This window comes from Prionailurus bengalensis, chromosome B1 (assembly GCF_016509475.1).
Source record: "Prionailurus bengalensis isolate Pbe53 chromosome B1, Fcat_Pben_1.1_paternal_pri, whole genome shotgun sequence".
NCBI classification, from domain to species: Eukaryota; Metazoa; Chordata; class Mammalia; order Carnivora; family Felidae; genus Prionailurus; species Prionailurus bengalensis.
In genome coordinates, this window is record NC_057344.1 from 80967900 (window position 1) to 81480799 (window position 512900).

Genomic DNA, 512900 nt, shown 5'->3' on the forward strand with positions numbered 1-512900 from the left:
TGAAGCAGGCTCCAGGCTGTGAGCTGTCAGCACAGAGCCCGATGCGGGGCTCGAGCTCATGAACTGTGAGATCATGACCTGAGCCGAAGTTGGACACTTCACCAACTGAGCCACCCAGGTGCCCCTGTTCTTTAAGTAGCTTTAAAGAAGGTGTTAACATTTTGGTGCTTCTGTGTTTTCAGAATGAGACAAATTAAATGGATGAAGGGGAGTAGGAGATAAAGGCATCCAGTTAAGGAACGAATAAGTCATGGGAATAAAAGGCGCAGCACAAGAAATCTAATCAGTGATACTAGAATAGTGATATAATGGGACAGACCATAGCTACACTTGTGGTGAGCATAGCATAATGTATACACTTGTCAAGTCACTATGTGCACACTTGAAACTAATGTGTCAATTATATTCAAATAAAAAAAATTTTTTTTTAATTTTTTTTTCAACGTTTATTTATTTTTGGGACAGAGAGAGACAGAGCATGAACGGGGGAGGGGCAGAGAGAGAGGGAGACACAGAATCGGAAACAGGCTCCAGGCTCCGAGCCATCAGCCCAGAGCCTGACGCGGGGCTCGAACTCACGGACCGCGAGATCGTGACCTGGCTGAAGTCGGATGCTTAACCGACTGCGCCACCCAGGCGCCCCATAAAAATTTTTTTAAAGAGAGGAAAATTATATGGTATGAGCCCGGAGCAGAGATTCCAGAAAGGCATTGATGTCTTGTCATCATTTTACGTTTTTCACTAAAAGTCTGAGACTTTTCTCTTATCCTGTTCCTAAGTCTATTCCACAAATATTAATGTTTAGGAACACTAGTGACTTTTCTCCTCTTTAGAAACAGGGAGAAGGAGAGGGGTGCCTGGGTAGTTTAGCAGTTAAGAGTCTGACTTTGGCTCAGGTCATGACCTCATGGTTCATGAGTTCTAGTCCTGTGTCAGGCTTTGCAATACTGCAGAGCCTGCATGGGATTCTCCTCCTCTCTGTCCCTCCCCCATTTGCATGCTCTCTCAAAATACATAAACTTAAAAAGAAAAACTTTTAATTAAAAAAAAAAAGAACAGGAAGAAGGACAAAACGGAAAGGGAAAAGGGTTAACATTTATTGGCCATTAACTACTGCTAGGTGCTTTATCTATATTTAACACTCGTGACAACCTTATTATGTAGGGATTTAACCAGGCCATGTTTCACTGGAAAGTGGAGGGATCACTTGCCTCTTAATGAGGTAGTTTGAGATTTTCATGCAATTAGTAAAAATAAGAATGTCTTATGATTTTTGAGAACATAAGTTTGCCAGATATCAACCCTGCTCCTCAACAATTCTGCTCTTACCAGTGAAGAAACAAACCTGTAGCTGTGGTTAGGTAATTGACTCAGATGCTGGATGTGGAGTTTGAGGCCTCCAGTCTTTCACTGTCTCGCATTCTTAAGTGTTTTAAAGTAAGGCATGTCAAATGAGTTTTAGAAGTATATTCATCTGTAATCACCACTTAGCCTCCAAAATAAATCTTTAGGTAGATGGCTAAAATGATGGTGAGAAAGTGATAAAGCATGAAAATGGGATCGTTTAAAAAATGTTTATTCTTTCTTTCTTTATTGTTTTTGGACCATCTGGTTTTAGGAAATTCAACAAGTGGGAATAATGCTAGACGTGTGATAGACTCCAGCTGTTTGCAGTGTGGTACCAAGCAAGGAGGCATATGATTTCAGGGAAGAAAAGGGGAGGGGTTCAAACAGACTGTTTACAAAACCTTTTTTTTTTATTATTATTATTGCTTTTCCCTTTGTTCTAGGAAGGACTATAAAAACTGGTTTATTTTGTTTTGTGGTTATTCATTTCTTAAAGTCTCAAGGTTTACCCTTTGCTTGTTTCGATTAAGTGGTCAGCGGGTGTAGGCATGCTTCCTATAACATATACCTCAAGTGTAGAGGCCCAGGTTATGAAGAGATCCAAATATTTGTCAGATATTCTCAGTTCTTTATGAAGTTAACCCAATGAAGCCAGACACAAAAACAGTAGAAATGACAATCTTCCTCTTTGAGAAAATCCCAGTCTTCTTACAAGTCCATCGGAGCAGAGAACCAGAAATAGCTTTTTAAAAAGATATTGTTGGGGGCGCCTGGGTGGCTCAGTCGGTTGAGCGGCCGACTTCGCTCAGGTCATGATCTCGCGGTCCGTGAGTTCGAGCCCCGCGTTGGGCTCTGTGCTGACAGCTCAGAGCCTGGAGCCTCTTTCAGATTCTGTGTCTCCCTCTCTCTGACCCTCCCCCATTCATGCTCTGTCTCTCTCTGTCTCAAAAATAAACATTAAAAAAAAAAAAAGATATTGTTGTTTAAAATGCAGCAGATGACAAATCTTGTCCTAGAGCCATCTGCGGATTTGGCTACCAAATGCTGATATATCGTAGAAACATTTATTTTGTAAGTCATGTTAACGATATTCTCAGCGCTCTGTGTTTATTGTTTAACGCTGCTATCATTTGTTGATGAGTAATGGCCAATAAACAGAGCCTCCTGCCTTTACTCTGACTTGTAGTTGGAATTTATGGATTAGGCCCATTAGTCTCTTTTGAAAGCCATCGAGACAATGCAGCTGGTACCCAGCTGAGGGGAACATGCAAAAAAAAAACATCATGGGCCACTCATGCAAAGGCAAAGAAGTAAACTTGTCAGGAAGATGTGCTATTGCAACCACAAAGAAGCGCTTAAATAGAACTACTATTATGACTTAATTAATATTCCTAAATATCTAGTAGTATGGCTCACATTTTATTCTAGCTTCCGTCTCAAATAGTCTCCACGTTCTGTAAAATGAGAGTTCCGTGAGAGACTATGGGATACAGGTGAGATCACTTTAAGGAAAATAAATGCTCAGGCACTTCAGAATGCGGAAATAAAGGAATGATAATAAAATTTAACTAGTGGAAGTAAAGAGTAAAAGGAAGACAGCACACAACTCATGGGAAAATACAGCAAAAGGACACAATAACTGAAATGCTTAAACCTTTTTATTAATTCATTTACCACAAAAATAAAGAGGAAAAATATTAGAAGAGTTTTTCCCTTCTCTAGTCTTAATTTAAAGATACTGTAGATCCTCCTTACCGTGGTTTCACTCTCTGCAGTTTCAGGTACTGAGGTCAACCCCAGTCTGGAAGCAGATGATCTTCCTGATACCCTCAGAAGGTCAGTAGTAGCCTAACGCTAGATCAGAAAGTCTGTGACATTCCCCTTACTTATCTCATCGCGTAGGCATTTTATCATCTCACGTCCTCACAAGAAGAGGGGTGAGTACAGTCCAGTAAGGTGTTTTGAGAAAGAGACCACACTCACATAACTTTATTACAGTATGTTGTTATAATTCTTATATTTTATTATTAGGTATTGTTGTTAATCTCCTCCTCTGCCTAATTTATAAATTAAACTGTATCATAGGAATGTATGTGTAGGAAAAAGCAGTATGTATAGGTTGAGGTACTATACTCCTACAGTTTCACACATCCACTGGGGGTTTTAGAAAATATCCTCTGCCAATAAGGGGGGGGGTTGTATATTGTGTTATCAACGTCCTGTTACGTTACATCCATTTTGCAGCTAGCACGTGTATATTTATGAATTCACTTTACCTTTCAAGTGAACTCCTAAAGGCTTATCTTCCAATTGTTTAAGATGACTCTAAATCTCCAAAGGTTTTACATTTTCCCCAAACTGAGTTCTGTATCTAGTAATCTTTACCACCTAAACGGCCCTTCTGGGAGGTTATGTCTCAGTGTAGTGTACAGAGAAGTGCTGTGATCAGGAACTGTGACTGCCTGAATCAGTTCTGTCACTATGCAGGGTGTGATTTTTTAGGAACACAACTGGTTCTTGTTGGTATAATGGGCATATTGGACTAAAATTATTTTAAAGTTCACGTCTGGCTTTAAATTTCTAAATTTCCAAATAGACAAATTCAAATAGAATCCAACAACCGTTTTTGGTTAAGCGCTCAGGGCAGAAACATGTGAATAACTTTCACTCAGCAATGAGTGACTCAACCAGGAAAGTCAAACTGTTCGCCTTATCTGGATTACTTCTGTCTAGCTCCATATACACTCAGGCTGCTTTTCCTCTATGCTATTTTAAATGGTCTTAATTCTCTTTAACTTTACTTATTTCATTCAGCCATATATCTATCTTCTTGATCTTTTTTCTGTTTGTGCTCTTGACCTTTTGTTGGTTTTATTTCCTCTGCATTTTTCCTACATTTCAGAAAGGAACAAAAATCATGTCATGTCATAACAACTTCTGGCTACCCCAGGACATGACTTACTAGATGAAGGTACTAATTTCCAGCAACATACTTTTGGGGTGCAGGTCTTTATATTGCATTTTCAGGAAAGCGTTGCTTGTTTGGGGTTGATGCAGGCAAATTTGCCAGTGGGATTTAGTAATAAATTTCCACTCATTCCCTAGCAAAGCTTGTAAGCTGTACCCAAGAGTAGACAGATCCAGGGGAGCTATCTTAGGGTAGAAAGATTTTAAAAGTCAAAGGTGAAGCTTAAGAACCTTAACTTTCTCCTATTTGAGGTTTCATAGGTTAGGGATGGGGAGGCAAACTTCTTTTATAGAGGCAAACCTCTGTAATGGGCCAGATAATAAATATTTCTGGCTCGCTGGGAGATAAAATCACTTTGCAAGTATTCAACTCTACTATTGTAGTAAAAGAGCGATATACAATACAAAAAAATTGGGCACAGCTCTAAGTTTCAATGTAACTATTTACAAAAACAGAATTTGTTTTTATTTGCTTGCAAAAACAAGGGCTTTTGTGTATTGCCCACTGCTCGTAGAATACAAATACTAGGCATGCAATTTGGAGATGTGAACTTAAGAGCTCTGCTTTGATAAGCTGTACAGATAAGGAAAGGCCATTGGTCTGGTTATTCAACTCTTTCTTTCCAGGGAAACACAATTACAACAGCCCCTGAAATAGAAGAAGAAAACTCCACTTCCCTTGGAAAAGGGTAATGGCACTTGTTTCCTTCCTTATTGTTCAAGAGTTTCAATCCTTGTACCCAGGGCCACATAAAATTCATGAGCCAGCCTCACCACTGGTACTAAGAGATGCAATTTATTAAAAAATAATATTGGGGAGCTCAGCCCATTAAGCATCTGACTTCGGCTCAGGTCATGATCTCACAGTTTGTGAGTTCAAGCTCTGTGTCAGGCTCTGTGCTGACAGCTCAGAGCCTAGAGCCTGCTTCAGATTCTGTGTCTCCCCCCCCCCCCCCCCCGCTCTGCTCTCCTCTCCCCAGCTTTCCCTCTCTCTCTTTCTCTTTCAAAAATAAATAAACCTTAAAAAAATATGTATAGAATAGTCTGGCTGGTGTGGCTCTAAGGTGTCTTCAGATAGAGCTTCTGGCCTCCAGGCCAGACTTCTTTCTCCCAATGTGCATAAATCGAATTTACCAAGACAAGCAGGCCAATCACAACAGCAAAATCCAGTCTTTGTTTTCTGTTTACTAATAAATCACTTTTCTTCAAGGCTGTCAAGGGAGGAAAGTACATGAAGCCCTGTTAGCCAGCTGGCCAGGCAGCGGTGGGGCCTTTGAGGTAATGTAAAGCCTATGAAGGTTGAAGATGTACCAAGATCGTTGTGACACATGTTTTCCAAGAACTCGTGATAGAGGTTAGCTGAGAAAAAACCTCTAGAAAAAACCTCTTACAGCTGCATGTAATGAGCATGTAGGTAGCTATAGATGAATGTTCAGGTTTCTAGCTGTAGTGTTTAGAATGTTTTCATTGAGTCAAGAGTAGCATGCAACAATTTGGAAGGGAAAATGAAGAATTGATCAAGAAGAGAGATGAATAGAAGCAAATGATGAAGATCAATGTTTTATTTGACTTGATAATCTCACAATAAATGATATAAAAAATTAAAACAAAAAACCCCACAAAATAACCAATCTATCACCAATGATTCAGTTCCTACTATGTGTAAGTTCAAAACATTTTATGAGTGGGAAGCAACAGTTGGGCATTACTCAGCATTAGCAATTCAGTTTTTGATTACTCTTTAGATCAAGAGATCACTACTTCTAGTTTTCAAAACTGCTTATTAACACATTAATGAAGATTAGGCTTGGCTATAAATAATAGAAAACTCAAAAATAATAGTGATAAATAAGCTAGAGTTTGTCTTTCTCTTATATACATGCAATCTGGGGGTAGGCAGAGCAAGGAGGGCAGCTCCAAGATGCTCCCCCTTTGTGCTCTTCCAGTATTAGTGAAAGATGATGGGATTTAAGCCTCCATATCTGCATATATCTGCATATAGCTAGCAAGAAGAGAAATCTACAAAGAGGTGAACATCCCTTTCCTTTGACGTTCTTCCTAGAAATCTAGGAATTAGAAAGCCCTTCTAATTCCACTCCATTGCCAGAACTTGGTCACATGCCCATTTACTGGTTGTCAAGGAAACTGCAATCTTTCTTTGGCAGCATGTGCCCAGCTAAAATGAAGAGTTCTACCACAAAGAAAAAAGGAGAAAATGAACAAGGGGAGATGGGCCAGCAATCCCTACCATCCATTCTGACTACACAGCCCTTGCATCAGCCAACCCAATCCATTCTTTGAAACATGTAGCCTTTGGGAGCATCAAGAACCTAGCAGAATGTACACAGGTCTCAAAATCACAGAGACATAAGGCTTTTCAAGTTTCTTTTAAATCTGTGTTCTTATATTGGACTTACTACTCCAGTGAATGCCCAATCTTACAGGACAATCAGAGACATAGCTATATATAATTTTCTAGGAGGAGATAAAAATGCCCTCTGGAGAAGTTTAATATGTTTGGCATTTCTCTCAGGAGTAGGAAGTGGAGAGCTAGTCTAAGAATGATCTTTGACCTGTCCTAGAGGAATGCAGGTGCTATCTTTTCCCTAGAAGCCAACATTAAATAAAATACTCAGGTAATTATCATACATTATTTTTTTCTGATGATTGCAAGGTAAAATTATATATTTATTTTAAGCAACAAAACCTATATTATTCATGCTAGTTTCTACACACACATGCTTCTGCATTTTTTCTTCTTATCTCAGTCTTTCTTCATTAATGGTGCCAAGTTATGTCTTTGTTTTTAGCTTAGCTAGTTTTTCCAAGTGCTTCTGTGATATTGTTATGCACAGTGTTGGCTTTATTTCTTTGACTCTTTCTATCCTTCATCATTTATTAATGACACAGACTGTGTGATGAAGAGTTGTCAACATTATCATTTTTCTGTATTTACAGGTATAATAACTGCATTGAAGTGGATTTGTCATCTAATAGCCTTAAATGATCCCTCTCTTTCGGGCTGCATTTCCCTCCATTATTTACTGTGCTTCCCAATAGCTTATCATCCACTGCTGTCTACTCTCCTCTTTGTCCTTAATTTCCTGAGACAGATTTCCACTTAAGAGACTGAGAAACTATTAGATGGAGAGTTTCCACAAACCGCGGGAGCATAAGGTCTTCTGCAAAGAGACACATTCACACACTATGGGTTAAGGAAAGAAAGTAGCATTATATCTTCCACGCTGACAAACCCAGTTGCTATCAATGTGAAGAAGGCATAATGGCATTCGAATTGAGGGAATCTACATGCATAACTCTCATTAACACAAATACAATAGAAGCTAAGTGCCTAAATTCTTGTGCAGAGAAAGGAGAAGTGGTTATACTCCTACTCTAATGTAAAACATGACCTCCTATATTTGAGTTGGAATTTTCATAACTGTTTAATATTAGCCTGTGAGTTGTTCTTTATCAAAGAATAAAATAGTACTCTATCTCCGTAAAGCATTTTAGCAACACTCAGAGAAGCTGATTACCAGATATTTATTTTGAAAATTAGCTAGCTAGCTACAATATGTTTTCAAATTAAGCATGTATTGGTAGTATTCTGTTGTAATTGGCGAGGGCACTATATATCTTCATCTTTGCTATATTTAGAATACAGGAAAATAACTCAGCATTTCTGTTCATGGTAACATTTTGGGGCTAAAAATATTCAGTAGCATTAAAGTATTCTCCAATCAAAACAATTGCTCTTAAATATATATTGGTTTGAAGATTACATCACATGTCAAGAATTATGCCCTTATGGATCTTTTCATTTAAATCATAATTACTTCAAATAATTAAAGAAGCAAACATACAACTTATTTAACTTCTCAAAAGAAAAATATAAAATAATGTCATCATGCCATTGTAGTTTTCACAAATTATCCACTAGTGATAAATGAATTACATGCATTGACTATTGAACCAAACACTCCCATCTAAATTATGTTTCTACACATCTCCAGGGGGCTTTTTATTTAACTTGTTTGAATGGAGTTCTACATTTCCAATTTGCTTATAAGTCTATGTTAAGACTTGAGTTCTTTTTTTTTTTTTGATGTTTTATTTTTAAGTAATCTCTACACTCAACATGGGGCTTGACCTTGCAACCCTGAGATCAAGAGTTGCATGCTCCACCAACTGAGGCAGACAGGTGCCCCAACACTTGAGGAGTTCTTGGTGGAAAGTGTGAGAGCTAGTTGAATTAAAAGCATCATAAAGACATGAAAAGATTGGTAAGATTTGGGTGAAGTATGACAGTATAGATAAGCCAAGTTGAAGCATATGGAAGGAACTAGTTGTTTGATTATGAACCTAAAGAATTAATAGAAGCTAAATTTTAACCTTTTCATTTGCTTTTCATCTGTCACTCAATTCATGTTATTAGATATTCATTAGGTTCAGGGTCTCATTTGCCTGGTATACACCTTGCTACTTAGCCCATACTTATCATGGGAGACATTTATGCCATGTCTACACTGGACGCTCATGTGCGCGTAACCCAAAATATGTGGTTGGGCCGTGTCAACACAGTAAACACTCAGAATATATGCTATCTAACAAGTGAATTGACAGGGTGACATGGAACTGAAACAAAAAAATTAATCCAGGAAAATTTTAACTGTTGATCTATGGTATAATAATAACAAAAAGTGAATCCTGCTTTTTTCTCTCTACATTATACCCTCAGGTTCTACATGAACTATTCAAGTCAACAAATATATCACATATTAATACATCTCATGGTCTGATGTTAGCTGGTGTGGATGACAGTAAGATGAAAAAACTATAATCCTGATTCTTGAGAAGCTTCTAATATGGTATAGGAAAGTATATACACAAATACCTTTAATAAATAACTAATAACTGCAACAAGGGAGGGAACGCACAAGAGGGAAACATTATTTCTGGCTCAAGAGAGCAGGAAAAGCTTTCATAGAAGTTGTACAATTTGATGTGGGTCAAGATATAAAGGAGACACTACCACAATATTTTTTACATTGGTTATGTTTCTGATATGTTTACTCATGATTATAACAGCCATTAAGGTAGGTACTACAATTACCCCCATTTTTAGATGTGGAAACTGAGGCTAAGGAATGTCAAGTAACTTTCCGAGAGTCACACGGGAATAGCAGTAAGTAATAGAGTCAGAATTTTAACTTGGGCTGTTGGATGCTTGGAGATATATTCTTAATTACTAAGGTCCACTGCCTGAAGTTCTGAGGTCAAGCTTACCTAAGTTTGAAGCCTGAATCTGCCACTTATTGGTCATGGGGAAAGCATAGCTCATCTTTCTTCATTTTCACATCTGTAATATGAGGAAAATAATACTTACTATAGTCTAAATGGCAAGCTACCATTCAAGAGTTACCAGAAGAAGGCAACCTTGCTGGCCACTAAGAAGCTAGTATGATTAAGGAGCTATTTCTTAGCTTTATAGGCTCAGAAATCTGACTCTGTCAGCATCCCGGTGCTAACCACATTCAGGGGGGCTCTCATGAACACAAAATCTCTTGTGTTCCAGGTACCATGTAGGAAGATATTAAATATTATCTGAGCAGAGAAGTGGTATTATTAGAGTTATAGAGTGGAGTGATCAGTTCCATAGAGCCAATTGCAATGGTCAAGGTAAAAGGAAATGAAGAATTGAACTAGAGTTAGTCGTACAACAAATAGGAAGGGCTGGACACAAGTAAGTACAATTTTGAAGAAAAAAAAACCCAAACTAATCTTGGTGAGTGACTGATTATGGACTATGAAAGGAGGAAATCAAGGGTAACACTGTGGTTGGAGTGTGGATAACTGGAAAGCTAGCTATACTCTTAAAAGAGACAGAAGTAGCTGGTTCATGTTTTAAGACTCTGTTTTGGGTCGGTTTGTTACACAGCCATAGATAATCAGAATATGCACCTAGTCAATGCAATATCTCTTCTTTTGGATCTGTCTTTATATACTGCTTTATGTATCTCTTAAAGAAATATTAACCTATAATATGGAAACAATCTTTTTAAAGGACAAATGGTCATGTCCCAGGTTAATATGATGTGGGGATAAGGCTTTTCCTGTGTTCTAAATTCCTCTAGGACTCCACTACTTGAGGACAAAAAGATTCTATCCTCCCTCTCATCTTTATTGAAAGGGTCAATATTTACCTTCTCAAGTACTCAAGTTAGCCACTGTATGAATGAATTTGCTATTGCTGCTGTAACTAATTACCATAAATTTAATAAGTTAAAGCCACACAAATTTATTATCTTATAGTTTTAGAGGTAAGAAATCTGAAATAGGTTTTATTGGGCTAAAGCTAACCTGTTAGGAGAGCTGCTCGACTTCTGGAGGCTGGTGGGGTGTAGGGGCTATTTTCCTACCTTCTCCAGCTTCCAGAGGCTGCCTGCATTTCTTGGCTCATGCACCCCTTCTAGTCATCCCATCACTTTAAAGTCTCCTTCCATCTCACATCTCCTTCTCTGACACATGCAGCCCTCTTCTGTATTTTAAAGACACCTTGTGATTGCATTGGGCCTACCTGGATAATCCAGAATATTCTTCCTGTCTTAGGGTTCTTACCCTAATTGCATCTAGAGTCCCTTTTTGCCATGTAAGGTAACATATTCACTGGTTCCAGAGGTTAGGAAGTAGACATCTTTGGCTGAGGTCATTATTCTGCCGATCATAGCCCCTATTTCTTCTTCATTATCAAGGTCTCCCATTCTAATGGATCATTTTATCAGCAAATGGAAATGGTCCAATATCACTCATCTTCAAAAGAAGAGACTCCTCTTTGATCCACATCTCTCTACAGTTCCCAGGTAATTCCTGTGCTCGACAGCACAGCAAAACTTTTTGACTGAGTTGTGTATGCTCCCTGTAGCATACAGGGCTTTTGCCTTAGGTATTAGGTATCTATTACTGTGTAATGAGCCACCCCCAAAGTTTCCCATCTTAAAACAATATGATTTATCTCACAGTTTTTATGAGTCATAAATCTGGGCATGGCTTAGCTGGGCGCCACTGGCTGAGATCAAGGTGGAGACCTGGCTGGCAGCCATCTTGAGACTCCACTGAGGGATCCACTTCTAAGCCTTAGGCTCTAGCTGGCTATAGGAGGGAGAGATCACCTCCTTGCCACTGGGCCTCATGGCAGTTGGATTCCCTCCCCAAAGAAACAACCTGAAGAGAATATTCCAGAGAGAAGCCACAGTTCTTTTGTTCGTTTGTTTGTTTTTGAAATCTATCTTAGAAGTGCCAGGTAATCACTTCTGTCATATTCTAGAAGTCAACTATTATAGGCTGAATTATGTCCTCCCAAAATTCATATGTTGAATTCTCACCTCCAGGACCTGGGAATGTAACCTCTTTGGAGTTAAGGTCTTTCAAGAGTGATTAAGTTAAAATGAAACCATTAGGGTGGAGTTCTAATCCAACATGACTAATGTCCTTATAAGAAGAGGGAAAGACACCAGGGATATGTGGATGCCAAGAGAAAAGACTGTAAAGAGACTGTGTGAAGATAGCAGCCCTCTGCAAGCCAAGAAGAGTGAAACCAACACTGTCAGCACCTTGATCTCAAACTTCCAGACTCCAGAACTGTGAGAAAACAAACCTCCTTTGTTTAAGTCTTCCACTCTGACCTATTGGATATGTAGATTGTGTATGTTAGACTAAGGAATGTGAATTTTATTCTACAGGGTATATGAAGCCATTAAAGATCTTTGAGCAGAGCAGGGCCATATGTCTGAAAAGAAGGTGAGATCTCTGTAGGGTGGAAGTTGACTTGTCTTCTTTTATTGTGATTCTTTTCTTTTTACTTTTTTAAATTAAAATTTTTTTTTAAGTTCTTTAAATGTTTACTTATTTTTGAGGGAGAGAGAGAGAGAGAGGCAGAATCCAAAGCAGGCTCCAGGCTCTGAGCTGTCAACACAGAGCCCGATGCATGGCTTGAACCCACTAACAGTGAGATTATGACCTGAGCCAAAGTCGGAGACTTAACTGACTGAGTCACCCAGGTACCCCCACTTTTCAACAGCCTGATGAGCTAGAATTCCTATCACCATTTTATTAAACACAAAGTCCATGAGAGTGATCATAAGGTATACTCATGTTCTTGGCACATAGTAAACATTCATAAATATAAGTAAGCAAACTGTGTTCAAAGAGACTGAGTAACCAATGTAGGTAGCAAAGTTTAAAAGTAAATATTTGCTCCATTAATGCCTATGGTTTCCATAAGCTATTGTTGAAGATTCCAGGAACTATAGCAACTCTGTTTTCATGAGCTCAAACCTTCATTTTACTGTGCCCATCCCCCCTCTCAAAATAAATAAACTTTTAAAAATGGGGGGGTGCACTTGGGTAGCTCAGTATGTTAAGTGCTGGGCTCTTGATTTCAGCTCAGGTCATGATCTCACAGTTCATGAGATCGAGCCCCTCACTGGGCTCCGTGCTGACAGAGGGGAGCCTTTTAGGGATTCTCTCTTTCTGTCTCTGTCCCTCCCCTGCTCATGCACTCATGCTCCCTCTCTCTCCAAATAAATAAACTTAAAAAAAAAAAAAACAACCTTCATTTTAGTTGCCTGCCGGCATCTCTTTATATGCCTCAGTGGCCTTGCACACAAGATGTGAACTAAATTTACAATCTCCTCCCCGAATCTACTTTGTAAAGATTCCATGGCTGAGTGAATGGCACTGGTATCTATCTGACAGACATCCTGGAAGTCATTTTAGACTGCTTTGCCATTTCCCTAGAGGTGACTGATCATTTGTTCTTTATTCTTTCTATTCAAAAGTTTTTATACTAATTGCCTTTTCCAGCTCCATCCACTTAGTCACTTCTTCCTGAACCATTTGTAGAGAGCCTGCTTCTAAAGGAAACTTTCCAGCAGACTGTGCATATCATCACTAGCCAGGCTAAAATCCTACAGTGGCTCCCTATAGTATTTAATAAAATCTGAATCCTTGACTGTGACATGAGAGGTCACACACGATCTGAACCCTGGCCAGTTCTCTCTACCCTTCCCACATCATTCACCTCTCACTGACTCACCTAGCTATCCTGGTCTTTGAATTCCATGGTGTCAAGCTCTTTCTTGCTGAGCAATAGCTTTCTCCCACCTGCCGGCTCATCCTTCTGATCTCAGGAGGCCTTCCCCAATCTAGATGATTCACAACATCCTGTTCCTTCCTGTTAGCAATTTGTAATGATATATTTGTTTACATCTGTCTCCTCTATTAGATTATAAACTTCTGAGGGCAGGTGTTGTCATTTTTGCTCATAACTGAATGCACAACACTCACACATGATGACTCATAGTGGAGGCCATTAAATATTTGTTCAATAAACAAATACAATATTTATCGAACAAAGAGCATTTATCGTGTGTCTTTTAGAGAAGCTTCCTTTCACATGTACATTTTTGTTGGGATGATGTCAGGTGAAGTGGCACAGGTAATAAAGAGAAAAAACTGAAGTGAAGAGACATTGGAAAGGAAAAAATGACAGGGAAAAAATGAAGGAGAGCAAAGAGTGATGCAATTACTGAAGAAACAGTAATGGAAGACAGGGCAAGAAGGGCCTTGTAGGGGGTTGAATGGTGGGCAGACCAGATAGGACCACATCAAATCCCTGGAACCTGTGAATGATTCCATTATTAGTTTCCTAGGGTTGCCACAAGAAAGTACCACAAGAGAAATGTATTCTTCCACAGTTCAGGAGGCCAGGAGTCTGAAATCAAGGTGTGGGCAGGCTTGGTTTCTTCTGGGAGCTCTGAGAGACAATCCGTTCTACGAGTCTCTCCTAGCTTCTGGTGGTTGTTTCCAAGGCAGAATCCTTGGCACTCCTTAGCTTGTGGACACATCCCTCTGATCTCTGCTTCCATCTTCAATAAGTTTTTCTTCTTCATATCTTCTTTGTGTGTCACCACATGACCTTTTTAAAAGGACATCAGTCACTGGATTTGGGACCCATCTTAAACCAGTATGATCTCATCTTAACTAATCATATCTGTAAGACCCAACTTCAAATAGGATCACATTCGGAGGTTCCAGGTGGACATTGCGGGGGACAATATTTGACAGAGTACAGTCACCTAATTTGGGAAAAGGATATTTGAAGGTATAATTAAGTTAAGGATCTCAAAATGAGATCATTCTGGATTATTATCTGGGTGGGCCTTAAACCCAATGACAACTGCCTTTATAAGAAGCACACAGAAGAGGAAACATAAGACAGACAGAAGAGAGGAGGCAATATGAAGACAGATGCAGAGACTGGAATGATATAGCCAGTAGCCAGACACATAGAGAATATGATGTGAAGATGAGACGCAGAGGTTGGAGGGATGTGGTCATAAGGAAGGAATTTATGCCAACGATCACCAAAGCTGAAGGAGGCAAGGAAGGATTCTCTCTCCAGAGTGTCCAGAGGAAGTATGGCTTTGCCAACACCTTTGATTTTGGACTTCTGGTTTCTAAAAAATTTTTTTTTCAACGTTTTTATTTTATTTTTGGGACAGAGAGAGACAGAGCATGAACGGGGGAGGGGCAGAGAGAGAGGGAGACAGAATCGGAAACAGGCTCCAGGCCCCGAGCCATCAGCCCAGAGCCTGACGCGGGGCTCGAACTCACGGACCGCGAGATCGTGACCTGAGCTGAAGTCGGACGCTTAACCGACTGCGCCACCCAGGCGCCCCTGGACTTCTGGTTTCTAGAGTTCTGAGAGAATAGATTTGTTATTTTAAGGCAGCCAGCTTTAGGTATTTGCTACAGTTACCCTGGGAAACTAATATAGGCCTTACACTAACAGAACAGAAATCACAGCACACTGTTTTCCTTGAAGTACCATTAAAAACAAAACAAAACAAAAAACCCTTCTATGAGTTAGATTCTGCTTTAAACAGATCAAGGAATTCTTAGTAAATAAGGACTTGCAAACAGTGATAAAATTAAACTGGCCCAATTTTCTGTAAGCATAATGCTTAATGACTTTTTTTAAATACAAGATCATACCTTCAAAGACTGAAATATAGGCAGGACTCTTTAACCTAGTAAATTACTCTAAGCAAATAATTATGTTGTAAACTATCTTTCATCTCCACTTATCTGGTGACTGCCTGATAATGAGCATCAGATTTTATCACATCTCATGTGCTTTCTTTTCTGTTTTCAAGTTAAGTTGTTTAATGTCATCTGTGTCTCCCTATTAAGTTCTTTTTATCTTGAGTTTCACTTCTTGCCATTCTGCCTGATGTATAATTAGATGACACTCCACACTGTGTAACCTACAACTGGTAGCATAACTGCAAAAACTGGCTTCGTTTTTGGATAGCAAGTCATGTCATCAGATAGAGCTAAACAAGTAGATGAAATTACAATATGAGTCTCTTTCAATCTCTGAATAAATTCAGAATCAAAGTCCGGCATCACTGAACAATCCTAGAAGTCTCTTCCAAACCCGAGGTTCCGTAGTTACCCATTTAAGTAAGCATCAGACACCACACTACTTCGAAATGTTAGATAGTATTTTATTTGGCCATTTATTTAGGTGCATGTTGGGGAGCAGTAGAAGCTCCTGCTGGGTCTAGAAGGAAAAGTCCATCCATGAAACGATCAATGTCACTGGTTGCCAGAACACACCTCAAGGGAGAAACGGGGGGAAGCAGAGAATACAGCACGAGGGCCAATGGAAAAGGTCAGGAGCTCCCCTCAATTCGGCTCCTCACCATTCTTGCCTTGAGGCCTTTGATCCCCTTCCCACGCGTGTCTTGCTGTTTGGGTAGGCAAGCCCTGAGAGTCAAGCAAGCCCCTGCACTCGCGCACCCTCCAGACTCCCTTGCTCAGACCTCACTTTCCTCTTAGCTTCGCAGGAAGGGAGCTTGAGCACTCACCAGTGCCCCCCAAGGAAGATCTGGTCCCCAGCGCCCGAGAGGGGACGAACCTTGCAGACCTCCCTCTCCGCTACGGGGGTGGAGGGGGGGGGGCGGTGTGGGCCAGGGGGCTCGGGCCGAGCGTCCCACAGGCGACTGGCCTGGTGGGTCCCGCCCGCCCTCCAGGGATGTCGCGGATGCTGGAAGGCAAGGGTCCTGCAGACTTGGGCGTCGGCTCGACGCGCCCAATTTTCAACCCGTCCTCTGGGCTAAAGCTCTCCCAAAGAGGGAGCCGCGTTTCCGACCAGAGCTCGGAGCGCCTCTAACTCCCGGAGCTCCAGCCAAGAACCTGAAGACTCAGAGTGGCCTCCCCTTCCCCCGGCGCACACGTCAACGCGGCGTCGGGGAAGAGCCGTAATGCCCCGAAGAAGCGCACCCCCCAAAAACCACCCAGCACTCCGCCGCCGCAGCTGCTGAATGAGAACTCACGCTAGCCCTTCCCGTAGGCTCATGGCAAAGCAAAAGGAAGTTTCTCCGTGGATGTGTTCCAGGAGAGTAGGAATCTGTGCCTAAAGTCTCGTCGGAGCGAGACGCTCGATAAGGCTAAGTGGCTGTGAAACCTAACGTCTCTCTCTGTACCAGTCATTCCTAAGGTTCTGCAGGTCCTGGAGTTAAGCGAGTCTGTCAGCCCTACCGGGCAGCCAGCTTCCCTTATACGATCGCCTACGCTGGCCGACCCGGCCCAAGTGTTCGCTTCAGAGCATTTGCACTTGGGAGCGTCGGCCAGAGCTGCCGTGGTAATGTGCGCGTCTATTATGAGGCGCGTGGTAGTGATGGCGGCGCTCAGTGAGACTTTCCTGTCACTGGATACTACTACTCCCAGCCCTCCTCAAAGCCGCCGGAGCAACCCCCAGGTCTTTAGTTTACAAGTGGCAATTTGACTTGCTCTGCTGCATGTCTGGAGGGACCGTGGAAAGTGTGGAGACGCCTCGGGGATTAAGCGATCGTAGCTTAAAAAGAAAAAAAGCCAAACAAATAAACAAAACCCACCCACCCTAACAAACATGAGGCTGCTGGAGAGAATGAGGAAAGAATGGTTCATGATTGGAATAGTGCTGGCGATCGCCGGAGCTAAACTGGAGCCGTCCATAGGGGTGAATGGGGGTAAGTGCTGCACCTCTGAACGCTCCATCGCGATTCTCACTTCAGAACTAATTTTCGAGTCTTGGAAAGGAGGGGAAACCGTAATTGGGAAGTGTCTGCTTCTCTCAAGGGCACTGACCAGCTCAGGGTGTCCTTTGGCCCATTCTGCTGCTGTTTTAATTTGTCAGCCTTGGAGACTGTAGCTAGGAATGGGGCAAATGAATTTGAACGCAAGTTACCTTTTCCGCGAACAATCTATGAGTATCCTTAGTGTTAGGGAGTGAGGTTACCGAGAATGAAACTTAACTCCTCTTGCCTTCATAGTAGCATCCTATCCCAAGGGACGCTAGGTTGCCAGGAGTTCCTTATCTATCTTGGAGTGGCCACCATTACCTTGTCTATTTCCGGATCCCTCCTCCTTACCCGCCCCATGTTTAAAAAAAAAAAAAAGGTGGGGGGGAGGTGGGGGAAGAAAAAGGGACACCCTTTCATTCTCCGACTCAGACTTCGTGGCCCACATGTTGCAGAATGATGACTTGCTGCAATTGCCACCGCTCCAGAAACTCCCAAGCCGACTGACACGTTGCACTTTTTTCTTACAGGACACTACTTCCGTGTGCTGCCCGGACTCAGTTGCTAGTACTCTAACAGATACAGGCAGTGTTAGACTATGTGCAGTGTGTATTTTGGCAAGGAAGTGTAGGCAGGCTAAAATCATACTCAGATCTCTGAATAGTAGGAGCCATGTAATGTGGGGGTAGGCATTGGTGGAAATATCATTCGTCTTTTATTCTCCTCCCTGCGGTTTCACCCTTACACACTCATGTCTTCTTCATAAACATTAATTGAATTTCTCCAATTCATTGTCTTTTTGACCTTGTCACCTTTCACCTTTATTGACAGTTTTAATACGGTCAGTCATACAACAGGGACAAATAAGGACCGAAGTGAGCACACAATTTTTTAGGAAGTGCTCAGAAGGATATTTGAAGTTATATGTACCTTTTTGTTAAAACATGATGAAAGGGAGTGAAATATCTCTCATTAGAACAGTGGTTCATTCAAGCATCCACCCTCAATTTCTCCATTTAGAAGGAGCTTCAGGGAACATTTTAAAAGGAATTTTTTGAACAAAGACTGTGAGGATTAAAACTTTTTTGTGTATTTTTTTTTCTTTCTATATTCAACTTAGTACAAAATGTGTAGAATATGTAACTGAGAATAAAACTGATATTCATCATGGTTTCTTCTTCGGAAGATCTTTGACCTAGCTTCTCCGGGAGCTTTTGGCAAACTTGTGAATGCTGGTATTTCAAGTTCTGTCAAATGAGTACCCTCTGTCCCTGGAACTAGCTGGATAGGCAGAATTCAAGTTAGGGTGTCTTTGTGGTGATCTGGAATGCACACTTAACTAGCTTCAGTAGCACACTTTCTATTTTATGGTGTTAGATCTATTATTTGCTCATTTTTAAGGTGTAATTACAGGTGATATATTATCTTCAAGTTTTAAATCTGCAGACGCTAGGTTAGGTAAAATACGTTTTATCTTATATTCCAAGGATGCTGTGAGAAGAAGGGTTATTGAACACGGAATCATTTCCTTAGGGCTTCTTCGAAGTGGTGTGTGCAAGATGGATTCTATAATCTTGTTTGTTCCTTCTGACTCTGCTTCTTGAAGTTTTGGTGTATTATTGTATCTTAGAAATGCTTCCCATTTTTGCCGGTACTTGTGCCATTAATCCAGGATAATTCATTTCTTTAATTAATTATAAGAGTAGAATGTTAAGGGGTGCCTGGGTGGCTCAGTTGGTTGAGTGTCCCACTCTTGATTTTGGCTCAGGTCATGGTCTCACCAGTTGGTGAGCCTTGTGTGGAGCTCTGGGCTGAGAGCTGTCGGTGCAGGGCCTGCTTGGGATTCTGTCTCCCTCTCTCGCTGCCCCTTCCTTCCTTCCCCCCTCCCCCTCCCCCCTCCCCTTTCAAAATTAAAAAAATAAACAAAAAAAAGAGTAGAATGTTAAGAACTAAAAGGAACCTTTAAGTATTTTAAACTAACATGCTACTTTTACAGTTGATGAAGATACTGAGGCCTGAGGTCAGTGCTCAAGGAAGAGGCACTGGACATCAGGGCTCTCCCTTTATTTCATACTAGTTGCAAAATCCATACACATTTTCTTGGCAAAAAATAATTTAAAATGAATAACTATTGTAAAGAAGGGTTCTATGCAATAAAGATATTTTCCATGCCTTAAGTTTTAGCCTAAAAACGCAGAGCAGAATCAGCAAAAGTGAAATAACAGTGTACTCAGATGATTTGATAACTGTCCATGTATAAAAGTTACTTTTTCCAAAAAGTAAAACAAATGATTGCTTAGGATTTCTTTCTTTCTTTCTTTTTTTAAATTTTATTTTAGAGAGACAGCGTGAGCAAGGGAGAGGGGCCAAGGGAGAGAGAGAGAGAATCTTAACCAGGTTCCATGTTCAGTGGGGAGCCCGAAGTGGGGCTAGATTCCACAATCCTGGGATCATGACCTGAAGCCAAATCAAGAGTCAGACACTCAACTGACGGAGCCACCCAGGCCTCTTGGGATTTCTTATATAGGCTATCAGGCTAAGTTCTTGATAATTCTGTTGAGCTTTTAATTGACCTTCCCACCTGTGAAATCTCTTAAATAAAAATAAACCTCCAAATAGTACCAAATAACATTTTCGCTTCACAACTTAAAACAACAAAAATCTAGGAACAAGGAGAGGAATGGTTGCTGAAAATGTTTCTATTGCATCTTGCTCTTTGTAATGGTCTAAAATGCCTCTTTGTACTTGTAATTTTTAGTCAAAGGTTCCATTTATGTGCTGTGTACACTTGGGGATGTGATTTTTGTTAAAAAAAATTTTTTTTTACACTTATATATTTATTTTTAAGAGACAGAGAACAAGCAGGGGATGGGCAGAGAGAGAAGGAGACACAGAATCCGAAGTAGGCTCCAGGCTCTGAGCTGTCAGCACAGAGACTGTCGCAGGGCTCGAACTTACAAACTGCGAGATCATGACCTGAGCCAAAGTCGGAAGCTCAACTGACTGAGCCACCCAGGTGCCCCAGGGATGTGATTTTTAGTGCTTTCATACTGACTGAACAGTTTTTTTTTTGTTTAATAAAATAGTTTATTTATTTTGAGACAGAGACAGCACGAGTCAGGGAGGGGCAGCAAGAGAGAAAGAGAGAGAGAGAGAGAGAGAGAGAAAGTGAGGGAGACAGAATCCCAAGCAGGCTCCACATCTTCAGCACAGAGCCCAGTGCAGGGCTCCAACCCACGAAGCCCTGAGATCATGACCTGAGCCGACACCAAGAGTTGGATGCTTAACTGACTGAGCCACCCAGGCGCCCCTGAACAATTTTCAGTAGAACGGTTTTCTAGATATTCTTTTAAATAGGAAAAGTTTTGGTAGTCTTAAACTTAAGATGTTTGCTTCATCTTTACCTGGATCAATACTTGAACGACTGTACTCTTTATATGTAAATGCACTATTTCTACACTTAACATATCATACCTGTGTTCTGACCTCCCTTTGAAAACAATCTGTATAGCCAATAGGTGAGTTGTATATTGCAGGAAATTTATAGGTAGTGGAAACCCTAAAATTAGAGACATTGAATGACTTTCCAAATGAGAAAAAGTATAACATGTACTAGCCTCGAAAATTTAATTCTTAGTTCACTGTTCTTTTTACTCAGGTACATTTCATTTTTATTTTATTAAAAAAATTTTTTTTGTTAACATTTATTCATCTTTGAGAGACAGAGAGAGACAGAGCATGAGCAGGGACGGGGCAGAGAGAGGGAGACACAGAATCCAAGCAGGCTCCAGGCTCTGAGCTGTCAGCACAGAGCCTGATGCGGGGCTTGAACTCACCAACCCGTGAGATCGTGACCTGAGCTGAAGTTGGATGCTCAACTGACTGAGCCACCCAGGCGCCCCTTCATTTTTAAATATGTAGAAGAAAGTTGAAAATAAAGAGCCAGGGTAAATGTAAATGTGCAGATTTTGAGGTGCTGATAATCTGTTCCAGTGCAACCCAGGGAAGTGCTGAGCTATGCACACCTTTGAGTTGACCAGAGTAACACTGTGCTATTCATTCTCAGGAAGAGAAAGGTTTACTTCTTTGGAAGTACAGAGTAAGTTTCTCAGTTCTACTTGCATCTTAATTTAGATTATTGACATTAATAAGACATAAATCCTAAAAGGAAACTGCTTCGTTTTTCCATTAAAAAACATAAGCAGAAACATGTTAAAGCTTAAGTGTGTCAGCATGAATATCTTAGATTATAGGTTTATAAATGAAATGTATTTGGTGATGAGTAGATTTTATAAAATGGTAATAGTTCCTTGCATTCTTAAGCATTCCAAATCATTTTCTTTTATCTCCCCCCCCCCCTTTAAAAGCATGGATTTGAGGAGCCCCAAAATTACCTTGTTTTTCTGGGTAATTTTTCTCCTGATTTTGCTCTCCTATCCTATTTTTACTGATCAACATTTTTTTTTTTTTTTATTTAAAGGAAAAGTTAAAACTTGTATTTCTACTTTGAACTTTATAGCCACCTGAAGATCCAGGTCTTATTCAGATCTATTTTGGTGACTTGGAGGATGTAATCATTGTCTTGGAGAGGCGCCAAATCTCTTTTTTTTTCATATCTCATTTTTATATGTAGTCTCAACTCTCACCTCTGTGCAAATATTTACCAAATGTTTATTTCAGCCCTGTGTGACTTCTAGGTTTCCATTCCCAATTTGGGCAATTTGATAGTTGATCACATCTCAAAGGGGCTTTAGATATCTCCAAATCAGAATTAATTCCTTCTTCCCTTTTAAAACATACATTGTTGGGGCACCTGGGTGGTTCAGGTAATGATCTCACGGTTTGTGAGTTCAAGCCCCGCATCGGGCTCTGTGCTGACAGCTCAGAGCCTGGAACCTGCTTCTGATTCTGTGTCTCCCTCCCTCTCTGTCCCTCCCCCACTCATGCTCTGTCTCTCTCTGTCTCAGAAATAAATAAACATTAAAAAAAATTTAAAAAAAATAAATAAAATAAAACGTACATTGTAGGAAGCCATGAAATGTCCTCACCATGTTCTTCCATGGCTTAAAGTTGTTTAGATGTGCATCTAATATAAAAGACAATGTACCCCATCTCTAAGCTTTAAAACATTAAAAACCTGGAATCGTGCCAAGTAGTTCATAGTTATCATGTGTATTTATGTATGTATGCATGGAATGTGGGAAGGGTTGGCTTCTTAAAACATATAATTGTTGGCCAACTAAAGCAGATGCTGTAGCTGCCCCAAAGAAACATGCAATCTAAATAAATGCCATGCGCTTGCTGTGGAGATACATCTTTGGCCACATTCCCTGGCTCTACCTTACAACCACATTGCTAATTTTAACCCATCCTTTATAGAAATTTTGGGGTACCGCTGTGGGCAGAGGTGTACTTGATAAGAATAGGGTCTCATAAAAAGCAGGAAATTGGAGGAAAATAAAAATGAGTTCAAAGAAACAAATGAACAAACAAGGTATTTAAAATTCTTGGAAGACGTTTACTTCCAAAACAAGCTGGATTCCTTGACTTTAAAATCTGTTCCTGAATCATCTTCCTCAGTTGTAGAGGAAATATTATTTCTAAGTGTGAGCTGCAGAGACAGATTCACTCACAAGTATAAAAAATGCACCTCTTTTTAAGTTTTGGAGCACTTTTACTGCCCTGAAATGTAATGCCTTTTGCTCTTGCCTTCTTCCTTTTGCTCCCTTTTCTCAGATCTCAACAAAATAATTTGTGTAAATAGCACGTATATATAAGAATTTGTTGCCATGTTTGAGGAGATCTTTGTTTCTTTTTGTTCATTGAGATACTACAAATGCCTAAAATATAGTAGATGCTTAGTAAGCATTTGTTGACTGAATGGTGATTGTTCCCGAGCTTGGTCTTACTTATTGAGCAGTATCTGTGGGTATGGTGGAGGGCTACAGGGAATGGAAGAGCCATGAATGTGGTCCTGTTATTTTGCTTAAGGGAGTGTATTAGTTTTCTGTGCTGCCACACCAGAAACACAAACTGGGTGGTTTCCAATAACAGAAATTTATTTTCCAGAAATTATTCTAGAGGCTAGAATTCTGAAGCTAAGGGCCACGCTCCCACTGAAGATCTAGGGAAGAATCCTTCCTGGCTTCTGCCTTGGGCTGGTTGCCAATTGTCTTTGGTGTTTCTTGGCTTATGGTAATACAATTCCAGGCTTTGCCTCAGTCTACACATGGCCATCTTTCTGTGTCTTCATACTTACCTATACTTGTAAGAATACCAGTCATTGGATTAGGGTCCACCTTAATCCAGTAAGACCCCATCTTGATTTGATTGCATCTGCAAGGAACCAATTTCCAAATAAGGTCACATTCGTCAGTTCTGGGGGACATGGATTTTGGAGGACACTATTCAGCTCAGCACGAGAGGGCTGAATAGAATGTCAAATATCAGATGATCATGTTGGCATATGCCAGTGTTTCTCAACCTCAGCACTATTGACATTTTGGACATGGTAATTCTTTGGTGTTGGGAGGGCTGTCCTGTCTGTGCTTTCCGGGTTGTTTAGCAGAATTCCTGATCTCTGTCTACTAGATGCCAGTAACACCCCCCCACTTGCTGAATTATAACACCAAAAAAGAGTTTCCAAACATTGCCAAATGTCTATAGGAGGCAAAATTGCTCCTGCTGGAGAACCACTGGTATATAAGTACAAAATGGCATTTTCTCAGAACTACATCTTTTAAAAGCATGTTGTTCTTATGGTGCTGGGAGAACTGGACAGAAACATGCAGAAGATTGAAACTAGACCACTTTCTCACACCATTCACAAAAATAAACTCAAAATGGATAAAGGACCTGAATGTGAGACAGGAAACTATCAAAACCCTAGAGGAGAAAGCAGGAAAAGACCTCTCTGACCTCAGCCGTAGCAATTTCTTACTTGACACATCCCCAAAGGCAAGGGAATCAAAAGCAAAAATGAACTACTGGGACCTTACGAAGATAAAAAGCTTCTGCACAGCAAAGGAAACAACCAACAAAACTAAAAGGCAACCAACGGAATGGGAAAAGATATTTGCAAATGACATATCGGACAAAGGGCTAGTATCCAAAATCTATAAAGAGCTCACCAAACTCCACACCCGAAAAACAAATAACCCAGTGAAGAAATGGGCAGAAAACATGAATAGACACTTCTTTAAAGAAGACATCCGGATGGCCAACAGGCACATGAAAAGATGCTCAGCGTCGCTCCTCACCAGGGAAATACAAATCAAAACCACATTCAGATATCACCTTATGCCAGTCAGAGTAGCCAAAATGAATAAATCAGGAGACTATAGATGCTGGAGAGGATGTGGAGAAACGGGAACCCTCTTGCACTGTTGGTGGGAATGCAAACTGATGCAGCCACTCTGGAAAACAGTGTGCAGGTTCCTCAAAAAATTAAAAATAGACCTACCCTATGACACAGCAATAGCACTGCTAGGAATTTACCCAAGGGATACAAGAGTACTGATGCATAGGGGCACTTGTACCCCAATGTTTATAGCAGCACTCTCAACAATAGCCAAATTATGGAAAGAGCCTAAATGTCCATCAACTGATGAATGGATAAAGAAATTGTGGTTTATATACACAATGGAGTACTACGTGGCAGTGAGAAAGAATGAAATATGGCCCTTTGTAGCAACATGGATGGAACTGGAGAGTGTGATGCTAAGTGAAATAAGTCATACTGAGAAAGACAGATACCATATGGTTTCACTCTTATGTGGATCCTGAGAAACTTAACAGAAACCCATGGGGGAGGGGAAGAAAAAAAAAAAAAAGAGGTTAGAGTGGGAGAGAGCCAAAGCATAAGAGACTGTTAAAAACTGAGAACAAACTGAGGATTGATGGGGGGTGGGAGGGAGGGGAGGGTGGGTGATGGGTATTGAGGAGGGCACCTTTTGGGTTGAGCACTGGCTGTTGTATGGAAAGCAATTTGACAATAAACTTCATATATATATATATATATATATATATATATATATATATATAAAGCATGTTGTTCTTTGGCTAATATATTAGGTCTTCAAGAGAGTTGTATACAGGTGACAAAATGAAGTAAATATTAGTTAGGGTTGCTGCTGTTGTCCTCATAGTGTTAACACATTTGGGGTGATGCCAGCCTAACTCCAGAGAGGATTTTCCAGAGGGCAAAGATTAGGCCTGTTGGTTCACAGCAGTATAGCCAGGGCCTGGCACAGTGTAATAATAATTGCAAACTTAACATATTGTTACTACTGTATTACTCTGTATGTATTATTTCATTCACATAGTGAATGCTCAGTACATCTTTGTAGAATGACTACCCGTGGGCTGAACTGAATGTATGCGTGAATATAGGTTTTTATTTCTGGTATCCTAGAAGGAATAAAATAATATTTACTAAACAGAAGGGAGCTTCTTCCGTTGATTCTCTCTTTCTCTCTCTCTCTCTCTCTTTTTTTTTTTTTCCTAGTTTGGGGAATTTTGATTGTTGTATAAGCACTGATACTGTGGTAGATACAATTAGACGTCATACTGAAGGATGTTGCCTATTTGCTCTCCTGTATGAGAGCAGTTTATTTTTATTCTGCTGGTCTGAGGATACTGTGCTGAACTGGATAGCCATGGTCCTTGCCTTCTGGAAAATCTCTTTTGGAGCTAGACTGCATCACAGCAAATACTTAACTCTTCAGAACAGTAGTATAGTAAGGGTAACACTAAGATTTGAAGTACTATTTGCCCTCCCTCAATGGATTCTTCTTTCATACCAAGTTATCTACTGGAAATTCTTATCTAACAGTAACTTGTTTCTCTCTCTTTAGGACCACTGAAGCCAGAAATAACGGTCTCCTACATTGCTGTTGCAACAATATTCTTTAACAGTGGACTATCATTAAAAACAGAGGTACTGTCACCTATGGGGCATATCAAAAGCAGGGAGAAAAATTTAGTTTTTGCTTATTATTTTGAAATTTCAGAATCCTTTTGTAAAGATGTATGTAACTATGGTCCAAAAGCTTCACTACAATAGAAGATGACTTCAGCAAAGGACTTGTGTTTTGAACCTACCTATTAGAGAAATTTTGTAGTTGAACAACATGGACCCTGAGGGTGTGGTTATAATGGGTATGTTTTTAATACAGCAACTGCACTGAATGAAGCATCCACTTGAGGTCTTCCTCAGATTATGGTGGTCAATATGATGGTGACTGCTGTGGCACATTTGAGTTGATGTTTAGTTGGGTTTCCATAACTTTTGTTCTCAGGACTCATGCTGCTCAAGTGATGCCTGTTACAACTTTTAACCAATTTGTATTTAAAACAATTTTTTTGTAACATGTATTTATTATTGAGAGACAGAGAGAGACAGAGCATGAGCAGGGGAGGGGCAGAGAGAGAGAAGGAGACACAGAATCCGAAGCAGGCTCCAGGCTCTGAGCTGTCAGCACAGAGCCTGATGCATGGCTTGAACCCACCAACAGTGAGATTATGACCTGAGCCAAAGTTGGAGGCTTAACTGACGGAACCACCCAGGCGCCCCACCAATTTGTATTTTTAATGTATATTTTTTGCTGGTATATTTATTAAATATTAATAAGTATTTTAAGAAAAAATTGAGATTTTTCATACTATGTCACAATTTATCATGAAGATATATAGTTAATGTTATTTATTGATCAGTGTGTCGCTGAACATGGAATTCTCCCAGAATTAAAGAAATCAGACATTTTTAACATTCAAGAGAGGAATAAATAGAATTTATGATTCTCTTTTGGCTTATAACAAAAAAGGAGAAGAAAAATATAGGAAAAAATACCTATTTGCTCTTGAAGAAATTACTTAGGATTTTTAAAGTTGTTATTTTAAGATGCTTGTTCTTATGTAGATAGGGAAATCTTACTATACAAGGATTTTTTTTTTTTTTGGAAATAGCTTTATAAGTTAAAATTTTGTTTTAGCATCATGTTTTGCTTTACTTATTTTTTATTTTAAGTGTGATTGGAATGAGGACCAAATTTAGTTACAAGGACCATCCTAGTAGCAACATGGAAAAATACGGTTTTAGTAAATTTATGTATTCTGTAGTTATCTGGTTGGTATAAATGTTTTTATTGGAGCATTATTTTTAGATAGATGGGATCCATGTGTGGTATCTGTGAAATTATGTCTCAAAAATCCTGAATAGTCTCACTACTATTGAAAATAACTGACATAGGATGAGATTTCCTAAATATGTTAAATTCTAGTTTTTGCAAATTACATTGACATGAAAGGACTATGATCAGTGCTTACAGGGCACAGGCTTTTTCTGTCACCACCTTCATTCTACTGGTTCTCAAATGTGGGGTCTAGTGATACAGAAAAATACTTGCTACCCCTATGGTGCTGGACTATTCTTTGGAGGTCTTCCTGCTGGTCTTGGCTAATGCCCTTTGTGAGCAGCTGCCTTACCCAAGTCCTCTACTTGGGACGTTGCTCTAACTATGTCCCCTGGTGGCTGCTTAACGGCTACAGCTGTTACTTATGCCATGAGAAATCTGGCAAGAGACTTGATTCTCTCACTCCTTAGCTTCTTGCTTAATGTGATTCTGTAAAGCAGCCAACTTTGTGGGATGCAGGAGTTTAAGAAGGAAGAACGTCACAGCTATCAGCATTTCTCTAAGGACCAAATTCTTCTGTAAGCACCTAGGAAACCTTCGAGTATTCCAGCTAATTTGGATCTAATGATAAAATGCCTTGATCCTGTGCTTTATCACGGTATCTAAGTAGCCATCAAAGCCATTTCTTCCACCAATGCCCCTTTTCACAGTATTACATTAAGTCATTTTCAAGATCCATTCAGTTGAAGATGTTTTAGATTGCATCATTGTATAGTGTTAAACCGTCTAAGTCCTGCTAATTTCCTGGGCAACTGAACCAATGCTTTTAAGTTAGCAGGTAGCAATCTTGTTGTTATTTGTTTTCTAGTTAATAATCTTAAGTTTATTTCAGCTGGGACTACTATTTTTGAACCTTATTAGAATAGTGTGTTTTTGCAGGCAGGAGACAGTAAGTTATTATTGACTTGAGTTTATTTGAGAGCATTCACATTGGTCCCATTCAAGTTTGATTTATATTAAACATTTCACGTAGTATTACCCATTCATTGATGGAATGATGTATATTCTAAAATTTGTTTTGCCCATTTATTAAAATCATAAAGAACTCTGTGTTAATACTAAAAAGATTTAATGCTAAATCTTAAGTCTTATAACTGTTGATTTCTAGATTTTAAAATATCTGTTGAAATGTCTTCTGAAAATTTATTGTATTCAAGTCAAGTAAGGTCACATTTGAAATATATTTGATGTTTAGCTAATTAGGAGCTACCGTTTCAGAGGATTTGTCACTTAATAGACTTTGGCAGGATCAATCTCATATAAACAAATACCTATGAGGTGCCTGTGGCTACAAAGCACTGTGTTTGGCACTGGGATAGAACCAAAGATGGGCAAGATGCTCAGGGCCTGGAAAGGGTCCTGAGTAGGGCAGATTATACAGGTCTTTCCTTATTTTCCTAAACAGATTATTTTTTGAAGTTCTATTACCTTAAAAGTAAATATAGCAACTTCTAAACTTTACGTTCATGCTGCTTGTTTCCAGCCTAGAGCTATGAGGCTGATTTCTCAGAATGTGAATGAAATGAAGGTCAAATAAGGGTTAGAAGGGAAATTGGTGTGTAAATGAAAATATTTCTACATCTCAGAGTGCCTGATTTTAAGCAATTCTCGATACTGTCGGTGATAATTCTGGTATAATAAATATTTGGAGTATCTTTACTTAAGTTTACTTTAATGGAATTTGACCTGTATTACATGTGAATAAATAAAATGTCATGCAGAATCAACTTTTCAATTATTCATGATGGCATTTATTTGAGTACGTGGCCCTAAACTCTGTATGGGTATGTATGGAGTAATACTATTTTGGATGTTACAGTGTTTACTTGTTTTTTCTTTTCCTTGTTACCTTATTTTATCTTTATGTTTGTATGAAGAAGTTATAGAAAATATATAACCCTGGGTTTTTGTGATAGTCTTAAAATCTTAGGGATACTTCATGCCTATTATTTCCCTGTTGTTAAGAGGCCTCTCATGACCCAACATTGTTGGTCTTTGTGATTCATTTTGCTGGATTCTTTATTGTTCCATTGTCCTGAGGCAATGGCAGTTGTTTATAATTGTCATATATTAGATCAGCTAGTATTTTTAAACTAAATTTTGTTTTTTATAAGTTTTTCTGATTATAAAACTGGTATTTACCTATTGTAGAAAGATTAGAAAGAATAGAAATAACTAGCATTAACATCTCTGTGATTTTGGTCCCTTTTTTCCTAAACATGTTTTATACATAGAATATTTAAAAATGAAATACTTAAAAAAATTATATATATGTAAGTATACATATATATATATACATATACTTGCATAGTATCATGTACATGTACACATATATAATCTTTTTTTTCTTATGTGACACTGTATAGTAATTTTTTATATAATTTAATAATTTAATTTAATTTTTCTTCATATATAATAAAATTTATATTTTGCTTACTTTTATGAACATAAATCAAACGGTACAAAAGTGTACATGATGAGAAGTCTTCTTTTCTCCCCTCTATCAGATATGTGGACATAACTAATGTTAATAGTTTCTGTGTATCTTTCCACAGTTAATAGTTTCTGTGTAAAACATATGTGTATTGCACCCCTTCAAGCTGAGGTATTTTGTACTGCTTGCCACCCTGTCTTGTTTTACTCAGAAAACATATCTTGGAGACTGTTTCATATCAACACGTAGAGAAATCCTTGTTTCTTTTTGTATGCTGGAAAGCATTCCGTTGTATGAATGTGTCATGCTATATTTTACTAGTCCTCTATTTATGGACATTTAGGTTTTGCTGCAAAGGATAACCTAAAAATTGCCCATGTTCCCACATTTGGGAGAAAATATGAAGGATTACTTCCTGGAAGTGAAATTGCTAAGTCACATGATACATGCAGTGGAAGTTGTGACAGATACTCCAAGTACCTAGAACAGTGCTGGGCTCTCGGTATTTGTTGACTGAAGGAATGAGTTGCCAGATTGCTGTCCTTAGATTGTGCCAATTTATATTCCTATTGGTTAAGTCGGGAAGGACCTTGTGTTCCCACATGCTTGTCAACACAGTTTTAACATGGTTTTTAATCTTATAACAGTCTGGTTGTACCTTAATTTATTTAATTATTCATCCGTTTTTGGACTTTTAACTTGTTTCCTGATTTTACTATAATAGATGATGCTGTCGTGATCAATTCTGCATATAAATGCTTGTACCACTTATTATATCCTTAGATCAAGTACCTAGACATAACATTTTGGGGGTTCAAGAATGCGAATTGTATTATAGTCCTCGATATATATTCCCAAATTACTTTTCAGAAAAGTTATCCTGTTTCATATTCCTACCTGAAGTATATGCAAATGCTTTAGTTATTGCATTCTGGCTGATCATTTTGTTTCTATTAAAAAATTAGAATCTTATTTATTTGGCATCCATCAAATACCTCTGAGTATATCTCAGTGGCATTTGGTTTCAGAACTGCTGAGAATTCTTGGCACTGCTGGTGCTCAAGTTTTCTCTGGGGTGGAACTTTAAAAATTCTGATACTGTATTAGGATGGCTCCTTTAATCTTCGATCTGATCCATGGGCCTGGTGTGGCTTCTGGTCTGCCCGGTGTTTTCCATTTGCCAGAAATTCCTTAGATGTCATTTGGGATGTTCTGTGACTACACTGGCACTGCTGTGTGTCTTCACACGGGAAATGAGTCCTGTCCATTAAACTGATGAGCTTTGGTTAATGTGTCCGAGACCAAGGATCTCTTGAATGTCTTACTTGAACTAGGGTAGGCATTACAGTGCTATGTTTCTAACAGGGGAATCTCTGGCATCTTTGAGGTGCTTTAATGACTTCTTGCATGTTTTATAGGACTGTACTACTTTTTCCACTGCTTTTTGAGTTTGTTTTATTTCAACGGAATAACCACATAGCTCAAAGAAATTCAAATGCAAAGGCCTTTGAATTTGTACCTATTTGAACCCCAAAGTTGACCTCATTATCTGTTTTCAGCTGTGAGGCATATAACGTGCCTGGTATGTCGTGTTTAGTGTGAATTTCTTCCCTCTGGGGCAGTAGTGTGACATGATGGAAGAAGAGAGGGGTTTGCTAGCATACCAGAAATGAGTTTGATTAGGAGCCTCATTGTTCAGTAGCTCTCAGCCTCAATCTCCTCCTCAGTAAAATAGGATAATAATATCTAATGGGGGCTGTGGTGAGGATTAAATGAGATAACATACATAAAGTGACAGGCTCAGAGCATGGCACATTGCTGCTGTTCTGTAAGCATTAGCAAGGAAATCCAGAAAGTTGATTTTGGGGAAAAAGCCATTTTGAATTATAGAATATTACTGGGAAAAACATTTTTAAAAATTATGATTTGTGTGTAGATTTGGTAACATCTTGGCAAAGTGAGGCCTTGCTAGAGATTAATCATTTCATTAAAATGAGATAGGTCCTTAAGTAGTTACATGCCTATTTGTTTATAGTGTCAACAGTCCTCAGGTCTATACTACTGTACAGGTACTTAGCTCAGTTTTGGTCCAGAATTTTACAAATCTGAATCGTTGGGGTATATTATATATTCAAAGAAATTACAATGTTTCAGAAATTTTATATAAAAATACTTCTTTTTTTCCCGCAAGTCTGTCTATCATGCTTAGAGGTAAAAATTTTAGCTCTGAAATAATTCCAAATTAAAAACTCATTTATTTGATGTTATTTTAGTAGACAGCCTTTCTTGGGAAAAATAATATTCTTACCTTTGCTATTTTGTGTCTTTCATTTTTGCAGGAGCTGACCAGTGCTTTGGTGCATATAAAACTGCACCTTTTCATCCAGATCTTTACGCTTGCATTCTTCCCAGCAACAATATGGCTTTTTCTTCAGCTTTTATCAATCACACCCATCAATGAGTGGCTTTTGAAAGGGTACGTTTAAATATTTTGAAGGGCCCACTTTTAATGAGGCATCTGTAGTGACGTTATTGTTTCTGTGGCAACTATATACAAAAGGGCTTATGTGTGGTATCTTATAAGGAAAAAAGAACACTTTAAAAATTATTATCCCTGAAAATTTTTTTAAGTTATTTATTTATTTATTTTGAGAGAGACAGAGACAGCACAAATAGGGGAGGGGCAGAGAGAGAGGGAGAGAGAGAATCCCAAGCAAGCTCCATGCTGCCAGTACAGAGCTGGAGCCGGGGCTTGAACTCATGAAGCCATGCCAACTGAACCACCCAGGTGCCCCTAAAAATTATTATCCTTTAAAATGATAGTGTTCATCAAGAAGGTTCATCAAAGAATTTTATAACACAATCTTTTTTTTTTTCTTTCTGATTTCTAAGGGTTTTATTAGTAAATTGTTTTAAATTGTAATTTCACGGTGCCTGGGTGGCTCACTCTGTTGAGCGTCTGACTTTGGCTTAGGTCATGATTTCTCTGTTTGTGGGTTCGAGCCCCACCTTGGGCTCTATGCTGACAGTTCAGAGCCTGGAGCCTGCTTCAGATTCCATGTCTCCCTCTCTCTCTGCACCTCCTCTGCTCGCATTCTGTCTCTCTCTCAAAAATAAATAAACATTAAAAAAAATTGTAGTTTCAGTATATTTAACCTACAGTGTGATATTAGTTTCAGGTATACAGTATAGTGATTTGACAATTAAAGTTTATTTATTTATTTTGAGAGAGAGAGAGAGAGAGAGGCAGGGGCAGAGAGAGGGAAAGAGAGGATATCAAGCAGGCTCCACATTGTCAGCGTGGAGCCCATTGTGGGGCTCGAACTTATGAACCGCGAAATCATGATCTAAGCCAAAATTAAGAGTTGAACACTTAACGACTGAGCCACCTACGCATCCAGTGATTTGACAATTCTATATATTACCCAGTGATCATCAAAGTAAGTGTACTCTTAATTATAACACAATCTTAAAATGTTTAATCTTAAGGTTCTGGGATGGATACTGTTCTGGAAGTTTTAAAGAGCTGTGTTGGGAGAAAGATGGAAGGGACCAGAAGATGTAAGATATGGGTGCATGTGTTTAATGTAGGTCATCAGTTGGGCACTTTAACTTGTATATTCTATATCTTGCCAAATGTAGGCAGATAGTGGCTGAATATAAGTATTTTAGAAGTACAGGAAAGAAAAAAATATATAAGGAGCAAACATTTACCTTTTTACTTGTTCTGTTTATGTTTGCTATGACAATTGAATTAACAAGATTTTTATTAGACACTTTTCTTCCATAAAAATGCCATCATGTTTATTCAAAGGATTTAATGAATTTAAAAAATTATTTGAAGTGGTTTAAAACTAACTACAATTTAGTAGCATGGTATAATAGTTAAAATACTGAACTTGGAGTCTGGAGGTTGCTTTCTGACCCCGTCCCCAACTGAAGAAGTCATGTAATAGTCTTGAACCTCAATTTCCCTGCCTATAAATAGTGAGGATAGTCATACTTTTACTGTCTGCTTGATAATAATGTTGAGGATCTCAATTGAGATCACGTATTCATTTATTCAAGTCACTTGTTTAGTTCCCACTATGTACCAGGCGTTATAATAGGTGTTGGAGAAAGAATAGTGAACAAAAATGGGAAAGTGCAAGTTAGTTTTGCACATTGGGAAGACCTAGGTTGATTAACAATAAACAAGTAAGTAGATGACCAAGATAGAGATCAGTGATGGGAAGTAAAACACAGTGTGATACAGTTAAAAGTGGTTGGGTAGGTAGGCCAGTGATGAATTTAGATGGCAGAGTTCTCGGGGCAGAATATTTTAGGCAAAGGAAGTAGAATGTGCAAAGGCTGTAAGGCAGGAACAAGCCTGGTATGTTCTAGGGTCAGGAAAATGACGACGATGGCCAGATCCTGGAGATACAGAGGAAGAATAATAGTACTTGGAGTTGGTAAGGTAAGCAGGAGTCAGGTCCCACAGAGACTTATAGGTCCTTGGTGAAAGCATTGAAGTATTTTTCTGCATGCAGCAGGAAGCTCCCGGTGGGATTTAAATGAGGGTGTGTCGTGGTCTGATTTATATTTTCAAAGTAGTGCTCTGGCTGCTGCATAGAGAATAGATAGTAGAGGGGCTGAGAGAAAGGTAGGAGACCAGTTTGGAGGCTAGTCTGGTAAGGTAGCAGTGCAGTAGAGAGAAACGGACATTGGAGAGTGTATTGTAAATTAGAGCTCTCAGAACCTCTGGGTGGATAGGATGTAGAGAGAGAAGGACAGGGAGGAATCAAGGTTGACTTCTGGGTTTTGGGTGTGAGCCACTGGGTAATTGGTGGCATCATTTACTTAGCTGAGGAGAAACAGAGTAGTATAAGAAGGGGAAATCAAGACCGCTGTCTTGGCCAGATTGAGTTTGAGAGAATGAACATAAAATTTTCAGTGAAAAGCATAAAGTGCCACATAAGTATCATGACATCATTTTAGAGCAGCAAAGTATGATGCATATCTTAAAATTTTTTTTATGATGCATATTAAGAACCAATAGTTACTGAGTGTTTCCCATGAAAAGGGAATAGGAATCAAGGAATAGGAAGATATTAACTCATTTTCCTTGTATTCAGGGAATGTCCAGGGTAGTCGGGTATGTGAGAGATATAAAATAGTAATCAACCACAGTGGGGCAGCATATGATTTGTTAGATAAGTAATGTAATAGGTTAAAAGGTAAGAGGTTCAGCAAAGGTTGTGAATTCCTAAAGTAGAGAATTCAAAAATAAAACATAGTGGGAGACAAGAATAAAAAATTTCCTTACAGCCACGTTACAGAAGGTCTGAATTACTGGGCAGAGGAGTTTGGGCTGCATCTGTAGATGATGGGAAGTTCTGAAATGCACTAAACAAGAGAATAATGTACTAAAACATGGTCAGTAAGAAAGATTAATCTACTAGCATCATACTGGGTGTTATTAGAGTTGGGCTTGCAGTCTCAGGAAGCTAAGATACAATTATCACCTCATGATATTGAGCTTAAAGGAGTTTACACTTAGCCTAACTCCCTTACAGAAAGCTTTTCCTAGCTCAGTTTTTCTGCGTTCCCCACCCTAGTTTGAGAGTACACGGTATGTTGCTAACTTGAGGGAGCTGCAGACTCTTACCTCAGGGCCATGTTTCAGTCATTGCAATAAATATTTTGAGCACGTCTTCTTTACCTTGCTATGTCAAAGGGAAAGAGTGGGGGTAGAACATTCAGTAGGCATTTGCAAAAATCCAAAGTTGGGGAAAAAAACCATCTGAAGGGGGATGATGGCAATAGTCGTGGAAAAGAATGGAAAGTTGGTTGTGGTAATATATTGATTTATGAGAAGCAGGTGGAGCCACATGTAACTCCAAAGTTTCACATTGGATCATTAGGAAAAACAACAACAACAACAACAACAACAACAAACTATCCCATTGACAGAAATAAGTAAATTCAGAGATGAAATTGACGTTTTAGAAACTATTAGACATGTTCAGTTAGAGGTGGCAGTCACAGGCAGCTACAATTTGGGGAATGGTGGTTAGGGCTAGAAATGTAAAATTGTATATATTCATATAGATTCAGATTTGAAAATAAGATTGAAAAGAATGCAAGAGAGTCAGCAAAAAGTCAGAAGGGGCTGGTTTAAAAGAAAGGAGATAAATTAGAAGGATGAAGTACTATGGCAACCAAAAGAATAGAATATTTTGAAAAGCAAGAAGGGAATGAGAATGAATATGGGGAAGAGGATACTGTATTTGGTGAGTAAGAGATCACCTGTTACTTTTTAAGGTTACCACTTTTACTAGTAGAAGGGGCATAAGTCTGAATCTAGGTGAGTAAAGAGAGAATGAGTTGAGGCCCCCAGTAAGAGAATTTATGTTAAATACTTGCAAGGAATCAATGAGAAAAGTGTCTAGAGTAGTATCTACTACAAATGGTAAATGCTTGGTAAGTATCAGTGATGATAATAGTGATGGTCATAAGGAAGGCTCAGAGACTGGGAATCGATAATAGGAAAGACCACTTAAGCATCACTTGGGAAAATAGACCTTAAAAGATATGAATTGAGCTGGAAATTCTATGAAAAATGTGTGTTCTTGTGTTTTCAGTCAAAATAAATTAAAACTTTTTCTTTTTTTCTTATTTCAGAGGTAATATAAATTCATTGCATGAAGCTTAGATGATAAATTCTTACCAAAGGGAGTAGAAATATCTGTAATCTGGACTTAAAATATGTTTAAATCAGGCGTTCCGTGTCCTCTATTCCCTCCCTGTATGAACTTTCTACTTTTAGTGAGCTGCTGCTCACCATGTCTAGAATGTATATTCTATCCATCTGGGATGTATATCCATCCTTTAGATGGTAAGTAATGTTTTATATCTTTAGTATTTAGATTTACTACTCCTAGTTTTACAATGTGTTTTCTACTCTAAACTAAGAGAATAGATTTCTTGTCATGATCTGGGGAGTAGACTCATAATTTAGTAAAAACTAAATTTAGAATAGGTACTAGAATTTGCTACTGTTTGAATTCAAGAAGCACATGATCGCGAATATGTTTTTTTATGAGCTGAAAGTTTGAGCATTGCTGTTTATAATTGAAAAAAAAAACCTACTGATAATTGCATTTTCTTTGATTTTCCAGCTTGCAGACAGTAGGCTGCATGCCTCCCCCTGTGTCTTCTGCAGTGATTTTAACCAAGGCAGTTGGTGGAAATGAGGTGAGTCATAGGGCTAAATGCCGTGCTTTTGTTTTATATTTTATTTTATTTTTAAATTTTATAATGAAGAAGTCATATCACAGAGAATGCATAACTATAGCAGCTTATGAGAGAAGTGTAGGTAGATTCATAAATTAGGATGGTGCTAAAATTAATGATGATGAGTGAAAGTGAGGATTTCAAAGAGAAGAGCAAGGGAGATGAATGAAATAGAGATAGTGAGTTTTCTACCTCGGTGAGAAATTGGGAGACAAAAGAAGCAATCCAAGGAAAGGTACTTTTCATCTAAGACTAATGAGCCAACAACAGCTCTATGGCCATTCCTTAGTTCTTAAAAAGTTTGTAGCTGGGGTGCCTGGGTGGCTCAGTCGGTTACGCGTCTGACTTTGGCTCACATCATGGTCTCACAGTTTGTGAGTTCAAGCCCCACATCAGGCTCTGTGCTGATAGTTCAGAGCCTGGAGCCTGCTTTGGATTCTGTGTCTCCCTCTCTTTCTGCTCTTCCCCTGATTGTGCTCTTTCTCTCTCAAAAATAAATAAACATTTTAAAAAATTGTAGCAAAGTACATTTGTGGAAAAAGGGTCCATATACATTTTTTAAAAATTTATTTTTAATGTTTATTTATTATTGAGAGACAGAGACAGAGCATGAGTGTGGGAGGGGCAGACAGAAGGGGAGACACAGAATCCGAAGCAGGCTCCAGGCTCTGAGCTGTCAGCACAGAGCCCGACATGGGGCTCAAACTCACAAACCGTGAGATCATGACCTGAGCCCAAGTCGGATGCTTAACCGACTGAGCCACCCAGGGGCCCTGGGTTCATATACATTTAATGGCAAGTGAAGGCAATGTAAAAAGGAGAAATGAGGCAGGGTTTCTAAGGTGAGTTCAAAGAGATTATGCAAATGCTGGGGGAATGGGGCGGAGTGCTTGCGTTTTGAGACAGCAGTCATCCATTTCAGGGGCTACACAGAGGTGGCTCCTCTTGGCTGAAAGGTACCACAACTTCATACTGAAGGACTTGGTGGTAGCTTATTCCTCCTTTTCCACTTCCAATTTCTCATTTAGCAAAGAATGCTATTGAATGAGGGAGAATATAAGGGATTCCTACTTCAAAAAATAAATATATTTCTACTTCAATTCATTCTTAAGATTTCGCTTTCTTAGCATTTGTTTTTATTTTCATCTGCTTTATTTATTCTGAAAATATTTATTAAGTGTATTAAGTGCCTGCTATATTCTTTTTAAAAATAGGTTTATTGAGCTATTGTGGATATTACAATAAACTGCATACATCTAAACAACTTAATGTTTTGATGTCTGTGTACGCCTGTGATACCATGACCACAATCAAGATAATGAATGTATCCATCACCCTCAAAACTCTCCTGTGTCCCTTGGTAATCCCTCCCTCCTGCCCTTCTTAGTGCTCCTCTTCCTTAGGCAACCACTGATCCGTTTTCTGTCCCTGTAGATTAGTTTGCGTCTTCTAGACTTTTATACACTGGAGTTATACAGTGTGTACACCTTTTTCTTTTCTGGTTTCCTTTATTCAGCGTGATTATTTTGAGAGCCATCTATACTCTATGTATCAATAGTTCAGTCCTTTTATTGCTGAGTATTATTATTTTTTTATGGATATACTATAGTTTGTTTATCCATTTACCTGTGTGTGGACGTTGGGCATTTCCCACTTTGGGGCTATGAACAGTGTGTACAAAACTTTAAGTGAATGTGCACTTTCATTTCTCTTGGGAATACTTACGAATGGAATGTTGGGATCATCTGGCGGTGTATGTTTTAGCATCTTTCAACCAAGGCAAGAATTACCAACATATAGTTATAAATCATCTATAAATAGCTTCTGAGGTGGACCATTTCTGTCAACGTACAAGCACTCTTCTTGGACCGCAGGTATATGTTGAACTTTTTCAGAAATTGCCAAACTATCTTCCCAAGTGGTTTTACCATTTTACATCTCAGCCAGCGGTGTCTGAGAGTTCCAGTGCTCCACATCTCGTCAGCACTTGGCATTGTCAGTCTTTATAATTTTAGTCATTCTAATATGTATCTAGTGGTATCTCATTGTGGTTTTAATTTAATTTACATTTCCCAGCTACTAATAATGTTGAGCATTAATATTTTTCATGTGTTTACTTGCTATACATGTCTTTACATGTCTTCTTTGGTGAAGTGTAAAATCTTTTGCCTTTTTTCCTTTGTTTTAAACGGAGGTGGTTTGTTTTCTTATGAAAAGCTTGCTTTGTGAGCTTTATATATTCTGGATACAAGTCCTTCATAGATATATGCTTTGTAAATATTTTCTACCAGTCTGTAGCTTGTCTTCATTTTCTTACCAGTGTCTTTTGAAGAGCAGGATGGTAATGAAGGCAGTAAAGGTGGTTGGATTCTGGATGTATTTTGGAGGCACAGGATATGCTGATGAATTGAATGTGGGATATGAGAGAGAGAGGGGGTCATGAATGACTCTAAGACTTTTGACTGAGGAGCTGAAAGGATGGGGTTGCTGAGGGTTTTTATCATGAGTGGATGTCAGATGCTTTTTCTGCATTTCTGACAACCACCATTCTGTCCTGGAAATAAATCCCACTTGATAGTGGTATATGATTTTTTAAAATATACTGTTGGACTCAGTTTGCTAATATTTTGTTGAAGATTTTTGCATCTATATTCATGAAGGTATTGGCCTATGGTTCTTTTTTTTGGTGGTGTCTTTATCTGGTTTTGGTATCAGGGTGATACTGGCCTCAGAATGGATTTGGAAGTATTCCTTTCTCTTGTATTTTTTGAAATAGTTTGAGAAGAATAGGTATTAACTCTCTTTAAATGTTTGGTAGAATTTTCCTGTGAAGCTGTCTGGTCCTGGACTTTTGTTTTTTGAGATTTTTTTGATCACTGATTCAATTTTATTGGTAGTAATTGGTCTGTTCAACTTTTCTATTTCTTCCTCCTTTAGTTTCGGTAGGTTATATGTTTCTGTGAATTTATCCGTTTCTTCTAAGTTGTCCAGTTTGTTGGCATATAGGTTTTCATAATATTCTGTTACAATTGTTTGTATTTCTGTGGTGTTGGTTGTTATTTCTCCTCTTTCATTAGTAATTTTGCTTATTTGGGTCATCTCTCTCTCTTTTTTCAATGAGTCTTGCTAGAGATTTATCAGTTTTGTTAATCTTTTCAAAGAACTGACTCCTGGTTTCATTGATCTTTTCTATTGTTTCTTTATTAAATGATATTTAAAACAAAGATGGATGAGATTATATGCAGAGAGAGCATAGTTAGAAAAGAGATGAAGTTCAAGTACTGAGCACTGGGACCCTTCAACATTAAGTGGTTAGAATGAGGAGTTACCAGCAGAGGGAACAGAGAAAGGCAACAGATTAGACAGAAGGAAAAATAGGGAGTATCCTGGAAGCCAGGTGAAAAAAATGTTTGAAGGAGGAAGGTATGATCAGCTCTGTCAAAATCTGCTGATATAAGTTTGTGTACAATGAATTCTGAGAATTGTCCATTGAATTAAGCTACGTGGAGGTTATTCAATCAGAGTGGTTTTGTTGGAGTGTAAGGGCAAAAGCTTGTTTGGAATGGGCTCCAGAAAAAATAGGAAGAAAGAAGACAGAAGTATACACAACACTTTTGAGGTCCTTTGCTATAAAAGGGAAGAGGGAAATGAAGCTCTATTTAAAGAGGGATATGAGGTCAAGATTTTTTTAAATACAGAAGTGACAGTGTGTTTCTATCATGGTGGGGATTATATAGTTGAGAGGAAGCTGTTGATTTAAGGGAGTGCTGGAGTAATTTATTGGATCAAATGGAAGAGAATGGTATCAGGTTGCATGAGCTTCAGTGGAACTTGGATCATTTATTCATAATAAGAGTGTGTGGTTAGAGATCCATGAAGATGGGTAGAAAGGGTGCACTTGGGAGTCCTGATGACTTCTCATTCCTTAGGGCTCTTCTGATTTTCTCCGTTCTCTTCTGGTTTTCATTTGTTGTTTTTTTTTTTTTCTCAGCAGCTGAGACTGATGATGGAGTAGGTGGTATTAATGTTTGAGATAAGAGGAGAAAGTGTGCAAATGCCATCTAGGTGAAGAGAGTGAATTAACAGGAGAGTATGGTAGCATTGCTGGAAGCACTAAGGATCTGAGACCCATGGTCATGCATTTAAAATGAAGCCAGACTTCATCGTTACGTGTTTCTCTTATCTGCATTTAGTTTCTTGGTCCAGGAATGGAATTGACAGAGAGTTGGATTTAACCAGCGTTTCATTATGCTGGGAAGTTCTTTTTAGTTTCCACATCATTACTGAGCTAGAGGAGTTACAGGAGTCTTAGATTAGTGCTTGCTGTGATTCTCTTTCTATTGCTTTGAAAGAATTTGAGAGGAGGGTCTTTTCAGGACCTAGTGTTAACTGGCTCAAAGTCGTCATTTATGTCTTTCTTTCTGATGTGATTCCCTTAAGAGATTTTATTTATTTATTTTTTTAAATTTTTTTTAACGTTTATTTTTGAGACAGAGAGAGACAGAGCATGAATGGGAGAGGGTCACAGAGAGAGGGAGACACAGAATCTGAAACAGGCTCCAGGCTCTGAGCTGTCGGCACAGAGCCCGATGCGGGGCTCGAACCCACGGACCGTGAGATCATGACCTGAGCCGAAGTCGGACGCTTAACCGACCGAGCCACCCAGGCGCCCCCCTTAAGAGCTTTTAAACTAAAAAACCCTTTTGTTCTCAGATGACTGTTGGCAGAAGTTCAAAGTCCACTCATTTTGTTGACATTAACATATAGCATTAGAGATTGTATACACATGTTCATTCCCCAGTAGATATTTAAATGATTTACATTAATGTTGCATGTTAATAATGTTGAATTTATAGATATCTCCTTTGTTTTCTAATGCCATTGGTCTAGTACGTAAATGATTATATTGTACACTTTTATCATTATCAAGCATTTTTGTAGTCCTGGGAGTAAGTTACAAGTTTTCATAGGTATTGAAAATTGAGCTTGCAAAGTCCAGTTGGATCGTATCTTCTGATATGAAATGAGTGGACTTTTTCAATGTTTACATCAGATTGTGGAAGAAAGTGATCTGCGAGGAAAGGTATTAGATGATTTTAAGTTTAATGTTTTTCTAAAGTAATGTTAAAAGGTAACTGAATATAAGATTTAGCTGAAGGAAATGTACAGGAAGATTAATCTTTTGTATAATGTATTGGGAAAAATCTAATCTAAGGGTGGAAAGTGAATTTATTGGTCCATGTAAATGAAAAGGTCCAGGGGCGCCAGGGTGGCTCAGTCTGGGTAAGTGTCCGACTTCGGCTCAGGTCATGATCTCACTGTTTGAGAGTTCGAGCCCCACATCAGGCTCTATGCTGACAGCTCAGAGTCTGGAACCTGCTTCAGATTCTGTGCCTCCTTCTGTCTCTGCCCCTCCCCCTCTCACGCTGTGTCTCTCTTTCTCTCTCAAAAATAAACATTAAAAAAAATAAAAAAAAAAAAATAGAAAAAGAACAGGTCCAAAAGCAGAATCCACTATCAGGTTCCATCAGGTAAAGGTTTTGATTCTACTTCTCTATGATTCTCTGTTCTGCCTTGTACGCAGCAGCTTTATACACCCTTGTGGATTTCAATGTGGTAGGAAAATTGCTGGGCACATTTCCATGTTGCACTGTCCTTTAAAACTGACTATTCTCTACAGTGTTTATAACATATAAGAAAATCTTTTTCCTTCCAGATTTTGTGTTGTTAAACTTGTTTACATTTAGTTTATGCTCTCATATATTTATATATTCATCTTTAATATAAATATACACGTGTAGCATATGTTCTGGTGTATTAAAGGAAATGTGAGATTGTGTAGCATATTTATATTTAATGATTTTGGGGATGAATGCAGATATAGTAGTGTCATTTGGAATGATTTTATTTTTATTTTGTGAAGTTGTTATATAACTTAGGAGGAAGTTTTTTCTGTTACTTATTATACACCTTTCATTTTAAATGCTTTTTCCATAAAACTGTTGATTACCAAAAGGTTTTGTCATGAATTGAAAGTTAGCACATTCCTTAAACTCACAGCTTGCACTTTGGCAAGAAATAGTCTTGTTACTTCTTGTTAAAGTTAAAAAAAAGTATCTGTTTTTATAAGTTAGATTGTTGTTTCAGTGAGCCAACTGGAGTTTATAATAAGTTTTAGCAGCAGAAGGAAGTCAGCATATGTGCACAACAATGCTTATATGCTGAAATGCTAGCATATCCTTTAGGTATTAAAATGAGACTATTTAAGGGCATAGCTGACTCACAGTCTTATTTTGTGGCTTTTAAATTTTAAACTACTTTCATTTAAATATTAGAAACATAGCTAAATTCTTTTTTGTGATCACTCATTTATTCATTCATTATTTATTCATTCATTTTATTCATATAACAGTTTTAAATGCAACTTTTCAAAACTGCAAGATTATTAAGGTGTGCTGTTGAAATGGTCTGGTGGTTATGTGGTTTTGTGTGTGTGTGTGTGTGTGTGTGTGTGTGTGTGCATGCACATGCACTTTCATTTCCTTTTTTAAGTACTAGGAAGAGTAATAAGACCTGATGGACCCTAATTTCATTGCCAAGTGTAAGAAAGTGATAGATCAACATGTTTTCTATTTTGTTCTAACATGGGAGACGTGAGATAAACATTTATTCTTTGTTTAACACTGTATACATTTGTTTGGTTTAAATTTCTGTTCCAGGGGTGCCTGGGTGGATCCTATGTTAAGTCTCCAACTCTTGCTTTCCTTTTTTGGTTCAGGTCATGATCTCAGGGTCTGTGAGATCCAGTCCCGCCTCAGGCTCTGTGCTGATAGTGCAGAGTCTGCTTGAGATTCTCTTCTTTCTCCCTCTCTCTCTGACCCTCCCCACACTCTCTCTTTCTCAAAATAAATAAATAAACTTTAAAATAAGTAAATAAATAAATTTCTGTTCCAAATGTAAAGTTCTATGGTAAAAAATACAATTTTTTCCCCCAAAGCTTTATAAATGTTTAAAACCTTATGGGACTGGCTAAAGAAATCATTGTATTTAAATTCAAGGAGATTCTGCCTCATAGTAACTATGGAAGGGATTATGAAAGAAGTTTCTTCTTTAAGAAACTGGCACATTGGGGCGCCTGGGTGGTGCAGTCGGTTAAGTGTCCGACTTCAGCCAGGTCACGATCTCGCGGTCCGTGAGTTCGAGCCCCGCGTCGGGCTCTGGGCTGATGGCTCAGAGCCTGGAGCCTGTTTCCGATTCTGTGTCTCCCTCTCTCTCTGCCCCTCCCCCATTCATGCTCTGTCTCTCTCTGTCCCAAAAAATAAATAAACGTTGAAAAAAAATTAAAAAAAAAAAAGAAACTGGCACATTATTTTTCCAAGTTTGAAGAGATAGAGTTATGTAGTTTTCATGCTGTTGTTACAGAGGTATTTCAATTCCCTATCACTTATGCTGCTGTTTAATGAAAAAAGCTAGAAAGGTAGAATTTGGGAATAGTTACACTGTTTTCCTGAGAAAAGGAATGATTGCAAGCTGAAAAAAGGGATGATTCAGCTAATCGCCCATGCCTCAAAATGTGAAGTAAATATTAGGTCTTAATTTCTGAGTAAAGTTGCAAAGCTGTATATAACTTTGTGAAGTTTTGTGAGTTTGAACATTAAACCAAGTAGGAGAGAAATATAGTGAAGGGTTTCTGCCTTCAAATACCTGAAAGAAAAAATAAAAAGAAAGGGAGAGCATTAAGAATCATAGTAAATAAAAATCAGGGCAGGGTAGGAAGGAGTTTCCTGTCAGATCTGAGTGTATTTTATGCTAAACTCTATCTTATCTGTGTTTAAGGCTAAGCCTGGTAATTTGAATTATGAAAATAAGGAATCTTCACCACTAAAAGCAGTGTGCTGATTACATGCATGTTATTTATGTTGGTTTATTTATTTATTTATTTTGTTTCTTAAAGTGAATTCCATAGATCACCCATACCAACATTATGGGTGGATGATTAGGAGAAAAAAAATATCCTTGTCTCCACCTTAGGATCTGTTGAACTAGAATGTGTGGTAGATGGGCCTCAGGATTCTTCTTTTAAAAATTATGAATTAGGGGCGCCTGGGTGGCTCAGTCAGTTAAGTGTCTGAGTTTGGCTCAGGTCATGATCTCGCAGTTTGTGAGTTCGAGCCCCACCTCGGGCTCTGTGCTGACAGCTTGGAACCTGCATCTTGCTTCAGGTTCTGTGTCTCCCTCTCTCTCTGCCCCTGCCCTGCCTCTACTCGGTGTCTCTCAAAAATAAATAAACATTAAAAAAAAAAAAGAAATAGAGTATAGTACTCAACCAGAAGTTAAGCCCCTACTACGGAGGCCGCTTTTAGGCAAACAGGCTTAAGCAATGGAATGCACAAAGGGCCATGGTGACCACCTGGCTGAATACAGACAGGCCCATCAGGCGACCCACCCTGAAATATCCATAGGCCCTAGTTGACCAATGGGCTACCAACAACTAGGCACAGTTACCAAAAAAGTGAAAATTTCGTGTCACCATACCTCCTCACCTTCCCTCCATAAAAGCAGCCCCCTCCCACTGCCTCTTTGCAGACGGCCTCTCCTCTGCTGTCCTGCTTGCCACTCCCTTGTGGTGTAGTCAATAGCTATCTCCTTTGTCCTGCCTCAGGTGGATTCTTCCACCTCTGGTGCCACTGGCTTCTACCGGATCTCGACCCACATTACGGGGCACCCATCCAATGGATAGACATACCCTTTAGCTACCACACTCACTTTATGTAGACACTGGGAGTAAAAAGGAGAATGAGGCCTGCTTTCAAAAGCCTACATTTAGTGTGATATCACACTATTCAAAACCTCTATTTCATGTTATAAACCTCACAAAAATAGGTGAAACAGAGTAAAATGGCTTTGTATTGGCTCACTTGATCAGATTATTGTTTTCCTTTTTTAGTGTAGAAAAAGCCTAAAATGCACCCCAAGTGAACTGAGCCCCACGCACCTGTGTAGGACAGCCAGAACTTCAGTTTAGGAATCTGGACTGTGTTTGCTTCTTCTAGGCAGTAGGCTGTTCCTTGCCTAGTTTAGGGTTAAGGCGGTATGCTCCTTTTAATGTAAACATATTTAGTTGGCATTTTTATTATATTTTAATTAGTAGGTTGAGGGATTTTAGAACTCCTTGGTAGTCATGTAGCATTCCAAACACATTTTAAAGAAAAGTTTTGATTTCAGGTATAGTAGAGAGGTAATTAAGTTAAAAGGTGTGTGTGTGTGTGTGTGTGTGTGTGTGTGTGTGTGTTTAATTTCATCAATGGGGCTATTGCCCAAATCTCTTCAAAGAAAACTTAAGAATGTCTCCTGAGCAAAGAAAATTATTACGTGTGGTGAACTCTTTAAGTCATAGACGAAGGTCATGGCAGTCTGAGTGTATTTAAAAAAGGTTTTCTGTCTGCTTGGAAAGCAAATGAAGCACTCATTACTAACTTTAAAATTATAGCTATGAGAAGATTTTTGCTAGAGGTGAAAGATCAAGATCATCACAGTCCAAATGGAGACAGAAAGTTCAATTTCTGGCTTATCAGTCAGGCATGAAACATTTCAGGGTTATTTTGCATTATCAGTGGGGAGTTGATCTTGCTAATCCAATGCATGAAGATAAGATTCATTGAAACATTTATAAAGGCATTTAGAGTAGATCTGATCAGCAGAGAGCCAACTTGAAGTGAGAAGGAAATCTGACCTGTCAGTCACTGTCTCAGCTTCAGCAATCACTCAGCTTTTCTGTGCCTTGCCTTTCTCTTCTGTTAAATGGGGTCCGCTACTGCTTTTGCTTGCAGTGGAAGTTTAATGGCCTCCTGGAGAAGTGTCATATCTGAAAAAGGCTTTCCGTGTTGAGCCCTCTTGCAAGCTGGCTTATGGGCACTTATTTCCCTGCAGCCTCCTGTGCTCTCTGGGAAATGGTGACCATTCTTCCTCTCTGACAGATTAAAGAATAGGATAGCAACAGCAGCAGCAGCAGCAGCGAGAAATTGTATGTTAACTACTCTTCTTCCGTATATACCCTTTAACATTGGTCTCATCTTCTGGGTGAGGTTGGTATTCTTAGAAGCCCTGCAAAGAGTTGACTGTGTTTGTTTTAAGCTGCTATAAAACTTGTTTGAAACATGCCTAGATTTCTCCAGAATTTTGTTTGTGTGTAACTTAGAATTCTTCCCTTTAACCCCTTAATGCCTCTCAAGTTGTCTTCCATTCTCCCACTCTAAACAAAAGCGTTTCCTTAATGGTTGGCAGTGATTTGTGTTCACCATATTCAGTGGCCAATTCTCAGTTTTTGTCCCCCATGACTTAACTAGCCTTTGACACCATGGCTGCTTGCCTCTTCCTTTTGCTTCCCTGACGCTCTTCTTTCCTATTTCTCTTCCTCTGTCTCTCATCATCCCTTTTCTCCTTGTCTAGCTCCTTTTCCATCCTAATGGGAATGTCTTCCAGGGATCTGATCTTGGAACACCTTATTTAGCATTGCTGGATTCCTGTAACTGGGTGCTTCTCTCCATGGCTGAAGTCTTTTGAACCCCACCTTTCAGTCTGTCTCTGCCTCAGACATAAGGACCAGTCTTGATCTTTGGTGAGAAGTGTTTAAGCAACACCAGCTCAACATGCTGTGGCGCAACATCACTCCGTGTTGCTAAGCCATCTGACCTTTAGCAAAGGATGCACTTGCCCAGGAATCAAAGCAGTTGTTACCATTATTCACCTAGTGGCCAGGTAAGCCCGGGACCTCTCTCTGTGAGCCTTGGTTTCCTCATCTGAGGAGTATTTGCATCTTTATTTCATGGGATTGCGTACAAGGATCTTATGAAATTGTATGTAGAAGTACTCATAAATTGTTCAGGAGCATATCAAGCAAGCATCGGCATCATCATTGTAGATGATGATGATTTTGTCACTGATGGGGTCACCTAGTTATCATTGCTTTCTCAAGAATTTGATCGCCTGAGTTTACTTATTCATTCACTTCACTCATTCATTAAAAATATATATGTTGAGTGCTTGCTATAGCTTGTTATATATATAGTACCTTTATAGAATTTTCAGTTGAGTAAGTGATATAAAACATAAACAGTAAATTGCAATATAAGATGGCTAGTGTTTAAATTTATAAGATGGTGAGTGTGTAAATAAATTTAATAAACTGTATAATCCCAGTTTATTACTTTGTATTAGTTTATATTATAGGTCTTCAATATTTTTATATAAATGTTTCTTACCATAACCAGGAATATTAGTCAGATATTTAAGATTACCCCTTCTGGGAATGAAAAGGAATGGGGAAACATAGTAGTAGTAGAAAGATTGCTTTGGGAATTTATTTTTTATTTAAAAAAATTTTTTTAAGTGTATTTATTTATTTCGAGAGAGACAGAGAGAAAAAGTTGGGGAGGGGCAAAGAGAGAGTGAGACAGAGAATCCCAAGGTGGCTTCATGCTGTCAGAGTGGAGCCTGATGTGGGGCTTGAACTCACAAACCATGAGATCATGACCTGGGTCGAAACCAAGAGTCAGTTGCTTAACCGACTGAGCCATCCAGCTGCCCTGCTTTGGGAATTTAGAACAAGATAAAGGGGGTTGAACAGATTTGCAGGATATTTCTCTAAAGTCTGGAAAACCACGCTGGTTCTGTTCCAAGTCAACATACCAACCAACCACAAGAACAATCAGGTACCATGTCTCCCTTGAACAGTTCTACATAAACATTGAAAATCTGTTATCTAATTCTTTTTCAGTATCAGAATGTCTGCATATATTAGGACCAACATAAAACATTTTTCAGCAATTTGGTTTATTTGAATTAATTACATTTTAATTATCAAACTTTCTCGGGAAATACCCTGGGTTTATTAGTGATCTTGAGGAAACACTAGTTTAAACAACGCACAAGTTCTTTGTTAGCTAATCTAATTTGGTTAATATTTGTATTTGTCTTATTATAGAAAATTTGATTATTTTTACCTTTATTTCCAGATTGTGGGTGTGTACATTTTTCAGGTTCTGTGGCTTACTGTGCATTGACTACATTCCGGTTACCCATGTATTTGTATATACTTACGAAGTTGTTGCTACTGGAAATAGGATACTTGCTCCCAATAATTTGTTAAACCATGGAGTTTCAAAAATATCAATAAGTTGGATGTGAGAAGACTTAGCTTCTTCTTGTCCTTAACCAGCTCTGTGATCTTGGGTATTCTCTTTTTTAGCTTTTTAATTGATTGTGTATAAATAGGGCTGATTGGTCTATGTATTTATCTACAATAAATCTGTATCTATTTATACATATCTATCTATATCTATTTATTTTTTTCTCCAAGTTTTTATTTAAATTCCAGTTAGCACACACTGTAATATTAGTATCAGGTGACAGAGTTGTTTTAGATGAAAATACTTTGGGGAAGAAAAAGAAAAGGATGTATATATCTGACTTATTTATAAATGTTTAAATTACAATATAGTTGACACACAATGTTACATTAATTTCAGGTGTACAACATAGTGGCTGGACAAGTCTGTATGTTATGCTGTGCTCACCACCAATGTAGCTACCATCTGTCATCATACAACTTTATTATGATACCACTGTCTATATTCCCTGTGCTGTGCTTTTCAACCCTGTGACTTATTCATTCCATAGCTGGAAGCCTGTACCTCTCATTCCCCTTCACCCATTTTCCCCATCCTATCACCTTCCCTTCTGGCAGCCATCAGTTTGTTGTCTATATTTATGCTAAAAGGACCTATTTAAGTGACAGGAGGTAATCTGTTATTTTAAGTTGTTTGCTTGTTGGTGAAATATGATTAACTGTATTGCATTAATTGTAGATCTTCATGCTTTCTCAGCTTAACTTTCCTTATGAGAATATATGCTTTATGAAACAGGATGGTATTATACATGTATCTTTCATATGGGAATATTCAGCATCTATCAGACTAAAGGAACCAAGCTTAATCTTTCCTGCATTGCTACAAACTTTGAAAATTATTCTTTTAAACTTTACTTGCATTATGAAGATATCAGATTGTGTCTCCTAAGTACCTAATGAGAACATTCTGCTTAGTGCAATAAGATTTTTCAAGCAGATTATTCATGACCAAGAACACTTGGGTCCAAACTAATGGTCTGAATATATTGAATGGGACTGAGCTGCATTCTAATCAAGTGATAAGATATTGGACTTGCAGGACCCTCTAAATGAGTGATTTTCAATTTTTAAAAAAATTACAACCCACAGATAGAAACTGAGAAGTTTCTAAAGTATAGTTACTCTATGTATAATTCACTTTCTCTTCTCATTTCCCCTCTCCCCACTTCCTTCCACCTTTCTCCTTTCCTTCCCTTCCTTTTCTTTTCTCCTCTTCTATTTCGGAAAGAAAATGCCAGTCAGTATTCACTAAATTGATTTTGTGAACTACAGTTTGAAAAATACTATCCTAACCTGTAGTGGAAAGCTGCCATCCTATTTCCTCTTGAGTCAGCTCTTCTGATCCTCTGGACAGACTTATTGGCCTTTGGTTTATTCCCAGGGGGATTCCTGGCCGCCTGTTACTTGCAGAAGGGTCCTTTGGTGTTGGCCCTCAGACCGCTTGGGGACTTTGTGTTCCTGATCAATTCTTCTGCCATTTGTGGTCAGCTCATTTGAACAGTCTGCTCCTGGAGGACACACCTCTTCATCCGCCTAGCTACCAGATGAAGTCCTACTCATCAGTCAAGGCCTAAGTCAAATACCACTTCCCTTCGCCGAAGGGAAGCCTTTGCAGCCGCCCAGTCAGAATTAATCTTTCCTGCCTTCCCTGGTACTTCCTTTGTGTCTCTGTCATGACATTCACCCTTTATCAGATAGTTTTGCTTGTATTTGGCTCTCCAACCAATTTTTGAGGTTCATTTTCAGGAACTGCTTTTCTCTGATCCCTTTAATGCTGTACAAGAGTATCCATAATAACAATGGCAAAGGAGCTTTTGGGGAAGCTAGAGAATGACTCTAGTTCTATCACAGTCATACAACGGTCCCGACAAAGTTGGTCAGAGTAATGATGAACTCACTTCCATGACAGTAATTTCCATAAGTTTGTGTTCAGTCTCTCCTTCAAGGATCTTTTCATAAACTTACTGTGCCAGAATAAAGTGGGATAGACTTGGACAATATTCTGTCTAGATTAGTCATATTTTGTCATTAATGCAAATAAATTTTAAATTTTGTTGAGAGAACTTATTGTGGGAAGTTTTCAGTTGATGCCCCATAGTGTTTCTTATTTAATGATCCTTCAGACGTGGACTCTGAGACAGTGGGATTACAAAGTTCTCATCTAATTACAATTACATTAAGTTCACACTGCTTTGAAAATGGTACACTTTCTCAAATAGGCAGACTGTGATAGTTTAATTCCAAAAAACAGTCTGAGAAATTAACTGTATGAGGTAAAGCATATTTATATATTTATACATACTAATATTTTTTTAATGCATAATGAGTTAGCCTATGAAAAATGCTCTTCGATTTTATGGCTCCCATTTTCAGGGACAACAGGGACTGATATGCCTTAACTCTCACTGGAGTTTACATTGAGTCCTTATCAAAATGAGCCATCATAAATACTTATTACAGTTGTGATCTGCAGTTACTGGCATGCATTTATTGTTTTTGTTCCTCCAAAGTACGATATTTCCAGTTCCTCAGTAGTTTTAACTACCAACTGCTCTGCTCTGTGTTTGCACACTTGCCATTAAAGGTGGGGTACATATTACATTTTCACATGAAAAATGAGAGCCGGCATTAAAATAAAAAAAAATCTACCTATGCTCAAGTAGTCTATAAAAAGACATGAATTCTGTTGGTTTGATATCATCATTTTTAGTAAATAACCAAAGATAGAATTTTTGTTGGAGGAATTATGTAGTTCTATTTAAAAAGTTTTCATTTTCAAATTATGTTTGAAATGCTTTTTTAAAAATTTTGTTTATTTCAGAGAGACAGCATGAGTGAGGGGCAGAGGGAGAGAGAGAGAGAATGAATCTTAAACAGGCTCCACGCTCAGTGCAGAGCCCGACACAGGGCTTGATCTCATGACCCCTAGGCTCATGACCTGAGCCCAAATCAAGAGTTGAACACTCAACTGACTGAGCCACCCAGGCACACCTGAAATACTTCTGAGGGCTAAAAAAAGAGCCTACTTTTTTTAATTTTTATTTTTATTTATTTTTGAGAGAGTATGAGTGGAGGAGGGGCAGAGAGAGAGGGAGAGAGAGAGAGGATCTGGAGCAGGCTCTGCACTATAAGTGGAGAGCCCAATGCAGGGCTAGAACTCATGAACCGTGAGATCATGACCTGAGCCAAAGTCAGGCTTAACCCACTTGCCATCTTGCTTAAACCACTGAGCCACCCATGTGCCCCCCAAAAAAGTCTACTTTAAGAAACAGTTTGCGTATGGTTGATGAGGTTTTAGAACTTTGGGCCCAATTCATTATAAATTGATTATCAATAGAGAAAGAGGAAAGAAGTTAATTGAGTTAGAAGCTTGTTCGCTAAATAAAAGAGCCTTTTACTGGTTGGAAGGAGCCTAATCTCAGTTTTTTGTTTTGTTTTGTTTTGTTTTGTTTTGTTTTGTTTTCACTTCAAAATAATTTTTTAAAATATAATTTATTGTCAAATTGGCTTACATACAACATTCAGGGCTCATCCCAACAAACCTCAGGTTTTTTACAAAGCCTTTTAGGGATGTGAAGAAATACTAGCTTTGTTCTGCATTTTCCTTATTTCTCACCTGGGTGAATAAAAAGGGCACAGCAGGATGATGGAATGACTCAGGACTGTAACAGGGCACAGTCCAGTAAGCACTGTTAACTTTTGTGGGCAATTCCTGTGCCCTGAGTGGATTTAGCTAGCTGCTAACCCACCCAGTAAGAGACCACTGAGATCACAGTAGGCTCTTGTCATCAAAATAATAATAGCCAGTGCTTTTATAGCCCTTGGTATATGTCAGTCCTTGACCTCAGTGCTTTACATGCATTAATTCCCTTAATCCTTTTAACAGCCTTTGGAGTTAGGTACTATTATTCCTATTTTGTAGATGAGGAAACTGGCACAAAAAGAGATACAGAAACTTGCCCAGCATTGTGTAGCCCAGAAGAAGAGCTGTGATTGTAAACCAGGTGCTCTGCTTTCCGTGTCTATGTGCCCATCTATCCCTTTTCTGCCAGTCCCTCAGTTAACACTGGAGCTAGGACAGATGGCACTCAAAGGTCTCCCTCTATATGTGGCTTAGTGCCTGTGCTACCTAGGTGAGAAAAATAGAGGTTGACCTATAAGTAGACCCAAAAGCCATAGTTGCAGAAAAAATGATCCCTACAAAGTTGTGTAGGCATTGATGTTTCTACCTGACAGGAGGTCTCCCTTCAGAATGCTTTCCCATCTCTGCCAGGGCCCTGTGGTGGGTACCCCATCCAGGCATGGGCAGCACAGCAAAGGTCTGTGTATCTCACCGAGGCTTCCATCTGATGGCAAACAGTGTTTGTGAATATTTCTTATTCACAGCTGTATCCTCTGTGTCCAGTGCAGCACTCGGCATATGTTAGGGGCATAGTAAATCTATTTGAATTGATTAATATTTTTGAAGGAATGTGTTTAAATCTAGCCCTATCCAGGTCTTGATTTAAATATGTCTTATTAAAGCAGTAATTCATATCTTGTTTTACTTCATCCTATATTAAATAAATTTGTGTAAATATCATACAGTTTTATAGAAAAATCAAGATACCTAATTGGCAATGTCTTGCAATATTTTTACTTCTCCCAGTTATTCACAACTATTCTGCTTCATCTAAACATCAGCAGCCACAGCCACTTAGATGGTGGCAACCTCCAAAATGGTGGGCATGATGTTTAGAAGGACATAAAAAAGACTTCTATAAGGTTGATCTTGTATTTTCAGATCAGTTCAGAGATGAAAAGTGTACACAGACATTTGAGTAACTGAATGGGACCTTGAGTGTGTTTTTTTTCCCTTTCTTATTTTGGATGGTCTTAAACTATCTAGTCAAATAAAAATCTCATGTGGGAAAAATGATTTTGACACTAGAAGACCTTCATAGGTACTTGATAAATGTTTTTGTTTGGCACAAATGATGTGGTAAAAAATTCTTTTCCTTAAAATAAATAGTGATTTTTTTTCTCTCTGGAAGTTTCAGTGTAAACAATGAAAATATATGTAAGAATACTTCTTTAGGTCATCTTCTATTGTGATAAATACAGTTAAATTCTTTTGCATATTTTTTGAAATACCTTTACGTGTATTTTCTCTTTTGAACTTCCTAACAATTGTACGAAGTAGATAAGACTGGTAATATATTACCCTGATATTTGTAGCTGGTCAAATTAGGATTTATAGGTAAGGTGCCTTGACTAAAGTCACACAGTTGGAAAGTATGGACTCCTTCTCCAGGCCGCTTTCATCCCATCATACAATATCTCAAGCAAAAACAACAGAACTCCAGGAAGGAACACCTGGATCTTATGCTGGCTCTTCATCACAGGTGGACGGTTTGAAATTGTTCTGGGAGATCGAATGTCAATGCACTATTAACTTGAAACACATTATCGAACACTTGCAATTTACAGAGCACTGAACTAATATTTTGAGGAGCGGGGAGGTAGAGTACAAAGAGAATCCAGCGGTAGTCTGCCTTCACAGAGATTGGTAATGAAATGGGGGAAATTGGCAGGAGCATAAGCAACAAGTGAGTGTGAATGAGTAGGTGGGGTCAGTAAGCAGGGGGCTGGAGAGGTCCCTAGGGTTTGAGCCAGGCCCACAAATTCTGGTTGGAAAGGTGGTCCTTGGAAGTGATCCGCTTTCAAGTTCTCTCCCACCGGTTAGGAAATTGTTTGAAAGTGCTTCCGAGTGAGGTGAAGGTAAACTTGTTCTAAGATCCAAGCTGGAAGGGATGCTGCTCACAAATCCTGTCCCAGTGACCTGGCTGACGCAGCACAGTTTGTTACCTGCATGTGGGAGCAGGAATGCAGGCTGAGTGAGGATGCGGTCGCATCACGACTGACAATTGCACTGCAAATGTTGCTTCCTTACAGTGACCTGGTGGCAGAATTGCCACTTTGCTGTGCCCATGGATACAAAATCTGAACGGAAAAACCAGAAACCACACTGATGGTGTGGATGGGTCTGTGGCACAGGTAGGCCAAACCTATACGCATCATGGCAGCTGTAGAGTTAAAAGAAAAAATCACCACTGCCGTAGTCACAGAGAAAATCTTCAAATATATCTCAGCAGTTTCCATTCCCTACTGGATGAGAAGGTGATAGCAAACCTGAGATTTCCTTCTGTTCTTCAAACACGAGAAGGCTTTCGAAATTGTTTTGGTACCACAGATCCAACCTTTACCACCAGGAAGCCAATCCCCCCCAGGAACACAGCCACCAATATTCCCTTGTAGCTGGTATCTGAAACTGTAAGACACAGTGTAGATGTTTTTTCTTTAAATGTTATTGAAATAAAAATAACAAATTAACTTCAATGTTAAAAACCCTATTAGTACATACCTACTTTCCTCCCTAAATCCATACTATTGATTAGGTTATGTAAAATATTTCCTGGCAGTAGATACATGTTGTTTAGTGCTAACTGGGGAAATGATTAAATTAACATATGTGAACATGCTTTGCAAATTACAAACCATTACAGTTACTTTGTTATTAGGTTACTGCTATTAGATGATGCTATTAGATGACTGGCTTTTAAAAAAATTGTTGATTAGAAAGTCTATTTGATATAGTTAATTGAGTTAGGTATTGAATTGTCTTATTGTATGTTGTGTTACTACTCTGGGAGTTAGGAGTTAAATGTGATATATTCCACCTTGGTTTGGAAAACCATAGTTTTAACATGATACTTGAAAAAACATTTAGTGTTTTCTCTCTTCCTTGCCTAAATTGCTTCACTTATTTCTTTTTGCCTCAAAAGGCTGGGAAGAGAGAAGAGAGAGTACTATGATAGTCTACTTGATTTTTTTAAAGCTTCTTCACTTTTGTCTTTATATTTTTAAGATCTATGTCTTTATCTTTTGAACTTTCCCCTCTCTCGTTCCTGTCCTTTTCCTATTTATCTTTCATCATTGTCTCTCCCTCTTTTTTTTCTGGTGAATTTTAGTTCCTCCACTAAGTCTTAACCAAACTGGACCCTTTAGTAGGTTTCTGCATGATCCCCTGGCACCTTTGTTATTGTCACTGTCTTCAGTGTCGTCTCTTAATGTGGGGTTTCTTCCTTGGGGCATAACTGTATTTCAGCCTAGAGCAGGACATCTCAGGTTTCCAAATCCTTAACTTGGCCTTCTAATGACAGAGGCATGCACATCCCTGGCACTATCTCTTCTTCCAGAAGCTGTCAGGGTTCATCCATCTGCTCTGGCAATCGTAGCCTCTGAAGGTCCTCTATGACAGGCGATTGCCTTCTACCCTGGCTTTGTGTATAGCAGGTGTTCGCAGGGTCCACGGGACTCCTTCTGCCCTCAGCACCAAGATGTTAGGAAGCTTCCTGTGGGGTGTGCAACTGATGTGTGACTCTGCTTAGCTGTGACCACAAGGCCCATCCCAAAGCCTGCTGGTGTCATGTACCCTCAGGTCTTCCTTCTAGGCAGCTACCTACTCTTTAAAGTGCTGCTTCCAAAGCCTTCTCAAAATGAATCACTGCAGCTTTATTTGGAAATTGCAGAAGTCAAGGAGATGGATGGCTGCCTGAGAGGACCTTGAGCTATAACTATAACTCTCTAAAATCTCCAGTCAGAGTCAAATCATATAATCTCTTTAAACTCCATCTCGTATGATTCTGTAGAAATAATTCTCCATTTGGTCTAGGTGTGAGGGTCTTGGGGGATGTTGGTTTGGTTATCCTGATTTTCACCCTTTGGCTTCTTTTCTGACATTAACCCCCTACCCTGCCAGTCATGGCAAAGGTTGGGGGTGGGATGGCGGAAGACCATTTACCTCAATCCATACCAAAGTTGTATTCTGTTTTTGCATTGACTCAGTCTAAGTCAACACAGAATATTAGCTAATTTGGAGAATCTGCCCAATTTATTTATTTCATAAGTGCTCAATTCATACTCAAGGAAGTAAAGGAAATAAAGTATGTTGCAAGGAAATGAATTGATTTCCTGTATCTGTCTAATTGAATATTATTTTCTCAAATTGATCCAACTTTAAATTTCTTATTTTGTTGAATTTTTGGTGATTTTTTTTAACAACTCCTATTCTTTTGTATAAATTATACTAATTAGATACCAATAATAATGATTTTTTTCTCTTAAAAAAACTGTATTGATTAAGTGACTATGCTGGTTAATATATGTATCATACACCCCTGATTGCTTTCTAATATCTATACTCCCTCCTTCTTTAGAGCAGAACCTTTCAGCTGGGCACACTGCCACTCAGCTAAACACTGTATTTACTAGAATTTGTGGTGTTCCAATGGCCATGTAACTAAATTCTGGCCAGTGAAATGTAAATGGAAGTATTGCATATCACATCCAAGATGTCTCCTTAAAAGTGGGTGGTGCAGCCTTCATTTGTCCTTCCTCTCTCTGCTTACTGGAATGTTGACCTGATGGCGACAGCTTGAAGACCAGTCTTAAGATTGAGAGACAGGCTGCTAATGATAGTGGAGCATCAAGAACAGGATTCTGGGTTCTTTTGACTATGGCGTTGCCATATCCTGGATTGCCTATGTCTAGGCTTCTTTTACAAGCATACCTCTCTTGTATAAGCATTGTTATTTGGAGTAGTTTTTTGTCTGCAACTAAACTTGATCACAATTGATGTAAAATATATAATTTTCAAATAATGGGATATAATAAAGTACACTTAATACTGGAGCTACACTGAATGTATTTCAAAATAATATATTTAGAAGCCACTTGAAGAGCTAAAGTGATTCCTGGGTCCATTATAACTTAATAACGTGCAGTATTATAAAAAATAGCTCAATGATTGTCTTGAATATTTTACCTCTTTTGATTCTTTTGGGAATGCGGATTAATACTGAGAAATAGTTTTGTTATTTAGCAGCAGTATTCCTAATGCTAAGTACAAAACTCTAGACACTTAGGGGAATTTTTGGAAATATTCTGTCTTGAATCCTTTTTGCTAATGTATTCGAGACTGATTTTGTGCTTTTTTTGTTGTTTCTTGAGTGACGGTGATAAGAATACATACAGTAAAGTGTGGTTGGTAATGCTTCTCATAAACTTTATGCATCTTTTGCCAAGGACAGATATTCAAAATAAATGAGCTCAGATTTTTCATTATCTTTGAGTTTACGTATTATTTTGGGGCTAATGTAATTAAGAAAAAAACATGGTGAAATACACCTCACATAAAACATACCATTTTAACCATTTTTAAGTGTATAGCTCATTGACACTACAGTTTACATTGTTGTGTAATCATCACCACCATCCATCTCCAGAACTCTTTCTTCTTCCCAAAATAAAACTCCGTACTCATTAAATAAAAACTCCCTATTCCTCCCTCTCCCCAGCCCGTGGCAACCCCCTTTCTCATTTTCCATATCCATGAATTTGACCCCTCAAGAAAGAAACCTCATACAATTGGAATCATACAGTATTTGTCTCCTTTTGACTTGCTTATTCCACACTGATATATTGTTTTTCTTTACTTGGGGAATTATTTCAGCATAAATGAATTATTATTGCACAGGATTGTCTTTTTTACGTTCATCTTCTGAAAATTTTCATTGGTCATGGTAATTACAGTGAACGTTAACAGAGTAGTTATGATAAAATAGGGTATTTGAATCATTAGTTTATGCAATACAGTCCAAGGTAGAAGTCACTGTATAGTTTGGTATTTTTGATATTATAACGACCATTGAAACATAAAACAAGGGCTTTATGTTAACAGATATGCCATATGAGATGAATATGTTAGATATTTTAGCTAATCTGATGAGTTTCCTGTCATCCTATGTAAGAACATAAATGTCATATTGTAGTGTACCATTTGATTTCACGTGTTATCTGAATATATTAGAAATAGATAAAATGTGATTTTAGGATAAAATGTTAAAGTTCACAGATGAAGCGGTTATCCCACTTGGCTTATATTCTATGTGTATAACAAATAGTAAATTAGTTTTCTTTCTCAGAATGTACAGATTTTTAGGATTGAATAATAATCCCTAAAAAAGCAATTAAGATGTTGATGATTATTTGTTGCCTTGGGGAAAATATTGATGATCTTTGTTGTTTCAAAAATAACATTTGTCCTTGACTTAAGTGTTTTGTTTTTTGTTTGTTTGTTTTGTTTTTTAAACTTGTATCACTGCTTGCTCCCTCTTGGTTTCCTCAGAGGCACTTTATAGAGGTATGCTTCAATAAAACCTTTCTGGTAGATTGGTAGCTGGTACGATTCTTTCAAAAAATCCCAATTAAAAGAAGAAATATGATAGGGAGTTGGCCTAATGGGAGGTATGCAACTGTATTTGCAAATCTTAGACATCATCCCGCTATTTTGGTGTAACCCTTCAGCTGACAATTAAAATCTTTGTTTTATTAGTCATCACCCAACCCTAACAGATGGGTGAAGAATTAATCTGATTTGTATTTTTCCCCACAACTTTCTCCTACACATTGTAATAATCTATGATTCGCATTCAATGAGTTCTTAAAGATAGTTGATAGGCCATACAGATACAATATTTATATCCTATTAAAATTATGCCAGAGTAAAACCACAGAACAGAAGAGCTTCTAAGACCCCTGTAGAAATGTGAAGACAATTTTGATACTCTCGTCCACTTGAAAAAAAAAAAATCTGCCTAATACCATAATGTTTTTTCCCTTGCCAGGACCCTCCTTGCCTGGTGTCATTTCTTGAGCTCTCCTGGGAGGAGATTAGTCTAAAACAACAAAGTAGCCAGATGTCTGGTTCTGAGAGAGTCCCAGAGGCCAGGCTACGGTAGGCAACAGAAACCGCGTGGGGCTGAAGATCAAAGATACCTGAGAATTACTTATGGGCACATAATATGTGTCATTCCCATTATTAACAGTCTGAGAAAATTTGTTTCTCTAATTAACCCTTTTGTTGGCGTAACCTTAAATTTTAGTGAGTATATTTCTTTTTTGATATGTGTTCTTTTGTGTGGTTTTGAGAAGTATACATATCAAAAAAGAGAAATGAAAAGGAACCCATGTGCTTGATTAAAATCTCTAAGTACTGTTATTCTTATCCAAAATAGATATGCTGTCCAGTGTATCATCATTTATCATGAAATGAGTGGCATTATTGTTCTAGGTTAAAATTACAAATTAATAGTCAGGAGCTACATGTTTTAATGTGTGAAGAGCTCTTCTTAAAGCTCTAAGCCTTACTTTTAAAAGTACAATTATTTCAACTTTTAACTGCTTTAGAGTGGAGATTTTTAGATCACAGCTTCCTGGTCTTAAAATGAATTCAGGATAAATCCCAGTGGTGGGAAATCTGTACCTTATTAATAGTTGACCTCTTTCTTTTCACATTGGTATTATAATGAAATGCTAATTAAACGTTCTTGCTATCCTTTACCTGTTTGCTTTATAGATATAATTTTACATTGTTTAGACGCAGACAAATTTGGAAAATATGAATACATTTGCTCTTTTGAGTTTGTTTTAATCCTAAAGCCTCTGAAAGCTTTTAGCTGAATTTATTCCAAGGGATGGGGAAACATCTAATTATAACTTTTGATGTGTTAGCCTCTAGATGACAGTATCAAAATAGAGAACAAAAGATTCTGGTTGGCCTTGCCACTTGTTTTTGTTTCCATTCAACATCATCGTGTAACAACAAAATCGTGTAAAAGCCTTATTCCTGCTTTCCTTGAGATATAATCATAAACCATTGTTACCAAGAGCCAGCTTTAGCGCTTTTAAGTGCTACAACACATTCTTTAACATCTAGTAATATAAACTTGGCATAAAAGCTGTAAAAATGTCTTTAGACCTAATTGGAGATATGTGTTAGCAATATAGTGCAGAGATTTCATATTCTTCGTGTAGTGGTCAAGGCTTCTTTTAACCCCTTGAGGAAAATGAAGCTCCTAGGAGCAGTTTGTAAGGATTAATTGATTTATCTCTTTGCTTCTAGATTTAAGTATTGAAGCAAGAATAAAATTGGCTTCCTGCACAAAGCACTGGAGAGACAACTGTATTTTTTTTTTTAAGAGCAGAATTTGTGTTACTTTAGTGACAAAGGGTGATCTGTGCTTTCGCTCCTTACACCTGTGTTTCTGTTACTGCTTACCCCATCGTCAACAATACCATTTATTATCACTGGGGAGTCTGGTTATTTGTTTTCCTATTTTGAGTGCAAATCGAGTTCAGTTATGACAACTGTGCCATAAACATTTCTAAGCTCCAGTTACTGGCTTACTTTAAACAAGTAGTATTTGGAGTAACAAAACACTTCCCAGTATCACAATATTATTGTCAGTTCCTTGGATGGTTATATAGCAGGATTTGATTTGAAGGAATGAGAGTCATGGTTCCAGGACTAAGGTCCAATGATGGAAGGAGCATTCCATTCTGTTGTGGTTCAGGGGGCTGTTCTTGTTTCTTCCTTTCAAGGAAGTCCTCATTTCCTCCCCTTCCCACCTCACCCCCAAGACACACATGCTTGTGTATGTATACACATTTAAAATGGGGATTTGCTAAGGAGAAGACCAAAAGGAACTCTTTTAATTTTTTTTTTAAATCTTTCAGAAGTTGCCAATGTTGCTGGTCATGTTAATGTATTCATCTTGAGTCGCTTCATTGACTACTGATCCTCTTCCCCCTTCCCCCTCTTCTTCCTCCCCTCCCATTTACGTTATGGGCCATTACTGTGAGTATCATCTTTTGGGGCATCTCTCCCTCAACACTGTGTACAGAGAAATGTTGAATTATGCTTGAAAAAATAAGCATTATCAAATTTAAGGAGGTGAAGAGTGTTGGTTTTCTAGTTTCTGCTTTTTCTTCATTCACTCTACCTTCCTTACTCATAGATTTCTTTGTAGATTACCTCCACCTCTACCCTGTCATATTTTCTCTATTCTTCATCTTTTAGTTCTTAATTGTGTTTCAGCAGTCTGCCGATAGCCTTCCAGGATGGGTTCTGTTATGAAATAAGAGCAAAGTTGTAAGAACAGGCAATTAAGCTCTCTTTTTAAAATTCTTTTAATAACTTAATGTGTAATGATTTAGTACTTGAGTGGGTATTGAGGTAATAATCTATAAACTTTTTGTGATAGAATTATGTGCTAAATAAAAATGCTGGCAATATAAATCAAGTTGGCTTTGTTAGAATGTGATGACTCAATATGCATTTTAATTTCTCTTAATTTTAAAAGCTTTGAAGTTAAGCATATGGTCTTAAACATTTGTTTTTAATCTGCAATGGTTTGAAAGATCTTAAGACCTGCTTACTTACTTACCTTTTTAACTTGTTTCCTAAATTTCTTTACTTTTTTTTTTTTTTTAATTTTTTTAATGTTTATTTATTTATTTATTATTAAAAAAAAATTTTTTTTTTCAACGTTTATTTATTTTTGGGACAGAGAGAGACAGAGCATGAATGGGGGAGGGGCAGAGAGAGAGGGAGACACAGAATCGGAAACAGGCTCCAGGCTCTGAGCCATCAGCCCAGAGCCTGACGCGGGGCTCGAACTCCCGGACCGCGAGATCGTGACCTGGCTGAAGTCGGACGCTCAACCGACTGCGCCACCCAGGCGCCCCAATGTTTATTTATTTTTGAGACAGAGGGAGACAGAGCACGAGTGGGGGAGGGGCAGAGAGAGAGGGAGACACAGAATTTGAAACAGGCTGTAGGCTCTGAGCTGTCAGCACAGAGCCTGATGCGGGGCTCGAACCCACGAACCGTGAGATCGTGACCTGAGCCGAAGTTGGATGCTTAACCGACTGAGCCACCCAGGTGCCCCTAAATTTCTTTACTTTTAAAGTAACATTTATCCTCATCTGAGGTTTGTAGAAATAACCCTTGGATCATCTGTCACTGTTTCCAATGGTGGTCTTTGGCTCTAAATTGCCTGAGAGTCTGAGGCCGCAAAGTGATAGGATTAGATCCTAGCAGATGGGAGAGTCCTTTCCCCAGTGGCAAATGACTGGTAGCACACTGCTCAAGCCGGCAGTTCTGGAAACAAAGTTATGTTTTGAGTACAAAAATTGATCTTGAATCCTTGTGACTTCTAACTCTATGGTTAAAATAAAGGACAACATCTTGAAAAGAAGTAATAGAAAATTAAGCATTGTCATTGATTGTATCCAATGTGAGCAGTTGGCAGAAGTGTTTTAAGTGGAGTCCTTTTTCTTTTTCAGGTAAGATTTACATGATTAAATATAGAATGAAACGACAGCCAATAGATAATCAGATACCTCAGAATAATGTTTGGGAAGCTGGGTTTCCTGAAGATATGAGGCTTAGTTATTTTAGCCTGGGGATTTTGCCTGGGGAAAAATGTATGTGCCTCAACAGCTGAAGGGCTATTCAGGAAGAAACAAAGTAAAATGGCATCTATTTTAACGTGTAATTTTGATATTTCATACTTAATCTTATCCGTAGCAGAAATGTCAAAATACACCAGCTGCAGACCATTTCTGAAGCCATATCTACACTACCAAATTGAACTAGGTAGATAAAATCCTTAAGAATCAAGTAGTTTTCCATAGGGAGAAGAGGGTGTCCTTTCTAGGTAATTCTCTGGAGGGTAGGGAATGTGCTAGTGGAGTCAAATTGAAGATGTGCTGTATTTCAAATACAGGAACATCCAGCCTTAAACTGCTGTGGGGAGGGCAGGGGGCAGCTTTAAAAATTGATTTATCATACTTAAACATAACTATGGATTCTTTCACACCATTTTCTATCTCTATTTATTCCCACTTACATTTAAAATAACATGTTCCTTCATTTATGTTTATTTTTTTTTTGTTTTAAATATTAACCTCATCTCAAGTTGAATTGTTCATGCTAGAAATGATACTACAATTCTGTCCCTCATTTCTTTCTCCTTCATAGACTGAGTTATTCTAGCCATATGAGTTACTGTTTAAGTTAAAGTCAAGTTCTTACTAATGGAATGGCTAGATTTCTATTTTATATAAATGCTTTTCTTTTGTTCACCCTGGAAGCTTACGCCTTAAAGGAATTAAAATAGTAAAGTCTAGGCTACCATTTATCCTGTCACTACATGGCTGTTGTTTATTGTTTTTTAATCAAAAATCAAGTTTCTGTATTTAATGACTTGGAAGATGCATTACATTTTGTCAAAATGTAAGAATTTATGAAAAATAAAGAGCCTCTGGAATCCCCAAAAGATCAAGAAGGGGATGTGTATAATTTTGCTGTTTAACACTTATATAAGCATTAATATTTATTATTGAGTTTAGTATTTTGTATTTTCTCTTCCATCAACATATATTATAGTGTATTATTTAGAGAACATTAAACAGCTAAGATTGAGTCACAGTAAAAAAAAAAAATTAGGTTTTTTCTTTTTTCCTCTTTTATTTGAATTTTCCCCATGGTTGTTTGGTAAAGAGCAAACAAATTTGTTCATGATGAGGGCATTTACCTTGAGTAAAACCCTGTCTGGTATGTATGGAAGTAAACCAAAGAGCTGACAGGTTGCAGAATGGTCACCATCATCTCTTACCCTAATGCACAGACTGTTAATGCTAAGCTAACAGAGGTAACTTTGGCAGTGAAAACCAGTGCCATGTGCAGATATGGCCTTTGATACTTAAGTTTTACTTAATTATTAGAGTGAACATGAAGCACATCAGGTTGGTTGGCTTAACTAATAGTATTAGTTTCCTAACATTTAAAATTCATAGAAATGTTAGATAAATGCACTTTTGTTTGACCAGAGGATTCATTTTTTATTAAAATAGCCATTAAAAAACCAAAACACAACATTTCTAGAAACTCATTTTTTCTAAAGAAATACATGATCAGTAGAAAATGTTTCCCTAGCCAAATTGGTAGCCCTGTGCTCTTTAAAAATTTTTTTTTTAATGTTTATTTATTTTTGAGAGAGAGAGAGAGCGTGAGCGATCAGGAGCGGGGGAGCAGCAGAGAGAGAGAGAGAGACAGAAACAGAAACTGAAGTAGGCTCCAGGCTCTGAGCTGTCAGCACAGAGCCCCATGCGGGGCTTGAACCCACAAACCTTGAGATCGTGACCTGAGCTGAAGTCCAGCACTTAATTGACTGAGCCACCCAGGCACCCCAATCTTGTGCTCTTTTAGACAGCATTATTTGGAATACTTTAAAAAGTACTTTTTACCCCATAAATGTCAAATTATGCCTTTTCTTTGTAACCTTTTTAAGGGGAAGTTTTATCAAGGAATGAGACCACTGCATTTAATTCACTGAAGTAAATTATAATTTCAAACATCTCTTTATGATGTTTTAAAGATCATCTTGTGTAATGTATACGTATCTTTTTAGTGGAATATACCCCTTGGCTTTTCCGTATTTGATAGGTGTTGTAGCTTGGAAAGAAAACCACACATAGAGTAAACCACAGACTCTAGGAACTGGGCAGCATGAAAATAAAACACACTTTCATATATGCAAACAGTAAAAAGCATACAAATCGGCCAGCTCTTTTTTTGAAGTTTTCAGTGATAATTAGAGATTAAAAAATAATTTTGCCATATCTGTTGTGATTCTCTACTCTTTCAGCCAGTTGTAGCAACCCACACACTTTCCTCATGAGGGGATCAGTGCACACAAAGGCTTATGCTTTGAGGGAACCTTAGAACACGCTTGGATTCGAATATAAAAACCCCACGTTTCACAAAGACACTGGTGTAGGATCTCCCCGACCTTTGTTCCCTTGAGAAATAGTGATGACAGCCATTTAGATCTTCCCCCACACCTCTAGTCCTCTGTATCGATGGAAAAAAATGCTTTAGACAACTGATGACCAAGCAGTTAGCTTTACCAACCTGAGCTTTGGTGTTTGAAATTTGGTTTTCAGTCTCATTTCCTGCCTACTGAAGTGATATGGCTTTTAGACAACCAGACTTTCAAAAGTTAAAAGGCAATAAGTCAATCCCCCTGCAAACACAGAAACATAGATTCAAATCGTAAATAAGGAAATGCATTGGGTACATTAAACAGACATAGAAAAATGGATTTCTGTCTTTTGTAGTAAGGTAATTGGGCACCACCGCTTGGCAGGAGCTGGTGCTATTGAGCCGGCTGTAGCTGCCACAGGTTGATAGGCAGGTGATCAGGCAGCTTCCACCAGGGTCTGCACAGGAGGCCTACCTAATATGCTGTCTGCCCTAAGGGCCTATGGGAACACAGTTGGATTATTATGTTAATGCATGAGCCTGCTGCCCTCTTCCTATCCCAGCTGGGTTCCCTGTTGTTAGGAACTGCTTTGCACTGACAGTGGAGTAATATGCTTCATGATTGAAAGGGCAAAGGGGCTTGGAGGAAAAAAAAAAAAAAAGAATAGGCCTGTACAGATATGTAAATGAAGGAAGGAAATCTGTAGGAAGATTTCACTCTATACAGAGAAAGTTTATTAGAAAGTTCTTTTTTCTTGCAGCACTCTGTAAAACCACTCATTTCTTAATTAATTTCTAGGCTTGCTTTCCTTCCTAACACTGCCATATAGTACATGGCAACGTTTTCTAAAACAGGCACTTAGGCAGATTTGTTTTCAACTGAGATGCTCTAACACATCCGAACCCAGGTGGAGTGCTGACAGTGGTGCATTTTTTTTGCACATTCATTACTCTTTAATACTCGTCCTTCACTTATTCCACTCTTTTTTTACAGGAAAGTTATGTCTTAAGGTGCTGAAGGATTTATGTTATGTACTGCTATCACTTCTATTTTTCTTTATTTTTGGTGAAGCTTTGGAAAACTGCATAAACCTGTCTTTTGGGAGTGGGTAGGTGTAGAGGTGAGGAAGTGCTTGGGTGGGGTAGAAGGTATTTTCTTGGGTCTATGAGTTTAATATGAGTGATGGTTCAAATTGCAGTAGCATTTGGTTTTCAACTGAGCTTTTTAACATTGACATCATAATGTCGTGAAGAGTGTGGGCTTTCGTGTCCACGGACCTGTACAAATGCTGGCTCTACTAACTATTAGCTATCTTATTTTGGGTAAACCACTTTACCTCGTATCTACCTCAGCTATAAAATGGGTATAATATGAATTTTAAATGAGAGGATAATGAATATAAATAATTTTGTTGATGTAGAGTGGGTATTCATCAATGCTCACCATAATAATGATACGTAATTGCTATTATAGCAACTATAAATTTCAGTTATTAGACCATTATTTTAATATGTATGGTTGTATACATTCAATGGATTGAAGATTCTGTCTTTTCCTCTACATGTTTCTTTTCTTTCTTTCTTTTTTTTTTTTTTTACCAAGCCTCAGCAAATGGGAATGACTTTAGCTTCAACCAGAATTTGACACAAAAACATAATGTTAGGATATGTTTTTAAACAATTAGTTTTATAATAAGCCACATTTCAAATGCTGAAAGGAAATTGAATGGAAAAGAAAATCTATTTGGCCAGTATTCCAGACAGCCTCTGGAAATATTTTTTGTGGATGTCTAAATTTGGAAAAGTTTATAAGTATTCCTATATATGTGACCGTGTCTAACACATTTGTTTATTTAAACTAATTAGAATGGCAGTATATGGCTGGGAATTATTTTAAATATCTCTCGTGGTTTTTTTCACTTGGCACGGTACTTACTGGATGAGAAGATGTATATAAAGATGATGTTCCCAGTGCCTAGCACACTGAGGGATTGGGAAATGATGGTCATTGTGAATGTGTCCATGCTTGTTTCGTATCAACAGCCCAGCCTGCATTAAATAATGCTTTGCAGATTTGAAAGCAGGAACTTCAGAGAGATTCTTAAGGTCAGCAAATGTAAAAAGTTGGGTGTAGTATAGGATCCATAAGCTAGTAAGATGGTTATCATATAAATGATGAAAGAATTCATATGATTTAAAAATGATCCATTAATCATTTTAATACTCCATTGAAAACTTTGTTAAAGTTTGAGGTAGATACTTTGTGCTATATTAGAAAAGAGACTCCTTTCTGAAAAGTGATTATGCATTTAACTTTACATGTACAGAATATAGGGAGAAGGTACCAGTTCTGTCTAAGCAATTCTTTGTAGTTATAGAAAAATTCTTTTATACCATATCTTCATATTACCCATTTAGTTGGTTACATATATGGTGTGTTGGGGGGGTATGTAGCTATGTACATTTATATATATGCAAGAATATACATGTAAACACATGAATATATACATATGTATGTATATCTCTGGCTGTATTGATACATACATTATATAAAATCTCAGAATCTGATGTATACCTAGGAATATTTCAAGAGGAGCTCTAGTCAAGCACATTGCTTAATAATGGAATTTTAAATAATGCCTTAAGTTTGAGCAATAGTTGTTAATTGTAAAGACTTTGAAGAAAAGACATTATAGTAATCAATAATACCATGAAATAGGTAAAGAATACTCAAAGGAGTATGCCTTTTTAAAATTTCCTTCTTCTTTACCAATCAACAGTGCAGGCTGCATCACTGCCGATTGTCAGAATACAGATCTACATCTCTCCCGAATATAGCCTATTGTACATACAAAGAAGTCCGTCACAGAGTGAATTATAAACTCTGTTTTAAAGGAAGTCCACTTTGAAGAAAATCTAGGTAGTCTATTCGGCTTAAATAAACATTTGTCCAATGCCTGGTTTTCTTTAAAATAGCTTTGGATTTAACACATCCTATAGTTCCTTATAGGCTGAATGTTATTGAGAACAGAAGTCTTATCTTATTAGAAAAGGAAGAAGAAGAAGAAGAAGAAGAAGAAGAAGAAGAAGAAGAAGAAGAAAAGAAAAAGACAAAAACAACCTAGTTTCTTAAACACAGTAGGAATTCATCGAATGCTCATTGACTGAATAATTGGGTCAACATAATAATGTAGTATAATAATAGTATAATAACACTCGGATATAAGTCCATGGATCCCAATGTACCTTGTTTTTTCTTACCTTTACTTAGTACTGCTCTCAAGGAAGCATTATCCATGTTTCCCTTTGGCAGCTTTGTGAAGCTGCTGACTGAGTTACCTTTCCAACCTCTCTGACAAAGTGGTAACTTCTGCCTCTCCTGAGCCCCTTCCTACCTCCACTAACCCATCCCACTTCTTTATGCCCTCCCCACATTGTTATTCTGCCAGAGACACAAGAAAGGCCAGAGTTGGAGACATGATGATTGGGTGGACGTGTGCTTTATAGGAAAGAAGCAAATGTTTTGCCAGAGGGGTTGTTGGTTTCTGCCCTTCTAGAGGCCATTATTAGCCTGTCCAGTGACTATGTTCTCCCTCTAGTTGTGTTCCACATTCACCCTTTGCTTTTCGGGAAACTTTAGAAACACCCTAGATTATTCTTTTATTCCAAGCCCCAATCCTAACTAGAATTGTGAGGACCCGCTGCTCTGTAAAGGTTTCACCCCCCTACCCCCAGACTTCTTTCAGACTCTTCCCCCAAAGATGGTAAAACACACACACACACACACACACACACACACACACACACAACTTTTCTTGACTTTTTCCTTAGGTCTCATGAATTTCTGAATATTAACAAAGAGGTCTACATAATAGGTTATGATTCTAAAATCACAGGGAGTTATATTATAAACAATAAACACAACTTTTTAAAAAGGCTTGCCTTATATCCCCATATCCATCCTTTCTCTTCTTCCCACTTTAAAAATGCTTATTTGTCTCCATTTTTCCAAATTCACCAGAAATTTTATCTCTATTTGGGTCCCTAATTTGGCAAGTCATTGATTAATAGTTCTCACCACTTAGTAATGAGATAATATTGATGATGATACAATTAATAGTAACTAATATTTAGTACTAACTATGCTAATGCTTTATATAAATTTTCTCATTGAATTCTCACAAATGCTTACAAGCAGATAGTAATATTACACCCATTGTGAGACAAGGAAACGGAAGTTTAATATGGCTAAAGTTGTTCAGTCTCCTGTCTGTGGAGCTGGATTCAGACCAATATAAGCTAAATCTAGCGCCCTCTAGTGCCTGCAATCTTACGGCTGTTTTAAGTGGTAAATTATGTACTGAAACATAGCCTTCATTTCCCAACTGCCTCTCTCCAATATTTGGGTTGTATCCTTACCTATTCTTGTGTAGGAGGTTGTGTCTCATTAGGCATAATCATATCATATATATCTAGGAGGATGGATCATGGATAAATAAGAGAAAACCATGCTAACAAGTTTTTTAACCCTGTTTTTCAAGATTGAATGGGTAGGCAGCTTAATAACTTGGTATTATCTCATGATGACAATGTCAAAGGAAAAAGTAAGAGCCAGCGTAACTAGTCCTTCTTTTACTAGTAAAGTGTGATAACAAAAATGGTGTGAATAGTGAATAGTTAACAGAAAGCTGACAATTTAAGGGCACGAAAGGCAGAACCTAAATTTGCATTAGTTTCCTTAAAGATAAATGTAATCTTGGAACTGACAGTCTGGCAAGTGCATAAATAGACCCTGAAGCTCAGACAGTAAAGTTATTTGCAGTTATAAAATGCAATTGACCTTTATAGAATATGGGTGTTAGAAGCACTGATCCCCATGCAGTCAAAAATCTGTGTATAACTTTTGACTCCCTAAAAACTTCACTAATAGCCTACTGTTGAATGGCAGCCTTACTGAAAGCAGAGTTGATTAACACATATTTTTTATGTTCCACTATTATATACTGTCTTCTCACAATAATAACTAACTTTTTCTTATTTTTTTTTTCGTGTTTCTAGGCTATGCAGTTCAGCTGTGAGTTTTTCAAATTTTGCAAATCTCCAAAAAATTTTCCAGTATATTCACTGGGAAAAAAAATCCACATATAAGTGGGCCATGTAATTCAAACCCATGTTGTTCAAGGGTCTACTGAAAATAAGTCATGGGGCTGTAACTTACAGCATGATGACTGTAGTCAATAATACTGTATTGCCTATTTGAAAGTTTCTAGGAGAGTAGATCTTAAAAGTTCTCATCATAAGAAAAAACATTTTTGTAACTTTGTGTGATGACAGATGGTAATTAGACTTAATGTGATGATTATTTTGCGATGTATACAAATATCTAATCAATATTTTATATATCTGAAACTAATAGAATGTTATAAGTCAATTACGCTTCCATTTTTTAAAAAAGGAAAGGTACCAGAAGGAAACAGAACATGAACTAATAAACCAGACCTTTACTTCATGATAAAGCCTGCTCTGACCACCAGACACTGATTGAAAAGGCAGTGAAGTCAACCTGGATTTTAGCAAGCCCATGGATTTGCAGAAAGAGCTCTGAGAGCCCCAAGAACTTTCTGAAGCATTGTAGTCAAGCTCACACTAGAGATGAAGGTGTCTTGGGGCCACTGAAATCCCCACAACCTGTTTGAGAGGATTATAGTTAAATGGGCAATTAAAGACAGGTGCTTTGTCCTAAGCTCTACTCCTTTTTTTTTTCTTCTTCTTCTTTTCTGAGAAAGAGTGACAACAGGAGCAGGAGAGAGGCAGAGACAGAGGGAGGCAGAGAGAGAGGGAGAGAGAGAGAATCCCAAGCAGGCTCTGCACTGTCAGCGTGGAGCCTGAAGCAGAGCCCGAACCTACGAACCATGAGACCATGACCTGAACTGAAACCAGGAGTCAGCCGCTTAACTGACTGAGCCACCCAGGCGCCCCTAAGCTTTCCTCCTTTGGTCTCACACTTATGACACTGTCCTTTTATAAGAGCATGGGCTTAAGCATGGGTCCCAATTTTACCATTGATTTATTTCAACTTATTTCTCTCAACCACTTACTTTCTCTGAGGCTTATTTTTCACATCTGTACAATGGAATAATACTTACCTCATGGGGTTGTTTTAAGAATTAAGTGAAGTAACCCCTATTGTCTGGTATAGAAGATGCTTAACAAATGTCAGCTTTTTTTCCTTCTGCTTATAAAATGCTATTTTGATGGAAAAGGAACATAAAAGAAGTTAAATCATTTTATTCTAAATTCTTGGGTCAGAAAAACAGTTTTTACCTCTTGCTCCCGTAGAATTTCATGCATCATCTCTCATTTAAGACCCTGTGAGCTACTAATCTTGGGGGGGAGAAATGAAATTCAGTTTGGTTCATAACACTTCTTGGAAGGGAGTTTTTAAACTGTGATGAAGCTAGGTTAAACGGGAGCCAAGTGGGGCCATTTCCAAGGGTTTGGGAGGTGAAGCAATTTGTTTTTGTACTTGTATCACTGTTTTTACTCTTTTTAATCTCATTTCTAGTCCCTTAGGTTCCGTAATAAAGTCTTCAGTACTATACATTTTTATTAAACATCTTTTTGGACTCCAATTTGCATTTCAGATAATATAACAAAATGTATGTGTTTCAAATATTCACTGCATAATTGCGATTAGAACATGTAATCCCTCAAAAGATGTTAATTGCAATTTAAATTCACGCTGAATTTAATTAAGTGAGTTGGGGATTAGAAAGTAGATGTAAGGAGTAGTTAAGGGAATACATTTTTAAAAAGCATCCATATTTTTTTTTCTAAAAAATGTAAACCTCTTTCCACTTTATGATTAGAAAGATGAGGGAAATGTAGAAGAGGAGGAATCAAAATCTTAAGACTATGTTCACAATTTGGATCTAGAATTTAAGCTAATTGTGGTTAAAGAAGGAGGGCTGGTTTGAGTAACCTTCTCATTTATATTCTTAAAGAGTTTTCCAGTAGATGGTGGCTCACTTGGTGTCCGATAAAGACTTCAGTTGAACAGAAATCTTGAAGAACCGAGAAAATGTTAAGGTAGTTGCAACAGAGATCTTTCCAGCCAGCTGTTTTCTGTGTGTGTGTGTGCGTCTTTGTCATCATGTGCTGGCCAAGGCGGTGTTTTATGTATAATTATAGAAGAGACACTTAGTGCATAGACAGTTCATATTTAAGCAGTGCTTTTCTATGATAACTTCACTGTACTAATGGAAGTAGAGAGTAGCATTAGAAGAAAAACAAATGCCTTATTTTTTCCTAATTTCTAAAGAATACTAAAACTTGAGATTTATAGTCTTAAAAAAGTACGTAAGCAGTCCTATCTCTCAGTGATTGGGAACATAAAGCATTTAAATTATTATTATTTGATGTTGAATCTGAAAACAGTTTTTCAAAAAGGCTACTGGAATAATAACATTGTGATTCATTTTATTTTTAAGTTTTTCTGGGAACACATTTTAAATCAAGAATCCCTTTTAAGGTGATCTAAACACAGTTTTAAATGCAAGGGTATTATTTCTCTTTAAGTAATTTCTTTATTTTTACATGTGTCTAGAAGAGGAAAAATTACTTCATAAACCTGTTTTGAATGAGTCATACCATGAATGTGGTGCACAAAACAGTGTGCACACGCGTGCATGTGTGTTAATTACACATACTGACTGCCTAATATTTTATTGGATTCTATAAGCATAATTTTTTAAGAAACAAACTTCAGAGTCTTTTAAAATGTTCTCTTAGTAAGAAATGTTTGAAATTCTGATGGGAAGCTCTGTCTTTGTTTCCTAAGAAGCAAGCATCCTAAAAAAACTGAATCATGAATCTGGCTTTACATCTAGAATGAGTTCTTCAAACTTTATCTGTGCTACCGTAAGGAGTCGTTAAGGGAATACATTTTTTAAATGAGCAAATAATAAACTCGTTTTTAAAGGAAACAAAAGCTATGTTTATATTTAAGACACTGTGGCTTTAAGTATGTAAATCCTCATCCATCTTGCCTGCAACCTAAAATCATTCCACATAAATGTCTTCATTTATTTGCAATTTAATTTCCTTAAAATGACTACTTTGATAATGGCTGTCATGGGTGCTTTTTCTAATAACATAAAATTGCTGTTATTCTCAATGAAGTGACTTTTTTCTTTTGGGTTAGGTTCACACTATCACATAAACATAATTTTTGACCAATGGCTTATCAAGGAAAAGGCTTACCATTCATTCACTGTCCTAAATTCACTATGTGAGACATCTAGTAACATACAACATTACAGAATGACTAGCAAACATTATGTTCTTGTATCGTTTAAAAATTTTTTAGTATCTTAATTTTTTTTATCACAAAGGCACCATATTCCGAGTAATATAGAAAATGTAAGCAAACAAAACAAAGAAATACCGTAATCCCACCGGTCAGATAACCATATTGATATCTTTATGTGTATCTTCTAGACATTTTTGTTTGCACATATATTTAATAGAATGAGATCATATAATGCATATTGTTTTGTAATCCTATTTGCCCACTTAGCAATACATTGTGATCATGTCTCCATAGTGTCCTACAACAGTGTTTCTATAGACCATTTACTATTCTCACATGTGGACATGCAATGTTTTGTTTCAGTCCTGGCTAGTTTTGGCCATTAAAAAATAATATGATGATGAAGAGCCTTTTCACTAGATCTTTTCTTGGATCTGTATTAGTTTCTTAGATAAGTTTTTAAAACTGGAATTGCTGGGTCAAGGGGTGTGTATGGACACCTGTAAGGTTTGGCTGCTTTAGAACCCAGCGAGGTTCTAAAGGATGCAGAGGCATCTTTTCCCTGAACTCTCATCAATCATAGGAATTATTATTTTTGCAAATCTTTGCTCATTTGATAGTTTTCTCCCTACATTACTTTTGTATTCTCTTTTCAGTGCGAGTCGGTCCATGTTGTAAAGATGCAGAGTCCACATAATATTTTCTAGAAATGTGTATTTGACAAATATTTTAATTTTATCCCCCCCCCAACTGCCCAATATATGTCATATTTTAGAGTAAAATCTTGATGGCAACATTTAAAAAGTTGCTCTATTTCTTTATTTGACTTCAACCAAAAGAAATACACATTGTTGTTGCTGAATGTGTTGTTTAACTAGATCTCTAACCATGTTATAAATGGTGCCTGTGGAAGGATCTGGGGACAAGACCTTTAAACTTTTTTTTTTTTTAATCACATCTTAAGATCTTGGAGAATCTGAACTTATATAAGAATGTTTGGGCTGCTGTTATTACAGTGAAACCTTCTGAGAGTATCTTCTCAGGTAATTTTTTTAGAGAAAGTCACTTACAGATATAAAACGTTTGACCAGAAGAAAGCCTCAGGTTGTCAGAGTTACTTATACACCATTGTTCAGCTGGGCCTCTTTATTAAATCATCTCTTGGCAGTCCATTAGTTGTGGTGCTACAGCTATTGCATGGCCCACTAAGCTAATATACCTTCAATCACTAACAGAAGGATAACCTTAATAAAAATTTGAAGTCGATTTAGTGCTTCACTGCTTGCTGACTAGTGTTTTACGTTTGAGTGTGTCTATTACAATTTCCATTTCGTGTATTTTTGATATTCACACATCTCTTATCTACATAATATATTGGAATCAAATAAAGATTAATGGCCTAGAGAAGGAAGAGTGTTTGGAAGTTCTTCGAATCCTGTCTCACCACTGCCACAAACTGTGTGATCTTGAGCAAGTCACTTCCTACACTGGGCTTCAGTCCAACCCTTGTATGTAAAATTAGGGAACTGGGAAGATGTTCTCTAAAATTTCTACCTGTATTACTCTACTATTCGTAGAAAATTCAGATTACATTCTGAAGAATCTGTACCTTGAAACTTTTTTTTTAACTTCAACTATGCCTTTGTAGGAAATAAAAAAAAGAATTGCTCTTTTCTGCCCCCCATAAAATTTTGAGTAGCTAGAATAATAAAAGAGAAGATCCACATCATTCAATGGTAAATGATACAGAAGAAAATCACTTAAAGCCAATTAACTTTGAAAAAAGAATGAACATTTACTAGTACTTAAAAAATATGTTTAGCTTTTATTTTGAAAAAATGAAACTAAATTATGGAATAAACTTATTTTATGATTCGCTTAACAAAATTTGGGTTATATTGTAACTATTCACTGATTCTTGGTGTGAAGGAAGAAAGGGCCAAGTGTTTTGGAAGGTAGGGGTAACTGTAATTTTCCCAAGAAAATTGTAAAGATGACATGATGTCACATCTTTTCCTCCTGTTTATTTTGCAACACAAATTTGCGAAAAGAGTTGAGGTTTTGTAAATTTTCACAGATACTCTCATTTCAAAAATAGTCCAGGGGGGTCTGGGTGGCTCAGTTGGTTAAGCATCCGACTCTTGGTTTTGGCTCAGGTCATATTCTCATGGTTTGTGAGTTCGAGCCCCACATCGGGCTCCATGCTGACAGTGCGGAGCCTGCTTGACACTCTCTCCCTCTCTATCTCTGCCCCTCCCCTGCTCACTCTCTCTGTTTCTCTCTCAAAAATAAATACGTAAACTTAAAAAAAAAAGTCCAATTTACTCTCCTTTTAAGCACCTGTCCTGTCATTAATTTCTTTCTTGTCATTAACTTTGTGCTGATATCATTGACTTTCCCGCATCTTCTGTAGGACGCACAATTATATTTAGCAAGCGTATTTGTTTTATTTGTGCTATATGTCAGGTGTTTAAAATACTGTGCAGTGAGAGTAAACCAACCAAAGCTGAAGTAGAGAGATAGATAACTATTGTGAAGAGGTTAGGGTGTGCATGTGGGAAGGGAAAATGTCTTCTTGGGAGTCCTTTTAGAAATGGTAAGTTCGTTAGTGAACTTTTTCCTGCCATGATGTCCCTTGTTTCCATGTACAGCCTAAATTCTTCAGGGACTTGGAGAATGAAGACCTGTGTAAAGAAGGCCTGCTGGGCCTTACTTTATATGGTTGTAGGATATCCAGGGGTCTTATATCTGCCATCTCATTTAATCCTCACAAAAATTTTGTGAAGTGGTTGTTGTTATTCGCATTTTATAAAATGAAGATGTGGGGATTTTTTAAAAGAGTTTTCGTAGCTGAGTATGTGACCAGATTGTTTTGAAACCAAGTCTCCTGACTTTATTATCAATGCTTTTTCTAGTATTTCACAGGTGTCTCTGTGATGATTTAAACAATTTTTTTTTAACATTTATTTATTTTTGAGAGACAGAGACTGAGTACAAGTGGGGAAGAAGCAGAGAGAGAGAGGGAGACACAGAATCCGAAGCAGGCTCCAGGCTCTGAGCCTGATGTGGGGCTTGAACTCAGGAGCTGTGAGATCATGACCTGAGCCAAAGGTGGTTGCTTAACTGACTGAGCCACCCAGGCACCCCTCTGTGATGATTTTAAATTAAAACATTTTATTTAACATGAAATCTTTTATCATCTTTAAATAAACATAAAACAAGAGTGTCATTTTTGAATGTCAGATCAACCCACAGAGTCTTTAAGTATACGCATTATGTTATTGTTGAAAATAATGACTTAAAAGACATTTTTACAAATTACAAGCAGAGCTCTGAGGCTTCAGCTTTCATAGGTCATAGGTAGTAACAGTGTGGTTTTAATTAATTTATATTTTATTAAGTAAAGACTTACTATGTGTTTTTTGAAATTTTCTGTGTAAATCTTAAAACTGAGTAAAGATGAAAAAGTTAACCCATAATATCATATTGTTGTATTTTTCTACTATTTTTTTTTTTTACTTTTAAAATTCTTATGGATTTAAAAAGTCAGGTTTATGGATATATAATTCACAGACAGTAATATTTGCTCTTTTAAAGTATGTAGTATGATTTGTTTTAGAATATATACAAAGTCATGTAGAACATTCGTATCATGCCAAAAAATTCTTTTGTGCCTCTTTTCCCTTTTCCTACCTGCAGTTCCTGATAGCCAGTGATCTGAATTCTGTCTGTGTAGTTTTGCCTTTTCCAGAGTATGATATTAATGGAATCATACTGTATGTAGTTTTTTGTATCTGGCTGCATTTATTTAGTGTAATGCTTTTGAGATTCATCTGTGTTGTTGCCTGTATCATTAGTTCATTACATTTTATTACTGAGTAGTATTCCATCGCATGGATGTACCATGATGTGTTTATCCATTTACCATTTGGTGGACGTTTAGGTAGTTTCCAGTTTGGGGCTACTACAAATAAAGCTGCTCTGAACATTTGAGTACAAGTTGTTGTATGAACATATCAATATCTGTCTTTTGGGTAAATACCCAGTATTTGATAGGGCTGGATCATATGTAAGTGTAGGTGTAACTTTAAAAGAAACTGCTAAACTGTTTTCCCCAGTGGCTATACCATTTTCAATCCATCCAGCAATAAATGAGAGTTGCATTTGGTTCACATCCTCATTAGCACTGAGCTATCAGGTTTTAAAAAAGGTTTTAGCACTGCTAGCAGGTCTATAGTGGTATCTTATTATGATTTTAGTTTACACTTCTCTAATAACTAATGATGTTGAGCATCTTTTTGTTGATTTGCCATCCATAGCTCTTCTTTAGTGAAGTGTCTGTTCAAATCTTTTGCCCACTTTTTTATTGGATTGTCTTCTTATTTAGTTGCAAGAATTTTTTAAAAATGTCTTCTATGTACAGGTTCTTTATCAGATATATTTTTTGGAAAGATATTCTCCCAATTTATGGCTTGCTATTCATTTTCTTAACAATGTCTTTGAAGGAAAGAAGTCTTAAATTATGATGAAGCCCGATTTATCATGTAAAAATTTTAAAGTTACCATTTTTGTATCCTACCTGAGAAATACTGTCCTAAACCAAAGTTACAAAGATTTTCTCTATGTTCTTTTCTAGAAGTTTTATAGATTTAGCTTCTACATGTAGCTCTATGATCCATTCCAACTTATGTTTTATGTATGGTGTGAGGTAAGGATTAAAATTTTGTTTTGTTTTGTCTTTTGCTTAGAGATGTCACTTACCACTTACTGAAAAGATTATTCACTCCCATTAAATTACTGTGCACCCGTTTCAAAAATCCATTTGTCATATCTATATAGATCTGTTTCTGGACTTTCTATTCTGTTTCATTGATTTATATATCTGTCCTTAAGCTAGTACCACACTGTTGATTAGTGCAGCTTTATATTAAGTGTTGAAATCAAGTAATATGTTCACAATATTCTCATCCTTTAAATATCTTAAGGATCTCAGTATGTCGCTTCTTTCCTGATATTGGTCATTTCTACCTCCTTTTTTTCTCGTAGTGCAGAAAGGACAAACCATGACTTGCAGGCTGAACCATCTTGCTGCATGTTTTTGTGTAGTAAATGAATTAAGAATGGTTTGTACATTTTTTAACAGGTAGAAAAAAAATAAAATTTCATGACACATGAAAATCAAATTTTAGTATCCATAAAGTTTTATTGGGACACAACCACGCTCAGTCACTTATACATTATCTATGGCTGCTTTTGTGCTATAACAGCAGAATTAAGAATTTGTGATCATATGGGCTATAAAACCTAAAATATTTATTATGTTGCTGTGGCGTAATAACAATATGTATCTTTGTCCCAGCTTTTGGACACAGAGCTTCAAAAACCCTTGGCAATTCCTGAGTGATTGGAATGTTCTTCTCATGCTAATTATGCTAATTAAGAGACTCTAGATGGGCTCCTAGGTAACTTTAGGATGTGGGCTGGTCAAAAAGATCAAACTGGTAACTAGAGGGTTAGAAATTCCAGTCACTCCACCTCTGGGGAAGGAGAGGGAGCTGGAGATTGAATTGCCAATGATTTAATCAATTGTGCTCATATAAGGAAACACCAATTAAAAACTATGGACTCTGAAGCTCACTGATGCTTCCTGGTTGGTGAACATGTTGATGTGCCGGGAGAATGACTCACTCTGACTCCATGGGGACAGGGCACAGAAGTCCTCAGACCCCCTTCTTTGTGTATTGCTTATAATCAAAGTGTAATCTTAACTATAGCACTTTCAGTGAGTTCAGTGAGCTGTTTTATTGAATTATTGAACCAACCAGGGTCATAGGAACCCCTGAATCTATAGCCACTTGGTCTGAAGTGCTGGTGGCCTGGGACTCCTGCAGTGCACCTGCCTGCTGAAGTGAGGGCAGTCTTGTGGAGGACTGAGCTTTGAGCTTGTGGGGTCTGTGCTAACTCCAGGGAGGTAGCATCAGAACTGTACTGCAGAATATTCAGATGGTGTTAGACCAGTTGGGTTGAAATTGAACAGTGGCCCTTTACAGAAAGTTTTCCAGACCCTGTTCTAAGGCTTTATCAGTTTTATTGATCTTTTCCCCCAAAGAACCAGCTTTTGATTCCATTGAATTCTGTTGCCTTTATGGTTTTGATTTCATTCATCTGCTCATGTCTTTACTTAATTTCCTTCCTGTACTTATTTTGTGTTTAATTTGCCCATTTTTTTCTCATTTCTTATACCTTGGGGATTATGCCATCCCTTCCTATCTTGGTGTTCAGTGACATCATGTTTGTAACTTAAATTGGCCATGGTGGGAATATTTACAGCATAAAAATCAGCCAATATTGCAAACTAATGTTCCTCCCCTCATCTTGAGAGCCAGTTACTAAACATTTACCAGCATACTACTTGTAACAGAAATAACACAGCTCTTTTTTAATCTTCTCAGGAGACCTAACATAAAAAGATGATCTCAAATGAAAAGTTAATTCAGAAAAAGAGAGGACTTGATAGTGAAAAACGTAGATTAATAGTGAAAAATATAGATTGTAAATCTGGAATTTTAAAAAAGATTATGCAATCTCTGATCCTAAAGACATGAAGAATAGGATAGGGAGGTTCCTATTGTTCGTGATTTCAGTATAGTCCTTTTTGAGGACTACTTTTGAAAAATGCCTTGACTAGATGATCTGCAAAAGTCCATTTCAGTTCTGTGAATCTATGGTAAGTTATTTCCCAGAAGATGGTAGGAAAGCTGTTTTATTGCTAATGAAAAGCTGATGAGAGAGTTATTGCTGAGGGATTGATCCATTGCCCTCTTAAGAAGCTCTGTGATTCCCAGACCTAATGGATGGAAAAGAGCAGAAATAACAGAGGTAGGTAGCTAGAGTCTAAAATTTGTAAGAAACATTAGACGATTTGACGTAGCTTGTCACTTACGTTTTGTGGATGCCCTTCTAAACAAAGTGTTAAGGGAATTCTTGGCCAATTTCTCTGTTGGTGTGCTGAGAGCTTAGTTCGTGGGTTGGCATTAAATAGGGCTTCCATTAATTGATCAGAAAAGTGCTTCTTGTCCATCACTAGGAGGTATTGAAAAAGTCCACTTTAAAGGAAATTTTAGTAGTTAATTTCTGTGCTGCCATATCTGTGATCCCATTGATCTTATTGTATTATAGCCATTATGATGTCTAGCCCAATACTGTGAGCAGATACTGTGGCATTTATTTTTGAATTATTAGTGCTTAGAGTAATAAATTAATAAATTTGTGTTGAATAAATGAATAATTAAAGGAGCATTTATTTTATTCCTTTTTAGCAGGACATAGGAAACCCAAAAGATAAGAACAATTAAACTTCAGGGATATTGAGAAATTGGAATTTTAAAAAAGATATAATGTCAAGTAGTACAGAATATTTTAAGTCAGTTTTATTCAGCTTTTTCTTAGAAATTTACAGGTGCTTAATAAGCTATTATTAAATAAATAATATATATTTTCAATTTAATAGTTGGTAATCTGAATTATATACACAGTTTGCTCCTAAGCATTCTGTGTTAATATAGCAAGTAAGTCTAGGTGGTTTTTTCTTGGTATTCTCCTCAATTTCATTCAATTTTTAGTCAGACATTGAGCACCTAATATGTACATAGCATTAAGGTTTGCCTAAAGATTAAAGAGAGAACCTCGAAAATGTTTGTTGTGAGTAATATTACATTTATTGTATGCTTTTTTCTAATAAATATATAATCAGTGAAAAAATCTTGAAAATTAAGGAAAATCACAAAGCAGGAAAAAGTCCATAATCCTATTACCGCAGCATAACCACTGTTAGTGTTTGGGTATATGCCCTTTTATATTACATATTTATAAATATCTGTTAAAAAATATGTGAAATAGACAGCATTGAGTGTAATAGGGTACAGGGAATGTCTGGGGATGAGTTCTAGTCTGGCTTTGCCACTAGCCAATATGACCTTGGGAAGGATCCTTTTATTTCTCTAGAGTTCTATTTCTTCGTTTCTAAAGGGATTTTCATAGTATCTAAGGGCCCTTACCAGTTGAAAATTCTGACTTCATTGAAATTGAATACCTTCAAAGACTGAGATTTCAGGAGGATGAAATTGCAAGTGTTTGATTAAGTATATATTCATCTCAATTATGAGGCTGGTTTAAAAATCTTGAACTGGCATAAATATTTCCTACTAATATAATTAGGTGTTATTATGAAGCAGCTATACTTAAAGTAACAAATTTCTCCTGGAGCAATCATCACAGTCTGAACTGGTGAAGTTATTTGAGCTAATAAATATATTTTTAGGAAAATGTTAAAGTAATACTCATTAGCCTTTAAGTATCCTACCGAAAATAAGAAATACAGGATCACCACTATTTTAAGTATGTGGCATTTTATCAAAAAAGCATACCAAGAAGAGAATCAAAGTAGCTATGTTACTTGATTCTTTTTGCACCTCAAGAAAATTGATTTTGTCTTCCCTCCTCTATTCCATGCATATTGTGAAAATGTTAGGTTGCTATGCAAGAACTATTGCGTATTATGCACCCAAGCTTTAGAAGTGTTAAAAGGTGTCTGGTTTTTCCTAGAAGGGTCAGTTTTCATATTAAGTATTTTTTGTTGAGCAGTTAAGGTATCGTTTTACTTTTACCATTTTGTAGAAGGATTTTTTTTGTATGCATTTTAACGGTTATTTAAGAGTCCCCATGTGCTTAGAAAGGAATCTGAATATATGTGCCTTTTTTTTTTAAAGCCTCAGCACAATGTACGTTATTCCATCAATACCATCAAATGACTGGGAGCTGTAGTTGGAACAATATGTAAAAATACAGCTTGTGAAAGATTTCCTTTATTAACTGTCATCATCGGCAGAATATATGTTCAAATAAACGTTGTGTAATAACTAAATTTGAGATTAATAGGCCCCTTAAGAAACAGCGAAGTCATTCAGAATAGTCAGTGAAAAATAGGCTGTAAGACTGTAACATGCACATATTGTCCTGCTTACATGCTCTCTCTGGTGTCATTCCCATTTATCACTGTCGGCGGGCTCTGTTCTCATTAAAACACTCTTGCACAAAAGCAACTTAATTTTCTTAAGAGGAGAGGACACCTGATTCAATTTAGCACCCAGAAACAGGAACTTGAATATATTTTTTCCTTGCCTGAATTGAGATGAATAGTTACAAACAAGAATAGCCACCTCCCCATTCACCTCAAGATTAAGGATATTAAATAATTTTTTTTCCATTGGTAGCAAGAAATGAACCTGTAGAAGCAGGCAAGAAATGTAGCTTACTCTGAGAAAAGCAGCTGGATGCATTTACTAGCAACCTGCATTTATATGAACTTCTGTTCATTCCTGCAATGTTTTTGAAACAAAGAATTAAAATGGTTGTTAAGATGGTGAATTTTAATGGTACATGTTCTAAAAGTAATCTTTCTTTAAATTGGTGAATGCCTTGTAGTAGTTCTATAGTCTTCATTTAGTGCAGTAACATAAATAATGGAATAAAATGAAGATGTCCCTTTAATGTTGAGCATGGTGTATAAATTCATATTTTAATTGATGTCCCAGATATTTAGTTTTCCGTGGTATGGTTCAATAATACTTAAGTGTAATATAGAAATGTATAACTCAGTTTTACTTGTTGTAAGATATATACAGTGAAAATAGTGGTAATTAAGTAGTTAGCCCTAGCAACTAAGGTGCTTCGCAGAAAGCCAAATACAATTGGCTTTTAAAGCGAATGGGATAAACTTTTCCTAATTCTTTCTCTTTCTTTTCTTTTCTTTTCTTTTCTTTCTTTCTTTTCTTTCTTTCTTTCTTTCTTTCTTTCTTTTGTTTTTCCTTCCTTTCTTCTTCTTCTTCTTCTTCTTCTTCTTCTTCTTCTTCTTTTTAGCACTTCTATAGCACTTTGCAAAATACAAGTAAAAAGAAAATATTTTGTGTTTCTGTGTTTAATAAAAGACCAAGGATTGGAACTCAATATTTGATGTCTTTATGTTTTTTCAACTGAACCTGTGCTTGGAAAGGAAATAAATATTAAATAAAAATTTAAATTTAAGTAAAAATTAAAATATTAAAAATACTATACATTAAAAATACTATATTCTTGTGAATCAGAGCTTGGAGTGATATAAATTCACATAATTGAGGAACTTTTCCAGGGCAGGACAATACAGCTTTGATTCATCACTGGTAGTGAAATTTCTTTTCCTTTTCTTGCTTTCTTTTTCTTTTTTTCCCCCAATAATGTGCTGTGCTATATGCGATGGGAATAAGACATTATGCTAAATAAAACTGAATATGCCTACTCAAACTTATATCTTAGAGGAAGCATTTTTGATTTATCTAACCTGCCCGATTAGTCCTTTATTATTTTCTGCCTTATTTAGGAACATTATTGTATCAGTTAGACTTCACGTAATGGAAAATCAGACTACAAGTAGCTTAAACAAGCAGAGACTTATTTTCTCATATATTAAGATGCCTGGAGGTGGGGGTTGCTGGCATTTGTTCTGTGGCTCGATGACATTAGAGTGGCCGTCTCTGCACTGCTATTGGTCTTTCTCTTCTGGATGCCAGCTTTCACTGCTCTAGGCAGGAAAAAGGAAGAAGGACAGGCCAGAAACTAACCTCCCTAACCCCCACCATGAAGCATGGATGTATCAATTTATATCTCATTGTCCAGAACTTTGTTGCATGGCAACCCTAGCTTTTCCTTTCTCATGTGTACTTTTTGTGTCTTATTAAACACACACACACACACACACACACACACACACACACACACAATTGTTTCCTTTTTTGAAGGCATAAAGATAATTTCATGTTTTGCTAGATGTTTTCAAGTATTGCTTTCCAGCTCTAAGCGTTTAATTCATGTAGTATTTTCTTAGTATATTATGAAATACTGTTTCTCCTCCTTTCCTAGCTGCTTTGTAATGGTGCTGTTGTCATGTTCAGCTTTCTCACATTTGTAATTTTGTATTTTAAACTTCTGTTCAGTAGGGGTTGTTTCAAGTGGGAATCCACTGTGTTCTGGATTGTTGAAGTGACCCCAAAGAGAAGTTTTGCGTTTGCTTCTTATAAGGCCTTAGGGGTTCTACTGGTCTTTGATTGATTTTGTCTTTTGTTTTCTTTTCTTTCTTTCTTTCTTTTTTTGATAAATGTTTATGCATTTTTGAGTAAGAGAGAGAGAGATGGAGAGAATGAGTGGAGGCAGGGCAGAGAGAGAGGGGGACAGAGGATCCGAAGTAGGTTCTGTGCCGACAGCAGAGAGCCCGAAGTGGGGCTCAAACCCACGAACTATGAGATCATGACCTGAGCTGAAGTTGGACGCTCAACTGACTGAACCGCTCAAGTGCCCCCCGTCTTTTGCTTTCTTGAATTAGTCTTTAGTTTGGGATTCTTGAATCAGATGGTAGGGGCAGTGCAGTTCTGTGCACACCGTGGACACAGCAGGCCTTGTGTTATTTTCTTGATTTTGTAAGTAGAGTTGTCAAGGTGCCCTTGTGGTAGTGGGGCAGTCCTTCCAAGGTTCTGTCTGTCTGCTTGCTACAGGTGCCTCCGCTCCACTTATCACCTTCTGCAGGTAGAAGCTGTGCTACTTGTTGCTTCCAGAGCCCAGGGCCCAGGACACAGGCCTGTCGTCCGAGAGGGTGCAGCATCGCCTCGCCTGCTTTACCACTCTGCTTTTGCCCAGCTTCCATGTGTCTACTACCTGACTTTTCTTGTTTTCTTTTAGCTCAACTTTACATTGAAGATGTTGTGTTGTTATTTTAATCTCCGTATTGAGTGGTGGGAATTTAAGGATTGTGTATGCGAAATGCCATCTTACATACTCCTATTCCCCACCCCTCCTCTCTCCTTTGACAGCATCCCTGGCAGATCTCATGGTTTTCTGGTCACTTTTAGTTGCAAAAATAGTCATATGTGTAGTAATTACCATTTACATGTTAGTATTTAATTTAGGGCAGTCTAGCTTAAAACTCCATACTCCCTTCTTTCCCAATTTAGGCCTAACCTGTGTTTTAAAAACAAAAAGCATTGCACTTTTTTCCTTAATGAATGCATACATATATGGTAAAAATATAAAAATAGGAGAGGCAGGACCAGTAGAGAAGAGAGCATGGTCTGTTACCTTTTTTTTTTTTTACCTTCTCACCCTCCCTACTTCCGGCTTCTTTAGGGTCAGGGTGAATAGAACAAATGCATTACAGTGTGGGGGACAGTCTTACTTTACTGGTGCTGATGTTACCCAGCCCTTAGTGCCCTGTGTCATGGTGGATACCCACAAGCTATGTCTTTTCCTGGACAGGTTAAGGGAGGGAGTTCTTCAGAGTGTACCTCCAGCTCCTGCTTCAGAACATATCCCCTCAGCCCCTTATTGCCAGGGACTCCTCACCCTTGAAGCCTGCTGTTCTGCTTTTCTCAAAAAGAGTTAACATTTGATGGCAGTCCTCTGAGGCATGTATTTGGCCCATATGGAATTGACAGAACCTGATCCCATCACAGAGTTGAAGTACACCTTGTCCAGTTGCTTACTCTCTCTCTGTCCCACCACTGTGGTCTGTTCTAGGCAGCCTCCCCAACTTTGCTGTTTCTATTCTGGAAGCAAGTGCCTGTTTCCTGCTCATTACACAGCCTTATTCTCCTCCCCAGTTCTAGGGAATTAACCATGAGGTTCCGAGAACTCTCACACAGTGCCCTCTGCTGGTGCCTGCTTTCTCCCCTCTAAACATCCTGCGTGGGCCGCAGGTCGGCTTTCTCCTCTAAAGGAGAAGTCCAAATACCCTCTTACTCCTGGAGATTTCCTTTTTATCAATCTCTTCTAGAATTCCTAGTCTTTTTTTTTATGCAGCCTGCATGTGAAATGGTCCCTGGCCTGGTTTTCATGTCTTTTTGTGGGTACTATATGTTGATGTCTGGTATCTTTACTGTAGAAATAGTGCGGTGCTTGCCACATATTCTCTTTAGTTTGGTGCATTATTGGAAATTCTGAGACAACCATAAGTGTCCCATTTTAACATTTTGATAAACATTTCTGATTATGTTGACTGGGGAATCAGGGTATACAACAGTGGAAACCGGAAGTTTCAGAAATTAACTTGCAATAGATCATTAACACCCAATGCGAACAATGGATTTCATTTCTTTACTTAGTGGATTGATGATGGAAGGAAAAAGAGGGCTGTTGGACCAGCATTATGAAAATTTTAGATATAGCGTCATAAGAGGAGACTTGGGGAAGACTTGGGTAGGACTCAGCAGTGTTCATATATCTGAAGTGCAATCATTAAAAAAAAAAAAAAAAAAAGACTACATATTTGTGTAACTCCAGAGCATGGGACACTGTCAGGGCACAGCCATAACAGATGGTAAAGGTTTCAGGCTTACTGTAAGGTAGAACTTCATAACATTTAAAGGCATTCGGCTGTGGCAGAGTTTGCTTTTATGAGTTAGAGGACTCTTTGTCCCCATTATTTTCAGTTTTTTTTTAATTACCTTTTTATTTCAAGTAGGTTATAAGGAAGTTAATTTGTTCTTGAACTTACTCAATTTACCAAAATAATTTAATACAGACATGTTATATTGGGGCGCCTGGGTGGCTCCGTCGGTTGAGCGTCCGACTTCGGCTCAGGTCATGATCTTGCGGTCTGTGAGTTTGAGCCCCGCGTCGGGCTCTGTGCTGACAGCTCAGAGCCTGGAGCCTGCTTCCGATTCTGTGTCTCCCCCTCTCTCTGCCCCTCCCCTGCCCATGCTCTGTCAAAAATAAATAAACATTGAAAAATTTTTTTAAAAAAGACATGTTATACAACATATAAAATAACAGATCTTAGGTAAAATTGGGCAGATACTAAAAGCAATATAGTATCAAAAAATATGTGATATAAAGAAAGTCTACTCAGTATTAAAAAAACACTTATATGAACTTTTTTTCCAGCTAGTCTTGTTTTAATTATCCATCAAAGTAATTGCACCAAGGTATACACTTTACAGATAGGACTCATGAGTTAAAAATGAAAACATTACTAAAAAAAAAAAATTAAAAAAAAAAAAAAAAGAGAAAGGGGCGCCTGGGTGGCGCAGTCGGTTAAGCGTCCGACTTCAGCCAGGTCACGATCTCTCGGTCCGTGAGTTCGAGCCCCGCGTCGGGCTCTGGGCTGATGGCTCAGAGCCTGGAGCCTGTTTCCGATTCTGTGTCTCCCTCTCTTTCTGCCCCTCCCCCGTTCATGCTCTGTCTCTCTCTGTCCCCAAAATAAATAAACGTTGAAAAAAAAAATTAAAAAAAAAATGAAAACATTACTGTACAGGGCATTCAGTTCGCATATGTATTCATTCATTCATTCATTCATCATTTGATTCAGTAATATTTATTGAGGGTCTGCTATAAGCCAGGTGCTGTTCTAGGCACTGAGGACATGATCTTGTACCAGTTAGGTAAAATTCTTGTTGTAATAGAGCATTATAGACAGGAAATGGGTATTTAAGTCGTTTCTAGCAAAAACAATAATAACAAATGAAATGCTATATTTAAAAATCAGTGAATCCTTTCAGGTATGGCTTCTAGAAGGTAGGAGAGAGGAATCATAGCCTAAGAGTCTTTTGTTACGTTAATGAGGTAACTTTTGGAAAGCCCCCAGCTCACCTAAGGATCAGGCTTGTTGCCAGGGGAACCAAACAGCTGATTAAAGGATTGGAATTTTTGGTTCTGCTTCCACACCTCTAGGGAGGAGAAAGGGGCCGGAGATAGAGTTCAATCAGCAACTGCCAATGATTTAATCAATCATACGTCTTTAATGGAGCCTCCGTAAAACCCCAAAGGACTGGTTCGGAGAGCTTCCGTGTTGGTGAACATGTGGAGGTGCTGAGAGTGTGTCACACCTGGAGAGAGCTGGGAAGCCCTGTGCCCTTTCCCCATACCTTGCTCTGTGCACCTCTCTCATCTGTCTGTTCCTGTATAGCCTTTTAATAATAAAGTGGCAATGGAGTGAATAGAACCGTTTCCTGAGTTCTGCGAGCTGCTCTAGCAAATTAATCAAACTCGAGGATACGGTGTGGGAACCTCCAATTTATATATAGCCAGTGCGTCAGAAGCACAGGTGACAACCTGGCCTTTGTGATTAACATCTGAAATGGGAACGGTCTTGTGGGACTGAATCCTTAACCTGTGGGATCTGACACTAGCTTAAGGTAGAAAGTAGCAGATTTGAGTTGAATTGTAGGGCACCTAACTGGTGTCAGAGAATTGCTTGATGGTATGGGGGGAAAAAAGTTAAAAGAATTATACATAATTTTGAAGCTCGCTTTTTCACTTTAAATATCTTAGCCAGCTTTCATATTGGTATATGCAGATCATCTTTTTTTTTTTTTTTTTGAATTTAAAGAAGTTAAGATATAGTGTAATAATGGTTTCAGGAGTAGAATTTAGTGATTCATCACTTACATATAACACCCAGTGCTCATCCCAGCAAGTGCCCTCCTCAATGCCCATCACCCATGTAGCTCATCTCCCCAGCCAGCACCCCTCCAGCAACCCTCAGTTTGTTCTCTGTATTTAAAGTTCTCGTCTGGTTTTCTTCCCTCTCTGTTTTTATCTTATTTTTCCTTCCCTTCCCCTAGGTTCATCTGTTTTGTTTCTTATTCCACATATGAGTGAAATCATATGATATTTGTCTTTCTCTGACTGACTTATTTCACTTAGCATAATACACTCTAGCTCCATCCGTGTTGCAAATGGCAAGCTTTCATTCTTTTTGATTGCCGAGTAATATTCCCTTGTATATATACCACATCTTCTTTATCCATTCATCAGTCGATGGACATTTGGGCTCTTTCCATACTTTGGCTATTGTTGATAGTGCTGCTATAAACATTAGGGTGCATGTGCCCCTTTGAATCAGCATTTTTGTATCCTTTGAGTAAATACCTTGTAGTGCAATTGCTGGGTCATAGGGTAGTACTATTTTTAATTTTTTGAGGAATCTCCATAGTGTTCTCCAGAGTGGCTGCCCCACTTTGCATTCCCACCAATAGTGCAAAAGAGTTCCCCTTTCTCCGCATCTTCGCCAACATCTGTTGTTTCCTGAGTTGTTAATTTTGCCATTCTGACAGGTGTGAGGTAATATCTCATTGTGGTTTTGATTTGTATTTCCCTGGTGATGTATGATGTTGAGCATCTTTTCATGTGTCTATTAGCCATCTGGATGTCTTCTTTGGAAAAATGTCTATCCATGTCTGTTCAATTTCTTCACTGGATTATTTGGTTTTTGGGTGTTGATTTTAATATGTTCTTTACAGGTTTTCGATACTAACCCTTTATCTGATGTCATTTGCAAATATCTTCTCCCATTCCGTCTGTTGCCTTTTAGTTTTGCTGATTGTTCCCTTCACTGTGCAGAAGCTTTTTATTTTGATGAGGTCCCAGTAGTTCATTTTTGCTTTTGTCTCCCTTGCCTTTAGACATGTCTAGTAAGAAGTTTCTGCAGCTGAGGTCAACGAGGTTGTGGCCTGTTGTTTCCTCTAGGATTCTGATGGTTTCCTGTCTTACATTTAGGTCTTTCATCCATTTTGACTTTATTTTTTGCATATGGTGTAAGAACGTGCATGTCAATATCCAGTTTCCCAACACCATTTGCTGAAGAGACTGTCTTTTTCCCATTGGATATTCTTTCCTGCTTTGTTGAAGTGTGATGGCTGCAGAGTATTCCTTGGTAATTCTAGATTTTATTTCACTAACTCTATTGTTACATAGCAGTAGTAAATTTTAAAACATTGTTTATTTAAGCATATTTATGTAACTGTATATAACTGGATCTTAATAGGGAGGCTAAAGGAAATAAAACAAGATATTTTGAAAGAGATGCTTGTATTGGGTTGAGACTGAAGTCTTGATCTGTCACTGCTTTTGCTTGGCTTGGAGCCAGGTGTCAGATCCAGTCTTCTGCCAATCCTTGTATTCTGCCAAACATATAGAAAAACTTAGCAGAAGAGGTAGACTTTAGACATTTCTGGAAATCTTACTTATTTCAGCAATCCAGCAGATAAACATGTAGGTGCTTAAGATGAGCTTCATCAGATTCCTTCCTCAGAAGACTCTCGTTTCTAGGAAGGCCAGGAGGCATGTAAATAGATAGGTTATTTCAATAGTGTAACAATTGCCATGGCAGAGGCATGCTCAGGATGTTGTGGCAGCAGGTGTGGAGACACTCAGTCCACTTAGAAGTGAGGATATTTGTGTGTTGGAAGAGGTGATTGAAAGCTGCTTGGAAGGAGTTGCTAATATAAGTGGGAGTTACCTAGGTGGAGGAAGAGGGAAGGGCATTCTAGGCCAGGGAGCAAGGTGGTAAGAAACAGCACAATGAGTTTGAGGAATCACAAGTGGTTTAGTATTGTCGGGATATAAAATTGGAGGCAAGAAATAAGATGGACAGAGACCTATTCATGGAAGGCCTTGTACATCGTGCTGAAGAGCTGGAAATTCCTCCTTAAGTCTAAAGACATACATGCCTTTTATGTGTGAGTGAAACACTCTCTAAATATTTATCACTCTTTGGGACTCTGGAAAACATAATTCCTTTATATGCTGCAAGAGTAGAATTAAGTCAACTATTAGGTTGATTATTTGTCACTATTGAGCTCAAGATCCTTGGTTCAGTGTCCAATTTCACATGGTTCTTGAAATACCCAGCACCTTAATGAGCTGTTTCACAAATGAATGCCAGAGCTCATTGCATGGGAGCACCAAGTGATAGGATAGGTGGGTTCAAATGCATCAGCACCAGCACCAGCAGAAGAACAACTAAGAAGTTGGCTTGCAGCATCTTCGGGTACCTAAGACAGCATGTCACTGTCATCGCCATTATTTTATAAAATGCCAATCCACATACAATATATTGCTTGTGTTTAGGTTAAAAAAAGAGAATTGGAAGGAGTGGGAAAATGGTAATTTGATCTGATGACTAGTAGTTGACTTATTTTACTTTGACTTCTGAGTCTTTTTTACTTCTAACAATCCATGCGTTTTTGTTTGTTTGTTTTTGATTTTTTTGTTTGCTTGTTTTTAAATACTAGCCAAAACCATTAGTTACCTTGAATAAGGTTGGTGAACACTGGAAAGAAACACATTTGGAAGAGAGAAGCTCAAAGCAGAATACCTCATTCCTTTACTAAAGAGATCAATCCATTTTAAGCACAAAATAGGGTCTAGAAATAAACAGTGGTTGTGGGGAAGGTGCATTTCTTTTGTAGGAAGGAAGGCAGTGTTTCCAGTTGATCTCACTACGACTCATTTATTTATATAGTTTTACTTATTTTTCTCCACACATACAAGTTTCTCCTGAATCATCCATAATGGAATTCCAGGAAGATGGGTTAAATATGTTGCCATAGTTTACAATTGTCATCTGTAATGTTTTATTTAGCCAAATTTTTTTTTTTTTCCACTACTCCCTGTACAACACGGAACACCATATGCCATTGTCCCTGTCAGGAAGCAAAGGTTTCCTTGGTCTGTGCCTGTGCCTATGTTTATGCCACAGAGGAGCTCTGGTCCAGTGCCATCTTTTATTGATAGGGCCAGCAAAGAAGAAATCTAATGAAATTATCAAAGCTTTGAATTAATTATGAACTTGAATAGGAGAGCTAAGCTCTCTGGAGCCAGGGATCTCATTACCCATGCACTCTCATTGCATCCTCTTCTGGAGCAGAAGGCATTTTCAGCTACAGCTCTTAGCCTGGCTTTGGACTTTATTCAAACTTGCTAAACTGACATCCTTTTCTTACTACGACGTGGCTGCTAATGTCCATGATGATTAATTTAATTCTGCTCTTGATCTACAGGAGATGTCAATAGGTTTTCTCTACCTTTCCTTTTGCCTTTTATTATTTTTTCTTTCTCTCTCCTTTTTTCCCCATCAGATTGGATGTTATACAAGTTTTTATCCTTTTTGGGTAATGTGAGAAGCTTTCAGGATTCAGGTGTAGCTTCATGGAATATAGTGATTGATTTAAAGTTAAGAACTGTATCACATCTACTATGTAATCCCTGGATGTTTAGGTAAGCGCAAAGTCAAATGTTTCTTCTTTGAATTTTGAACACCAAGTGGAAGTTTTTCTTGCTTGTTTCTCCTTTAGCATTAATGGTACATCGTCTTAGCAGCATTGTTCACATTCTAATGTGTGTTGTATGGGAACAACAGATCTCACTTGGTGGGTGTAGCTCATAAGACATATGCTCCCTGATGCAGAGTAGTTAATGTTTCTTTACAATTCTGGTTTTTCTTTGCCCGGTAACATGAAAAAGAATTTTTTTAACAAATATATCAACCTCTGTTTTAGGTCAACTAACGAAACCAATAACAAGATTTCAGTTTACTATTGGTGATGATTCTTTGGTAGTGTCATATAGCTTCAAAACATCTCCTGGCAAGTCTTTTCTGCTTGCTTTTGAGACCCATTATTTATGAATTCCTAAGCTGCAGCTCATCTATCTTAGTAAAGTACAGGCCACTGGCAATTTTTGTAAGCAGTGACTAACTTTGCTTTGTAGAGTCAATGTTTTAGGGTTTTGAATAGTGGGGGATGGGAGAATGATAATCTTTGCTTTTCTTTTTCCTATTTACTTTCAGTGAGTTTTTCCCCCTATTTATTTTCTTTATAGGCAGCTGCAATATTTAATTCAGCCTTTGGAAGTTTTTTGGTAAGTAAATATGGTTTAACTTGTCTATAATAACTTTTGTTGTGATGTTGTTTATATGAAAGATTTCGTGAAAATTGGGACTTTTTTTACTGTTGGATTAAATATAAAAGTTTTTGAATCTTTTTATGTGCCGTTAACCATACCCTGAAGAAATTAGTTAATAAGTGAAGGAAATGTTCTCTTACATTATAATTTGGAGGCTTGGGTTTAATATTCCATTTAATGGATTCAAGAATCAATTAAAACACTGTGTATCTCCTTATAGAAGTTATGTCAATATATTGATCATCTAATGAGGTCTTTTAGATTATTATTATTTTGTATCATGGGACTAAGGATTTTGAAAAGGAAACATGACCCAGCTGGTCAGAAAGGGAATGCTAATTTACTTGTTGACATGTCATTTATTTTGTTCATTTCACTGTCAAAGAAGCTACTGTCATGGATACTTCTGAGAAATCTGTGTGAAAAAAATTTGAAATGAGGAAATAATTAATGAGTAATTTGGAGGAAAATGCAATATTTTTTTGACATGTGAACTATAAATGGTATAAAGGTTAGAAAATAGTTCAGTGTTCATAAGTGGAGCTAATAGAATTCTAAGGACGATTCTGTTTTAGCGTTTTCAATCGTTTTTTAAATAATGATATAACAAAGACTTGGTTTGTTTTATGAAAGAATGAGAAAGAAACTGAGTTTTCTGTTAATTATTTTTATTTATACCCTCCCTAAAACTTTGCCAAATTCATGAAAATAAATTAGAATATTGTGTTTTTAGGTCCATAGTTCATGAACAGATATGAAGTACAGTGATTTGCAAATAATTGAGAATAAAATCAGCAGGGTATAAAATAGTTCACGAGTCTAGGCAAAATATCAGTTACTTCTGTTTAAAATGCTCTTTATGTCACTACTGTATGCATCTGAATGTAGCTGGAGCTTTTAAACGTGTTGTTACATGATGTTAATTCTATGTAGTGCTACACAGCTTTGAAGGTCCCGATGTTCTAGAGCTTTAAATGATGTAGCTTCTGCAAAATTTATGCTTAGAGTAGACCTTATTTTTAAAGAAGTAGTAGTGTTATTTCTGATGTCGTATTATTGGGTTTTAGAAGAGAGTTAATAGTGTCTATTTAATGGAAATGAGCTCTTGAGCTACTTGTTCCAGACTCAGTAGTATTTTGTTAAATCGTTTTTTCATCTAAGTATTATTTTTCATTATTTGTCACAATTGACAAAATAATATCTGTAAAATATGATCTTGCTGGAAGCCAGATTTTTTTTTTTTCCAACATTTATTTATTTTTGGGACAGAGAGATACAGAGCATGAACGGGGGAGGAGCAGAGAGGGAGGGAGACACAGAATGGGAAACAGGCTCCAGGCTCGGAGCCATCAGCCCAGAGCCCGATGCGGGGCTCGAACTCACGGACCGCGAGATCGTGACCTGGCTGAAGTCGGACGCTTAACCGACTGCGCCACCCAGGCGCCCCTAAGCCAGATTTTTTATATAGTTTGGAATCATATACATCCACTACCAAAGCATGACTTCTAAGATGAATCTCTTACTCTTTAAACGTCTACAGTAATTGAGAAAATAAATTTGAGGCAATTGTCTAAGTAACTAAAATACTTAAATACACCATCCCTTAGTTGGAGGACAAGCTCACTAAGTATAGTTTGAGTTTTGCACTGATTGTATGAACAGTGAACATGTCAGAATATGTGTTCTCCCAGGCCTGATTATTTGATAAGGTCCAGGAAAGTAATACCTGTTCTAGGGACTCTTTAGGATCTTTATTCTAGTCTTGCACTTCTAAGAAGTTGTGCATTCTCACTCATTAGTCTTCTGCTCTTTTTCCTCTTTTTTCATTTTAATTCAACTAATCAAAAGTACTTAGTGATCTCCTACTACACAGAGATGGTTTTCTAACAGCTGTGGAGGGTGCAAGATACATGATGTGGGTCCCACTGTGTTGTGGATATGACTCACGGAAAAAGAAATACAATGTAAAAGTTAACAGGTCAAACTAAAGATGTTACTAGATGATGTAGGACTGTGAAATGGCACAGGCCATAGGCACTCTGAATTTGAAAGTCAGACAGAAGCCATTTTGCTGAGTTGGTCCTTGAAGTATGGTAGGATTTAGCTAGTAGAGAAGAAAGGAGGAGAACGGAGAACTGGCATGAGTGATGGCAGAGAGGCAGAAGTGCCTTTTTCCATGTTTCCTTCCCCCTCTGTTACCCGCTTTAAAAAAAATGTTTATTTTTTATTTTTGAGAGACAGAGATAGAGAGCTAGCAGGGGAGGGGCAGAGAGAAAGGGAGACACAATCCCAAGCAGGCTCCGCGCTGTCAGTGCAGAGCCTGATGCAGGGCTCCAGCTCACGAATCATGAGATCATGACCTGAGCCAAAACCAAGAGTCATTTGCTTAACCGACTGAGCCACCCAGGAGCCCCTGTTACCCCCTTTCTTTCTCAAAGTTAAAAGTTACCAGAAAGGGTTTGAGAATGCAAATTATGACTGGAGATATTTTGTTCCAGTGTTACAAGAAATAATAATTCTATTTCTCCCCCCCCCCCCGTAGTTGCAATTATGGATTATGAACTATGGATTATGAACAAATTGGATTATGAACTATGTATGAGTCTGGACTAAATCCATTAGAATTAGTTTCAGATTATTTAACAGAAAAAATAATAATTGTGGCATACAGGATAGAGGTTTATATTTCTACTATGTAAAATCTGGAAGGAGGTTGTCCAAGTGTTGTATGGTGGCTTCGTGGTCTCATTGTGGATGGATATACCTATCTTTCTCCTCCATCCTCCACAGCCTGCACTTTCCTTCCTCAAGCTTACCTCATGGTCCAAGACAGCTGCTGGAGCTCCAGCCAAAAGATACCTGGTTAGTAAAGTCTTTATCCTGGGAAAGCACAGAGCTCTCCTAAAATCTAAGTTTGCTTTGTTTAATTTGCATTCCTAGAATTCCAGCATCATACTTGCAGTCATATCTTATTGAAGAACTTATTCAAGCAATCCTACTTAGCCACTGGAGAGGTTGGGACATGTGGCAGGTTGCTAAGAGCTAAAAATTGGATTTCTGTTACTAAGAAAGAAGAGAATAAATATCAAAAGGGAGCTAGCACTTTCTTCATGTGAGCAGTGTACAGCAATTGCCAAGAGGTCAGAAAAGATTAATCTCAGTTGAATGATATGAGAAGGCTTCAGGGAGAAGTTGGTGTTTGAGTTGGGCTTGGGAAAAGGACTTATTTTAGAGGAAGGAAATTCTGAATTGTAACCTTCATGTTTTAGTTTGTTATTCTTTTTTTTTTCATTTTTCACTTAATTTACTTAAAAATTTTATTGAGTTTTTTTTTTTTAATTCTTGTATAGTTAACATACTTATATATTATTTTCGGGCCTACACTATGGTGTTGTATTATTTTCAGGCTTACGATAAAGTGATTCAACAATTCTGTACATCACCCGGTGCTCATTACAAGTACTCTCCTTAATCCCCATCACCTATTTAACCTATCTCCCCACCCACCACACCTTTGGTAACCATCAGTTTGTTCTTTATAATTAAGAATCTGTTTCTTGGTTTGTCTCTCTTTTTTTTTTTCCCTTTGCTCGTTTGTTTTGTTTCTTCAATTCCAAATATGAATGAAATAATATGGTATTTGTCTTTCTGTGACCGACTTATTTCGCTTAGCATAATAATCTCTAGCTCCATCCATGTTGTTGCAGATGGTGGGATTTCATGCTTTTTAATGGCTGAATAATATTCCGTTGTAGATCGATCGATTGATCTATCACCTCTTCTTTATCCATTCATCTGTCAATGGATACTTGGGCTGCTTCCATAATTTGGCTATTATAAATGATGCTGCTATAAACATGGGGGTGTGTGTATCTCTTTGAATTAATGTTTTTTTATTCTTTGGGTAAATACCCAGTAGTGTGATTACTGGATTGTACAGTAGTTCTATTTTTAACCTTGTGAGGAAAGTCCATACTGTTATTTACAGTGGCTGCACTAGGTTGCATTCCCACCAACAGTTTACAAACCTTCCTGTTTCTCCACATCCTCACCAACACTTGTTTCTTATTTTGTAATTCATAAAGGATAGTACTTGTTACAGTGTTTTTGGAATTCTCTTTATAAATGAAAAATATTCACTTACTCTTAAAATTTAGGATGAGGGGTAGTACTATGGTTTCTGGAATCAGAATGGCTTAAATCTTCATTTGACTGAATTACTAGCCTAATCACATAACCTTCCTTATATATAAAATGGAGTAGATAGTACCTAAACTATACAGTTGTGGTGAGCATTAAATGGGATGATCTATATAAAATATTTGTATGATCTAAGTTTTTTCCAAGCTCGTCCATGAATTTTTTTTTTTGGCATGGCCATCCATGGACATCCATAAAATGAAGAATTGGTTATCTCTGACTAATGATTGTTCTCTGATTATTCTCTAGTTATAAGTGACCATTTCTTTTGTAGTTACGTAAATAGAATCTAAAAAGGGCATTTACTTCAGATTCCATTAAAACTTTGAATGAAAGCCTTTTTTAGCTGAATTTTTGAAGAAAGAACTCTGAGGGCATTTTTGTTGATTTTTAGACATCTGGGTATACCACATAAAATACTGTACATATTTATAGCTAGTTTAATAATGTCCCAGGTCTAATTAAAACACAGTGTTTTTAAGAACTAATTGTTACAGAAAACTGTGTTTTGTTTTTTTTCTAATGTAGCTAGGCTGGTAATAACCAATGATAGATGAATTCAATTTACATAAATTTCAGACTAAGAGCATATTTTAAAATCATGCCACAGAGGATTGCTTTAAGTTAAGAAGTTAATGTCATTATCTCCTCCTCTCATTTAAATTGTTCTGTTTACAATAATTGTGGGGTATAATAACTGTTTTAAGGTTTCTCAGTTGATGAGATTTTAATAAAATTTGACAGCCACCTCTCTGAATAACTAAATTGTTGTAAAAAGAATATATATATATATATACATATATATATTTTTTTTTTCTGTATAACATCAGGCATTTCAAGTTCAACCCTCTCATGTGCTGCTTCCTCATCAAAAGAAAGATTAAAAAATAGATATTGGCAACTTTTAAAACAATTGCAATTGAAAAATCCTCTCTTTAGTTTAAAAAGATTTCACTGTGTTGAAAAAAAATCTGATCACATGATTTGTTAGAGCTTTGGCATTTTTGGTTTGGGGGCTAAATTGAATGGTTCCATGTCTTCAAGAATTATAGGTTAAAGTTTGACAGGAAAAGGTAGAGCTTTTGCCTCTCAGACTCCTCAGCCTATTTTATTATTTTTGGTAACTCTTGAGGGAGTTTGGTAATTCCTGAGGAAACCTTGGTGAGTGACAAAGCTGATCATGCCAAATTGAGTTTCTAATAACTGTGTTATATGACATCATAGCAATTCATAAATGTAAGGATTCTGAAACATTAGCAAAGAGTTATAAGCAAAATTAAATCATCTTTGTGAATGTATAACACCAAGTCTAAAAAATATCTGTAAGAGTTATTATTTACTTTCTAAATCTCTTCATTTAAAGTATAAAGAAATGGGTTGATTTTATGTAATTCTTTTAAAATAATTCTTTTAAAGTAATTCTGCTCGTTACGGGAATGAGCAGAAGCTATTCTAAAACAAATAGGGGTTAAAAGGAACTCCTTGCCTTAAGCTGAATAAACTAGCCAGAATATATTTTCCTTCCCTTACTCTATTGTTGTTCTGCCTTCCCTCTCAGCTTTGGCTGGTCTGCTATTACTACCCAGGTTTGTAGTAAGATTTGAATAGTTAAATGATACTCTTAAAGTTGCTTAAAGAAAGGAAATTCCAAACACAAATGACATGTTTTAACAACTCAGGATATGTGTTTACCACCTGTTTTATTCTTCCTTTCTTACACAAAAATGTAGTAAGCCACACTTAGCATGGTCAGAGAGGAAGCACATTTACTTTGTTATTCATTGATTACTTTTTAAAAATCAGAGCAAGAATCTCAAATATTAATGAAGAGGGTTAAGGGTTGTAACCAGAGAAGACTCAATTGTTACATTAGTTTTCCTTTCGCCTAAATCTAGAATGTCAATTTTCAGTTTTGTTTAGTTTTGTTTATGTTTGTGGAATACTCATTTTGTGTAACACTGGAAACTATGCTGATTTTTTTTCTTTGTTTGCTTAAAATCCTGACCAACCCAAATTACTCAGTTGTGATTTTGGTTTTCCCCCAAAAGTTCATGACTTTTTTATAAAACAGGTTTTTATTTTCATTGAGCTTACATTCCAGAGCAGACAATTAAACACTTTTCAGTACCACCTTATAGAATGTTATTTCAAGTTCGTTCCTTACTGCTAAGGACTTGATAAAACTAGAATTTAAAATAACCTATTTTGGGTTTTAAAATACCTTATGAACTCTGTTCAGACAATGGGAAGCTGGTTTCTCCCTTGATAAAATGGAGCCCATCGTTATGCTATATATTTCATTGAATCACCTTTTTGGGCAAATGAATGTTATAAAAGCTGAATTGCTGAGAACAGACTACTTATTCTTTAAAAAGATGCAGTCGGGTTATTTATTAGTATGGGACAAAATAGGAAGGATAGGATATAAAATTAATTAACACACATATACTCAGAGTCCATTATTCAAGGCACTCTCCTAGACACCAAAGCAAATACGTGAAGAAAATAACAATAAAAGATTTTAAAAAGAGGGAAGACAAGAACTGCCTTCAAAGCAATGTCTTCCAAATTACAGGCACTTTTTATGACCTTTGCCGTGTCAACGTGTTATTTGTATTAAGTTAAAACCCACTTAAAAAATTTTTTTTGAGTTCTTTCTACATCTAAAGTGGGGCTCGAACCCACAACTCCAAGATTGAGAGTTGCACACCCCACTGACAGAGCCAGACTGGGGCGTCTAAAACTCACTTTTAAAATTTAACTTTTTTAAAAAGTAAAACTTGGGGCACCTGGATGGCTCAGTTGGTTAAGAGTTCCACTTTGGCTTGGATCATGATCTTAAGGGTTTGTGGTTCGAGGGCTCGGGCTTTGGCTGATGGCTCAGAGCCTGGAGCCTGCTTTGGATTCTGTGTCTCCCTCTCTCTCTGTCCCTCCCCCGCTCACGCTCTGTTTCTATCTCTCAAAAATAAATATTGTAAAAAAAGTGAAACTTGACATCAACACATAAAACAATTTTGTCATGAATAGGTTACTGAAATTAAATCAAATGGAAAAAAAAACTATTGTTAATTGGTAGCTAAACTGCTGCCTTTATAAGTCTCTGAGCTCATAGCCTGTCCTCTTTTTGATAAAAAAGTAAAATTAGTACTGGTCCCAAACCCAAAACAGCCTCTTCCTGCAATCTAAAAGATTGAAAAGAGTTTTTGAAAAGAGAGAAGGTCTCGTCACTACTTCTTTGCTCATGTGTCCTTTATGTCATCTTGCTTTGACTTCCACTTTGCTCAGCACTGTTCTCTCTAAAGTCATCTCTTAGTCATTTCATCAGAGGTGAATTAGAACCATCTGGGGAGGTCAAAAGAAGAAAGGTCCTAACCAGGGAGTCTAGCAACCTGAACATGTTATTGTTTCTTTGTCAGAGTTCTTTCCCATGTAACATTTGTCCAGAAGAGTGGTATGCATGTGAGCCAAACATGTTTGCAGGGGTAAATAAGTTATGATGCTGGAGCAAGGAGAACCCTGCTGTAGCTACATTTGGGTTTGTTTCTAAAGCAGACTAGTGTTTGAAGTGCTGTGATTAAAAATGGTCTTTGTTACTTAAAAAAAATGTATAGAAACCTTACTCTGTTTAAGCTATGTCTGTGTCATCTGACAGGACTTGTGTGGCAAGTAAATGCATTAGTCACAGTGACCATTTTTCTTGCAAATTTGTGACATAGATTTAATTATAGGAATGACCAGCAACTTACAAATCTAATTTTGGCGGAGGCTGAGGCAACTTTTTTTTTTTTATTTTAATAATGATGGATTTTTTTTTTAAAGCAATGATTTCATTACTATTTAAAGAAATCTACTGGTGTAGAACCAGCCAATTGACTGAAGTTATTTTATTACCCTTTAACAAATGCCATGTAGTTTCATTTCTATTTTTATTAATTTTTAAAATACCATTCTGGAAAATACTTGCTGTTATACCCAGTTAGATAAAAATAAATAAATGTAAATGGGGGGAGGGCAGGATATGGTCTCCTAAGAAACATGATCCTAGTGGTTAGGTTGGTTAAAATGACTACATTTCCTTAATGTGAATCCAGCCAACTACAGAACTGCTGAGTTTATGACCATTAGTAGGAGATACCCATAATTAGTAATGATAATGTGGTAGATAGTTCTCATTCCTCCACACCGGAAGCTTACTTGATTACTCTATTTATTAAGCTAATATTTGGGGGATCTGGGGATAATAATGTGGTGAGCCAAATGAGGTTTCTTCTATCTTTGTCTGTATTATAGATTCTCAAGGTGAGAATGTCAAATCCCATGGCAGGCAGGGGAGAGGGAAAATTAATAATTTTCCATTATTAATATACCTCATTGATTCAAGACCCCACTGCCATTCCAAAATAAATTGGGACATATGGAAAGAAGCAGGAGGGCATCTGAGGTTGCATGTACTATATCAACTTTTGGATTCTACCAACCAAAAAGAATGTTTCGTTTGATTACTGATCTTTATGATGAAAGCAATGCTAGACACCTAAATTCCATTGAGGATTCAGGTTTTTGAGTAAACATTTAGTACTTCTCAAAAATAATCGTCTGTGTTATTGGAAATGGCAGATTGTAGTTTGAAATAAAAAAAAAAAAGAGACATCAGCTTTTTTAGCTCTAATTCACTTCATGTCACTGTTTGACCTTATATCAGTTTTATTTAATGAAACATTTGTGGACTTCCTACTGTGTGCTAGGCTCTGGGTGAGGTTCTAGAACTCCAAAAGGAGAGTAAAACTTGCTGGATTTAAATGGCATTTCTCACAGTGTAGTTCCCCAAACCGATTCTTAGTTGCCAACTGATGATTTGGACCCACAAAGTTTGGTGACCACTTCTCATAACTACAGAACGTCAGGTAAGGTAGTAGACGATCATCTCCAGTTATCACAAAACAAACAAACAAAACCATTCCATTTTGATTACAGCTGTAAGGAAAACTGGATTTTAAGTTTGTGTGTCTGCCAGCTTGGTTGTTTTTAAAAGCAGTTTTGTCAGAGACCAGATTCAATTTGTAACTACATCAAAAACTGACTTACAAAAGTATCTTACTATATGTATAACTTATTCTGTTACATATAACATCGTATTACATCGTGTTAAGAATTAACTTCATAAAAGCTACTACAGTGGTTATTATATGTTTATTATAGAACTTTTGAAAAATAGAGATAGAATCACCTAGATATAACTACTCTGAGCATTTTGGTGTATGTCCTATGTATTTTGTACATATAGTTAATAAAATTGGAGTTGCATTATATAGATGATTTTATTTTCTACCTTTCCTCTTTAACAACATCTATACACATTTCTTCATATTCTTATTTCTACCTTGTTTACTTGATTTTGCTTTATATAATGAATAATAATAACATTTTTTTGGACAGGGTATGATATTTATTTAGTTGTTTCTCCATTGACAGTCATATGGGTTGTCTATATTCTTCTACTATTATTTAAAAAAAAAAGCTTCCACAATATTTTTGTGCATAAATATTTGTGATTCTCCCTTTTAATTATCCATCTTAGGAGGAGTCCCTAAGAGAACAAAAACTGAGTAAAATGCTACAAACTTTTAAAGGATTCTTGATGTTGCTAAGTTGCCATCCAGAATATTAAAAAAAATTATCATCCGAATATGTAGATGTTCAGAAATACCCATTTTTCTTTATCATCACCAGCTCTAATTATTACTTTTTAAAAGTTTTAGCAAACCCTTATTTTACTTTAAGTATAACTTTTTGAGAAGTTGATGTTTTATTATCTGTTGATTGGCCATTTGAGATCCTTCTGTTGTCAATTATTCATATACTTTACTTATGTTTCTTTTGGGATGCCTCTTTTGGTTTCAAAACAGTCTTTTTATATTGAGGATATGAATACTCTATTTCACATATTGCAAATATTTTTGCTTGTTTGTCTTGAACCTTTTTTTAAAAAAATATTTATTTTGAGAGAGAGAGAGAGAGAGAGAGAGAGAGAGAGAGCGCACAAGCGGGGGAGGGGCAGAGAGAGAGAGAGAAATCCAAGCAGGCTCTGTGCTGTCAGGGCAGAGCCCGACACAGGGCTTGAGCTCACAAACTGAGATCATGACCTGAGCCAAAATCGAATTGGATGCTTAACCGACTGAGCCACTCAGGAGCCACTGTGTTGAACCTTTTAATTTATTTGTGTGGAGGGGTGAGAGGAGATGATTTTTAATTGACAGAAGTTTAAAATTTAAGTCAGATTTATTAAGATGTAATTTTTATACAGAAAAATCGACCCATTTTAGATGTACAGTTATGAGTTTTGACAAAATGTAACAGTCATGTAACTACCGCCTCACTCAAGATCAAGAATATTGCCATCCCTCCCAAAAGTTCTTCTTGCCTCTTTGTAGTCAGTCGTCCCCTTCCCCATCTTCAGCCTTTGGCAATCACTGGATTTCTTTCTTGGCCCTATCCTTTGCCTTTTCCAGAAGGCCCTATGAATGGAATCACACCACGTGTAGGCTTTTGATTCTGGCTTCTTTCACTTCGTATTTGTTTTTGTGATTCACCTTTGCTGTTGTATGTATCTATCGGTAGCTCACTCCTTTTTATTGCTGAATAGTATTGCACTATCAGTTTAGCAGTTGATGAACTTCATATAGTTTCCTGTGTTTGGCAATTATGAATAAAGCTGCTATAAGTATTTGTGTATAGGTTTTTGTGTAGATGTATATTTTCATTTCTTCTGGGGGAATACCTAGGTGTAGGATTGCTGAGTTACATGGTAAGTGTATGTTGAACATGCAGAGAACCACCACACCATCATCCAGAGTGGTTGTACCATTCCTACCAGGAATGTCTGAGGAATTTAGCGCTGCACATCCTAGCAGCCCAGGGTATTAGCAGTATTTTTATTTTAGCCATTCTAACAGGTGTATGGTAATTTGTTATCATAGCTGTCATTTGTATTTTCTTGATAGCTAATGATGTTGGACATCTTTTTATGTACTTATTTGCCATCTGTATATCTGTTCAAATCTCTCGCCCATTTTTTATGGAGTTGTTTTCTTATAATTAGATTGTGAATTTGTAAATATATTCTGGACAGCAGTCATTTAGGGATATGTATTTGCAAGTGTTTTCTCCCAGTCTGTGGCTTGTCTTTCACTTTCTTAATAGTATCTTTCAAAAAGCAGGAGTTTTAAATTTTGATAAAACTCAGTTTATCTATTTTTTTTCTTTTATGGTTCATGGTTTCTGTGTCCTTTCTAAGAAACCCTTATTCAAACCAAAGTCACGAAGATTTTTCCCCGATGTTTTCTTCTAGATGTTTTAGAGGTTTTGTTTTTGCATTGAGGTCTTTGCTCCAGTTTGAGTTAATGTGTGTATATGGTCCCACGTATAAATTGGGATTCATTACTTTACATATGTTTGTAGAAGTTTAAAGTTTTCATGTCTGTCAAATGTATTCACCTTTCCCTTAATGGGTTTTTTTTCATAGCCTTTATACTTATTAAGCCCTTTTCTAATCACAATGTCAGGTAAAATTTCACATGTATTTTCTTCCAGTTTTATAGACACAGTGTATATCTGATATATGTTAAAAAGCAAAGCCTGTTGTATGAGAGTTCAGTAAATATGAGTAAGTTTGAAAGCATTTCACCTGATTATGGTGTCATTAGCTAAAGAAGTCAATTTGTGTTGTTACTGTCCTTACTGGTTTTCTTTTTTTTCCTTGTAAGCCCAGCTTTGTAGTGTTACTTTCATATCTACATAGTGACATGTATGCTTGTCCCTGAAAATAATTAGATCAGTATTCATGACTGTTAAAAGTTATTTCTCCATCTTAGGATATTACACATGACATTAATACAGTTACTTAAGATTATTTGTTTGAAGTGTAAATGGGTATGTACATAGAAGAGTGAAAATTATAGAAACCTCTTATTGCGAGAGAGCCAAAGTATAAGAGACCCTTAAAAACTGAGAACAAACTGAGGGTTGATGGGGGGTGGGAGGGAGGGGAGGGTGGGTGATGGGTATTGAGGAGGGCACCTTTTGGGATGAGCACTGGGTGTTGTATGGAAACCAATTTGACAATAAATTTCATATATTGAAAAAAAAAAGAAACCTCTTATCGCTCTTTATAAATTAATCTGCAGATAGTCACACAAATTGACAGTAAAATGTTTCTATTTGGAAGATTGCAGGTGAAATAGAGTTTTGAATAATAGGGGACTTTCCAAAAATAAGTTTGTAATTTAAAAAACCTGATCCATTTGACTTTAACTTTTATCATCGAACGGGCTCTACCGATCAGGGGAGGACAATCTCAGGATGTGAACACAGTGTCTTGGAAATTAAAGTCAAAGCCTCACAGATCTCCATGAGATGAGCATTGATTCGGATTTTACACGTCCACTGACCGTTATACTATGAGTCTACAGTTAATACGTTTTCTTTCTCTTTTGACAGAACTACACTTAATTTACTTCTTCTGGGTAGCTTTTTCTGTGATGTTTCTAATAAGTAATGTAATTAAGTTAAAAATTTCCACCATGTCTATAGTGCTGTTTGGTGTAGTGGCCAATATTTGTGGTTTAGTTTTCTTATCTTTCAGGCAATTGTCTTTTAAGTAGTTATTTTCTAAAATGTTCCTATTTTCATTTGAAAGCCTATGTTGTTATTCTTTTTATCCATTCATTTGGGAGAGATGATGTTTATTAACATTATTGTGCTTCTGGTAATTTCCAAAAGCCAAGATGATACATTCTACCTTTTTTCTCACCACCACCTATACATTGTTGTGAGGTTAGCTGTCCTCACCTAACTACTTTCATATGTCAGCCCCATGCTCCAGTGCCTTCAGTGGCTCTTACTTGCTCACCGCCTTACTGGCCCTTCGGTGCTGATTCCTCCTGGTGCAGCCCATCCCCTCTCTCTCTGGCACCTTTCTTTCCTTCCCCTGTTCGCTATTGATTCACTCTTCTCCTCCCTCTCCTCTTGCCTCTTTGCTTACACTATTTCATCCTTTCTATATCATATCCATCTCTTCTTGAAAGACCATCTGCCCCTTGAAGACTGCCTCCAGCATTTTTTTTTTTTTAATGGTTGTTTAGCTCTTAGGAAGGCTTTCCATCAAGATTATAATTGGTTAGCATAATTACTTTAAAATTCTATTCTCTCCCACCTCTGGCAGTTCTTATCCTGTTCTTTTAATTTTTTCCCTAAAATATGTATCTTGTAATATATTACATATTTACTTATGTTTACTGTCTGTCTCCCTTTTTGGAAATGAAAGCAGGAAATGAAAGCACATGGTAAGCACTCAAAAATTATTTGTTACACGCATAAATAGAAATCATTCAATGAATGTTATTTTAACCTCTCTTCTTCTATCTTAGATTGTAAAATGTCTTGTATATGATACACAGTTAAATGTATGTTAGTGGTTACAATTAAATGTTGAATTCGTTTGACAGAAATCCTGGTATCATTTTCATTATCTAACAAATTTTGCTTACTTATGTTAAAATGATTTTAAATTGGAAGCTTTTAGTTTCAATAAAACATATGATACAGCCAAAATTTATATTGCTTTCTATTCACTGTGTTGATTTAGAATGGGAGTGAAAACTCATTATTACATCTAAATTTGATATTGGGTAATTTGTAAGACTCTCTTCTTATGATAACTCTCTGTGAATAGATAATGGCAGATTATCCCTATATAATTTGTTACCAATCCATATCTTGTTATCACTGAAATAATTGATTTTAAATGTCAGAAAGTTTTCCATGAAAGATTGCTACAAGTGTGATTACTACATATATAAAGAGCTGCAGATTTATAAATAAGAGGATGTAATAAGTGATTGCCATTATATGGCATTGTAGAGAATTGTTGCGCTCTTGGTATTAAGGAAAAGTATTTTATCATTACAGTTTATATTTTAACAACTTGTAAAATATATAATTAAATTGACAAGTGAGAGCTGAATTACTAGACAATACTGAAAAATTGTACAGTATCCTAGAGGAGAGGTAAAAATTTAAGTCTGAAAAACAGGAAAACCAATCAATGGTGTATAAAAAAAATGAATAAAATCCATATCTGAGAGTCATTAAAAGTACTTAGAAAATAGAAACTACCAAAAGAGAAAAAGAAAGAAAATAAGAAAGCCAAGGTGATAATGAGGAAGCAAATAACTTGAACTTGCAACACGATATGATAGCATATGAAAGCTAATGCAGTTCTTTCTTTAGAAGCATCGTGTTACAGCCCTCTGCATTTGAGTTTGGTAGGTTCAGAATTCAGAATATTGCTTTGACTTTGGTCTTATCTTGTCAGGGGTTAAAATTTGTTAAATGAGATATAGAAAATAGAGATGTGACTTGGGTTGGAGGAGGTTTGGAGAGTGATGTACCTCTATATAATGGAGAAAGAAGAGACAGAATTTTAAGATACTCCAGGAAGGGATGTATAGTTAATCAGACTCGATTTTTTACTGGGAAAGTTGGTCCCATTTTCTTATGATAACCTAAAAAGTACATTCATACCATCTGTATTTGTTATAGCAGCCTCATAAGTCATTTGGAGTTCCTGATAGATAACTGCTGAGATATACAGATTTGGAGAAGAACAGCTTTTGGTCTTTTCAGTAATTAAAATCAGGAAGAAGAAAGGTTGTTTCTTGTTTACAAAAAAAAAAAAAAAAAAGTAGATTGGCGTGTTACCTCTTTTCTTCGTTTACTTCTACTTCTTTAAACTGAAGAAGAAAAAATGAGTACAGATCATAAAAAACATTAGAGAAATATAAAGCCTTCCTGTCTTTTGCCCTTTAGTTGACAGGCATTTTCTCTCAAAATGGTTGAATCCTGATTCTGTATCATTAAATAAATGTCTGTATAGAATTTTGGATTCATATCTCATGTAGTTTCAAGCCAAACAGTTGTTGAAGTCAGAAGGTTAAATTTCCAGCTCTAAAAAAAAATGAGTAAAAACTCTCACAAGTGGTTTTAAAAAAAGGTTTAAGTGTGTAACAGTAGAAAATCTCTACATTAGGAAGAATACTTCCTCTTGTAACAGAATGCTATTGTTCTTTTTCATGTGAATTTTCAAGATACATTTGAAAAGTAACATTGAGGTATCCCCAGGGAGCAATCTCAACAAACAACCCTTAATCTTGAAGCAAATCTTCCATCATGTCTGGCTTTTTTTTTTTTTTTTCAAATTCTACCAACCTGGTGCCATAATCATCACTGCAGATTTTCGCATGGCAAAATTATCATAAACTAATGAAACTCTCCAATAGCCTTGTGCATCTCTGTTAGTTTTTCTAGACATTGTTGACCTTCATTCTTTTTTTTTTTAATTTTTTTTTTTTAACGTTTATTTATGAGACAGAGAGAGACAGAGCATGAACGGGGGAGGGTCAGAGAGAGGGAGACACAGAATCTGAAACAGGCTCCAGACTCTGAGCTGTCAGCACAGAGCCCGACGCGGGGCTCGAACTCACGGACCGCGAGATCATGACCTGAGCCGAGGTCGGCCGCTTAACCGACTGAGCCACCCAGGCGCCCCGACCTTCATTCATTTCTATATGGGAACTGTAAGTAGTGAATCATCTAAAATATATATTTTGGCACATGTTTTTAAGAATACAAACAAATTAGAAGGGGAAGTTTTTCTCCTTAAAGAAGGAGAAGTTGGGTGCTACCCAATTCTTAAGGAAGTTTTCCATTCTCTGCTGGAAATTCCAAGATCTGAGATTTTTTTTTCTTGGCTTAAATCTTTTCTTGGCATGATGTCTCTCCTAAGCAAAATCGTATCCAGTAATATTACCGGTATTTTTTCCCCCCTTTGTCTTTTTGAATCATCCATTGTTTAAGATACTGGGCTTCTGATTACCAGGAAGGCATATACTTTGTAAATTTTCTATGGTCCTGTTTCAGAAACTGATTCTGTGTCTCCATCTCACAGGGATGGATTCAACGTTGATCATATTCACAGATAATGATATATAAAGCAATCAAGAGTGGAAAAAATAATTATGAGAAACTTTTAGACAGCTGAGTTGATGCCTTCTGTCCTCATGATTAAATCCACACGAAAAGATATTTTGATAAGAATTTTATTTTGTAAGAATGCAATTAGAGGAAAGAGAGGTAGAGACGTAGTTCCCAAGTTTGATTCTGTCAGGCGGTTGTAAGTTAATGTGTCTGGCTCCACAACAAGGGTATGGTGCCCTTGGAAGCAGACAGATTTACCATTTGGACCAGAGATCTTTCGTAGATGGTGTTTAGATATGTGTTCTTAATGGTTTCTTTTAGGTATTTTCTCACTGGTTCCATTGCTGACTGGTTTGCCCTTTTATTGATCCGCCATACCTTAGAGTGAAGTCTTGCTGATGTTGAAAACCATTCTAATGTTTTAAAGTGATCTTACATGTCTTTGTTTTAAAGGCATTTCCTTTATTGCCAAGTTCAGAGTTAAGGGAGATACATTAATATTTCCATTTTGTATTGTCTATATAGCTGAACTGACTGACATGGTAGCCACAAGCCACATGTGGCTATTTAAATTTTAACTTAATTTAAAAAAATAAAATAAAATAAAATTTAATAATTAAAATTAAATAACCATTCAGTTCTTCAGCCACACTACTCACATTTCACATATTCAGTAACCACATGTGACTGCTAATTGCTGTATTAGTGCAGAATTTGAACATTTTTTATCATTGGAGGATGTTCTGTTAAACAGCACTGGAGAGATGTTTAATTGGCAAGTATTTTGAAATTATCTATTTCAATATAATTCAGTGCCTAATATTTTTGTATGTGTTCATTGTTTTATATTTATTTCAAGTAATAGCCCAACTTACTATTCTAGTCGTCATCAGTGAGTTTGAAGTAGATCATATACATATATTCAGCTGGACAGGGATTTTATTGTTAAAGATGCTAGTTATTTAAGTATCTAGCACTTATGCGTTTTACAAACTTTAGGACAAAGTTCTCATGAATTTCATTTGCAGTTCCTGTCTAGTTACTAAGAGGACTATTTACTTTGGTGTATTATAAAAACTCTGGCGCACAGTGGAAACACTTTTTAATGGTTATATTATAATTTTCATAATTTTGACTCCTCATCATAGTAGATTTCTTGCTTTTTCCAACACCACGTTGTTTTAATAAATTAACATCACTCCTTCAGAAGTACTGACAGTGCCAGGAAAGCAAATGCAGCCTTATGTGTCTAAGAGCTGTCCTTCAGAAAATAGTATACTGTTATACTAGAAGTGCCCGGAAGTCTGTTTGTTTTCAGAGTCTGAATATGATTTTATGATTAACTTGTGTGCCTTCCTCTGCATTTAACAACTGTTCTCATGGGGCAGTTACAATTTTTTAATCTGCTTTAACCCCTTTCACATTTGAAAGATTATTTTCAATAAGACAGGTCTTTCTTATATGGTAGTTTAACTAGGTCGGTGATTTTCTAACATTTGAATTTCACTCATCAGTAAATTTCAAAAGAAATTTTGGGGAGCGCCTAATGTCTTTAGTTTCTTATTTTGCCAAATAAGAACTACCATTTATTCTCATCATCATTTTATGAAAGAATAGATGTTCAAATATGAAACCCAGAAGGGTGGATTTTATCGTATTCATTTATCATTGAATAAATTTAACCTGATGATAGTTATACTACATTCTTCTTATTTTGCCTCATTTATTTCTTTGGAGTTTTGACTAGTCCCAAGCCCAAACAGTTCATTGTGGAAATTATCAATCTTTGTTGATTTTCTTCTTCATTGATCTTTTTACCACTTCTGTTTGGTGTTTTGAATTATAATTTTGATTTAGATTCTGTGCTGTTAGTTAGGCAAAGACTGTCACTATTCAAGGAAATCCTATAATATAATTAGAACAGTTAGAACATTTAATACATGATAGAAATGTATCAAAAAGTTATTTAACGGTTTTAACCATGCCGTCTGTTAGCCAAATATTCATTTGTCTAATTCATATTCTGAGATAAGTTTGTCCAAGCTATACTCTGTAGGGGCTCAGAAGAAATAGATATCTCTTCCAGAATTGGAGGAAGGTGAAAACAAAAGAATAAAGACAAAGTAATTTAACTAGACCTGAGAATTCAGTTTCAAAGAAAAGTCCCTTTGGGGAATATTTGGGTAATATAGTTCACTTGTCAAGAACTTAGCATTTTAGAAAAAAAAATATTTAGCTTGGAAAAGTATGTTTTTAAGGTAACATCGAATATATATATATTTATTATTCTGCATATTATAGTATATATAATATCTATATATTATATAGCATGTTTTATATATGTCTATATATAATATCTATATCTATTATATAGGGTATATTGTATATCTATATATAATGTCTCTATTATATATTAAATATTTGTATAGAATATATAGATATATAATATCTACTTATGGAATTCTTATGTGTTCAGTGGACTCATGAAAGAACTTATTGGAGTGTTTTTATACACACTCAAATATATATTTATTCATCCATATTCCTATATATAATTGTTCTTACATTAGGAAAGGTCACTTTTCACTGAGTATTTTTTTTTTTAGATTTAAGAAATTTTATATATTTTTTAATGCTTATTCATTTTGAGAGCAAGAGAACACACATGAACATGAGCATGAGTGAGGAAGGTGAAGAGAGAGAGAAGGAAAGAGAGAGAATCCCAAGTAGGTACCACTCTCAGTGTGGAGCCTGACACTGGACTCAATCTCATGACTGAGATCATGACCCGAGCTGAAATTAAGAGTTCTCACTGAGTATTTTAAAGATGGTTCAGTGTAGCTGCTGGGAGGAGTACACAGATCCGCAGGCTCAGCCCCCCTCACAGAGCTCTCACTGCAGAGTTTTCTTGTCAATGGGGTATACCTTCCACAAGGCATAGGATGAGAGGAAGCTTTGCAGAATAAATAGAATTGAGGAACATACGGAGGTTTATTCCAGACTGGAGTAAGGGGGATCTTACTATTACTGATTCTCTATTCAAAAATCTATCTCATAGGCTTAGTTTATGATGAGTTAGAATGTTAGTGTCCTGTGGACAGAGTCTGCTATAATCCAAAATGGGCAAGTAATACATAGAAGGAGGCCCTGTCTAATATTTGTCACAGCTGGATTTCTGCGAGGAAGGTACATTTGACATGGAAAGCCTGCCAATTAATTTACTAGATTCTTTTTTGTTACACTTTTACATTAAATTATAGTACTGTTATTTTTAGATAAATGTAAAAGATAGGGGTGTGTGTGTATGCATGTGTGGTCTCTCTATATAGAATATTAATCTTTGCTACTGTTGAAAAATAATTTTTCTTTTAAAAAAGTTAAATAAGTAAAGACTCCATTTACTTTCATCAATATTATTGACATCTTAGCAAAACCCTATTAAATTTGGCCAATGTATGGTCTCAATTATGTTCTATAAAATACAAGATTTAAAGAAAAAGACTGATGTTTAAATTAAAGAAATTAAATTAAAGAAAAAGAATATGCTATAATACATGTGACACAGAAAATATGTGCTAGAGGCACCTGGGTGGCTCAGCCAGTTAAGCGTCTGACCTTGGCTCAGGTCATGATCTCACAGCTCGTGGGTTTGAGCCCCACGTCAGGCTCTGTGCTGACCGCTCAGAGCCTGGAGCCTACTTCGGATTCTGTGTCTCCCTCTCTCTCTGCCCCTCCTCTGCTCATGCTCTCTCTCTCTCTCAAAACTAAATAAACATTTTTTAAAAAGGGAAAAAAAAGAAAAAAAAAAGAAAATAGGTGCTAATGACTTTATATTATCAGTAAGTTTTCTTGTCAGTAGCAGACTATCAGTAAAGTTTTTGAGGAGCCAGAAATTAGACCTCGGATTTGCAACTGCAAAGGAGGGTTGGCCCCTTTAACCCTCATGTTGTTCGAGGGCCTACTGTATTATACGTGACTGGGAGACGGTTATACTATGTAACAAAAATTTTCCTTTTTGTTCCTTTCTTCTTTTTTGTATAATTATACCTTTTTAGCTTAGAGATTTTTTGTATCTCTATTTAGAAGATAAATTAGGTCGTGGTTATTGTTAGTTTGACTTAGTATTCTAAACTCTTTTCAATACCAAAAGCTATTTATTAAGGACATGCTGTGTGCATATCATTGAATTCAGTTAACCTACATTAAATGGGTGATGAAGATTATAATACACAATTAAAAAAAAATTTTTTTTTCAACGTTTATTTATTTTTGGGACAGAGAGAGACAGAGCATGAACGGGGGAGGGGCAGAGAGAGAGGGAGACACAGAATCAGAAACAGGCTCCAGGCTCTGAGCCATCAGCCCAGAGCCCGACGCGGGGCTCGAACTCCCGGACCGCGAGATCGTGACCTGGCTGAAGTCGGACGCTTAACCGACTGTGCCACCCAGGCGCCCCCACAATTTTTTTTTTTAAGAGACTTAGTGTAATTGAGGGAATGAGATATGCTTAAGTTAAACACTTGGAGAAAAACAAGAAAAAAATAGTGGTTAAAAGTATGTTATCATCAATTAAGAAAGGGAGAGCAAGACAACATAAAATTATCAAGAAAGGATCCCTGGAGCATGTTAAATGTAAGATCTTAAAAATCAAGAGCAACCCAAGTGGAGAAAATCAACCTGAGAGTGGATACAGTCCAACAAAGCCAGGGACCATACCTGTTATACACATTGTTACCTCTCTTTCTATGTCTATCTATATAATGGCAAACATGCTGCCTGGTACTCAGTAGCCAATATATAATGAGTAAATGAATGAATGGGCAGTCGCAGGCAAGAGACAGTGAAAGGAGGGATGCTTACCAGAGTAAGCCAGTTCTTGTTGACTGGTGGAAATTATGTGAGACTGTATTATGAAGTGCCTTGAATGGAAGGCTAAACTTGAACTTGATACCATGTGAGACATTACTGAGGAGTTTTCAAGGAGTATATCATGCCAGGAGTGGTGTCTTAAGAGAAATGTCCTGATAGCAATGTGTTTGCTGGTGAGATTGTGCATGAAAGATTGGTAAGTAGGCTATTCTAACTCTAGACAAACAATGATGAACACCCTGACTACTGCCTTTCAATTTTTTTTTTTAACAAAGAACCACAAGCACAAAAGAAAAAGGAAAAGCTTTTTTTAGTCATTTATTCAGTTACTTAGAAAAGTAATATTAACCTTATGCCTGCTGTATGTGAGGCCCTATACACAAGGAGTTTCACTCCCAAGCTTTGAACCAGAGATACCTACCTCCCAATGCTGTTAAAGAGATTAAATAAGATCGAGTCTCTGAGATGCTTAGCAGAGTGTGTGCTACATTAACAAGAATTCATAAGTGGCTCCTCCTAATACTATTTGGTTTATTTTAGAAACGATGTCACCAAGACCCTCTTCATCCCTATGGCCAAAACCCTCTGTATAATCCCATATGTAGGCTTTTTATCTACTCCCTAGATACAGTATTTTCCTAAACATCTGTTTCTTCAAGAACAACAACATTTTTTCTGTTAGAGGCTTTGAAACTTTTAGAAATCAAATCAAATATTGTTAGTGAACCTTGTGTACTCATCTCTTAGCTTCAATAGTTGTTAACTCACTCCAGGCTTATTTCCTCTACACCTCTGTCTTCTTTGGTATTACTTTGATGCAAACCCCAGCCATGTCTTCATTTTAACAGCAATCTAATAGGTAAGGGCTCTCATCTTTTTTTTTTTTAATGTTTATTCATTTTTGAGAGACAGAGAGAGACGGAGCACAAGTCGGGGAGGGTCAGAGAAAGAGGGAGACACAGAATCTGAAGCAGGCTCCAGGCCCTGAGCTGTCAGCACAGAGCCCGATGTGGGGCTCGGACTCACCAACCGTGAGATCATGCCCTGAGCTGAAGTCGGACACTTAACCGACTGAGCCACATAGTCACCCCAAGGGCTCTCATCTTTTAAAGATAAGAGACTTTTCCTTCTTAGAGACTTTTACTGGCCAAGTTTTTCATGAAAGAGTCTGGAATATCTTTATGTAGAAATGCCAGGAAATGTAAGGAACAGAAACAGACTGGGGACCCAAAAATCTTAGGATTAATAACTGTGGTGTCATGAACAAATTCAGGGAGTTTAAACAAAAGAATAATTTTGAGTGAGATGATTAACTTTGATTTGATAGATATTAGTTACATGGTGGTACTGGGACATCCAGGGGCAGATACCCAGGGGTGAGCATGCTTGGTATGTTCTTCCTTCGTGGATGGAAGACACATGGATCTTAAGCCAGTATAGATCCTTTTAGGTTGATCATTAATAATAATATTAATATCCTTCCTTCCCCTTCTCCTCTTCCTCCCTTTTTTTTTTTTTAAACTTATGATCTCATCCTTTCTGTGTCCCAGCCTACAACTTTCCACTGCCACTCTGCTCCATTCCCACACACTTTGGGGCATATGAGGGGACCTTACTTTTCTATTAATTATGTTTGTTTGAGTTCATTCTGTTAAAATGTTTATTTTCTTCTTAAAAATTATTTCGGTTTTTCTGACAGTACTTAGAGTCAGTGATGATTAAGTGAAGAGTAAATATTTATTAAAATGGATGATAGCTTCAATCTGGATTTTATAGTAATTTCAATTGAAGATCTTTAAAAAAATCTTTTTTTAATGTTTATTTTTGAGAGACAGACAGAGCATGAACAGGGAGGGGCAGTGAGGGGGAGACACAGAATCCGAAGCAGGCTTCAGACTCTGAGCTGTCAGCACAGAGCCCAATGCAGGGCTTGAATTCACAAACCATGAGATCATGACCTGAGCTGAAGTTGGATGCTTAACTGACTGAGCCACCCAGGCGCCCCCCATTGAAGATATCTTTTTTTTTACATTTTTTTAACGTTTATTTATTTTTGAGACAGAGAGAGACAGAGCATGAACAGGGGAGGAGCAGAGAGAGAGGGAGACACAGAATCCGAAATAGGCTCCAGGCTCTGAGCTGTCAGCACAGAGCCCGACACGGGGCTCAAACTCACGGACCGTGAGATCATGACCTGAGCAGAAGTCAGACACTTAACTGACCAAGTCACCCAGGCACCCCTGAAGATATCTTTTAAAGTAAAAATGTAAAATAGTATCATAGACAAAATTCCATTCATCGAAGGAGCACAGAAATAAATGCCTGATTGTGAAATTAAATTAGAACCAAAAAAATGCTCATAAGTTAGTAACTTCAATTCTCTTTTAAAAAGTTCTTAGCTGGGGCGCCTGGGTGGCGCAGTCGGTTAAGCATCCGACTTCAGCCAGGTCACGATCTCGCGGTCCGGGAGTTCGAGCCCCGCGTCAGGCTCTGGGCTGATGGCTCAGAGCCTGGAGCCTGTTTCTGATTCTGTGTCTCCCTCTCTCTCTGCCCCTTCCCCGTTCATGCTCTGTCTCTCTCTGTCCCCAAAATAAATAAAAAACGTTGAAAAAAAAATTTAAAAAAAAAAGTTCTTAGCTTTCAAAATATCTCCTCTTATTTCACTCTGACAATAGTGTAAGCAATTTAGCTTCTAGGCCAAAATAGAGATATTATTATTATTATTGTTATTATTGTTATTATTATTATTGTTGTTATTTTGGTGCATGGGTGTCATCATATTAATGCTAATTTGGTTACATGTATTCATCAAGAGTAAAATTCAGACTCATTTTAGCACCTGTTTTAAGCCTGCAGCAGACATTCACATTAGAATTGTATACCGTAAATGTTAGAGGTTCGTATAGAAAGTGGAGATGTATATGGCTAGTATATGGCTAGAACCTACTTCAGCTTTATAGCACACTCATAATTATTAGCAGTGGGATCCATGCTGTTAACATTGGACACTGTTTGAATGTTTCCTGATAATTTATAGGGTTGATTACTCCAGCCTCAAGTGGAACCTTAGGAAGAAGAGCAGCAAATGGTAAATCTCTGTGATGGTCCCTGGGGCAGTGGTTCAGTTTGAGGCTCTGAGTTATGTGGTTCTCAGCCTCTTTTCCTCCCCAGCCCTTCCTGTGGCTCGGTGTCATCATCATCATCTGTTCAGATAATGTCTGTTCAGAAATCACAGGTCTCTGGGGAGGAGAGAGAAGAGAGAGTCCTGTTATAAGCACACTCGCTGCAAACCTTTCACCTTGCTGTCAAGGTGACAAATGTTTGTCCTTAAGGGAACACTAGAGGTTAAATCACCAGTGTTTTCTCACTTATCTTCCTTCCCATACTATCCCAGCTCTTAGCCAAATTTATAGCTAAGAGAATCTCAGAAAATTAGGCTGCTCGTGACCTTTATGAATCTTGTTCAGAGATCTGTTTTGTACAAGCTCAAAGTACTGATTACGTTATGAATTGGGGTCTAAGTAATTGGAATTTGCTGAAAGTCATTATGTCAGTACATTTTTCTTTCAGGGATAACTCAGAACAACAAGATTTAGGAAAGAAACATTTACATTTTGAGAGGTAGTATTGGAAAGTTTGCAAATACAGTTGTGACAAGGTGAGCTAGGACTTATTTTTACATTAGTATTGTGTTAGTTAATGGTGTACACATCCTTGCATAGAGAAACACCAACATGTGCATTAACCCTGAAAATGGAAGTTGTTCTGTGTTGTTGTTGTTGTTGTTGTTGTTCTTCTTCTTCTTCTTCTTTCTCTTCTTCTTCTTCTTCTTTCTTGGCTTATTCCATCCTATTCTCCATTTAGCAATGAGAATGATCTTGAAGGATGTAAATTGGGGCACATGGGTGGCTCAGTCACTTGGGCATCCGACCTTGGCTCAGGTCATGATCTCACGGTTCGTCGGTTTGAGCCCCGTGTCGGGCTCTGTGCTGACAGCTGAAAGCCTGGAACCTGCTTCAGATTCTGTGTCTCCCTCTCTTTCTGCTGCTCCCCTGCTTGCACTCTTTCTCTGTCTCTCAAAAATAAACATTAAAAAAAAGAAGGATGTAAATTGATCATGTCATTCTCCTGCTTAAAATCCTTCAGTTTTTCTTGGGATAAATACCAAAATCTCTTATATGGCTTATAGGGTCCTGCCTGATCTAAGCCCTGCCTTCCTCTCCAGCTTTCTGCCATGCTGCCTTTTCTTTACCCACAGGACAGCTGCCGTGTGGGCATAGTTGTAGTTCCTCTAGTCCATTCATTCAACATATACTTCACTGAGCTTCTGCTCTGTATTGAGGCTACAAAAATGTACAAAACAGACAAAAATTCACGAGGCTTACATTCTAGTTGAGGGGATATGACAACTATAAAATATATAGATTTGCAACTGAAATATATGTAATATGTATCAAATATGTATATAATGTCATCTGTTTCCCTCCCTCTTCCCCCCATATATAAATGTATATATAATGTCATCCCTTTCCCTCCCTCCCTCTTCCCCCCATATATAAATATAAATACATATATAAAATATGGAGTAAATGAAGGAAAAATGAAACCAGAAAGGGAGGAAGCTAGAGGGGTTGCAATTTTTTTAAAAGGTGCTAAGTGACAGTCTGTCTTAGAATGTTTGGGCAGAGACTTGAAAAAGGTAGGGGAGCAAGCCTTAAGGATATTTGGGGAAATAATGTTCCATAAAGAGAGAACCCACAGTGCAAAGGCACTCAGGTCGGAGAAAGGCCACAACAGGGTGGGCGATAGAGATAAATTCAGGTATGTAACAAGGGTCTAGATTATATAGGTAGGGCCTTGAGGACCATAGAAAGGACTTTGGCTTTAAATCTGAGTGAGATAGTGTATTAGTCAACTTGAGTTGCCATAATAAATTGTCATGGACTAGGTAGCTTAAACAATAGAAATTTATGTCTCACAGTTTTCTGGAGGCTGGGAAGTCCACGACCAAGATGTCAGCCAACTAAGTTCCTGGTGAAGGACCTCTTCCTGGAATGTGGACAGTGTCTTTTTTGCCATGTCCTGGCATAGGAGGTTGGAGGGCTGGAGAGAGAAATATGGATAGTGTCTTCCTCTTCTAGTAAGGCACTAATCTCTTTTAGATTAGGGCCTCACCCCTTATGACCTCATTTAACCCTAATTACCTCCTAATGGCTCTGTCTCCAGATACAGTCACACTGGAGGGTAGGGCTTCAACACAGAAATTTGGCCAGGGGTGCACAGTTCAGTTCATAGCAGATGGGAAGACATTTGAGAGCTCTAAGCAAAGCAGGAACATGATCTCACCTAAAGACCACTCTGTGGAGAATGGACTACAGAATTAAGGGCAGGAGCAAGGAGACCAGTTAGGAGATGGTTGCAGTAATTCGGCCGAGAGATTGTAGTGACCCCAACCAAGGGTAGTAGCTACTGAATCAAGTTCATTACAATGTCAGGGCATTCTCACAGGTTGTTCCTTGGATTGCTTATATATGTATAGCATCTGATAGGTTTCAAAGCACTTTTACATATATTTTCCCAGGCAAGCCCCCCACACCTCTCCTGTGAGGCAGGCACAATATCATGAGGCTCAGGTTTCAAACGGGACTGATTCTGGAGTCAGACTGCCTGGGTTTGTGTCCCCTCACTGCGTCTCCAATTCCTAGGAATAGCACCTATGTCAACCTTATCTAGTGTTGTGCAGATTAAATGAAATAGTCCGTGTTAAGTGTTTAGTAGAGTGTCTGGCACATTAGTAAATAATAAATATTAGCTGTCATTATTTTTGTCACTTAGTAAGTGGTGAACTTAAGAGTCGAAAAGGTCAATTGGTTTGTCCAGGCTTATCTAGCCAGGGATAAGAAGAGCCACAGCTAGAATCCAGTTCCTGTTATTTCTCATACACTCTACTTTCCATTATGTCATTTGCTGAAGGAATTCCACTTTAAAACACAGGATAATTCAAGTCACAGAAAGCGGTGAAGTTTTGTTTCTTTTCAAATATTCCATAAACTGAACGTTTCAGTAGTCCATCCTGACTCATACTCTCTTCATCCTCTGGAGAGGGTCTATTTATTCATAAAGGTTAGCCTTTTGTTTCCTTCATGAGTCCAAAAGTTTAATCTCCTCTGAATTGTTAAATTAATCCTTCTCTAGAAATCACTTAATTTCTATGTATTGTTGCCTCAACAGTTCACTGTTTGGTGTTTTCATTAGGAATGAAAGTACTGATTTGGGGACTGTTAAATTAAGACTTTATGAGGTATCTGCTCCCACATCTGATTTTTGCTTCTCTTTTTGTCCAGTCTCCACTGTTGGGTATTTTATTCATGAGTAGTACACAGAGTCTTAGAGAAGCTCATGGCCAAATGTCTATGCAATTTCTCACTGCACAGGCATTTTCTCAGTAAGTCCCTAACCCAGATGAACTTGAATACCAGCCCCTGGCAGAATTTTGAATTAAGCTAGAAGGGTTGTAAAAAAAGCCTTAGGATTAGTCCTGGGTTGCCATGTATTTCAAATGGCAACTTGGTGTCTCCTTTCTGGGGTACATGGGAATGTCTGGATCTCACACTGGGTAAAGCCCAGTGTGAGACTTCCCAGGAGTTTGTACTTTCCCCAGGGCCAATCCTGAGTAAGCCATTGATTAGCTCCTGGATTCTGGATATTTCTATTTCACCATCTCTTCCAAGCAAGGATATTAGCATCTGACCTCCCTATACTATTCGTCCTCAATAGCTTCCTGAATTTTCCTTCCTGCAGTTCTAGAAGTATAGCCCACTTGTTCCCTGGGCCATTAAGAGTTCCCTTGCATCACATCCTGAATTTCTCTCTGTGGTAACAATTGGTGTTTAACCCTACCAGATTTAACCTTTAATCTCTAATAGAAATATGTAGACTTCAGAAAATCCTGAGTAATAAATTATAACTTATTAGGAGCAGAAACCTGTAGTGAAGAGAGAGGTAGGCAGAGGTATAATAATAAAAACTGAAAGTGAGAAAAGAGACAACAAAATCATTAAAAATGAGTATCTATTGATATGTCCCCATATTTAGGGATACATAGCCCTATTTACTAACATCAAGCAACCACTATATTTTATGATAGAATGTAAGGAGTTTTAGTATATAATTTTGATTGTGAGGCATCAGAAATGATTACATTTTGTGAGACCTATTTTATAAAAACAAGGTAGAAAATAAATAATAACGAATGTTTGAATGGCTCATATTTAAAAGACATGGAATTAAATTGTCTAGGGGTGCCTGCGTGGCTCAGTCAGTTGAGCATCTGACTCTTGATTTTGGCTCAGGGCATGATCTCACGGTTATGGGATTGAGCCCTGCATGGAGCTCTGCACTGAACTTGGAGCCTGCTTGAGATTCTCTCTCTCTCTCTCTCTCTCTCTCTCTCTCTGTCTCCCTCCCGGCCCCCCCTACACCTCTCTACTGCTTGCATGCATTCTTTCTCTCTCTGTCTCAAAGAAGAGATCTTTCCTCACATTCTCACCAGCCATTGGATTTCTAAAAAAAAAATTTTTAAAGTTAAAAAAATAAATCGTCTTAAAGTTATATTAAAGGGATCTTCTTTGGCTGAGAACATCAGCTTATATAGAAAATATTCTGTAAATATGATCCAAGATACTTGAGGGTTTTTTTCTTATACATATATGCAGGGCATATATATATTTTTAAGAAAGTACTGAAGCTTAAATGGTCCTTCAGAGTCCCTTCCAATTCAATCTGGTAGAGGATTTAAATATTCATTTGTTTAAAATATGTTTACTGAGTATTTACTGTGTGGCTGGAACTAATCTAAACATTAGGAATAGAGTGGTGACGAAGCAAGGCACAATCCTTGCCCAGATGGAGTTTACATCCAAATAGAGAGATGGGCAATATGTAAAGTAATCACACTCTAATTAAGTGCTGTGAAGGAAATAAACAGAATGATGGTATACCAGAAATTGTTCCATTTTAGTCTAGTTCTTTTCCCAACTGCTCCCCATTTCACTCATTTCCTAAGATAATTTCTTAATCAGAAAACCTCAGGCTTTAAGTGTTTTGCTTAAGTCCTCATGAAGTTGTTTAATACAGGACAAATAATTTGAGTAGATAGTCAAAAGACTTGTCTAGTGTTTACATTGGTATACATAAAACTTTAATGTAGGCCATGATTGGCAGGCTAAGTTGGAAGAGCATCATTTTAATAACAGCACAAACTTAGAAGAGATATTTGTGCACTCTACAAATAGTACCAGCCATTGCCTTTAATTTTTTACTTTCCTTTGCTCCTAAAACAGATTCTCATTGCAGAGGAGTGTAGATGCTGTGGTTTGTTTGTTTGTTTGTTTGTTTTGTTTGTTTGTTTTTGTTTTTTTTTTGGTTGTTTTTTTTTTTGCTGTGCAAAGTTAACATCAGTGCTTGAAAGAGACACACACAACAATGAAGAATGACAGCATAAATTGTAACTTGTTTTAAAATTACCTTTTGAAAAAAAAAAGAGGTTAGAATGGGAGAGAGCCAAAGCATAAGAGACTTAGAAACTGAGAACAAACTGAGGGTTGATGGGGGGTGGGAGGGAGGAGAGGGTGGGTGATGGGTATTGAGGAGGGCACCTTTTGGGATGAGCACTGGGTGTTGTATGGAAACCAATTTGTCAATAAATTTCATAAAAAAAAATATGCTGGAAGCAAAATAAAAAAAAAAAATAAAAAAAAAATAAAATTACCTTTTGATACGATAGAGGAAAATACCTTTCGGAAGATCATGTGAATTATCCCTGTCTCTTTTAGGCCGAGTAATTATGTTCTATAATGCAATTTTTTGTGTGTATTGGATGGACAGAGTAAAGATGAAAGGCGACCATAGAGATAACAGCCTACTTCACAGCTGACTGAAGCAGGTGTTAGAAATGCAGATGAAGGGTGTTGACTAAAGACTGTACAAATTTGAAGTGAAAATGCCACTGGTGTGCATGCAGTGCTCTGCACACACGAAGTTTTAGTTGAATTATTCATTTTATTGTGTGAACTAGTTCAGGAGTTAGGGAAAAGGTGCTTTTTACATTTAAACTGTTTCTTCCCCCCCTTGCTTTTATCTGCACTTGGCAGGCAAAATGAACTTCGTTTTGTAAGTTTTATGCCAGCAAGTGGATGACTTACATCTCTCCATGAAAAAAAAAAAACACACCTAGGAACAGATAACTCACCAGCTTACGTGACAATATAAAGCAATCGAAACTAGAAATTATTTTCCCCCTCACTTTTTTAAAAAATGAAAGCCACTAAAGACAAATAAGTGTAAAAGTATCTATCCAATCATCATTACCATCAACCTCACCATGAGATGTTTCTCAGATGCCTACATGGGCATCATTCTGTTCTGGATAAAAAGATAAAAAAAAGCCATTTCTTCTGTAATCTTATGATTAAGAATCTTGTTTTTTTTTTTTAAAGGCAAAACAGATATTTTAAAATATTTAATGTATAATTTTAAAGCAGAGTTACATTTTAAGGAAAATGTCATAATTCCTGGAATTATTTCTACTCTCATTTTGGTTCATTTTGCTTTTTGATCTCAAGGTCTGGCTGACCTTGCTACAGGGCACCACACTGGTACCTAAAGGTTGACATGACACTAGTATTGAATGCCTGTTTTTGGTGAACTCAGATCATTTCAGGTTACGCAAAAAGGTTTTATATATGTCTAGGAGGAAAACACACTTATTCCACATTTTAAAGGTGAAGAAAATGTAAATAAGGCATGCCTTGATTGATTGATTGACTTATTGAGATTCAAAGTTATGGAACTGCTGAAATTTTGACTCAGTTTGTTGTCCAAATGTGTAGACTTAAAATACCTTCTTTTGGTTCCAAAAACAAAGGGCTTCAGCCTCCAGCAGATTTGTATTGGAATCCTGTTTCTATCCCTATGAGTTGTGTGACTCTGGCAACTAAACTGACATCTTTGGACTCAGATGTCTTTAAATGTGAACTGGGGATAATAATAATACTACTTCTGGAGATTGTTATAAGATTAAATATGAGGGGCGCCTGGATGGCTCAGTTGGTTAAGCATCCGACTTCGGCTCAGGTCATGATCTCACAGTTCATGGGTTCGGACCCTGCATCGGGCTCTGTGCTGACAGCTCAGAGGCTGGAGCCTGCTTCGGATTCTGTGTCTCCTTCTCTCTCTTTGCCCCTCCCCTGCTCATGCTCTCTCTTTGTGTCTCAAAAATGAATAAACGTTAAATTTTTTTTTAATTTAAATATGAAACAGTGGGCCTGGCACGTCATAGGAACTCACTATGTATGTATTTCCTTTTTCATGGGAACAGTAGCTTGCCTTACAGATAGTCCCGCCTCTGCTATATTCTCATTTTAATTTTATAGAACCATTTAACAAGGTGTAGTGTGTTTAGTGTGTTTGAGGGTTGATGTAGCTTTTTTCAGATTTTAGCTAGCTTTGTAGTTAGAAATTTGGGGAATAGTTTTGAGATACGTTCCTTTTAATTAGCCAACTGATGTTTGGAGAAAAGTATTAGATTTGGAGTCAGAATATCTTTGCTTATTTTCTGACTCTACCTGTACTAATTTTAGGACTATGGGTAAGTCATCTAACCTCTTTGGCCTCTATTTTCTCACTTGTATATTGGGGAAAGTAATAATAATGCCTCACCTATTAAGTGTTCCCAGAGTACTGTGAGAATTAGATGAGACAGTATGTATAAGATACTTTGTAAAACATGAAATGTTCTTGAAAGTTAAGTAAGCTATTATCATCTGTAATTTATCATTATCAAATTTATCATTTGTGCCCTTCTTCCCATTGGAAGGCACAATTATTTTATGAAATATTAAGATTAATTGCTTATTTCCACAGTAATGGATATCACTTTTTGTGATCCCTTTCTGGTAAATTAAACCTAATAATTTGATATAATTCAGATATTAAGTTTGTATCACTATAAAAGTCTTGAACACATATAATGGTACCCCACAACACAAGATTATTCCTGCCATAGACATTTATGTCTTAAAATTTTACATAATATATGAGTGATTGCTCTGTTTCTAGAGTTCTTGATTGGTTACCAGAGTGTGGATTAACTGAGTACAGAATAACCCTTTGGTTTTTTTTATCAGTCCACAAATGTGCCCTTTTCTCCCATTAAAAAATTAAGGTATGTTTTACATACAGTAAAATTCATTCTTTTTAGTGCACAGTTCTATGAGTTTTGACAAATTCTTATGGTCATATGAGCACCACCATAATCAAGATGTAGAACATTCCATCACCCCTACGGTTTCCCTGTGCCCCTTTGGAGGCATCGTTTCTACACACCCTCCCAGCCCCTGGCAACTACTGATCTGTTTTCTGTACCCATAATTTTGACTTTTCCAGAACACTGCATAAATTGAATCATACATCATGTAGTGCTTTGAGTTTGACAAATATGGCATTTTTGTTAATGTACCGTTTTTAAACACCATCTTTTTTTTTTTCCTACTTGGGAACAAATGTGTTATTGCACTTATTTCTTTAAAAGAGATTTCCAAAGTTGCCTTTTTGGAGTGTGCTTTTCATTTAGAAGAAATACTAGTTGATGTTTTTGTCTCATATTATCTATATTATCTATAGATAGGTTGACAGTGCCTAAATATTCCTGAGCCTTTACCTATACATACCCATTAAAATACTCCTCTCTGTGTGTTCCATATGCTGGGGAACAGTTGTTAAATTATCTTTCAGAATGTATGAAAACATGTTTGCTCCCAGCTTTTTAGTTCAGAGGTTTTGGGTTTGTTATTTATTTATTTTTAATAACCCAAGGCCTGTGTTATAGAGCGTATTGTGTCGTTCCCCAAATTCATATGTTGAAATCCTAACCACCAGTGTGACTGTATTAGGAGCTAGGGCCTTTAGGAAGTAAACCACAAGGGTTGGTCCCTAATCCAATAGGACTGGTGTATTCATAAGAAGAAGAGGGGACACAAGGGGAGCTCACTTACTCAGAGGAAAGGCCAGTGAGGTTACAGTGAGAAGGCAGCTCTCTGCACATCTAACTAACTCTGCTTGCACCCTGGTACCAGCCTTCCAGCCTCAAGTGTACAGGAAATCAATTTCTGTTGTTTAAGCTACCTAGTCTATGGTATTTTGTTCTGGCAGCCTAAGCAAACTAACACACCCTGAATGTGAGAATCTATAGTGGCCCTGCAAATTTCCACCTAGCTGCAGAATTACACACAGTATTGCCATAATGTACTAAAATTTCTAGGAGACTCTTAAGTTTTGAGCTATGAAGAGGATGATAGAAATTGATAGCATTAAACCTGGCATCATCCTAGTCAGACTCAAAGTGGTGACCCAACATGGTGAAGGGATTAATAGATGATAAGAAAGCTGATATTCCTACAAAGTGAGAACTATAGGACGCTTCAGAGGAAAAAAAAATTGACTGAAATCTCCCATCCACTAGTATGCATCGGTCAACTTTAAGCAAGAAGATGGGAAGTAGACAATTGCTGATTTTGGTTCTGATGTTCAACAAAGTAATGAATTTCTAGACTCTTTCCATCTCTCTGCTCTGCTCTACTTAGCTGTTGCTCTTTTACTCGCTTGCTTTGTTGTCTTGTGGTAGCAAGATGGCTGCTGTAGCCTCAGGCATCGTGTCCTTTTTCAAGGTATGATGGAAGGGGAAAGGCATTGCTAGAAAGGTTTCCTCTCATCTCTGCCCTTTTAATAGGTAAGAGAAGCAGAAACAAATGGCTTTCAGCAGACTTTCTCGAATATTTCATTGACTATAACTCAATCAGAGGGTTACTGCTAGCTGTAAGGAAAGGAGACAGGTTGAGTATCTATCAAAGGGAACAGAATTCTCCTTTGCTTCTTGACGTTCTTCCCTTTGTGGCACACATAGGAAATGTAACATTTGTTATACATCCTGGGAGTGAAGAGAATGCTCTTGCTGCTCCAGGCCCTGCCCATCTGCCCTGAGTGTTAGGGGGAAGTCAATATCTTGGCTATCTATGGTGCATTTAAGGCTCACATTAGTTGGAAATGACTAGTGGACTAGCCATGAGTCATATTCTAGTTGGACATATTGTTGCCCCAAAGAAAGAAGTGTTACATGATTTCATTAGCATATGAGAAGATGGGAATGGCTATTAGATAGGCATCTCATAGAATCTGACCCAGTAGTTGTTTGCTTCAAAAAATTATGTTTGATCTTGGAATACGCTATATTTGGATTTGAATACATGTGAATCTGTTACTCTCAGAAGTCACTGTTTCTACCCCCCCCTCCCCCCGCCTTTTAATAGTGAGATTATTATATACTGTTAAAGAAGCTTGGAGCTGGAAAGTTGACTTCCTTTTCCAGGCGTATTTTCAGCCTCACTGCAGTCTGACTTCTGCATACATTGGTTATCCCAGTAGTTGGTAAAAGGAAAGTGGGGGACAGGAAAGGGCCCATCACCTACGTGAATCAAGTTTATATGTGAGAGACCAGAGTTGCATAGTCAGCTTGTGAGGAAGAATCCTAGGAACCAGGCTCCAAGCACATCGGTTGTAGTTGTCTTCTAATGTGTCACACTGTTGAGGGTGCACATCAGTAGGTCTCCAGTCTCCAGTATAATCGGTCAGGATGCTCCTCTCCATAGCAGAGAGTGGAGAGCAGGTAGGAGCTGCGTCAGCAGTGAGTTCCAGGCGGTTGCCAAGGCTTTGCTCTGCAAAACACGGTTGAAGAGCTTATGGAATGAAGGTGTGAAACTTTAACTCTTCTATGCTCCAAAATACATAGATGGAGTGCCTAAGGTAGAAATGGGAGAGTAGTTCATATATTAGGTATTTGGTGATAGTCTTAAAAACAATATTTCCTCTAGAGTAGTCCTTAGCCTGGAGGCTTGGGATCCTAGTCAGTTCTGAAAATTTATATTCAAAATGTATTCTATAATTGTATATGGATTTTTCTAGAGAGAAAAGCCATAGCTTTCATCTAATTTTCAAAGATTAAGGACAGAGAATATGCCGAATGCTTAAATAACACAGACTTGAAGCAGTTTTTCAGGTCTCATTAGAGTTATTTTAAGAGAATTGTGGCTTCTAATTGTTCTATAACCTGATAATCTGTTTAAACACAAATTTGTCTTTGATGTACAAGGTTTTACAATATGTGCAGTATGTAGCATAAATGGCTTTATGGAAAAGGTATGCTTTTCTCCAAAATATTCCTCAGGCCTGAGTCCACAAAATTTAGGTTTTTTTCTTGAGGAAGATAAAATCGATTGTAGGGGATGACCAAAATTACGCAGTGTTTTTGTAAGCAGTATTGCTACCTCCAAGATTACTTAAAATTAAGGGTAAATTACTTACAATTGTCAAATGCTTAATTATTTATTAGTATTTGCAGAATTTGAATACCCATGGTATTTAGATATTTACCAAGTTAGGTTTTTAATCATAGCAAAATAATGATAGATGATAGACAGATAGGTTGGTAGATATAGGTACATAAAGAAAGAATGAGCTTTCTCTATTGTAAAACAATTGTCAGTTCTTCATTGCCTTCAAAGTTATTTCTGTCCTTTAGATGTGTGTGTTTAAATAATTTTTCCCTTGTGGATGAGGCTGACAGCATTTTCTAAATTGATTTTCTATCTGTAATATTCCAACCGTATTTCAAACCTCATTAAAGCCCTTTTCATCATTTCTCTGACTCCATTAGTTATGGCAGCATCTCAAAATTTAGTTTTCTCAGTAAATTTCATTATTGTGGTTACCAAATCATTATAAAATGATCAGAGGAGTAGGAGGGAGAGAAGAGGAATTGACATATGAGGACACAGTGAAAGATGAGGACTCTTTGGCCTGTAAAGTAGAAATCTATCAAGTCATGAATGCCATAGGTTAGGTGCACATGGACCAAGATGGTAGAACTGGAAATAGAAAGAGGAAGGGGCATGCTTAGAACTCTTGAAAACTAAGAAGTAGAGGTACTTAACAGAGGCAGAAATGTCATCTTAAAGAGTTTTTGGTGAATTTATTTCAGAAACAGTGAGAAACTAAATTATAGCAAATCTGGCTGTAAACGCTGAACAGATCTTGAATAATTGTATTATTATGCCACGCATGGCTCTTATTTTTTATCATGTTCTGGGACATCCTTTAGAAACAGAATTTTGCACTGTTTGGGCAAGGTGGGGCCTGATCTAGAAAGATAATCCCTATGCTTTTTTCATGTGAAGTTGGGAAAGAAGACTAGTAATAACCCAAATTACATATCAGTAAAGACTATATCTTCAGTTTATTCTTACAGTGAATTCATCCTTTATAAAGGAAGTGCTTTCATATCTGAAGTTCGCTGTAAGTAAGAAACAAAATATAGACAAGGATGTTTTTATCTTTATTCAGTTTTTAAAGTTTATTATTGTCAGTTTATTTATTATATTTTATTTATTTATCATTTATTGTGAGAAAGAATGCACGCATGCAAACAGGGGAGGGGCAGAGACGGGGAGAGAGAGAATCCCAAGCATGCTCCATGCTGTCAGCACAGAGCCACACGCGGGGCCTGAACTCACAAACCATGAGATTCTCATGACCTGAGCCAAAACCAAGAGTCGGACGTTTAACTGACTGAGCCACCCAGGCACCCCTTCATCTTTAACAAATAAACAGCTCTTGCAGCTAACAAGGAAGTAAATATGTATATCAATGGAAAAATGAGCAAGATCTCACACTGGCCATTCACAGAGGAACAATAAAATTATGAAAAGATGGGGCGCCTGGGTGGCGCAGTCGGTTAAGCGTCCGACTTCAGCCAGGTCACGATCTTTCGGTCCGTGAGTTCGAGCCCCGCGTCAGGCTCTGGGCTGATGGCTCAGAGCCTGGAGCCTGTTTCCGATTCTGTGTCTCCCTCTCTCTCTGCCCCTCCCCCGTTCATGCTCTGTCTCTCTCTGTCCTAAAAATAAATAAACGTTGAAAAAAAAATTAAAAAAAAAATTATGAAAAGATATGTAACTATATTGTTGATCATATCTGTGCAAATAAAACTAAACATTTTCCATTTCTGAAATTAGTAAAGTTTAACAAGATTGACTTATTGGTGAGAATGGAAAGACTTTGCAATATACACTGTTGATAGGTCTGTAAATAGATATGAGCTTTGTAGATGGAAGTCTCACGATATGGATCTAAACTGGAAATGCTGAGAACAATAACTAATAATAGCATCTGTTGGGGCACGTGGGTGGCTCAGTTGGTTGAGTGTATGACTCTTGATTTTAGCTCAGATTGTGATCTTGCAATTCGTGGGTTTGGGTCCCACGTTGGGCTCTGTGCTGACAGTGTGGAGCCTGCTTGGGATTCTCTCTCTCCTTTCTCTGCCCTACCCCCAGTCACACTTGGGCATGCACACACACATACTCTCTCTCTCTCTCTCAAAATAAATAAATGAACTTAAAAAAAAGATAATAGCATCTGTCAGAGCAACCATGGATTTGGTGCTGTGCTAAACACTTAGCATGTATTGTGTTTTTTATTTTCAATAAGTGTTATTACTCTTGAATTATATGAGGAAACCAGAACTAAAAAGAGTTTGATTTTTTTCCCCCAGGATGATAGCAGATATTCAGTGATGAAGTCAAGATATAAACTTGCACATTTCTAACTCCAGATTCCACAACAATAAGTACTGTGTTGCACAGCCTGTTCTTGGTGGGTCAGTTCCCCTTCTAGGAATTTGTGTGAAAAACACAGTTATCAAATGCCTGAGTTGCACATGTAAGAATGTCTTGCAAATGGCAAGATTTCATTCTTTTTTGTGTCTGAGTAATGTTTCTTTGTGTGTGTGTGTGTGTGTATGTATGTATATATATATACCACCTCTTCTTTATCCATTCATCAGTCTATGGGCACTTGGGCTGTTTCCATAATTTGACTATTGTAGATAATGTTGCTATAAACATCGGGTGCATGTATACCTTTGAGTTAGTATTTTTATATTCTTTGGATAGATACCTAGTAATGCAATTGCTGGATCATAGGACAGTTCTATTTTCAACTTTTTGAGGAACCTCCATACTCTTTTCCAGTGTGGCTGCACCAGTTTGCATTCCCACCAGCAGTGCAGGAGGGTTCCACATTCTTCACATCTTCCCCAAGTTTCTTGTGTTGTTGATTTTAGTCATTCTGACAGGTGTGAGGTGATATCTCATTGTAGTTTTGATTTGCATTTTCCTTGATAATAAGTGATGTTGAGCATCTTTTCATGAGTCTGTTAGCCATCTATATGTTTTCTTTGAGAAATGTCTATTCATGTCTTCTGCACATCTTACAATTAGATTATTTGTTTTTTGGGTGTTCAGTTTGATATGTTCTTTATAGATTTTGGATACTACCCCTTTTAGTTTTGTTGATTGTTTCCTTTGCTGTGCAGAAGGTTTTTATTCTGATGTAGTCCCAAGAGTTTATTTTTGCTTTTGTTGCCCTTGTCTGAGGAGACATATCTAGAAAGAAATTGCTATGGCCAAGGTCAAAGAGGTTACTGCCTGTGTTCTCTTCTAGGATTCTTATGGTTTTTTGGTGTGTGTGTATGGTGTAAGAAAGTGGTCTAGTTTCATTCTTTTGTATGGTGCTGTCCAGTTTTCCCAATACCATTTGTTGAAGAAAACATTCTTTTTTCCATCGCATTCTTTCCTGCTTTGTTGAAGATTAATTGAACATATAGTTGTGGGTTCATTTCTGGGTTTTCTTTCTGTTCCGTTGATCTATTTTTTTTTTTTTTTAAGGATGACTCTTTAACGTTTATTTATTTTTGGGACAGAGAGAGACAGAGTATGAACGGGAGAGGGGCAGAGAGAGAGGGAGACACAGAATCGGAAACAGGCTCCAGGCTCTGAGCCATCAGCCCAGAGCCTGACGCGGGGCTCGAACTCCCGGACCGCGAGATCGTGACCTGGCTGAAGTCGGACACTTAACCGACTGCGCCACCCAGGCGCCCCCCCTTGATCTATTTTTGTGCCAGTATCAAAGTGTCTTGATCACTACAGCTTTGTAATATAACTTGAAGTCCGTAATTGTGATGCCTCTAGCTTTGCTTTTCTTTTTCAAGGTTGCTTTGGCTATTTGGGGTCTTTTTGGGTTCCATACAAGTTTTAGGATTATTTGTTCTAGCTCTGTGAAAAATGCTGTTTGTATTTTGATAGGGATTGCATTAAATGTGTATATTGCTTTGGGTAGTATAGACATTTTAAAAATATTTGTTCTTCTAATCCATGAGCTTGGCATGTCTTTTTATTTCTTTGTGTCATATTCAGTGTTTTACAGTTTTAGGAGTACAGGTCTTTTACCTCTTTGGTTAGGTTTATTCCTATGTATCATATTGTTTTTGGTGCAGTTGTAAGTGGGATTGATACCTGAATTTGCCTTTCTGCTGCTTCATTATTGGTATAAGAATGTAACAGATTTCTGTAAGTTATCCTGTGACTTTAGTGAATTTGTGTATTAGTTCTAGCAGTTTTTTTGTGGAGTCTTTCGAGTTTTCTATAATAGTATTATCTGCAAATAGTGAAAATTTTATTTCTTTGTCAACATGGATGCCTTTTATTTATTTTTTGTTGTTTGCTTGCTGTGGTTAGGACTTCCAGTACTATATTAAATAAAAGTGGTGAGACTGGACATCCTGTCTTATTTCTGACCATAGAGGAAAAGCTCTCAGTTTCTCCCCATTGAGAATGATATTAGCTCTGAGTTTTAAAACAGCTGTCCCAATCTTCACTCCTTATAGCACTGTCCCTCCTCAATTTACTCTAATCAAGACTCCCTGGCACTCTACGAAGGACTTAACTCAGTTTTTATCAAGGTTACCAGTTACCTCCATCTAGCCAAAGCCAGTGATGGTTTCTCTGTTCTGGTCTTACTCAAAGACACATAAGAATGTTCTATACCTTCAGAGTATACCCTCTTTGAAACATGTTTTGCTCTTCATTTCCATGATATCTCCCTCTTCTAGGATTTCCATCTACTTTACTGACCATTCCTTCTCAGTTTCCTGTGTTGGTTCTTTGCTCTGCTTTAAATTCTCACTATTAGAAGGTCTCAGTGCTTGGTGATGGGTCCTGGTCTTTTTTCTGTCTACAGTAACTCAGGAAAGTTCAGCCAATTCCATGGTTTTATGTAACATCAAAATGCACTGCTACCAAATTGATATCTTCGGGTCTAACTTTTCCCCTAAATGCCAGACTCATATGAAAAGGTCTGTTTGATGTCTAATCTTGGACATTTATTAGATTTACCACATGCAAAATATTCTTGATTCTTGATCTCCTTCCCCGTCCTTAGGTTACTTCTCCTTCAGGCTTTCTCATTTCAATAAATGGCTCTACTCATTAAGTGAATTTAAGAGTGTTCCTGGAATTCTCTCCACTGTCTCTTCCCCCCAACCCATATCTAACTTATCAGTAAATCCTATTGGATCTACCCCAAAATATATCTCGAGCTCATCAACTTCTTTTCATCTTCACTGTTACTACCCAAATACCAGATACCATCAACTCTTGCCCTGTAATTATTCCCTAATCAGTCTCACCTGCTTCTACTCTAATCTCTCTAAAATTCTGACTTCACATAACGGCTAAAGTAATCTTTTTAGCATATAAACCTCATTTTATGTCACCATACTCTATCCCAACTCTTCCCTTTTTTTTTTATTATTTTTTTTAATGTTTATTTATTTTGAGAGAGAGAGATAGAGAGCAAGCAGGGGAGGGGCAGAGAGAGGGAGACAGAGAATCCCAAGCCAGCTACACACTGTCAGTGCAGAGCCCGATGCGGGGCTTGAACTCATGAACCATGAGATCATGCTCTGAATTGAAACCAGGAGTCAGACACTTAACCGATTGAGCTACACAGGTGCCCCAACTCTTCCCTAGTTTTAAAACCTCTGGTGTCTCCTGGGGCACCTGGGCGGCTCAGTCAGTTAAGCATCAGACTTCGGCTCAGGTCGTGATCTCCTGGTTTGTGAGTTCAAGCCCCATGTCAGGCTCTGTGCTGACTGCTCAGAGCCTGGAATCTGCTTCAGATTCTGTGTCTCCCTCTCTCTCTGCCTCTCCCCTGCTCGTGCTGTCTCTCTCTCTCTCTCTCTCTCTCTCTCTCTCTCTTGCAAAAATAAATAAATATTTAAAACCTCTGGTGTCTTCTGTTGCCCATCAGAGAGAATTTATAGACTCCTTATCCCAACCAGTAAGGTCTTAGTAGCTACCCTTGCCTTCCTCCTTGGCCCCACCTAATACATACCACATACTTAGCACACTCCAGCAACACAGAGTCTCTCCTCAAACACACCAAGCCATTCCCCCCAGCTCAGGGCCTTTGCAGTAGCCATCCCTCTTTCTAGAACATTCTTTCTTTTGGTCTTCACTGGATTGGCTCTTTCTTGTCCCTCAGGTGTCAGCTGAAAAGGCATCTTCCCGGTGGCCTTTCATAAGTACCCCCCAGTACTTTCTAACACATCAACTTTTTTTATTTCTTCAAAGCCATTATCATTATCAGAAGTCATCTTGTTAATTTGTCTGTTGTGTGTCAATTGCACTGGAGTGTAAGCTCTAAGAGAGGAGAGACCTTGCCTGTCTTTTTCATTCTAATGTCCCTGATATCTATATTGTGTCTGGCACCTAGCCTGTGCCAGTTTAAATAGCTATAGAATAAATAAACCATTTTCCAGGCAGGACTCAGGATAGAACAAAAAGCTTGGGGATTTGTGAGTCTTATAAGTTAGCAGTGTATGATACATATTTGCATGCAAGGTTTTGCTTTTCCCAGCCTGGCTGTTTTTTCTCTGTCTTTTCTCTTTCTTCAGGATGGACTTGTCTGTGTTCCCATCTCTAAACAGCCTTTACAAAGCCATATTTCATCCTTCTTGTCTTTTGACATCACCCAGAGATTCTTTCCTGAAAAAGAGTAATTCTAGCACACTGTGGTCCATAAAGCTGTTTCTTATTATATCAAATTAAAGGGCTTCCTGATCACTGGTCCAAGGCTTGTCTACTTTTCTTATAACAAATGTTCCACTATTGTTACAGTGTAATTTTGTATAGATTCTCCTTTGGAGTTTCTGGTTTTCTTGATCTTAATTTGTCTTCTTTGACTTCTTTTGTGATAAAAAACCTTTTTGGTACTTCTTCTCTTACTATACTTTAAACAGAAAGAAATCAAATATGTAAGTTATAAATGGATGCCACACATTCATTGTGCATATGTGTGTGTGTGTGTGTGTGTGTGTGTGTAAGTATATATAACTATTACCTTTGTTCTATGAAAGGAAGGTATATGGAAAATGACCTCCAAAGGCCAAAGGAGCCATAAGACCAAAGAAAAAGGCCAACAAGTCCAGCTTGATGAGAAATGGTTTATTAAGGGGATTTATGGATAGCAACCTGTCTTGGGTGGGCACAAAAGGAGTAGGTCTTCACATCCCCACCTCCCTTAAGACCTGTTTTATAGCCCTAGAGGCTGGGAATACATGCTGAGGGACCACTCCAAAGAAGAATCTTTAAGAATAGGTGTATGTCATAGTCATATCTCCAGGGCAGATCAATGACTTTATGCCCCAAGGGTATGGTATAAGCAAAAGGAAAGAAGTAGGGGGAGGGTAGGGAGAGGCTGTGCTCAAGAAGATTTCAGGTCACAGAACAGTCATGGTGGCAGATTTGTCCAAAGTGGCATTAGTCTAGTTGGACAACCTTTTTTCACGTGGCTCTTCCTTATATCCTAATTGCTGTTTCATTGTCAAAATATATATCAAATTAAATACAAGGATGCTGACTTATATAAAGAGATTTGTCTAGGGGCGCCTGGGTGGCGCAGTCGGTTAAGCGTCCGACTTCAGCCAGGTCACGATCTCGCGGTCCGTGAGTTCGAGCCCCGCGTCGGGCTCTGGGCTGATAGCTCAGAGCCTGGAGCCTGTTTCCGATTCTGTGTCTTCCTCTCTCTCTGCCCCTTCCCCGTTCATGCTCTGTCTCTCTCTGTCCCAAAAATAAATAAACATTGAAAAAAAAAATTTTTTTAAAGAGATTTGTCTATTTTTTTTCCAGTACAGAATAGAATTTTTTTTTTTAATTGAAGGTCTAGCAGAAGAGGTACTCATTTGTAGGTATTTGCTCATGTATGCACATACTCACATACTTCCAGAAATCTCAAGGTGTTCCTAGGAGTTATTGTGTTCTGCTATATGATGTTGCAGAAAATGCCAATACTTTATCAATAACACTGTGAACACTTGTGACATTATATGCATCTGCACTGCCTGAAGAGCTAACTGTGCTTCAACTCTGGTCCCCAGAGTCTCTGCCCAGAAGGAACTTCTTTAGTTATTGCTTTATCCAGGTTTTCTTCCATCTTTAGTTTCCACTTTTATTTTGTATTGTTAAATTATACTCCAGAGAATTCTTAAAGGTGTTTCTATTGCTCTCCTGTTTTGATGCTACCCCAGATCTACTTACCCTACAGGACTACATCCTTCCATGACCTGCTGAGATCTTTTATTCGCTCTCAAACCCACGGACTTCTGTTTCAACACCACTTTAGCATGAGTGGACGGGCCATACTGAAGGACTTTTGCTGAATGATCTCATTTTTGTGACTTAATGAGAAGCTCTATTAAGCGGGGTGTGAGGGAGCAATCAAGCTGTCCAATAGCTAAATTTCCTAGGCTGTTGTGCTGTGCAGATTCTTTAGTACTAAAGGTTGGAACATAGTCATGGTGTTTTCCAGCTAAAGGTTGTAATCCTAGAGCAAAGACAGAAAGTTACCTGTGATCAATTTTATATATTTTCAGGGTTGTATTTCAAAAGGAGATCTATCTTACACTGAAATTCCTAGATGGCTTCAGTGTTGCTTTGTAGTTGTTGACTTGGAAGCAATTCCCAGTTGTCTAAAAACTTTTCTGACATTATTTTAGCTGACAAATAGTATACAAGTGGCCCTGTTTTTAAATGAATATTATTTAATCCACATTAAACCATCTTTTAGTTCTTACACAAGTCTAAAATTTATTAAAGTCAAAAGTAATGTTTAGGGAGGGTAAAATCATAAATATGATTCATAAATACTTAAAAAATCAACAATAGAGCTCCTGGTTGAATAGAAATCTCACTTAGAATTGTAGTTTATCTTTGAAAGAAAAACTTCTGGGATTAAGGGTAAACCAGTTTTAGAAAAGAAATCAAATATTATGGAATTTGAAAATCTAATTTGGCAGATATTAGATTAATGGCCTGTAAAACCTTAGAGTCTGAATTCAGTTTACAGAGTGTTTGACTTAATTCTCTTATTTCTTTTTCTCATTTTTCCTTTGTTATTTATGTTTAAATCTTAGTGACTTTTCCTTGTATGGGTTTAAACATTTTGTACTGAATTCTAAAGAAACAGGTCCCTACCTGCCTTTTTCTCAGTGAACTTTTGAGGAAGCTGTGGTCAGGAATTTTTGTGTGTGTGAAATTACTCTTTTTATAAATATATAACCCCACAGTTTCACCAATGTACATGTTTTTTGCTGGCAAATAAGTAGGGATTTAAAAATTTGGCATATAAAAAGCAAGGTTGATAAAGGCCTTTTCATATATTTGTATCCCTAATATGTTTTTATTTTTTAAAAATATGCCGCAGCTGATTGAACTAAATTTGATTTTGACTTGTGCCACACAACTATAATTCCTTTAAAAACATGTCAATATGCAATATATTTAAGATGATGTCAGCAACAATTCCTTCTTTATTTAGAGTAATGTAATCTGAAACTATCAACCTTTTCTACTTTCATGAGCTTTTGACTTTCAAAACATAATGCATGAAATAATGTATTTTATTTTTGGTAAAATGTCCATCATTGGAGGGAAAATTTTTATTTAAATATGCTCGTTCCATTGATATGGGTGTTTCTATCAGTATCTTTGTTTCTTTGAATATTCTAAACCCTTTGAGTTACTTTGGCTTAATTAGTTATCGCCTCATTTAAAAGTTAATATCATGATTTCTCTTTGTGGTCAAGAAATTAGACTAATAAGGGTGATTAAGGTGGGGAACAAAATATCAAATGATATCAGAGTTTAGTTACCTTATCGGTTCTCTTCAGATAGACAGGATTATGCAACATGTTGGCTAGTAGCTCTGGGCCAGAGAGAAGGAATAATTAATATTGGAAGTATGTGGAGAGAAAAAACTCTGTAGGTTGACCTATAATGCAAACAATCCATGATGTGTAGCAAAAAGAAGAATGATCAGTGTCTTGAATTCAAGGGCCAAAGTGGCTTACTTTTATAAGGATATCTTATTGATTTTTATGAATGTTAAGTTCCATAAAGTCTAAATTGAGCAAAGAAAAATGAATGACGTATTTAATTATCTACAAGTATAGGGTTGGGGGAACTTCAGTGGATAGAAAGTACATTGAAATATTAAACAACCAAAGTAGAAACCCTCTTTTAGTAAGATATTCATGCTGTGCAATACACATACACTAGTTATTTCTGGTTTTTCACTTAAGTTATTACATGTTAGCACTAAAGAGCATGTCTGATGTTAATATTGTTGGGATCAAATATATATTAGCACCTGACACCAGATCACTCACAGACAGCCATATTCATTTATTTGTGAATTGTTCTATCTATTATGCGCATCCATTATGATAAGTGCTGTGACAGGACAGGAGGGTGCAAAATTGAATCACATGAAAAACCTACCCTGAATGAGCTTCTACTTTAAAAAGAGAGATATGAATACATAAATATATGAAATATAAGGTAGTAGAAACTGTGCTTTAAATACAAGGTAGTAGAAATTGTGTGCTTTAACAAGCATGCACGTGAGGAACAGGTGACATGGTAACAAGGAGTGAGAGCTCAGTGATTTAGGGAGGGGGGGAGATAAAATTGATCAGGTAAGACTCCATACAAGAAGTAGAACTGTTGATCAGAGACCAATATTCCCTTTAAACATTTCTGATAGCTGAACAAAGTTCATGTACATCTAATAAGGCATGGCTTTTGAAAAATATAGATTATTCATTTTGTAGTCATGTGAATAAGAGTATGGAGGAATGTGATCCTATGGGTAAGAAAAGGGACTTGGAAGGATGATGTCTTTGAATCTTCTCCAGGTCCTCCACATTTTCATTTGTCCATTTGTTCATAGGTATTGTATTTGTACATGGTGGGCTCTGTAGGCTATCCAAATAGGTATATTGCTAAAGGTAAAGTTACATACTTTTGTCTTGGTGTACTCATCAGTGCTTATCTAGTATAATTGGCCTTTATAGTTTATAATTTAAAGTATAATATTTATGCTCATTGAAAAAAATTTTTATGGTAAGCTGCCTCATATTTAGCCATGTCAATACTCATTAACTACTTTGTTATAGAAAGGTAGAAAAGAAGAATATAAAACAGGACCTGTTTATTTTGTTAATCAGTTGTAGCACTGGTAAATGAAAAAGTTAATGAGGTAGAATGTTGAAATAAATACTTAAATCAGGTTTTTATTCATGATGTAACCATGGATTTTGAAAATTTGAAATCTAGGGCTGACCTTGATCAGTCTCCAGAGTCGGTGGAATTGGTTGTACATATTAGGTTCAAGAAAACTTGCAATCATTCTGATGAGATTTCCCAATATATGGAATAATACTGTTTAGATGCAAGGATTAGCTGCATTCCTTGAGATAGATCGATGAGTGAAACAATTTTACCTTTTTTTTTTTTTAGTTTATTTTGAGAGAGAAAGAGCATGTGTGCAAGTGGGACGGGGGCAGAGAGAGAGAGAGAGAGAGAGAGAGAGAGAGAGAGAAAGGGGGAGAGAGAGAATTCCAAGTAGGCACTGAGTTGATAGCATGGATCTCATTCTCACAAACCCATGAGATTATGACCTGAGCGGAAATCAAGAGTCAAGGCACTTAACCGACTGAGCCACCCAGGTGCCCCAAAACAATTTTACTTTAATTATCCATCATTTTTCATTGTGATTTTAAATGTGTTTATGCTTTGGAGTTGAGAGCTATCAAGCGTACTCTGAAATCTATAAAGAACCGCATTTTCAAAAAGTGCTCTGAGTAATTGGTCTTATGGGTAGGCTCCAGTATAGAGTTAGATGTGCACACAGCGTTGCCTTTCCCTAAAAACACACTGCATGCATTTCCCATTCAGATGATATTTACTACGACTTCATTGGACTGCATATAGTTCTGAATAATTTACACTTATCTCAGCTTTACCTATCCTTGAATTGGATAGGTAATGACTTACGGTGAGCGTTTTTAATTAGCCTTTCTTTTATTTGTGTTAGAAATGACTCTGTGTCATGAACTTACTCATTCAACAGGATCAGATGTTTGTTGACCTCTGTGTTCCCAGCACCAGCACAATATCTTAGTGAACGAGATGGATACACTTTCAACATTTATAAAGGTTACGTTCTAATGTGGGAAGCAAACATTAAGCAACTAATTATATGATGTTACCTAAGAGTATATATGTGAAGAGAGAATGTATCAGAGGGACCATCTCAGTGAATTCCTCTTCCACCTTTTTAAAGTTGTGTGATCTTCCATATATTCATCTTCCTAGGACCCATCTTCACATATGTAAATAGGGATAGTAATACTAACTTCATGGGGTTGTTGTGAAAATAAATGAAAAAAAATGCATGTAAAAAGTTGGGTGCAATGCCTATTACACAGGAACATTTAGTAATTACTACCTATTAGTCTTTGGAGGGGTAGGGGAAGCCTTCTCTGAGCATTTGGCTTTTAAGCTGAGAGCTGAACAATGGTAGGAATTTGCTAAATGGAGAACATTACATAAGAGAAAACACCATGTTCAAAGGCCCTGAGGCAGGATTGCCCATGATGTTTTCAAAGAACTGAAAGAAAGCCATTGTGCCTGGAGCTCAGAAAATGAAGTGGAAAATGGCTTGAGATGAGGCTGAGGTAGGCTGGGGTAGCTAGATCACACAGGGTCTCCTGGGCCTTGTTAAAGAGGATTTAGGGTTTTATTCTAAGGGCAATAGGAAGAATTTCCACAGGGAAATGACATGATTAGATTTGAGTTTTAGAAAGATTGTTCTGGCCTTAGTATTGAGAGCAGTTCAAAATCTTTTATCAAGAATTAAGGGTCTGGCTAGTCTCTAAAGGGACCTTTTGGGGAATAATATTGGTGGGTATTTTTGCTAGTGTCATCTTCTTAGGTGTTGGTCTCAGAACAGCAGTCAGTGATGTAATTGACATTGTCAATTTCTAGTTTTTAAGTAAATCTGGGGATCATGGATATGTGAGTGTGTATATGTGTATGTACATATATACAAAAATATAAAAACACAGAGTGTGTGTGTGTGTATACACATATATATACAAATATGTCAGTATAAATATACACACGTATGTATATATACACACACACACATTCTGTCACCCAATAAGGAGGGAGCCCAACTTATTTTCTGAATATGATCATTCAGTCTCAATGTTTTTTTGAATTATGGCATAAATGTTTAAGAGATGAGGGAGAGAAAATATATTTACCAATCCCTTTAATCTGTAAGGTATAATGACACATCAGGATGATTACTCTTCATGTGAGATTGGGAATTATTGTGTTATACATAACAACTTTATAATATACATCCCAAAATTTCAATTGCAGAGATACAGGCGAATGCTGTGTTCTCCTCTGTGTCATGATGAATGCAGCAGTTGTGCATATATACAAGAATAGATCATACTGAGCATCCCCTGAGCTCTGTTTGCAGACAAGTCGTATCTCCACCATGACAAAATTCCCACAAGATTTTGAATTATTAATGTTTTGGAATCTGCGGGATTCAGCAGATATGTTCAGTGTTATTGATGGCAGCAAACTTTATCTCTTTTATTTCTGAGACACATAATGAAATGGGGAGTCCCTCAAATAACCACAGTTAGTGTTTAGGTTAATTTTGTAGGGGCCATTGGGCTTTTGCCTTAATGTGTATAAATACGGTTTTTCTCTCTCACAGCAGATTGCACGGTAGATAGAAGGAGAGTGAATTGGCACTAATTTATGAACCCTTCCAGCCTTCTCACTGCTGTACACCCTGTGAGGGCAAGATGCTATAATTACACTTACTTCACATAATGAGAGCTTTTAATGACAATTACTGATGAGAGTTAGGGATGTTTGGGGACCTTACAGAAGATGCATTGACTCTTAGAAGAGACGACTTCATGTGCCTTTTGTGTGGCTCAGTCCCTAACAACTGACCAGCTACTCAGTGGAACACAGCTCCATAGCCCCAAATATTTGAGTGGACTACGAACCGAGGGCATAAGGTATACTTTATTTCTCAACTCAGAATAGGTCAAAGAGTTCAAGAATTCTGTTTGCTTTTAGCAGTGTTTTTACTTTACGCTTTTTTTTCCCCCCTTGGTCACACAGACACAGGCCATTTTTCTTTTTGGTAACAAGAATAACCCATAGTCCAGACTGTTCTTCTTGGAGACATTGATTTGCACAGTCACAAATGGGTACCTAACATTATTTTCCTCTTCACACATTTGCCATGTTCAAGTTTGATGGGCCAACACTTAAAAGCTCTGGTATACTTTATATTAATATGTATATGACAATTGTAATAAAGATAAAAAATAGAGATAATTACTTATTCTAAGGGCTTGAGTTTATATGGTCTACATGTCCTTTTATGAGTAAAGCAGAAATTTTCCTTATGGATGAAGATGACATGTTTTGTTACATTTTTATAAACAATTAGACATTTCTTTAAAAAAAATTTTTTTTTCAACGTTTTTTATTTATTTTTGGGACAGAGAGAGACAGAGCATGAACAGGGGAGGGGCAGAGAGAGAGGGAGACACAGAATCGGAAACAGGCTCCAGGCTCCGAGCCATCAGCCCAGAGCCCGACGCGGGGCTCGAACTCCCGGACTGCGAGATCGTGACCTGGCTGAAGTCGGACGCTTAACCGACTGCGCCACCCAGGCGCCCCAACAATTAGACATTTCAATCATACAACACGTCAACATTTAATTAGCAGGATGATAGCACCCCTTTTCAGCTTCAGGATCTCTCTCCTTAAAGAAAATGGGTCAAGATTTGTTAATTTGTTTCTTTTTCCTTTTCAAGTTGCTCTGAGCATTAGTTTCTCCCAAAGCTCCTCTTGCTTTTATATTCTGTATATTTACAACCATTTACTTTCAATTTTTGCATTTTGAATTTTCCGTATTTATGTCTGCTAACTCTAAAGTTATAATTAAAAGCAAAAAGTACTTGAAATGCAGGCACATTTAAACCCAGTAAATTTAAATAACTTACAAGTAATCTGATAAAGTAGAAGGGAAAATGGTTCATGTTTTCATGACTTCTGCTGCTGAGAACCTTCCCAGATCTAGGATTCTAATTTAAATAACTATCTTTCACTTACTCTGTATCCTTTTCCCACAACTTCCCGATGCCTAGCAAACTTGAAGTCCTTAGTAATTATTAGCATTAGCAATACTATCAGTAATTGGAATCATAAAACACTATGATTGCTTTTTGTCAGTTTCAGTAAGGTTTTTTGTGAGCAGGTATGCTTATAAACCAAAAACCTTTTTTTTAGCCATGAATTCATTTACTCATTCAATAAACACACATGTTTGTTGATTGATTTTTCTGGATAAGGTATGTGAGTAAAAATATTCCTTCAAATAGCAGAATCTAGGATGTCTTCAACAAATTTTACCGTTAAAAGACTAAAGCTCAAACACTCAAACTTTAATGGTGTCATATACTATTACACTTTTCATTATCATAATCCCTAAAAAAATATGATTTGAGACCCCATAGGCTGCATTTATTAACATTTATTGAGCATTTGTTAAGCTAGGTAACTGCTGAGTGCTTTTATCTCCGTTATATCACAAATCCTAGCAGTTGCCCGTGGAGAAATGGTCATCTACATTTTATAGCTAAGGACTCTGAGGCTCATAGAGGCTGGGTAAGTGATGTGCTCAGTGTCTCATAGCCAGGAGGTCAGCCTATCAGGCCTCCTAATTCCAATTTGGAGTTCATATCTATATATCTATGTAACAGTCATATTATATTCTTTTCTTCCAATGTTATATTAGAAGCTGATCCTCTGACTTTGGCCGTGGAGACACTGAAGCTGGACCAAAGAGACTGAAGTTCTCTCTGGGAGTGTTGGTCTACTATGTTTCTTGATACTGCTTACTGTTTTTAAATGAGTTAATAGATTTCATTAAGAGTATGTGTTTAAAACTAAACACAGTGGTGTTTGGGAGAATGTATAATTCAGGGAAACAAAATTTGATGAAAATTGCTTATGCACTTTTTTTTCTTTTTTTATTTAAAGATCAAAGCCTATCAGTTACTTTGGAGTCAGACTTTAAGACAACTGAAATTATAGCCCAGTTATTTTAGGTCTCACAGCTCTGTTCAGACAGAAAGGTTGTATTTGAGCCAGTGAGTCTCAGACCTGTGAGAGCTGGGAGCCAGATCCCCTGTTTGATAACAAAGGGCCCTGACACTGGACTCTTGATGTGCGCTTTTTCCAAGGTAACATAAAATGTTTAATAGAGAACTCACAGATACCCATCTGATGGATTTTGGTGGAATTGCCAATTACAAAAACAATTATAAAAGTTAAAGTCACCTAGCTCCTCACCAGAACCCCCCCAAAGAAAAAGCCCCTTAATTCTCCATGTTTTAAACACGTACCTCTCTAAGTATTGCTGCTGTTCATGATAAATCAAGAAGTTAAAAGCTAAATCAACCTATTATAGAGTTCCAAAGATTATTGTGACTTTTTGTGTATAACAGAAAATACCAGCTTTTCTTTAATTATCTGGTATCAAGTATGAGTTATTTATCTGTTTTGGTTTTTTTGTTTTTGTTTTTGTTTTTGTTTTTGGCTAAATAGTATTACTCATTGAATTCATATATCTCTAAGTAGGCATCTACTTACACCTAATTTTAAACAAGTCATTTCACAAACATTTATTGAACACCTACTACAGGTCAAGTGAGCAATACAAACAATAAAAAGATAAGGATGACAAAAATCATAGACCAATACCCCACCTGCACAGACATGTTACTTGATCTCTCTCTACTTCCATTTCCTCTTGTAATTTGGTAATAATGTCTACCTCACAAGGCTGTTATGAGGATTAAATGACACAGTGAATGGCATATATGAAGTGCCTGGACTTGAAAAAAATTAAAGAGCTATTGTTTTATAATCCATATTTTCACTGCTAGAGTTAAGTGACTTATAGAAAATCACAAGGAGGGGCGCCTGGGTGGCGCAGTCGGTTGAGCGTCCGACTTCAGCCAGGTCACGATCTCGCGGTCCGTGAGTTCGAGCCCCGCGTCGGGCTCTGGGCTGATGGCTCAGAGCCTGGAGCCTGTTTCCGATTCTGTGTCTCCCTCTCTCTCTGCCCCTCCCCCGTTCATGCTCTGTCTCTCTCTGTCCCAAAAATAAATAAACGTTGAAAAAAAAAAATTTAAAAACTTATAAAAAAAAAAAAAAAGAAAATCACAAGGAATTGTTGAAAGGGTTGGAAATAGAATCTTAAATCCCTCTGATTTTCTCACAAACATAAATTTATTCAGTGATTTTGCTGTTTGGTTTTGCAGATGTTTATTGAGTGTCTCCTATTTGTAAGTTGCTCTGCTAAGATCTGTGGAAAATGTAAGTTACTATTGGACACACTTCCTGTCCTTACATGCTTGTGACTATTAGGGATGTGAGACATATGCACAAATAACTGTGATGCCAAGAAGAAAGAAATAAGTGATATAAAACTGGCACAGGCAACAGAAGGAAAATTAAAAAGGGAAGGGTTGGGGCGCCTGGGTGGCTCAGTCGGTTAAGCGTCCGACTTCGGTTCAGGTCATGATCTCACAGTCCATGTGTTCGAGCCCTGCGTCGGGCTCTGTGCTGACAGCTCAGAGCTCAGAGCCTGGAGCCTGCTTCGGATTCTGTGTCTCCCTCTCTCTCTGACCCTCCCCTGTTCATGCTCTGTCTCTCTCTGTCTCAAAAATAAATAAACATTTAAAAAAATTACACTTTAAAAAAAAAAGGGAAGGGTTCATGGATCGAGGGACATCTGAGTTGTGCCTTGAAGGATGGATAAGGTTTGGATATATGGAAAATGGCAGAAATACATTCCAAGGAAAAGAAACAGTAAATATATGATACAGGAAGTTGTGGGAGTTCATTAGGCTAGAGAAAGGATCTATGAAGGGCCAGCCTAACAGAAAGGATGAAGAGGCACAGAATCCATGCTAAAGTATTTAGATGAGAAGTGTCACAATGTTGTGAAATCCACCAATGAGACAGAGAGTTGAGGAGTGGAGGGTTAAAAGCGAGATGGCAAAATGTTAGCAATTGGTAACTGATGAATATAGGTGAAGAATATATAGATGTTCATTATCTTATTGGCAATTTTAATATAGGTTTGAAATTATTTTTTAAAAAGTTGAGGGAAAGAGATTAAAATACATGAGAAACTACTAAAATCAATAAGCAAAGGACAAACCACTAGCCTAAGAATAGGCAAAACATATGGCAGGAAATGCTGCAAGAGACTATAATGGCCAGTAAATGAATAAAAATATGTTCAGCCTTTTAGGTGTTAAGAGGAATTTAATTTCAAGTGATGAGACACTACTTCTCATCACCTGATTACACCATTTTTTAGGTGTAATCATATTGTGGGTATCCAGATAAAAGAGATGTTAATACTAAACTTCTGTGATTGTTGTAGGGATTTGAAAGCAGAATATGTGAAGTGCCTGCCACATAGAAGAGCTCAGTAACAACATCTCCTTCCACTATTACTATTGCCTAATAAATGATCATGAATACCTGAGCTAGGGTCCTGACAGCATGAATGGAAGAGTATCAGCTGGGTTTGGCAGCTGGTTGCATTTAAGAGAACATGGAGAAAAGAGCAGAGCTTAGGACAAACTCAGTGTGGTTTGTTTGTAAAAGAGAAATTGCTAAAGAAAATTATATTTGCTATGGAAAGGAAGAAATGTTGGCTTAATTGAGGTGTTTGCCATACTGATTGTTGAATACTCAGTCTTTTCAAGGAAGAGTCATTGAGTCATAGAAATTGAAGGTAGACCCATAATTTAAAGCCTTTTTAAATGCTCTGTTTTTCAGAATTATATTCATAAATATATATTATGGGCACACACACAAAAACAAAACAGTAAATGAAAGTATCCCCCTCCCATATCTCCTTATGGAAAGCCATTGCTAACTTTCTCATGTTTGCTACCAGAAAAATATGACGATACCAGTATAGTGTGTGTGTGTGTGTGTGTGTGTGTGTGTGTATGCCCATGCGTACATGTATGCTTTTAAAAATTCACACCAATGGTAATATGTCATATAAAAGTCTGCACCTTGCTTTTTTTTAACTCAGTGCAATCTTCCTTTATTCTATGTTAACATCTGCTTAAGAGTCTATTGACAAGATATGGCAAAAGGGTTGAATTCATCCTCCATAAATGAGCCTATAAGGTTGTATTTAGTTTTTTACTGTTATAAACAAGTAGTCATGAACATTAGTGTTTATTTATCTTGATGTTTGTTTTGGGAGCATATTGGTAGCATCGGTTCCTAGAAGTAGAACAGCTGCACCGTAAGTATTTATATTTTTAATTTTGATAAATAACTTTACTCTTAAAAGGCTCTACTGTTTTTTCTTCCTCACCAACATTAGACATTACCAACTTATAAATTTATTAAGAGAAATATAATCTTACTTAGATATATATGTATCAAGTATTTATTGTAGCATTTCTTATTTATTGTCAATTACAGGTGAGGTTGAGTAATTTTTAAAATGTTCACTGGCTTTTACATACCTTTTTTGTTTTTAATATAATATTCTGATTTTATATTTCTATAAAATTCTATAATAATTCTAAAAAATCAACCTATTGTTGTCTAAACCCCTATAATTATGTAAGTTGTATGCTTTAAAAAAACTAATAAAACTAAAATTACGTTAATTTATGTATTTGGTTCAATTAATCATTAGCTATCTCTCTCAAGGAACTGGACAAGGCACTAAGGGTGTGAATACGTTATCTTTTTACGAAAATTCCCATTACTCTTTTACATTGATTTTATATGTTATTCATATAGTAATAATCTATTTCTGTTACATTTTGCAAATATTTTGCAAATATTTTCCCAGTTATTTACCTTTTGATTGTATAATTGTTTTTGTCATATAAAGTTTTTTTTTCAATGTGCAATTAAATTTAGCAGTGTTTTCCTTTAGAGCTAGGATTTTTTTTAATCTAGGATTTATTTTTTTTTCCCTTTAATTACTGTCTTTGTTTGGGCTGCCATTAACAAAATACCATAGACTAGGTGGCTTAAACAACAGAAATTTATTTCTTGCCGTGGCTAAGAAGTTCAAGATCAAGGTTCGGGCCAATTCACTTCCTGGCAAAGTAACTATTTCTGGCCTTTGTAGGGCCATCTTCTTGCTGTGTTCTCACATGGTGGAGAGAGAGATATTGAAATCTCTGGGGTCTCTTCCTCTTCTTATAAGACACCAGCCCTATTGTTTAGAGCCCTACCCTTATGACCTCATTTAACCTTCATTAGGTCCAAAAGGCCCTATCACCACACACCGTCACGGTGTGAGTTAGCACTTCAATGTATGAATTTGGGGTGGGAGTGCATAATTCAGCCCATTGTAATTACCAAATTTTATTTTGTATTCTGTGTTAATCCACCAAACAGTTTTGAATGCCATGTGAAATCTTTACTGGTCCCAATCACTGATATTGTTTGACTTAATATATACAGTTTTTGACAGCAAGAATATACTTTTATTCTAGTACCCCTGTGTTCATCTCAAGGGCCTCTTCCGTTGGCTTATTCTGAGTGTGAAGACTATAAATATGTTAGACTTGAGGGATCGTCTGGTACAATACCTTCAATGTATATCTGTGGAAATTGAGATCCAGATTGGTAGAAGTGACTTCCTCCAAGTTTTGCAGTTAATCAGTACCAGGATTTGGAGTAGAATCCTGGTCTTTTTGGCTTCTAGTTTAGTGTTGTTTCTTAAATAAGTGAAGGAATATCTATAGAGTACTTAGAACATGCCTGGCCCCTGATAAGTGCTCCTAACTGTTAGTATTCTGACTTTGCTGATGTCATTAGTATCATCATCATTATTCATAAAGAGCACAGATTCCAAAGCTAAACTGAGATTGAATCTCAGTGACAGTGGCAGTCCGTTGTTAGCCGTTCTTAGCCTCAGGTTTCTTGACCAAAAGAGGGGACAATAATGGAACCGATCTTATAGGGAGCTGAGAGAAATAGTTGATTGTTTTATACAAAGCACTTGGCGCAATACTTGCATCAAAATGATCATTATGTGAAGTATTTACTATTATTATTAGAGAAATACTCAGTCTCCTAGAATCAGCTTGAACCAATTAATCTTGTCTAGTTGCCTCCCATTATCCTCTGAATTCATGACTGTAAGCACACTCTGAAGTGGTCGCTGAAGCAATAAAAAAATGCTCACTTATGTGATGATGGAGCAGAGCAGAGCAGAGAAAGAGACGGAGGGAACATTCAGTGGTTTTGGAGGCCCGCGTGCAGAAAGAAACTGCGGAAGCTGGGCAAGAGGGAGGTGGTGCCAGGAGGAGGTTAGAAGGTGGCAAGGAAAGCTTTACCAACATTTATGATATTTAATCCTCCTCTTTGCCTTCTCCCAATGCTAATTAATATAAAGGTCTGACTCATTTTATTGTGCTTCACCTATTACACTTCACAGATACTGTGTTTTTTGCAAAGTGAAGGTGTGTGACAACCCTGCGACGGGCATTCTATTGCACCATTCTTGCAACAGCATTTGCTCACTCTGTGTCTCTGTGTTGCATTTTAGTAATTCTCACAATATTTCACCCTTTTTCGTTGTTATTGTATTTGTTATGGGGATCTATGATTAGTGATCTTTGATATAACTATGGTGATTGTATTCAGGTGCCATGAACTGCACCCATGTAAGGTGGTGAACTTAACTGATAAATGTTGTGTGCGTTCTGACTGTGCCACTGACTGGCCATTCCCCCATCTCTCTGCTCTCCTTGGGCCTCCCTGTCCCCTGAGACACGACAATATTCAGGTTAGACCCATTAATAATGCTATAATGGCTTATACTTATAGGCCTTATACTTGTTCAAGTAAACGGAAGAGTCACACATCTCTCACTTCAAATCAAAAGCTAGAGGGGGTGCCTGGGTGGCTCAGTCGGTTCAGCCTCTGAATTGCGCTCAGGTCATGATCTCGTGGCTCATGGGTTCGAGCCCTACGTTGGGCTCTGTGCTTACAGCTCATTGCCTAGAACCTGCTTCAGATTCTGTGGCTCCCTCTCTCTCTGCCCCTCCCCTGCTTGTGGTCTGTCTCTCTCTAAAAAATAAATAAACATTTAAAAATTTTAAAAAATCAAAAGGTAGAAATGATTAAACTTAGTGAGGAAGGCATGTTGAAAGTCACGATAGGCCAATAAATTAGGCCTCTTTTGCCAAACAGTTAGCCAAGTTGTGAGTGCAAAGGAAAAGTTCTTGAAGGAGATGAAAAGCGCTACTCCAGTGAATACATGAATGATAAGAAAGTGAAACAACCTCATTGCTGATAGGGAGAAAGTTTGAATGCTCTGGATAGAAGATCAAACCGGCCACAACATTCCCTTAAGCCAAAGCCTAGTTTAGAGGAAGTCCCTAATTCTCCTCAATTCTGTGAAGGCTGAGAGAGAGGTGAGGAAGCTACAGAAGAAAAGTGTGAAGCTAGCAGAGGTTGGTTCATGAGGTTTGAGGAAAGAAGCCATCTCCATGACATCAAAGTGCAAGGTGAGGCAGCAAGTGCTGATGGAGAAGCTGCAGCAAGTTCTCCAGAAGGTCCAGCTGAGATAATTCATGAAGGTGGCTACACCAACCAACAACACCAGCCAACAGATTTTCATTGTAAATGAAGCAGCCTTTTATGGGAAGAAGATGCCATCCAGGACTTCCCTAGCTAGAGAGGAGAAGTCGATGCCTGGCTTCAGAGCTTCAAAGGACAGCCTGACTCTTTTGTTAGGGGCTAGTGCACATGATGACTTTAAGTTGAAGCCCATGCTTGTTTATCATTCCGAAAATCCTAGGTCCCTTAAGATTTATGCTAAACCTGCTTTGCCCGTGCTCTATAAATGTAACAACAAAGCCTGGATGACGGCACATCTCTTTCCGACATGGTTTACTGAATGTTTTAAGCCCGCCGCTGAGACCTACTGCTCAAAAAAAGGATTCCTTTCAAAATATTACTGCTCGCTGACAATACACCTAGTCACCCAAGAGCTCTGATGGAGATGGACAAAGAGATGAATGTTGTTTTCATTCCTGTTAACACAGTAGCAATTCTGCAGCCTGTGGGTCAAGGAGTCCTTTCGATTCTCAGGTCTTATTATTTAAGAAATATATTTCATAAGGCTATCGCTGCCATAGATAGTGATTTCCTTCATGGATTTGGGCAAAGTAAATTCAAAACTTTCTGGAAAGGATTCACCATTCTAGATTCCAACAAGAACATTTGTGATTCATGGGAAGAGGTCAAAATAACATAAACAGAGCTGGCAAAGAGTTGAGGGGTTCAAGACTTCAGTGAAGAAAGTATCTGACAATATGGTAAAAATGGCCAGAGAACTAGAATTACAAGTGGAGCTTGAAGGTGGGACTGAATTGCTGCAATCTCATGATCAAACCTGAACGGATGAGGTGTTGCTTCTTTTTTTTTTCTTTTTTTTTTTTCAACGTTTATTTATTTTTGTGACAGAGAGAGACAGAGCATGAACGGGGGAGGGGCAGAGAGAGAGGGAGACACAGAATCGGAAACAGGCTCCAGGCTCTGAGCCATCAGCCCAGAGCCCGACGCGGGGCTCGAACTCACGGACCGCCAGATCGTGACCTGGTTGAAGTCGGACGCTTAACCGACTGCGCCACCCAGGCGCCCCGAGGTGTTGCTTCTTAACGATGAGCAAAGAAAGTGGTTTCTGGAGATGGAATATATTCTGTGAAGATGCTGTGAAGATTGTTGAAATGAAAACCAAGGATTGTGAATATTACATAAAATTGGTTTGTAAAGCAGCGATAGAGTTTGAGAACACAGACTCCCAATTTTGAAAGAAGTTCTCCTGTGGGTAAAATGCTACCAAACAGCATCTCATGCTGCCCAGAAGTCATTCAGGAAAGGAAGAGTCCTCAGTGCAGCAAACTTCATTGTTGTCTTATTTTAAGAAATTGCCACAGCCACCCTGATCTCCCCCAACCCCTGAGCTGTCAGCAGCCATCAACATCGAGTAAAGACCCTCCACCAGAAAATGATTATGGTTAGCATTTTTTAGCAGTAAAGCATTTTTAATTTGAGGTACATACAGTTTTGGGTTTTTTGGTTTGTTTTGTTTTTTAGACATAATGCTATTGCCTACTTAATAAGCCACGGGACATTGTAAATATAATTTTTATATGCATGGGGAAACAAAAAAAAAATCATTTGACTCCCTTTATTGTGATTTTTGCTCTCTTGCAGTGGTCTGGAATCAAACTTGTAATAATCTCTTGGGTATTATTGCAGGATTTGTTTACCTCAACACCCAGGATTCATTGTCTCACTGCTTTGAAGAATAAAGAGATGGACACATAATAAAATGAGCAGCAGACAAAAGTTTACTGGAGTAGAAAGTAAGAAAATAAGAATGGTATAAAAGCTCTCTTTACAGAGAAGAGGCATTTGAAAGTGAGTGCCCTAAACTGTAGGCGAGGGACTGTTCTATAAGGTTCTGGTCGACTTACCCTTCCCTTCCTCCTAGTTCCTTCTCAGGCCCCACCCTTTTTAGCTTGATAACTCTAGATGCCTGGGTTGGCTGTTCCTGATTAGGTCAATTCCATTGTGTGAGGAGTCAGACTATGGTCATACTCTCCCTCATATAGTGTAAGGTTTATGGTTTACTTATTTTAGTTAAGTATTTTGTCAAATTCCTGAGGGGAACCTGAAGGGGAGTAGGTGGGGTCTGTTACAATCTTAAGAAGCCCCTTACCCCTGAGGGGCTTTACTGTGGTCAATGTCTCTCAGCATTGTTCCAAAGTATGTGGGTTTTTTCCCCCACCCAGGGACCTCCGGTCCTAACCTTTCCCTCTTTGCCTATTTTATTGTATCTTGTTCCTATCATAGTATGTCTGTAATTATATCTTGAAATGTTTTGGGCTTATAATAGAGGAGAGTTTCATAAGTCAAGACTGAGTTTTGTGTTTTTCTTATGTGCAAAAGCACAAACATTATGAAAGGAAAGTCAAGAAATAAGGTGACAATCTTATAAGAAATTTGAAATAAATTATATAATTTTAAATACATATGGAATATTTTTTTAAGTTTATTTATTTTGAGAGAGAGAGAAAGAGCGAGCGAGCAGGGGAGGGGCAGGGTGGGAAGAGAGAGAGAGAATCCCAAGCAGGCTCTGCACTGTCACCACAGAGCCCAATGTGGGGCTCAAACTCATGAACTGTGAGATCATGACCTGAACCAAAACCAAGAGTCGGACACCAACCAACTGAGCCACCCAGGTGCCCCTGGAATATGTTTCATCTCTGGGTTCTACAATGTTTTTCTGGAAGGAGATGTTACTATATATTAAGAATCACTTCAAGCTTAGCCCTGCTTGGTTCCATTGAGAGCATCTTTTGTACGGCTTTTATTACAGTAGCTTTTTAAAAATTTTTCAATATGCTATGTTCACTCCTAGACTATTAGGCTTCCTGCCATTCCCATTTAATTGAAGAGCACAATTCAGTCAATTTTTAAAATATATAAATCTCACCATTTAATATTATCCATTCCCTGACTCTTCTTCAGTAAATCGACTCATTGAGTGCCTACTATATATCAGCATTCTACTCATCCCTAAGGACACAGAAATGAAAACAGCCCCAGTGCTCCCACCTTTCCAGCCCCCAGGGCTTTATTGTCTATTGGGGGAAATAGTCCTGAGAACTGCAACTGCATTGTGATGTAAGTGCCATGAGCACAAAGTGCAGTGATAGCACACAAAGGAGGAAATGACTGATCAGAAATAGACCGCTTCACACAGTCCATGAGCAAATGTAGTTCTTCTGTGAGGAATAAACAATTACCGAAATACCAACATGACTAGAAATCTTTGTCCATTCGTTGATGTTACCTTACACTATTGCTGTCGTAGCACAATGTGTGTAATCTCCATATCATAGTAGTACCTAGACTACTTGAATTTTTTTTTTTTTTGCAAGGGTAAAAAAACATGACTTTTGCAACAAAGCCTTTTGTTGGGTTAGAATTTTTTCTTAGCCCATGAATTTAGAGATTGATGCCTTCTCTATGATGAGAGGCATTACTCTTCATAGATTTAGCAATCATTATTTTCTATGTAGTCTTCTGTAAACTCCTGATACCACACATGCTTCTTAAAGAGTCATTGAATATCTCTTCTTGCAGATTTTAGAGTCTAGGGCTAAGCAGTCTTGTGACACGTAGAGAACAGGAGTAGAATAAAAGTATAAATGCTGTCTCCGTGATTGATAACATGGTTGTCTGTCTCAGGGGCTAGCTTCTGGAAAGGGCCTTCCAAGGGTAGTTTTAAGAACAATTGCCTAGGGCTGTCTTGGGCTGAATGTGTGGTAGAAACAGAACTTGCTCCTTCGGGGGAAGGGAAAAGAAGGCCTTGCATCCCAGAAGACTTATGGCTTCTTTTTGTCTGATGAGAGAGTGGCCTTGACAAAATACAGAGTGGATGATAGCAAATCTTGCTTTTCTCTAGTGAAGATTTTTCTTTAGCAGGGTGGAGGGATTCAAATTGTGTAAGTCTATTTGGGGTGAGTTATCTGCAATCTCCCCCTATCCCTGGGGAGAATGGGAATGACTAATTGAAGCATCCCATAACAGTAATTGAGACAGATTGGAAAGGGAAATGAGTGATTAACCTTGAGCCTCCTCCTGATGCCATGCATGGTAATGTTAGAGTAGGTTTCTGGGGGGTGCCTTTAGGAGTTCATTTTTACAGAAGTCCACATAGCTCCTATAATTACATTTCAGAGAAATATATTTCCGCCCCAACTTAAGTTTCAGATACTTGTTGCTCTGTTTTACATCATGTCATTAATGAAAGCTTGTTACTGATGGCTGCAAACCAGAGATGGATTTGTTCAGAAGCTAATGAAGCTGAAGCTTTAGGGCTCATCCATTGCATGGGCCCCTTTGAAGGGCCTGGAACTGATTTTGCCTTCTTTTCTTAGACAAGAGCCCCTAAATCGTGTAGGCTTCTGGTCCCACAAAATCTGGATCTGCTTCTGCTAAAATTCCAATTATAAAAGAGTGATCTGGAATGAATTGAGAAGTTTTCCAAAATGAAGGCCAACATTTCTTCACTTTTTAGGGATTCTGGAACTGTTTAAATTAAATAAATGCTTAGATTTTTATCTGGTTACATTATCTAGTTTTTGAAATTCTGGGAATTGAGATGAACAATATATTAGCTAATTACATGTTTTTGTGGTAGATTGATTACTTTATTCCCTAAATATAGTTGTTAGTAATGCTAAAAAAGGAAAAGTAGAAAAACACACCCTATGATCTAATAATATAAAAGTACCAGTTTATCTATTCCTGTGTACTGGTACAATAATTATAAATAGGAATCAAATGGATTCATTTTAAAAAGGCAAATTTTCTGTATTCCGGCTTCTGATACAATTCATCATTGTACTCTTCAGCAGTAATAACTAATTTTGCGCTCCGTACATGGTAGGTGCTCTAAAGTATTGGTTGGATTTAAACTAAGTGTATGTTATGAAATGAATTGCTTTAAAACTAAAATTAAATGCTAACAGAACCTGTCTGGTTTGAAAAAAAAAATAAAACGCAGAATGTAAAGATAGTGGTTTGCACATTAATGGCAAGTAACTTTTATAGAGCAAGACTCTACTTTCTCAGAAATTACATAATCACCCTTTGGCAAATATAAGTAACATACCATCACAAACCCACTACCATTTTGCTGGTTGATTAGTGAGGTCCTGGTTAACTTAAGCATCCAATGTGCCTTGTTTGAAAATCCACGTATGCTTGAAAGCTCTAGGGTATTATTTTCTTCTTCTTCTTTTTTTATTACTGCTGTTGATTTTGTTTCTCTGCTTTTGATAGGGTTGTAGATTGACCTGCAGAAATTACAACTGATAGAATATACTCAGGTTCAGAGAAAATTTTATTTGACTAGTTATATACTTGTATCTGAAGCTCACGTCCTTTGGATGGTTGTCTTCCCATCAAAGTTTGCTCCAACTGCTTTCTAAAACATAAGAGGTTAGCTCTCTTTGGCTTATTTATATTTTTGTACACATATACACACCACACACACATAAATGGTATTTGGCAAGCAGATATTTGTGTAGTATGAATCACCGAGTGAACTCTGAACGGCGTAATTTGACAAGAGCTAGGGCCAGTCTTCAAGCTATCGGAAATTTTACATCTCTCACCCAGGAGGAATATATCTAACTCAGTGGTAGGATGGCCTGGAGATATCAGTGAAAAAATACAGTCTCTTACTGCCATGTTCTTGGAGAGAATAAAAATATAGACAAGAATTACACTGATTTAGAGCAAAGTACTTAATTGCTACTATCAACATTCTCCATTTAAGATTGCTTTCTTCTGACCAAGAGGGTGTCAAGATTGGGGTTTCCATCTCTGAAGAAGCAGGTTTCTCACTTTTCTGAGCTTCTCAGTCATGCAGGCAGTTTCACAGGCAATTGAATGAGATAAAATATTTGCTTCCTTTTAGGCTAGCTATCCTAGTTGTGAACATGTTTGTTGTGCAAGCAACAGCAATTACAATATTAAGGTTACTGAAGATCTTGTTTCTCAAAGACCTGTTACTATGATCTTGCTGAGGCTTCTGATAAATCTGCATCAATAAAAGATGTGGTATTCATTGATTAGGCACAGCGCTAAAGCTGCAAATACACGTATTACATGTTTTAAAATAAAGATTGTCACTTTTGATAGAAGGGATAAGTAATTTTTGAGAACATCATAGCCATCTGTGTAACAAAGACTAATAGGAAGTGTTTTGAGCTGTTGCACCAACATATATCTGAACAAATAGGACCCTAATGGTTTTCTGAGCTAGAAGGTAGAATGAAACTAATGTGGGGAGCATTCCTAAATCTGCAATTCTGTTAGACCAGTTCAGACAGTCTCCACAGGAAGCGGACATTGAGGTCAGAAGTTGGGTCAAAGCCTTTTAATTGTGAGCCTCCATGACGCCTCTGGGCTCAGGTCAATAACCTGAAAGGCTCTGTTTGTGGGCCTGGAAAGGGTATATTATGGGGGCTCAGGTGGCCTGCTAGACTGTTCTAATACTCAATTGTGAGAAGCAGATTATCTGCTTTGCAGATTATCTGATCTTCTATCATCAGCCTTCCCATTGGGCTTTCATTTGCCAAGGATGGGGCTGAAATGTGAAGTGCAGGAAGTTAGGCACAGTAGACTCTGTGTGCAATCCCATTACAAAACCAAATATAAATCAATCAACAGGCATTGCTTTGTTAAATGACTTTAGGCTTATTTAGTTTGGCATTTTTTCTATCTTAATCTGTATTCTCTAGAGTTGCATAAACCCCATTTATTTTACTCATATCTCCTGGAAATCTTTAGACTAGAAAACAAATCTATCATGAAATCCATGCAAAATGGAATTATTGAAACACCTTTCCTTTTTTCATGTACTCTATAATATAAATATAGCATTATGATGTAATTGAATTTCTTCTCTGGAAATTCATGAAGTCATTTCCAGCCTAGGCTGTCCTTGGTGCCCCAGTACTCTTGCTTGATTGTACCCTTCAAAGCAGCTGGGTTCACTCAAAAGAAAGATTGGTCATCTCTGTGAGTCACAGTTTCTGTGAATTAGAAAATCAGCTCTATTGTGAATTATGTTTTATTGAAGACCAGAATATTATCATCATTCTCCTATGTTTTCTGAAACAAAGAGAGAAAGGAACAGAGGGAGGAAGGTGCAGGGGGTGCAGGATAGAGAGAGAGAGAGAGAGAGAGAGAGAGAGAACACTAATGACATTTTGGCCAGATATAAATTATTATAATCTTTTCTATGGCTAAGCAGATAGTATCCCTGATAAACTGTTGATAAGAAAGTGGATATTTATGCCCTTCTTTGGCATAAGGAAGCATCTCTGCATGCTTGAAAGCAAAATCGCAGACTCTTAAATCCAGATCTTTGTTCTCTTTACCAGCTCATGCCTCACTGTCAAAGTACCTACTTCCAAAGCCAGTCTTCCCCCTAAAACACATACTCTTTCCAGTACTCCACTGGTCTTGGCACAGATGCTCTTAGAGAGAGCATTGCTAAGTACCAGTGAATAGAAATTTTTGGTTTCAACAACCACTTCACATAGTAGACCTTTTCCCCCCCCATCAGTTTTGATGACTTATTTTATCTTAGTAGCATGCTTACTTAACAATACTGGCATATACACCTATGAATTTAGAATTTTCTGGCAATTTAAAATTTTTTTATTATTCAACAGATACTCATTTCATACCTACTTTGTGCTAGGTACTAGTCTAGGTACTTGGCATAATAATAACAAATAAATAACAAAACAGTTTTAGGTCTCTGGCCTGATGGAGTTTATATCCCTATTTAGGAAGGCACAGACAATAAACAAGAAAATAAATAGTAAATTGAACAGTTTGTAAAAAAGAGGTAGGTGCTAAGGAGCAAAGGAAAAAACAAACAAACAAACAAACAAACAGAAGAAAAGTTAGCTGGGTAAGGGGGGCCAGAAGTGCCAGGCAGGAGTGGGGAGGTTGCAATCTACGGAGCACGATCAAGTTGGTCTCATTGAGGAGGAGCAAAAACTTGAGGGCCACGAGGCAGTTAGTCATGAAGATTTCTGGACAACATGCCAGGCAAAGGGAAGAGCCAATGCAAAGGCGAAAGCAAGGTTCAGAAACTTTGTTCTTATGAATTGAAACTAGGATGCTTTTCCTAAGATCAGTCTTCCATTATAAAGCTCCTGTCTAACCCTTACTGTTTGTTTTTGAAATAATTTAACAACATTAGAAGCAAAGGCTTCTCTCAATGTATCTGTGTTACCAGAAATGAGAACATACTATTTTTCAGCATCAAGATATTCCTTTAAATGTCTTGTGTCTCCTGAGAAGTATAAATCATAGTGTTTTTAAATACTGTGCTAAAATAGCTTCATGTATTGAAACAAATTTAGTTCCTTTAGGAATTTAAAGGAGTACATTTTACGTTTCATAACAGCCACACCCAGAGTATCTGTGTTAGAAGATAGAGGGGAAGAACATGTATTAAACACCTATTATGTGATAGACACTGTACTAGGTCCTTTAAATATGTTATCTCATGTAATCTCTACTGGTTCTGTGAAGTATTATTGTCCCCATTTGTGTAAGTTTCGGAGAGATCAAGTAATTTACCCAAAGCCTCAAAATAAAAAATGAGAAGCCAGATCCAAAGCCAGGTCCATTAGAATACAAGGCCAATGAATAACACCACAGCTTGCCCATTTTCTTAGGGAGAGCCTTGTGGTAATTTCTGCTTCATGTATTGCCCTCGCTTTCCACAGGTAACCAATCAATACATCCTATTGATTTTATCACCTGAATATCTATCATTGTGCATGCAGCTACCATCGGTCACCATATAACACTATGACAGTACCTTTGACTGTATTCCCTGTGATGTGCCTTTTAATCCCGTGGCTTATTCATTTATACCTGGAAGCCTGTATCTCCCTCTCCCCTTCACCCATTTTGCTCATCCTCCCAATCCCCCTCCCCTCTGGCAACAATCAGTTTGTTCTCTGTATTTGTAGGTCTCACTCTGCTTTTTGTTTGTTTCTTCATTTGTTTTGTTTTTGAGACGCCATATATGTAAGTTTTACCATCAGAATTGTCAAATAGGGGCACCTGGGTAGCTCAGTCCCTTAAGTGTCTGTCTTTGTCTCAGGTTAAGACCTTGTGGTTCATGTGTTTGAGCCTCCATCGGGCTCTGTGCTGACAGCTCAGAGCCTGACACCTGCTTCAGATTCTGTGTCTTCCTCTCTCTTTCTGCCCCTCCCTTGCTCATGCTCTCTCTCTGTCAAAAATAAATAAATAAATAAATAAACATTAAAACAAAAACAAAAACAAAAACAAAAAACCCAACCTGAATAGTTCCTCCTATGTCTTAGGGTAAAGTCCAAATTTTTAACATGGCACTTCTTGACCTGGTCTTACCTTGCCAGCCCTTATATTTTGTCCTCCCCTTGAATTTATTTACAAATCACATAGAATTATTTTTATATTATAACTTCAGGGGTATTCAGGGGTATATTTCTCATCAGCCTGTTCCTTAAAATGTTCTTCTAGGACCTCCTGTCAAATAATGATCAATAAACTCTTAGGTACACTAAGAAGCCATAAATGATTTTAATAAAATAAACAATTACTTTGTGAAGCAAATGGAGCTCTCTGAGATGGCTGATTGATATTCTTTAAGACAGACCTACTGAAAGAACAAAGGGACTCCGGCAAAATCAAAATTTAGATCTTCCTAATAATAATGTTGAAACCAAGAGGAGTTACTTGGGTTTCTTATTCATCATTTACATTGTTACATGTAACTGAGAGTAAACGATAGTAAAACAACTTATTTCGGCAGTGTTGTGATATTTAATCCCAGCAAATGATATTTCCCTTTTAAATGTTTGATGACAAGTTAACTTGCCTCTCTTTTTTTTTTGCCCTGTTATGACATCATCCTTTCAAAACGCTTTAGTAACTAATTAAGAAAGAAGTTATAATCTTATTCATGTCTTCTTTGAATAAATTAGGGTTTTTTTAATTAAAAATAAAAGGTAAGCTAGTGCTTTTATGAATCTCTTATTATTAGATAAGCTAGATGTTATTTTATTCAGTGGGTAAGTAAGAAAAACATTGACCTGGCTTCTGAGTAAACTACAATGAAGGTTTTCAAATTTGGCTGTTAATGAGAACTACTGGGGAAGTGAATTCTTGAATGAGAATCTCTAGGTTTAGACCCAATAGATGCAAGCCTTTTTTTTTTTTTTTTTAATCTGACTCCTAGGGGGTCCTGATGCACACCGAGATTTAAGAACCACTTGACCAATATATATTTTGCAATGGGAAGAGACGTAAAGTAGCCTGATCAAAGTTACCGTCATCCATTTGAAGTAAAATACTACTTCAAGAGTACTAACTAAGTAACTAGATACCTGGGAATCAAAAGGCAGAATGTGAAATACCACTCTTAACCTACACTTTTTCCATTTTCCTTATGTTTGAGCCATCCTGAACCATCTAGACTTCTCTGGTAATAATAGGTCTAACAATAGTAGCAATAACATTTGTTATTCACGAATCCCTGTTTATATATGTAATTTCCATTTAATCCTCAGTATCCCCTATGACTTATATACTTTTATGTGGACAAAACATGAGAAAAGTGACCTGCCAGATAAGCAAGTCATTGTGATCCTAGTAGGCAACGTGATCCCAGCTCAATCAGGCTGACGTCATAATTCTAATTCCTCTTACCCACTGTGCTCTGCTTCTGAACATACCATGTGCTTTTTCTTAAATCATGTACTTTTGACAGCTTCTTTTTTCCTCATAATGCTCCCTTTGCTACGAATCTCTCACTTCCCATTCTTCTCTCTGTTTTTAAAAGATTTTAAATAATCTCTATACCTAACATGGGGCTTGAACTCACAACCCTGAGATCAAGAGTCCCATGCTCCGCCTAATGAGCCAGCCAGGCGCTCCCTTCCCATTTTTCTCTGTTGAAATATAACTTGTTCTGCAAAGGCCAGACTCAACTCTGCCTTTTCTTTGGCCCCTTCTCCCATTGTCCTCACTGCCTTTAGACCAAAGAATTGTTCTTGACTCGTATGCAAGGAGGGAAACAAACTCTTAACCATCTGTCGAGGACACTCTATAAGGTAAATAATACTATGTCTATGTTATATGTGGCTAAAATGAAGCTCAAGAAGGTAGATGCCCTTACTAAGAGTTCCCCAATATGCCGAGAAAGGCATTTGATCCCCAGTCTAACTTGCAACCTCTTTATACCATGACGTGTCGTTCTGTCCTTTGACGTGCTCTTCATGTCATATCACAGCACATGTTACACTGGAAATAGCGAATTGTGAACTCCCTGAGGGCAAGCACATTAGATCCATCTTTGAAACCTAGTTCCAGGAAAAGCACTGCACATAGTGTGCTCTGCAAGGTGTGTGATGAATGAATTTTGAGGTTCTTCCTGTAAACCAGATCTAGGGAATTTTTATGGCGCTAAGTACATAGTGGGCGAAATGTGGTTAACTTTATTTTCTCCTTCAGGTGTGCAGATACCTCACAAGTGATCAGGAAAAGGCCAAATTAACCTTTGAGGGCAGTTACTAGGTCCTTTCTCTCTAGCAGTGATGTGATGTAATACCTTTATTTGCATGATGATTTCTCTCCTTTTGGAGTAACCATTTGGAAAGATAAATAGCAGAGAGAAAAGAAAAGCATGAAGTGTAAGAAAAAATGGCTTACACTCATTTTTGCTTCTACAAAGCCAAGTTTTTCACCATGAAAAGTACCTGTGAGCTCTGTGGGTAAAGATAAAAACAAAAAAGGTTGAATGCTGGTATTTGTTTTGCATGCTTGAGAATTCTCCATTCTTTGTGCCCTGCAGTTTTAATATAGAAACAGACAATTCTGACTTGACCTTAAGTGCCTCACCAGTGTGCTCAGGGGACTCCCTTTAGGAACAGAAGCTGACACCACCTTGCCTGAGCCTCTTTCAATCAATAGCATGGTGGAGTACACATGATACGAATAGGCAGACCGATAAGAAATAAAAGCATATCTGTTGATACAAATGGAGCGACAAATGGACCGGTTTCTATTCAAGGACTTTGAAGGGGAAATCAAGGAGGGAAAAGATGGCCCAATGTGAATGGATAGCAAATTAATTTTTTCTGAGGGATGAGGTGTTTGGTTTTTTTTTTTTTTTCATTACTTATGTTCAGAAGAAAATGGTCAAATTGTTCTGTCTAAAAGGAATTTGTTACTCTGATTCTTGGAACAAGCCTCTGGGGAGTGTGCATTTTGCGACTGTAAATCTACAGTGGCAAAATTGTGTTAATTTGGCTGACTAGAAGTATTAACCATATTATATCAAATCACTGCCAGAAATAATTCTCTGCCATGCCCCGTGACTTTATTTTAATTGATTTTTTTTACTTTCTGCTTCTGTGATTTTTGTTTCTTCTGACACATGTTTATTAAATGCATGAGGAAAATTGTTTTGCAAATTATTTTTAGTGTTTTTATCTTGTTTAAATTGGTGGGTTAACTCTTTTTCTTCAGAACTCCAACCTCTTTTATTTTCATACTCAATACTGCTGATTTAGCTTTTTGGGCCCCACTAATGGCATTATTGTCCACATCAGCAGTCTATACAATTAAGCTGTATGCTTAGTATCATTTGATGTTTCCCAAAGATTTGAAAGTCAAAATTGAATATGATTGATTGCTGCAAGATATGTTAATATTGGGATCCCTGAGCTATGTTACAGAATAAATCATTCACCGTAATAACAAAGATAATGCCTCTAACATTACTCATTGTATGTTCTATCAGTAATCAGGCCTCAGGAATAAGCCTCATTTGTCTGCTGTGGAGCCCTCATGTTATACGAATCACACACGGTGAATGTTTCATAGAAACATCATTTAGGAAAGAAGAATTTAGCTGTCAATATTACCAGCAAAGATAGATTCCAAAGAGGATAACCCCATTTCTTTTATCAACCTTTCTTCTCTCTATTTACTTTGATATTTGATGTTTAAACATGAAGCTGTTTTGTCGGTTTTAGCTGTATCTTTTCAAAAAACTAATAATAGTATATTAACCAACATTTAAAAAAAAATTTAATGTTTATTTTTGAGAGAGAGAGAGAGGCAGAGCACGAGCAGGGGAGGAGCAGAGAAAGAAGGAGACACAGAACCCGAAGCAGCTCCAGGCCCTGAGCTGTCAGCACAGAGCCCAATGTGGGGCTCAAACCCACAAACCGCAAGGTCATGACCTGAGCTGAAGTCGGATGCTTAACTGACTGAGCCACCCAGGTGCCCATGTTAACCAACATTTTTTAAATGCTTACTAAGTACCAGGAACTGTACTGGGCATTTAACATGTGGACATTTATTTAATCCTTGCAATCACACTAAGATATGTAGGTACTGTGTTGTCCCCATTTTACTGGAAGCTGAGGCCCGGAGAGATTAGGTAACTTGAACAGAGTCACACAGATATTAGGTGGTAGGGCAGCATTTGAACCCAGGATGTCTGGCACCAGGGCTTATGCTCTTAACTAATGTAGCATACCTGCCGGGGGAATATGTGAGAGATGTAGTTCTACTCAGTGGCTCGCTTTTTCATCTTGGTGATATCAACCCTGAATAGTAAATCTTAATAGAAGACAGACTGCTAAGTCGCAGAATAAGTGCCCCCTGATAGGTATGCAAGACAAGGACTGGCATGGCTGGGTAGCTTTCAAAATAACTTGTCATCGTTTACTTAACGCTGAGATGCCTACAGAAAGCTTTAAAGTTCCAACACACTGAATGTTAATAATGGAAATAATTTTATAGACTGCAGTCTCTTTATTTTTACATCTTATTCTAGACACTGGAAGGGGTTATCTGTTGCTGATTCTGATTTACTCCCAGATTATTTTGAATGTTCATACTTTTGGGACAACTTTCCTTTTGGAGATCTCTCACCTGTGATGCAAATTGAATTTGCACTTGATAAAAATGTTACACAATGCCACGTTAGTATCTAGTGGATTCATTCAAGAAGGAAGGGAGGGACACAAGTTGTATTTTTTATGGTCTTTAGGTCTTGCTCCTTTCAAGTTTTAGGCTGGGCCAAAAGATGGTTTGTTCTCCTCGGTTAAGTCAGCACAGGGTTACTACCTATGTGAAAATAACAACTTGCTAATTTAATGTCAGAGCCTAGAGTGAATTAACTTCACATCATTGGTTGTCAACAGCTTTGGAGATTTTTGGCAGTTCTGGTTAAGTAAAGCCCTGTGTAACAGTACCATTGACAGAACATTTGTACCATTAAGCCTTCAAACTCTTATTCAGCTGTCAACACATGGGCACTTTCTGGAGCCAGACTCTCTCATGCTGTGCACTGCCTGCAGCTCGCCGGAAGCTCAACTTTGACTAAAAGGGTTGATTTCTCTTCTCTTACCCTTGTTCTCATTTAGTGTTAAAACTTGCTTAAAGTCTGTCTTTTATTCTGAAAAGTACACAGACATGTGTCATCTCTTAAACCGTTGTGATGTTGAGGTAAGGGGCTCCAAAGAAATGCTAGACATCTTAGTGAATAATTGATTAGAAAGGAGTCTGGCAGTGTTAATTGTGAGCTGCAGTATAATGAATGCCGAAACAGAAGCTTTCTGGAGGTTTCCAAAAATTGGGTGAAGTTTTTAATACTGAGCAGTAGGTCAGTGTACTGACGTGGAATTTAAAGGGTTTTTTTTTTTTTTGGACTGTGATAGATTTTTAATTGGCTTTTGTTACTTGCCTTGTTCTTTGATGGAAGAGGTTCATTTATTAATTGGCCGTGCTGTTCTGTTGGTGGTGGTGGTGGTTTTGTTTTGTTTTTAACAGTTGCCCGTCTAAAGCCACTTTGGGGATGTTTATTTATTGGACATAATTGGTAATGTGGGGTAGATAAAAAACCAGAGAACAGATTCAGACAAGCACAAATGTTGAATGAAGTGATAAATTCTGTAGCCAACTACCACCAACATAGCACAATGAAGCAGAAACTTTCATTCATGGAGCCTGTGACAATTTGATTTTCAATGGTTCTTTCCAAATAAAATTATAGAAAAGACCTCTCAAATTTTATCCTATGGATAATATTACAGATCATTTTAAAATTGAAGTGACATTCAGTGTGTCCATTCAATAGGGCTGCAAAAACAGGAGTTTTATGGGCCTGCACTAATTCATTACCAACATGTGGCTAATTAAGTTTACTTTTAAATTAATTAGAAAATTAAATAAAATTTAAAATTGAGGTCCTTGGTTCCACTAGCCACATTTCAAGTGTTTAATAACTACATGTGGCTGGTGGTTATTGTATTGAACAGTGCAGATTGTGGGACATTTCCATCATTTGAAGAAAGTTCCATTGGATACCACTGCACTATACAATAATAGGGAAAGCTAACATAAGTTTATGGTGGTGGTGGTGGTGGTGTGTGTGTGTGTGTGTGTGTGTGTTGTTTTGTTTGTTTGTGTTTTGGTTTTTTTGCCTGTCATTTTTTTGGCTTTGATTTTAGTTATAATTTTAAAAATATTCTTTATGAAGACAAGGACTATAACTGTTAGAATTGATGTGAGAATTTTGGTATTCATTTTTATGTCTTATTTTTATGATTTCAAACAGTTCACAGATCTATAAATACATTATTCCAGTAGCTCAGGAACTGAAGAAATACCTTGTAGATTAGCTCAACCGTGTTTTTAGTATGAGTACCCCAAAATAGCCTTGCTTGGTCAGAAGAGAAAAAAATATGAATATGGAGTCAAAGAATAAAGTTACTTTGCCTCTAATGAAGGTATAACCCAAGAGCATTTTAAACACAGGGACCTCAGAAGAATTTTTCTTTGTACGATAGAAGAAAAAAGACAAGACAAAGAAAGTCTAGGAAGAAATACAATGACTTAAGAAAGTAAATACTTTTAAATGAAGGCACAATAAATATTTTAAGTTGTATAAAGATGCTTTATTCTAAAGATAGTAACTGTCCACTACATAGAATTTATAAAATACAGAAAAGTGTAGATAACAAGATAAAATTCACTCGGAACTCTGTCAGTCAGCAATCATCACTTTGAATACTTTAATGTATTTTGTAGTTTGTCAAAATTATAATAATGTTGATGACAGAGACAGCAATGACCGCTAAATGTGGCTTTAATATGGACTGTGTGCTTTCTATGCATGTTACCATGTAACACTTAGCACAGCCCGGGAAGGAAGAGTTACAGGTCTTCCACTCCTTGTCCACATTTTCTGTTCAGAAACAGAAGAGCTCTGAAAACCAAGAGCAGAGCCAAAAGAGTTTGGGTCAGGGCAGTATCTGACCGGAAATGACATGGGGCTTCTTTTCTGCTTTATTTTATCTCATTAAATATGAATACTAATGTGCTCTGTGGCAGAAATATGTAATGTGTTTGCTTATTGAGTGCTTCCTCAGAGCCCACTGGAATGGTTACTTTGTGTGTGTATACGTGTATATAAAAATACATTAGATACAATATATCTATGTAAAATGTTATATAATTTGAATGCATTTGCCCCGAGATATTTAGATAAAGTATATAAAACTGTACTGAATTTTACTGAAGGACATTAAATAACTTGCTTAAGAACTCTTGGCTAGTAGGAAATGGAGATGAGACTCAATCAAACAGACCTCTCCAATTCTACAATTTGAGTGCTGAAAGCATTGCTTCATTTAAGTAAAACTGCTGTGTATTGAGAAACAGTAACTGTATACCTACCCTCCTTAAGGAGCCTGAGCAGGACTTTCAGATATTGATGTTGGTAACCATCCCCCTGCTTTTTAACACTAAGTGTAATAATTTTGAAGCATTATTCATCAAGAATAAGAAAATTCTGATTTATGAAGCTTCTGAGCCTAAAGTTAATGATGTAGCTGTGCTTTAAGTAGAGATAAACTTTAATGTTAAATGCAGTCATAAAGTCAGCTACCATCAATTATAAGGTACTAAATAATATTTTGATGTATCCTTTTAAGTTTTAATATTAAATATGTAATATTTACTGTATCTTTTATAGCTAGGTATCCAGATAAAAATTTTAAGTAATAATATACATAGAGATCCTTGACAAAAGGAAAGCGATTATCTGTCTTAGTATTGATTGAATTCATTGCTTATATACATGTAAGATAGTGTTTTGCTTTATGCTTTCTTTCTAAGAGTATAAAAGATATTATTAATGAACCATAGTTTTTGATAAAATTTATATTTTGTACATTTAGTAGATATTAAAATATAATAATGTGATCTTAATGTACAATAGAGATAGAACTACAGATTCCCCCAATACTTTGCTCAATTTATGGATCTCATGATTTCAGTTGCTGCCCAAGATTGACAGTCTGCTTTTTTTTTTTTTTTTTTTTTGGTGGTGAGGCTGTGTCCTACTTCATTGGATACTTAGTCTCTGATGGAAGAAGTCTTAAAAAAGGAAATGGAAGCAGCTTCTACTGTGCATTGGCGCTTTTTTTCCCCCCTTAAACTGTGCACTTGTCAGAATCTTGGGAAAGCAAGCAAGAATCAGTGACCTACTCCTCTTGGTGCTTTTGCTCTAGCAGCTCCATTTTAATTGGCTCCATTCAAAGAATTCTTCTAAAGCCTTTCAAAATCCATCCTTACAACTTATTTACAAAACACAACTTTGACTTGGCTTGAAGTAAATAGCATCCTTTTGACCTACATGAAAAGAAATCTTTGTCTGACTCTATCTGGCATTGGCTGTTTTTAGAAATGCAGTAATCTCTTAATCTATCAATGTTATATTTATTGCGGGCCAGTGATGTGTGGGCAATGTTGAAGGAGGTAAAAAGATAACTAAGGCATTTGCTTTCAAGAAGTTCAGAGGATTCATTTCAGTATAATAGTAGCAGCAGCAACATCACAGTGCTTTCTCTATGTCTAGCACCATTCTAATACTTTATATGAACCCACTGAATCTTTGTATCAACCCTATGAAATAGGTACAATTCTGTACATTCTGAAATAGGTACAATTCTTCTGTACAATTTTCAGAAGAAGATACATGACGGTTTAATCATTTGCCAAGGTCGTACATGAGTGGAACTAGAATTTGAGCACAGGTAGTCTGGCTCCAGGATCCATACCAGTCTATATTTTCAGATGAGGGGAGGCATGAGGTATGCCTGTAGTGATGGATGGAGAAGATCATCCAAAGAGAGGCATCATTGTGAGCAATTCTGCTTGACAGTCATATAATAAATGGCCATTGTGTAGAAAGCATGACAGAAGTGGTAAGATACAGACACTGCGCTCAAGGAACTTATAGCAAGTTTACAGCCTTCCTGATGATCTATTTCAGAACTCTTTGATAAAAGAGTGCCATTTCTATTGGATGGTTTATTTTGCAGTTTTGTGGTTCGTTATATTACTCATTGAATAATCAGTAAACCAAAAATATCCTGCCAACATTTTTCCCTTTAATATTTGCCAAGTGTCAGGTATTATGTGGCTGTCACAAGAACAAGAATATGCAAGATAGACCACTCCTCCCCCCATAGAATTTGCATTTAGTGAAGACAGTTAAACAAGTATTAACAGAAAATGTAATAAATATTGTGATAGAAGATAAAGAACTATGAAAATATGTAAGTAGATACCTTAATTCTAAGGGACCTCAGGAGTAATAATGCCTGAAAGATAAGGTATTGGTTAGGAAAAAGGGGTACAGGGAGTAGAGAGTAGAGGAAATATGTTCCAGGCAGAGGGAACAGCATGCACAGGGCCCAGCACAGAGAAATAACGTGATTCTTTCAGTGAATTTAAGGGCAAATGGGGTGAGCGATCTGATCAGGTCTGTAGACTCCTTCCCTACTAAATGACCTTGGGGGAAGTTACTCTTCCTCTTTAAGCTTCAGTGATCCCATTTAAACAGAAAGAAAAATATAGCCCCTCCCTCTTAGGGTTGTCATAAACATGAAATGAGATCCTTGTTCTAAACTACCAAGCACAGAGTAAGTGCTACAGACAACTTAGCTATTACTAACTTGGGGAGGCCACCTTGACTGCATATGGAAAATGGTTGGGAGCAAGGCTGGACTGGAGGTGTGGGACTAATGAGAAGGTGGTATGGTGATTTGAGGGAAAAAGGCATTGGCCTAGAGTAAAGTGGTGGCAGTGAGAGTGACAAAAAGCAAATACATATTGAAAAATTATTTCAGAAGTAGAATGGAGGGTCCTTGGTGAATATAGATATAGCAGGTGAGAGGAGAGGGAGTTAAGGATGACTCCTAGGTTTCTAGTTTTAGACCATTAGGTGGATGCCAAAAGACAGATTAGAAGTCCAAATCCAACCTTGTAATGTAGTTTTGGAAAATCAACTCTATGGATATGGATGGGCTATCTACTAGGTAGTCAGTGACAGAGTAGATTGGAAATATTTCTAAATTCTCGCCCACAATTTTTCAATATGACACACAAACTAAGAAAATCAAATTATAAGAGAAGTACATCTTTGTGTAGATTGCCCTAAGGCATTCGATAGATATTCACAAATGGAAAGTCTTCTGATTCTGCATAATAACTATGTCAAATCTATAATAAACTTAGGTAATAAATCAGGAGTGTCTAATATACTCACTAGGAGTATTATTCATTTTAAGAAAAGATACACTTCTCAAATGAATCTTCATAGTCAAACCAAGTATAACTGACTTATTGAATGAGCTAGACTCTGAGGCACAAGCAGAGAACATTATTACATGCCCTCGTTAGCACACTTTAGTTCTATAAAATCATTCTTTCCTCTTTTTAGATAAAATTTTAGGGTGAATTCATAGTTTTTCCAGCCTCTTTCAGTTATTTAAAAAGTCCAGTCCACTAGAAGAAAACATAGGAGAGCATTTTAAGTCACAAAAACATAACTATATATGAAAAGATTAATTAGACTTCATTAAAATTAAAAACACCTGTTCAAGAAAAACCACTGTTAAGAGAATAAAAGACAAACCATGAGAATTGGAGAAGATATTTAGAATAATCATATTGTTAGTCAGATATCCAACAAAAGGCTTGTACCCAGACTATCTATATAAGTAGCTCATACAAATCAATAAAAAAAAAAAACAAAAAAAAAGAAACAAAAAAAAACAAAACCATAGGTGACAATAAAAAATAGGCAAATATTTGAATGGACATTTCATAAACAAAGATGTCCAAATCTTCAAAAAGCATCTGGAAAACGATTCATCATTAGTCATCAGGAACGTGCAAATTATAATGAGATACCACTGCACATGTTTCAGAATGGCTAAAATTTGAAAAGATTGTCAGTATCAAGTATTAATGCAGATGTCTAATAACTGAAATCCTTGTACGTTGCTGGTGGGAGTGGAAAACGCTTCAAGTACTTTGGGAAAATGTTTGGCAATATCTACTAGCACTAAACATAGGCCTACCCTGTGACTTAGCAGTTCTACTCTCAGAGATTTACTCAACAGAAATGAGTACATATGTCCACCAAAACACATGTTCAGCAAGGTTTTAGCAACTTTTTTTTCATGATCAAATGGAAAAAATTCAAATGTCCATCCATCATAAAGAGAATGGGTAAATATTCTGATGTAGTACTTATAAAATAACGTAAAATATGATTGGAAAAGATGAGCTACTGCCCCACCCAAAAACATATTTAACTCTCACAGACATAAGATTGAGCAAATGAAGCCAGACACAAAGAGTTCCTATATATGATTTCATGTATATGAAGTTCAAGATAAGAAAAATTAACCTGTGGTGATGAAAGTGAAAATAGTGGTAACTTTAGCAGGGTGGGTATTGACTAGGAAGAAATAAGAGAAGTCTTTCTAGATTACAAGAAAAGTTTTATATTTGTATCTGTTTTGGGGGGGGGCAGCTTACCCAAGTATGTGTATATATGCATGAGATGCATGAAAAAATTTATACTATGTTTGTTATACCTCAATAAAAAAAAGAAAAAGCCTAATCCAATCTAATGTCAAAACTTCAGTCTCATATTCAGTTAAAAGCTCCCCCTACGCCACCCCCACTACCCATCAACTCATAGCCAGTAATCTGCAGTAGGGAAGGGAGAATTGTACTAGTTTTCTTCTCTCATCTTTCGCCCACTTCCTCTCCCACTCTTGAGCCACTGTTTTTGTTCCCTCTAGGATCAAGCACATGGGGGAAGGAGGGACTAGGGAAGAATGCGCAGAGCCTGATATGTCTTTGGTTGTTATCAGGCTTTGATTCCTGCTGAGTATGGCACATCTCCAAAGGCTAGCTTTTTCTCTTGCTGAGGTGCTTCTGTGGATGTTTGAGTGATCCTACTTCATTAGGAACATCCTAATTCAACATTGCCTGGCACAGGCAATGATCCTCTTACAACTCCAGCCACAGCTCTTGGCTTTTAATGATCTCCCTCTCTGAGTACAGTCCTGGGCAGAGTGACTCAAGACCAGTTTATTGGGACACTTGATCCAGAGGGAAACTGACACATCTCTGCCTTGCCAGTGGAACACTTACACTTTGCTCCCATCATAGCCTCCATCCCCTCCCAACCTCTCAGCTTCAAGTTTCTCTAGGAAGAGAACACTCTCTGATATTCCCTTTTCCCCATCCCAAAGACCAGGGGACACAGTTCTCCAGCTGCTTCTCGGAAGATCTCCTCACTACTTTGGGCAGGAACCCCCTTGGAGAGGCAAGTGGTTAATTATGTGCTCCAGTGATAACTCTCCCCAAATAAATTGCTTCTATCATTCTTACTTCTGCCCTTCTTGTTTAGCTTGAAAGTGGACAGTGAACCTATGGTGGAGCAAAATTGTTGACTTAAGCTAGAGGATAGATGAATGGTTCCTGCCCCAAAGAGAAGTACTCATTCTATCTGTTCCACCTTCTTTACCAGTTGCTTGAGTCTTTTCTGAATGAAATGAAGCAATCTGGAATATTAAATGTTTTGCAATTGTTTTTTACTTTTCAGTATTCTACTTCAAATATATTTCAGGTAGGCAAAAAAAGATTGAGAAATAGAGATTTTGTCAGACACATACCTTCCCACACACAAAGATTATTGGAACATTCTTGAGTGACTGTGAATAACTCTGTGAGGCTCTGTGTCCACATCTAAAAATAACAGATTAATATTACCTGCTCTATATTATTGTCATTAGGATAAAGTAAAAGTGAGTTATACATATACAGAAATAAACACATGCAAGTATAGATAATAACACAGCAAGTATGTGCATACGTATGTCTGTACATATATTTCTCAGAACAAAGTAAGTATGCAATAAATGTTAGCTCCTTTTTTCTTTCTTCCTGGACTGTGTGGTCCCTCATTCTCTTTCTTTCAGTAAAACAGCTTTCTTCAGTTATAGGCTCTGGGTGGAGCAGAGAGGGGCAGGGCTCTAGGATTCGTTACAAAGAATGTGAGTTTACTCTTTGGAACCTTTTTTTTTAATGTTTATTTTACGTTTGATGGTGGGGAGGAGGGGCAGAGAGAGAGAGAGAGAAGGGGGTGGGGAATCTTGAGCAGGCTCCATGTGGTCAGTGCAGAGCCTGACGTGGGATCTCAAACCCACAAACCGTGAGATCATGACCTGAGCTGAAACCAAGAGTCAAATGTTTAACCAATTGAGCCACCCAGGTGCCCCACTCTTTGGAAACGTTTAATAAAGGCATGCTATATTTGAAATTAAAATTTACCAGATCTGGTAAAAATAAGTATTGGCCTAGAGTTAGAAATACCTGGATTCAAATCCCAGCTCCGCAACTTCTAGTCATTCATTTATTCAATACATTTATTTATTTATTTATTTTTAATTATTTTTTTTCCAACGTTTATTTATTTTGGGGACAGAGAGAGACAGAGCATGAACGGGGGAGGGGCAGAGAGAGAGGGAGACACAGAATCGGAAACAGGCTCCAGGCTCTGAGCCATCAGCCCAGAGCCTGACGCGGGGCTCGAACTCCCGGACCGCGAGATCATGACCTGGCTGAAGTCGGACGCTTAACTAACTGCGCCACCCAGGCGCCCCTATTCAATACATTTATTGAGGGCTTACTTTGTGTTGGGCATTGTTGTAGAGAATATTGTCACTGAGAATATGGGGGGAAAGAGACAAATGAGATCCCAATCTTGTCAATCCCAAACTGGGAGCTTTGTTGGGCAGTGGAGATGGGTGAACCGTAGGGGAAACAGACAACAAAACAAATAGGTTTTATGAACAAATAGGTTTTGCGAACAAAATAAAGCAAGATAAAGGAAAAGAAAGTGGTAGGGGAGGGTAGATAAGGGTGCGCAGTGCATGCGTGAGTGCGTGCGTGCGTGTATGTTTGTGTGTGTTGTATGAAGGATTGTCAGGAAAGGTCTTATAAGAGAACTGAATTGAGAGAGGAAGATCTAGGAGAAGGTAAAAGAGGAGTTTGTAATATTACAGAAGCCAAAGGAACAAAGTGTTTCTAGAAGGAGGAAGTCAAATGCTGTTGAGTGATAGAGTGACATGAGGAGGTCTCACCAGCCATGGAACCCCTGGACAAGTTATTTACCTTCTCAGAGCAATAATAAATAATATATTTCTGAGGATTAAGTGAGATAATTTATGTAAAGCACCTGTAACATAGTAGACAGGTGACTGATGATTTCCTTCATATATTATGTGTGTAATAGGATATTTAGAAATTCATAGTGAAAGATATTTTTAAATAGTCTCAATTCAGTTTCTCACTGAGTTTGCAAAATGTTCAATTAACTGTGTATGTAAACCATAATATGGAAGTCAATACATTAAACAGATCATAGTTGTGGAACTGAAGCTTTGTCTCGTTTAATAGACCGTATTAGTAACAAGTAGTTATTATGATATGTTATGTCAGGTGTTTTGTGTCGTGTCACAGGTCAGGTGAATTGCAGTGTGTTTAAATATGTTGGAATTTTTCACATCCATACTGACAGAAATCAATTGTGTAAAAAATAAGAGCTAAGAAAATCAAATATTTCAGCATTCATTGGAGTCTGTTTTGTTAAATTACAGTTCCTATGAATGATCAACAAATTATTCCCATTTTAAATCTAAGAAATAAGGAAATTGATTTGGTTCTCATCCGTTTCAGGCATTCCCTAATGTCTTTGCATTGATTTTTAAATATGCTTTCAATTTTACAGAATTTGGCTGAATAACATGACATGTGATCTAACCTGTATGGTAATGACAAAATGAGACCGTTATACACTCTTTAAAGTAATACGAAATTATGATATCTTTGTCTGGCTACCTCACAGTACTTACATGTCACCTAAATTATTTCATAAAGATCAGGCATTAAAGATTCTACCCAGAAAGTGTTGAAGAATGAGGATATACGTTCAAGCATGTGCATTGAAATTTACATAAATTTAAAGGATATGTTTTTATGCATTGTAGCTTCCTGCAGAAGAAATCGATATGCTTTTTGAAAACATGACTCTTACTCTTAGATGTTTAAAAGCATCTCAAACACCTCACAGTGAAGGAAATAAAGTCATTTTACTTAAAGTAAATCATTTTTCCAAATTTTCTCAAGCACATTTATGTAGGTACTGAGAGAGAAGGAGAGTTCTTTTTTCACATTTTAAATACAAAACACACCAGCTGCTACCCCAGCTATTCACTAGAGAAAGGGAGACTAACTAAATTTCTGCAGCAATGTGTAGAACTAAATTTATTGAAATCCCAGTGAAAGCTTTTGTTGTGTTTGGTATAATACGGAAAATTCCGTAAGATATCTTAGATTGCATTTTCTTCATGGTAATCTTCATAGCCCTAGTGTTCCCTGGTCAGTCTGTAAACATGCCTCATTCATTTGGAATGAGAACTCACACCTCAGAAGCCAGCCAGGTTTGGGGATTACAAGACATTTTATTTCAAATAACGTGAGTACTCCCTGTTCTAAACACGGAATCCACTGAATTTGGTACAGAGAGGTTAGAGCCTAGTGACCCCCATTAGTTATTTTTTCTCAAATATATAAGGAATGGATTTGTATTGAAAAGTGTGTGGCTTTGATAAACTAATGTCGGCCTTTCTTATATCTATTTTTCTGAGGCTTTTCCTCTAGTTACATTTCTGGTTCCATTTCCAGCACTTTTTTAACATTCATGTTTCACTTATTACAGGAAGTTAATTTGTGTACTGAGGATGACTCACATTTCCTTTCAAGATTTCCTCTTTTCACCTAGCTTGTGTTTTCTAAGAGAAGACGCAAGCAAATGCTTTTGTTCCTCTTAAGAAATCCCTGACAGGCCTGTGACCCTGGCTAGTGCTGTAGCTGTACATTTCTATACATAATTGATGACTTTGGGCCCAGCAGACAGCACCAGTACACAAGCCATGTAGGTTACCATACAGTGAAGGGTTTTGGGTCTTTGGGTTTTCCATTGCTGAATGGAAATAACTCCTTGCCAAATAACAAAAATTCCGGAAGGAATAAGTTTAGTAATAAACATTCTTTAGAGAACAAAGCATTTGCCAGCAAAAGAAGATTAGGGCAGACTTAAGATCCTAACTTTGTTACCCTCTCCAGCCATCTCTCAACTTAGCAGCACTGGTAATGTTTGGTTTTGCTGACATTTTGGTAATAATATTTAAAGAAAAAAGGCTTAGTGCTAAGGAAAGTTAAATTCCAAATGGCACCCTTTGAGGTATGCCTTAAGTGAATTGCCCTTTATGTTTCTTTGATTGGCTAGTGTAACTGGTTATCTTTACATGAGGAATTTGTGAAATTCTTGTCCTGGGAGTGGCATTTGTTATGTCCTGTCACTATGCCTTATCTTTTGTTTCCTCTAAACACCATGAGAACACTTTCTTGTCTTTAGGTCTTTGTACAGACCCCTCTTCCCAGACCATTTTTAGGTACCCTCTGCCTCCACCCTTCACTTGGCCATTTCTACTCATCATTCTGGGCTTAGTTTATGTCATCTCTTTCAGAATCCCCTGTTCAGTTAGGGGAGGTAAGCAGCCTTTCTTTGCCCCATTATCTGGCCTTTGCCTTTTTTACTTTGCCACAACTAGACTGCAAAATCTTTTAAGGTAGAGACCATGTCACCTTTATCATGATTTCTCCAATCTCTAGGATACGCCTGACCTAGAGTAGATATGTAATAATTGTTTGTTGAATGAAACTACAAAGATTCTAATAATATAAAATTAAACTTAAACATAAAAATGGGTTTTTTGGGGGCAGCTAGGTGGCTTGGTTGGTTGGGCATCTGACTCTTGATTTCCACTCAGGTTATGATCTCATGGTTCCTGGGATCAAGCCACTCATTGGACAGAGCCAGCTTGGCATTCTCTGTCCCTCTCTCTCTGCCCCTCTCCAACTTGAGCTCTCTCTCTCTTTTTCTCTCTGTCTCAAAGTAAATGAATAAACATTTTTAAAAAAATGGGTTGTCAGCTTTTAGATGATAAAGTGTCAGAATTTTTCGGATTCCTAGATTTTCACTTTGTTTTTCCTATAGTAATATAGTTACGAATGCTGGAATAACAGGAAAAAAATAGGTTTGAATTGCAGTTATAGTTTGCATTGAAAGACTCATGAGACTAATTTGTAACTTCAGATGACCAGGTGAATATAAATAAAACCCGTATTAGTTAAGATATAAACATAGCTGAAATTTTTAATTCACGTTAAACCAAATTAAACCATTATGGGGGACATTTATGTATTTAATTCTGAAAGTTTAGGCTCATTGATTTTGATTAACTTGTTTTTAAAAATATAATTTCTGAAAAGAGCAAAGAATTTTTTTCCAAATTCTAATATGTATACTTACCTAGTTCTAGATATCTGGAAGAGAACATCATTTTTGTCATTATTTCTTGGACTACTCTTATACTGTCAGAAAACAGCATTCATAATGATCTTTTCCTTTTTTTTTTTTATTTTCTTTTAACGTTTTTATTTATTTTTGAGACAGAGAGAGACAGAGCATGAACGGGGGAGGGTCAGAGAGAGAGGGAGACACAGAATCGGAAGCAGGCTCCAGGCTCTGAGCCATCAGCCCAGAGCCCGACGCGGGGCTCGAACTCACGGACCGCGAGATTGTGACCTGAGCTGAAGTCGGACGCTTAACCGACTGAGCCACCCAGGCGCCCCAGATCTTTTCCTTTTTTAACCAATGAAACATAAAGGATACTAAAGCTCTAATGTACAAATGGCTCTTTGCTGTTTTTTAAAAATATCTTTTAATTTGAGAACATATTCCACAGCTCCCCCATTAGAATCACTCATCAGTTTGCAAAAGTTCATTTCCTAAAGTTTGTTAAGTCAGTTGTTGATTTCTTTGGCACATGGGTTTTTTTTAATTCCAACCTTATAAATGGAGATTGTGGGGTTGGGGGCGCTTGGGTGGCTCAGCCAGTTAAGGGTCCAACTCTTGATCTCAGCTCAGGTCATGATCTCATGGTTCATGAGTGTGACCTCCACATTGGGGTGCAGAGCCTGCCAGGGATTCTGTCTCTCCCTCTCTCTGCCCCTCTCCCATTCTCTCTCCCACTCTGTCTTTTAAAATAAATAAATAAACTTTAAAAAAAATAAAAAAATAAATGGAGATTAGGCCCACAGACTACTGTATAGTGTTACAGGCTGTAGAATCAAACCACTTGAGTTCAAATTCTGACCTCAAAAATTACTGTATGACCATGGGCAAATTAACTAACCTCTGTATGACTTGGTTTCTTCATCTGTAAGTGAGGATAATGATTGTACCTATCCATTGGCTTTTTTTTTTTTTTTTTTCAGAATTACAAAACACTTGCCAAATGAAAAAAAACAGTGTCTGGCAGTATGTTCAACAAATTCTGCCTATTATAGTCGTGATTATTAATGTCTTAGAAGAAAGAAGTCATTTGTTCCTTTATTCAAAAATATTAATGGAGCCCCCAGTATGTCCCAGGTATTTTACTAGGTACAGGGAATACAAGGTGTCATAACAATAAGCATGATCCCTACCCTCCTAAAATTTACAGCTCAGTAGAGGGGACACACATTAATTTAAAAATCATACAAAGAAATGTAAAATTGCAACTGTGGTTAAGTGCCACAAAGGAGATCCATGATACCAGGAGAAATGAATATCGGCAAGAAGGCTTCCTTGATGACTGAAGGAAACCAGGGTCTGCAGGTGGAAGGAAACATAGCCAGTTGAGGAAATGGACCTAGGGCTGGTGACTGGATCAGGAAGAGCCAGGTAGAGAACGAGGAGAGACAGAGATGGAGAGGTAGGCAGGGACAGATCATACAGGATGTTGTAGGCCAAAAGTGGTCTTTCAAGACTAGTGGGAAATCAATAAAGGACTGCTTTTTAGTTTGGAGACTGGGTTGGAATCGCCCAAAGTATAAAAGGTAAGAGAAGGTGGAGAAAAATGATGTAGCAATGGTCCCAGGCTAAATTTTGAAATCAAAATATTTGCCATTGTACTCTCCTGACTCCTTCTGAATCCCCTCTTCTCCCTGGGTCATGTCACCTGGGCCCATAGCTCTTACGCCACTGTTTCCATCGCCACATCAAGCTAGTTAGCCCAACCTTGCCCATGAAAGTCTTCCTGCTCTAAAATGTTCCACTCTTCCTGCTGCTAATAAAACCTCATTCTGATGGAAGTTTCAGGCTCATGTAAGTATTTAGAGGAAAAGCGCACTGATAGAATTGATTGAGACAAAAATGTGAGCAGCTTACCTGAAGAACACTGTTCTCAAACTTTTTGGGTCACTCTGCATTCTTAAAATTTATTGAGGACCACAGAGGACTTTTATTTATGTTGGTTATATCTATCAGTATTTATCATATTTGAAATTAAAGCTAGGAGGGGCGCCTGGGTGGCACAGTCGGTTAAGCGTCCGGCTTCAGCCAGGTTACGATCTTGCGGTCCGTGAGTTCGAGCCCCGCGTCAGGCTCTGGGCTGATGGCTCAGAGCCTGGAGGCTGTTTCCAATTCTGTGTCTCCCTCTCTCTCTGCCCCTCCCCCATTCATGCTCTGTCTCTCTCTGTCCCAAAAATAAATAAACTTTAAAAAAAAAAAAGAAATTAAAGCTAGGAAATTATTCATTCATTTAAAAACAATAAACCTGATAAAACCTGACATATAAACATATGTTTTTGTGAAAAAAAGAAAAAAACCTGTATTTTTCAAAACAAAAAGAAAACTAGCAAGAAGAGTCTCATTGTTTCCCATTTGCAAATCTCTTTAATGTCTGGCTTGATACAAGACAGTCGGAGTCTCATATCTGTTTCTGTATTAAATCTTTCAGTATAACATGTCATGTAGCCTCTGGAAAACTACACTGTACAATTGTGAGAGAATGAGGCTATAAAAGGCAAATAATGTCCCAGGATTATCACAAATGTCGTTTATTTTTTTAATCTCACCAACCTCCCACAGTGGTCTTAGGGACCCCTGGGTACCCAGACCATGCTGTAGGAACTGCTGCCCTTGAAGAAGGCCTTCAATACAAGAACGAAATGCATACAAGAGAGTAAAGACTCTCTTCTAAGATGGCATTTCAGGCAGTCTAAAAAGTGAACTGCAAAAATTCAGGCAGTGTGGCTCCGATCTGTTTCTGCTTTTCATCACTTCTTGGATATATCTGTTTGAACCCATTAAATTCTCAAAAAATTCCAAATGATTTTTAGTGTTCAGTGGAGACTCTTGTGGGTGTTTAGACAACATTTGAATTTCCTGAAATGTGATATTTTTGCCTTGGTTACTGGCATAAGGCTTATTCCCCATTCAAAGTAAATTGTGATTCCCTCATGGTTTCCAGTAAGCATCAGGTCACTTAGCTTTCTATGACATAGCCTCGCCTAGAGACTGCAGCTTCGCTGTGTTTATCTTTCAAGAAGAACTGATTTGTGAGGTATAGCTAGAGTAACAAGAGACTTGTTTATCTCTGTGGTCTCTTCCAGTTCAGTAATGACATGATTTTGTATTCTTATGTGGCACACAGGCCCTTTCTGAAGACAGCTAAAATGTTTGGAATTGATGCATGATTTAAAAATGAGTTTGGCTTTTCTCAAACACAACCTTGAAGAACAATACTCTTTCAGACAAGTTTTGTTGCATTTGTCAAAAATTCATTTTCATTCCTTTTTTTTTTTTTTTTTTTTTAGTGTTTACGTATTTTTGAGAGGAAGAGAGACAGAGTCGAGCAGGGGAAGGGCAGAGAGAAAGGGAGACAGAATCTAAAGCAGGCTCCAGGCTCTGAGCTGTCAGCACAGAACATGATGCGGGGCTCGAACTTGTGACCCATGTGAGATCACGAACTGAGCTGAAGTTGGATGCTTAAATGACTGAGCCACCCATGCACCACTCATTTTCATTCCTTTCAATCACACCTTGTACCTATAATGTAAGTTACACCATCACTATTAAGTAAAAATAAATTCTTCCCTTCTTTAGTTTATGCTGATCACGTATTTCTACCCATTCAGTATTAAATACTTTGTTTTCATCCCCTCACAGTCATAAAAGTAGGGAGCAGAAGAGCCATACTGGTGGAAAAAGGCCACTAAATCTATGCTTTTCTTTAAATGAGAAGCTCAGCAAGGAGAACTGATGCTCTTGATGGCTACAATTTATCACCTGAATCATTAGGAATTTCTTCCTTTTTCTTTAAAAATATTTCTTTTTGAGTTTATTTATTTATGGGGGGGGGGGAGAAGGGCAGAGAGAGAGAGAGAGAGAGAGAGAGAGAGAGAGAATCCCAAACAGGCTCTGTGCTGTCAGCACGGGGCTGGAACTCAGTAACATGAGTTTATGATCTGAGCAGAAACCAACAGTCAGGCGCTTAACCTACTGGGCCATCCAGATGCCCCAGGAATTTCTTTCCTTAAGGAGAGACATACGTATGTGATTAAAAAAAAAAAAAATCCAGAAAAATGGCTAAAACATCATTTGCACCCTTTCATTTGAACTGAAATTCTTAAGTTTTCTTTTAAGACATGTCACTCAAAGATAAGTGGTTGGGGACATGTTGGGGCTTGGTCATAGCTCACAAAAGAATGGCTCACAGGCTACACTGAGACCACAGATGTGCTTTCTTTGACCTGTATAGTGGTGTGTGTGTGTGTGTGTGTGTGTGTGTGTGTGTGTGTGTTGGTTTTGTTTGGCATCTGAATTTGAATGCATACACTCTTTGTTTTTTGTATTATTTTACGGTTTCCCTATCATTTCACATGTGGCCTGATTCATGCATTTGCCTTTTCTGTCTGGCTGATTTCAGCATTTGAACAAACATTGCTACAAGTAGTCACATCTAGGGAGAACAGAAAAATAGAGCCCAAGAAAATGACTGTACTGTGACATACAAAATTTTACTTTTCAGTATTTATTTTTCTATACAATTAAAATTTTTCCAATTACATTCACGTATTACATTATTTAATGTCAGCAAGAGTTCTTTGAGTATTAAATTATGAACTATTTCATTTTTCCTTGTATTATTTCTTTGTAATAAAAACAAAGCCTTTTTTAATAATAAAAAAAGAAACTAGCAGTATGAGACACGGTAAGCATCTGTGTTTTAGATCTATCTTTTCAGAAGGCTTTATGACACATTATTTTTAATAGATATTTAATAAAAAATTATTTGACAAGAATATATAATTGTTAGGTTTTTTACTCTTGGACTTATGAAAAAATATCATTAGGACAGGTGAAAAATATCAATTAATTGAGAAGCATGCCTCAAAAGTAACATTTGTTTTATAATTATGTTTAAACAGCCTAACATAGGAGTTAAGGTATGTAATTATAAAAGGGGTCATGTCTTCCTGAGGTCATCTATCAAAACTTGCTTTTTGCATTGTTCATTTTTATTATTTACATAGCATTGGTTTATCTAGAAACAGTATTTAATGTACATTTAAATATACAGAATCAGCTCCCCAACTAATTTATCTAGTGAACTTTGCAACATTGGTTTATCTGGAAGGTCCCACAGCACCACCTAGTGCTCTGTATTTTATTTTGCATAATATTTTTGTCAATTTAAAAATTCTGATCATATTTTAATATCCAGTATGGCACTGAAGTAAACATGGGGTTTAAGCAGTATTAAAAATAGAATAAGAGAAAGTAATACTTATATGTTCAATTAAAAACTTTAAGTGGAAATTTTAAATGTTGATTTTATAACAGAAGTATTATAAAAATTTACTAGTAAAAAATTTTTACTAATATTTCTAGTTCACAACCAAAGATACTCCTTAGAAAATTGTTACATCGTATGTGATCTCATGGAGTTATTGGTAAGCTTTTTCATCCAAAACAGCTGCTGATTCCTTTTATTTTTTAATTTTCTGCTCTATAATACACTAAAGGTCATTTTTCCGGGCTTCTTTTTGAAGTTCATGAATTCCCAGTCTTCATAGATTAAACTATACTAATTAACACCACATACCACAGTTCTTATCAATTTCAGACAAAACTGTATAATCTCTTTTCAAACTAGAATTTGAGGTATTTAGAGATGGAATGTTATAAAATACTTAACACATTAAAAAAAATAAAATGAGTCAACTAAAAGAATGAGGTACACTTATATATTCTTTCATGGAAAGCACTCCAATAAGTGCAGTGAAGTGAGAAAAATAAAGCTATGTGCAAAATACTGTGTCGACTACGATTCTCTTAAGAAAACTGTATACATTTGAGCAATTTAAGAAAGATAGATGGATGAATGAGTGGGTAGAGGGATGGATAGATGGATGAATACTGGTAAATTATTTTCTTTTCTGGAGGGAGTCACAGGAAGCTGTTAACATTTCTGGAGGTGAGTGAGGTACTAGAAAATTTTACTTTTCAGTATTTATTTTTCTATACAATTAAAATTTTTCCAATTACATTCACGTATTACATTATTTACTATCAGCAAGAGTTCTTTGAGTATTAAATTATGAACCATTTCATTTTTCCTTGTATTATTTCTTTGTAATAAAAACAAAGGCTTTTTTAATAATAAAAAAAGAAACTAGCAGTATGAGACATGGTAAGCATCTGTGTTTTAGATCTATCTTTTCAGAAGGCTTTATGACACATTATTTTTAATTATGGGAAGTATAAACTCCAATAAGGTAGAGAATGTTGTCAGATTTATAACACTGTATCCTTTACTTCTAGAATAGTATCTGGCACATAATAAATGCTCAGTAAATAAGTGTTGAATGAGTGAGTGAATAAGAACAAATCATATTGTGTCCAAATCTATAGTAAGGAGATGTATTATAGTAGAAATTTACTCTCTCCCTCTCTCTCTCCCTCCCTGTCTCTCTCTCTCTCTCTCTCTCTCTCTCTATATATATATATATATATATATATATATATATGGTGTGTGTATATATACATATATATGGTGTGTATGTATATATATATATATATATATATATGGTTACATTCTTCTATCTGATGCCATTTAAAACATGAAAACTGATAAGTATTATTTCAAGATCCTTAATAACAAAAGCATTCAGTTATACTCTGAGATGTTTGTGTTATGGCCTTTTTTTGGTCTGTTCTTAATAAGACTTTATGCATTCACATTAGCTGTATTTGGAACTCGGTCATAATGAAATTCAGTCAAAATGTTTACTAAAGGGGGCGCCTGGGTGGCTCAAGTTGGTTAAGCGACCGACTTCGGCTCAGGTCATGATCTCGCAGTTTGTGAGTTTGAGCCCTGCATCTCGCTCTGTGCTGACAGCTCAGAGCCTGGAGCCTACTTTAGATTGTGTCTCCCCCTCTCTCTACCCCTCCCCTGCTCACGCTCTGTGAGTCTCTGTCTCTCAATAATAAATAAATGTTAAATAAATAAACAAACAAATAAATAAATGTTTACTAAAGAACACTGCTCTCACCATTTGCCTTTTATATTTCAGTTACTGATAATTCTATCATAGTGACCTAAATGGTTGCCACTTTAAAGTTCCTGCAATAACACTTATATTAATAATAAAATGCTAATTACTCATTGTTAGTTATACTCAATTCCTAATTACATATTTAAAATTTCATGACATTTTATAGCTACCTGTTAGTGAAAATCCACTCACAGACATAACTGTATTGTTTTATTTTAAACATAACAGTGGGTCTTACCGATGTGGTGTGCATAGATTTTTTTTTTTTTTTATAGCTGTCAAAGTGTGTAGAAGTTGCCCTCTACTGGGCAACTAGAAAAATTATATTGACATAGATTTTCAATTTTCTTAAAGACTCTTAAATTCATTGGTGTAATTTACCAGATAATCACTTCTTGCTCTCTGGTACTTTTTACTTCCAAAGATATAGAAGTGGTTAGCAGAGGACATTTAAAAATAAAATATCTGATATGAACATACTTACAGTCGTTTCTGAGTAGAAACATTGGCTATTCCTTCTTAAAAACTCTTTTTTTTTTAAGATTTTATTTTTTTAAGCAATCTCTACACCCAACATGGGTCTTGAACTTACAACCCCAAAGATCAAAAATTGCATGCTCTACTGACTGAGCCGGGCACCCCTCCTTCTTAAAAACACTTTAGTGGCAACACCCAATAGTGTTGATCCAGAAGTAATTGTGTAGGAATGAGTCTTTGGTGAAACATGAAGAGGAATTAGCTGTACATAATTATGTAGCCAAAAATGAGGACCCTCTTTAGCAATTTACCCTGGGAATTTGGGGTATAAAAGTTTAAGCACTAAAAAAATTTCAAGCTAGCTCCTTTGCATTTTCCTGGGTTATGAGATGAAATTCAATTTTGTAGACGTGATTTACGTGTATTAATTACTGAACTTTTTATACCAGAAAAAGCACATGATCATAATACGACAACGTCTGTTTACCAGCTATAATAAAATGATAAGAGAGTGTTCTTCCTCACTTCATCATTGTTTTTTCCTTCTCCCTCTAGGAATTCTGCCATGCTTTGGGTAGCACTGGCCTAGAGAGTTTCAGGATCTAGGATCCATCTTGTTCAGACCCCAATATCACATTGTATGTTTTCCTTTCCTGCCCACTGATACAAAAATAAACATGTTACTTACGAGAAACCTGTTAAAAGTACATGTTGATGGTGGGGGTGAGTTGGGAACGATGACTCCTAAAAGTCAGCTTGAATATCAGAATCCTACTGCCTCTGCCTTGGTAGGGTTGAGAGGGCTTGCGGACTAAAGATGTTCATGTGAAGAGCAGGCCTTCATTAGGACCCTTGGTAAGTTCCCCCACCTCTCCCACCTCATGCCTCTCTGAATCACAAAGTTCAGGGCCAGTTTTCTAAGCTGTAGGAACAGCTTTTAGCTAAGGAATATTATAAAAACCAGAGTAAAGCAGACCATTGATATATGAGACAAGGCAAGTGGAGTGCAGCTGTCTCCATTCATTGTGTCCATCATTACACTCGGTATTGATCGTCGCAGCTAGATCTAACGGCGGTGTGTGCTGTCATTTAGACGCATCCAAAAGGAATGGATGACCTGTGCCAAACCCATTCATTTCACACGTGTAGACATAGGCTGTTTTTTTTGTTTCTTTGTTTGTCGTTTGTTTATGGTCAAGCTGTAAGTCTAAACCCTAGTTTTGATTACACTGTTCTTTTGAATGCCGTATTTAAAAGAAAATCAATGTATAATTATTCCGTATGTTTACTTTAACATCCAGAGGCAATCATTAAAAGCCCTTTCCCCAAATCTCCACAGATCACTTTTCATTGCCTCCTTTCTCTATCCTCACTGACCTCATACTTTCCCTCTCCTCCAACCCCCACATCTCTTCCTGCTTTTGCAGAATTTTGCACAAATGTTCTCCCATAGCCTTGCTCAAAATTCATGAGCCTTTTTGGGAGGAAAGTAGCACCTGTTCTAATTTTATTTTCTATGTCTTTTTTTGCTTGATACGTATGATAAATAATATAGTGTTGAGTGATAGTTTTCAGGTCTTCTATATGTGAGTTTTTCTCTATTCAGCTGACTTATAGGAGGCAGCGTGAAGAAATGGGCAGGGAATTCAAGCCACTTACTGGCTCCTTCCTAATGTTTCCAACTAACTCTGAGGCTGTAGGTGAAAGTTACAGCCAGCCTTCTTGGGCCTCAACTTTTGTAATCTGTAAAGTGAGATAGCAAATTATTCTGGAGATTCCTTTTAGCTAGAATTCTCTGATATCTCTGGGGTACCTGTGTGGCTCAGTCGGTTGAGCATCTGACTTCAGCTCAGGTAATGATCTCGTGGTTTGTGGGTCCGAGCCCCCACACTGGGCTTGCAGCTGTCAGCGCAGAGCCCGCTTCCACACCCTCTTTCTGCCCCTTCCCCTGCTTGTGCATGCTGTTTCTCTCTCTCTGTCTCTAAAATGAATAAATATTTTTTTAAAAAAAGAATTCTCTGCAATTTCTAACTTCTCAAACAACTCCTAGTCACCATGTAAACACATGATTGGGAGGGACCGTGGATTCTGGAGCTTCCCAGAATGCTTCCCATTCTGTCACTTCCTGCTTGGGAATTCTGTATAGTTCTTCTGTCCGTATATCTCCCTTTTCTCCTCTGTACAGTGGGAATCATAATGGTGCCTTTCTCGTAGGCTTGTGGTGAGAATTGAATGAGTTAGTACATATGAAGAGCACAGAACAGTTCTGGAATCCTACAGAGTAGGCATTCAGTAAATGTCAGCTAGTCTTCTTATTATTACAGACATAAGAGTTCTAAAGCATTTCAGAAAGTGTGTGTTTCTTATCAAATGGATATGCTATTCCCTGAAAGAAGCATTTGTGGATACACATTCATTCACTTGTTCAGCAAAAAATATATTGAGTACCTCATACATGCCAAGTGTACTGTTCTATTAAAGGCATCAATGAGCCAAATGGCGGATACACATTAAATCTTTTAAGTCAATGGGTAATAAATATTCAGTGCTATTCTCATGGCCTGAGAGAGTTCCTTGAAGCATTCTTTTCATATATTCCTACACCACTGGCAGATTGTATTTGGAATCTTTGAACCCATTTTTAATTTATATTATAGATTTTTTTCTTTTGTAATGTTTATTTTTGAGAGAGAGAGAACATGAGCAGGGGAGGGCAGAGAGAGAGAGAGAGAGAGAGAGAGAGAGAGAGAGAGAGAATGAGACGGAGAATCCGAAGCAGGCTCCGCGTTGTCAGTGCAGAACCAGGCTCCGGGCTCAAACTCATGAACCATGAGATCATGACCTGAGTCAAAGTCGGACACTTAACAGAGTCACCCAGGTGCCCCTATATTACATATTTTACATTGGTTTCCTACCATCCATTTCCTGAATATCTTTTTAAGTTTCCTACTTCCTCCTTTGCTCTATTTTTTCCTTTCTAACAACTTTTCCTCCCCTTGGACCATCTCTTGACCTCTCAACCGTTATTCTTATTTCTTTGGCTCGGGTTCTGCCTGCTTGTACTTCCTACAGCTTAGCCATAGTCTTATCTATAAGTTTCTCATTTCTCACCTATAAAATTGGGACAATCAGTTTACTTATTGGGATTTAAAATTAGATGTTGTTTGTGAAGCACATAGCACAGCTCCTAGTGCATAATTTACATTAATAAATGCTGGCTGTTGTCATGATGGTAATATTTGGTGTCACCGAAGCAGTGATTTAAAGCAAGAAATACAGGGCACCTGGGTGGCTTAGTCAGTGAAGCATCTGATTTCGCTCAGGTCATGATCTCACGGTTTGTGGGTCTGAGCCCCACGTCGGGCTCTGTGCTGACAGCTCAGAGCCTGGAGCCTGCTTCGGATCCTGTGTCTCATTCTTTCTCTGTTCCTCCCCCACTTGTGCTCTGTCTCTCAAAAATAAATAAATGTAAAAAAAAATTTTTTTAAACAAGAAACACTACTAGCTCCTATGTATAAGATTCAGGAAACTTGGCTGACCATTGGGTAATGTGGAACCATCCTCCTGACATTTGAAGAGAGCTGGGCTTCTCGTATATAATGCTGGTTGTGCTGCTGCTGATCCTTAATAGACCGCCGCATGTATTCCCAGGGAAAAGAAAAGCACGACACACCAGATGGCAGCTGTATGCCCACGGTGGGGGCCTGCAGGCCAGATTGAACCTTGACAAATCACTGCTCAGCTATGAAAGCTTGTGTCATCAAATGAGAAATTTTGACTTACTTTCCTTTGCCACCTCTTTGGTCCGATCTATACTCTACAAATAAGCATTTTTAAGAGGCTTCTTGGAAAAGTATTTATTGGATGTTAAATCTATAAATGTAGAAAACATTTACATGAAAGGTTTTTGAAAAATGCAGAAAATTCCCACATGCATCTCAGTTTAGGCTTTAATTGAATTTCAGATTGTCTGTATTACTCCTAATTTAGGTAGAAAAAAACAATAGTTCATAGTTTTAATACAAGTCTATGAGTTTACGTAGTCTGAAAAGAGGATTTACTTTTTCAGCTAAAAAGTAAACAGAAAAATCATGAGTTTGAACACTGTTTTTCAGCTTTTAATATCTATCACTCTATTCTAACTAGCAATGTATGTGTTATTTCCCCTTTCTGCTCTTGTGTTGATCTCTTTTCTCATACGGCTCTGGATATTAGGACCCTTACCTCCACACATTCTGCCTACGATTCAGCATCCTGCTATTTATTCGTCCCCCTTCTGCCTGGCCCTTCCCTTTGCTTCCATCATCTTTGGCGAAGAGAATAGTCTTCAGATTAGAAATGGTAAAGTAAATATTGGCAAAAGGAAAGGAGGCCCAAGATAAGCAGACTCTATCTTCTGACTCAGACAAATTACTTCACAGGGTCCTGAGAAAACTAACATTTGAGATTGCTGAATCGCCGTCTTTGAGAAATCATAAAGAAAAGGGGTAGAATCAGCAGCTGGGCATGTGCAAATGTCACTGCAAATATCAAAAAGGAGAAGAAAGTAGATTTTACACGCTATTAATTGGTAATTTTGTTTTCAGTCTAGAGAAAAATTAAAGAATGGGCAATTAAGTAGTGTGGTATAAGCAGTTACAGAGGAACATGCTGTGATGTTTAGAAGCTGGCGTGGGTTCACCAGACACTAAGTTATTAAAAGTAAGTGCTTGTTACACTTGCTTACTTCTTTTTAAAATATAACTGCTGGGGCGTCTGGGTGGCTTAGTCGGTTAAGTGTCCGACTTCGGATCAGGTCACGATCTCCCAGTCTGTGAGTTCGAGCCCCGCGTCGGGCTCTGTGCTGACAGCTTGGAGCCTGGAGCCTGCTTCCAATTCTGTGTCTTCCTCTCTCTCTGACCCTCCCCCATTCATGCTCTGTCTCTCTCTGTCTCAAAAATAAATAAATGTTTAAAAAAAATTAAAAATAAAATAAAATAAAATAAAATATAACTGCTAACCCAAAAACAGTTTAGAGCAGGGGTCTCAACTACAGCCCGTGGTCCAAATTTGACCCTGCCCATTTATTTACTTGTTAACTTTGGTCGCTTTCAAACCATAGTAGCACAGTTGGCTAATTGTAACAGTCTGTATGGCCAGCAAAACCTGAAATAATTGTTATCTGGCCCTGTGAGCCTCCTCATTAGTCTCCCTTCTTTTAATTTTTCAGCCTTTTAAACTCTTCTCTAAACTACACCCAGAGTGATTTCTACCTAAACACAGATATATATCATCAAGCCCTTGGTCCCAGGCCCTTCCCCTGTAACCATGCCTCCATAATTCTTTCAGTGGCTTCCCCTTGCTTGGAAATGAAGCCAGACTCATTACCATGGATTATTAGGCCTTCCTTCTCCATCTGGCTTCTAGCTTTATGTCTCACATGGCATTCCTCACACTCTGCCCTTTACTTCCAGTTTCTTGATGTTCTTCTTGCCTCCAAAGCCTTTGTACAGCCCCTTCTCCCTCCCTATGTTTCCTCTCTCCATGCCCCTTCTCCTGGGCTGTGCCTTCTTGGCATGACTCCCTCCTATTCTGCTTTCACTTCTCATCTGAACTGCTCTCATCTACCTGCTAAGCATTCCCATTGCACGCTGAGGCTGTGATTGTAAACACTCACCATTTTATCATTATCGCTTTTCTGTCTTCTGTAAAGCACCAAGGGTATCAGTTGTGCATGTCTCATTCACCACTATTCCTCATCTAATGGGGCCTGACACCATAGTCACTAAGTAGGTATTTGCTGAATTTATCAGTGACAGATCAAAATTTCAAAAGATAATAGGCCAAATCTAACCACACTTAATATATATAAGACCCTTAATTTTGGTCTGAAGAAACCTCAGTCTCTTGGGAATAAGATGGTAGAGGTATCTCTCAACAGAGGTGTTGAAGTTACAGAAGGATGGATAGAGCCGCTTTCTATAATGGGAACTCTGTATAGGCAAGGACCATGGCGGAAATTAAAGATCAAATATGGACATATCATATCAGAGACATAGCTTGAAAAACCAAAAATTATTCGAAGTGCGTTAGTAACATAAACAATGCTCACCAGTGGTTGTAGGAGGAGAAAATAGGATAGAAAAAAACAAAGGTCTTCCAAGATAGCCTTCAAAGACAAGCCAAGGAGTTTACAGAAACTATTTTCTAGAGCTTCCTGTAAAAGTCCGCTTCAAAATGACTGAAGTTTTTTTTTAAGTGTTTAGGAGACTTTGGACTCCTTTTCTCCTCAGCTCCCATGATGTTTGATACATGGTTAGCACTCAGTAAATGTTTGTTTAATTAAATGTACATCATTGAGAAGAGCCAGCTGTCATTTCTGCAAGGCCTCATAGGGTAACATTGCTCAAATGGAGTCACCACAATCCAGAAATAGATCCATAGCTTTTCAGGTCCAGAAACTCACTGTGTTTAGCGCACCTCAATATGGGTGCATTTTAGGAGCCTAGGGTCAACTAGCCACTGTGCTTTGTTCCTATCAAAAATGCTACTTGAAAAACAAAATTATGATTCAACATTTTTTGGCAAACATAGACTCAGATTAGAGAGAATTAACTGAATGTTTTTAGTGACTGGTGTTTTCCAGCTCAAATAGTCTGATGCAGGTGCCTTTACTAGGCAGGTGCCTAGTGAACAGACCAGAATGCTCATGTCAGCTGCTAGGATACCTTCTTTCCCTGGCCGAGCAATGAACATACTGAGAAATGCTTAATTGAGGGATGTTGAGGCATTTATTCTATGAAGGTCCCGTTTTAAAGAGGAACATGCAGGCAGAGGAGAGGAAAGAGGCTCTTACCCACCAATCAACCACAACTTTCTTTCCAGCTAGGCTTCTAATGCCTTTTTCTTTAGTTTATGAAGTTTATAGTTATTTACTCTGACATTCATGTTTATCAGGTCATATTCTCTGGACACCATGTATCTTGACCATTTTGTTTAAATTTGGATGTCTCTAAAATTCCCACCACCACTTTATAATGTATTGCTTAGGATGTATTGGCCAGTCTAACTCATTCCATATTGGCTCAACATAATTTCATTCTTTTTTAAAATTTTTATTTATTTATTTTGAGAGAGAGATAGAAAGCATGAGCAGGGGAAGGGCAGAGAGAGACCAGAGAGCAAGAATCCCAAGCAGGCTCTGCACCACCAGCATGGAGCTTGATGCAGGGCTCGAACCCACGAACCGTGAGATCATGACCTGAGCTGAAGTTAGACGTTTAACTAACTTAGCCACCAATATCATTTCATTCTTAAAGGATAAGTTTCTCCGTAACTTTTTAAGATATCACTATGTACTGACCATAGGACAAAATGTGAGGACAACCTGGGAGTTTTAGTTGGCATTAATCCTTTAAAAAATAAAAGGTGATCTTTGCATTAACCTAAATTCAAGGTTTAGAGTAAAGGAGCTGTCAAAGTAGAATTTTCAAAAGTTGAAAACATATAGAATGAGCACATGTCAAACATTTATTTAACTGAGTAATAAGGGAGCCAGCAGGATAATAAAGTTGATTTCTAAAAGATTATAGAAGTGTGGATTATATAATCCATCAGAAAAGAATACCGAAATAAGTTTGGTATGTTAAGTACAAAACTGGCTAGTACCTATAGGGTAATAAGACCATAACCTTTGTGGTGGTTGTTTTTTCTACTAGACGGAAATTATTTCTAAATCTACTGGACAACACTTTATAAGTTAGCATGTAATTTCTGAGCTCTAATCAGTAGTAAACAAAAACCAAACAAAGGTATGTCTCTCTAGGTAATTGAATAATCCTTGGATTGGCCTGTGAGACAATGCACCAGGATGACATTTCCAAGTTTTGGTCAATTTTCATTAAGCGAATGCCATGGACTCTTATATTTACCTGAATGAGATTATGTCTAAGAAGCTTCAAAACCCTACCCTCTGAGGAACACTGTTGGGGTGGAGGTGTGGCTAAGGACTTTTAGCCTGAAGAAACTTAGTGTGGGGACCCCAATGCTCCCTTCAGTATTATTCTGAAAATACAGGTTTGAGGAAGTAGTTGAAGAGTGCAGAGATTTTATTGATATCACTCCAAAGCAGCAGTTCAAAGATCATCACAAGGCAGGAGGGGTGAGATGTGTCTTAAGTTGCTCCAAGAGGAAGACAGGGAGACAGGGGAGGTGGTGTGGGATCAATTATAAGAAAGAGCTTCCCTGCTATGAAAAAGCTTCATCCAGGTCAATGTGTGTCTGCAGAACAAGAACATTGCCTCTCTGTGGGTTCTCTGGCAAAAGCACAGCCATCATGGCCTCACCTCACTGGTGAGCCAGTGAGGGAGACCGAGGGGGTCACACTTCAGATGAGGACTGGACCAGGGTAGGTCTAAGATCCCTTGCAAAACTGAGTTTCTGTCATTCTGTAAACGTTCAGTTATTTATTGCCTTTTAATTAAAAAATAAAAAGCACCTTTTCCAAGACTTAACATTCAATATCCTGGAGACAGAAACCTACCATGTCAGTTTTTGTTTCTGTGCAATCGTAATAGTTGTTGCAGTAAAACCTTTTGATAACGTTTTCTATGTTTAAAAAATGATAATTCACTTAAGTTTTGCCTTTTTAGCTAGTACTACAACTGAGAGCAAGGTGCATTTACAGTTGTTTTTGTTGTATTTGGGTTTTGTTTTTGGTTTATAATTTAATGTGACTAAATCTTAGTGTCTGAGATTTGACACTTTTTTTTCCTTTCCACTAAAGCCATTGAAATATATTCACCCAGTGAGTCACATCAGAGGTGTAAATGGATTTTCTGAAGGTTTTTTTTAAAGAGACAATCAAAGCCAGTCACTTTGTGACTTGACTTCTTCAGGTGTTGCAATCAGAAAGCTTAACACTCCCTCCCAATTGCAAGGATGCTAAAACTATGTCTTGACCTTGAATCTGCAAGCAGAGGGAGTAACATCTTTTGCTAGAAGTGCTCCTCCACCACCACTTTGGTTTTATCCATTTGCATAGGATTTACTTGGAAAAGAGAAAAGAGACCATCAAATTGAGCCTTCTGCATACCCAAGAGAAAATAACGTGTTTATTTGACTTTCCATCTTCCAATGAGTGTTGCTGTTACGGTTTACATTTTCAGTTCACCCTTTTTACCACTGATATTTGTAAAAAACCTGACTTTGAAAAAATGTATCAACCGTGTCACACAAAGGCTTCTTTCTCAATTTGTTTCATGTCATCAAAAAGACATACTGAGTTTGAAGCTCCTCTCCGGTTTACTCTTAAAGTATAACCCTGAGGAAATAGGGTAAAACTGCAAAGGTTTTATTTACACCAGTCAGGCTCACAGGCGCTGGAGCCAGGGAGATGGAGATTGAATTCCTGGCACTGCCTCTTCATACTTCACTCAGTATCTCTGAGACTTAGTTTCCTTCCATAGTAGAGGGGGATAATAATGGTGCTTATCTCCCAGGCTTGTTGTGAAGGTTCCAGAAGATAACATTCATGAAGTCCTCATTGATGTAGATCAGTGCTCTGTAGATGGTGGCTATTAGTAGTTTGATAATTATTATAGTGACTTCACTAAAACTTACGGTGCGCTTACTGGGATTAGCGGCATTGTGACTGATTCATTTCCTAATACAGTTGAAAAACAGATTTCAGCACTAACGATTCAGTCTTAGTTAATGAAATTGAACAACATTTTTGAGAAAGTAACAAGGAATCTTGAATCCAGAATTGGAAAATACATCCTGTTTGCTAGGAAATTTTTAATATTTTAGGAACAAACAGCTTAAGTCTTTGGAAGAACTGCAAAGAAACTTTTGTGTGTTGGTAACTATACAGCTGAAATATTAAGGCAGGAAAATCTGCAGATAATAGTTCACTGCCTTCCACAATAAAGTCATCTTTAAGAATTGCTTATCACCTTGAGACCAAGATCATACTGCAACTAATCACTCCATATATGTCCTAAACAGAACTCTGTGGAAAAACATACTGGCTGCTGAAACCTGCCACTGAGGACCAGTGGTGTAGTGGAATCAGTTCTGGATTTGGAATTGGGCAAAGCAGGCTCAAATCCAGGCTTTGCCTTTTGCTGTTTATTTGCAGTGTGATTTCGGGCCATTTGCTTGACTTTTCTGAACCCCAGTCTCCTCATCTATGAAACGGGACTATTATGTACCCTACCTCCTTCAATAGGGAAGGGTCAGGTTTTAATTTTTTTTTTTTATTAACATTTCTTATTTATTTTTGGGAGAGAGAGAGACAGAGCGTGAGCAGGAGAGGGGCAGAGAGAGAGAGGGAGATGCAGAATCCAAAGCAGGCTCCAGACTCTGAGCTTTCAGCACAGAGCACAATGGGGGGCTTTAACCCACAGACCGCCAGATCATGACCAGAGCTGAAGTCTGACACTTAACCAACTGAGCCACCCAGGTGCACCGGGAAGGTCAGATTTTAAAATGTGCTTGATAAGGGGATCCTGGGTGGCCCAGTCGGTTAAGCGTCCGACTTCAGCTCAGGTCATGATCTCATGGCCTGTGGGTTCATGCCCGCGTAGGGCTCTGTGCTGACAGCTCGGAGTTCGCAGCCTGGAGCCTGCTTTGGATTCTGCGTCTCCCTCTCTCTCTGCCCCTCCCCTGCTCACACTCTGTCTCTCTCACTATCAAAAATAAAATAAACACTAAAAACATTTTTTAAAATAAAAAATAAAAAAAATGTGTTGCGTGAAAGTGCTGAAAGCAAAATACTATTGATAGTCCTGTATTGTTACTCCTACTGTTACTATTCTACTGTGGGAAATTAAGCGGTCACCAGGAAGAACGTGGGTCCCCATGTACTATACGACACCCTTGTGGCTCCACCTCCTCCATATGAGACAGTTGTCCTCAGAGAGGTGACAGTGCTCAGCCTTCCTCCTAGTTGAAAATTCTTATCCTGTCATAGATACCATACCTTGTTTCTTAGAAGTGTTATTGGTGTTATTGGTGTTTCATAATTAACATTAATATTTTTATTTTCTTTTATCTGGATGTGAGTGAATTGATACCTAACAAAGGTAAAACTGGTTAGCTTATAAGCTAAGTCCAGTTTATTCTCCACATGCTAAATTATTTACCACCTCATTGTACCTTTGCTTGACATTCGTCAGTAGTTTGCCATTGATGATGGGATCAACTCTGAACTCCCTCTTCTGGCCACAAAGTCTTTGGTGACCTGGTCTCTGAAACGCCCACTTCATACTTTTCTTACCAACCTGCTCAACTTTTTTACAGCTTTGCGAATTCCCTTCCTTCTTTCTGGAATATCCTTATTTTCCTTTCTGCCAGATCAGTCCCCTCTAATTCTTCTAATTAATGGAACAGTGCTGGCATGTAAGTGGACATTCAATAAATGTTTAAACGAATTGACTTAAAATCAAATGGCTCCCCCGTAGACTGAAACAGCCAGATACTTTCATTTCCACGTGGCCTAGTAAAGTCTGTAGTTCCTCCTAAAGTCTGAGTACATTCCATATCATTGAAGGACAGTAGCTCTTCAAAATTCCTTTGCTATTTTCCACACTTAGCTCTCCTAAACGTGCTGATGAGAGCCTGTTTCATAGACACCAATGGAGTTGGTAAGCCCCAACACATATTTTAGCAAACAGATTAAAAATATGATACTTAAAATGTATTCCTTATTGCCAACTGCAAACGTTTGCTCAATAAAGAGGCATTTATTCTATTATTTAACAATAAAACAAGCTCATGGGTGAATCTTCACATGTGGTATATGGCTAAGAAAGTCATAGTAGCAATATTCATATAAGGTAAGCCAGTCTCTCCTGGGCCACATCCAAAAGAATTTAGTTACTATAATGATGAAAGGATTTCATATAAATACCACAAGGACTTTTTTTCCAGACGTAATGAAATGGTCCCAGACCTAGATCCTGGCCACAGTATAGTCTCTGTCTGTCTCTTTCTCACACACACACAATACACACAATACACACAATACACACACACACACACACACACACACACACAGGTTCTTTGGAATACTAAAGTTCCAAGTAGAATTCATTAATAAAAATATGAAATGCTTTTTCTTGTATAAATCATAATGAAGTGCTGAGAGATAAAGGAAGAACTAAGAGGTGCGAATAATCATCTGCTGCTCTAAAACTGAAACCTGTCATGTTAACTCCCAACTCAAACACCTAGTTTTAAAGATTTACCTTCAAGAAACCTAAAAGCTTGTATCCTGCCTCATTGACAACAGCCTCAAACTGTTTCCTGTCACTGCAGAAAACAAATCTTTTGCTCCTTTCTGCCTAGGGGAGGCAGAGGGACTGAGGTGGTCCTGTGTGGCTGAATTAGATGAAAGACTTGCCTTCCACCATGGAGACATGGAGTCTAATCAAGTGAAATGAGTTTTGAGATCCCAGCTCATTTCCTAGGGGAGATTGGTTCACATTACAAAATCACGACATCTCATTCATCACAACTGACGTGGTCTTTGCTCAGGAGAGGACCCCAACTGGGACTGAACCACCTGTCTTCTCTTGAAAGGGGGCACTTTATCCAAGTTAGAGTTGAAAGCCTTGGAGTGAGAAGGCTTGCCAGCTTCACCCGAGTGATCCATATATAACATGGAAGGCAACTTCAGTCTTAAAAGGGGCAGACGAGTTTAAGGAAGATTGGCGCTGGTACTTTTAGTGATGCCAAATATGAGTAATTATAATAGAGATGCTAAGGCATTGTGGTAGGGAGAGCCAAGACTGGGGCTCCCTCATCTTTATCACCTCAACTTTATTAAACGGAAGTGAGAAGGATCAACATTTCCATGCATCAGAGTTTAAAATGGCAAAGAAAGTGTCCTGCTTTCCAGGCTGATAAATGATCATCATCTCTTTCATTTCTTTCAGGGCATCGTTGTAACACCCCTGCTTCTGCTGCTTTTTGTGAGTATTTTGATGTTGTCTTTAATATCTTTTATTAAAAGCCACCTACAACCCATTAAGAGAGACCATTAGGGAAAAAAAAATTGAAATTTGAGCCCTTTTGCACCACTTTGCCTCACGTTTTGAACTGTTCCTCCAGTTGAACTGTACCAAATAATAACAGGTAGACACAAAGAATCTCTGTGTTCTCATGATCCACTGATTACGCCTCTGACTCCTGGCTGAATCATTAATTATTACAAATTAATGACCTGTGATGCAGGGCACAAATATATATGTGCTCTTTATTTTCTTGCTGCTAAAACTAAAGTGATTGCTGGTGACCCAATGTTTGATAGAACCAGGGGACCAGAGGAAGCTTAGGTTCCATGGCTTGTAGCAACCGGCTTCCTTACTTTGGGGAATACTGCCTCAGTTGTTTCATCTGTAGAATGGGAAACAATAATACCTACCTCGTCTGTCTGCCAGGGATAATGAAATGTGCTCCAGAAATAAAAAAATACAAGCTACTGATTAACTAAACAAAATTGCTCTGAAAATAAGAAATGCTAATTAACTGTCATTTCTTTTGGCACTATGCATATGAGAAATTAGATGAAAGATTATAATAGAAATTAATGTTATCTCATGCTGAGAAAAGCATATGTAATCATGAATGATACCTACAATATTTTATGAACTGTGCATTTTTCATACACACATTTCCCAAATATAAATCACTCCACTCATCACTGAAATGGAGTTGGGGATCATTTCTGGGAGTGAAATGTAGCTGTTTGACTAGCACTATTTGTCAGTGAATTAAAACTATGGGGAAAATTTATTTAATTATAGTGTAATTACCCAAGTTGGAATTCAATTAGAGTAATAGTGTGAGGGACTTCATTTCTTACAAGCTGTGCAGGAAGTGGAGAGGAAGAGATGCCCTACTAAACAGTTGGATACTGCATCTTTCATGAAAGACATTACCTTCAAGTAATAAACCTCGTTTCCCCCATCCCTTCTGAAATGCTAGCTCCATGCTGACAAGGTTAAAAAGAGTCAAATCATCAGACCACTTCCCTCAGCATAACAAACCTCATTAATTTGGATTTCATCAATTCAGAATTTGCAGTGAGTCACATTAATATCGAAGTGAATATTGCTTTGCATTCATTCGGAAGAGAAAACTGGGTATGTGCCTACCTGCTCACTAGATGTGAGGAATTAGGATCACCCCTCGGTGTTCTTTCTAAGACCTTGGATCACGATTTGGGAGGAGCAGCCCTCAACAGGCACAGGATGCAGGCCAGCCTGAGACGACCACCTGCAGTGGGGTCGGAGGACAAGTAGAAAGCTGAGCATCTAATCCAATGCACAGTAAATGGCTTTGTAGTCCAGGTTTTCTCCATTGCAGAAGAGTAGCATCCCTTACTCATGTGATGCTTTTAAGATGAGCTGGGAAGAAGTCACAGCCACAACTGTGGGGCCGAGACCGAGGATAGCACTTTTGGGTATCTCAGGGTCTGGAATCTCTGGGACTTTGTTTCGGCTCATGACTACAGAACCAGATGAGTGTTTTTCTCCTTCTTCTGCCCATTTCCAGCCATAACGAGAAATGTTCTCAGCTCGTTAACATTATGACATCACACTGTTGCAAGCTTTCCCCTACTCTTAGACCCATAGGCTTGTGAGCTTTGGTTGGTTCAACATTTTAAACATGATAGAGCTATAAGAATAGTTAAAGAGACTCCAAGACCCTCAACTTCAAAGTTTAATTCTTCCCTTCTGAGTTAGCTAACTAAGCTGTCCCAACAGGTTCTATGACATCATCACACAACATCAATAGACACGTCTATGTTACATGACCTTAAATCACATGAACAGTATATAACATTTTTTGTCTGTGTAGGTTGTCATGCATTTTACAAACCAAAGTCATTGCTTAAACACTTGAATTGCCAGGCTTCATTTACTGAGTAGGACAAAAACCTGAGCAACTTAAATTGGAACACATTCCATAAAAGATGTAGTGTTTTTTATTAGCACCCCTCTTATGGGCTGAATCATGTCCTCCCATGATGGGAGGTTGAAGTTCTAACCCCTGGGACCTCAGAACATGACTTTGTTTGAAAATAGGGTCATTGCAGGTATAATTATTTGAGATGAGGTCATACTGGCACAGGGTGGACCCTTAATCCAATATTGGTGTCTTTACAAGAAGCAGAGTCCAACGGAGGGGGAACACCACGTCATGATGAGACAGAGGTTAGAGTGATGCACATACAAGCCAACGAACAGCAAGGACTGCTGGAAGATGTCACAGCTGGAAGAGACAAGAGGGATTCTCCCCTGTAGATTTCAGAGGGAGCATGCTCTTGCTTCCAGAACTGTGAAACAATAAATCTCTGTTGTTTTAAGCCATCCGGTTTGTGATATTTTGTTAGAGAAGCTGAGGAAACAAATACAGCCCTTGCAAAGTGAATTGCGTCACTTTTTACTGATGAAATCTCAGTTCTCTGTATTCTTGAGCTCTTAGAATGTTCCACCTCACCATCTTGTTCCAACTGAAACCTGTTCTCTGACTCATGTTTCTGCTGCAGGTGCCTTTCATATCACTGAGCCTTGAAATGGGGTAAGGTGTCTTTCTTGCACCTCGTTACCAATTCCAGATCATTTCCCATGCCTTCTCCACAAAATATTCTCATTCCTTTGAAGGTTAGGCCAATATGCCTATACTGCTTGCTACCACTCCTTGCTGTAATTATCAGTAGAACCCCAGGTCACTCTCTAGGAGTCCAAAAAAATATTAGTACCTTCCCTTGTCTTCTTTTTAATAGTACACTTGGATTAATTCCTGGTGCTTTTCAATATCCACGTAATTGATCCCTCCTAATACTCTGGCCTCTAAATTCTTGACCTCTTCTCCAGTAAGATTGCCTTCCACTTCATCTCAGCCAATCACCCCTATAGTCACACCCTTGGCTTTGTTACTGCCAGTAATGGCATCCTTCCATACTCCTATTTTCAAATGTTTTCTCTTACCAATAGCTCCTGTCTTTGTGACCTACTCCCCAAATTAAAATCTTTTCAGACCTGCTAGAATGGCCAGTTTATTTACCTTATCTCCTTAGCAAAGCCTCTAACATACTCTCCCCTCACTCCCATCCCCTCACACCCCATCTTACCTAGCCTAGATCTCCTGGTCTGTCATTATGATTACTTTTTTGTGTATACCATCGACAACCTTGCTCATCTCTTACTGTTTTATATTTGCATGGCAAAGTGCCAGGCCTGCTAATATCCAACCCTATACCTTTTCTGCATATGTACCTGAACATGCCTGGAACACACGCTACCATGCTGACTGGTCTCATTTGAAATTCATGACCACTAACTGTGAGCCTGGTGATCATACTTACCTTCCTCTAATTAATCCTCATTCCCACTCTCTAGAGAGTCATTTCATACCTTCTCCTTGCTTCTCAAATCTCCAGTGCCTCTTCTCCTTTTTCATCTCAACTGATGCAGAAAAGAAATTAGCTGATGAGGAAATTAGAAGCAATCAGAAATTTTACAAAATCCCACCAACCTGCATCTACATTCTTTGTCTTTTCTCCTATTTCTGCAGATAAACTGTCTTTGCCCTCATCTAAGGCCAGTCGCTCCTGTTGTATTATCTCTTATTGGCTACTTAACAATACAACTCAAAACAATTTCCTTCTTTGTCCTTTATTACCAAATTTTCTATCACTGGATCGTTTCTGTTAACATATAAGTATTCTGTAATATTACATATCTTAAAAATTAAATCTCATCTTATTGTGCCTACATTCCATTTCTGTCCTTTGTTTTCTAGAAAAATTACTTGAAGTTATTTAAACTTATTCATCACTCATTCAGTAATAAGTATTGAGTTCTTCCTATATGCAAGGTGCTTTCCTGGGTACCAAAGATATAGCAATGAGCAAAAAGATACATCTTTGCTGTTGTGGAGGTTATATACTAGTGGAAAGAAACTACCAACAAATAAGTGAAAATACAATATATGAGTGATACATACGAAAGAGAAAAATAAAAGGAAGGAGAGGAAGAGAGAAGGAGGAAGTGCCAGAATGGGTTGGGGGAATTGCTGTTTTCAGCAATTGGGGGAGGTCACGGTGGGACTTCCTAAGAAAATGATATTTGAGGAAAGGCCTAGAGTGTTCCAGGTGGAGGGAACAACAAGTGGAAAAGTCCTGAGAGTATATATGGTATCCTTAAGGAACAGCAAGTGGGCCAGTGTGGCTGGAATGTAGTGAGCAAGGAGGAGAGTAGATAGAGATGAAGTCAGAGCCATGACAGGGGCCAAATGATGTAGGTCCTTGAAGTCCTTTGTTAAGGAGTTTTAATTTTAATTTGAGAGAGATACAAAACCATTGAAAGCGTTCTGATCATAAGAGTAGCATGTTCTGACATACCTTTTCAGAGGATGATTCTGGATGCTGGATTGAGAATAGATCGTCAGGAGATAAAGGTGGAGACAGGAAGACCAATTAGAAAGCTAGTACAATATCATGGCAAGAGATAGTTTAGCTTGGACCAAGGTGGTTGAGTAAATGGTGGAAAGTAGTTGGAAGTAGATCTTGAAAGACCTGAAAGATTGAATGAAGGTTATGAGGACACAGAAGAGTCAAGGATAACTAAGTCCATGCAATTGGAGGGGTGGAGTTACTGTAGAGAAGAAAGAGAAGGCTGTAGGGCTGGGCAAGTTAAAGGAACTCATAAAGAGCTCAGTCTTGCACATGTTTGGATTAAGATGCCGTTGAGACATCAAAGTAGAGAAATCAAGTAAGCAGTTGACTATATGAGTCTGGGATTCAGGGCAGAAGTCTGGATAAGAGATACACTTTTGGGAGAAGTCAACATAGAGATGGATTTGAAGTTAGACAGAATGAGATTACCAAGAGAGAACAGAGAAGGTATTAGTGGACCGAGTTCTGAGGCATTCTAATAATAAGTCAGCAAAGACCACCAAGGATATCCAGTTTGCTTAGGAAGAACACCAAGAGATTTTTGTGTCCTAGAAGCTAGTAGAGAATGTGTTTCAAAAAGGGAGAGAGTGGTCAACTACTTCAAATGGTGGTAATAGTTTAGAGAATGTGTTTCAAAAAAGGAGAGAGTGGTCAACTACTTCAAATGGTGGTAATAGTTCAGATACAATGAAGTCTGAGAATCAGCCATTGGTTTTAACAAGATGGAGGTCACTGGGGACCCTAACAAGAGCTATTTCAGCAGAAATGTGGAGGTAAATGCCTAATTAAAGTCAGTTCAAGAATGAATGAAAAAGAGTTAAAGACAGTGATAATCGCCAACTCTTTTGAGGAATTCTGCTATAAAGGATGAAGAAAATGGGGCAGCAACAAAGTTAATGTAGGATCTGTTTTTAAGTTGGGAAAATTATTAGGATATTTGCATTGATACTAATTCAGTTAGAGAAGAAACAATTCAGACAGAAAAAAGAAGGGTGAATTTGTGGACCCATGTCCTTGAATAGGAGAAAGAGGGTGAACTATAGTGCACAAAGGGAGAGTGTGGCCCCCTAAGCACAGATAGTTTATCCATAGTAGTAGGAGGGAAGCCATGGTATAAGGGCAAATATGCAAGTAAATTGGTTCCTGTAACTATAGGAGCTTGTATACGTTTTCTTATTATCGTTTATATTTTCCCAGTGAAATGGCAAGTGAAGCTAGGGGTGGAGGACAAAAAAAAAAGCAAAGAGGTATTGGAGATTTGGTGAAAGAGGCCAAGATTTGAAATAGTTATGTGGGAGATTGAATGGAATGGGCACACATAATGGGATGCTCTAGCCACACCAAGAACCATCCTGAGTCTTTACACTTGGCTTTGACTCAACCTGGATTTTCCCCTCAGATCTCCACATGGCTCTCTCCTTCACTTTCATCTCTGGTCTCTAATAAAATGTCATTTTAGGAGACAGCCCTTTCCTAACTACTTCATATGGAACAATATACCCTCTCTCTGCCAATGCCTCCCCACCTACCATACTTAATTATTCCATTTAGCATTTATGATCACATGATATTTTAATCATTTGTCAGTTTGTTTATTATCTGTTTTCCCCAACTAGAACATGAGCATCGCAGAGGAGCAGAGACTTTATCTGTTTTGATCACTACTGTAACCCCAATGCCCAAAATAGTGCACTTCCAAAATAGTGGAAGCCACTCAAAAGTATTTTTTGAGGGGTGCCTGGGTGGCTCAGTGGTTAAACCTCCGACTCTTGATTTCAGCTTAGGTCAAGATCTCATGGTTAAGATCTCATAGTCGAGAAATCAAGCTCCTGGTGGCCTGTCTCCCCCTCCCCCTAACTTTCTCTCAAAAAAATAAAAATGAATTTTTAAAAATTTTTAAAAATATTTTTGAATGGATGGTTGGTAAAGGAAGGCTGTTTCTGTATTCACAACACATTACCAGTTTATCATAAATGATATTATAAAGAATACAAATGAAAAGTCAGATGCAGAGGTAGATAGGACAAGGTCTAAAAGGGTCCCAAATGCAGGATCTTCTGTCCCTATAGAGTTTGGGGTATACTAACCCCCTACATGTGGATACATTCACCAATGCAGGAACTTTCTGAATCCTCTGTGCCAGGAACTGGGGACAAAAAAAGGAAATATTATAGTAAAAGCTGCTCCTATCACTGCTATGACTCAGGAAGTTACAAGGTTTTAGAAGTTCTATGCCAGGAGGAAGACCAAACTTATATTTCTTTTTCTTTCTTTCTTTTTTTATTTTTTAAACATTAATTCATTTTTGAGAGAGAGAGAGAGAGAGAGAGCACGTAAGGGAGGGGCAGAGAGAGGGGGAGACACAGAATATGAAGCAGGCTCCAGGCTCTGAGTTGTCAGCACAAAGCCAACCACGGGGCTTGAACTCATGGACCACAAGATCATGACCTGAGCCGAAGTTGAATGCTTAACCAACTGAGCCACCCAGGCGCCCCCCCTGAACTTATATTTCTTACTGTATCACATCTCAGTTGGACAGATGGATGAATGCATCTGTCCCAAGATTTGGGTTAGGGCTACCTTTAAGACTGGTATCTCCTTCCCTGTTACATGCTCCACCTTTAGGCACACATTCCTTTGTTATAAAGCCGTTTTGAAGGGACTGGCTTCATTTTCCCTCACAGTCTGTGTGTGGAAAGGTAGCATGGTATGTATGGTGAGAAGGCATAAAATTTTGGTTTGGTTTGCAGCCAATTTGTTGTGTAGCAGTGGATTCTCCTTAATCCTTCTCAGCCTCCGTTTTTTTCCTCTGTAAAATGAGGCTTATGAAGATTATGATAAGCTGAAATGAGTTAATTTATGTGAAAGTGTGCTGTAAGCTGTAAAGAACCATGCAAGTGCTAATTATTTACATGTGACACTTTAGAAAGGAAAATAGAAAATAATTCCAGGAAGGATGTCAAGTTTCTGCAGAAGCACTTATCTGAGATGTAGCAACAATCCAACTTGCCCAGACCTTAATGGTGGGCAGTCTTAAAACTTAAACCTTTAAGATTCTATAGTCATTTATAGTCTATAATTTTATAATCTTACATGTAAATAAATCCAGTGTTTACCGTGGCTGACAGTGAGAGCAATAAAACTTTCCCTGAAATATTACCATTTGTTTGCTTGTAAGATTCGAAGTGTTTTGATATATACTACCTCAATTCTCTTGATTATATACCTCTGATATTGGCAGGGGCCGAAATTATTGTCTTTATGTTATCAGTTGTTACGTACCAGTCCCTGGGGTTCCTATTGTAAGGATAAATTAAGCCTTGCCCAGCTTTCAAAACTGCACTTATACTTGTATTACTTGGAATATTCCATCTTAATTTTCCTTACAAAACAATGTTACAAGTGGTTAAGCATCCGCTAGATTTTAAGTTCTCCTAGGCTAGGAACAAGGCATGCCTTATTCATTACCTTACCCCCAATGCCAAATATTCAATAAATATTTCTTGGAAGGAGCAAAATAGAAAGGTGGGTGAGTAATGAATGATTAGATCAGTTCAGATGGTAAATGGATGGTTAGAAGGTGAGGGTCTCAGCCTGATGCATAAAATCTTACCTTGTATTTGCTCCAAAAAAAGAATTTATAGGTTTTTTTTGTTTATTTTTTTAACGTTTATTTATTATTGAGAGACAGAGAGACATAGCATGAGCACGGGAGGGGCAGAGAGAGGGGGAGACACAGAACCCAAAGCAGGCTCCAGGCTCCGAGCTGTCAGCACAGAGCCTGACATGGGGCTTGAACCCATGGACTGTGAGATCATGACCTGAGCCAAAGTCAGATGCTTACCTGACTGAGCCACCCAGGCGCTCCTATAGTGTGTTTTTTTTCAGTAGTATTAAGCAAAACATCCATGGTTGTATTCAGTGTGTGAATGCCTGCTGTGCACTGTGAATATTACAAAGCTCAATCTGATATGGATCTTTCTCTCAAAGAATTTATGTGTTCATAGAGGAAATAGAATACATTCCTAGATAATTAAAATCTAAGCCCGAAATTGTAAGTATCACAAGTATCAAAATATTTCAAAGGAGATTACTAAAATAGAAAACATTTTATTTAATAGAAGAAGTGAGAGGTGGGTGTTACAATGAATTTTGTACTGGATGAAAACTTTTGAGGAAAAAGAGAAGGTAGATGGAAACTCAAAGGATCTCCTGCTTACTTCAGATTTTCTCATATGCATGGTGCTGATTCTCTGTTATGTCTAACGTCACTTAAAAACTTGCATGTCTTTCCTTTCCTTGATATGGTTATTTACCAGCCATTATTATAGTCTTTGTTCAGCAGCAAATAATAGAGAATACTGAACTAGAGAGAATTTTAAGCCTGGAACTGTAGTGTGGTAGTTAAGACGAAAAGAGACTGTAGGGCTGAGTTCAGCATTTAGGTGGTAAGATCAGGCAGCCAGTTTGAAACCCACGTGTACCATACTGGGACAGCCCATCAGGTGACGTGAAGCCCCTGCTTCTATGGACTTGTGTTCCCCTCCAGCCTCCTTAGCTGCTGCCCCACATCTGCTTCCCAACCACATCTTGTTTATTCTGAGGAGTGAAAGGAAACAATGTTTAAACTTCTTTGTTACTCCCTGTGAAAGTTAAGACAAAGGTCAGGGATAACTGTATTCACACCATAGAACAACTCTGTCTAATTTACTTCGGTTATGATCTAAGGACACCATATATTGGAGACCATATTCACGGTCTCAAACTCCATAATTCTGTAGAACACCAATTTATTTAAATAAGTTTATGCTTGGCAGGGGAAGGTCAGTAACACTTTAGGCTTGTGTGGTTAAAACAGCAGACCAAGGCCTCACTTCCACCCTAGCCATAAAGGTCATTGAACATCTAGGTCTCTGGAAACATTTGGAGTCCAAACTTTGACCACTTCTGAAAGTCATGTCCTCAGAGTTGTAGATCAGACCATCTTCATATGTGGGGATGGCCAATTCAATGCTTTAGGATGTTTGATAAACATTCGTCTACACCCTTACCCATTCAATAGCATGTAAGCAACCCCTTAAGGAAGTGAAACGCCACCAGTGCTGCTGTTATCTCAACTGAGTTGATATGACTTGATTTCTTGGGGATCCGGCCTCTGTTCAAGCAAATACTTATAAGGCATTATGATAGTTAGACATATGCATACATGCACCCACACACACACAAACAGATGTACACTCACGTGCATGCACACCACGTTCTGTTTCTGAGCTCCCTATACATCCCATTGATGTGACTGTCTTCTGTTACTTCCCATGTCAGTGGTTCTTAAATCCAATAGCCTTTAATTCCCACAGCACTGTATAAGAAACCTTGTTTTTCCAGGAGGAGAGGGGGAAACGGGAGGAGAGGTAGAATAATTTTTTTTAAGTTTATTTATTTATTTTAAGAGAGAGAGAGAGAGAGAGCAAGCAGGGGAGGGGCAGAGAGAAAGGGAGAAAGAGAATCCCAAGCAGGCACTGTCAGTGCAGAGCCCGATGCGGGGCTCGAACCCACAAACCGTAAGATCGTGACCTGAGTCATAACCAAGAGCCAGCCACTTAACCAACTAAGCCACCGATGTACCCCAAGGTAGAATAATTTTTAACAAGTATTTATAATATGAACTTCATAAATAATCCCATGGCTACCTTTCAATGTATTATCCTCACTTTATATGAGAAAACTTAGGTTCAAAGAGGTTTTGTAATTGACTTGAGACCCTCTACAAGTAGTAAAGAACATCAGGTGCTTTCAGCCAGGCGCTGTGCCCCCTTGCACGTGCCTTTCCAAGTTGTGCTCACAAAGCATGCCTCCTAGGAGACACCTGTTATTTTAAGACCTATTGTCACCATCGATGATTATCTCTGGAACATGTATATCTTAGGTAACATAGGAAAGACAAAAAAGAATAAGGCATAGTTATTGCGTTGAAGGAACTTAAAGCTTATTTGGGTAAACAAGAATAAGTTAGAACATGGGAGAGATTTAGAGGAAAACTCTAACCGCTAACGTACATGGTTCAGACTACATGGAGCAAGAGTTCGTGTACGAGGCGGGCCCAGCATGGGAGAGACAGACTGAGTGGCAACTTTCAAAGCTACAGTCCTCATTAGTTGCCCTCGTCATTGGCCATCTGTGATAGAAAATTATTCCACTTTTAATCCCATCAATATAAACAGAAACAGTGAATACAGCCATTAGTGTCATGTACAATAGTCTGATTACATTTTGTAATATGTTCCCAAAGATGGGTTGCGTATTTGGCGGTCACACACGTGTGATGCGTAAAGTGACATGTACAATAGTCTGATTACATTTTGTAATATGTTCCCAAAGATGGGTTGCGTATTTGGCGGTCACACACGTGTGATGCGTAAAGTGACAAAACGTGAAGCACTTAAAGAGCAACTGTCCACTTGATTGCCCCAGTCGTTCACGTTGAGCCAGTCTTCCTACCTTGTGCCCAAGTGTTCCGAAAGCAGCTGAAGACAAATCTCCTCCTGAACCTGAGAGGAGGCTGTGTGTGGAAATCCCTCAGAAGTCATTCTCACACAGAGAGGATTTTGTAAAGCAAAATCATCTGTGGGATCTCTTGTAAATGCTCATGCCAGCACTTCCCTCTCCCCTCTGATCTCGCTGAACCGTAATGGGCCGGGGGAGTGCCTGGCAAGCTATTTCCAAATGCTCTAGAGGTGACACTGACAAACCCCTCTCCCTTTCCAGGATCAGTGACCCAGAGAGGCCACTGCCACTGCTGGTCTGGGACTTCTCAGGCTTAACTGAAGGCAGGCAGGGACACCGGATGACCGTGGCACTGCCTTAGCCAGGCTTTCCCCTTGCCCCTTGGTTCCCTCTCCAACAGCAGCTGCCGCTGCCGGTGCTCCCCAAGCAGGTGGGGTCTGGCCAGAGTGAAAGGGAACAGCTCCCTTAGGCCACTCCTGCCTTTTGGTCCCCCGGCTTAGGGCACTCTTCTGGGGGAACTTAGATGTTTACTCCACTTGAGGGACTATTTAGCAACAATGGGCTCTTTGGTTCCCTAACCAAATAGACTGACAAGACCAAATTCTGTGGCCAAATTAGGAGCAAAGTTTGTTCCCAGATGCCTCTGAGTATCTCTCCCTCCAGCCTTCCATGTCCTGATAGCCCATTCCCCACAGCCAATTTGCAGTTCCCTTAGGCACGTTTCACTGAACATCCTGTGTGGTTTGAGTAACCAGAATTTACAACTGTACACAGTTTCCGTCAGTGATTGGAAGGTAATCTTTTCATCTTATGTTTTAAGTTAGCATATAATAAAAAGAAATGTTTTACACAATTTATCTTTAAAAAATTATTAAAAGCCTATTTTGTTCGTTACTTCTCAAAGAAAAATACCATGCATCTAGATATAAAAAGGCTCATTTCCTCTACTAAGTATATACTTTCCAGACAGTAACCCAATTTTAGTTTTATGCATGCAGCTGAATCACGATTAACAATCATATTTTAATTTTGATAAAAATCATGGCCATGTTTATGTTGAGCCCATCAGCTGGTATACATTTAAGTCCTTGATTTTGTGTAAGTCATCAACGTAGTTTGCAGGTTTCTCTGTGAGAGAAGGGGCAGCAGTTGAATGAAAGAAAGGCTAAAGTATAGTTTCTGGGGAAAGATGGAAATCTCAAAGGATTTGGGGGACTGGGGCCTGAGGACACTCTCCCTTCTTCTGTTTGGATGTTTGTCTTTGTGATGGGAAGGACACCGGTATTTATGAGGGTGTCTGTGTAGAGGTACAAGAAAGTAGAGCCACTAGTAAGTGAGCCCCCTTGCCCCCTCCCCAGGATTGGGTTCTGCGGGCCATGGCGGAGGGTGGAAATTGGGCAGGAAGTGAACAAACACCGCTCCCTATCCGAAGTGGCTTTGTCCCGCTTTTCTCACAGAAGAGATTTACCCTTCACCATTCTACAGTATAAACCGTAAATATCTGTTCTTATATTTTCCCTGAATGCAGTGCTAATGAAAGCAAAGACCAATCATCAGGGGTGAATTATTTAATACAATAATGTTTTAATAGCCGAGAAGAGACACAAATAGTAGAGACGCCAGTGGCTAATGGATTTCCCTGGTAGGAGATAAAAGGCTGATTACACAGCAGAGCAAGTGAAGACCTGGTGCATTAATGACAATTTACAGGTCAGCTCACTTACAGAAGTGATTGAAAACACACCATCTGTTTTCTAACTGTAGGTTGATAACTCTGATTTTACAGACGCTCAGCGTCTCCATCAAGAATTGTTACTCATTTGTCTCTCTGAGCCTTGTTTGGCCCCACAATATTTTACTGGCTGAACCCCCAGATTCTTTCCAAATCAGTTTCTAAATTGAACGGATTGATAACTGTCAACCCTGGTTCCATTCAGCCTTTCTCTGCCAGGTTATATAATGAAACCCTAATGCCCTAAGACAGCCATTGTATATATTGGATTAACTCTTTCTGATGCATTTACTCAGATACTATTTAGGTACCATCCTTGAGAGAGTTGAGAAAATAGTCACTCAAATAATCTCCTGTGTTCTGTAGTTCAGATCTGGAACCCCCGATGAGAAAGACTGTATCATCAATTACTGCTTCCCAAGTTTCTCCCACCTCTCTTTTTGTTTCTCCTTCTCCCTCTTCTTGCTTCTGCCTGCCTTCCAGTTCCCTATCTCCATGTAGGCACCACACACACACACACACACACACACACACACCCTGCCTGTCTTTCTCTCACAAGGGCAAGAAAGGGGGATCCCAGGTTTGGCTTCTACCCCTGCCCCCTTCCCCATTTCACTGCTCTGTATCTTCTGTAATAAATATGCAGCAGAGTGCAAGAATGACGTGTGAGGTCTGTGGAGCGACACTTCCAGGTTTAGGTCATGGCTCTGGCACTCTCTAGCTAGTGACCTTGTCTAAGTCCAACTGTTCTGTGCCACTGTTGGCTTATAGGAAAATGGCGGTACTAGTAAGACCTACCTGAAGGAGTTGCTGTGAGAATTAAATTATTTGGCATACATTAAGCATTTAGAGCAGTGTCTGGCACATAGAAAGTCTACAAGTAAAATTGCCATTATTGTAATTATAGGAGATTGTTGGGAGGCCAGGCAATGTGATCCTCTTCTTGAGACTGTGAATTAAGCAGGGCTTTGTAACTTGTAGTTGGATGGGTGGAAAGAAAAGAAAACATTCTCAGGCCTCTTTTGCTACCTATGTATTGTTGGTTAATTGAGTTCATTAATTGAACTCAAAATTGTTGGATACCTGCTGTGTGCTAGATTAGTGGTTCTCAAAGGGTGAACCATAAGCTCAGCAGCACCAACCTCAGTGGAACCATATTGGAAATGCAAATTCTCAACATCCTCCCCAACCTTCTCTGAAGATGGGGCCAAGAAATCTGTGTTTTAAGAAGCCCTGCAGGTATTTCTGATGGGCTAGAGTTTGGGAACCACTGCCATAGATGTAAAACGTAGTCACTCTGCTGGGCTCTGGGAATATAAATATAAATGAGACCCTGTCCCTGACCTTCTGGAACATACAGTATAGTGAGAGAAACAGATTTGTACACAAGAGCAAGACTAAGGATTCTGAGAGGAACAGTGCAAACGCAGAGCCCCAAAAGAGGGGGCGGCCGAGTCTGTGTTTCAGGAGGAGGGTTTGGAAAGCATTCCTAAACAAGTGATATGTGAATTAACCCTTAGAAAAGGACCGGAACTTTTCCAGTTGTGAGTGGGGAGGAAAGGTATTCTATGGCAAAGACCGCACGAGCACTTGGTAGTGGATAGACATGCACACGTTCCTCAACTTTTAGAAAGCAGCTCCTGGAGCCACCTGGGTGGCCCAGTCAGTTGCGCGTCCAACTTCAGCTCAGGTCATGATCTCACAGTTTGTGAGTTCAAGCCCCTTGTAAGGCTCTATACTGACAACTCAGAGCCTGGATCCTGCTTTGGATATCTTGTCTCCCTCTCTCTCTTCCCCTTACCCACTCATGCTCTGTCTCGGTCTCAAAACTACACATTAAAAAAAAATTTTTTTTTGAAAAGCACCTCCTGGAGAAGGGGGGGGGTTTGTGTTGTGTTCGCTGTATTCCCAATGCCTAGAACATGCTCCTGCCTCACAGGAGGCGCCAGTAACTATTTGAATGATCAAACACAAAGGTCCTGAATTTTCACATGTTTAGTTTTCGCTGCAACATTTCTTCTCACCATGATATAAAAACAAATAAAACAAACCTAATTGTGAGTTCTCTGCTTCAAAGCATTATATCTCTAAAAGAAATTAGCCAGTGACCGGATTGTTCATTTAACACACTGTATATTAAAATACGGGTTGGCAGTGTGAGACTATCACCTTTAAATCTGCCAGGGTAACTCAATGAAGCACAGAGCACTGGCCTGATACATCCTTATCTTGCACCTGCAACTCTATCCAAATGGACAAATTATTGATGCTTCTTATAAACACACTGGTCTTCACAATAGAAACCATGACAGGTTCCTCATTAAAATGTGAAGAACAGAATATCCCTCGCACATATTTCCTTCTGCTTTAGTTAAAATCAACTCTGCATACAAAATGATGGGGTCTTGTGCTTTTCTGGTCATGCTCTCATATGTTACCTGATGCCAGATGCTCACTCTTCTTTCTTCTGTACTTCATAGCGTCAGAAACGTCCCCAAGAGCATCTCTGCATCTTCACATTGACCACCACGACAGGTCTGTTGCCGATTCAAAAGAAAGGACTTATGCCAAATTAGACCTCAGTACTGAGATCTCCTTCCTTTCAGAACCACTTCTAAGAGAGCCATCCTGCGGGATTTCCTCCCCAGCATCACTGCGTACCTAGTCTGGCTTCATGAACCCTGTTAGTTGCATCCCTGGCCAGCTTGCTCTGGCCTCTGATCTGACAAAGTGGGAAGCTCCTCTAACCTGTGTTCCCAACCAAGTAGACCAGAGATCATAGACCTTTTAGAGGACAAAGGGACTTTGGAGATCACCTTTTCTATTGCCTTCTAGGAACACAACCCTTCTAAACATTGAACATGTACATGGTCTATAATGTGATGGATGGAGAAATTAAAATATATAACAAATTTTAAAGCTAAAGCTGACGTCAATTTTCCTTTACCTCTCTTATCTCCAAATGCAATCTTTTAGATAGAATTGGGATTAAAAATAACCCCCAAATTAACTTAATAAATGAAGTGATGTTTTAACTTTTCTCTATTTGATCTCTGGCATTACTGCTCTCCAGCAATACTTTTTTGTTAAACAAGCAAGCCTTCCAGTGTAGGAGAACTATGATCACAGAGTAGATTTGGCTGAAGGGTTGCTTGAACGTGTTTGAGAAGCATAGCCAATTTCACATCATAAGGCAAGTATTAGAGGTGTTAATTACAAGTCATTTCTGCCTGGACCTCAGTTTTCACATCTTTAAAAAGAGAGAATGGGATTCCAAGTCTTTCAGGGGTAGGATTCTATTAAGTTTTAGGTCTTTCCCTCCAGAGCAGCATTAAGGAGCTAAGGAAGGGCGTGGAGGAGGGCTGAGGGCAGAGAACACGCAAAGCTCACTCTACTTCTTATACGCACACACACACCTCCTTCCTTCACGTGGTTCTCATCATGTCTAGGTGCCCTTTGTTTCTAGGTGCATATTAGAATTAATTGTGTTACCAGTGATAAATAAGCAGTGGAAAAAATAATACCAGGTGATTGTATAACACCACTGATAATAAGAAGTTTTTGAAATATACTTAAGTTTTGTGTTTTTGTAACTTTAGAAAAAATATGGATATGGTTTTGAATGAGTGTGGCACTTTTTAGCACCTTATATTTACAGATTACTTCATCTTGTTAGTCGTGCACAGCTTTATTATCTGCAAACTTATTATCTCTGCCAGGTATTGGGTAAATAAGCACTGGGTTTACAGAGGGAATATAGCTTGATATGGTTATTCATTAAGACATTTTAAAGACACATTAAATAACAGTAGAGTTGAGATAGAAAGGGGAACAGAAGAGCACCTGGGTGGCTCAGTTGGTTGAGCATCCAGCTCTTGATTTTGGCTCAGGTCATGATCTCACAGTCATGAGACTGAGCCCCATGAGATTGAGCTCCATGGGTGCATGGAGCCTGCTTAAGATTCTCTCTCTCCCTCTGCCCCACCCCCCATGCTTGAGTGAGAGTTCTCTCCCTCTCTCTCTCCCTCTCTCTCTCTTTCTTAAGAAGGGAGGGAGGGAGGGAGGGAGGGAGGAAGGAAGGAAGGAAGGAAGGAAGGAAGGAAGGAAGGAAGGAAGGAAGGGAAGGAGGGAGGGAAACAGGGATATGTGAGATTATCTACCCATGAGATTCCAGGCAAGAATTGACAGGTTTTACTTGAAGGTTACCACCCTGAATCCTACTGCCTCTCTCCAAATATTGTGAACCTTATGGATAGAGCATTTAGCTGGATGCTTTTGAAGTTGAAAACTTTGTTCTTTAAATTTTATCTTTCTATTCATCCAGTGCCTCAGTTTCTCTATAAAATATATAGTTTTAAAATTTCAATTCTTACCCCAGGAGCATCTTTAGAGTTAATATTTGTGGAAAGAAGGGTATATTTGTTAAATACCTTGCACTTCAAAGACATAGTTGTTCTAAAATAGGGTGGAATTACTGGCTTTTAATACTTTGGCTTCTCATAAAAAGAGACCTCTAACATCCATGTAGCATTTAATACACCAGGAATTCTAGGTGTTCTTCACCAGTTTCACTTTTTCTGTTTGTCTTTCTTCATTTCTTTAGTTTATATTGGTTCTGGAGGAAAAGGTTAGAGACTACAGTTTTTGTGGGTTAAACTCACAGCCAGCGGTCAGTGCTGAAGCTAGTATTAAGTGAATGCAGGCCATTGGTGGGCAGAACATACATTCTTGGCATATTGAGTGCATATAGATTGGAGCCAAGGATGGGGACAGAATTTCATAAAATCCACCATGGTGTAGATAAGATTTTGGTAAGCTAGTTCATGCAGGAATTAGAAATCAGTGAAAACACTGACCCCCACATCATTTCACCTGAGCTAATGACTTCATTTATCTAAACGTTTCATTTGTTTCATTTGTTTCATTTGTTTTATTCTATGCCCTCATTCATTACTACCTCAAAGTCTTTCACAAAAATTATCTTTTAAAAGGTATTTCAAGTTTAATTAAACATAGGAAATATAAAAATTGAGGTTTGGTCTGCAGGGGAAGGGTAAAAGTTCCAAGTTCCAGGGAGATTACTTGATGGCTTGAAAGAACCTGGCTGCAAAAGGGCCTCATAAAAGAGATAAACATCTATTGAACAGGCTATTGTTTGTCCATAGGGGTTTGAAAGCCAGAAGGAGGTTTCAAAAGCCATTACAAAGTTAATAGGAAGCTTGCAATTCTTGGTGGTTGAGACTAACAGTGAGTATAGGACTGTGTTTACAGATAAACACTACCTATGCTACGGACAGTAAAATCTTTATGAAGCCCAGAGTGCCATCATTAGTAAGGACGAACCAAACAATGAGGAGGGAGGCAAAAAGAGAGATACGCTGAAACTTTACGTTGAAAAATAATTTATGTTCCAAGAATTCCTGTTTCCTAGATTTTGTGTAAGAGTAAATTTTAAAGGTATAGGAGATTCATTGACTCTGTTTTGAAGTAGAAAAGTTAGAAACTATTTCATTTGCATACATAGAAATGTGATCTTGATAAGAGAATAATGAGACACAGTATGTTTGTCTTAGGGATCTACAGACAAGTGAAATAGAAAGCATACAAACTGTGGATTATAGGTGAAATACGCCATGATTATGGACAGTATGAACAAAGAATGACTTTACTAATCAGCAATGTATTTAATAATAAGCAATTCAAGTTAATTGCAAAAACATAGTTACCATTTTCCCTCAATGGTAGTTTCCCAATAAAAATTATGTATTAAATTACTCAGTCTATTGTGTGCTAAATTCAGAAAATTAAAAGTAACTTCACTTGCTGTTTGTATGTAGCTACCCAATTTTTGGTGGCTGTGAGAGAATTCACTTACTGTGCCATTTAATTAACAGCAATATTTGGTAACCACTTCAAAGTAATTCTAACTCCTCTTGTATTCTTGTTTTGCAGCTTGGCTCGTCCTCTTCTGTGCCTTTTACATCTATTTTTTCTCAGCTTTTTATGACTGTTGTGGTTCCTCTCATTATTGGACAGGTAAGGTCTCCCTCCAATTTCATCTATTCTTTTTGTGTGTGTGAATCAAATTGTGAATTCTCATGTAATGTCAGGACAACTGAGGCAAAAGATAGCCAGAGGAAGAGACAGTTAAAAGAAAATATAAGACCGTGAAACACAAGGTTTCATCAATCACAATATACCCATATTTTTATTTCTTTATTTAATATCAATCTGCTTTGCAGAGAGCTTTATATAGGGATGCCTGCACAGAATCTTGATTGTTTTAATTTATTATCTCTGCTTTGTAACTATATAGCTCGCTAAAAAATACGTAGCAAATCATTTCCTTATTCTCCTTCTGATAAAGTCTCAGCACTTATGACTATTGTTGGGGAAAAAGCATCTGGCTGGCTGGCTTCTTCACAGCTCTCTTCAATAGCAGTGATCATACTTGTGATCATGTAATTAATAAAATAAACATTTAATTCTATTAGCTCTTAAAATTAGATCTTAGAAAATTTCATTTCCTTTGTCATTCTTATTGAATTAGACTAATAGGAGAAATCCTTATATTTAACCTCTTATAGCAAGTTAATAATAAGCACATAATCGAATTATAACATGCAAATTTAAAAACACTGTAATGGAGCACAGAATTGTACTACTAAAATGAGTGAATCTCAGTGAATCTCAGGAAAACACTGTATGTTAAAGCTACAAATGTTGGTTTAAGAGCAACTAGACTCTAGTTCTTGGTTCTACTTTTTATTTGCTGTGTGACCTTGGGCAGGTCACTTAATCTCCTTAGCTCCAGGTTCATAATTTATCAAATTATATAATGATAGTACCTATCTCAAGGAATTGTTGTGAGGGTTAAATTAAAAGTGGATGCATAGAGGGGCGCCTGGGTGGCGCAGTCGGTTAAGCGTCCGACTTCAGCCAGGTCACGATCTCGCGGTCCGTGAGTTCGAGCCCCGCGTCGGGCTCTGGGCTGATGGCTCAGAGCCTGGAGCCTGTTTCCGATTCTGTGTCTCCCTCTCTCTCTGCCCCTCCCCCGTTCATGCTCTGTCTCTCTCTGTCTCAAAAATAAAAAAAATAAAAAAAATAAAAAGTTAAAAAAAAAGTGGATGCATAGAAAGTTTTCACCATAGAGCCTGGCATCGTCATTTTCAAATTCCCTGTCAATACTAAACAAGAAGCAACTCCTTGAAATATTAACCGTAAATAATTAACTATAAATAATTTGAAATATTAACTATAAATAATGTGTTACATGTACAGACATGTAATATTTATACACTGTCTTAGCTAGGTTCTCTGGGAAACCGTGTGAGACACAGGTTTCCATGCAGGAAGTTGGCTGGGGGAATACCCTTGGGGTGAACACCTTTGGGAAAGTAAGAAAAGTAGGACGGGGAGGAGGTGCAGGACGATGTAGTTCCAGCAAAGGCCTCTAGCTGCTCTGATCCCTCAGAGTCATCCTGTCTAAGACAAGAGTGCCCAGTCTTTATACTCTTGCACTGACTAGGCATTAGGTACTTGTTTCCCTCCACTCCCAGTGAGAGGTATAACCTTGAGAGAGTCTGCTGTCTTAGCAGCAATGCCCAAAGAGGCACTCAACTGAGATCTTTGGGACAACCAACATGCCCTGCAGATATGGGAATAAACACTTCAATCAAACGTACGGCATCCACTACATGCCCCCATTTTTTTTTTTTTTTAACTTTCATGCTATACTTAGAAAATGTACTAAGTTTAGGGTTAAAGGGAAAGACTTAAAAGTAGTCGAAGAATACCATTTAATTAAATATAGAATGAAGGATGCCTGGGTAGCTTAGTTGGTTAAGCATACAACTCTTGATTTTGGCTGAGGTCATGATCCCAGGGTCGTGGGATTGAGTCCTGCTACAGGCTTCACACTGAGCATGGAGCCTGCTTAAGATTCTCTTTCTCTCTCCCTCTGCCCCGTCCCCTGCTTGTGTGCTCTATCTCTCTCTCAAAAAATTAAAAAAAAATAAATAAAAAAAAAAAAAAAATATATATATATATATATATATATATATAAAATGATACTTGGAAAACTACTTCTCCTACAGTGCTGCTCACATCACAGGTATTCTGGATAAATATTATGTCCCCTGCCTAGCCCATTGTGGGGCTCAAACCCACAAACCATGAGACCATGACCTGAGCCAAAATCAAGAGTTGGCCGCTAAACTGACTGAGCCACCCAGGCTCCCCTCCCTGGTTGCTCTTTATTGTAGCACCTTGATTCCTTTCTTGACCTTTGCCACAATATATACTTACCTTTTGTTTGTTTGTTAACTGTTTGTCTCCTGCATTAGACTATAAGCTTCCTGAGTACAGGAGCCATATTTGTTTTGTTTACCATTACATACACAGACCATAGGCACCCAATAAATAAGTGTGGAATGGGTGAGCAAGGGAATGAATAGGTGAGAGTTTTGTGATCAGTAAGGGAAATGCTGTCTTATAGAAGCATAACAGAACCCACCTGCCCTTCTCAGCTCTAGAGAGTTCAAGCTGTGGATACTGTTAGTTTAAACCCATATTTGTTTTCTCGGTTCTGAAAATAATTCCATATAACGTGAGGATCATACATTCTATTAGTGGATCTTGGAAATATCTCTGTTAATAAATGTTTGGCTTAAAACATATGGACCAAAAAACCCTTTGTCTATCTTCTAGTACCACAGTCCTTTAATGGCTTTTTTCAAAGAGGAAAACATTTACACATACCTGCCCACCTCTTGTATTCTAGTCTTAGGAATTAACAATCACACCCCCAGTCTCCAGCTTTAGAAGCCACCTTGCCTCCTCTTTTTCTGTATATCCTCACTCCCTTACATCCAGGCAGTCACTAAACGTCTCCGTTTCTGCCTTAGAAATCGTTCAGTCTGGCCTCTGGGACCTCATTCACACTGCCAGAGAGGATGCCACCACTTTGTCATCTCTCGTCTAAATTATTGCACTTTCAGAGTGTCTCTCTGCCCTAAGCCTCTTCTGATTCCCAGCCAGTGTCTTCACTGCCTCCAGGATAGCCCTAAAAAACAAATCAGATTATCTTGTTCTTCTCCTTAAAAACGCCCATTCCTTGTGTGACTCACAAAACCCTTCACAGTCTGGCCCCACCCTGCTTCCTCAGTGTCACCTCCCACCATCCCCTTCATGATGGCACGTCCCGTGCCAGGCCGCATGTGCTCCACTCTCTCACCTGCTCATGCCCCTTCACTGCTCTCTGCTCTTCAAAGGCTTATGGTTCCCATCTTTTCCACCAGCAAACTGCTATTCATCCCATAAGACTCAGTACATAGACGCCTTCTGGTGTGCAGTCAACCTGCTCCAACTCCCCTGATCTAGACTAAATGCCAGTTCTCCCATTGTACTTGATTCATAAATTCATCAGGAGAGATTATAATTGACCTGTGAGCTTCCTAGAAGCAGAGACTCTATTAGTATATTCAATAGCACACTCAATAGTACGGTGTGAGCTGTATAAAAAGATTGGCTGAAAAAAACTTTGAACTCACCTTCATGAAACCCCCGGGCAGCTATTTTACCTAGATCTCCAGCTCTACTGGAGAAAAACACATAATTGGTCTCCTCTTGTTTCAGATTTATGACCCCAAACTTAAAATGTCGCTTAACACTTCCTAGAAATCCTACTCTGCTTCTTTACAAGATTATGTCACCCTATCTTCTATTTCCAGGTCTCTTTTACTTCCCCTAATACTCTCCCACTTGCCCATTTCACTTGGGTTTCACTGACCTTTTGCTTCTGTTTCTCAAACATGCCAACTTTGATCCTGCCTTAGAAGCTTTGCACCGACTGTTCCTTCTGCTCGGAATACCTCACCTTTCACCTCCTCAGGAAGAACTTTCCTTACCCCTCCTCCAGTGGCTGCCTGGTCACAGCAGTCACTCTCATATCATCCTACTCAGTAGGGATCATTATCTCCCTCTTATTGATTTGTTTGTTGTTTTTGCTTTCTATTTATCTTCTTAAATAGAATATAAGCTCTATGATACTGGGGATATTTCCTGCTTCTTTATCTCTGTATTTGTTTGCAATCAGTTGATTCACCTGAACTTTGTGATGTGATCTTTGAGGATCTTAGAAAGGCTCATATATACTTCTTCAGAGGAAGTAGCTGAGGCAAGGTGGTCTCATTTCTCAATTATAACTAGAGACGCCACATTATGAAAGTAAATATTTCTATTTAAATGAGATTTTTATCATTTTAAAATTAGTCTTTTTTAATCTAAATTTTAAAATGAGATTTTTATCATTACCTTTTAAATAAACAATGGGAAGAAGAGGGAGAAGAAAAAGACCAGGAAGGGTGAGTTGAAAATATTTTCCTTCAACTTTTAGTGATGATAAAACTTTATCATTTAATTTTTTACTTTTTATATTTCTGAGAGTTAATTTAATTTTATTTTGTGTGTGTGTGTGTGTGTGTTTTCTCCATACAATACTTCTTTTCGGTTGAAATCATTATTGACTGACTGCAATGTGTCTAGAAATAAATACAATGGTGTTATTGTATATTTCTTTTTTCTTTATAAACCCTTCGATACATCTAAATCCTTGTGACAAATACTTATTTCATGCATTATACTGAGAGAGTTACGAATAAATGTTAATGAAACAGAATACCCACCGCCTTTGAAAAATACTTTTCAAAACAGCACCCTAAACCCCATTTTTTTTCTGTAAACTTTTGAGGTTGGCTTTTCATAGTCTTCGGCTAAAGCTGAAGATAATGTTATTAATGCTAGTAAAACTTTGTACTTAAATTATATTAGATATGAACTATTTTCATTACTTCACTTGAATGGCTTTGAGAGAAAAGAAGCTGTTACATTATGCAGTGGGATATACTGGTAAACAGTGTTGTGATAGAAAAAACATCAGCAAACTGGGACTTGGAAATAAGAACAGCCATTATTCACCATGTACAGGCCCTGTTTCTGAGACATTTGTTTATTTAATGACTTAATCCTCCCTGTGACTACTACTATATCCAGTTTACAGATGAGGCACAGGAAAGTTAAGGAATTTGCCCAAGATTATAAAGAAGCTTCAAAGTCTGTACCTTTAACCATTATGCTGTTGTTTTCTGAGGAGGCAGAGGTGATATTCCTGCTCATATTCCCCTCACTGACCTTTTAACATTATATGCAAGTTGTTTGGGCTCTCTGTGCCTTTGTTGTGGACTGTAAACTGAGCAGGATAATATCTGCACAACTTCTCTCGTGAGACAGAAATTAAATAATACTTAAGTAGATGATGGGTGTTTACTGTTCCCATGTATTTTTATTGTTTATGCTTTTTAAGAAAGTATACAGATATTATTCTTAATCTACTCAATATTTAATGAAAATATTTTTTAAAGAAAAGTGTTACATAAATTGGATTCGATTTTGTATACCTACCTCTACATTTCAACAGACTATTAAACACAAAACACTTTATGAAAATATACAGATTCAGTGGAATCGAGGATAAAAATTGAAGAAACAACCTAAAGTCACCTTGAAGCAAAATAAATCTTTAAAATTCAGACTTGATATGAAAAATTATCCGTCATATATCCCCACTCAAAAATCAATTTGTAAGTATAAAGACAGAATAGAAGGAAAAGAACATGAAAATACCCTGGAAAAAATTGGAGAAAACTAAAATGATGAATATTACACTTCTCTGTTATCTCAGTATATTAGCATTCTTCACCTAAGACATATCTTCTCAGGTTTCCAGCTTGGAGGTCATAAAGTAATTGATATGTGGCTTCGCTTATTAGAAGTACTGGGGGTCAGATCTGAGTTTCCCTTTAACCCTTCCTGGTGTTTAATTTAAAATAAAATTAGTCAGTCAGAGAAAGACAAAAATCATATGACTTCATTCATATGAGGACTTTAAGAGACAAAACAGATGAACATAAGGGAAGGGAAACAAAAATAATATAAAAACAGGGAGGGGGGACAAAACAGAAGAGACTCATAAATATGGAGAACAAACTGAGGGTTACTGGAGGGGTTGTGGGAGTGGGGGATGGGCTAAATGGGTAAGGGGCACTAAAGAATCTACTCCTGAAATCATTGTTGCACTACATATGCTAACTAATTTGGATGTAAATTTTAAACAATAAAAATAAAATCAAATCAAAATGAAGAAAGTGAGACAATAAATAGCTCCTTGGGGAAGATGTTTTTCCTTCTCTCTCCATAAGGAAAAGCAAGTCAATGAGGATTTGTCAACTAATGTTGAATGTCTGAGTTTCTTTGAGCTGTGTAGAAGGTACAGAATTAGAATAAATTCTGAAGAAAAGCTACACCTGGCCACCTTAGGAAGTTGCCTTTTCCCACCTCATCCTGACTTTCCCCACACCCCCCCTCTTCTGAGGCATCTCTGTCAGGTTGGGTTGCTATCTCTAGCAAAGGCTTGTTTCCTATAAGGTTATTAACTGTTTCTACAAGGCAAAGAAATTTGGAGAATTTTAAAATGACATGGATTCTTGACAAATGGAGGGTGATTCTGTCAAAAGTGTAAATGGCTGAATGAAGAGAAGAGGAGGTTTCTCGAAGTTTATATCCAAAGCATATCTTTAAGGCATATCAACACTACTTCACCCAGTAGTTTATGAAAGGTTTTAACCCTTTTCTTGCTACATGGCACAAAAGCAGCTGCTTTGTGAACTTAATTTTAGAAGAAGATAGAAAATCTCTTTGGAGCCTGGCAAGATATAATATGGTTTACTTAGGAAACACAGACAAATATCACTATAAGACTAAAAACAGTGAAAGACAATCTGTTTTCCCCTAGGGTTATTGTTTCACTTGTGAGTCTGTCTAATTTCCAACTTTCTACTTGTTTTCTGTATCGAGATTAAGTAACTAGCGTTAGCACATTGATGTGTTTAAAAGAAAGATATTTTGGCTTAGGAGGATGCAGGACTTAGGGGTCCATGTTTCTTGACATATTGAAAGAGTCTCACTATACTATGAGACTGTAAGTACTTCATATTGAAGAAAGACATAATAGGGGCACCTGGGTGGCTCAGACGGTTGAACATCCTACTCTTGATTTTTGCTCAGGTCATGATCTCATGATTCCTGGGTTCAGGCCCCACGTCAGGCTCTGTGCTGACAGTGTGAAGCCTGCTTGGGATTCTCTTTCTCTCCCTGTCTCTCTCTCTGCTTCCCCCCACCATCCCACCCCTGCTCGGGTGTGCATTCTCTCTCTCAAAATAAATCAATGAACTTAAAAAAAAAAACTTGAAGAAAGATGTAATTAGGTTGACTAAGCCAAATTGCAGCTTATAAAGTCTATTGATTAGAGATTTGTCTTCTTGGTTTTTAAAATGGCTTTGACTTCAAAGTTATACCTCATTCATATTTATCTTTTTATTTTGTCAAAGAGGTCAGTGGTGGTGGAAGGAGACACTTCTACTTTGGGAATTGGGATCATACATTCTATAACTATTGCGGAGAGGACCTTTGTATCTTTAAGCACTGTATATGCAAACAAGATTGGAGGACAGCATCAGTTTCAATAGCTCTGTGTAATTTCCATTTATGTTATTTCCTAAAGGAGTTGAGTTGTAAAAAACTTGAGCAACTACTAGATTTATGCTACCAAACACAACAGATTATAAAATGACCTTTTAGATGAAATCTCTGTAGTCTTCTAATAAGCAACCACCTACATGGGGACATATCTCAACATGGGGCCATCTGGGGAGCTCAAGCACTATTTTCCAAAATTTGTGTTCTAATGCATCAGTCATAACACTCTGTGACAAAACTGCTCTTACTTCTGTATACCTTACTACATTTTTTAAAAGTAGTCTCTATGCCCAATATGGGGTTTGAACTCACAACCCCCAAATCAAGAGACACATGTTCTACCAACTGAGCCGGTCAGGCATCCCTATACTGTACTACATGTTAACTTCATAGAAAGAAATGAACACCAGATCAATCACTGTGGTTTGGGATCACATCTACAAAAAGAAATAAACATAATTTTTTAAAATAAATCCAGCTATTATTTTAATTAAAGATCTGTTTTTTAAAATATTTAACCACGATTTATCTACATACATATAAAAGACTTTCTCTTTCATTCCCACCCACCCAACCATCGAGGTTTTGTACCTGTACTTGATTCCAACTGGTCTCCCTTTATTAATACTGGTATTTCACTTACAGAGTCCTTGAGAATGGATGAAGTTGATCTAATAGCCATTTGTCAAAAGGTTCTCTTGAGAGTAGTTTACTCTGTTCTTGAGTATCCGTGAAGGTATGCTCCATTGCGAATTAAACCCTTTTAGCCACAGAGTAGAAGATGACAGAACCCCATCAGCATTGTCAGGAGAAGTTCCCTGACCTCATTATTGCTAATGGATCATGGTAATTCAGCCTGTTGTGAAATCTCATGTTCAATTATGCAGGATAACGAGTGACTCGAAACTTAATATGTCTCAACTATAGTCCTTCTTACAGGGTTTGTTCAGCTTTTTTCAAAAGTGTACGATTTTAAATAGAGTGGTTCACTTTTATACCCAGGCAAATGTTATCCAGTTTCATATCCAGGCAATATTCAACCTGTCCTGATTTTAAACCTCTGATTTGATTTTTAAGTAAGAGAGGATTGCTGTGTAACTTTTGTAGGAAACTTAGGACAGGTTTATTCATTTTTAAGTGTTAGTTCTGGAATTCTAAAAGCATGCAAATGGCATTTGTCTTTGGATTCACAAAAACTCTAGATATTCGGAGTTTGAATTATTTAAACTCCCACAACACATGCACTTTTGCTTTTCAAGCATGAGTTATAATTTAATTAAAAACTTCTGGTGCATTGCTTGCATTTTAAATATTAATATGTTCCATGGATCACTTTCGATTATCTACTGTCTTGAAATTCTTGAAGATGTCAGATTTTTAAGATTCCCAAAGTTGCACTTGGCATTGTCTGTTGAGGCCAAGGGGACTGTGATAATTACACACATCCATTAGGATCAGCAGAGGAGATAAACTTTGGGGAGGCTTAATGGGCATGTCTCAGTGACAGCTAGCAAAGAGCATTTGGCATGATTAAGGATGGATTTGAATGCAGTTGAAAATACACTCTCATTATGGACACCAGTGGTAGTCGCACTACAAATGTTAAATCCCCCAGAAGAAGGGTGATGTGGCAGGGACGCTTTGAAATCCACTGTGGCCATCATCCAAATTACTCTCTTTCCTTTATGTCTTTCTGCTGTCAGAATCACTTTGTGATGCCCAGTTCAACTCTCTACGTCTTCGAAAAGAGGCAACCTGTTGATCTCTATGTTTCAGATCGTCCGAAGGTACATCAAGGATTGGCTCGAAAGAAAGAAGCCGCCTTTTGGTGCTGTCAGCAGCTGCGTGCTCCTCACGATCATCTACACAACCTTCTGTGACACATTCTCTAACCCAAATATTGACCTGGATAAATTCAGCCTTCTTCTCGTACTGTTCATAAGTAAGTTGGAAGCTGGAATAGCCCTGCCAACCCCTCATTCTCCTCAGAAGCAGAGTGTAGTGATCTGTGTTAATTTGATTAGCAAGGAATACTGAGCTTCATATTATATATGCTCAGCGGCTTTATCATAGGTATCTGTTCTTTAACAAGACATCAGTTATATATTTATGATTATGATTTAATGCCCTTTGTTTTTTGTGTCTGATTTAGAGTAGTTGATGCCAGATGAAAGAAGCCACAATATCTGTCAAATTCAAATGTTAGATGGAGCACTCTTGTGCCAATTTATTTTACTATAACTTTAAGCTAATCTTGCCCTTCATTGTGGGTTACAAGTAGGGTGTATAATATCTGATCCTATTATTTTCTAAGTATAATAATTGGCTGTATTAGTTAAAATGTGAATATTATAGCATCATTTCTATTCAAATATATACCCAAGGTAATATCATGTCATTTTCAGAAGCAGCAGACTATGAAACGCAAGTAACTGCCAGGATCAAAAATCAACCTTTTGCTCCGTTTATCCTGTAATACCAAAGACAACTTTTGTAATTATAATACCTAAGAATCTTTTGTCATTAAGATCAATACAAGTTATTCCAAAATACATATCATACACTACTGCAGCTATGCCGTTTCCTTTAAATACTCGTAGCAAAAACCAGCACTTTCTAAATCAAACAAATTAAATCAGCGTGTCTTAAAGAGGGTTTCAGATTTGCAGAGTAGTAGGCATCATAATTTATATCTGTGGATACGTTCCTTCAGGAAGAACAGGTTGCGTCCCACTAACCTAAATGATTCTATCAGTTTAGCAATGTATGTTTATCTTTCTAGTTGAGCTTCCATAAGTTTCAGATAAAACTAAGCAGACCAGTAAATAAGCTACAGATATTTTTATAGCCCTAATTTAGATTCAATTTTTTTGTTTTTTTTCTTCTTCAGTATTTTCTATTCAGCTGAGTTTTATGCTTTTAACCTTCCTCTTTTCAACAAGGTAAGTGATACAATATCTCTGGTGGTTGTTGGTTTTCTAAGTGATAAATCGTGCTGTTTACTTGGCTTCTATGCCACTCTGCTGTTCTGGTTTTTTTCCTACCTCCTGGACATTCCGGCTTGCTCCTGCCACCCTCAGGTTGTAGACCTTCCCGAAGAGCTTGTCGGTAGCCCTTGTATCATCTATTCACGTCACGTGCTTAGGCAGCCTCCTCCATTCTGCTGGCTCGAGCTGTCAGCCTCCTGATGATGGTTTTCAAGGCGGGACCTCCCATTTGGATGTTTTTCCTCAGTTCCAGCACTATTTATCACTCACCGTTTAGATATTTTCACCTGTCTTAACAAGACCTCAGTGTCAAGCTATTCTAAATGGAATGAATTTTCCCCCCAGTACTTCCTCTTTCTCTCTCATTTGTTCATTTTTAATGGGATCACCATCCACAGAGTCTCTCAGACTGGAATCTTTTGCATCCTTATTTTTTAAATGTCTTGATCCTACCTGTGTGATATTGTTTGTGCTCCTAGAGCCACTTCCCTAATTCAGGCTCTTGTTGCCTCTTTTCTCCCTAGACTATTGCAGTGGATGTCTTATAGGTATCTTCATTTCTAAAGTGAACTTGTCTTATGCATTTCGTACTGTTTCTAGTAACTCAGAGTTCTGAGGATAGCTCTTATCGGAGATCTTTGATGATTCCAGTGCCTATAGAATGAAGTTCATTTGAGGGAGCTAAGTGAACCACTACCAACATTCATGCTGTATAAGCTTCAGGTTGTGGTAAAATCTTTGCTGTTTCTTAGAGGAACCTCAAGCATTCTCATTTCTGTCCCTTGCTTAGGCTATCCTCATTAAATTGGTCTCTGTGTCCTGGCCCATCTTTCTTGTTCTTAAAGGCTCACCTCGAATGTAGCTTCTTACACTAGTATTGTATATTCAACAGACATTACTTAAGCCCTCGGTATGAGAAAGTTACCATAGTGAATACCACAAAGAAGAGATGATTCTGATCTTGCATGAGTTTGCAGACTCGATATACGGACTCTTAGTGGATGGACAGTGAGCCATCCTGAAGTCACTTCAAGAAGGCACTTCCAAAGAGAGTGGTGGAGCAAGGCTTCATGGAAGAGATGGGATTTGGCATGAGTTATAAAGAATGGCTAAGTATTCAGCAAACCAACATGCAGAGAGGGGGTTCTTGGTGGGGAAAAAACCAATAATGCAAATGTGGACACACACACACACACACGGTGGGACAATGGGAGTAGAAAAAGACTGAAAAATAGGGGCACCTGGGTGGCTCAGTCAGTTAAGTGTCCAACTCTTGATTTCAGCTCAGGTCATGATCTCACAGTTTGTGGGATTGAGCCCTTTGTTAGGCTCTCCACTGACAGTGTGCAGCCTGCTTGGGGCTCTCTCCCTCTCTCTCTGCCCCTATCCTGCTCGCACTTTCTCTCTCTCTCTCTCTCTCTCTCTCTCTCTCTCAAAAAAAAAAAAAAAAAAAAAAGATTAAGTAATAATAGTAACTAGAGGGTCAGACTTAGGCCAGACTGCCAGGTGATGGCAATAAGTTGCCATGAGGAAAAGGGTTGTCTTTGAGGCCTGAAACAGTGTCAGAGCCGTGGAGGGTTCAGGCTTCACATTAGGCACTTGGCTCTTACAGCACTTGGTACAGCACGAGGCTGGCTGATTGTAAACAGTCAATAAAAATTTATTGATTGGTGTAATTTGAACCATTTTCCCTAGCTTGTGGTTGTGATTTATAAAGTAAGAGTAAAGCCTGGAGCCATTAAGGCACCGAGAAAATGGGACTTAATTGGGTAAGTCTAGGAGTAGGAGCTATTTTAAAGTTCTTTTGTAAATGATTTGTTATGTCATCCTAGAAAAGATGTTTGCCTTTCCCCAGCTGTTTGTTTCCTGATCCTTGTGGCAGAAGTAATAATCAGACGCACTTATTCATTCTATCCCATCAGACTGGGGAGGATGCATATATCCTGTCAGTGACTGAAAACATCTTGCAAAGCACAGAGTAGCCACTACAGGAATTGCTGAAGGAGGAGTGGGGCTGGGAATGGTGTGACAAGTGGTTGAATTAAAACTGAGAATTTTCAGTATGGGGTAGACTGGATTTTCATAAGGCCTTGGGGTTTTAAGACCCTTTCTTTCTGCCTTCAATGAAGTTGTGTTGCATTTTGAAACTGCCTGACCCACTGTCAGAATGCACATTCTTTGATAAACAGCAGAATAGGGAGTGGCTATAATCCTACTCCTCAGTAAAATGATTATATACCCCCAAAGCATTCCATTAGAATTTGGGGAATTTTCAATTGAACAAAATTTAGAAGATGGTTTTTACTTTTTTTTCCCCCCTTCACTATAGGAGACTTCATTGTGCCTAAGGATTTTATTGGAGGAATGAAAGATACCAATGGTTATTGAGCCCTGCTCTGTGCCAGGCACTGTGCTAGGGACAATGCATATGTTTTTTCATGTAAGTCTGACAGCAAAGACTATGATACTATACATTTTTATTGATATTTTGCTGATGAGGCCCCATACATAAGAGTAGTTTAGTTTAATAACTTGCCTAAAATCAGATTTTAGTAGTTTTTTTTCTTCCTTTTTCAAAGTTTATTTATTTTGATAGGGAGAGAGCACAAGCGGAGGAAGGGCAGAGAGAGGGAAAGAGAGAGAATCCCAAGCAGGCTCCGCACTGTCAGCACAGAGGGTGATGCGGGGCTCGATCTCAAAAACCATGAGATCATGACCTGAGCCAAGATCAAGAGTCGGATGCTTAACCAACTGAGCCACCCAGGCGCTCCAAGATTTTAGTAGTTTAATAAAAGATGGCAAATAGTACATGTAGAATTGAGATCCATTGCCATTGGCCATTTGCCCATACTTTTTCCTCTGCACTAAACTACTTCAGTTACTTTTAAAATTCGTAAGTGCTTGCTTTGGTTAGGGAATTGGTAGATGGTATTTAACTGGATTCTTCCAGTTCACTCATACAAACAAATTAGTCAAAGACACCAGGGGTTTAAACTCAGGCCCACCAGTTTATACTCTATTGAGTTTCATTTTCTCTTCCTCCTTTTTATTCGTTTCTACTTAAAAGTAGCCTGTGGTTTCTTTTTCATCTATTTCTTACCAACTTACTAAATCTAAAACCAGTCCAGATATCAAGAGACAAAAATCTCAACATGGACATCAGTCTGTCTTTTTTTTCTCTTAAGTGTATTTATTTATTTTGAGAGAGAGAGTGGGGGGAGGGGAGCAGAGAGAGAGAGGGAGAGAGAGAATTCAAAGCAGGCTCCGCACTGTCAGCGCAGAGCTCAATGCGGACCTCGATCCCACGAACCGTGAGATCATGACCTGAGCCCAGATCAAGAGTGGGACATTTCACCACCTGAGCCACCCAGGCACCCTCCTGGTCTGTCTTTTTTTGTATACTGCATGCTACTGACCCCTGATGACATAAGGTTAGCATAAACCAGGAGACACCCAGCCTGGAAAATTCAACTTTCTTACAACACTCCTCCCACCTGGTTAACATTTCTTAGATTTACTGACCTGACGTGTTAACCATTCTAGTGTCTGGAAAGTACACTTCTACTTTGAGTATTTAAAATAACATTTGAGAAAAATAAATAAATAAAAGAAAAGAAAAGAACATTTGAGAGTTACTATGCTGTGTTCTTATTTATCTGTCCACAAAATAATGTCAGGGTTAAAAATTCCAATTCTGGAGTCAGACAGACATGAGTTTCAATCCTGTTTAATAACTCTGTGATTTCTGTCATTCCTCATTTATAAATGGAGATAGTATTAGTGCCTACCTCGTAGGGTCATTTGGTGAATTGGATAATGCACTCACGAAGTCCTCATCCTAATTCCTAGCATACAGTAAGTGTTCAATGAATGTTAGCAACTGTCGAATATTTATTGTACCAAACTAATTTATCTATACTGTTTCAAAAACTAACGATGGAAGAGAAGAAAGTAGCATTTCTAGCTTTGTAACACATTCTCTTTGGCATTACACTGTCACAGATGCTGGGGAATGAGAGCCGATTCATCATACCAATAGCAGCTGTCCATAGTACCCTAAGCTTTCTGCAACTTTGGGAAGCTGTCACGGTATTTAAAAAAATGTTGAAAAGGTTGGAAAAAGAAAGCAGTAATTATGAGCCTTTAAAAAAATATGTAAAAGACAGTTTGGAAAGCTGATAACTAGAGTAACAGAAACCCAGAGTATCACTAGAGTGACAAAAGAAACCATAAAGAAAGGGGGGAAAAAAGAAGCAAATATTTGAATATTTGTATAGGTGTTTTCATCCTTATCAGTACATTTTTAATTGGATGTCTCAAATGGCCTCTCATTGTAGCCAGGACGGAGGGATGGAGGGACGGAGGTAGGGACGGAGCGTATAGTAGGAAGGAGCTAGGGACGGAGGGAAGGAAGACAAGTATTAGTATTAACAGTAAGTCTTACCATTTCACACGTGAGGCACTAAGCCACAGAGCTCTGGGTAACTTGTTTAGTGGCACACAGCTAATGACAGATGAGGTCTTCTCCCAAAATTAAGTGAAGATAAAACACAAGTACAGAGGTTAACAAAGGAAAGTATTTCACATGGAAGTTTCCTCCTCTAAAACACAGTGGGCTTAGATGGAACTCCCTCAGAGGACCTTTTCTGCTCCACATTCTGCGATTCTACTAGTAAAACCTTCTGACATGTTCTCCTTTGTGAGTACTGCAGAGAAAGGCAAGATAAATATTATGTGGAAAACACTGATTGAAAGCTCTGTAAGAGAGAATAAAAAGACCAATTGGGAAGAAAAGGAAATAAACAGCTCAAGGGAAGCCGAAGTGATCAAAAGAATTATAAAAACAGGATAAAAAGAAAATCAATATTAAAAAGAAAGAAGGTAGAGTTAGAAAATAAATAGTAATGGGATTCTTTTCAAGAGTGTGAGCGGACACAATAGAGATGTTAATCACCGAAAATAATTGTAGTCGTTGCCACTTAAACATAATGCACATTTATTTAAAGGTGCTTCATTTTTCTGGGTGGCGTCTTCTGCCTTGAAGTTGCCCCTTGACAGAGCGTGGCTGAAGGAAGGTCACTGACCAAGATAGCTGCCCTCATCCACCAAGTTCTGTGGTGGGTTTTGTTTTCGTTTCTTTAATTTCCTTTGCGGAAAGCGAACTTGTCTCTGATTCGGAGCAGCCTACTTGCTAGGTGTGTATGACTCTAGAGAAGTTAGTTACCTCTTTGTGCTTCAGATTCCCTTTTCGGGAAAAGCGCCGATGATAACACCCTCTACCTTATAAGACTGTTCTGAGAAGACGGAAATACTGGGAGTAACATGCTCTGGAAAACGCTCCGTGCTGCCTGCTGTGGTGATTTATGGGCACCATCGTCTTCCTCGTCACGAATGGAGGCTTCAGTGAGCACCTGCTCTGTCGGCTTTCCCCAAGACCCGTGACGTGGAGCAAGTTTCTTTCCAGAGAGAGTATTTAGGGAGAATATTGGTTTTTACCCTTAAATGGTGCACTTTTATGTGCTGACACCCCCCTCCCCGCTGACCCACCCTGTGGTCGTAGAATGACAGGGCGGCGTTCCACCTCCCATCAGGCCGGAAACCTCCCCGTGCGGGCCTGGCTTCAGCCACCTTACCCGGAGCAGGACAAGTAAGCAGGTCTCGCCACACCGTAAGTGCTGCTCTGACGAACGTCAGCCAACGCCAGGTTAAATCGGAGCCTTCTTGGCCAGAGAGATTTGACACACTGGGAACGTGCGATAGCCTGGAAAAGAGCATGATATGAAGCAGAACCAAGTTCACTAAAGGAGAAGTATATTGCCGGACTCTCCTGGAAAAAACCAAACTGCATAGTCCACATGCAGCAGCAATGGGTTGGCAACAAAGGCAGCAACAGACCAAAAAGGCCTTTGTAGCATGACCAACACCATAAGCGTTGCTGGAGAACAGCCCCAAACTAGGTGGTTTGTTGTGTCACATGTTCCGCAAGCACAGGTGGGCAGTCGTTCCTGTGGAAAGTTTCTATTCGTTGTGAACTGACTATATATATTTCATACTCCTCAGTCTGCCCATTTCAAGTTTTCCTAACTTCTTAGGTTCCCAGGCTTCAGTATTAGCTCAGACTGTCTGGATGAGCAAAGTGCCTCATGCTTTATTTACAAAGAACATGAAATCTGTGACATAAATTGCCTCCGCTTTCCCATTCTCTACAAGACATTTTTCCATATTTCCTGCTCAGCTTGTCTTCTTTAGTGTCCAGTTCATGGGCTGGGAAATAGCCCCTCTCAGGCTATCCCCACAGCCTGGTCCTCTTAGGCCTCTCTGGAGACCTGGTTTCATCAGTTGTTTCTACCCACCATGTCATCCCTCTCTCTGCATGGTCATGTTCAAATTCCCATGACCTTTTCCTTCTCTTCCCCAGATTTCTTGAAAACATGGTGCCCTGTCACTAATGCAAATTCTGTTCACTCAACTCCTTGGCCTCCTCCCCAGACCCCGTTGGGCCACCTGTTCTGTTCCCTATTTCCATTAATGCCCTCGTGTTCCTCTTAGTCCTATGTGCTCAAAGCTTATCATTTCTCTTTCATTCCTCCTCCTCTCTCAAAGCAACAGTAACAATAAAAATATCAGCTAGCAGGGGTGCCTGGGTGGCTCAGTCGGTTAAGTGTCTGACTTCGGCTCAGGTCATGATCTCATAGTTCATGAGTTCGAGCCCGCGTCAGGCTCTGTGCTGACAGCTCAGAGCCTGGAGCCTGCTTCGGATTCTATGTCTCCCTCTCTCTCTTTGCCCCTTCCCCACTCATGTGCATGCGCACGCGCTCTCTCTCTCTCTCCCTCTCTTTCTGTCTCTCAAAAATAAATGAAAACCTTAAAAAAAATATCAGCCAGCGTGTGTTAAACACTTGTGATGTGCCAAATTCTTAACGAACATTGGTATTTATCCTCCCCTCAGGAGCCGGCAGTATTATCCCTATTTTATATATAAGGAAAAGGGTGGTCTGGATTGAAATTCAAGTGCGTCTGCCCCCAAAGTGTGTGCTTTTAAGCTGCCGGGAGGAAATATTTCACAGAAGTCAACATTTGACAAGTTCTTTTATTTCTGTCTTCATGTCTCTTACCACCATCTCTGCAGTCATGGTGATTCTTCAGGCCCTTACAGCCTTCTGCTTCCTGCCTAGCCTCATCATTGCCAGTCTTATACCACACTGAGTGGTTACTCCTCCCATCTCCTTAGCCCGTCTTGTCAAGTCCACACTCATGGTCACAGCCATCGTCCCTTCATACAAGTCAGCCTAAAGACTGCTCTTTGCCAGCTGCCCCCTGGACTCCCTTACCTAAAATACACACTGCCACGTATCTAAACCTGACCTTTAAAGCCCAGCTCAATTGTAATTTCCTTCAAGAAGGTTCTCTGTGTGCTCCATCATTATCCCCCATTCCCTGCCAAGCTTGAGATAATCTTTTTTTTTTTGGTGCCATAATCCTCCCACCCCCTCTTTTTCTCTTTCTCAAGCCCCCTCTCTTAAAAAAAAAAAAAGATAGATAGATAGATAGATAGATAGATAGATAGATAGATAGAGGCACTTGGGTGGATCAGTCTGTTAAGCATCTGACCCTTTGTTGCAGCTCATGTCACGATCTCACGGTTCATGAGTTTGAGCCCTGCATTGGGCTCTGCGCTGACAGTGCAGAGCCTGCTTGGGATTCTCTCTGTCTCTCTGACCCTCCTATGTCTCTCTCTGCCTCAAAATAAATAAACTTTAAAATATACATATACAGCGGTGCCTGGGTGGCTCAGTCGGTTAAGCATCCAACTTCAGCTCAGGTCATAATCTCACAGTTTGTGGGTTCGAGCCCCGCGTTGGGCTCTGTCCTGACAGCTCAGCTCAGAGCCTAGAGCCTGTCTCCCTCTCTCTCTGCCCCTTCCCCATTCTCTCTCTCTCTCTCTCTCTCTCAAAAATAAACATTTAAAAAATTTAAATATATATACATATGCATATGCATATCTGTGCTCCTTTCCTCCATGCATTGACAGAACCTTACACAGCTGCTTTCACATTAGGCCTACATGATGAACAAAGGAATCAAGGAATGTCAGCCATGTAGTTCAATGTTTAAAAATAAGAGTGTTATCACAATATAAATATGAAAATAAAATGTGGAAACAGTAAGGTCATCTTATTATACTCAAGTGATACACATCTGTGGAGAATCCTCCACTGACGTGAGACGCCAAAAAGTCAGTTTGGGAAGTTGTCATCCAAAAAGAGCTGGAGGTAAGACTAGTTAGTTAGGAAGCGTGAGCACGCATGGCTTTTCAGAGGGGAGAAAACCAAAGGCCCATTTCCACATTCTCTTAACCTGTGCCCAGGGGACGAGGAAGAGAAGGCCCTTCTCCCCTCCAGTGAGTATGTAACAAAGAAATCAGGATACATAGATGGATTTAGAGAGGATTTTTCTCCCAACGAAAGTTATATGCGAGGATGAGCTTACTAAGGAAAGGGGTGAGATTGCTTTCTTTAGAGATTCTTAAAAATTGGATAGACTGTTGGATCTGCAAGTGTACACACAGAGTCAGGGTCTGGAGCATTTTCCATTTGCTAACTCATTCCATTTGTCTCAGTTCAGGGCAGGGAATGAGTAGACTTACTGTACCTCAAATCCTGATGATTCTGCCGGAAGGAGTAGTTTCTAACATATCAAGCATAATGATAATAATAATAATAGTAGTAATTTTAGTAAAATAACATTTCTTTTAGCATCTGGTTCTCTAAATCTGTACATTCTAATATGGAAAATCTGGAAATTGATATTCACCAGTACTGTCCTCCATAACAGTTAATGGATTTTGGCTAAGTGAGATTTATTTTTAAATGCTTGACCTATTACATACCAATAGTAGAACATGGCCATTAAGAGCATAGGCACAGAAGCCAGACTTGATTTAAATCCTGGCCATATCACTTACTAGCTCTAGGGTCCTGGGTAAGCTACACACCTCCTGGGTGCCTCAGTCTTCTCATCTGTATGTGGGATATTGTGTCGCCTACCTTATGGGGTAGCTGTCTTCAAATGTGCACACCTTAGAGGAGTATCTGATACACAGTCACTGCTCAAGGAATGAAAACTTACTATTTTTGCTAAAACATATGATGTTTCATTTTTGTTCATAGCATGTATTCATCAAAAGGTTATGTTTGCTGCCAGAAAGGTATGCTCCTTCTTGAGGGAAGCAGTTACAGAGATACATTAACGCTTTCGAGCCTCTGGAATTACTGTCAAGTGATAGCCTCGTAACTTTGCTAAGGGAGTTCCCTGCTGCATGATTTTCACAAAGCCCTGCGCCACAGCCTGACTATGTATGTGATCTTTGGAGACCTCCACCACATATTTTTGTAGAGCAACTCTATTTCTAATAACCAATAACTAGATACAGTCCAGCTGTCCTTCCATAGGTGAATGGTTAAACAAATTAGGCTACATACATATCATGGGATACTAGTTAGCAATAAAAGGAACAAACTTTTTTTTTAATGTTTATTTATTTTTGAGAGAGAGACAGAGAGACAGAGCGCTAGTGGAGGAGTGGCACGGAGAGAGGGAGACACAGAATTTGAAGCAGGCTCCAGTCTCTGAGCTGTCAGCACAGTGCCTGACGTGGGGCTCAAACTCCTGTACCGCGAGATCATGACCTGAGCCGAAGTTGGATGCTTAACCGACCGAACCACCCAGATGCCCCAGGAACAAACTCTTGATACACACAACAACTTGGATGAATATCTAGGGAATTATGCTGAGTGAAAAAAGCCAGTCCCAAAAGGTTATGTACCATATGATTCCACATACAGAACATTTGAAATGAAAAAAATTTTGAACAGTTTGGGGTTGCCAGAGGATAGGCATGAGGGATGGGGAAAGAATCATGGGGGAGCTGGGAGAGGTGGTGTCCCCCACATAGTTTTAAGACCTTATTTTCATGGGCAAATGATTCAGGAATGATTCGCTAAAAACAAATTCAGACACGTCTGTACATTTGGGGATAGAATCACTTCTGTCACCAGGACTGATCAAAAGATGTTAACATGAAGGTAGGTACTACATCTGATTTAGGATGTGTTTAAGTAGGCTTTTTACGCACGTATTTGTAAAATACTCTTTTTGCCCCTAGGAATAATTCGGGTTTCACACCAGCAGACACTGTGGCTATCATTTTCTGTTCTACACACAAATCCCTCACACTGGGTAAGTGATTCACAGAGTCGAAAACCAACTTTTTAACCAATATTACCCTCAGTTACATCTTACGATTTTAACATTTAAGCATTTCTTCAAATTAACTGGAATGGAGTATTATACACTGTGTTAGATAAAGAACAATAGCAAGATGAGGACGGCTCATTGCTCTGAAATACCATTATTTGGTTGGACCAGTTTTTGAAGGCCTAAATTTAATAGTGTGGGACTTAACTTAATTTGTAATTATGTTTTTGATTCTCATAAAAGGTTTTCAAAGTAGTGTGTTAACATTAAAAGCCGGGGAAGGAGGTAGTAGGAATGGGGGAAGGAGAAGACTTTCTTCTGAAAAGGAATGGGCAAAAACTTAGCTTTGGAAAGCTCTAGAGTTGCCCCTGGAAAAGTTAACTTACTTTTTTGGAAGACGGGAGGAAGGTAGAAATATTCTTACCCTAATCTGGTATTGACATTAGTTTAAAGTCCATTTCAGAATGTTACTTCCATGAAGAAACACAATGTGGTTATCATTAACCCAATCTGATTAGTGCCTGAAGTGAAATAAGTATTTATTTAATAGACAAAAGTAGATCAAGAAGAAAAGTGCTTTTTCTACTTTGCTTTCTACTATGCTTTCTCCAGTGTATTGGCATTCTCCCAATAATCTGTCCGGGCAACTGAATCCATGTTTTTAGTCATTAAAAGTCATAAAGTAACCAGGAACTTTACTGACAGCTTCATTCACAAACTCCTTGAGGTAGTAGGCACATTGTGGTAAAAAGTCGTATTAAAAATTTCTTTATATTTTGGCATGTGACTCACTTAAAAGAGTCACTTAAAAGAGTGAAAAAGCATGACAATTCTCTGTATGCTCATGTTAAAAAGGTTCAGTCTGTAAGTTAGAAAACAAAGACATTCCATAATGTTGTTACTAACCCCATGCACGTTTGTTTGTTAGAATCTATTGTCAGTCTTGCCAAGTTTGGAAAATGACTTCAAAATTGGACAAACTAAGGAACAGTTGCTATCTAGGGCTTCAGCTTATTTGAAGAAGTGATATACAGTTAACTCTTGAACAATGCAGGGAGAGGGTCCTTAGGGGCACCAACCCCCTGCACAGTCAAAAATCCATGTATGACTTTTGACTCCCCCAAAACTTAACTACCAATAGCCTACTGTTAACAAGAGGCCTTACCAATAACACGGTCAATTAACGTAGTATTTTGTATGTTATATGTATTATATACTGTAATAAAATGAGCTAGAGAAAAGAAAATGTTATTGAGAAAATCATAACGAAAAATACATTTACAGTACTATACCATATTTATTGGAAAAAAAATACACATGTAAGTGGACCCTTGTAGTTCAAACTCATGTTGTTCAAGGGTTACTGTATCTAATGTCTATGCGTTGCAGTATTTCTATTAGGTTTTCTTCATAATATTATCGAGTTGAAGTTGAAAGCACTTTGGAAGTCACGTTCCAATCCTGACTTTGTGACTGGACAAATCCCTTAACTTCCCTGAACCTTTGCTTTCTCATCTGTAAAATGGGGCAGAATCATACTCACGTTTATGAAGTTTATTATTAAGATTAAAGATGAAGTTTGTTAAGTAGCTGGCACAGTACTTGTACATAATCCATAGTCAGTACATGGCAGAATGTGCCATAATTGCAGTGTATGTAGATCACTATGGAGGAAATTCTACAGCCCACCTACAGAGCCGGGTGCGCTGCCTGGCACACAGCAGACACTCTTTCAAGCAGGAGCTGTTATTGTTTGTTATTATCAACTGTATTAATTATGACCGTGTTACCATTTCCACGGTTCCAGTCCCCCGACCCCTGGTCCTATAGATTTTCATGTAATGGGTGTGGTTTAATTTTTGACTTCAGAGAAATCATCTTGCACTTCTTTCCGCACGCTGTTATTGCGCTGTGATGTCTAGTGTTCCAGGGCTCCTAAAAAGTAGGTAGGGAGTCCAGAGGCCAGGGCCACCAGACGCCTCAGATGTCCAGAGCCAGAGATCAAATGAGCCCATGTCCGGTAGAGTGGATTAGAGGAGATGCTGAGCTGTGGCTGCACCATATATACACTCTGCATTTCTGCAGTGGGCTTGTAAATCCCATACACTCCTTGGGGTTTTTTTGGTCAGAAAAACCAAAATGGATTTTTTTTGTCTCTCCACGATGTTCTTTTGTGTGGAGCTGGCTGTATTGAGCAAAGAACTCTACCCAAAGAGCCTACTGAAGCCTGACCAGTATTCTTTTCTTTTCGATGAGCAAAATACCTACCCATTGGATATTTGTGTGTGTGTCTTTTTATTTTTCTTAATCTCAACACCATGTTCTTCTGTTCCTGATGCTTTCTGAAACCTGATTTTCAGGCAAACGGGTATTCTGAACACTAATCAGAAGTAGCTGTTAAAGGAAGTAGCTGTTAATCAGAAGTTGCTAAAAAGGGTTGGGTTAACTTGGACAAAATGTCTGCATATGCACTTTGTTTTTGCAGTGCTCTCCCATGAAGTAGACCCTTAGATACTACAATAAGATACAAGCTGGTATCTAACTAACCATGTAGTCTAAATCCTCAGTTACTTTCATTACATGATGGCCTTAAGCTTTTTTGGAATTGTGAGACCTGAATACTTATCCTCACTCTTCCACTGAGGCATGCCCAGGCTTCAGTTCCCTTAGCTCTTAGATTAGGCAATTTGACTGACTATTCTGTCCTGGCTTGATCATATCTGGCTGCCTTCCTGAAGTCTCCTAGGCAGCATTTACCTCTTTGCTACTTCCCTTATCTCAGGGAGGTGACATGGATTGCCCTTGTTCCAGCAACACCCTAGTTTTTACCTGTAGTGAAGGGTGTTGGCGCAGTATCACTAGAATGGCCTATGAGTTTACCGTATCCGTTTTCACAAGATGCAATGCACGTTCCCTTCTATTGGGGACCTGACATCACTGGTATAGAGGATCTGCCATGACAATGATAGTAATTATCCTAAGGGAGCTTCTTCTCTGCATGGAAGTGGAAGAACATCACACTAAGTGTGAAAAAATTCACATTCCAGAAAGCGAGGAACATACTTCAGATCATATCACTCAGAATTATACTATCTCTCACCTCTCACACAAAGATAAAATATAATAGATTATAATATATCTCTTTGGCACTGAGAAAGTATATCTGTCCCTTGTGAGATCACTACCAAAGTATTTCTTCTAGTGATTTTACACACACACAACAAATGTGCACACACATCTAACACCTCAAATAGAATACATTCAGTAAGGCTTATGAAATACCATTCATTATTATATGTACTATTTGTATTTAGGAATAAATCATTGTAGACCAAGTGGCACCCAGGTAACTAATGAGCCACAGATGAAAACCCTCACTTGAGGAGCCTTCTGAATATTCTCTTGTACATACCCTTTCAATTTATTTTATTGTTCTTGCTTTTGCCCTGTCTCAATCTCTTCAGTGTACTTGCATCTACGCAGATGCTGAATTTGATTCATTGCTTTTATTAGTGCATTTGCCATTGATTGATTAGTTCTTCGTATTAGTACTTTTTCTATTGATTGATTGCAGATGAAGTGACTATTTGACCTTTAATTATGAGGCTTCCTATTGAAAATGACATTGAGCTATGGCTTCACATAATCCATCTGGAAAGCCTGACATGATGCCATTCCCTGGAGTTCGTTCAGGAAGAAAGAGGAGGCCTGAAGGAAGCACCGAGCTATCACTGTGCCTCATCTAAAACAATACTCCGGGGCTTGCATGCTGCTCTCCCATAGTTTCAGCTCAGGGTTGGAGGTAATTTTATATTTGTCAAGACAGCATCCCTTGCAGTGGGTTGCCTTAAGAGCTGTGAACTCTCCCAAATTCTCCTCTAGTTTGATGTTGATATTTGTAGGGTAACGACAAGGTATTTTACGTAGCAGAGATTGAAGAACGGTATATAGCCTGGTTAACAACAGCTCAGTGCACAGTCAGTCAATAGATCTCATCAGAAAGAAATTCGATCCAAGATACTCTGTGGAATTAGTAGTTTACTTCTATTTTATTTTATCTTTTTCTCTGGAGTGTTCAAATCACTTTGCTTATCTGGAGTTCCAATACATGTGAAAAACATTCTCAAGACACCTCAAAAGAGAATGTTTCAGGAGGTTTGAGATCCCTTCATATAAGTTTATATTAGTTTTTAGTGTTTTTAAATAGCAAAATGAAAGCACATACTCCCATAGCATGTCAACTGACTATTGACAGTCAGTTGTGAGATTCTCAGTCATTTATTTCCAGAAGCATTTCTGAAGTGGAAGAATGCTATTTAAAGTTCAGAGAATCATGATGAATGCTTATTGAAAGCCCACCATATGTCTTACCGTTTATAGACACTATGGGCAAGGGCGAATCAAGGCAGGGATTCCCTCACACTGTTTAGACTTCACTATATGAATCTATGGTTGCAGTTGAACAGCTGAATTGCGACAAGAAACTATGCATTAAGCAAAAAGAATATAACTTTTTGGTAGACCTGGGATTCTGCAGAGTGGAGAGAACACATACCTGATTCTAGCCTGGATTCCAGTTCCATTGATCTCACCAAAAGCTGGAACAAATCATGTAACTGCTGCGGGCCTCAGTTTCCTCATCTGTAAAATGAGAAGATGGACAAAACGATACCTGACATTCCTCCCAGGCTTAAGTTTCTGTGAGTCTGTGCTCAGTGACTGTTTCCGTTCTAGAACCGCTTCCCTGCTGTGTGTGAAAGGGAAAAGAGCTCACGAATGGTTGTGTAAATAATGTTACATTATTGCAGGAAAAGAAATATGGCTTTTGCTTCTTCCAAAAGAGGTTAAAAAATAGCTTCACCCTCCAAAGAGTTTCATAGGAGAAACAAAGTCTGCAGTAGATCTTATTTTCAGTTTTCCTTGGAAGCTACTGGAGAATGCTACAGGATTGCCCGTAACTTGGGCTAGAAAGATCACATAATAACATCTGCATTATTTTCTCAAGAGGAAATGGGATTGAAATATAAAAGTTTTCACTTCTGCTATTCTTTTCCCCTAAAGCTTATCCGTGATTCTATTTGGCACACAGAGACTATTATCTTTTTTTTTTAATGTTTATTTATTTTTGAGAGAGAGAGCGAGACAGAGTGTGAGCAGGGGAGGGGCAGAGAGAGAGGGAGACACAGGAACCGAAGCAGGTTCCAGGCTCTGAGCTGTCAGCATAGAGCCCCACGTGGGGTTCAAACTCACAGACCACAAGATCATGACCTGAGCCGAGGTCAGATGCTCAACCGACTGAGACACCCAGGCGCCCCAACAGAGGCTATTATCTTAATAAAACTTGCCCCACAATTGGGAAGCAAGCTTTGAGCTCATTAAATCATATGACCCGAAAACCTTGAATATTAGCAGGTCAGTAACATTATTTTGCCTACAAAGAAATGAGAGCATGGAAAATTTTTACAAACTTAACCCCAGATCATATAACTAATAGAGACTGGATGCCCAGCCTCCTGATTTCCAGAACTGCATTGGATAATAAGATACGAAAGCACTTGGAAAACCAAAAAGTACTATACTGATTCCAAATATTGTAAATGTGCATTCTCGGTGTGAATTTGAATTATTTTATTAATTGCTTAAGGAAGAAAATCACTTCTGATCACATTGCAAGTTATAAAACAGTTTTAAATACTTAATATCTATAATTGTTCCCAGAGGCATATATTTCCATGCGGCCCAGTCAGAAACTGGCATTCATTCCTTCTACCTTCTATAGTAACAAAAGGTTATATTCTATTTAAAGTGAGTCTTGATGAGCCAGCCTCTCCATTTCACGTGAGGCATCACTGTCTGCACTTTTTCTTGCAAACTAAGAGCCATGGTGCTGTATGACAATAAACTATAAAGTGGAAAGAGAAGTCCAGAGAAGAGACAGAAAATAGAAGTTTGTGTCTGGGTCGTAGCCATAAATATGTATCTGTCCTGTGGTTTGCCACTGGAGTTACAGTTCCGTAACGAAAGGCAGTTCGGGGACCTCTGCATTTGACGGATTCTTAAAGATGCCACTGAAATTATAGACAGAGTAGATTTTGCTACTGCGCTGAAGAAAAGTGAGGGAGCGTCTGTCATTTTGTACCATTTTTTAATCCATATAAAGAAAGAAATGTAAGTGCTCAAAGTGGTACGCTTCTGTTTCTCAGAGGTTTGTGGATTGTTTTGCTTTGAATTTTTGATTCTGAGTTTGGTGTCTGAAAATCGTTGCTAATACATCTAGACTTAGGTAATAAAGATTTAAGAAGTTCCCAGGTTCTAGGCGGCAAGTATGAAATGAAAAATAGTAAAACTTCTTTGTTGTTTTGTCTTATTTAGCCTGACCCTCAAGTACCATTAATCTTCATGATGTGCCAGGAGCTGTTCACCTGGAGATCAGTGCCCTGCTACCCACATTTCCCCTCCTCCTCGTTTCCTATGCCAGAGACTGTCAAACTTGTTAAATTAACAACCTACAGTTAGAGATACATTTTACAGTGTCATCGAGTACACATTGCTTGTGTGTAAAAAGTTTTACAAAACCCCATTCACTCTTATTTTATATGATGCATTCCATATTCTATCCAAGTGGTAGATAAAACCCATTACACTGACTTGCAGTTCATTAATGGGTCATAACCCAAGGCTGGAAACTATTACCTTACACCTTCTTGGTAAGATTTTATCCCCTTCCTCAAATAGTTACCATATAGGCTTCAGCGTCCACTGTCTTTTTTCAGTTGAACTTTAACCCAAATTTCTGATACCATGTGGAAACCAGAGCTAAATTAAGACTCAGAATAATTCTTGATTTATGGTAATAGAAGATCACCTGCATTTAGATTTTTATTAATCCAGCTTATATTACAGAGTCTCTGTACCTTTTTTTGGATTTACTTTTTAATTGTGTCTCTATTCATCATGTGTTCAATAGTAGTGGGAATAAAAATAACAGCTAACAGTACTTGAGTACTTAATAGGCAAACACTGTGCTATGTGCTTGTTACATGAAGTAATTTACTTGAAAATACTTTTGTGTCCAGTGTGGGATCATGTAGGCACTAGTTAGTTCCGAGTTCAGCTCTAGGGACAGCCAGTTGCTCTAATGGAAAATTCTCACCGGAGTGTTCGGCTACTATTTTATCAGAAAGGAAATACTGCAGAGGCAGCTATAACACATGCTTTTGTGATCTGTATCTCTGTCAACCAGAGATTTCGCTAATGAGTATAATGAATTCTGAAATGGGTTTGTATTGATGAAATTACTGACTTGTTACTTTGCATGATAAATGTTATAAATGCACTCTGACTAATAAGTATACTGCCTGAAAACTTTAGAGACACTTCCTACTTGCCTCAAAGAATCTAGCAAACCCAGTAGCTTGAATATGAAATCCTCCGGGCTGTGCTGGAGGCTTATCCCTACATGGTTTTGTGCCCCACTACTATTAGGAGGATGTGTGGTTGCCTGAGGCTGACTGGAAGGGTCATGGAATCCTGTGCTGGAACGTAGCCCTGTGTGCTTTGAGAGGGGCTAGTGAGAGCGCTTGAAAGGTCAGAGCCAGGGCCTTGAGTTGACGGGATAGGTTGTATAAACTGTTTCTATGTGTGACTACGAATATGTGTTGAGTTAAAAAACACCTGTATGTGTGGCAGCTTACTTTCATTCAAACCTGCTGGCAAGCTTGTGGGGGCCTAGCTCATCTTCACCCATTCTTAAAATTCTTGGGTGGCTCAGTCGGTTAAGCGTCCGACTTCGGCTCAGGTCATGGTCTCGCGGTTTGTGAGTTCGGGCCCTGCGTCAGGCTCTGTGCTGACAGCTCGGAGCCTGGAGCCTGCTTCGGATTCTGTGTCTCCCCTTCTCTCTGCCCCTCCCATGCTCATGCTCTGTCTCTCTCTGTCTCTCAATAATAAACATCTAAAAAAAAATTTTTTTTTTAATTATTTCTGTGGCCACTACACATTATCTGCCAGAAAGAATCTGGAAGTTATGCGTGACCAACCTGGTGGAGGTCACCTCCCAATAGTCCTTTACACACACCAGCTCACATCACTCCCGCCATCATCCTGGATAAGGAAAGTGAGGTTCCTAAGTGATCAGCAGCTTGCCCAAGTCACATGACCCAGGGGGCAGAGCCAGAACTTACACGAGGTCTCGCCCTCAGCCGCTGTGCTGTGCTGTAACGACAGTTCTACAGAGAGTATTGTGCTCTAGTACCAGTCCTGTGGGCTACTAGCTATGAACAGTTTAGGCGAGATGATCTCTGGGACCCTTCTAGTTCTAGCATTCAATAATTCTCTGATTTTGAAAGGTATTCAGTTTTAGAATCTTGAGCCCTTCAGAGGGCTACCTTAAGATCAACATTTCAACAAGGGTCGCCCTCTAAATTACAGCAAGTCACTTCCTTTGAAGAAGAAGAAGAAGTAGAAAAAAAGAGATTACTGCACCTCATCTGATTCAGAATTTTTAAGAATAAGACCCTGAAGTCCGATTTTCGAAACACACCAAAAAAGAGTATTTTGCACATGAATGTTTAAGAGGCATCATAATATATGCATCGAGAATCACCTCTCAGTTTCCAGAATGCTGGCTCACCTGCCCAGACCTTTAGGGAAGTGTTTGACATAGTAGAGCATTCAGGCAAATTTTGTGTAAGTGCTTTTTGATGGTAATGGAAACTAGTTTGGGTCAGCTTGGCTTGGTTGGTTTGGGTTGTTTGGGTTTTTTTGTTTGTTTGTGTTTGTTTTTGACTTTAGTGTAGCCATGATGTGCCCCACTTGTAGATACTTTTTATTTCATTATTAGCCAAAAGGAGAGACTTAGGACAGATGCTCATGACATACTCCCAAGTACTCTAAGAAAATAAAATTTTACAAACAACTCAGTAGGCTTGGACACTGATTTCTCAAGGCCACTCACTTTCTCGTTCCATGGCTCCAGTGTGTGATATTGTGGTTATGTCTAAGCAGGATGAAAACTTGCTCCTGTTTTTCCAATCTGTACCTATATTTTTGCCTGAACTTCAAAGGCCTTTTGAGCTCCCTTTGTATGAATGTGGTCAAAGCGCAGCTTTTGGATGTGGAAGTATGCCAGTATTTCACAAGGCATAGCCTGATCAGAAGAAAACCCTTCACTCAGCAGCCACACCCCCAGTGCTCACTCCAGAAGTGAGGCTTGCTTTCTTTAAGCTGAAAGTAAAGTTAAGCATATTGAAAATAATTTCAGCATGCCTGGTATTCGAAGGTTGTCCGTATAGAAGTCCCTTGATGAAAGGAAATAGATATGAATTTCCCCCCCCAAAATCTTACAGTGTAATTCATACCATGGAAAGATTCAAAAAGAAAGTAAGAGGGGAGAGGAGGGGAGGGGAGGGGGGAGGGGGGAGGGGGGAGAGGAAGAGGAGAGGAGAGGAGAGGAGAGGAGAGGAGAGGAGAGGAGAGGAGAGGAGAGGAGAGGAGAGGAGAGGAGAGGAGAGGAGGTGAGGTGGGAGAGGAGAGGAGAACCACAAGCCCTTATCCAGAATCTGTAGACAGATGAAGGCCAGTGGAGTCTTGGCCACACCCTAGGTAGGAAGTTTCAGTTCCTGTGGCAATCCTCAGTAGCTACCATTCTCGAAAGTTGTAGGAATGCTTCTGACATCACCCTGGGTGTTTCAGTGGCAAGCCCCTTCCCTGCCCAGTCCTGTAAACTACTAAATCTGAGCTCCACAATACTATCTCATAGCGCTCTTTCTAACCATAATCGAAACCCTAATCACAATCATTTGGGTGGTGCTGACTCTATGCCAGACGACCGTACTAGCTACTTGACAAGCCCTGCCTCACTAAAACCTCCAACTTTGAGGTGGGCTCCCTTTGAGACTGTTGTTTTAACCTCCTTTTCAGCAGATGTGGAAACTGAGGGGAGTAGGGTTAGATCACCCGATCATATAGCTGGCAGAGGGCATGATCAGGATTTAAAACCAGGTCTCTGATGTCAAAGACCAGGTCCTTTCCATCACGCCACCCAGGATTCTAGAAACACCTGAGAATGGTGTGTCAGCCGTCCACCACTCGTTCAGTCTCGGTGGCAGGGCGGGAGCAAGAGGAGCCGTCGTTTACCTGCACCAGCTGCACTGCCGCTGGACTGGGCTTGCAGTGGCACTGAAAACTACGTACCTTACCTTACATGCTTTGAAGGTCGACTTAGTGGCATTAAGTTAGTGGAAACTCTTAATTCCCAGTTTTCTTTATTTCCAAGTAAAAAAACCACCAGTCGTGGAAGTAGCTCTAAAGAGATTAATTGTACCCGTTAATAACCAAATCACGCACCCGCAGTCATATACACGCCACGCTTCTGAGAGGGAAACGCCATGAGAGGTGAGGGGAACATGCTGTGGCGTTCTGGAGCTTGTCCTTTGTGAGGAGGCCTTCGCCCCGTCCAGGAGAGCTGACAGCGGCCCCTGGCCCAGTGCTTCCTGCTACCTCTACACTCGCTGTCAGTTGCCGAGGGGTTTGGTCTTTACTATTATTATTATTCATATTTAGAAAGTTTGCCTGTAGCAGTACTAAAATGTGCATCACAGGACAGCAGCTGTTTACCGTGTTTGAAGTGAAGACGCTCACCCAGGAGATCTCATTCACTTGAAGTTCATATCTCTCAATCTCCACTTGCAAACAGAGACCTGTGAATAACATTTGTCATTTCAGAGTTGCATCTCTCCAATTATTTATTGGGTTGTGTCTCTTCCAGAAGTTCCCTTAATTGAGCCAGACACTATAAACCGGTTTGTGTGTATTTAATGACAGCCAGCTCCATGCTCCTTTACAGTGAGGAATAAACGAGCCTGCAGCTGCAAAACGAGGGGGACACCCACAGCCTCCTTGTCCCCATCTACAGCCCCATCCAGACAACTCCAGCCAGAAGTTAGAGTTAGCTGCCCACTTTTTAAAGCCATGGGGTACCAGGTGGGTTTTTGACTAGCTACCTTGGGGGCAAGAGGAGACGTAAAATTGGACACAGCTCAGAAGAGGCCGAGGCCTCAGAAAGCCAGCTCATTTGGAATGTCATCTCTCCTGAAGCTGAGCATGGCAACAATACTGTAGCAGCGACATTTCTCAGAGCTGCCCCTGCTGCACGTTCCCACCATGTACTGGTTCTCTGTGTGCTACTACTGGTCTGCTCTGGTACAAGCACTGTAGTACCGCTAGAGCAGACGTTCTAAATATTAATAAAAAACAAATCCCTCGAGGGGAAGGAAAAAAGAAAAAAAAAAAAAAGAGGTTAGAGTGGAAGAGAGCCAAAGCATAAGAGACTCTTAAAAACTGAGAACAAAGTGAGGGTTGATGGGGGGTGGGAGGGAGGGGAGGGTGGGTGATGGGTATTGAGGAGGGCACCTTTTGGGATGAGCACTGGGTGTTGTATGGAAGCCAATTTGACAATAAATTTCATATATTGAAAAAAAAACAAACCAAACCCCTCGACACTGGCAGTGAGTGAAAAAACAGGAAGCAATGGTGCCGATGAAAAGGTGCTTTTGAAACACAATTTTCTTGATTCGTTCATTCACTCACCAAGTGTTTTTTAGTGCCTACTATATGTTGGGTCCTGTTCCAGGTCCTATGGGCTGCAGCAGTGAACAAAGTACAAACAAGTTCTTGCCCTTATCTAGCTTCCTTTCTAGTAGGATTAAACAGACACTTAAGCATAGAACATATCCGATGATGGTTAAGTGTTATACAGAAAAATAAAACCAGGAAGGAAAATAAGGAGTGCCAGGGTGGAGATGGGAAGGTTTTAGGCTGAAAGAGGGTGTTGGATCGAAGACCTAAAGGAAACAGGGAGCAAGTCACATGGGTATTTAGGGGAAGGAGATTCCAAGTGGAGGGAGCAGTGAGGGTGTGGGGCCTGGGGCAACACTGTGTGCCTGGCAAGTTGGAGGATGAGGAGGGGGCCAGTATTCAAGAAACAGAATGAGTGAGGGAGAGAGCTATAGGAGACATGGTACAAGGGGCAGGAGAAGGGCGAGTGATTTTGTGTAAGACCTTGTTGGCCATTTTACTCAGGATGAGAGTGGAAGTCATTGGAAGGTTTTGAGTACACTAGTAGATCTTGAGTAGACAAGATCCAGCTTCCACTTTGAAAGGATCCCTATGGCTGCTGTGTTAATAAAAGCCTGGGGTTGGATGGATGGAAGGGTACAACAGTGAGAAACAGGAAGGCCAATTAAGAAGCTTTAATCCAGACAGGAGTTTAAGGTCAAAGGCAATTCAAAGGTGGGAGTGGTATTGGATTTTGGACATATTCTGAACACAGAGCCTATCGGGCTTCCTATAAACTAGATATGCTTATAAGAGAAAGGAGAATTAAAGATATTCTAAGGTGTTTGGCCTGAGGGGATGGAAGGGTGGAGTTGCCATTTACTGGATTCGGGAAGATGGCAAAGGAACAGATTTTGGTGGCTGAAGAGGGATGTGGGGGCAAGTCAAGAGTTCCATTTTGAACATGTTAAGTTTGAGATCTCTTAACATCCAATGGAGAGTTGGCCTTGTAAGTGTGGGGCTTTCATCACATAGAGGTTATTTTAAGCTCTCAGACTGGATGAGGTCACTAAGGACTATGGAGATAGAGGAGAAAGGAGCTTGGAGGACTGAGCCCTGAGCCACTCCAGAGGTTAGAGAGGATATGAAATTATTTTAATAAAATGATCTGAAATTCTAAATCAGCCAAACATATTGACATCCAAACTTTCAGGCCTGTTTTCTTCTGCCTTATGAGGCTGAGGGGAACATTAAATCAGAAAGTAGATATGAAGACACTTTGAAACATTAAAGGGAGAAGGCCCCGCTGTTTATCTGCTAATGCTAGGCACTGTATTAGGCACATAAGTTGCCTTTATCTCATGTAAGCTTCACAGTAGCCCTGCACAGTAGGTATTATTGAGCACACTGTCCAAGGTAGAAAGTTCTGCTTCAGTGAGGTCAGATAATTTACCCCAATCCACATAGTGACTAAAGAGCAGAGCCTACAGCTTACGGGCCCATCTGTGCCTCCAGCATCCTCCAGAGTCCTCTTGCTCCCCCCTTCTACCAGACCTGGCTTCTCAGCCCAGCTCACATTAGAATCATCTGGGAGCTGTCCAATAACCATGATGCCCTGACCTCTCCCCACAGTGATTACCTCTGAATCTCTCAGGATGGACCCAGCATCATAGTTCCTGAAAGCCACCCAGGTGATTCTAATGTGTAGCAGGGGCTGAGAACTACTGCATCAGACTACTTTCTGTGTCTATGTGCATTTATGCACTACTGTGTTTCAAAAAGACTGCAATTTAGGGAGCGCCTGGGTGACTCAGTCAGTTAAGCGTCCGACTTCAGCTCAGGTCATGATCTCGCGGTTTCTGAGTTCAGGCCCTGCGCTGACAGCTCAGAGCCTGGAGCCTGCTTTGGATTCTGTGTCTCCCTCTCAGCCCCTTCCCTGCTCATGCTCTGTCTCAAAAATAAATAAACATTGAAAAAAAAATTTTTTAAGACTGCAATTTAAGATTATCCCTACTGATTTGTTGATAAAAGTGGCCATTTGTCTGTACTGACTTGTGAAAACCACAATTCTCTTAGATGTGTGAAGTACTCAGAGGTTAAGGAGAACTGAGGGGATTAGACAAACATCATTATTTCCAGAAATGGCTCCAAGGGCTTTCTTAATTTCTTCCTCTGCCTAAAAGCCTTCTAAATGAGGCCTTAACTCTCCAATTTTTATATATTCAGAATAAAGAGCAGGAGGAGGTTAGTAGGACATCATCTAGCTAAGTTAAACCACAGAAACCTGAGTGAACATTTTTAAAACAGTTGGATTTAAAGATAAATAATGCTAATTTCTAATCCCCAAATCAAAACTGCCTTGTTTTGTGTCAGTTCTTTAATTCTTTTGTGTCAGAAGACATCTCTTCTGATGTTGATGTTCATCATAAACATTGTATCATCAAGAAGAAAATTACTGCCAGAGGGTGATTAACAGCCACGTTGACAAAAGAAAGAATGTATCTTAAAAAAATAATGTGCATTTGGGTCACAGTTGATCACATATACCACTTAACTAAGACTTGAAAGCCTTCCAGAAGTTCCACCGTCCACTGTTAAGAGCATTATCAGTGCAAAATTTTAGGGAGCACTAAGTTTAGAGGGTGGGGGCTGTGTCAGAATCCACGAAAGCACGTGTCACATCCATCCGCTTCTCTGATGTGCCTCGGACAGAAAAGATTGGAGTGTTTTTCTTCATTTATATAAAAACACATCTAAAAACTTCTGTAAAATTAAGCAAGTCTTTCCAGAGCCAGAGTTCGGTGAGTTCTGTTCTGAACCAGGGGCCACTTCTGTATTGGTGATCATGTTAAATATATTCTGATGACCTTGTGTTATTTTTGTCATACGAAAGCCTCAATCTATTTTTGATGTTTTCATGTCCTGTGAGCATGAATATTAGCCAGATTTTCTCGTAAGAAGACAAAAGACTCTTCCTTCACAGCCTAGAAAAGGAAAAAAAAGTCATGTCCATCTACTTCCTGCCCACCTTGTCTCCATAAATATGGTGACCCCATCCTGGAAGACACAGCCGGCGTTTGAATGAAGCCTCCGTGGCTCAGTTCTTTAATTCATTCTTGAATTCCCTGCTTGCTAATTACTCCTACAACGCTGTCAGACAGGTGAAGGTGTACCTAATCTTCCGAGGCAGAAACCTTCAATTGGTAGAGTTAAATGTTTCATTGTCAGCATCTGGTGAGTCGGCTCAGGCCATTCATTAAACGTCTTTTCCAATCAGAACGTACCTGTTTCAGAACAGAAATAACACCAGCTGCTCATTTTGGTCTTTTCTTGCATCTTTATTTACATAAAACTTTCAGCAAAGCGATGGGATTACAGCCCAGGTAACTGAAGACTAAAACACAATCTATTATTTTCCTAAAGGGCCAAAAATGATCATAAGCCACCTTTTATTTGAAGCAAGTAAAAGGCCGGTCACATAGGCACCTTTGTTGAAAGGCGTACCTCTCTTTTCCTTTCAGACTTCTCTTGTGTAAATATTATTTTTCTTAGGTTTCACCCTCTGTTTTCGATGTTAATATTATCAAGCATCTCTTTTCTCTGGGGTTCCTAAGTACCCCAACAAATCAGCATTTCAGGCATTGCAAGCACAGAGTATGGTTGAAGACCACAGACGCTGGAGCCAGTCTGTCTGCATTCACATCCCAGCTACATCCAGTCACCAGCTGTGCGTGGCCTTGGGGAAATTTGTACTGATGGCGACCTCAGTTTCCTCATCTGGAAAGTGGAGACAAGAATGGTAGCTTTACTCACACTGTAAACATGAGGAGTGAATGAACTGATGTTTGCACACTCTCAGAATGGTACCTGACACATAGCAAGCCCTGTGTAATTGTCTTCTGTACCCTGTAGTGCCCTTTCCAACACACAAATGAAGATCAAAAATGTCCATGAACTCAATGGGGCACCTGGGTGGCTCAGTCAGTTAAACATCCGATTCTTGATTTCAGTTCAGGTCATGATCTCACTGTTCGTGAGTTCGAGCCGCACTGACAGTGTGGAGCCTGCTTGGGATGCTCTTTCTCCCTCACTCTCTACCTCTCCCCTGCTGGTATGCACGTTCTCTCTCTCTCAAAATAAATAAATAAATAAATTAGCTTAAAAAAAAAATCCATGAACTCCAGATATGACTTCTGAAGTTCTGAACGAGGTGGGATTGTTGAAAGACTGAAACATGGATACTGCTATCTCTTTTCTAAAGCTTTTAATTACTGGAAAGGTGGTTCCTTTTTCTTAATAATGGCCTCAGATGTGTAGTTTGTAACCTTATATTTGTTAATTGTCCTGCTCATGCAGACCTAATTCTCCCTTTTGGATAAAAAAAATATATATTGGGGCGCCTGGGTGGCGCAGTCGGTTAAGCATCCGACTTCAGCCAGGTCACGATCTCGCGGTCCGTGAGTTCAAGCCCCGCGTCAGGCTCTGGGCTGATGGCTCAGAGCCTGGAGCCTGTTTCTGATTCTGTGTCTCCCTCTCTATCTCTGCCCCTCCCCTGCTCATGCTCTGTCTCTCTCTGTCCCAAAAATAAATAAACGTTGAAAAAAAATTAAAAAAAAATATATATATATATATTCTTGAATTACGGTTTTGAAAGATGAAGGATAAATGTCTAAAGTTTCACATCAGAAAAAACATCTGACATTTAAAGTCTTCCTAAGTGTGGAGGGGAGGGTGGCCGGAGAGCAGTGTGAGCCCCTGAGAGGAAAACAGAGGGGGTGTTTGAGGCCAGTTTGTGACGCACGTTTGCTGACGTCTCCTGTGTGGATTGTAAAGTGTCCCTTCCCCTCTCGTACGCCAGCTACAGAGATAACCCTATGACATATTTTGGGCTTTGGAGGTTAGAAATTAAAATTCCATTTGTAGATATCAGTTAAACTGGTGCAGGATTGCCGTGTTTTTCTGCCAGAGGCCTAGCCAAGGGGGTTCGTCAGAGATCCCGGAGCTGCTGCTGTTGCCTTTGTATTGAGCACTTTGGAAATGTTCGACTTCTATGTGGGTTCCGTGAACCCACTGGGACACTGGGGAAAGTGTGAGAGAGCTCCTATCTGCATATGTTATTTAGTTGTACCTCATTTTGGATGCCTCTTTGTAAAAAAGGACAAAAATGTCTTCTTCTGTGTGTCATAAAGCAGCAGTAGGCTTTCTGATGCTGTGGTGGGGTAACGCCAAAGATAATAGGGCAGGAGATTGCAGTTAAGGATGGAATGACACAAAAAGACCGGGGAGGAAAGTGAAATGTAAATCATTGGCAAGGGTGAGGCAGTGTAATCTGCATATTAAAGTACCTTGGAGAATTTGCACAAAAGACCAGTTATTTAGATGGGAGTGAGGAGAAGATCTGTGACATCCTGTCCGCAATCCTGAGGGAATCTGCAGGAAGTTGACTTGCCAGCCTTCAGAACATTCCAGATGGGTTTGGAAGGCTGGGGGGAGGGGATTGGGGGAGGAGTTCTAGAATAGCCAGGATTGTAAGCAGAATAGAATTCTGGGGGCTGTGCAGACTAAATAGCAGCTGCTCCAAAAGGCCACACCTTAGGGTAGCTCTTGACGGATCTAGCAGGCCTCTAACAAGCCAAGCCATAACCATTCAACCTAGAAGCAGATGGCCTTTCGTGTTACCCCCTCCAAACAAGAGACAAAAATCAGAATAACACAAATGTTCACTGAATCCATTTGCCTAACAACTGTTTCCCTAGACAGCCGTGCTGCATTTTCTCGCTGCCGTGTGTCATGATTTTGTTACTGCGTGGAATTTGCTCTTTGCCTTGATTTGGCCTGGTATCCTCTATCTTCTCTCCCTATTAAATGAGTAACAGCATACACTCCTTGAAGGCAGTGGAAGGGGGCGATTGCCCATTTATTCACTGCACCTAGAAGATTGTCTGACACATAATGGACTTTGTACATTGTTTCACTTACTGTCTATTAAAAAAGACAAAAGCCCCAAACCTACAGAGTAGGTACACTTTACAGATGTGAAAACTGAGGCTAAATAACTTGCCCAACCAAGGTCACACAGATGGTAAGTGGTACACATGCTGACCCAGGGCTCTTTGACTTCTGTGTCGGGCTTCTTAACTCCTACACTGACCTGCCTCACGTAGGTTACTGGATATAATAAATTATAAATGGCTGCATGAAGATGACAGCTGTATTACTGAAAATTAGCTCGCTTTAGGTAAATCTCACCTGAAAGCCTTTTCTAACCAAATTCTAAAACTTGTTGCACTTTATCATGGTATCATTTTGTGCTCTAGAAATGGCATGTAATTGCTCCCTTGTTTAGTAATTGAGATAAATTAGTGCCAGTGAGTTTAACGTTTGTGAGTACTTGTCTCTAAAGAGAAAGACTCTGTGTGTGTGTGTGTGTGTGTGTGTGTGTGTGCGCGCGCGCGCGCGTGTGCGTGTGTGAGAAGGGAACACAGAGATTGGCATTTAGTGATGTGGGAGAAGAGTGTCTTAAACAGCAACTGCCTTCCTGGGTTGTATTATGACTGGGGAGACCATCTATCCCAATGACTTTTAAAGGCAAACATGGGCTTTTCTGAGAGATTCACTGAGGAAGAGATAGAATTCAGTAACAATGTGTAGGACATTTAGATAGTAAACTTATGGATGTTTCTAACTAAGAACAGACTAAACAAAAGTGGGAAATCACCATGACGACGGAAGAGAGAAGCAACTGGATTCCAGATTTGCCAGCAGCTCTCTCCAAACCTCAGTGAAAAGTCTGAGAAAGCATTTAAATGGAAAACAAGTCATGTGAATTCAGGCGAATGAACCCCTAAAAGACAGGAAGTGATCCAGGTGATTGGAATACACGCTATCTTTGCTAAGTCATATTAGACTTCGAGGGACGCAGAGGCTGTTTTCCAACATATTTCCTCTCCTACTCCACAATTTAGTACTCGTTTCAAATTTCGTGTTCCTCAGTCAGTCCAGTTCCTTTCCTTCCTGCAATAGCAAGTGTATTTTGTCCTAGGAAATACAGTCCTGTCCCCAAGGAGTGTGTGAATGCACTCTCTTTGCAATCTAGCGAAGCAGCTAGTATTTATGTGTTCCATATCCTGTCTTCTTAAATAGGAAACATTACTTTAGTATCTATTCTTAAGTAATCAATCATTTATTAAGTACCAGTCCTGTGCTTAAATACTGCAGGAGTTTAAAAGAAGAATGCTATACTTTGCCTATGGTCAGGGGAAAACAAAACCTACACCAAAGAAAATAATGGCAACATAAGCAAATGCTAGTTTATCTGATGCAGGAGGAAGGGCATCTTCTTGCCTCAAAAGAGGAAGAAATCAGTAGGGAGGCCACCTTCACAGTAGAGGAAATATAAAGCTGAGCCTGAATGAACCCATAGGATTTAGGTGCGTAGAGAGAAAGGGCAAGATCCAGCAGAGGCTGGGCTTTCACAAAGACAAGAAAGTGCTAGACCTGAGCTGAGAACTGCAATTGACAACTGAAAGTTTGGTTTAATGGAGTTGGCATAGCTCAGTGATTACAAGTAAATAGACTGAGGTCCAATTCCGCCTCTACTGAAATGCATGATGCATGATGTCAGGCAAGCCACTTAACTGCTCTCAACCTCAGTTCCCTCATGCCTAAATGGGAAAACTGCCCCCACTCCATAGGGCTGTTGCAAGGATTAAATGAGATAATGCAGGCAAAGCACTTCGCACTCGGTAAGCACTTACAAAATGGTGCTGGTAGTAACTGTTTTTCACTGAAGTTGAATAGGTAGAGAATGTGATGAATGGGCACTGGACAGTCATTGTAATTCTTGAGCAGGGTATTGGCTTTAATTAATGTGGGTTGTAGGAAGATTAATCTGGCTGTGGTTTGGAGGATTGATGAAGGGAAGACTCTGAAGATGGGTTATGTCAGGAGGCTATAAGAGTAATCTCAGCTTGCCTTTATGAGGTACGGAATTAGGAAGGTGGCAGTGAAAACCGAGGGGGAAGGGGAGTGGCAGGCGGAGGAAAGAATCTACAGATTTCGGTGGCTTGATCTAGGGGTAAGAAGACAAATGGGGTTGGTCGAAGATAATTCCCAAACTTTGAGTTGTAGAAACTGGGGAAGCCAGTGACAGAACGGGTTACACTCACCATGCTGACACTTGTCCCTCTGGTGGAGGAAAGCTGAGGTATCAGGGCAAGAGCTACAGGAAGGTGAGCCCCAGGAAGGCAGAGGCCTTGGCGGTGCTACTGACCTTATATGGTCAGCACCTAGAACAGTGACTCACAAAGGGCAGAGGCCCAAAAAGTATATTTTAACGAAAGAATGGATGGATGGGTGGATGGACGGATGGTGAGAACATTGTGCACCTACAGGTAAGTAAACTGAACTAGGATATGAAGTAGATAGTTTTTATGTCGCGAACAATAGAGCAGCCTTCTGCCTTCAGTGTGGGCTAAATCAAAGTCCGTGTTTAATCCGGAAAGATAAATGTTTCCCAAGGAACAATTAAAAACTGCCCATCCAGTAGAACATAGAAACTGTTGAAGCTTGAACACTAATACAAAGGGAATTTTCTAATTCAGAGAACATAAAATAAACATTTTTAAAATAGGAAGGAAAAAAAAAAACTTGTTCTTGTACGTATTGTTTTATCCTTTCCATCCTGGGTATAGGATAAAAGAAACCCCTTACTCGCTTGTTAGAAGAAGAAAGCTCTCACTTGAAGTTCCTACTTGGCAGATGTCAGTTGAAAGCCCTGCTTATGGAATGTGCCGCAGTGTCAAACTCTGTTGGATAATTTTAGACGAATGTGTCATGTGTGACATGGAAATATGGCATGCTGTACATTACTGATTTCCCAAGTGTTTGGAGCAGGTAGTAATGTGCTGGGAAAGTGCTCTTTATCTATCCACACAGTGTACTTGTAGAGCAATGGGGAAATGCTTTTGGTGGAAATTACTTTAGTCAGAAAAAGAATCCATTTACAATATGTGCCTTCTAACATCTTTCAGACAATGCATTGTATTAAAGAGGCATTTTTTGATTAATGTTTTATAAACATTTTTCAGCATGACAGCTTAAAGCCCCCGTAAAATTGTAAATGCAGGCATAGTGTTCACTTCCATAAAGTCAAATGCCATCTCATAAAGTCTAGTTGGATCCTGTCAACCATGGTGACACAGAATCAGTACCTGGGAGCATTAAAATTAATTTGCTTCATTTATATTACTGCAGTGATAGCAAGATGAAAAGAGTCCTATATTTAAATTTTACTTTAAAAAGAAAACTCTTTCTAGTAAGTTTGTTGTTTTTTTTTTTTTTTTAATTATTGCCATTTTTTCCCCCTACTTAAAGAAGATAATGAAAACGGAGTGATAGTCTGCACGGTAAATTTATGGTGGGATCTGGAAAAATAGAAATCCATTCACTCGACACACTCCTTTTGAGCACCCACTATGTGCTCAGAGATGAAGAGGAAACAGCTGCTGACCCTCAGCTGCTACCTTAGTGAGGGCAGCTCCTAAGGACCAGCAGTGGTAGTACTCGCGGTGAGCACGAGGCTGGAATGTGCTGCGGGTCAGGCGAGCACAGAGTGGAGAGGACCTGAAGGCCAGTGGGCGACTGTGAAGACGGCATCCCAGAGGAGGCGACTTAAGAACTGAGGGCCACTGGAGGAGAGGGCTCGAGAAGTGGGTGAAGGGCATTCCAGGCAAAGGAGCTCTAGTGCAAAGGCTGGGGGACAGCGCTGGGGCCTGGGCCCGTGGCAGGGAGGGCGAGGAGGGCAGCGTGGAGCTCTTTCCGGCTGGAGCACAGAGTGAGGAGTGGGGGAGTGTGAGACACACAGGGACGGGCAGGGGCCAGGTCAGGAGGGTCCTTGTGCACCACACCTAGGAGTCTCCCCTGTGTGACAAACTCCCGAGGGATTTGATGTAACCCGATTTTGTGCTCACTCTGGCCACAGAGCGGAAAATAGCTTCGACAGAACAGACCTCAAGTCAGAGAGACCTTTGTGTGGTTGTGGGACATAGTGTGGGAATGCAGTGAAGAGCCGATTGCCCTGAAGGAAGTTTATGGGGAGGAGGTGTAAGCGGTCACAGGGGTGCCTGGGAAGCCACTCAGTGCGGGTTATGTCACATTCCATTCCCAGCATTCCTTGTTCTTTCACAGAGCAGTTAATAAGTTCCATGAGTGCTAACTGAACGAATGAATGATGGAGCGAGTTATTAAACAAGTGAGTAAAGAGGGTGGAAGGTGGTGTGTGACATAGGTTTCTGGAACAAGAGCCACTGCTGGTGTTCTGATTTGGCTTGAAGATTGCGTTCTGCCAAGTTCATGACCAACTGATGGAAATCGTGGCTCTTACAGGTTCCTTACGTCTCTGTTGAATTTTGCGTTGTCATCCTAATAGTGCTGGCAACGTGACACAGATGCCCTGGAACTGACGTACTGACCTCACTGCTTCCAAGTGATGGCCACCATAGCGTGAGACACTCCAACATGGAAAAGTGAACCCTCGCTCTGCTTCTCCCAATTTCTTTCTACACTGACCTTCAAGGAAATGAAAATGCAGAGTGAAGGGTCTACTAGAGTTGGGCGGGAGGCTGAAAGAACAGTAGGGAAAAAGAGAGATGGAAAGATGGAGATAAATAAGAGATTGGGAAAAAACTCGAATAATTGAAAAGGAAAGTAGAAATCAAATGATTGAAAAGTAAGGTGGATTTTAAGACTGAAGGAAAGGGGCATCTGGGTGGCTCAGTCATTTGAGCCTCTGACTTTGGTCCGGTCATGGTCTCCTGGTTCGTGAGTTCGAGCCCACATCCAGCTCACTGTTGTCAGCTCAGAGAGCCCTCTTTGGATCCTCTGTATCCCTCTCTCTCTTTGCCCCTCCCCCATTCGCTTGCTCTCTCTCTCTCTCTCTCTCTCTCTCTCTCAGAAATAAACATTAAAAAAAAAAGAGAGAGACTGAAAGAAAATGAAGATTTCGGAAATGAATAACATATGACCTGAATTACTGGGGTCCCCCTCCCCTCACCAAGAGACAGAGCTGCACATCTGCCATACGAGAGTAAGCGAGGACATGTGAAAGGGACTTGGGTCCTGATCTCTGGAAGCTAAGTTTTTTTCCTCTATTACATCATGTTCAATCATATTTTTAACATTAGTCACTTCGAGTGATAGTGATAGGAAATGTGATTAATGATTAACAAGGGGGTATTGCAGGCACATAAAGTGAGAAGAAATCCCTGTTTAACCCGACACATGTCCGTGGCAGCTGCTAGTCATCACGGACCCCTTCTCTTTGTGGGGAGTGAATACGTGCACTACAAGGCAGCATAAGAAAAGCGTCTATACCACCAGGTCCATCAGGAAAAAGGGAAAACACTCTTTCATGTAGGAAAGAGTAAACAGTGTGGGGAAATGCGAAAGGGGGAAAGGGGACCATGAGGACAAAAAAGGAGTAATAACCACAGGTAGCAGCAGGAACTGGGTGAACAAAGGGAAGAAATGGGGGTTGTCAGAGCCTAGAAGCTTAGAGGAGGAAACGGGGGCTGAGGCCTCTTAGGAGGGGCACAAGGACCTACCTGCTGGAGCCAACCACTGCCGCTCCCTGAAGGCGCTGTGGCCATCAGGAACCCCAAGCTCCTCCTCCTCCAGCCTTCCTCTAGTGCCCCGGTTGGCAGAACCATCCACGGAGTCGGCTGCCAAGGACGGGTGATGTTTGCAGAGTCCCAGCCCCGTCCTGGAGCAGTGTATAGAAGGGTGTGTTTGAAGATTAGATCTAGGAGCTGAAGAACCGGCCCAGAAGAGAACTTCACACAAATGGTGTGAAGGTAGAAGGTCACTTGTACACTGGAAGCTTCCTGCGAGTAAAGGCTTGGCTCCATCTTTCCGTCCGTGTGCCCTTGACACTACTGGGGTTGTCCTAGCCGTCACCTAGCTCCTCGAGCATGTGAAATCACAGGAACATCCGGTATGGGTGGCAGGGGAGTTTGATGACGTCTTCTGCTTCTGGAAGTGCTTCTGGGAAGCATCCAAGGGGAATGAGTTCCAAAAGAACTTCTGGACTAGAAAGCGTTTACACACCAAAAAGTTCCATTTCTGCCTAACGAAGCTGCTGTCCCCATGGGCATCTTGAACTGAAGACCTCGGAGGCCTTGACCCTTACCTAGCCCAGAGAACTGGAACACGAGATTGCCTGGGTTGCAGTTCAGACCCCCCCACCTGGAAAAGCTTCCTGACCACGAGGTGCCTCTTTCCTCATCAGAAAAATAGTGCAAACAGTAGTTTTCATCAGCCTCCGAGGGTTATTGGGAGGCTTAATTCCATTAATATGGGAGAGCACTTTGGCAGCACGTGACATGTAGTAAGCACTCATTACATAACAACAATTCTCATCGTCATTACTGCCACATCTCTGTACCTAATTCCTCACACTAAGGTGAACCTCTGATGTGGCTTGCCCTGAGATGCCTCCTATCTCAGGCAAGGCCTGAGGAGATGCCTCTTTGCAGCGATTATTTGTGTATTTATTGCAGCAGCAGCCCCGTGACTGTATCTCTGGCTTCCCTTCAGAGCCTACTTAAGCTTGCCGGAGAAAGACACAGAGCCTGAGTCTTTGCCAAAAAAGGGTAACTCAGGTGATTTAGCACAGCAGCCATGGTCCTCGAACTTTGGGTCAGAATCTTTGCTCTGATCATTTATGGGGACAAATGTCTCTGTATTTCTATTCGTTCCCTTCAGCCTTACTTTGACTCCACCTGCACCCACCGGCTACTTAACATCATCCCTTGGGGCCAAATAATCTCTCCTGGAAACAGGAGGAGAATGTTCCGGTCTTTTCTCGTTGCAAGAACTTGCCAGGACTGTAATATCAGATGCTGCTTTTCAACTGTCAGTTGATTAAGTATATTTTTTAAAAATTTTTTTAATGTTTATTTATTTTTGAGAAAGAGACAGAGTGCGAACATGGGAGGGGCAGAGAGAGAGGGAGACACAGAATCCAAAGCAGGCTCTAGGCTCCGAGCCATCAGTACAGAGCGCGATGCAGGGCTCAAACTCACGAACCGCAAGATCATGACCTGAGCTGAAGTCGGATGCCCAACCGACTGAGCCGCCCAGGTGCCCCTGATGAAGTATATTATTTTTAAAAAGAAAGCTCTTTTGTTTTTTTTCTATTAGTGAGAAGACAGAAACTACAAAAATCTAAGCATGTCCTTTCAGAGCTGTGAGAGAGAGATCGTTGGGGATGAGTTAAGTGTCTTCAGTTTACGGCAATGATTTGTGAGGCTATGAAAAAGAAAGCGGCTATGAAATACATTTTTGCATAAAGGTTTGAAATTTATTAGAAGGTAAAAATAATTGAAAAAGCAGAGCTTTCCTCAGTGGGTTATAATAAAAAGTTATTTATGTGCCATCATTGTGCATGTTTAGGACCTTGAGTCCTTTCCAGAGGCTGTTCTCAAAGAAACAAGAAGGAAGCTAAGCTATTAAAGCCATTCCGTTGAAAAAGCATACATACATACACAGGAATTCTGACAACTGGGCCACATTGAAACAATTGGTAATAATAGTCAAATTGCCGGTGTCTGATTTCTGTTATAAAAGCCTAATAGGTACACACATAGGCAGCTGTTTACAAAATCTGCAGACTTTGCCCTTGGTATTATAGAGTGGTAGATTCACAAAGCTGTATTCATTTACCTGAGCTCCATTAAGACTTTCACTGTAGGGCTTAAACGTTCAGCACTCATCGTAGAATTCACTTGCCGTACACAGTAGCTCGTAAAGAGCTTTGGGATCCTTGGCCAAAAGAGAAGGGGCAAAGACTTTATTAACATTCACTTGGCAAAAGTATCCTCCTACTTATAACGATGTATATCATATGTTATCTTACCATATCATTTCGATTCTCAAGAGTGAACTTTTGGGACTTTGAAATGGTGTCAAGCAGGCCTCCCTCCTAAACACCAGCAGTCTATTTCACTACTAAGCACGGAAGGATCCATTTTGGACCTCTTCCTTACTATTATTTTTCAGCCTTCTGAGAAGCAACTCTTCTCCCCTCTCCTCTGTAGACAGGCTGCTGATTTGCAGTGGGAATTATTGGTGTCGTTGAACACTGATCACCTTTTCAGCTTTCATCTGTTCTGGGAAGAGCTATGTAGTGAAAGGAAGATGGAAAGATTTGATTATGTGTTTGAGACATTCCCTATGAATACATTCCGGGGGAAAGATGATAATGACCCAGTTCAAAATTCCGGTTTTATTGGAGTCTTTAGTTTGATGACAGACTGAATTTGCCTCTAGATTTTCTGTCTTCTTTGTCCACCAGGAATTCCAATGCTGAAGATAGTGTTCGCAGGCCATGAGCACCTCTCTCTAATATCCGTGCCCTTGCTCATATACCACCCAGTTCAGATCCTTCTGGGAAGTGTGTTAGTGCCAACGATAAAGTCTTGGATGGTGTCAAGGCAGAAGGTAAGACTCTGGCAAGATCTCATTTAAATCCAAATTAGATTGAAATGCTATTTCTGAATCTTAGCTGTTCATATTCTTTAAGTTTTGCTAGCATAGTCTCATTCTCAAGTACATATTTTCTTAACTAATCACAGTAATAATAATGATGCATTGATCCATTTTACTTGAAAAAGAAGACTGAGGGTTAATTGAAGGGCAAATTGCAATGGGTAAAGGTGAATATACTCAAAATATCTGTACCGCTCCTCTCAGGTGTTCACCATCTTTCCCCCACCCTGTCTTTTTCATACGTGTCCTGATTTCACATGCCTTTCTAAATATGATAGCCCCTGGGGCACCTGGGTGCTCAGTCAGTTAAGTGTCCATTCTTGATTTTGGTTCAGGTCATGATCTCATGATTCATGAGTTTGAGCCCCGCATCGGGCTCCATGCTGACAGCATGAACCTGCTTGGGATTCTTTCTCTCCCGCTCTCTCTGCCCCTTCCCTGCTCGTGTTCTCCCTCTCTCTCTCTCAAAATAGACGAATAAAACTTTTAAAAAATTAAATAAATAAATGTGACAGCACCTGGGTTTATCTAAAATGTCTATTTTTTTTAATATTCTAGACACCTAAAAACTTCTTTGCACAGCAAAACTATGTGTTTGGGCATTTAAATAATTTAATTAACAAAATTAACACAATGTCAACTTCACTACACTTAGCTCAGAGTCTTGTTACTTATTTGATATCTGTAGATTTTATTTCCTAAATTATCAGCCCAAATAAAATCGGCCAGGTGATTCACACAAAGTTTAGTTGCTGCAATATACCATCGAAGCATCCACAGAGTTGTCTCCTTCCCAGCAGCTCAGACCTTACAGGACTTCTCTGAGCCTATACACAGCATGGCAACTGTTATCAGGAGAAGCATAGGCAAAAAGAGACATCCAGTGGCAGGGGAGTGCCCTATGTTGTGTCCTTAGCGTCCTGAAAATGGAAGAGCCACACGACACCCATTGAGCTCTGTGTGCCAAGCGCATCCCAACATTTACCTGGTTTGGAGTGTGGACCTTGAAAAGCCTATGGGCTGTGCTGCCTCCTTTCTGGGCGACCTCAGGCACATACTTCACTTCTCTGTACCTCAGTTTCTGCCACTTTGAGACTAATGATAATATCTACTCTTTAGAGTTACAGAGGGTTAAATGGCAGGTGTTTGATAAAAGCTAGCGGCTGTAAGTATCGTTATTGTCATCGCTGCCCATTACTATGTACAACACCATTCGCGGCGAGCTCTGTTGTCACACTGTACAGGTTAGGAAGTAGGCTTGGGGAGCTGAGCAACTTGCCCAAGGCTACATGGGTGGCTTTGTCAGTGCTAGAGTGAGGACTAGAACCCTGGTCTATTTGGCCTCCAGAACCTTGCCCCAATACCACAAGAACCCCCCAGACAAAAATAGAACATCGCTTTTATACGAAGCGCCCTAGATCCCCAGGATCCTACTTGAAAAAGCTAGCCCACCCAGCACCTTCATTTATTCTGTCATTTACCAGAACGTTAGCCATTCCCGTTCTGTACTGGGTGCCACTATGGGCTCTGATCTGCCCACTCTGAGTTGGTAGAGGAGCAGTTTAGTACCTTTTTATTTCTTTTACTATTTATCCCTCTTGAAAACTTCCATTTATATTTATCGATGTGTATGTGCGCTGTTGGTCAGAATCTATACACATACATTTTGACAAAGAATGAAGACAATTATTTGAAAATCCTAATATTCTATCAAAAACATGTAGTTGTAGTGAACAGAAAATTGTTTTAAAGCTCTGGGATTTATTCTGCAGAGTAACTGAAGCATTTCCAAAAGGGAGGCAAAATTGGACAACGCTGTTCATTTTCCTTTTGCACAGGAACTCCTCCAAACAAGGGAGGTATCAGCTACCTTAGAATAATCCAGAAGGCTTGGAATATTTACCCATCCCATTTGACCACAAAATAAATACAAACTGTCAATCATATCCATGAGCGTCTCCTCTGCTTTACAAATAATAGTGATTGAGACGCATGGCGACCATCCATGTTTGGTGGGACAGTGTGAGTAGCCAGGTCAGGCTGGGGAGATGACAAAGTCTGCCGGCCGGTGAGGTGGGCAGATGGGTCTGTTTGTGTCTGGAGGTTTGGATCACTGGTTATGTGAGGCTGTCGGGGTGGGCTGCCTCTTCCTTCTAGGAGCATAAATTATCTGCTGTTGATTGATGCTTTCATTTTGTTCATAGATACTGTCCAATTCTGAACATCACGTTGTCCTTTCCTACAGGGAGTGAAGTTGACGAGGCCAACAGTATAATGAAGATGGCGCCCTTCGTGTAGCGATGTATATATGTACAGGATTGTACATACAAACAGTTCCGAAGACACGTACTTGTGAATGTTGCTTCGATGCATATTTTATTTTTCTACACAAAAATATGATATAACAGTTTAAGTGCCTTAAAATGTATTTGACAGGAGCGTTATTTCCAAAACCTACTTCGTTGGTTACTGCCAGGGGTGGTACTGTATTTTGGAGCGGTTTATTTATTTATTTTTTCCTACCACAGGAAACTGTCACCGTGACAAAAAGCAAACATGCTTTCCTTGTACCACCTTTGGTGCAATACAACTCTGTTCTAGTTACTGTGCTGTTTGAAATGAGGTCACCCCATCGGGAAGATGCCCTCCTGATGACAGTGAAAATTTCCAAAGTCTTATTCATGAATACTTTGATTTACTGTGTGATTCTTTTTTTCTACAACTGTGACATGCCTCTTCCTTATCAACTCAGCAGGGGTCATAGATTGAATAGATGCTGAAAAGCATAAGTTATCTGCATTTCTTGACATCATTTTTTAGACATTCCTTCAAATAGTTTCCACACAGAAACTCCTCAGTCCCATTATAAGAGATGGCGGTGTTATATGTCTTAAATTTATTATAAGCTGCTTCAAAGAAAGAGCCTGATGTTTGAGTTGTAAGTAAGGGAAGTTTTGAGGTAAACTACAGGACTCAGTTTTCAGGATTTTTACAATTATATTTCACATATTTTTCCCTTTTTCTGCCATAATTTCTTTCTTACCTGTTTTCCAGCACACTCCCAAGCTCGTAACAGCAAATGTAAGACACAAAAATGTTACTGTCAGTTGGAGAACAGCAACAATTAATGGTAGATTATATTCACATTCCGCAACTGAGACCAGAATTTATTCTTGTTACACAGATGTCTGAGCACAAATTGCCCCTTTTAGCCGGAAGCAGCCTGTTACATCCTTGAATTAAGCACACGTAAGGCACTTGAGACAAGTTATTGGCGAAAATTTCCTTGGCAGATTTGACAAACGTTTGCAACAATTTTTTAGAATTAAATCATATTGCTCTTATGAATAAATAAAAATATAAAGGTCATGGATACAAGCAAATGTTACATATACACATATGGAAAGAAAACTGGGCACAGAAAATGCAAAAACATTCATTAACCAAAATACCAAATAAAATGATGTCCCAATTGGGCATCAGCTTTCAAAAGAGTGTTCATGTTTGCTTCTACTGTGGCTGAGCAAACTTTTACTGGACCCAACTAGAGAAGAAAGTAATATATACAATTAGGGGAACATTTTCTTCTGCTTCCTGCACAGCATTCTGTCACATCCTCTCTGCGTGTCCTTCCTTGATCTGATAGACGGTATTGGCATCCTGGGTCTCACAGAGGCTGACTGTGTCCTCAATAGCTGTTTAGTTGTTATTTGGTCAGCAACACAAAAATCATTCCATAGAAACTTACCGGCTTTATCAGTACTGTAAATTTATATTATTGTCCCGACCAGCTCTCATCTCTGTAACTTCTGACCATTTCAATACTATTGAACCTCATAAGTTTCACAAGAGTTATCCTCACTGTAAATTTTAAGGCTAGTGCCAGACTCTGCAAAAATCCTTGTTCAACAGGCTATTTGCCAAGAATGTCCCTATATCTAAAACTCCAGTAATTTTGCTCGATACCTTTGATGCTTACATATGGAGCACAGGAAGATTTTCATGTTTTGTTCCCTCAAGCGTCTTTGAATTTCAGAGGAGATGGAATTGTCTGTCTGTCCATCTGAGCTATAAAAATCTTTCTCTCTAGATTAGAATACTGATTTTTTTTTTGCCCCAACTTATCTACCTCTATTATCTAACACCTATAGTAGGTGTGATTAATGGGATAAGGTTCAACTGAAGATGCTATAACAATTTATCTTTTGCTTTAAAAAATGTTTTGTTTTCAAATAATCTCTACATAGTGCATTTTGGTGGCTTTAGTGATAGGTTTATGCCCATTTCTTTTTTTACACAAATACCGTGGCATATTTTTCCATAAAGAATAAAAAATAAAATCAAAATTTATTTTTAATTCATGCTTATTGGGATTTAATTATTCATCTCAAAATATTTTGCTCTGTGTTATGCACTGTCAGGCTATCCATTCTTTTATCTAAATGTGTTTATGAAGGAAATACATTGTATTTATGTTTACTCATTTTTCCACCTGTTTTTTTTTAACGGTTGTTATGAAATTTGATTTTTTTAATGGGTGATACTGTTAATCTTTTCATGTGTCCTTTTCTAGGTTTTAAGTTTTGTATTTTTAAAAAATTCTTCCCTATTTTGTTTAACACACCTCTGGCTAATGTTCAGTGTTTGTTTATGCTAAATACCAAATTTTTACAAAAGGATTGCTGAAGTTAATGAAGTGGGTTATTTATGATGAATGGAAGATGCAAATAATTCTATGATTAAACAGAGATGTTTCCAAAATCACAAGAGAACCTGTGGCTTATGTTTAACCTGATTTCAGATACACTCCTATGGCCTTCTAAGTCTCTCTAGATTTCTCTTGATTCATTCCAGTATTATTACATCGTTTGTGGTTAAATACACATAAGCTTCATAATCTTCCCAGGTACCCATATCAATACCTCCACCGCGGCATAATGTTAACATCCAAAATGAGCCCTTGCTTCTTTTGTTAGCATTGTTTTCTCTGCAACAGGAGTGAGGACCGAAAGACAAACATACCCAAGAGAAGGGGCCAAATTTAAGCAGTTCGAATTTCAGGCCCCCTTGTCATCTTCTCAAGGGATAGAAAAGATGAAACATTGGAATGCCCTTTCCAAACGCAGTATGTCTTTATGAGCGCCTTACCTTGTGTAGAATTCCTTATTTTTTTGTTCTTCTTTGGCTGCCTTCTTGGCTTAGCAATCCTCTTTGCCCTGGCAGGCTGTTGTAAATGCCACCCCCTCCATGAGGCTTTCCTGCCTCCCCAGCCAGTGCTAGACTTGCTCCCTGTAACATGCCCTTAGAACCTGTCCCTCAAGCCTTCTGAAACCTTTGCGTTGTCTAATCATTACTTTCATTTGTCTCCTACAGTGTGGCCTTCATTTCTGTTTCTCTATAGTGCCTAGCACAGTGCCGGGCTCAGAATAGTGTCTAGAATATACATGTTGACTTTCTCAATTGTTATCTTAATGGGTAGGACATGAAGCTTCAAAATTATGAGACAGCTCGTCCCTACGTTTAGATCATTACTAATTTACAGGAAAAACTGACTTTTTTATTGCTGTTCCGATCCTGAATAAAACTGTGCAGCTACATCAAGCTACTCAGAAAATACATTACTTCATAGCTGTGTAAATATTAACTCTCCAAGGTGACATTGCAGATGTGATAAGCAAACAACTTTCATCTTCTATGCTTTGACAGAACAGTAAGCCCTCAATAATTCAGGCTAAATCAGGTTGGGTCGATCTGAATTAGTGAATACTTTATATGCATAAAAAATAGTTTTCCTTATAGAAGTGTTAACGTACTATAAAGACTAGATACAGGTTAGTATGATTATTATCCTATCATTGGTTTGTATATAGACATAAACAAAAAGGTCTTACAAGACTTTATTCTCTCTAGTAAGCCAACTAATCTTATTTACAAGATATGACAGTTTCTCAAATGTGAGTTAAACATAACCTCACTTAAAGGGGAAAAAAAGTTTCTCATACACCCTGGAAAATTTGTCTACAGAGCCCATTATGAGAAACTGCATTAAATGGTAAATGACCATCACTGGGGCCCCTGGGTGGCTCAGTCGGTTGAGCGTCCAACTTTGGCTCAGGTCATGATCTCACAGTCTGTGACTTCAAGCCCCACGGCGGGCTCTGTGCTGACAGCTCAGAGCCTGGAGCTGCTTCGGATTCTGTGTCTCCCTCTCTGCCCTCCCCTGCTTATGGTCTGTCTCTCTCAAAAATAAATAAACATTTTTTAAAAATTAAAAAAAAAAGTAAATGACAATCACTAAGGATCCATCAGCACCCATGTGTTTGTGAACATGGGTGCAGATGAGACTGCTGAAATCACAGCACCATGCTGAGTCATAGATGTCACCCCCCCGCCCCCCCGTGATTTCAACAACTCAGAAATTCCAGACCATGGGAAGGAAGACCAGGGTTTTTGTGAGACCAGGCCTCAGAGTCTGCTGATAGGAAAAGGCAACACACCGAAGAGATCGATCCTGGCCACAGCCATAGACATTGATCATTCCCTCCTTGCCCACTGTTCCAAATGTGAAATCCTTGCAGCCGTATCGATTTGTGCGCACTGCTGGAAGTTCTAGACTCTGACTCTAGATGTTCACAGTCCTGTCGGTGTGGTGCCCTGGACTGGTTTTGCCAACGTGCTCAAAACTCATTCTGTATCTTTTCCACCAGTTCATGTTTCCCACGACTTCCTGCCCTGGGCCCCACTGCCCTTAGCATCTCACGTGCGGTGTATTCTGATGGTGCCCCTCCCCCTCAGCCGCCGCCCCCACAGCCCTACCTGAGAAGTCCCACGCATGTTGACGATGGGGCAAAATACCATTTCTACAGCTCACCTTTCTGCTCATGAAGCCAAAGAGAATTGTGTGACATCCTAGGTTTGTTGCTAGGATCGAATGAGATAATCCCCGCAAACAGCTTGTCACAGCGCCTGCCACTTGGCAGGAACTCAGTAAGTGGCAGCTATTATTGCGCAACAGCCAATGGGACCTGGGTAAACCGCACTGGTCGTGTAGAGTCAGGCGTCGGGCTCGATTCTGCATGACTTCTAATTATGCAAAAGACCTATTACAAAGTCCATTAAATGTCACTAATCAAGTCAGGAAGTGACCAGGGCACGAGTCTTACTTCATCAGTTAATGAGGGTACCTGATTCTGAATTTTAACATGGTTGCTGCAATCCCCGGCTTCTGGCAAGGCTTGAAAGGCCCTCCCTGCCCATCACTGCCGTCCAGGTCTTGCCTTTTTCTGCCTTCTCCAAAGAACTCCAAGGAGAAATTTTGCCCAACTTCCCCAAAAACCCTGAGTCTGGATAAGAACCATCGGATAAAGCAGTTGACAGACAGAACTGCCTCCATATTGATTTGCATTGACTAATGCCTGCCTGGGATGAGTTCTGAACTGGGAGCTGCTCCCAGAGCAGGCATGGTGCCCAAAGCTTTCTCAGAGGGCCTTTCCTTAAGCTCACTGCACCCAGGCTGATATGTTCCCTTTCCACTCGGTTGGGTGCCACCATGGCCCTGGAAAGGCTGGCTGTCCCTTTGACGTGCCCCCTTTGCGCTCACCCCCTTGAGGTTAACCATTTCCAGGAATTCTGGTCTCCGATTTTTCTTTCCACCCTCCCACCCTCCTGCCTTTTCCAGTGGGAACTTTTGGGCCACTGTCACAGCATCAGCCACCTTCTGTAAATCAGCAAGAGCTCCCAGATCTGTAGCCCTGAGTGCACGTCTGACAACATTCGGACGTTCACACTTGGGTGTCCTCAAGGCACCTCTAACCCCCTATGCCCTGAAGCAAAGGCCAGCCACCTCTTCCTTTCTCCACACTCAGTGCTCCCCAAGCCAGCCTCCTATGTTGGCACAGCAACCAGGCCTGGAGACTTTCCCTCCACCTTTACCTGCACTTTTCATATTCAGTAGTCTGGTAGGTCTGAATTCTATTACAGACTATTAATTCTATTACGAATCCTCTCCTTCATCTCCGCCTTCTTCATCCCACTGCCACTGTCTTAAAATACCTTTTTAAATGTTGGGGTTTTTTTTTCCCCTCCAGGAGTACCTTTCTCCGATCCAGGGCACTCTCTGCTGACACTTATCAATCACCTATCATGTGCTGAGTGCTCTGCTAAATGCTTCACATGGATTACCCCATTTAATCTTTATGACAGTTCTGACATTGATCTAATTGTTCCCATTTTACAGATTAGGAACGCTGGATTTCCACCCAGGTTGCTGACATGGCCGGTACCTCAGCACTAATGACTCCCCATTTTTAGGATTCCCCCACAGCGCCCACCACCATGAGACACAAGGATCGGTTACCAGTTGCCTACTGAATCTCTTCACTTGCTATGCTACCACTCGTCAGGTTTGTGCCAAATTACCCTTGTCCACATATCTCTCTCTCCCTCTAAATAATTCGTTTTTTCGATGGGGACCTTGTTTTGTTTATCTCTGTAACCCTGATAACCAGCAGAATGCTTGCCTGATGATAGGAACCTCAATAAATGCTTGTTGAATAATGAGTTAACTTGTAAGGCCCTCCAGCTTGCTTTTTTGATTCTGGGGGACAGATGTCTTCAGATTAGGAAACACTGTTTTTGGAGAGTGGCATGTGAATCAATTATCATTCAGTGAATGGAAAGCATCATATTAACCAATCTACAAATGCTTCTGAAAGGACTTTTTTTTTTCCCTGAGAACAATCAATAAAAATAATGATGACAGTTTCAAGGCCAGAGTATCTAGATTTCAGTATCTCTCCCGATGTGCATTCCTTGTTTCACCATTTGCTGTGGGAGCCATCTGTCTGGCCGCTATGTGTGCAAGGGTCCTGAGGTCAGAATGAGACACCCAGCCGGGGAGAAGCATGTAGCTTTTGGCCCAGGGCTAATCAAACAGCCCCTGCCTCTGTGCCCTTCATCCGCCTTCTGTTTCTCATTCTCCCAAGACACACATGCATCCCTGCTTGCCCTCCTGAGACATTAACCACTCAGCCCCAAATGCTAAGTTAGGATCTAACCAAAACTCAACTAGCTAAAGAGAGTGCATGGGCAGATGCAAGAGAGAGCACTGGGCCAGGCATAACGAGTCCAGGCAGGCCAGTTATTGTAAAGGGAGCCCTACATCAGGGCCTTTTACCTCTGGGTCACTGGTTCAAATCCAGCCAGGCCTCGGCTGACAGAAAATCATTACCAACTCTGTGTCAGGTTGCTTGACAGATGGAAAATGAGTTTCTGTCTCCGTCCAGCAGGCAAGTGTCCACATCACACTTGGCACTAAGCAGCTCTCAACCCTGTGGAGACAGAGTAGAAGTCAGGCGACAGCCGCCCTTGTGTCAGGCAGGTCCCTGAGGTCAGGCGAGCCTGCATTTCAGTGTTCTCTGCATGTGGGTCTGACAGCCTCCTTGTCTCAGCCCTTTCATGAGCACTTTATTAATCTGCTTGTGTTTTTTTGTCTGAAGACATTGTTTAACAAGTCGTTTGAAGTAATGGAACAGCTGAGAAAATCTCATTCTGCAGCATCGAGAAATGAGCAACCAAATCATAACAGAACACTGTCTAAAGGGGCATTTTTCTCCTTGGCTCAGCTGGGCCAGGCTGGGCTGGGACCCCTGGGCTGCTGAGTATGTCCAGTGGAAAGTGTGGGTCTGCTGAACAGGGTAAGCTGGCACCACAGCTCCACCCCAAAGTGCCTAGATAAGGGGTGGTGGGAGACAGTTCCCTCCAGGACATTTAATTTTCATCTCTTTTTCCCTCGTGAAAACATTGAAGCCACTGGTCTGAAGGCATTTCAAGCTTAGAAAAATCTTTCTTCCCTTCCTGTGCATAAACAGGCCCCGCCCAACCTTCAGAAGGGTGTCTACCAAATACCCACAGCCTGGGCTTTCCTCACCACAGCCGAGTAGGAGGCACTCACACCACACCCCTGGATGGCTCTGACAAATGCAGAACATGGTCTGACTTGGCTACATACTTGCAAGCCGCCTCCCCTCTATGGCCATGAACCCCGTCAGTGCAATACCAATCCAGGGCCATCCCTGGAGAATTTCACTGTCACAGGAGCTCTTCTTTTTTAACTCTTTCCGGGAGATCCACAGAGTCACACCCCTCCTGGGTCATCCAAGAAGCTCCAGTCCTCCCAAGACTCTCTGGCAATGAACAGAAGGAGCCCACTCCATTTTTTGGGTGCATCCTCAGCAAGTTTGCTGCCCGGGATTCATTTGGCCAGCATAAGGCAGACCACATGGTCCCCTCTGTTGACCCTCCAGAGTGTAAGCAGTGGGTCCCACTACTCTAGAGTTCACCTGGCTTGTGGCAACCTGACCACCGTGTGTGAAGGGACCTTCTGAGCTGTCTCTAAGAGCAAAGAGCCAGGGAACCCACAGCCACATTTCTGTCCCTGGGAAACCCTCTTCCCCTTCTTTCGCTGTGTCCCTCCAGCCTTGCTTATTAGGACCAGAGCCTGGGGTCCCCAGACCTAAGCTTGACTTTACCCCTTGTTTAGTTGAATTGGGGAAAAGAGACGATAGCACAGAGACAAGCACAGGGCTCAGGACCACCGTGGCATCTGCCTTTCTCACTTCTCAGCCTTCTTTTCCTCTCCTCAGAGATTTCTGAAACAGAAAGAAGCCCTAAAACACCCAATTTGCATTGTGCATTCTGTTCCCACTCTCTGTTGGACACACTGGTATTATTATCAAATAGAGATGACCCCCTATTGTATCTGTTGCTGTTCACATATACCAGCAGTTTTAATATAGATTCCCTGCCGCATCTGAATTTCTGTGAGGGCTGTATCCATATGTGCAGTCACTGTTACAGCATATGGCGTTACTTTCCCTGACAAGCTGGACAGAAGCTGGGTTTTAAAGCTGTGTGCACGTGTGTGTTCACGCACACCCATGGTTTTAGTTATAAAGTCATATGTGCTCACGGAAAAAAAATCGAATGGAGTACAGCGAAATCTGGGTCTGCAGAGCATGCTTGGAACACCACTGCCCCACAGCCCCCCTGCTCATTGCCTTTCCGACTTTCTCCTCCACTGCAGCCCTGAGGCCACAGGCAACCCTTCAGGAGTCACAGCCGCCTTGCTTCTCCCCAGAGCCATCCAGACCACTTTCAAAGGTGGCCTTTCAGCTCCCCTCCACAAAGAGGAAATGGGACAAGAAGCCTGCAGCACAAAACCCCTGGACAGGGAGAAGCCTTTTGACGATTGCTTGTCTGCTCACATGTGGGAGTGCACAGAGGGGCCAAGGTCACCAAAAGGAGCAGGAGGGACACCTGCCTGCCAGGCTGGGCCTGAAGCAAGCCGTGGTCTTGGGCACCTGGACCAGCCCTGATCTTCCAGTAAATGAGACACCCCAGGGAAGGACACTCTCTGCTGACCCAGCCCAAGCTGTGCGAAGCTCTTTCCACCCTGGGAGACACCCATGTACACAAATAGAAGCAGGTGCTTTTGTGTTCTCTGGCCTCCTTCTCTAGCTGTGCTTCTGGAAGAATGAGGAATATTTGCAAGTGAAGGCCAAGGGCTCGCCTTGACGTTTAGAGAGCCTGTCTTTGAGAAAGGAAGCAGCAGCATCCCATTCAGAGCTAGCACTGAGCCAGGCGCATGGCAGGAGCTCAGTGAGATGTTACACGGAAGAAAGTGAACCACTTCTACCCCAGCTCCAACCACTGCGTGTGTCCTTCTTCAAAACACTGCTCCTCCCCGAGTCTGGTTTCCTTCTCTGAAATGGGGATGATGATGGGAATACCCACCTTACAGAGCCGTTTCCAGGATAAAATGAGGTCACTCACTTAAGTGAATGACCTGAACTTGAAAGGGTGACACAAATGTCAGAGATGGGTATCAGATATGCCTCAGGATTGAGGTTTTAGTGGCTAAAAGCCACTCTCATGTACACATTGTCATTTTTCTACTCATCGAGTAAGAAAATTGTAATAATCTCTCCCCCACCTGTACCAGTGGAACTCAATGGAGCCGTTTCTTTTTGGGTGGGAAAAAAATTTTACTTTTCTAACATGGGCTGTGTGGAAAAAAAAAAAAAGCTACTCATCACTGCCCTGGACAGCCCCTGGCTGCACAAAATATGCACAGCACCCTTCCATCACCAAGACTCGGTCTTATTTACACTTATTTACATATCGAGCGAGATCTCCATGGCTGCCTGCCCGGAAGCCCTATTTTTAATTGTTGGCCACCCAGCTGCCCCCTGACCCTTCCTGGCACTTTTCTGAGAATTTCCTGCCACTGCTAGCTTGCAGGGCACGGCAGCAGATAGACTCCTCGGACAGGAGCTCAGCAAAGGCTGAACTCAACCAGAGGCCCCGAAATTCGACTCTCACAGCCCCTTTCCAAGGTGATTCCTGGTCTGCTGGGATGGGCCCCCTGCAGAGCACAGGGGATTTGGGTGCTGGCCCATGGGCCAGCTTAGCGGCTTGGCCAGCTGTATCCCCTGTGGACAAAAGGACAGGTGAAGGGAAGCAGCGGCCTGTCCTCTCCCCAACTTCTCTCTCTGGCTGCACTTCTGGGAGAATTAGGAATAGTTCCAAGAGAAGGCAAAGGGCTGGGTCTGAAATTTAGACGGACTGATTTTTCTTTTTTTTAAAAAACAGCGTTTCTTAGAGCAATAAAAAAATATATCGATAAATATTTTCCAAGAGTGCCCTCTAGTGGAAATTTGGTAGCAGGAGCAGGTCTTACAAATAAGTGACTTGGATCCCAAACTCCCGAATAAAAATAAAGCACATTCAAGCGAGACCTCCGTCACACGTGACCTGCAAACATATCAAATTTCTCCCACAAGGCCATGAAATGTCACATGGCCTTGATTGGAAATGAAGGCTGTCTGAAGTCTCTGAAAGGAAATCGTGCTCTACTTTTGGAAGTGGAGACCATCCTGTTATATGGCCAGTATTTTGAAACTCTAAGTGCAGAGAAATATGTGGAACAGGACAACGAAAGAGATCCGTTGGTCGTATTCCTAGGCTGCGCATGTGTTGTTGGCTGGCTGAGTGCTTTTATTTTGGCTGTGGAGGAAGCCAAGGCTGCAATAACGTCCAGCACCAAAGGCCACACACACTGCTGGGTTTTTACCTTGGAGGATGTGGGACAATGAGTCATTTGTGCCTCTTCCTGATTCTTCCTGGCCAAGGTCAGCTTTCCCACTGGAACCGAGCGGCTTGGCTCAGAGCCCGAGCCGTCTGGAGCCTCTGAATGGTGCAGAGCCCAGGGAGACGGTGCACCCCCACCGCGCTCCCCGCGAGGGCCCCAGCACAGGCTCCCGGGCAGCCCTTGTCCAATCATAAAACCTCACTCACTCTGCTCAGTTTAGCATGAAGGGCCTCCTGGTGGAGGCCTGAGGAAATCATCAGTCCTAAGGAAAGGTTCCCAGGCCAAATTCGGCGAGAAGCTAACTCAAATGGCTTCTGACCCTTCTTACCCTGGCTGGTGAGCTTTCCAAAGATGATTCACTTTTATCTGCTTGGGTTGATTCCGATTCATCTCGTAACCACTGCTTCTACTAGTAGTAATAAAACAGCTGCCATTCATTTATTTCTCCATTCCACGAATATATTTCGAGCACCACCTCTGTACCAGGCATGTTCGAGACTCTGACCACCAAGACAGACAAGGCCCTGATCTCGTGGGAATTACGGTCTAGTGTGGACATAGATGACACACGAAATATCACGTTGAGGCTTTGAAGGAAACTAAGAGTTGAGCGAGCAGCAAAGGACTGAGATGGCACACTGATTACACCTCCCACTGAATGTGTTGTTTTGCCGGCTCTTGACAGTGCTACAGTCTGGCCTTTGTCCTGAAGAGATGCTGATCAGATGCTCCGCCAACAAACCAACTCAGAGCTAAGCCCACACCTAGTGTTCCTCCTCAGCTTCCCTTCATGGGGTCCCTCTCATCCTACAGCCGAAGGGACAGGTCTCCTGACTCTGTGACTAGATCCCCCTCCACTTGTGCAAAATTCATCACTGACCGGAACCCGAGCAGGAGCAGGAAGGAAGAAAATACCACCAGACGTGACCGCTGACTACTCCTCAGCTGCTGGAGGGAAAGATAATAACCCAACCAGCCTACACGCAGATGGTAGTGTGATGACGGTTTGAGGGCAATGAATAATGAGGGAATAGCCCTACCTGGATGAAGTCTTCGGGCAGACGTCTCTGAGAAGCATCTATCACGTGCCAGCTATTTACCGTGTCAGAGATCGAGAATACAAAGATAAAGAAAATGCTTCCGGTACCTTTGAAAAGTTGAGTCCCAGGGTGAAATGATAACGTCGTAGGATTCAAACAACAGGATTTCAAAATAGCCCTAAGGTCTATCCCTCACAATAAATCTGCTGAGTAATTCATGCAGTCCCCATTTTGTAGATGTAGAAACTGAGCTATGAGACATGGGAGGACTTTCCAGAGTAGAGCCCATCAGTCACACTGTCGAGTTTGAATTAAGGCCCTTCTTACTCCCAAATATTTTCTTTTTTTTCTTGCGTATGCCATGTTGCTTGGTGGAAATGGGGATGAACGGTGAGATCCCAAAGTGTCTCTCAGCTCAAAGGTTTCACAGGGGCACACGGCACCGTCTCACGTGGGTTAAGAGGACACTGCCCACTCTCCCTTGTCTCCTAACATCTGGCTGAAGGACTCTTGCTCGACCTAGGAAACAGGGTTCTTACAGCATTCAAGTTCAGACTGAGTTCTCAGCCCCAAGGCCTTACGGGAAGTATTTTGAGGAAGAGGGACAGAGGGACAAGCAAAGGAGATGGGAGACCTGACTTCTCTTCCCCCAGGGTAGCTGTGCTTTGATCCCATCTACATATTAGGCTTCCATTAGGGGCAGATTCCCTTTGAAAAAGGACTTCTTAAACTTGACACAGAGGGAAGAGGTGGATTGGGGTCAGGGGCTGGATGTAATAACCTCCAGCTTGGTGTTGGGTCTAGGGCCCAGCTTGGATATCAGAATATATTGCCACCCTGCCATCGGCCACTCCTTAGAGGCAGGGACCACACCAGACTTCCCCTTGTGCCACCCCCTCCAACGCAGATCCTGCCACATGGCAGGTGCTCAGTGTTTGCCTAAGTGATCTGAATTAATGAATCTGAATTAGTTCGGGCTCCAATGAAGTCTCCAACTTAGGAGCCCTCCCTTTATATGTTCAACCTCTCATCTTCCTACTCAGTGGTGACCAACCCCAGAGACAGCTGGACAACAGACAAGAGGCTTTCCTCCAGGACACAAGGGAAAGGCTTCAGGAAGCATCGCCCATGGAAGGGGGCCCCTGCTGCCTCCCAGAGCTATTCTATAAAGATGATTGCTGGTCCCATGGGTACAACTCCTGCTTTACTCTCCGGAAGAACTGGGAGCATGCTGCATGTCTACTCACACAGTGAGGGACAGACATGATCCTGAGAGCGTGGCTCTTGGCGGCCTGGGAGGTAACTCCCTCCACAGATGCCTTGAAGGGCCTACTTATATACAGACTTGTTTCTGCTGCAGAAATGCCTTGTTTCGCCCACAACCCTTTCACGTAGGGAATCTATATTCAAGCTCTGCTGTGTGCCAGGCGTTGTGCTAAATGCTAGGTTACATAGGCGAGAATAAACACACAAGAATCCCTGCCTTTACGGAATTTATACTCATCAAAACCTAAAGCAGCGGCTCTCAGCCAGGGCAGCACATTCGAAACACCTAGAAAGCTTTAATACATATGGACGTGGGCCCACTCCCAAGAAGTCTGATTTAATTGGACTGGGATCCTGATAGCAGAGTTCATATCTAAAGGATCTGGGGCTAGATGAGAGGAACTCTAAAGGTCTGTGGAGAAGCTTCTAGTCTTTCCAATTATGCAATGAGCCAGTCTCCTTCCTTATTACTTATTAAAGTTACTTATTAATATTGACTTATTAAAGCTGGACCTTTCCCCTGGTACCAGGCTGTGGGAGGAAAAGGGAAAACGCACAACCGCCTATTTGTTTCCTCCAGAATTTCACTACCGCCGTAAGTCTGTTGCTGCATGTCTTCTGGAAGCGGAGGCTTTGCCAGCTCAGGTCCTGACGCCTGGAGGTCAGAGAGGTTCAGCCTCTGCCTTCTGTCGCCCTGGGCCACTAATCACTGCCGCCGGCTTTTTCTCTTCTCCTCCACTTCCTTTTCTTTGTTGCTTGACTCCAAGCTCTTTTTGTCTCCACCTCTTAGATCCGGTCGCCTTCAGTTTTCTTTATGGCTCTGGAAGGTACCAGTGGTGCCTGAGCTGGGGTAGAGGAGTCTCTCCCCCGCCCCCATCAGGGTCCCTCCTTTTCTAATCTCTGCAGAGTCTCTCTCTCTATCCAGTCCTCCTCACCACATCCACCCCCTGATCTAGCCCTTCTCCTGCCCCAGTGCCATGCTTTATTTAAGCTTCTTCTTGACCTCTCTGCCACTGGTGCACGAGACCTGCGGGAAACAGGAGGCAGCCTGTCGTTAAGCATCCGGGGGTGGAAACTGGCCGTTGGGATCCTCCCTATCTCCACCCATGCCTGGCCATCACCCGATCTGCAAAGCGTCCCATCCACAAACATTAAAGAGAGAGAACAAAACTGATTTACTTGCTTGTTTGTTTTTTAATACCTGGAGGAGTTGATTTGCAACCCCAGAGGGTCTGGGCAAGTACGGGCTCTGCTTAATCAGAGGGCTCGGGCTTACATAATGCCCTGCAAATAATAATAATAACATAATAGTACTAATGCTTGTGCTACATTTGGAGCTTGAAATGATCAGTGACATTTCCCCTGATGAGGTTAAACAGCCTGGCTCTCGGGGCTGCACATTTGCATAATAAAGATCAGAAGTCACTGCCTTCTACATCTCTCTCCGCACAAGCCGCCTTGTGTCCTTGATTCAGGGACACCACATCCTAATGTACTTCCATATGCCGTCCTGTGCAGTGATTCTAATCTTTGGCTTGCATGTGAAATGTCAGCCTTTTTTTTTCTTCTCTTTTCTTTTTTTTGGTCTGAGAGAACAACAAATTATGTTTCTAAATGAGAAGGTACTGTCTGTAATGGATAATATAATCTGAAAATACAGAGGCAACATCTGTGACCCTTGGCGCTAACCTAGCAAGCTGTAGTCTATTTTTCCAGCCTATCAGTTGATGGGAAAACATCACTTTAGATGTAATAATTAATCACTAGTCAAAATGGACATTCCCATTGGTTCCTTGCCTCTCAGACAACCCTGCCTAGCCTGACTATAAATCAGGAAAATACATTCTTTAATATCGGATGGAATATATTTCCAGGCAGCCCCTCTCCTCTATCAAGTAACAAAACCCTGTGCAGAAGCTGTCTATCATCAGCTGCTGGATGAAGATTCTCCTGAGGTCCCATTCGAAGGAAGGAAAATGCAGAGTCCAGAGGAAGAGAAGCGGTAAGTTCAAGATGCTGGCTGCACACCAAAGAAGCCTCTTATAGCAGTGGCTCCTAGCTGGGTCGTGGGACAATGACAGCCAGCACCTTTGCTGTGTGGACCCAGTGGTTCCTTTTCCCTTTGTCTGTCTTCTCCCCATCACCCACTGCTGGGGCCTTGTCCATTCCAGCCCAGCAGGTCAGGCCTTGGCCTAGCCCACCACGAGTGGCCAGTCCCCACGTCCCATCGTCCTGGGTCTAATGGCACATGCAGATTAATCATTCCAGGCATTTTTCTGCTTGATTCCAGGCTCTCTCTGGATCTATTGAAACATTTACAGCACCCCACACGCTCCAAGAAAACAAATGATCTGCCAAGTGTGTTGGAAAGAAAAGTGGGTTGGAAATCAGGATGGAAGGAAGGAGTCCGTGGACGGCCCGAGACTCTAATTTGTTGTTCCACTGTGAGCTCTCAGCGGCCTTGTTCTTCCCCTCACCTGTAAGAAGGAGGTGTTTTTAACGATGTTTAACCTTGCTTGTTGGTGAAATTTCTGAGGCAGTGCCTCAAGGTGAGCTGAAAGGGAGAAAAGGGGAGGGAAGGAAGAAGGGCAGATACCCTCAAACTTTAAGCAGAGAATCCAACTTTTATCGTTCCACCCAATAAGCGAAATTAAAAGGTCAAAACCACTGAGTCAAATGACCTTCAAAGCCATTTCTACAGTTAAACCCTATGGTTCTGTCAGTACTGCCCACTCTATCCCCAAATATGGGAATGATTTAGGAAAGCCTGCTTCATCCTGGGGCCTACAATGGCAGCTCTTAGTTACTCGACCAGCAGTTCCCCAGTGGAGTTGGTTTTGGCCTCCAGGGGACATTGGGCAATGTCTGGAGACACTTCTGGCTGTCACAACTGGGGAGGAGGGAGCTACTGTCATTAGTGGGTAGAGGCCAGATGTGCTTCCCAGCATCCTACAATGCACGGGACAGCCCCACAACAAAGGATTGTCCAGCCCAAAATGTTGAGAGTATGGGGGCTTAGAAACCATGTGCCGGACTATCTACACTGAAGAAAATGTGCTCACAGGGAGCTTCTGACTTAGAAAGCCTCCATTCAGCTTTCCTTCTGCCCCAGCTCAAATTGGGAGGTTAAGTCTATTGTCAGCCTCTCTGTGCCAAGAACTTCCCTGAGCCTTGGATCTGAGACACAGAACATCCCCTGCCCTGGAGACAGTGGCCCACAGAACTCTAGTTCACCTCTAGACAGGAACCTGCATTTCCTGATGCCCACACACCCTGCCTAGAACTGCCCCAGGTGCTGCATATTCAACTCCAATCCAGACCAAGAACTGGGGGCAGCAACACAAAGCCGGAACTTTCCATTCATTCATTTAGCAAATTTTTATTGATTACTTACGATGTACTAAGAACAACTCGAGGGGCTGGGGGAATATCAATGAGTAAAACAAAGTCTCTGCCTCATCCTAGTCAGGTGGAGGCAGAAAATAAATGACACAAATAAATACATAAGACTCAGGAAGTGATACGTACTATAAATATTGTAAAGCAGGGAGGGGCATAGAAAGCGAGAAAAGACTGCAATGGCCAGGAGGAGCTTCTCCGATAAGGCAACATTGGAACAAAGCTCTGAAGGCTTGAGGAGAGGTCGGAGAGGATGGGATTTGAGACAAGAACAGCCAGAGCAAGTGATCTGAATGAAGTGGTGCAGTGTTCATGGAGCGCTCATGACTGCACAGTGGAGGTAGGGAGCCAGGAAGAAGGTGGGCAGGGGACCAGGTCTCACAGCCCCTGGTCAGTCCAATCAGATGCTCAGGCTTTATTCAGAGACAAGTGGAAAGCCGCCAGAGAACTCAGAGACAGTGTGGCATAAACTGAGTTATGTTTTGGGGCACCTGGGTGGCTCAGTAGGTTAAGTGTCTGATTTCGGCTCAGGTCATGATCTCATGGTTCATGGGTTTGAGCCCCACGTCAGGCTCTGTGCTGACAGCTCAGAGCTTGGAGCCTTTTTCGGATTCTGTGTGTGTGTGTCTCTCTCTCTCCCCTTCCCCACTCGCACTCTGTCTCTCTCTCTCAAAAATAAACATTAAAAAAAAAAACTGAATTATGTTTTAAAAGCAAAAAGCCACCAAAAAACAAAACAAAACAAAACAAAACATTCGACAGGGCTCAGTTGTCCTGGAAGCTTCACTCAATTATCAACAGAGTCTCAACACATTCACATTTTCCTTTTGCATGTAAAAAATGGAATAACAGGGGCGCCTGGGTGGCGCAGTCGGTTGAGCGTCTGACTTCAGCCAGGTCACGATCTCGAGGTCCGTGAGTTCGAGCCCCGCGTCGGGCTCTGGGCTGATGGCTCAGAGCCTGGAGCCTGCTTCCGATTCTGTGTCTCCCTCTCTCTCTGCCCCTCCCCCGTTCATGCTCTGTCTCTCTCTGTTCCAAAAATAAATAAACGTTGAAAAAAAATTAAAAAAAAAATGGAATAACAAACTAAACATCAGACTTCCTTTTATCATAAAGGCACTCCTGATGGTCTAAACGAGAGGTGACCGTTCCTGGGTTTGCAACACCTGAAAGCCTCCACTTGCAGAAGAAGCAGAGTTCTTCTGAGGCTGTTCTCAAGTTTAATAAAATAAGGGACGCAAATTCATTTTACTTGAATAAAAGAAATTCCTTGCTGCACACCACTTTTAGAAGAAGGGGATAGTCTGGGGTAGAATGAAATCAAATCACAGAGCCTGTATTCCAGAGAGTCTGGGATCACTGATGAACACTGGAAGTCCCAGAATGGGAGAGGGTATATCTGTAATTTATTCATAAAGTGTCAGCCATCTCTAGACAACGTTTCAAATAAAACACGACACTTATTTAAATATTTACTGGTTTGTCGACCCATTTATGTTGTTGTTGTTAATTAGGATTTTTTTTAAAGGCAACAAACTTTGTCACAGCAAATTAAAATCCAGACAGCCTCAATAGTGGGACAGCTCAGCCACGCTATCGTTAAGCATTAGGTTGTGATTTAGTGAAAATATTGTATCCAAGGTGAGAAATCAATTAGAAATATCAGAAATAGCCTCTCAGTGTAAGAAAGGTTGAGGCTCTCCCCTACTCTCCTACTCTCGATCTGCTATTATTGAATTAACACAACACAATAGAGGTAAAAACATTTGTTTGAAATAGAGTTTTCAACAATTGTTTTTCTGCCATTTTCCCTTAAATGTGTATTTAGCCCAAACCCCCTTCTCTGAGAAGTGGCTGGCCCAACAATTCTGTAGCTGTTCCTACAAAACAAAAAACTTATGTTAAGACTTTGCATTTGAGTTGCTTTGCTTTTTTTTTTTTTTTTTTTACTTTTAATGTCTTTGTGCTTTAGTAAATGCCTTCAGGTTAACACTTCCTACTGGCTCCCCTCTGAGGCTTCTCTGAAGCCAGGCTTAGAGGACTTTCAAGTTCACAGTAACAGAGGGGTTTTATGTCTCATGACTACAGGTCTATGGACCCCACTGCCCCTGCCAAAAAAAGAGTTTACTCAGAATGTCTCAGCAAAAATGTGTGACCCTCAGCAGGAACTGTAGCCAGTGGCTACCATGACAACTAAAGCCGTGACCACCTCCATGCACTGGGCAGGAGAAGGAGGGGCCGACAGGGAGAAGCTGTCATGGAAAGGGAGTAATGTTTTTGTTGACCACGGAATTTCTCTAAATGGACTAGATTTAAAGATGGTGTTGGCTGCAAAGTGACATTAAGCAGTTGGTTATATAGATGGCTAAATGTCGAACATGCATTTAATCTTCACAACAACCGAAGCAGGTAAATAATTTTGTTTTTCTCTGATGGGGAAGCTGAGACTCAGAGGCCTGGCTGACTCTTCCGCACCACTTTACTATTTTGCCCGTGGAACCGGAGAAGAGGAAATACCTAACCCTGATGTCTGAGATTTCCGTCACCCCTTTCGACGTTTTCCAGGACAAGTCCCCCAGGGTACCTCTTGGGGATGAAGGTCCCTTCCTTCTACTCTCACATAAGTCCTGTGGCAGGTCGGTAGTCTAACCGGAGAGGTAGTGAATTAAACATAGCTTCGCATCCTTTGCCACTTCTCCCATCAAAAATGAAATCCATCGCCCTTCCTTCTGAAGAAGGAGAGCTGGCCCATGGCTCCCCGTAATCACTAGAAAGTGGCAGAAGTGAAACCATGTTATTTCTGAAGCTAGGCCTCAAGACGGCGCCCAATTTCTGGTTTTGTCTGCTTGGAATACCCATCTTGGAACCCAGCCATCATGATGTAAGGAACCAGGAAGAGAAGGAACAAATTGCTGCCTACACTCATCAACGGCCCCAGCTGAGCCCCAGCCATCAGCCAGCAACTAACTGCCAGCCACGTGAGTGAGTGAGTGACTTCCAGCTCAGTCAAGAACACATGGAACAGATGAACTGCCCAGCTGAGCCCAGCCAACCCTAGAACTGTGATGGACGACAAGTGGTGGTGGTCGTGGCTATTTTAAACCACTGAGTTTGGGGATAGTTTATTTCAAACAGTTGTGAAACAAATAGACAACAGTCTGTTTACCCAGGAAAATGTCCTCTTGGACAGGTAAGGTCTTGAAGGTGTACGTGTAGTGCACTTGGCCATCTGATGTGATGGTCAGAGGAGAGCTCTCCACTGGTGGGTTCCTCGTCTGCATCTCGGGGAGGATTTCATTTGAGGAGGGCGAGATATGTAAAAGGATATCTGTGGCTGCCATTGGAGTACAGTAAATTCACTCATTTCCACAGCATTCCTAGAACACTTTCATTTGTGAACACACAATTACCTAGGTCTCCCTGGTCCTAATGAGGCACTTGACTAAAGACGGGACAGATCTGCCTAGCCCAGAATCCAGGAGGAAACAATTGTGGTATTAGTGCCCAGTGAGCTATAAGAGGCTGGAAAAACAGCAGGATCTAGCTCTTTCCCACACCCCAGTTTTTTTAAAAAAATGTTTTTGTTGTTGAACTGAGATGTCATGAAAGCCTCTCTCTCTTTGGCAAGTCACTACACTTTTTCCTCATTAAGTTATTGTGAAAGTTAAATGTGAAAATGTATGCAAAGTTAGCACACTACCTGTACGATCTAGGTGCTGGATGAATAAATACCCTTGCCAGATGTGTAGTGTTTTCCTGTTTCTACATTAAAATGCTTTGTGACTCTGTAGCAGGTCTAGCTCTGAAAAGGCAGCTAATTTCTACGTGTCATATTAGGTGAGTATATTCAAAAGTTATAGTCAAACCTGTTGACCCCACACAGTATCTATGGGACACGTCCTAAATCAAAGTGATCTTCGTAAATCACAAGAGCAGGAAAATGGACTTTGTCCACAATGCTGTCTTCCTTTTCTCCCTGAAAAGATGAGTAGAGGCTCTTCTTCAAACTGTGGGATCATCAGTTTTTTTCAGCCTGACCTTTGGCAAAAGGCAATATGTTTGCTAGCTGTTAGGATTCATAAGCCTCCCATCAAGTGTAAATGGATGGGAAGTCTCAGATCCATTTACACCTGATGAAGAGGCGTGCTTACCCCACTCTGGTGTTTATGCAGCATGTATACGTTTTCCCACAGATGTGTTCAGTCGAGCTCTCTCAAACTCTCCTTGCTTCAGATCAATTTCCAAGGGGATTTTCCAGGCTTCTGAGTTTCCAAGAAGACTGAATACCCTTGCACTCACCTAGTCAACCGAAGCAGAGCCAGTGTTGAAAATGAAACTTCTTCTGGGGTGGTTTGGAGAGGCAAAGTGAGGGCCACGGTTCTTTTTCTTGCAAGAGACACAACCCCAACATTACTTTTTTTTTTTTCAAAGAGTTGGAAGGGATGAGGCTGACATACTGAGGAGGGACAGAATTTCTATTTCTGCAGGTTCCTTAAGGCAACAGAGGAAGCTTGGCGGCCACAGGAGTCTAGTTAATGAGCAGGTTATACAATATTCATTGTGTGGAGTTTAACTCTTCAAACAGAACGTCTAATTGTGAAAAGAAAAAAAAAGCAGCTAAATTACAGATGTTAAGACAACAAAGCTCGGGCAGAACTCCCTCTGTTGATAAAACGGTCTGCTCACAGCTTCCTCCACTAACTGCTCACTGATGGGGGCACAGGGAGCCCCTGTCCTCATCAGCTATTCTCATTAGCTCTGTTCTGGCTGAGACACCGCAGGGTCTAGGGACAGCCACTCAGAGGCCTGCCTAGTACCACGATCTTCTCAGAGGACTGTTTTCTCACTACCCACAGAGGAAGTGATCCAGTTGTATTCCACTTCAACTGAAACAAAACTGTTCTCCCCGATCTTCCTGACATGCACAGTCTCGCCTCCGTCGCTGCTGGTAATAGCATCCCCAGCAGGCTCACTGAAGGATACTTCCGTCTGAGTGTGGCAATATTGGGCATGCAGGTAGCGAAGGCCAGCAGCCAGGGCCATGCCCAAGGTGGCTGAAAGGCAAAGCAGGATTCCCAGCTGGGAAGTCCTGAGCTGAAGCCCCAAAGGGGCACTGTGTCCCTCTTGCTCAACCTCAGGCCTTGGGTTGGGCTTCCTGGGGTATCCCCCTCTGCCCCTTCCATTTCCCTCCCCCACTCTGGGCTCCTTGTACTTTGACTGAGGTAAGAAGCTGGCAGAAGGCCTAGATGCCTCTGACTGGCTGCCTGCAGCAGGTGGCCTAGAAGTGGCAGAAGTGTGGAAGACAGGGGTTGAGGTGGCTGCCCTAGCCTCACTCCCAGTGAATGTTTCAGAGGACCAGAAATGCCGAGGATAGGTAAGATGGACAGTGGACAGATGGGACCTCATCACAGTCCTATTAGAAGATTCCATCTTGTCCTAGAAAAGCAAAGGGAAAAAAAAGAAGTCAAAGGATCTAGTCTTCTTCCAAGCTGCCACTAAACTTCCCAATTAATTTGGGATCCTTAAAGAAGCCCAGGCAGCAGCTGAAAACCCAACCTTGTGCCTGGTCCTAAAAGAGCTCAGAATAAAATGCCCAAGTAGATAGATATGCCCTTGTGGTTGATGGGGATGAGGTAGCTAATGGAAACCCCACAAAGAGAGCATAGAGGCCAGTTACAAGAATAAACTTAGGGTCCTTTAAGAGGTTTCCAGACCAATTTGGGTGATTATCATCTCCAATGGCAGAAAGCTTTGACTGTCTTTTTATGCTAGGACCCATGAAAGAAGACATTTAATCTTGCTGTAGGTTCCAATAAATTTGAGTAGGAATATTATACCATGTTTTATTTTGTGTTCCTTTTAAGACTTCAAAGGAATAGTAAATTAGTGGGCATGTATATTTTATACCGCCCATTGATCTAACCTCTGGAACCATACGTGGTGTTTTGAGGCCAATGTTATAAAGTGGGGGTGGAGAGGTGGAAAGACAAGAATTATTAACTGAGGCTAAGTGGGAAAACAAATAACTAAAACTATCAATTTCTACAATTGTCAATAACTTCAGAGACACTGTGTATAACAGAAAGGCTGGTATTGATTGGTAAAAAGATGCTGAATATATATCATACCCTTGAGTCCTTCTCTCAAATTTTGGCTACTAGTATAATAGCTTTGCTTTCCCAGCCTGGAACTTCCCACACTGGGATCAAAATATCAGCCTCATCAACCATGCACAACCAGGGCTATTACCTGTTCATCCCTATCCGAGGGCAGGCAAGTTTCCAATGAACCAAAGCTTGGATCATCCTGAGTCCTAAAGAGAAGGACAGAGGGCTGAGAAGAGGTCACTAAGTATATGGATCAAAAAGCAGCATTTCCTACCATTGCTATGTATGCTGGTAAAATCAGATTTCTTTGGAAAGACTTCTGAGTTTGGAGCTGAGGGCTGAAGAGGAAAAGGAGATGGGGTGGGGAAGAGGCTACTGAGGATAGCAATAAAGACTCACTGAATGCTTTTATTTATTTTACATAAAATAGTATTTATATATTATAAATTTACATATCCAAGCTATAAAATGTATATTTGTATCTTATTTTATTTATAGCAGCATCTCAGGGATCTCACCCTGGCCAGGAGAATACAGTTTCCCTAGGTGATTTTCATACCCAGTCCTTTTGACCAGTAGCCCTTCTACAATCAGGGTTTCTTGTGCACTTAAGAATAAATATGGTGAGGTCTTTTCTGTCAGACACCAAGAAATGTATGTTTTCTCAGCACCTCACTGTTTGGCCTCATCCTCCCACCTTACTGAATGGTCCACCCCTGATCCATTACCTGAAGTAGGTGCTAGAGCTGGAAGCAATGCCCTCTGAGGAGAATCTCCCAGGAACCATGAGTCTCTCCAGCCCACGGACATCCAAGGATGGTTCTAGGGTTGGGCTGCTGTCCCCTCTGGGTTGCTGGCCATTGCTGATTGCAGTAGCTGTGTGTGAAGATGATTGCAACAGAGTCTCTGTGCCCCCAGGAAATTCCATCACCCAAAAACTGGCAGGAGAAGAATCTAAGCTGTTCTCCTCTGTAGCTCCAGTTAGGGCAACAGCAAAGATGTCTGCACGTTGCTGGGGAAGAGTGGTGGGGGGACTGGGAGCTAAGCAGAGATCCAAAGACACCACAAAAGAGAGTGAGAGCATTTTCCTCATACTGATTAGAATAAACAACTATGATAATGGGGCAAATACTAGAGACCAAGGTACCTTGGGGACAAAAAATTAAGTTTGGACCACTCAAAAATATCAACAAAACGATCATCTGCCCAGTAATATAAGCCCCTGGCCAAGTGGCAAAGGACTCGATTTCTAACATTTTTATAAATAGTAAGCCTCTGGCCCTCTGGACCTGTACATTCTTAACAGTCATCACTCAAGGAATATAGAAACCACTATGACCACTGTTGTTATTTTTTTCCTTATCTCTACCCAAAACTGCTTCTAGCTAGGAAAAAAAAAATCAGAATTCCACAAATCAAAGATTTTTAAAAGCCCTCGATCTTTCTTGCCATAGTATTAAGAGGAAACGATAACCTGGTGATGATAATGACTTGAGCCTGTGCCATGGGCAGAGATGAGATCACTGCCCCTGCCCTGCTCTCCGCCATCTCATTTCCCATCCATGACTGGCCAACACGACGGCCCAGAGCATTAGAAATAAAAATTAGAAACAGCGCAGCAAGTAAGCAAGACCAGTTTTAGAGTCAGATTATTGTCTGGGTTCAATTCCCCACTCTGCTACCTCCTGGTTTGGGGCAAGTCTTCCCAGAGCATCAGTTTCTTCTGTTGCAAAATGGTACCAATAATGGTACCTAGAGCATAGGGCTGCTGAGGAGTGAAATAAAATCACTGATGTAGAATCATGGAACACAGTGCCTGGCACAGGTGCAAGGCACCCTGAGGGCTTACCATGATAACTGTTAGGATGCCAAGGATGGTGTTTGCAAAAAACAAAAACAAAACAAAAACACATTAGCTGAGGTTTCTCAGACCAGGGTTCTAACCGGATTGGAATGCTTTTTTTTTTTTTTCTTTTTGTGCCACTCTTATCCAAAGCCTTCATCACTCAGAAACATTGAGGATGAAGTGAAAAGCAAAGAAGCCTAACAGACATACGGAACGTGGCAAAAGTTGACAGTTTTAGATTCTTGCCTGAACTCTAAAGGCATTTGGCCATTTCCCGCAGATTCATTGTGTGACGGGCATTCCTGCGAAGCCTGGGGATACAGAAATGCTGCATGGTAGCAACTGTTGGTTCTGAACTCAAAATCTAGGAGGAGAGACTCTTAGATGCCCGACCTTATCAATTATAGTGTGATGAGAGCTTAAAAACCAGAATTAAGAAGACAATTACATTTGCCTCCCCAGACATACGGGGAAAGTTTCACAAAGAAGATATTTGAACCTCCCCTTGAAAGATAAACAGATTACCAGGAGGAAGAGCCCGGTTTGAGGAAATGTCTGAAGGCAAAACATGAAGATCAGGCCCTGAAGTGTTCTGAGGGTCTATTGGGAACTAAGTTTGGGAAATACAATATACCATCTTCCTAATGCGAAAATTCTTAATTTGTAATTTGCCTACTGCAGTCTCTCACAGTTAAGAAATCTATTTCACTTTGCTAAATGACACCCCTTCCCCTCTCCCATCTCAATGCAGAGGCACACACACACACACACACACACTACTTTTTCCTTTGGGAAACACTGGGATCTGTGTAGAGAAATGGGCAGGAAAACAGGCTAGGCCAGAAGGTGAGGAATGTGTGCAGTGTAATAAGGAGTTTACCCTTAGCTGCTCAGATGGGAGTCTGCCACCGGCCCCCCCAAGGGACAAGGTTCCCAGTAACATCCTAAGACAGGCTGCAGGGCCAACATGATGCAACTTCCTGACACCTCACTTTTACTCATCTTCATATTAAAACAAACATGCTTGGGATTAAAATGCAACATTTGCATGGTTTATAAAATAAAACATGAGACTTCAAACACACATTGAGTTTGCAGGGTCTTCTTTAGGCCACGCTGCCAGACCCTGAGATCTTAATCTGCTTTTAGGAGTAGCTTGCTGGGAACGTTGGAGGAGTGTGCTGGGCAGTAGGGAGAGTGGCCCAGGGTGAGCTCTGTGCCTGGGTCTGCCAGACTGAGCAACATCAGACACCATCATGTTGGCTAAAAACAAAGGACGGAATAAAGCAAAGTGGGATCGTGAGGATTACGGATTGGACCTTCTGTGCAGGTGGCTGGATGAATTTAAGAGTGCATCCATTTGGAGCACTTAACTAGAAATAAATAATGGAAATGAGTTCCGTATCACCAGGAATTTTCAGATGACCACTTTATTCTCTGGCTGGTTAGTTTTTTGTTTGTTTGTTTTATTTTTTAAGTAGGCTCCACACCCATTGTGGGGCTTGAACTCATGACCCTGAGGCCAAGAGTTGCATGCTCTACCGACTAAGCCAACCAGGTGCCCCTGCTTTGTTTCATTTTGTTTTGTTTCAGAAGTTCACAGGCCAATGGAGTCTCAAGTTACGTGGTGAGCCAAGAAAAAGTCCATTGCCGTCCAAACAGCCTCTCATTCCTGATTCCCTTTTCCAACCCAGGCTGCAAAGAGCCAGCTACCTACCATGGAAAGTAACAAAGCTGGATGAGGTTTTATAAAAAAAGAAGAAAAGATCATCTCTTTCTTGTGCTCCCTGTGTAGCTCCAGGGGTTTGAAGGAAATCGCTGAGACACCGTGATGACCAGTAGGTGCGGGGGTAGAGGGAGGTAGGTGCTGTTCTTTGGCTCTGTAGCAGAATCTAACTGTCCACCCCAGGGCCCACTTTGATTTGGGAGGTTGAACCACACAAAGTCTGTTTGCCACAACAAACAGCACAGGCAAGTGTCCCCTCCCAACTGCGGCTGTGTCCCCGAGAACTGCAGCAGCCGGTGGAGGCAGGTGTTTATTGCTTGTGTTGCCAGAACCGGGACCAGTGGCCATAATTTCTAAGTGAAAATAGATAGCTATAAAAATAATGATGCCAATCAGGCTTCTGAGTCCCATGGCAAGCTGTACCTGGGGCGATTCCTTCCGTTCCCTCTGGCCTCCACCCAGGGGTTGGCATCGGTGAGCTGGGCTGCACGGGGCCATCACGATGGGCTCTGTTGCGTGTCTGTTGAGACATCACAGGGGATTCAATCCTCTCCCAGTAAACGAAATATGACTGGACCACTGATAAACTGTGGAAACAGAAAGCAAAATGATTCGAGGATTTAGTTTCCCTTAAATAATACCGGAAGAAGAATAAAAGTCTAAATGAATAGAAAAACTGAAGAGATGATTGTATTGTCCTTTGGGTGACTCCACTCTATTTAGAAATAAAAACTCGGGGTGCCTGGCGTGGCTCAGCCGGCTAAGCGTCCGACTTCGGCCTTGGTAATGATCTTGCGATTTGTGAGTTCAAGCCCCACATTGGGCTCTGTGCTGAGAGCTCAGAGTCTGGAGTCTGCTTTGGGTTCTGTGTCTCCCCCTCTCTCTGCCCCTCTCCTGCTCACACTGTCTCTCTCTGTCTCTCCAAAATAAATAAATGTTAAAAAATTTTTTTAAAAAACCCAAAACTCAACAGCAGCAAATAATTAACACAGGAAAGGATATGTATAAATCAATGACCCTCCTGAATAAATATAGTCATTAAAAACCTCATTTTGACAAAAAGGTGTCTTCTTGAACTGTTTAGACTCAAAAGTTTCCATTTTCAACTTTATTATTAGCCATTCCTGGTCTATTGTTAATTGAATTACTCTGTTAATTGAAACTTTCATAATTCTGTTGTACAATTGTATGGTTCCGTTGTAATTGTAGATTCCATTAAACATTAGAGATACATCATTGGTACTCTAATATTTTGAATGCTTATGGCTTTCTTTTGTGAAAATCACCTTCACAGTTTTTCATTTATTCTCCCCAAAATTTCACTGAGGTAAGGATTATTGGCTACTAGCATTTTTCTCATTTTAAATATTCAGAAGGCAGTTATAAAAATGTGATTAATTTAGTTGAGGCCTCCCAAAGTGTTAGGGTACAAGTAAGAGTCATGGCTCAGGCCTCATGCACATCGTCACTTCTAGCACGGGAAAGGATCCGGGAGGTGAGCCAACACAGGGTGACTTTGGGAGAGGCTTCTGATCAAGTGCTTTTACTGTCAAATGGAAATAATAGTTCCTAAACTATTTACTATGTAGCACTGAGCAGCTATGATGGCAAATCTGGAAATGGAGGTGATTTGAGAAATAAAAGCAACTCCACATATTTAAGGACTCTAAATCACACACATTCCCTTGCATTGGATCAGAACCAAAGCCCCAGGCAGAAGCTGGGTTGCACCAACAGTCAAGTGGATGGATACTGGCCTACCCGAATGGGCAAAATCATTATGGCACAGGGTTTTCTTTCTTGCTGTCCTGTCTGTTGACTTAGTCCGCCAGCAGATGATGGAAAAGGGTCACTGTGGGGACAGGGGGCAGGCAGTGGTGCTCATATTTCATTGTTCCCAGTGCCAAAGGCAAAATCTGGAGGGGAAGACAACATGGAGTCTGGATGCCTCCACCTTCAGGCACAGCCTCCCCCTTATATATATATAAGCCTCCCAGATATAGATATAGATATAGATATAGATATAGATATAGATATGTGTGTGTATATATATATATATATAGGGGTGTGGGGGAAAGAAACTGAGGAGCACATACCCTTTCCCAAGAGTTAAAAAAAAAAAAAATCTCTTTCTTGGTAAACACAAGTGTCTGAAAAGAATGGCAAAGCAAGTGTCTCATTTTGAGTAATGATGTATAAATGGAGTTTGCTGTTGCCGGGATCCATTGTAAGCATTTTGCCTATATTGGCTCTTTCATCCTACAAACCCTTGAGATATGTGGTGTCATTATTATGCCCATTTGCTAGACCACAGGCAAGGCAAGGAGACCTCAGTGGCTTTCTCTGGGCCCAGGGAAGTGTCTACTTGTCTGTATGCCTCAGCCTCTGTCTTTCTCAGTTTTCCCCACTCTCCCACTGGCCCTTCTTTTGTTGTCTGGCCATTATTTCCTGGAGAGGTCAGCCAAGATGCATCTGTGCCCAGAGAGAAAGGGAAACCACATACTCCTGAGCCATGGATAACGACAAAGTGGGAAGCTGGGGGTAAGTTCCTTGTTAGCTAGCCTCTGCATAGGCTGTCTAGTTGGGGCAGTCCTCATGACCCTGTCCTTGTCATTAGGTGGCTGGAGTAGGGGACAAAGCATGAAGGAAAGGAAAGGAGAAGCCCCCTCTCTTCATTGTAAGGCTCCATTACTAAGTGTAAGGCTCCATTACTAAGAAGCAACACTTAACTCACTCTTACAGGAATCTAATATCCCCCACAGGCTGGGCAGGAGCCTGCCACTCGAAGGCCAGGTTTCTCTTCCGGGACTTGTCAGAGTGGGTGACTGTGTCAGCCTCTTGAAAACAAGCCATCGGTTTGGAATGAGGAGGGATGGAAACAAAAGTGCCAGCTATTTGATGATCAGAGACTCTTCGAGCCTGTAGTAGAAATCCCATGAAATCCCGACTGCTTCTCACGGTCACTGCAACGGAACACATCCATTCAGGGTGAGCACTCTTAACGTGTGGTTCCATTTGGTGATTTTATATGGGTATTGTCAAAACGAAAAGCTTAAGACAAGCCCTCAGAGAGTAAACAATTCATTAAGGGGAGGGGAGTTGAAGTGTTCTTTCATGCCCAAAATAAATTTGATTTAGATCAAAGCTATGTAAAAATGAAATACATAACACTAAAAAAAAAATTAAAAATAAAGAGCGGGGAGCACCTGGGAGGCTCAGTCGGTTAAGCATCTGACTTAGGCTCAGGTCATGATCTCACAATTCCTGAGTTTGAGCCCCATGTGGGGCTCTCTGCTGACAGCTGGGAGCCTGGAGCCTGCTTCAGATTCTGTGTCTACCTCTCTCTACCCCTTCACCACTCTTTCTCTCTCTCTCTCTCTCTCTCTCTCTCTCAAAAATAAATAAACATTTTTTTTAATTTTTTTTAACGTTTACTTATTTTTGAGACAGAGAGAGACACAGCACGAATGGGGGAGGGTCAGAGAGAGGGAGACACAGAATCAGAAACAGGCTCCAGGCTCTGAGCTGTCAGCACAGAGCCCGACACGGGCTCCAGCTCACAGACCGCGAGATCATGACCTGAGCCGAAGTCGGCCGCTTAACCGACTGAGCCACCCAGGCACCCCAATAAACATTATTAAAAAAAAAAAAAAAAGAAATAGAAAAAACTAGGAAAAATGTGGTTTGTAAAAATATTGTAGTTTGGAATGCCTGAGAAAAACCCAGTTGCCAGAAAGAAAAAGATGGTTTAAAAAATTATGAACATAGGAGAAATCAGAAGACAAAGTATAAACTAAGAAAAGTATTTGTAAAGATACAAAACAGGCAAATACAAAGAGGATTAGTGAATCAATAAAAAGATGACCAACCTTAAATTTAGCAAAGGACACAAACAGAAAACAAAGCAAGGTCAATCGTGATTTAGAAAATAATTATCAATGAGACACTATTTTAAACCTACCACGTTCACAAATTTTAAAATGTGTAATTATAACCATTATTGATGGGACTGTGGAAAAACTAGGACACTCATTCACTACTGTTAGTACCATAAACCATCCAACTCTTCGAGGGGGCGGGTAACCTAATAATATTTTCCATATTTAAAATGCAGTTACCTCTGATACATGCTACAACATGGAAAGGCCTAGAAAACATTACAGTAAATGAAATTAGCTAGACACAAAATGAACATGTTGCATAATTCATTCATACGAGGTACCTGAGCAGGTAAACTATCATAAAGACAGAAAGATTATAGAGGTGACCAGGGTCTGGAAGATGGAGATTATTATTTAATGGCTACTGAGCTTCTGCTTGAGGTAATGAAAAGGTTCTGGAAATGGATAATGGTGATGGCTGTACAACATTGTGAAATGATGTCACTGAATGGTGTACTTCAGTTACAATGGCAAATGTTTTGTTACATATATTTTACCACACACCAAAAAGCCCAGAAATGCAGTCTCCCTTTGATCTAGCAATTTCACTTGCAGGAATTTTTCTTACTGACGTAAATAATATGGCAAGCTCGTTTGTAATTAAATGAGTTGCTAAAATCATGGGTATAACTTTATAGGCTTGCTAAATGCAACTTAGTGTCTGCGATCATTTTATTTTCCATTGCAATTGAACTTTCATTAATAAACATTTGTACAATATTTAGCTATTATTTAAAACTAGGCACTGTACTAGGCATTGAGCATACATCCATGAACAGGACAACACGGTCCTTACCTTCAAGGAGCTCATGGATTAGTGTGGGGTCCCAGAAAAAAAAGAAAAGAAAAGAAAACAGGGTGATCCTAGCACAATAAAGTGGGATCCATGAAGTGTTCCCTCCAGCTCTTTATTATGTATGTTGTTTTACTTCCAATAACAATACAATCATTTTTCCTTCAGGTCACCTTTTATTAGAGTTTTGGGTGTCACAGTATTTTGGGTCATTTTTTACAGCTTTTTTTTTTTTTTTTTTTTTTTTTTTTTACCATTTTCATTCCTTTAGCCGCAGAACACAGGGGTGCTGATATATTGATCCCTTCATGCTGGTGCCTGGGTGCATACTGTGGTGATTGGAGCCCCAGAAAAGTTGCCCCCAGCCTTGAGTAGCCTCTTGCCTTTGCCCCAGCATGCACTACACGTATTATCATTTTCTAGCTGTGTTGTGATATGATAAAGTTTGGGAAGCTCTGTTCGAATAGCCTGTATTTCAGTTTGGGGAATATGTTGCTGTGGAGGGCCAATATTTTACTCACATACTTTTTCCCCACACGTACCAATAGAGCAGAACGATTGGATAAAATGATATTTATAGAGTAAATTTTATTCTAATTTATTTCCCCTAATTGACATCAAAAGAACTAGCAAAATCAAAAGGGGGTAGAGCAAACACTGCTGATATGTTTGAGTTCACATGTGGTTGCACAGATGCTTTTCTGTCTACACTCAGCTACTGCTTCCAGTACCTGTAGATTTCTTCTCTGCTTTTTCTGCTGGGAGCTTGGTCTGAGGTAAGCAGCCATGACTCTGAAGTGTGTGTGTGTGTGTGTGTGTGTGTGTGAGTGTATATATGTGGTGGGGACGCTACCCTCCACCCGTAAGTGCTCTGGTCCCTCCAACCTCCTGAGAGATGATTCAGAGGTGTGTTTTGTGTGGTTTCTTAGATGGTCTCCACTGGAATTGAGTCTCAGTTGTCCACGGCAGTGACCTGCCTAGTCTCACACTTCTTACTGGTGTCTCTCTCTTCCCTGTCTCCCTTTCCTCATCTGTACTTCCTGGAATCATCGCCCAAATAAACTACCTTCACTCAAGTTCCTTCTCGGTTTTTGCAGGCACCTAAACTAAAACAGCAGGAAATACTCTTTTCACTCTGCAAATAACTTTCGTTTTAAATAAGGAGAAGCTAAAGTCTGTCTCACACACGCACGCACGAACACACACGATGCATGAAGTTTGTTTGGGGTAATTATATTTATCTTAGAAGGATGGATACTTTTTTATTGTAATGTTATTTGTGCCCGCTTGTAAAAATGAGTATCAATATAGAGATTATTTATGTGGTTTCCATGATACAAATAGTTCATACGTATCTTTGGCTCAATAATTGCTTTTTAGGATGAAGTCAAACTTTAGCCAAGAAGACACATGCTTGGGACAAGTACAACTTGGAATTTGTCACTAGGGCTTAGGGGTCTCTCAAAGCTCTCCCATACGTACCTGGAACGATGTCTCCCGGTAAGTAGGAAGATCTGCTGGTGTGAATGGTGATGTGGTGTGTGCCGGGGTTCTGAGGCTGGGCTTGAAGGTGCTTGGGCTGCATGTCCTGACAGGCCACCGAGCCGGCACCATGAGAAAAGGCAGTTGAGCAGGAAGCCAGGCAGAGAGCTGCACAAGCCCAGCCTGTGAGGGCAGCGGGGACCCTCATCCTCCCCTTATCTTGCGTCACGAGAAGTAACAGCTTCAATCCAGATGTTATGTAAGAAAATAATATGACGTCGTTTTGAAGTGACTGATCTGAATCCACGCTGCCTTTAACCGACCTGAATCCCACACTGCCTTTAAACCTGAGATAGCTTTAGTGCTGCCTCCCCAGATTTCAAGGGTTCAAGGTCAAGATCAAAAAGATGTGCCAGGCTGTAGAAAGTGTTTCATTTCTAAATATTTTTTTTAAGCCTGTCTTATAATTTTCTTACAGGACTAGACTGTTTCTTTTCAAAGGGAGGATTTGATTAAGTCAAGGAAATAAGACCAGAAAATATTTGTATCCTAATGTGAACCCTTTACAAGCTGTCTGATCTCCAAGGGCAGTGTGAGCTATAATACATTATTGAGGAAGTGAATCACCCAGTACTCCAATATGGTCAGGCCACATGGCATATGGTGGCTTGGGTTAGTATCTTATCTCTACACTTGTAAATTACAGAGCTGAATGTTACAAAATTTCTGCCAACTATCTACTATTTAGAAGTAACTGTTAAATTTGCAACACTTTGATATCTTCTTGCCCTCCCTTCTGTTGACTGGCTTTAGTTATTTCACTATTTTTTCACAGAGAAGATGAGCAGAGAAAGTTACACCCAAGCTGATCCATTGTTAACTTTATTGGCAGAAAAAAAAAAAAAAAAAGGACTCAGGAATAGAATCAAATGATTGGATAAAATAACATTTATAGAGTAAGTTTCATTTTTGTTTGCCAGCTCTAATGCCATCAACAGAAAGAATTAAAAATTGTGTAAAAAAGGAGTTCTCAGATGAGAATATTGTGAGAGATAGCAAATACGACAGGTTGAAAACTGCTCTCTGAATAAGCATTCAGAGGGCACCTTGGTGGCTCAGTGGGCTAAGCATTCAACTCTTGGTTTCAGCTCAGGTCATGATCTCACAGTTCATCAGTTTGAGCCTTGCATCGGGCTCTGTGCTGACAGTGTGGGCCTGCTTGGGATTCTCTCTTCCCCCTCTTTCTGTCCCAACACTGCTTGTGCTCACGCTGTCTCTCTCTCTCTCTCTCAAAATACATAAACTTAAAAAAAAAATTAAAGAAAAAAAACATTCAGAATGGTCAGGTATCTTTTAAAAGTAGGTTTTTTGAAATTGTTTATATACACAAGAATTTTCAAAGGGCAGCTAATACATTGATCTAAGGAGCAGTACATGGCAACAACAGCCCCCTCTCTAATAAGCTAGTTTTAAAAGGTAAAAATAAAAGACTTAAAATTTAGTGAAAGTAGCTACAAATACGTGACCCCAAATAATTCGCACAATACCTTTCTCTACTAGGTTTGCCTTCCATGAGGCAAAAAAGTCAAAAACCTCTACACCACAAAGGACCATTCCTACAGTTTCCCAGACACATTAAGAAATAATGAACAATGAGCTGTAAAAGCATATTCTCAGTTGAGGGGACACAGGGCCTTTTTCATTTTCTTCCAGAAGGGCCACAAGGAAATGTCCCTTGAGCCTTTGTAGATGGCAGAAGGTGGTCTCCTCTCCCCAGGTCAGATCAAACACAGATGCCTACAGGGGAAGGGGGGACGGGCACGTCCCACAGACCACGGTCACAGCCTCAACTCCCACCCTCTCCTTCTTAAATCTTGAGATTTCTGCTTTCCCACCAGCACCTCGTCTACCTAACCCAGAAAGACATCCACTTACCTAGTATCACACTTTCCTTCAGCCTTGATGGAAAGGCTCCCCCCACTCAGAGTTGCAGGGATGCATCCTTTAAACAAGCCTTTTGTTCTCTCTTCTGTTTCTCCCCTAATGGGCAGGACAGCAGCTGTTACTGCTAATCCTCAGCATCCACAGGAGCTGTCCCTCAGAGTCCAGATCCAGCCTTAATCGCATTGGCTTTCTCTAAGATGGCACACACATACTCACACACGGTTTCCACACCAACGTTGTTCGAGCCTATGTGAAGAACCAGAGAGAACTGGAACTGGTTTAGCTTATGACTGGCATTGGCATCCTCTACAGGAGTCGATGCGTTCGTCTTGGTTTCCCTCCCAAGGGGAGAATGACTGAATCAAGCAAACCTCAGTGTTCTCTGCTTCTTGAGTCACTGTGAGCTGAAGAAGTTATCCCTGGTAAAGCAGAGAGCCACGTGTGGTATAAAAAAGTACCACAAGAACACTCCCTTCCCTTTCAATGGCACTGAGGCTGGAATTCACAAATTTGCAGGCATATACGAATCTCCTGAGATGTTTGATAATCGCACAGAGCCTGTGGGTCAATGGTTCTCAAAGTGGGGCTCCCAGAGCACAACATCAGCATCATCTGGGAGTTGTAAGAATTGCAAATTCCTGGACCCCACTCCAGACTTACTGAATCAGAAACTCTGGAGGTGGGCTCCTGCACTCTGGCTCAGCAAGCCTTGCAGATGATTCCAATACAAGAGAAACTGCCGAACCGCTAATAGGAGTAGCCGAACACCAAATTTATGCTAGGCATTTATCTGGGCAGAAACAAAGATGAATTACATATTATCTCAGGTCCATAAATACAGCAAAATGGAGGAGACTCAAAAGGCTACATGGTGTATGACTCTACTTATATAACATTATGAAAAAGACAAAAGTATAGGAACAGAAACAGGTCAGTGGTTGCCAGGGGCTGGGGTTGCAGGGAGGGCAGCACAAGGGAATCTGGGGGCCATGCAACTCTTCTGAACCTATCGTGGTGGTAGTTACATAACTGTACAAGCTGGTTAAAACTCAGATTGCACATCAAAACTGTACACAAAGAAAAACCATATGTAAATACATTAAATAGAATAAACAAAAAACGGAGGGGACAGATATATACACGTAGCTATTAGGCAAATGATCATTGGGATATCACAAAGGATTTACATGTGATTAACTCCATGAGAGAAAAAAAAAAAAAAAAACCTCCATAGAAGTTACATTTAAATTGTACTTTAAACACCGATCAGAATTTTTTTTTTATGGAAATAAAGATTAGAGAACACTCTAGAATAAGAGGAATGTATTGAATACTTTTTACTCCATGTCCTGACTACAGCCCTTGTAGAATCTCCCTGTTCAAAGTGTGGTCCATAGACCAGGAGCATCAACATCACCCAAGAGCTTGTTAGAAATGCAGACTCCCCGCTCCACTCCCGCCCTCCTGCGGATCCACTGAGTTCATTTCTGCTTTTTAACAAGCTCCCCAGATGATTCATATGCACACTAAGGCCTAGAAGTACTGCTCTGGAGAATCTGCCCAGGTCTCAGCCCGTGGAAGAGCCCACACACACCACACAACAACCTCCCATGTCACCATGACTGATTAGCCAGAGATGGCCACCTTATCGAAGACCAGGAAACCCACTGATTGAGCAGCAACCAATCAGCTACCTTGAGAATTTGGACTTTTCAAGGAACACAGATCATTCAAGCTGAAAGGGTAAGACAAACTAGGGTTGGAATAGGGTGACAGGGCAAGTCACAACTGAATTTCATTCCTGACAGCTCTCTGAGGAGTTCTCCCTTACTGGAACTCATTTGAGGGGCTTTTTGTGTGTTTGCTTGTTTGTTTTCATTTTTCCACCTATGAAATTTGACTGTGGAGTCCTGAACAAGGCCTGGCGTGTTTGAGATGTTCTCGGAGAGAAGGTTGCAAGGGAGGAGGAAAGCATCCAAACTCTGAAGGGATTTTCATATCATAGTGAGGAGGTCAAACCATATCCAGTGAGAAAGAAAGGAGCTACTGTGGCTGTTTAAGCAGTAGAGTAGCAAGACAGGCAGCTGGAGTTCCACGAAGGCAGTTCTGGAAACATCCGGAGAGCCAGAGCCAGAGCCAGAGCCAGAGATTAGGGCTGTGGAGGAGCCTGCTATATTGCAGGCCAGTAAGAAATGAGAGGGTGAGCAATGATGGTGCGGGACCAGAGGGATGGACTCAGGAGATCCTCTGGAAGTAGACTTGGTAGGGTGTGGTGACTGGCTGAATGTAGGGTGCCAAGAGAAAATTCTAGCTTGGACCCTGTGGGGTGATACGGAGTAGGAGGCTCCAGAGACAGCAACGGCTGGACCATCAGGCTTAGTTTCCATTCCAGAAATCTTAAGGAAGTGAATGACTTAATGAGGAAAGCACTCATTCAGAGACTACAGTCCTATCCCTGTAATTTTAGGGGGCCCGCTTAGCTTGTCATGGCAAGTATGAATGAGGCAATTAACCTTATAACCACCAAAGGAAGTTGAGCTTCCTTGGCCTAGGCCTCTGGTATTCCCGATGCAGAGTGAAATCAAACTGAGTAAATCTGGCTCCTCTAAGCCTCTGTCCCAGCAGGAGGGAGGAAATCTCCATCTTTTGTTGAGTCATAAGGGAATCTGGTAGGCCTAGAATATTAGGGTGAAGGACTTCCATTGCTACTATCCTAGTTTTTTAAGCTCTTGTGGTCACTTAAAGGCTGTTTGCTCACATGCTTCCCAGAAAAGAAGGGTTCAAGTCCAGCCAGGCTGAGGGGCTCCCTAGATGAACTGGGTGGCCTCTCCTCTCTGAAGTTTGGCCACCCCCTCCACTGGGTACTGCTACAAGCAGGGCAGATCCCTGTTACTACGAGGAGCATGGTTAACCTCTTCACTCCCCACGTAGTCTCAGGACCAAAATCTCCCTGCTCTCCCTCCCCCTCCCTGGTCACCTGGCCTAGTCTACCCCCCATAGGTGGAGGGGCAATCTACTGACACTTCTGCTTTGGTTCTGCAACCCAAATTCTCCTGATGTGGAGGTCCTAAAAGGCCAGCTAGCAGGTTAGAGAGGGGATGGCAAAGAGGTAGAGCAAACGTAAATGGCTCAATAATAATCCTGCCACTTTCCCATGTAATACTTTTCCTTGGATAGCAGGAGGACATCTTATCCTGGATGTGGCCCCCATTGCCATCACACCCCCAGCCTCCCCTGAGTCAGCAGCATGCTTTGCACCACTCCCTCCACAGAGCCGATTGGTACCAGAGCAGCCACCTGATGGTGGGGAGGCTCTCCTCCTCGGGCAGGGCTGAACCACATCCTCTCCTGAGAATCTCACAGAGAACATAGAAGGTTTCTCTATATCAGCACTGGCCAATAGAAACATAATGCAAGCATTCATAGGGGCACATGGACCCCAGTGTTTATAGCAGCACTGTCAACAAGAACCAAATCATGGAAAGAGCCCAAATGTCATCAACTGATGAATGGATAAAGAAGATGTGGTTTATATATACAATGGAATACTACTTGGCAATGAGAAAGAATGTAATCTTGCCATTTGCAACAACGTGGATGGAACTGCAGGGTATTATGCTGAGTGAAATAAGTCAGTCAGGGAAGGACAGATTATTATATGTTTTCACTCATCTGTGGAACTTGAGAAACTTAACAGAAGACTGTGGGGGAAGGGAAAGGGGAAAAAATAGTTTCAAACAGAGAGAGACAAATCCATAAGAGACTCTCAAATATAGAGAACAAACTGAGGGTTGATGGGGGCAGGGGAGTGGAGAAAATGTGTGACGGGCATTGAGGAGGACACTTGTTGGGTGTTGTATGTAAGCGATGGGCCACAGGAATCTACCCCTGAAACCAAGAGCACACTTTACACACTGTACATTAGCCAATTGGACAATAAATTATATTTTTTAAAAAAGAAACATAATGCAAGCCACATATGTAATTTAAATTCTTCTAATTGTCATTTAAAAAAACTGTTTGTTTATTTTGAGAGAGAGAGAGAGAGAGAGAGAGAGAGAAAGTCACAAGCAGGGGAGGGGCAGAGAGAGAGGGAGAGAATCCCAAGCAGGCTCTGCGGACCTGGGACTCAATCCCATGAACCATGAGATCATGAACTGAGCCGAGATCAAGAGTCAGACTCTTAACCGACTGAGCCACCCAGGCACCCCTCTAATTATCTTTTTTTTTAACGTAAAGAAATAAGTGCAATTTATTCTAATAATACATTGATCTAACTCATTATTTTGAAAGCATTATCATTTCGCATGCAATCACATAAAAAAGCATTAGCAAGGTATTTTGCTTTCTTTTTGCACAGTATTTGCTATGCAGTATGTATTTTACACTTCCAGCATATCTCAGTCCAGACTACCCACATTTAAAATACTCAGGAAACAAAAAAGAAAAAGAAAAGAAAGTACTCAGAAACCGTAGCTTCTGAGTTGCTACCATATTGGGCAGCACAGGTTGAAACCAAGGAAGGTGGTTGAGCAAAGAGGTCATGATGTGGGGTCAGGCTATGTCGTACCATGAGCAAGACAGGTAAGAAGAAGCAGTACAGCTGAGGGAAAACAATAGTAAATACAAATAATAACACATTTACACGGTGATTATGTAGTACAGGCATTGGTCTACTAAACTGGTTAGTTAGTTAATTACCTCATTAATACTCACAATGACACTGTGAGGTCCATCTCATTATCATCCCATTTTAGAGGTGGGGAAAAGGAGTCACAGCATTTACACAACTTGTCAAAGATCGCACAGCTTTCAGGCTGTGGTAGATAGGGCTCCTCATCACAGCTTTGCCACCCACTACCTCTGGAACCTGATCTACAAAATAAAGATAACTGTAATTCTTGTACCCGTATCCCAAAGTTCTCCTGAAGTTTCACCGAAGAATAAATAATAAGCAGTTAGCCCTTAGCATGGGAAGGGCTTAAAACACATTTCGTTTGGGGAAACAGAAGCTGGCAGAGCTATGGAGATAACAGAGCCTATGCAGAGAGGAGGGGCCCCTGTGCCATGTGGCCCCTGACAGGTGAGAGAGAGAGAGAGTGATCACGAGAGAGCAAGACGGAAAAGAAGGACCAAAGCAGAAGCAAGACAGAGCTCATCCCAGGCTCCTCTGGAGTCCAATCCCCATTCCAGCATGAAGAAAACCAAGCTGTGTACACCAGAAAAGTGAGAAAACATTGGGTTTCTGTTTGAATCTGCTCCAGTCGTTTCGCACTAGCAATTTAGCTGCACCTGATATATTAACATGACTAAATCCTTACATTAACATCCCATGGCCCTGACTAGAATGATTATATTAGGAAATACGGGATCAGTCTCCTGGTGGGTTCTACGGTTACAAATTAGAAGCTTGTCCTTCTGCAAATCACTTAACTTCTCTGGGTCACCTCAGGTATAAAATAAGAGGCTTGAATTAAATAATCTCTTAGATTTCTTCCAGGTTGAGAATTACGCATATTTTGAAAGTTTTATTTTAGCCATAAAGGTAGAAGAATGAGGTACTCTGAGAACACCTTGAGGTGACGCGGTATGGCACATAATTACGGACTGGCGTGTAAACACTACCTGCACGGACATGATCCTGCGTCACTACTGGTTTAGGAGTCAGCCTTAAAACGGTTTTGGCAAATGCCCATCGGGTCCTCAGAAAGGAGGGACCAGCGGGGCAACAGAGCTGACTATGCCAGTCCTGCCTCCGGGACCTTAACTCCAGCCGACAGGTGGACATTCTGTCAGGCTCAGTCTCTAGAAATAGAGCAAGTGCCTTCGGTCACTCATAAATTCATGCCCTGGTCATGAATTTCCATTGAAATGGACTGGTGTTTTTACATAGATATTGGTTATTCTAGTGTTGTTATTGTAGTGAGCATTTTAATATTTACCTAGATAATTTTTTTAAGCCTACAGATTTCTGGAGTGCTGGGACAACGTGTGTAAGAAAAGAGAAAGATTCTCATTTTCTTCAAACTCTACTTTAATTTACTTAAGAAATGGGGACTCAATGGGCATTTCTGTACATTTAGCAGGCTTGGTGACTTTTGCTTCACTCTCCAGACTATGGTTCACTTTGTTCCATTAAAAAAAAAAAAAAGGATGGCATAGTGCTCCTTTTTCTATCCAATTATCCTCTCCTCCATTCTCCCTATTAAAGAACAATACAAAGAGGCCATTAAAGCTAATCGCTATTTGAATGCTTATTATTTGCAAAGCAATACCTAAGACTATCTGTGATGCAACAAAGAATCAGCAGGATCTCTTCTCACTTCTAGAAGGTTAATGTTTTACTGGGGGTGAGGCAGTAAGATGGAGAAGAAAGAGCTCTGGAGGCAGACAGCCAGTTTTGTCACCTTAGGTTAATTAATGTTGGTGAGCTTCATGTCTCCCATCTGTACAATGGGCACACTGTTAGATTCCTCACAAGAATGTTGCAAGGACCAGATGTGCTAGCACGGGGATGCACAGAAGTAAATGCAAGCTGTTGTCGGAAAGGAGATAAAGCCAGGCTACCAGAACTGAGAGCAGAGAGGGGTAGTTCAACTAGAAGCAAGAAGAGATGGTTGCTCTTAGAGGTGAGGTGGGGTTTGGATAGAGAGGGGTAATAGAACATTCCAAGCAGGAAGGATAGCTTGAAGAAAGGTATTGAAAGTGGAAGGTGCAGATGGGATGGTGTTTGTGGTCATTATCCAGAAATAGAATAAGGGGCACCTGATATAGGGTGATAGAGACAGGGATGTTGACGAGAGTAGATGGAAGCAAAAGGAAGAATCAGAAAGATTTAGAGATTGTTTGTACGGAGGCCAAAGAGGTTTAAAAATAAGAAAGAAAAAAGATCGGTATTTAGAAAGCCTGAGCGAATAATATAACTGACATCCACCTGATGAAAGAGGGAAGTTTATGGTGTTCAATTTTAGATATGCTGAGGACGCCCTCAGCACTCATTTACTCCTTCAGCCAGGGAGGAGGAGAGAGGGAATCCTAAGCAGGCTCTGCACTCAGCACAGAGACTAATGCAGGGCTCGATCCCACCACCCCGGGGATCATGACCCGAGCTGAAATCAAGAGTTGGTCGCTCAACCGACTGAGCCACCCAGGCGCTCCTGGAGCCTGTGCTCCTAACCCCTGTGCTATTGCATCTGCCATCAGATGTTCATGAGAGCTAAGCATGCGGAGGGAGCAGCTTGCGCTGGTTCTGGAGAGCAAATGAAGGATGGGAGGCAAGACTTCCATTCCCTACTTCTAGGAACAGAGTTTGGAAGTCCACTCTGAGTAAGAAGCCTAATTAGAACTTCTCGCTGAAGACCTCGCATATTAACACTGCAAACCTACCGTAAACAGGCAAACCATTCTTTCAAGGCATGCAAGGAAAAGCCACTGCAGTGGAACTGGACTTCAGGGGTCCTCCATACTGAACTCTGCCAGATGCCTTTACTCCCTTCCAGCTACAGCAGATCTTCTCAAATTGGGGAGCATTTAAAAATTCTAAGGATGGGGGCACCTGGTTCATGAGATTGAGTCCCACGTAGGCTCTGTGCTAGGGTGAGATAGGGTAGAGTCTGCTTGGGATTCTCTCTCTCCTTCTCTTTCTTAAAATAAATAAATAAACTTAAAGTAAAGGAAAAATAAAATAAAATAAAATAAAATAAAATAAAATAAAAATGAAATGAAATAGAATGGAATGGAATGGAATAAAAGAAAGGAAAAGAAAAGAAAAGAAAAGAAAAGAAAGAAAAGAAAGAAAAGAAAGAAAAGAACATAGCATTATGTTTGAGTACCTAAACACCACCTTTCATTTTCTCACCCCCTATAATGCCCCTTCATCTCCCATCATGGAAGCAGTCACAGAGCAGAGTTTATTCTCCTTCATAGAAGGGATCCAAACCTCTTACCATTTTTGCATCAAAAAGAAGCAAATTATTTGTTTAGCCCCACCCCTCCCACCTTGGCAATGGAGAATACCAAATCCTTGAATGTGAAAGACTTCACCAAATTTTTTATTTTTATTTATTTATTTTTTTACCTGCTTTTTAGATATTTTTCAAGGCAGCTGCAAAGACCGAACTCCAAGCGTGATTCTCTGGTTCACTTTTATAGATCATTTCTGCAGGACAAACTCCTTCTTTTGGTTTATGACCCTCGACTCCACGGCTGGGTCTGCGTTCCTCCCACACCACCTGTAGTTCTGTCACAATCTGTTACCACTGCTCTTTGTTCTACTAAACAGACACCTAAAAGTGACAGGCCTCATTCACTGGCCTCCTGATAAACAGCCACAGAAGTCAGCCTCCCGGCCCCTCAATACTACCCCAGAACTTACTCCTGGGAATCTGACTACCCAGCGTCATTACTGAATTATTGAGGTCCTCTGCACACGCCTCTAACACACGAGGGTGGCCCCCATCTTGGTGAGTTTGAGGCATTTCAGAGAAATGCACTCTGCCTCCCACCATACGGCCGTCTAGGAAAGTAGGAGAGAGAAATAGCAGACTTCCTGATTCCCAGACCCGGGCTTCATTCTTCCTTCACATAAAAATGCTGTGGTAAAGTGAGCAAACTCCACGTGACAACAGCACCTTTAAAAATTTAAGGAAAGGTCTACTGTAGGCCGAGCCACTAACACCACTTTCACCCCCTCGTGTCACTCCACCTCGGGCTGGTGTATTTGCTTACCCCATGATTTGAAGGAACAGCAAGATTTGTGTTAGCATCACTGTTATTCCTGCCACAGAAGTCCCTGTATTTCCCTCCCAAAGCCAGATTTGCACCCATATTACTGAAGGATCTATAGTTAAGTAGAAAATATTAATTATTTGAACACAGTTTAAATGTAAACAAAATTTAAATATGGCAGCCCCTTAATGTTTTGCCCTTCTATGTCATGTGTACAGATAGAACACAATTTGAGATATATAAGAAATAGAACAGTTTCAAGTAGGGTATACTCTATGTAGCCAAATTCTTTAAAAGTACGTATATTATTATATCATATAAACATATCATTTAGAAAAAAGCTCTACCACATGTGTTATTATTTTATTTCTATGGAGTTCGGAATGTTTTAGACCCATTAAAAATGGATGATTGGCTCAGTCTCTGAGCTTCCTAGCAGCTAGGTAAAAAAGGTAAATATAATCAATTGCCTGTTTCTTATCTTTATAGACCATAGGGGGAAAAATGGGCTAAAATAACACAAGGACAGGAAGAAGAATTGTAAACGGTCTGAGTGACTTCCCCTAAAAAACACTCATTGTCTACTCCATCATGTCACCTGGACAGGGGTTTCCTGTGGCTTCTTCTCTCCAGGACTACGGGAGGAAGGTGTAGCAGGCATGCGACTGTGGCCTGTGGGTGACCAGCCACTGGGAGGAGCAGGCAGATGACTGCATGACAAAATAATGATGAAAAACGATCTTGACAGGCTAGAGCAATGAGCTGAATCTAACAAGATGAAATTAAACAAGGACAAATGTGAAGTGCTTTTCTTAGGTCAGAAAAAAACCAATGGCATAAACCCAAGATGGAGAAGATACGGCTTACCAGCAGGCATTTAAAAAAAAAAAAAAAAAAAAACTAAAAACAAAAACAACAAGAAACCACGTTAGAGCTCTTAGCTGAAAAGTCACTAAAAAACAAAAACAGACAAAATAAAAATTTTAGTGCAATTTTGTGTCCCAAACAAGGAGCATAATTGTTCCATTATATTCTGAGATTTTAGTCTACATTGGGAATTAGATTCTGGGCACCCCGTTTTATTTTTGTGGAAGATGAGTATATCCCAGCATTAAAAACAAGTTTGGAAACAGCTAAGTAATCATCAATAATATCCTGCGCCTAACACACAGCTTGCATGTTATTTCTCAGGTTGACTGCTCACTTTTAAATGAGTACGCAGGAGAAAAATAAATAAAACAGAAGAAACATATACAACATGGAGTGCATTTGGAAGACAGTGCCAGAGTGGTTTGTCGACTCTGAACCGCACATTTCTGAAGAGTGGCTGAACAGACAGGGAGATTCAACTTGCAGGGAGAAGGTTCATAATAACTGTCTTCAAATAGCTGAAAGGTTTACAAGAATGTCCAAGGTGAATTTAAGGGCTATGAGGGAGAATAACATTTGTAAAAATCTTCCGTTTTTAAAGTGCCTTCTTTAAAAAAAAAAGAAAAAGAAAGAAAAAGATTTTACCATCACATTAGGTTTGGAAGGTGTTATTGCTTTGTTATTGGTAATATTTCCGTTTTTTTTTTAAATTTTTTAAACGTTTATTTATTTTTGAGACAGAGAGAGACAGAGCACGAATGGGGGAGGATCAGAGAGAGAGGGAGACACAAAATCTGAAACAGGCTGCAGGCTCTGAGCGGTCAGCACAGAGCCCGACGCGGGGCTCGAACTCACGGACTGCGAGATCATGACCTGAGCCGAAGTCGGCCGCTTAACCGACTGAGCCACCCAGGCGCCCCTAATATTTCCATTTTTATACATTAGGATATTTTGGATTAAAAAGGTGAAATGAGGGTTGACTGGGTGGCTCAGTCGGTTAAGCATCCAACTTCAGCTCAGGTCATGATCTCGTAGCTTGTGAGTTTGAGCCCCGCATCCGGCTCTGTGCTGCCAGCTCAGAGCCTGGAGCCTGCTTCACGGATTCTGTGTCTCCCTCTCTCTCTGCCCCTCCCCTGCTTGCACTCTGTCTCTGTCTGTCTCTCAAAAATAAATAAACATTGAAAAAAAATGTGTAATATGAAATGATGTGAGCAAGATCATGCAGCCAGTAAGTGGCAGGGCTGAGACACAACCAATTTGCTCAAGCTACAGTGAGACACATTTAAATTCAACAGTACGTGGAAAAATATCTTCCTCTGAGTCACATCTGTACAAAGTACAAATCTCTATATTTCCCCATATATTAATGAAGGGGAATTAATGAAGTAATGAAGTGTATATTAATGAAGTAATGAAAGACAAGTATTTTAAGAACTGGCCATAGTAGTGGCTTTCAAATTTTTTGACCACACTCTCTAGTAGAAAATAAATTTTATGTCACCACCAAGGGCATACACAACCAAGAATAAAATGGAAACAGAAGCTCACACAATAATACTAATAATTCCTGTAAGTGGTGCACTTTGACTTTTCTCTATTTTACTTTTTTAAACTACTGGTCTTTATCCACTAAATCTCCCATCATGTGGAACTCGAAACACTGACGTAGATTTGGTGGGAAAACCAAGAATTCCTTCCAACATTGGGATTCAGTAATTCTGGGTCTCCCCAAGCTGTGTTATATACTTAAAACAACAATTGGGGCGCCTGGGTGGCTTGGTCGGTTAAGCGTCCGACTTCAGCTCAGGTCATCATCTCACTGTCCGTGAGTTCGAGCCCCGCGTCGGGCTCTGTGCTGACAGCTCAGAGCCTGGAGCCTGTTTCAGATTCTGTGTCTCCCTCTCTTTCTCTGCCCCTCCCCTGTTCATGCTCTGTCTCTCTCTGTCTCAAAAATAAATAAACGTTAAAAAAAAAAATTAAAACAACAACAACAACAACAACAAAAACCCAAACCCTAAATTGAAGTGATTTTTTGTTTCCAGTTTATTGCTTTTACTCTTATCCCAGCTCCTTGGGCTTTCTCACTCTTGATTCTATTTCTGGCATTATCTCTCCCCACCTACACTACACCACCTGAAAACTCTTTCTTTTCCCTTTACCTGAGTAACTGATGAAAATATTAAACTGTATAGAAGCAAGAACAGATTGTAACATAAGCAGAGTTGTTCCCACACGGCTGTGTTTATGTACACATACATCCCTCTTCATTTCCAGGAATCAGTCACACATCCTCTGATCATATTAACAACTACTCTACTTTATTTTTGTCCACAAGGCTGAGAAGTGGTGTTCCACGCGTTAAGACGAAGATAGGGGGTGGTTGGTCCCGAGCATTAAATGAGGTGATGTATGCTGAGTGCTTTAGACAACATGTGGCACGAGGAAACTGCTCAGTAGTTGTTAGCCAGGACGACACTGATGGTGACGGTGAGGACACGACAATTATATTCCTGTAGTTCAGTAGTTTAGAAACTCTGCTGATTAAATATTATGTGGTCTTGAGAAGACGTGTTCAAGCGAATCTGTCCTGCCTTCTAAAAAAAAAAAAAAATCACCTTTTTTTTCTAAGCCTTGTTCTAATTTTTTGAGTAGTGCAAGGTTTTAACATCTTTACTGGCCTACTGTTTCCCTCTCCTTTATTCTTCCTTTTCTTAAGCCAGAGCGCATGTTCATCTCTCATTTCTTGAGTCTCACAGGCTCCTCACGGCACTTCCACGGTGTTGTCAGCAAGCGGTCTTGTGCAGCGGCCTCTGCTTCGGGCGCCACTGGAGACTTGAGTCGACTTAAGAGGGGACTTGTGTGGACTCTGTTTCTCTCCCAGCAAGGTTTTCAGTTTGGAGATTACTTCTTTTGAAGAGCAAAGAAAGGTGGGGCGCCCGGGTGGCTCAGTCAGTTAAGCATCCGACTTCGGTGCGGGTCACGATCTCACCGTTTGTGAGTTCAAGCCCTGCACCTGGCTCTCTGTGCTTCAGATCCTCTGTCTCCCTCTGCCCCTCCCTGGCTTGTGCACGCTCTCTCTCAAAAGAAATGAACATTGAAAAAAAGAATAAAGGAAGGAAATAAGGCTCAATCAGCCTGGTCTTCTAGCCACCTGTTAATGCCATGCTGTCCTCATTAACAAGCGGGCCTGTCATTTCGTTGTTCACTTTATTCTAAAAAAGCCTCCTTTCATTTGGGGGTTTGGGCTTCTTGACACATTCAGGTGATGGTTTAAAGTCCCTGGAGCCAGCCTGAGGGGCTTAAATCCCACCCCTGCCCTTTACTAGCTGGGGGATGTTGAGCAAGTTCCTTTTGGTGCTTAGATTTCCCCATTTGCAGAAGGATTAATGTCTTTTTCGTGGGGTTGTTGGGAAAAATTAAGACTTGTAAAGAGCTTAGAACAGTGGCCAGCAGAAAGCCAGCCTTGAATACCTACTGGCTGTTCCATATTTTTATATGGATCTCTCTGAGGGCACTGGCCTTTACTTTCTCTTTAGAAGTCTGTGTATAGAAGGAGACTTTAGAAAGGTTCCTGGGTGCCTGGGTGGCTCAGTCGCTTAGGCGTCCAACTCTTGATCTTGGCTAAGGTCATGATCTCACGGTTCGTGAGATCGAGCCCCGTGCTGGGCTCTGTGCCCACAGCGTGGAGCCGGTTTGGGATTCTCTCTCTGCTCCTCCCCGACTCTTGCGTGCACTCGTGCATGTACACTCTCTCTCTCTCTCTCTCTCTCTCGAAATAAATACACTTAAAAAAATAAAAAGTAAAAGGTTTCTAAATGTCTAGAGTCTCTTCCCACAGGTGACATTTTCTCTGAACTTTTTTTTTTTAATTTTTTTTTCAACATTTATTTATTTTTGGGACAGAGAGAGACAGAGCATGAAAGGGGGAGGGGCAGAGAGAGAGGGAGACACAGAATCGGAAACAAGCTCCAGGCTCTGAGCCATCAGCCCAGAGCCTGATGCGGGGCTCGAACTCACGGGCGGGAGATTGTGACCTGGCTGAAGTTGGACGCTTAACCGACTGCGCCACCCAGGCGCCCCTTCTCTGAACCTTTTGACATCTACCTTCATAAAGGCCGGGAGATGTGTCTGACTACATTCAACATTTATTTTATTCCGTGGTACACATACCAGGGTGGCAAAGTCATTTCTCCTCCAATTTCCCATCACTTCCCTGTTGGTGCCTTTCCTCCTTACGGGTCCAGTATCAGCCTTCCCTGGTATGTCTTCTAATTTCTAAGCAATGGAACCATCAGCAGGGCAAGTCAAGATGTGTGAGATGGTCCCTTTGTGGCAGGATGAACCTCCAGTGGATGTTAAGGTCCCTGTTGCACTGTAACTTGCCTCCTTGCCAGTGTTTCAAAACTTTCAAGTAATAATAATACTGATACTGAGTATTATACTCAGTATATGATACTGAGTATAATACTGGCCTGATACTGAGGGTAAGAGTATTTCCATCTGGAAGCAAAAATGCTTGCCAAAGACAGAGGTAAATTATTCAAGGGCATCAAGATTGAGTTTCTGTGCAGTTGTCAGCAGGAAGACAGCAAACTGAGGACCAATGTGCCACACACCTTCAGCCGTTGGAGACAAAACGCCGAAACACAGCCTTACCCTCAGGGAGCTCCCAGTCTACAATGGCTCTAAAGTTAACTTGTCTCCTGTTTCCAATTTAATCTGGAGTAATGTGTCTCTTACTTGACAAGGCAGAGGGGAATCTCTCTTCCTTCACGTTTCGTTAATATCCCCAAAGCACCTAGCTCAGTGATGTTCCTTCCTCCAGCCCTCCGAGGAGTCACTGACTTGGTAGGAGTCCTGCTTCCACTGAAATTCAACAGTGACTTTAACACACCCCCTTCCCCTCCACACAGAAGTTTTGAGGAAGGGTCAGCTTGTTAGAATAATAAACTGACATGAATTCAGAATCAGGGCAACTTTGAGAGAAATGATGCCTGTATAATTTGGGAGGGGTGGTGTCCCATAATTTGGGAACTATGGAGTCTGACAACTGGTTTCTTTCCCACAAAACAGAAGAAAGATGGGGAAGGAAGAAGAAAACGTATTGGCTTTGGGGAAGTTTCATTCACTAAAGGAAAATGAATGACAATTAAAAAAGCAAGCTTAGGGGCGCCTGGGTGGCGCAGTCGGTTAAGCGTCCGACTTCAGCCAGGTCACGATCTCGCGGTCGTGAGTTCAAGCCCCGCGTCAGGCTCTGGGCTGATGGCTCAGAGCCTGGAGCCAGTTTCCGATTCTGTGTCTCCCTCTCTCTCTGCCCCTCCCCCGTTCATGCTCTGTCTCTCTCTGTCCCAAAAATAAATAAACGTTGAAAAAAAAAATTAAAAAAAAAAAAAAAGCAAGCTTATTAAAAGTTTGCAATGGTTTTTAATGAAGAGAAGGGTCCTTAAATTGTCTGATTGCTTGATTATTTAACCTGGTTTCCCTTTTGGTTAAAACAACATTTTCATTTCTCTGAATAGGTGAAACCAATCCATGAGGGAAACATTTCTTTTTTTAAAAAGAAAAAAAATTTTTAGTGTTTTTATTTATTTTTGAGAGAGAGAAAGAGCATGAGCAGGGGAGGGGCAGAGAGAGAGGGAGACACAGAATCCGAAGCAGGCTCCAGGCTCTGAGCTGTCAACACAGAGCCCAACGTGGGGCTCAAACCCACAAACCGCGATATTATGACCTGAGCCGAAGTTGGACGCTTAACTGACTGAGCCACCCAGGTGCCCCCTTGAGGGAAACATTTCTGACTGGTCAGAGGGGGAAGGTGCCTATTCTTCACCCTCTATTTTAATATTTCTTAACATAGATATTTCTCTTTTCTTCTGAAACAATACGGCATTTTGATCAAGGCCTATTACATCTCGTGACATCCTGGACTTTGTCCTCACAGTTTCCAAAGTGATCAGTTTCAATAATTAACTTTAAAAAAATGATTTAAAAAAATTTTTATAATACACTGAATAATGATAAGAACAGCAACAGTGACGTCCTGAGTAAGCGTATCAAACAAAACATATTTAATGTGAAACACGATGTAACCTCGCTGGATTTTAAGTAAGCCTCACATGTGCTCGGGGTCAGGGCACAGAGGGGTGTCATGGGGTGGTGGGGGTGACGTGTGTGTGCTAAGTACACTTAAGGACAGTGATGGGTTCCAGGGAGGGTGGTCGGGTGGCCTGGAAGGCCTCACTCTTGACACGGCACCAAATTATTTGTCTTCATTAGACACCTGAGCAAATGAGCCTGGGAAAAAGGACAACGGATCCAGCCAGAACTGCGCCAGGGAGGGAAGGGTGACTGAGGTCACACACAGCCTGTCGCCATCTCTCTTATGTACGTCCCGCGCCTGACGATGCGACTTCTAACATGAAGACACAGCGGAGGGCTGCTGGCAAACAGCCTGTCATGTAGTCATTAGGAACAGGGACACTCCAGAGAGAAAAACAAATTCTAAGAGACAGGCATCTCAAGAAAAGCAAGACTCTGCAAACTGCAGACACCAGCCAAGGGGCGGGTTTCACCTGGGCCCGTGTGTAAAGGGCTGCTGGCTGCCTACTGATCTTTCCTGTCATACCTGGGCAAGAGTGACAACAAATCACTGTCAGCCACCCCATCTCTGAATGCAGAGGACGGCAGTCCATGAGCACACCTGGGGACCTTCCTATTTAGATTACCGGGAGGATGAAGAGAAGAGAAAATTGATTTATCGATGCCATGCACGCTGGACGGAATCAACAGACAGGAGTTTGACATTTAAGACCCGGATCAAATAGCAGTGGGAACTGCTACTCTGGTGGCAGCGACTCCCCGAGTGACCCGGGGCAAGTCACTTTACTTCTTTGCTTTGGGCCTCCACGTCTAGAAAAAAGGGGACTGCCTTGTTCAGTGACTACAACGGGAGACTGTGGGGCTCAGCTCAGGTGGCTAATGAAATCCAGGCGGGGCTTGGCCCCCTTGTGGGTGCTCTGCTGGGGCAGTCCCAGCATCTTAGAGATCCGCCAGAGGGTGTGAAGCGAACTCTGCCGCGCTCCAACACGAGGTCCTACTAACAGGCCGTCTTTGAACAAGATGGACGGCACATTCACCCTCTCGGGATAGATTTGTGCTTGTAAATACTTCCAAATACACTGGAAAGGGAGCGCCACACAAACCTAACAGACGAAAAGTGGTAAGGGTCAGTTGGTGTTAGAGGAGTATACCCCTGTGCCTCTGAAATGGTTTACAGAGCACGGTTCTGATGCACGCGAAAGACTCCAAGCCCATCTCCCCACAGTATGTGGCTTGAGGTAATGCTTACCTGCTCTATGTGAAGGTTGTTCTCACCTTCTGCATTTTTGTTTTAAGTTCAGGAACACGTTAGCTGGGAATTTCTAAGTTGTCCTGCAACCACAAAACCAGAGCAATCTATCCAGACCCAGCTTCTGAAACCATGGAAGGAACCAATCACTAGTTCTCTTTGGAATCTAACGAAGAGGTAGTGAAAGCCCCAGGAACACAGGTTCCTCAATCGCACTGTTAGCAGACGAAGGATTCTTTTTTCATGAGCAATAAACTTTGAGACTATGCAGTTTGGGATTTGGGTATACTTCGTTTCTGTGAGAGAGATTTATAATGCAAAGGGTACAGTTAACATGCTGTGATAGTTGATTTCATGTGTCAACTGGGCTAGGCCATGGTACCGAGATATTTGGTCAAACATTCTAAATGTTTTTGTGAAGGTGTTTTTTAGATGAGATGCATTTAAATCAGTAGACTTTGAGTAAAGCAGATTACCTTCCATAATGTGGGTGGGTGTCACCCAATTGGCTGAAGACCTTAACAGAAAAGGACTGACCTCCCCCAGAAGGGGAATCTGCCAGCAGACTGTCTCTGGTGCAGCTCTTCTCCAGGTCCCCAGCCTAAAAGCCAACCCTGTGAATTTTGGGTTTGTCAGTCCCCACAATCACATGAGCCAACTCTAAAATAACTCTCTTTCTCTGCGTATGTGTATATATCTCTACACACACACATCTACATACACAACCTATTAGTTCTGACTCTCTGGAGAATCCTAACACACACACTGTGGTAAATACTGCCATTGCTCACCAACACTTCCGGTCTTCTCTCCTGGATCTGTAAAACAAAAATTACACTTTCCAGGAAACTTAGAGTAAACCACGACCACGTTACTTGCTTTGGCTAACAAGATGGAGGGAAAGTGACGGGGGGGGGGGGGGGGGGTCACCACCGGTGAAAGCATTTAAGAGCCGGTATGATTGCTTATGCCCCTCCCCTGTAGCACTGAACCTCAGTCCCACCGAGATGGTAGAAACAAGAGTCAGAGCCCCCAGGTGACCACGATGAGCAGGAATCCCACCGGCTGGCCCCTGTGGACGTGGAGCATGAGTGAGCATCATTTGTTGTTTCAAACCACCGAGATCTGGGGGTTGTTTATGATTGATACACCACTTGGGGGAAAAAAAAAAAAAGTTGTCCTGGTGATTTGTACTTACTGACTGAACCCTTTCAAGCCCCTGTCAAGAAGTGATAAATTATTGAAGCATAGCATAAAGTGTTTTCTTTTTGGTGTGCACACAGTAAAACCCTGTGAAATGTTCCTGTTCACCTTTCCTCAGTTATTAAAAAATAATTGTTTCCAATTACTCTGATCTTTAAAATAAAGCAAGACAAAATGCCACATATACTTCCCCGGAACTGGCACCACCCCTTTCCTCCCTCCTTCCCTCTCCTGCCCCCCACAACATCCTTCAACCAGGCAATTGTTTGAAATCACACGACTGGCTCCTGGAACAGGAATGCTGTTCAGCTTGGGGAGGGAGAGAGGAGGAAGGCCAATACAACGTCCACACAATTGTCTGGTATTCATTCAACCTCAGTGCCCAGATACATGTGTTGTTCCTAGAGACCGCATAAACTGCTCAGAGAATAAAGCGGGGTTGTGGAAATCTCATTAATAAACTGTGAAAACCCTCTCAGCGGGAGTCACATAATGCAGAGGGGGCCGCCTTGTGCCAAGCAACGTGAATGCTTGGTGCTCTGCTCCTGGACAACATCACACTCCCACACAGCTTGGATCTGAGAGAAAGGCTTCCCAGGAGCCCCTCCCCAGCGGGGGTGAGGAGAAATTCTCCCCCAATCACGGTGAAGCAACTGGAACCTGAGTAAGTTTACAAACTCCAGGCTTTGCTTTAATGGAAACCACTGCCAGACAGACATATGTACGTGACTGGCTCCTCCCCTGCTGTGTTTCATAAAAATTAGAGGAGGACACTGATGCCAATGCTCCTGAAAGAAGGCGAGAAAACCTAACAAGTCTAACTGCACAGGAGGTGCAAGGTGACTGCAGACGGACCTGGCTTAACTGGGGTGCTTTTTGCGAAGTGGAGTTTGGGTCTCCCCCGCAACTCCGTTCAGATTCCCACTGCTGTTGCGGATCCCCAGCTCTACTTTCTATCCAGGTGACAGGATCAGAGGCTGAACTTCTGACTTCACAAACCCTTCTCAGCCTCAGACTGAAACCGGAGGCCTCTGTCGAACATTTCCGCATTTTGTGTGGCAAATCGAAGGCGATAGGCTAAAGAAGGACGTCTCTAAAATGTTTTAATTACCACCGCATGCATCCTTTCATCAGACAAGTAAGTAAAGCAATCCGAGCATATGACACTGATGCAGCCTTGGGTTAAAATCATGTACAGGGAGGGGCGCCTGGGTGGCGCAGTCGGTTAAGCGTCCGACTTCAGCCAGGTCACGATCTCGCGGTCCGTGAGTTCGAGCCCCGTGTCGGGCTCTGGGCTGATGGCTCAGAGCCTGGAGCCTGTTTCCGATTCTGTGTCTCCCTCTCTCTCTGCCCCTCCCCCGTTCATGCTCTGTCTCTTTCTGTCCCAAAAATAAATAAAAAACGTTGAAAAAAAAATTTAAAAAAAAAAATCATGTACAGAGAAATAGCTTTTCTTTCTTTTTTTATTCTTTTGCTTTCTGCACACTGACACAGAGGTAAAAGGAGACGACTGAAACTTAAATAGGAAGGAACGCGTCGCAATTACATTATCACAATTCTGTACATTTCTCTTCCTCGCAGGTCAGTGAAAAATCACCAACTATTATGAAATGGGACAAGTGGAAGTCACAAAGGAACCCCCCAAAAATCTCATAAAAAAATATACCCCAGTATGAAAAGTGTTGTACTCCTGGCGTCTTCACATCCTTCTCTTCTGTGTACTTATATACAATACTGAAAAGAAAAAATAAATATGTTGAAAAAAACCTGTGCTTAAGTCTCATAACAGCAAGTTCTAAAAGCAAATAGATGTTGGCCTAACATCTCTGCAAATTTAAAGGGAATTTTCATATGACACGAAAAAGTCTAGGACGACTGAAAAACTAATTTCATGAATCTAGACGCGCGTCTGATGTCTTACAGGCCTGTGTTCTAGTGCTGGCTGTACATGTGACTGCAAACTGAGACCAGGAGGACAAAACAGAAGGGATGTGAAAATCCCTGGAATCTAAGAATGTTTTATAATTACAGATTTATTATGCTTGTAGGAAAGCAAATCAGTAAACCCACCAGGGGAGACTTCAGATTAACAATAAAAAACATTTCCATCCATCTCTCCAATAAAAACTCTAAACTTGCTGTTTACTATTCTTTAATTACAACGCAATAAACAAGGGCTGAGGAGTTTTTGTGGGTTTTTTTTGTTTTGTTTTGCTTCTGTTCTTGTTTTTTAAATACTAAAAGTTTTATTCTGAGTTCTCTTTTAAAATATCAACTTTGGTGTTACCCAAAGTTTTGCTCACCTAGTCCTCTTGTGAACACCCAAACTGGACCCTTCAGGGTATGTGGTGGTCCATGAGAACAAGACGAAATGTGAGAACTAGGGGACTCTGGTCAGGCTTTCGCCAGAGGCGTTCTTCCCACCCCCTACCCCCCTGCCTACTGAAACTCCGACACGGCTCTTCAAAGTGACATTAAAAGGCATTTTGACCAAAGAACGTAGCACATATTAAACAAGTAAGTCGGGATCCTCTTTAAGAGACAAAGATGTAAATCTGGGGGGGGCTAAAGAGAACTACTGCTGATTACATCGTGGAAAAAGTTACATGAAGGGAATCATCAGAATGACAGCAAAAACACGCCTGGGAAACTGGACAAGCGCTAGATGTGGTGTGCATGTGACAGGATCTAGCCTGTCACCACTCACAGGTGGCTACTGCTATCAGCTGTCTGGAGATGGGCAGAGAGCATAACATTTCTAGTAAATGGAGGGAGTGAAATAAGAATAATATAAAAAAAACAGAGAGGAAATTTTCCATGTTGGGAAGACTAAAAAGCCAGCAAAAGATGTAAAAAAAAAGAGAGGACGTGAGAAAATGTGGTGCTGTAAGAACAGGAGACAGAACACCTACAATAAGTCAGGATACTTAGTTCAGAGCAGAGATACAGCTGGAAAGGCGGATGAAGAAATTACCCAGAACCAAAGAATGCACCTCCATAAGAAACCTGAACTCCATTTGAGGGATGGGACCAAAGAGTGGGGATGGGTCGAAGGGCAGTTACCACAGTTTTGATGTCTCTCCCTTCCCCCTGAGAAACTCAAATACGACTCTAATGATAACTGTTTAAAACAAGGTACTTAAAAGTGACTGTAATAATCATAGCAATATACTAGCAGAGTAACTTTAGAACCCTATTTCCTATTTTGTCTTTTTTTTTTTTTTTTTTTTTTTTTTTTGCCAGACTAAAGGATGCAAATCTCCACAACAGGCATTTGAATGTTTAAGACAGAAAAGGACACACAGGACAAGCTGACTGCCAAATGATGCAAACCAAAGACTGAGGGGAAACAGGGGCCATCGTTTTGGCTCCAACTGCCACTGTGAGAGGCAGTGTTGGGGGAATATAATCAACTGTATTCAAAAGTACTGGGTTCTGGGTCAGTATACTAAGGCCCCTCGGTTCTTCACTAGTAAAGAGAGGGAAGGTGAGAATGCCTATTCTAAAACTCCAGGAGGCATCTTAAAAAAAATGGTCACAATGAAGATCCGAGATGTAAGAAGTTAAAAATTAACAAGGCAAAACTAAAACTAAACTTTTGAATTATGTAGAAAATCTGCTGGGGATCCTGATTATAAACAAAAAGGCTTATTTTGGATGTTACACAACTGTACAGTGAGAGAATATTACCATTGTTTCCACGGATAAATGCATCCCCGTACTTATTCTTCAGCTGTCCATTTACATATTCTTCCGTCTGCTCCAAGGCTATATTCATGTAGCCATCCAGGCAAGCCAGGACCCCTGGAGGCAGATTTAGTCAAAGAGAAGATACTTAAAGCAAGTCAGAGTTGAAAATTACAGGGTATACCTTAGAGCTGACAATCTCTTTATTTGTTAGCTCTTACATGCTTAATATAAAAATTCACACTGTAAATGAAACTCAGATCGGTTCATTCTGTGCCACTGTGAAGGAAGGCTAAGAAGCATACAGTGTGAAAGCAGTCATATACCCACTGCTAAGAGGGAAAACATCAAACTATCACTTGCTTTGTGTTATGTGTGATAACAACAGCAAGTTCTAAAGCCTTCCCAAAAATAACAGAACAAGCATGTTCCAAATAAGACACCATCCTTTGAAAGCTAAAATCAGGAGTGGGCAATTATGCAGGAACAAATGACCACTGGCCAAGACTCCTCGCTTCCAGTGGCACTTCTTACTTCAGCCACTAAGTGAAATATGGGTCTGGCAGATTTATTGCATTCTTTCGCAACATCTACTGCAGCAGATGAATGTACTCCAGGGTTAAGAGGAAGTCTCCACAATCTGTTAAAATAATAGAAGAGGAGACAGCAGGTGCTCCTGAAGGCACATCTTAAAGCTGTGACTCACAGTGAAGAGCAGCTTGAGAAGAGAGGGCAACATATTGCATTATAACACATCCCTTTCTGTTTTGTCACAGTTAGAATATTTTCAAATCCAGACTAATATAGAAAAGTGGCCTAAGACATTCTGAGGAGCTTTTAAGGAAAAACTGTTTGAGTGAATCTTTTTAATTGTGTTAAAATGGCATAAATTGTGCAAAACTTGCCCTGATGTGTATGTATATATATATATATATATATATATATATATATATATATATATACACATACATACATCAGGGCAAGTTTTTTGTTTGTTTGTTTTGTTTTTTGTTTTTTCCAAAAGGTGAAAATATATAAGCCTCTAAGTCCGGGTCTCTAACTTAAAGTGGTATTTTCTAGAAAAAAAAATTAAGTGAAAACAAACAGTACAAACTTGATTCAATTAGTCAAGTCGATGGCTTCATTTGGCCTCCACTTCGTTAATATGCTCCTCACTCTGCCTCTGCCCCCATTTTCCTCTAAACAAAGTTTCTTTTCCCAATTGTGTGTGTCATGAGAACACAAGACGTTAACCTAACGGAATTCTGCTAGAAGCTGCACACTTTCAGAGAACCAGAATAGATTATGGACAATTACTAACAATTATTTCCTATCAAAAGAAAGTTTAGGATGTAACTTTGTAGTTTATTTCCTGCTGTATCATTCTACATCAAAACCATAATCCTAAACGGGCAGGAAACTTCTGAAACATGATATGCAAATCTATTTTAAACTTAACTAAAGGCATTCCAAAATGAAATATTCACTAATAAAAATACCCCTTCTCCTGGCAAAGGTTGTTTTACGAAAAAGATTCCAGGAGGTTGTAATTGTAACCCCCTCCCTTCTCTACGGGATAAACTACTATGAATAACAGAAGAAACAGTTTTCTTTAAACTTCAAGAGAAATTGTTACAGAGAGCTGGGTTTTTTAATTCAATCATTATGGTTACTAGCCATGTGAAAGGCGGTTCAGCTTCACTAGTAAACAAAGAAACAGAAACAAAATGAAACTATTACTTGTTGCCAATTAGAATGGAAAAGTTGAAAACAAGGCTAATACAAGGGTTGGTGAGAACACAGAGAAGAATAAACCCATCTGCCCCGACTAGAGGGCCACTTGGCAAGCTCATTAACACAGAAATCCTAGCCCAGAGGATTTCTTCTAAAGAAATACTTGGACAAGTGTTCAAAATACATGTCAAAGAAGCGGAGTTGTTTACTTAAAATAGCAAAAACTCGGTAAATACCTACATGTCCATTAACAGGAAACTAGTTAAAAACAAAAACAAAGTGGTGGTACATCCACACAAGGTACTCCTATGCAGCATTAAACATTCTGTAGTGTCAGAGAACTGAATGCATTTTTTAAATGTAAAAAAAGAAAATAAGGGCGTATGTACAGATGATTCCATTTATATAAAATTATGCTTATATGGACACAGGTCCCAATTGGTAAGCCTGATTATCTCAATGGAAAATTTGGAGCGACTGCTTTCTTCTATATACTTTTCTTCATTATTTGCTTTGAATTTGCTTAAAAAAAAAAAAAAAAAAGAAAAAAGAAAAAAGGAAAAACACATATATTACCTTTACAAATTCAAAAAATTTCCCTAATGAGGAGAGAGAAAAAAAAGTCGGGCTAGGCTGGCTAATCTCCCCAATGAAGTGGATTCTGAGAAGATATTGAACATAACTTCCCTACCCTAAACGACTGGCGAATATGTTCAAATCTCTAGAAGTCTGGTATCTCCTTTGGGCTCATCAAAAGTTTATGGGTGTAAAGCGGTACATAGAGACTTTCTATCTCAGTATTCAGTATAAATCCATTAGTTCTACTACAAAAATCAAACTAAACTGGAGGTATGTTGCTGATATCAAGAAACTAAAGCTGTACAAAAACAGTAGAGTGATTTCTTAACAAGGCTTTTAAGTTAAGCTTGAGTTGGGAGTCCTAGCTCCTCCCTTACTAGATGGGGATAAACAGGTATCTCAAAGGACTTACGTGAAAATAAATTGGAAATTGAAATGATTAGCACACAATGGACACACAGTAAGTTCTCAGTAATATTAAATTTGCATGTGTGGAAAGAGGAAAAAATTCAAGATTACTATCATCATTCAGAAAAGAGACAAAAGGCTTTACTCTGCTAATGAATTATCTGCACCCGTGAAATATTCCAGGTAATTAAACATAAATTTTGGAAGATTAGGAATTTAGTAACTTTTAAAAATAGCACGTGAGGGGCGCCTGGGTGGCTCAGTCGGTTGGGCGGCCGACTTTGGCTCAGGTCATGATCTCACGGTCCGTGAGTTCGAGCCCCGCGTCAGGCTCTGTGCTGACAGCTCAGAGCCTGGAGCCTGTTTCAGATTCTGTGTGTCCCTCTCTCTGACCCTCCCCTGTTCATGCTCTGTCTCTCTCTGTCTCAAAAATAAATAAACATTAAAAAAAAAAAAATTAAAAAAAAAATGGCATGTGTGATAACATTTTTCCCCCACAAAGTTCATTTCAGTAGTGTCACAGCCTCTTAAAAAGAGCATTCTCTAAAAGAAAAGAAAGGTGTATCTGGAGTCCACGCATATTGTAAGAGTGGGAAGTTCATGTTGTAAAATGATACTGTCTAAACAGCTGCTTGTCATTCGTGAATACTTTGGCAAAAATGAATGCTGCTGGGCTAAGGTGTTCTTCTGTACCTGGTTATTTATGCCCCAGGTGACTGAGAACCCTGGCTCTTACCAGGGAGCTTAGGCACACGCAGTCTCAAAGCACAGACAGGAGACAGCAGTCACACAAATCACAGCGGAAGTCAGAAGCACACACTCTGCTACCTGCACTGTCTCCAAAAGGAACTATCTCAGGGGTAGAAAAGAAATAGGCATAAAAACTACGGAGAACCCATACTGTTTTGGTCTCCTGGATATGTTTAAGACATTAATAAAAACCAGTTAAGTCATATTTACTTATTTAGTTGCACCAGTGAGGATGAAGCATGAAAACATTACCTCGATAATCCACTCCAGAATTCAATTTTACCACAACTGGTCGTCCAATGATTTGCTTTAAGAAGTCACTCGGGGTTTGTTTCCGTAGACTCATTTTAACAATCCTGATCAAGAATCTGAAAGGGGGTAATAAAAGTGGAGGCAAAAGTTAATTATTCAACAACAACAACAAAAAGCCTGGAAACCTTTAACGTATCTGTAGGAAGTCAAGTATCAAAGGACCACAGATGAAGACTCAACATCATTCACTACTGCTATCACAACGGGGCAGCTGACAGGTTTCCAGTTCGTACAGCGAAATACTAAACGAATGCATTATCTGACTCAGGTAACCCACAGCGACCCTATGACACAGCTTCACCACAGCCCCCTGTGGGAACAGAGCCCCTATTCTTAATCGCTTGTCACTACTGTCTCACACACAGTCAGTATATGCATTACAGCCACGGCCACCTCCATCATTTGCTGAATGCTTTCTCTATGCTGAGCACTCTGCTAAGATCCTTATAAACACTATCGCATTTGATCTTTGTAGGAACCCTGGGAAGAATGTCTTAATACCTCATTTTGCTAATGAAAATACAGCTCAAAAAGTTGAAATAATTTGCCCCCCAAATGTGATGAAACCAACATTCAAGCTCAAATCAGTCAGATTTTAAAGTCTATGTTATATGATGTAGACATATTTACAAATGACTGATGCCAAAACAGCGTTTCTCAAAATAATTATAATCATAATTGAGAGCTAGTATTTGAGTGTACTGTATGTCAGCACTTACCTAAGCGCTTTTATGTATTAATCCATTTAAACCTCACTATCTTATGGGGCAAGTATTGTTTTTAATCTTCATTTTACAGATGAAGAAAAAGACACAGAGGTCCTGCTCTGGCACATGGCTAGTAAGTGGATGACCAGCCCATGCTCTTAATCATAACCTTATATAGCCTCCTGAAAGTTGCTAATGCAGCCAGAGATTTTGATTTCCTCTATTATAATAAAGATATATACTCTATGTAATTATCTTTTTTTAAATTTTTATTTTAATCACCTGGTGCTCATCACAAGAGTACTCCTTAATCCCCATCATTTATTTCACCCATCCCCCCACCCACCTCCCCTCTGGTAACCATCCGTTCTCTACAGTTAAGAGTCTGTTTCTTGGTTTGTCTCTCTCTTCTTTTCCCTTTGTTTGTTCTGTTTCTTAAATTCTACATATGAGTGAAATCATATGGTATTTGTCTTTCTCCAACTGACTTATTTCACTTTTGCATCACTAATACTCCCTAGCTCCATCCATGTCATTACAAATGGCAAGATTTCATTCTTTTTATAGCTGAATGATATTCCACTGTATATATACACCACTTCTTCTTTATCCATTCATCAGCTGATGGACACTTGGGCTGCTTCCAAATTTGGCTATTGTAAATAATGCTGCTATAAATAAAATCTGGGGTGCATGTATCCCTTTGAATTAATGTTTTCATATTCTTTGGTAAATACTTTCATAGGGTAGTTCAATTTTTAACTTTCGAGGAACCTCCATACTGTTCTCCAGAGTGGCTGTACCAGTTTGCATTCCCATCAAAAGCGCAACAGGGTTCCTTTTTCTCCACATCCTTGCCAACACCTGTTGTTTCTTGCACTGTGGATTTTAGTCATTCTGATAGGTGTGACATGATTATCTCATTGTAGTTTTGATTTGCATTTCCTTGATGATCAGTGATGAGCACCTTTTCATGTGTCTGTTGGCCAGCTGTATGTCTTCTTGGGAGAAATGCCTGTTCATGTCTTCTGCCCATTTTTTAATTGGATTACTTGTTTTTTGGGTGTTGAGTTTTAGAAGTTTTTTTATGTATATTTTGGATACTAAACCCTTTATCAGATATGTCTCTTGCAAGGATCTTCTCCCATTCCATATGTTGCCTTTTAGTAAGAAAAAGTCTTATTCAAGAATAGGACTCTGAAATACAGAGTATTATATACCCAGATCAAACATACATAGTTGCCAAAGACTCCTTTCAAAACTCATCTTGTTATATAACAGTTATCTGGCTCAAAATATTCTGGTAAACCAATGTGACAAAACTGTGGTTACTTAAGCAAAAACTGATAGCAAAAGGAATTTGAAAATTAATTTTTCTGTTTCAGTCAAATGAAGTTATTCTTTAGTAGCCATATAGTATTGACACTTAAAAATCAGTATGGATACAATATTTGAAGGATTCTGCTCAAAAACTCAAATTGTTTTCAATCAACATTTTCATAACACATTCTTCCAGAAACAGCCCAGCTTATTTCACTCCAATTCTGTTCACTCAATGACCTGAATTCAGGGTTAGGAACATTGTTTGCAGATCTTCTCAAAGTGAATCTGTGCTGGTTCAGCAGTTTGGGTAAGGTAGAATGCTAGGTTGTCGGCTTTTCATTTCTTCAACAAACACGTGTCTGTCTGCACATATTTTCAACGAAATTCACAAACATCTCATTCACACAGGTTCTGACCTTAAAAAACTTAGAATCTAGAAGAATTTAAACTCTTGTTCAAAGAGTGTGAGTAAACAAAGGGAGTATAATTTCAGTAAAATAATTTTCTGTAACCATGAAAAGTCAACATCCTAAGTTAAACAAAAGAAAATGCAAATCTCACAAAGTATTCTTGAATTTGGAGCTGTTATTTGGACCATTCCCTACTCCATCTCCCCAAGACTTGAAAGACTTTAAAAATGTGATCAGCTAATTATTTTACTCAGGAAATTTTAATTTAACTTTTCCACTGGATTGCCAGTTTATTTTTGTAGCTACAGTCTCAATAGATAAGTGGAATTACAACTGCTATTCAGTACAATCACTATTCATTCAAGACTCAGACCACACAACAATTTTATGTTGTTTTGAACACAAGGAAAAATATTACAAAGTAAACCTTGTAACAGATTCAGTACTCTTGATGGGTTTAGTAAAAACAAACTAATCTTCCCATTCGTCTATAAACTGCCTCATTTATGTCCTGAACACGTGCTGTTTTGTGGTTGAACAGGCCAGAGAGTCTATTAACCCCAAAGGCCTGATAGAGACTCAACTCATGAGTCAGGCTCATTTCCTATTAGATGGGAAATCCCATTATGGCACTTTCTAGGTACAAGACTTGAGATGAAACTAGCTGTTTATCTTGTGTTAAAAAAAAAAAAAACACTACGATGCATTGTCATGTGAAAATCTAGTTGACAGGAATATTATTAACTACCTTGTCCAAAGTTAAGTTAATGACAGAAAAAAAAAAAGACCACAAACCTCGACAACTGCTGGTATTAATTATTTTTAAAATGTTACTCATCTTCTTTCTTCACCTTTTTAAAGAGCATAGATAATATCCTTCTAAGCTCATCAAAGATCACACCTCTGCCATTAAGCCACATTTTTACTCCAATTAACATCAATCTCTTCCTGAAGGCATTCAACACTTCTAACTTTTGTACAGCGCCTAAGTGAGCGCCCAAGTGTCAGGCGCAGAGGCTGGGGGTGTGAGACTAATGAGACACACATAGCCTTGGGCCCTCAGACTTTGTGCTCCAGAGCTGGCAAAAGGACAGGCCAATGGAGAACTTTTTAAAAAAGTTGTAATGCACTTGGACAGAATTGTGCAGGGCGCAGCACACAGAGAAGCTCGCTTAGCGCAGGCTTGGTGGGTCAAAGGATTCCTGGGGGAGACATCTGAACTGAGTGGGAAGGAAAAGGAGTCCACTGGCTGAAAGGACAGAAATCTTGGCAAAGGCAGCAGACTGTGTGTTTGGGTTTGAGGAGAAAATGCTACACAGGCAAGGAAGACAAAATGTAGCTGCAGAAGGGAAAAGGGCCACATTTCTGGCAGGCAGGGCAAGTCAGGCTAAAAGAGCTTGGGCTCCAGCCGCTAAGTCAGTTTCCTAAACATCAATCAATTGGCTCACTTCGGGATTCTGATGCGGCGGGTGCGCGGGAAAGAACCCTGGAACCAGTTTGCACATGCCCAGCAGACCCTTCTGAACTGGCAAGTATGGGGAATACTGTGTCAGCGGAGGGGAACACGAGGGGGTTCTAAGGAGAGACTCACATGAGCTCCACCTGCTACCTTCCACAGCAGAGTGGAGGTGACCAGCTCACTTAGTTCTGGCAGGATGCGTTTCCCATTTGGTTGGGATTTGATATCATCTGTCACTACTATCTTTTATATTCTCTACTTTTTTATACACAAGTCCTTTCTCCCTCAAAAGACTGTGAGCCACATGAAAGGAAAGACTAATACCAAGCTTTGCATTTATTCTCCAGGACATCTTCGTTCTGCAGAATCTCTTGGGGAAAAAAAAAAAAAAAAACCAAAAAACCCACAACATTTTAAAAGTTATTTGAAAAGAGGGTGGTTGCTTCAAACACATTTTATCCATCACTTTAGGAGGCCACGTCTTTTACATTCATCTTCATTAGGCTTCCTGGGTACTCCCTGTTACTTAATGACTGGCCCATAAATCCATTTTGTGTGAGTAAATTGGTCTCAACATCACAATTTTTCCCATCACTTGGCTCACGTAATTTTAAGTGTTCATCTTTTAAATTGGTTACGGCAGAAGGAACAGTTCTGACCATTTCTGAAGCGAGAGAAAAGCCTCTTGAACCATAAACACATAAGAAGAAAAAGGCCTCCTTTCTGCAGGGGTCACCTTGATAAAACTTCTCCCTTCAAAATTAAAGCCATAATCACCTCTATGGCTCTCTCCCTCCCCTGCCTCCTACTCAGGCTTGTTTTAAATGACCTATTTTCAGAAATGGCTATTAAGTCAAAGGCTGTATATTTTCTGCCAGAAGCTACTGAGATGAGAGGTCCAGTATAAGAACATCTGCAAACTGCCCTGCAGAGATTTTTTTTTTTTTTTGGTAAAAGAATGGGGGGAAAAAAACAAATTTTATTCATCCAACTATGTATGTTAGATTCACAAGCAATTCACACAGTAACCCTGCAAGGTGGTAAGCAGAAGTAAGGCTTTTGGTCCCAAAGCATAAGCCCTTTCAAAGCTGCCCTTTCGAATATGTCTAGATTCTCCTGCTAAGCCTGGAGCATGGCCACAGACATGCATGGAGATGTAAGTGGAGACCTGGGTGGAGAGGAGGAGCACTGGAGGGAAAATGCCTCAAGTGACAAATAGCCTGTGAAGAAATACAATGGTCAAAGGTTTAGAAGGAGATCTGATGGGATTTCAAGAGTTGCGTTATTGAGCAGATGATTTGCAGATTTGCAAACCATGCAAATCCTGGTTTCTTGGCAATGTTCACTAGTAAACTTTCACCTACTCATAGCACACTGACAGCTTCGGGTGAAAAAAACGTGATAAGTAAAAAAAAAAAAAAAAAAAAAAAAAAAAATCACAATGAAACACAACATGACAACCCAAGTAAACACACAGCCCTGGACGGAGAGGGCATCAGACACGGAGAGCCGCTCTCTAAACATCTCCCTTTTGAGACAGGGGCATACCTGGCCCCCTTCTGAAGGCTTCACACCAATCCCTCCTCCCCACACAGTAGGGGGCTGCTTTCCCCACCCCCCTCATGTGAGCCAGGAACCTCAGCCCTCAGGGTACCACTTTCCACTTCTCAGGCCGTTCTGTAGTCTTCCTGTTGACCAGTCTCCCACGGTAGGTTCTAAGCTTCTCAGAGGCAGGGAAAATAGTATCCCTGGTTCGTAAGCTCACTAGCCAAGCCTGTGGGGGGCATTTAATGTCAGTGCCAAGGAAAATCCCTGTCTCTTTCTCCCTGACCCACAAACTACGGTTATAGTAACTAGCATGGTATCATCTGTGCACTTAAATAGCTACAGCACAGTAATAACTCTATTACTGACCATCAAATAAAAGAAGAATGAAGAAAACTGAAATGTTTCTGTGTTACGTAAGAACCAACTGCATGCAGTCAACAGAGATGCTTGTTAAAATGCAGATTCCTGAAGCCTGCTGCTAATCAGACTCCCTGAGCAAGGGGCACTGTCACATTTTTATAAAGTTCCCCAAGTAATTCCTGTAAGCAAGTGGGGACATTGGGAAATGTCTGGAGACATTCTGGAGAAGGGTGGTGCTATTGATATGTAGTAGATGGAGGCCAGGGGCGTTGCTTCACGTTCTACAAACCATAAGATAGCCCTCCACAACAAAGGATTATTTGGCCCAAAATGTCAACTGGTCTTAAAGCAACAAAGAATTTTAAAAAACCTTCAAGGTATAATAAATGAGAACAGCTCAATTCTAACCAGATAATAGAGTACAAAATACAACTTATTAGATCCTTTATTCTGACATAAAGAGAATCTGAAAACAACTGTCAAAAGTCTTGGGGGCACCTGGGTGGCTCAGGTCATGATCCCACAGTCTGTGAGTTCGAGCCGCACATCAGATTTGCTGCTGTCAGCACAGAGCCTGCTTCGGATCCTCTGTCCCTCTCTCTCTTCTCTGCCCACCCCCACCCCCCACTTGCGTGCTCTCTCTCTCTCTCTCTCTCTCGCTTGCTCTAAGATGAATAAACATTAAAAAAAAAAAATTAAAAAGTAAATCTTGAAGGGGCTGCCATTATAAATAATGGATTTCTAATCCCGGTCATGAAAATGGTCAATTTCCCATTTTTCAGTATTACAGTTCCCTCAGATGATTAAGTCTTTGTTCTTTGGCACAATTCTCAAAGGATAGAATAATCCAAGTGATGTAAACCTTTTTTTTAATTCTCATACCAAATATGCCAGTCTAGTGAGAGACCACCCAATGCAGGATAAGGAGTACTCACTTGGGAGACTAATCCCAGCTCTGCTACTTAATTTAGCTGTATGCCTTGGATAATTCCTCATTTCACCTCTCAAGGCCCCAGGCTCCTCATCTGCAAAATAAGGAAGTTATGCTAGATGATCACTTAAGAGATCATCTTGCTCTAACACTCAGTCCAGCCTATGCTGACTTCTGCTCCAATAATACATTTACACACACACACCAAATAACCCTCTTAGACTCCTGCACAAAATTCAAGCAATTGGAATTGTGAGATACCACCACAAAAGAGACAGAGAGAGAGGCTGATGTATTAGAACTGTATTATGAGCTATCGCTCTTTTGGTGAAAACAGGCATTATCATACATGAATGATGTAAACTACTAAAACTTTTCTGAAAAACAATTTGGCAAAGGGTATGAAGATCTAAAAGACCTTAGTAGAACACAGCCTCCATTGCAATAATTTCACTTCTCAGAATCTAGTCCAAGCAAATAATCTGAAATACAGTTTGTTTTTTTTAAGTTTAACAAAGTATTACCTGGGATGCTAAAGTGAAGCAAAGGGGCACCTGGGTGGTTCAGCCGGTTAAGCGCTCAACTTCGGCTCAGGTCATGATCTCGGGTTTGAGCCCCACGTCAGGCTCTGTGCTGACAGCTCAGAGCCTGGAGGCTGCTTCGGATTCTGTGTCTCCCTCTCTCTCTGCCCCTCCCCGGCTCACACTCTGTCTCTTCCTCTCAAAAATAAATAAACATTAAAATTTTTTTAAGTGAAGCAAAACTTCTCAAACACCCTAAACGCCTCACAGTCAGGCAATGGCTGCATTTATGGGCCCTACACAACGGCAGAATAGGCAGCCAAGCAAAAGATAGAAAATTAGAAGTTTTTAGAAAGAACTTTTAAATGAAAGTGGACGACTGTATATACTGTTAACTGATAAAATAGGGAGTCTAAGCTCGAATAGAAAGTAGTACATACAAGAGTAAAATACACAAATAAATGGCAGGCGGAAAGGTTTCAGTGAATCTTACTTCCTTTACCATATTCTTATGTGTTTTCAATAATCCTGTATTACTAAGGCGTGGGTGGCACACTAAGTCACTACTACCAACCTTATCTGCATTAGCCTAATTCTAGACGCTCTAAAAATACCTGCTATGAGCGAGCGCGTGCACACCTATACACAAAAGTCCTGGTGATAGGACTTAACACCATACAACTGTGGACATCCGAAACCTGAGGACTGGGTAAGACTGACTGGGTAAGGTGGGCTGGTCCAGCTCTCAATTCCTGGGTGTCAGCGGAACCATCCCGACGTGGTCGGTGTAGCCCTGGGAACCGAGCGAAGCCTGCCAGTGTATTCCGGGCCCGCTTTCTCGCCCAATCCGCAGGCTAATGTCGGGGTTCCCTCGGGAACTTCTACACCAGGATTGGTCTCGGAAGCCAACTCGGTGGGGTCAGGCAGCTACCGTTCATCCCCGCGTGGTCTAGACGCCCCCCCGGAGGGGTGCCGGGGGCGGGGGGCGGGGGGGCGAGGGTCTCAGGGCCGGCGACCACAGATCTCCTGACTTCCTGGCCTTTCCAGGAGTGGACGAGACCGTGAGCGCGGCATCGTGCGGGCACCCGCCATCCGCAGGCCCCGGAATCCACGCTCCGTCCTGGCCCAGATCCGGGTTGCTACTCTCCAAACCCGCCCGGGGCGAACGAACACTGGGGCCTCGAACCGCCCGCACAGCCTCCTGGCTCACCTGGTGGCCGGGATCCAAACCTCCTCTCCAGCAGCGCCACTAGCTTGCCTCCGCGGACCACCCGGGTGAAACCGAAAGTGAAACTGCGGCCGCAGGTGGCACTTTTCTGGAAACAGTGCTGCCTTTCTTGGCTACGGCAGCCCGCGAGGACCGAAAAGGCCGGACTTCGCCGGAACGCGCAAATCCAAGAATCTTTTGCCTAAAGGCGAGGTTGGTGCTTTGGAGGTCAAACTAGAAAGCGCTGGTGCTCTCTCTTGTAACAGAAAGCAAACACCCTTAAAAAGGGAAAACTGGAAGTGATCTTTCAGCCAGGATTTCTTTTAAGCAGAAATGCAGGAAATAGTTTGAAGTCATACTAAACTGAGTATTACTGCTAGCTTAATGACTACGCGTACCCAGAAAGGTCCTTAATTAAGTTAATGCAAATGAATAAATAAAACAGGCAGCCTCAAATCTTTAAATCCACTTTTGGGTTTTTAATTTTTTTTTTAACATTTATTTATTTTTGAGACAGAGAGAGACTGAGCATGAATGGGGGAAGGGTCAGAGAGAGAGAGGGAGACACAGAATCTGAAACAGACTCCAGGCTCTGCACTGTCGGCACAGAGCCCGAGGCGGGGCTCGAACTCACGGACCGCGAAATCATGACCCGAGCCAAAGTCGGCCGCTTAAGGACTAAGCCACCCAGGCTCCCCCACTTTTGGGTTTTGATTAAGTGTGTGAAGATGAAGTCATTATTAGCAAAAGATTGTTTCCATGGCAACGTTAATTGCCACAAAAAGAATCGAAATCACTAAAGTGACTCCGTATTATAATGGCATAAATTGTGTTACATTACAATCTAGTTCTAATTGGAAATGGTGTGCAGACACTATTTAAGTGCTACTATGGGAACTTGGTTTGGAATTTTGCATGAATTCTCAATATTCTTGCTATTAATGGAAAGGGTGAAGAAAAAGAAAACTGTTATACCAAGACTTGATTCCTTTTTTCCTTACGCACATGCCCTCATCAGCTGAAAACTAATACTTTAATTCTATTTATGATTCGTAACACTATAAACAACAACAACAAAAAACCTGTCTCTTTAAAAAGATTCTTGATTAACCCTGTTAAGTGTTATGGATCTAAGATGCAGAATTTTTTCCTATGATAAAAATGAGTTTCCCCTCTTGCAAGTATCTCCTAAAGAGATAGGTTCTTTGATATGGCCAACAGAGAACAACTGGGTGTGATTTGATGGAAAAAAGAGATTTCCTTAGGGGTGCTTGGGTGGCTCAGTCAGTTAAACATCAGACTCGGACTCAGGTCATGATCGAGGAGTCTGGGGGTTTGAGCCTGTCCTCAGGCTCTGTCTGTGCTGACAGCTCAGAGCTCCAAGCTTGGCACTCGGCACTGGGAGCCTGGAGCCTGCTGCGGATTCTGTGTCTCCCTGTCTTTCTGGCCCTCCCCAGCTTGTGCTTGTTCTCTCTCTCTCTCTTTCTCTCTCTCAAAAATAAATAAACATTTAAAAAGAATGAGATTTCCTTATAATCCTTCTCTAAAAGCTCTCTTTGGGTAAAAACCAAGCATTACAGATTCATTGAAAAGACTGTATTTGAAGTTGTTACAGTATAAAATATAATGTTAGAAAAAGTTAAGTATCATTTAAACAATTAGCTGTAAAGAACAAACATAATAGGGACACCTAGTTGGCTCAGTCTGTTAAATGTCCAACTCTTGGTTTCAGCTCAGGTCATGATCTCATGTTTCATGAGTTCAGGCCCCTGGCCAATGCAGAGCCTTCTTGGGATTCTCTCTCTCTCTCTCTCTCTCTCTCTCTCTCTCTCTCTCCCTCTCCCTCTCTCCCTCTCTCCCTCTCTTTCTCTGCCTCTCCCCACTCATGCTGTCTCTCTCAAAATAAATAAATAAACTTTAAAAAAAAAATTTAGAAAAGAATAAACATAATAGGATATAAGGCCCTGTCCCCAAAAGCTTTCTTCACAAAAGACATCAAATTGTATCACATTACTCACTGGGTGTTTCAGTTATTCAAAAAAAAGAATTGTTTGGTTCATAGCCTTTCCCCCATTACCACAGAACCCTGATGGAGTCATTAAGACTGGTGTGGTGGGCTTGGAACAATGAGGAGTTTTAAGGTCATGGTTCATCTGCAGACGTAGTTGCAAACTTTTTCAAGGGGCATATATCTATAAGGGCCCAACTAGACAAATGGGGTGGGCATGGTGAATTACTTCATGAGCCAACAAACTTATCAAAATGTAGCTGTGCCCAGAATCCCCTTAGCAATTATAATTGGCTTTTACTGATTCTCGAGGCAATTCTCCATATTTCACAAGTTTTCTTTACCTTTTATTATACAAAGAAAACACTTGCAAGACTTTTTCTGAATGGTAGTCCACCAAGAACTAGTCTTCAAAATCCTGAACACAAACATTAATTTATTAAAGAGCCCTAAGGGCATACATACAGTTTGACATGATTTACTTTAGCTTACACAGTTTAGTTTAGCTTAGGTATTACAACTGATAAACCTATACTGATGCATCATTACCACCCAAATATCAGTCCATAGTTTGTATTAGGGTTCGCTTTTGGTGTTGTGCGTTCTATGGGTTTTAAGAAACATATAATGACAGGTATCCATCATCATAGTATCATGCAGAGTATTTTCACTGCCTTAAAAATCTCCTGTGCTCTGCCTATTCATCCCTCTCTCTCGATTGACCCCTGGCAACCCCTGGTCTTTTTACTTTTGCCATGGTTTTACCTTTTCCAGAATATGAAAAAGTTAGAATCATACAGTATGTGGCCTCTTCAGATTGGCTTTCTTTCATTTAGAAATGTTCTTTTAAGTTTTCTTCATGTATTTTTATGGTTTGATAACTCATTTTTTAGTGTTGGATGATATTCCATTTTCTAGATGTACCATGGTTCATTCTCTTACTGAAGGACCTATAGGTTGCCTGCAAGTTTTGGCAATTATGAATAAAGCTGCTATAAACATCTGTGTATGGATTTTGGTGTGGACATGAGTTTTTAATTCACTTTGGGAAATACCAAGAAACGCGTTTGCTGAATTGTTTGATGAGAGTGTGTTTAGTTTTGTAAGAAACTGCCAAACTGTCTTCCAAAGTGAATATACCATTTTGCATTCCTACCAGCAACGTCTGAGTGTTCCTATTGCTCCACATCCACACCAGCATTTGGTGTTTCCAGGGTTTGGGATTTTGGCCATTTTAATAGGTGTATAGTGGATCTCATTGCAGTTTTAATTTGCAGTTCCCTATTGACATATGATGTGCAGCATCATTTTGTATGCTAATACTTGCCATCTGTAGATCTTCTTTGCTGAGATGTCTTTTCTGATCTTTTGCCCATTTTTAAATAAGATTTTTTTTTTATTGTTGAATGTTAAGAGTTCTTCACCTATTTTGGGAAAGTTCTTCATCAGATACATCTTTGCAAAAATTTTCTCCCAATCTATGGCCTGTCTTCTCATTCTCTTGAAGCTATTATTCTTAAAATAAGCAAAATGTTGGAATGCCTGGGTGGCTCAGTTGGCAGAGGGTCTGACTTCCGCTCAGGTCACGGTCCATGGGTTTGAGTCCCATGTCAGTCTCTGTGCTGACAGCTCAGAGCCTGGAGCCTGCTTTGAATTCTGTGTCTCCCTCTCTCTCTGCCCCTTGCCCATTTGCACTCACTCTCTGTCTCTGTCTCTGTCTCTCTGTCTCTCTCTCTCTCAAAAATAAACATTAAAAAAAATTTTTAATAGGCAAATGTTGGTATGAAATACTAAGGTGAACTTTTGCCATTTCATTATTTGTCTCAAGTGTCTATAGTTCTATGCTTTTAAAAAACTATGTTCTTCAGTGTTTCATGTTCATAAGAGAAGGTATTGTGGCTAGCTTACTTTATAAAACACCCAGCAAGACTGTGAACACATGGGTGATCGTATCATGTTAATGCTGCTAATGATATGTACACACACACACACACACACACACACATATATATATATATATATATATATGTATATATGGAATTGGACTGGCCAACAGTCTCCAAAGCAGACTTTAGTACCTAATCAGTGTTAGGCTTCCAAGAACACTGGCTAGTCTTGTTCCAGCAATGCATTACCTGGTATGAAGTGCTGGTTTGCACTTGGAGCCAACCTGGATCTTCAGACTGGACAATAAAAACATCTAACCTCTCACATCCTAGTTTTGGGTGCTTGGACCACTATCATCTATCTTTTATCATGGGATGTGAAAATTATTTATTAAAGAAGATGAGAAGAAAAGTATTCTATAGTTGTTGAATTTCTCCTCTTCCTCCTCCTCCTCCTCCTCCTCCTCCTCTTCCTCCTCCTCCTCTTCCTCCTCCTCCTCCTCCTCCTCCTCCTCCTCCTCCTCCTCCAATGCAGCCTTTCAAACATCTCACTTTTATGCAGCAGTCTCAATTCCAGCTCTCTACCTCAAATGGAGCCAATGTCTTGTCTCTTATGGTAATGGGCATTAAAACTGTCACTCACTTCCATTCTCCCTTCTCCTTAAACAATTCAAATCTTATCATCTTCTGGGTTTTTGTGACAGCCCTAAACCCGGCCTCATCATTTGGAGCCCAGTTCCCTTTCTCCTCACCAGACTAATTTGTAAGTATGCTTAGGTCTTAGCCCATATATAAATTCTTTAAAGAAAGCCTTGGTAATCCCTCAGACTAGATTGGGTTCCTCCTCTTGTTCATGATCATAGTACACTACACATCTTTGTACCACTCGTAAATGCTATAATTATATAACTTTGTGTGTCTATGTGTGTGTCTCTATTTGTTTTCTCCCCCACTAAACTGTCTGTTCTATGAAGGTGGGGGCCAATGTCTCTGTTATTCAGCACTGTACTGTAAAATCTTCTGAGAAGGGGCAACTAAACTTTGACAAAGCAGGAAAGAATATCCAATGGAATAAAGGCAGTCTCTTCAGCAAGTGGTGCTGGGAAAACTGGACAGCAACATGCAGAAGAATGAGCCTGGACCACTTTCTTACACCATACACAAAAATAAACTCAAAGTGGATGAAAGACCTCCATGTAAGACAAGAAGCCATCAAAATCCTCGAGGAGAAAGCAGGCAAAAACCTCTTTGATCTTGCCCATAGCAACTTCTTACTCAACACGTCTCCAGAGGCAAGGGAAACAAAAGCAAAAATGAACAACTGGGACCTCATCAAAATAAAAAGCTTCTGCACAGCGAAAAAAACTAAAAGGCAACCGACAGAATGGGAGAAGATATTTGCAAATGACATATCAAATAAAGGGTTAGTATCCAAAATCTACAAAAAACTTATCAAACTCAACACCCAAAAAACAAATAATCCAGTGAAGAAATGGGCAAAAGACATGAATAGAGACTTCTCCAAAGAAGACATCCAGATGGCCAACTGACACATGAAAAAATGCTCCAACATCACTCATCATCAGGGAAATACAAATCAAAACCACGATGAGATACCACCTTACACCTGTCAGAATGGCTAACATTAACAACTCAGGCAACAGCAGATGTTGGCGAGGATGCAGAGAAAGAGGATCTCTTTTGCATTGCTGGTGGGAATGCAAGCTGCTGCAGCCACTCTGGAAAACAGTATGGAGGTTCCTCAAAAAACTAAAAATAGAACTACCCTACGACCCAGCAATTGCACTACTAGGCATTTATCCAAGGGATACAGGTGTGCTGTTTCGAAGGGACAGATGCACCCCCATGTTAATAGCAGTACTATCAACAATAGCCCAGTGGCGCCTGGGTGGCGCAGTCGGTTAAGCGTCCGACTTCAGCCAGGTCACGATCTCGCGGTCCGTGAGTTCGAGCCCCGCGTCAGGCTCTGGGCTGATGGCTCAGAGCCTGGAGCCTGTTTCTGATTCTGTGTCTCCCTCTCTCTCTGCCCCTCCCCCGTTCATGCTCTGTCTCTCTCTGTCCCCAAAATAAATAAATGTTAAAAAAAAAACAACACAACAATAGCCCAAGTGTGGAAAGAGCCCAAATGTCCATCGATGGATGAATGGATAAAGAAGATGTGGTATATATATACAATGGAGTATTACTCGTCAATCAAAAAGAATGAAATCTTGCCATTTGCAACTACGTGGATGGAACTGGACAGTATTATGCTAAGTGAAATTAGTCACTCAGAGAAAGACAAAAATCATATGACTTCACTCATATGAGGACTTTAAGAGACAACACAGATGAACATAAGGGAAGGGAAACAAAAATAATATAAAAAAAGGGAGGGAGACAAAACAAAAGAGACTCATAAATATGGAGAACAAACTGAGGGTTGCTGGAGGGGTTGTGGGAGGGGGGATGGGCTAAATGGGTAAAGGGGCATTAAGGAATCTACTCCTGAAATCATTGCTTCACTATATACTAAATAATTTGGATGTAAATTTTAAAAAATAAAAAATAAAGTTAAATTATAAAATCAATCAATCAATCAATCTTCCAAGAAGGAATATAAGCTTGTTGACTGATGGACAAATTTCTCAGAAAAGACAGTGTACCTTTTATTTTTATCCAGAGATAAGATATATTCTACATCATGGGCATTTGGTTTTAATGTGGTGTTCGAGATGTTCAAATAAATGCCCAGATCTCACTGACCAACATTTTGAATTTCAAAGGAGATGGGCTCATGGTCTGAACCCCTGTGAGGAGAGTCTTCCAGATGCCATGCTGCTTTATGCTCCACTGTGAACTCTAGAAAACCTCTCTCAGCTGTAAAATTCAGTGAAATCGGTGTGATGCTGCCCTTGTATTTTAATCAAGATGAACTTGAAAGGTGAACATTATAAGTGGGAGAAATTATTTATAATTTGGTAATAAAAGTTTATGTCTAACACTCCAAATTTCATACATCTGCTATGTGCTGGCCCTGAGATATAAAACAATTGAAGTTGCCTTTACATTTGGCCTCATATGAAAGGTCATAAATTAGAATGATAGCATTCGTCCTCTCTCCTAGCTCACAAAATTTCCATATTAACATCTTCACCTCAAACATAAATGGTTACCCAGCTACAAAGAAAAGAGTTGTGTTGGCCCTCATGAATTATAGTTTATGTTGGAAATCTGTGCTATAGAAGGCTGCTGTTCATCTTGCTGGGGAGTACATCTACTTCAATGAAGCTAATTTGACCACAGTGAAACTAATTAAGACTGTATGGCCAGCTCAAATAAATAAAGTACCGTATATAAAAATTTAGGAATATTTTAGATATCAGCAAACAATTTCTAAGGCATGTTGTCCTTTTAACTCTTAAAAATGCGTTTTGACATCTCTGAGGGATTTTCTCTGCTAGAATACCTGCTACCAAGCTTATTTAAAATTAATTCAATTTTCAAAATGTTCCTTTCTAATGTGGTTTTCGCTGATAATGTGAAAATTTTGATTTTTTTTCAACTACAAAAAAACCCGCAATCCATTTCTACTATGACATATCATAACGAAATTCATTCCAAAATGTTAATGAATTGGACCAGTGCTTTATGTTTAGACTTTCAAAAAAATGTTTACAGCAAGAAACCCAGATGTCCTTGATTTTCCAGAGTAGGTTATCAAATCCATATGCTTTTTTGGTGTAACGGTTTCTTTTACCAGCACTGTGGTATAGTTAAAATGCAGCATATTATAAACTAGCAAGGTCAAGTTCAAGAACAACTCCAGAATCTCAGGCCTTCATCCAGGGAGACTGCAAAAATTTCAGACCAAATGCTACTTCCCTGTAACTTTCAGCATTGGAAGATGGATGTTTTCCCCCAAATTCTGGATTAGTAAACATAATGTATCTGAAAATTACCAGTGCATTAGCATAAGTTCCTTCACCTCAATTTTGTTTTTCTTAAGTAGTTGACTTTCTCTATATATAATATCAGGAGAGATGGATGTATCTGCTGTCACTGAAGTCACTGCCATAAGAAACACGTGTGTTACCTAAAACTCTCAAGAGCAAAGACTATAGTTGTTTCTTTTTTTTTTTTAATTTTTAAAAGTGTATTTACTTATTTCGAGAGAGACAGAAAGAGCAAACATGGGAGGGGCAGAGAAAGAGGAAGAGAAAGAAAATCCCAAGCAGGCTGTGTGCACTGTCAGTGCAGAGCCCGATGTGGGGCTCAAACTCACGAACCATGAGATCATGTCCTGCTCCGAAGCCAAGAGTCAGACGCTTAACTGACAGAGCCAGCCAGGCGCCCTGGTATAGTTGTTTCTATTGTGACAAAAACTGCACCAATGTCTGGACACATTTCAAGAAGGTCACCACACAGAGAGGGTGCTCAACTGTCTTAAAAATACAACATTCTCCTCTTTTCACATCCGTCCCCAAAAGAATTTGGGGAACAGACAATCATCTTCATAAATTGTAACTAGAAGAAAAAAGAATATCCTCTTACCTTGAGGGTCTGCTTTACAAACCCAGTTGAGAAGAATCCCGGCTGCCTTTATTAGAAGGATAATCAAGACCTTTTGATTTAAGCTGAAGAACTGGGACATACCGGGTAAAAAGAACGTAAAACGTGGGGGAGGACAAACACAGCTTCCAATTTGGTCAAAAGCAGGACAGATGTTACAGTTCCTGATTTTACTCTTATCACACTGGGTGTGTGAGGTCCTGAATAACAGGCATAGATATTTGCTAGACTAGTCCATCCTAACGCTATGTCCAAATGACAACTCATTCCCTTTGTAAGTTTTATGTATGTGTGCAGTACCTGGCAAAGAGAAGGTTCTCCTAAATGTAAATGAATGAGTAAATTACTAGATCAGTAAATCTTCAGTTGGTCCCAGGATAAGACCCTCTGAGTACTATGGCTTGAATAAATATTAAACAAAATACGAAAGGAGATGACGTTCCCAGGGTGGACTCTATAGGAGTCAGAATCTCAGCACCTCTTGAGCCTTGTTACCCCGCCCTCAATCACACAATTCATTAATAAACATTTCTTCATCAATGACTAAGTGCCTGAAACTGGTGACTGCTCTCCAAATCTGACTTTTTGCATCCATTCATTTTCAGGGGCAGCAAAGATCTCACTCAAACTTGCTTTTCCCTTTCCAAACTAGACAGGGAATACACCAGTTCCACCTTCAGCATATAAATTTCTCCCTAATTACACATGATGGAAAACTAGAGTCTTAGAAATCTTGGCTCCTCCATCCCCAAATAACTTAAAGAAGTTTTTCTAGCGTAAGTTATTATGAACAAAATTCAATAGTACATTCATAAAAATTCAAAAAATCAAGGAAAAAGAGATTGTGGAGGAATTCTATTGTAGAGAAAATTGATTGCTCGTTCAGAACATAAATGAAGACAACTTTTCTATTCTTAGGGTATGTGTATGTGTTTGAAAGAATAATATTTTCTTAGTCACCACTAGCTGGAGCAGAGGAAGCCTTGGCTAAGCTCTGTTGCATGGCTTCCTTCCATCTTTGAAGTTCCTTCATTCCTAAACCACTGGCAACTTTCTGTTGGCCCAAGAATGCTCGCCTAACTTAGAGGTATTATTTGACAAAGTGTGAGGCCATGAATTTTACACAAACCTGCACAACGTGCCATATTAGAAAGAGTGAAACTTTTTGCCCGAGAGCAGCTGCTGAACAAAACCGGGGCTGCGATTTTCCTCCTTAGACCATATGTAGGACCCACGCCAGTACTAAGCTGAATATATGCATCTGACAGGGATTTACAAGGATCGTTAAGACTGGCAATCATTAGGTAGGCCACCGTAGCTCACTCAGCCCTCCATCTGAGAAGGACGTGGCAAGTCAGATGCAGCAGCATAGAACAAGAATGTCCCCTGGAAAACACACAAGAAGCAAAGTTTCTGTGGAGAAAGGTCCATCAGGAGAAAGGGCATTGCCTCCTGGTATGGGAATGTAAGCTCTAGGACAGTGTCTCCAGCCTCCCATGTGGATAGTCAGTGCTGGCCAATAGGGGTGAGCCGTTTGAAGAAAGCAGTTGTCTTCAATTGTCTTCCCAAAGTTTCCCTGCCATGGTGTAGCTCCTTCCCTAATTTCACAAGCCATCCCCTGACACCACTAGAATTCTCACAAGGGTGTCCCTGTCAAGTGTCCCCATCTAACTGGCTCTGGGTTCTGCGCTCCTGCCCTCTAAATGTTCCCCAAGATAATTCATGTGCTCTTGGTCTCTGCCCCAGTCTTTGAGTCCAATGTCATCATGGCAAAGACCTCATAAACTCACTTCTGATCAGGTGATAATAGCAGATACACGATTTTGCCCGTGTGCATCTTAATAACACAGTAGTCCTTAGTAGCCTATATAATAAATCTCTTACTACAGAGTGATGGCATCGGCGCCAGGCAAGGGGAGATAGCGCAGGTATTTAGAGGTGTGATGGCCTTCCCAGACAAGCAGGAGATATAGGTCCACCTGCCAAAGGTGTAGAGCAGCCTTACCGACCAGCCTTCCTGTGGGATAGGGCCAAGAGGAACTACACTAGACTCTGTCCATCTCGTTCACATCAAAGAACAAAACAGCAACTGTTTGCTAGAAAAAGCAGGGTGTGGGGGAAGAAGGACATGAGGATGGTGTGGGGTAGATTTTATTTAACTTGAATGATCTGATATTTAGAAGGCAAAAGATTGAAGCCTCTTACTTACAGCCATCCCTAACGCCTTAAAGTCCTCTACCCTCCCAATCAGAAAAGGGGTAGCTGTCATGAAGGTGAGGGCATCAAAGGCATTCCAGATGAATGTGCATGATTATTTCCAGGAAAATCGATCCAATTAAACCACAGAGATGGTGTGTTATCTTCTACCAATACTGTCAGCATTTTATATCACACTTTAGAATGTAGTTATGCTCCATCCATGGGCTTGGCTGTGGAGGGCAGAAGGCCTTCCAGAAAGGGTGTATATCTTGTTAGCTCATGTCCTGTCCTGGCTAACTAACTTGCATTTCACCTACTATTCCAACACATCTAAGTCTGAGCCAGAAGGTTTTTCCAAGTCTGGAAAAACTGATGGTTTATTAAATATGTGTTTTTATTGAAGATGGACCAAGAAGTGAGGGTAAATATGAACATTTAATGAGACAGGTTTATTACTCTCAAGGAAAAAGGGGAGCCCTCCGTGAGATGTGGTCATTCTTTTTTTTTTAATGTATTTACTTTTATTGCACAAATATGACACAGTTTCTGCAGATAAACTAGAGATTTAAAAAAAAAAAACCCTCAAAATTTGCCTGTTATTTCACTACTCCAAGCAAAACAGCATGTGAATACAGAACTTCCCAGGACACTCCCATCTCTGTTTCTCAATCAGTCTTGCTCAGTATGACACTCATTGTTGTATCATCTTTTTTCTCATTTATTTCTACTTAGTGAAGATCTTTACATCCCAGTGAATATAAAATCATTTTAATAGCAGCATAATTCTCGGCCACAATTTAATCTCCTCATTATTAAACAACTGTATTTTAAATTCTTTGCTACAATAACAACATATATTTAAATATGTAGTATGTATGTATGCATTTTTTTGAATGCTCATCTGAGTATTTCCTTAGATAAATCCCCTTAAGTAGAGTCACTGTTTCCGATGATTTGCACAATTTAAAAGACAATTTGCTGTAAGTGTTGCCATATTTCTCTCCAGGAATGCCAGTTTATACTCCTTTCAGAATAAATGAGTGCCAAAAGACAGGTGTTTTCAAAAATAATCTGACCAGTTTGTAAATATTTGTTTAGTTTTCAGCATTTATTTGTGGACTATAAGCTCCTGGGAGACAGGGAGAGCGCCTAGAATATGCCTAACCCTGAATATTCCTAGTGTTTGTAATTTTATGTATTTGTGTTTAAAAGGCACCAAATTGTTGGGCGCTTGGGTGACTCAGTCTGTTAAGCATCTGACTCTTCATTTCGGCTCAGGTCTTGAACTCACGGTTTGCGAGACCCAGCCCCAAGTCAGGCTCCACACTAACATCACAGAGCCTGCTTGGGATTCTCTTTCTCTGTCTCTCTCTGCCCCTCCCAGACTGGTGTGTGTGCATGCACCCGTTCTTTCTCTCTCTCTCTCAAAATAAATAAGTAAACCTAAAAAAAAGAGAGAGGTATCAAACTGTATATGCCTCAGGCCCTACATAACTGGAATTCTCCTGGTAACACTTCTTATTTGTCAGATACAGTTGTGTGCATTTTATGAATGTGAATTAATTTAATCTTCATGCAATCCTATGAATTACTATAATTGTTATCACCAGTCCATAAGCGAGTGGACTAAGGCTCAGGAAAGCAATTTGCCCAAGGTCGCATGGTTGTGGATCTGGGATTTGAACCAAGGCAGCTGACACCCAGAGTCTAGGCTCCTTAACCACTTCAATTTCTTTTAAATTGCATAGATACTAACCCGTGCATTGCAGTAGACATGGGCCCAATAGCTAACTTCTTTCCAGCTATCTATTGTTTCATAACAAATCACCCCCCAACCTAGTTACTTAAATAAAAATCATTCTGGGGGCGCCTGGGTGGCGCAGTCGGTTAAGCGTCCGACTTCAGCCAGGTCACGATCTCGCGGTCCGTGAGTTCGAGCCCCGCGTCGGGCTCTGGGCTGATGGCTCAGAGCCTGGAGCCTGTTTCCGATTCTGTGTCTCCCTCTCTCTCTGCCCCTCCCCCGTTCATGCTCTGTCTCTCTCTGTCCCAAAAATAAATAAACGTTGAAAAAAATAAAAAATAAAAAAAAAAATCATTCTGTAATCTCTCACAGTGTCATTGGATGACAGTGTGGGACAGACCTGGGAGTTTCTCACCCAAGGTCTCCCAAGGTTGCAGTCAGATGGTGGCCAGAGCTACTTTGACAGTGGGCTTATGCAGCTGGGGGCTGGCGAGGCATCTCTCTAGTTGTGGTCACGTGGCCACTCCCTGTGGTCTCTCTGCAGAGCTAGTTGTGCTTTCTCACAGCATGGCAACCTCATAATCAGACAATTTACAGGGTGAAGACTTTTTGAGTGAGTGTTCCAGTGAACAAAGTGGAAGACTTTGACCCAGCCTCACAAGTGACAGAGGGTTTGGGCGCCTGGGTGGCTCAGTTGGCTAAGTGTCTGACTTCGGCTCAGGTCATGATCTCGTGGTTTATGAGTTTGAGCCCCGTGTTGAGCTCCATGCTGACAGCTCAGAACCTGGAGCCTGCTTCAGATTCTGTGTCTCCCTTTCTCTGCCCCCTCCCCCCACCCGGCTCATGCTCTGTCTCTCAAAAATGAATAAACGTTAAAAAAAAAAAAAAAAAAGTGGGGCGCCTGGGTGGCGCAGTCGGTTAAGCGTCCGACTTCAGCCAGGTCACGATCTCGCGGTCCGTGAGTTCGAGCCCCGCGTCGGGCTCTGGGCTGATGGCTTGGAGCCTGGAGCCTGTTTCCGATTCTGTGTCTCCCTCTCTGCCCCTCCCCCGTTCATGCTCTGTCTCTCTCTGTCCCAAAAATAAATAAATGTTAAAAAAAAAAAAAAAAGTGACAGAGTCACTTCTGCTATATTCTATTGGTCAGAACCTCTGCTTTGAAGGGAGCCATCAACCCCCCTTCTCAATGGGAGGAGTTTCAAAGTCATATTGTAAGAACATGTGGGATGGGAGATCTTGTTGCTGCCCCCTTTGAAAAATACAATCTGCCACATTCTTTTTTTTTTTTTTAATTATTTTTTTCAACGTTTATTTATTTTTGGGACAGAGAGAGACAGAGCATGAACGGGGGAGGGGCAGAGAGAGAGGGAGACACAGAATCGGAAACAGGCTCCAGGCTCTGAGCCATCAGCCCGGAGCCTGATGCGGGGCTCGAACTCCCGGACCGGACCGCGAGATCGTGACCTGGCTGAAGTCGGACGCTTAACCGACTGTGCCACCCAGGCGCCCCCTGCCACATTCTTAAAACTGTCTTCATTCCATAAAACATGCTTTAAAACTCATGCTTCATATACAGCTAATAATACGTGTGCTGATTCATTCTTATTTGTCAGCAACTCACCATCCTGATGCATGAAACACACCTATAACATGGTGCATTAGAAGAGGTATCTCTAGGAGGGAGGTACAGTTTATGACTCTGGAACTAGCCTTTGTAGAAATTGAGCCTGGGACCCTGGCCTCAATGCCCGTGATTTTAAAGCTATCTACAGAATTTCAGCTACATGGGAAAGATACACTTTTTCTGTTTCTAAAAAAATTAGCCTTATTGCAAAACTGCTTTTTATCCCATACATGAACTAGATCCAACGTTGCTGACTGTAGCAGTGCCGTGGTTTCTGTATGGGGTCACGGATATCCAGCCAAATGTTCGCCTCTGGCAGCAGGCCAGCAATGAAGGGCTGGGAGCAGCGGGGCAAAGGCAACTTGACCTCTTCCCCATGCAGTGATGCCCACTGTGGTGGCCTGTCCCCTTTCAGCTGCGATTTCATTTAGTAAACAAGGCCGATGGAGGAAGACGTTTGGAGAGCCAAGTAATGACTAGTGGAGGTTTCAATCCACTTCTGGGTTGTAGGTAAAGAAGATAAAGGTTCCCCAGAAGGGAAACCAGTTCAGAGTAACTAAGTCACTCCTTCACGGCCTTGGGGATGTATAGTTTCTTACTTCTTGTTTGTTTTATAAAGCTTCTCATTGATTTTAAACTTGTGGAGTCCAAGGACACTGCGTTTCTGGGTAGGTTGGTGACTTCAGTTAGTGAGTCTCCGCTGCTTCTCTACGCTAAATGGTCTCATGGGACCTGAAGGGGTCTGAAACAACTCTGGGGCCAGCGGTGCAGAGTGGTTCAGGCGCTGGGCCATTTTATGTGAGTGTGATCCTGACTTCGAAAGGAACTGCAACCAACATCCCCCGCAGTCGGTGCAGAGTGCTGGTACATACCAAGAAAGAAAAGCATTTTAGCTCCAAGCCAAACTGTGAAATCCAGAAGGAGTGTTAAGTCAGGGATTCCCTCTTTGGATTTGATGCTTAGAAGGAAGATTTGAGTGCGTTTGGAATCGCAGTTCCCTGGCCCAGACTCCACTTGGGTAATTTTTTTTTGGAGGTGGGGGGGGGGTGGAGTCTGAACTGGCATTTTGTTCTTAAGGCACGCATCCTCAGCTGCGACACACTGCCATTAGTTTTAAATTGTTAACTTTTGTAACATGGTCTAAATGTTCTCAGGCAGAGGAGGTAACTCAAACCATCATGGCGCCTCGCTAGATAGCTGATAGTTGAGCGTCCCCAGATTCCTTATCTCACAACATTGCCAAAGGGGATTCTTCACGAGGAACTACAGAGGCTTTCCCTGGCTCAGTTTTATTTCTTGGCATTTGCAAATATTGTTGACTAATCTCTCCTAGGATCCCTCCTCTCCTGAGACCGTCACTGAGCAGGCCCAGGAGAGCAAGGCCGGAGTTGTGACTTATGAACACAGCACATCCCACAGGGCTACAGGTGGATGTCGGGGTTCCAGCTACCTCCCTGGAGGCTTGTCTTTTTCACTCATGGTTATTGGATTTAATTCAATCTTTGATGGTAAGACATTCCAGCAAATCTAAATGTTTCTGTGGCTAGAAAGGGTTAACTAGAAAGCCTGAAGACTCACAAAGGCATTTGGATGTGGGGAGAGTTATAGACCCCTCAGTAATTTCTCTATATTTTTATGTGGGTAGGTAGAAATGAACCCCTACCTTACGAATAAGACACCTTAAACTCCCCTTACTTATACACACGTATGGGACAGGCAGCCAGACAAGTTCCACCAGCAAGTGATGATTTGGTGACAGTCTTCAAAAATGTTCAGAAAAGGGGCGCCTGACTTTGGCTCAGATCATGATCTCGCGGTCTGTGAGTTCGAGCCCCATGTCGTGCTCTGTGCTGACAGCTTGGGGCCTACAGCCTGCTTCAGATTCTATGTCTCCCTCTCTCTCTGCCCCTCCCCCTCTCACACTCTGTCTCTCTCTCTTAAAAATAAGTAAACATTAAAAAAAATTTTTTTTTAATGTTAAGAAAGTTTCAATCTGACACAAAGGCTACTTCATTTGTGAATTAAAGGTGAATTGTGGGTTAAGTATTCTTTTGTCACTTCTTAGACTAGACAAGTAAAAATGAAGTGCTAAAATCATTGAAAATGTCTAATGATTTACTATAAGAGCCAGTGTGAAATGCATGCATTAATAAATCTTTCTCCAGCTGTGTTTCCTATCTGAGCTATGCCAACCTGCTTTTTAAACCTGGGTTTTAAAAACTTTCTTTAAAAAAAAAAAGCTATCTTTTAAAAATTTGCTTATATAACACTCAGTTAATAAAATGTATATTTATTTTTTAAAGTAATGTCATTACCAGGAGTCTACTTCTTTCCCTTTGACAGTAAAACAGAGTGTTTATCTTCCTATTTTCATAATGAAAACTCCCCAAGCTCAGCCTCCTCTGGCAGATTTACAACCTTTGAGCAGGAGAGCTGACAGGCATTTTAATATGAAAGGAGATATGATGTCTTTAATGTACAGTGATGTCACTTCTAACAAGGGAGAAGCCGCTTTCTGCAGTACAATCACCATAACGAGGCTGACCTGGCTGCTGCAGCAAAGACCTTCTAACCCAGAGAAAGGTCACAAATGAGACAGAAAAGAAGGGACTCTGCCGACTCAGGTGGGAGGGCTCAGTGTGAGGTTGTGGTCATGAGCCTATTGTGGGTGTGCATTAGCCGCAGCAGGTTGAAGCCAGGTGCCATCAAGACAGGGCTGACCTTGAGAAGGGAAAAGGTGAGGAAGGAAGCTGGAAGGGAAATGAACATCCGCCAGGGAGTGTTAAAATAAAAGTGGGATTGCCTGTGGACCAACTTCTTTTCTCTTCGTAATCCATAGAACCCTGAATGGGTCTCAGAGCTTGAAAGTGATATTGACAGCCACCTTTAGCAGGGTGCATGATTACCGTGCCTGGAGAAATGGCAGGCAGCAAGCAAATGCTGGAAACTTGTGGTCTTTTGTGAAAGGTTTAGCGTTTTGTATAGTTTTGTGTGGTTTTGAAAGGAGCTTTCAATTCTCAGAGGCTGATATTCAAATGTCCTTGGCCTAAGCTCCCTAATTAGAACTGCCACCCACTCCCGATTGATCACGGAGGGTTTCTATCAAATATCCAGGGAACTGCCAAACGGCTAGATCCCATGTCCCTGGGAAGGGCGGGAGAGGGCCACCTGAGTTTCCCAGGAAATTCCAAAAACACCCTCTACTTCATCAGAGAATGAGGCTGCCACTTGCTTCTCCTCGAAAACCCTAATCCTCAAAGGCTGGGTAGGCGCTCACTATTCAACCAAACTTTCATTCATTAAGCAAATTTTCTGGTAGTGTGAGGGTTAACCTAAGAACAGAAGATTTTGCCAGCTCAGAGGATAGCCAAGCATTTAAAATTTGCCAGCGCAATTAAATGTACTTCTCTTTAATTAAATGTAGGCACATTCAGCCATCTACACACTCAAAATTAAGTATCAAAGATTTATGGTGTTTAAGGAGCCAAACAGCAGAGACAAGGGTCAGAATTGACCAATATCACAAAGGACTGTAATTTTTTAAAAAATATGTTATTATCTAATTAATTTTACTGCAGTGAGACAGTGGTTATGAGCTTAAGCAGGCAGTCTTGGGCTGTGTTCTATCTCTGCTATTTACAAGTTATAGGATTTGGAAAAGTTACCTAATTTTTTTAGGCCTCAGTCTCATCATATGTGAAATGGGAATAATCATTTTACTTACCTCACATGATTTCTGTAAAAATTGATTGAGCTAATCAATGAAAACCATTTACAACCATGTCAAAAGCAGGGTTAAGCACTCAATAAATGATAGCCCCTATCACTACTAGTAATATTATTAAAAACAGATAAAAATCGAGGTGCCTCAGGTGGCTCAGTCAGTTAAGCTTCTGACTTCAGTTCGGGTCATGATCTCTCACTTGGTGAGTTTGAGTCCTGCAAGGAGGGAATCCGCTTCAAATCCTCTGTCTCTCTCTGTCTCTGCCCCTCCCCCACTCGTTTGCGCGCGCACGCGCGCTCTCTCTCTCTCTCTCTCTCTCTCAAAAATAAATAGACATAAAAAAAAGATAAGAATCCATATTAGTCATGTGTCTTGTATTAAAATCTCATTTGTAAGACTTCAGAATCTGTAAAATTACCTTACATATGCAGTTTATAATGGAAATTACTTTTTATTTATTCGTGGTTGCTCAAAGGATCATGCTTTAAGCTCTAAAAGATGACATGTGGCCATAGGACCACGGGCTATCATCCTTGCCTGGTGAATCTGACATAAAAATAGGTACAAATCTGTATTCGAATTTTAATGATGACTTCTACCCCTCATTCTTGCCCTCCCACCCCTGTGCTGTTCTAACTCAGTGGCTCTCAAATTGTGATGCACACAAGAAGATCAGGGGAGTGCATTATTATTGCAAAAATCTGGGTTTGGTAAATTTGGACAGGAGCCCAGGCATGTGCAATTTTAATGCAATTGATTCTGATGCAGTCGGTATATACAGACGCTAATAGCCCACTGGAGAAGGATGCCCTACTTCCCATTTATCAAGGATTAGAGGCTGGACCTTTGGAGGAATACATAATTTCCCTTCTCTTTCTTGGTAGGACTTGGATTGCCTTCTGCTCAGGAGTTACCTTTAGATCTAGGGGATGGGAGCAGGCCAGGTGAGAGCTAAGAGAAAACACACAAGGCAAATTTCTCAGGCCATCTCTTTCCTCTCTTCTAAGGGAAAGAGATGAGGGTTTCTTGATATTTTATTGGAGTAGGAGAGGAAATAAAGATATGGTTGGAATCTTGGCACAATATTCAAGACTGTGCATATGGCTGGAGCATCTTTTGTTGTTATCTCTTAGGTTCTAAGTGTGACAATAGGTGGGCGAGATTTAAGATTCAGTGGAAATGTGGAAACAAGCAATAGCCTTGGAACATAGGCAGCAAGGTCATAACATACCAAAGGAGCTCTTAAACTTGGACCATGGCTCACTGCAGCAGAGCACAAGACCTCATGGCCCACATACCATACCAGCCCTTACCTTTCAAGCATTATTGGCTCCATTTTCTGTTTGTCATCATCTGCATATGTTTATACACAACATTTTGGAATATTTCAAGACATGGTAGGCAGCATTATTAGTAAAATATTGAGTCAAAACCTTTATTAAATTCTATTACAATCTAATTTTGTCTGTAAATGACAAACAAAAGAAAGTCTTGACCTCTGGCTTCTGATCCAGCATGTAAGAAGCTTTGAAGTCATCATACCCAGCCACAAAACAAGAAAAAAGCCAAACAAGCTGAATATCAACAACTGTTCTCAGATCCATCAGAGAACTGAGGTCATACCTCTGTCCCCAGAGTTGGAGAGATGGACAGGTGGACACACAGAATCACAGCTTACCAGAGCAGAAACCTCTGGGGAAACAAGTACTGGGGCCAAAAAGCCTAAACTGTAATTAATTAGTCACTGAAGGCTCCATGTGAACAAGCTTGAGAGTTACAAATGCCAGGGTGGGGAATAATCTTAGGAGGACTTGACACTTTTGTGAGTTTCACCCTCAAGGAGATCTACCAGGTACTTACAATGAAGATTGGAGAAAAATCTCTCTATACTTCAAGCAAGAGGATGGTAAATGAAGCCACTTTGCAGAAGTCCCGAACTCTCTGTTCTCCATAATAAGGCCTATCTTCAAGAAGACTATTTTACAAAAGCCTAACAACATGGGTTTTATCAGTGTCTGATTGGCTTGGGAAAGAGAAATACTCAACTACAGCCCTTTCTAGCCTTTCTGTCTCATCTAAGAAGGAGAGGGGAAAAAAAACAAAGCCAAAAACAAACTGAGAAGTATTTGTGAAGGTCATAGCCCAGGGGCATAGACTCACTAAAATACAGGCCGTAATCATAGGACTATAGAATGCTTCTCCTTCTCTCACTTCTTACCAACACATCAATAAGTCTTCTGTGTAGTAGCAGGGAATTACAACTGAAATAACTGCACATCTCAGGCTTTATTTAAGAAGAAGTTTCTAGGGAAACCCAACAACAGCAGAGGGGACAAAAACAAGAGCAGCAGAGGAAATTTTAGTCTCTGACACCTACAGCTACAGGAAACAGTAAACATATCCTAAGTCCAAGCCAGATAAATACAAAACTTTATACTAAAGCCCTCTTTACTTCCTTCTCTTTATTTAGTACATCATGTCCTCCTGTCAACAAAAACTTACAAGACATAGTAAAAGACAAAAGTCACACCTTGAAGAGATAAAACCAGCATAAGATCCACACTCAGATATGGCAGAGACTTTGGAATTATCAGAGCAGGAATTTAGAACAATAATGAGTATTATGCTAAGGGCTCCAGTGAAAAAAGTGGGCAACGTGCAAGAACAGATGGGTAATGTAAGGAGAGAGAGAGGGAAATTCTAAGAAGAATGGAAAGGAAATGTTACAAATCAAAAATATTGTAACAAACATGAAGAGTGCTTAGTGATAGACTGGACACAGCCAAGGAAAGAATCAGTGAACTTGAAGATTGATGAATAAAGACTTCTAAAACAGAAATAACAAGGTGAAAAAATAGTGAAAAAGAAAGAACAGAATATCTAAACACTGTGGGAAAATTTCAAAAGGTATAAATGCCACTCATTAGTCACCATGGTGGAAGGAGAATCAATTCCCCTGACTTCATACAACCTTCAGGCAATGTAAAATAGAATACTTCCTGGGCTTTTATCACCCCTTGCTTACATTTCCCAGTGGGAGGAGAAGTAATAATTAGATTGGTGAGCTTGGGAGAAAGAATTAAGCATCTCTGACAACACCATTTCTTTTCCTGTCCTATATTTCTCCACCATGCAAAAAGTGGTCTGGCTCCATTGTCAGTACCATGTTTTTCCACTTCTGCCTTTTACTGGAGGAGGAGGGTAAATTTTATTCTGGTAGAAATAGTCAGAAACCTACTGTTATTCTATACTGGTTTTTATTATTATTTTTTTTAGCATTTATTTATTTTTGAGAGACAGAGATAGAGCACAAGTCGGGGAGGGGCAGAGAGAAGGAGACACAGAATCCAAAGCAGGCTCCAGGCTCCGAGCTGTCACCAGAGAGCCCAACGTGGGGCTCGAACTCACAAACTGTGAGATCGTGACCTGAGCTGAAGTCGGATGCTTAACCGACTGAGCCACCCAGGCACCCCTGTTACTGCATACTGTTTTAGCATAAGCTCTTTAGAAAAATGGAATCTGAGAGGAGACCTACATGCTCAATTTTATTGGGAAGGGGTGCAATTCCAAGGCAACTGGGATCAGAGAAAACACACAAGGAAGAAAATGAAGGAGAACAAATATGAAGTGGTATATTACTAAGCTGACTACAGCTTCACACAACAGTTAAAACACAGCCAATTACTGTGTCACCTGCCACAAGCTGTGTGGATCCACCATCTCAAAAAGTTCTTTGGTGGGAGAAGGGAGAAGAATTAGATACTGTATACTGTCTCTCATTGTTCAAAGTTTGCCCCAGGTGCCCCTTACGTGTGTGTCTCGTTGTAAGTTTGTCCCTTACATTTCTGGGTTGTATCACCCACTCTTCCAGGCAGCCTGTGGGGAAGTCAGATTCCCACTGGGTAGGAGCAGTCAGATTCTCAGTGGGTTCCATCCGTTTGGTTGTAGGGACCAAAGTTGCTATGGCTTTCATTTTGCTGCTCATGATGAAGGTAGTATCAGAGCAGAGGTCTCAACCTGGGCAGACAAGACCCCTGGGAATGTTAAGAGTGGGCAAGGTTGCCCATAAGACAGGCAGCCATGGGCTTATCCTAGACATATTTGAAAGATGCTTCTAAGGTACAATAGCAACCCTAGCTTCTGTTAATAATCAGGGTGGATTAAAGCAGCCAGTATAGCTATTCCATTTCCCCCCTCCCCCATCCTTCTTTTTTTCTTTCCTTTATTTATTTATTTATTTTTCCTGCGGCTCCACTAGCATGAGAAACCCAACATGGCCAGGGGTTGTTGCAGCTCATAGTTTTGTGGAACCCTCACTGTTCTCTCTGAACAGGACCCTAATTTCCTAGAACAAAGACCTCTATTCCAGTATAACCTAAGTTTGCAGAGGGTGGGGCCAATCCTGTTTTAATCACCTCTTCTCACCCTTTTGAAGAGGAAGAGATTCTCATCCTAGAGGTGTGGGGATGGCTGAACACGTGACACCCAGTGCTGGACAGATGAGACCGACAGCAGTTTATGGGTCACAGGTGTGCACAGCCTGTGGAGGAGGACAGCACATCCTGTGCAGGGCCACAAGGCGGTTGCATTCAGAAACAGAGGGAACAACCGTGGCTTCAGGAAGCCAGACTCTGTGAATCAGGCCCAAGTCCCTTCTTCTTCCATGAGCTGGTTGTAGCTCACATCCCCAGGAGCGTTAAGGGAGAGCCACTGGTGCAACAGAGGTAGGTTACATAAGGTCTAAGCCACCTATTATAATTTTGGTGGGCTTTCTATGTCAACTAGAGCCTGATCCTGACCGTACCATTTTCATCAGATAATGTTTCTGCCCGATTTTGAGACTCATGAATCTGATAATACTGAGCTCATCGTGGAGAAATACTCTCAAGAGAAATAGCTGCCTCCAAAATCCAAAGAGGGCCAAAGTACATAGTACCTCCTAAGGGTAGGAGGTACAAAGGGCAACAATTTTTCCTTTGCTTTAGAGGGGTGGTTCTGGTATGCCTTAGGCAACTGGACCCCTAAAAACTTCACCAATGTGGAGACCCTGAATGTCTGTGGAATTAATCTTCCGCCTTCCGGCACACATGTGACTTATTAGGTACCTAGGGCTTGTGCAGTCTCCTACTGATTGTGTTTCATAAGCATGGTCTTACTGATATTGTGGACCAGCATGATGTTCTGTGCAATGTAAAGGTAGTCGTCATCCCAATGACAGTAGATTATGACAGACAGGAAGAGAGCTGACACAGCTCTAAGGCAAGACTGTAAAAGTGTCCTTGCCACTGTTGGGAGAGGAAACCTGCCATGATCTACAAATACCCCTGCATACGGTTTCTGGGTGTGCCAAGAACACAAAGCCATGGCCAGTCTGTCCCGGCCATTTCTCAGGGTTATGATTATAGTGAGCAGCCTTGAGGGATGAGGCAATATCTTCTCCCAGGCAAAGAGGAGCCCTACAATAAAAACAAATTTCCCAAGCTCAGTGTTCCTTTCCTGAAAGGCAACCAACTGAGTGAATCGGCATCCATCTCCGCCCATTTGTGTCATCTCCTTCACTCCCCACACTGTGAGGCTTAGAAGGTGTGGGGAACCAATGCAAATGAATATGAAATTCTGGCTACTGCTTTTTCAGTGAGTGGTAAAGTCCTTTGTGTCTGACCCAGGAGTCTCATGTCTTCTGCTAACATCCATAAAACTGTGGGCAGCCAACTTGTGAGTTTGCAAATAACATAAAACCTCAGTCCTTACGTAGTTCTTCACAGCCACATACAGGTACACCACTTCCTTCATTCTCTGCTGCTGGCTATGGACAAGAAAATCTTTGCCAAATCAATAGTCATATCTCAAGTGTTAGAGGCTTGGTGGCAATAGTAAAGATACCACATCTGGCACAGTAGCTGTGCCTAAGTCTATCGTTTGGTTAAATTGGTAATGGTTCACTATCAGGCTCTATGATCCCTCTTAATTCTTACAGTAGCCAAAGAGAAGAATCCAAGAGAATATTATGGTAACCCCTCCATCTTTGATGCTGGTGTCAATCTCTGTAATTCTTCAAGGATCGTGACATTACTTCTGTAATTCGCAAAAGGTGCAGGAGTTTCCGGGACTTCGACGTGCCCAGTGGTTCTCAATCGTTAGTGATTTTGCCCTCCTAGGGCACATTTAGCAATGTCTGGAAACATTTTTGGTTGTCATAACAAAAAGGTGTTACTGGCATCCAGTGGGTTTGGTGGTGGCAGGGATGCTATTAAACATCCTACAATGCCCAGAAAAGCCCCCACAAGAAGAATGTCGGGATCAAAATGTCAATAGTGCTGAGACTGAGAAATCCTGCATTTAGCCCATCTTACCACAATGACCCTTCCTTTACAGGACAGGTAATCGATTTGAGGGTGCTGCCGGAATCTAAGTATATCTGTCCTGATAATGCATTTGAGAACCATGGAAATAATCGCAAAGGGGGTATCCAAAACCACTGAACCCACGGTTAGGTGGACTTGGTCTCCATAAGCCTCTGTTCTAGCCAGGGGACCGTGCAGGTGTTTCAGACCTCCTGATATCGGTATCATCTCATACACTGTAACTAATAGTCTTTGAAAAGTCGAGGTTTGACTCTTTCCCTAGTGTATAGTTACCCTGGCAAATTGTTTCAGTTTCCCTCTGGGGAAGGATCAGAGGAATAATTACTGCATATACTTACAGTGGAATTATAGGGTCCTTCCTAAGGAGATCCAGCATCTCCTTCAATCAATGGGTTCTGGGTTTGTTAACTGGCTTAGATCTGGAAACTCAATATAGAGTGCAATTCTCCATCATGGCAGACAGTGATAGCCTTTTGCTCAACAGCTTTTGATTTTTTTAATTATTCAAATCAATTATCCCCCTAGACAGTTTCCCATTGCCATGCATCCCTGAAAGTAGGCAGCCTTGTTCATACTGGGGCATTGCAGCTCTTAATGTTAATGAGGTCTCTCTTTCCTTTGGTGGTTAAGGGCTGCCACCCAGTCGTTGACAGTCCAGACATTTTTTTTTTTTTTTACCACCATGGATAAGAGGGGGCCCAATTCCATGGTAACATTTCCCACTGTGAACCTAGCCTACAGAGGACAGCCACCACTGAGCTTCCCAAAGATACTGGTGCCCTACCACAACCACCACCGCTGTTTCTTCACAGCAATCCTCAACTGCATCATGAGAGGACTCCTTCTGGGAAACATAAGTGGCAGGTTTTACAAAGTGAATCCATTCTCACACACCCACCTTTTGAGACTTCTACCCCCTATCCCAAAACTATGTCAAGAAATTTCCAATATCTCTACTCATTCATGTTAGGCTTTCATGAAAACTAGGCTTAAATGAGCCATTGCAGCAGCATGTAAGGACCAGCCCCAGGCCCTTGTCAGAACACTGAATCCTGAGTCATGGGTAAGTGCCCATGTCAATCCGCTCTCACCTATCCAGCCTCTGCCTGCCTCCTCCCATCTAATAACCTCAAGATTCACACCCACAGTGTTTCCACAGTTCCTGCCTGCACATTTTGTCAGGTGCAACATTTCCTTTGGGAAGTAGTTTACTTCTTCCCTGGCACAGCTTGTACTTCTCTTTATATTTGCTTGGGGGCCATGAGGGGAATGGATTTTGAGGAAATCTTGAGAACAAGCGTCATTTTGGGAGGCATCTACTTCAAGTGAGATCATTGATGCTTTCCAGGCAAAAGGTGGTCCTTCATCCACGACAAGGCTGTTTCTGCCATCCAGGAAGATTCAAGCTTGTGTACACAAATATCTCCACTCCAGGTTTCAGTTTCCCACTCTTTTCCTATCAAGACCCTGTATTTGACCTACAAGGCCTGTTGAGGCTGCACATCAAGTTTCTTTTACAACTCTGTCACCCTGAACAAATTGTAAGTGCATATGCTTTTCAGTTGCAGGAGACGAAAGCCTCATTTAATGCTGCTATGAGGTCCTCTGGCTTTCAGAGCATGACTTAAGTTGATAATTAGGTGACCCGAGTCTAGTATTTTCTTTTAGCAAGGCTTCAAATGCCTCACAACAGCCACATCTACACCACAGTTGTTGCCCCTTGGAGCGGATGTGGTAGCTCCATGATTTTCCAAAGTCTTGCCCTCTATGTGTACATCACTGGGATGTACACAGGTGAAACCACAGGTTAAAAAAGCTAGCAACTTCTCAGGCTAAGCCACTTCTCAGGACTATCACCACCTCACTTACCTGATTGCTTTCAGACAGTCAAATCCTAAATCAAATCCAAAATCTGATTCTGACAGTCTCCTTTCTAGAACAATTCTACTAACTTTCTTAGTAAACAAAATCTGAGGCAGTGTGTATGCTAATGCCTTATTTATCAGTCATGTAATCCCAGGGCAGCCAGAGTCATGAAAAAGGGAAATAACGCAGGGAAAGAGGGACAGCAAATACAAGGTGGTCCATTACTAAGCTGGCCACAGCTTCATAGGAAAATACAGGCAATTGCTTGATCATGTGGGAAGTATCCACACAAACTATTAGGAAACAATTTCTGAGACTAGCCCATTGTGGGGAGTGTTCTAGTTTTCTACTGCTGTGTAACAACTACCTGAGAACACAGTGGCTTAAAATTACCATTTTATTTTGCCTTCAATTCTGTGAGTCAGGAATCCAGGAAGGACTCAGCTGAGTGGTTCATCTCTGATCCATGGGGCATCAGTTATGATGGCTGGGATAGAAGATCTACTACCAAGATGGCTTCTTCACTCATATATAGCACCTGGTCCAAGATCACTAGTAATTGAGGCTGGCTCTTGGCTGGAAGCTCGGCTGGGGCTATTGCCACAAGGACTCTCCATGTGGCTTGGGCTTCTCTCACATCATGGGTCAGTATCCAGAGAGTGCATCCCAAGAAAAATAATTCCAGGAGAACCGGACAGAAGTTTCAAGGCTTCTTATGACCTTGTGTCAGAAATGTAAGAATGTCCGCTACACTCTATTGCTCAAGTAAGGCCCTTAAGACCAGTGTAGATTCAAGGGAAGGAAAAACTAGGCTCTACTTCTCAGTGGAAAAAGTAGCAAAGAATTTGCAGCCATATTTAATCTACAGCAGTCCACAGGCAAGAGAAAAGAAACAGCAAATATAAGTTGCATTACTGAGATGTCTAGAGTTTCACAGAAAAAAAACACAGCCAGTTGTTTGAATATTTCAGTCTCCAAATAGGTATTTGGGGAAACTGCCTCAGAATAGTCTACTGAGGAGAAGAAAAAAAAATTTATTTGCTAGTTCGTCACCCCCATATGGTCTCTTGTCTTTCATTGGTCAACATTTGTCAGATGAAGTGGTAACCCCTACACTTGTGGGTTCTGTCACTTAGTCACCCTACTTTCTAGGAAGCTGCTGGGGAAGCCATATTCCATGACCCATTGCATGGGTCCAGAAGTAAGTGGGAGGATTCAGAACCTCCAGGCCTCATTGGTCAAGCTCCTGTAGCTCTTGGCAGTGGTAGGCATGTTGAATCATCCTGGAGGCAGCCCTTAACCTGATAGCTAATGGTGTTAGAAACTGGTGTTGGTTATCTTAGGTGACAGGACTGGTGGGCAGGGCTTCCCAGTGAGAGCAGGTAGGGTCGAGAGAATCTGGGGAGATGCATAAATTAGGTCCAATGCACACATCTAAGACTTGTTATTCAACCTAGCTTTCATGAGTAATAAAGCAGATGTTTTTATATTCATCTAGGGTCTCTTGTGGTTGATTTAGAACCATCTGTGCCGCTCTGAATTAGTTCCAAATTTGGGAGGGGTGGTTGGGTATTTTCTGTTGCCTCTCTAGATCTCCTACCCATGTTTATTTGCCTGCCTGAGGTCTGGAAGGCTGTCTTTATAGACTGTATCTGTAGTTTTCCCTGTTTTGTAGTTTCCAGTTGATTTAGCCAATGGGATGCACCAAGAGATCAGAGGATGAGATAAAAGTAAGGTTGCCAGGGTTAGCTGTTCCTTTAACAAAGACCACAGCTCCTATCAAGCAATCTTCTACAGCAACTCTTAAATGGTTCCAGAAACTTCCTTCTCCCCTTGCCCTGTCAGGTCTAGTAGTGGGACAGCTCACCTCTGTTGCTAACCCTAGGATGCTGCACCGTACCATGCTGGTTTCCTTTACCATGGCCCACACCTTTTTAAAGTGTCCTTTTGAAAGCTCTCCTTAATTGTAAGTTTGAGCATGACTTCTGTTTCCTGTTGGAACCCTAACTGATACAGGTGGGAACAGAAATATAATTAATTTTCACCCCTAGATCCTCAAAAGTAGGCCCTAATAATTACTAGTAGATTTCAAGTAAATACTCTTTAGTCATATATAAAAATAAGAGTTTTATTATTGGCTCATTGTTCTCCTATAAGCAGAAAATAAAAGACTTCATTTTTTAATCAGGCTGAGGCTCATCAGTAGAGTCCCTAGGGCTCCAGGAGACAATTGCTGAGATGGAGTGAAATGCCAATGTGTTCTCAGGGGAAATAGATGGAACTCTCATCTCCTACCATCTGCCAGGGACGAATTGGAAGTAAAGAGGTAATGAAAACAGCTAATTTACTCTTTTTGGGAAATCAGGCAAGTCCCAACATTGATTTTATTAGGGCAAAAGGAATATTACTAAGTGGCAAATATCCATGAATACTTTTATCTGAACATAATTCAACCAACTATAACTCTAAGGCTGTGCAGTCCAAGACGATAGCAGCTAGCCACATGTGTCTATTTAAATTTGAATTCGTTAAAATTAAATAAAATTTGAAATTCAGCTCCTTAGGCACACTAGCCACACCATAAGGGCTCAGTAGTCACACGTGGCTGGTGGCTGCAGTGTTGGACAGCACGGACTGAACTTTCCCATCACTGAAGAATATTCTATTGGATACCCCCTAAGAACAAACCCTACATTTCCCTAAGTTGTATTTTTAAAACTGCTGTGTTTATTGAAGTTTTGGGGTGCTAAGATATCAGATGCCAGAGAACTATATTAAGTGTGTGTGTTATGTAGAGAAGTAAAAGAGTTCTCTATTGTGATCCTTTAGAGGAAAAAAGACCTTAAGACTTATTTCAGGAATTTTTAAGCCATGTGTTATAAAATTTATTCAATTTGTTGAACAAAATAATGAAATAAGAAGATATTCAATTGAGTCTAATAATTCAGTTTTGTTTTTTTTTTTTTTCAACGTTTATTTATTTTTGGGACAGAGAGAGACAGAGCATGAACGGGGGAGGGGCAAAGAGAGAGGGAGACACAGAATCGGAAACTGGCTCCAGGCTCTGAGCCATCAGCCCAGAGCCCGACGCGGGGCTCGAACTCACGGACCGCGAGATCGTGACCTGGCTGAAGTCGGACGCTTAACCGACTGCGCCACCCAGGCGCCCCAATAATTCAGTTATTAAATTAAATATGTGGGCTTTGTTCTCGGTTGCATTGTAGCAACTTAATTAATTTTGAAATTCTTGGGGTGAAGATAAGATCTTAAAAGTCATGTATCATATATTCGGAATTACTTTTGTTTTAGAATATTGAAAGAGAAAGCACGTTTTAAATAAAAGCATGAAAATAAATCAGTAAAAACATACAGCCCACCCACTCAAAGTTGTAAAGAAAAACTAACGCTTTAGGCACTTAAACCTGAAACCTATTTGAAAACAATTGGGAAGTTAATCATTAAGCATTCCAGCCTTAATGAGACCACTTATGTAAATAAAAGGTGGGGGGTGGGGGAACCCATGCAGAATTGGTAAAATATCTATGATGTTGGAATGAATTGGTACATGAGTAAATCCAAGGAAATAGCAGTCTTAGCCTAGATAAGAGGTCTTTAAATTACTTTTATGCCTCTCAGCATGCATCCTTTATATATTTTGAGATTAAACTATTGCAATTTTTACTTTTAAACTCAAACAGAGGAGCCAGAGTTTTCTTAGAAGGGCCGTCATCATGATCGGGTTGTACTACCTTCTCCTTGAAAATTTGTTAAATGCCAGACCACACGGCCACTGAAAGTGTACTATTGACTATTTTAAGTTGACATGCTGCTTTCTGGAAGAAAAACAAAACCTAGGGACATGAAAGGTAAATTGAGGTCATCTTGGACATAAGTAGACTAAGATTGGTCAGTATAGTAAGCTGCCAGGATTTTTTAAAGGACTTTTTAAAAACCCACAGTTTTTTTTTCTTATGACAAAAATAATTCATATTCATTGTCAACATGTTAGAAAACACAAGTAAGCAGATACAAGAATACAAAAATGACCAATTTAGCCTCCCCAGAGATAAACTCTTTTAATAGTTTGGGAGTATGCTTGCAGAATTTTTGTTTCCTTGGACAGAAACGTGTATTCATTGCAACACTTGAGGGTGTAAAGGCAAAGCTTTTAAGTTGAAACCTGCTTTTTTTCCCCATATTTAACAACTTGTATCATTAGAAAAATTTTAAAACATCACTTTCTTAAACAGCAGTCAAATTTTTTCTAATATGTGCGAAGGCTCAACATAGTTATGGCGTTAGGTATTCCATTTTCCCAAGTTAATTAAGAGCCTGATTCAGACTATTTGATCCAGTGATTCCCTAAACAGCTCTCAGTTTTCTGTGGTCAGACACCAGTGACAAACAAACAAACAAAGAAAACCCTCTACTGTGTTACAGGCTTCCAGTTGTGGAATGAATAAGTCACAGGAATAAAAGGCGGAGCATAGGAAATATAGTCAGTGATATTGTAATAACACTGCATGGTGATAGACAGTAGCTACACTTACAGAGAGCATAACTTTCGACTTGCTGAATCACTCTATTGTACACCTGAGACTAATATAACATCGTGTGTCAACTATACTCGAATTAAAAAAATAAATAAATAATAACGCCCTCCACGTTTTTGCTTCCCAAAGTTCACTTTAACACTGTCGATGCCTTTTCAAATCCAAACGAGACATATTCATACGTACAAGGAAGGCAGAGGAGTTGTCTTTAAATCACTCAGAAGGAACTAAGGAAATGTTAGTCCTTCATCTTAAACTAAACATGCGACACCATGGGGGACCTGGGTGGCTCAGTTAGTTAAGTGACCCTTGATTCCAGCTTAGGTCATGATGGTGCAATTTGTAAGATCGAGCTCTGAGGCGGACGGCTCCAAGCTGACAGTGCAGGGCCTGCTTGGGATTCTCTCTCCCTCTCTCTCTGTCCCTCCCCCCTACTTGTATGCTCTTTCTTTCTCTCTCTCAAAATAAATAAATGAACTTTTACACAATAAAAATAAAAAAAAAATAAACGTGCAACACCATCCAAGATGAGAGTGTGACATTCTCTAGAGTCAACAAGGAGCATGGGTGTTGATCATGAGAGAAATGTCGTCATTCTGTGTTTTAAGACCATCCTTCTGCAAACAACGAAAGTGGTGAGGAGATTACTGTCACAGATAGAGGAAAAATGGTGGGTGGAGAGGAGGGAGCCCATGAGACATTCTAAGTGGGTAGATTCGACAGATCTAAGTAAGTAAACTGGTAAATGGGGAGCAATGAGGGGAGAGAAAAAATCTATGTCCTCTCCCAGGTCATTGCTTTTGACAACTGAAACATCAACTATGGAAAGAGATAAAAATTATAGGAGAAAAGAGACACAGGAGGAGAAGCTTTGGGTCAGACAAAATGATGTCAGTTTTGATCACATTGAGTTTGAATTGCCACAGGACAGCTCAGTGTAATAAACAGTAAGTGCTTGGAAGCAGCATTCTGAAACTGAAGAAAGGGGCCTAGGCTCAGAATATAGATTTAGGACAGCGTTTCCCTCATACTGCGGGACTTCACAGAGCCTTTAGTTTGACGAAGTGTACCGCAAATCTCCAGGAACAAGAGGTGTACAGCTGGCATTTCTCAAACTTATTTGAACATGGGACCTAATGTTCCTTGGAAAATTATTCTGGAGACATTGGTATGTTGGTGTCTTTGAAGGCTGGGCATGGATGAGATCCCCAAAGAAATAATGTTGAGTGGTAAGGGAAGAGCGCTAGAGATGACACTTTGGGGAATCTAGATATGTCATGGCCACAGAGTTGAAGGAGCGAAAACAGTGCTTATTTTGATTCTTCTTTATTTTATTTTTCCATCCCAATGAAAATTGCTATTGTTATACTGCCTCCGAACAAATAAAATCGTGTCCTAAATTTCAGAATTTACTCAGATGTCTTAAGGGCTTTGACAATTCCATCTTTATTCACACATTATAAAATTTCTTTTAACTCTTAGAGACTGTACCCCAAACTTAGATGTATGCTAGAGAATAGCAACATTTGAGAGGTAGCCAGAAGAAGAAGAGGCTGGGGAGGGACTTGTGGGGAAGAATCCCCACAGCCTGGGAGGAGGCCCTGCTTAGAACTGTGATGGTTAATTTTCTGTGTCAATGTAGCTACGGTGCCCAGTTGCCTAGTCAAACCGTAGTCTAGATGTTGCGATGAAGGCATTCTGTGGATGTGATTAATCTACTGTTTATAATCAGTTGCCTTTAGGTAAAGGAGATTACCTTTGATAATGTGGGTGGACTTCATCCAACCAGTTGAAACCATTAAGAGCAAAGACTGAGATTTCCTTAAGAAGAAGAAATTCCACCTCAGGATTGTAACATAGAAATTGTGCCTGAGAGGGGCGCCTGGGTGGCTCTGTCGATTAAGCGTCCGACTTGGGCTCAGGTCATGATCACGTGGTTTGTGAGTTCGAGCCCGCGTCGGGCTCTGTGCTGACAGCTCGGAGCCTGGAACCTGCTTCTGATTCTGTGTCTCCCTCTCTCTCTGCCCCTCCCCCACTCACACTCTGCCTCTGTCTGCCTCTCAAAAACGAATAAACATTAAAAGAAAGAAACAAAGGAAGGAAGGAAGGAAGGAAGGAAGGAAGGAAGGAAGGAAAGAAGGAAGGAAGGAAGGAAGTTGTGCCTGAGTTTCCAGCCTGCTGGCCTCTCACAAATTTCAGACTTGATAGTTCCCACAATTCTGTGAGCCCATTCCTTAAAGTAAATCTCTCTCTCCTTCTCTCCGTAACAGATACAAAAGTTGAGTGAGGAGGGTATTTCAAGGAGTCCATGACCAGCACCCTCCACTGTCTGATTGTCTGATGCCCTAGAAATATTAAGAAGCAAAAGAAAGATCTTCAAAATAAATGGATATTTAAACTCTCCCTATGGTACTACTGTGTTTTTGAGAAGTATTTTAGTCTCTGAGAGGCATTCTGAATCAATACAATCACTTCCACACTTTGATCACTGTCACCCCTTATTCTTAGCATTGTAAATTGAAATGTTGCACTCAGGCATAAGTCCCTGACAGAATTTATTCTTCTTTGCAATTCTGATAGTTCCTGGTATGGAACCCAGTGTGGCCAAGGAATGTTAAACTGTCTCATCTTTCACTTGATCTTCTCTTTCATCGCCTGTAACTATGAGACATATGAGGAGGACTATGAGAGTCCTCCTTGTTCAGACGTATCTTGTTTTGTTTTGTATTCTTTTCTTTTCCGGTTCTCATTGGCATCACTGCAGCCCACTTCACTTCACCTGTAGTCTCAGAGCTTCGAGGCTAAGCAGGACTGGTGGCAGTGTGCATGAACACGATGGATTGAGGAGCATCTTGGGGAAGAACTCATTCTAAAAGAGGAGATAGGCACCTGGTGTGGGTCAGTGACAACCCCTTAGGCTCAGAAGGAGGGAGCTCTTCATCCAGTTTGGTGTCCTTCCCTCTCCATGTTCCATTTTAACATCATCCCTGTGCCTGAGTCCTTGGGAGGGACAAAAAGACAGAGAGGGCCTTTCCCACAGTTCTTTTGAGACTGTGGACACCCAAAGCAGAGCTCAACTTTGAAAAAACGCAGCAGAATAACACAAAAGGGGATGGGAGGGAGCTGCTCACTTTATCACAGAACGTGAAAGCTTGGTGTTTGTGAATTTCAAGCATTGGCGTCCTGATAAATTTTAACAACCAGCTCTCTGGAAAAAAAAAATCAATAAAAGTCCAAATTTGTAGAACTTGTTGATTTTCATGGTGTAAACATTCTTACTATGGCTGATTTTAGGCTTCCAACGTAATGTCATCAAGCACAGAGCTTGGAATAAATAGATACAGCACATTGTTAAGTAACATTTTCATCATACAGATACAATAGGTACAAGTAAACCTTAAGAACCTAGATCATAGCAGAACACTTAGGAATTGATTAGCTTAGAGTATTTATTGTTTTGTTTTTAATCATGTATTTAATGGCAAGTTTATAGAATTTAGTTTTTAATTATGCCCGTATTTAACAACTGCAGGAAGAATTCTCGAATGTCACACCCAGGTGGTGTGAGTGGTCCTCACAACAGCTCACCATTGACATAGGGCCCCAAAGGCAGTGCATTCGGCATCACCGGCCCAGAGCTTTGGCAGTACCCGTAGCTGTGCACAGGGTTTGCCCCAGCTAATGTTTATTGAATTTAATTCAAAACACTCCCAGGAAAGGTCAGCTGCCACAAGTCCACAATTCTGCTTCACCTCCGTGAATGTGGTCTTCCTCAGCTCTACTCCATGACGAAACCCAGCTGCACATCAGGCTTTAATTCCTCCCCCTTTCTGATGTAGATTTTATTCGAATGCCTTTACTTGCCCCAAATGCCTACTGAACCTTGCACATGTCTCCCAAATTCCTTTAGCTGTCGTTTGCTTTGTTTTTATATCTTGCCATCTTATTTTTCCAAATGAAATTTTTGATTTTGCATTTTTTTCCATATTAAAAAAGCAATCATGCATTTATTTCAAGAAAACAGTGGGAAAATATAGTATATTTTCATATATATATAGTATATATATATACTATGTATAACAAATATAGTATATATAGTATATATAGTATATATAGTATATATAGTATATATACATATACTAGTATAGTATACTATGTATAGATGTATATGTAGTGTGTATATATACTATATATATGTTATATATACTATATATGTTATATATAGTGTATATATATACTATATATAACATATAGTGTATGTTACTATATATGTTGTATATAGTATATATATATACTATATATATGTATATATATATAGTATATATATATATGTTGTATATAGTATATATATACTATATATATGTTGTATATATGTTGTATATAGTATATATATATACTATATATATGTTGTATATAGTATATATATACTATATATATGTTGTATATATGTTGTATATAGTATATATATATATACACTATATATAGTATATATAACATATATAGTATAACATATATATAACATATATAGTATAACATATATACTATATATGTTATACATACTATATATACTATATATATAGTATATATAACATATATAGTGTATATATACATTATATATAACATATATATATGTATATATATGTTATATGTATATATGTATATATACACTATATATATAACATATATATATAACATATATAGTGTATATATACACTATATATAACATATATAGTGTATATATAACATATATAGTATATATATAACATATATATTACATATATAATATATAATATAAAAATATAATATATATTTTCATATATATAATATATATTTTAAATAGATATATATAATATGAAACCTACCTATTAAAGGAGAAAATACTATTGACATTATCACCTTTGTTTTTCTGTGCCCAGATGACTCCAGGACACTCACCTGAATTTGCCTCACTATTGGAAAGTTCATTCCGTCTTGAGGACAGTTCTTCGATGGACTGGCTTTTTTAAATGTCTTTTGCAGAGAGGGGTCAGAGCAAAGCTTTGCAGCTCCTTTTTATTTCAACATCATTTAGACTACTGAGGGGTTACCCCCTCCTCCCACCCTGATAGGCTACCTGTTCCTTCTATTCCTTCAGCCTCCTTGATTCATTTGAAGTCGTTATCCATGAGCTGGAGGAGGGACCACTTGGGAAAGGACAACTCTATAGCATTTTTCTATACGGTTTCTCTCTTCTCTACAACCATCAGAGCTGCCTTTTCTAGGTCCTCACATCAGCCTGCAACAAGGGCTCTGCTGTCTTCCCGTGATCACGCTTCATCTGACTGTCGGGCAATTCTCAGTGTCAGGGAGGAAGGATGGCCCCACACTTATTTATGCCCTTCCCTGCTGTATAACACCCACATTTATGTCTTCTGCTTGTACAGGAGAAATTTTCAATTTAAAAGAAGAATCCTAAATTCACAGAATCCCATAATACTACTTTCTTTTCTAACAAGAAAAAGCACAGAGTGAAAACACGTGGTGATTCAAGATTGCCACGGCCACAGTTCCCTGGAGTGAAACACGAGGTCCTACTTTGGCAGCACTGTCCACCAGGAAGGATCTTCGTGGACATGCGGTGTCACTTGCTTCAGTTCCCGTCTGAGCCAGGACTGGACTGGCATGTTGCCTTGTTGAAATTGGCTCCACACCTTGTTTAAGTGGGCATCCCGCCCTACTAATTGGTGGGTATGAGTGCAGAAACGCTAGGGAACCAGTATGCATATCAGATCTGAGTAGGAGAAGGATTTTAGCCCAGAAATATCCAAACAGTCAATTGTGCTGAGTTCCTGTGCCACGGGGGGAAGGAAGATGGTATCAATGTCACTGCTGCAAGTCAGGATTGGATTTATTCTTAAATTCCCCAAATAGCTGAAAAAACCAGGAAGGTATGGGTCTGAGGGGGAGAAGGAAGGGGTAAGGCTATTGACTTTCAAAAGGAATAGCTACTATCTGCCAACTAGGGTACAAGGAGTTTTTTTCATCCAAGCGGTTCCTTGGTTAGGGTAACTTTTTAGCCAAGCACGTTGGGCAAACATAGAAATCAGAGCCGTCAAGTGGTGAGGTTCCCAGCTTAATCACAGAGGGGAGTGCTGAGGGTAGATGCAGGTAACCCCCCCATAGATGGGGAATGACTCCTTCTGTTTGTCCTTGATGCTCCAGCCACCCTATAGGATCATTCAGCTCTGCAGCAAGTTGGTCCAGCAGACAAATCATCAACAGCATACTTATCATCCAGCATCGTCTTGTCAATCTCATATATGATACAGCAGAATCCTCCCATCAAAAGGACAGCTTGGTAACAACCCAAGTTTAATGCAGAAGGGAGAAACGTGATAGTACTAGCATGAGAAAGATTTGGGGGCACCTGTGTGGCTCAGTTGGTGAAGTGTCCGACTTCAGCTCAGGTCATGATCTCACCATCCGTGAGTCTGAACCCCGTGTTGGGCTCTGTGCTGACAGTTCAGGGCCTGGAGCCTGCTTCGGATTCTGTGTCTCCCTCTCTCTCTGACCCTCCCCCACTCACACTCTGTCTCTGTCTGCCTCTCAAAAATGAATAAACATTAAAAAAAAAGAGAGAGAGAGAGAGAAAGATTTGGGAAAGGGTTCTAAATGTATGTTAGCACAGACCCCAGGTTTCCCTCTGTGGCTGGCAGTGACTTTCTGGTGACAGCCTGGTGATAAACAACCCAGGAGAAAACTAAGGTGAGGGACTCAAACATTTAATAACAGAGATAATAGGTCATCAAGATGTAGGTCCTGGTAAGTGACAATCTCACAAGGGATGAAATTTGTACCTCAATGAAGTCCTATGTCTCAGAATAACATACAAAGTCAAATATTAAGAGGCTTCAGTTAAACTCTAAGAAGTACCTGTTTGAAGATTTTAAAAACTCACTCTTTGAATTGTTGCATCATTATCTGAATCCATTTTGAATTGACATTTTTGAATCAACATTCCAGAATGTGGGTCCATCAGTTCAGCCTTCCTCAGTTTTTGAACTGACTCCATTTTATTAACAATTGCATTTCTGTGTCAAGTAGAAATGGGAGAAGCCATTGCTCTAAGTCCAATTTTATATCCTCTCTCCCTTCCTGATTGTAAAAATGCTTTCTTTCTTTCTTTCTTTCTTTCTTTCTTTCTTTATAACCTTTTTTAAAAAGTCAGCCTAAAAGGAACAAAATCAAGATAGGGTAGTGGGAACCAAATCAAAATCTTCGTAGTCTCAGATAAATTGAAATTATTGGGAATAAGGTTATTTTGATTTTACCAAAGGTCCTGGATTTTTACTTCAAACCAAAGGAAAGCATCGAATTCAGAAACGAAAGCCAAAAGAAAATTATTGGTATTACACTTGGAGACGGTACTGAGAGAAAGGGAAGAAGTTGATTGGACTGCTTTTATCGAAAGGTAAGCAAGATCATGTGGGGTTAATGGGCTTACTTCCAATGACTTCTAATCTTAGATTTGTTCTACGCTTCCCACATAGCAGCATGTGTCCATAATTCCCAGCAGTAGTCATTAAAATAAGTTATCCAGGGACACTTGGGTGGCTCAGTCGGTGAAGCGTCCAACTTCAGCTCAGGTCACGATCTCGTGGTCCGTGAGTTCAAACCCCGTGTCAGGCTCTGCGCTGACAGCTCAGAGCCTGGAGCCTGCTTCGGATTCTGTGTCTCCCTCTCTCTCTGCACCTCTCCTGCCCGCACACACTCCCTCAAATATAAGTAAACATTAACAACATTTTAAATAAATTATCCATGTGGATGTTTACCTATATTTGATGCAAGTCACATAAATTTTGATCAGTCCAATCAATTCTCTAGACTGACTGTCAGTGAGTACCTCTCCATACAAATAGCACTATTCACAAGGACTTTCGAAAGGTTCTAGCTTTGTGGGAGTGAATTTTTCAAGCATTTTCTCGTTGTGGCTAATTAGAAGTCAGAAGAAGAAAGCAAGTCATCTTCCTCCTCAGTTTTCTCCATGTTATTTGTTAGTTTATCCTTCCTAATAACTTTTAAAATCCTAATTCCTCAATTACTTCTGGCATTCCACACGCTGCTTAGAAATAGTGTGCTGTCCAGCTTTTCCTTTTATGATTTCTACTTCTGAAACAGGGGTGGCACATGATTGATTACTCATTCAGTTCTGAGTGCTTTCCTTCACAATTCTGACTTCACGACCCTCACAACCAATTCAGCACAGAGTCAGAAATGACCTCCCTCACCCCAAAGGCATCGTTCTGCATGATGCTCAACTCAGTTCCCAGTGGTGAGGCACCGTGGTTTTCGGGCACACGCCATTGGAACCATTACCTGCAGTTTCATCCATGCATTTCCCAATCTGTCCTGACTCAGGAGCAGCCCAGGCCACCAGCTGGGGGATCTGTGATTGGCTTTGTGGTAGCCATATGCTTCTAGAATAATTGAAGTGACTCTCTGGTACTTGAAGCCTGCAGAGCCACCCCCTCCCTGTCTTAGTTTTCTGGGAGTGCCATAGCAAAGCACCACAGACTGGGTGCCTTAAAACAACAGATGTTTACTGTGTCACTGTTCTGGAGGCTGAAATCAAGGTATCAACAGGTCTGTGCTCCCTCTGAAACCTGCAGGGGCAGGACGTTTCCGTGTCTCCTTCAGCTCCAGTAGCCCCAGACATTCCGTGGTTTGTGGCAGGATCACTCCAATCTTCATACAGGATTCTCTTCATGTCCCTTCATGTACTCACCCATGCATGTCCATGTTTATGCCCAAATTGTCCCTTTTTAGGCTCATTTTAGCTTTACTACACCTGCAAAGACTATTACCAAATAAGGTAACATTCGGAGATACTGGGCACCAAGACTTCAACATATCTTTTGTGTATGGGAGGGGGCACAATTCAACCCGTAACACTTCTTGACCCTTTACCACGATGGCCCAATTTGTCTGTTTTTACTCTACAAATATGTTTATTTGAGGACATACTATATGCTACCCACCGGCAAGGCATGAGAGACAGAGCAGTGCAGAAGCCCCAAGAGGGAGCTGCACAGAGGAGAGGGGTGAGAGAAGGGGAAGTTTGTGTGGCTGGGTACTGCCTGACCTTTCCATCCAGCCTGCCAGCCCTCTGCTGGGACTGGCCGGTGCAAAGCTGCCACCTGTCCACCTGCCATTCTGGCACCTGTCACTCACTCACCTGGCTCCACCCTGGGCTCCCTGGCCACCAGCCAGAAGTCCAGAAACTCTCCTGCAAGAATCCTGATCTGGGTCTCAGCTGCTGCTACCTGCTAGTGTCAGGTGTGGGCTTCTGCCCAGACCCTGAACCCGTGTCCTGCCTCCGAGATCAGAACTAGTTTGTATATCTAGATTTAATTCCCCCTCAGCCCTTCACTACATTTAGCCTCAGCTTCTTCTTTTTTCCTGACCTACCCCCTTTTGGTTGAAGCCTCCAAGCAACTGTGTTTCTGATCCCCAGACTTAATGAACTGTTTTCATCAGAGCGTCCCAGTCTACAGCTCTATTCCTTGCAATGGAAAAGGAGCTGATGGGGCCTGATTTCCATGTGATTCATGTGATACTCAGCAGTATCAGATGACACGCCTTTTTAGGAAGACATTTAGGACTCGTACCTTGGACTTACAGAGCTTCTGAGAAAAAGCTTTGCAAACTCCCTGCCTGGAGGTTCTGAGTGGGTCTCCACTCCCCGGGATAGCTGACTCTCGGGGTCAGATCTGCCCTAGTGGAAAGGGTGACAGACGAGAAGGATGGAAGGCTTTGGAGTAGCACATCTCTGGCATAACTTAGATCTAGAAACTGATCCCAGCAAGTGAGGGAGGTTTCGCCCTCCAAGGAGCTTGGAGCTCATTTGACAGAGTCCAGTTTTCAAAGTTCAGAGAAGCCAAAAACTTTGTTTCTTAAAGGATCATCTCTCAGCTAAATGATAGCTATCCAACATTAAAGCAAACACTGCAGTTAAACTATTTCCCACTTCATGACTAGGTTAGGGAAAGGCAGTCCTTTTGCTGAGATGGACTCCTTATTTAAATGTAACAATAATTATGAAGAGCGTAGATTTCTCAGCAAAGCCTGCCATCTGTCAAGCACCTGCTCCATGGGAGACGCTTTACAGATAGAACCTGTGGTCCTCACCTTGTCCTGCAGGTGGACTGCTTGTCTTCCACATTTCCTCCCCCTTCTCTTAGGAAATACTTCTCCTCCAACTTCAATGATGTGGTTCTATTGAGCCACAAAGAGGTCAAGAGTCCTCTGAGATTCTAGAGTTTGGGACAGAGAGCATGAGGTGGGTATTTTCTGGAGACAACAACGTGGGAGCAAGAGACAAGTCATGGAGGAAGCTGGACTGTAAGAAGAGTGAATGAAGCACAGGGGTAGCTAGCCTTGCCTTTCCTCCTAGTTTGGTCTTTATTGCTTCCTTATGAGATATCACAGAAGTTTCCTTTTGTTTGTAACCTCATTTGAATCACCTGTTTATCACAATCTAGAGTACTAAGATGAGTCTATTGTCCCATTTTACAGGTGAGGAAACTGAGTCTTGGAGAAGTTTAAAAATTTGTGTAAGCTCATATGGCTAATAAATGGTGAAGCCAAGACTTAGATCTTGGTCTGGGAGACTCCAGAAAATTCCACTGCACACCCTATTGCCTTCTTATAGCTGTTAGATCTAGCTATGTGCTGTTTCTGTGAAATATACTTAAAGCAAACTGTCACTGGCTGGATATAAAAGTAGGCAAAGATATACCAGCCAAAAGTAAATCAAATGGCAAAACCTGTCAAAAATATAGATTGTAATGCAGAAATCATTAGCATAATGTGAGATATTTTATATTGATTAAAAAATACAACATAAAAAAGATGAAATCACCAAGAACTATTTTACACCAAACAATAGTGATCAAAATATATATGAAACCCCAAAACTTAGGAATGGAAGGAGAATTGTCAAACCCACAATCATAACAGGAGATGCATACTTCCCAAAACTTGGCAGGTCTGGTAGTCAAAACCTATAACATTACAGACAATTTGAATCACAAATAATTAACAGGCTAGCCAACATACAAAAAGTACGCATTCTTTCCAAATCCCCATGGGAAAATTTAAAATTTTTATTATGTAGCAGGCTATGAAGAAAATCTCAATAAAGTTTAAATATTAGATACAGCCACATTCCCTGATCATTATGCAAGAACACTAGATATTAAGAACAAGACATATCCAAAATAAATCTAAATACCGGGGGCTGGGGGGACTATTTTAGGCATTATTAGAAAAAAAAAACAAGCTATTCAGAATGAGGTACACCTACATGTGTGGCATAAATGCATCTCCAAATTATATTAAATTAAAATAACAATAGTTATAAAACAGTTTATAAAACAATTTAATTTTTTATATATTTAAAAGTGTATTCACATATGTGATATTAAATACATAAATAACTTTTCTGGAAGAATGTGTAAGAAACTGTTGACATTGGCTATCTTAAGAAGGAGGACATAGGGATCAGGGGCAGGGAGAGAACATTATAGAGAATTTAAATCACACGTAATTACCAAGCCATCCAAAATACAAAATTACACATTCTTTCCAAGTCTATATAAAATATATTTTAACATTTATTATGTAGCAAGCTATGAAGAAAACTTTAATAAATTCCAAATACTATAGACAGACTATGTTCTTTACGTGAAGTGAGTGTAACTCAGGCAAAGGCTAACAAAAGACTATACATAAAGGAATGAAAGAAAACTATAGACCAAATTTTTTTATCAATATCAATTAACATACACTAAATAAAATATTCATAACAGAACCGCAGCATACTGAAATAATAATACACCATGACAAAATGGAGAGGGAGTATTTGTTTCAAGAACATAAAAAAATTCCAATATTTAGAAATCTTTAATTTCTCATACCACCACATATAAGGAGAAAAACCATATGATTATTTCCACAGATGCTCAAAGCATTTGATACAATTCAAATATATTATGGGCCAAATTCTTAACAAAACAAAGCTAGATGGATAGTTTTTCAACATGACCATTTATCTGTGTATCTATAGAAGCTGATATAAGTATAGACGCCTTTTCTCCAAAAACAAGGACTAGACTCAATTATTTTAAGTGAACTAGGAATGCTAAGCTTTACCAGTTGACTATGGGGGTACATTAGAGGCACAACCAACCTGTGCCCCACATCTGATGTAGGTTCCTCATGGGGTCTCTGACAATTGTAAACAGAAATTTCTTTCCAGGGCACCATGTGCACTCTAGGACTATACTTTTTCTGTGGAAGCCTGGCATCAACTTACCTCTCTCTTCAAAATATGGTGACTTGTACTTTTTTGAGGGGGGTGTCACAAGAGACAAATGTGTAAGGAAACACTCTGTGTAGATCACGTAGCTCTCAGATGGCTGTGGAGACCTCTCTAAAATGAGGCTATTCTCGGTTACTTGGGCTTGCTTTCCAAGTAGGTACCTTGTTATTTACGCACACTAATCAAGCAATTGTCACTATGATAGGAAATGAGGATCATTCCATTAGAAAAGGCAGTATAAAAAAAAAGGTAGTATAAAAAAAGGTAGTATAAAATGTCCTCTACTTAACCGAAGTGATTGATGATATCACTGGAGCCCTGGAACGCATTTAGGCCAGCCTCAACTCACTGACCAATCTTGTGGCAAATGCTAGAATTGCCCTCAACTTCCTCCTCGTGGGCTGAGGAGGAATCTGTGCAATCAATACAATACCCTGCTATACCTAGAGTAATGCCATGGCCAAGTGGAAAGACCAAAGCAAAAACTTAAGGAAAAAGCCACCTGGCTTTCTAAGGTAGATCCTGATAGTTTATGAGATATGTTAAGATATATGGTTGGTCTAGAACTCAAGGGGCATGTTTGAGGTCAATGCTATAGGTTGCCCTCATCCTGCTGCTTGGAATCTTATTAATAATAGTCATAATTGTGGTAGCCTCATGGCAGCTTCCTAAGTGCTACATGAGACAGTTTCAATGGAATTGGTCCCAGCCTCCATCATTCAGATTACTAAGAGCAGCCAGTGTAGTGACATGCTAATGGGAAAATTCTCCAGAAGCCAAGACAGTATAAAACAAGGGGTGGATATTGTTGAGAGACCATTTTCTACCAGTCTGTTGCATTCCTGCCTGTCTTGGAAACAGGTACTAACTGTCCTTAATTTCAGACTATTGTTTCAACGATGTTGTGTAGCAAATAGTCTCAGAAGATAAAGACATGTTTCCTTCCAGAGGAAAGGGTAGGTTGGCTTGCAGCTTTAGACAATAAAGATAATGGCTCCCTCCGGAGCAAAGATCAGGCATGCTTACTGCCTCATAGAAAAGTTTCAAGTTCTCTAAGCTCAGGGTTCCTATTCTGTAATGCAACCACTGCATGTGCAGGCATCTATCTGCATCACTCTCATAAGACTTGGGAGCAAGGATAATTGGTACAGACACGCTGATATTCATGCTTATTGCTGTGCTGGGAGTAATAAAGTTCTTTGTCTCTGACCTAGGAGTCTCATGTCTTCTGCCAGCATTCATAAAACTATAGCACAACTTATTAGCTTGCGAGTAAGGTAAGATCTCAAGCCCTTATACTTCTTGACAATAATAGAAAACAAAGACTGACTTGTCTAAGCCAGTTTACAGAGAAAAATGGCGGGTATCGTTTTTTCTGCTTTATCAGTCCCTTCACTGATCCCAGTAGGTTTCCCATGTCAGTGGCCTTCAACCAAGCACTTACTCACTGAGGGGGCACATCCCACTCTCTGCTGATTTGCATACCTTGAGCCCAAATACTCACGCAATTTTATTGGTTACTGCCTCTGTACATGCCCAGTTCTCATTAGTATCTCATCCCTCAAGTGACTTTGAGGAACAAGAGTTGCATTAAGCTTTATGATACAACTTAAAAAGGTGACAGAAATAACAGAACTAGAAAAATAGAATGCCAGCTCTTTATGGGGTCATTTGTGAGCACAACAAAGTCTTGTACTAATTGACCTGGCATTTCCCTGAATGATGTAAATAGAAATTCAGCCAGCCACAAAGAAATACCTTGTGGCCAAAGGTAGACTTCAACAATATATATATTGTTGTATCTATAGAAGTGAATACTGTTGTATCTATAGAAGTGAATACTGCTACCTTTAATCATATTAAGGTAGTTACCATCTCCCTATCCAAGTGTTGACATTGCAAAACAGTACTCACTGACCACTGTATAACAAAGCATAGAGATATCTGTGTTTTAAACATCCTTCCTAATCATTCAGATCAGGAGGATGTAACTTTGGGTGAAGGAAGTACATGACTGACATTGAGTATGGTATACACCTATCTCATGTTCAGGCTTTGGTATGGGGCTGGGTAAAGCACCAGTTATGGTCAATGCCAGCCAAATTTGCTGTCAATAATAAGATAAATCCATGACAGGGTAAGAACTGCTGTCTACTACAGAAAACTGCTTCTTGTTAGTGACATTACTTTGCTGTTCTATGACCTGCTTCTTAGTGTGATGAATAATATGACAGGCTTTTTGTGTGCTTGTCCAATAAAATTTATAGTCCCTTGCAGTGAAATGAAACTGGGTGTTGAAGCTGTGTAAAATGCATAGGCTGATATTTTCTTAGATATTCACTTGAATTAAGCCTGTTACGGTGCTATTTTTTATTTGAAAAAAAAAAAAGATATATGATTGCTTTTTGGAGATGACTTCTGAGTCTCTGAAGTATTTTCACTTGGCCCAGTCTTTCTCTCTCCAAATTGTAAGTTCAACACTAAAGACAATAAGCCATGATTATTTGAGAGCCTCTTGTCTAGGGAGTTTATATTTTAAATTCCATCCATCTTTAGTTTAAAATTGCAAAAAAAATAAGTGTTAATGTGAGTGGTGATTGAAAGAAAATTTCATTTCACATTCTCTTAACATTAATGTGAAAGAAGAGCACAACAGATAAGGAGTGTTTATGGACATAATGGGAAATATCAGTGAAACTCATTTGTTACTGAAAACACAATCAATAAAGCCATCTCCAAAAGACTAAATCAGGGAAAAAAGTGTCTTTTCACATTGAACGGATAAGGAGAGAATTTTACAGAACTTAAAGGGGATGAACCCTTAAGGGGGATTGATAACACCAGCTGTAGTAAACACTCAGGGAGAAAAATCCAACAATGTGCTTTGGTTGCTCACACCTTGCAGAGCTCTGTGCTCTGGGCAGAGAGACTGAGGACACCTACAGATTGAGGGCTGGGACTCAGAAATCAAACCAACTGTGCCAAGCATTTCTATGGGCAGTTTCCATGAACAAAAACATAGTTCCCAAGTTCAGGTCAATTTTTTTAAGAGTGAGAGCGTCAAATAGTTCAGCATTGTGCACAGGAGCCAACTCAATCAGGCACTAACAAAGTATCCCCCTGAATTGTAATTCCACAGCATACTAACATGGTGGTGGCCTCTGATGGCAGACTCATTGGAGGGGTTAGGAGCCACTTTGTTTTTTTGCTCCATAACCCTACTCATATTCTCACCATAAACCAAGAGAATCCATGGTGAGAAAATCTTACACACAGAAACAAAGAAAAGGGAACAGAAAGTATGCTAATACCAGTGGTCTTCCAAAGCACCTTTCTCTCCATCAGAACTTTAGAGTTTATCTGACAACTTGAAATAACTATGATTTTTCACTTTTCCTCTTAATTCTTTAAAGTGTTAAAGCTCAGAGCCCTCCTTGTCAAAACCGCAAAGTCAATTGTCTGGTGCATACTGGCTATGACGCCCCAATCTGAGACGCTTTGGCGGCCTGCCACAACCACAACCTCTTCTCAAAGACTCCTGTGCATAAGTCAGTGGGGTATCCCGTGACGTCACGGCCACGGCTGCAGCTGATTGGACTAGGGATAGGTGTTTGGTAGCCAATGGTAACTTGGCTAGAGGCCTATGAAGGAGTCTAGTACAAGAGCTAGGCCATAAAAGGGCAGTGGGTAAGAGTTAAGAGTCCAACCAGAAACTGTTTTTGAGAGATTGAATGCAAAGCGTTTTGAGAGAGTCAGCAGGCTGGAGAGGCCAAGAGACACACACACAAAAAGAAGGAAGTAAGCAAAAACTGGGTGGTGGTAGAAACTCTGAGTAAACAAAAATCTTGAGATAAATACAGGAGATTAAAAAAATAGTTACTCCGTTGTAGTAGTAACAAAAGCAGAAACAGAAGCCAGGAAAGAGTAGAGAATTAGTTCTAGAAGAACAAAAAATAATCATAAGTTGAGATAAGTAGAGTGGAGATCTGAATCAGGAGCATGGCCAACTGCTAGAGGTAACTGTTAAGTCATTAGGTAGACGTAATATGAGAGCTTTCACTGCATCCTAAAGAGCGGTAATGTTTTATATTTAGTTCCCTAGGGGTTAGCTTGGGTTATCTTTACTTTTTCGGGGTTTTCTTATTTTCTTCCGTAATCTTATAATAAGCCCTGTTAACTGAGATAATAGGCTGTTCCGTATTCCTTACATCTTGTAAAAGCCTAGCAATCCTTCAGGGGGTCACCTTGTAAATGGCTCAGAGCAACACACTCGAAGGCAATAAAGTCCAAAGATCCTCAGATTGCACCTGTTTTAATAAGTAGAGACTACTACCATATGTTCCAGTCTACCCATTCTCTTTGAAGAAGATATTCCTATGTGCCCAGGACTCTAAGACTCTTGGAACCTTCATCAAAGTGGTAGGCCCCTCCTCTATTTTTATGGGGCATATTTCCTTCTCTCTTGCATAAATGTATCTCACCAAGCAAGGTATCTAGGATACCTCTTCATTTCAGCTCTTCAACATCTTTGACTTTTTTTTAATTTACCCTTTAACTTACATCCAAGTTAGTTAGCATATAGTGCAATAATGATTTCAGTAGATTCCAGTGATTCGTCTCCTGCATATGACACCCAGTGCTCATCCCAACAAGTGTCCTCCTTAATGCCCCTTGCCCGTTTAGTCCATCCCCTTGACCCACTCCAGCAACCCTCAGTTTGTTCTCTATATTTAAGAGTCTCTTGTGTTTTTCCCCTCCCTGTTTTTATATTATTTTTGCTTCCTTTCCCTTATGTTAATCTGTTCTGTATCTTAAATTCCACATGTAAGTGAAGTCATGTGATATTTGTCTTTCTCTGACTGACTGATTTTGCTTAGCATAATACACTCTAGTTCCATCCGTGTTGACGCAAATGGCAAGATTTCATTCTTTTTGATTACTCAATTCTTCAACTTCTGTCAGCATGATATCATCGACATAGGGGACCACTATGCTATCGCATGGGATAATGAGATGTTCAAGGTTCCTGTGTACTGTATTGTGGCATGGAACCTGAAAATTGACATAACCCTGAGGCAAAATGCAAAAGTGCTCTACTATTCCTAACAGATGAAAGCAGACTGGACTGTTTTCTCTGCTTAATGGCACAGATCAGAGGTCAACAAAGTAGGGTCGGAAGGTAAAATCTGGCTCGCTGTCTATTTTTATTTTATTAACAGATTTCATGTTTTCGAATAGTTTTAGATTTATAGAAAAATGGATCAAATAGTACAGAGCTCCCGTGTAACTCCCCTCTGCAACAGTTTCTCCTATTATTAGCATACATGAGTATGATACACTTGTTTAGTGAATAAAGCCCATAGTTCATTCAAGCCTCCCTAATTTTTACCTCATGTCATTTTTTTCAGTGCCAGGATCCCATCCAAGATACCTCATTACACTTATTGTCATATGTTCTTAGATTGTTCATGGCTGTGACAGCTTCTCAAACTTTCTTTGTTATCGATGACCTTGACAGTGTTAAGGAGTAATGGTCAGGAATTTTATAGAATGTCCTTCTATTGGAATTTGATAATTTGCTCATGATTAGACTGGAGTTATGGATTTGGGAGAGGAAGAGTGCAGATTTAAAGTGCCACTTTCATCACATTATATCAAAGTACATATTATCAATCTAATTTATGACTATTGATGTTGACCTCGATCACCTGGCTGAAGCAGCGTTTGTCAGGTTTCTCTATTGTGAAATTACTTTTTTTCTGTCTTTCCACACTGTACTCTTTGGAAAGAAGTCACTATGCTGAGCTCACACTTAAAAACTGGGGAAACGTGCTCCTCCTCTTTTAAGTAGGGAGTCTGCATGCTTGGAATTCTGCCTGATTTATGCAATCGTCTACTTGATATCAGTATAGGCTCATGGATATTTACCTTAGACTTTGGGTTATAAGCCAATAGTACTTCATTTATTGTTCAAATTGTTTCTGTTTTGGCCACTGAGAGCTCTTTTAGTTGGTTCCTTTGATATACCCCCATCAATGTGATTTTTTTTCTGAACACCTTACTTTTTGGTTCATTTTGTGTATTTCTTGCTCTAGTCTTAGAATCAAACACTTATCCAAGAAGCTGTCATTCCTTTTACTGGTGAATTATGTTAGGAACCAAGATCCAGGCAGTAGATGTGCTTGTTGCTACAGGGTACTTACTGCCTATTTTTGTAATAAAATTTTATTGGAACACAACCATGTCCATTTGGTCTTTGGCTGCTTTCATGCTCCTTCAGTGGTAGAGTTGAATAGTTGCAACAGAGGCCATATGATCTACAAAGCTTGTATTATATTATTATGTTATGTATTATACAGATGATGAAATATATATTATTTATTATAAAAATATTAATTATATAATATTATATATTATCTGGCCTTGTGCAGAAAAAGTCTGTCAATCCCTGGAATAGAGAAAAAAAAGAATAAACTTAACCTGTAACTGCACACATGGGCTCTACTAATTTCCCCATGAAGGGAAGGAGACCACATCTGTATCAGAAGCTGCAATTAGAGTCATCATCAGATTGAGGTTACAGTAATCCACTGGACTCTCTGAGATCCATTCATGTGCTGCTCCAGTCACACGAGAAACTTACACATGGATGCTGAATGATGATATGCTTCCAACATCAAAGATTGTCATTAGTCTTAGCAATCTCCTCATAGATGTTAGATTGGCTTGATTAACTCTTTTTTTTTAACGTTTATTCATTTTTGAGAGAGAGAGAGAGACAGACAGACAAAGTATGAACAGGGGAGGGGCAGAGAGAGGGGGAGATACAGAACCCGAAGCAGGTTCCAGGCCCTGAGCTGTCAGCACATAACCCGATGTGGAGCCCAAACGTACAAACCGTGAGATCATGACCTGAGCTGAGGTTGGATGCTCAACCGACTGAGCCACCCAGGTGCCCTTCCTTAAGTTAAATGTATGTTTTCCCCCTCCTTGACTTAGCACTCCACAATCCATTTCCCAATAATATTCCAAAAATATTTTGATAATATAAAATAAGGGGGAAAATGGACTCTTTTGTTCTGTAAAGCCTTTTCCTTTGGTATTTGACTTTGAAATTGCTCACCCCTCCCCCCAGAAGGCACGCTGGCATTTTAATTATAGGTCTGTAGACAATGGAGGATGTTGGTAGCTGGGAAATAAAGAATTGACATTTCTTTGTAGAGAAAGCCCTCAGAGAGGTTATTACAGGAGTTTCAACTAAGGCAAGAACAACTTCTTCGAATAATTGATGCTCATCAGGACATAGGGGCTTTCCACTCTTTCTGTCGCTAACATTCAGTCAAATTTTCAAAAGCTAGTTTCTTTATAATGCTTCATGGACTGTTACCTGTGGGCACATGGTCTTCCGTGCCCCACTGGAGACTCAGTGACAACTGGGGGATCAAAATAGTGTGAGGCCTCTGAGTCCTTTCATACATCCCCATTTCACTTCTCAGAATTCCATGTGTTTTATGTTCAGTGTTCTACCCACAAGGCTGAGAACTCGACAGATCACAGCAAACTTCAACATTTACCATTGCATTTGGCTTGCAGCAATTTCAACCCTGCTGCAGTGGATTGTTCTAGCATAGTCGTATATGATCCCCTTTTTTCTGATGATGCCTTGAGCTGAGAATTTAGTGATTTGAGGTCGTTACCATCTCTATAAGCTACTCTTGAATTGCTGCAAGTAGCCAGCCCACCCCACAGTCCTTGTAGGCTTCTTTCCATCTGTTCTATTCAATGGAAGTGGCTGATAGGATTCCCCAAATTTGGTTGCTTCCCCCTCTGTGCCACAGGCTAACAAATCCTCACTCTTGAGCACTATTATTGTAATTTTGCTTCCCTTATCCCCAGCTTCCCAGACAACTAATTCCAGAATACTTCCCTCTCCTTTTTCCTGGGGTGCTAGAATCACTCCAATTTCTATTTCTGAACTATTCAGGGTTATTAGAGTTTTAACCTGCTTTCATCGGGTTATAGTAAACCTACAACAGGCTTTCTGGCTTCCAAAAGAGACCTCAAAGTACAGTGGTTCAGACAGCAGAACAGACCAGGGGAACACAGGCAATCCAACGTAGATAGGTGGCTTGGCTCTATGAAGTTACCCAGGGGGCCTGGTTCTTTTTCTGAATTGTCCCGTCATCCCCTCAAATTTGCTCCAGTTCACAAAATACTGTATACACATTCAGCCCACAAGCAGGAAAATAAGGAAGGGAAATGCAGGCAAGTTCCTTTTGAAGAAGCAATGTGGAAGTTATACACATGACTTCTGCTCATGCTTCCCTGATGACAGTTTAGTCACACGGCCATGCTTGGCTACGAAGCAGACTGGAAATTTTAGGCTCTGGCCCCATGGCCATCTGCCCTGCTGAAGTTCAGGGGAGGAGACTCTGTTACTGAAAGGAAAAAGGGGAAAATAAATATTGGGAAACAGTGACCAGCCACACTGACTCTGGTTTGATGTAAGTAGAAAAGACATTTATTCAAAGGTGACCAAGAAACACCAGGAAGTTTTGACAAGAAGGCTCAAAAACAAGCAGAAGCAAAGAAAGACCAGAACCAAAGAGAAAATTGTAACTGCAGGACAATAAGGAGAGGACACTACTTCTGGGACCACCACACCCTGGACACCAGAGCTTTCTCTCTTGCCACCAACACAGGACACCAAGGTAGACCATGTGCATGCCTGGAGTGATGTTGCTCAGATCTTTAAGAGAAGCTTCTGTAGGAACAGAGTTGACCGCAGGCCTCCAGCTGCTGGCCTGCCATCACTGAGGCCATGCTTCCCTGGGGCTGCTCACATCAAGCTGCTAAGCCACTCCAGGCTACTGGTGCTCACCCATTCCTACCCAAGGCAGGATTCCTCCTAAGGGCAACTGTGATCAGCTGAAACATGACCTTTATATGGCAAAAGGGGCTTGGCTGATGTAATTTTGAGACGAGAGCTTATTTTGGATGAGCCAAAAGGGCCTGATATAATTCTTATAAGAAGGAAGCTGGAGATAAGAAGGAGGATTGGAGTGCCGCAGCCATAGGCCAGGAAATGCTGGCAATCTCTAGAAGCGGGAAAAGGCAAGGAACAGCTTCTCCCCTGGAGCCCTCAGGAGGAACCAGCCCTGTAAACACATTGATTTTAGCCGTGTAAGACTCATTGCAGACTTCCAATCTCCAGAACTGTAAGATAATAAATTTGTGTTGCTTTGAGCCCCTAAGCTTCTGGTCCTTCGTTACAGCCATAAGAAGGGATGAATACAGCAGCTTTGGCCTGGGGACTCTCCCTTAGCCAGGCCAAGAGTTTCTGAGTTGTGCTGCTGTCTAAGGCTCTTTCCTCCTTCCTCCTTTCACAATTGTCAGACCTGCATTTCCGTCTAATGGCTCTCCACCAACTCTCATTTGCTCTTTATCCTCTAGAGCTGTTTTTCCCAATAAATCTCTTGCAGTTCTAACTCATCTCGACATCTGCTTCTCAGAGAACCTGCACCAACAAATGCTACCAGCCCCACTCTCTCCTTCCCCTGGAAACTGGACGTTTTAGCTGTCCTCCACACCACCCCCTACCCCACACTCCCCAGAATGGATTCCCCACAGCCCCTCTTTTTTAACTCACTAGCTTCCAATTCATGGTATGGGGCAGGTACCTGATTGACCAACCCTGTCCCACACCCCTCCAAGGGTGGGGGCTGGGAAAGCAGGTCTCTGATCTGCTCGATTATCATAGTGAAGCAGGTCTCTAACTCTCAAGACTCATATAGCCTCTGAGCTTTCCTGAACATTAAAAGTGGGTCCATGTATTGCATGGTTCCCCAAATGACAAATATCTATAACAGTATCTCCCCTCCAATAATCTGAACCCCATTCTGTGTGACCACGAGATATCCAGTGTTCTTTCCCAAGAATTTCTGAGAAACTTTGGGAGAAGCTCATAGCTTTGGCTTAGTTTCTGCTACTAATCAACTCTTGTTGTCTCCTGACTTCATCTCCCTGTGACTTATCCATCCTTTGTGGATGCCAGCTCCTCCCTTTGTTCCAAAGACATAGCTGACACCAGCCATAGAGTGTGATGAAACTTTACTGAGGGTCTGGGAACAATCTGAGAAGTCCGACCACAGAAAAGGGAAATACAAAACTTGGTATCATTGCTCCTAAAGTCCATTGTTCATAGCCTTGTCAAAGGGATCCCTTACAACTACACTCTCTTCTGAACTGCCTGCCATTCTGATGCTAAAGTCCACTTCTCCTCTAGGAATCCCCTTCATCCCATCCTGCCTGTCACCTCCCTCCCCTGGCCTCCGCCTCCCCTGAGGAAGCCTATTAAAGAAAAAAAATCTATTCACTAAAACATCTCTGGAGAGCAGCTTAGCTTTTCTCTGTCTTAATCTCTCTCTTTCAGAAGAGAAGCATAGCCTTATCTTTGTTTAACAAAAAAGCCTATTACAGTACTTTTCTAATCAAAAGGATGGTCTCTCTGAAGATGAATTCTGCCTCCACCCCTTGAGTAGTAGGGACAAATTCCAGGTAGGTTTAAAAATAGCAGTGTCCACAGACTTACCTTACATCACTCCACCCCACTACCAAACATGCACACACACATACATAGGTAGGTATAGAGATGATACATGATGATAGATAAATGATAGATGATATAGATAGATAGATGATAGATAGAGTAGATAGATAGATAGATAGATAGAGTAGATAGACACATACAGTAGAGTAGATAGATAGATAGATAGAGTAGACAGACAGATGGACAGACAGACAAAGTTGACAGATAGAAGATAATAGATTATAGATAGGATTGATAGATAATAAATACTGAAATAGACAGATATAAATTGTGAACCTCACTTCCTGAGGAGAACTATCCGTTACTGTGGTGACTTACCAGAACTCTCCAGCATTCCCACATTTACCTCTCGATCAGCATTCCCCCATGGCTTCTGCTCACCTGTCAGGGTTCCCACTATATGGCAGCACCCTTAGCAGAAGCTAGGGATGCAGTGCTTGCTGGCTGCCTAGGCTGTCCTGCATCAGTCACAGGGATGTGGTGTTTCAGGAGCCCTCACAGCTGACCCTCCATGGCTCCAGCCATCTTACCTGACAGCGGTGGCTGGGTGTTTGACCATATAATAATGCAAGCTCCACTGAAACCCAGGATAGGGCAAAAAAAAAACACCGAGGAAAAAGCCAGGTACCTATTATGGGCAAACCACTCCTAGAGGTATTGGGGGAGGATAAATGCACGAGGAGCCTCTGACTCTCTCCCTTGAATCTTCTCCCTTTATTAGGGATACTTTACTTTCTGTCTTTATCACCTCTGGAGCATATGGTCCTATTTCCCCTACAACAGACATAGACAAAGCATCGTCCACAAATCGAAAGAAAAGGCCAATTAAAATTCTTCAGAGGCGAGTAGAGTTAAGAACTTGACCCTGAACAGGGCTGTTCTTTTCTTTCACAAAGAAAGCTAGTTTGTTTGGCAAACCAAACAAACAGAAATTTAAATTTATTTCCCTTTCTTCCTTGGCCCAACGAAGACTGGATTCTTCAAATGGACTTTGGTAAAACAAAACAGTAAACGATGTAATTTTAAAAATCTCTAAAGGCCTAATTTACAATGTAAAGATTTCTGACAACTACATTCTGGTAACAGAATTAGGCTCAGATTTTTTTTCCTTCCAGGTCTGCTTTTGTATCGTTGTTTCATTTGTATGTTTGCATATGGCCTTAGGCTTTTTCCTCATTCCATTCCACTCTATTCCACCAATTGACCAGCACCAGTGTAGTAATGTTGCCTGTTAATATGAATAGCTGCCATTTATTGATCATCTACCACATCCAGGCACTTTATTAAGAATTCTATAATGTAAGGGCGCCTGCGTGGCTCAGTCGGTTGAGCGTCCAACTTCAGCTCAGGTCACGATCTTGTGGTTCACAGGTTCGAGCCCCAGGTCCAGCTGACAGCTCAGAGCCTGGAGCCTGCTTGGGATTCTGGCTCTCTCTCTGCCCCTCCCCCACTCATTCTCTCTCTCTCTCTCTCTCTCTCTCTCTCTCAAATAAATAAACATTAAAAAATTTAAGAATTCTATAACATAGCTGATGAAAAGAATAACATACAAATTATAATAGATATTTGAGGGATGTTTTCCTCCATGCCAGGTTTTATTCTCCTTGAATTCTTGCAACTATGCTAAAAGTTAGGCATTATTATCACTATTTTAGGGATAAGAAAGTGAAGTAAATACCATTAATTTCACTTAGCAAGTGAGTAGATGAGGCTTAGAGAGGTTACATCATAGTTATTAACTGGCAGAGATGGGATTTGAACCAAAGTATCAATTTTTAAAATCCACTTTAAAAAAAAAGTATTCCACTCCACCCAAGAAGTGAATACACCTCTTCACAACCAGAGATCTTCTTCTCTTTTCAAAGAAGCTATATCTTGGATCACTTGCAAAGCAGAGTTATATTAAGACTAAGAACACTGTTGGGTTAGGACAGCCCCAGTCAGGACCATGCAGTTTTTATTCCTTTTTTGTTGTTGTTGTTTTTAGAAGTGAATACATCTTAGGGTTTTTTTTTCTTTTCTTTTCTTTTTTTTTTCCTTAGTCCCCATTACCTACTTAACCTATTCCCTCAACCCTCTTTCCCTCTCTGTAATTAAGAGTCTGTTTCTTGATTTCTCTCTCTCTCTCTCTTTTTCCCGTTTGCTCATTTGTTTTGTTTCTTAAATTCCACATATGAGTAAAATCATATGGTGTTTGTCTTTCTCTGACTGACTTATTTCGCTTAACATTATACTCTTAAACTCCATCCATGTCATTGCAAATGACAAGATTTCATTCTTTTTTTGTGGCTGAGTAATATTCCATTGTGTGTGTACATATATATGCATGTATATGTATATGTATGCATATATATGTATGAATGTGTATATATATGTGTATATATATCTTTATCCATTCATCAGTTTATGGGCACTTAGGCTGTTTCCATAATTTGGCTATTATAGATAATGCTACTATAAACATTGAGGTATGTGTATCCCTTCGAATTAATATTTTTGTATTCTTTGAGTAAACACCCAGTAGTGCAATTGCTGTATTGTAGGGTAGTTTTGTTTTTAACTTTTTGAGGAACCTCTATACTGTTTTCCACAGTGGCTGCCCCAGTTTGTATTCCCCTTTCTCCACATCGTCACCAACACCTGTTGTTTCTTGAGTTGTTGACTTTAGCCGGTCTGACAGATGGGAGGAGATATCTCGCTGTAGTTTTGATTTGTATTTCCCTGATAGTAAGTGATGCTGAACATCTTTTCAAGTGCAGGACCACGTTCTTAACTCCAGTCATCTTCTGAAGAACTCTAATTAGTCTTTCCTCTGCCATTTTGGGTGGTCCTTTCTCTTTGGGAAAATTCTTGATTTAACATGCATAGTACACAATATTTAGCATAACATTGTTAGTAACATCACAGAGGCACAAGGAGGAAGCACAGCCTTCCTAGACTTCTTGGCATGGACATGGGGGCTCCTTTATTCCCTGATCACAGAGAGAGAAGTGTACCCGCCCTGTGATGAAGACAACAGCTCTACCATCAGACACATCTGCCTTCTGGTGGTTTCCCACGTGGAAGAAATGGGACCTTTGTTAAGTAACGGATTGTGCCTTGAGCTCTTCATTTATAAACAAAAACAGACCATCTAATAAGTTGCAATGTGTGGGGCGCCTGGATGGCTCAGTCTGTCGAGCATCCGACTTCAGCTCAGGTCATGATCTCACAGTCCATGGGTTTGAGCACTGTGTGAAGCTCTGTGCTGACAGCTCAGAGCCTGGAGCCTGCTTCCGATTCTGTGACTCCCTCTCTCTCTCTGCCCCTCCCCTGCTCATGCTCTGTCTCTCTCTGTCTCAAAAATAAATAAAAACATTTAAAAAAAATTTTTTTTAAGTTTCAATGTGCATTAGAAACATTATATGGAGGGTACCCAAGTCATAGCAGACTTGTAATAAGTGGTAGCTGTTATTAAACTGATTTCCAGGTGTTTGGAAGTTTGGCTACATCTTTATGTCACGGTGAAATGACGGATGGTGCCAATGAAACAGATCGATATTTTGCACTTACCTGTTGTGGATGGTTGAGAAGACGGATTCTTATGAAAGTTCCAAATGTTTAGTTGGGGCTGGATCTTTGTAATACAACAGGAGGATAATAGATGCAGTGAGTTGCCACAAGCCTTCCCCCTGTCCCCATAGGCATATTGTCAGGTGGAATGTGGCGGACTTCAACCTGCTCTTCTCCGTCCGGGCTCTGAATTAGTGGCTCTGGCAGGAATTGACACACGAGCCTTAACACTCAGCTTATTGCCCTGGTTTTGCTTTCTTTGACATTGTTTCCTACTCTAAACTTAACAAGTCATTCCTTCCTCTTTTGTTGGATTGTAGTATGATTGATTTAATGCCATGACCAATATTCAAAATAAACCTGTACACGCTCCTTGGCACAGAGATAGGAGTTTTTTCTACATTGTTTTCCCAATTCTTAAAAGAGCCCAATGAACTAGAGACTGTCTCAGAGATGACTAAGGTTTAGAGAATTTAAGTAACTTGCCTAAAGTCACAAAACTAATAAGGAGCAGAACCAAGTCTGTCAAATTTCAAAATTGATGGAGGGAATTAAAGCATTTCAGAAGTCTAATTTTCTTGGGGCTTTATTTTGCTTTGTTTAGTTTGATTTGATTTAGTTTCTTCATAAGCCAATAAGCTTTCACCTTCTGGCAGTCTTCCCTGTCCCTCTAAGATGGGTCAGGTGGCCTCCTCTGAGCTCCCATAGTGTCCTTCACAGAAGTGACTCTAGCGTTTGCCACACTGAGTGAAATCTATGGGTGTTTGCCTTCCGAGTGCTCCTTCTAGACTGAGCACCACGGGCAATATCGTCTTAGCTTCCATGGCACCTCACCCAGGCTTTGGTACTGTAGTGGGAGCCCAGGGCAGATTCGTGGCTGTGAGCCACTGCACGGAAGCTATAGGTCAATATTAGAACCGAATACTTGTGCTAACGTGGAAATCTTAAAACACAGTAGACCAGTCATTCCCAAACTGTTTGCTAAGGAGCGTGTATGGGCATGTATGTGTATATGCCTATGACAGAGAGAAAGTGTGTGTGTACGTGTGAGTGTGTGAGTGTATGCATGTGTGTGTGTGTGAGCATGTATGTATGTGTGACGAGAGTATGTATCACAAGCTCTCTCTCCGTGTCCTATCGCACTTTTGATCTCAATATCACTAAGCCCATGGAACTTTCATTTCTCTCCATGCGCATCAGACATTTCTCTGTTCCCTTTAAATAAAATCCCTCATTTTGCCTCTCAGCTTCTCTTCCTTATTTCCTTTACTTCACACGAGATATGAGCCCTAACCCCGCCTTAATTAAACTCTGAATACACTGCCATTTGTTTCATGTCGGAAACAATAAGGAGGACCAGACAATATTGTTCATTCAAAATGAACAATCTAGCCCCATTGTTCTTTGAAAATAATAGCTTGACTAAGATTATGTTATGCTTACCATCTGCCAGGGCCTGTTCTAAACCCTTTACTCCATCCACTCATTTATTCTTCACAACAACCCTGTGAGGTAGGTACAAGTACCCAGATTTTACAGATGAAGAAACTGAGGTACAGACAGGGGACATAACCTGTCCTGGGGTCACACAGCTGGTGAGTGGTGGAGTCAAGTGGCAAAACCAGGCAGGCAGGCTCCAGAGCCCAGGACAGCCCAATACGCCTACCACCACTAGGGCCTGTCATTTCATCATCGAATGAGGTCCATGGGAGTATTGATCTTATTTCAGTTGTCTAAGCTGGAAATTACAGAATCTTCAAATTAGAAGGGACCCAGTAGTCCAACATAACTCAATTTCCTACCCACTGCAAAATCCCTTCTGGAACTTTCCAGATGGATGAGCATTCATTCAACTCTACTTAAGTACTCCCAATGACAGGGAAGAAATACTGTAATATGAATGTGAAATATAAACTGTCCATGGATAAATTATTGCATAATAAAAACATGCCTAATGGCTACACTCCCCTAATATGTTCATGTGGTAGTTTTCTTTAATATGCAAACTTGTCTTGATAAAATTGTTTCTTAAAAAAAACTTTTAGTATAATTTATCTTGAGATACCTAAGCTTTTCTCTTATACCCCCTTTTTAATGGGCTTATTTTCAAAGAGGAAAGTACACCAAATATAATAGACAAAAAAATAGTCACACTTTCTCTAATTGTTGCTCTTTGGGGGTTAAAAATAAATGCTAATCCTGAGTGAGTGATTTCTTTAATACTTGCAGTTAATTTCCCACATATACTTTTAGAAACTCCTATGGTAATGTTTTCTCCTACTATTTAAAAAAATCTGTTTGAAATGAACTACTGGAAAAGTTAGGACATCATAAATCATGCTAAATAGAACAATTTCTTTGATATTTAATCCCTAATGAAGATGAAAATATCAATTGCAGCTGTTCATTAGGTATGTTCTTAGTTTATGCTTATGTCACAGCAGGGGAAGAAAACCCAGAATCCCAGAATATTGAAAAGATTTCTAAACGCTAGTGTTACACAAAACTTGAAAGTATACCGTGGGAGACAATGGTGCCGTCACATCTGAGAGTGTGGGTTCTGGAGTTAGACTGCCTGCAGTCTCTGTCCCCTTAGCCTGCTGGGGACACTCAGTGTTCTTAGAAGAATGCCTAGCATTTTCGGTGCCCAATAAATGCTAATGATACTATTTTCCGAATCCAATGAGATCTTTTTAGAAATGTAGGCATAGCTTGGGATTGAGACTATGGGGGTCAGGCTCAAAATCTTGAGTCCAAAATTTTCTAACCATTTTCTCAAATTTATCCAAAAATCGAAATTGGGGTGTAAGGTAGCCCGTGATTGACATATCAAAGTACCAACAAGACAGACCAGAATGCAAGGAAGTACACGAACATTGTAGGGTAAGATGTGGCCGAGACCCATGACAGATGAGACATCAGCAGCTGGGGATACCTGGAAACCAGAGATCTCCTCCTGGAGTCATCAAGGGGATAGACACACAAATATTTCCTACACCTAAGGTACCTTGAAACTGAGCAGTCTCTTTACATACACTTTCTTGTCGTGGAAGAATGGCCCCACACCAGGCTTCCAATGACCTGGATTTTAGTTCTGGGTCTGCCCTCTGTCAAATTCAGGCAGGTCACTTAAATTTTCTGAGCCTCAGTTTTCTCATAATAGTATTTGTTTTCTGTCTACCTTAGGGTTATTCAGATACTGTGTAGGAAAGTGCACTGAAACAAAGTTTCAGAGTACTATCTATACAAATGTCACATTTTATCACTATCATGGCTGTCTTCTAACACAATTTCTTACTTCCCAGGGCCTAGCAAGCAGGGCTGGGAGACCGTTAATGCAAAGACAACTGGCCACATATGATAAAAACCGGCAAAAACTTTCTTTTTTTATCTCACAGGCCTGACTTGAGGCTGGACACATAGCAAATACTGACAAAGCACCACACATTGATTTGAGAGGGCTCCCTTTGCCTCGCGTTCTTCAGAGAGAACTCAGTACTTTGTCAGTGGGTGACAATGTTGACATCAGATGCTCACTTTAAAGCATCATTCCAAATAAAAGGAAATAAGTCCGAGAAGCAACTAGAACAGCAGTGTAAAAATAGGGCAATTTTTACACACGCTTTAGTGCAAGGAAGCGACAGTACAGTTTGCTATGTGTGTTCAGTGGTACAATCAAAGTGAAGAGGCAATCCAATATTCTGAAATAATAGACTACTTGCTTTCCTTGTTAGGGAATTTTCTAAAATCTCTATATGTTAAGGACTTCAGTAAAAAGTGTCCCTAAATATAAAAATTTGCCCTGTTAGGTCATTTTTAGCGATTAAATATGGTATTTCCTCCATCTTAATGAAATAATTATTGTTGTTCAACTGAATGATTTTATCTACTAAAAGGAATAATTGGCATGGTGGCATGGTCACGGAGTCCTCAGAGAGTCATTGAATTTTAGAGCCAGAAAGGTCCTCACTAAAACCCTGTCTGGTGCCCTCTGAATACACAGAAGTCTCCATCGGAGGGTTAAAAAGCTGGTTTCTGGTGCCATCTGAGCCCGTAAATAGCTATGTAACCCTGGGCAAGCCATTCATATTTTCTTTGTCTCAGTTTATTGGTCCGTTTGAACAAGGGACTTCCAGTTTCACGAGACTTTAAGTTTACGATGCTGGCATCTGCTTATATGCATTTTTAAGCTAATTTTAATGTGTTCCAGCAGAATAAGCTTTCTATTTTTGATGGCGCATAGGGAAACTGGCTGTATTTTAGTTCTCTCTGTTATTGGGAAAAATGGTTTTTTTCCAATAGGCTGTACATATCCTGAAGGTGGGGTCTAGGGTTGATTATTTTGTGTCTCCCATGGTGCCTCAGACCTAAGAGGTTCTACAAACAAGAACTGTAGCATTTCACTGTCACTGTTTCACTGTATTTGGGATAAAAGTATCCTGCTATGAAACACCATTGGGAAAAAAATCCTAATGTAATGTGTGCTTCTCATAAAGTGAATTTTAATTGTGTTGCCCAATGCCAACTTATTAATGCTTACCAGCACGCACACACACACATTCAGTTCATATATAGTTTTTGAAAACAAGTATTTGAGGTTTTCCACCACCCCATGCTATTGAGCTGGTCCGTTCCATCATTGGTTTGTATTCGGGACAATAGTTCCCAAAGCTACTTCCTCAGCAACATGAATGTTGACTTGCCAGTTTAAAGGGATGATGTAAAGACAGCCACTCAGAATATTCTGGACAGCCTACTTTATGATTTGGAGCCCACAAATGCCCACGATATGACAGACATTATAATTTTTCAAAGGAGTCATAACTAAACAAGTGTACAAACGGTGAACTTCAGATTCTCTGAATCTCAGCTGCAAGACGAATTGTGTCATGTTCTTGAGTTCCGTGCTCCCTGGAGCCTCCCGGAAAGATCCAGCTGAGGTCCCTGCTCCAATCTTCTGATTTCTGTCATGCGGGTTCACCCAGGAGCGTGTGGCAACATAAGGACACCATGATGCTGAAGCTTCACAACACGTGTGATTCATTTTCCTCCTGGAATGACTCAAGAAGAGATTTTTTTAGAATTCAATCTGAGTCTCAGTAATTCAATTTGCAGAAAGGAGCAGGCAAAGCTTTAATTCTATCATAATTGGTTTCATGTGCGAACGTATTAACTAATTGTTTCACCAGGAACTATATTAGGTAAATAGAGTGGGGGGACATGGTGGATATGGACAACAAAAGCAGCTCAGTGGCTGCTTCCCAGTGTAGACCCAGGAGAAGCTTCATGAAGGCAGACAGTTTGGGACAAAATCGATCACTGTTCTCCATGCTTGAACTTGAAAGAGCATCTACAGCCAGGGTTTCTGTTCTTAAGCAAGCACGAACTGGTTTTGCATGCTCTACCCACATACATCTTTATGAAAATGTAACCTTTTAACTCACTTCTGAACTCCTCCACACGGAAGAAGTCAACTTTCTCCTGTTAGTAATTAAACCCACTGTTGTAATACTCAGATTGAGTTGCAATTGCTTTTCATGGGAGCTGCACGGCCTTCCTCTCTTTGCTTCAAACATTTGGCTCATGCTTTCCCCAACCACTGTTGAGTTGGGGAAATATCAACACTATGACCCTTGAACAGAGAGGTAGAAGATTTTCTGTGGCCACAGCAAGGTTGTCTGGGTTATGTAACCTCATCGTTGACAATACAATGTATTACCAAGTCAAGGGACAGCTAGAGTTTGGCTAGTTTATGAGTAGCATTGACCATTATTTCCTAAAGAAAAATCACCCAAGCCTTTCCTGAAACATTAGTACTGTGCGGTGAGATCGGCTAAAAAGGGAGCGTGTGTGTGGTGGCCAGGTGGGGGGCAGGGGCCTGCGGTAATAATTCTGGTGAGCCTGCTTTTGACTGTGTTTCACACTGGCTTTATTCTTTCCTTTGGGCATGTTCCCAATCCCTTTGGCCTTTGTTTATTTTAAGGAAGCAGCAAGTCCGCGAGTGGAATGAATGTGCTCTCTTTCTAAGTTTTACAACAGTGCTGCTTCATTTTGTTGGTGTTTGTTGGTAGGGATGAGAGCCCCTACAGTACAAAAACAAAAACCTGGTACGTTTTAAAAAACAAAGAACAAACACTAAGGGGAAACATCTAAACACATAGGCAGCCCCAGGTGAGTCTGGGCTGAGACTGAGCCATTATGATCAGCTATCAGGAAGAAAGTAATTGTTAAGGCAGGGAAGAGGACAGCCACCTCCACTCCACATCCTGATGGCAGCAAGGAGCCCCGGCCATCCTAAAGACAGGTTACTTGACTTGCAGGAACACCTGGGTGAAGCACATTGCAAGATGTGTCCTTTCTCTTTGAGCAACCCATACGCTATCCAGGCCAAGGGCCCGCCATTGTTGGTGAGGCTTGTAGTGAAGGAGTGGGTGGACCCGCAGGAGGCAGCCCCTGGCTTTAGGTGTGAGAGAAAGATAGTCTTATCCCACTGTTGGCCTCCCTTGTCCTTGCAAAGGCTATAAATATGAGTCAAGGCCTGCACTGAATTTTTCACATAGATTATTTTTAATAACCCTTAGACATAAAGTACTATTATTATTCTCGTGAGAAAATTGAGGCTCAGAGAGATAAAGTCACTTACGTGATGAGATAGCAGAGTAAAATCCAGTCCCGTGGTTTTCTGACAAGAAGAGCCTGCTCTGATTCACAACATTTGACCATTGTTTATACCACTTGTAGTTGGTGTCTGAGCCTCTTATTTACCTCTAACTTCCTTATTCTTCCATCCCTCTGTTTCCCTGTTGCCCATTTCTAAACATTTCCACCCTGAGGGATGAGAGGTGGACGAAGGAAAGGAGCTAATTTCCTCCTTCCCCGTTTGCGTACCTATTTGACTTTCCCACATACAACTTCATTTAAGTCTTAATCACCCCCAAGCAAGAATATTTCAATGTCAAGATCTGCCACAGGCTAAGGACTTTGTCCACAGCACTAAACTCGGAAGTGATTACCCACATTAATCAAGTTGCCCGAAGACTTAACTGTGTAGAAAACTTCAGGAGAAAAACACTCTATTTGCCCTCCGCCCCCACCTCTCTCAGCACACAATGGGTCTTCACAACGTGTCCTACTCAATTTTTTCCCCCTGAAATCCAAAGGGATGCTTTAGTTTAGATGGAATATACAAGAAAGCATTTTCAAGATAATTCTTTAATATAGACATAGAAGTATGTAAAGTGAAAGGATGTCTGTAGCAATTTGACGATATGTTTTAAGAAACTTAACAGTGTGTTTGATCACTTACGCACTGTCAACAACAAGCAGTTCTGCATCTAGAAATTTATCCTAAATCAATAATCATAGACATGTGTAAATATTCGGATGCCCAGTTAAGTTCATCAGAGAACTGGATTACAATAGTGAGAACTTGGAATTAATCTAAGGTTCAATGAAAGAGGCTTGGTTAAGTAAATGATGACACTCCATACGTTATAATATTATGCAGTTGTAACAAGGGGTTCTATAAAGAATATGTAATGATTTGAATTAATGATCATGAAATATTAAGCAAATAAAAATATTTCAAGAAAGTTTAGTTCCATGTAGTATCTGCTAGCCACACATGGCCATTTAAATTTTAATTAGTTATAATTAAATAAAATTCAAACTCTAGTTCCTCAGTTGCATGAGGCATATTTCAAGTACTTAATAGCTATCGGTTTGGACAGTGCAGATATAGAATATTTCCATCATTTGCAGAAAGCGTAAAATTCAAGGGCACTAATATAGAATAGAATTTTTTTCCCAGTGTATGTGTGTACATAAAAAACCTAGAGGAAATAGGCCAAATAATAATTTTGATAATCTTTGGTTGGTGGGAGGAGGTAAGAGGTAGGCAAACTTATTCTGTAAAGGGTTGGACAGTAAATATTTGGACTTTGTGGGCCATGCAGTCAGTGTTGCAGGTACTCAGTTCTGCCGCTATAGCATGAAAGCAACTGTTAACAGAGCAGAAGTGAATGGACATGACTCTGTCCCAGTAAACCTTTATATACAAAAACAGGTAGTAGACTGAATTTTGCCCATAGGCCATAACTGGCTGACTGCTGGACTAGGTGACTGGTGAGTTGTTTTTTTTTCCATGCACATATTCATAAGTGAATTTAAAAAGTAACTTGTGTATCTTCTAGTTTTTTTTTCATTAAAAAAAATTTTTTAATGTTTATTTTTGAGAGAGAGAGACACACAGAGTGCGAGTGGAGGAGGGGAAGAGAGAGAGGGGAACACAGAATCTAAAGTAGACTCCAGGCTCTGAGCTGTCAGCACAGAGTCTGATGCAGGGCTTGAACTCACAAAGCATGAAATCATGACCTGACCCGAAGTCGAACTCCCAGCTGACTGAGACACCCAGGTGTCCCATATATCTTCTATTAAAAAAAAAAAAAAACCCATTGCAGGGTACCTGGGTGGCTCAGTCAGTTAAGCGTCTGACTTTGGCTCAGGTCATGATCTCGCAGTTTGTGAGTTTGAGCCCTGCATCAGGCTGACAGCTCAGAGCCTGGAGCCTGCTTCGGATTCTGTGTCTCCCCCCACTTCTCTGTTCCCCTCCCCTGCTTGTGCTCTATCTCTCTCTGTCTCTCAATAATAAATAAATGTTAAAAAAAATTAAAAAAATAAAAATAAAAGAAAACCCATTGGGAAAATTATATATATGTGTGTAAGATAGATAGATAGATAGATGTATCACCTTTACGTGCTATATAGATATATACATATCTCCAGACCTGAAAGTCTGGGTACAGATACATGGAATTCTTTATAAAGTAATGATAATTATTAAGTTATTAAAACTCTCCTACACCGATGATTCCGTGTAACTCCTTCCCACTCCTGCCACCAAGTCTGTCATAGTGCTCCCACTCTCCATGTCCTACTACACAAAGAACACCTGCACTAATGCTCCACAATATGTTACTCATCTTAATTTATTAATTGCTCTTCTCTGTAGAACAGCACCTGGGTGTTTGCTTCTGGGCTCACCAAGAAGGAAATGTGTATCTTAGGAAATGGTCCCTTGGAGAAGGGAGCACCTGCCCAGTTTGCCTCACCTGTTGCCAGCAGAGTGTCCTACACAAGAGTGTTCTCAGGGCACATTTCATGATGGTAAGGGTGGTGATGACCTTGCCAAGTGAAATAATATCTAGCAAATACCCCCAGTGAATCTGTAAATAAACAGAGAGCTCCAATGGGCACTTTTGGTCAGCACCTTTGGTGAACACTCTCCACAGGCTTCTCTTACTCTAGAAGGGAACCAGACTGAGAGACCCCTGACCTCCAGCCCAGTCTGAAGCATCACCAGCAAAAGGAGAGGTTCTCACTCATTTCTTGGTTTCCAAACTGTGCTTCTTGAGTCCCAGGAGAAGAATGAAAAGAACTGTGAATTTTAGGGTCCAGACCTTTACTCTGTTTCCACTTGTCCAGACACATCCACTCTACAAATGGGGTTTCTGAGTTCAATTTTGACCTAAAGGATTGTGCCACTGCCACTTTGCTGGGGACAGGGGTATTCAGGGGGTAGAAAACACTGGCTAAATAGTTGCCACAAACAGGTAGACCATCGACTCTAGCCCTGTTTGTTAGTTCCAAAGGGTGTCATGAAATTTTGAAATTTATAATCAATGTTCAAAAATCATAAAATTCCACATTAAAAAAATGGGTCTCAAGCTCCTCTTAAAAAATCAGAAAATCAGGCAACATTCACCTCACAACCCATCCTGAAAACAATGAGCTGGTGCTGAGAAGCAGCTGCTCCCTTGAGACAGAAGGTGTCCTTTCTGTCACCCTGTCCCCGTCATGCTCTCTCGTATGACTCCTGGCCCTTTCCATTCACTAACGTTACCTGCCTTAATCCTGTAGCCATTTGAGTTCAAGACCCTGAGGCTAGATAATTGTTGAGGCCCTTGCCTGTGCCCATAGTCTATTGGATTTCCATTACATTTATGGCAATAGTACTAAAATTAAAGCTAAAATCCTGTCCTTACAGTCACCCTGAGTTTATGAACATCCTAGCCATGAGTGTTCTGCTCATGATAAGTGCTGGGGTCAAGAGCTTTTTCTTATGACCAAAGGTGTGTGAAGCCCCCAGCCAGGCAAACAGGTTTTTCCTCTAACATGTGCCATGTCCAGCTATATGAGAATCACCAGTGTTGTTCTCCAAATCATTTTGCTCCTTCTTCACTTCTGAGAACAGGGTAAGATTGTACTTTCTGATCCCCTTGCCGTAGTCCTAGCCAGGAAGCTGTGAGAAAAAGTAACATGTGTCACTTCTGGACCTTAGCATTTCATAAGATCTGAAAACCTGGGCTCTCACTTCTTCTGGGACAGAAATCGGCAAAGTTCAAGGTAGTATAGTGGCTGCACCATGGGCCACCTCGAAATTTATTCCCTAAGTAACTGGTGAACAGAGATCTTTACCAACTCATGGTAGACACCTACTGTGAACAAGAACTCAAGCGGTGTTGTTTTAGGCCTTGAGACTAGATGGTGTTTATTACTGCAACATAACCTGCTCTCCGCCAACCACTGAGGGGTCCTGACTACTGACCATTTTCCAGCCCCCGGTATCTACACTTCTCACTTCATTCCACACTATCCATCCACACCACTTCTTTCTTTGTAGTCCTCTCCCTTGAATCTAAGCATGAAGTCAGAATATTATGAAGCACCACCCGCTGCCATTCCCTCATCTCTTGGCATTGCTCTACACTTGATCTTTACTACCCTTTCCCCCCGTTATATAATAGATTGGAGGTCACATGTGTTTCCTACTTTGAATAATTCATCTCCACAGAATCTCAGTATTTCGGTGAGAACATTTATTTCCTTCATTTTAATATTTTATCATTTTTGTCCTAAATGTATGACCTTAACTGGTTGCCATGCGTTTCATTTCTTCTTGCCTTAAATATTTTAGAAGTTTCAAAGTACAAACATTACTCATAGAAGGCGTAACAAAAAAATGCTCAGTTTTGGTTCTGTATTATTTAATTATAACTGGATGTCATTAAAATGATTATTTTTTTCGCCTCTAATATCTTTCCATTCTGCTCATCTGTCTTAGAATATTTCAGTGCTTGGCATTTGCCCATAGTCCTCCCAGCTGGAAGGTAGACTGTATGGCATTAAGACCTCCGGTTGTTTCCCTATGTTAGAATACCAAGGTTTTTTCCGGATTTAGTACTTTGGCTGGGGGCTCAGAAATCATGGTAGTAAAGCACAAAATTTAAACACTGAGGATAATGTTTCCTTCATCTGTTGCTACTGCAGAGGGTATGAGACTTAAGTCCTTTTCCCTGTAACAGCTTTATTGTAATATAAGTTGTATACAAAGAACTTCACATATTTAATGTGTACAATTTGATGAGTTTCGACATATGCTAACCCCTTTGATACTATCAGTACAATCATGGTGATTGTACCTGTTACCTCCCAGAGTGTCAGTGTGTCCCTTTTCTAGGTGCTGGAGAATAAGAATACTTCATGTGAGATTTACCCTCTTAAAAAATTTTAAAATGAATAATATCATATTGCTTACTATAGACGCTATGTCATACAACATATTCATTCATTTAACATAACTGAAACCTTACACCCTTTGAATAACAACTCCCCAAAGCATTTTTTTTAAGTTTAATTTTTGAAACGTTTATTTATTTTTAAGACACAGAGAGAGAAAGAGCACAAGCAGGGTAGTGACAGAGAGAGAGGGAGGCAAAGAATCTGAGGCAGGCTCTAGGCTCTGAGCTGACAACACAGAGCCCAACTTGAGGCTGAAACCCACGAACTGTGAGATCATGACCTGAGCCAAAGTCAGATGCTTAACCAACTGAGCCACCCAGTCACCACCCCCCCCCATGCATTTTTTAATGATAATAAGAACTAATACATATTTTATAGTCAATTATATGACAGGTGATAGTCTACAAGCTTTATGTTAACTATCACCACATCTCAGGGGGAGGCTCTATCACATACCCAATTCACCAATACAGAAACTGAAGGGGTAATTTATCAGCGATTCAGTTTACCCAACCTTCAAGCTGCAGGGAGGGAGCCGTCCTCGTTGACATACAGGTTGCACATAGTTAAAGAGGAGTGAGTTGTAGTAGAAAGAAAGCCTTACTAGTCTCCATGTTCATTAGTTTCTTTTTATTTTATTATATTGTGGAAAGAACATTTAACATAAGATCTGTCCTCTTAACAATTTTTAAGTGTGCAACAGTATCACTGGCTATAGGTACAATACTATACAGCAGATCCCCAGAACTTACTCGTTTTACTTAATGGAAGCTTTGTGTCTATTGATTAGTAACTCCACACATCCCTTCTCCCCAGCCCCTGATGACCACCATGTCACTCTGATTCTATGAACTTTATACTCTTTTATGTACCTCATTTAAGTGGAATCATGTAGTATTCGTCGTTCTGTGACTGACTTACTTAACTTAGCATAATGTCCTCAAGGTTCATCTATGTGGTTTGCCTAATGACCTTGCAGAGATAGTACCGATCCCATATTCACTGCAGCCTTATTCACAGTAGTGAAAATGTGGAGACGACCCAAATATCCATGGACAGATGAATGGATAAAGAAAACGTGATGTATATATACAATGGAATACTATTCAGTCTTAAAAGACAGGGAATTTCCAGGCTGCCTGGGTGGCTCAGTCAGTTGATTTCGGCTCTTGATTTCGGCTGAGGTCATGATCTCACAGTTTGTGGATTCGAGACCTGCATTGTTGGGTTCTGCACTGACAGCATAGAGCCTGCTTGGGATTTTCTCTCTCTCTCTGTCTCTCTCTCTCCCTCTGCCCCTCCCCTGTTCATGTGTTCGAGCTCTATTACTCTCTTTCCCAAAATAAAGAAATAAATTTTTTTTAAAAAAGCAAGGAACTTCCATGTTCATTAATTTCATTGCATAAGAGTTGAATTTTATACTCTGTTAAGGTAAGTGTGGTGCGATAGGTCTGCCACTCTCTAGCTCCGTGTCAAATCTCAATGACTGCGGTAAATAAAAACCATCAGTCTCAACATCGTACTTCCTCCTGGTTGCTGCTTCCGCCTTTGCCCCCAGATTCAAACATGCCAGCTAGACACAAGCTTCAGGGTTTTCCTTAAAAAGTCTGGGCCCACTTGCACCAAGCATATGATGTGTTGAGTAACGTGGGCCACAGGAGACGGTGCGGTGAGCATTGCATCCCTTCCTGCCACTTCACCAGCATCTCCTTCTCTCCCCTAGCACCTTACTATCTGCTCACCCCCACCTCACCTCACCTCCCACCACAGGGAGCCTCCAGAGCAAATGTCCAGTCTTACCCAGTGAAATCTCCTCAAATATAGGATTCTCATGCCAGACGCAAGAGAAAAACATCTCTCTGCATCATTATACTCAGTAACTGAATTTTTTTTTTTTTTAACTGAGTTATCATTGAACCTTGAGTGCTGAGGCAATACCTAAGAATTACATGTTTGCCCTTGGTGAATTGAAAGAAGATCTCTACAATAGGGATTTTACTCAAACTGAATATCTACTAATCTGAAGATAATGAAGTATCAAGTTTCAGTTGTGGTGAACTTTTATAGAAACTAAGAAGATTACCATACTAAAACCAATGAGGTTCTAAGGTCCAGACTACCGAAACGTCGTACATTGGGCATCAACAAGCATTCTGAATTACAACACAATCAAACGGATTTCCCTCCCAACACACCACAGGCATCTTTGATTGTTTAAGACTCCAACTTATGAGGCAAGAATCAGCAGTTAATTTCCTGACGCCAGAGAATAATTTCCTTATAAGTTCCTTTATATTTCCTCTTCGTTCCTTGACCTTGTAAATCTCCTATCTCCACTTCTTCTTTATTCCAAGGCTGTTAGATTGTTTCCTTTTCCCGCCATTTCTAATGTCTGAGCCACAGCAGCTGCCTTCCCTGATTTCCGTCTGAGTTGCCATCAGAAGCCATTAATCTATAGGTTAAGTGCAATCTGCTCCTTTCCGGTGTTATGGCATAGTTGGAATCTGGCTATAGCTCTGTGTAGTACAATAAATGGATTGCAGCACGGCCATCCAGTCATTCTTGCTCTCCGCTGGCTGGTTCAAAAATTGGCAAGGCTGTACTGATTGAGGAGATTGAAGGCAATGAGCTGAATCGACTAGTTTTACTGCACTGTAGTGTGAGTCAAATGTCTAAACATGGCCTGTACCTTCTCTCCTTTCTTTATAGCCTTCCTTAACATCTGTATATAAAACCAACTCCTATCTTGCTTGACTTCATGCCTCACTACTTGACTCACTACCACCTTAAAAATGCTCTGCTATATCCTAAACACAATTTTTTTTTAAATATCATTGCTTTACATCCCTTAAAACTGCCCTTTACAAAGTGGAAATGCTAATCCAAAGTAACACTAGAAAAAATTGTAATTTCAATTTAGCATTGTTGGTGTGATATTTAGCAAAATATCAGGTATAGTGTTGGAACCTCACATACAAATAAAATACCAAATCATACTTTTTTAATGCACTATTTTTCAAGTGTTTCTTTGGCTCACACTTTCATTTTGGTGACACCGGCCCTAGCTTTGAAGGTTTGACCTTGAGCCATGGTTGCCTTGGCATCATTTAGCGATCCCAAGTAGTGACTTGGTCTGACCTTGGTTTGTGTTCAGTTACCTCCCTACATGTCTGCTAGTCCTGCTGGTCCACTTGTTCTCAAGGTCAGTCACTCTTGCCACACCAGCTGTTTGAAAGTAAAAGACGTGGTGAAAATATCCACGTTATTTTCAGTTCACTTAAATACCTGTGCCTGTGCAAAATGTTTAAGAATAATCTGATTTTAAAATACTATTTAAAATCACCTTTAACAAAACAGAGCTGAATTGCTCTACAGCGCCATCTAGTGACTCTCAATGTTGCACCACGCATGGCAATCCATCATTAACCCATTGGAGACAGCGTTTCCCTCAAGCATTTTAGGCCCTAAATGGACAGATCTTATAACTTTTCACAAGTTCTTGCTATGCTTAATAAATAGAGCATATCTGACTGCAGTCGAAAGAAGTAAACTTAGTCTAGGACCAACAGTAAGTGCCTTCTTTATATTTCAAAAATTTATTAAAATTCTTCATTCTCACTGACCTTTTTCTTTCAAAATGAACATAATTTCAGTCATTTCTTAGTTTGCACATCAAATCATGCATATCACTCACAAGTGTACCAGGCTCTCACCTAAGTGCTTTAGCACATGTCAACTGATTTTCACAGTGACCCTAAAAAATGGTTGGTATTGGTTGGTATCCACATTTTGCATCATGAAAAAACAAGGCACAACATACCTGAAGGTACACAGCTAGTAAATACTTTTCTTTATGAGTATGTTTTCATTTTGTCTTATTCGTTCTGTTTTGCAAAGCTTATTTCCAGGGAATAAGAAAGGTTGATGGGAAGGCAACTAAGTGTTTTAGTCCTTCCTGACATCAAACACTTACAGGCCTAAGAAGATAAATGATGTTACCTCTCTCAGGTCAGTTTGGAAAGAATGAAAGTTTATTCTGTAGGCATGAAGGAAGCAGGAGTGAGAGATATTTCATAACTTGGAACTAAGGTAATCTCTGATCTAAGATGCTGGCCTGGAGGAGTTAGCCATCTATAGTTGTCATCTAAAGATCATAATGTATGGCTGAAGAAATGAGAGAACACCCAAGATTAACCAAAGTAATACGATTATAATATGAGGGACATATGCCATGAAAGTGATAAAAACCTGAGGAAACTGTAAGCGAATTTGGAGGTATTACCCACTGCCCAAACGGCAAGAAGGTGGCCATCATAAAATTTCGAAAACAGGACAATGGTTGGATCGTGTTTATCCATAACTACCCAAGAGTTATGAATCTGGAATCCATAGACATTTTTCTCAGGCAGAAAGGTATGCACTGTTTGGGGACTGAGAGAATATATTGGATTTTTCATGGCTTGAATGACATATTTTTCAAAACTGCCTACCTTTCTTTGAACTCATTTCATGCTGACTGACTTGGTAAGTGTTCCAGTTATCAATTTATTGCCTCTCAGTTCTAAATCCACCCTTAATTACCTACTCTATGAGAATGGAGAAGGACCCTATAAATATTTTTCCTTTTCCATCTGGCACGATGGTAAGTATGTCAGTGGAAGTTACCAAGAGAAACATCAGAGGAAGAAGGTGGTTTCTCTTCCAGGTTCTGGTCTGCTCTCTTCTCCACATAACTTCCCTCTGTGTGGCCTCCCCTCTGCCAAACTTCAGCGGCATGCAGCAGCCAACAGCACCCAGTTGGCCAACAGCTTCTTCCTGCACCTCCCTGAGTGACTTCACGGTAAATTCCAAGGTGTGGTGCCTCCCCGTGGATGGCCTCCCCAACACCTCAGAGGGTGTTTCTAACAAGTTCTCGCAAGACATCTCAGTGACTTCTCCAGTGAGAAGTGGAGCCATCCAGTGAGACATGGCTGCACCCTTTCCAATAAGGTCTGTGTCTTCCTAGGTGCTCTATCTCAGCCCCAAAGTTAGTGACTGCTCCTTATATCTGCTATTCCTGTATGCCTTAGAGTTGTTTATATTCTCTCTGAGCTAATTCCTTTTAACTCCAATTCTCTGTGATAGTTAATAAATCTTCGCATTTAATGTTTGAATTACTGTGGGTTTTCTCTTCTCTCTCTTTCTCTCTCTCTCTTGATTGGACCCTGGCTGATACAATGAGCATCTTGGTAAAATTCACTTAACTTTCCAGAAATTGAAATTCTTTAAAAGAGTAGCCCCTGAATATGGAGTACAAATAATCTGTTCATGATATAGTAATATTTACCTCTACAATTAAGAAATTGGAATATTGGTTTTTATATCAATCCCTTTTGAGTTTGGTTATTTGCTGTTACCCTGAGCCCAATCAAATCTAGATGTGTAAATAGAACCAATTCTAGACCTGAAACTCTGAGTGCAGATTTGAGACAGTGAGGACATCACCATGACCCTACCACTGTATTGGCAGCCGTCTGGCTTCTTTCTATAAAATCTCTACTTCAGCTCTAGAAATTACAGTGCTTAATGCTACTTTGCTATATCCAGAAAGATATAAATTTTCCAAAATGGAAAAATTTAATGATCCAGGAAAGAACCTTATCTTCTGGTTCATTTGTCTGTGGTCATCAGTAAAGGTTAGGATAACATGGTGGTTACTGACAATGAACTTGACCTACTAATGAGTCACAAGCCAGTAGCCATCAATGTGCCATGAAAACAAGCAGTGGAGCTTTCTGAATGCTTACTATTCCATTATATAGACTAGACTAATTTTTTCTGCACAAGGCAGTAACATTATCTTAATACTGAACCTCTAATGACTTACCAAACTTGAATCTTAAAGAGGAAAATATTAAATGTTGGTCAAAACACATTTCCACTTTCAATTTGCAGTGTAAACTTGTCCTTAATTCTGTTGTTGTTACTTTCAAATGAAGGAGTTCAAAATAGATTTTGACCATATTAGGTCAAGAACTTGATCTCCAAGTCACATTTTTAAACAACTGCCCTCTATTGCTTACAGATTTGGAGCAAAGCATGTGGAATAATATTTTGTTCTACCAAAATTAAAGAATTTAATCACACACAAATACAGTGACAAAGAAGGACAACATTAATTCATGGGAAGGAATGATTTCTTTCTGCCCCTCTTTCTTATGTATCACCCATCATTGCTGATAGAATCACACAACTTTAAAGCCAAAAAGAACTCATGAATTCCCCTTTGGTTTCATATATAAAGAGAAGGACCCTTGGGGGTTCACTCACTTTACAATTCCAACCAGAGCAATGAAACTCAAGGTACTCCGTATAGTATTTTTTTCTTCTCTATCCACTTAGTAAGCTCATTCTCAGAGCTACAAAAAATTTCAACCATACTCCTCAGATGTGTCTACTAATGGAAAGATGGGGTTCTTCATTAGGTACATGTTTTCATCCCAATACCAACTTCTGTTGCTTTATCTTTATAAATACGGGAAACTACTCAACCCACAAATCTCCTTTTAAAATTAGATTTGGCTGTTTACCACACCTATTTGCGACCCAATTTCAATCTTTTGGGTAACATCTGCAGAAATGACCCTTATTTATTAAATGTTGGTTTGTATTAGCTTCATTCTCTTGACTCCCATGTTCTTGGGAGGTATCCTACTGAAATAGTCCTATATGTGATCTACATTATGGGTTTTGATTCTACGTATGGGTCACTTATTTGTGTGGTGAGGTAAAAATGGGCTTTACCTATAGAGTTGGATTGTGGGGCATTTGTAGAGACCAGAGACTCTTCTGTGCCATTAGGGGGTCTTATCTGTTCCTTACTTTGATATCTCTTTTCAGGACCCTGCATACACACATGGTTGTTCACATGAATGGCACTCTCTGGAGTTGTGCAGTGCACAATATTCATGGCAGTCCTTGGTGATCCAACCTCCTTCCCACCTATTTTCTCCATGCCTTCCTCCTCTGTTCACTAAGCTTAGTTATAAGAAGCTCTGAGCTTTATTCAGTCTTGAGATACACAGTGTAGAATTGAAGACAACCATATTGGTCAGCTTGATTTTCAGTAGGAATTTTACAAGATCCCCAAAGTAACAGGGACCTAATTGTTCAATCACTTCTTTATAACTTTTATTGCTGCTGCTATTTTGACTTTTACATTTTTCTTTAATAAATTCTCTAGCATGAAAAAAAGAACAAAAAGGAGTATGCACTTGAATCTATTATCTTTTCTGCTAGTTCAAATGGCAATTGAAAAAAATTGAAACTATTGATTCAGATAGTTTCTGGATTTGCCTGGGCTCTCTGAAACATCTCCATAGCAAGGATAATTGAAAGCTGACCATACAAAACTGTCCTCATTATATTGCTGTGAGAGCCTACATAAAAATGAATGCATACACCATGAGAATTCAACCAGCAAGCACTTTACTTAACATGAAAAGTTTCACTGATTTCCAGTTTCGCTGTGATATAAGTCTTTGGAAACCAGAAGTCTAGAGATGCTTCAGGATTACATGATATTAAATAGCTTCCCCACCTTCCAAAACTTAGCCCCTACTCTAAAGGACTTGTATACTACTGTTTAGGTGCATATGTATGCACATACACATTTAAACACATAAGCAAGGTAGGGCATTAAGAGAAAAGGAAGGCCAGAATAAGGTAAATAGGAAGACTATGTTGTCCCACTACACCCCTGTCCCCATTTAGAGCCTTTTTCTAATTTACACAAAAGCATCAAGTTTGAACCAACGTTACCAAACAGGACTTTGTGAGGAAGGGACCTAAGCATTGGTTTTGTATGCTGTATGCCAGATGCTTTAAGTGAGCTCCATTAAATTTCACAATATTCCCAAGAGGTAGGTATATATGGGGGAGGGGACCAGTTTAGTGAGATTGAATAACCTGCCTGCAGACCTACAGCTAGTGTATAATAGGACATAAATTAGGACCTAGATCTCTCTGACCCTCAGGCTCATTCCCCTTTTCATATATTTGTTTGTGGTTTCATGATGAAAATTATACACACAAAAATAGAAATGATCTATCAAATTACCACATACCTACTATGCATTTAATAAATGTTATTATTTTGCCATATTTACCTCTGATTCGTTAAAACATTTTTTTAATGTTTATTTTTGAGAGACCGAGACTGAGCAGGGGAGGGGCAGAGAGGGAGACACAGAATCTGAAGCAGCTCCAGGCTCTGAGCCCTCAGCACAGAGCCTGACACAGGCTCAAACTCATGAACTGTGAGATTATGACTTGAGCCAAAGTTGAACGCTTAACTGACTGAGCCACCCAGGTGCCCCTGATTCGTTTAAATTAAAAATAAAATGTTATAGACAAAATTAAGTCATCTATCCGGTTCCTGCTTCTTCTCTCTCTAAAATCTCTAAAATCTAGCCTAAAATTGGGGCACATCTTCCCATCCATGATGTCATCTTTCTTTTGTACAGTTAATTCTTACAAATATATCCACAGGAAATACTGTTTGCTGCTCATTTACCTTCTTACATTAATGGTATTATGATGTATGTGTACCTTTTGTAGTGTGGTTTTGATAGTCACAGTTAAATTTATAAAATGTATTTATGTTGATAGATCCACAACATATAGCTGTAGTTTACCCTTTTTAAGTATTTAATATTTTGGTACTTGGTTATTCAACACTTTATTTCTCCATTTCTTAATGGTGACTATTTAGATTTTTTCTACATGTTGTTATTATAAATAACTATAAATTATAAATAATGTATAATTATAATATATAATATTATAAATAATAGCAATGATTATTCTTTCTATATATCCCCTTGTGCACATGTGTGAAGATTTCTCCAGGAAATGTTTCTAGAATTGAGATTTTGTGGTCTCAAGATATGTGCATCTTCAGATTTTTAATATCGCCAAGGTGTTTCCATATCGGACTTACTCCTACCCCACCAGCAGCAAAGGTGGTTCTCATGACCTCCAAACCTTACCAGTACTTGGCCTTCCCATGCCCTTGACCCTGCGCCAGGCCAAGGACTCTAATTCTTTGAATTACATCCCCAAGTCAAGATAGGAATTTTAAAAAAAAATTTTTTTAATTTTTTTATTAAAAAAGGATATGCAGGAATTTTACTACATAATGGTGTGTTATTCATCTCACACATGGGTGAGAGGTATTTTGAAGGATTTGTGTATCCAGCCTTTCCTGTACACCAATCCTTCACATTTTAACTCCCGTAAAATAAAAATACAAACCACATCACTTGCTAGGTGTGTGGCTACCAGATATATCGCTTTAGAATTATTATCATACATTTTTAATTGGGGAGGTTTAAAACTGCGATTACTCTATTTGTTATCTAATTAACTTTTCCTTTCAAACTGGGTTATTATTATTTTTTTTTTCACTCCAGTCTCTATCAGACACGGTAGGCAAACTTTGACAGTCTTTTCCTGGGAGAAAAAAGTAGGTTCTTCGATACTCGGTAATCAGAATATTCAAAATGACCAGTAAGAAAACTCCCTAAACCTGAGGTAGGGTCTACAAATGGCCCCTGGTCTAATACATCATTACTGCAAAGAGACCCTTTTCTGGGGGCCTGCTTGTTAGTGCCAACCCAAGAAGATCTAGCGTGCACCCCCCCCCCCCCCCCCCCCCCCCGCCCAGGATCCTTTCTGTGGTATCATTTCAAGCTAGCTCGTGTACACAGGTCGTCTCTACCCTCACAATCGCGCCTTATTTAACCGCACATTAAAAGCCTTTAATCAAGGGGCCAGAACCCACGGAGGCTGGATTTCAGGAGAGGCTGCAGGGATACCGCCTCCTGGAATCTCTGATATCTAACCCAGCAGAGCCGCAGATCATTACAGGGGCTCAAGTCAATTAACCTTTCCTGACACTCCAGCCGCAAGCCTTAAAATGAGTTTAGTGATACTTTATGGCACAACCTGCCACAGTCTGAGAGGTCAAAGTGGCAAAATAGCCAGTTTGGTCACAGGTGCTAAGGACCCAGATAGTCCAGCTTTAAAAAAAAAAAAAAAAAAATCCTGTTTGGCCTATACCTCGAGTACGATAGAAAAGGATCTTGCCAGAAAGCAGGACAGTTTGCTCTTTATTTAGATACAATTACAACAAAAGAGTGTAAACTAAGAAGACAGGTCTTATTTTCACCTGCCTCTGCAATGACAGAGACACAAAGCCTCTCATTTGGTTGGCCTGGGCAGTCATTAACGGATTGGCCCTGCGCGTCTCCCAGTGTGGTCCGCGGAGTCCTGGGGGACCCCGAGAACAGTTGGGGGGCCTATGAAGTCAGCGCTGTTATCTGCCTCTGTCGCTGTGTTGGGGTAGGCACTGACGGCGCCCAGGTGATGGGAGGTGGAGCCTCAGCAGGAGTTAAGGCAGTGACTCTAGACGGTCCTGGCTGTCACTGCATCCTTTAGTGCCCCCATTCGCAGGCGCAGAAAACACCAGTTTCATTTAAAAACGACCTTGAGGAAGCAGCAAAAGTTATCAATTTTACTAAGTCTAGACTCTTATATACAGGTTTTTAAAATATTGTACCTAAAGTGGCAAATACCCATAAGACATTTCTGCTGCATTCCAAAGTACAATGACTGTCTCAAAAAACAACAACAAAAACAAACTACCAAAATGTTCAAATGCAGCTGAACTGGCCGCTTTTTTTTTTTTTTTTTCATCATAGAACATCGTTTTTACCTGAAAAGATTATCCTCAAACTATAGTTTTTGCGATTTCTGCCTATGGTAGACATTTCTACTTTTTTTAGACATTCCTTTTTTAAAGTGAATGAAATGATCCTGTCACTTGAAGGAAAACAACTCAGAGTTTTTGTTGCCAATGATAAAATTTGAGCTTTCAAGTGAAAATCAGAATTTTGAAAATCTATATTTGCCACTGTCAGCCTGACAACTTCCTAACACATAAAGATCTTTTACAGGAGTTTGGTGGTGACATTAATGAATGTGGTTCTGATATCCTATAGTGAATTATGTCAACACTTGGAGGCTCTTCATACCGCAGTAAACCAATATTCTCCGAATAACCAATGCCTGTTGAGAAATCATTTTAAAATCTGTTGTATTACCACACAACAGGAAATGCTTATTGATATGGTTTCAGATTCCATGATGTAACAAATCTTCAAGAAACTGCCACTTGTCGGGGCACCTGGGTTGCTCAGTCGGTTGAACAACTGACTTCAGCTTAGGTCATGATTTCATGGTTCGTGGGTTCGAGCCTGGCGTCAGGCTCTGCACTGACAGCTCAGAGCCTGGAGCCTGCTTCAGATTCTGCGTCTCTCTCTCTTTCTCTCTCTGCCCGGACCCAACTCATGCTCTGTGTCTCTCTCTCTCTCTCAAAAATAAATACAAGTTTAAAAAAATTACATTAAAAAAAAGGAACTACCACCTGTCAAGTTTTGGTGTGGTCTCGAAGAAGAATATCCACAATTACTATGTGAAAAGACTATCCACATCCTCTTCTCTTTTCCAGTTATATGTCTGGGTGAAGCTGGATTTTCTCCGTATTTTAACTGAAAGAACATACAACAGAGGGAATACAAAAGTGTATCTGAGAATCCTGTTGTCTTCTATTGTGCCAGAGATTTGCAAAAATCTAAAACAATGGCATTCTTCTCAATTATTCTTTTTTGTTTTGGGAAAAAAGCCATTTTTCATTGAAAGTATTATATATGTTAACAAGCAATTAGGTTTACCATTTTATTTTTAACTGAATTAATAGATCATTTTAAACTTTCAGTTTTAATTTCCAATAAGATAAATGTCAATAGCCATAATGCAGATAAACAAAAACTCTTTGGTGTCCTTAATTTTTGGAAGTGTAAAGAGGTTCTGAGACCAAATAATTTGAGAACCATTCTGTTGAGCCAGTAGAGATCCCTACGGTTCATTTCTGATCTGAGGTATCACATATATCTCACTTCCTATAGCTAGGATTCCACGCTATGTCCACGTTCTTGGTAGTAAGCAACAGAAATGAACTCTGGCTACTTTAGAAGAAAAAAGAAATTGTGGGAAGGATACTTGCTAGCTCCTAGCATTATAGGGTGAGCAGAAGCCAAGAATACAAGGTGCAGCCAAGACCCAGTCTCAATCACGGGAACAGACCGTGATGGCACATCACTGGCATTGAGAGCTGCTACCGCTGCACATTCACACCCACACCTTGGGCTCTGGACGCCACCACAGCTCCCTGCGCAATCTCCCATCCTCCCGCACCGCAGTCAGCATCTGCAGCGGAACACCTGATTGGCTGAGCCTCATTTCTATGTCCTTACGTCACCCAGCCCCAGGGAGTTGGCAAAAGAAACATCCGTTCCCTTCGGGTTACAAAGTGGGAGGGGAGGGCCTGCCTTCCACCTTCTCCAGTTCACCCCCAAAATATTTATTATCCAAATCTTAACTTGTGAAGGACAGCAAAAGCAATCAAGTAGAGTATGTGATTTCTGTATTTATCAGTTCTGTATAAAAGAAAACGTGAAAAAAGATTAATAACCATCTTCTGTACTCTCCCATGATGTCATGAAATGTTTTATATAGATACCGATACACACACACACACACACATATATATATATATATATATATAATTTAAATATATATTATATGTTTGGTTGATGTGACGGTTAATTATATGTGTCACCTTTGCTGTCTTATGGTTCCCAGATGTTTGGTCAGACACTAGTCTAGATATTGCTGTGAAGGTTTTATGTGTTTGTTTTGCTTTTGTTTTTAGATGTGATTAGCATTTAACTCAGTGGGCTTTGAGTAAAGCAGATTACCCTCCTTAATGAGTGGGATGAGTCCAATTAGTTGAAGACCTTAAGAGAAAAAGACTGAAGTTCCCAGAAGAGGAGCAAATTCTGCCTTCAGCCTGCCTTTAGACTCAAGATTCAACATCAACCCTTCCCTGGGGTCTCTAGTCTGCTGACCTGCCCTGCAGATTTCAGACTTGCCAGCCTCCATAATTGTATGAACCAATTCCTTAAAATCACACACACACACACACACACACACACACACACATTTATATCTGTAAATGTGTATATATATATATATATACATATACACACACACACCCTATTAGTTCTGCTTTTCTGGAGAACCTTGATTAATGCAGTTGGGAAATCCTGACTTGCCATGATTTTTCCAACATGGCAAGCTCATTGTAAAGGGTGGGAGCTTACTAGGATTAAGGGAAGAAAGTGATTTGCCAAGAGAACTATCTAGCACTGTTTTCTCCATTATGGCTGCCACTAGCCACATGTGGCTGTTGAGTACGTAAAATGTGGTTCTGCCACATGTTGAAATGATAATGTTTTGAATATACTGTACCACGTTAAATAGAATAGATCATTAATACTAATTTCATGTGTTTCTTATGTACTTTTTTTGTAAAGTATTACTCCTAGAAAATTTTAAGTTACATAAGGGCCTCTTATATTTTTGTTGGACAGCACTGGTCTAGCATAACCCTAAAGGTACCCAATTTCAGGGCTCCAGAAAGGCCTCCTCAGTTTCCTCCCTAGGATACTCATACCCGCAAGTGGCTGCAACCTGATCATCCTGGGTGAAGTCAATGATTCCTACGTCATCACTGAGGTCTCTGAGATTTGATTAATCTAAGAGCGAGTATAGCTGGTTGAGAAACAATCCAAAGAAACTACCCAGTAACACAGAGGACTGGATCCAGGTGTCTGAAGAGTGGCAAATATACAGTAGTGGCTGTCCTAACAGACAATGTCAGAAGGTTGTCACTCAATCTATAATCATAAACCAAACACCAGACTTGACCATTTGCAGAAGGACCACATTTGTGTGTGTATTGTCATCTTTTTATCTGTAATGTGGAGATTTATCCTCTTTGCCTAAAATTCTTAAATGAATTTGGACTCCTTTAGTATGCCTTATACATAGGGTTTTATTGGCTAAGGGTGTTGAATGAAACTATCCGGAACCATGACATAAAATTCCAGTGGCTGAACTTGAGAATTTTCTTTTTTTTTTTAATTTTTATTTATTTTTTATTTATTTTTTTTTCAATGTTTATTTATTTTTGGGACAGAGAGAGACAGAGCATGAACGGGGGAGGGGCAGAGAGAGAGGGAGACACAGAATCGGAAACAGGCTCCAGGCTCTGAGCCATCAGCCCAGAGCCCGACGTGGGGCTCGAACTCACGGACCGCGAGATCGTGACCTGGCTGAAGTCGGCCGCTTAACCGACTGAGCCACCCGGGCGCCCCTGAACTTGAGAATTTTCAAACCGGACTTTTCCATTTAGTTATTTCAGCTACATTCACATAAGACCTTCAAATGTGGCAACTCCTTTGGATAGAATTAAGAACAAATAGCTGGTTAGTGACCTCTGAGCTAATATAAGCATAAGCCATATCCCTTGCCTTCTTATGCAGGATAGAGTGGAGAAGATAATGTGTTCTTCCCAATTTTAAAATGTCATGGTCCTATTTCACTAGAGTACAAGTCATAAGAATTCCAGAACCTTCTAATATATGCTACATTATTTTCCACACAATGCTTGTATTTTGTTGCTAGTGCATCATGGCCTCATTTTACTCATTGGAAAAGTAGTAACATTTTCATACTAAGGTCAAGCAGAGTACTAGAGAGATTAGATCAAGGCTGGAGTTCTAGTTTGAGCTCTAGAAAACTTAGGTTCTTTGTGACTTAGATTTCTTCTTCTGTTAAATGAAAAGGTCAATTACATGTTCTTTGAGGTCCTTACCTCTTGCCTCTAATATTTGATGAGACCAAAAGGAATTCAGGAGGCCATCTTTAGAAGTCTGCATCATACAGCCTATCCAGTAATTGAAAGCCTTAGACAGATTGCCTTTTGAAGTACCTTTTAGTTCAGTGACAGTTCAAGCCTTTTCTACTCTAGAAAATCAAACATATACCATAAAATGCCATTTTTTTTTTCACATTCACAGGTGTGGGAGAGGATGTCTTTAAGGTCTTATAATCATTAGGGGCAGCACCACATGGTTCAGCTGTACAGACAAAACTTATTGATTTGAAATAACCACATTTTTCATTTCAGGCCAATTAGGCTGTGATTGCATGAATGCCATCTGGATTTGCCAGAAGGATCCAGGGTAAACACAGCCAGGTGCCAGACCCCGGGTCCTGCTGAGATGAAATGCCTTAGGGGCTGGACCCAGAAATGCAATTACCAGAAGTAGTTGACAAGCCCAGTCGGAGGGAAATTCTAAATCATGAATTTTAGGCCACTGGGAATTAAAAGGTCAAAACTGGGCAAGTGGGAATGATGAGGCCTTCAGCCTGAAAACTGGTCACCATGTCAAGAGGCCAGTTTGGAAGCAAGTCCTGTGATTGCCAGGAGAGAGCAGTGCAAAAAGAACTTTACAACAGTGCCAGAGACAGAGGCGGGCTGGATCTCTAGGTTTAAAACCCTTGGGATGTATAAACACTCCTCACCCATCTGTTTGTTAATACAGAAATTGAGAGTAACCTTGCTTAACTTTGTTTCTCAAGTATTCTGAAGTTTAATGATTTTAGAAAGAGCTGAAATTTGCGACTACAAGGTGCGAACAAATGCAGAGTGTCACTACTGAGGTTTATCATCTTTATGTAGATATATAATATTTCGACTAAAATTGCCAGAAAGTTCTGGGATATCTATATCTTAATCCATTAATTTATCTTAACACACTTCTTTTATGGACAGTAAGTATCCAAGATGAGCAGCTCTTTGGGGAAGAGCTAACTAGAAGTTAGATTCTGCAGAATGAATTTAGGATGTAGTGTAAGCTTTACCTATAAATGTCTAGAATTTGTAGTTTTATGTCAAAGGCTTTATATTATTTTAACGTTGCCTTGAATTTTGTTTTTTACCTTAACTAATGTAGGTGAAGAAGGTTGAGAATTTATCTATTTGATAGACGGACAAGTTCTGTAGCTAAAGGAAATACAGTCTCAAAGTGGGCATTTCATGGTATTATTTCACTGTGTTAGAAAAGCATTTGTCTTTACACAACACTCAGAGAAAAATGAGAGACACGTGAATCAAGGAACTCTGCTGTAAAATGAAGGCTAAACTGGCAAAAAAATTAAACATAAAAGTTAATATTAATGGCTTAATGTCAAGGTAAGACTTTTTTTTCCCCAATAAGGTGCTGCAGTGGCATAATATTTTTAAATAGTCTCATAAACATCACATCATAATAATAACTAACAGCGTAGAAGATAGACTGGAGACCATATTAATAAAAATGTGAAGATAGTATAATGCTGGAGGGATCACAAATGCAAAAAGAATTGAATTAAAATTCATAAAATCATGACAAATTAGAGCAAAGGATGAGATCAATAAAATGAGTTTAATAATGATAAATATAGAATAGCTATCAGAAGACAGTAATGATTCAATGTATAAATTAAGTAGAGGGAAAGGATTAAGGAGTAAGACAGCAAAGAAAAATATGATCTTTTGTGGGGTGATTATTTAAAAAGACTCTATTAAAATAAATTGGGTACTCAGGGCCTGCATGAGTTCTTTGTTTACTTGAGGCCTGTTACTGCACACGTGCCCTCTCAGTTTAGACTTGGGCTCAGTTCACTCTGAGAAGTAGAAGGCTCTGGGGCCAGGTGGTGGGGCAGGGAGTTGGGGGGAGGGGTGGGGAGATGAGGGAGGGTTGGGGAAAGAAGATGACTAGTAGGGAGAAAGGCAAAACCTAGGGCACCTGTGAGCTCATAGGGAGGGAGCTGCAAGATGGTCGTTTCAAAAGATATGGGTCTGATACAGCCTTTTTCCTGCATATTTACAAAAGTTGTCACACTGGCCTCACATGGCATAGGTCAGCGGTTTGTAAAGGAAATCTAATATGTTAAGTTATCTGTCTGACATTCTGAATGAAGACTTTCCAGTGAAATTGGTTTGTCCAGCTTGGGCCCATTAATAACCAGCGAGTTGATGAGAAGTTCCAGGCTGACTCTCTTTTTTCATCCTAACACTGTTTATTTTAACTCAGTGGGTCCCAAACCTGCTTGTCCCTGAGTCAGAGGGGAGATGGTTTTCAAACACTGATTCCTGAGCCATCAACTCAAACCTACTGAATCCAAAATATTTGAGAACTGGGCCCTTTCTTTCTTTCTTTCTTTCTTTCTTTCTTTCTTTCTTCATCAACAGATGATTCAGATGTGGCCAGGTTTGGGAACTCTGGAATGAATGGATATTCATAGCTTCCATGTAATTTGTGAGGTTGCTAACATGTTGAATTGAATTTATATTTATCTTTCTTTTAATAAATTCAGTGGAATTTTTTAAAATCTCCTTTTGTTATATTAAAAGTCTATGGAAGTGGTTAAAAAATGATTTGAATGAACAGTAATATCAATATAGGCACTATCTTCTAATTTGCTGATTAATGAGCATAGGCAGTGATGATAAACAGTTGAAACATGGGGCAGAATTTATCACTTTCATCGCCTTTAATGACTGATGACTTCAATCATTTCCCTCAGCATGAAATGGACCTCAGAATTTACTGCTCGTTTCTTGAGTACTGAGATGTTGAATACTCAAGGGTCCCAGGGAGTGTAATAAATATAAAGTATTTTTGCTAGGCTGATTTCTTACAGCTAGTTTCACTTAAAGTCTCTCATGAAACTGCAACCAAATATTGGCTTTAAGAAACCAAGACTTGATGAAAAGAAAACCTATAACAGTGATACAGAGAAGTTAGGACAAATCACTGTGACTTACATGTAACTCCATTTCCCATTCCACAAAATGAGGGTAATAGCAGTTGGTAACTCTCGACTTCATAAGTTGAATTAATAGAGTCATGGTTATAAACTCACCTGAGCTATGCTGAGCCAAGAACTCTTAGGAGAAAGATGTTAGATTAAATAAGTAGCACATTTTAAGGAAGAGAGAATGTGAGTGTCTAAACATAGTTATTAAGTACCTACCATGTGCCATGCACTTTGTAAAGCATTGCCTCATAATAATTAATTTGCTGAAATATTTTATTAACACAAACCTGTAGCTAGGCAGTTAGGGTCTTTTACAACTGGAAGCAAATTCTGCAGGGGAACATATTTTATATAAGTTTCTGTGAAGAAATGTCTATAGGAGTCATGCTAGTTTGGCTGGAGCCAAATGTATTGGGCATCAGCTAATTTTGAGGTCCTTGGAGATGCAGCATACTCACCTGATATAAAAACCTGTCAGCACCTTATTTCCTTGAATGAATTGCATTATCTTGCTGGAAAGGGAGGCCAAGCTAAATTAGAGTCTTATTACTATCAAGAAAAGTGTGTCAGGGGGTGCCTGGGTGGTTCAGTTGGTTAAATGTCCGACTCTTGATTTTGGCTCAGGTCATGATCTCATGGTGGTGAGATTGAGCCCCACATCAAATTCTGTGCTGGGCATGGAACCTGCTTAAGATTCTCTCTCTCTCTCCCTCTGCCCCTGTCCCACTAACATGTGCATATGTTCTCTCTCTCTCTCTCTCTTCCTCCCTCTCTCTCTCTCTCTCTGTCTGTCTTTCAAAAAAAAAAAAATGGAAAGTGTGTTAGGAAGGAAGTAGGTGTAAGGAAGACTGGGCAAGTCCACTTAAAGAATTAAAAACAAAAGCAAAAACTTCCCTTGACTTCCTTTGACCATTCTGGGCAACAGTAAGAGAAAAGAGACAGATAATAAGTAATAAACACAATGCATAAGTTAAAATTATAAGTACTATGGAAAGAATAAAGCAGAGTAAAAGATGTCAGATATGTGGGTGTGTAGAGAGTTGAATGAATCACAAATTTAAATAAAGTGATCAGTTTGAGCTTTCATTGAGAAGCTGGCACCTGAGCAAAGACTTGAAGGAGGTAAGAGAATTATCCACATAATATCTGGGCAAAGAGCCCTCCAGGCAGAAAGAACACCCAGTATAAAGTTCCTCAGGTGGGATTATGCCTCACGTGAACGATAGCAAGAGGTCAGTATGGTTAAAAGAGTGTAAATGAAAAGGAAGGCAATAGGAAATGATGGCAGAGAAAGGATTTGTAGGCCATTGAGAAGAATTTGGTTTCTATTCTTCATGAGGGTGGGTTATTGGATAGGGGTGAGCAGTAGAGAAACATCTGACTTCCATTTTAAAAGAATCCTTGTAGTTTCTGTAAAAAGAAGAGACTATAGTAGGAAAAAGGGAAAAGAATGGAGACCAGCTAGGAGGCTACTGGAAGTAGGACATGGTGGTGGCTTGCACCAGGAAGGCAGTGGAGTAAAGATGGTGAGAAATGGTTGGAATCTGGATACCTTTTGTAGGTGGAACAAACAGGACTTCTTGACTGAATGGATATGGGTTGCAAGAGAAAGAGAAAAGGAAAATGATGGGTCCAAGAGTTCGTCCAGAGAGACTGTAAAGAAGGCATTGCCACCAAGTGGGATAGGGGAAGGCTATGGTGAGAGCAGATCTGAAGATGGGGAATATGGGAATACAGTTGGGGTCACGTTGAGTTTGAAATGTCTACCGGATATCCAGGTGGAGATGTAGAGTAGACTGTTGTCCACTTCTGGAGTTTTGAAGAAAGATCTGGGAAGGAGAGATAATTTTGGAGTTTCTTGGCCCATAGATCAGTATTTCCAGATAAAACATAGGCAGCTAATGATATTTGAATTTCAGATAAACAACAAACAATTTTTTAGTACATGTATGTCTTAAATATTTCTTGGGACATGTAATTAATCCCTTAATATAACTATTATGAATTATTATAACTATTGTTAATAATTAACAATATTAACATAATTAATATAATAAAAATTGCATGCCCCATGTAATATTTGAAACACATGTATATTAAAAAATTATTTGTTGTTTAATTCTAATTCTATTGTTTGTTAAAATTCTAATTTCAGTGTCCATCCTGTATTTATATTTACTATATTGGGCAGCTCTAACAAAGATGACATTTGAAGCATTGAGCAGATGTGACTACAAGGAAGTGAGTGAGGAGAATAGGAAAAGATCAGTTGCTAAGCACTTGAACACTCCAACATTAAAGGTCAGGTAGAAGGACACCTGGTTAGCTCAGCTGGAAAAGTGTACAACTCTTGATCTTGGGGTCATAATTTCGAACCCCACGTTGGGTATAGAGATTACATACATACATACACACGTACATGCATACATGAATAAATAAATGGCAGGTAGTAAAAGAGAAGCTAACAATAACAACAACAACACTGATGCAGAACAGCCAGGAAGTACGAGAAAAGCCTAGAAAATGTGATATCCTAAAAAAATAATAATAATAAAGTACATCCAGAAAGAGTGATCAACGCTGCCAAATGCTACTGATGGGTCAATTGAGTTGAAATATGAAATACAACCATTAGATTTAGCAGCATGGAGATCACAGAGACTTGACAAGAGCAGTTTCAATGAGTGTAAGCACAAAAAAAAAAAAAACAAAAAAACCCCACCACTTTCTAGGTGGCTTGAAGAATGAGTGGAAAGAGAAAAACATGGAGGCTATGAACATAGACAACTCTTTTGAGAAGTTTTTTTTTTCTGTATGGAGCCCCTGGGTGGCTCAGTCCATTAAGTGTCCGACTGCTGATCTCGGCTGAGGTCATGATCTCCCAGTTCATGGGTTTGAGCCCCACGTCAGGCTCTGCGCTGACAGCACGGAGCCTGCTTGGGATTCTCTCTTTCCCTCTCTCTCTCTCTGCCCCTCCCTCACTTATTCTCTATTTCTCTCTCAAAACAAATAAACTTAAAAAAAAAAGGTTTTTTTTCTGTAAATAAAAGGGAAATGAGGTGATAGCTGGTGGGAGAATTGAGATCAAAAGAAGATTTTTTTTTAATTTGTAAATGAAATTAAAAAAAAATAAAACAGCCTGTACTGCCCTTCAGACCAGTGGTTCTCAAACTTTTGTGTGCCAGAGGACTTGTGAGTACACAAATTGCTGGGTCCCTCTCCCAGAGTTTCAAATTTAGTAAGATGGGGTGAGGCCCAAGAAGTCATATGTCAAACAAATTCCCAGGGGATAACTGATATTGCTGGGCTGGGAACCACATTTTGTGATCCTTGTACACTGTGCTCTTCACATAATGTAAATAATATTATTCAACACTATTTGGAACACTTAACTAATTAAACTGAAAAGAAAACAACCGGTATTCATATTATGTAAAAAAAAGATGACAGTATATTTATTTGCATGTGATACCATTGTAAACAAAGAAAACCTAAGATGCTAACAGAACTACTATGATTAAAATAGTTTGATAATGTATCTCAAATCAAGTTAAATCCTTTTTTAAGGAAAAATCCTTTTTATAAACTGGTTTTAAAACTATTTATATAATTATATATATATATATATATATATATATACAAGTATAAAATCACATGAAAAGAATTTATATTATTTAGGAATACATGTATAGGTAACAAAAGTTCACATACATGGCAACCATACCCACTTTTTTTTTAAGTTATTTTGAGAGGGACAGAGAGAGTGTGAGCAGTGGAGGGGCAGAGGGAGAGAGAGAGAGTGAGAGGGGGAGAGAGAGAATCTGAAGCAGCGTTCGAACTCACAAAGCCATGAGATTATGACCTTAGCTGCAACCAATAGTCTGATGCTTAACCGACTGAGCCACCCAGGTGCCCCAACACACTAACTTCTGAAGAGTGATTACATCTCTGGAAAGAGGGAAGATGGAAGACTGTCACTCCATTCTTTCTTTCTTTATATGTTAAATAAGGAAATCTTAAATTAATATATCAAAATGTTAAAATATAACAAGTCTGAGAGAGGACATTTTTGCTTTGAATATTATTTTCTATACTTTTATACATATTTGAGGGTTTTTTTAATGGTACTAAAGGGGAAGAACACAGATGTAAATCCTCTAACTTGCACTACACAAAAATAAGATTCTGATGCTTAGAGATTTAAACATAAGAAATAAAGAATATGAACATGCAATTCATAGGAGACAAGTGACTATATGTCTTTTTTTTTAATGTTTATTTATTTTTAAGAGAGAAAGAGCGTGAGTGGGGGAGGAGCAGAGAGAGAGGGAGACACAGAATCCGAAGCAGGTTCCAGGCTCTGACCTGTCAGCACACAGCCTGACGCGGGGCTCGAACCCAAGAACCGTGAGATCATGACCTGAACCAAAGTTGGACACTTAACCGACTGAACCACCCAGGCACCCCTATATATCTTTTTTTAAATATATTTATTTATTTTGAGAGAGAGTATGTGCATGCATGTGGGGGATGGGCAGAGAGAGAGAGAGAGAAAGAGAATCCCATGTTAACAGCATGGAGCCTGTACGAGGGCTCTACCTTACAAACCATGAGATCATGACTTGAACCAAAATTCAGAGTTGGATGCTTAACCAACTGAGCCACCCAGGCACCCCTATGTGTTTTATAACATTATGAAAATATGCTCAATGTCATTAGGACTCAGAGATAAGCAAACTGAATAAATTGTGGTTTTACCAATAATTTGGAATATGATACAGTTTTTTTTTTAAGGGGCCATAGTCTCACTGAGATAGATGAGAAAAACAAGTTGCTTAAGTGTGATTGTTTTTTTGTCAAACAAAAACACTGCACATTAGTACACTTGTTTTCACATTTCTGTATGAGCATGAGGAAAGATGTGGACCAGGGTACAGGAAAATGTTGGCCATTGCTTACCCTTGGGGCAGGGGCGGGAAAAAATGAACAGAAGGGATGGGAAGACTTTAGTAATGCTTTCTTTATATATGGTTGGGTAGATTTCACTATTTTCAATTAGCATATTTGTTTTTATAAGGAAAAACAATTTATTTATTTATTTATTTATTTATTTATTTATTTATTTATGAGAGAGCATGCACAAGCTGGGAAGGGACAGAGAGAGGGTGGGGAGAGAATCCCAAGAAGGTTCTGCACCTAGTGCAGAGCCTGACACAGGACTGAAACTCACAATCATGAGATCATGACCTGAGTCGAAATCAAAAGTCAGACACTTAACCGACTGAGCCAACCAGACGCCCTGAAAAATAATCATGTTAAATATTTAGGCATATTGGGAGAAGGAAAACAAGAGAAGGAATGATTTGGCCCTGAAAGGAATAATGACCATTACCCTAGGGAGGTGCTGAAAGAGGAGAGGACATGGGGAGAGAAAAACACTTGTTTATTGAGAACTTGTTAAGCACAGGCAGAGTACCTAGGGCCTAAGAGGGATATATAAAATATAAAGCATAAACCTTGTTCTCTATTTGCATAAAATCTGGTTGTGACATGAAAACACTCAAGGGACGCTTGGATGGCTCAGTCGATTAAGCATCTGACTCTTGGTTTCTGCTCAGATTATGATCTCTGGGCTTGTGAGTTTGAGCCCTGTGTGAGGCTCTATATTGACAGCTCAGAGCCTGCTTGGGATTGTGTCTCCCTCTCTCTCTGCCCCTCCCCCACTTGTAGCCATGCAGGTGAATGCGGGCTCGCTTTCTCACTCTCTCAAAAATAAATAAATACACATTTTTTTGAAAACACTCAAAACCAATTAAACATAATAGTGCAAGCCCCTCTAAAGCTGTCAGATTATTTTTTTTTTTTTTTTTTTTTTTTTTTTTTTTTTTATTTTTTTTTTTTTAATTTTTTTTTTTTTTTTTTTCAACGTTTATTTATTTTTGGGACAGAGAGAGACAGAGCATGAACGGGGGAGGGGCAGAGAGAGAGGGAGACACAGAATCGGAAACAGGCTCCAGGCTCTGAGCCATCAGTCCAGAGCCTGACGCGGGGCTCGAACTCCCGGACTGCGAGATCGTGACCTGGCTGAAGTCGGACGCTTAACCGACTGCGCCACCCAGGCGCCCCTTATTTTTTTTTTTTAATGCCAGCAGTTTCCTTTTCAATTCAATGGAAATTTGAATTTTTCTTAACATGTTGTGGAACAGAAAAATTGACTTGTGTGTTTTAAGATAAGGAGTGTGGACATTAATAAAACTTGATGAGATCTAAAAGAATAGATTAAAAACTGAAGAACTTTTGGAAATTTCTCCAGCAGATACACTACATGTGCACTCACTTTTGGGATGGTGCTCCCCTAAAATATAAATGGTTATATTTGTGTAAATGAAGTCTGTCCCCTCAATTTTAATACCTGTGTGTTCTGAGTGTTAAAATATGGCAAAATATTAATTTTTGTTCCTCCTTTTAGTAGCATAAGAAAGACTGATGGTCAGTCCTCCTTCTGGGGAACAGAATTAGAAATAGAAGGCTTATTGGGGGAAGTACCATCTTTCTCGGCCTTGATCCCATTAAAGTCCAGCTTCTGTGCAGGCATTTGCCCAACAAAAGAGACTTCTCCCTCCTGATGATGATGTTGCTCTTGCAGAACAGAGGGAGTAGGCTTTCCCTGAAGGCAGGGAGAGCCTTCAAGACTGTGATGTAGGTCTAACACCTCTGAGAGGAATGAGAAAAGGAAGGAGACTTGGGTGAGAAGAGCCTAGGACTGTGCTTCAGCTCTCAGAAAGTCTCGGCCAGCCCAGCAGGGAGGCACAGGGCAGAGATGGCCCTGTGAGAGGGGTCCTGAGTTGGGTGGAAACTGCCAAGCTATAGTACCCCTGCCATGCACATTCAAGAGAACATGATTACAGTGTGTGTGAATCTTGCACAGGATCCAGAACATTCTGCAGCTAGAGACTGTCACCTAACTACATACAGTTCTTGCAACAAGCTCTCTTGGAGAGAGAGAGGGAGCGGCCACCAAATCCATGACCACTGCAGTTCAGCCGTGTGACCCTCTTCTCCATGCAAGATTGGGCAGCAGCTCTTCTACAGTTACTGTGGACTTTGCTTCCTGAGGAGAAACTCAGAGGAGAGAGGTCAGCATAACGAACCTCAGACCCCATCACTGTATTTGGTTGGGGGGTTGCAATTGGGTTCAATTTTCCCCTCCTCTGTTATCCATTGTAAATTCCCTTCATCCTCAGCTGGTACCTCTGCAAGTCTTGGAGACTTATCTGGAGATGTGACTCAGACCACATTACTGCGAGGTCTGAGCATGCCTTTCTCTGGCCAGGGCAGTTATACGTCTCCTTTTACAATACAGTTGGGTAATGGAGTACTAACAGTCACACAAGTGGATCCCCTGAGTACCTACCAGAAGTATTCCTCCCGTGCCCATCATGTATACTGGTCTTACTTCCTCCTATTGATGGAATCAATTACCCTTGCCAAGAAGGTGACTTCCCTTCTCACTTGCTGGTCCCTGGTGACAAAGATCTCAAGGAGCCTCAGAAGCAGCTTTAACTTGTGTTCAGTGGAATTCTGGCCACATCCCAGACAAGAATGCACCCCCTTTGGGGACCAGGAGTTCTAACCCTGTGAAGCCCACCGTGGAGTGGCCAGGAAATCAATATCCCTGTGAGCTATTAGAAAGGATGATACAATGTTAAGAAATGATAGTAGAAATAAAAGTATTCCTGCTTCCACTCCTTCGTTCCTGGGACCATCTATTTTTCCTACTGGGGACACAGTTCCATAAAAAAGTCTCCGATTCAGTGTATACACGGAAGGAGGATGACACCCTCTCTTACAAAGTATTATACCTGCTGGCACTGGAAGTTGGGCCATTAAAAGGTTAGTGTTCTTTGGGGTGGCTGCTTCTGGATGATGTGGTATTTGGTACAACCAGGACCCATGGTCATGGGCTTCCTTAAGTGTGAAGTGGATGTCCTGTTGGATGTTATAATGTGACAAATGTATGCCTATGAATCCGACATTCCATAAGCTCCCAAATAGTAGTGCAGGCTGAGGCTCTGTGGATGGGAAATGCAAACTCATACTGGAATAGCTGTCTATACTGTGAGACTGAATCAGACCCTGTCCTCAAAAGGATCCTATGTATTTCTACCAAGTGGCAATTTGGTCTTTTTAAGAGATGTTCTTGGGGCGCCTGGGTGGCGCAGTCAGTTAAGCGTCCGACTTCAGCCAGGTCACGATCTCGCGGTCCGTGAGTTCGAGCCCCGTGTCAGGCTCTGGGCTGATGGCTGGGAGGCTGTTTCCGATTCTGTGTCTCCCTCTCTCTCTGCCCCTCCCCCGTTCATGCTCTGTCTCTCTCTGTCCCAAAAATAAATAAACATTGAAAAAAAAATTAAAAAAAAAAAAGAGATGTTCTTTATTGCAGGCTTAGCACTGGTACCTGCTGCTGGAAGCTTGGACATTCAGAAGCAGCGATAGCTATATTATGGGAAATTCATGACCTTGGGCCCATATGTGACTGCCATCTTTGGTTGGATGGCCCCTCCATTCATGTGGCAGTCATGCCAATTCTGGTCACATCAACTAACCGAGTCATTTTGTCTGTTTACTTTTTCAGAGCAAATTTACTTCTTCCATAATAAATACTTTCTGGGAAGGTCGTCACTTTCTCTGTTTCAAAGAACCGTCCAGTCACAAATTTGTCTTACCTCCCAGGGTCCTTGCCAGGATGCTAAATTGTCTCCAGGACAATGAACTCTTGCCTATCCAATCTTACATTCTTGCCTCTTTGATCAAATACCTTCATCATCAAATGCCATGAGTATACCCCTGGCTGCTGTCAGTCTATACTGGCTAATGCCTCCAGCCCCTTTGGAATGTACTGTCTTCTCTCATCATGCCCAGCACATCTCAGCAGGGGGACGCTGGCACTTGACCATATTTCTCCACCTGGCACGAGAAGCGATTGTGTCGTAAGGGGTCACTTGTTGTATTAAGGGACCTCTGTAGTATCTTCCTGTCTGGGGAAAGAGCTAGCTCTCAATATGGAGAGGTGGGGCATGTTGGCAGCTCAGATAATTCAGGGAATTTGCAAAACCATAGTCTTGGGGGACAGTCACCAAATGTCCCCATTCCATGACTGAGGGTTCCAACTTTTCTCAACCAGAGCCCTGATCTCAGCATAACACACCTGCTTTGCCTGACCATTCAATTATCTTTGTGGGTCTGTGACTCTGTTAACTGCTGACTACTCTTCAGCTATGTCCACATTCTACTGCCAAAGAGATGCGCTGCTTTGTAAGTTACCAAAAAGAGTCTTTGGCTTTCATACTTAGGTGTTTTTTTTTTAATTCAGGTTTTTAAAGTAAAACTTACATATAGTAAAATTTAGATGAATGTTTGGATCAATCTTGACAAACGTATACAGTCATGTAACAACCACTACAACTGAGATGCATGCTATTATCATCACTCCCCCAAAAGCTTCCCCATCATGTAGCTTTGTATTCAATCTTCTCTCCAACCCCAGGTCATGGAAACCACTAATCTGTCTGTCCCCGGGACTTTTACAAAATGTCATATACATGGAATTATTCAAGAGGTTTTTTGCATCTGGCTTTTTTTTTTCACTTACCATAACGTATTTGAGATTCATTCATGTTGTTGTACGTATCAGTGGCTTGTTCTTTTTTTTGTTGTTGTTGAATAGTATTCCATTGTGTGGATGTACCATGATTTACTTAGTCATTCCCCATCAGATGGACATTTGTGTTTTTCCAGTCTTTGGCGATTATGAATAAAACTACTGCATTCATATATTAGGTCTTCATGTAAAGGCTATGTTTTCATTTCTCCTGAGTAGGTAGCTAGGAGTGAGATTGCTGGGTCAAATGATAATTTGTATGTTTAAGTTTGTTAAAAAAAAAAACTGCCAAACTTTAACCAAGAGGCTGTACCACTTTGCATCCCTATCAGCTGTCTATAAGAGTTACAGTAGTTATATATTTTTTCCAGGACTTTGAGTTACCTGTATTTTTAATCATAGCCATTCTATTAGGTGTATAGTTAGTTATGTTTCATTCTGATTTTAATTTGCATTTTCCTAATAACTCACCATCCTGAGCATCTTTCTACAGGTCTATTCTATTCGCCATCCACTTCTCTTTAGGGAAGTGTCTGTATCTCCTCCCCTTTATTTTATTTATTTATTTATTTATTTATTTTATTTTTTTGTCTTTCACACATAGCGTCTACCTGTTTATTTTTCATAATCCCTTTGCAGGGTATAGGAAAACTTTGTCAAAGCCCACAAGTCCATTGTCCTTGTATGAATTGTTCCCCTCATAACTTTCACAGGCCTGATACCAATGAAACCTTTTGCAATTAGACTACCGTCTTGTGCCAGAGATGATCCATGCCCCACACTCCATACAGGATGAGGTCTTCCTTGCCAGCCAGGCAGTGAGGGATTCTGTCCCCAAACCATATTACTATCTACCTTCTTGGACTAATTCTTGTTCCAAGTGCGTCAGTTTGGTCCCCTGAGAAGCAAGTGCCAAGATAGAAGTAGAAGCCCAGAAGATTTATTGGAGGAAAAGACTGTAAAAGATACAGGGGTGAGGGACCAGAGGTAGGTAGGGGAAACCCTCAGACCAAGAAGCATGTCTGACTCTGAAAGGAAATGGGGAAGAAGGAAGGGAAAGAGGTGTCAACTGAAGTGCAGCTCCAAGAAAATCTCAGCCAGCACAGCGGAGGACTCCAGAGTAAATATTGGCCATTAGAAAGGTCTCACATTCAGTTATTGGCTGAGAGCAGCCTGTGGAGAGCATGCCTGTGGTGGATCCCAAAGGTGCTGCAGCTAGAGGCTTCAGGCTAGCTCAGCTCATGACAGATTCTCTTTGGAAGGAAGATCTGGGTGCCGTGATAGACAGTTGTGTTACCACAACGCTCTTTGGGAGGAGTGATGCACAGGTAATGATGGAAGGGGACAGACTTGAGAGAGGAGACTCAGTGGCTGGGGATCAAGGAGGGGTTTTGGGGAAAGTGTAGAAATACCTGATGGGAATTTTATTAGCTTGTACTCGAAGACTTTGTACAATGTGAATCCTCCCCTCCACCTCCTCACAGAATCACCTGTCATTTCAATGCTTCTGTCAGGAAGTGACAAAGAGATCACTTCTACTGCAGGCTCATAGGACAAAAACCTTACTGTTTCATATGGAAATAACTTGGACCCCAGTTTACAATAAAAAACACAGAAATCAAATCTTTAAATAAAACAGTATTCTAGTCTTTCCCATGTCTGACTCATCCTTCACCCAGCTACCAAATATATCTTCCTAAAATATTGTTCTGCACACGTTCCTCTTGACTAACCTGTTAACAGGACTTGAGGCCCCATTGAACCCCCAAACTCTCCTATTATTCTTCTATACAAACCATCTGCTCCATGTCTCCTTTTTACAATCACGCCTCCCACGTGATGCCTTTGCTGACAGCATCAGTCTCTCATGGAAGACCCACAGTCCAGAGTCAGCCAACACACGTATTAAGTTGGGCTCACATACTGTTTTAATTTTTAAAAATTGTTGTCAACATTTAAAAGTAATACATTTCCTAACAGAATTAAGATTCCTCACTCTTCCTGAAAAACTGGAAGATTGGACAACACCGAGGTGTCCTCTGGTAACATTCATCTATTGGGCACAGCAGCGCTTTGCAGAGGAGCAACGAGGTCCCCCACAATCCTCCAACCTGACTCATTTTATGCCTGGCCCTAGTGAGCATTTGTGTTTGCAAGCCCAGCTCTCACTGACCTCTGCCCAAAATATACTTCCCACTTTTCTCCTCTTCCTTCTGGAACCACCTTTTTTCCTGACCTGGTTCCTTACTCCTGGATTACTATACCTCCCTCTGCAAGCTCTTGTTACCTACACAGATCTCTCACAACTGAAGCTCTGCAGGACTCTATTGGTCTTTGTGTCCTGATTGCATAAATTCCTTGAGAGTGGACCCAGTGTCAAGCACGGTGCCCCTCAGTTAGTCAGGGAACGATAAATGTTTGTTGATGGTCCTACCTCTGCCTGAGTAACATGTATATTACCATTGCTTTTGGAGACTGCTATAAATCCAACCTGTAACAGCTAACAACAGAACAAAGGGAAGGTTTTCTGGCTTGTGAATTAGGAACGCAGGGAAGTAGCTGGGACAACTGGAACCAAGAACTTGAATGCTATCAGGCTTTTATTTCTCTCCCACGCTATGGCTCTTTCTTCATCTCTTCCCCAGATTTCTCTGCATGTCTCAGTCATTGTTGCCTACTACCTATTGCAAACAAGATATTTCTTAAGAATAGGTATGTGTTCACAGCAAAATCAAGAGCAAGGTACAGAGATTTCCCACATCCTCTCTGTCCTCACACATGCATACCTTCCCTTCCACCCTCCCCCAGAGTGGCACGTTCGTTGTAAGCGATGAACTTACGCTGACACACCGTAATCACCCAAAGTCCATAGTTTACATTTGGGTTCAACGTTGGTGTCGTGTGTTCTATGAGTTTGGACACATATAAAGGCATACATCCACCATTATGGGATAAAATAAACTACTTTCATTACCCTAAAAATTTTCAGTGCTCTGCCTATTCAGCCCTCCTTCACCCTTCACCTCCTTCACCTCCTTCACCCCAGCAAACATTGATCTTTTCACTGTCTCCATAATTTTGCCTTTTCCAGAATGCCAGATAGTTGGAATCATGTGGTATGTACCATTTTCAGATTGGCTCCTTTCACTTAGCAATATGCATTTCAGGTTCCTCCAAGTCTTTTCATGACCTGATCGGTCTCTTCTTTTTAGTCCTGAATAATATTCCATTCTCTGGATGTACCATAGTTTATTTATCCACTCACCTACTGAGGCATCATCTTGGTTGCTTCCAAGTTTTGGTAATTATGAATAAAGTTGCCATAAACATCCGTGTGAAGGTTGATGTGTAGACATAAATTTTCAGTTCTTTTGTGTAAATCAAAGAAGCATGATTGCTGGATTGTATGATAAAAGTATGTTTCGTTTTGTAAGCAACAGCCAAACTGTCTTCCAAAGTGACTTTATCATTTTGCATTTCTACCAACAGGGAATGAGAGTTCCTGTAGCTCCACATCCCCACTAGTAATTGATGTTGTCAGTTTGCTGTGGCCAGTTTGGGCCATTCTCATTGGTGTGTAGTGGTATCTCACTATTGCTTTAATTTGCAGTTCTCTGATGACCTATGGTGTGGAGCGTCCTTTCATATACTTATTTGCCTTCTGCGTATCTTTTTTGGTAGGTTGTCTGTTCGGATCTTTTCCCCATTGTCTAATCAGGATTTTTGTTTTCTTATTGTTGAAAACAAATAACAGGGTTTTTGGGTTTTTTTGTATATTTTAGATAACAGTCCTTTATTGGATGTTTAACATTTCTTACAAAGCAGGTCTACTGGCAACAAATTTCCTCAATTTTGTTTATCTGAAAAAATCTTTATTACTCCTTCATTTTTTAACAATAATTTCACAAGGTAGAAAATTCTAGGTTGGTACTTTTTTCTTATGACACTTCAAATATTTCACTCCTCTCTCTTCCTGTTTGCATGACTTCTGAAAAGTTTAATGTAATTCTTATTCTTTTCCTTTATAGGTAATATCCCCTCTTCCCAAACTGGCTTATTTCAGAATTTCTTTTTTAACCTCTGATTTTTCTATAGCTTGGAAATGATATTTCTAGATGTAGTTTTCGTTTATTTGTTTGTTTGTTATCCTGCTTGGTATTCTCTGAGCTTCCTGGATCTGCGGTTTGATGTCTGACATTAATTTGAGGAACTTCTTAGTGATTTTTGTTTCAGACATTTCTTCTGTTATTTCTTTTTTTCTTCTCTTTCTGGTATTACCGTTATGAATATGTTACACCTTTTGTGATTGTCCCATAGTCCTTGGATACTCTGTTCTGTTTTTTTCTGTCTCTGTTTCTTTGCTTTTCGGTTTTGGTGTTTCTACTGAGATATCCTCAAGCTCAGAAATTCATTTCTCAGCCATGTCCAGTCTACTAATAAGCTCTTGAAAGGCATTCTTTATTCTGTTATAGTGTTTCTAATTTCTAGCACTTTTTGGTTCTTCCTTAGGATTTCATTCTCTCTGCTTACACTGTCCATCTGTTCTTGCATGCTGTCTACTCTATTGAGAGAGCCCTTAGCATATTAATCATAGTTGTTTTACAATCCTGATCCGATCATTCCAACACGCTTTCCATACCCAGTTCTGATGCTTGCTCTTTCTTTTCAAATTGTGTTTTGTTTTTTTTTTAATATGTCTTGTTACTTTTTCTTGATAGTCTAACATAATGTACTGTGAAAGGAGCTGCTATAAATAGGCCTTTAGCACTGTGTCAGTGAGGTATGGGGGAGGGGAAGTGATTTGTACTCTTAGGATTAGGTCTCAGTCTTGTAGTGAGCCTGTGCCTCTAGACCGTGAACATCACAATTGTTTTTCAGTTTTTTTCTCCCCCTTGGGTGGAACAGGATAACTATAGTGAGTAGGAATTGTGTGTTTCCATTCTCCCAGCTTAGTTAACCTCTGATGATTCCCCAGTGGCTTGGCTCTGGCTAACTAGTTTCTTCTGAAGTCAGACCTTATTAAAAAAGAATAGAGTTATCCAGCATATTTCAAAATGGTTTCTTTTCTCCTCTCCATGCCAATAGAAGGAAGGAATTGTTCTCCAATATTTACTATAAGAAGCTGGTTGAACTCCTGGAGGGAAAACTCACAGAAGTATGAGGGGCCCACTGTGATCGGGCACCTTGACATTTTTAACTCCCAGTGTTGTCCACTCTGAGCCTCGAGCAACTTCATTAATCACAGTTAAGGGTTTCCTACGTTGGCACTGATTCCCACAGTACTTTTTGCTCAAGAGTCTCTGCTTTGGTCACCTGAGACTCCCTGGGTGATCACTTATTGGACTCTCCAATCTTGGGGGCAATGGTTTGCCCTGTACCTTGTGCCCTCCCCTCTTTTACAGATCCAAGGAGAGTTTTGATTTTTCAGTCTGTTCAGCTTTTTACCTGTTGTTAGGATAGGGTGGTGACTTCCAAGCTCCTTACACCCAGCACTGTAAACCAGAAATATTAAACAGAATTTTTCACACAGAAAAAGACATACTTGCTGGCAGCTCTGGGATGGCATTTACATACAGAGCCTCCTTTCTCTATTCAATTCAAAAGCTTCCAGGACAGGGCTCAGATTGTCCTAACTGAGTCCTATACCTGACCCTGTATACATAAAGTAGGATGTCGAGATAGGTAAATTAAAAAAAAAAAAAATGAGTATTTGGGGTGGAGAAAGGAGAAATTCTCTAAAACAAAGAGGATGAATTTCCCAGAAGAAAGGAGGAATGTTAGCTGACTAGGTTATTAGACAACCACAGGGTTATAGCACACCAATATAATTTCCTTTGTTTCTGTGAGAAATTTATCCCACTTACGTATCTGGTTTTTTTTAAGTATGATTTATATAATTCTCATATGATTTGGGAGAAGATGGTGTTTGGAGAGGGCTTATTTATTTATTTTATTTTTATTTTATTTTAATTTTCACAGAGAAATTATTATTGTATGTAAAATTCGCAGAGAGTTAGGTTTCTCCAGAGAAACAGAACCACTAGTGGATATATATAGGCAATATATGTAGATTTATTGTGTAGATATTAGGTATGAGGAACTGGCTCATGCTAGCTTGGAGGTGGAGGAGTCCCACAATCTACTGTCTGCAAGGTTGAGACTGAGGAAAGCCAGCGGTGTGATTCAGTCCAGATCTGAAGTTCTGAGAGCCACAGGTGCTGAGCTAGTCTGAGAGCAGGAGACATGAGATATCCCAGCTCAAGTGGTGAAGCAGGAAAAGGAGTAAATTCTTCCTTGTCTTTTTTTATTCAGGACCTAAAAGGATTGAATGACACTTACCCAAACTGGGCAAGACTATCTACCTTACTAAATCCACTGATTTAAATGCTAATCTCATCCAAAAACATCCTTACAGACACATCCAGAAGTAATGTTTAATCTAGGCACCCCATGACCAGTCAAGTTTATACATAAAATTGACCATCACAACTTAGTTTTTAAAAATGAATTATTACAAGGCTTCTAATTTTATTTACTTTTTATTTTAAAAAAATTAATGTTTATTTACTTTTAAGAGAGAAAGAGGGAGACAGAGATGCGAGTTGGGGAGGGGCAGAGAGGGAGACACAGAATCTGAAGCAGAGTCCAGGCTCTGAGCTGTCAGCACAGAGCCTGACATGGAGCTCTAACTCACTGACCAGACTGTGAGATCACTTCTAAGCCAAAATCAGAAGCTAAGCCAACTGAGTGACCAGGTGCCCCAAGGCTTCTAATTTTAGAAAGAAAAACCCTTCCCTCTCAATCCTGATTTTTGTTCCCAGAGGGAGCCAAATCTTTTAGCTAGCTATACCTCTATATTCTTAAATAACATGACTCCATTGATAGATCTTAATTTTTAAACCTTTAGATGTAACATATTAACTTCTAAATCTGGAAATTGGGGCTCTAGCTCTTTTCTACCCCTTCTTCTCCACGTAATCTTCTGCATTTTTCCAATATACTTAGTATGCAATTTTTGGTTAAGTCATTCTCATGACTATGAAAATATTGTTGTGAATGGTCGAGACATGTTGATAACTATGTGTTTTCCCATGTAACTCACACACGTCATCCCCAAAATCCAAAGCTGCACCCTTGTCCTTACTATGCTCAAATACAACACACAATCTTACAGTTCCATTTTGTCCCACGTTGGTACTTTCCTGCCAGAGCCCTCTCTCCTCCTCTTAGAAGAGATTTCCCATCACCATTATCCTGGGAATTCCCGGTGCCTCTCTTCTGTGTCTGATGCCATTTCCTCTTTCTTGGGTTATTATGTTATGTTGGTGGAGCACATCCTCTAGGAGCTTCCTGAAAAAGAAATGGAAGGGAAATATGTTGAAATTTTGCATGCCTTCAAATATCATTTTGACCCTCAAACTTGACTGATATTCTAGATATGTAGAGATTTACAGATTGGAAATCTTTTCCAGTAAAATTCTTAAGTCATTGTTATTTTATCTTTCTTCTTGAAGTTCAAGAAAAGGGCTCAAGGAAGTATGGGAGTGGGACACTGAGGGGAGAGTATTAGACAGATACTAGACATCCAGTGTGAAGAGTCTGTGGGGTGAGGGGCAGGAACAACAAGGGCCCAAACAGGCTGGGGCAGAATTTGCAAGCACGAGAGGAGAGAGGTAAGAAGTACCTCTCTGCAAGAGGTAGTCAGTGGCCAGATCATATCGGGCTTTGGAGGTTTTTATAAGGATTTGGCTTTTATCCTGAATAAGCTGGGGAGGCAATGAAGGGTTTTGAGCAGAGAAATGTCATGATCTGAATTATATGTTTAAAGGATCATCCCGGCTGCTATGTTCAGAATAGACTGAGTGGGCTAAGGGCAGAAGCAAGGAGACCAGTGGGGAGGTTGCTGCAGTAAACCAGGCAAGTAATAATGGGCTTGTACCCAACTAGGGGTGTTCCTGTTAGTGGTATGAAGTGTTGAAAAGTGTTCAGTTTCTGGTTAGGCTTTGAGTGTACAGTCAACAGGATATGCTTATGATCGTATGTGGAAGAGTAGAGTCAAATATGACAGCAATGTTTTTATCCTGAACAAATGGAAGGAAGGAACTGCTGTTTATAAAATGGAGAAGTCTGGGGTAACCTGGGTGGCTCAGTGGGTCAAGTGTCTGACTCTTGATTTCAGCTCAGGCCATGATCTCATGGTTTGTGAGATTGAGCCGCGAGTCAGGCTCTGTACTGACAGTGCAGAGCCTGCCTGGGATTCTCTCTCTCTCTCTCTCTCTCTCTCTCTCTCTCTCCCTCAAAATAAATAAATAAATATTTAAAACTAATAATCAAAATAAAATGGAGAAGTCTGTAGGAAGAGCAAGACCTCAGCTTTGGACATCTCCATTTGAGATACCTAGTAGACATCTGAGTGAAGATCTCAGGTGGAGACCCAGATGGCTGGGAACAGGAACCTGGAGTTAAGAGGAGAGTTCAAGGCTAGATATATAAGCTTTGAAGTCATCAGCATATAAATAATGACAAAACTGGTGAGATCAGCAAAGGAAAGGGGGAATCCAAAAAGAGAAGAGGTCTGAGGACTGAGATTTGGGGCATGTCAGTATATTGAAGACCAGGTTTCAGAGGAAGAACCCATCAAGGAAATTGAGAAGGAGTAGTCAGAGAGGTGGAAAGAAAATCAGGAAATAGTTTCAAGAAGAAAGGGTGATGGATGACTAGTTGGTAAAGATAAAGACTGAGAATTAACCTTTGGTTTTAGCAACATGGAGGTCATCAGTGATTTTGATTAAATCTGCTTGCAAGAGTTAAAATATGATTGGGGTGGATAGTAAATTTAGACAACTCTAAATTTTGTCCTAAAGGGAAGCAGAGATATGATATAAGGAAGAAGTTTTAATTTTTTGAATGAAAGACATTATAGTGCATTTGTTAACTGGTGAGACTAATACAAGAGAGGGGGGGAAATTGATGATATGGGAGAGAGAGGAGACAATTGCTAGGACATGCTAGTAAATGAATGGAATCTAGAATGCACATAGAGGGGGGCGCCTGGGTGGCTCAGTCGATTAAGTGTTTGACTTCCACTCAGGTTATGAACCTGCGGTTTGTGAGTTCAGGCCCCGTGTGGGGCTCTGTGCTGACAGCACGGAGCCTAGAGCCTGCTTTGGATTCTGTGTCTCCCTCTCTCTCTGCTCCTCCTCCCCGCTCTTTCTCCCTCAAAAATAAATAAACATTAGAGTGAACATGGAAGGATTATCTTAGGTCAGACCTTGGACAGTCTATATACAGGCAGAGCATACCAACAGATGCAAATGAATATGGTGGTGAAAATGAGCAGAGGTACTTAAAAGTACCTGAAATATAGCTTTCATTTTTTTCAGTGATTTGGGAAGTAAGGTCATTCACTTTATATGAGGGTAGGAGAGAAGATGTTAAGAGTCATTTAGGAGAGTGAGAGAGGAGGGGCACCTGAGTGGCTCAGTCAGTTAAGCCTCTGACTTCAGCTCAGGTCTCACAGCTAGTGAGTTTGGGCCCCACATATGGCTCTGTGCTGACATCTCAGAGCCTAGGGCCTGCTTCAAACTCTGTGTCTCCTTTTCTGTACCCTCCCCTGCTCACTCTCTGTCTCTCCAAAAATAAACATTTAAAAAAATTTTTTGGTTATAAAAAAAGGAGAGTGGGAGAGGAAATAAATGAGGAAAGTGGACAATGAACAGACAGAAATATGGTAGGATTTCTGAGTAGGACAAAAGGCTCACTGGAGGTGAATAACATTGAATTATAGGGACCACCTCACACAGATATGGATTTTCCTGCACCCATGTTAAGCTGCATGCATATGTGAGAACAGAAGAGGCAGAAAGTAGGATTAAACTGGGATTGGATCTGTATCAAGAAAACATTATGGGGGTTGGTGCCTGTCTGGGTCAGTTGGTAAAGCATGTGACTCCTGATCTCAGGGTTGTAGTTCGAGCTCCATGTTGGTTGTAGAGATTAAGATTTTTAAAATCTTAAAAAGAAAGAAAGGGAGAGAGGGAATGAAGGAAGTAAGGAAGGGAGGGAGGAAGGAAGGAGGGCAAGAGGGCAAGAAAGAAGGAAGGAAGGAAGGAAGGAAGGAAGGGAAGGAGGGAGGAAAGGAGGGAGAAAAACACAATGGAAGGAGAGAGGAGCAAAAGAATTGAAAATATGCAAAGGAATATTTATAATGATAGAGCATAGACCCTAAGCTGGATGAGGACATGAGGTGGAGGAAGGACTATGAAAAGGTAATAGAATCAGATTAATCAATTTTAGGTCACAAAGGTCTTGAAATATTTTTTGGAGTTGGGATGCTAGTGAGAGTGAACTGGACAAACAGGCAGTGATGGTCAGAAAGTGGGAAGCTTGAAGTTGAGATTAAGTTAAAATCAATGCAGTTATTGGGCTTGATAAACCTAAGATCCAATGAGAGAGAAGAAGGTGGCTGGAAAATGGTGGAAATTAGGTAAATAATTGAAAGAAAGGTGGTGAAGGTACTGAAAGGCTAGGATTCTAGAAGAAATACCCACATAGATACTGGGTTGCCAAGAATTCTATGAGGACATGAATATTGGAAAGAGCAACTATGAACCAGAAGTTGACCTTTTATTACTCAAACTTTTATCATGAGTCTATTGATCTGGAAACTCTTATCCTTTGGTTCTGGGAAGGTTTCTTGAGTCACATCTTTCATGATTTCTTCCCTGTCTTCTACATTTTCTGTTTCTTGAACTCCTATTAGTAAATGATGGGTCCCCTGATTTGATCCTCTAATGTACCTGACCCCCTATTTTTCCATATCTTAGTCCTTTGCTTTGTTTCCTGGAAACTTTATCTTCCAGCCCTTTTATTGATTTTTTCTGAAATTCTGTTTTTGTTTTCCAAGAGCTACTTCTTGTTCTCTAAATGTTCCTTTTTTTTTTTTATTATTTGTCATGTTCTTATTTCATCAATGCAGTTATTTTATCTTACATTTCTAAGGTCATTAGGAACAAGTGTGTTTAAATGTTCTTTTTACTGCATTGTCTTTGTTTACTCTGTTACCTTTGTTTGTTTGTTTGCATATTAGTTTTAATCTCTATAGTTAGTGTTAGAGACTTTCCTCACATGTCAGGTGATACTTGACTGACTTCATATTTAAGAATGAGGCACTAATAAAATAAACAACTCAGGAAACAACAGATGTTGGCGAGGATGTGGAGAAAGGGAACACATTTGCACTGCTGGTGGGAATGCAAAACGGTGCAGCCACTCTGGAAAACAGTATGGAGGTTCCTCAAAAAATTAAAAATAGAACTTCCCTATGACCAGGCAATTGCACTACGAGGTATTTATTCAAAGAATACAGGAGTGCGGATTCGAAGGGGCACATGCACCCCACTGTTTATAGCAGCACTATCAACAATAGCCAAGTTATGGAAAGAGCCAAATGTCCATCAACTAACAAATAGATAAAGAAGATATGGAATATATATGCAATGGAATATTACTCAGTAATCAAAAAGAATGAAATTTTGCCATTTGCAATAACGTGGATGGAACTAGAATATATTGTATTAAAAAAATAAGTCAGAGAAAGATAAATATCATGATTTCTTTCATATGTAGAATTTAAGAAGCAAAACAGATAAACATAGGGAAAGGGAAGGAAAAATAAGATAAAAAGAGAGGGAGGCAAACCATTAGAGACTCTTAAATACAGAGAACAAACTGAGGGTTGCAGGAAGGAGTTGGGTGGGGGGGATGGGCTAAATGGGTGATGGACATTAAGGAGGGCACTTGCTGGGATGAGCACTGGGTGTTACATGTAAGTGATGAATCACTAAATTCTACTCCTGAAATCATTATTACACTATATGTTAACTAACTTGGATATAAATAAAATTTAAAAATTAAAAATAAATGCACTAAAACAAGCGGACAACAGTTTTGTGTTCATTTGCAGTGCTTGTCAATTGCTACTATTTACTCTAGAATTATCAGTCAGGCACCTGGTCATTTCCATGGGGGACTTTCACAAGTACATAAAGTCTTTTCTCCAACCAGTTGGTTTCATCAGACATGAATCTTCCAATCTCCTGTGTGGTGAATAGAAATCTAGCTATCAGTGCCCTGGTACTGTGAGGAACAGAGAGAGTGAGGGGTGGTTCTCACTATTCAGTACATGGTACGTAGACCTTACCTAACCCTACTTTTTCAGTTTTACTTCCATCCTCTACCAAACCTGGTATCATCCAGCCTGAAGACTCTCCCGCTCCATTTCTCCAGAAATTAAACCTCTAGTTGCCAGTCGGGTCGGTAATGGTGTTGGCCCCTGCCTGCACAGGAGAGAACAGAAATTTGGAAGGTCCAACCATAGTCTTTTTTTCAGCCCCACCCTATACCGCTTCCTACAGAGGGAAGTTCAGTTTCTGAGCCTTTGCAGGATTTTATAGCAGGGATGCATTTGCTTTTTGATGGTTTCCACAGCAAAGCAAACTTTCCTGCTACTCTGTTAACTTTGTTACCACTCATCCATCTGCCTTCTGTCTTCCAACATTTTGTTGCTAGCTCTTGTCTGCTGTTACTTCTTCTGTCTTCTTTATCCTTCAGGGCTTTAATTTAAAAAATATATTCCTTTTCAGTCATTTTAGAGAGGCTAAGGGATGGAGGTGTGATAAATGCATGCATTCAACAAAGACCGCCTTCTGATTTTCTCATATGAATTACTGAAAAGTAGGTATAGCAGACGCTCTTGATACCCTGCCACATCTCCCCTTGACTCACTTTTGCAGGTGCAGGGACCAGCATCTTCTAAGCCATGCTAACAACTTCCCGCTCAAGCTCTTGCCTCATCCTGCTTCTCTGGCTGAGGATTTTCTCCAGAACCACAAGAGTTTGTTCACCTAAGGTATCCTGGGTAGCCTGGAAATGCTGGGGATTTAACACCTCCCAAACAATGAATAGAAATCAGTGGGTTAATAGCCAACTTTCTTATACTGTGGTGAAACTGTTCTGAGGTATCATGGTTCCTCAGAAGTTCCCAAAGGGATGGACCTAAATTGCTCATAGGAGTAACCTATTTATTAATTGGGGGTTTTTTGCCTTTTTCTTCTCTCACTTTCCACACTCTCTCAGTTATGCTTCCTGGTATCCTCTCCAAAATAAATTCTTTGTATCTAAGACCTTGTCTCAAGGTCTGATTTTGGAGGAACTCAAAGGAAGACAACTGGTACTGTATGTGACCCTAGAAAGTATATTCTCAATGGTATGGAGGCAAGAAAGCCTCTGCTGGTGGTGGTAAGTTAGGCGGTGACAAACCCTAGCACTCCATAAAATCACAATTACCAAAGCTTTCACCTACTGTGTGCTGGGATGACATAAAGGAGAAACTTGGATCATGCAGTAGTCCACACCTGAAAGATATGGGGTTGTGGCAATCATAGGAATTGCAGAGGTGTCTGGCTTTTTGTTCACTGGCCAGAAGCACTGAGGAAGGGGAATGATAGGTTTACATCATCCAACTATCAATTCAGAACATGGAATGAAAGCCAGAGAACCTCCTTGGAGATCCCTATTTCCTGCAGCCAGAGAGCAGACTGTTCTGAAAAATTGGGCCAGGGGTTAATTGTAAGGATGACCAAACTGCAAAGGAGATTGAAGGCACAGGACCGGCAGGCCTCCTAGGGAAGAGTCAAAGCCCTGGGAGGGAGGAAATGGTCCCTGAAAACTGAGATAAGGGCCTGTGGGGTAGATACACTAGAGAACCTTAAACCTCTAGGTCTCCCTGAACCAGCCAAGCTACAAGAACTATCCTTTACTCTGTTAGTTAAAGAGAACAGCACCCCCTTGCCTAGAGACCCTACAAAGTCCTTAATGAAGCAGATGTCTCCCAGACTATGCCTGTCTACCTCAATGTCTGCCCCTACCTCCCCTCACTGTCTCTAGTCCCAAAACTAGGGACAGGTCTCAGCATAGCCTGAATTATACTTTGAGAGACGTGACAGATTTTATTTTCTAAATATGGCTGCAGCAATATTCCTCATCTCAGTGGCTCTTCTCCAATGCAACCTTGCTGTTCCAAGAGATGGAGTCTAATTCTCCTCCCCTTGAATCTGAGCTCAACTTTACATGCTTTAACCAACAGTGTGCAAAGTGAGGCTGTGTGATCTCCAAGTCTGAGTCATAAAATGTGATGCATCTTCTGCTTTGTTCACAGAAATGTTTGCCTTTGTAAACTGGAGCTACCATGTAAAAAGACCAACTACCCTAAGGCCACCATGCTGTAAAAAAACCAAGGCACATGAAAAGCAAGGACTGGTTGCTTTAGTAGGATACTCATACTGGTAATGAATGAACATTGCTATTTTTCTCTTGTGAATGGACACTGCTTTAGCAAGAGCCTTCTGCTAAATGCCAAAGGCTGTTGTTTATGAATACATTCTATTCATCATTCACTACCTGGTCCTAGAGATATGTTAACTTTCCTCCTTTCTGTTACAATATCATCTACCAGGACCTTGATCATCTTCACATTCTGTACATCACAGTATCCCATCGTATTAATGAGAGCATGATAATTGGACTTAACTTTTAGGAAGGAGCAAGTATGCTGGTTGCTGGAGTAAAATAATTCATTCCAGAGGTTGGGAGATAAACCCTATCCATTTCTGAAGCCTGCCACATCAGGGAAGGCTTTAGGGGCCCAAAGGTCTAGGACATCTCATCTAAAAGGATGCACTGCATCTATTACCAACAAGAAAGAGGCACAGCACTTGGTGAGCTACTTTGGATTTTTGAGGCAAAAACTACTACCCTTGCAAATACCACTCTGGCCTGCTTATTAGAAGATTGCTGGTTTTGAAAGGACCTGAGAGAGTATTTAAATAGCCTCTTAAAGATTCATCATAGCCATCAGCCTAGGGATGACACCTCACATGATTGGGACACTGTTCTCAAGGATGTGGCATATATGTTAAAACAATGATCTCTATATGTAGTCATTATGTGTGCCATGTTTCCAATATCTACAATACACAGGAATGGTGGCTAAAGGATCCAAGTAGGGATGGCTCCATGCACTGAACTCCCAGTGACCCATTAGTGAAAATTTGTGGTTCTAATCCTCGTAAATTTAGGCTCTTCCTAATCAAAGACCTTGATCTCAGGAAATGTGTGTAGAGAGGGGGACACTTCCAATAAGGATATAGTCATGGTTTCACTGCATTTAAATCATTGACTGCCACTGGATGACCTTGGGATCCTCATGTTGATAGATCAACAGGCAAAATAGGAATTACTAAACTAGTGGGGATACTTGACTATGAATATATTGAGGAGTTGGAGTTGCTGCTATACAAGGGGGGCAGGGAGGAAGATGTCTGGGACTTGGGGGATTCACTGTGGCACCACTTAGTGCTTTTATGCCCGGTGATAACACTAGAAGGGCAATTGAGGCAACCAGAGCCTGAGAGTAGCAAGGAAGCCAGGCCTCAATTACTTAGAAATAAAGGTCTGGTCATCCCACTGAGGAAGCAACTGAGACTAGTCACTGCTAGCTAGGGGTAAGGGAAATCTAGAAGAGGTGGAAGAGGAGAGAGATGATGGGTATTGCACATGGCCCTGGGACCAGGTACAGCAGTGAAGACTGTGCAGTGTCCCACTACTTCTGTTATTTTCAGTCTTTTCTTTTTTTGGAGATTGTAGACAGGCATAACCTTGAAAGTCGGTAATACTGTAAACCTGAGGTAGGTATAAGAGGGCCTAATCAGAGCAAGGAGTGTGAATGTGGTGATCACCACTACCGTGCAGCTCATGTCCCTGGTCCACCTCTTTGTCCCCCTGCAGCAGTAGCAAACATTTCCATGCACTGGACAGCCTTCTCCCTGGAGTGTCATAACTCTCTGCTTCTCTGCCTGCGGCTCCTCTCAGCCCACACTTAGGATAGCCTTGAAGTAGCGGGATTAATGCCTTCAAAGACAAACGTTAAGCACTGAGGTTTCAGAGTCAGGAGACAAATGCTCCAACTCCTCCCCTCTTCCACGTTGATTACTTCTGAGACGTTCTACACAGTTTCTCAGAGGACCTCCAGTGGAGGTGAGCCCCATTTGCCCAAAGTGGTAGCTTGTTCATTAATGCACGCATTTTTTACTTTTCTCTTTTCCTTCTCTTCTTTTGCCCACTCCATCCCACGAGCCCCTGAGATCGTCAAACCATATGCAGCCCAGTCCTTATCTCAAGGTCTGCTCTTTGGGAAGCCTAAACGAAGATGGTTAAGTTTTCCTTACAAGTTTGTCTGCCTATACTCATGTGTTATTTGCTACAAAAATAACTTTACGGAGGAGAAATAATAAAATTTTGGTTGATAGGCCTGAGTAATACACATTTGTAATAATGGTAAAATACGAAGAGCAGTAAAAAGAGTTATTTTCACTAGTTTATAAAGAATGAGAAAACTGAACTTTAAAAAAATGCAGTAATACATACTTGCACTGTAAGAAAAGGAATATTTTAATAACTATAGAAATAGTTGGCAGGGCTATCAACTATCAAGGGATTGTTTTGAAATTGCTACCATTGGCCAACTACTATGATTAATGAAATCAACGTTTTCATGATGCAGGAGAAATAAATGTTATAAGTCAAATTTAATAGATATGTTTTTTTCTTTAAAAGTTGTTGAGATATTAGGTTACTAAACCCCCTTTATCTTTCACTTTACAGAAGAGTTTTCACATATATGGGTACAATACACATACGTGCATGTGCACGCGTGTGCATGCGCACACACACACGTCTTGATATTTTAAACATTTTCAAAGTGTAGCTCTACAGACTCCTATATTTTATTTTGGTAACGCATGCAGTATTCCCTCTAGAATAGAATTTACAAAGAAATCCACAATGGGGGCAATTGTAGAGGTGTTCTTCCTTTCTCTCTCGCACATAGTACAAAACCCTCTAGCAGTGATATTGTTAAGCCAAATTTAGAAGGGACTCCATATTCTACAGAGAGGAAGAAAACGTCAGCACCCTCCTGAGAAAGCCAGTGATCAAAACTCAGGAATAAACAATCTTTGCTCTTTTTTTTTTTTTTTAACATTTATTTATTTTTGGGACAGAGAGAGACAGAGCATGAACGGGGGGGGGGGGGGGGGGGGGGGGGGCAGAGAGAGAGGGAGACACAGAATCGGAAACAGGCTCCAGGCTCTGAGCCATCAGCCCAGAGCCTGACGCGGGGCTCGAACTCACGGACCGCGAGATCGTGACCTGGCTGAAGTCGGACGCTTAACCGACTGCGCCACCCAGGCGCCCCCAATCTTTGCTCATTTTAAACTATACAAATATTTGTTGAATAAATTCTATTTTATTTGTATCCTCTTTTGATGGAATGTTAGTTTCTGAAGCCAAATGATATACGGATTCTTCAGAAAACCCTGCTGAACACTCAAATATACTTCTTGGCATATTTGCCTCCGTATACAGGTTTTGTCGAATCTCTGTCTACCGGGTACTGCTTCTTGTTTCTCCTGAAAACAACTCCCCCACCTTGTAGAGGAAACTGCTCTTTCTCTACTTCAACCGTGCGGTTCTAGTGTGAACTGCTAATTATAGAGCCCTGACTTCTCTGTTCCTGTCATATGGGCAGGAATGTGGTTAATCATCATGTATTATGCACTGGCTTTCGTGATGGCTCCAAGCGGCTATGGAAGCTAAACCAGTTAGCAACCCTCTCCAGGATTTTCAAAGTGGAGCTAGGAGAGAAGGCAGAGCCCTTTCTTTTCTGGTGATGATGCCTGAAACAGCCATGTAACTCCAGCATGCGGAGAAAGCACGTCTGCAAGATGGAGGCCAAGTGGCAGACACAGGTGATACAAAGGGTAGAATCCTTGAGGCCCCCACTGCCCTCTTTGGCCTCCACTGCCTCTGGGGGTTGGCACTCCCTCTTTTCTCTCTATTCTGTGAGCTCTAATATCTTTCTTCTTGCTCCTCTTCCCTGCCCAAGGTAAGTCAAGTGGGGTTTCCAGGATTTACAACCAAGAGCTCTGATGAATGTAATGCATTTACTTTTTGAGCTGTTTTATCAAAGAGCTATAAAATCACTGCTTAATTAGATAAAGCATTCTATCGTTTTTCCTTTTTGGTCTCTCAGTCATCAATTTTTAAGGAATATATGCTCCCTTACTGGGATTTTTCCCACCTGCTGGGAAACTCAGCTCAACCCCCAGCTCAGATACTGCCTACCTGTGATCCGCTGCTGGCCTGGCCACAGATTCCAGAAGCAGGTGGGTACCACCCCTCCGGTGCAGTGGGGAACATACCTCCCTAAATCATAATATCAGGCTACCAAAGATAAGGTGTTCTCAGGAGTACCTAAGCAATCCCTAGGATTACCCTGGCCTTTTTACCTCAATGATAAAAACAAGAGATCTCAATAAATAGCTCTTGTCAACTACAAGGTAGGACTGACCATTCTTAACATCATCCTTTGATCTAATTCTGGAGACCTGCTTCAGTGTTGTTTTTAGGGATTTTGTTTTCTATTTCACTGAGTATTCCTGTTTTTAATCTTTTTAGAGTCACAGCGTGTTGCATGAATGTCAACCATTTTCAGTGTCATTGTCATTCTCTATCTTTGTATGCTCTGGCTGCCTTAACAAAATGCCATAGACTGGGCAGTTTAAACAACAGACATTTATTTTTCACACTTCTGGAAACTGGGAAGTTCCAAGATCAAGGTGCTGGTAGATTTGGTTCCTGGTGAGAACTTTCTTCCAGCTCTGGCTGGGCCCTCACATAGCCTCTCCTTGGCACATGGACATGGAACTGGGGGGGACTCTCTCTCTCTCTTCCTCTTTTTATAAGGCCACTAATCCCACTGTGAGGACCCTACTCTCATGACCTCATCCAAACCTAATCACCTCCCAAAGGCCCCCAATCTCCAAATACCATCACATCAGGGGTTAGGGCTCCAACATATGAATGGGGGAGGGGGGGTGGGAATTGTGGTGGGGAGGAGACTGGCACACAACATTTAGTTCATAATGCTCTGATCAAACTTTAATATTATGGAGAGGGAGCATTTGATTGGCTTGGCTTGGGTCAGATGGCCAACCTTGGCTGAGAGGTGGGCAGAGCACCTATTTTAATCCCCCAAAACTTTATCCACTGGGAGATGATTCTGCAAGGGAATTCAGATGCCTTTGGTAAGGGGAATGGATGCTAAGCAATCAAATAACCACAAATACACACTGCAGACAACTTCCAGTGTTTTCAACAGAGCTAAGCTGAATGAAATTGGATATCAACTGCCTCCTGAAATATCACATTCACCTGCAATATGTAAATAGATGAGAATGTTTCTCTTGAAATTCCTACTTTCATTTTTTTAAGTAATCTCTACCCCCAATGTGGGACTCGAACTCATGACCCCCAGATAAAGAGTCACATGCTTTCATTTTTCACTTCACTTAGCCTTAGGGTAGATTCCTAGAATTTTCTTTTTTCCTTCTTATTTTTTCTACAGAAAAACAAATATATTTTCTCAAAATTTCAGAAGGAAGCTTTCCTTTAGAACATCAGCTTACTGGATCTATCAATTCTGATGTGGAAAGTTGTATTTTATATGTTTGTTAAGTGAAAACAAGCAATTTGCAGACTAGTACGAAATCTTGTTTTGATAAAATATATTAAAATGCAAGCATAATTGGATACATTTTCTAAAAGTATTCATGGAGATGCACTAAACTTGTCACAGTGGTGCGGTAGGCAGAAGAATGGCTCTCAAATGTGCCCACATTTCAATTCCCAGAGCCCCATGGCAAAAGGAATTTTGCATGCATGACTAAATTAAGTATTTGAGGTGAGAACATCCTGGATTATCCGGGTGGTCCCAATGTAGTCACACACATGTCTTTACAAGTGACAGAGAAAAGCAGAAGAGTGTCACGGTGATGTAATATGAGAAAGACTTGGTCAGCCACCACTGACTCTGACAATGGAAGGTACCCAGGAGCCAAGGAAAGCAAGCAGCCTCTAGGAGCTGGAAAAGGCAAGGAAACTCATTTTCCCCTGGAATCTCCAAAAAGGAACTCAGCCCTGCAGAAGCTTGATGATAACCCAGTAAGACCCATATTGGATCTCCAGCCTCTAATAATAAATTTGCGGGGTTCTTTTTTTAGCCACTAAGTTTGTGGTAATTTGTTATAACAGCAATAGGAAGGTGATATGAGTGGTTATTTTTGGGAAGTAGATTTGGGAGGAAAAGGAACTGGGAGGAGACATCAAGGGCCATTAATACTTCTAAAGTGGAAGTTTTTACAAAAATGTATTATTTGTATGCTATACACCAATATATATGTATTTGGTGATACCCTACGAATAGGTTGTTTGCTAACTCATTTTGAGAAGACTGCTGAATTTGCTGAAATCATTAGTTTTTTACGAGGGAAAATTTGCTACTTAACTTTTATAACATTAAAAAAAATAAATCTATAAGAGGCTATATTAGTTAAGAAATGTGTTAAGCTGCATGGGTATGTGTATGTGTGCATATGTAGGTGTGTACGTGTGGGGGGGGGGGTACACATACACATACATTTATTTATTGTTTGACCAATGTCAGGATTTTTTTTTTTCTCTCAGGTAATTTGAAGATCAGAGGTCCAAAGCAAGAAAGCCTAAAGTTAGTTAAAGTCTGCAAGGTTATAAATTTCTCAGTCTCCTTCAAACTCTGTTCTGCCATGTGACAGAGAATATGGCTTTCATTCCCAAGGTCGCCTCATGACCATAAGACGGCTGCAGGCGTTCCAGCCATAACATCCGTATTCTGGGCAAGAAAAAGAAAGACTAGAGTGGGAAAGGGGAGGCAAAAGAGCAATTCCAGCTGAGTCAGCCTTTTTAAGGAACTGAATAGCAGCAATAATCTAGCACATGACCACCTCTGTCCACAAGGGACGCTAGAAAATGTAGATTTTCAGCTGGGCACATTGCCACCCCCAACAAAATCAGGGTTCTCTTAGTGAGGAAGAAAGGGAGAGTTTGATTTTGGGTAAACAACTAGCAGCCTGTGTACAGGCTTCAGTGACAACCAAATTATAAAGCAGGGACCTTTGTAACTATGTCTTTAAAGATAAACATTATACCATAATGAATAGTCCTTAACTGTTCAAGGCAATATAAATAGACATACCATAAACATTTTATAACTGTTCAAAGCTAACCCATTGAAAAAGATCTGCAATAAAAATTTAAAAACTAAACCAATCAGTTCCACTATGAATTGGTTTGTAAGACATCAATTCAGGAAATTTAGTTTTTTTAAAAAAAGTACTAGTTTAGATGAACTTCAGAAGGGATATGAACTACCCCCCCTTTGAAATTCTATCCATAATTTATGTGTTTGAGCATTTTTCTGATTAAACATTACATAGATCCTCAAAGGAGTTTATGGCCCCAAGAAAGGTTAATAACCATGGATCTAGGTGTTGAGCCCATTTAAAAGATACCAAACAACTAACCCAATGGAACTCAGAGCTGAATTGGGGGTTTCGATGTCATACAAATATTCTCAGGCCAATAGAAATGCCTAATGTGAGACACTACCTAATGGAGTTAAGAGAGCTGAGGGACACGGCTGGAGTCCAGAGGCTGGTCAAAGGCAAGCATTAAATAATGAAAGGCAGCAGCTTTCTGGCCTTGGGAGGAGCAGAACAGGCGTGATGCATTAGCAAGTCCCCCAGAGACCAAGCCACAGGGGCTGTCCCTGGAATAAGTGAAATCCTAGAGAGGGCAGTGTTTCATTTTGAGTCTGAGAAGTAAGAAAAGAACAACACAGACCATCTGTTTTGACACATCTACAAACACAGTTATTTGGCATTTAGTATTAAAACTGTTTATCAAGCTCCCAGTGCTGATGGTTAACAAACAGGAACCTCATGTTCGGTGTTGTACTATTGATATGGGGGGGGGGGGAAGAGAGTTCTAATCCATCAAAGTAATGAATCTACCAGCACAGGTTTAAGAACACTTTAAAGAGACTTGGAAAACAGAACAGAGTAAATGATTATTTGGTCCAAAGGGTCCCCAAAGAAAAAAGAAAGTGGTGTAGTTGCCACCTAATGGTCTTTGTAAATAGGTGGGATTCTATTTGCCAGGGAGAGGGCACCACTTCGAGGCTCCATTCTGGGATGTCAAGCCCTTCCCCTGACCCCTGTCTCTCTTATGGAAAGGACAGACTTCGGAGGTCTCCAAAGTGGGGCATGAACGTGCACCAAATAGTATTCTCAATGCAATCACTGGGGTGTGAGAAGAAAATATTAGAACGTTTAAAAATTGATTACCTCTAAAAATAAGGGAAATATGCATTACAAATATTCAATAGAAGGATTGACAGAAGCACCAACACTATGAAGTTATGTCAGATGGCCAGGCCTCACTTACCATAGGGGACATTTCTACCCATAGCAAGGGCTTCAGGGCTTGGGGGCATCAACTGTGGCATCCCACTTCTCTTGCTATTCCAGCATCTGGCAACACGTGACCATTTATTTATGCCTGGTTAACTGGATTCATAGATCATAGTAACTAATTTTATGTAAACCAGTCCACACAAAATACACAAATGACTTAAAAAAAAAAAAAAAGTCCTCTAATTGAAGATCTTACAAAGGCAAGCAAAATCAAACAGATAATGGCAGAGCTGACATCTGTGTCCCGAGGACAAGGTTTCTGCAGCCATGTCACCCAGGAAAAACAAGGATGATCTAATTGAATTGAAAAAGAAGTTATTCCCACCAAACTAGAAACATCAAGAAGACCTCCAGATATACGAAATGTGTCTGCTATCACACATCTAATTCACTCTACGTGTATCTATTGCGTTTATGTTGTGTCTGTGAAATGCCTTTTTCAACTATGTTGACCATTAAAGCCAGTGACAAAGCAAACTGAACTTAGAAGCAGACCTTCAAATTGCTGTATCACAAAATGCTCAATTACGATTTTCAAAAATAACGAAACATATTTAACCACACTGTACTGATTAAAAATAGAAGTGTTAAGGGGCGTCTGGGTGGCTCAGTCGGTTAAGGGTCCGACTTCGGCTCAGGTCACAATCTCACAGTTCGTGAATTCGAGCCCTGCATTGGTCTCTGCTCTGAGAGCGCAGAGCCTGCTTGGGAGTCTCTCTCTCCCCCTCCCAGTCTGTCCCTCCCCTGTTCTCTCTCTCTCTCTCTCTCTCAAAAAAACTTCTAAAAAAATAATTTTAAAATAGAATTTTTAAAAGTTTATGCCATGAACAAAAATGAAATATTTTCAAATATTGTTTATTTCAAACTTAGTTCATCCTTTAAAACTATCTAATTTGTATATAATATGTTCACCTAGCCATCCACATATAAAACAAAATATAAATATATATGCTTGGAAGTTGCTACTCAAATTGTTATCTGTGAGTGGCCTGTACAATCAGAAATGTTTAGAAACTATTGCTGAAAATAAAGGACAGCGGGAGTGATTTATCCAAAAACAAACTAGTCCCCATCAATTTGGTAATCCTAGATGACACAATGCTTTAACCCAGTTAAATTATGATCTCTCCTTCCAAACACCCACAGCAATGAAACTTAAAGATGATAACTTCTCCTAATTACATTGACCACTTCCTTCCTGAATTATAATTACTTGAGTAGATGTGTGGTCCTCCTATTGGCTTGAGAGAAAGCTCGCTGGGGACAGGATTAGTGTTGGAGTCATTGTCTGCTTAATTATTTATCCCCCATAGCACTTAACACCTAGGAGCTGCTCAACAAAAATTTACTTGGGAGTTTAGAGAAGTGTCTAACAGGCCTTTAGGACTGATAATCAGCAGTAGTTTCATTATTTGGCAAGTCATTGAGGTAAACCACTGAGCACTGAGTCTTGCCCAGAGTGAGTGCTCTTTCCACAAGAGGTGATTTTTCTCATCCGCTCATCTTATGGGTTAGTGTTTACACAAAAGACTGCTCCTTTCTGCTCAGAAATAAATCGGTAATATGTTCAGCTACTGTTTGTGGCTTGGAGGTGCCTAACTCGTTCTCGTGTGTTTCCATATTAAATGGGTCAGGCACGATGTTCCATGTCCTTCTCAGCTTGACTCTTACATTTTGTTCATAGAAACCAACTTTAATATCACACTTAGCTAATTTATATATAGATATGGATTTTTTTAATAACCTTCCATGGCAGATAACCTCACTATTCAAAATAATCCTAATAGCTCAATCGCCTATAAAATATGCAGTAAGTTCTAATGGACTCCTCGAGAGTAAGAACTAGGTGGAATCCTGCTTTATGTGCTGACATGGGAACATCTTATTTGACTTTAGCCATGTATCTGATTCAGCCATGTAACTGATTCTCTCTCTCTCTCTTTTTTTTTTAATGTCAAAATTATTTTAATATAACCTCTCTGCTTGGAACAAGTACATAGGTTCCCCTTGGTTCCTTGGTAATTTCTCAATTTGTAACCCCATAACTGGTAAAAATTAAAAAATTTCCATCTGCCTCTGTAAGAGAGTCAGTGATTATTTGATAGTAATTTTTTGGCAATTTCTGCCCTACTAAATTATGAAAGATCATGAAAAATTACTAAATTATAAAAAATAAGTGGGACATGAGTGTCACTAAAGAGATAGGTTCTTTTATAACTTCTGTACCAATTTGCCCATGCTTGGTGATGGTGCATAGCAACTTATTTTTGGCTTTCTAAAGAACTGATCACACAGAAGGAAATTGGGCCGTCCTTGTATGAATATAACCCAACTGCCTTCCAGCTATAGGCTTTGAGCTTACAATTGTTTCCCAAAGGCAAGAAATGGGTTGAGCTGAGCCATCCATAACCCTACATTGAGAGTCCCCACCATGACCTCCAGCACAAAGAAGTAAAAAGTCACATGGTTAATGTGAGACCAAAAATCCTCTTCCTAGGCAAGCCAGCTGGTTTCTATAGAGATTCCCCAGCACAGACACAGCCCAACCTACAGTCTACCCTCTGTGATACACATGTGTCTGTTCATATGGAAATGATACAAGCTTTGGGCATGTCTAGAAGTCATGCAACAAAACAAAAATCTTAATACACACGTTAGGTAGGTATGTGTATATATATGTGTGTGTCTATGTGTGTACATGTTCATATCTCATACATATATATGCCTCACATATATATGCCATGTGTGTGTGTGTGTATATATATATATATATATATATCCGTTCCATGTGCAAATGAGAATAAGAGTATCTTTAAGATCACCTCTCTTTCTGCAGAAAATGTGATTAGAAAAATGCAAACTACTGTCATTTTCTTTCATTCTTTCCTTTAGTTTTTGTCATTTAAGACTTGTAAATTCGATGGACTCTATATTTTTAAAACTAGCTTAATATATGGTACATTTATATTGATTTGCACAAACAAGCTCAGTTTGTCAGCAAATTGTACTTCTATACCCATAGGTAAGTATAGCACTGATGTAAGCACTGAGAGTACATAATATGGAACAGACACTAGCTTATGATCTAGGGGAGACAAGGCATATAAACATGTAATTATCTAAATGTGTACATAAATACAGTTCTGTAATTAAAGAGTGAATGGGGAAGGGGGGTATTGGTGGGTTGGTGATGTGTATTTTTTTTCTTCTCTATGCTCTCCTAACATTTTTTCTCCCCATACCTTGGGACTTGAATTATATAATGCATGGGCAGTCGTATGGCTTTTAGATCATATGAGCATAAATAAATAGTCATTAATATAAACACTATTTAAAAACTGCCCAGAGATACCTTTTTACAAAAAGGACCAGGTTTTTCACTCTGCAAAAAGAAAATGGTAGCAAGTATGAACAAATGGAAAAAAACAAAAAATAAAACAGAAATGAGCAAACACTTCTGGACTAAACTCAGTTTACATAAAAAGAACAGAATTAGGGTTAAATATATGGGTATTGTAGGAAAAGAAATACAAATGCAGCCAAACCCCCATCCTCAATCAGGGGAACAGGGTGTGGAATATGATCCCTGTCCTGAGGCTCATTTTTACTTTCTTCTCCATTCATGCCCACTTATGACATGTTGGGGTTTTGCTTTTTCCCCAACAAACACTTTCATATGTGATAAGCACATTTCTAAGCATTTTACACGTATTAACTCATTCAATTCCTGTAATAACCCTATGAGCTAAGCACTATTCGTATCACCCTCTCTTTACAGACGTGGAAACACAGGCACCAAGAGATTAAATTAACTGTCCCAGGCAGCTGAGAGCCAAATCAGCTAGGAAAATTGCACTGTCTCCTTAGCTGGAGGGTGAACTCTGTGCATTTGAGTAGCTGAGGGGGTGTGTGCATGGAGTGAGGAAAGAAAGAAAGGCTTTGAAAGTTATCCTGTCATTTGAGAACATAAAAGAGAAGACAAAAGGAAGGGGAAAGCCCAGATTAGTTGTGGGAAGGCAACGGAAGCAGTGGAAGAACAGGAAGTGGAAGAAAGAGGCTTAGAGAAATCCGCCTTTCTGCCTGCGGGGCTTGGCTCCGTGAGGGTGAGGGACAGCAGATAGCATGGCTCCTGGCTGGAGTGGGTGCAACTGGGTGTCTCTGTTCCCCAGCAACAGCATCTCACTTCCCAGGTTGTCCCCAGGCTGCCTCTGCAGCAATCCCACTAGAGCTGCCTTTCCCCCAGCTAAGAAGTGCTGATTCCTTAAGCAAAGGAGCCACCGGAATAAAAGTGTGCAACCAGTGGTAACATTAAACTCTGGCCCCCAAGGGAAAATTTCAGAAGGTGCCCTTTACCGTGTGTAAATTGGAAACAGCTTTCTCTCTTGGGTAAGATGACTGCCTCGGGAGGTGGAAATACATATGGAATTTTGGGAACACTTGGATTTCTCTGATGAGTTCTCTTGAAACACTAATGTCTAACAGGAGTGGTTCAAACAGCACATCGAGTAACTTGTGTTTTGTTTTTTTTTTTCTGTGACCTTGGATCTTAACTTTGATTCTTCTCTCAAGTGACGGGAGAATGGAATGAGATGGTCAGCACTTGACATCTACAGGGAAATGTCCCACTAAAGAACTTGATATCAGCAACGAAGGAAAATGAGATTGTCCTCCATGAGCTAAACAACAAAATCGATATATATTGTATGGAGCAGAGATGTGCAAAGTCATCATGATGAACATAGTAATCTGATTGAAGGTATTAACAGATCTAAAGGACTAGTGGTCAATCTGAAGCACGCTTATATACGATGGGAGAAAGAAAAGGAGAGAGGTGAGAAAGCAAATCTGTGTACTCCATCCACATTTTGGGTCTGCTAAGCACTGAGCTAAGGACAGTGAACAAATCCCACTTACCCTACCTTCATGGAGTTCTAAGCCAAACTCACAGAGTCATCTAAGAACAACTCAGGGGGAAAAAGCAACTTGGTCAAGGGCATCCAGTATTCCAGGCCAAAGGCAATGTAGCTCCTTTGTGGCCATTCATGTTATTTCCCTTTCCATCTTCCCATCTCAGGCTCATAGATGAGGAACTTCTTCCACCCAACTTGCAGACAATAATGTAGAGAAGAGTTGCAATCTTTCCCTCCTTTCCCTCCCCCTTTTACTCTTTTGTCCCCAAAGGAGGAGGAACTAATCAGACTCAGGACTGCCTGTCAACTGCTGGACCTCCTGTTTCAAGAGATGAGCCATGGAGTCAGGGGCGCTGCTCATGCATGGCATGCTCTTTTGCTTTCTTTGATCAGCCCGTCCAGCACTGGAGTTCTTGAGCCTCACATCTTCAGTAGGCTGCCTTTTGCCTTCTCTCTGTCCACCCCACCATGAGAGTCGCCCTGCCCATCTTCAGTTTGGGGGGAGTTGTCAAAAATCGGCACATTGGCTTCAAGCCCAAGTTGAAGTCTTTTGCTCAGGGCATGGGAACTTCAGGAGCACAGACTACTACTTTGATCCCTAAACAGCTCCTTGGGTGTGTTCTCCTTCTCACTGAGAACCTCACCTGGGTGAAGGTTAACGATTGACAAACCTCACCTCCAACCTTCGTCTCCAAAGGCTTCAGGTCTTCCTGACCTGATAACATTAAACCCGGCTCACCACCTTTCATCCCATTCTCTAATGCCTTGTCTACCAAGCAGATTTCTAATGGGTTTTGAGCTCCCATGGGCTGCTCGTGCTTACCTCCAGTGGTCCAGGCTGTGTCATAGTTATTCCCACCGTATATTAAATCAATAGGCATTCCAGTTATCCATACCTCCGCTGTGTGAGTTAGGATGGCATGACCTGTGTCTCAGAGACCTACTCAGTTTGCTGTCAGAAGCAGGCATCTGAGCTCACAAAGCTGAGGACGGACTAAATAAAGTCACCAAATTAATGGCATCCTGTGAACCCTGCACTTGGGCAACCAGCTTCCTGTTAACAACTGGGAACCACAAATAGCTATCATCCTTTTATATGTAACACATCTATAAGGGCAGCCTTGTAAGGTTTCTGAGAGGATTAAAGATGATGCAGACAGAGCACCTATGGGTGCCTTGCACCTAGTGGACAATAAACATGGGAGATATTGCTGTTGTTGTTATTGTTTGCATTTTGGAGATAATTATACATGTCTTGAATTACTCTTAAAAGAAGTAATAGATAACCACCTTCTATAATAAATAGGAGAAATTCTTTCCCAATGCACCTAAAGGCAGTGAGGTAGCGGTTAGGCTACAATATTTCTAAGGGCCTGCAATTCTCTACCGTCTTATAACTCATGCAATTACTTGGTCCAAATGGCCATGTCCAGCCAAACTCTCTAGCTGACCATTCATGTTCCAAATTACACCCAGGTGCCATCTTGAAAATGGCACACATTCACGATTTGCTTCAATATCTAATTCTAACCCTGCAAAGCACTGGTCATGGATTTAAATCCTCTGTGTGAGCCAGCCTGTGTTCCTGCGCACACAAGATCTGGGTCCATTCTCACCTGCCTTCTCATTTGTGCCTCAGAGGCGTCCATCAGTGCTCTGAGGGTGTCATGCGGAAGGGCCATCAAGCTTTTTAACCACTACCCACAGTCACAGGTCCACAGCTCAATGCCCATACATGCACACATGCCCACATGTGTAAACACACACACACACACACACACACACACACACCTATGTGACTGAAACAAAGCCTTATAAAACAATACTCACTCTCGCTATATAGGTGAACTCTATTTTCCATTATTTTTTAAAAATTTAAAAAATGTTTGAAACCTACTAAATTGATTCAAAATGCAGAAATGGCTCTGGACAACTAGGTGGCTCAGTCAGTTAAGTGTCTGACTTCAGCTCAGGTCATGATCTCATGGTTTGTGAGTTCCAGGCTCTCTGCTGTCAGCACAGAGCCCATTTCAGATCCTCTGTCCCCCGCCTCTCTCTCTCTGCTCCTCCCCCTCTTGCATGAGTGCTTTCTCTCTCTCTCTGTCTCAGAAATTAAATAAACATTAAAAAAAATTGTAATGCAGAAATGGCTCAAGACTGGCTATTTTAAAGGACTCTATTGTGAGTCCTGTGCAGAGAGGTAACATGACCTTGGGTTGTGTACCCAGCCTTGTTTGCCACTATATTTTCTTCTAGCAAGTCCTGAGAGTGCTTTATGTCTATTGTAGGGATTGCTGTTATTTCTGTTGTTTTTGACATTTTGGCTAACAGCGTAGCACGGTTTTAATATTGCTTGATATTAAAAACTTACAAAATTTGGTTCCTAGGAAAAACATTTTTATTATTCAAAACAAGATTTCTGGGAAATGTGGTGTGTTGAGTCTGTCTGCAGTGTGGAGCACGATTATCCTTGTAATTGTGCTTCATCTTATTAAAGAATCTTTAATCTTTATAAGAGCACAAACACTGCCCACAAAACTGGCACCAGACGGGGACCCATGAGAGAGGAGTGACCACTCCCCGTCTCACCCAGCTCTCTCTCCACGGGCCCACTGGCCAGCGGAGTGGCACAACGCAGGCAGAGCATGGACTTTGGGAGTCACACCCAGGTTACAAACCAGATGACTCCACTTTCTTTTTTTTTTTTTTTTTCAACGTTTATTTATTTTTGGGACAGAGAGAGACAGAGCATGAACAGGGGAGGGGCAGAGAGAGGGAGACAAGAATCGGAAACAGGCTCCAGGCTCTGAGCCATCAGCCCAGAGCCCGACGCGGGGCTCGAACTCACGGACCGCGAGATCGTGACCTGGCTGAAGTCGGACGCTTAACCGACTGCGCCACCCAGGCGCCCCGATGACTCCACTTTCTAACTCTGTGACCTTGAATGCATCATCTAATCTCTTTGAGCTTCAGTTCTCTCCCCTGTGAAATGGGTGTAAATTCCAAATCCGTGGACTCTTAACAAAGATTGAGTGAAATTGCATTGTATACATATCCCTCAAACTCACCGTGAAGATCACCTACTACAATCAATGGTGTTTCCTTCCCTTAGATTGGAATGCAACTATGGATCGATCATAATCCTTAATTTATGGTGCACTTGCATTACTGCAGGTTCATCTATAACCTAATTTTGCCTATTTGGTTAATTAGTTATTTTTAATAATATCATAAACACCTGGGAGCCTCTAACCAAAGCTAGGACATTGACAATAGCCTTTATCATAATGTGTCATGTGGTTCCTTCACTCCCACCTCCCCACCCACGTGCTTAATCCCCTTGCCTCCCTCCACTCAAGGCAAATCTAATTTTATCTCTTTAATTCTTCTAGAATCTAGAAAATCTGCTGTCTTAGATGGAGTAGATTTCGGACCCATGCTAAGCTGAACTCTGGATACACCCTGTATCACTCATTCCTAAAACAGGTAGACACATGGGGTACAGGGAGTGAGTATGTTGCAGGGAATGGAGTCTTGAATGGCCCTGCAACCTGGTATTTATCATTGCTATTCTTGTGAGGCAACACAATGGTCTTTGTTTCCTCCTCCCTCCAGTTGTGTGTCCATTTAATTCCATCCTTGGGAAAACAACATATGGGAAGAGGTTAGAAGAAAGTCAAGCACAGAGTAGCATGGTCTCTGTTACTAGGTGGAAGCTATTCCAAGGAACACTGGTGTCGGCTGAAGTTGACTGTGCATGTCTAGACTCTACTACCAGCTTCTAGACCCATAGTTTCAGCAGAATGAACTCAGATCATCACAAGCTGGCATGGAAAGGCTATGTGACTCTTACTTAAAGGGAAAGAACCTCAACAGGGATGGCAGAAAATCTTAGCACTATAAGCATTGAAGAGGTAGAGTGGTCAGGTCATCCTCTATGCTTTCTCACTCCTCTCCCCTCCCTCATCCCTCTTCCATTTTTTCTGGGCTGAAGAATTATTGCAGAATATCTCCTCATGGGTAGTTAGTTCTGAATTGTCCACTCCATGACATTTTTGTTTAAATCCTATGTTAAGTGACCCTGCCATCCTACATACTACCATGGCACCATCACCTTTTCTGACTCAGCTAGCACAGTCTCAAAAAGCAAGCAGGTGCAAACTCGTTATAAAATTAGCTAAGTCAGGTGTGCAAACATGGGCATTTCAATGCTCTTCATAAATTTGGGATTATCAGAGCTACCACTCTCTTCACTCAAGATACTAATAAAATTTTTATTTGAAGACTATTAAATTGTTTCTTAGCTTACTCTTTTCTAGGATAAATCATCTCATTTTTTTCCCATCTGCAGCAAGAAAAAGAACCACTCCACCTCCATTCCAGCCCTAGTCCACAGATTATAGGGTGCAGTAAAACCTGCAGAAGAAATTGATGCTGCAGAGGTAGAAGAAAAATTAATTTCAAACCTTCTGCCAAATGTCCTCAGAGATAGATCACACTTTTGTTTAGCAAGATACCATTGATATTCAAAAATAAATCCAGTCCGTTTGGAAAACCCTTGAGAGTTAAATTGGTTAATGTATTTATGTAGTGAGGTAGGGAAATACAGGTAGCACACTCTGGAAGAGGGCAGAGGGGGCAGAAAAAAGAAAAGACCTCTGGGTAAAGAAAGAGAACAAGCAACATGGCAGCAGGCCAAGACCCGAGGACAAAGACAACCAGTGTGAGATTTCCCCAGATTCTCTACAGTACACGGTACTAAAAAACTTCAGACAGTAATATCCAATATTAAACTTCATTTTAAGTTGGCTCCTGTTCTGGGCTGTGGTAAAATTTTTATCCATTACGCTCAGACTTCCACTGTACGTGGCTATGCCCAACAGCCTGATGATCGTGGTGCCTTGGGGAGTAAAGGAGGAGGGAGTGTGGCCACACAAGGCAGTCAGCAAGCTGGAAGGAATACTGCAGCTGCAGGATGACTTGGTAGTTGGAGAGGCAATCCCCAGTGTGCACTGCAGACGGGAGACTATGGCTTTCCTTCATTCAACAATCATTTTCTGAGAACCGAGCATGGGGCAGGAATGGTACTAAAAATTTAGCATGAATAACACAAAGGCCTCCCTCTCACAGGCTCACAGCCTATAGGAGAAGAGAGAAAGCTGCTATTCTAGCACTGTGGTATAACTGCAGTAAAATAATCTACAAATGTACATTATACATTAGTAGCATGGGGGACTGAAGGGAAGATTCTAGAAGAGGTGACCCTTCAGTCATGTTTCAATTAAGAATGCTTTGGCTGAAAATAATAGAAAAAAAAAAAAAGGCAACCAATTCTGGGGCCATACTTTACCAGTCCCTGGTTTAAACAAATAGAAGTCTATTTTTCTTTCATATAACAAGGAACTCAGAGGTGGGTGGTTATTGGCTCTGGCTCAGGAGCTGCTGGCTACCAGTAGGCTCTTTCCATCTGTCTGCTTCACCTGCCTTCATGCATGTTTTATCATGACACCAAATGACTTGAATAGTCCCAGCCTTGGGTCCATCCACATTCAAGAAAGGAAGAAAGGGGAAGAGGCAGCCCTAGCTGCTCTCCTTTTGTGTCTGTCCTTTTTGTTAAAAAAGCAAAAACTTTCTCAAGAGACATAGATATCCCCTTTGCTTCATTGGCTAGGACTAAGTACATGGTCAACCATGGCAGCAAAGGAGACTGCAGAAGTGCTCCTTTTTGTCTCCTTTACAGGGGAAACGAACAAGGGGGAAGGAGCTGGGAACGTGGGTGAGTTCCTTCCAGCCACAAGCCGGATCTTGGAGAACGTGTAGAAAACCGCCAAAGAAACAAGGAAGGGCATGCATGCTAAAGAAATGGCATGATAGAAGGCATGTAGTAGGGAAAAGAACAATGTATTCTAATTGTTTACCAACATTCCATATGGCTGGAGCACCAGATGTGACCAGGGAAATGGGAAACAGTGGGAGAAGGAGACAGGGTTGAAGCATGATGATCTCTGTGGGCCTCACCAATGAGTCGGGGCTCTACCTCTCTTCATACCCTTAGCATCTAACAGTGCCTTGATAAGAACAGATGCATAATCAGTGTGAATGGTTACTGAGACCAAAACAGATGACAAACAAACCTTCATTGTTAAGAAAATCCTAACTAATTATAAAATGAAGATTCACTCAAAGATCTTCTGTATAGCTAATATTGTCCCTTTGACATCATTTTGGTTTTAGGATTAACCCCAAATTGCACCAAGATAAAAGGGGACCAGCTGTGCCAGAAGGTTGCCAGTGCTCTAGAAGCTCAACCCTGCTCTAAAAAATGCCCAGTGTAGCCCGGAGCACTGTTCAGACTCCCTTAATTCCCTTCTTACTATTTTTGGGCACCCTTCTTACCTTTGACGTGCTCTCGCTTCCAACAGCCAGCACCTGCAGTTCTTTGGAGGACCAGCATTGCTACTAGAACCACATTGCTCACAAGTGCAGAGCTGGGAGTGCCTGAAGACTCCCTTCCCCTGAGGCCGCTCTTAACCAATGGCTTACCAATGGGGGAATATGAACACCACATCAGGACAAATCTGAGGTGTCACTGACCCTACAATTACCATCACTTGCTTGGTGGGATTGGCTGGAAATTACCTTCTGCAGAGCTTTCCTGAGGTCTATCCTTGCTTCCCATCTTCTCCTCCCCCATTTGCTTCTTCCATACCCTTCCTAGTCTTCCCTGGAAGAACTTTCTTAACAGAGCATTTGCTCATAAATTCTTATCTCACTAAAAAAATTGCTTCTGGAGAATTTGAATCAGACACCTTATCTTGTATTACCAAGAAATACTTAATAGGTTTTGGAATTAGTAGGATTCAGTGGTTAGAAACAGAAACTACCCTAGTTGTGTCAAGGAGAAGGAATTTAATACAAGAATGATGCCCTTACAAGTCATTAAGAAGTTGGTCCTAGGCTGGGTCTCCAGGGCTGACTCCCTGCACAGTATCACTGAACGAGCCCACAGGAGGGGGTGTTTCCTATAGTCCTGAAGATAGAAGTGAACAGAATTGCTGACTATGAGAACACACTGGCTATAGTCAGAGGCCAGAAAGCCACTGCTACTGCGCCCTGCTCTTCGACATTTGTAAAACTAGAGCCTGGACACAGGAACATTGCTGCAGAAAACACAATGAGCCCCATGCCTGTCAGGAATAGTAGCCAAGTAACCAGAACAAGGCCCTGCCACATTTCTGCTCTCCAAGTCTCAGGACCTAATGAGAAGAACCTAATTCACAACCAGAAACCCAACTGTATGGGAGTCTGGGAAATATTTTTGTTTTCTGGCCTGTGTGGGACACGAAGGCACAAGAAGCAGGCATTGGAACACATAACACATGCTGAGTGGCAGTCACCATATCTACTACAGGTTTGTTCGAGGGCCAGCTTTGAATATTCACTTTGGGGATAAGAGATTTATAACAAATCACATGTAGCAACATAAATTTCCTAAGGAAATCAGCAACCTTTCATGCCTAATTTTATCTTCCTTGTCCTCATTAACATTTCTTTATTTTCCATAGATCAGGTAGAAATGGATCTATTTTTACTGGATTTCTTTGTTCATCAGACACTTCCCAAAGTCAAATAAGAAGTAATTGAGATTCAGCAATTCCACTACTGGGTACCTACCCAAGGGAACTGAAAGCTTACATACACACAAAGACTCACTTGCAAATGTTCAAAGCAGCATTGTTCATGATAGCCAAAAAGTGGAAACAACTCAAATGTCCATGAACTGATGGATGGCTGCATAAACAAAATGTGCTGTGGTCATACAGCAGAATGCTGTTTCCCAGCAAAAAGAAACAAACTATTTATGCACACTGTAACATGAATGAACCTCAAAAATGTTGAGGTTAATTGAAAGAAGCCAGACACAAAAGACCACATACTGTATGATTCCATCTATGTGAAATGTCCAGAAAAGGCAAATCTATAGAGACAAGAAGTGGATTAGTGGTGGCCTAGAGCTGGCGGGAACTACATGGGCATGTAAATGGACATGAGGCACCCTACTGCCGTGACAAAAGCTAGATTATGCTGGTAGTTGCACAACTCAGTAAATTTACTAAAAAAGTCTTTGAACTTGGGCCACCTGGGTGACTCAGTCAGTTAAGTGTCAGACTTCAGCTCAGGTCATGATCTCAGTCTGTGAGTCCAAGCTCCACACTGGGTTCTGTGCTGACAGCTCAGAGCCTGGAGCCCTGCTTCAGATGCTGTGTCCCCCTCTCTCCCTGCTCCTCCCCTGTTTGTGCTCTCTTTCTCTCTCTCTCAAAAATAAATAAACATTAAAATTTTTTTTTAATCTTTGAACTGTATACTTGAAATAGGTGAGTTTTATGATGTGTAAACCATACTTAAATTTTTTAAAAATAGAAATAATTGAAAGGGTGTTTGGAGAATCATGCATACTCAAGAAGGTCACAGAGACCATATATGACTGATTGTAAGGAGATTCCGGTTCCCATAAAATATTTGTAAGAGTTTATATTTGGTTCTAAACATAGAACCTCTTGTAGAACAGTGAAGTAAATTAAATTAAAGCAAAATTAAAAATTTTGTCCTCTCTTACTGACACTAGCCCTATGCAGAGGGACCTACCCATCTGAATGTGCTGATGCGTGAATGGCACATACATTGGCTCATTTGTGGGCAAGTTATTTTCCCTTCATCCCCATACACTTACCCAAAGATGTGAACTGCATCAGAGGAGGCACTACACAGGTTGTGGTGCAGTCAGACCACTTAAAAATAATCTTAAGTTATACATCATGGATGTAAAAGTGAAGAGAGTACTGACCAATATCATAGTGTTTCGTTGGATACGTGGTTCCCAGAAGAGCTTTCTGGAATATTAGTCCTGGGAAATACTCCTTTAAGGGGGTTTTCTTGTCAAGTTTAAGGGAACCCTTCTTAGAGATTCAAAAAGCATCTGGGGGGCTCCTGGGAGGCTCAGTTGGTTAAGCGTCTGACTCCTGATCTCAGCTCAGTTCTTGATCTCAGGGTCGTGAGTTCAAGCCCCAAGTTGGGCTCTGCACGGGGCATGAAGCCTAATTAAAAAGGAAAAAAAAAAGCATATTGGCCCACCAACAGGTTCTGGGAATCCTTGCAATATACAAATAAGCAAACATGTTTCACCCAGAGTTTCTCAAACTTAGCACAAGCAACATGCCCATCGAGATGTTAAGCATCCCACGTACATTTGCTACCTCCTTTAGTCCTCATAGCAATGGTAAGAGGTAAGTACAATTATCTTCACCTTAAGGATGTGGAAATTAAAGCTTGTGAGAGACGGAGCAAGTGTACAGACCAGGAAAGTCTGGCTCCAGTGCCCATCCAAGCCCTGCCACTTTAGTACACCACCTCTTTAGAGCCTCATTTTTGGAAAAAAGAAAAAAGAAAAAAGAAAAAAAAAAAGAAAGAAAGAAAGAAAGAAAGAAAGAAAGAAAGAGAGAAAGAAAGAAAGAAAGAAAGAGAAAGAAAGAAAGAAAGAAAAGTATTCCATGAACATGAATATACTTTAGGAAACAGTGGTTCAGGGAATTTCTATTACAAATGTGCCAAAAAAAAAAAAAAAAAAAGACACAGAGAATGAAGGTGGAGGAGGCTGTTCTCCTTGTTTGTAGAAACTGCTAGGAAAGAAGAAAACCATTTGTGACCCAATACCAGTGAGCCAGAGTCCAATGACCAGGGTCCAATGAATGTCCTATCAGTGAGTAAACCATGTCGAGTAGGATACGTTGATTAGTCTGGAAGATGATACAGTTTTCAATCACAAAAAGATTTGGGGTCTTTGAGTTCCTAAGACTATAAAATATTAAGAATAATTGTAGCAAACTTTCCACCACATTTATTGGAAACTGATCCATCACAAATTATTCCAAAATATAATTTAAATGCCACTTAAAAAAAATAGAGCATGTAAGATGAGAGTACATTATGGAAGGATGATGATGATGATGGTGATGATAAAAGTTCTAAGATTCAAAATGGAACAAAGTAGGAAAAGGAAATGTTAAAATATGGCATCCATTCATTGTGAACTCTATCCATAATTGATGCATTTCCTTGAATTCATGTATGATCCTTGGACCCACCTTTAGCACACCCAATTCAGCTGAAGAAGGGTGGTAATGAGAAGGCATTGGATGCCACGCCTAGGGTTTAAGTGTGAACATCTATTGATCTGCCTCCCACTTCATTTTCACATGGCTTCTATTTTCACCAAAGAGGGAGGGGAATGGGCCTGATAGGCTATGTCTATCAGCTCCACAATTTGTCATCAGCGTTGCATGGAATGGCATGAGCACAGATGCTCAGGATTTTCTGAGTTGATGAAAGTTTCAGAAAATCAGGATTGAAAACGCAGGGATGGGGGCGCCTGGGTGGCGCAGTCGGTTAAGCGTCCGACTTCAGCCAGGTCACGATCTCGCGGTCCGGGAGTTCGAGCCCTGCGTCGGGCTCTGGGCTGATGGCTCAGAGCCTGGAGCCTGTTTCCGATTCTGTGTCTCCCTCTCTCTCTGCCCCTCCCCCGTTCATGCTCTGTCTCGCTCTGTCCCAAAAATAAAATAAATGTTGAAAAAAAAATTTAAAAAAAAAAAAAAAGAAAACGCAGGGATGTTCATCATCGCAATAGCTATTTCTGCAAAGAATCCATATTGAGCTAAATGTCAACAAAAGGGAAGTGACTAAATAAATGATAGTATACCCAAGGCCGTGGGATCATATGTAGCCACTAAAAATCAAGCTTTGAACATTATGTTAAAATACAGTAAATGTGTTATAATGAAAGCATATATAATAGAATATATAAAACTGTATGTACAGTATATCCTAACTCTATAAAATAAATAATAATATTTTAGCATAAATACAAATAAGAATTTCATCAAAATATTAAGGATGATTAACTTATAATTCCATATGTATTATAAAATCAATTTTTTTCTTAAGTAGGCTCTACACCCAACATGGAGCGCCAACAGCAGAGCTTGAACTCATGACCCTGAGATCAAGACCTGAGCCAAGATCAAGAGTTAATCAAGTGAGCCACCCAGTCTCCCCTTAAGGATGATTATCTTAGAACAGTGGGGTTACTGTGACATATTTTTCTTCCTTTTCTTTCCTGTTAATACTTGCCTATGATTTTTTTTCAGTTTTTAAATAAATTATTCTATTTTTATAACAATCATTATGTTTTCATTGAGACAACAAAACTGATACCAATCCTGAATATCTGAGAGATATAAAATTGGCAAACTAGATCCTAAAATGCTAAACGAAAGCTGTCTGTTTTATACGTACTTGTTCCTGAGGTCTGTGGAAGCAGACAGTTCTGGGTTCAACTCCTAGTTCCAGTGCTTACAATGCAGGTAACCCTGGGAAAGTTATTTAATTTCTCTTAGCCCAGTTTTTCACATGTAAATGAGGACCAATACTAGGATCTTCCTCTCAGGACTGATGTGACAAGTACAGCACCTAGAGCAGACTGTGCCACAAATGAGTCCTTGATAAATACTGGGGCTGCCATTACTTGTCTGCCACAGCTCTCTACAAAGGCCTCACAACTGGGACAGGACACAGGAGTCTGTGACAATCTGATAGATACCTGTAACCGCCAGACAAAAAGAATTTTGACTGTTAGGCCAGAGAGACCTTGCAACCTGAGTTCTCCCTGTGATGTGGTTCATCCCTTTTCACAGATGATAGCAAAGCATTTGGCATCATCCAGTAGGGTTCCCACTTGCCTACAGCTAGTAGGAATATTCTTTGTGAGCCAGGGAGAAATACAGATACCACTCTGGTTTGTAATACGTGCATTTCTGAAAATCCATTATGGATCAAATGTAGGGGATATTTTAAATGCACTAAGTTATTTGAGAATTGAAAGAACAATTGATAACAATTGATAACACCTGTTACCGTATAGTTTCTTATAGTCTAAAATTGGAAAAAATCTAAATCTACATCAACAGGTATATAAGTGAGGGCAGAGCTGTCATCCAATGGGCTTTGTCCACTGGTGAGCCGAGTGCGGGTGCAGGTATTGTTGAGACTGTTTACTTCGGCTCTTGGGACAGCTAGCAGGGGTCTATGCTTTAGCCACCTGAGCCATAAAAGTATATTTTCCATATAAGTTTTTGTGTGAGGCATGACATGAAAAGGTGGAAGCACAGGTTAGGGTTCTAGGGTAGAAAGAACAGAAACGTCTGGCTGACTTATTAGAGGTTCTCAGACACTTGTAGATCAACAGAAGGCTGGGGTGCCTGTTTGAAATTCCAGGTGATTCTGAGGCCCAGGGAAACAGGAACCACAGACAATAACCAGGAGAAGGAATAGTTTAATCAGGACATGGTTGCCTGCATGAAGGATCTCCTACAGCTTATTCCAACATGTTTCCTTGGATCAAAATCACAGCAGAGGGCATCTGATTGGGTGAGCACTCTGTACCTAGGGCAAGGAGAGGAAAGACTGGCCCCTTTGACTTCTTTAGTAAGAGGTTGGCAAAGGATTTAAGTTCCACCAAGACTAAATACAAGGAAACCAAGGTGCCAATCAAGAACAAGGAATAGAAGCTGGGTAGCCAAAAAAATGACAAGTGCCCATGATAACAGACGACTGGTAAAGGATGGTACAACTATGAGTGAAGTTATGTGAGTCTATTTTAAAAAGGATAAGGTAGAAATTTCTGTTTTCTCGACCTGCATCTTGGAAGACTAGAAGCTGCCACTCCATACTCACAAGTAAAAAGCTAAAAAAAAAAAAACAAAAAAAAGCAAAAGTAAGAATTATATCCAACTTCTTCTCGGAAGCCATGGGAGAGTTGAGTGAAATATTTAAAGTGTTAAGAGAAAAAAAGCCACCAACCTAGAATTCTGTACCCTGAAAAATTATCCTTGAAAAGTGAGGGAGGGGTGCCTGGATGGCTCTGTCGTTTAGGCATAAGACTCTTGGTTTTGGCTCAGTCACGATCTCACGGTTCATGGGATCAAGCCCTGCATCAGGCTTTGTGCCGAACATGGATCCTGCTTGGAATTCTCTCTCTCGTCTCTCTGCCCCTTCTCTCTCCCTCTCTATCAAAATAAATAAACATTTTAAAACATGTTTAAAGTGAGGGAGAAATAGAGGTTTTCTCAGATAAACAAAAATTGAATTTGTTACAAGTAGATGTGTCTTGCAAGAAATGTTCAAAGTTCTTCAGACAAAAGGAAAGTAACATATGTCAGAAACTCGAGTGTATGGAAAGAAAGGAAGAACATTGGAGAATAAATAAGTAAAAGTATAATAAATCCTTTGTTTTTCTTATTCTTAATTGATCTAATAGATGATTTGATCAAAATAATAGTAGCAGCAATGTATTTGATTATGTAAGCTTATGTATATGTCATGAATATATACATGTTTATAAGTGAGATGAATGGCACAAATGACATACAGGACAACAGGGGGGAATTAGCATTATTTTATTACAAGGTACTTACACTTGGACTTGGATTAGTTAGTTGTACATGTGTGTTGCAGTCTGTAGGGCATCACTAAGATAAGTTTTTTAAAAAGATATAATTAATATGCTGAAAGAGGAGAGAAATAGAATCATATAAAATGTTCAATATAAACCACGGGTGGCAGAAAAAGTGTGGAAAGCAAAAATAAGAATAAAGAAAAAGGGTAACAAATAGAAAACAGTAATAATGTGGTGGTAAGAGCCCAACTTTATAAATAATCACTTAAAATGTCAGTGGTTTAAATGCACCAATTAAAAGACAGAAACTGTTAGTGCAGATCAAGAAGCAAGATATTAACTTGCTGAGTGTATATTAACTACAGGAAACACACTTTAAATGTAAAGATGCACATAGATACACGTAGAAGTGCTCTAGAGCCCTGTGATTAGGTCTCAGTCTTTTAGCGAGCCTATGTCTCTGGACAGTGAACATCACAAGTGTTTCTGTTTTTTCTCTCCTCCCCCCACCCGCCGCTGAGGTGTATCAGGATAGACAGAGTGGGCTGAATCAGGGTATTTCCCTTCCTCAGGTCGGTTAGGCTCTGATAATACCCCAGCAGTGTAGGTTAACTAGTATCTCCTGAGGGCAGTATGGCTAAGAACAAGGTGCTCTGGCATTATTTCAAAATCATTCTTTTTACCTTTCCTCTGCAGGAGGGATAAGGGAATTTTCCCCCCAATACTTTCTGTGAGAACTTGGTCAGTTTCTCTGACCCAATTCTGTGAGGTAAAACTCACAATATTGTGGGGGCTTCCTCATGCCTGGATACCCCTGGAGTTTTTTTTAACTCCTGTGCTTCCGACAGTTGGCAATTACAACTCAGGTTTTCTGGCCTTGGCACTGGGTCCTGTGGAGGTTTCCACTCACGGGTGAAATCGCTGCTCTGGTGAGCTGTATTCGCTTGTCTGACTTTCCAGTTGTAGGGGAGAGCAGTTTGCCTGGTGTCCTCCTCTATCTCCAAGAGGAGTTGTTGATTTTTTTTTTTTTTAGTCCATTTGGCTTTTTACTTGTTGTTAGGTTGGAGTGCCAATTTCCAAGCTCCTTACATGTAGAGCATGTAGAACCAGAAACCAGAAGTCTCCACAGCTTTATTCATAATTGCCAAAACTTGGAAGCAACCAAGTTGTCCTTGAGTAAGTGAATGAATACATAAACTGTGTTATCTCCGGGCCATGGAATATTATTCAGTGCTAAAAAGAAATGAGCTATTGAGCCATGAAAAGACATGAAGGAAACCTAAATGCAGATTACTAAGTGGAAGAAGGCAATCTTGAAAAGGCTATATACTGTATGATTCCAACTATATGACACTCTGGAAAAGCAAAACTATGGAGGCAGTAAAAAGATCAGTGCTTGCCAGGAGCTGGGGGGCTGAGTAGGTGGAGCACAGAGGATTTTTAGAGCACTGAATCTATTCTGCATGCCATATAGTGGCGGGATACACATCATTATGCATTTGTCCAAACCCAGAGAATCTACAACACCAAGAGTAATCCCTAATGTAACCTGCAGACTTCAGGTGATACTGATGTGACAATATAGGTGCATCGATGATGACAATGTCCCACTGTTTCAGAATGTCTATAGTGAGGGAAATCGTATGTGTGTAGGGACAAGGGCTGTACTGTCTGCTTGATTTTGCTGTGAAACAAAGGCACCTCTAAAAAATAAGGTTCAGTAGTAAAAAAAAAATGTCTAGAAGGTCACAGCTAAATGATTAACAGTAGTTCTCTCTAAGGAGTGGAATTCAATGGTGGGACAGCAGGGAAGTTATTGGATGGTGAACTTCCACTTTCTGTTTTAAATACTTCATTATTATTTGAACTGCTTTTTTTTTTTAAGAGCATGCATTGCTTTTATAATTAAAATTCTCATTTTAGAAATATCAAAAGAATGAAAAACAAATTGATGAATGAATAAAAGAATCTTTCCATGCAAGGCTCTTTGGGGGGTCTCCATTGTTTTGTTTTGTTTTTTTCTCTTGTCAAAAAGAAATAAGGTCTTGCAGGTGGTAAAAGTTAAGTGACACGGTCTACGTAAATCAATTCCCCCAGTGCCTTGAAGGAGCCACTTTTAATTCCTTCTTGCCCCTTTCCAGTTTTTCCCCGGACCCCATCTTTACCTTCCCTTCAATTCCTCCTCCTACTTAAGTAGAAGCCTGAGTAGGTTTCTAAAACCCAGAAACCTACTACTGCTGCCTTCTTTTCAAAATCTCGTCTGCCCTCCGTTCTGCCACCACCACCCTCACCCCACCCCATCCCCGCTGTACATTTTATGCAAAGAATGTATTCCTGGAGACCTCATATAACTCAAAACTTACATAATTCAATCCTGCTTTTCCCACAGGACTGAATATAAAGTGTATACAGGAGGGGGAATGCAATCTTGGAGTGCATAAATCTGCAAGCGTTGTAAGGTATATTTGCTTTAAGACGCCTTTTTATTTTCCCTGTATTTTCTCTAATATTTTGAAGTGCTCTCTCTTAAATTAACACTACAGAGCATCATGGTGGTTGTTTGGCCTTCTCAATGGAGATTTAGCACATCTAAGTTCTGTTCCAAAGTCTCCGACTTTCCTGAGTGTTTTATGGCTCTACCACTTAACGAACTCTTGGGTGACCTTGTTATAGGATTATAGGTAGATATAAAGAAGATTTTAAATTATAATGGTAGCAAATGTTCAAATAACAGAGGAAAAGCCATCAGGTCTCTCACAGGCATTCCCACGCAGGTGAACAGCGGTGGTTCACCAGGCGTTTACAAAGAATGATGGCGGCCAAGGTGGTGCAGCCGTGTGGCCACAGAGCAAACACAGGTTCCAAGCTGTTAGTGCAGAGCCCGACGCCAGCTCAGTCCCACGAACCCTGAGATCATGACCTGAGCTGAAATCGAGAGTCGGAAGTTTAACCGACTGAGCCACCCAGGTGCCCCTGTGCTGTGTAATTCTTGAGGACGGTTTTTAATGGGAGGGGAGATTTGAATTTTGAACTTCGATTTTGAACATACGGTGAGGCTGCTAATATTTTCCACGGCGCTCATTCCACTTTGCACGACTTCAATAAAATGCCCCCCACACGGAGAAATTGTCTTGTTTTTTAGCTTAGCGTTCCAGACTCTTTCTGGCTTCTGCCTGTATCTCCAAACCCATCTCGTTGCCACCTCCATCCCCAGCCACACTGACACTTGCTTCCGTGCACCTCGCTACATTTTCATTGGTTTCAAATGGTTCAGTTTAGAAATGAAGCTTATACAAATAAGCAAAAAATAAAATAAGATCATCCATAATTTCATCACACAGAGGTAATCATTATTAATATTTTGATGTGTTTCCTTGCAGTTTGGGACACAGAAATTAGCGTCTATATGTGTAACATGTGCATAATTTTTTTTTTTTTTTTTTTTTTTTTTTTTTTTTTGCCAAAACATGATGATTCAGTAAATTTTTTTCTGGAGCGTATTTCTTTCATCTTCCGATGTAATTAGCTATTCTTCATTATTTTGCTAAAAACGTCATAGGCTTCCACTATGTAAGTGTTCCATAATGGATTGAAATAATACTGTGTTTCTGAACACTTACACTGTTTACAAATGTGGGAAGTTGTGAACGATGCTGAGATGAATATTCTTGTTGCTAAATCTTTGCAATCTCCATGACTATTTTGTAAAAAACAAATCCCTGGACCAAAAGGAATGAAAAATTTCAAAGCGTTAAATATGCGTTTGCCAAATTGCCCTAGGAAGTTGGAAACTATTTGTACTCACCTAAGTGATATCTGTGAGTCCCTGCATACTTATCTGATGTGAGTCTTCTTATTCATCTACCTGCCTATTTCAGAATGTAATATAAGAAAACCCATAAAACATACCCACATTATCTTTTTGTATTTAAAAAATAACTTCCTATTGGTATAGCATACATCAATGGACTCTGCTCAGTTGTCTTTCTTAGACTATAAGCTCTGAGGATGCACAGATTATGTATGTGTAAATCTTTCTTGGTACAGGACCACATAGAAACAGGCTCTTAAATGTCAAAAAGCATTTATTAAGTGGCCTGATAAATGTATCTCACTTGCAGTCTTGATGTAAGTTATTTGTCTTTCCTTGGTTTCCTGTTGATGGCTTATTTATAGAAATGGATAGCATGATTGAGTTTGTGTGTGTGTGTATTGTTTTGCCTTGATTGTTTAATTTTTAATTGATGGATATGTGCTTCTAGCCTTTTGATGGGTGTATTTTATAAAATATTTAAAATCAATGAATTAATCTATGGTACCTCAGGGAATGGATATATCAATCCCTTTGTGGGGACTGAGTCTATTCTGGTGAAATGTAAAAAAATGGCACTCAATTATTTCTTATATCATTCAGTACAAAGTGACAGCGGCGAGGTCATGGTAAATACACACACAACAGGACTCAAGTTCATGGGAGATAATTGTCTCTTTGTACAGCCTGTTGCTGAGTCTTTTAGTTAAGGGTGTTTGCATTTTGCAATGAGTATCACTCCAAATCCTTTTCCCTTTCAGGCGTATTACTCATGTGTATTTTACCCTGTAACTTCCAGGCAAGGAACTAGAATTGGTAAGACAACAGTTCTCTCCCTCCACCTCTCTCTCCTGGGATATCAGGCATTCTATTAAGAGATAGTCAGTCCATTAAGGGATAGATCCTTCTGTTCCTCTAGGTCATCCACTTAGAAAATGTCCAGTTAGTTAACGAATATCTCATACCAAGAGTCTAGGAAAAAGTCACGTGACAAAGAGTCACAATAATTACTGTAAAATAACATCAGCAGGTCTATAGGCTCCTCCCTTTGGACATGTCCAAATCTTTCCTTCAAATGCCAAAGGAAAACCCCTATGGAATGCCATTCTTTACACGGGGGTTATTTTCTCAAGGTGTTGGCTGCTGCTGCGGGCTCTTGGGAGCTGAATATTGCTTTCTCTTAGGTGGGAGGGACAAAGAGGCTGATAACTTCACAGCTGTGAGAGAATTCTGAAAGGGAAAGAATTTAGGTGAATAATCTTTCCTTTCAGGTTCATTCGAATGGAAGAGGTCAATACCCAGAAGGTGTTACCCCCTCCTCACTCACACCATATTTGATGGAAATCTTCCCATCAACTGCAGCTTCTGGCCAGCTTGTCTTGGAGTTATAAATATTCTGTTTCTTTCCCTGGGCTTTTTGCAGGTTAAGCCTAGGAGCTGCAAAGGGTGGCAGTGAACAAGAAATATGATTTCTGCACACACAGGGAAAGCAGTAATGTGATTGGGGTTTTGTCATACAAATCCCAGCACTGATCACGACACTAGCCGTGGTCCTCTCTGCACATAAACATGTCAACATACCCACATGTGGTCTGAGCACCCTACAGGTCCAACCCTCCCCATATCCTGAATTCCTACATCTATTACAGAGAGGTTGAAGTTGATAATAGACAAACCATTAAAACAAAAGTCCACCTTCGTCTGAAAGCGCACTAAACGAGTATTGAAGCACTCCATATTTGCTTCTAGTTGGGCTTCATTGTTCTGGCCAGTTGCCAGAACTAACATACGCCCGTCTGAGATGAAGTATACTGGTTTCCTCTCTTCACCTTTCTTTCTTTCTTTTTTTCTTTCTTTCTTTCTTTCTTTCTTTCTTTCCTTCTTTCTTTCTTTCTTTTTTTTTTTTTGTATTTTGGTGTTTCTGGAAGTATTGAGCATCTGTTCTCTTTACATATAAACAAAATGTTTGATTTTAAAAGCACTTGTCCCAGGTTAAAGGACTTTGATAAAGTGTTGAAGGAAAATGATGCTTGCAGTGAGGTGGCAGGGGAAGCAAATACAGCTGCCATTCTGAGTCAGCAAATGGGACAGATGCCACCCTGACCAGTGAAATTTAGGTTTGCACTCACAGACGAACTTGCCTTCCCAGAAATAAAGCAGCGTTGGACAATTCATTGCCTACAAACGATCCTCTCTCAGAGAAGACTCATTAAACTCTGTTTCTTTTTCAGAAATGAGACTCACCATATTCAAGGATTTTGCTGAAGATTCAGTGATTCAATAGAAACACGTTCCACTCGGGTCACAACCTACCGCTGGAGCCAAATGTTAGGTGCCAATGAGTATGCGCCATGGGCTTACCTTTTGTACTGTTGAACTGACTCTGCTTCTGGATCTGTTCTGTCCAAGGTGGAGCCATCTTTTATGAAATACATCACCACCAGAGCGCTTTGTTCTGATAATGTATTACTCTAATACATCTGTTGCTTTAATGATATATTAATGTAATACATTATCAGAGCAAGGACAACTGATGATATATTATGGGAAGTAATGGTGCCATTCAGAAAATGAAGGATTCAAGAAAAGATTCATTAGAATTACAGGATAATAGCCAACATATGGGACTCTGGAAACTGTAATCTTGGTCTGTTTTTTACCAGTTAGATAAACAGCTCCCTTGCTCCATGGGCTCCCCCGCCCCTTCCATTCAGGGACCAAATTCCATAAAACATTGGTTGCTACATATTTTATAAACTCTTTATACATACTAACAATGTCTCCCATGAACCTTGGGTCGCTGCAGGCTCATTGTATCCAGTTACATTGTTTTTACTAGGAAGTCCTCCTTATTTACCCCTAACCATAGGAAACCAAGTAACATTGACCCCTGGACAGTTAGAACAGCATATCATCTCTCATTACAATAATCTGAACTCCAGTCATTGTTCAACATTAATTATTGCCAAGGCGATAGCATTTTCTTGCTACTTGACAGTTGATCTTCATCCTATCATTAACCTGAGGTCAATTTAATCCCAACCTCTATTTTCAGCACTATACAAACAATTTATTTTTGCATTTTTTTCAACCACACAAAGACAAACAATGTCAGACTGCTCCAAGTTGTTTTATGCATTACTATGATTAAACATTTTTAAAGACATCCAGATATCAAAGTTTGGAAAGCACCAGTCAGTGAGAGTTCTGGAAATGAGATGTCACGGTGGTTTATTTCCCTGTAGAAGAATTATAGAAGGAAGAACTCAAGAGTAGGTAAGTTCAGGACTTAAAATATATTTTATTTTAAGATGATTCTCTAATATGAACCAAGAGGATTTATAGGCAGCATCTACTATCAGAAATATCCACTACAGTATAGAATATTACATATTTAGTGTTCCTAAAGCAATGAGAAGAAAAGCTAGCCAAATTCAGACAATTTTATCTACCTGTAAGATTTCTTTTTTTTTTCTCTTGGAAATCAGAAGCGTGAACATATAGGAGAAAGGAAGTTGGAATTCCTGGTGAGAAATTTATTTGGTGTTCTCTATTCTTTTTGACCTGATGCTTACATTGAAATGCCAGAAATAACAGTTTGACACAGCAAGGGACATTGAAACAATAGTATTTAATGCATTTAGCTGAAGAATAAGTAAGCATTGAATAATCACAGTCAATTGCAAGTTAAAGAAATGCTTTGTAGGACTTTGTTGAGCTTTCCTCTGCAAAATAAATATAAAGTTTAAAAAAAACATTGAAATATATAAAAGCCAGAAAACATTAATTTAACCTTTTTCCGGAGGATAAACACTTTCACATACAAAAGAGATATTTTTATATCCACATGTAAGACGTTATGTCAGAAAACGGTTAACATCAAACAAGCAAAGAAACATAAAGCTGTATACATCAGTATATCTTTATATGAGTTTTAATTATTTATGTGGCTCCCAAGCAGTTAGGAAAATAAGCTCAATGTTGTCTGTTATGACGGCATGATGACAGAGTAATGACTTTAAGTATAGATGTATAACAACTGTCCAGGCTGAACGCAGGCATTCCCTTTGTCTCTTGCTGCACTTACCACAAAGGAAAAACTGAAACACCTTGCCCTTGGCAGAAAGACTTAAAAACATTTACCTTTTCCAAACGCATTTACCTTAGCAAGACTTTAAAAATGGGGCATATTGAATTTGAGATTCCAATTTGTTTCCCTACAACTCTGAATGCATGATGTGGGGTTGACAGGACTCTACGTGTGCAGCTGGCATGAGGGTCGGATATCTCTTATTAACCTGACCTTCAGCAATAAGGCACTAATTTCAAATCTGCCTCAGTGCCCCAGAGTGATTCCCGGGGAAAGTTCTGTGGTTACCTTCTATAGCTTCTGTTATCACAAGAGTCAAGGAATGCAGGCTGACCTTGTTCTGAATGTGTGTACTATTGCCAACAGCTTCCTCACTTCCAGGAAGGAATGAGGTCCAGGGACAGAGTGGAAAGGTCTCCTTTGTTGTTGAACTTAGGAATTGACAACAAAAGCAGGTAGGTAATAGGAAGTCTCCCCTCCACCATCCTGGCAGGCCAGAATTCTGCATCATGACCCAGTGGCCAGATTTGTCTGCAGTTCTGTCGGAGCTCATGGACGAAAGGATAACAAAGGCCAAGGCTTCCCAGAACCCTAAAGAGTCTGGAATGGGGAGATAAGCCTACAATTACCCCCTTAGCCTTGGGAGAAAAGGACTTTTTGCACACCAAGGTCAAGAACTGACTGGATCCTAGAAGATTCATACAGTCACTCTATCATCAATTCTTAGGAAATACAAATTTTAGGGACACCCAGCTGGTTCAGTCAGTGGACTGTGTGACTCTTGATCAGTTTGTGAGTTCGAGCCCCATGCTGGATGTAGAGATTACTTAAAAATAAAAACCTTTAAAAAAATTTTTAAAATACAAGTTTTGGCAGAAAATCCTGGGAAATGAGTTAGAATTACAATTTAAATACTGAGAATAAATTGATCTACAACAACTCACCTTTATGCTGATTTTTGGCAAGCACCTACTTAAAACTTTTATTTCAAAGCCAATATAGGCAAAATCATCGTCTTCTTTCCCTCACTCTTCACAAATTCTCCTGAACCCCCCCAAATTCAATATAACTTGCTTTTTTGTAACATACTGGTATGGGAATCTTGATGAAAAAGAAGTCCACGTATGAAATCTGCAGCAGCCTTTAGCAAAATATTCTTTAGTATAGATCACACAAATTTGCCAAAAGCAGCTGGCACTTCTCATGACAGATGTTGTTAACGATTTCATTGGAATCTCAGAAACCCAATAAAAACTCTGAGTTCAGTTAATACTGAATTTTTAAGTTATTTAAGTAATTTCACAGTCAAACGTAGAGTTCTTCTACTCAGTGATGAATTTCCACATAGCATTAAAAATACCTAAATTCAACATGTTGCATAAGAACGCTATTACCAGGCATATGTATGTGTCTGCACACCTTTGAAGTATGGGGATTTCAGGTGAGGTTTGTCATCTAATAGGTAAAAATGGCAGTGTACTTGAGCTAATCTGCAATGAGGAAGCAGAATCTCGGCACTCACCAATCCCCACTGCTGTCCTGGAAACAATAGTCCTAAGGTAAACAAAGAATGATCTACACCTTGGTGTGTGCAACCAGAATGTGTTATGACAAATTCCTTCCAAGATCAGGGACCACCTTTGTGCAATTCTGAAAGATGACACCCAGAACCAGGTTAGAAGACCTTCTGCTGACAGATTGGTGGTTGCCAGATGCAGGAGGTGGGGGATGGGCAAAATGGGTGAAGGTGGTCAAGAGGTAAAAACTTCCAGTTGTAAGATAAACAAGTTCTGTGGATATGCTGTATAGCATGGTGACCATAGTTAACAATACTGTATCGTACATTTGAAAGTTTCTAAGAAGGTAAATCTCAAAAGTTCTCGTGACAAGAAAATTAATTTGTAACTATCTGAGGTGATAGATGTCAACTAAATTTATCATGAGGATCATTTCACAATGTGTACATATATCAAATCATCACCTGCACACCTAAAACTCATACAATGTTATATGTCAATTATATCTCAATAAAAATGAAGGCAATAAAAGATTTCCTGCTGTATTAACCCGGGAAGGACTAACTGGTGACCTCACTCTTGGAAGACTTTGTAAATAAAAATTCCAAAGGCACAGGCTAGAATAACCATAAAATGTGTGGGAGTATGAGTGGGAAAAGGGGAGGAGCTCTTACGCCTATAGCTTTAAGGCTATATCACACTACACAGCCTTCTCGCCAACTGCTGACAAAGAGCCAGTGCTGAAGGAAAGAGATGGGCCTCTTGCACGTTGGATAAGGTGATGAATTCTGGCTGCCAATGAAACTGACTTGAGCCAGACCAAGAAAATTCTGGGACGGTGAAATTTCACTCAAGACTGGACATAAAACCTCAACCTCTCATCAGTGCCCTTTACCCACATTTACTCTCAGTCATCACGTCCTAAAGCTCACATTATAAACCTGTATTCACAGGCCAACTCGGACACAAAGCTCCACTTTCATGCAGTCTATATTCCATTGTACAAATTGCAGGCACACATTTTAACCTGCTTTTGCAAATGTTGTTCTACCCATTCAAACACAAGATTGATATGCCATATGCAAGTAAAGCAGGTTACACAGAAAAGCATGAAAGGGCATGACATAAAAAGCAAATTAAATGTAAACTCATCTCTCAAGAAGCTTTCACTGAGCACCAACTATGTAACCAGCTCAAGTAAGCCCCAAACCGAATTCAAAATGAAGCTATGGACACATTAAGGGTCTTGATACACGCTTTCAAATTGCTTTCTAAAAGGATTCTGCCGATTGGCACGTCCACCAGCAATGTAAGAAAATCCTTGTTTCACTGTATACTGTTGCGTTAAATTAAAACCCTAAGTAAAAAGAGTGCCACACAAATTGCATATTGCAGAAACCCAATGTCCTGTAGCTTTAGATCCCTGACATTTTAGATAGCAGAGTATCTAGTTTATAGCCTAGAGGATGGACCGTTAACAACTTAAAACAGTAAGAGTAAGTTAGGTGAGCAGTAAACTGTTTTGGTCATCTTCACACACAAGCCAAGGTTCTTATGACCACCTTTCATTTAACTCCAAAATCTATAGATACGAAAAATTCCCTGTGCATCCACGGTTTTCATGCAGTGAGAATCATTATCTCCCCTCCCATATTCAGAGACCGTAGCTGCACCCATACCCCAAGCTGAACCAATCGGATTTCTCCTACTGAGGTTTGCCATTGGAACACATTAAGGATAAGTCTCTGAGCAATGGGTAAGGGCTAAATGGAGTTTAAATTTGACTCCCTAGGAAGTCAAAGCTGAAACTATGGGGGAGTGGAAGTTGAGAGGTGAATGGGAAGATCTGCAGGAAGAGGAAGTGGAGAAACATGCAGAGAGAAGAGAGCACCAGTATGGAGATCCTGGTGCCTCGTGACCACCTGGTTCGTGTGTAGTCTTCCTGTGCTTCCTGCCACCACCTGGCTCTAGGAGATCTTTTTTTTTTTTTTTTAAGTTTATTTATTTATTGAGCAAGAGAGAGAGCACGTGCAATCAGGGGAGGGGCAGGGAGAGAGGGAGAGGGAGGGAGAGAAAATCCCAAGCAGGTTCCACACTGCCAGCACAGAGTCTGATGTGGGGCTTGAACTCTCAAATGGTGAGATCGTGACCTGAGTTAAAAGCAAGAGTCGGTTGCTTAACCAACTGAGCCACCCAGAGACCCCATTTCCAGGTCCTTAAAATAAATGCCTTTTTTTCTTTTTTACTTGAACCAATTTGATAAGAACAAACTCTCTCCAAGTTTTTATCTTTCTACCCCAATTTTAAATACACTTCTCCTTCCTACTCCCTGCCACTCCATAAAGTCTCTAATATCAGGGTTTACCACACAATCAATAGGCATATTAAATATAATAAGGGGTTAAATATAATGAGGGTCAAATATAATGAAGGTTATGAAGTTGGTGGCGCATTTTGCATGTAACAGCATGTCAGAACCCAGGTTTATGGAACGTTAAGAAGTAAGCAAGGTTGGTCAGCTACATGCTATTTACCAGCATGCTCCCCAAGTAAGGGGGTCCTAATAGCTTTTAGGCAGAAGTGTCTAGAGTATTCCATTCTAGATATACATGTAGATAGATAGATAGACAGATAGATAGATAGATAGATAGATAGATAGATATAGATATAGGTACAGATATAGATATACATATAGAGATCTCACAAATGGCTAGGTAATTGTAAAGAACCAAATGGAGAGACAAGGTTTATTATGTTTATTTGAGCTCAGCAGTTTCAAGCTGATAAACCCACTTGTCATAAAAAGGTCTATACAGATTGTGCCATCTTTTTTTTTTTTAAGTTTGTTTATTTTGAGAGAGAGTGCACACGAGTACGCAAGTTGGGGAGGGGCAGAGAGAAAGAGGGAGAGAAAGAGAAAACCCCAAGCAGGCTCTGTGCTGTGAGCACAGAGCCCAACGTGCAGCTTGATCCCACGAACCATGAGATCATGATGAGCCGAAATCAAGACTTGGACACTTAACTGACTGAGCCACTCAGGCACCCCAAGATTGTCCCATAGTTAGGTATTACCATCACCATCTTTAATTATACAATGAATTTTTTTAAACTTTTTTTTTAGGCGTTGAGAAATTGAAACTTTCTACTTCTACCAACTCCATCCAGTAGAAAACAGTAAAATGAAGAAATAAAGTTTGCTAACTTTGACTCTCACCAGAATTTGACTTTGAAATATGTTGCTTTCCAGGTAGATAGACAAGGAATCTGATTTAGGAACTGACTGCCACTCCATTATTAATACAAAAGCCACCCCCTGTGATGCCCCTTCCTCTTCTAGCCCACCTCCCTCCTTCCCACTGCAGGAAGGAGTCGAGGAGCCTGCTTTAATCTAAGGGATCCAGGAGTTGGACAGAGAGGACTGTCAGAAGCAGAAGATCATTCTTAAAGGCAACCACATGGGCCTGGCATCTGTTTGCCATCTCTGTGGAAACTGGCTTTTATGAGTTCTAATTTCTGATGTGAACAAACAGAGCTACGAATGCACCCAGGGAATCCACCTGGTGAGTACTTTTGTTGCTTCTTTATTTCTGTTTGTCTGCTTATTGTGCTTCTTAATTTGTCAAACCCTCTAAAGATGTGTAGTGAGAGAACATAATTACAATTTTTTTAAATGACCAAAAAAAAAAAAAAAAGCATTCATACAGTATTGGCAGAATCATGCAAATCCTTTTGCTCATTTCTATTTGAGCTGAAGTTTGATGTTTACTCACATAACCAAAAAGCTTTTTAATTATTATAACAGGAATATGTTTGCTGCCTTGCTGGTTTGGGATAATCATACACAGTGATGGTGCTCCTTCATTTGCATGCTCTCTGTCCAAAGGCCTGCAGACCTGAAAAAATTGGAATCAGCAGGCACCAAAGTTAGAAAGAGCTCACATTCTACTTCACAACCCACCAAAAAGCATAATTAAGCAAAATATGCAGTCAAGCCCAAACATTTAGGATTACCACTTTCCCAAAGAAGATGAAAGACACTTTTAAAGTAATTTTCCCTCTGGAACTTTCCTTAAAAGATATATGACCTGGGATCATCTGCAAATGAGTGTTCCAGATTATACTGTTCTAGCTCGGAAACGTTCCAAGCAAGGAGTGAATCCATTCTGAATCCCTACCCGGTGCTTTCCAATGTATGTCTGTATTTTCCCCAGTAGAATGTAGGTTGGTGCCACAGTTCCTGCTGAAAGCTCACACAGTTGAGCAAATCTGCTGCAGAGGCCTCAAGATAATGTGATAGGTGCTATTCTGGGGTTATGAATAGACCCTTGATGAGGGAAAAGCCATGAAAGGCTTCAAGAGAGATGGGTGTTGAAAGATCCAACTCCAAGGAACGTGTGGTGTGGCCAGATGTGGAGGGCTTCGTGATGTGCTGTAGAGAAGGCTCCACCTGAAGGATACACGTTCACCCTTCTAGAAACCTCTGTGGTGGCCAGACAAAATATTCTGGAGGCCAGATTTAGTGTGTGGGCCTTCCAATGTCCTCTACTTTAAAGGTGTTTTAGGCAATGGTGGGGGGGGGGGGGGGAGGTGGGCAACATGCACAGAAACCTGAAGTTAAGGAGGGAGGTAGAGAAGTTTGGGCAGCCAGCTGTAATTTTTCGGGAGGGGCAGGAGATATGAGTAGGGGTTGGTTAGGATTGAGGAAGTCTTGGAAAACTACTCTACGAACACTAGACTTTATCCTGAATACCCTGGCGAGCCAGATGAGGACTCTAAGCAGAAGGATGATCTGAAGATTTCCTTTTTAGTAAGATAATTGCCAGCAGGCCTGTAGAGGAGATAGGCCAGATGCAAGAAGGCTGGTTGGTGATGTCAGGGACCAAGAATGAGGCCAAGGTGGTGGTAGTGAGGGTGGTGAAGATGGGCTAAACTTCAGAGAGATTTCTGAGGCAGAATAGATAAAGCTTAGATGTGGGAGTAAGAGAAAGGAGACATTAAGAATGACCCCAAGGTTTCCAGCTTTAATAAGCGCTTAGGTAAAAATAACATTTGTGAAAATCGAGAATCAGAAAAGGAGCAGTTGGAAGAGTGATCATTTCTGTTTAAGATTTACTGAATTTTAAATACCTGTGGTTTAACCAGCTGGCATTTTTTTTTCTTTCTCCTTGTGTTCTTTTGAATGTTGAAACATTTCAAACTTATAGAAAAGCTGGGAATAGGGGCGCCTGGGTGGCTCGGTCGGTTAAGCATCCGACTTCGGCTCAGGTCACAATCTCGCGGTCCGTGAGTTCGAGCCCCGCGTCGGGCTCTGTGCTGACAGCTCAGAGCCTGGAGCCTGTTTCAGATTCTGTGTCTCCCTCTCTCTCTGCCCCTCCCCTGTTCATGCTCTGTCTCTCTCTGTCTCAAAAATAAATAAAATGTTAAAAAAAAATTTTTAAAAAAAAAGAAAAGCTGGGAATAGAGTAAAAAAGAAAAAAAAAATCTTTATATCCCTTTAGCCCCACTATGTCTAAGTAAGTTGCTGCTCTGATGGCCCATTACCTCCTAACTCTTTGGTGTATTTCCTTCAAGCAAGGAAATTCTCCCACACAATGGGAAGATAATCACAAAGTTAGGAAATGATCTTGGTACATTACTACCACCTAACCCTCAAACCTCGGTCAAGTTTTGCCAAATGTCTCATCAATCTTTCTTAGCGACAGAATCCTGTTAAGAATCACAGGCTATGTTCAGAGGCCAGTTTGCCCTAGTCCCTTTCAGTCTGGAACAGGGCCCCTGTCTTTGCTTGCCTTTCCTGTCCTTGACTCTTCTGAAGATTACAGGTCATTTTGTATACGTCCCTCAGTTTGGGTTTGTCTGGTGTTTCCTCATGACTGGATTCAGGTTATGCATCCTTGGCGGGACAATCAATGAAATGATGCTACCTTCTTCTTATGGCATCGTATCAGTGGTGTACTATTTCAATTTATCCCGTTACTGATGATGTTTGCTCTGATTGCTTGATTAAAGTGGTATCTGCCAGTTTTCTTCACTTGAAAGTTGCTCTTTTGCTCATGTAATTAATAAGTAAATTTGCTATCACTCATCAAACTTGTAATGAATGTATTCACTCACCAGTTTATATCAGAATGGATTTGTGATTTCTGTGTTCAATTGGTGATTATCCATTACTGTCATCATTTATTTACATGCTTAAATTGTTCTAGATTTGGCCACTGGGATCCCCTTGAGGCTGGTTTCTGTGTCCTTTTGACATGTTCTTATCATTCTTTGAACACTTCCTTGCTTTCTGGCATAAATAAGATATTCCAGACTCATCTTGTACTTTTCCTACCAGCCTTGAAATCAGTCATTCCTCTAAGGAGCTTTGTTTCCTTTTAGTGGAGAATGATATTTAGAAGTTGCATTCTGAGAGCTGGATGTGCTCATATTATTGCAGTGTCACTGTGCCAGGCCCTCTCGGGGACAGAGCTAGGGAATATATCTGTGTATTTGTGTATGTATCTAAACACACATACAAACATACATAGATTCACACATACAGTTGTTGTTTTTTTTAATAAATCTATCTACATATGTTGAAAACCATGAGTTCATACTGCCAACCTAACATCATAGGGCTTGTTCTAATTTTCTCCTTTTCCGTACTTGTAAATTCATTTTCCAATAGTGAAAAACTTGGCTTTCTGGTTACTTTTGACCAATCTACCATATATAATACACTCCCCAGCTCTCCTGCTGCTCCCTCAGTAGCACAGATGCGCCCTCCCCAGCCCACTCGGCCTCCAACACCTCCTGCAGGACTGTCCTCCGTGTGGATACCCTGCTCGGGCTCAATTAGCCCATCCTGGAACACAAGTCCTTCTCCCACCCCTTCCCCCACCTTGTTTTGCCCCACCTAAATAGCTTTAGGACCAAATTTTTCAGGAAAGGAAAGAAAGAGAAAGAAGAGAATGGAAAAGAAATGAACAGAGGGAAAAGGATGAGAAAGGAAAAGAGGAATCTTAAATAGATACACAGAGAAGCACTATGGCATAGGGGATAAGACAAAAGGCTGGGTTCCAACAGGTTCACCACTTGTTTTCTGTGACCTTGAGCAAAATATTGTACTTTATCAGATTTAAGATACACATTTTTTTTTCAACTTTTTTAATTTATTTTTGGGACAGAGAGAGACAGAGCATGAACAGGGGAGGGTCAGAGAGAGAGGGAGACACAGAATCGGAAACAGGCTCCAGGCTCTGAGCCATCAGCCCAGAGCCCGACGCGGGGCTCGAACTCACGGACCGCGAGATCGTGACCTGGCTGAAGTCAGACGCTTAACCGACTGCGCCACCCAGGCGCCCCAAGATACACATTTTTAACTAAACTTTTTTAAATGTAGTTAATTGTAGATTCACATGTAGTTTTAAGAAATGAAACAGAGAAATCCCATGTACCCTTTACCCAGTTTCCCCCAATGATAACATCTTACAAAAATCATAAACTGGGGTACCTGGGTGACTCAGTTGGTAAGCGTCTTGATCTCGGCTCAGGCCTTGATCTCAAGGTCGTGGGTTCAAGGCCCAGTTTAGCTCAGCACTGGCTGTGAAGCCTGCTTAAAAAAAAAAAAAAAATCACAACCAAGATACCAACATTGGTACAGGTAAAAGATACAGAACATTTCCATCACCCCAGGGATCTTTCACATTGCCCTTTCATAGCCACATCATAGTCTCCTATCCCCATCCTGTCTTTAATTCCTGGCAACTACTAATCTGCTCTCCATTTCCATAATTTTGTCAGTTCAAGAAAGTTATATAAAGGGAATCAGAGAGTATGTAACTGTGAGATTTGCCTTTTTCACCAGTGTAATCCCACTGAGATTTATCCAGGTTATTGTATGTATCAATGTTCTGTTACTTTTCATTCTGTGCCACAGAATAAATTCCATGGAATGAATATACCACTGATTGTTTAACCATTTGCCCATTAAAGGACATCTGGGTTGGTTCCAGTTTGGGTCTATTACAGTTAGAGCTGCTATAAACCTTAATTTAGAATTTTTTGTGTGAATTTAAGTGTTCGTTTCTCTGGGATTAATGCCCAGGAGCACAATTGCTAGGTCATATCATAGTGCATCGTAGTATTTAAGAAACTGCCAAACTTTAAATTATTCTCACCAGCAGTCTATGAGTGACTCTGTTTCTCTGCATCCTCAGTAGCATTCAGTGTTGTCATAATTTTTTTATTAGCCATTCTGATAGGTTTATAATGGCATTGCAATGTGATTAAAATGTTAATTTCCCTAATAGCTAAAGATGTTGAACATATTTTCATGTACTTACTGCCATCTGTATATCTTCTTTAATGAAGTAGCTCTTCATATCTTTTGCTCATGTTCAATTGGGTAGTTTGTTTTTTACTGTTGAGCTTTGAGGGCTCTTTATATATTCTAGATACTAATCTTTTGTTGGATATATGGTTTGCAAATATTTTCTTCCACTCTGTAGCTTGCCTTTCAACCTTTTAACACAGTCTTTTATAACATAAAAATTTTCATTTTGATGAAATCCAATTTATCTATTTTTTACTCTTATGGATCATGCTTTTGGTATCAAGTCTAAAACTCTTTGCCTAGTCCTAAATGTTGAAGATTTTATTCTATGTTTCTTTCTAAAAGTTTTGTCATTTTACATCTTACATTTAAGTCTGTGATCCGTTTGGAGTCAATTTTTATATCAGGTATGAGAGTGACTTTGAGATTTAGTATTTTACCTATCAATGCCCGCTTGCTTCAAAACTATCGTAAAGGCTATTGTTCCTCCTCTGAATTGCTTTTGTACCTTTGTCAAAAATCATTTGAGCATAATTTTGTGTATATATTTCTGAGATCTCTGTTCTGTTCCACTAATCTATATGTCTAAAGCTACACAATACTATAGTCTTTTTATTATAGCTATGTAGGGGCACCTGGGTGGCTCAGTCGGTTAAGTGTCTGACTTTGACTCAGGTCATGATCTCACAGCTCATGAGTTCGAGCCCACATAGGGCTCTGTGCTGACAGCTCAGAGCCTGGAAACTGCTTTGGATTCTGTACTTTCCTCTCTCTCTGCCCCTCCCCTGCTCACACTCTTGTCTCTCTCTCTTTCTCTGTGTCTCAAAAATAAATAAAAATTAAAAAAAATTTTTTAAGTTATTGTAACTATGTAGAAATTCTTGAAATTCGATATACTGGTTCTTCCCACTTTATTCTTCTTTTTCAAAATTTTTTAGCTATTCCAATTTCTTTGCTTTTTCCATATAATTTTTTTAAATAATCTTACCTTTATCTACAAAAAACAAATCTTGTGGAGATTTTGATAGCAACTTAATTAAACCTGTATGTCAGTTGGGGGAATATTTACATCTTTACTACATGTAAGTCTTTCAATCCATAAACATGGCCCGTCCCTCCATTATTTAGGGTTCCTCCTCCTGTCATCAGCATTGTGTGCCTGTTGTTATATAAGTACTGTTTGTGTTAGATTTATGCATAAGTATTTTTAAGCAATCTTACATGGTATTGTATTTTAATTTAGTTTACATGTATTCATTATTAGTATATAGAAATATAATTGATTTTTGTACGTTTATCTTGTATCCTAATTCACTTATTCTTGTACCTTGTACCTAAATCCACTTATTCTAAGAAGGTTTTTGGCTTTCTTGTATACTTTTGAGATTTTTCTATGTAGACAATCATGTCATTTGTCAGTGAGGTAGTTTTATTTCTTCCTTCCTGATTTTGGTGCCTTTTATCTCCTTTTCTTGCCTTATTGCACTGGCTACAAATTCCAGCACTCTTTCACAGTGGTGAAAGATACATCTTTGGTTTATTCCCATCTTAGGGGGGAAGCAGTCAGTCTTTGACTATTAAATATAATGTTAGCTGTAGAGGTTTTTTTTTTGTTGTAGATGCTTACTATTGAGTTGAATACTACTCCGTTTTTTCAGAGTTTTTATCATGTTTTTTCTCTACTCTGTTTTTTCAGAGTTTTTATCATGAACAGGTGTTGTTTTGTCAAGTGCTTTTCCTGCAATCGATATGATCATGTAATTTTTCTTCTTTAGCCTTGTAATATAGTGGATAGATTTATTTTCTTTTTTTTTAATTAAAAAAAAATTTTTTTTAACGTTTATTTATTTTTGAGACAGAGAGAGACAAAGCATGAACGGGGGAGGGTCAGAGAGAGGGAGACACAGAATCTGAAACAGGCTCCAGGCTCTGAGCTGTCAGCACAGAGCCCAACGCGGGGCTCAAACTCACGGACCGCGAGATCATGACCTGGGCCGAAGTCGGCCGCTTAACCAACTGAGCCACCCAGGCGCCCCACAGTGATTTATTTTCAAATACAGAACCAACTTCACACCCCTAGAATAAATCACACTTAGTCATGGTATATAATTCTTCTTATATATCACTAAATTCTATTTGCTAATGTTTTGTTAAGGATTTTTGCATCGGCATTCATGAGAGGTATTTGTATTTTTATTTTTTGTACTTTTTTTGTCTGGTTTTGGTATCAGTATAATATTAGCTTCATAAAATAAACTGGGCAGTGGTCCCTTGTCTTCTATTTTCTGGAAAAAAAATGTGTAAAATTGGTGTTAATTCTTCTTTAAACCTTTGGTAGACTTCTACAATGAAACCATCTGGGCTTGAAGATTACATTTTGGAGAGTTTGAAAATTATTATTTACATTTTCTTAATAATTACAGGGCTGCTCAAATTATCTTTTTCATGTTGTGTAAGTTTTTGCTTTGGGTAGTTTGTGTTTTTTTTTTGTGTAGGTGGTCTATTTCATTTAAATTATCAACTTTATGTATGTGGAGTTGTTTGTACCATTTCCTTATTCTCCTTTTGATATCTGCAGGGTCTGTAGTGATACCTCATTTCAATCATTATATTGGTGATTTTTGCCATTTCTCTTTTTTTTCATTGTCAGTCTTGCTAGACATTTGTTACTTTTATGGATTTTTTAAAAAAACAACTGTTTGTTTCTTTGATTTTTCTGTAGTGCTTTCTGTTTTCAACTTTATTCATTTGCAATCTTTGCTATCTTCTTTTTGCTTGCTTTAGGTTACTTTTGCTCTTCTTTTTCTAAGTTCTTGAAGTAAAGGCTTGAATTATTGATTTGAAACTTTTCCTCTTTTATAAATTATGCATTTAGTGCTATACATTTTCCTCTCAGCATGTGCTAGCTATGTGCCATAAATTTTAATATGTTCTATTTTGTATCAGTTAAACAATTTTTTTTTTAGAGAGAGAGAGCACATGTGAGGGGGGGAGAGGGGCAGAGGGAGGGGGAGAGAGAGAGAGAGAGAGAGAGATCGAGTCTTAAACAGGCTCCACACTGAGTGGGGCTTGATCCCACAACCCTGGGATCATGACCTGAGCTGAAATCAAGAATCAGACTCTCAATAAACCAGCCCGTGCTCCTCAGTTAAACATATTTTTTAAATTTCCCTTTAGATCTCCTCTTTGACTCATGGATTATTTAATAGTGTGTTGTTTAGTTTCAAGTGTATGAATTTTTTTTTGTTGTTATTCTGTAACTGATTTCTAATTTGATTCCACTGTGGTTGAGAACACATACTATATGATTTAAGTTTTTAAAAATTTGCTGATGTTTGTTTTAGAACCCAAGACATAGTATGCTTTGGGATATATTCTATGGACATGTGAAAAGAATGTGTATAATACTATTGTTGGGTAGAGCATTCTATAAATTTTTGTTAGACCTTATTGGTTGATGATGTTATTGAGCTCTCCTAAATCCTTGCTGATTTTCTGTCTAGTTGTTCTATCAAGTGTTGAGAGAGAGAGATGCTAAGGTTCTACAACTACAATTGAGGATTGTCTATTTTCCTTTCAGTTCTATCAGTTTTTGCTTCATGTATTTTGCAACTCTGTTGTGTGGTACATATGCATTTAAGATTGCAATGTCTTTTTAGCAGATTGACTCTTTTATCATTACATAATAGCCCTCTCTGTTTGGGAAATTTTCTTTGTGTTAAAGTCTACTTTATCTAATATAAATGTAGCCACTTATGCTTTCCTTTGATTAATTTTTACACTACATATATATATATACATATATATGTATGTATATAATATCATTTTATTTTCAACCTGCCTATGACATTATATTTGAAGTAAGTTTCTTATGGACAGCACATAGTTGGGTCATGTTTTTTAATCTGCTCTGCCATCTGCTGTTTTCTAATTGGTATGTTTACACCATGTGCATTAATACAGCTATTGATATATTAGGGCTTACATCTGCCATTTTGTTTTTTGTTTTCTATTTGTTCATTCTTTTTTACTCTTTTTTCTTTTTGGAGCCTTCCTATGGATTACTTAAACATGTTTTTAGAATTCCACTTTGATTTATCTAAAGCGTTCAGAGTGCATCTCTTCATATAGACTTTCTATTGATTGCTCAAGGTACTACACTATATATACATAACTTATCACAGTCTGCTGGTATCATCATTTTACCAGTTGAACTATAAAAACCTTAATCCTCTTTAAGTTCCTCCCCTCCCCATTTATAATATAATTATCTTATAATTTCCTTTACATACTTTTAAAATTACATCAGTGTTATAATTCTTGCTTCAACCATCAAGCATAATTAGAAAATTCAACAAGAGAAGGAAAGCCTATTACATGTACCCATATTTTTTGCTTTCAATGCTCTTTCTTACCTCCTGATGTTCCAAGGTTCCTTCTTTTACTGTTGTCTTTCTCTTCGGAGAAACTCCCAACTCTTTTAGGGTAGATTTGTTTAGGGTTGTGTTTGTTTTATAGTATCCAGGATTTTTAGCCATACTTAGCCAGAGGACTTAGGAAAAATTATGTCCAATCTACTCTATGTCCACAGAAGCAGAAGTCTTAACTTTAACCCTTCTAAATGAAGAGCTGTCTTTCAATTGCTATTGGTCAGGCTATAGTCATAACATAGTTGTTTCAGTCTCTGTATGTGCAAATATGATCAGAGCTATTTATATTGTATCATTTTCATTGAGTTGAGTACATTGCTTAAAAATAGGCCTAGCCTTTAAGAAAAAGGAATTCATAGATATGAGAAGTCTTCTCAAAGAAAGTTGAAGGGAAGAGGATGCCTCTGGGTGCAAAAGAGATTCCTTCAGAGCAGAGGAAAAGAAAGGAGTGGCAATCACTGACTGTCATCTGGAATAGTTTTCCATGAACTTCATACAACCCACCCAGTATATTAGCTTTTGATGCATTTTATGGACTTGTGTATTAAAGAGAAACTTGCTAGAAGTATGGTAATATGACTGTTATTTCTGGTATCATGACTGGACAACACCATCCTCTTGACATTTCAGTCAACAAATCATTTAAAGACCATCTGAAGAAGAAATATGAATGCTTATAGTTGTCAGAAACCTTCCATTGAGACTTCCTGGTTAGATCAATAAAGTGGTCAGCATCAAAATCTGCAGAATGGGTGTAATTATCTTGGAAGAAAATACAGTAGTGGTATTCTCTCTTTAAAAATGCTACATCACCAGTGCTATGGATAGCACAGAGGACAACTTTGTGTGGAAAATCATGGTATCAGGGGCTCTTCTTTGAAAAATAATTCAGAAAATTCAGACACTATCTTGAAATTCTTTTATTTATATATACACAAGAGTGATACATAATAAAAAAATTACCCCTAAATAAGTCAAAAAGAGTTCTTTCATAAATATAAAATAAAAATTCTAAGTTATAGGAAATCATAGTGTTATTGTTTAATTTGCATCATCATTTTCTCTGGTGGTACATAAAACAATGATGTATTTTATGATCAATAATATCTTTTTTCAATAGCATATGAAGAAATAGAGGAAGTAGCAATAGTGAGGAAGACTGTGAAAAGAGCCTTTTCTCTTTTCCAAGGTATAGAATAAGGGAACCAAAGCTGAGAGGAGGGGATTTGTTGTCTAAAAAGAGAACAGTGGAGTTTCAATGGTGGGGCAATTCCTAATGATAATAAACTCCATGGTACAATCTTGGTAAATGTCTGGGGAGAAAGAGATCAAGGCCACTGACCTACAAGGCATTAAGAAGCTGTCAGGTATGATGTTTAATGGATCCTCACATGGACAGTATCATAACCCAGACAGATGGGAGGAATTGGGATGGAGAGGAAGATAGCAAATAAGAATTCCAATTGCTTCACAAAAGCAGAGAGACTCTTGGGGGTTGGAAGATTGAAACAAACAATGAGGAGGAGCAGTGGCAAAGCTATTATAAATATTTTTATGAATCTTCAAATTCTTAGAAATGCTTTAAAATTGGCTACATTTTGATAGACTGAATACATTTCAATGAGAAAAGTTTAGTAGTCATTCATTTTGATACCAATTGAGATTCCTACTGAATAGTCTGGATAGAGAATCATAGATTATACTGAAAAGTTTTATACAAACATCTGAGTTTGGGTTTTTCAAAACTCCATATAAGTAATGTCTTGGACTGTTTTCTGTGTAAATATGGAATTCAACATATACCTTAGTATCTCAATGTAATCTGTAGCCATGAGAAATGCCAAGATGGATGAAGACATATTTGTATATTGAACAATAATGCCAAATAATGGCTTCTTGACTTGATGGTTGATATTTAAAGCCATAATAAAGAAGATGAATATAGTATTTGAAAGTCTAAGACCATTCTGTACTTACATAATATTCCCTTGCCACTATGAAAAATTAAACCATTGTGGGCTGATAAGGAGATAACAGGTTAGTTGGGCATATCATAAATTAACTTCAAACAGCAAAGCCAAATAAGTAAACTCAACTTTAGAAATGATCCCTTGGCTCAGACTTCAATAAACAGAGAAATGGCAACGGGTTAATCCTTCACTTGTTGTAAACCAAAGATAGAGATGTGGCTGTGACTGTTCCAGAAAGCATGTGGAAAAGTGTGCTTCTGGGAGGGTATTCATAATAAATAAATAGTGAGGGCATGGTCACCAGGATCAGGACAAATTAAATTACAGCATGAAGACCAAGACAATAATTTAAGGAAATCCATTATTTATTAGAATAATCACAGCTACTCAAAGCATAGTAAAAGCTGGGGTGTAGGGCTTACTAGCTATGGAACCTAAATCCTCTTCATACGATAGCACTGACTACAGGACAAGTTGGAAAACAGATGACCTTTGGGAGAATCTAACCATGATGCCCTTAGCATCAAGGAAAAGATGCTCAAAAGAAAGATCTTACTTCTCCAGAAAGAAATTCACACAGGAAATGAGTTGAAAATGACACACTATGTAGTAAATGAATATCAAAGAGAGTCATTAATGACACATATTTTAGCACTATAGGAATAATCTTAGGGTGGGGAGATTATTTTCCCCCAAAAGAGTAATAAAAGATCCACTAAAAAAAATCATTATTCATCACATGGAAATGAAAACACTCTCACTATTATTTTTTTTTTTTTGAGAAAGAGAGAAAGGAAGACAGCACATGCAACTTCCAAGCTTTTAAAGTAATACTTAACTCCATAAATACAAGCAACAAGACTAATGCCTTTAAATCGGTTATATTGTGGTCAGGTAAGGGAAAAAAGGAGGCATGACAAAGATGCGGAAATGAAAAAAGGAAGAGAAAATAAGATGATAATATTCGGTTGTGGCTTTTTCTCCCAGACTCTGCCCCCTGCTCAGCCCCACGTGAATGTCTGCAGGGGTCTCCCTTATTCACTTATCCCACAAACACCTCCAGTCTCTTCCCTTGCTGCCTACCACTACACTTGTGTTAAGAGAAGGTTAGTCCAAACCTTCTTTGGGGGCCTTCAGCTCCCAGTGTCACCTAAGTTTGAGTAGACAACACTATTTTTCACTTTCCTGAGAAGTTCAAAGTGCTTAGACTTAACCTCCCCAACTCAGTATGTTTTCATCTCTTCATGGTGCTTTTCTTTCTCCCCTCCTATCTCAGGAAAGACAGTGCTATTTCTCATGTTCCAGCCTCACCCCCCACCTTTGTCTTGAAGAGTTCCTCTATGGCTCCATCCTTTCAATCAGCCCCTTTCTCTCTCAACATGAATATAATGTAATAGAAACAACAATCAGATGCAACATTTGTGTGGTATTTTTAGTATACAAAATGCTCTTACTACATAATTTCCTTTGAATCATCACAGTCGGTCTAGAAAATAGGTATTATTGTTTTCCCACTTTTAGTTCCCTGAGAGGTGAGCTGACTCACCAGTTATGAGTGGCAGAGTGGGGACTCAAACTCGAGTCTTCCAGTTTCAGACCCAGTGTGCCAGCCAGACCACCTCCCCCTTGGAATTGCTATTAGCATGGCTTCCCCGCTGGTGAGTGCAGACACAATTTCCCAGCCCAGCTGGAAGACAGCTTCTTTGGTAAATCCCTGCGACCCTCCTGGTGGTGGTGGGGGGGGGGGGACCCACTGGCTGAGGGGTTGAGAGTTCCCAGGACATTTCCTGCCAAGGCTGGTCTCACCCATCACTCCATGATGCTTTACAAATATGTTCATTTTCCACATGCCATGAATTGAATGTGATTGGGAAACACTAGGGTGACCCATCATCCCGTTTGCCCAGATTTTCTTGGTTTTAACACTGGAAGTTCAAGACCCCAGGCAAACCGGGATGGTTGATTACACTGATAAAGTTCTGATCAGCTCTGTGCCCCTCCCAGGGTGCTTCTGATCTGCATCTTTTATTACTGTGTTTCAAATTCACACAGTAAATGCTTTGAGCCTCTGCTGAAGTCAAGAGCGCTACACAAGGCATGGATGGTACACAGGATGAACAATCTGTGCCTCTGCTTTCAGGAGCTTGCAGTCAAGTGGGGAAGATGGTATGTATTCAAATGAGCACACAAAAGGAAGTGTGATAAAACAAAACAGAACAAAACCATGAGTATTATAACAGCCAGAGGAGTAGAGAATTTCAGGAAGGAGAAGGCAACCAATAGAATCAAATATTGTGGAGACATCCAGAAGGACAAAGCCTATGAAGACCCCACTGGATTTGGTGACTAGAACTGATGATAAAGTGATTTGACTAGGACAGCAAGGGCAGAAATTAGCAGGTATTGAGAACAGCGGCCAGCCCTATCCTCTAAAATGCAAGCCAGAAGATTCCCACTTTTGGTCGTGAAGAAATAATAAGGTAGCAGTCTAGACCTCTCACCATAAACAGCTAGAAAACTGGACAAAACATACAAATCAACATCAGACATTGAACAGCAGACACTTGTCATCACTGGAAGAACTAAGCCCAAGAGAGTCCAAGCTTTCTTCCTGGAGGCATTTACTGGACCCTTGCATGGAGAGGGGAACCCAAGCAAACCACCGGTGCTCACACTAAGCTGAGGAAAAGAAGAGGGACTCAGGGTGTGGCCTTCTTCCCTCCCTGCCTTTACTTCCCTTTTCCTCCAAAGCATGAATCACCACCTGACATTATAAATTTGATTGTTTTCATTGTTGTTATCATCTGTCTCCCTGTGACTCCCTCCTTAGAATGTCATCTTCCTAAGGGCTGGGCAGAGTTACTATCTATTTTATTCACTGTTGTATCCATGAAATGGTGTAGGCAGTGGGGACTCAATAACTAGTGTTGAATGATGGAAACAATAAGGGAGTAGGCAATGAGAACACAACGTCAGGAAAAACACATAACTCTTTCAAGAAATGTGTAAGTGAGGGAGAAAGAGAAGTCGGAACCACAGCCATGTCTCAGAGTTTAAGGAAGGGTGTTTTTTAGAGAAAGAGGATATCTAAACTATGAATGTGGCTGAGGGATCCAGGCTCATACAGTAGCAGGCTGGTGGGCCATAACCACTCAGGAGCCCTCCACGACTGGTAATTGAGATGGTCGTGACAAAACTGTGAGAGAGCTGGCAAGTTGCAATACTATGGCGAGAGATTAACTTCATAACTCCAGATGGTTTGGGTTGTCCACTGCTGCATAACAAATCACCCCACATTTAGTGGCTTTAGGCCATAATAATGTATTGCTTCTCACACTTTGCAGTTTGGGCTGGGGAATGTCAGAGATGGCTTCTTCCCTGACATGTCTGGAGCCTCAGCTGGGAGGGCCGGAACAGCTGGGAGCAGACCAGGCCTCTCTTTCTCTGCATGGTCTCTCACATGGCTGGTTTGAACTTCCTCTCCGCATGGTTGGCTCAGAGTAATCAGACTTTTAGCTAATTTCTAAAAAGAAGGAAGTAGAAGCTTCCAGTTGTCTTAAGGCCTGTGTTCAAAGGTGACAGATGTCCCTTCTGCCGCACACCAAAATAAGTTACTGCAAGCCCAAATTCCAGGGGAGTATAAATAAATTGTACACCTTGGTGTGTAGGGCAGCCTGAGCGTAGAGGGAGGAGAAATTTATTGGAAGCCATGTTTAAAGGCTAGCTATCATGAAGGTTTAGAAAAGAACATCCTAAATGAGATCAGAGTCACGAGTAAGTTCAGGAAAGAGTGGAGATCACTGTCTCCAGAGCCGAAGGGGTCAAGAAGCTGAAGGGTGGTTGTATCATTAGTGTGAATACCAACATACCAACGGATGTTGGCCATATATGGGACACAGATCTGAAGTCACCGAGGAAGACAGAAGTTTGCTCTAAGATGATGAGACACGAAGGTGGGGAGGATGAAGAGGGGCTGACATAAGCGAAAGGCAGACTTTCGCGAAAGGTAGTCATAGCGCAAGTGGTGGAGCTGTTGTCTACAATTGGGGGGGTTCAGGGTTCAGGGAGGGCCCCCACTTCTCAACCCATGGCGAGAAGAGTGACTTCTGGTGGAGAAAGTCGCTGAGAGAATGGCACCACGACAGAGGGCATCACCCAGGCTTCAGTTACATTGGTGAGATAGGGGACAAAATAAAAAATGTAAACGAGATAGCGGGACTCCCCATGGCAAAAGGCACATGGTAGAAAGATAGAGTTGGATACAATGTAGTACTGAAACCCTGCTAATGGATGTGGGAATAGAGATGTGCTGGGAGAGCTGTGTAAGGCGGTATTTATTAGAGGGATAACATTAGCACGGAGGATGGAATATCGCTCACTCTTGCGTTCATTCACTCAAGGGAGTGGGGCAGGGTGGATGTCAGCTGGTGCAGATTGGGGTCAAGATTTTACATTCTGCTGCTTCTGTGTTTAGGGCCATCATTTTGCCTCCCTAGCTTCCTTTGGTTTGATGCTGAGGGCAAGGGTAAAGGTGGAGGACAAAACAGAAAGTAAAAAACAAGGAAGGTTTGTCTCAGAGAAGGTTTGCCACAGAACTTAATAGCAGAAGCTTACGTCATGATATCAGACATTAAATCTGTGTCTAAAATTCTAAACACGATTTTCCTCCCAAGGAAGAGGAAATCGGTATTTAGTGCACAAAGTTAGTCAATTAATTAAAGATGCATACTCTTTCTTTTAAGCAAAGGAAGAAAGCAGAGGAAATAAGACATTCTGTGGCGTTTTAGTTGGCCAAAACAAAACGGAACTAATGTGGTGTCATTTCAAAGGTTTGGTTGGTTGGTTGGTTGGTTACATACCTTGAGCCAAAGGATTGCCAAGTATTTTACACACACGTTGTTGCTCTCTTACCCTTCAGGATAAATCAGCAGAAACCACGGCTCCTCACCTGGCACCCCCACTCTCTGAAAAGAACATACTTACCAAGTTCTAACTTTTGTTGTTTTTACAATGATATTTTACATTTGGAACAGAAAGTACACCTTCTTTTCATTCATCAGGGGAAAGAGAAGATGGTGATGACATAGAGTGTTTGCAATCGAATTGAATTAAATGTTCTTACTTATTTTGTTTTCTGTTTCTCTCTCTCTCTCTTTTTTTTTTTCTAAAGAGGCAAAATACTCCAGTAAAGTCTCAACGGAACTTGCCTTGTTACTCAATGGGAACAGCCATTCATAGTGTTGAGGAAAAAAACATGGGAGCGTATGTCTGTTTGATCTGGTCTTAAGTGGCATTCTGACTTAGAGCAGGCAGAGAGGTGAGCAGACCTCTCAGTTCTGTGTGGCCTATGATTCAATGGATTTTCAGAAAACTTCAGTGACACAAACCTTCTCTCTTCTCTGACCCCAACAACATAAGCTGAGAGGAAGGCAGGTTCACTCCTGTAAGTGGGCTGTAGGGATGAGGCGACCTGGGGGAGACTCGGTCTCCCCTCTGTACTAAATAAAATGAAACGTAGTAAAATAAAACATCTACCGTGCTCACTTGCCTAACACTTAAGCCCGGTCAGAAAGTCATCGGGCATTTACTCAACTTCTCTCAGGCACAGAAGTGACTTACTTGAGACAGTCCAGTCAGAAGCAGCTGTAGAAAAATCCCCTACTCTTCCTATTCAGCAGCTTCCCCAGAGGACAGACTCTTTCCCTTTTGTGAAGACAGGTAATTCACTCCCCACCCATACCCACAACCAGGGCTCAAGCTGAAGCTGAAGTTGCGTTAAAGCACAAATGAATGCCCTGCATCTTTTCTTGCTTTCTTTCTTTTTTAAAAAACTGTTTCAACAAAATGAACCTCTCCATCTTCATGCCTCAAATCATAGGAATTGCTTACATAACAGGACACAAGAATTGTGAGGAAGGAAATTTAATTTTCCTCCACATTTGCTAATGATCTTCTCTCATTGTCCCTAGGGAATCCAATACTTAGCATACTTCCCTGCAACCTCTTAGATCAAATCCAGGCCCTTTATGCCAAACCAATCCATTACACTTTCTTCCTGGAGCCAAGAGTTGTGGACATTTGTTTTTTGACCACTCAGCATCCATGCACCCTATCTCCTATAACTGTGATTAGGGGAGCCCACTCCATTCATTCTTGCTCCCTGTGGCTCAGTCGCATCCCGTAGCCCTCCTCAGCACCACGAGTCACTCTACGAGGTGACCCAGGCCTCAGATGGTGAACGCACCATCACACTCTGCAGAGGCACTGTGACTCGGCCAAAGGCAAGTAAATGGCCAAATCTGAGCCAATGAAACACAATGAGCCCTAACAGACACTTCTGGGAAAGAGACCCTCCTTCTCCTCAGGCTGGATTTGGGAAGGCAAAGAGCTGTGCCTCCATTTTGCTACAATGGAGAGCTTGGATGAAAGTCACCCCACAGGAGGAGAAGCTGAGGAGAGAGTGCCACCCAGCCCAATGACACCTCAAGAGGTTGGAATCCAGGAAGGCCTGAAGCAAACTGATCCCTGGGATTTTCAAAGAGCCGTTAAATCCCTTTTTTCCTGAAAAGAGAATTTTGCAACCCAAATTTATAAGTCAGACCTGCTACTCCAAGCATCATTCCAGAGACCTGTTTCTAGGTGCCTGCTACATTTACGAGCTCTCTTTTTTGCACACTAAAATGATTCTCTCTTGCTATCAGAAAGATGTCCCCTGGCAAGAGCTCTGCATTTTGTTGGAGCCATCCTCATTAATTTCGTGCAATCCAATGTTGAAACATAAACTCTTTATGCTTTTGCGGAATCTTCTGTATCTTTCTCTTCTTTCTTTATAGTTACTTTCTTTAAAAAAAATAATTACGGAGTATTATATCATAAGGATATCATTTGTATGTTCAGTACCCTATTGTCAGACATTTAAGTCCTTTCCATTCTTTTCAGCTATGAACATTTACAGCAATCAACATTTTTTTACATATGCCTCTGTATACAGATAGATGTATTCCAATAGAATAAATTCCTAAATGCAGAGTTGCTGTTTTTAATTTTTATAGATATTAATTAATTTTGACAGTAACTGACCAAGTCCCCTTCATATAGTTTTTATCAAATGATATTTTATCTTTTATTGATTTAAAAAAAATTTTAATGTGTATTTTTAAGAGAGAGACACACAAGGTGAGTCGGGGAGGAGCAGAGAGAGGGAGACATGGAATCTGAAGTAGGCTCCAGACTCTGAGCTGTCAGCACACAGCCTAATGCAGGGCTTGAACCCACGAACTGTGAGATCATGACCTGAGCCAAAGTCAGACACTAAAGTCAGGCACCCCTATCAAATGATATTTTAAATCAGAAAAGTAATTTAAAGCTTAGTATGTTGGCTTTTCCAAAAGTAAGTGACTACACCACTCATTTGTCACTTAGCCTAGGTGACTTTATATTTATTTATTTTATTTTTCCAAAATAGTCATAAAAGTTCTTAAAGATCTTTTCATTCACTTTCAATACAGGAACAATTTATTGAGTACTCAGGATGTGCTTGTAGAAGTAATGAGGTGCACAGCAAAGGAAACAAGCAATAGAGTAAAAAGACAACCAGCAGAATGGGAGAAAATATTTGCCAACCATCTGGCTGATAATGGGTTAATAGTCAAACTATATGAAGAACTTCTACAGCTCAATAGCAAAGAAACCAATAACTCAATTTAAAAATGGGCTAAGGGGCGCCTGGATGGCTCGGTTGTTAAGCCACCAACTCTTGATTTCAGCTCAGGTCATGATCTCATGGTTTGTGAGATCGAGCCCTATGTCAGGTTCTGTGTCTGTTTGAGATTCTGTCTTTCCCTCTCTCTCTGCCCCTCCTTCTCTTTCTCTCTAGAAAGAAAGAAAGAAAGAAAGAAAGAAAGAAAGAAAGAAAAGAAAAGAAAAAGGGAAAAGAAAAGAAAAAGGCTAAAAACTTAAAATAGACATTTCTCCAAAGGAAACAGACAACAGACAAAGGGACAACAGACAGGGGTGCCTTTGTGGCTCAGTTGGTTAAGAGTCTGACCCTTGATTTTGGCTCAGATCATGATCTTCAAGAGTTCGAACCCTACATTGGGCTCCATGTGGGCAGTGTGAAGCCTGTTTGGGATTCTCTCTCTGCCCCTCCCCCATTCGCACAGACACTATCTCTCTCAAAATAAATAATAAATAAACTTAATAAAGTATTTTTAAAATGGCCAACAGACATATGTAAGGATTCTTAATGTGACTAATAATCAGGGAAGTGCAAATCAAAACTACAATGCGGTATCACCTTACATCTGTTCAGACAGCCATTATCAAAAAAAAAAAAGTGGTAAGTGTGGGTGAGGATGTGAAGAAATTGAAACCTTTGCACACTGTTGGTGGAAATGTAAAGTGGCACAGCCTCTATGGAAAACAATATGGAGTTTCCTCAAAAAATTAAGAATGGAACTACCGTATGATCCAGCAATCCCACTTCTGGGTATTTATCCAAAAGAATTGAAATTGGGATCTTGAAAAGATATCTGCACTCCCATGTTAATTACAGCATTATTCACAGTAGCCAAGATGTGGAAACAACCCAAATGCCCATCCACATAGATGGATGGATAAAGAAAATGTGGTATATGCATATAATGGAATTTAGTCCTTAAAGAGAAGGAAATTCTGCAATGTGTGACAACATGAATGAACCCTGAAATTACCATGCTGAGTGGAAAAAACTGGTTACAGAAGGACAAATACTGCATAATTCCACTCAAATTAGGTATCTAAAATAGGCAAATTCATAGAATTAAAGAGTGGAATGGTAGCTACCATGGGCTGAGGGTAAGGGAAGAAATGAGGAGTTGTTAATCAACCCACTTCACTTAAGTAGAATAAGTTCTAGAGATCAGCTGTACAACATTATACCCATAGTTGATAATACTGTATTGTACACATAAAAAATGAAGAGGGTAAATCTCATGTTAAGTATTCTTACTAAAATAAAATAAAATAATAAGGCATGAAAGATATGAAGCCTCAGCAACAATGCAAGGTCACAGAGCAAGGTGACGTGCGCTAGGATCAGAAAATGTAAAAAGGGCCAGAGAGCACAGAAGAGGGGGCCCATTTGGAAAAGCCAGGGACCCCCAGCTTTCCTACAAGATCTTCATGAGGTCAGATACGCGAGCAAGAAAACATTTTCCTACTTCCTTCATGCTCACTTTTCATTGTCTTTATAGATTGGAAGATGAGGTTTTGGAACATAGAACAAATACCCCAGGTGCAAATTCATTCAACATGGTACAGACATTTATAAGCACCTACTGTGTGCCTGACAACATGCTGTGCCTTAGGGAAAGAGTGTCTTAGTGTCAGAACTTACATTCGAGTGGGAGAAACAGACCACAAACAAGTACAACATAACTATCTAATACAATGTTCGATGTTTACACCAAAAGCAGAGTCAGGTTGAGGGATGAAAATGATCGTCCAGAGCTGAGGTGGGGGCCTGTTTTAAATAAGGTGACTAGGAAAAGCCTCTCTCAAAAGATGCCATTTTTGCAGAAACATGAATTCATCGGGGTGTTATGTCGGAGGACTGTCGGTAAGAAAAGCATTTCTTTTTTTTTTTTTTTCCATATATGAAATTTATTGTCAAATTGGTTTCCATACAACACCCAGTGCTCATCCCAAAAGGTGCCCTCCTCAATACCCATCCCCCACCGTCCCCTCCCTCCCACCCCCCATCAACCCTCAGTTTGTTCTCAGTTTTTAACAGTCTCTTATGCTTTGGCTCTCTCCCACTCTAACCTCTTTTTTTTTTTCCTTCCCCTCCCCCATGGGTTTCTGTTAAGTTTCTCAGGATCCACATAAGAGTGAAAACATATGGTATCTGTCTTTCTCTGTATGGCTTATTTCACTTAGCATAACACTCTCCAGTTCCATCCAGGTTGCTACAAAGGGCCATATTTCGTTCTTTCTCATTGCCGTGTAGTATTCCATTGTGTATATAAACCACAATTTCTTTATCCATTCATCAGTTGGTGGACATTTAGGCTCTTTCCATAATTTGGCTATTGTTGAAAGTGCTGCTATAAACATTGGGGTACAAGTGCCCCTATGCATCAGCACTCCTGTATCCCTTGGGTAAATTCCTAGCAGTACTATTGCTGGGTCATAGGGTAGGTCTATTTTTAATTGTCTGAGGAACCTCCACACTGTTTTCCAGAGTGGCTGCACCAATTTGCATTCCCACCAACAGTGCAAGAGGGTTCCCATAAGAAAAGCATTTCAAACAGTGGGAACAGCACAGAAAAGGTCTTGACAGGGCCGAGTTCTTCATCAGGATTAGCAAACATTTAGGGAACCACACAGTGTTTTCATTTCTTTCAAAATCAGAAGGAAAGAAATGAACTTTCAGATAAAAAGAAATGTGTTTAATATATAACATTAATATGTTCATCTTTAAACCAATGCAGTAGTAAAATACATATATTTTTGGTGGTAGAACAAGCCCACAAAAGTCACAGTGCAGCCCTGGGCTCTGGAGCAGGAAAGAGCTGGGCTTGTTAGAAGACCAGGACTGGGTGACCAGAGGAGTCAGGGTGGAGGGAAGGGGCAGGAAATGAGTTCAGAGAGGCAGGCTGGAGGGCAAGGCAGGGCGGGGAGGAGGGGAGGGGGGAGGATGGCAGGGAGGAATAGGTCCTGGCTTGGAGTTAGGAGTTGGGGAGTGGGTAGCTGAAAGGCAAAGAAAAAAACCTGAGTGCCCAACTCAGAATTTTTGACACTGTGTTTAAGTCCATGATAAGAACATTGAACATTTCTGGCCATTTCAAGCAAGGGACTTCTATTGACTGTTTTAACTTTTCAGCAGTATAAGCGAGTGACTTCCTATGGGTTACCAATTCTACCTGAATCCTGCAATCAGCTTCTGCTGCATCTAAGCTTGTTGTTTCCTTCTGACTTTCTACCTACTCCGTGGTGGGGTACAATAACTTAGAACAATGCTGAAGTACTTGGCAATATTCAAATGCCATCAAATCACATATTGTTATTATGGTGAACACTAATAAGTAATAATGCTTCTGCCCACGGATGGACTTCGGCTTAGAGACAAATGACCTTTCTTGTTGGCTCACCTACCTTGTGTCCGTATCCAGCCCAATCAGGAATCCCACAGCCACAACCAATATTTCAAGAAGGATTTGTCACACTGTGTTGTGAACTCATAAAGTTTATGGCACTGCTTGTAGCTGTTCATTTACTAATACCAGTGATATTTAAAGCTGTTAAGAGTGAAGGCCTGGGCCACTTGCTGCAACACCCCTTTGGTGTCCTAGATCCTGTTGAGACAATAGAGGTCATCTCCCCTCTTTAGTGAAAATAGTCATATTTAACATGACCTAGTGAAATTGGAGTCGGAGTCGGCAAGCTAGGACCTCCCAACACCCCCCAGACCTTTTAAGGTCCTTTGAAAGCTAGCCATTTGAGCAAGGAAACCCTTTTTTCCACTTCTCTTCTTAGAATGAAATCTGTTGGGAATGTCTTAAAGTCTATGAGTTCAAAGATCTCATGGATTTTGTCAGAGCTTCTTTAGGAAGACCACTTTTTAATTATATTCTCCTGTGTGGGCAAATACCAAATCAGAAATAACGTAAAAGGGGCCTTGTATTCTGGGGTTAGGAAATGCATTACAAGAGGAGGACAACTGGTTTTGTTGATACCTAAATGTAGGAAGAGCCCTTCTTGGAAATTTAACTTTTTTTTATTAATTTTTTTTAATGTTTATCTATTTTTGAGAGAGAGAGAGAGAGAGAGCAAGGGAGGGACAGAGGGAGAAGGAGACACAGAATCCGAAGCAAGCTCCAGGCTCTGAGCTGTCAGCACAGAGCCTGACAAACGGGGCTCAAACCCACAAACAGTGAGATCATGACCTGAACTAAAGTCAGACGCTTAACCGACTGAGCCACCCAGGCGCCCCTGGAAATTTAACTTTTAAACTTTTAAGACTACATTTACCTTTCAGTAATAGAAGTGTCAGGAAAGGCGGTGGCAGAGCATAGAGGGAGAAATACGTTTTGTTTTAGCTTCTGTCAATACCTCTCCTCTTGGAGCCTCATCTGATTTCTGATGGACACGGCTTCCAGACACAAAAGTCCATGGATGAACCAGAGAGCTCCCTGTGGGGCCTTTTTCGACTACAGATTAATTTTCAGTGGAAATGCAAATCCACTCATTCTGCAGTTCCAGAATTCAGAAAGAAATGAAGTATTTCTTAGAGATTAGTTTTGAAGACATCTGAGCAGGGAATAACACTCCTGGAGGTCTCCTTTTCTCTACCTCTTTCTTTGGAGGCCATCTATCATTCGCAAATAAGTGAGCCATACTAATGATGCTGGAGGCACAAGTGCTAAGGGCCCACAGAAAATGAGATAAAACCTAACACTCTGGTGTCATGCAATTGGAGACAGCCTCCTAAAAGTCTGCATTTAGAGCAGGGGAAGCAAGCTTCCTGTTCACCTTTGCACACGCACTATGTTCTGGCCTAAGCACCGGCCCCAGACAGACTGGAAGAACTCCAGAGGAGAGTAGAAAGATGCAGAAAGGGAGACTGGGAAGTACCAGGGCTGCTCTTGGCCAATATTTGGAGGATATTCATGAAAAAGAGCAGACCTATGTAGTATGGCTTCAGAGGGCAGAAATGCTAGGTTTCTCTCTACATTTTTTTTAAGTTTATTTATTTATTTTGAGAGAGAGAGAGCATGTAAGGTGGAGAGGGGCAGAGAAAGAGAGAGAGAGAGAGAGAGAGAGAGAGAGAGAGAGAGAATCCGAAGCAGGCTCTGCACTGTCAGCACAGAGCCCCATGCAGGGGAGGGGGCTCAGTCCCATGAACTGCGATATCATGACCTGAGCTGAAACCAAGAGTTGGCTGCTTAACCGATTGAGCCACCCAGATGCCCCTACATTTTTTATAGTAGTAAAATATACATATAACCTAAAATTTACCACTTTACCCAGTTTTAAGTGTGTAGTTCAGTGGCATTAAATAGAGTCACATTGTCCATGCAGCCATCACCACCAAGTATCTGCAGAACATTTTCATCTTCCCCAATCGAAATGCTGTGCCCATTAAACACGAACTCCCCATTCCCTCCTCCCCACAATGCCTGCCATTCTATTTTCTGTCTCTGTGCATTTGACTACTCTAGGTACCTCATATAAGTGGAATCATACAATATTTGTCCTTTTGTGCCTGGATCATCTCACTCGGCCAAATGTTTTTAAGGATCATTCATGTTGTAGCACGTGTCAGAATTTCCTTCCTTTTTAAGGTTGAATAATATTCCATTGTATGTATACACCGCCATTCAGTTGTCAGTGGGTGTTTGGATTGTCTCCACGTTTTGGCCACTGCGAATAATGCTGCTATGAATGTGACGGATCAAATATCTGCTGAGTCCCTGCTTTCAATTGTTCTGGAGCTATATCCGGAAATGGAATTGCTGGAGCATCAGATAATTGTAATTTAATTACTTGGGGATCTGCCATATTGTTTTCCACAGTGGCTACACTATTTTATATTTACACTATCAGTGCACAAGGGTTCTAATTTCTCCACAGCCTCACCGACACTTGTTATTTTCTGTTTGATAATAGCCACACTTGGGTGGGAAGGGAAATGTTAGATTTTGACGGACTCTAAAAAAGAACTATCTCACAATAAGAGATGTCTGATTACAGTCTGCCCTGTTCGTAGGGATGATAAATCAGAAGTTAGCCTAGATAAGTGCTAACCTACTTCCAGAATTGAGAGTCCATGAATCTGTGACACGCAATGTATTGGAGGGCCTTATTTATTTTTTGGTCCCATATATATGAGTAATGTATGAATTACAAGGACTTTTGGGGGTTATGTATAGACAGAGGGGAGACCACAAACTGGTGATCCAGAGATCTGACCTACAGATGTACTTTGTTTAGTATCTATGTCCCCAAACTCAGAGATTTCTCAATGAAATTCAGATGGCCTGCTTCTCTTGAAAGGTGGGAAGATGTGGCAATGATGGGTCTGCAGTCTCTGGCGTGGAGAAACAGCAGGTGCTCCAGGTGCCCTGTTCCAAGTGTACAGGCCACTCGCACCCCAGCCCCTGCCGTCCATTTAGACAAGCTACTTAACTACAAATGCACGGTGAACTGAGTGATGTCTGAACTGAAAGAGCTCTTAATAAGACACAAGCTCATTGACCAAAGCATGTGAAACAAGACATTACCACATTTACTATTTTTCCAGTGTTTATATGTTTAATTGTTTTGTTAATTTTTTAAGCAAAAGTAACTGGATAAAGTCTAAGGTACTAGCACTAACCCCTTTACAGAAAGAATTATGAATTGTCATTCTGATATTTGTTCTGTGATGGCAGGGACTGTGGCCCCCTTTTTTTTTTTACACTGTATACCCAAAGCATACTTGGTGTGGGAGGAAATTAACCATAATATTCATGCGATGTTACTATTAAGTATTGAGTGTATTTTGTGGTGAGTTGAATGCAGTTGTCCAACATTGTAACTTGAAGGGTGACACAGGTACTTAAAATAGTGTGTAATTAAAAGCATTCATTTATTCAGAACACATTGAGCCAATTAAATTTGCCTGCTTGCTGACTTTAGTCCTTTCAAGGACAAAATTCCAGGGACGTCTGGGCTGTTCAGTCAGTTAAGCATCCAACTTCCGCTCAGGTCATGATCTCCTGGGTCGTGGGTTCAAGCCCCGCCTCGGTCTCTGCACTGACAGTGCAGTCTGCTTGGGATTCTTGCTCTCTCCCATCTCTCTGCCCCTTCCCTGCTGGTTCTTTCTCTCTCTCTCTCTCAAAATAAATAAGTAACAACTTCAAGAAAAGGATAAAATTCCAATCTGAGATTTGGTGCAACATCGAAATTTACATATGTATATATGAGCTTTTTTTTTTTAATTTAATTCATTTTGGTGTAAACATCCTTTTCTAAATTCAGAGAAAGTCCAAGTTTATGAAGTAAATTTTGTTTTTTACGTTGTTCTTTCTTATTATTTTTAAAAAAATTTTTGCTTGCCTATCTGTTTGTTTTGGACACAGAGAAGTGTTAAAAGGGAAAGGGGAGTGCTCATTCAGAACCATACTTTTCCGTAAGACTATAATGTAGAGTTGAAAGTAATCCAATGTGGGTTATGATTTATGTCAGATGAATGCCAAATAACACTGGGCCATTTATTTTGTTTTGGGCACAACAATGGGGGTGGAGGAGGGAGAATGGTTGGTTTAAAACAAATCAAATCATGAAAACCTCAATAAATGTTTTATAAGTGAAATTTATAACAGAATGAATGCCACAATGCCTAAAATTCCTGCTATTAAAGTCACTGCTCTGGGATAAAGCATGGGGAACCCAGAAAGCAGAGGTAATATATTCAAACTCTTGCCTCCAGTAGCCAAAGAAAATGAAAACTTATTCCCTGGGAGTTTAGGAGGTA

General features: G+C 39.9%; 3 protein-coding genes and 1 long non-coding RNA gene across 7 annotated transcripts; 1 reads left to right on the top strand and 3 right to left on the bottom strand.

Annotated features, from left to right (window-relative positions):
- Nucleotides 1-17050: 17050 nt before the first annotated feature.
- Nucleotides 17051-270260, top strand: SLC10A7 (solute carrier family 10 member 7). 3 transcript variants are annotated; one of them, XM_043567909.1, is made up of 12 exons: nt 17056-17393; nt 26300-26382; nt 32411-32547; nt 37232-37307; nt 94239-94277; nt 199795-199830; nt 218512-218595; nt 227929-228094; nt 229043-229094; nt 239305-239378; nt 265303-265448; nt 267742-270260. In XM_043567909.1, exons 1-12 carry the CDS (start codon nt 17294-17296, stop codon nt 267769-267771), a joined length of 1023 nt encoding a protein of 340 aa, XP_043423844.1. In that variant the 5' UTR covers nt 17056-17293; the 3' UTR covers nt 267772-270260. The 3 variants fall into 3 exon arrangements, with proteins under 3 accessions (XP_043423860.1, XP_043423844.1, XP_043423852.1); XM_043567917.1 differs by lacking the exon at nt 94239-94277; XM_043567925.1 differs by lacking the exons at nt 32411-32547; nt 94239-94277; nt 199795-199830; ... (4 more) ...; nt 265303-265448; nt 267742-270260 and having other exon boundaries at nt 17051-17393; nt 37232-37306.
- LOC122475828 lies at nt 137560-151856 on the bottom strand. Its single transcript, XR_006295316.1, has 3 exons — nt 150478-151856; nt 139579-139631; nt 137560-138251 (listed from the first exon to the last, which is right to left on the bottom strand). It is a non-coding gene; the product is annotated as an uncharacterized LOC122475828 (long non-coding RNA).
- A 17184-nt stretch (nt 270261-287444) lies between the features above and the next one.
- REELD1 (reeler domain containing 1) lies at nt 287445-302542 on the bottom strand. The gene is made up of 7 exons (XM_043567941.1): nt 302182-302542; nt 300247-300487; nt 296771-296993; nt 294454-294617; nt 291187-291499; nt 290601-290664; nt 287445-289787 (listed from the first exon to the last, which is right to left on the bottom strand). The coding sequence occupies exons 2-7, from the start codon at nt 300452-300454 to the stop codon at nt 289179-289181; spliced, it is 1581 nt and encodes a 526-aa protein (XP_043423876.1). The 5' UTR covers nt 300455-300487; nt 302182-302542; the 3' UTR covers nt 287445-289178.
- A 19238-nt stretch (nt 302543-321780) lies between these two features.
- LSM6 (LSM6 homolog, U6 small nuclear RNA and mRNA degradation associated) lies at nt 321781-336402 on the bottom strand. Of its 2 annotated transcripts, XM_043567952.1 has the most exons (5): nt 336275-336401; nt 334548-334637; nt 327746-327861; nt 324026-324139; nt 321781-322069 (listed from the first exon to the last, which is right to left on the bottom strand). In XM_043567952.1, exons 3-5 carry the CDS (start codon nt 327837-327839, stop codon nt 322035-322037), a joined length of 243 nt encoding a protein of 80 aa, XP_043423887.1. In that variant the 5' UTR covers nt 327840-327861; nt 334548-334637; nt 336275-336401; the 3' UTR covers nt 321781-322034. The 2 variants fall into 2 exon arrangements, with proteins under 2 accessions (XP_043423887.1, XP_043423895.1); XM_043567960.1 differs by lacking the exon at nt 334548-334637 and having other exon boundaries at nt 336275-336402.
- Between the last annotated feature and the right edge of the window lie 176498 nt (nt 336403-512900).

Excerpts from the sequence above, each read along its gene's own strand:
- SLC10A7 (XM_043567909.1), top strand. The coding sequence starts at position 17,294 with ATGAGGCTGCTGGAGAGAATGAGGAAAGAATGGTTCATGATTGGAATA. Across the intron at positions 94,278-199,794 it reads CAGCCTTTGGAAGTTTTTTG|GGCATCGTTGTAACACCCCT; the intron begins GTAAGTAAATAT and ends CATTTCTTTCAG. Across the intron at positions 265,449-267,741 it reads GGATGGTGTCAAGGCAGAAG|GGAGTGAAGTTGACGAGGCC; the intron begins GTAAGACTCTGG and ends CCTTTCCTACAG.
- REELD1 (XM_043567941.1), bottom strand. The coding sequence starts at position 300,454 with ATGAGGGTCCCCGCTGCCCTCACAGGCTGGGCTTGTGCAGCTCTCTGC. Across the intron at positions 294,618-296,770 it reads GTGGGGGATATTAGATTCCT|TTTATCAGTGGTCCAGTCAT; the intron begins GTAAGAGTGAGT and ends CTGTTTCCACAG. Across the intron at positions 289,788-290,600 it reads CCTCGGATAGGGATGAACAG|GACAAGATGGAATCTTCTAA; the intron begins GTAATAGCCCTG and ends TTGCTTTTCTAG.
- LSM6 (XM_043567960.1), bottom strand. The coding sequence starts at position 327,839 with ATGAGTCTACGGAAACAAACCCCGAGTGACTTCTTAAAGCAAATCATT. Across the intron at positions 324,140-327,745 it reads TTCTGGAGTGGATTATCGAG|GGGTCCTGGCTTGCCTGGAT; the intron begins GTAATGTTTTCA and ends ATCTGCCTCCAG. Across the intron at positions 322,070-324,025 it reads ATTTATCCGTGGAAACAATG|TATTGTATATAAGTACACAG; the intron begins GTAATATTCTCT and ends TTTTCTTTTCAG.